Source organism: Canis lupus, chromosome 27 (genome assembly GCF_003254725.2).
Source record: "Canis lupus dingo isolate Sandy chromosome 27, ASM325472v2, whole genome shotgun sequence".
In the NCBI taxonomy this organism is placed as follows: Eukaryota; Metazoa; Chordata; class Mammalia; order Carnivora; family Canidae; genus Canis; species Canis lupus.
In genome coordinates, this window is record NC_064269.1 from 8,683,472 (window position 1) to 9,228,855 (window position 545,384).

At 38.9% G+C, this 545,384-nt stretch overlaps 1 protein-coding gene, 5 long non-coding RNA genes and 1 pseudogene across 15 annotated transcripts; 5 read left to right on the forward strand and 2 right to left on the reverse strand.

Moving 5' to 3' along the window:
- The first annotated feature begins 107,858 nt into the window (after nt 1-107,858).
- LOC125753857 (uncharacterized) lies at nt 107,859-185,276 on the forward strand. The gene is made up of 3 exons (XR_007406535.1): nt 107,859-108,013; nt 179,369-179,470; nt 185,015-185,276. It is a non-coding gene; the product is annotated as an uncharacterized LOC125753857 (long non-coding RNA).
- A 31,678-nt stretch (nt 185,277-216,954) lies between these two features.
- Nucleotides 216,955-402,968, reverse strand: ANO6 (anoctamin 6). Of its 4 annotated transcripts, XM_025477352.3 has the most exons (21): nt 401,053-401,380; nt 357,404-357,457; nt 329,780-329,859; nt 297,946-298,074; nt 283,123-283,188; nt 280,850-281,137; nt 280,539-280,652; nt 277,968-278,083; nt 274,792-274,926; nt 266,452-266,557; nt 262,197-262,257; nt 255,691-255,833; nt 253,378-253,455; nt 247,983-248,208; nt 246,767-246,936; nt 246,459-246,556; nt 237,760-237,890; nt 231,040-231,245; nt 226,785-226,984; nt 225,461-225,566; nt 216,955-220,233 (listed from the first exon to the last, which is right to left on the reverse strand). In XM_025477352.3, the coding sequence occupies exons 1-21, from the start codon at nt 401,120-401,122 to the stop codon at nt 220,024-220,026; spliced, it is 2,787 nt and encodes a 928-aa protein (XP_025333137.1). In that variant the 5' UTR covers nt 401,123-401,380; the 3' UTR covers nt 216,955-220,023. The 4 variants fall into 4 exon arrangements, with proteins under 4 accessions (XP_025333137.1, XP_048958724.1, XP_025333138.1 ...); XM_049102767.1 differs by lacking the exons at nt 357,404-357,457; nt 401,053-401,380 and adding an exon at nt 402,881-402,968; XM_025477353.3 differs by lacking the exon at nt 357,404-357,457 and having other exon boundaries at nt 401,053-401,266.
- Nucleotides 246,814-297,929, forward strand: LOC112678217 (uncharacterized). 2 transcript variants are annotated; one of them, XR_007406560.1, is made up of 4 exons: nt 246,814-246,952; nt 257,735-257,899; nt 297,481-297,571; nt 297,680-297,929. It is a non-coding gene; the product is annotated as an uncharacterized LOC112678217 (long non-coding RNA). The 2 variants fall into 2 exon arrangements; XR_004809772.2 differs by lacking the exons at nt 297,481-297,571; nt 297,680-297,929 and adding an exon at nt 258,615-261,446.
- On the reverse strand, nt 322,276-325,295 carry LOC125753863 (spermidine synthase-like; annotated as a pseudogene).
- On the forward strand, nt 366,612-375,928 carry LOC118352536 (uncharacterized). Its single transcript, XR_004809774.2, has 2 exons — nt 366,612-366,708; nt 375,686-375,928. It is a non-coding gene; the product is annotated as an uncharacterized LOC118352536 (long non-coding RNA).
- Nucleotides 401,504-453,179, forward strand: LOC112678216 (uncharacterized). 6 transcript variants are annotated; one of them, XR_007406558.1, is made up of 6 exons: nt 401,504-401,709; nt 402,174-402,274; nt 404,579-404,737; nt 406,691-406,818; nt 436,640-436,757; nt 451,816-453,179. It is a non-coding gene; the product is annotated as an uncharacterized LOC112678216 (long non-coding RNA). The 6 variants fall into 6 exon arrangements; XR_007406559.1 differs by having other exon boundaries at nt 406,691-406,814; XR_007406554.1 differs by lacking the exon at nt 451,816-453,179 and adding an exon at nt 441,798-444,638.
- Nucleotides 453,180-453,308: 129 nt separating this feature from the next.
- Nucleotides 453,309-466,068, forward strand: LOC118352535 (uncharacterized). Its single transcript, XR_007406561.1, has 3 exons — nt 453,309-453,585; nt 455,882-455,937; nt 465,608-466,068. It is a non-coding gene; the product is annotated as an uncharacterized LOC118352535 (long non-coding RNA).
- Nucleotides 466,069-545,384: the final 79,316 nt, after the last annotated feature.

Genomic DNA, 545,384 nt, shown 5'->3' on the forward strand with positions numbered 1-545,384 from the left:
ACTTCTTAGTACTTAATTTTTCTTATTACAGAGAATTTAAATCAAGTTTTTCTCCTTAGAGGCTAAAAATGAAAAAAGAAAAAGGTAAGGAAATACTATTCTCCAGATATTAAGAAAATAATTTGTAGAAGAAATTAATTTTAGGTATCTTCCCTATGGTGTCTGAGATGGACTGGCTTGTCTTTTTTTTTTCTTTTTTTCTTTGTAGAATTCATTCAGCCAAGAGAATGGAAGACAATCACTTGACCTAATTGTAAAGTTTTTTGCTACTGTTTGGTGTAGGGATTACAGAAAATATGGGCATCTAACGATATAAACCTTCAACTCTGATTTTTTTTTTTTTTGGTCCATCTGACGCTAAAAATACCCGATTATTTTGGGTTTTAGCTAACATACGAAATAAATATGTATCAACCTATCATTGGCAATTTGAATATTAAATCTATACCAACTCTTTGAGCTTAGGGATTGAGTCTTTTATGTGATGGTGTGTTTTAATCAGGATTTTTAAATTATGAAAATGGAAATATCCTCTGCATATAAGTGCAAAAAGAATCCAGGGTAAGGTTGGGGAGCCAGACTTGAGCAGGTTCCAAGCTAGATGAGGCACAGCCAAGATCCCGCCACAGGCTGCCTCTGTTTAGGATACTGCTGCTTGCACAATTGCCACTGGACACTGCCACTGCAGCTGTTGGCAGCACTGCCCTGCATGTGTGCCATCAAGAGACTAAGTTCCAAGCCACCACAGCTGCTGTGATGACTCTCTGACTCTGTGCCTGTGATTGTCATGGTCCAGGCAGGAGCCTCTGCTTGGGTCTGCTCTACCAGCCAGAAGTTAGGGAATATTTACCGTTACTCTTGGTGAGGGGAGGTGGGCCTTGCTCCCATCTTGAGAAAATGCCAAGAATTCCTTACAATATCAATAACTAAGATCTGAATAATGCTTTGCGTTTGTAGAGTGCCTTGGAATATTTTTCATTTGATTCTTAGTATAGCACAAAGTATTTCAGTTTTTGAGATGAGAAAACTAAAGTTCAAAGAGGTTAATTGACAAGTCAACAGTTGCAATGTCAAGGAAGAAATGAAAAATTTTGAGTGGCTGTCATATACTAAATATAGTCCTAGATGCTTGCACGTACAGTATCTCTTAAAAAATGTTTACTTTAAATATTTTATTTGACCATATATATTTACACATTAGCTTTTGAACATGTAATCAATATTAAACTGTCAATAGATAGTTTACTCTTTTTCTCCTATGAAGCTTGAAAAATCAAGTTTATGTTTTCTATTTACAGTACCTCTCAATTAAGATACTAAATATTTGTTGGATATATTTACTCTGTATTTATATTTCATAAAATGTATGGTTGAAAACAAAGATTTGTATATTCAAGTTCAAAACTAACAGTTTCAAAAAAAAAAAAAAACAAAAAACAAAACTAACAGTTTCTTTTTGCATTGGCCCTATATATACACACACATATATATACATATATAAAGCTGCGCATAATTAATTAACATATATATACACATATAGTTGTTGAGTTTGGAGATAAGTATATATCTGGTAAAAAAAAAAAAATTACCACCATCTATGCCTTCAGCCTATCACTTCCAGTGATTTCTCCCTGCCCTCTTATTTTATAATTGTTATTTTATTATTTTTTGAGAAGAATACTTAAAATCTACCCTCTTAGCATAGTTTAAGGTATACAGTACTTTTAACTATAGGCTCTGTGCCATACACTAGATCTCTAGGGCTTATTCATAACTGAGTAACTGAAACTTTATACCCTTTAACCACTACCTCCCTGTTTCCATATCTTCCCAGTCTCTGGCAATCATCATTCCATTCTGTGCTTCTGAGTTTGACTATTTTAGATTAATCATATAAAGTAGTATTATGTAAGTATTTGTTTTTCTGTATCTGTCTTCTTTCACTTATCACAATATCCTCCAGTTTTATTCATGCCAAAAATGGCAGGATTTTTTTTAAAGGCTGAATAATATTCCATTGTACGTATATACCACATTTTCTTTAACCATTCATTCATCCATGGACACTTAGGTTGTTTCCATGTGTTGGCTATTGTGAAAAATGCTGGGCAATTAACATGGGAGTATAGACACCCCTTTAAGATCCTAATTTCAGTTCCATTGGATATGTACCCCAAATAGGATTTGTGGATCATATGATGTTTCTGTTTTTAGTTTTTTGAGAAACTTGTTTTTTTTTTTTTATAGCAGCTGCACTGATTTACGTTCCCACCAACAGTATGCAGAGATTCCCCTTCCTCCACATCCTCACCAATTGTTATTATTTTTGGGTAATAGGTGATATCTCATTGTGGTTTTGGTTTGCATTTCCCTGCTGATTAGTGATTTTGAGCATTTTTTTATAAGCCTATTGGCCATTTATATGTCATCTTTGGAAAAAAGTCTATTCAGTTCCTTTGCCCAATTTCAAGTTTGAGTTTCTTATACATTTCAATATTAATCCTTTATCAGATAATGGTTAGCAAATATTTTCTCCCATTCTGTAAGTTGCCTTTTCATTTTGTTGATCATTTCCTTTGCTGTGCAGAGGCTTTTTAGTTAGATGTAGTCTCACTGTCTATTTTTATTTTGGTTGCCTGTACTTTTTATGTTTTATCCAATAAATCATTGCCAAGACCAATGTCAAGGGAATTTTCCTTATGTTTTCATCTAGGAATTTTATGGTCTATGTGTTTAATACATTTTGAGTTAATCTTTGTCTATGGTGTAAGATAAGGGTCCAATTTTATTCTTTTGCATGAGGATATCCAGTTTTCCCAACGCTACTTATTAAAAAGAATATACTTTCCCATTGTGTATTCCTAGCATCCTTATCAAAATCAGTTAACCATGTATGCATGGCTCCATTCTGAGCTCTATTCTATTCCACTGCTTTTATTATGTATTTCTGTTTATGCTGGTACCTTGCTGTTTTGATTACTGTAGCTTTGTAATATATTTTGAATTCAGAAAGTGTGATGCTTCTTTGTTCTTTCAAGATTTCTTTGGCTGTTTGGGTTATTTTGTGGTTCCTTACAAATTTTAGAATTGTTTGTTATATTTCTCTGAAAAAAATGCCACTGGGATTTTGATAGGAATTGCATTGGATCTGTAGATCACTTTGAGTACTATGGAAATTTTAACAATTATAATTCTTCAATCCATGAACATGGGTTATCTTTTTATTTATTTGTGTCTGCTTTAATTTCTTTCACTAGCATTTTACAGTTTTTTTGTGTATAAATTTTTTAAGTTTATTCCTAAATATTTTAATTTTTTATGATTTTGTAAATGGGATTGTCAATTTCCTTTCTGGATAATTTGCTGTTAGTATATAGAAGTGCAACTGATTTGTGTTGATTTTGAATCAATTTTTGCAGACTCTTTAGGATTTGCTAGATATAAAATCATGTCATCTGCCAACAGAGATAACTTTGCTTTTTCCTATTCTATTTTAAAATGCCTTTTCTTTTTTCTTGTGTAATTCCTCTGGCTAGGACTTTTAGTACTTTGTTGAATAGAAGTGGCAAAAGTGAGTATCCTTGCCTTGCTCCAGATCTTAGAGTAAAAGCTTAGTTTTTCACCATTGTGTATTAGATTTTAGCTGTGAGCTTTTCATATATGGCTTTTATTGTGTTGAGGTTAAGTTCCTTCTATACCTAATTTTTAAGAGTTTTCATTATGGAAGAGTATTAAACTTTGCCACATGCTTTTTCTTCAAGATAATCATGTGATTTTTACCCTTTATTCTGTTAATGTGGTGTATCACATTGATTGATTTTTTTACATGTATTTATATTGAACCATCCTTGCACCCCAGGGATAAATCACATTTGGTCATGCTGTATGATCCTTTTAATGTGCTGTTAAATTTGGTTTGCTAATATTTTGTTGAGGTTTTTTGCATTGGTGTTCATCAAGGATGACGATGACCTATAGTTTTCACTTCTTATGGTGCCTTTAGCTTTGATACTAGGGTAATTGTGGCCCTGTAAAATGAGTTGGGAGTGTTCTTCACTCTTCTATTTTTTGGAAAAGCCTGAGAAGGATAGAAATTAATTCTTTAAATGTTTAGCAGAATTTGCTTCTGAAGTCATCTGATTCTGAGTTTTTCTTTCTTGGAAGGTTATTTTATTACTGATTCAATATCCTTATTTGTTATTGGTCAGTTCAGGCTTCTATTTTTTTCTTGATTTGATCTTAGTGGATTGTATATTTGTAAAAGTTTATCCATTTCTTCTAGGTTGTCCAACTTGTTGGCATATAATTTTTCACAATAATTTTTTTCATAATAATATAATTTTTTCTTATGATATTAGTTGTCTCCTTTTCCATTTTTCATTTTATTTACTTGATTCTTCTTACTCTGTTGATTTTGTGTATCTTTTCAAAGGATCACTATTGGTTCTATTGATTTATTCTTTTTTATTCTTTATTTCATTTTTTTCTGCTCTATTCTTTATTATTTTCTTCCTCCTGCTAACTTTGGCCTTAGTTTGTTCTTTTTATTAGTTTTTTAAGGTGTAATGTAAGGTTGTTTATAGAAAGTCTTTTTTCTTTCTTTTTTTTTAAAGATTTACTTATTTTAGAGAGAGTGAGCATGAGAGTAGGGAGAGGGAAAGAGAGAGAGAAGCAGACTTCCCCTGAGCATAGAGACTGACACAGGTCTCAATCTCATGATTCTGAGATGGTGACCTGAGCCAAAATCAAGAGTCAGATGCTTAACTCTCTGAGGTCCCCAGACATCCTTTCTTCTTTTTTGATGTAGGCATTTATCATTGAAATTTCCCTCAATACTGCTTTTCGATGTATCCCATAAATTTTGATACATTGTGTTTTTATTTTCATTTGTCTTGTGATGATATTTTGTAATTTTTCTTTTTGATTTCTTCTTTAATCCAATGGCTATTTAAGAGTGCTTAATTTCCATGTATTTGTGATTTTTTTCATTTCCTAATGTTACTGAGTTCTAGTTTCATTGCATTGTGGTTAGAAAAATTCCTTGAAATGATTTTGATCTTAAGTTTGTTGTTTTGTGGCCTTACATGTGATGTATCCTGGAGAATGTTCTGTGAGCAATCGAAATATGTATGTTCTGCTGCTGATTGGTGGAATGTACTATGTAAGTCTTTTTGATCCATTTGGTAGTGTAGTTAAGTCTGCAATTCCTTCTTGGTTTTGTCTGTATAATTTGTTTATTATTTTAAGTGGAGTACTGAAGTCTCCTATTATTGTATTGCTATCTATTTCTCCTATTTCAGATCTGTCATTGTTTCCTTTATGAATTTTAGTGCTCTGATGTTGGGTGCATATATCTGGTGCATGAATATTTATAATTATTATATCCTCTTGTTGAATTGATCCTTTAAACATTCTGTAATAACCTTCTTTGTCTCTTTTAATAGTTTTTTACTTAAAAGCGTATTTTGTCTGACATAATTATAGTCACTCCTGCTCTCTTTTGGTTATCACTTGCAAGGAATATCATTGTTCATTCCTTCACTTTCAGCCTACAAGTGTCCTTAAATCTAAAGTGGGTCTCATGTAGATAGTACATAGTTAGATCTTTTTTTTCTTTTCATTCTACTACTCCATTTCTTTTAATTGATGAGTTTAATTTATTTACATTTGAAGTATTATTGATAGGTGAGGAGTTACTATTGTCATTTTGTTGATTGTTTACTGTCTGCTTTGTAGGTTTTTTTTGTTCTTCCTCTCTAATTTGGTGACTTTTTAAAAAAATAGTGATACACTTTGATTTTTTTTTTCTCTTCGCCTTTTTTTTGGATCTGTTGTAGGCTTTTTCTTTGTGGCTACCATGAGGCTTGCATAAAATTTATTGTTGTAAAAGGTCTTTTTTGAACTGTTAGCAGCTGAACTTCACTTGCATAAAAAATTTGACACCTGTCTTTCCCTCCATACATACTTTGCTATTGATGGTCAGAATTTGCCTTTTTTATATTCTATATTCATTAACCAATATTTTGTGTTTATAGTTCTTAATACTTTTAACTTTTATAGTGTGTTTAAAAGTGATTAATGCACATTTGTTCAGTATTTTTTTTGTTCAGTATTGTATTATGCTGTATTTACCTATATATTTGATTTTACCTGTGAACTTATACTTTCATGTGATTTTATGTTGCTATTTAGTATCCTTTTTGTTTCAACTTGAATTCACTTTAGCAGACTTTGTACATCAGGTTTAGAGGTGACAAACTCCCTCAGTTTTTCTTTGTTTCAGAAAATCATTATTTTTCCTTAAATTTTCAAGGACAGTTTTGCCAGGTGTACTATTATTTGTTGGCAATTTTTTCCTTCAGCCCTTTGAATATATCCTCTTACTTTGTCCTAGCTTGTAAGGATGCTAGAAGAGGATTATAAGGACTCACTTGTATATGATAAGTCACGTTTCTTCTGCTGCTTTCAAAATTCCCTTTGTCTTTGACTTTTGACAATTCATTTATAATAAGTCTCAGTGTAGATCTCTTTAGAGTCACTATATTTGGGATCTTTTGGACTTCATGAATTTGGATGTCCATTTCTTTGCCCCGATTTGGGTAGTTTTCTGCCATTATTTCTTTAAACAAGATTTCCACCCTTTCTCTTTCTCTTCTTCTTCTGAGATTTCCATATACAAATATCGGTCTGCCTGATGATTCCCCGTAAGTCCTGTAGGCTTTCTTCACTCCCCCCCCCCTTTTCTTTCTTTTTTTGTTCTTATGCCTGGGTAATTGTAAATGACTTGTTTGAAAGTTGGTTGATTCTTTCTTCCACTGTTGAAGCTCTCTATTGACTTTTTCAGGTTAGTCATTGGTTCTTTAGCTTCAGAATTTGGTTCTTTTTTATGATTTTTATTTCCTTATTGAACTCCATTTTATTCATGTATAGTTTACCTCATTTAGCTGTGTTCCCTTGTTTCTCACTGGACTTTTTAAAGATAATAGTCTTGAATTATTTGTCAGGCAGTTCTTAGATGTTCATTTCCTTAGGGCTAGTTACTGGTGCTTTATTTTGTTCCTTTGGTGGTGTTATGTTTCCCTGATTCTCTGTGGCCCTTGTAGCCTCATAACATTGGTGTCTGCATATTTGAAGAAATAGTCACCTTTTCCATTCTTTAAAGACTAGTTTCTTCAAGGAAAACCCTTCACCATTCAGCCTGGCCAGAGATTCTGGGTAGGTCGTTGGTAGAGTCTGCAGGTAGGGTGTTTCTGATGCCTGAGTCTGTATGCAGGTAGGTCTGGCACTTAGTCTCATAGGGACCAGTTGGGGACCACTAGAGTGAATGTGGAGTGCAGGTCTATGAGGAGCAGGCCTGGAGCCTGGTATACAGTGACAAGCCCCACCCTGGGGTCCACTGGGATGGGTCTGGAGCCTAGGTCTACAGAGGCTGCCCTGGTGCTGGGTTTCACTGGAGTGGACCTAGTACCAGCTTCCATAGCAAAATCAGACATTCTTTTTCACTCTGCTTTCCCCATAAGAGAACGCTCAGGCAGAGGGGATCTCTCTCAGCACTGCGATGCATGGCCTTGGGGGAAAGGTGATGCAAGTAAAATGAAACCATTCTTCTTAGCCTCTTCAATGCATCTTTTCTCATTTCCATACTCCACTCAAGTGCTGTAATCTGTCACCTGGATTCTGGAACTCTTGTGAAGGTACTCTTTATCTTTTGGTGGTTTTCAAATTTGCATTTTTGTGAAGGCATAAGGGCTTGAAACTTCTGTCATCTTGCTGATGTCACTGCTACACACAGTATCTTATTTGATTCTCACAAAATTTTATGATGTAGGATGTAGTATAGTTAACCTGTTTTTCCCCAGCTGGTACTAGCAAGTGGCAGAACTGGGATTTGTTCCCAAATCTTTTGACTCCAAATCCTATTCTCATTCCATGGCCCAATGAGGTTACTTTCATTCTTTCCCTCCCTCTTCTGATATTTTTCATGTCCTTTTAGTACCAGCTAATATCATACTACTCTTGCATCTCAAAAATTTTTATTGAATAAATTCATCTGTAAAACTTTACCCAAAGCATGGGGATGGAGGGATATTCTGTAGTTATTTTTAGACAGTTTTTCTCCAGGACATTGCTCAATATAAAAATGCAAAATAGAAATAGATTTGTGTCTATTTGTGACTTCTGTACTCTGGAGATCTTTCCATGTCAAAGATGTCATAAAAAAGGTAAACATTACCAAATGCCAAAAATGCTAAAAATGAAGTGTTTTTGTGTGGTATATATTATATGTAATCTGTGACTCACTCACTGCTAATCATAGTTTCTACTATCCCTTCTCTACGCATGATCCCCAGAAGCCTTGTTATGTCATGTAATTTGCTTATGTTATGGGGAGGACGGTTGGTCACTCGAGCATTGCAATAGGATAATGGTTAACCTGCAGTCACTGCCTAGTCTCTTTCTACTGTGATAAACATCTGAGAGTCGAAGGATGTCAAATTCCAGCAGTCAAACTCATGATTTGGCATAGAATTTAGCTTTGTTTCCTGTTGTTATTCTTGCTGACTCTCTGCATTTCCAGATTTTAGCGTAGAGTTGAGAGGATTTAATGGCTTACCTGTGTTTCCTTTCATGCCTTAGTTTATTTTTCCAGATTTAGTCCTTGACCCCTACATCTCTAGGATTCTTTGGTTGTATTTCCTCACCTACATTGTCTTTTTGATTTTCTCCTATAAGTACTCTAATTATTTCTAGGATTTTGAGTTAAAGAAGTCTGACCAATTGGATATCTACTCAAAACTAAGGAAAGGATTTACTTGGGCAGGCCTGGTTAGTCACTTTTCCTTCTTTTCTCCAGCACCTAGGTCTTAACTTTATTTGGTATGCCTAACTCCATTGTTCCTTTCTACAGCAATTCAGACAAAGAACAGTTGAAGATATCTCAGAAAGTTTGTTGTCCTCTAGATTATAAGAAGGTAACTTGAAGAAAAGCCATTTGGCCTGACCAGGGGACAGGAATATAGGGCTGGCTTAATGGATAAGTGTAAAGGTATTATAAAGGCACTTGATGCAACTACTGTTTAAAAGTTTCCATCTTAATTTGTTTTTCTGATAGCACAGATATGCTAACTGGCTTTTAGATTTGTGGTTTCATTGGTTTCCTGAGAACAGATTCTCTAATTCAGAGAGGTTTCTTCCCGCTATCCTTTCATTGCTTAGTCCAGTGGATTCTATGCCTCTGAGATAAAGAAGGAGCTCGCAGGGGAAGTAAGAGACCTAAGCCCTGTAGAACTGAGTTTGGTTACAAAACCAAACTCTAGGGGCACAAAAGACAAAGGCTGTCTAAACGCTGGTGGTTAAATTATAGCCCTAAAGGAAGATGGGAAGTACAGTTTTAATCATTCATTTTTTAAGCATTTATTGATTTATTGATGTGTCAGACTTAAGATAAATAAGATCAAGGACCTCTCCCTACAGTCCTATTGACATAGACTCTCAAACTGGTAAGTCATAATGTAATGTGGCAAGAAATATAACAGGTTATGTTAACCAACAGGGAGATGATATTCAAGCAAGATTTTGAAGATAATAGACTCCACTTAGAACTCTGTGATCAAGTTTTCCTTCAGAATTATCCAGGCAATTATGCTGAGGTAACACAATGGAGTTTCAACCACTGTTGACACAATTAAAGCTTGGGGTATGAGTGTGGGTAGGAAGGTAGAGCTTGAAGATTCCAGGAACAAGTATGGATTAAAGTGATGTCTTTATTTCAGGGTCATGAGATGGAGCAGCAGATGGGGCTCTGTGCTCATCACAAGATTCTCTCCCTCTTCCTCTGCCCCTCCCCCCACAGGCACACATGTTCTTTCTCTAAAATAAAATCAAATCTTTTTTTTTAAAGATTTTATTTATTTATTCATGAAAGACAGAGAGAGAGAGAGAGAGAGAGAGGCAGAGACACAGGCAGAAGGAGAAGCAGGCTCCATGCAGGGAGCCCGTGGGACTCGATCCTGGATGTCCAGGATCACACCCCAGGCTGAAGGCGGTGCTAAACCGCTGAGCCACACGGGCTGCCCATAAAATCAAATCTTTAAAAATAAAGTGATGTTTTAGTGGAAGAATGTGTATTTTTATATATAAGAAAATCTTGTAAATAGTTTTATTTTCTAAACATCAATAAAAGGATTTAGAATTTGAAAATATGGAGCAATTATATATGTACAAGAATGTGTTTGTATAGATGTATACACATTCACACCACAAATACAAAAATATATATATAACATTTTTTTTCACAGACTTACTACTTCAACTCTGAAACTTTCTTTTCACAACATTACTAAATATGCAAATACTAATTGGCTTAGATTATTATAAGAAAGGGTGCTAATAAAATAATAGCCTATATTTGAAGCTTGATTTGTACATATTAAGAAAGGTTATAATTTAAAAGATTGTGAAGCTTTGACACATGAATTAGAACATAACCCAAAATAAAGTATGACTAATGTAAGAAGTTTCCTAAAACACAATTTTCTTATATTCCAGAAAATTTTTTTTTACAGCTCAAAAAGAATGTAAAATATTCTACAACATACTCATTACTTTAAGTCTGTAGTTTTAATTGTTTAGTTGGGAAATGAAATACTTTAGTGATATAAGTGCTGAAAAAATGTCTTAACAAAAATTGAGAATCAGAAATACATGCATAAAAAAAAAAGAAATACATGCATACTTTAAAAATCTACTTTCCTTGGTCCTTCCCAGACCCATCAAATCAGATCATCAGGAGCAGGTATGAGTATGTACATGTAGATTTTTCAGACATGACATCCCTGTGTAAAGTACCATTGCTAATAGATGTTAGATGTTACTGATTTTAAGCTCCATGAGTGCAAGAGGTTGGTCTTATTTATTTTGTCCCTAACAACTGACATATAATGGGGTTTGCAGAGTGGATGGATGGGTGGATGGATAAATAGGTTGACTTGCTCTGTTTTAGATTCATTTAATTCTTTTTTCTATTAAATTCAGACCCAGTACCAACAAGTTCTTATTCTGGCACTAGGAAAGGAGTGTTTGATCTAAGTCCTTTGAGCAGATCTAGTCTCTGCTTAAAGGTCTCATTCTGTGGGGGTTTTAGACCTTGGCCTTTGTCCCTGTGAGGCTCTAATTGTAATGTACTAATGAGCTGCACATTAGTACATGCTTCCACATTTCCTCCTTTTCTGGGCTTCTCCCTTTTCTGTGCTCTTCTATCCTTGTGCTATGGTCCTTTTAGAAATGCTTCCACATTTCCTCCTTTTCTGGGCTTCTCCCTTTTCTGTGCTCTTCTATCCTTGTACTATGGTCAAGGATGTTTTCTAGCTGGGGCGGCAGGAACTTACATGTCTCAACTCTATCTCCTCAGACTCCTCCCCCCTACAGAAAGCACTTTCTTCCCCTTCCTATGTGGCAGGAAGCTGCCGTTTTGTCATATCTTGCATCTTCCTACTCTATAGCTTATGAGAAAACCTCTGTTCTAGTCTTCTAGACTTGGTCCACAGAGAGTTAAAGGATCAGCTTTGGAAGATTTCCAAAAATAAGCAAAGGAACTGATCTGAGACCCATCCTCCCTCAAGTGCCTAGCTCTTAAAATTTAAAACCAGAATTTTCATGATTATTTCATTAACTTTGAATCATTTTAAGATTTATTTTGAAAATCAAAGCTAGAAAATGATTTCTCTATTTTAGATTATTGCTACTCAAAGTGTGGTCTACTTTAAGCAGCAGCATTTCGGCCTACCCCAGAACTTGTAAAAATACGGAATCTCAGCCCCTATCCTACCTGCTGAATCAGAATCTGCACTTAAACAGCCTCCCCTGGTAATTTGTATGTACATTAACATTTGAAAAGCAGCCATTCTTGGTGATTTTTGCTCTGTTCCTAAAGTATCATCTCTGCTACAATAAGTTGCTAGTGACAGCTTTGCTAGGCATTGAAGATGCTCCAGAAAATTATGTGTATTGCATCCCCAAAGCCAGAACCATACTTAATGAGAAAATACCTGCCAAAGACAGGAATAAGACAAGAATGGCCAATATCATTATTATTATTTAAAACCATTTGAAATTGTCATCTAGTGCCAATAGAGAGAATCATATGAATTAGAAAGAGGTAAAATCATCTCTGTTTTCAGATTATATATCTGGAAAATTGAAAAAAATCATTGAAAAAAATCTAGCAAAACATTTAAGAGAATTTAGTAAAGTAGCAGTTTATGAAACGAATGTATGGAAACTCAACAATTTTCATATATAAAAATAACTGATTGGAAGTTAAAGACTCCTTTTATAATTGCAACAAAAAGAAAAAAAAAGTATGTAGGCATCATTCTAATAAGGGATGACTGAAAAATATATGAAGAATTTTTAAAATATACCAGACCGACACAAAAATAGCCATAAACAAATAGTAAGCCTTACCATCAGTTTGGATAGGAAGACTCAATATCATAAAATTTTCTTCTGGTGATACACATTTTTTTTCTTGAAGCTAAAGGGCAAATTGATTTTATATTTCATTTGTAAAAGCAATTAAACATAAATGGACTGGAAAACCGTAAGAAAAACAGTGAAGGGGGGCTATATCTTAAACCAGATGTTGAAAAACATATTATAAAGTCTCTATAATTAGAAGAAATTATATTAACAAGTGAGTAAACAGACAAGCTAATGGAACCAAATAGAAAATCCAGAAGTAAACTTAATTGCACATGGAAATTTAGACCACAATAAAGGCAGGATCTGAAATCAGTAGAGAAAGACTTTTCAAAAAGTGATGTTGGTGTTATGCTATATGTTGGAAAATTGAATGTATATAAAAAGTTAAAAAATAAAGGGCACTTGATGGGATGAGCACTGGGTGTTATACTATATGTGGGCAAATGGAATTTAAACAAAAAATTTAAAAAAGAAGCAATGTTGGGACAACTGGATAGGTATATGAAAAAAATGGATTCATCTGCATATTGTATACTGTTGTAAATCTGAATAGGTAAGATATCTGAATGTTAAAGATGAAATTGTATAAACACTAAAAGAAAACACGAGTGAATCTTTCATTACATGTGAGTGAAAATTTCCCAAATTAAGGGAAAATTTCGATAACTTGGCTACATTTTAAAAATCCTGCATGGCAAAAAGCCATCAAAAGCAAAGTAAAAATACAAGTGACACAGGGGGAAATATTTACAACTTCTCTCACAGAAAGTAAATATCTCTAATATTTGAAGAACTTTTACAAATTGAGAAGAAAACAAATAACCTTATAAAACTGGTCAAGAAATACATATGCATAGTTCACAGGAAAAGAAAAGCAAATAATGCTTACAGATACAAAAAAATGCTCAAACTTGCTCATAATAAAAGAGTTGTAAGTTAAAACTATATTAAAATATCATCTTTCATCTATGAGATTGGCAAAAATTAAAGACTGTAACAATTGCATTTTGTTGGCAAGACTGCAGAGAAATAGGTATTCATTCCTCCAATACTTTACTGATGAGAGTACAGCCCTGGTGGAGGGAACTTGTCCATATCTTACAACATTGATAAGCATTTATGCTTGACCCAGGATTCCTACTTCAAGGACTCTTTCCTAAAGATTCACTGGGGAAAGTATGGAATGACATGTATAAGGCAATTCATAGTAGTACTAATTTGTATTAGCAAAATAGAAAACAATTCAAATGTCCAACAATGAGGCTAATTGAAATAAACTATGGTGCATATGGTCCTCCTCACAGAACGGATGACCAGGAAATAGTTAAAATAAATGAAAATTATGTCCTTTTCTGGATATTTTAGGTGAAAAAAATAAAGGGCAGAACAATGTCTATAATATGCTACCTTTTATCTAAGAAGGGGGAGATTATAAATATATATTTCTATTTGCATGTATTAATAAAACATTGGAAGGATAAACTACTATAAATAGTTGTCTGATGAGGGAAGTAACAGGATGATGGGGATAAAAGTGGATATTAGATTTCTTTAAATATAGTTTGATAATTTGATTTTGGAACCATGTAAATGTCTTTACCCTATATTAAAACAAAATTAGATAAAAATGAAAACAACAAAGAAGGCAAATTCGTAAAATTGAAAGAAATGAAGCCAAACAAATGTATTTCAAACTTGTGGATTTGTGTAGTATTATTTCGTGTCACTTTAGAACAAATGTAATTTAAAAATACATTCTTAGTGAAATATGTCCTTAGGACAAAAAGAACTGCAAAGAAATCTTAAATTGTACTTAGTAATTATATTGTTTTAATTAATACCAGTATTAATACTGGTATTGTTTTGAAAACATGTATGTTATAGGATAAATAATGATGTTATGTCATTAAGGAACCAAAATTTTCAGGATAAAAGAGATACATATATAAAATTAGAGAAGTTAAATTAAAACTTGTACTTTGGAAAGATGATATGTACTCATAAGTACAAGTTGAAAAAAAAATCAAGCATATTAACAACTTATATTTGAAACAAAACAAACTAATTGGTAATCTTTGAAAGTTTTTAGGCACCAACACATTACTCTAAAAACAAATAAGGAAAAGTATCAAGCATTTTTCCTGACTTCTTGGACAAATTATCTTAGAGTTACCAAATACTTTTGATGAAAAAGTTGTCTTTATAGAAGAAATCAAACAAGTGAGTTTTGAGAGAATGATAGAATTAGAAAATCACCATTTTGAATCCCATAATGAAATAATGGCTATAGGTCATCAATGATCATCAATGGCTACTAGAAATATTGCGTGAAAGGTTGATGGAAAATCTTATAATGGATGGATTAAGCTGACAACATGTGAATGCACTCAGTCTTAACATTAGAAAAAGAATGGCAATCAGACATCAGTTCTTTTCTGACGTGATGCAATAGGAAGCACACAACATCACCTAGAAAGTATTATTGCCAAAAAAAAACTGAACTTGAATTTAATCAGACCCTTGCATCTAAGTACTAGGCTATATGAGACAGAAGAACATGTTAAATGAAACTACGAATGCAATCAGCCAATCCAGAATGCAGGAAATTCACAAACCAAACAACTTGGTCCCTTCAACAATAAAAGGTAAAAAAAGAGGTAGGTGAGAGGGAATTGCTTTTAGTTAATAGAGACTTTCAAGACCAGTTAATTAAATGCAATATGTGGACTATGGATGCCGATTCAGACAAACAAGCTGTAAAAAGAAATTTATGAAGCAATTGGAAATTTTAAAAATTGGGGTAATATGTTTAAATTTTACCATTTTAATGGTAACAAACTGTTTATTGAATGAATTAATAAAGAAAATTGTGTGTGTGTGTGTGTGTATATAATGGAATATTATTCAACCATAAAAAATAATAGAATCTTGTTATTTGCCGCCACATAGATGGACCTTGTGGGCATTATGCTAAGTGAAGTAAATCAGGCAGAGAGAGACAAATACCGTCTGATTTCACTTACATGTGAAATCAAAACAAACCAAAAACAACAAAAAAAAAAAAATCAGGCTAATAGATACAAAGAACAGATTGGTGATTGCCAGCAGTAGGGAACAGGATGCGGTGGGAGAAATGGATGAAAAAGGTGAAAAGGTAAAAACTTCTAGTTGTGAATAAATAAGTCATGGGGATGTAATGCACAGGATGTGATTATTAGTTAACATTGTATTGTATATTTGGAAGTTGATAACAGAGTGGATCTTAAAAGTTCTCATCACAAGAAAAATTTTTATAACTAAAAATTATGCTATTATGGTGATCATTTTGCAATGTATACAAATATCAAATCATTATTTGTACACCTGAACCTAATATGTGTTACCTCAACTTTTAAAAATACCATTTTTAAGTGTACAGTTCAGTGACAAGAAGTATAGTCACACTGTTGTGCAATCGTCACACCATTCATCTCCAGACCTTTTTCATCTTCCCGAAGTGAAACTTGGTACCCATTAAAAGTGATTCCCCATTGGAGCTCCTGGGTGGCTTGTTCTGTTAAGCGCCTGCCTTTAGCTCAGGTCATGATCTCAGGATCCTGGGAACGAGCCCCACATTGGGTTCTCTGCTCAGCGGGAAATCTGCTTCTCCCTCTTACTCTCCTTCTGTGATCTCTCTCTCTTAAATAAATAAATAAACAAAATCTTAAAAAAAAAAAAAAAAACACTCTCCATCTTCCTCCCTCAAGTCCCTGGCAACTACTATTCTACATTCTGTCTCTATGAATTTGGCTACTCAGACAAGTAGAATCAAATGATATTTGTCTTTTTGTGAATAGCCTATTGTACTTAGCACAATGTCTTCAAGGTTTATCCATATTGTAGTATGTGTCAGAATTTCCCCTGTAAGGCTGAATAAACTACATTTTGCTTATCCATTTATTCATCTATGGATACTTGTACTGTTTTTACCCTTCCAGCGTTGTTTCCATGCTGCTATGAAAATGAGTGTACAAATATCTGAGTTTCTGCTTTCAATTCTTTTGGCTATATACCCACAATTGAAATTATTAAATCATATGGTATTTCTATTTTTAATTTTTGGAGGAACCACTGTACTGTTTTCTGCAATGGCTGTACCATTTTACATTCTCACCCCAAAGCACAAGGGTTCCGACTTCTCCATATACTCACCAACACTTGTTATTTCTGAATTTTTGATAATAGCCATCCTGGTGGCATGATACAGTATCTCCTTGTGGTTTTGATTTGCATTTCCCAATGATTAGTGATGGTGGACATCTTTGTGCTTATTGGTTATTTATGTATCTTCTTTGGAGAAATGTCTTTTTAATTCCTTTGCCCATTTTTTAATTGGATTGTTTTTGTTGTTGAGTGGAAGAAGTTCTTGATATAGTCTAGATAATAACTCTTTATCAGATATATGATTTGCAAATGTTTTCTCCCTTTCTACGAGGTGCTTTTTCACTGTTAATGTCTTTTGATATACAAAAGTTTTCAATTTTGATAAAGTCTGATTGGTTTATTTTTCTTGTCATATCCAAGAGATGATTGCCAAATTCAATGTCAGAAAGATTTTCCTTTATTGTTTTCTTCTAAGACTTATAGTTTTAGCTCTTAATTTTAGTTCTTTGAACTATTTTGAGTTTTTTGGCATATAGTATTAAATCTCATTCTTTTGCATGTGGATATCTAATTTTTTAAGCACCACTTGCTGAGAAGACTATCCTTTCACCATTGGATGGTCTTTGTACCCCTTTTGAAAATCAGTTTTGAAAATCATTGTATATGCAAGAGTTTATTTCTGAGGTCTCTATTCTATTCCAGTAATTGGGAAAATTTGAATAATGACTAGATAGTTGTTGCTATGAAGAAATTAATAGTAATTTTTATTAGATTTGAAAATAGTTTTATGGATATGTTATAAAATAAAAATATATACCAAGGCACTTATCTAAAATACAGATAAATGCTATAATATCTCAAAATTAATGTGAAATCCACCAATAGGGTGGAGTGAGGTCATAGGTGGGGCAACTGAATGTTAGGGAGAGAGATGAAACATGGTTTGCTGAATACTGATAGTTGTTTAAGCTGGATGGTGGCTATATGGGAACCTACTATATTATTCTCTCTTCTTTTGTGTATATTTGAATTTTTTCAAAGTAAAAAGTTAGAAATTATATAAGAAAAGCACCCTTAAAATATCATCATACCATAGATACCTAATAGGCATCTCAAACTTTACATATCTCTGCACTTGCTCTCCAAACCTACTCTTCACTCACCATCTTAGTCAATAGACCTTCATCATATGGTTGTTCAGGCCAAAACCATGGAGGCATCCAGGATTTCCTTCATGCCTCACAGTAAATCCATTATCAAATTCCTTTTGGCTCAACATCCAAACCACTTAACATTTTTGCTGGTGCCTCCCTGGGCCAAACCATCTCTCACTTGGACAACTTCAGTAGTTCTTGCATTCCTCTTTTCTTCCATCTTCCCATGCCACAGGCCCTCCAAGTCTAGCCCTTTAGTTGCTGGAGTAATCTTTTAAGAAATTGAATTGAATCAGATGATATGTCAACTGCTTCAAACTTTTTAATGGATTTCCTTCACATAAATAAATCCCGACTTCTACAAGGCTCTCTCTGAGCTGGGCCCTGCTTACTTCTCTCTTTGTAGACCTTCTTCCTGAAATATGTTGCTCTGAGAGGCAAGTCTCATCTCAGTCAGGTCTCAGCCAAGGGTAGTTTCCTCAGAGAGGTCTGTCTTCACTACTCTCTGGAAAGTTGTCAATTCCACTCCCAATGCATTATCCCCCACATTTATTGTTCTTTCATGGGACTTTTAAAGTCTTATTTACTTATTTGACCACTTGTTTGTTGTCTGTTGTCTAGAATTGTTTATTGTCTGTTGCCACTAAAATGTCAGCTTTAAGACAGTAGGAATATTGTCTTAATTACTCTTGGTTCACATTCGCTTAGAATGGTGTCTCATACTTGGGCAGGTGGTCAATAAATTTGGGTTGGATGAGATTCTGGCACTGTATGAAATGCATTCTGGTTTTCTCTAGAGAGGGAACTAGCCAGAATTTGGAAGACTACTACTATTACAGTAGTCGAGGTAGAAGGTTAGTAGTCTAAGTAGGAAGATGTGCTGAAAAGGAGAAGAGGGAAACACACAAAGGAAAATCAACAGAGCTGAGCAACTGATTGTATGAAGAGGGAAAAGGATGAAAGGTAAAGAGATTTTGATCCAAATGACATGGGAGTAATAGTAGTATCATTAACAGGAATGGAAACAGGAGGATGAGGGAAATTATAGATTCTGTTTTTTATATATTAGGATGGGATGCTATGTTAGCAGGGAATTCGATATGAGGAATGTGACCCAGGAGAGAGGTCACCTCGAGAGATACTACTTTGGGAATCATCTTCTTGAAAGTGCTAATTGAACCCATGGGGCTGATTGGAAGCTGCCACAGGAGAGAGCCCAGAGAAAAAGAGTGAGACAGACCCTAACCTGGCAGAGGAGCAGCTCAGGGAGGAGGGATGGTCAGTGTTGAATGCTGCCCCAAGGCTGCTGAGGATGAAACTGATAGAGGGCCAGTGAATGTTGGTTTTGAGTCAAATCGTTCTCTGCTTTGTAAACCTTATTCTTTTCTACTATAAAAGTTGTTTATATTTTCATTCTAGTCTATCAGCTTACAGAAACACTCCCCAAATCCAAATACAGCAAAAATTCGGCTGTTCTCTATGTCTACAGTCCATGTCACATTCTAATCATTGCCTCTCATTGGGTTTTCACCTTTTCTCAGATTGAATCTTACGTTGCTTCATTCACTGTTTGTTACTGATCTGCCCATAAACAGCATAAAAGTAATAAAATAAGCATATGCCACCCTTATAGAAAAACCCCATATTTTCTTTCATTTTTAATTATACAGTGATAAATTTGTCTTTGTAAAAATTTAAACATTCAGAACCATAAAGAGTAAAAAACTACATTGTCCTCAAAATCAGCCAACTGCTCTCTCCAAAGTTTACTATTGTTTATCCTTTGGTGTGTATGCTTCCAGATGTGTGTGTATGCACACATGTTAGAGAAAGAAAAATTATAAATTTCAGGACACAGACTCAGGTGTGTAGGAAATATAAATTAATTTTTCTATAATTGAATTTCATTTGTATTTTAAGTCCTTTTATGCTAGATGGTAGGGAAAGAAATCTCAAGTGAATTCTAAGTTGTCCTAGTCATATATATGCCCTCCCTCTACTACTCTGTCTTTACCAGGACTGTATCTAAATTCCAAGAGCCTTGGGGTGTCAAGGTTTTGCAGGCAAGGGGAAGGGGCTTAGGTGGTCCTGGGCCATCATTTATCTACCCAGATGGTCCTTGGTTGTCCATTAGGTTGATAAGCCATCCTTCCCTATGTGGTCCATACAGGACACTGTTGTGTCCTCCTTATGTTCAATCTCAAGGCTTCCTGTATCTGATTCTTCAAGTTCCTCTTGGGCATGCAGAAAGCAGGCAACTGTTTCAGGTGGTTTCAGTTTCTCTTAGCCTAGACTTACCACAAACCTGTTTCTGTTATTGTTCTGAACCATGTTGCCTGGCATTACCAAGGCATCTTATCACTTCTTTAGGTTTTATCTCACAGGGAAGGCATAAGTCCCCTTGCTCTTGGATTTCCCAAATCTCTTTTAGGTTTTCATTATTCTTCCTTTGCAGAGACTAGTTCTTCAACACCCACATCAGCATCAAATTATTTTGCTTCTCTTCTGATGCTCCCCCAATTCCAAGTCTGTGAACCATAATGGTTCACCTAAAGTTAATCTGAGAATACGGTAACCAACTGTCATGGTTTTCCTGAAATCAAGAGGGTTCTGGAGATGTGGGATTTTCATTGCTAAAACTGGGAAAGTTTGGGCCAAACAGGCACCTTATCTGGGAGTAGAAGTGGGGATGAGCAGTGAAGGAGAAAACGGTCTTTGATTGATCAAGAATTCTCCAAATCTTTTCTTTTTGTCATAAACTTTATACTCTAAATCTCTCAGGGATTAGATACTTTTTTAAATGCACAGGAAAGAATAAGCTATTTTTATAGTTTCTGTTTCTTTATCGCTTTCTGGATTTTTCTGAGCTTGTGTTTGCTTCTTGGACTGGCAGCTTCTTTAGACACATTGTCCCATTTTGTGTTTTAATTTCTTTCTTGAATGGTACCTTTTGTGTCACTTTTCTGGCCCCTATCCTCTGTAATTCATGGACAAATCCCTCCTTTCTTGGAGCCCAGAAGTTTCCCAGGACTCATACTTCAGCCTGAACTGGGGGCCATCAGTCTCTGCTTCTCTAAGAAAGGTATCATAGTGACACCCAAGATCATCAGGGTGAGCGGGGGCTATGGGCAGACTAGAAGAATATATTTGAACTTGCATTAATATTATACTTTATTCTAATTTAAAATATTTGTTATTAACATCATTTTATGAATTGATGCCAACACTCCCACACTTGATATCAGATAGTCACAGACCATATATAGTATGTGATGTATCCTGAGGGAAGAATGACAGCTCCACAATGTGGAAGGGGATGATGGCAGCACCCTTATCTTTGTTTATTTTCAGTTTTTTGCAAAGTATTGCAATTTATGTGTGCCTGGGTAAGTGGATTGTATTGGTTATATTATCTACATTCAGTAAAGCAAACACTATAAAATATTGAAATGACTTGAAGTATCAAAAGTTCTACCAGGAATGTAAGCACAAGAATAATAAGACCCACCCCCCACCCCTACTCACTCTTCAACATTCTTCAACATCCACACTGGTCTCTTTGATTTTCTTTAAACACTCTGGCCACATCCTGTCCCAGGGCCTTTGTCCTGGCTGGTCCTTTAGCCTGACATGCTCTTTCTTCAGCTATTGGCAGGGCTCACTCCCTGACTTTCATCAAGTCTTTGCTCACATGTCACCTGACTGTCATTTAAAACTGCAATGCTTACCCCTGTAATTCTCATTCCCTTCATCTGCTTTATTATTATTTTCTTATGCTAGCACTTCTCATCTGCTAACATGTCTTATAATTTATTTTTTAAATTGTATCTGTGATCTGCTCCAAAAAAAGCCTCACAAAGACACGAATATGGCCAGTGCTTAGAATAGTGTGCTAGCACATGGCACATCATACAGATATGTTGAATCAAGGTAAGAAAATTGCTGAACCAACACCCTTCCCACTCTTCGTACAAGTTTTTCACTAGCCATTGTATCTGAAAATGTGCAGAAGTGCAATTCCATTTATTTCTAGAAATTTCCAACATGATGCCTCACAAGTGCTCACACTAGTCTATTTTGCCAGCTGTGCTCATACTTCGCATCTGGCCCTAGTACTCACTCACGTGAAACCACTTGGAGAAGAGCAACATTCTGTCTATGCCAGGTACCTCCCAGGTTGTTTTATTCCCTAGACTCTCTTTATAGGGGGAGCTTCATGGTGGCAGTCTGAGTGGAAGAGGCGGCTTAGGAGATGGTCTTGAGCTACATCTGCACAGCAAACACCCCACTTTTTACTGAGATGCTCTTTTTCTTTGGCGTGGTTGGAAGCCTTAGGAGCTACCTTGGGCACCAGTTGTTACTGAGGTCTTAATAGTAGGGCATAAGGGGAAGAATGGCTATAGCTTTCTGCTGTGCTTTGTTGCCTGCGTCTATGGGCCATCTCTGTGTCCAGAATCTCACAGGTTACTCTTGAAGAGATACATCAGATTGTCTTTACCTCCCTCTGTCTAAGGAGGGCACAAAATTTGTTTTAAAAGGATTAGATTCAAATAAATAAATAAATAAATAAATAAATAAATAAATAAATGGATTAGATTCTTTTATATGCTTTTTTCTTCTCCATTTTTTGTTCTTTCCTCACCAAATACTGTCTTTATTCTTTCAAATGTAAAACATATCTTTCATGCTTATGCATAGTGTGCATTTGTATGTGCCTGTGTTGGGGAAGGGGAGGGAGTGGTAACAGAGAAGTTATATTAGCAACAGCCAACAAGAGATGACCCATTATATTAATATTGATCATTTCTGAATGAAATATTATCTCAAACCTTGCAGATGTTACACCTCAAATTTATCACCACTTCCTGAACCTTCCCTTCTCTACAAAATTACTCCTATATCCTGTTTCTCTCATGATCCAACTCAAATATCATCTCCTCTATGAAGCCTTTCCAGCTCTCTTAAGAAGAGAAAAACTAATTATTGACTTGAATGAGTAAAGTTGACTACATGAAAGCTTAACGGAGAAATCACCTTATTATGCTGGCTTCTCAACATGTGTATGAATAATGCATGGAAATAAAGTGCTATAAGAGAATCAAGCTTTGGAACCACTAGAGAAACAACTGCTAACAGCAGAGGGCTAGTTTAAATCCACTGGAAAAGAGGCACTATTGATGAAAGTAGGAAATCATTTGCTTTCTTATTATCATAATGGTAAGTGATTTTACTCCTCTGTCCGGGAAAGGTGACATGTTGTAACTATAGGAAGAACCCCCAAACTCTGGGTCAACTAGCCTCTAAATCTCTGCTGGGACAAGAGACCCTTTGTTTTACTTCTGGGAGCTTTTTTCCCCTTTATTTTATTTTTTAATGTTATGCCCACTCACAGTATCTGCTGCGAATCAAGAGAAAGTCCTTCAAAACATATTTTCTTTATGACTTTTTTTTTTGAGAATTCAACTTACTTCAATCACTGGCCTGTCTAAAAAAAGTTTTGATAATAATGGTGGGTGGCATTTATTGAGTGCTTGTTTGTGCTTAGTACTGTTCTAAGTGATTGACATGTATTAAATAATTTAAAACTGGAGCGACTCCATGAGGTGAGTATTATTATTGTTATTATTATTTACAAATGAGGGACCTGAGATGCAGAGATATTAATTAACTTGCCCAAGGCCACTCAGCTATGAGATATGAACGCAGGTGGTTTGTTTGCTCTTCACCACCATGGCAGTTTACTGCTTCTCTTTAAGAAATTAACCATTAATACTGTTATTCAAGTTTACATTTTACATAGTAACTACAGAATAAGGTATTTACTATGAAAACTACAAAAATGAATCTATCACAAACATAATGTTTTTACAGTTTATAATGATTAGGCTGGTTTTAGAGGGCAAGCTAGCACCAGGAAACACAAACCCATACACTTCTTATTGTAATTAATGGTTCAATACCTCCCCAAGGCTCTTAAGCATTACATAATTTTGTTTTTATGTTACATTTATTGGTTACCTTGATTGCCCTGTAATGTAAGTCTCATGAGGGCAGGGGTCTCCTCTGTTTACTTCTGTCTCCATGAAAGCTGCAACATTGCCTGGAATATAGTGGGTGCCAAAAAAGGCAGACTCCTACTTTATTTATTATTTATTACATATTCATTATAGTGTTATATGCATTATACATTATATGTTTATCTTTATGACACATTATAAAGAGAGAGATTATATATTAAATAAATATATATTTAAATATTATAAATATATACATGTAGATAAAGATATATAATTATTATAAACAATAAATAAATTATAAATAAAAATCCTAACAGCCTACCAATATTTGTTGAAATGAATGTTTATTTTTTGTAATTGTTCTTTACTGCCTTTTATCAGTAAACTATGTTATAGTTCTTTTTTTTACTTAAAGATTTTATTTATTTATTCATGACAGACACAGAGAGAGAGAGAGAGAGAGAGAGAGAGAGAGAGAGAGAGAGGCAGAGACACGGGCAGAGGGAGAAGCAGGCTCCATGCAGGGAGCCCAATGTTGGACTCGATCCAGGGTCTCCAGGATCACACCCTGGGCTGAAGGCGGCGCCAAACCGCTGGGCCACCGGGGCTGCCCTGTTATAGTTCTTATTTTGTGTGTAGCATTGTGTTATTAAAGTTCTTTAGAAAATGAAGACATAGGAGTGCCTGGGTGGCACAGTTGGTTAAGTGTCTGCCGTTGATACCAGGGTCCTGGGATAGAGCCCCACCGAACAGGGAGCCTGCTTCTCCTTCTCCCTCTGCCTGCAGCTCCCCCTGCTTGCGCTCTCTCTGTCAAATAAATAAATAGGCAAAATCTTAAAAAAAAAAAAAAAGAAAATGAAGACATAATCAACAACTTAAGTAACATTTAGTGAACTATGACAATTGTATCTTTCATAATTCATCCAAGGTGGCTTTAATTAACACCCATCTTCACCTTGTGTTCCAGCCTCAGCAAACACTAGCAATCCCAGACCATCCCTGGTCATACCTCCCTTTCCACCTTGCACTTGTTGAATTTTTGCTTTTTTTTTTTCTCCAGGACTTTGCTTGAATGTCAGTCCCCACAAAGGCTTCCCACACGCACCTCCCTATCGGAATACTTTACTTTTTTCCCCTTGGGATCTCAGAGCACTCTGTAATTACTCACTTGTTTATGTGTTTGCCTCTCTGACTAGACTTTTCTCTCCTAGGGGGAAGGATTATGTCTAACGCATTTTTATATGCATTTTTGTATCTGTGGTACCTGACCCATAGTAGCTACTCAGTAAATGCTCCATGAATGAGTCATCTTAATCAAATCAAAGGGGAAGTCAGATGGATAGACTTCCTAAACGGTCAGTGGGATAGATGAAGATAACATTTTAATTTAGCTAGCCTCTGTTTGAAATACTGTGCATAGCATTACATTGTAAGTGGTAGGAAGCTGGACTCACACCATCCTTAAAATATTTTTAAAAGTTTGCAGTCAGATGAGTTAGCCATTAGTTGCAAGGATCTCACATTAAAGTTCTGTTAATTGAAGCAAAAGAAAGGAAAACGCTAAATCTGTTGGGCCAGGAGAAGCCCTTCTTGGTGTTGACAGTACACAAATGAATTTATTCTGGGCGATTAGTAGGACACATCAGTAATGAATTATAAATTTTCCCTTGCAAAGGCAGCTCTTTCTCACTAATTTATATATAGGCAAAAGCCACATCCAGCACGGAAAACAAGATAAAAATAACTGCATGTATTTATAAGCAACTTCAGTTACAAATCAGTACATTCCCCTTTTGAGAAAATAGTGTAAAATCCAAGCGTGGGTGGTAGTTTGATTATGGAGATCTGTCATCTGCTTTCAGATACATTTCAAGAAAAGCACTGGCTAATTAAATTTATTATTCATCTTCTTCCTTCCAAGTCAAGCCTATGCAGATTTTCTGTGGCAGATCACATTCCTAAGGAAAAAAGCACCATCTTCTGAGGTGGCCCCAACTCATGGCTCTTTCTAGTAATAAGAGGTACAGGTGAATTAGGAAGGAAATTGTTTTGGCAGAATTTTCCATGGGAAGATGTATTCTTCAGTCTTCTTTCCCTTAGTAGAGTCAGGAATCTTCAATGCTTTCAAATGGAATAAAAGTCACTTCTTTTTAGCTGCAAAAAGAAACCTCAGTCTTCATTGCTATACCATTGACTACTAACGAGAAAGTCACCAGCTATTTCTCTGTGTATTTTTTTGGAGCTAAACAGTCATGCACATCTGGTTTGGAAATTGAGAATTCTCCCTCTTTTAGGTTAATGGCAAGAGTGAAATAAGAAAGGTAAATCAGCCATCTGCTGAAAAGCTCACCAACCAGGCTACAGGGGGTGGGCAACATTTACTTCTCAAGGAATCTGGATTTCAAAGTATTCACAGTAACCTGTTTGTCTTCCTGATGCCACCTCATCCTCTAGAGCCTGGATAATGATCTACTAAACATATGGCTGGGGCTGCTTTCCTTTCCCATTTTCATTACGATTTAAACTTCTGGAGGGCAGGGTTGTGCACCCTGGTTTTTTTTGTGTTTTGTTTTGTTTGTTTTGTTCTGGCTACAGAACACCTGGAGTATGCTCAATTTGGGGCAATATTTCAGATGATGGCTCCAGATTGGTCTTGAACATTTTCATTGAACAATTTTAATTCCCTCCTGTACCAAACTTATTGTTTGATTGTGTCTTTTTAGAGATAGTACTGAAAATACAAGCAATGGCTTCTTAGGGTTTACTAACACAAGAAATTTAGTATTAAAAATTTCATGGGTAGTTTCCTAAGTTTTATGCATCAGGCGAAAATAAACACAGCATATGTTACTAGGGAAGGTACATGAATTTTTATAATAACATATTTACAGAATTTCTTGGTATTCTGGGAGCATGTGATTAAAATCCTGATACCTTGAATGCTTTCAATACTAATCAGAGAAATGTGGACTACACCTGCACATAATGACCGGTGAAAAGATGGAAATAGCCCAGATATACCTTATGTTACTGTTTTTCAACTTGTATTTACTAGTTGCAATTAAGATTTGAGCTTTGCTAAATAAATTTCATGTATTTGTAAGTATAATGGTCAACGCTATTGCTACTAAGGACTATAATTTTTGCATCTGCTCTTTAGAAAAAATTTATTAAAGGAACCTGTCTCCCAAAAAAGAGAGCCTAGCCCAGCAGAAAGGCATTGAGTTATGGTAATGTTCCTTTCTAACTCCAGCTCCATGACTTTTTTTTTGTCTGAGCTGAGACCTACTTAACCCTTCCAAGCTATAGCTTCCTTATCTACAAATATAATTCCCATTTATGGGATAATTATGAGGGTTAAACTAGAAAATTTATGCAGAGTGCCTGGCACCGAGTAAACACAACAAATTGGAACTATTAATAAAAAAAATAAAATAATAAAACCATTAAAGATCTTTTTAGAGGAAAGCAACAATCAAGGTTTACAACATACATTTGAAAAAGGTAAGTTTTAAATCAATGGGCAAAATTCCTCAACTTTGCCTTTATTCAATTCTCCATATTTTCTTGAAGACAGTTTATATTTATTAACCTCCCTATTCCTAAAATTTGCCATAATTGTAATTCTGGTTTTCACTGTAACTTGCTCCAGATCATCCATTTGTTTCTTACTTTCATCCATTCTTTTAATCCAGCCACGCAAGAACCAATTTTGAGCTTATTCTTTGCACTGGGCACATTGTAACGCAAATGCTTCCCACAGGAGAAGGCAAGTCAGAGTCAGGTGTAGCTCAGAGACCACCAAACCTGGAAGTGAGTTATTTTCTGAATTTGCTATCTTTGGGTCTTATGATACGGACTTAAAGTTTGGTTCTTCATCCATAAAATGAAAATACCTGCCCTCCATCTAACAGGATTGTTATGATGTCCAAATGAGATAATATGTATAAAATAATTTTATACATAATAAATCAGGATAAAATAATTAGTATTGTTAATAATAATATCAGCTGTTTTTAGTTCTCAGCATTATTTTGGGAACTACTTTCCTGAGAGTCCAGCATTTTTGCGTTTGCTGCTTATAAATTTAATCAATTAATGGTGGATCTCTTCTCTCCAGTTGGCCTCTTTCCTCTCAGCTACTTGGCAAATCTCTTTGCCTTGCACTTACAAGAGTTACAGATTAGGCTGTGATTCTGATTCAGTACATGTGGAGTTTAGAATTAATGCTTATATTCATTCTTGATGCCACTTGAAACTACACGCTTGGTAGGTGGCAAAATTGTGGCATGTATGTACATGGTGGTGGAGTAGCTCCATACTTTAAAGACCCTCTTAAATTCTCCTTTGTGTAAGAATTAAGAAACAAAAAAGGTTTCAATAGCCTATGACTTGCCTAAAGTGTGTTTTTAAAAATAATTTCTAGTGGCATATGAATAATCTACAAGTTCTAAATCTGCATATCTCTAAAATATTTCTGAGGGAGTATCTCAGTTGTCCAAAGAACTTTCTAAACAGAGGTTGATAATTTGACCAGTGTTTGACTCAGTGTCCTGGGAATGAAGTATGGAAATTTCTAGCAGAAAATTTGGCATCCATTTTATAGCATCTTTCATGAATGACAGCAGAAGTAAAAAAAACTTTCTCTAAGACAGCACACCTATGTTTATGAGAACCTTGTAGGATATGTGCAGGGTTTGCCATAAGCAAAGCAGGCTGTTTATAGGATGTGATATCAGTAGTGTCCGGTACTGGCTCTCAAATATCACCCCATCTGGGTGTAAGAGATTTTGAAATGCCACCACTTGGAGAGAGACACATGGTTCTTCGGGGGAAGATTTAGAGGCAGCTTTATCTGTAAAAATAGTCCATCAATTAAAAGGTATACTACCTCTATCCTTAGCACACAGAGAAGCACTTAGTGCCTGGAATGAGCTGAAGGAATAGACAGCTAAATAGTTTATGATGAACAATAAACCAGACCGAACCCCTTCCTTCTTATGTAGTCCACATAATTCACAGGATACTGATTCCTTGTCCACCTCCAGGGTTCAGTCCTAAATCAACCATGGGAATTCTAGTCTCCTTGGTCATAAGTGGTCCGAAGCAAAGTTGAAACCAATCATCACATGACATTCTGCTGCCAACTGTCATTACTAGATCTAAGTTGGCTCTGACAGACTGAGAAGATGGATTTTTACACTGGAGGTGGAGATAGTTTTCTTTCTCTTTCTTTCTTGCTAGATATAGCCCGGAAAGCATGCTGCCCACTGTTACTAGCAGTTGCCAGAGGACAATGACAACGCCCTGAAGAGGGTGGAGCCAAATGAATACCACAGAAATGGAGCCAGAGCCCAGTGCCTAGAGTTGGGACATCCTACTCCAGAAATAATAGTTTTCCTTATTGTTTAAAAAGTCAATTGTCTGAATCTCTTAGCCCAAAGCATTCTAACTAATCTAGCCCTCAGGTACATAGTTGTTAAATAATTTGTCAAGTAAAAGAATAAGGGTAAAAGTGAAGGGGAAGACAGCCAGGGAGGCTGGGGTGGGTAGGGGAGTTGGTCAGTGAAGAGCTCTGACACCTGCGCCTGGAATGGATTCCCGGCCTGAGGCCTTGACCTCTGAGCTGCCCTGCACTGGGGTCTGAGAGGAGCCCTGAGAGGAGCAGCGCTGTGAGGGACTGCCTGGCAGCTGGGCTGGTGCAGCGCCTGCCAAGAGTCCTGGGGAGTGCAGCTGAGCACTGTGCCCCAGGCTGGCTCCAGAGAGAGTTGAGAGAGTCGGGCTGCAGGAGTGTGAAGTTCACTTCCATTTGTTTACTTATTTACTAGAATTGCAAATTCTGTGAGGTCAAGTGCTTTGTCTGCTTTGTACACTGCACAATCCCCTCCCGGCCTAGAACAGTAGCTGCCACAGGTAGGAACTCAGTACATGTTTTGTACTTTTTTTTTTTTTTTAGTAACAGCTTTATGGAGATCTGTTTCACATACCATAAAATGTACCCCTTCAATGTGTACAGTCCAGTGGTTTTTAGTATATTCAGAGTTGTGCAAGTCTCACTACTATCTAATTTCAGAACATTTTCATCAACACCAGATAGAACCTCATTAGTAGTCACTCCCCATTGCCCCTACCACCATCCCCTGGAAAGTACCAATCCTTTTTTTTTTTTTTTCTTCTTGAGGAAAGGAGCATCTTTATCTCTGAAGACAAAGGGATGCTAAGAAGAATCTCAACAGTTCTGGCTTAGTTTCTCCCAGTTTCCTACCATCACCTCGTACTGCTTGTCCTGTCCTATCCTCCATGACAGCCTACTCTCAATCAAACCTGGCCTAAAAGCACACAGGTCTAACTGCTTCTTCAGGTCTTCATTTCATTAGGAAAGATGGCCTGTTGTGTAAAATATACACTAAATACATTTATGTGCAGGGGCACCTGGGTGGCTCAGTGGTTGAGCATCTGCCTTGGGCCCAGGGCATGATCCTGGAGTCCCGGGATGGAGTCCCACATCGGGCTTCCCGCAGGGAGTCTGCTTCTCCCTCTACCTGTGTCTCTGCCTCTCTCTTGGTGCCTCTCATGAATGAATGAATAAATAAAATCTTAAAAAAAGATACATTCATGTCCATTTCTTCTATTTATCTGTCTTTGTCAGTTTGATTTTCAGACACAGCCAGGGACCCTAAGAGGGTCAAGGAAAACTTTTCCTCCCCTACAGGACCCAGACTAAATTTTTAAGAATTTGAGATGAAATTCACATACCATACAATTCACCCTTTCGGTGGCTTTTAGTATATTAGCAAAGTTGGGCAACCATCCCATTGTCTCATTCTGGAATATTTTCATCACCTCAGAATGAAAGGCCACAATACCTGAGCAGTCTCTCCCCATTCTCTTCTCCTCTCAGCCCTTGGCACCACTGATTTACCCTCTGCCTCTCTGGATTTGCCTGTCCTTGACCTTCCATAAAAATGGAAACATGATAAGTGGTGTTTTGTGATTGGCTTCTTTTACTTAGCATGATGTTTTCAAGGTTCATTCATGTTGTAGCATGTGGCATGTATGGGTACTTTATTCTTTTTTGTGCCTGAATAATGTTCCGTTGTATGGATATGCTACACTTTGTGAATCCATTCATCGGCTGACATCTGGGTTATTCCCAGTGGAGAGCTATTATGATGATGCTCTTATGAACATTTACCTACAGGTTTTTAAGTGGATGTGTTTTGAACTCTCTTGGGTATATATCTAAGAGTGGAATTGCTGGGTTACATGGTATGTTTACATTGAACTTTTTGAGGAATTGCCAGAACATTCGCCGAAGTAGCTGCACCATTTTACCTTTCCTTCAGCACCGTATGAGGATCTGAATTTCTGTACCTTCTAGCCAGCTCTTGTTATTTGTCTTTTTAATCATAGCTATTCTAGTCGATGTGGAGTGGTATTTAATTGAACCATATTTTAAAAAGAACCAATAAATCTGGATCAAGAACCTCATTTGACATGTGTCATAAGGCTTTTTGCTGTCACCTTCTGCTTACCTTGAGAGGATATCTTCTTGAGAACTTCCAGAACACCTGGAAGATCAAAGGTAATCCCGGAAATTGAGTGAACTGGTGGGCGTGAATTCTGTCCGTGTAAGTAGTAATTCATTTTATGTTATTCAGAAACTCTGATTGACCATTCAGTATCTTCTCTGATTAATAAAAATGGAAAACAAATAAAATAGTGCTTAGGAACTACATACAGTTTAGTAAAAAAAATATAAAATAACATGAGCTGTGGAGAGTCATGGAGTCTAGAATAAATGATAAAAAAAGGTCTTGGCGGAGGCAGTATTTCATGATGCTAAGAGCACAACATCCGGACACAGCCTGAGTTTGAATCCCAGCTTTCCCACAGCCCAGCTGTATAACTTTGGGCAAGGTGTTTAACCTCTCTGCTTCTCATACATCTATATCCGTCTGCAAAATAAGGAAAATTTTTCTGCCTATTGTGTCTTGAGTAATTTAATTTAATGACTAAATTAGTCATTTAGGTAAAATACTTGACATGGAGACTGACACAGTAAGCACCACGTAGGTGCTGCTACGATTATCATTCTTGGCTAAACTGCGATTAAAAGACTTGTTCAGATTACAGTCAAATTCCACTTCAACCCAGAATACACATTTCTTGGCCCTCACACCCCACTCTACTCCACTGCCTCCTTATCTGAATAAGAAGCCAATAAAACAGAAAGAAACACAGACATTTCTGGGCATATCTTCTTTCTCCCATGACTGGTTCTGCATTCAGTTCTATCAGAAGGAGGAAGGACTGTGGCAGAGGAAGATGTATTCTTCATTAGGACGTCAAGTACAATCGTCCTATTCCATTCGGTCTGACCAAATTGAAATTGTCAGTGCTCCAGACATGCCTCAGGGTGTGAGGATGGGTCAGCAGCCTCATTGACTCTAGAGGAAAGGAAGTCGGTCAAAGAATGCAAGATCCCTTTCCATTTGTAGCAAAGTTTTCCCTGTTATCCCTGTGCTCCTGTAATTGAAATCATAACGATGGCTAATAATTAGGATGGATTTCTACTGGGTTTTAATCAATTACTTGGCTAGGTAAACTTATGTTGCAAAGAACGTAAGTTTGGAAGTAAGCCTGCTTTCCAATAATCTTGATGGAAAGAGAACTTGACAGTGCAATTCAAATAATGAGCCAGAGTGAAGTTGGTTCTTTGGGAGAGGCTTGTTTTAAGACATCAACAAGTATATGGATGCCTTTTTCTCTAAGAACACTTGTTCTCAATATAGGCCAGAGGCTAGATCAGATCAGGAACTTTCAAACTTTTGTGCCTGTGACCCACAGCAAGAAATACATTTCTATCCCAGTTCAGCACACACACACACACACACACACACACACGCGCACAGTTAATTGTTATAAAACAATTTTTACCCTTTACTGATTCAAATGCATTCTGATGCATTATGTTTTCTCTTTTATTCTATTTCATTTAAAAAATACTAGTTGTCATCCACTAAATTGATTTTAGGATCCACTTATCAGTTGCGACCTGTAGTTTGCAAACACCATATATGGTGTTTGCAGTTTGCATTTGCAAACATCATACATGCATCTTGGAGTATCCTCTTTAGTTCTGACACTATAATAATCCTTCTTAATAAGAATAGTAAGAATACAACTTTGATAGTCTGTGCCCTCCATGCTTCATCTTAAAATGTTGAAGAACCTTGTGTTTAAGGGCATTTTTATAGGGAAAGCGTTTGCTCTTTACATATTCTTTGCTTCCATCTGGAGATTATTCCATCCCTCAGATTGAAAAGAAGCACTTGGATAGCCTGAAATGAATCTTGATGTGTATACTGTGTTTATTAATGACTCATAGTAATAAACTTTAAGTAATATTACAAGAGAGCTTAGTTCTAGTGTCTACCATATTATAATTTTCACTGCATACAGATTCATTCCATTAAAAAATATATTAAGAATTTTAAGTGAAAAATAAGTTGTACAGCCATGTTTATCTTACATTATTGTTTGCATTTTATAAAACTCTAAGTATGTACTTGTATTTACATACAGTGTTTTTAGAAAAGAAAAATTTTTGTACAATTTTAGGGGGAAATGCCATATATACCTTAAGAGAATGGTAGTGCATGTAGTTGACACTTCCATAAAACAAATTAATTGGAAGAGAATGCTCTCCAAGATTCTTTCATTCTAAAAATCTAGGATTCTAAACTCTTACTGTAGTGCTCAGATAGACATTCTATATCCAAAGCAAGTATAGGGATCCCTGGGTGGCGCAGCGGTTTAGCGCCTGACTTTGGCCCAGGGCGTGATCCTGGAGACCCAGGATCGAGTCCCACGTCGGGCTCCCGGTGCATGGAGCCTGCTTCTCCCTCTGCCTATGTCTCTGCCTCTCTCTCTCTCTCTCTGTGTGACTATCATAAATAAATAAAAATTAAAAAAAAAAAAAAAACAAAGCAAGTATAATATAACCAGTTCCTGCTATTGAGGAATTTATATCCTCAAAAAGTTGGGCATTCGTGTTATATGTCAAGGAGAATAGGAGAAATATATTGCCATTTATAGAAAAGTTTGGCTATCTTTTACAGATCAAATTGTTCCAGACAGTTATTTTAAAAATAACTTTGCTATTTTAAGCAACAAAAATTAAAAAAATCATGTTGGATGGAAGTTCATCTAAAATGTATCATATTCTTCACCTCACCAGGAAATGATATGAATGCAATGGACATATCATTATGAACTGTACTTACCAAGGACAGTGACATGTCCCAGTAGTTCCATCAGAGTCAGTTGAGGTATGTAGGGCTGTTTGTCCTGAATTTAGTGATTTCACTCTGCAGGAATTTTTAGTAGTTGTGTTTTTCTGGATCCCTCTGTATATTACATTGTTGATACCTCTCAGAATGCTAATCTGGAGGAAGAAACTGTTTGTTCCATTTCAAGTTCACTGACCTAATATATTAGATTTAGAAAATAGCTAATAACATTTTTTAGAGCAATATGCCAAGTGTTAATGGGCCCTGAGTTCTGAATGGCATACGTGCATTTTAATGGATAGACTTTGTAATATCTACTTCAGTTATTTAGAACTCTTATTTTTAGTAGTTCCTGGTTCTTATCTGTCTTCCTAATAGGTATTATTGTCTAGTAGCTTGGAGCGGCCTAGAAATATCCAAAAGGATGTATAAGAGAGGCAAGATGTGGAGGGGACTCCATGGCAAATATTGAAAGTGAAAAGTCCAAATATGGTGAAGTTTAAAGAAATAGTCATAGAAAATTTAAATACTAGGGATTTTGTCAAGAAATACTTTAATTGTTATTAAAGTATACGTTGAAGAATCGTTCTAATTTTATTCTTTTTCAAGAAAAGATTAAAGATAAGTAGAACCTGGAAAGAACAGAATTCTTAGCTATATGACATAAATTGCTAAAAGGGAAAAATAAAATCGGGACAAGTAACTACATTTTTCTCTTTAACAATATTAAATACATATGATACATTTACATCAATTATCTTATTTGTTCTTCATAATATAATCAGAGTTATCAACATAATAGCTAAAGACCTAGAGTGCCTTAGGATTGCCTAACCCCAGGGGTACTAATCACAGAACCCTGGAGGTGGGGCACATGACTGTTGAGAGGCCATTCCTAAGCTTTCTTCCTCCAGGAAGTTGGCCAGCTTTGTGACAGTGTGGACATAAAGCCAGTGAGCTTAAGGTCTTAAAACAAACCTCTGGAGTAGAATTGGTAGAAAGAAGAGTTAAGAATAGCTGTGGGGGCGTTGAGGGCGCGGGGGTGGGGCGGAGGCGGAGCCTGAGTGGCTGGGTCATTTAATAGAGCATCCAATATCAGGCTCCCTGCTCAGTGAGGGGTCTACTTCTCTCTCACTCTCTGCCCCTTCCCCCAACTCATGCACTCTCTGTCTCTCCCTCTCCCTCACTCTCTCTCAAATGAATAAATAAAAATCTTAGCTTCAGGGTTAAACCCCACCCCAGCAACTCTGCAGGGAGCTTTCTGATCTGTCACTTGAAGGTGATGCTCACCTCGAGATCATGGACACCATCAGTGCACTCAAAATATATGCCCACTGCTCCACATTTGTGAGCTATTTCTGGTATACCTGTGAGCTCCCCAGATGTGCATTTGACACAACCAAAAAGCATCACACCATGTTATAATATCTGAGGGAGGGATGCTTAAAAACCTAGCCCAAACAAACTCCAAACTAAGTGAAACTGTAAAATAAAATCAACCCATACACCCAAATCCCCCATGAAGCAAGATCAGATTTTACAGAGATCTATTTATGGAGGAGAGATGGGCCAGCGATGGGAGCATTGTAGCACATTTGCATTATATTCAGACTTAAGCGAAACATCGGATTTGCCATGCTGTATGATTTTCTTGGATATGTTAGTTCCAGGCAGCCTTAATAATACCACAGCCATGCCGGCTGGGCGGGCTGAAAGGCCACCTGTGAAAGGTAACAAGAGCAGCATTGTGCAAAGTCCCGAGGGCTTGTCTCTTTGTGGGTCACCATAGTTTGTATTTTTTTTTGTAATCCATAATCCGGAAGAGGGAATCAACAGAATGGTAATGACAGTTGCTGAGGTGACTAAATCAAGAGGTACTACAAGCTTTGATCAATGGCCAGGAGATGAACAGCAGTATGATTTACAAAGACCAAAACAAGTCAGAAATAGGTGGTGAAAAATGAGGTGGCTCTCAGAAAGATGCAAATGGTGGCAAAATCACATCAGAAGCACTTGAGGGAGAAGAGAATCCTGAGAAGTGAGTGGGATTGCTAGAAGCCACCTATGATGGAGAGATTAAACAGGTCTATAGTGAATACAAAAAGAAGGATAGAGCAGGACTCCGAGGTAGTGTGGTAGCATCAGGGAAGGAAGGTTGTAGTCTCCATACAAGAGTGGCTGAAGGTACTTTGAGTTAACTGTATTCAGTTTTGAGCACCTAAATAAACAGGCAATGTTGACAGTCTTGGATGGAACCCAGAGATAAATAATGAACATGATTAATGGAAGGGACACATCGATTTATGAAGAAAGTTATGGAATATATTGTGTGGTGAAGCGGTGGCCAGAAACAACATGGTACAGTCTGGAAAGGATGACAAGACTTAACTTCATATTTAGGCGTTGACATGTAATGGAAAAAAAGAAAATGTAAAGATAAAATAGGATAGGATTAATTAAGAGGGGAACACAAGATTGAGTTTTAAGTGCTGATTCAACTAATGCTGAGACTGTTACCTATTTTGGTGGTGAAACGTTCAATTATGAATCAACTTGCAAAGATGAATGCTGAAGCCACTGTCGGTTATGACGTCTCCAACCAGAAAGGTCACTGAAAGGAACAATACCATCTGGGCGGTAACATGGACAAAACAAATGGGTCTCTTTTATTTCTAATTTCTCTGTTTCTCTTCTTTGACCTATAAGCAAACAAGCTTGCTTTTACCAGAATTCTAAAAGAGCTGCCTTTGTCAGATTAATAAGGGGAAATGGCAAGAAAAAAAAGTCCTTCATTCCCATCTTAAGCAAAAATGTAGTATCATTTTCTACACTTGAGTTTTACTGAAGGACCTGCCCATGCATCCAGAATTCCTATCTTAAGCAAAAATGTGGTATCATTTTCTACACTTGTGTTTTACTGAAGGACCGGCCCCTGCATCCAGAAATTATGTGTAAATGGAAAAGAAAGAAAGAACTCAAAGGCTTTATATACTTTTAAAAGACATCTGCCTTCATTTTAGTGGACAAGATTTTTTTTTTAAACCCTTATTGGGATTTTCTGTGTCATCGATTGAAAAGACAAATGTTTTTATGAACTGTGTGAGTGATCATTCTAACATGATGTTTTAAAACTGAGAATAGCAGATAACTCAATTTTGTTCCCATTTTCTCTTTACCATATTAGAGGCAGGTATTATTTGTTGAAGGAAAATAAGACATTCAGCATAGAATCAAATACATAGAAAAAAAAGGTAGCCTGCCCACAAGTCTCCAGTCTGATATGAAATGCCTAAAAGAAATGACCCCCATTTTGGGTTATTTGTAAGTGGCACTTAGCATGAGTGCAAGGTTGAAGAATTAAGCCAAGATCCTAAGATCTGGTTGTGCTGTTAAATGTATACTAGAATAAATCCTTGAGTCTTGGGGAGAATGAAGCTACTTAGTGAATGGCCAGATATATTTAAATGGCAAAATAAAAAGGGTTCCGCAGTTTAGCTTGAGCTTCACCTTGAACTTCAGCTCTGACTCTTTGTTGTCATATCTGTAAGGAAATCATGACAAATTATAGTGATCCTGTGTTTTCTGGTATCAGGCTACTGCAGTAGCTAATGATTGCCTAGCACATAACTGACACTCAAAAGATATTTGTTGAATGAATGAATGAACGGGGGAAAGGACTGGCCCAGTGATATTCAGTAGTTGACCCTAAAAGGCTCCATGTATCAAATCTACATATAATCAGCTCTCATCAAATATGTCTAAATTCTGTCCTCCCCCACCCCCACATTCCTCTCCCATCCTTTCAAGTCATGTTACTGTTTTCCCTATCAGTCTCACCAGGCATTAATAGAATACCTACTTGGTGCTGAGCACTGGGTGAGGTGCTGGGGTCACAAGAGGAGTAAGATCATTTCTCTTCCCAAGGAGGTTATAGTCTGGGAAGATGGCCAGCTAAATTTTATATATTTTTATATTAATATTAATATTTTACATTATATGTGTAAATAAAAATATATAATAAGCAAATCATTATAGTTTACTGAGATGAGTGTCACAGAAGGGGCTTGTGTCAGGAGCCAGGGAGGCACTGAGAAGAGAGGGTCTAAGTCCTCAATATAACAGAAATGTGATCGAAATGCTGGGACTTCTTTCCCCTTCCAAGGATTCTCTTGACCTTCACTTTAACCCTAATCTGTGTCCATGTGTACTTTAGAAGATAGGATGATTTACTCCAGACATCATACTTTTCTGTCCTCTACATTTGGTAACACACAAGGATGTCCCTTTTTGGGAAGGGAAGGGAAGTTTGGTCTTTCAGGTTCTTAGAATTACTAGCCTGTAAAGACAAAAAGATCTGCTTACAATTCATTTGTGATATCCCTATGCAATGTTAACTTGTTTGTGTCGGTCTATTTCCATTGCATCCTCAAGAAATTATTTAAAATGAAATCAATGTGCAGAAATGCCTGATTTCCTGTGTCAAATATAAAGACCCACTAAAAATTGTTTATTCTCAGCAGGATTGTTGCATGTGAAATTGCTGGTTTGCAAAATTCATTTTACTCTATTATTTTTATAAACGTATTTCGTTGTCAGTAAATACTAAAGGGTACACTGGATAAAAGTACAATACAGGCTGTAGTCTGTAATATCTAAAAAAAATCTACTTAGCAACATATTAGGTGTGCTTTATTCAGTCCACATAACACTAAGGTTTTGAATTTAATTTATGTTTCTGTTGACTGAATGTAAATAAATAAAAAAGAGGAAGTTCTTTGCATACTACTCTTTCAGGGGAAGGCAATATAGAGATAACCTGCACTTTGATCATTTTATTTTACAATCAGTATCTTAGATGGCAGATTTAAGACAGGTTCTGTAGATTGCTGTTCGGCTTTTATTACGAAGGCCTGATGTGAACAGGATATATACCACAATATAATATTACTATCCATCTTGTACTTCAACCACATTTCAGTGCACAACAGTAAATCACCTGTAGCTAGATACTAGATAATATGTTGTGTAAATTCCTCTTCGTTGGTCTGTGTATGAGTTTAAATATAAGCATATTATCTTGTTGAAGTACAGTTAGACTATCATAAGTTCCATTATCTACCTCTATTTTCAAAGTAGGAGTAGTAATATAGGCAATGAAAATATGTATCCTTCTTCTTTTGGAAATCTGTCAATCATATTACACCTAAACAGATAGAGTTGAAGCCAACTGCCTGCCAAACTGCCCTGACACAGAAAGAGATCAGTAAAAGGATATTTCATGCAGCGTATATTCAAAGAAAAGCACCACTAGGCCTAACGTAGAGGAAAGTGCGCTGGATTTTAATGCAGGTGGTACACGTCCTGGGAGAGCTGGACTAATCTTTGGCTGCCGAGCTCTCATCTGAGGTCTGGTCTAGCTGGTTTAGTTATGGTTTTTGAAATATTTTACATATTAGGCACAATATCTTGTAATTCACTTTATTAGTGACATTAGACAGAAGTTAGACATTAGACATCTAATTAGAAAGGACACATTTCTTCAGGTGGGTTAATATATGTAAAGTGAATGAACAGCGTCCAGAACTTAATAATTAATAATTGTTCTGGGTGAGGATGAGGATGATAGAAAAAGCAGAGGCATTTTTGTCAGGGCCACTGAGGCAAGTGGCATGCAGGGATCTGAAGGGCAGGGGGCTTCTCAGATTTTGCACCCTAAGCTCCTTGTTATTTCAGCCTTGTCCGGGCCTTGATGTTTTAATCAGACAAAACCAATCCCATTTTAAAATGATGTCGTAACATCGGGGCACCTGGCTGGCTCAGTCGGAAGAGCATGCAACTCTTGATCTCAGGGTTGTAGGTTGGAGCCCCAGGTTCTGTGAAGATTACTTAAATAAATAAACAAATGTAAAAAATCTCATAACAGGATTATTATAAATTATGCAACTTATACCTATATGCTGTGTTGATCACCACTACGTATTAGCTACGGAAAGCCGTTAGATCTTATATTTGGGACAGTAACAAGAGAAAAAAATTCGTGAATATATTAGTATGTGCATTTAATAGACATTTAACATGTGCGTGTTATATAACACATGTTTATAGACCCAAAATTAGGCACGTACAAAAGACGTGTATACGTCATATTATTTGTGTTCTCTGACATGTAATTTAGGGTATGTGTATATAAACATAATCAACTTGTTACCAATTTATATACACCACGTGTATGTACAAAAACCCACAAAGGTTTTGAACCCACATGCAAGCCCCTTCCGCTTCCTAAGGACTCAGCAAATTCAAAGGTACCTATTTAAAGGGACTGACAGTGTTTTACATCATCCTCTCTGCTTCACCCATGCCTCAAAGTTAATCTGATTTGCCAGGACCACAAAGCAAGCCCAAGGAAAAGCTCCGTTTAGAACTTAGATCTTCAGCATCCCACATATTGGAAGTGAAAACTGTCACCTAGGACTTTTTTTTATTGCTTCCTCCAGGCTGATCCTGTCGAGACGAGACTCCAGGTGATGAAAGAGTGGAAGGTGTGGGCTCAGAGTGAGGGGGGGTGAGTGCAGAGAAGAGCCCGACTCTCCCAGGAGATGCTGTGTTTGCGTGCACACTTCCCTAAATAGGTAAATTTAGAACTTCATGTAGGTGTGCCTATATAAATATACCTCTGCCTTATTTTTCAAGGCACCGAAGAAGACAGTGTACAAGATCGGGATCTTCTGTGTGGTTAAGCTCCCCTCCCCCCAAATTGATACCTGAAATCCTGTTTGAATTCTGAAATCCCAGGGACCCCAGGGGCAATTGGACATGCAGGAAATCTGGCAGGGGCCACTTATCAATAAGTAAGTGATTACTTACTTTACTTTCAAAAGATTATTTAGATATTTATATGAATTCCTTCTCTGCAAACATTGAAGCATAACGAATATGGGTAATATTCCTTTAAACCACTACCCACTTCCCCATCCTGGTTTCCTTCCCAGTTTGGTGTTTGCCAGTCTAGAACTTCCTCTACACACTTACATTATATATATACACACAGACACACACATATATATATCCATACAAAATATGCATTTTGCATGTGTGTGATTTTGTAGGAATTGTATCACTCTGGATAACCTGTTGGGCAATTTCTTTCTCTCACTGAATTCCACATCTTTGGAGATTTTTCTATGATCATACATATAAATATATCTAGCTCTCTTTAGCTGCAGCATCATATTCTACAGTGTGTTTACACAGGAGTTTATTTAATCAAGCCCCCACTGAGCACAAGGAATGAAACTTAGTATGTGCTTAATAGGTATTTGTTGAATACATGAATAAATAAATTAGCTGGGCAACAGAAGGGAATATGTCTTTAGAAATGGATGCGTACTTGTGATGTATATAATCAAGGGATGACCATATCCTGTACTTAGTCATAGAATAATTTCCTCCTATGATACTAGTAATAACAAATATTCGTCACAGACTATGTGTCAGACACCATGTAAGCACTTCACATGCATTTCTTCATCTGTGATGCACATATTCTTATTATCCTCATTTTACTAATGGGGAAATTAAGGCTCAAAGAGGTTCTGTAACTTGCCCAAGGCTCACTGCTAGCAAGAGGTGGAACCTGTTTTCATACCCAAAGACCAAAGCCTCAGAGATTACCCACTCTGGCATTACCCTATTCTTACAATTTGACAGAGAGGGAGAGGGAGAATGAACAAAGGCAGGAGGGAGGGGTTGTTTTGTGTTCTGTGCTTCTGTTTTTATCTCTTGCTGTCGTCTACATTAAAAAAAAAAAAAAAAAAACCCGAAGATGAAGAGCGTTCTAAGATGGGATTAGAAGCAGTAGGAACAGAAAAGACAAGAAATAAAGGTTAAGTGTAGGGAAGGGGAAGTAGTAAAGATAGTTGGTAGGAAAAAGGACATAGAAATCCCCCCAAATTTCAGGCTGGAGCACCCAAGCAATATAAAATAAATCTGATAGTTTTTGAATGAATATGACCAAAATGTTTAGACCATTGGACATTTAAAGGCAAGTTAGTGGGGAGAGCGATAACCTTCAGGGAGGGGAGAGTTCAGAGAGATGTCCTGAGGTCACATGGGCTAGGATGGGAAGGCAGGCGTCATAAAACAGCCTTGGGGATCTGATAGTCCAGAGAGAGATACCCAGAAGGGTACAGCACGGAAGGATGATACATCCCAGTTTCTTCTTTAGGCAAGTGCCCTGTGTGACTAGTTGATGAGTACCCTCGCTTAGGGGCCCTGGGGCACAGCTGAAAGAAGGCAGCTGACTTGTGGCAGGGGGTTATGGAGGCAGATTTGGAGAGCAGAGCCTGATGAAGAAACCAAGCCTGGAAGAACTAAGGGTCGGTGGATGAGGCCCAGCCTTTGCCTGAACGCAGGTGGTTCTTTCTGCATCATCCCCACCAGTCACTCCGCCTCTGAATGAATATCACTGGTGACAGAGAGCTGGTTTTCTTCAGAGTTGTTTATCGAATCCTGGGTATTTTCAGGACTTCTTTATTTTTACTTAGCTAAAATCACCTTTCCCACTGAAGCCAACCTTTGGCCCATTTTCTTCCCTGGGATTCAACACGCTCTAGAGGACGTGATCCACTTGTCCTCCCACCTCTACCTCCACCACCCTCAACCCTGGCTAAATATGTCTTCCTTTATTCATCATGTTCTCTCACCATCCTGAATTATATTCTCTGGATACACTGATTTGTCAACATCCTCCTTAAAATATAACTCCTAGAACTGATTGTAAGAGACCAGACACCACGGGCCCAGGGATGGTTACGGTGGGGCTTTTACTGTCCTTGGCATGGACAGTCCTATTAATGCAACTGAAGATTGCTCCCCTGTGTAGCTCTGAACGTTAATTGCAATTCCTGTCCAGGATTTTCTAGCTGTTGCACTCCCCTATGCCAGCAAGACCTCTTCCTAAGCATTACTTGAATGGCTTTTTCAAAGGTTAATGAACCAGTGTTTTGAGTGGTGGATTTGGAGGTTCTTTCATTACATTATTAAAAATAACTAACTAAAAAAAATTAAAAAAAATAGAACGAACTAAATAAATGAGTTAACTAATTCCATTGGGCCAGGCATGTGTCATGAACATGGATTGTGTTTGATCTGATTCTATGTGCCTGAAAGAAAAACTGAAAGTTAAAAAAGGTCTGCTGTATGTGGGGAAAGGCGGTCAGATGCGTGTTTATGTCATGCATTCCCTACATCTTCCAGAACTCTCGTCTTCTCCTCAGGTGGTGTTGGACCGGAAGTGAACTTGAAGATTTCCTCATATTTAGCCAGTGGCCAGGTAATCCCACGAATTCTTCTGGCTTCTCTTCATCCATCTCTCTCTGGTAGCTGTTGAAGAAGATCCCTCAAAGTAGGAGTTTGGCATTTTCTTAAATAGTGTTTTTTTCCTCTCATTTCTGTCTATACTTGACTGGGAAGTCACCATCACCAGGCCTATATACAATTATGCAGCTCATCACACCCTCCTTTGGCTTCTGTGATACTGACCTCTCCTGGTTTCCCCCTCAATGAACTGTACCCTCTGGTCCCCTTCATCTCTCTTTCCCCTTGTAGGATACACTCCTTGGTCACCTTACTCATTCCCAGGCTGGTGACTTATATGTATGTCTCTTCCTTTGGGATCTCTTTCTCTCTCTCTCTTTCTTTCTTTTTCTTTTCTTTTTTTTTTAATTTTTATTTATTTATTCATGAGAAACACAAAGAGAGAGGCAGAGACATAGGCAGTGGGAGAAGCAGGTTCCCCGCGGGGAGCCTGATGTGAGACTCAATCCCGGGACCCCGGGATCATGGCCTGACCAGAAGGTAGACACGCAACCACTGAGCCACCCAGATGCCCCTCTTCTGGATCTCTTCCTTGAAGCCCAGACTTAACATATCCAACAGCCTACTTGACACTGCAATTTAAATGATAGTGTCACAAACTTAACCTGTTCCCAAACTCTTGCTCTTCAAGTATCCCTGAACTGCTCATTTTGCAGTTTTTGTCATACTGTAAATAGTATTGTCATCTGCCTTGTTCCCAATCCCTGGTCTTAAGAATTACATACTGAGGCAGCCTAGTATCATGACCAAGGGCTAGGCCACCTGGGTCACATGTCAGCTCTACCGCTTATGAGCTTGACTCAGGATCCCTTGCTGAACCTCAGTTTCCCCAATGAGAAGACCAAAATAGCTCATAGAAGTGTTGTGAGAACTAAAGTATATTTCAAGTGTGCAAGCCGGTGTCCGGCAACGGTAAATGCTCTGTAAACATTAGCGGAGGTGGGACCTCTGCTCCCCTCCAGAACCAGAGGCAGACTTACTGTGAAGCAAATAAAGTTCAAGTTTGTCCAGGACCCTTTCAAGATCCTGTACCTAATTTTATGTTTGTATTTTTTGTATTTGCAGTTTTTTTTATTTATTTTTTTATTTATTTTATTTTATTTTTTTTGTATTTGCAGTTTTTAAAACCGGCATTCACAAATTGTATAAACTCCAGGGCCACAAAATTTGAATCTGCTCCTGTCTGCAGTGGTGCATAAAAACATCTTCAAATGCCACAGAAAATATATTCCTTGTTGTTCATCTTGACTAACACAAGCCTAGCTAAGCCACTGTCAGCTCTTGCCTGGACCATTAGAATAACTTCCTAATTGGTCTCTTGGCTTCTGATTTTTCCCTGTGTAAATCATTCTTGAGCCAGAGTGATCTCACTAAAACACAAATTCTTGCTTAAACCCTTTCAATGGAATGCTATATAGAAATTTGGGGGATTATACAAAATGTAGAATTCTTTTTGTGTATGTTATCAAATTTTACTTTAGAAGCACACTTCAGGGTACTTGGGTCGCTCAGTCGGTTATGTGTCTGCCTTTGGCTCAGGTCATGATCCCAGGGTCCTGGGATTGAGTCCTGCCTCCAGCTCCCTTTTCAGTGGGGAGTCTGCTTTGCCCATTGTCCTTCCCCTCTGCTTGTGATCTCTCTAACTCTCTCAAATAAATAAATAAAATCTTTTAAAAAATAAAATAAAAGCACATTTCATTAGTTTTTAATCGTCCTTGAACATAAAATTCACACTCCTTCACATGGACTGTAAGGTAATGAGGGACTGACACTTTTAGTTGCCTGACATAATCTATGCACATACCCTGCTCGGGCCTTTGATCTTGCTGGAAGATTCTTGATTTTGTGCAGTTCAGGATCGATCCTGTTGGCAGGCTAGTATAACCTAGAGATCCCTGTACAGAGTGCCCTTTCTTTAATATATAAATTACAGGGCAGCCTGGGTAGCTCAGCAGTTTAGTGCCGCCTTCAGCCCCGGGCATGATCCTGGAGACCCGGGATTGAGTCCCACATCGGACTCCCTGCATGGAGCCTGCTTCTCCCTCTGCCTGTGTCTCTACCTCTCTGTTTCTCTGTTTCTCATGAATAAATAAATAAAATCTTTAAAATATATATATTAATATATATATTTTATATATATATTAATTACATCGGGTTACAAAAGAAGCAGATCATATTGAAATACAGTTATCAAAAACAAATCTGTACAGTAGTAATACATGTATCCCTTTATTAATGCATCAAATAAACAAGGTTCTACATCTAAAACATAGGCATTAAAGTTTAAGTTTTTAGCAGGTTTGTCAGCGTGAAAGCTGTTGTTGCTCAGCGTGGATAAGAACATTGAACTGTGGGGTTGTCTTTGGCTTACTTCCTTCTACATATTGATCAAACGTGAGTGAAATAGGGAATGCAGGAAAGCAACGTGATCAGAACTGTATTGTGATTTGCAAATATCTGTGGTTACTATTGGTGATAAAGTCACGCTGCTGTTACTACCGTGGGTTTACTTTGCCCAGCTTTATAATTGGAGGAAATAAGATGTCAGTGAGAGATGATTGGAAACTAAAGATGTAATGTTTTCTAATCCTGGTTTACAGATCTTCCTGAAGTCTGTCTTATCCAAGGAATTCATGGGCCCCACGTTAAGATGTAGTCAGGCCCCAGCGGGTGAATTCTGGTAAACCAGTCATGGCAACTGCATTCCTCTTGCCAGTGGTAGTTTTAGCATTGGCTACAGAACAAATCTGGTTAAGGAGACATAGTCACAAAGCTGCTGGAAAGGGAAGGTTGGGAAGGATTGATTTGCTCTTAAAGAATGGACTGCAGCAACCATCTAAGCACCATAAGAGGACCCAGCCTAAGCAGAGGTGACCGCCAAGAATGACAGGAGGTAACACAGAAAGAACCTTCATGCTTGATGAGGTGGCTGAGTAGCTGACCTACCACTCCTGTGATCATATGCCTTTGGACCTCTCGTTATGTTAGACTTGAGCTCTTTTAAATTTGTCTTTCTAGTATTAGCAGCAGAAAGCACCCAAACTTACACAAACTGCATCATATGGACCTTGCGTGTCTTTCAAACTTGATTTCCTGTCGTTCTTCACCTAATATGCTGGCCTTTGGTTTCCAGCTCTTTGCTGTTTGCTGCCCACGCTTCTTGGTCTGACCGTTCCTTCCTGGTCCCTCAGGTCTGACGTTGAATGTCATTTCTTCAGACAGACTTGCCTGACCCTCATTCTAAATTTTGTACCCTCTCTTCTCCTCCCTCACCCCCTGCCGCTTTCTGATTTTCTATTATTCCTGCACAGACCTCATCATAAGCTGCACTTAATAAATGTTTTCTTGGGTTTATTTATTTAATTTCTCTTTTTCTCAAGGAGACTGAAAGCGTCATGAGGGCAGGGGCCATGCCACTGTTGGATTCCCAGCATTAGCACAGGGTCTGGCATAAATGCTCAGGAAGTTATTTGTTGAACAAATGACAGCCTCACGTTGGCTTGTTTTTTTTTTTCCTAGAGCTCAGAAGAAGGGGAGATATATTTCCCTAGGAGACCTTCTCTTAGCACTGTTGAGCTGAAAGTCACCCCAACAATCTACCAGATGATTACTCTTATTAGTACTTTGGCTTGAGGCAATCACCATAAAACACATCAATAATTGGAATAGTGAAGAACTGAGTGACTGCGATAGGATAGTTTAATTGTGTAGGAGAATAAATAACTAGTTATAACATGAGTAGGTAAACAGTATCCCTATTATGTAGGAACTACTGACTTTTAGATATGAAGTGCATTCATGCACTTCAGTAAAATTTGTTAATTCTAGTTTTCCCAGTGCATTCTCATGTCATGTAACATTGTAATCTACAACCTGATAACATTATTCATTTTTCAAATTGTTATGTCTTATTTCTGTTTCATATCTTATTACATTGTCCAGAATTTACAAAGTAATTTTAAATAATGATAGCTTTGGGGATCCTTGGGTGGTGCAGCGGTTTGGCGCCTGCCTTTGGCCCAGGGCGCGATCCTGGAGACCTGGAATCGCGTCCCGCGTCGGGCTCCTGGTGCATGGAGCCTGCTTCTCCCTCTGCCTGTGTCTCTACCTCTCTCTTTCTCTCCCTGTGACTATCATAAATTAAAAAAAAAAAAAAAAGAACAGTAAATAATGATAGCCTTATTAAGCATCTTTGTTTTCTTCCTGCTTTTAATAGGAATATCTCAATTGGCTGTTGATGTTTGCTTTGTGTGTGATATTTTTTAAAAATGAAATTAAGGAAGTATTTTTTTTTTGATTCCTGAGAAATGTTTAAATAAGGAACCAGTTGGAAACATGTGAAAAGGTGTACCTGGTTTTTTTTTTTTTTTTTTTTTTTTACTTCCTATGAGAGTGTGGTTTATTTTCATGTATAAAATTGCATTAGTGGTAGATTTTGCCTCTTTTATCTTGTCTCATTTTTCTAGATAAATCCATTTATGAACATCCTATCTCCCTGCTGAGAGGTAGAGCTGAGGGTGCAGAGATGATAAGATGGACTTGCTAAGTGACCCACACATGTATTGTGCATTACTATTGTCTACTCTCACTTTCATTGACCCATCATCCTAACATGAACTATGTATTTAATATATACTTTAGGATATCCTACCTTTAGTTACTATTTAAAGAGTGCTTACTCTGTGCCAGCCTATGTAAAGCACTTTATGTGGTTGATTTCATTTAATTCTCAGAAAATTCTGTTACTGTTATTCCCATTTCACAGATGACAAGTTAAGGAAGGTCAGTTTCTTTGCCTCCACATAGTTGCTAAGTGGTAAAGTCAGGATTTGAACCTTAGCAGTCCACCTCCATGTCCTGCACTGTTACCACCTATGTTACCAATAAACCACTGTTAATTTTGAAATCTGTTTAAAATTAGTTATCATAGGAGGATCCCTGGGTGGCTCAGCAGTTTAGCGCCTGCCTTGGGCCCAGGGCTTGATCCTGGGGCCCCGGGATTGAGTCCCACATCAGGCTTCTGCATGGAGCCTGCTTCTCCCTCTGCCTGTGTCTCTGCCTCTCTCTCTCTCTCTCTCTGTGTGTGTGTGTCTCTCATGAATAAATAAATAAAATCTTTAAAAAAGATTAGTTACCATAATTTCAAGGATCCGCAGCAAGACAACAGTAGATTGGAACCAATTTTGAAATGAAATGACAGTAAATATGCAAAGGTTTTCATCTAAATTTTTCCTCTATTTGAACATTTATAACAGATACTTGCCCTAAAAATCCCTGTGTTGCTAAGAAGCTAATTATTATCAGAACTTTCTCAGTAATGAGCTTGTATAATGTTTCAAATATACATCTACCCCAAAAAAGATAATCTAGAATTTCTAACATAGTCTTGTTTTCCTGACTTATAGTAATGAATCCACATTTGTTTATTATCATTTATACTCACTACTAGCACATTATCAAAATGGAGTCAGGGTGTTTACATTTACATTAGAATGCTAAGGGTTTTTTGTTGTTTTAAACAATTTTCTAAGACAATGACAACTTACAAACAACTGAAAACCAGAAACACCGTAGTCATTACCCAGATTTAAATTCTAAGGGGACAAAATGATCTCATAAAGAGTGCTACTTAAAACAATGATAAAATTCCAGTCAACATAATAAATGATGAAATCTTTGGAAATGCAATAGTGTCATAAAACATTTCACCCTTCAGAACTAAAAAAATCATGTTTGAATTAATATCTGGGATTATGGCCTTATTAAATTGATTGTAAGGCTTTTTTCCTAGTGCTTACTAAACCTCATGGTCTCATGTGATATTCTTGTGGCGTACACCTCACATTTAACTTAGATCATCTGTGCCTGCTCAGGTCAACTCTTTGCTGTAATAGACACATGGAACCACATCACTGTTTATAATCTCAGTGAGGGTTGTCATCAAGCCTGTGAGGCTTCCAGGACCATCTGAATAGAGGAAGTGCTTGTGTCTTTATTGCAGGCATCACTTACTCTGATCAAATGAATTTTCTGAAAATCAATATTACAAGAGATTAAGTGAAATGTATTTAATATTCTGTAGAAGGAGGATTCTTCCTACATCTTCAATAAATTTCCCTTCAAAACTTGGTTCCCTTAGTACATTTAAAGCATGATTTGATTTACAAAACTTTTTAGAGATAAATCTGTTGCATAAAATGCCTTGTCTATAATGGAAAACAAATAGCAATCAAAGTGTCTCCTATGTGTCAATGATTATGAATTCAATGCTATACAACTTTCTTTAGTTATTGCCTACAATAACCCCATGAGATAGATATGGTTCCTAATTTGTAGGTAAACATGTTACGCTTACATCAACTGAGTAGTTGCCAAAGACTGACTCTCATTTCCCTTTGTGGTCTGCATGTTCATGGAGCACTTGAGGCATGGTGGGAGAAACTGTGGAACCAAGGCAGTAAACACATGACGGAAATGAATTGAAATCCAGGTTTTCTTACTCCAATTCCAGTGTTCTTTCTACCACAGCAACCTGTCTTTAATAATATTTTCTGTGGCATAGTAAATGAGGAGGCTTTATCAAGTAAAGCTAACTGCAATGAAACTTAGGGACTCGTATCTGAAATAAGGTGGGTCAAAGTTAGGCATAAGGTAATCACACTGAAATTCATGAACTTTCATAATGTCGTTCTATCACTGTAGTTGTATCAGCAAAGGAAAAGTCATCAGTTCAAAGATGAGCCTGATTGCTGATGTTTGGCTACAGAAGTGACTAACATGGTCTACCAAGAAACAAAAGTCCTCGGGACTTCTGTTTCCAGTGATGGCAGACTAGGTAATTCCAATCAACTTTCTGCGAAGGACAACTAGAAATGCTGGACAAAATATTTTTTAAAAATCTTTTTGAAAACACCAGACATCTAACAAGATAGTAAAAAATTATAGCCTAGGGTATGGAAGAAATAGAGGGACAAAGACGTAAGCCCAGCATCCAGGGCCATTTTTTCTTTGGGAACATTTGCCAATTCTGGAAGAGATAGTGAGAACCTGAGAGGCTGAGAAGAGGTTAAAAATATTTAGTTTTTTTCCAGTTTTATTGAGATATAATTCACATACAGCATGGTGTAAGTTCAAGGTATACAGTATAAGGCTCTGACACATATTTTGTAAAATAATTACCAAAATAAGGTTACTTAATATCTGTTATCTCATCAATATATTAATATTTTTTAGGGGCATCTGGGTGGCTTAGTTGGTTAAGCTGCTGACTCTTAATTTTGGCTCAGGTCATGTTCTCAGGGTTGTGAGCTCAGGCTCCACCCTGGATGTGGAGCCTGCTTAAGATTCGGTCCCTCCCTCTCCCCCTCCCCATCTTTCTCTCTCTCCTCCTCTATAAAAATTGTTTTCGTTTCTTTGTGATGACAACTTGAACAGAGCTTTTGATGGCTTCAAGGGGCTAGAGTAGAGATTTGAGTCCAGGATTTGCCAAGTTGTTGGGGGTTCTGGTGGAACTGCCTCAATTAGGTTGTATCTTGAAGATTCACACTTAAAATGTAAGGATAAACCAAAAGTAGACACGAACTCTTAAAGAACTCAAGTTACTTGTAAATCATCTCAATCCTTGAAATTGGGTTTAAATTCTCAAATTGTTCATGCTTCCAGCTACCTGATAAAAATATACATAAAACTGGGATCCCTGGGTGGCACAGTGGTTTGGCACCTGCCTTTGGCCCAGGGCGCGATCCTGGAGACCCGGGATCAAATCCCACGTCGGGCTCCCGGTGCATGGAGCCTGCTTCTCCCTCTGCTTATGTCTCTGCCTCTCTCTCTCTCTCTGTATGACTATCATAAAAATAAAAATAAAAATAAAAAAAGTATACATAAAACTTTTTTGAAAAAAAAAGTCATTGTAGGGCAGCCCAGGTGGCTCAGCAGTTTAGCGCCTGCCTTCGGCCCAGGGTGTGATCCTGGAGACCCGGGATCAAGTCCCATGTCCAGTTCCCTGCGTGGAGCCTACTTCTCCCTCTGCCTGTGTCTCTGCCTCTCTCTCTGTCTCTCATGAATAAATAAATAAAATCTTAAAAAAAAAAGTCATTGTTGACTACAGATGAGTTCTACAAACAGTTCTATAAATGCAGTATACAGTACAAAGTAAAGAATAACCCAACATGTGTAGTGATAAATTTTATGAACAAATACAACAGAAACAGAAGTCAAAGGAAAAAGGCCCACAGGGGTTGCCAATACTGTAGTCATCAGACATAGACTCTAAAATAAACGTGCTTATTATGTTCAAGGAGATAAGAGAATATTGCAAACTTAAGAATAAAACTGGAAATTATATGATACGATACAATAACACAGAGAAGACTTTTAAAAAGACTTTTTCTTCTTAATAAAAAGATACAGAGAGAATTAGAAAATTAGAAGGAAGGTCGGAAGAAAGTATCAAGAATGAACATGGAGGAAAATAAGGATGGCTAAAAAATATAGCGGATACAGTGAGAAGAGGTTATATATATATATATAATATACATAGTATATATATAATATATAGTATTATACAGTATAGACTTATATATAATACTCTACATTTTATATAAGAGGTTTTATATATATAAATAAAATACATATAATACATATATATATAAAATGTGAGTCCCAGAAAGATTGAGGAGAGGAGAGACAGAATGGGTCAGAAATAATATTGGAAAAGATAATGGCAGAACTTGCAAAACTAATAAAAGAAATTGAGCAACAGATTTAAGAAAGTCTGAGAACCACAAGCAGTATCATTGTAAAAAAAAAAATTGGAATCTACACACAACAAAGAAAAGCCAATGAAAACCAAAGAGAATACATTTTTTTTTAAAGATTCTATTTATTTATGAGAGACACACAGAGAGAGGCAGAGACATAGGCAGAGGGAGAAGCAGGCTCCGTGTGGTGAGCCTGATATGGGACTTGATTCCCGAACCCCAGGATCATGACCTGAGCTGAAGGCAGATGCTCAACCACTGAGCCACCCAGGTGTCCCAAGCGAACATATTTTTAAGCTTAAATCCTTTATATGCATTTACATCTACGTAAATCTTGGTTACATTTTCAGCCATTGCCATTATTTGTAAAGCTTGTCTTCTTTTGTGATTTTGATCTATCTTTGCACAGTCTTTGATTGTTTATAGGTAAATATCTTTGCTTTTATTAAGGGATGGTAAATTTGTTCCTTCTAGTAGGAATGGCAGAGCAGATTCATGGAGTAACCAAATCAACTGCTTGAGGTTTAAATAGCAATCCTAACTCTGGGAAACGAACAAGGGGTGGTGGAAGGGGAGGAGGGCGGGGTGTGGGGGTGACTGGGTGGCGGGCACTGAGGCGGGCACTTGACGGGATGAGCACTGGGTGTTATTCTGTATGTTGGCAAATTGAACACCAATAAAAAATAAATTTATTATTAAAAAATAAATAAATAGCAATCATAACATCTCTAACTCTGTAGGGAATAAAGTTCTCTCTAAGGTTATGGGAAGGAAGGAGATGACAATAGGGATATTGTTTTACTTAGCTGTATTGGGGTTCCCTGAGGAAAAGAGCCAACCTAATGAGTTCTTTAAGATTTGTTTATGGGCTATTAAAAAAAAAAATCACAACACATATAAAGTAAGACATTTAAAAGTAAAACACAACAAGAAAGAATATAAATAGTAGATAATTTCTGGGGCAGAGCTGAGGGACCATATAATAAATTTGGATCCAAGTATTCTGGCACAAAAACAAAGAGGGATTGGGATGCCTGGGTGGCTCAGCAGTTTAGCATCTGCCTTTGGCTCAGGGCGCGATCTGCAGTCCGGGGATCGAGTCCCACATCGGGCTCCCTGCATGGAGCCTGCTTTTCCCTCTGCCTACGTCTCTGCCTCTTTCTGTGTCTCTCATGAATAAATAAATAAAATCTTAAAAAACAAAGAGGAATAAACCTAAATTAAGTTAGCTTTGACTTTTAATTTTTTCTGAAACACAGAACATATAGATCCAGTTAAAAGGCAATATTTTCCCTGGATATTTAAAAAAGGAAACACCAAAAGTAGTTTAAAAAGCCCTGGATTTGGAGGTAAGACAATTGGGCTAAATTCTAACTTTGCTACTCAATAACTGCTCAATTAATCTCACTGAGTCTCAGTGACTTCAAAAGAGAAAAGAATAAACATAATCAACCCGTCTATTCCTTGGGGTTGCTGTGAAAATATATTCAAGTTGGAAATAATATAATACTATCAAAAATGACGAGCTCCTAGAGAGACAAGACAATGGAAGAATGTATCTGCCTGCTTTAAATGAATTCAGGAAATAAGATAAAGTTGGATTATGTTTCAGTAGATTGACTGGAGATACGAATCCAACCCTAGTGTCAGTAATCTTAGAAAAAGAGCTGTATTAAGAATGAAGATAAGTCGCTGTTGTTTTAATATTTACTAAGTGTGTATGAGTGGAGACAGGGAGGAACATTGAATTTTGGAAACAAAAACCTACATTGTATTGATTTTTGGCAAGATTCTGTAGTGAATTTTGAGATAGATTATTTGTTAGGTTAAGAAAGAAAATTGCAATTACCAGCAATCAATATGTGTCCACTAAGAACAACTCACAATACCTATTCTTTTTGTTCATGGTAGGTTGGAAAAATGTATCACGATTCTAGCAAAGCAGCTGACAAAGTTGCTGGATGTCACTGAGGGCAAGATGAAGACAGGGATGTAGAAGACAAAAATAATTAGGCAGATTCAAAACTAATTGAAGGCCTGTAGGATCTCCTGCTAATGAACTGATTATCAACTAGGTGGAAAATTTTAGCTGGTATGCCACATAGGGCCATTCAACTTGTGAAATTATCAGCTCGGATGAAAACGGAATATATGCTTGCCTCATTTTCAGATGCTGTAAAGAAAGTTAGTGTGTTGAGCGATAAAATGATATTCAAAAAGATCTTGATAGCCTGGAAAAGACCAGTAAATTAAAGAGAATAAATTTAACAAGGACAGATACATGCTAAGTCAACATTTCCTTTTCATTAAAAATCAACTGCATAGGATGGTGGAGAATTGGCTTAAATGTGGTTTATGCAAAAAAAAATGTCTCAGGATTTTAGTTGACAACAAGGACAACATGAGTAAGTCATATGATTTGCCAAAAAAATAAGTAAATAAAAGACCCATCCCACAACCAACCAACCAACCAACCATCCAAATAAAACCCCCCTTAGGCTGGTTTAAGGGAAATAGCCTTTCCAGACAAGGAGATAATAGTCCTCTGTATTTGGAATCGCTTAATTCACATCTGGAAGATTGCGACCAGATAGGGGTGCCACAGTTTAGGGGGAGGCTGTTGATAAAATGGAGCTGACCAGGGGAGGGTAATCAAAATGTTGGAAAGCCTGGAAACAGTCATATGAGAAACAGCTGTAAGATCTTGGTTTGTTTTGCCTGGAAAAAGGGATGGTGTGGGTCTGTGTTTTCAGAGGGAGATAACATCATAACATCTATAAAGAATTTAGCACAAGGCTCTTTACATAGTAAACACCCAATAAATGCCAACTGCAATTATGATTCCAACAGGAGAGGGCTCAAGTATTCTGTGTCACCTCAAAGGGCAGCACTAGGAACGATGCATGGAAATTACGTGAAACATTAGTTCTTTTTCCTCTCAGAACTATACAAAGACTTAACCAGATTGTTTCATAACTTGATCATCACCTGAGATGCTGTAGAAATTTCTGTGTGTGTATAATAGCCGTAATAATCTAAAAAGGCAAAACTCAGTGGAATTAGGAACAGTTTTGTGGCTTAGAAGCAGACTATCTTCTGTGAATTGGCCATTTCTGAATGATAAGTTTGTATACTGAAATAAGACACCTCATTAGTAATGATATGTTTGTTGTCTGAGCGGGAGACATTTTTGCAGAACGTATGACATTATTTTCTTCTCTCTTTTAAGGAAGAAAATATTTTACAGGAGAATGTTGGGATCATTAGCACATACCAGCACCCAGTAAATATTTGTTTAATGAATTAGTTATCAAGACAGAAAATAATTCCAGTTGTAACCACTGGAAATTCCCATATAGAAACTGGTACTTTACTCATGTGTGCACGCACCTGCCTGCATGTGTATGAACTTAACCTACTCAGAGAGTTGTTCCTGCCTGAACATAAGGGAATTATCACTTGCTCTGAGATGAGGAATCCTTTGGCGCACAAGGGACTCCTCAGTAACTTACTGTCACTTGTTCCTTCAAGGTTGATGGTGTATTTAGAAGTAGAAGCAAAGTCGAAATCTCTTTTCCTCTCTTCCTTTCTCCTCTTGATATGTTTTGGTGTGTGGGGGGGGGCAGGGGAGGGTAGGCAGGCACACCTGCCATATTGCTGATTGAGAAACTTGAGAGCAAAGGGGTCCTACTGCTGGTCCTATAGACCTGGCCAGCAGCTTGTTTTCTTCTAGAGACCCATTAATATTCATCATTAATAACAGAGTGAATATCTTTCTACTGGGCTTTCATACCGTGATGGAGGCCACTGGTAAACTCAGCTCCAAGTCCTGCACCTAAGCAGTCACCTTGCTTTCTAGACACCTAATCCATTAAGGTGTCTAACATTTAAGGTGAGATGCAAGATTGTTTTGCTGGCCAGGACATACATACCAGCTCTACTGAAATCTATTCATACTAAAGTGATATCACAAACACATCCTATTTCTCTACCTAAAAGAACTTTAAAGATCATGTAGTTTTACATCATTCCATTAAAATGAAGTTGAAAGAGACAGCCTGATACTCAGTTCGAGGGGCTCGCCGTTAGCATATATGCTTTAGAAGTTTTATAAGAAGTGGGGTGTGGAAATAGTTTTGGTTTTTAAAACTTGCATCCCCTTCTGCAAGAGGTGGTTTAGGCATGAACTTCTGAGGTTCAGTGGGAAGAAAACAGATCTATGTCATGGGGAAATAAGTAGAGTCATGGTGAGATAGACACTAATGAGATTTATTTTTAGTACTTGCAAGTGGAATTGTGGGGGAAATGTTTTAAATTATAGTCAGACTCTTTTTAAGTAAACAGTCATGAACAGCATTAAGGTTCAGACTTTAAAAATTATGTTTTATTTAGAAATTATGACAGTGAGATGACGTTGTCCATATTGCCTGCAATGATGACAACATCCTTTTCTTTTCCTCTCGAATGCATTCCCTTAAATTTTATAAGTTGACCACAAAAAAGGAAGTAATTGTATAGACTTAGAAAACATCAAGTTATAAGAGCAAGAACCTAATTTATGCTTTGTTGAGACTAAGGTTGAAGGTGATCATATATTTGAGTATACCTTCTAGTGCGATTCTCTAACACATGCAGGAATTTATAATATTCTTCTCACATTAATATGGCTTTATCTCCCATGGGGCCATTTATCTTGTTTCTTGTTGGTTTTCATTTGCATTTATTTATTCCTTCCAAAATTAGAGAGTTTTGATTTTTAAAGCTGACCTATGACCTTAACTCCAAACTGTTATCATTCTCGAAGGTGAATTTTTAGGATATTCGGGAACTATTTGGGCACATTCTTCTTTTATACTCGTGTCTCACAAGATGGCTTATGTTTAGGGTGAAAACTCGGCTGAGGTTATTTTAGTCTCTGCTGCAAGCAGAGCAGCTTCACCGTTCGTGTTAACACTGGGATTACGAACCTCTAGGAGAGTGGAGACGTCTCTGATTTGATGCGAACAGTTAAAATCTGGAAACAGGAAGATCGGTCTGAGGGCCCCCATTTTGAGATTAAGTTATGGGAATGTCAGGCTATTTGTGGTTATCTTGTTTCTTTGCACCTAGTTCCATCGCCTTCCAACTTAAACACAGCGACTTCATTATGAAGATACATAATTGGGAAAGAACAGCGACGGTTTATAGTACAGCCAGCAGAGTTGTGAGACCGGGATGCTTTCTAAGTGGTATGAAGTGGATTTGGTTATCTTTGAAGTTTCTCATCTGTGATCTTAACAAACCCCTGTGAGTTATAACTGGAGGGTGTTCTTATGATGCCATGTCCTCTCCCTGGCATATAAAAGAAATCATTCTCTGGGGTGTATGAAATGCAGCGAGACCTTTTGTAACACCAGCATGGGGAGCCTGGATGAAGCCTGGCATTGCCCTGCAAGTGGGAAGCCTGGCCCTTGGGGTTTTCTTACCTCAGGGTGGCTGCAGGGTAGAGGCATGGGACAGCACTGCTTGAGGTCGTGGTGCTTCTTTGTAAAAGCCTACTCGTAGTTAAGAAAGTGTGCTGGGTGTACTGGATGAGGAGGAGGAGGAGGAGGAGGAGGAGGAGGAGGAGGAGGAGAGGAATGCTTTGGAGGCCAAAAAGAGACCAGAGAAAGTACTTCTGAGGACAGAGGAGGGAGAGAGTGTTCTCCAGAGTGGAGAGGACAGAAGAAAAACACGGCAGATCAAACATTTGCTTCCCCAAACACCATCAAAATGTCAGGAAAGGAATTTAAAAATGTGTAAATCTGTAAGGGCTAAGAGAACAGGAGTCAAGAGCAGGTGAGAGATGTCAATAAAATCTGGGGAAATGGAAAGTAAATGGAAACACCGTAATTAATTTAGCAGAAGAGGGACAACTGACAATGACATCTTTATAGAGGGGGATAAGCAAAGGAAACCGCAGAGCTGGGGCAGGTCTTCGAACCAGAGGTGCCCTGGTGCCATGGCAGGGGGGGTGAGGGTGGGGCTGAACCAGGAGGATTAGCCAGTGTTTCCCTGAGAAGTAATTAGATCAAAGTTCCCTTCTACCTGGTACAGCTGGCGGACTACCTTCCCTGCTCTGGCAGGTGACTGAAGGTTTATTTTCTCAAGCGATTGAACTAGAGCAAGCAGTAGGGAAATGCTGGAAGACTGAGTTAGAGCGGGAAGGCAGCAGGCAGGAGGAGCAAAGTGTCTGGATCTGCTGGAAGATTTACCAGCTGACACCTGGACCTGACAACTGAGCTGATTTGCGGAAACGCAGTCAGAAACGCACAGAGGAGCTCAGGACCCATAAAGAAAGCCTGTTCTGGGCAAAACAGGCAGCAGTGGTGGTCCTTGGGTTGGCTGAGTAGCAATCGAGAAAGGATTTCTAAGTTACTGTTGAAATAAGTGAGTATTTTTGCATTTATTAACCTCTATGAGCATTACTGGGTTTGGAAAGAAGGAATGTCCACACGCAGGTGATTCACAAAAGGGGAAATACACGCGCTGGGTACACATATGAGAAAACGCTCAGACTCACGCATCATCGAAGGAGATGCATATACAAAGAGCCGTCAGTTTTAACTAAAAATTAGCAAAGAACAAGGAGAATGAGAATACCTAATGCCGACCAGGATGTGTTGAAATAGGCCCTCGCTTACTCCCGGAGGGAGTACAATGGACAATTATTTGAAGAAAGTGATTTGACAACGTGTATCAACAGCTTTGAATTTATTTGTTCCCTTTGGCCCATAAATTCTGGGACTCTCACCTAAGGAAATAACTGGAAATGCAAATAAACATAAATGATAAAAGGCGTTTAACACTCATTAATTTTGATAATTAAAATTTAAAATAAACTAAACGTTCAGCGATAGCATCCAATTAAATTATGTTGCTGAGCTGCAATGAAATACTATGCAGCCATTAAAATGTATGCTTGCCAAGAGTTTGTAAATTTGAAATATAGATGCAGTCACTTTAAATGGCATAAACATTTGTTTGTATTTATGTTCTCAACTATGTTAAAAAAAAAAAACCACTTGACGGAAACATGCCAAAATATAACAGTTGCAATGAGTGTTTGGATTATAGGATGTTTTCCTTATTTTTAAAAATTCTTTACTGAATTTTTAGGTATTCTAAGTAAGCTTTTTATTAAAAACATAGGAATGAGTGCCTTTGGAGAAGATCTGTAAGAACGGCTATGTTTTTTATTAACTTCAAACTCATCAGGGACCACAGATATAATTAATTTGTAGAGGTGCAGTGGTTTAAAATCTGAATTTATGTTGGGGAATGAGTAAACAAAGTGTAGCAGGCAGAGTAATGCCCCCTGCCCTGGCCCAAGATGCCCACATCCTAATCCCCAGAATCTGTGAATATGTTAGGTTACACGGCAGAAGAGAATTAAAGATGCAGATGGACTCTCAAGTTTTGCCATCAGCTGACCTTCCAATGGGGAGATCTTATCCCGATGATTTTCCTGGTGGGCACAATGGAATCACCAGGGTCCTGGTAAGTGGTAGAGGGAGGCAAAAGAGAGAACAAAAGAAGTGGAAGGGTGAGAAGGACTGGGGCTGAAATGACTGGTTTCAAGTTGGAGAAATAGAGTCACGAGCCAAAGAATATGGGTGACCTGTAGAAACTGAGCAAGCCAAGGAGACAGATTCTTACCTAGAGCCTCCAGAAGGAACTCGCCTGCCAACATCTTGATGTTAGCCCCTTGAGAACCATGTTGGACTTTTGATCTCCAGAATTATAAGGTAAATTTGTATTGTTCTAAACCACTAAGTTTGTAGTAATCTGTTACTATAGCAGCAGGAAACTCACACACCACCCATGATGCTATCAGGATGACAGAAGCCGGAATCCCTGGGTGGCACAGCGGTTTGGCGCCTGCCTTTGGCCCAGGGCGCGATCCTGGAGACCCGGGATCGAATCCCACGTCGGGCTCCCGGTGCATGGAGCCTGCTTCTCCCTCTGCCTGTGTCTCTGCCTCTCTCTCTCTCTGTGACTATCATAAATGAATTAAAAAAAAATTTTAAAAAAAAGGATGACAGAAGCCAAGGTCACGACTAAAATGACCAATATGGAGGCCAATATTTGTATAATTATTTCCCATATACAAAATGCTTTCAGCATGCATTAGTTCATTTGAAACTCATAGCCATCTTGTGAAGGAGAAAATACATCTCCTCCTGATTTTTACAAGTAGGATAACTAAGGCTTGGAGCAGCAGGACAACTGGTGAGAGGTTGCACAGTGGTAGAGTTGGGATTCAGAGCCTGGCCTCTCACACCCAGACCTATGGCTGTGGCCTGCCTCTCACCATATACCCAAACAAGGGTAAGGAAAAAGTAGCAGAACCCTTCGTAAACTGTGGGCCTCTACCCTGGCCAAGTACAGCAGAGAAAAAGAATGCCAGGAGTAGCTGGTGTTAAGTTTGGGATAAGTATAGGATTTTTAAAAACATTTTATTATTTTTTAAAGTAATCTCTATACCCAACATGGGGCTTGAACTCACAATCCCGAGATCAAGAGTCACATGCTCTACCAACTGAGCCAGCCAGGGTTCAGTTGATGGGATTTGTTTTCTGTTTATGGGATTTGTTCTCTATAACATTTTTGAATGGGAAAAAATAAAAACCCTAAAGTAATACATGAAACGTAGTCATCTCAAGCCCGTGGTCTAATTATTTTCTTTTTCTCCTGCAAAGAAGGGACTCTATATTTATACATGGACAGATGGGGAATATTCTCAGTTTCTGGAGAGGATGATCTAACCTGTAGTTTGTCCTTCTCCCTAATATCACTTTTCCCTTCTCTTAATCATAGATGTCCCCATCAGATGATGGCAGAAGAAATAAAAGGTGAAATTCAAGTCCTTTTTGGTGGTTAATTTTATGTGTCAACTTGATTGGGCCAAAGAGTACCCAGACATTTGATCAAACATTATACTGGATGTGTCTGTGAGGGTGTTTCTGGGTGAGATTAATATTTGAATTGACAGATTCAGTAAAATAGATTGCTCTCCCTCATGTGGGCTGTTCTCATCCAATCAACTGAAGATGTGATTAGAACAGAAAGGCTGAATAAGAGGGGCCTTCAGCTGTCCGACTGTTGAGCTGAACCATTAGTCTTCTGCCCTTGGACTAGAACTTACAGCTCTTCTGGCTTTCAGGCCTTTAGAATTAGATTTGAACACCACCAGCAGCTCTTCTAGGTCTTCAGTTTGCTGACTGCAGAGCTTGGGACTTCTCAGCCTCCATAATTATGTGAGCCAGTTCCTTATAATAAGGTTCTCTCTCTTTCTCTCTCCTCTTCTCTGGTGATCCATAACTAATACATTTGGAAGTGACTAAATGTTAGTAGAAAGTCTAACTGAGGAAAATAGGTTCAAACCCTGAATGAGCTAATTTGATCTTCTTGGTTTCCTATTGATTATTCCAGAGGTGGCTGTCCTCCCGACAATCAACAATTCAAGGATATGCACCAGGAATGGAATTGCTGATGCTGTTTTGGAAAACAAGAACAGACTGTCAGTACTTGGTGGCTCCATCTATCAGGATTTAGCCAAAACGTCAACTGGAGATTTAGTCAGATCCCAAGAGTAGGGCCTGAGGCAAAGGCTGGGTAGGGTGTCTGGAGAGGGGGCCGCTTCACTGGGTAATGGAGGAATGAGCCTAGAGTCTCTGTTGACCGATGTTTTGATGCATGTTTTGTACTCTTTGTTCTGATATCTTCTATAAAGATTTTATTTATTTACTCATGAGAGACACAGAGAGATAGGCAGAGACATAGGCAGGGAGAGAGGCAGGCTCCCCATGGGGGACTTGATCCCAGGACCCTGGGAACATGACCTAAGCCAAAGGCAGACTCTCAACCACTGAGCCACCCAGGTGTCCCTGTTCTAGTGTCTTCTAGTGTAGTCTCAACAGCTATCATGGCCATAAATGCCTTTAAATCAAAGAATTGCAGAAAAATCACTTGGAGAAAATGAGCTCTGGAGGAGAGGCTGCTCCCTCTGCTCTGTAGCCCTGCCTCACTCTTGCCATTCCCTTTCTCTTCAGTTGCTAGCTAGCTAGCTAGTAGTCTCTGCCCTCCCCACTCTGCAAGCATAAGAAGATCTGGGGCTTGCCCTTCCTTCCTCTCTCTCATATTCAGAGGCGAATATGAATATTCTCTTTTTGTGCAGAATCCAGATGTGTGGGACCCTCCAGCGATGACCATTGGGTTTGGCCACTGTGCCTTCAGAGGCTCTGAGGAACATACTGCCTGCCTGTGTTTTACTCTATAAACACTAAAGTGCTCTGATGCATCCCGTCGGACTTTGGCCTGACTTCTTCTCCACCCAGCCCAAGGTTTAGAGAACTAGGCTTCTACTTAAGATCCAGTGCCCCCAGGGCCCCAGGGCAGACCCAAGCCATCTCTGGAGCTAGCCTTGAACCCTGATCAGAGGGTGCCCTTGGACATACCTCACACATGGCAGGTGCTTGTTGATCTAGCCTGCTGGATTCCCAGTCTTTACACATCATGCAATAGTGGAGACACCATCATTATGGCTGCTGGGCCAACTATTTGGCTACACCAAGGCCTTCAGACCTCAAGCTTTGTCGGTCTGAACCAACCTCTTGTGTAAACCTGGCTTGTTCCCAGTACCATCTTGCCTTTGGATGTGGTCTATGGGCCATACCTGAGTCCTCCAGCTTGCCTGTTTTGCAGCAACCATGGAGGTGGGTTTGAAATAATTACCTATGGGCTCCTGGAACACTGCACAGTATTAGGGAAAAGTATCTATCTCAGAGGGGATTTGGGTCTCCTTCTGGCATGTTTCTGGAGGACTGAGACTTTGTCATTCCTGGAAGCAGGATTTTAAAGGCTGATGTGAGGGGTAACTGGGTGGCTCAGTCAGTTAAGTGTGGGACTCTTGATTTTGACCTAGGTCATGATCTCAGGGTCATGAGATGGAGCCCAGAGTAGGGCACCATTCTCAGCAGGGAGTCTGCTTGGGATTCTCTCTCCCTCTGCCCCTCCGCCCCCCTTTCCCTCACTCTCTCTAATAAAAACACAAATAAATAAAATCTTTAAAAGGCTTCTGTGAGGAGTAAGATGGTTGTAAGGGGAGGACAAGGAACCAACACACCCTGAGCAGCTGCGCTTGCGAGAGCTTTCTGTCTTTTGATTTTTAGAATTCTCACAGAATCCACACAAGGCAACGGATACTATCACTTTATTTTACAGATGATAAAAAGTGAATCTCGCAGAGGTTGAGTGAGCTAGGGTGCTGTGGTGCTGGGATTCATATCTGCATTATTCTCCATCCTGTATTAGGTGCAGGTCTGTAGTAGATGCTTAAAAAACAAAAATGAAAACAAAACAGAACATGCTGCAGACAGTTGAGGCACTCTGTATCTAATAATTATTTATAGCCTCCTTCCTTTGAATTCTGTGTTCGTGGAAAGGCTCCTACTTTTCTGGCCGCAGGAGGTAATGTATTGAACTTCTTTTCTGGTATTTTTTCCTGATGCTTTGAGCTGGAAAAAAAGCTCTGACCACACTCTGGAAAGGTGTATTTCTAGATGCACTGAAGTTTTTAGTAGAAAAACAAAACAAAACCAAACCCCTAACATTTCAGTTTTACACAGTGGAGGTATTTTTGTCTCCGCGTTATCACAAGGTATGAAAAATAAAATCGTCATACTATCTATACTTTCTTAACAGGGGGAAGGGAGCACCTCGTGTAAACTTTAGATAGTCTTATCTTGTGAAATACTCAGCAAATAATCTTAAATCATAAAGGTGGCTGTGTTGTTTTCTCACTGTGCCCTGCTGCCCCCTATCGGGTTTGGGATGATCTGTGGAGGGTGTTCTCATAGGTGCGGGTGCAGGGGCTCGCTGCCAGGGTTAGCAGGTGTAACTGAGGCCGAGCATCCCTGGGCTGGCTGTATGTCATCTAAGGCTGCTCTGAATTGGTGCACCTTCAGTGAAGGCAGATGTGCGGGTTTTTCAAGGCCTTTCCAAAGAGGTAAAAAAGGGCTTCTATTGATTACGGTAAAGTCCAAATTTGTTTCACCTGGAGACAGTGGTTTCTCTTGTACCCATAACGAACATGATCCGATAGCCCAGTGGGTTTTTAAAACCTTTCTTGGATTCTCTATTACTCCAAAACGCTGATGAGAGTGACAAGAGCTCTTACCCTAGGAAAAAAAAATGTACACATGTACATGCAAACAAAATTTTGTGTGCTTTCAAGGGGTTCATGAAGCCCCAGGGGAGCTTGACCCAAGTGACCCCCTCCCTTGAGTGTATTTATTCTAGTTTTCTCTTATTTATGAGGCCATAGTGCCTTCCTGAGCTTTGTGATCAAACATATAGAACACTGTATTTATTTTGGCATTCATAAAAATGAATCTATCTGGGAAATTCCTTATCAGTTTAGCATAAAAATTCACTAATTAAGAATAACCACTGGTTATCTTCATCAACAGCTGAGGCTTGGTTCTTTAGGTTTCCCCCAAATGCATTTTACTGTTTGCATTAACAGCTCATTTCTACTCTTGGCTCAGTGGATGGGGACTTGGGGGCTGGGTGGGGGAGTGGGGAGAGAAGGGGAAGGAGGAGGAAGTATTAGAGTCACCTGGAGGGATTTTTAAATAGTGGGGTTTCTTGTTCTGCTTCCTGAGGGGGGATTAGAGCTGCAGACCTGTCTTCTCCATGCCTAGTGGGAATGCGAAGGCTTTAAGGTACAGCCTACAGTCTGTGCTGCTTATTACTATTTTGTGTCCAACGAGAGGGTGGGTGGTTTAGGGCAGTCACAGAATCAGAGAACGTTTGAATTGGGAGAAACACTGTAAACATTTTGATGGTGACTGGTAGCAAGAAATACAATGTCTGTCTTCATTCTCCATTTTTTTTCTTTAAAGCTGGTGCCCTTTTTACCCAACAGTCTCATTACAAAAATAACCAGAATGTGTATTGTGCAGACCGTCCTCCCCACCCCCTTCTGCATGAGTGGGGCAGCCTCTTCCACACAGTTACTACCGTGGCTCTACACGGAAGGCCTGGCCAAAGAGTAGGGGTCTGGGCTTGGCTAGTACTGTTCACGTGGAGCCCGCCCCCACCCGTGTTTTAAATAGGACTCCCGACAACAAACATCTTCCCTGCCCTGCTATCGAGGTCCTCAATAGGACAAATGGTCCTAGAATCTTCCAGCCAGCCAGGAAGGTAGGGCATGTATATATATACACACACACATATATATATACCATAGAAATGTGCAAAACAACACAATGGATCGCCTTCTAATTTTTCTGTCCTGTTCTAGTGTTATACTGGTTCCAAAAACCACTAAATTAATGCTCTAGGACCTTAATTTGAAAAACAGCCATGCGGTCTAATAGTCTTCTCAATTCTTGCAATTGTCTGATGAGGTGTCTTGGGGCTGCCTGTGGTATAGGTGAGGAGGGGGAAGAAAGAGGTAATGGGGAGAACTAGTAGACTTAACTCCTGGTACCCTCCCCCTCCCTCAATCAGAGGAGCTCCTTCAGGACTTTTTTTTACAATGTGTTGGGATTCCGTGTAATACTTTATTTTAAAAACATTGGAAAACCACTGGCTTAGCCTATTTTACAGATAAGAAATTTAAATTCAATACTAGGTGATTTATTCAAGTTAGACTAGTAGTTCGTGACCGAGGACCACTCTGATTGTTTTCTTATTCCATCATTCTTTTGTTTTCAATTTTAATTAATGTTTATATGTATTTGGCAAAGTGCCAGATGATTTAGCAGAAATTATGAGGAAAACCAAGAATCTCTCACCCATACTCTATCCCACTCCTCTGCTTCTGATTTTAAGCTTTCATAACCATCTCATAACTCAGAATATCCTGTTTGTCTCCTTAATTTATCACTTAGACAATCCTGTTGACTCCCCACTATGCAGAATAAGGGCTTAGCTCACTTTTACTATCGCCTCCTCTTTCCCTCTTCCCCTGTGTTTTCTAGTTACATTATTTTTAGTTCTATAATTGATTACATGTGTTATTTTAAGTTAAAATGTGGCCCTCTACTTCTGATTATACCCTCATCTTCTCACCCCTGTTCTATTGCTTTTTCTATTGCACCACTTCCAGCACCTCTAAAAACAACACCAATGCTGAGAAATTTTAGTTGACAGTAAGATGAATTAAAGTGTGATACGGCTTCTTCCAGAAGCTAGAGAAACTTTAGACTGTATTATTAGAGATATAAAGTCAATAAGCATAAGGCTTGAAATAGGTGGATCACAAGAGAATTTCCAGAACACAAACACACACAATTACTGTCTGGTCCCTTGGAACAGAAATCAAATATTCTATGTGTATGTCTACCTGCCATTGCACCTAGCTCTGCATATTCTTTTTAGCAACAGAGAGTAGAACTCAAACTGGTGAAGAAATTTTGACATGCCAGATACAGGCTCAAAATAAGAAAGATTTCTTCTAATAAACAGCCCTCCAAATATGGGGGTAGTAAGGTAGTAAGTTCCCCATCACCGTGAGTGTCCAAGCACAGGATAGGTCATCACTTGTTAAGGATTTTGCAGAAGGGTTAAGTGGCTCTAAGCTGTTTTCAATGCTGAGATTTTGTGACTTTGTGGAAACAATGGAATGTCTCACCAGGTGAGTGTTGTTAGGTCGGTCGTTCTCAGTGTGGGCACTATGTCCCCCAAGAGGACAAAAGTTGGTTTTGGGGAATGTGTGGGGAAAAAAAGCTCAGGTATTGCAGTGACCTGTGGCCCTCCAAAAAAGCTGCATTACATAAACAGAAACACAATATATCTATGCCATTAAAAGTTTTTTTATTTTTAATTTTTTAAAATTTAAATTCAATTTGCCACCACCCAGTGGCATCCCATCAGTGCCCTCCTTAATGCTGGTCACCCAGTTACCCTATCCACCCCCCCCACCTCCCCTTCTGCAACCCTTTGTTTCCCAGAGTTAGAAGTCTCTCATGGTTTGTCTCCCTCTTTAATTTTTCCCCACTCAGTTCCCTTCCTTTCCTTTATAATCCCTTTCACTATTTCCTAGATTCCACGTATGAATAAAACCGTATGATGATTGTCCTTCTCTGATGATTTATTTCACTCCGCATAATACCCTCCAGTTCCATCCACGTTGAAGCAAATGGTGGGTGTTAAGATTTTAAGGCAGGCAGGGATTAGGAAGAAAAAGGCTACAAAGGTTTTGGGGATGGGGTGGGGCAGGGCAGACAATGGTCAGAGCTGAAAAATACTGAAAACAGGTTAAGAAACATTGTGCCGGACTCCACGAGACACTGGTAAGTCCCTGTATTGGTTCTATCTCCTCCTTGGAAAGGCTTCTCTGATTCTCTTGCTCTTTTTCCCCTTGTGCAATGAGTAGCTTTCCTGATCCCACAGCGCATTCATTCTCCCTGTTGTTGTAGGAGAGGCAGTTTGAGGAGTGGCTAATAGAATCGGATTTGCACTGGTTTCTGACATTGACTGGCTGTTTGACCACTGATGGCTGATGTAATCTCACCAAGCTGAGTTTCCTCCTTTTTTTTTTTTTAAAGAAGATTTTATTTATTATTATTTTAAAAGATTTTATCTATTCATGAGAGACAAGGGAGAGAAGCAGAGACACAGGCAGAGGGAGAAGCAGGGTCCCTGGGGGGAGCCTGATGCAGGACTTGGTTCCAGGACCCTGGGATCACAATCTGAGTTCAACCACTGAGCCACCCAGGTGCCCCAAAGATTTTATGTATTTTTGTGTGTGTGTGTGTGAGAGACAGAGAGAGAGAGAGAGAGAGAGAGAGCACACACGTGAAAGGGTATATGAGCAAGAAGAGAGGCAGAGGGAGAAGCATGCTCCCCACTGAGCAGGGAGCCCATTGCGGGGCTCCATCCCGGGACCCAGAGATCATGACCCGAGCGAAAGGCAGGTGTTTAACCAACTGAGCCCCCCGTGCAGCCCCAAGTTTCCTCCTCTTAAATGGAGATCATGACAGTTCCTTCTTTCCACATCAGGTTGGTGGGATATTTAAATTCTAAGCACTCAAAGTGTGGTACTAGAACCATTGGCATATGCTCCCCTGGGAGCTTTAGAAACGCAGCATCTCAGGCCCTATCCTAGACTGAATCAGTATCTGTATTTTCACAAAATTCCTAGATGACTCGCAGGCACGTGAACATCTGAGGATTGGAGTAAATGAAATCTGCTTGTAAAAGGACCTGACGTTGGATATTATTACTATTAATCTCTGTGTCCCACACTAGGCTGTCCCTTCCATGTCAGGACTTTGTCCTATTCATTGTTATGTCCCCAGCCCCGAAAGCAGTGCCTGGCAGATGGTAGCCACTCACATTTATATATTGATTAAAAGTCTGCTAGATGAGAAGCGGAGAGAGGAGAGCAGACAATGCTTGCTTTCTGAAGATAGCTAGAGATGGCTTTTCTGCTCATTCCTATTATCTGACTCCCAGCTCCTTCCCCTCCATCTGTAAATGAAGACCTTCTCCACTGGGGACTTTCTTCTGTTTTGTTTTGAGGCCATGCACATTTAATTAAGAAACTTTTATTGAGTGCCTTCTTTGTGTGCATCTTGTGTTGAAGAAAACAAATATGAGTAAGACGCAGCGCCCCCCTCTGCCACTGTGTGTTTGTGTGTGTATTCTATCACAAATCTCTCGCAATACACTCATTTCAACCTTATCTTGGCTTAAAAGATAAGGAGCGAACCGAAACATATGGGGTTTGTTGGCACACTGGGGCTGAGTTATGAATACTGTCATAGACACAGGAACCAAAAGATTCAGACAAGAAAAACAAGCTTTAATAAAAGGTTCCAGAATTTAGACACCCTTCTCTCCTCCCGCCCCCCCACCTGCCCTCAATGAACCCCTCCTCCTCCAAAATAAGCTTTCCTGCTGCAAATAGCCTTCAAGTTTTGGAAAAACCTATCCTCAAAATTATTCTTTTTTTTTTTTTTTTTTTTTTGGGTAAGGATGATCCAACACAGTTGCTTTTTTTTCTATTTGCTTTTGCAGATAATTCTTTCTGAGAATAGGTAAGCCATCTGTTGACAAGCTATCCTTACCCCTCTGTGCAAACTCTTCACCTCCTCAGCCACAATGCCCTCTGGAGTGAGAGAAAACAGGCTTTCTTGCCCTCCCTCGCACTCCCTGTTTGAAGTCTTGCATTACTGGAAATCATCCAATTTTTTTTTTTTTTTGGTACAAAGAAATTTCTCTCTTGACTAAACTATTTGAAGTGATGCTTTTTTTTTCCTCCTGAGGTATATAGTTATAGCAAATTTTTACTCTCTATTAATTACACTTGATTCCCTTCCTGAAGGCATTTAGATCTCACTGGGAGGTTCGGGAGGGGCTGGGTCAACTCTTGGAGAGGAACATAGGACAGAGATCCAGATGCCCCTGCTAAGTGTCATCATAATTTAGGGCACTGGTGATTTGGGGCATCAGGCTTCCCTCTGAGTCAGCAAGATTAACTGTAGTTCTGCAACACTTTCCATCTGGGAAGCTAAGGACTTTCCACATACGAGGTCAATTAATGCTGTGAGGCAAATATTATGAATGTTTACTTTCATCTTTGTAGTTGAAGACAGCACAGAAGATGGTGCTACTACGCAGGTGCACATTGTAGCTTAGAGCTCCAAGGAGGCCCTGTGACCTTGCCTCTTAGTCTGGCTTCTGCATGGTGGGGAGATGTGGATTTTGGAATCTGTTCCAGCTTATGATTGGAATCTACACCTGGATGTTCCATAAGCCCCCAGATTCAACAAGTGGCCCTCGCACTGCTGTTTGTCCTGTGGATTCACTCTCTTGGTTGCTGGCATCACTATACACCTGTCTGCCGAAGTCATCTGGGTCTTTAGCATCTAGCACGGTACCTGGCATATGGAAGATGCTACTAAATGTTATGGAATACACAACTTCTTACCTCCTCCATCTCCCTCAGCCCACACAATCCAGCACACGTGCATCAATTTGCCAACAAATATTCACTGAGCACTTATGGGCGAGGTACTGGACTAAACTCTGGGGGATTTAGCAATTAACAAAAGCAGACAGGGATACCGTGGCTCCGTGATTGAGCGTCTGCCTTTGGCTCAGGTCGTGATCCTGGGGTCCTGGGATTGAGTCCTGCATAGGGGCTCCCCGCAGGGAGCCTGCTTCTTGCTCTGCCTATGTCTCTGCCTCTCTCTCTGTCTCTCATGAAAAAAACAAAATCTTTTTTTTTTTTTTAAAGGCAGACAAAAATCCCTGTCCTTGTGGAGTTTACATTCTAGCAAGAAGGATAATAAACCAAATAAATGATGTATTTTGATAATTATTAGATCTACAGGAAAAAGTTAAGTAGGTAAAGGGATAAGGATGTGTTGGGAGGCAGTGTTCAATTTTAAATAGGGAAGTCAGGAAAGACTTCACTAAGAAAATGATGTTTGACTAAACATTTGACCCAGAGGAGGTCAGGAAGTAAGCCATGCAGATACTGGGTTGGTGCGGGCAGAGGACGATGAACATGCTGGGCAGTGAGAACAGCAAGTGCAGAAGGTGCTGAGGTGGGAGCATGCTTGTCTTGTTCAAGAAATGGAAAGGAGATTAGTGTGGCAGAAGTGGAGTGAGCAAAGGGTGGAGAAGGAGATGAGGTGAGAGAAGGAAGTGGTTGGGCATACTGTGTTCGGACAATAGGCAATTTTGTGTGCGTGGAGATGGAAGATCATTGGAAAATTTTGAATGGAGTGAGCTAATCTGATTTATGTGATTTTAGAGTAAAGTGGAAGAGGGTGTGTGTGTGTGGGGGGGGTGTGGGGGGACATTAGGGTAGGAGCAGAGAGACCAGTAGGGAGGCTTTTGAAAGAAATGGTGGTTGCTCAGGCAGGATAGTAGCAGTTGAGATGGTGAGAAGTGGAAGTATTCTGGACTTATTCTGAAGGCACAGTCAACAAGGGAGGCTGACAGATTGAATGTGGGGTGTGTGAGAGAGAGGAGGAGGAGTCAGGGATAACTCCAAAGTTTTTGATCTGAGCAGGTGGAAAGATGGGGCTGCCATCAAGTCAAATGAGCAAGCCTGTAGGAAGAGTGCTTTATGATGGCAGATCAAGAATTCTGTTTTGAACTTAACTGAGTGAGTGATGCTTTGGACATCCCAGTGAAGAATGTGAACAGGCTGCTGGATGGACACACGTGGACTTCAGACCAGAGAGCTGCACTGGAGATTTAAAATCTGACAAAGCATACTGTGTGTGTGCAAAGCCATAAGACTAAATGAGCTCATCTGAGGAGTCACAAGAAAGTCCAGAGGTCCATAGGCTGAGCCCTGGGGCCCCAGTGTTAAGTGCTGGGGCAATGAGGAGAGACCAGCAGAGGAGACTTAGGAGAGAAGCCAGTGAAGTAGGAGAAAAACCACACGATGGGATCTCCTGGAAGCCAGGTGAAGAAAGCCTTTTAAGGAGGAGAAAGAGTGAGTGTGTCAGATGACGCTGTTAGGCCAAGTAAGGTGAGGATTGATCTTGATCATGGGGCATAGCAACACGGAGGTCACCAGTGACCCTACAAGAGCAGCTTCTGTGGTGTAATAGATGGAGTTCAAGAACAAATGGGAGGGGGCCTGTTGCACCAGTGAGTATAGACCACTCCTCCTCCCTTCCTCTGTCAGAGTCTCCCTCTTACCCAGCCATTTGTAGAGGTTCCCTACCTCAAGTCTTGATAAAATCTTTAGTGTGGCACTCAGGCCCTTTGGTTTGGCTTTGACAAACTTTCATAGCCTCAGATCCTGATAATTCCTATTCTTTACCCTATTCCCAAATCAAATCCTTTTCTCCTGGTGCCAAGAGTTCTCTCAAGCTTCTGGACTATCATACATTGATGTTTCTCTGGCATAAAATCCCAACCTCAGCTGCCTTCAGTACAGTGAACTCCTGGCCATCCTTCAAGATGCAATCAAGTGTCATTTCCTTGGGTGACTGCCCTGTCTCACCTGGTTGACTGAGCAAGTTCTCATCTTCCCCCCCCCCCCCACCACTTTATGAGCAATTATACTTTTGCACATATCACTCACCATCGTGCTGCAACTTGTCCACAACATAGTCCCTAAAATTCTAACAGACTGATCAGGAAAGCTAGCATTTATTGAATGGCTACCATATGCGTTGTGGATAATACCTTGTTTTCTTTAGCTCTGGGAGGAAGTAGTTACAACAATCATCCCTTATCTCATGCCTGAAATACTGAGTCAGAGAGAGGTCAAGCAACTTGGCCGTGGCCACACAAACAAGTTTGAAATTCAAGACTCAAACCTAGGTCTGCTTGATTTCAAAGGCCATGCTAGAAATAACTTTTTAATTCAGAATTTTTTTAACTTTTTTTTTTTCAGGAACTTTATTTGAAAAGATATTAAAGATACTAAAGGAATCAATGTCCTTAAAACTGTCAAAGATTTTCATTTTTTTTAAAGTAAAGTTTGGGGGCCTATTCACAATATCTTCCCTCTTCTTCCATTTATACCTTCATAAAAATGTCTGGATGCTCATCCTTAATAAGATTCTATAAACATAGTAGCTAGATAACCCTACTGCACTGATCAGTGTGCAGTCAAGCCTTACCAACATAACTACCACAAATGAACATAATTTTGACATCTATACAGATATGGAAAAAAATATGAAATGTTACAGTTTCATTTTATAAAGTAAACCCAACCTCTAAATGAAATAGTAAGATGCTCCCCTGAGATAGTTACTAAAATTTCTGTGGCCTTTCTGCACTGTTGCTCAAAACTGAAGTATTTATGAGATAAAGTCAGCACTCAAGACTGGCATTGTCCAATAGAAGTTTCTGGGGTAATGAAGATGTCCTACAAATCCAAACTGTCCAATAGTAGCCACAGACCATAGGTGGCTACTGAGTGCTTGAAATTTGGTTGGTATCACTAAGGAACTAGTTTTTATTTTAATCGATTTAAATGTAAACAACTACACATGGCTAATGGCTATGATAATTGGCAGTGCACCTCCAGAAAACCAAGCAGCTCCAGATAACTTAGGGTGAATACTATCAATGCTGAGAAAGTTAGGAGAGGTTGTTTTGTTTTGTTTTGTTTTTGTTTTTTAGGAGAGGTGTTTTTTGTTTTTTGTTTTTTGTTTTTTGTTTTTTTTTTTTAGGAGAGGTTTTTTATTCTTATTTTACCTATAAGAATAATCATGACCAAAACTTCATAGTTTGTGGAACGTAAGATACCACCAATTTTAAGATGCATTACTACTAACAAAAACAATGCTGACAGTTATAATTGTAAGGTGCTGTTGATTGTTAGACACGTTCCAATTTCAGAGGTTTTAAAACGTAGGGGAAAATTAATCACAGACTCCATGGAAAAATAGTAACTTTAATATTTTGGTAATTTCCAGGAAATTTCTTGGATGATTTCCAAATGTCATTTTTTTTTCTTCCCTATTAACCTCTAGTATGATTTAGGTCACTACTCTAGAGAGTGAAGGCTGGACAATATTATTTCCAGTTTAACTTAATTTTTAAGGTCAAGTATGTGGCAGTAAGAATTTGAAATAACGATCAAAAATATTCACAGGATGTTCCTAAAAGGATCAGGAAGTGACACCTGTGTATTCATGCGCTGGGCCGGGTTTGGTGTGTTAACACCTGTTAACTGTTTCCTTTCTTTCTCCCCAACACTGTGCCGTTTACTTTTGCTGTTGCTTTTGTTCAGACCATCACACTGCTTGTCTAAGTGCTGGAGTTCGTGGTTGGTTTATTCCGAAAGCAGCCAGCTCAGAACTGATTGTGTTCTTTGCCCTGTGATGTTGTGGTATCGTCATCTGTAGGGTTTTCTAAGCCTTCATCTTCTCACTGAAGGTGGTTCCAGCATAGTTCTTTCTTTCTTTCTTTTTTTTTTTTTTCCTTTTGATCTTCTATCAGTGTGGCCCTCTGGTTCCACCTTCAATATTCGAGACCTCTTAAAAACCAAGGCACAAATCTGGCTTCTGTAAGTAGGACCATCTCCAACTTTGAAGTGATTTAAGCCCAAATGGCATGTCTTTTAATATTTAGAGCATTAAGTCCTAATCCATCCTCTTTAATGCTTTCACTATATTCCTTAAGATGCAAAGAAAAGGCCCTATCCTTTATTCAGCTGCAACAAATTAATAAGTAATTTCAATCAAAATCATTTTGGTCCTGAAATTCACTCCACGTTCTCCAGTGCCTCGGACTTTAATAAAATTATTAAAATGTGTGTGAGGTTAAAAATCGGAGCTTTTGAATTCAAGATGACCCATGACCAATCCGGTAGCTTTTTTAAACCTCCCAGTCCACAAGACCATTCTTTCATCTCATAAAAAATTAAATTTTAAAACAACATATTGTGAGGGAACGAGGACTTAAATCTAAGAATAGGGTGCACTGACAGAAAGGTGCCACCAATCCGGCAAAATTAGAAACACCCTGCATATGAGTCATGGAGCTTTGAAAAACATAATTTGAAGAAGGGAAACAAGACAAAACAAAACAACAGAGAGAGCTTGGAATCCTTTATTACAAAGGCGAAGAGCCAGTGTTCAAGCACTCCTGCAGAAGGAGTGGGTGAAATGGAAACAAAGCCCAGAAGTCTGTAATACCTCTCCACACACCCCCACGTTTATTTATAAAAAAGAAAAAAAAGTTAAGTGCTGTTAATAGTATCAGTTGTCATCATTACCCTGCACCTGACTAGGAGTCTTGAAATCCTCAGCGGTACTGGTTCCTGTAAACGATGCTAGCAATCCACGGGCAGCCTCTTTTACTCCCTCAGAGAGTGAGTGGGTACCTGGCATGTGCTAAGTAACCCCCTGTTTTATTCCATAATTAACAGAACCACAGTAAATATCATTTCCGAGTACCTTAGGAAGAAAGACCATTTTGAAACAGCCCCCCCCCCCATACCTTACAGTGTTCTTTCAGGAAAGCAGTGCAGCATTATATCTTGCCTTTTCTTCCTACCATGGTAAGTGCTAATTACACCCCTTGGGTACACCTTGGCTGCTGTGTTAAACACATCTAGAGTTGTTTTCTTATTACCATGAAAAAAATATTTGACATGAAAGACTACCTGTGGAGGCTCTGAGGGACATCAGAATAAACCTCCATAATTTAAGGCTAAGCAATTCAAGGATGCTGAAAGATGAGGTGGTGCTGGGGAAGAGGTGCAGGAAAGTCCCTATTGTGTGAGTTTGTTTAAATGAGGAGGTGAAATCAATATGATGTAAAGAAAAGTGCCCCTGGAAGAGTGTGTGTGTGTGTATGAGGGGACTGGGGCCCCACGCTTCCCCAATCTGCACTTCAGTTCATTTAATGCTTCACGAATATTCTGTTACTAATACTAAGGTGGGTAGGGTAGGCTGAAAGTCTACACAGGTGTATAGAAATAACTAAAGTTTAATCTTGGAAACTCTGCCCCTTTTCTTGAGTGGCCTTTGGGTATTGCTGTGGTGGCCGGTGAGGGTTACTTCGTGTCAACACTGTTGGGCATCCCCTTGGGCATCCAGGCTGACCTCCCTGCTCCCATCCAGCCTCATAGTGGGGTCAAGCAGGTCACAGCGGCAGCTCCCCGGGCCATCTCTGCATCTGCCCTGCTCTGGAGCACCGAAGAACCATGCTAGAGCACTCCTGCTTAGCCACCTGGGCAGACCTATCAGGCTGGCATGGGGGGAAATTCTGGGCTTCACCTGGGGAAGAGGCGCAAGAAATCTCAGAGCCTATCTGGAGTTGGGGTCATTACCCTGTGCCTCCCTACCCCTGCCCCAAATATCTGGGCTCAGACAAGTTGCAGAAGGCAGAGCGTGGCTGGGTCCGAGGTTCAGGACCTCTTAGGAATAGACCTGTTGGCCTCACTATGGTCCCTCTCCCTGTGGGTGCCTCCAGACCCCACTTCACCCCCACACTTACTGTGAGATCCTTATGCATCCCCCCACATCTTTTATCTTATGCTCTGAGTTTACCCAAGGCTCAGGTTTATACAATTCAAAAAAAGCCTCTGAAACCCAAAGCCTTGGCTTTTAGTTGAATCTTCTCATTTCTGAGGAAATAAAAAATGGTTCACCGAATGTGAGAAAAAAATGGGGGAGGGGGCCACCAAGAAACGAAATGAGACGGTAATGAGAGGAACCACATTAGAAATCCCAAAACATTGCCCCATCCTATTTTTCTTTTAAAAAATCCTATCCTTTCTCCCTATGTGGAGTTGAATTCATTGAGGGAAACACCCAGCATGTGTAGCCCTGACACATGTTTATTTGGAGAGAGGAAACGTTCTCTTGGACTTAGTAGATCTGGGCAGGCTAAAGTGCTTGCCTCTCTCCTCACAAATAGTAACTCCCTTTTTCTCAGAAAACAATCCCCATCCCTTTTATCCAAACCTGTGTGCATGGCATTCTCCACAGAATCTTTCTGGACTAGATTCACCTGGTTTCACACCCCTGCCTCCCCTTGCCCGGGAAGCACTGCTTCCCTTGAACTGCTTGCCCCCCCTCCTGGGTAGGTACAAGGTTAGTGGCGAGTGGCCCTCTGTACTCATGGGAGGAACAGCTTCTCTTTGGGGAACGGGGAGTGCATTCCACATTACAGTTTATAGGCTCTTGTGCCTGGACCATGCTCTCACAGAACAAGGGCCCTGTGAAGTGAGTATCACGACTTTAAGTTTGCCGTTGTGGGGGCTTTGAGGGGTTGACTGGGTCCTCGTGCTCGAGTAGTCAGGCCCTGTGCCAATACCTACATGCCAGGCCTTCCAACATACAGTCCTGTGATTTCCCTCTTACTCTGCCTTCCGTCCACCAAGGCTGATATGCCCTTAAATGAGCTCATTCATTCAACAAACATCTACTGAGTGTTTTGTGTTCGGCTTTATGAAACATGGGGTAGTAAATGGTGATCAAAATAATTTCAGACTTTGCCGTCTACTTTCCCATGGAGCTGATGGTCAGAAAGATGGTGAGACATCTAGGAAAAAAAAGAAAACACAGATACATAAAATTTAAAAATGCACACAGGCCTAGAAGAAAAATCATAGGGAGCTCTGGGAGCATCTATGATAAGTAGGTCTGATCTAGTTGGGGGTGAGGTGCATGGGGAGAAGACAACATGGTGGGAATGGTGGGGAGTAGGCGATGACGTGAGGACGTGATGTTTGCAATCAGCAGGCATAGCTAAGTGGAAAGGGGACGGGGCTAGGCCTCCAGCATTCAGAAAGACCCCGGCAGGCGGGAGCTTGCCCATGGAGGACGTGAGTGGGGCAGAGAGGAGACTAGAGGGGATGGTCCGTGCTTAGGCGGGGGCGGGGGGGAGGCTCAGAACCCAGCACGCTGTAGGGTAGTTGGATTTTATTCTGAGTGCCATGTGAAGTCAATGAAAAGGTTTTAAAGCAGGGAGTGTCTTGATTCTGTTAGCGTTTTAAAAAAAGACCTCTGGGTGCTGTGTAGAGAGCGGGCTGAGCAAGGGCACTGGTGGAGGGGAATGATCATTTAGGGGCCACTGCAGGAATCCAGGCATGTTCAGATTCAAAAGGTTAAAAAAAAAAAAAGGATTGGAAACTGCAAAGAGCTACTTTCATCATTATATATATATGCATCTATCTGTCAAGTTCCTGGGCAGGAAAGAGATCACACACCTAAATGGGATGATTTGGACAATGTTTAATAAAGGGAGTAATTCCCAAGGGGCGTCAGGGGCTAGGGAAACAAATAGGGTATGGTACCCCAGAGTGCTGCTTCCTCCACTGGGGCTGAAGGGCACCGCGTGGAAGCAGTCCTTGCAATTTGGAGACACCACTGAGGGGAGTGTGGCCTTCAGTGGAGGGATGTGCCCAACCCACAAGCCCAGCGGGGGTGGGGGGGTGAGAAGAGGAATAAATATCCTAACTGTACTGTCTGCCTACCCTCCAGCATCTGGCAGTGCTCTCCTAGGCCAACCCAACTAGCAGCCAAGGCAGAACAGGCCTGTTGATGGCGCCAGCCCAGAGCAGGCTTCCAGGGGCAGGGGGCCAAGCAGAAACTTGGATCTCAGGGGCACCTGAGTTTGGCAAAACCACACGGATTATGCGTGTTTCCTTGTGACCTCACACTCCCTCACTTGCCACTACCAATGAACGAGAAGTTCTTTGTAGGTGGAGATTTTCTCTTTCTTAACGTATCACTATGTCTGCTGGAGTGCGATAGCGCTTACCATTTGGAACAATAAGAAATCCTTCCATTGATTGTTTTTTTCCTTTGCAAGTATATCAATATTTGGTTTAAGAAAATCCTGTGAAAATATCTTTTTTCACAAAAACCACCGAGCCACTGGCAGGGGTGTAAAGAAGTTCCTGCGAGTTGGGAACTCATTTCCTTCCTGTCTCCTGTTTCTCCTGGAGACTATTGCACTAGAGCAACCCCCCTGGGGCTCTTGCTCATCTCTCCTTGCATAGAATGGGCCAACCACCCGATTGTTGGACAACAGCCTTACGTCTACGCTTCCCCAATGGGTAGAACTAATCTAGTAAAAGGCTGTGAGCTACAGATTTGGTTTCTTCCTCCTGTTTGCCCTGGAGCAGTGCAGGCCTGCAATTCCCCGAATAAGCGCATCTGCCCTTACTCCCAAACCTTCCCTCAAGCTTGGGTCCCGGTTGCGGTTGCGACAAAGAGCTTAAGTGAGCCTGTTTGATTACTCAATCCTGTCCTCTAATGCAGTCCTAGCAGTAGTAAAACTGACATTCCAGTCTTGATGGATTCCTGAGTCTATCGTCTACATCGGTTCCAAACCTGAATTTGGGAAAGGAGGATTGTATTTATTGGAACCTCCAAGACCTCAGTGCTTGGCCCCGCCTGCCAGGAAGAGAAAGCAGCGCTGTGACAGATCCAGGTCTCTTGCAGGGAACACGGAGAGAACCCTGGCCTCTCTGAGACCGAGACCTCAGGCACTTAGCAAGTGGAGGCATTGCTAGGAGATGGGCAACATCGGGCTGTGACATGTCCCCTCCTCCCCTTATGGTTTGGAGAAGTGTTGGCAACTTGGGCTTCTGAGAGTCAGACTAGTCTTTGAGTTTTGGCTCTGACATGTTCTAGCAATGGGTCTTTTGCAAATTACTGAAGCTCTTTGGCACCTTAATTGTATGGTGATACAAGAATATTAGCTCTTAATTTTTAGTATTGTCACAATTGATGTGATTTTCCTAAGACAGTCAAAAGTACCCTTTAAAAAAAGGCCCAGAGGGCCCAGGTGTTTTCTCTCACTCTGCCTAAAGCGCAGAGTAAGAGGAAGTACTCTGCCACAGGGAAAGAATATTCTGGAATACATCCCTAAGACTTCTAGTGCTTTCCCCTGTGGTAATGAGATCTCTGACCACAAGGTCAAATAGTTGAACTACATCTCCTTTGTTAAGAGAAAAGTTACAAAAATTGATAGTCTCTATTGTGCTATTCAACTTTCCATGTTATGCAAATAATAGCATTTATAATTTCCTTATGTAGTTGTCTCACTTGGAACTTTGAGCAGATCTTTTAAGCACTAATTTAGCTACTCCCTCAATTACATGTCTTGGTGTTCCTAGATCTGTGCCTAGATCTGAATAACTGGGCGTTAACTATCCTGCAGAGTTTGATCAGTGTTACCTTTTTGGAAAGTTTTACTTTTACAAAAGTTACTTTTACTAACCTTTAGCAAGAAGCTAACAGACTGTTGTGAGATCATTAGAAAGTAGCTCTCAAGACCCAACAGGATAAAAGAGGGCAAAATCACTTAGTTGTTTGTTTTTTTTTTTTTTTTTTAAAGATTTTATTTATTTATTCATGATAGACACAGAGAGAGAGAGGCAGAGACACAGGCAGAGAGAGAAGCAGGCTCCATGCACCGGGAGCCTGACGTGGGATTCGATCCCGGGTCTCCAGGATCGCGCCCTGGGTCAAAGGCAGGCGCTAAACCACTGCGCCACCCAGGGATCCCCACTTAGTTGTTTAATAAGGTTTTTTTTCATATATATATTTACATTTTTTTAAATTTAAATTCCATTTGCCAACATACAGTATAACACCCAGTGCTCATCCCATCAAGGGCCCTCCTCAGTGCCCATCCCCCAGTTGTTTAATAGGTTATAAACAAGATTTCTTCTATTTAATAGACAATTGATAGCAATTTATAATCAATATGCTGACGGAGACAAGGAATTTTCTTTTTTTTTTTTTTACATTTTTAAGATTTGAGTATAATTGACACACAATGTTACATTACTGTCAGGTGTATAACAGTGATTCAACCAGTCTACACATCATGCCCAGCTCACCACAAGTGCAGCTCCTATCTGTCACCCTACAACGCTATTGTGTTCCATAAAGGGAAGCTTTACCTCCCACTCCCCTTCAGCCATTTTGCCCATCCTCATTCCCATCCCCTCTTGCAACCATCAGTTCTCTGTATTTATTATAGGTCTGATTCTGCCTTTTAGTTCCTTTTTTTAGATTTCATATGAGTGAAATCATATGGTATTTGTCTTTACCTGACTTACTTCACTTAGGGTAACACCCTACCCTCTAGGTCCGTCCATGTTGCTGCAAATGGCAAGATCTCATCTTTTTTTTATAGCTAAAATTTCTGTGTGTGTGTGTGTGTGTGTGTGTGTGTGTGTGTACCATCTATTGATAGACATTTGGGTTGTTTCCTTATCTTGGCTATTGTAAATAATATTGCCACAAACATAGGGGTGCATATATGTTTTTATTAGTGTTTTGATTTTCTTTGGGTAAATACCTAGTAGTGGAATTTATTGGATCATATGCTTTTTCTATTTTTGATTTTTTTGACGAATGTCCATACTGTTTTCCACAGTGGCTGTATCAATTTACATTCCCACCAACAGTGCACAAGAATTCCTTTTTCTCCACATCCTCACCAACACTTAGCTATTTCTTGTCTTTTTGAGTCTAGTCATTCTGAGAGGTGTAAGATGATCTCTCATTGTGGCTTTGATTTGCATTTCCCAGATGACTAGTGATGTTGGCCATCTTTTCATGTGTCTGTTGCCCATCTGTGTGTCTTTGGGAGAATGTCTATTCCAGTCCTCTGCCCATTTTTAATAGCATTATTTGTATTTCGTTGATGTTGAGTTGTATAAGTTCTTTATATATTTTGGATATTAAAGGTTAATGAAGATTTTAATGAAGACAAAATGGCAGATAACAGTAATGAGTACCCGAGGAGCTAATGCTCCCTGGATTGTACTTACTGAGCTTCTGAAATTTTAAAACTGGAGGTTAGATAAAAACTATAAAACATAATTATGTCAAATGAAGTCCATTCACTCTTTGACTCAAGTCCAGTGGATTTTTCTTGATAAGAAAGCCATACAGAGCACAAAGTCAGGAGCAAGATATATAGGAGAATAAATGAACGAGTTGTGTTAGGTGGGAAACATAATTGGCAACTGAACCATCCTTTTTATTGGTCCTTAAAGTTTCCTTCCTCTTATGAAGCTCCACACTTACCAAGACTAGCAAAGTGATTTGCATAGAGTGGCCATCATGTAAATATTTGTTGATTTGATGGATTCAAAGCACAATCTTGGGGAAGCTGATCTTTTACTACTAGTGAAATAGGACTGGTGTTTTAAGGTAGGTCAGACTTGACCTGCGCTTGTGCTTTTAGCAATAGTTTTGCATTTTATATCTTTAGTCAGTTAACACAGTGATTCAGTATATGCTTTTGGATGTCTCACTTGTTCCCACATCTCTTGGAGACACACAGCATTCCAAAGAAGCTTCAGAGCAGCGCTGGAGAATTTGCTACGACGGCTACTTTTAGGGTCAGTCAGTACCTAAAGATAATTAGGAAGTCATTAAACGTGTTGCCTAAAATATACTTGGTTCAATTTTCCTATTTGTGGGAGACTTTTGCTTTTATGAATCTGGTGGACTCCTGGTCAGTCTTCAAGATTGGTGGAAATATCTCCTTTTTGAAAGTTTCCCAAACTCCCCTCCAGCCAAGTTAATGACTCCTCCACCACGTCCCAACAACACTCTGCTGCTCCTGATATGTATGGTGCCGTAATTATCTGCTTAGGTATCATTATATTGTTTTGAAATTATTTGTCCTCTGACTCAAGCTCCTTAACATTCACCTTAATATTAGCAATTAATGGTCCTTGGTTCCTGCCTAGTAACCAATCAGGAACAATTGGGCCCTCACAGGTACTCTGTAGGGATTAGTCAAATAAGTGAATAATATTATAGACTTGAACGCAATGATTTTTCTTAAATATGCAGTGTACTTATAAAATACTCTATGTGTCTGAGAAATATTTTACTGGAGTAAATGGATGCCTTCTGAGTCCAGTTTGGAAAACCTATCTAAGTGACTTTTCTGGTTCTACAGGCTCAGGTATGTTAATAAGCAATGATTTCCTTAAACTGTGGGTGGACCTGGACTGTAAGGGAGTTGGACTAGTTGGAGTGGAGCCCAGTAAACTTCCCATCCATCCCTCCTCTTCAGAATGGGCATTTGAATTTAGATAGCAAAAAACTGGAACCTTACCATTTATATACATCTCAAGCTTGGAACTCCAGCCATCTCTTTTGGGTAGTTTAGGATTCTAATTAGAGAATATATTTGTTCACTTTTTGCTCTGTATACACGTCTCTATATTTTTTTTAATTTTTTATTTATTTATGATAGTCACACAGAGAGAGAGAGAGAGAGAGGCAGAGGCACAGACAGAGGGAGGAGCGGGCCCCATGTACTGGGAGCCCGACGTGGGATTCGATCCCGGGTCTCCAGGATCGCGCCCTGGGCCAAAGGCAGGCGCCAAACCGCTGCGCCACCCAGGGATCCCTACACATCTCTATAAAAGCACTTATGCTATAGTAAGTTATTTGCCCACATGTCTTGAGGCCAGGTGAGACTGTGAAATGCCTGAGGGTGAGCCCCTGTCTTTATATGCATTTCCATTGCCTGATACAATGCTTGGTATGCAGCTTATAATCAGTGAACAGTTTCTGATGGAAACAAATAGGGGCAAATAGATGGAGAATGGCTCTCTTTGTCCACTCACCTGATTCCTGTTTTCTGTCCTCACCCAGATTTTGCAGTTCTGGATCTGAATCTCTCATCCAAAGTCAGGCTTTTAAAGCCAAATATTTGGGCAGCCCAGGTGGCTCAGCGGTTTAGCACCACCTTTAGCCCAGGGCCTGATCCTGGAGACCCGGGATCGAATCCCACATCAGGCTCCCTGCACGGAGTTTGCCTCTCTCTCTCCCTGTGTCTCTCATGAATAAATAAATAAAATCTTAAAAAAAAAAATGAAGCCAAACATTAAAGTCACAGGAAAATCCATCTAGTCTTGATAAATATTTATTGAGTGCTTAGTATGTGCCAGGTGCTTTGAATACAAATAGGAATGAGACATGGCCCTTGACCTCGATGAGCTCACCATATCATGACATAGCAGATAACAGTAGTTATTAGTCAATGGTCATTCAAGCTATCAGAATTCAGCTATCAGTAAACTCTTGGGTCCTCTGAGAAATTACTAGAATGGAACATAGATTTGTATAAACCATGGCTTACAGGGAATACAGACCTTTCCTCATCAAGGAATTGTTTTCCAGGAGAAGTGTCAAGTCTCAAAAGTTTGAATATGGAAAACTTTACCAATACATACGTTTGTGAGCAGAACAAAAGGGGAAGTGTATAGACTTAGTACTACCCGGGCTTAAATTAAATAGAATCATTTTGCAGGGAATGATCCAATAAGGGCTTTTCAATTTTTTTTTTTAAATAACACATATGGGGAAAAGTTTGTATTTAATAATAACTTTTCAAACAGGAGGATGTTGTGGATTAGGGCTGGTTACCAGAAAAGTCTGTGTCTGATTTGGAAGGCAGAAGGGGAGGGGCAGCTCTGCACATGTAAGGGTGACACTAAGACACTTGTTGCTGTAGGAGCTCTTTCATGTCACCTCTTGTACAACCTTACCTTGTTGGCTGTGGGGCTGCAGCTGGCCCTGTGGCTCCTTCAGCTTCTGCAGATCTCCTTCTCTAGCTTCTGTACATCCTGGACCAACTGCATGTGTGGCTCTGTGCTGAAAGTCACCTGCTCCTCTACAGGTCGCAGGCCCCATCAAGTCTGGAGGTGGTAAAAGACAGCTGTGGGTGCCTTTTTATTCTTTGGGTTCTAGTTTGCCCTTGGGGGTTCCAATTTGTCCCAATCCTTCCTCACTTCCCAACCAGCTTTCCTTCTCAATGATAGTCTTGCTGACCCACAGCAACTTCGGGCCCACTACCAAATGCCAAGGCAACAGCTCTTTATAAATTTTCTAACAACATCCAGAGTTGTGGAAGGTCTAATCCTTATATTCCTTAACCCAGGTCATTCCTACTGGTCCTGCTTATTTTCCTGAGCCATAGCTGCAGAGACTAACATACATTTTTTAGTGAATCCACTGACATAATTTCCCTGTGTCCTATCATTCCATTTCTGACCCTCATCTCACTGGGCACCTGATGAAAGAGTTAGCTTGAGCTTGAGAACCATGTTTGTTTTTTTTTTTTAAAGAACCATGTTGTTTAAAAAAATACAGATCTATCTTTAAACCCTCAATTCATGCTCCGTGCAGTAAGAGGCACACATAGTGAAAGAGACTTAAAAGATTCACATCGCCCTTCTCTATCTTACTATGGAAGGCGGTTCATTGAGTGGGGATAGCTTGCAGAATGAGTCCTCTCTGTTTAAGTTATGGCTTCTCTCTCTTTTCCCTTATCTTCCTGGTTTTCTTGATCGCATGTGGTTGGCCTTTAGCAAGTTAAATGCATATATAATGCAATGCCACCATAAACACACTGGCTTCTTCATCAGGCATTTTCTTCATTTCCTTTCTAGTTTTAGTATTGATGACTCTTTGCCCTCAAGTTATTTCACCCCTGGGCACTCTCACTTTGCAGAAACCCTCTCCTGCCCCTCAGCTTCCTCAGCCCCCTTCCGCTTTAATCTTCCTTCCCAAACATCTACAATTTGAGACTCGAATGATTGCTACTTCAAAGTTGTAAACTGAGCAAATTACAGCTGTGGATTTTGTTACTGGAGTAAAATGAGCGTGCCTAGGTCATTTGAAAATGTCATGGGAAACACTCCCAATCCTAAAAGGATTATAGGGGGATCATGATTTATCCTATTGTTCAGTAAGAAGAGCAGTTTTTTGGTAAGCAGATGCTTCGAAGCAGATGCTATTTCAGTATTGTCACTATAGAATTGTGTAAATCTTATACTTGGCTGTGAGTTTTAATTAATGAACTGCTTACATTAAGGTTGGATTTCTTGATTTATTGAGATTTTGTTTCGCCTACATTCCACTTAACTAAATCCACCAGCTTCAAACTTGATTTACACGGTCTCCTTTCAATTGAAAACACATTTCCCTTACAATATTTACAACTTTCTTAATAGGACAGTCATTGAAAAACAAACCTTTGCTCATTGTAATGATTTTAGAATATTGTAAAAATTCAAAATCTTCTTGTTTCATTTCCTCACCTCCCTATCTGAAAACCCACAGAGGCTGTCCATTGCCTAGAAGAGAAGATCTCAATCTTTTTTTTCACTCACCATAGGTCCCAATGATTTCTACTTTGCAGACAAGCATCCCACAAGCATCATAGTCCCAGGAAAGCTGGGATTACATTTGTAACCAATGTTCCTCTGGCCTCACTGGTGCAAATGGTGTCATAGTTTAACCTGGTGTCTCCTGATTCATAGTCTCCACCTGCATGAATGCAGAATGCTCTTCTCAGGTTCCTTCTAATTTCTTTCAGGGAGTCTCCAGGGGTGTTTCACGTGGGCTCCCAGCTCTCTGTATGTACTTGGGTGTTCATCAGTTCTAGCCTGTTGACCCTGTATTGGCCAAGGATTGATGCTGCCTCTGCTATGCCAACTTCAAGATGAGTCACTCCTTTATTATTGGAGTAAGCACAGACACTTACTCTTTTCTTAATTCTGCCTCAACTCTACTGAGACCAGACTTTGTTGATAGCCAAAACTACTGAAAGCTCAGAAAAATAAGGGAATTAGAGCAAAGAAACTTACAACTGGTTATTAAATATGGAGGCTCTTGAAGCTGTGCATTGTGGCCTACCACCATTTGAGGGTGTCTTCCTTACTGACTCCCATTGTGAGCCTCTCTGCCATAGGGCTAGCGAGCTACAGAGGTTCTTGCACTGCCCATTGGGTGCTTCCAACTAGTGTTACATGTCTCTCACTCCAACACACAGGAGTAGGACATTCAATCAATAATGGCCCTACCCTTTTTTGAGATTTGAAACAATACCTTTAGTTGCATACTGAATATCTTGCAGTCACATAATAATAGGTCAAATCTATTGATGCCTACCAAGCCCAAGTATTATATACTAAGATACACCTTTATGTGGATAACTAATTTTAATTTTAATAATCTTATGCAGTATGTACTATTATCATTCCCACTTTACAGATGCAAAAACTGAGATACAGAGAGTGGATAAATAACTTTTTGTGGTCATATCCTGTTAAATGGCAGGGCTGGGGTTTGAATCTTGGCAGTCTGACTTCATAGGCCACGCTCTTAACCACTGCACTCTGTACATCCTAGTCAACTTTCCAAAGGTGAGTTTGTCATCTGCCTACCACCCCTCAATGTTCTCTTGCTCTTTCTGCCTTTTCCCAAGTTGGGTAAATGGTATACCACCAGCTACCTAGTTACAGATATCAGACATCCAGTGGGGTTCCTGGGTGGTTCAGTTGGTCAAGCATCTGCCTTCAGCTCAGGTCATGATCCCGGAGCCGTGGGATCAAGCTCCACCATCAGGCTCCCTGCTCAGTGGGGAGTCTAAATCTTCCTCTGCCCCTTACCCTGCTGGTGCCCACTCCCCTTCTCTCTCAAATAAATAAATAAAATCTTTAAAAAAATAAATATCAGATATCCAGAACTTATCCTTGGTTCCTCTCTCTCTCAGCTCCCACATTCAATCTAAGCCAGCTCTCGAGACTGACTTCTGTCACACTTTCTGTCTCCTCGGTACTACAGTGTCCTCCTCAATGACCTCTGGAATTATGCACCACTATAATCCATTCTCTGCAATGCAGGCAGAATGAACTAGAAACACATACCTAAAGAAATTTATGTTACTTCCTCACTAAAAACCCCTATAATCACTTCCCATTTCCTATGAAACAAGGTCTGAAATGTTATTGTTCCTTTTTCTGCTGGAACAGCCCCAACACACACACACACACACACACACACACACACACTTTAGCTGATGACTGCAAATGTCAGTTTAACTGTCACTTCTTCATGGAGATTTCCAGACTGAGTTAGGTCCCCTTTTCAATTCTTCTAAAACCTATCACTCATTCTTACATTGGCTTGTTCAATATTTGTTGTCATCATTAGAAAATAAGCTTCAGGGGATCCCTGAGTGGCTCAGCGGTTTGGTGCCTGCCTTCGGTCCAAGCATGATCCTGGAGTCCTGGGATCGAGTCCACATCGGGCTCCCTGCATGGAGCCTGCTTCTGTCTCTGCCTCTGTGTGTGTGTCTATCATGAATAAATAAACAAAAGCTTTAAAAAAAGAAGCTTCATGATGAAAGGAAAAGTGTTTATTTTGTTTACTTCTGTATCTGTGGCACTTTAACAGTGCATGGTATGGGGCAAGGCATTCAGGACATATTTACTGAATGGATAAATGCATATTTACTAGCAACACATTACTTACAATCTACTTCACTGTGGGTTATGTCACTACAGTGGAGAATCTCTGGTTGGGAACTGCTGAATTTCTTTAGCTGCTGAAGTAGTGGGAGGAGTCTGAGCTCTGATCTTAGGCCTGAGTTCAAATGTCCTATTGCCATCGACATGGCTGATTAAGGGCCAGTAACCTAAATGCTCTAATGTTAACCTTCTCATCAGGGAACTGAGAAGAAAAATGGCCTCGCAGAATTGGTCTGGAAACGAAGACACACAATCTAGTTCCCTTATAGGCGATTGCCCAGGAGTTTTGTTGCAGCAAACTCACCTCCTGGGCCTTTCCAACTTCATCTTTTGCTAAAGACCTCAAAATAAATAGCCTCCTTATCTGCAAGAAATATCCCCATTTCCTCTTACCAATATATGTCCATTTTCTGAAAATCCAGGTCAAATCTCACCCTCTCAAATAAAATTTCCAATATGCTTCACTCTGTTCCTTTGGTATTTCAATAGAAAGTTCACTCTGTATTGTGCTTGATCATACCTGGCTTTATGGATGTTTTCCAGCTGGTTACCTGGAAAAATGACAACTCTGTGGAAGCGGTTCCTCTGCTTTGTATGCTGCAGAGTACCTTGTACAAAGCAGACACTCTTAATCAATTGTTGTTGAGTTAATTAATTAATTTGCTCATCCTGTCTAGGGAGCAGAAGTTGTTCTAATCATATTTGTTTCATATCACAGTTGTAAGTTTTAGCCAAGACCATTTTACACAGAAAAGGTACTCACATTGACAGATTCTGATTAGCTTCTGTTACTCTCTACTTGGTCTTATTTGACACATAGACTAACCCTGGGGTGGGGTGGGGTGTGTTTGTTTGTTTTAAAGCTTGAATTTCTCAAAGAATTTATTTTAGTGATATAGGATTAAATGTCCTTAGTCTGTTAACAAAAACAAATGAAAAAAAAAAAACCTTAAAAAACTCAAACTAATAGCTAAAATCTTGAAAAGAGAGAAAAATACAGACTAAAGAAAACTCAGTAGAGAAAAAAATAAATGGAATAGTCCTATTTCCATTAAATAGATTGGATCCATAGTTAACCTCTTCCCATCCCCTAAAAGTCCCCTGCTAGGTTCAGATGATACCAGGCGTGAATTTTACTTAACATTTAAATTAAAAATAATACCAGTTTTACTCAAAAGTCTTCCAGAAAATCAAAGAGAAGGGAACACTTCCCAACTCATTTGTGAGACCAGTATTATTTTGAGAGCTCTCCATGATTCCTTATGAACACAGATGCAAAAGACCTTAACAAAGTATTCACAAACTGAATCTAGCAATATATATTTAAAAAGCCAATAAAACATGACCAGATGAGGTTTATCTCAGGAATGCTAGGTTGGTTCAACATTTGAAAATCAATGTAATTCACTATATGGATAGTCTAAAGAAGAAAAGCTATACGATCATCTCAATAGATGAAAAGAGACTGACAAAATTCAGAGTCTATTCATTAAAAAAAAAAAAACTCTTAGCAAATTAGAAATAGAAGGAATGCTTCCAATCTGATAGACTCCATCTAACAAAAAAATCTACTGAACAACTTAATGGTAATTGACTTTTAGATAGTCTTATTAAAATCAGGAACAAGAAAGGCTTTTCATTGCACCAGAGGTCCTAGCAAGTACAATTAGACAAGAAAAACAAATAAAAGGCATACATTTTGGAAAGAAAAAATGAAAAATGTTTGTATTCTCAGATGACATGATGATCTACCAATGCTGCTAGATCTTATAGGTAAGTTTAGCAAAGTTTCAGGATACAAGAGCAATACACAAAAAAACCAACTGTATTTCTATGTATTATGAACGGACAACTGGAAACAGAAATTTTTTAAAGTACCATTTAAATTGCATCTAAAACATGAAATACTTGGAGATAATCCTAATAAAATATGTGTAAAATTTATATGCCAAAGATTAAAAAAGCATTGATGACAGAAATAATAAAAGACCTAAATAAATGGAGGGCATAGTGTCTTAATGGGTCAGAAGACTCAATATTGTCAAGACATCAATTTCCCTTAAGTTATACATAAATTAAGTGTAATTCCAACCAAAATCCCAGGAGGTTTTTTGTACAAATTGATGTGCTGATTCTAAAAATTATATGGAAAAGGCCAAAGTAATTCTGAAAAAGAACAAAGTTAGAGGACTAATCCCAGCTGGATTAGTAATCAAGACAGCATGGTATTGGCAGAAAGATAGACACATAGATCAATTGAACAGAGAAGAAAACACAGAAATAGACCACATAAGCGTTAACTGATTTTCAGCAAAACTTCAAGGCAACACAACAGAGAAGGGATAGCCTTTTCAATGAACGGTACTGGAGTAGTTGGATGTCCATTTGTAAAAAGTGATATCCATCCAGGTAACCCCTCACACTGTATTCAAAAGTGAATTGGAAATGGATCAAAGACCTATATTTAAATTTAAAACTCTAAAATCTCTAGGATAAAACACAGGCAAAGATTTCTTGGAAAGGACATGAAAAGTATGATCCATAAAAGAAAAAAGTTGATAAATCAGATTTCATTAAAACTTCTCCTTAAGTGATGTTGCAAAGAAAATGTAAGGACAGTCCACAGACAAGGATTAAATACTTACAGAACATCCACGTGATAAAGGAATGATAACTAGAATATCAGAATTTTTGACATTCAAGTAATAAGAAAACCAACAAACTATTAAAGTGGCCAAAAGATTTGAATAGATACTTCATCAAAGAAGAGATATATGTGGCCAATATGTATTATGAAAAGATGCTCCGTATCATTAGTCTGTAGAGAAATATAAATTAAAAGCACAATGTGATACCACTACGCACCAGTTATAATGGCTCAAATAACAACAAACTGACAATACAAAATGCAGGTGAGGCTCTTGAGTAACTGGACTTCTCAGACTGGTAGGAATGTACAGCCAACTTTGGGAGAGTTTGACAGTTTCTTATAAGTCCACACAATAACCCATGCATGAATGTTTCCAGTATCTTTATTCATAATTATTCCAAACTAGAGACAACCAAATACTGAATGGATAAATAAATTGTGGGACATCCATATAATCACAATAGAATACTATTCAGCAATAAAAAGGAATGAACTCATATGCAACATTGCTGAATTTAAAAGCATTTGCCAAGTAAAAGAAGTCAGATTCAAAAGGCTGCATATTGTGTGATTCCATTTAAATAGCATTCTGGGAAAGGCAGAAATAGAAATCAGATCTGTGGTTGCCAGGTGCTATGGGCTGGGACTGGGGTAGGGGATTGACTACAAAAGGACACAAGGATATTTTTAAGATGAAAATATTCTCTACCAGGACTTGGGGTGGCGGGGGGGTTTGAGGGTGGTTTACACGACTGTAGAAATTTCTTAAAGTATATAGAACTGTACATTTTATTTTATTGTTTTAGAACTGTACATTTTAAAAGACAAATTATACTGTTTGTCAGTTACAGTTTAATTAAAGAACATTTTACAAGCCTCCTAAAGAAAGTGGATATGAATGAAATTATGAGAGAATGAAAACCAACTCAGTGTCGCTGTTCCAATGTCTCTTCTGCTCCAGCTGCTGCTCCAAACGCTATCCCACCTAGAGCTGGGCTTATGGGCATGAGCAGGTGGGTTCAGGAGGGAAGGAGGAAACTCTACTTTCTGAGCATTAGCTCAATACTCTTTGGCTGAGAATACCTTGTTTCAACCAGGCAAGACAGCACCAAAAACAAGACAAAAAACCCCCCTCCTCTGCTTGAAAAAAAAGTAATTAAAAAAAGAAATTGTCTATCAAATTTATAGGGACCTGTCTGACCTTAATAGTTTTTAATTAACCCAGTTTGCTAACGAGTTAATGCCATATTCAGAAGAAATGTTTGTCTTTCCCAATGTTCACATTTCATTAAACCCATAAATTCCACATTCTCTGTCTCAGATACTTTCTTCCCCACATCTCAATATGTTCATCTCAAAAGAAAATAGTCTTATCCTTAAGGTATGAGGAAAATTTCCAGCACCCTTTGCCAAAAAACAAAAACAAAAATAAACCCTGAACACCATTTATTTTGGTAGGGAGCAATTGCACAACAATGAAACATTGTGAGGTAGCATGCGAGCGATTCCTGCAGTTCTCCAAACCAGTGTTAACGGCTGTGAAGAGCTCCAAGGAAAAAGAGTGTGGGTCAAATATTATCCTGAATATGACATTTGGGAAGATTTGCTTTTTTCCCTGTTATGGTCTCAATAGGAGGTCTCATCAAACATGTTGCATATCCATATTGCCAAACCTTCTGAAAATTCAAAGAACAGCACCAAGGTGTTTTATTTCAAATATTGGGCAACACCATTTCCCATGACTGTTGATTACTTTCCCTTCTGTGCTTGAGGCTTGACCTCTTACAAAGGGATGGGTAGAGACCTGGGTGAGCTTCCCATGCCTGAGGATCTGGCGTAGAGATATATGACAACCATACTTTTAAATTTTTCTTGGACTTCCACAATTAAATTTTTTTTTCCTAGTGGTCAAACCTTGTGTCCCACATTTTGATCATGTTTAGAAAGGTACAGAAGATGGGCTTAATCAGATCTAACCCGCCAATTCTGTGTCCGTTCTCAACAAACTATACCTTACCCACCACAGGCTCATTCTTTTGCGACTTTTGTGAAATCAATATGACAGTATTTAATGGCATGAAAATACTGGGGAGAATGTGATTGTATGAAAAAGAAGCTTTGAAAATGTATAAGTAATGATTACTGAATAGGCTTAACTGCCCAACTAAGGAATAGGATGGCTTCCCAAACCATCAAAAAACTTCTATTATCTTCTGTTTGCCTGTATTTGCCCATTTGCTTAAATTTTCATTTAAATGGACTGAATTGAATTATATTTGGGAGAACTTTATGTAAGATTCAATGTCCCAGAATATGCTGATTCTTACCAAGTGGAACAGATTACAACATGGAACATAAGGAAAGCCCCCGTACTATAGGATTTCCATATTCTAACAAGAGAAGGGCAATGATATTAATGATCTCTTTGTGTCTCTAGGATATTTAAACTCCAGGTTGCCTGGGCAGAGCACTTGGACTTGACTCTCTAATACCAACTTTTCCATCTTTTTAGCTGCTTATGTGTAAAAGTCATTGTCCTTCTCCCAAATTTAACCTATCTGCAAATCTCAAATATATCTTAAATCACTCCACTTTTCTTTTCTTTTTTTTTTTTCTCTCCACTTTTTACATCCCTGGGGAACTGGTCTAAGCCGCCATCTTCTGGCATCTACAGCAGGGGTTGGCAAACTTGCTTTGTAATGGGCCAGATAGTAAATACATGTGCCTCTGTGGGCCATGTAGTCTCTATGGCAACTGCTCAACCCTGCCATTGTAGCACAAGAGCAGCTGTAGACAATACGTAAACAAATGGGTGTAGCTGAGTTCCATTATAATTTTATTTATGAAAGCAGACACTTGGAAGCGGTTTGGTGACCTCTGAATTAGACAACTTCAATAAGTTTCTTACCCCCTGCATCCAGTCTTGCTCCCCTCCCATTCCTTCATACTGCAACCAGAATTCTCTCATTGCACCTGAAATCTGATCACTTCACATCTACCAATGACTTTCTATTGCTCTAAGGTCTAAATTTCTTATCATGGCCAAAAGGTCCTGCATATTCTGATCTGACTACCGTTCCAGCCTCATGAAGTATTATCTCCCTCAGTCTCCGTATTTCACTCACGGGGACCATTCTTCCCTCCTGGAATGCTCTCTCCAACCATCACTTCCCACTTTATACTTATTTATTCAAATCTCTGCACATCACTTAATCTAAAAGGTCTTTTCTGACCACTGCCTTCACCCAGACTAGTTTAGTTACTTCAGTATTTATCCTTCATAGCAGTTGTAATTAGTTAATTTTGTAAATTGTCTGTTGAATGTTCCTCTCACGTTTAGGATTCTCTCTCTAATCTCTTCCTCTGCTCCTCCCCTTCTCCTGGAAAAAAAAATGTATAGGAAAGAGTTGTGTGTTTTTTTTCTTAAAGGAGAGAAACACATTTGGTAGTATCTTTGACTTTTCTGTCCCAAATGCACATGTAATTCCTAGAACTGTGGCAGCCATTTTGCAACCATGAGGATGCAGAGAAGAAAAAAAGATAGACCACTGAGTCTGATGATATTATGGAGATACTGTACCAGCCCTGGACTGCCTATCTTCAGTCTTTTTACTATGTGATAAAAATTGGGTTCTGTTAATGCAATTGGGTTCTGTTATTTGCAGCCTGGTGTATTCCTAACTGACCTAGGTACTATGTATCTGGCACTGTGTTCAACCTAAGAGGGATAGCCGTGAACAAGATGCAGTCATTAGCCTCAGGGAGCTTACTATTTAGTGAGAGGAACATTCAACAAATAATTACAAAATTAACTAAAGTAGTCTTCTAGAGCCTGATTTAGGGCTCACCTCATGACCCTGAGGTAATGACCTCAGCTGAAATCAAGAGTCAGATGCTTAATGGACTGAGCCACCCAGGTACCCCAATGTATACATTTTTTTTTTTTTTTTGTCTAGACCTGGTCACATGGCAAACTCTAGCTGCAAGTGTATCTGAGAAGTTACACAGGGATATCTTGAAAAAGATGGGATTATATTAGTAAGGAGTAGAAGGAAAATGACTGTTTAATAGACAAGGACTGGGTCTATCCTACTAGGCAGGTTCAATAAATATTTTCTGAATGACCAGATAAAAATCTCAAAACTTATTTGAAGTTGAAATAATTCTACTACTCGGGACACGTAGGTGGCTCAGCAGTTGAGCATCTGCCTTTGGCTCAGGGCTTGATCCCAGTCCTGGGATCGAGTCCCACATCAGGCTCCCTGCATGGAGCCTGCTTCTCCCTCTGCCTATGTCTCTGCCTCTCCTCTGTATCCCTCATGAATAAATAAATAAAATCTTTAAAAATAATAATAATTCTACATAAAAAGAATGTGAATAACAATAGCACTTGGATCTATATTAATTTTCTTGTTATTTTTAACCAAGTTCCCTCTTGTGTTTAACTTTATTGGTCTTCATTTGCTGTAACTGTTTTGAAGGGTCAGGAAAAAAGGAATTAAGTGGGGGGAAGCTAAACTCACAGTAAATCGGTGTTTTTGGCTTTTGCTGCTTCAGCGATTTTTCAAACAACACTCTGCTGGAATGGCTTTAATAACATGAGCATTTTAGGCCAACATTGTTTTCTTTGGAAATACCTTATTACAAAATTATAATATATAAATATTTTAGCAGTAATAATATGGGTAATAGTTCTTAATGGCCTAATCTGCCCGTGGGCTTCTAATTCAGTACATGGTATTTTTTTTTTTAAGACAACATTGTAAAAATCCGATTTTATGTTGCCCTGCTGTGAACATCTTCAAGTCAAATGGCAGAAGCAATGCTCTTCTCTTATTTAATTTTTTAATAGCTCCCTAACCTACATTCAGAAGAACCTACATATAAAATGTAACCAGAAGACAGTCTTAATAGCAAAACCATCTAGTCTTCTGCTGGTTTTTTTTTTTTTTTTTCTGTAAACCTTTTTTTTTTTTTTTGCAGTTCTGAAAACTGAAAATTGGATTTTTCTAAAGTATTAAAAAATTGGAGCAAAGATGTGCTTTTAAGATAAAGGTACAATATTAACAATTTTACAGTGCTTAATAGCACTTGAGAACTTGTCAACTGGAAAACTTAAATCTTTTTACAGGTATCAATCCCTTGGCCAATGTCCTGGACCTGTTATGTTGCTCAGCACCTTGGCCTCTTTTTTTGGTAGGCACTCTCTGACTTCCTTTTGGGAAGTCACCTTTCCCATTGTGGGCCAACTTGGTAGGATTGCTAGGATCCAATGCAGTACTTGGACTCTTCTCCTAATTCTTGGTACCACTTCTGTGTTTGGGGTTCATTTGTGAGATCACTGCCACCAAATGAGACTACTCAGAGGCTGCCCCAGGTCTCATCTTTCTATGACCTGAACCTCCAATTTCCCTTTGATTCTGTGAGCTGGTTTACATCATTCCAACAAATTCCTGTTCTCCTGGCTCCAGCTGCCGCCACCGTAGAGCCCTAAAGATATAATCTGCTAGACAAGAATATGAGCTCCACGATGCATGGCCTATGGCAGATACTGCTGGAGAACTAGAGTGCCCCTTCTTCCTCACAGATCCCAGGTTTTATTTGGGGTGGAAATATGTCCAGCTAAGAATGCTTACTCTCACATTCTGATTTGCAGCTAGGGGTAGCCATGTACTACACCTCTGGTCAGTAACATGTGAGCAGAAGTCTGAAATCATACCTGTATTCAAAACAAGCAGAAGGAGTAAGAAGGAAGGAGCAATGCCTGTGTAGGAAAGTAAAGACTTCCCAGAAGTCCTTGACAGGCTTCTGGAATAGATGTCTTGTGATTATGAAATTACCAGTACAAAAACTAGCCCTGTAAGGAGGCTGAGGAGAAAGCTAGAGAGAAACAGGGTCCCTGATGGCATCATGGCACATCCTACCAGCCCTGACCACCTCCCTCATGATTTCTTGTTAAGTGGAAATCATGCTACCCTCTTCAGTAAAGCCACTGGGGTGGGGTGGGAATTTTCTTTATTTTGAGCTATGTTGGTTCCTAACTGATATGGGTGCTTGGTCTATTTTATTACTTTAACCCCATGCCTGGCATGTAGTAGACATTAAATATATTTGTTGAATGAATAGATAGTAATCGCTAGCAAGCGAATCCTCATTTCTGCATATAATTCCTTAATCATCACCATCTCACAGAGGGGGAAAATAATACATATGTTTAATGGTTAGTAGCTTATCACTTGATTTATCCATTCTGATGTATGGTCTTTATCCAGGTAAGTTGCAGAAGAGAAAATGAATCTCTGAAGACAAAGAACATATTTGGAGAAGAGAATGAATCATTATCTAATAATAAATTCTGACGTAGGAAATATGACAAACTGAGATATTTCACAATGTCACCAGAGAGTCACCAAGACCTACGAGATTTTTCAAAACCTAAAGCTGTCATCTCAGTATCCTCTTAGCTGGTGGCAAGGCTTTCAGTGTCTCCTCTTGCCCCATGAAAATCCTGACCATCCCTTCGAGTCCAGCTCTACCTCCATTCCCCTTTAGAGAGCCTTTCCTAACCACGCTAGCTAGTACTCTTCTCTCTTTGGTAAATTCATATGTCATGGGTCAATTCACTTAATCCAATACACCACCCTTCTCCATCCTCAATGGTAAGAGTCCTCAAGGTAGAGAGCAAAGACTAATCATTTGCATTTCCTGTTGAGGTGGCACTTGGTCCTGTGCAAAAAGGCAGCCAAAAGTAGGAGAAAAAGCAAAGAAGAAGAAATTAGAAGATCTGGATTCCTGTAGATCATTCAGTTCACCAGAATTCATAGAGCACCCTCCTGCTGTGACCACTTTTTTTTTTGTGTGACCACTTTCTTGAGTCTCAGTTGGATCATCTGTGAAGTCGAGTAAATAATACCCATCTTACTGAGTCAAGTAAATAATCCCCATCTTACTGGTTATGTTGGGTTTGAATGAGATAGTAGATGTGAACTGTTCTATAACTATTAATTTCTGTGTCATAGTAAGTGCTCTAAATGTACCTGTGGAATTAAATTTTATATGGTCAGTACTCTGAAGGCAATTATATGAAAATGCTTGAGTGTTTTCTCTTCGTCACTTGATCTCTCTAGAGTTTTATGACATTCTAACTTGGTTGTGTCACTTGCAACAATCATTAAGGGCCTTAAGTATTCCAACAAATACTGGCTATTACCCCCACATTGTTGGACATGCAGCCAAATGCCCATGATATGGTTGCTACAAATTATCCATTAGCCTCTGGAACTTTGCCAAGACCTCTTTCAGCCAAAGATCTCAGGCTTGAATTAATCAGACATACAAGTAGTTACACAATAAATGTTCTTAAGGCCTTGCATCAGAAAGAACTGAACAAGGGCCAATGATCACATGGCTCATCCATGCAGAACATGGGAATATTGGTCAACTACTGAAAACATTGGTTTTTCTCTTCTTTTTTGTCTCCTCTAATTCTTTACAATTTTTAAAAATTTTATTTATTTATTCATGACATACAGAGAGAGAGAGAGAGAGAGAGAGAGAGAGAGGCAGAGGGAGAAGCAGGCTCCATGCGGGGAGCCCTGCGTGGAACTTGATCCAGGGTCTCCAGGATCACGCCCTGGGCTGAAGGCAGTGCTAAACCACTGGGCCACCAGGGCTGCCCATACAAATTTATTTTCCACAACTTTTTTATGGTTTCACACAATAAAATATTATGAATCTTATTTTACAAAAGGTCCTTTCTAATAAGGCTTTCTCTTCCATTTAAAATATTTCTACTCCAAAACAAAATAATCTGACATTTCTGTGTGTTGAGGAGCACCTATCTAAAGTATTTCTAGTTTATATTTCTGGAAATCACCTAGACTGAGGAATGCAATGCTTTAATTTGGGTTCTCTTAAAAGCAGAGCCTGAGACAAGGATTTGGGTACAGGTGGTTAACTTGGGAGGTGGTCCCAGGAAGAAAGAGTGAGGGTGTCAGGGGAATAGGAGAGGGGAGGAGTAATCTGCTGGGAACAGTTACTATGGGGAGGGCAGTTCTACTGAGATCACCTGAGTAGCTCACCCCTGGAGTTGTCCTGAATACAGTGGCTCCTGCCCCCCATAAATTGAGAGTTTCTTTACAAGCTTTTCCTTTTCTGTGCTTCCAGGCTTGCCTTGCATATCCAGGTGAGTAAACTCCAAGGTGTGGTGCAGAATGCTTAATGCAATACCCCATTTGCATTAGTATCTCCACTGGTAGTGTGAGGTAGGAGAGCTTGCATTTAACTGTCCATTGTAGCCATAGCTGATATTAGAGATGGGCAGAGAACATGTTATAGGGATACCAGAGGCACCTGCTACATGAAATTCTGCTTTTATGCTATAGATTATCCTGGTTTTGAAATATTTACATGTAATTGTAGTTGATAGTTGTCTTCAACAACAACCATAATATCCTCTAAACTTTATTGAGCATTCTGTATGCCAGGCTCTGTTGTAAGCATTTGAGAAAATATTTTCTCCATGTAACTACCATTACTATGGTTGTTATTATTATTAAAAAATTACAGTTGTGTGCAGTTAATTCCCAATTAGAATAATTTTGGCCATTTTTATTATCACTACTAACAATAAATGCATATTATAAACACAGTCCAAACAGCTTCAGCTTCTGAATTAAGGAGGATCCAGACTCCTGTGCCAGACTTTATTCTAAAATACCCAAATATTATCCCGATTATGGTGGGTGGGTTGTTTTTTTTTTTTTTTTGCCTTTACTTATTTCTCTTCTTTATTGGAATTTTTCCCTATTTCTTTTTTTTAAAATTTAAATTCAATTTGCCAACATATAACACCCAGTGCTCATCTCATCATTAACTAATTATGGTGTTTTATCAGTAGCAGTATGGAGACAGGGTGAAGTTATATCCAGCAAACCACATTCTGTGCAGAAACTCATACCCTGTTGTGACTGTTATAGATGGGACATGTGTTGTGTCAGAGAAAAGTCAAGAATTTTTGCTCCAGGCTAAACGTACTTTTCTCCTTTCTAAGTTTTTTTAACCTTAAGCTTAAAAAAATAAAACCCCAAAATGTCCTTTTTAATGTCATGTATTTTTAATTTGCTACTCAGAAGGTGTTAGATCTAATTGTGTTGAACATTTTCCACTTGGCTGTTAACTGTAAAATTCCCTCAGAAGAATAGCGTTTAAGGGTCTCCTACCCTGGGGACATGCATTGAAGAAAGAGCCAATCAGGCCACTCCTTCAATGTTGGCACCAGGAAAATGGCAGGCTGTAGTGCTGTCCCAGGAAACTGGTGCTGTGGCGGGAGCTCCTCTCCTGACTTCGTCTGTTATCTCCTTTTTAGAGAGCTTCCCGTGTGAACGTTGAAGGCATAGGACAGCCAGAGGACTAATAGCTAGCTGTTTAAGCAGTGCTCAAATGATTGTGGTTACACATCTATATGTAGATTTTATCTCGCTGCCTCCCTGCCTTGATGTGTAAGTCATGACCACAAGGCACATGAACAAGTATAACCATGTTCTTGATTTGTGATGTTTTTGTGGTGGGCACCTTGTGCTAAGAGGCAGGAGATCTGCATTTCCTGGCTCAGCTGGTCACTGACGTCTGATCTTTAGCAAATTACTTCTCTTTTTCTGGCCTCAGCTTCCCCAGTAGTATATGCTAGAGTCAGACTAGTTGAGTTGTAAATTCTCTTCTAACTTTGCATTCTGTGGTTCATTGTATACAGTTCAATAATATATTTCTTTATATTTTCTTGTTTAGGATAGAGTTCATTATGGAAGGCAACCATGACAGAGAAATCTCCAAATTGCAAGTCGTATTTCGTAAATAGAAATATGTTTGATGGCAGACAAACGTACACGCTTTTGTTCCACTTAGATTATTTTTTCAAATATTCAGATTTATTTAAAATTAAAATTATATTTTAACTAAAATATATTCTGTGCTCATAATTTTTTTTCTACTCATCCTTATACTTTCTACTACTCATTTTTTTTTTTTTGTCTTGAGAGTCTAGTAAAATCCAAAATGGAATGTTTATTGATTTATGTCTGTCTCTTTCCAAAAGAGCTTGGAGGCAAGGCTTCTTGGTGTGTAGGTGGTGGTGGTATTAATAGAACTGGCATTGTTACCCTATTGATCCTTCACCTGGCTGTTGGTGCTTCAGGATTTTCTAATCCTTCCATCTGGTGGTTTTGTCTGTGCTCTCTTTATTGTTTATTTTTTAACTTCTGAACTCTTCAATTCTGAACTCTTTCTAGTTGATGCTCTTTAGAAACATAATTTCTAAACCCATCAATTGCAGTTTTTTTTTTATGGTAGCTTCAAATCAGTTCAGGTGTCTCAATACAGCAACCCGGAGAAAAACAAATGGATCTTCTTTTCCTCTTCTTATCTGATTTTTAAGTAGGTAATTTTAGATGCTATTAAAATTGAACAAACATACTCAAAACTAAGTGAGTTCTTTGACAAAGTACAAAACGTCATCTAACAAATGAGAGGCAACATCATAGCATATTGTTTTTCTAGCAAAAAAACAGGACAATATGAATGTCCCCAAACAGGGATTTGATTAAACAAATGACAGTACATTTATACATTGGAATTATTGGTTTATTCCTGTGCTATTAAAAATATGTTGTAGAGAATTATTTCATGATGTGAAAAATTGTTCTAATTGTATTGGTAAATAACCAAACCAGATTATATAACAGAATTTATCGTATAATCTTTTAAAAATAATTAATGGATTGTGTGCAATGCATAGAAGAAAAGACTGAAAGGATATAGAAACATTCACAGGGCTGCGTGTTGGCAGGTGGAAAATTAAGAGTAATTTAGAATTGTTTTCTTATTTATTATCTGAAGTTTCCTAAAATGTCTACAAGGAACCTGTATTATTTTGTGATAAGAAAAGAAACAATAATACAAAATTTTTTTTCAGATGAATAAAACAGTAAATGTAAAAATAAAGTAGTAAAAATCTTAGAAAAAAATTAGGAGACTCTATTTAAAATGTGGGAATAGGGAGATCAAACAAGCAAAGAGAAGTGGCCCAGAAACCATAAAAGAAAAGTATATTTAACTTTATAAAGCCTAAAATGTTTTATCTTAAGATACCATAAAACTAGGCCTCAAATCACTTTTTAATGTATATGAATGTTGAATAACTAGGGTGTATACTGGAAACTAATATAATACTGTATGTAAGCTAGACGTCAGTTAAAAATATGACCAAAAAATATATAGGCTGGAAAATATTTGCAATGCATACAGCAGATAAGGGGTTAATAGCTGCACTATCCACACAGCCTCTGCGAACACATTAACAAGAGAAACCCAAACAACCCAACGGTGAAATGGACAAAGCACAACCATAAGACAAATGACATATGAAAAGATATGTCCCATCTTCCTAGCAGTCCGGCAAATGCAGATGCAATAAAAATGAAATATCTGGTACCTATCAGAAGGGCAGAATTTGAAAACAGAGATCGTACTTAGTGCGAAAGTAGAAGCCGATCGTCTCACCATTGCTGGCAGGCATTTTAACCTTATTTGAAAGCAATCTGGCAATAAAATCGGAAGTCGTTTGTTCCAACAGTCTGACAGGAGGGCACATTATCTCCCTCTTCTAATGCTTTTTCCACATGGAGAGAGTTCTATTTGGGGGGCAATCCTGGCTTCTCCAAACTCTCTTCAACAGTTGAGGAGCAAGGAATCATCTGATTGGGGAATCTGAGGATCAGGACCCTGGCAGGTGTAGCTTAGCCCCTCTCCATCTGGCTCTTGGATCCGCCCACTGCAGAGAACATGTGCTCTGATATTTTCTTGGCCACGTGGGAACCCCAGTGGGCAAGGCTCTGCCCCAGTAGGGGGCCTATGGTTAATTAGCACAGCCTGCACTGGGTGGTGGTAGGGGAGTGACGTGTCTATGCAGATGAGCTCTTTAGATCTCCCCTCAAGATAACTTGCTTCGAGAAGGTTACACCAGCTGCTCTACCTTCAGATCTACCACAGCACTCATGCTGAGGTCACAGGCTCCCTGGGTTGGACAGCTTTTATTGTGGGGCCCTCCAGTGGCCTGGATGAGACTTCTCTAAGTTATACTGCAGCCAGAGGCTTTTTTCTATCCAATCCTCCTTTCTCGTCTTTTCTTGCACAAGTGCCAGACCTGCATTGTAATCTGTAAACTGCATCACAACCATGAGCGTTTCCTCCGGTAAATTATTTGCAATTCTAATTCTGTCTTGGTGGCTGCTTCTCAGAGGACTTAAACACGTCATTGGTGGTACTAGGAAATGTCTGAGAAAGCAGTAAGATGTGGTTGGGCTGGATCATTTGCTGCTGGCAAGGAAGACCTAACCCGGTGTGTAACTGTTTTCTATTGCTGCTCTAACAAATTATCACAAGTTTGGTTGCTTAAAACAACTTATTCTCTTAAGGTTATGGAAGCTAAACGTCCAAAATGGGTTTCACTGGGCTACAATCAAGGTGTGGGCAGAGCTGTGTTCCTTCTGAAGGTGCTAGGGGAGAGTCTGCTTCCTTGCCTTTGCCATTCTCGAGGGGCTGCCCGGACTTCCTGGCTTATAGTCCCTGCCTTCACCTTCAAAGCTGGTAGCATAACATCTTCCAATCCCTCTTTGACTCTGACACTTCTATCTCCCTCTTTTTTTTTTTTTTTTTTTATTTGTACATTTGAGAGAGAGAGCGCGCGTGCTTGTGCAAGTAGGGGGAGGGGCATAAAGAGAGGAAGACAAGCAGACTCCCCACTAAGCAGGGACCTGGACATGGGGTTGAACCCAGGAACCTGAGGTCATGACCTGAGCTGGAACCAAGAGTCTGCCACTCAACTCTCTCTTTCATTTATAAGGACTCTTGTCATTACACTGGACCCACCAATATGCAATTCAGGATAATCTCACCATTCCAAGATCCTTGGCTTAATCACATCTACAAAGTCCCTTTCATAATGTAAGAAAACATATTTACAGGTTCTGATGATTAGGATGTAGACATTTTTTTTCTTTTGATCAGGTTGGGGAGCATCATTCTTTTCTGCCTATCATCATGTAATATGTAGGGCACCAATAGTCCTCGGCCATACGGTAGCAGCCCAACTGCTAAAAATTTCACTCTTGGTGACCCAGGTGGATGGGAATAATCTTAATGATTCAGATATTTGAAATGCAATGGGGCCAGAGGGGAGAGAGGAACAAATGCATATAAAGGCAATGGTTTTGGTTGGTGTTTAGAGGTTGTATTAATGCCCTGCAGAGAGCTAATGAAAAGCTGAGAGCTGTTAATACACCACTAAAGGCTAAATGGGGGAACTGGCAGGACTCTCTGTGGGAGTTTACCCAGAGGCCCTACCCCCTCAGTGGAAGCTTGGATGTAGCTGAGGAGCAAGTGTGGGACTTAGTTTAAAGCTCCAGGAGACCTTTAATTTCTTAAGCCATGTCTGTAGTGCTAAGGTCAGAGCCCTGGTTGGGAAAGCTTGGGACCTGGATATATGAGATGTGGGCATCAAGGTAGACACCCACAAGGACCATGGCTCTGTAAACTCCTCTGAACTCACAGGCTTTCAGCCCACCGCCCTCTATGAAGAGCCAGCACTTCTCTCATGTAGGAAGGCACTGCGGAGGCTCACCTCCATGGGGCAGCAGGCGTCCCTCTAAGGGGTTGCACCTGCTGCTTCTCTTCGATGCCAGTGCCATAACTAGGGTTAACTCCCAGAAGATTCCAGCTGGGGGATGTGCTAGGCTTGATGCAAGGAGAGAGATTCTACCTCAGAGGAACTGCAACAACTAAGTAGCACATACTGACAGGAGCAAGGGCAGTATGCCCGGGAATAAATTTTGGTGGGAGTCTAAGGAGTCAAAACGTAACATTGGATGAGCAAGATGTCACAGACTTCAGGGAACTATCTCCAGATGTGAGATTTAACACCAGCAAAGACCTCAGGGGATGGGGCACATTTACTGCCTGGGGAGGCTCTTAGAACCCTAGGCTATGGCCAGTGGCCCAGCTGGCTGCTCAGGGGCCTGGAGGGGACAGGATGAGCACTATTCCTCAAGGAACCTATCAGTGCCTTGGTGGCAACTCAACTACTTTGGGCCCCTTCCATCCTGGAAGGATCAGTGTCTTGTTCTGATGGCGATAGATACCTGTTTCTCAGTACAGGCTTGCCTTTCCAATCTGTAAGGCTGCAGCCAAAACTCATTCGGGGGCTTACAGAAGGCCTGATCCACAGGTGTGAAATCCTGTACAGGCAGTGTAGCACCTGACCCCACTTCCCAGGAGGCAAGTCCAAAACAGTTGACTTGAATATATTTCTTCAATGTATTGTTAAGTACAAAAAGTATATATAGATAGTGTGATCCCATTTTTGAATCAGAAAATAACAATGCTACTTTATATCTGTATTTATGTTTGTCTATGATTCTAGCAGCATGGAAATATTATGAAATGACACATACCAGGCCATTAATGCCGATTACACGGGGGTTGGAGCAGAGGGATGTCTGGTGGAGAGGGGGAGGACAGAGAGGAGGAGGAATTTTGAAAAAAAAAAAAAAGAAAAAAAAAAGAACTACAGTTTTAGAAACTATTCATGATGGAAAAGAATATTATGCTATTATCCCATTTGTACAAGTTGCATGAAAGATGGCCACTAAAACATGAAGAGTGGTTATCTTAAAGTGATGGAATTCCAGAACATGCCAGCTTCTATCATCATCTGTTGCTTTTTGGCAATCACTCAATCTTATATATGGAAGCCTCTGTCCCTTAACCACTCCAGTTTTCGGTGTTATCATCTGTGAAATAAGAGAGCTAAGCCAAGGCTTCTGTGATGCGCAAAGGCAGTAACAGAGTTTCAATATTTCAGTTTAATTTAAGCGGTTTAATTCAGTACAGGAAAAAAAAAAAAAGGACTGAATGTGTACTATGTGCCAGGTATGTTGCAGAGTGCTGGGGTGTGAAGATGAATAAGACATAGTTTTACAGCATGGAGGGTATTCTTAGTCCACTCATGCTGTTATAATGAAAATGCCGTAAATGGGGTGGCTTCTCAACAACATACCTTGATTTCTCACAGTTACGGAGGCTGTGAGGTCCAAGATCCTGGTGCTGGCAGGTTCAGTGTCTGCTGCAGACCCACTTCCTGTGCATACATAGCTGTCTTTCCTTTAACATCACATGGTAGAAATGGCAAGGGATCTCTCTGGGGTTTCTATCATAAGGGCGCTAATCCCACTTATGAGGGCTCTAGCCTCATGACCTAATCACCTCCCAAAGTCCCCACCTCCAGATACCATCACACTGGGGATTATATTTCAACATAAAAAAACTGGGTAGACACAAACATTCAGTGCCCAGTAGAGAATCACATGTAAAAACAGATTAATTTAGTACCATATGGGAAGTGCTATGATATGAATATTACAAGGTGGTATGGGATCTCCAGGTGCGTAAAGGGGCAGACTTTGGGAAGGATAAATGATACTTGATACCCCCACCTAAAGAAATGTCCATCTTCTTTACTTTAGGAGTATGCAATGTGATCTTGACTATTTTAAAACAGTGCCTAAAATAGATTGAAAAGACGTATGTCAAAGTCTTGACAGTTATTCTACTCCTTTATTCTTTTCCATTTTTCCCTAATTTTTTCAATAAGTGTTTAATAGGAAATATTTATCTTATTTTGGTTGGATTATAGCAGCTCAGAATGGTTGCTCCCACCTTACATGTATGAAATGTTCTTTTTCTTTTTTTTTAAGATTTTATTTATTTATGATAGTCACAGAGAGAGAGAGAGAGAGAGGCAGAGACACAGACAGAGGGAGAAGCAGGCTCCATGCACCGGGAGCCCGACGTGGGATTCGATCCCGAGTCTCCAGGATCGCGCCCTGGGCCAAAGGCAGGTGCCAAACCGCTGCGCCACCCAGGGATCCCTGAAATGCTCTCTAATGAATCTAAATGAAGAATTTATCAGTTTGTACTTATATGATCAACATGGTAGCTCGAGTATTTAAAAGCAGGGAGCTCATGATAGACAACTAGTAAAAGGTATCATTAGTAGCAAAAAGTTTGGAAGCAACCAGACAGGAACCCAAAGATATTTTCTGGCCCTGGGATGCCATGGAGAAGACCCCTGGTGTTTATGTGTACTCCTTTGACATGATCTCTTTTAAGAAAAGGTGTGTGGTTGATCTGACAATTACCCACTAATTTCACTGCCAGGTTTTTGTGCCCTAGTAGATTCTTCACAAATCATGGAAGCCCACACAGTACTTTTAATTCCTTCCCCAGAGCAACTGTAAGGGATTGGCATTTCACGTGTACGGAAATGGAAACCCAGGAGCCAAATGATTTGTCCAGAAAGTTTCAGAATTAGGAATCTTAGTTTTCTTCATCTATAAGCTTTAAAAATGGCTTTAGAGCTGTGGATGAGAATCTCTCTTTGCTGCTGCTAATGTTTCAGGTGCAGCTGGGGTCCAGTTCAGGCCCTCTCACTACCCATCCCTTACCTGGCCCTAACCTCTCTTCCAGGGTGCTGAATGACGCCTGCTTCTTCTGTCAGAGTACTCAGCTCATGTTCATGAGAATCACATAATGTTTATCTTTCCCAATAAACTATAAGATCTTTTTAAAAAAGATTAAAAAAATTTTTTTTATTTGAGAGAGAGAGAGCAAGCACAAACGGGGGGGGGGAGGAATAGAGGGAGAAGGAAATGCAGATTCCCCACTGAGCAGAGATCCTGATGTGTGGCTTGATCCTAGGACCCTGAGATTGTGACTTGAGCCAAAAGCAGACACTTACCCGACTGAGCTACCCAGGCACCAGATCTTTTTCATTAGTTTCCCCCAATGCCTAAGACAGTAACTGACACAGTGACAATTAAGTAATGTATAAATTAATAAGTAGAAATGTGACTTTAGGTCTCATAATGGCTAACACATATTAAGTGCTTACAATGTGTCAAACACTTATTCTAAGTGTTTTATATGTATTAACTCATTTATTTCTCCTAATTAACCAAGCAGGGAGGTACTGTGATTATCCTTGGTATTACAGCAAAGAAAGTGAAGTTAGTTAGCTTGTGAGGTCACAGAGCCAGTGAGTGGTCAAGGTGAGACTTGAACCCAGTCAGTCTGATTCTGCAATCTGTGCTCTTGACCACTGTTTCATGCTACTTTTTAAGTCATTTAACCTCTCTATATCTCAATTTTTCTAATAGAAAAGTGGATTGAAGTATCTACGCCTGGAAGGTTGGAAGAATGAAAAAAAAAAAAACAGAAGTACACGTGAAGCTATATACACATTAGGTATTATTTTTTATTATCATTAATGTTAATATGTAATCACTAATCTTGTTAGCCACTAAATATGGCAAGAAAAATCAAATAGTGTGATTACATATTGCTGTGTAATCGATACTATTAGAGGGTTATAAACTGTGGTTTCTTAATCTTAACTTGTTTTAGATTTCCTGAACGACATTAGGGAAATAATTTCTCATCACCTTGTTGGGTGTCATTTCCCCTTCCCATAAGTGGTCTTTGCTGCCTGCCGGAATCTGCTTATCAATTTCTTGATACTGATCATGAGATGTTCATAGAGTGTTGGGTGGGGACTGAGCAAGGGGATTTACAAATCTTTCTCAGCTGAGAAGGAGAGAGTCTCCCCCTAGTGTTCGTCTTGGCGCAGAAGGCTCTGAACCCCACGTCAGAATCTTCACCCAGGCTTTTGGTTTAGTCTCATTCTCATGATCAGAGTGATTTTTGGAGCTAGAAGTTCAGAGTTCCAATCCTACAGCAGCAGAAATGGGGACTTATGTCTCATAATAAGTGTTTTACATGAAGTATGGATGAATGCAGCCACGCACAGGCAAATAGCTATATACTCACAGACGGGCTGCCCATCTTTCTTTGAATCATTTTAAGATGCTTGACCCCTTACGGGTTCGAGATTAATAGTGATTGCTCCATGGCCCAGTACAGGGTTGACAAGCCCCCTGGGAGTACATAAAGAAACTAGTTTTTATTTGGTACCTAATAAGTGACAAGTTTCTTAACAATCACCATCTTTTCAATTCACACAATTAACTTTTAGGGCAGCCTTCATACCCTTAGATATGAAGGCTGAGGCTCAGAGATCTTTAGGAGCTTGCCCAACGATTACACATTATATACATGATAAATGTAGCCTTTAAACCCAACTCCAAGACCCATGCTCTGTCCTTTACATACTGCTGCTCAGCCTGTGGCCCCTGGCTCCTCAGGAGGCCCATGATGGTGTCTCAACAGTTCTAGCCTCCACTGAGTGGAGGCTGATACTTCCTGTTTCTCTGAATTCTTTCCTTGGCTACCTCACCAATGCTAGTATCCATAGCTTGATAGTTAAACTGATAAATTGTCAATGTAACTATTCATGCATAATATTTTGGTTCATGGATAATAATTTCAGGGAGCGTCTTGACCCAAGAGGGTGTTACCATTAATAGAATCGTAGGAAATTAGACCTGGGTATGGCTTTGTTTAAAAACATCCTTTTTAAGAATAACCTTACTATTGAGAGATCAAACCTTTCAAAACCTGGATTTATGGTGGCAAAATAATAAAGGTGATGCTTTCCTGGTAAAAAAGAAGGTCTCTTGCTATGTCTTAAATCATGGCTTTTTCATTCTACATGGGGGGCATGCCAGGCCAGTAATTGATGATGAACCTATGCATTATCTTATATTCTCCTCACAATTTTGTATTTAACTGGAAGTAGGGGAGTGAGGGGAAGGAGAGGAGGGGAGATGCTGTTTGGCAATTGGCCAGTTCTGTGAGCAAGTTTTGGTTTTTGTGGTTCTGTAGTTATTTCAGTGAATAAAGCAACCCATTCATATAGCCCAGACTAGTTATAAGCTGCTATTGAGTGATGGCCAATTACAAGTTATTCACATTTGGATCGATATCCCAGACATGAGCTCATTAACCCCAAATCCTATTATCTCACACATGTGAAGCAGATTGTTTTTAATGTGATGACATTTTCACTGTCTACAAACCTGGGTTCTGATGTAGTAAAAAAGCCTCAGCAGATAAAAGCAGAAATAAGCAGCTGCGTTGGTATCCACACAACCAGTGAAATGACATGTGTGAATTAGTAAATGCCTGCTTGCGCCGTTCAGGGGTTCAGCCTCAGAGTCGATGACTTTGCTGGATTTCCTATAGTTTTTCTCCTTACTCTCCAACTCCTTGGGATATTCGAGCTCTTCCTGGTATCTAGAAACCTCTCCTCTTTTAATGTCTGTAGCTTATGAGTCCCTGTCTTCAGGCAGTTTCTTGATTTTCCAAGACATTGGTTTTTAGGCCTGTTGTTGCTACGGGTTTTATCTATTTTAATCCTCTCTGAGTCTCTCCATAACAATTTTAATTAATGGGCAGACTTTCTTTGTAGATTGAACGCTCATACCTCTTAAAGATCTATCATTGCCGTGATTAGAATCATTTATTCACATGCCATCCCATTTTCCACCTTTGCAAGAGCAGGCAAATTTTTCTTCAAACTATTATCTCTACAGCTAATGGATTGAACCCAAAATTAACTCTGAATTACACAGCTGAATCTTAGACTTGTCTTTTGTTTAGGGGTCCTCTTTGAGGCTGGCTGCCTGGACATGCCCTTGGTGGTCTTCAAGTGAGGGGGAGAAGTTTTGACTTTTTACTAAAATACGCTAAAACAAAAAACAAAAACACGGACTATTTTCTTCTGGTCTGACTCATGATGTCATCTCAGTGGTTCAAAATTAAAATTTTGATTTCACAACATATGGTATTGTAGGATCATGTTTTCCCCATGTATAAAGTGGAGAATATCTTCCCAGCATACCCACACAACTATTGTAAATATGAAATGCATTTGCAAAGTGTAACATGCTATATAAGAAATATGTACGTATATATTTATCAGTGGTTTTCTTTTGCCCCCAGACAACATTAGCAATGTCTGGAGACATTTTGGGATATCAGACTTGGTGGGAAGAGATGCTACTAGCATCAGATGTGTAGAGGCCAGTGATGCTGCTAAGCATAATGCACAGAACAGCCCCCACAGCAAAGAATTACCTGGCCCCAAATGTCCCTAATGCCAAGGTTGAGGAACCCTGAATAAAACAACTGTGATATAAGAAGCAGAACTTGTGCCCTGTTCAATAATCATCCCCTCTCCTGCTCCTCTCCTATGTCGATTTTCCTAACTAATCTTTCTTTCTCCAGCGTGGGCAAGCTGAATGAGGTAATGAAATGCTAATCAGAAGTGCCACTCCTTTTACAGGTCATTAGACAAGGGAAGCAAACTTGATAGACACTATTTTTAACCTTTCTCATTAATTAAAAAACATCATGTAGATAATTTTTAGTGACTGGAAGGATCAGGACAAGTAGTGATTCCATGCTTTTATTTCTATGCTCTAATTTATCTTTTAGTACAATCCCTACTCATTAAAGAGTAGAATTCTAGAACCTAAGGTGGTTGCCAGAGACATGACCTAGGTCAGTGACTAAGTCATCAAAGACAGATGGTGTCTAGATTCTTCCTGTTAATTGCTGTCCTAATGATAACGATAGGCAGCAACTATTGGGCATTTATGTGGGTTCATATAAATTATATGCATTTACCTTATTTTGTCTTCACAACCATCCTGAGAAATAGTTATGTCATGCTAGTCAAAACATTTTTTAGAACTTTTAAAAAAAGTTTACAAATTGAACTTTCAACGGTTAAAGCTTGCTTCTGCTGCTTGTTCAGTTCTCCTAAAATGGTCAATCAGTCAGTCAATTTACACATTCAGAAATTCCTATTTGCAGAGCTCTTTGGGAATTCAATGACACTTCCTTCAAAAAACATGAGCTTTAGCGTGGACAGTACAGCCCAAATCTTTGTGACTACTATAGTATTCACCCGTAAATGGCCTAAATGTCTGCTAATACAATAATGGTTATATAAATCTTGGAATAGATCTTAGGATATTTACACAGATTATCTCAATACATTGAATTTTACGAGTAGGCTCTTAGTGGAACAGTGTGTATATTATAATAAAATTATGTTAAAAATATATCTACACATTCTTAAAAACACGAATTGTTATGTGGAAGGAATTTTGCCAAATTGTAAATTATGGTTCTCTTTTGGGGTCAGATTATAGAGAAACATTTTTTTTTCTCTACATAATGTAAGTCTTTAAAAATCATGTATCATTCTAAAGAGCAATAAAAATAATTCTATTTAAAATATACATTAGGGCAGCCCGGATGGCTCAGCGGTTTAGCACCACCTTCAGCCCAGGGTGTGATCCTGGAGACCCGGGATCGAATCCCACATCGGGCTCCCTGCCTGGAGCCTGCTTCTCCCTCTGCCTGTGTCTCTGCCTCTCTCTCTCTCTCCCTCTCTCTGTGTATCTCTCATGAATAAATAAATAAAATCTTTAAAATGTAGATATATACATTAATAAAAACTGGTAGCTCAAGATAGCCATACAAAATGGAATTTATAACAAAGTGGCAATAATAAACCAAATAATAGCTAATATTAATTGAATGCTTGACCTGTATCTGGTACAATTCTAAGCATTGCACATACGTGAACTCATTCAATCATCACAACAGCTCCATGAGATTAGTTCAGTTTTTATTCCTATTTTACAAATGAGGAAATGGAGGTGTAGAGAAGGTAAGTAAGTTGCCCAAAGTCACAGAGCTAATACTTGGTTGAGTCAGGACCTGGACTCAGGCAATCTGGTTCCAGAGCCGGTCAGTTGAATCTTTATTTGGAAGTGCCGGATGAATGGCACCAGTGAGGATTCTAGAAAACTTTGCAAGGTAAAAGTCTTGAGGTCACACTGGGTTCTCTCTGTAGGTCATCACCAGGTTCCTCCTACCAGATGATAAGCCCCTGCAGGGCAGACCCAGTGTCTAGGGTACCTTTATTTTGCCCTCAGTACCCAGCATAGGATCTTCCCATTACAGATGACAGATGCTTATTGTATTTAAAGTTTTTAGGTATCCTAAGATTAATCCATTTTCTGGGCATGATTAGAACCCATTTCCGTGCCATTTCATAGACCAACTCTTCATGTGAAATAAAGATTTACTGTTTTGTGCCTGGTAAGAGGTGAGAGGCCATGAGGTTTGAGAAGGTGTACATTTTGTCCATCATTCATGGTGCGTTCTTGAGCACCTGCCACATGCAGGCAGTGTTCCACGGATACAAGACACACAACATCTCGCCTTATGTAGTGTTTACATCCCAGTGGTGAAAGCTGTCAGAAACAAATAAACTGAGAAGACACCAAGAACACAGCATCCAACCCTTAGGGATGTCACAACCCCAGGGTTTTGCAAGTTATACGAAATGTACATTTTGTAATAAATTAAAATGTTACTCTAATAGATAACTGGAAGAGAAAAGTTCTTATATCAGGCAAGTCACTGGTGCTGTATTATTAAAACAAGGAAATTAAACTTAATGGCACCAGAGGGAAAATGATAAAAATGATTTTCTGGTCACGTGTTATTAACCATAATAAAATAAATAGAGGAATGGTAAGTGGGGAAAGGGCTGGGCTGTTCATCCCCTCAAGGCAGGGCACAGTTAGAGAAGAAAGATGCTTCTTCTTTCCAGCTTAACTCTTTCCTGGCCTTTCCATAACACCCAAAAATGTGTCTGCGACTTTGTATTCCTAGGGGCATGGAGTCCACCTTAACTGATTCTCACACAAGCTTCAGAGTTACTTTATGTTGTCCTTGGAGATAGAAAATAAGCTTTTACCTCTCGTCTGGATTCATTTTCAAAAATGATTCTTGGAAATGAGTTTTCCTTAGACACATTTATATATAATGACAGGCTAATATCTTACACACCATTACTGTATGTAATAACAGTGTGACAAAACTGACAAGAACTAGACTATAGATGTAAGGCAATTAGCTGTGGAGGGAGAGTTATCCAGCAGAAAGGATGAGCATCATCACACTGTGTGGTGACTTAATGGTTACTAAGTGATAAATGTGGCCATCTCCTGAGGCAAAACTTCAAATAAATGAAATTTGTCCTTACAGCCCCACTTTTCTTCTTTGGCAGACGCTTTCCTGCTGCCAAGTCCTTCCTACCGTGGAGAAAAGTCCTGGCCCAGAGCCTAACGCCTAGTAGGTGATCAATAGCTCTTATGGAAGAGAGATAGCTGAACTCATTCACCAAAAGGTGTTAGGAGCTTTTCAGATTCCCCCACTTAAGTTTCTGACAGTGCTTGTGACAGAAGTGAAGTGTTAATGATGGGATTTTAGGGATTAGCGAGGAGATGGTTTTAGATGGAAAAGACTTCTTTCTGGGACTCTTCAGCTCCCTGTACAGTCCAAGGTGTGGGGAGGAGTGGGGAATGAGCAGACTCTGGGGCTGGATTGTCTCAGATTGGATCCCAGTCTGCCCCCTCCCTAGCCGTGTCGTCTTGAGTATTTTCCTCACCTGCGCAATGGGGCTAGCTGCCCTATTGACCTCACAGGGTTGTTTAGAGATCATATGAGATAATTCATACAGCTAGAGTGCAACAAACTCTAGCTCTTCTTCGGTGGCATCATGTGTCAGGAGGAGTCATGGATGACTAAGGTTCCCAGGAGAGCGAGCAGCCAGGTGTGGAGAGAGCATTTCCAATCTGTGACCAGGCTCAGGGCTTACCCTGCACCCTATTCCCTGCTCACTCTCCCTTTCTTGTGAGAGCCGTTTCTCCCTGTAAGATAGAAGAATCATCCCCTCTTACTTGTTCTGTTGCTCGCTTTGCTTGAGTCACACCACCTCCTTGCTTTTCCTCACACGCACCAGTGTGTTCCCATGGTCAGGCCTCTGTACTAGCTATTTCCTCTGCCAGGAATGCATGTCCCCATATGTCTCCAGGAATGATTCTTTTACCTCCTTTAAGTTTTTGCACAGATGTCACCTTTTTTTTTTTTTTAAAAAAAAAGGTGGTTTTTTTTTTTTTAGGTTATTTATTTATTCATGAGAGGCAAGAGAGAGAGGCAGAGATATAGGCAGAAGGAGAAGCCGACTCCCTGTGGGGAGGCTGATGTGGGACTCGATCCTAGGACCCTGGGATCACGCCCTGAGCCCAAGGCAGACGCTTAACCACTGAGCCACCCAGGCGCCCCAGATGTCACCTTCTAATTGAGATTCAGTATGGCCATCCTATAGGAGTTGAACTCTACCTTCCCACCCTCAGTATTCCTGCTACCAGTTACCCTGTTTTTTCATTTTTTTAGTAGCTCTCACCACCTATTAATATACTCCAGACTTATTAATTATGATTATCATTTATGTATTTGTCCCTTAACTGGGAGGTAAGATCCTAGAGGGCAGGAATTTTTGTATTTTGGGTTCATTGATATAACTCAAGTGCTACAACAATAGGCAGGCATATAACAGGTACTGAGCAAATGTTTAGTGAGTAGATGGATGGTTAAAACAAATGAATATGTTACGACGCAATTGTAAAGTAGAAATCTAAATCCTTACAATTGCCAAAGCTAGGAAATCTAGAATTCACCTTTGGATCCTTTCTCTCCTTCCCTCTCTCTATCCAACAGGTCATGGCCCTGAGGAGTCTGCCTCTGAAATATCCTATCACTACTCCCTTTTCTCCATTTCTATAACTGCCGAATCATTAATTCTTACTTAATGCCAGTATTTTTTCTTCTCCTCCAGTTCCTTGTTACATTCTGAGTCAGGGATTGTTGATGTAAAGTACAGATCTATTTAGGCCACTCCCGTATAGGAAAGCCTTTAATGCCTATCAACTCAGTATGAAATCTAAATTGACTCTAATCTAAGAGCTCCGCCAATAACAAACACTGTGAGGTAGGCAGAATAATTACCCCCTATCACCCATGCCCACAAGAGATGTCCATGTTATCATCCCAAGAACCTTTGAATATGTCAGGTTACATGGCAAAGGGGAATAGGGTTACAGATAGAATTAAGTTTGATAATTGTCCTTAAAATAAGGAGACTATACCAGGTTATCTGGGTGGGCCTGATATAATCACAAGGGTTCTTAAAAAGTAGAAGAGAGAGTCAGAGTCAGAATCAGAAGTACTTGACCAGCTGGTTTTGAAAATAGAGGAAGGAAACTATAGGCCAATAGTATGGACAACTTCTAGAAGCTGAAAGACAAGGAAATGGATTCATCCCTAGAGCCTTCAGAAGGGAACATTGCCCTCCTGACTTGATTTTATCTGGGCAGATCTGTGTCAGACTCCAGACCTTTAGAATTCTAAGATAATTTGTGTGTTTTAAGCTAATTTGGAGCAATTTGTTAAAGCAGCAACAGAAAACTAATACACTGTGTAACTTTTTTTTGCCTCCTTGGGCTGAACTCTTTGTGGTTATGTTGTATAATGGAGAGAAGGATACTAACCTTCTAAGGCTCCTGTGAGGATCAAAGACAATATTAGCAAAATGCCTAGCCATGCTGCACACATAGTAGGTTCTGAACAAATAATATTTGTTAGCTCTTTTCATCATTTCTTTCTAAGCCACAGATCATTTCCAAGGACAGCCCATCACTCACTATTTGATATGCCCACAGGGAAGAACCCAATGCCTGCCTAGTAGATTTCTTATCTTTTAAGGCCCAGTCTGTAGCCCCTCCTTAGGTAAGCCTTCTCAAATGCCACTCTCAAGCCAGGCAAATGTAATTACCCTCTCCCTGCCTCCTCAACTCCGTGATTCATACAATAACTATGTGAAGTAGGTATTATTATTTCCAGAGGCCAGGATGAGGGCAAGGCAAGCAAGCTGCCTAGAGAAGAGAATTTAAGGAGGTACTCACTCTTAGGTTTATGCAAGTATCTTAACATACCTTATCCTAGTTCTGGTCCCGATTTGTCCCATTTTTTGAAGAGGAAACCCAGGTTCAGGGAGATAAAATGTCTTGTTAGTAGATGGCAGAGGAAACTAATTCTATATTCTTTACTATCCATAAGCTCTTAGAGAAAAGCCTATTACACAATAATTTGTCAAATGAATGAACAAAGTTGGTAGGATGTGTAGCAAGTTGACTATTTGATGTAGTAGGAGTGGTGGTGATGATGATGATGGTGGTGGTGGTAAATATTCAACTTTTGTCAAATGTGTACTGTGTGTTAGACACTGTGTTAAGTGACATCAGAATAATCAAAGGCTGGTTGCCCATCTAAAGGTTAGCTCTGAACTTTCAAGGGTCTAAAGGTGTTTCAAACCCTTTCTGAGGAAGACAGACCTGTCCTATGTCAGCAGGGCTGATGTAGGAATGAGATATTTATGGAGGCATTGAGGCTGAAGGAGACAAACTCAGGCTAGCAGACGTGCCAACCCTGTTCTTGTGAAGTGTGTTTACTCATCTGTTATGAGCTCACTCTAATGCAACTTTACTTTTGGTGTAATAAATTGTATTAACTTTATGCTTGAGTGAGTTATCGTTCAAAATAGAAAAATGTGTATTTCCAGGAGTCTTCTTTCATTTACACATAGAAGTCTATGGGAGTTTAAAAAATGGATTTTAAGAGCCTTGGTGATGGCTAAGAAATTGCTATTTCAGTCTTGAAAATTGCCTTTTCTACCAGAAACACTGAGCTAGGAAATCAGGCTATCTGATCTTGCTGGATTGGAAAAAAATGACTCAGGTGCTGAGATGGCCTCTAACATTTGATCCCTTCTCTCCACTGGTATTATGATAAAAATTAAACCTCAGGTGCCCTCATCAGAATCCCTAATAAACAGAATAATGCAGGAAGCCAAATTATATCATTTCTTTTAATGAAAGGTGTCACTCAAATATTCTAAGATTTTTTTTCACCATTGTGGTGAGATAATTCAATTGAAGAGTCTATTAAAAATGGGGAGCCTAAATAAACTCATGAGTTTAGTGTTAACTTTCTCTATACAACAAGTGTGATCTCCCATCTTTGGATCATGACGGAAGTAAAATAATAAGATGGGAATAAAATAAGAAGACGACTTTGCTTAGGTTTAGTGACAAACAGCTGTGATAATTTGGCTATCTCCCTATAATTTGTGTAGCCCGAGTCCTAGAGCAACATCCAGTCACTCTTTCCTTTAACAGCCACCTAAAATTAGTTGAACTCTCCTTTACACACAACTGTGGAGTCAAAGAATCCGCCCCCCCCCCAACATCTCTCCAGTGTGGGAAGAAGTGCTTGGATACTCCTGGTGATTATCTTTTACCCTTGATTGGAAATGTCTGCTGTAAACACAATTTTTTATCTCTTCTTAGTCATCTGCCAGGTATTATCCTCTCTTTCTTCCTTTTTCCTCCTTTGCAAAGGGCCCTCTAAGAATGTTATAAAATGTAATGGATCTTTACTCAAAGTTAGACACTCAGTGGGAGATTATAGCACAGAACAGGAAGCAATTCAAAAGTAAATTTTAGGAGTTCTGGTTTCCAAGTAGGATGAAGAAAGCCGGGAACAGTCCTAGTCTCACCCACCAATAAGAAACAAATAATTGACAAAGTCATACATTTTCTTGAATCTATCAGAAAATTGAGTCCACAGGGCAAACTATCCTGAAGTCTAAGAAAAATGGAGGGTCTCAAAGAAGGGGCATCTGATAAGAAAAGTTTAGTTAAATATTTTAACAAAATACTAAGGACTAGGGGTGGGCTGTGTGAAAATATAGAACACTTGGGTATCACCCAAGCAGGGAAAATCCATACCTACCTGTAGGCCTTTACCAATGTTCACAGAGAGATTAGGGGCAGAGTAGGAGCCTAGGGAAATCATACCTCAGTGATGTAGGCTTAGAGAAGGGGAGCAGTTTCTTCAGAAAAGCCATGAAACTTTGTTTGAATCCTTTTTCTTTGAAGAATGGAGGCCTTAAGACACGATGGGGAGAGCAGCAAACCTTGAAACCCCTAAGGCAGGTGAAGACCCATGTAGCTGAGGAGTGGGTAAAAGGGGAGAAAAACCCTCCATTTGAAGAAAAGGGGCAAGAAACCATCTGGCAACCAGGACATTAGATGTCTCTTATGCTGCTTATATCTGGTGAAAGGAATGATCATTAAGAAAGTCTTACCTCTGAGATCTTAAGACTGGGGCTTAGGGCTAAGATAACAAACAATCTTCCTCTCCCCTTCCCTACTGCCGCTCCCACAGGCTGGAAAGCACTGAGTAATAAGCAGCCGAAGTCTTCTGGGGGAAGGCAAGTCCTTTCATAGGTCATAAAATGGAGCAGAAAAGTTGAGAAAATCCTCCCATAAAGTCACCCTCTCCATAAGGGCAAGGTAATGCTAGAGGAGTTTGAAACAAGTGGTGTATTGCAGATAGCCAGAGCAAGAACAGAACCCAAACCCAGTTCAACTCCTGACTAGATTGACTACCCTCCTCAGCCCTCCACTTCTCTGCCCACCAGACACATACCCACGCTAGCAGAAGAAAATGTGTGTCCATTTCCACTTTCCAAGCATAAATGCTATTTACCTCAGGCTCTACTGTGTTCCATATGCTATCTGGCATTCAATGAAAAATTACAAACATGTAAAAGAGAAAAAGTCACTCTCAAGAGACAAAATAATAAACACAATCAGACTCTAAGATGACCCAGAATTATTGGACAGGGAATTGAAAGCAATTATGATTAATATGTTAAAAGTTCTTTGGGGGAAAATGCATAATATGCAGGATCAAAAGATGAATATTAGCAAAGACATAGAAACTATAAGAAATAGTCAAATGAATAATCATCATATGGTTTTACTCATATGTGGAATATAAGAAATAGTGAAAGGGACTATAAGGGAAAGGAGGGAAACTGACTGATGAAAAATTAGAGAGAGAGACAAACCATGAGAGACTCCTAACTATGGGAAACAAACAAAGGATTGCAGAAGGGTAGGTGGGTGCAGGGATGGGGTGACTGGGTGATGGGTTTTAAGGAGGGCACTTGATAGGATGAACACTGGGTGTTATACTTTATGTTGGCAAATTGAATTTAAATTTAAAAAATTCTTAAAAAAAAAAAAAAAGAATAGTCAAATGAAAATACTAGGGGAAAAACATGGTTCCTAAGATAAAGAATGCCTTTGGCAGGCTCATCAGTAGATTTAACACATCTGAGGAAAGTTAAAGTGAACTTGAAGATAGGTCAAAAAAAATTACCTAAACTGAAATACAAAGAAACAGGAGGTGGGGGAGAAACAACAAGAACTGAGCATCTAAGAGCTACAGGACAATATCAAACAACCTAACATATATGAGTTTTGGAATCTCAGAAGGAGAAGAGAGTGAGGATGAGACAGAAGAAATATTTGAAGAGATAATGGTTGAGAATTAAAAAGAAATAATAATGAAAGACATCAAACCAAGAAGCACAGAAACTGCCAAGAAGGATGAAACTACATCTGGACCATCATATTCAAACTACTAAAAATTGATGAAGATAAAAATCTCAAAAATAGCCAGATAAATAAAACACACTTACATACATAAAAATAAAACTATGGGGGCACCTGGGTGGCTCAGTTGTTAAGCATCTGCCTTTGGTTCATGTAGTGATCCCAGGGTCCTGGCGTCGAGCCCTGCATTGAGCTCCCCACAGTGAGCCTGCCTCTCCCTCTGCCTATATCTTTGCCTCTCTCTCTCTGTGTCTCATGAATAAATAAATAAAATCTTAAAAATAATAATAATAAAAAATAAAACTATGAATTCAGAGATGTTTTAGTTTACTAGAGCTGCCATATCCAAATACCACAGACTGGGTGGCTCAGAAACCAGAGAAAGAGGCTAGAAGTCCAAGCTGAAGGTGCTGGCAGAGTAGTTGATCTACTTAGCTTGAAGACAGTTGCCTTTTTTGCTGTGTTCTCACATGGTCTTTCCTGTGTGTGTGTGTGTGTGTGTGTGTGCACGCACATGCATGCATCCCTGGTGTCTCTCTGTTTCCACATTTCCTGCTCTTAAAAGACCACCAGTCACATTGAATTAGGGCTTACCCTAATGGCTCATTTTAACTTTATCATCCTTTTAAAGGCTTTGTCTCCAAGCATAGTCACATTCCGAGATACTGGGGATTAGGGTTTTAACATATGAATGTTGGGGAGATGCATTTCAGCTCATAACAGTAGACTTGCCACCAGAAACTGTGTAATCCAGAAGACAATGTAGTCTTTAAAGTGCTAAAAGACAAAAATGTTAACCCAGCATTCAATGAAAAGAGCTATCAAGAAGTGAAGACAAAACAAAGAATGAGAGGATTAATTACCAGCAAACCTACACTACAAGAAATGTTAAAGGAAGTTCGTCAGATTGAAGGAACATGAGACCAGATAAAAGCCTGATTTTGCACAGAGAAATGAAGATCTCTGGAAATGGTTAAAATAAAAGTAAATATGAAACATTTTTTTTAATTGCCCTAAAGGTAAATGACTGTAAAGAAGCAGCAATGTAGTTTGGCTTTAAAAAAAGTGTAAAATAAGATATATGAAAATAGTAGCACAAAAGATGAGAGGAAGAAATTAGGAATATACTATAATAAGATTAGGTTTTTATACTGAACATGTAGCAGTATTATTTGAGTTTGTATATTATAAACCCTAGGGTAAGCACTAACATTATTTAAAAAGATATTGAAAGAGGGCACCTGGCTGGCTCAGCTGGTAAAATGTGTGACTTTTGATTTCAGGATCATGAATTCCCCCCATTGGGTGTGGAGCCTACTTAAAATTTTTTTTTAATTTAAAAAAGAGATTTTTAAGAAGCCTGTGGAATTATAAAGCAAAAAAAAAAAAATCAGGCAAAGAAAGGAACAAAGAATGGATGGAACAAATAAAAAACAGTAAGATTGCTGACTGTTGCCCAATCATACAATTAATTAGATTAAATGTAAATGGTCTGAATATACCAATTAAAAAACAGGTTGGTAGAATGTTTTTTATTTAATTATTTAACAAATTTAAATTGAAGTATAATTAACAGTGTTAATTATTAGTTTCAGGTATACATTATAATAATTCAACAATTATATACATTACTCAGTGCTCATCACCGTAAGTGTACTCTTAATCCCCTTTACCTGTTTCACTCAACCCTCAACCCAACTCCCTTCTGGCAATCATTAGTTCTCTGTATTTTAGAGTCTGAGGGTTCTTTCTTTCTTTCTTTCTTTCTTTCTTTCTTTCTTTCTTCTTCTTTCTTTCTTCTTCTTTCTTTCTTTCTTTCTCTTCTTCTTCTTCTTCTTCTTCTTTCTTCTTCTTCTTCTTCTTCTTCTTCTTCTTCTTCTTCTTCTTCTTCTTCTTCTTCTTCTTCTTCTTCTTCTTTTTGCCTCTTTGTTGCTTTGTCTTCTTTCTTATATTCCACATGTGAGTGAAGTCATATAACATTTGTCTCTCTCTGATGTATTTCACTTAGCATTATATCATCCATGTTGTTGCAAATGGCAAGAACTCATTCTTTTTTGCAGCTGAGTAATATTCCATTATATATATATATCCATTATATATATATCACCTCTTCTTTATCCATTCATCTATTGATGGACTCTTGGACTGATTCCAGATCTTGGCAATTGGAAATAATGCTGCAATAAACATAGGAGTGTGTATATCTTTTTGAATTAGTGTTTTCATTTTCTTTGTATAAATACCCAGTAGAAGAATTATTGGGTCATATGGCAATTCTATTTTTTTAGTATATGTGCTGCTGAAGCGAGCACAGCAATTCTATTTTTGATATTTTGAGAAAGTCCATACTGTTTTCAACTGTGACTGCACCCATTTGCATTCCAACCAATAGTAAATGAATGCTCCTTTTTCTCCACATTATCACCAACACTTGTTATATCATGTTTTTTGATTGTAGTAGCCATTCTGACAAGTATAAGGTGATATTTCATGGTGGTTTCAATTTGCATTTCCCTGATGATTAGTGATGTTCAGCATCTTTACATGTGTCTGTTGGCCATTTATATGTCTTCTTTGGAATGGTGTCTATTCCGGTTCTCTGCCCATTTTTAATAGAATTATTTGTATTTTTTTGATATTGAGTCATAGAAGTTCTTTTTTTCTTTTGGATATTAACTCCTTTTTGGATACATCATTTGCGAATATCTTCTCCCATTCAGTAGGCTATCTTGTTGATCTGATGTGCAAAGCTTTTTAGTTTGGTATAGTCCCAATAGTTTACTTTTGCTTTTGTTTCTGTTGCCTGAGGAGACATGTCTAGAAAAATGTTTCTATGGTCAATGTCAAAGAAACTACTGCAGGGATCCCTGGGTGGCGCAGCGGTTTAGCGCCTGCCTTTGGCCCAGGGCGCGATCCTGGAGACCCGGGATCAAATCCCACATTGGGATCCCGGTGCATGGAGCCTGCTTCTCCCTCTGCCTATGTCTCTGCCTCTCTCTCTCTCTGTGACTATCATAAATAAATAAAAATTAAAAAAAAAAAAGAAACTACTGCATATCTTTTTTTAAGGTGTTTTATGGTTTCAGGTCTCCATTTGACTTTATTATTGTGTTTGTTGTAAAAAAGTGGTTCAGTTTTATTCTTTTGCATGTAGCTGTTGAGTTTGCTTGCCTGGTACCATTTTGTTTCTCCCCATGTATATTTCTGCATCCTTTCTCATACATTAATTGACCACATAAACATGGGTTTATTTCTGGGGTCCCTATTCTCTTCCATTGAACTATACCATACTGTTTTGTGCCAGTATCATACAGTTTTGATTACTACAATTTAGTGGTATGCCCTGTAATCTGGGATTTTCCTATCTCCAGCTTTGTTCTTCTTTTTTAAGATTGCTTTGGGTAATTTGTGGTCTTTTGTGGTTTCATACCAATTTTAGGATTATTTGTTCTAGTTCTGTGAAAAATACTGTTGGTATTTTGATAGGAAGTGCATTGAATCTGTAGATTGCTTTGAGTAGTATGGATATTTTAACAGTATTGGTTTTCCCAAACCATGAGCATGGAACATCTTTCTATTTGTGTCTTCAGTTTCTTTCATTTATGTTTTATAGTTTTTAGAGTATAGGTCTTTCATCTCTTTTGTTAAGTTTAGTCCTAGTTGTTTATTTTTTTTATTTTTTTGGTGTAATTGTAAATGGGATTGTTTTCTTAATTTCTCTCTCTGCTACTTCATTATTAGTGTACAGAAATACAATAGATTTCTGTATATTATTGTATCTTGCAACCTTACTGAATTCACTTATAATTTCTAGTAGTTTTTTGGGGGAGTGGTTAGGTATGTGTGTATATATATATATATATATATATATATATATATAAAATCACGTCATCTGCAAATAGTAACAGCTTTACTTGGATGCCTTTTCTTTCTTTCTTTCTTTCTTTCTTTCTTTCTTTCTTTCTTTCTTTCTTTCTTTCTTTCTTCTTTCTTTCTTTCTTCTTTCTTTTCTTATTGCTGCAGCTAGGATTTCCAGTACTGTGTTGAATAAAAGTGGTGACAGTGGACATCCTTGTGTTATTATTTTTTGAGATTTTATTTTATTTATTTATTCATGAAATACACACAGAGAGAGGCAGAGACACAAGCAGACGGAGAAGCAGACTCCATGCAGGGAGCCCAATGTGGGACTCTATCCTGGGACCAGGATCACACCCTGAGCCAAAGGCAGACATTCAACTGCTGAGCCACCCAGATGTCCCCCTTGTGTTATTTTTGACCTTAGAGCAAGCACCTTTAGTTTTTCACTGTTGATTATGATGTTAATTACAGTTTTTTCATATGTGGCTTCATTATGTTGAGATATATTCCTTCTCAAGCTACCTTGTTCAAAGTTTTTATCATGAATGGTTGTTGTACTTTGTCAAATGCCTGGTTTCATTGATCTATTGAGTTTTTTTTAAGCCTTTATTTAATCTATTTCTGTTCTAATCTTGTTTACTTCCTTCTACTGACTCTGGGCTTTGTTGTTCTTCTCTCTAGCTCTTTTAAGCATAAAGGTTGATTTGTGTATTTGAGATTTTTCTTGTTTCTTGAGACAGGCCTGTGTTGCTGTAAAATTCCCTCTTAGAACAGCCTTTGCTGCATCCCAAAGATTTTGGATTGTTGTGTTTTCATTTTCATTTCTCTGCATGTATTTTTCATTTCCTCTTTGATTTATTGGTTGTGCTTAGCAGCATGTTATATAGCCTCCATGTATTTGTGATTTTTCCAGGTTTTTGTGTGTGATTGATTTCTAGTTTTATACTGCTATAGTCAGAAAGATGCATGATACTTCAATTTTTAAAATTTCATTGAGAATTGTTTTGTGATCTAACATATGATCTATTCTGAAGAATGTTTCATGTGCACTTGAAAAGAATGTGTATTCTGCTATTTTGGTCTGGAATGATCTGTATATATCTATTATATCCATCTAGTCTAACTTGTTATTTAAATCAATCGTTTCCTAATTGATTTTCATCTGGATTATCTATCCATTGATGTAAGTGGGGCGTTAAAGTCCCCTACTATTATTGTAACACTGTCAATTTGTTCCTTTTTATCTGTTAATAGTTAGCTTATGTATTTAGGTGCTTACACATTTGGTGCATATTTAAATTGTTATATCCTCTTGTTGGATTATTCCCCTTATGATTATGCAATGTCCTCTGTCTCTTATTACAGTCTTTGTTTTAAAGTCTATTTTGGCCAGTATAAGTGTTGCTACCCTGGCTTTCTTTTACACTTCCATTTGCCTGGTAAATGTTTTCCCATTCACTTTCAGTCTGCAGGTGTCTTTAGGTCTTTGATGAATCTCTTGTTGGAAGCAGATAGATTGATCTTTTTTTTTCTTTTTTTTTTTTTAACTACTCTGTCATCCTATGTCGTTTGGAGCATTTAGTCCATTTAGAGTTAAAGGAATTATTGATAAGTATATACTTTTTGCCATTTTGTTACTTGTTTTAATTGTTCTATTTTGTTTAGCTCTTTTGCTGTGGTTTTGTCCTTTCTTTCATTTGGGACATATTCCTCTGTCTCCTTATTTTAAGTCTCTGGGTTTGTGTCTATGTATTAGGATGATCAGCTGCATCTCCTGATCTTGCAAGTAGCAGCCTTTTGAAGAAGAGGTTCTGTGGTGCCCTGTAGTACAATGTCCCTTATTCACCAGACCCAGACACTGCAGGGGTATCCCCTATGTGGGCTGCATGTGCCCTACTGTTGTGGCTGAGTCACATTTACCATCTATGTGGGCTGCAGTGGCCCATTTTGCCTGTTGTGGGCACACAGTTTTAAAAATTACCCAACTGTCTATAAGAAATTCATTTCAATAATAATGACATAGGTTGAAAGTGAAGGAATAAAGATATATTATGTAAACACTAATCAAAAGAAAGCTGAAGCAGTAATATTAACATCAGATTTAATAAAATTCAGAACAAGGATTATTATGTGATAAAGAAGGGTATTACATAATGATAAAGTATCAGTTCACCAAGAGAAGATAACAATCCTAAATGTGGATTCACCTAACAACAGAGCATCAAAAACTGATAGAACTGGAAAAAGAATTAGAAAAATCCACATTTATACTTCAAGGCTTTAGCACTCCTCTTTAAATAATTAATAGGACAAGGTGGCAGAAAAATCAATAAGGATATAGAAGACCTGAAGAGCTCTATCAACTAACTTGACCTAATTGACACTTAGAGCACACTGAACTCAACAGGAACAGAACACACATTCTTTATTTCACATGGAATATTCGCCAAGATAGGCCATATTTTGGGCCATAAAACAAACTTCAACAATTTTAAAATAATTGAAACCATACAGAGTAAGTTAGTTCTCTGATCATAACAGAATTAAATGGGAAATCAAAAGTAAAAACAGCTGGAAAATCCCCCAAATATTTAAAAATGAACAAGTATACTTCTAAAGAATCCATGCTTAGGTCAAAGAGGAAGTCATGAAGAAAAGTAGAAAATAATATTAATTGAAAATGAAAATAAAGCATATAAAAATCTGTGGAATGCAACTAAAACAGTATGAAAAGGGAAATATATAGCATGTAATTATCAACAAACATATTTTCCTTATATTTTTTCATTATCATATTGGCTGTGATCTCCAATACTATATTCCATAGTATAAATAATAGTGGTATCTTTATGTTATTCCTAATCTTAAAAGGTATGCTTCTAAGTTCATTTATTAAATATAGTATCAGGGTTTTGTTATATAAATTTTACTAAGAATATTCTTTACTATTTCTAGTTTTTTTCCTATTTTTAAAAATCTTAACAGACTAACCTTCATCAAATATTTTCCTGTGTCTATTCAGATAATTACATGATTTTTCTCCTTTAGTAATGTCACAAATTACAATAATACATATATTTTTAGAAATACTTTTTTATTGAGACATAACTGATGTGTAACATTATACTAGTTTCAGGTACAACATAAGGATTCCATATTTGTATGATCATCATAATAAGCCTAGTTAACATCCATCACTACCCATAGTTACCAATGTTTTTTCTTGATGATAACTTTTTAAGTCTACTCTCTTAGCAACTTTCAAATATACAGTACAGTATTGTTAACTGTAGTTACCATGCTGTAAATTCCATGTTCAATAATATATTTTCTGATATTGATTTTCTGATGATGTTCCCTGCATTACTGATTATGATACATTACTTTAAATTCATTTTATTTATTTTATGTTTATTTGACACACTTCACCAATTAAATATCAATGCATTTTATGTATTAAATCTATCTAATGTTTAGAATTGGTTTACTAATATTTTACTTAGGAGTTTTGAAACTACATGCATAGATAAAGTAGGACTACAGTTTCCTTTTTGTATTCTCCATACTGTCTCACTTTTTGGCTGTCACCATTTTTTGTGCTCACTTTCTCCCAACAAAGATGTTTCCCCATCTCCCTGCTTCCTCAAGTCTAGAAGTCTCCCTTTTTGATATTTTGGTGCAAACAGAAAATTTTTTTTAGTTTTTATGCTGAGCAATTTAGTTTCCTTAGCCTTAACACTCTCATTCCAGGATAAATTCATTGTGTTGTCATTCAGTCCAAATCCCATTAATGTGTTTCCTTGGGTTTCTTTTTTAAGTTCTACAAAGAACCAGAAATGACAGCTTTTCTTTAATACTTCAAAATTCAAGATTACATTTTAGAAAGGGCTCAGGTCAGAGAACCTTTGCTTCTCAACCCAACTTACAGTCTCTCTAAATGGAAGGGGACACCAGAGTTTTTGTCCATTTCCAGAGCAAATCCTTGGAGGTTTGCCCCCACCATTATCACAAAGTAGTTAATCATTCAAGTGGAAAGGGGGTATAGACAAAAGCACTCAAAGGGCTGAGTTGAAGGTTCCATGTTTCCATTTCTTTAAAAGAAAAAACGAAAATACTAGTTTTTCTACTCCATGAAACTGGAAGTGCATTAATTCATTCTTCCATTCAGGAAATATTTTAGGGCCTAGTATGTGTCATGCACTTTTCTAAGAGCTAAGGATAGAAGGCTAAAAAGCAATGAACAAAATGATAAAGAAGCTGGCTTCGTAGAGCTTATCTTGTAGTGAAAGAGACAGACCCAAACACATCAACACATAACTTAATATCAGTAGTGATACGTGCTTGGAAAGAAAATAATTCAGGTAAAGAAACAATAAATGGCATGGAATGCTATTATGAATTACAGTCTAGAAATGACTCTCTGAGGTTTCTTTTTCTGTCCTTATTCTATTCCTTATTCTACATCTTTCCTTCATCTCTGAGGAGTTGACATTTGAGCACAGATCTGAATGTAGTGAGGTAGCCAGCCATATAGATGTCTGATTGAAGAGTCTTCCAGGCAGAAGGAAGGACAAATATCCTGGTGCAAGTGTATGCTTGGCTTGTGTGAGGAACAGCAGTGTGGCAAGCCTGGTGGAAAAATGTGAGAGAGGAGAAAATGCAGTCTGATTGGATCCGAAGCACAGGCTGGGGCCAGATGGTATAGGACCTTGTAGGCTGTGGTAAGAAGTTTTTGGAGTGCTTATTTTCCCTGAAATGCAATAAGGAAATTATTCTTGGATACACACACACATACACACACACACACACACGTCAAATGTAGCTTCCAGTAGAATTTTTGAGTGCACACTGTTGTTTTTGTTGTATTTTTTTATTGTTAAAAGAACTCGCTCGCACTGATATAAGGGGAAATTACATGAGTTGGATGGATGCAGGAATCCATTGCTAGCCTAGCCCTGCAAATACCACAGGAAGGCTGATGAAGCTGGGTCAGTGTAAGGCCTGCTTCAGGGGGTTTAGATGAATATTATATGCCTTCATTCTGGGTGCAATAGCAATAATGGGGTCACTCTGGCTTTTTAAAAAAATACTTGTTTCCATCCAGATTACTACTGGCTTTCCTCTTCTAGCAAAAGAGACATCTGCTTCTATGTATAGAAATAGGCTTCAGGCCCTAAATTATAGTGTGGTAATTCATGCTTAACTGTTTGAATGGCTGCATAGCCCTCAGCCCTGAATCTCCTAATGCACAAGATACTAATTATTAGACTATAATTCACACTGTGTGAGTTCTTATTGCTTATCTTTCTTGTAGGATACAGATAGCTAGGAACATATAGTGCCTGTGAATGACCAGTATGCTCACTCAGATAACATTAGGCAAGCAATTCTGCATAACACTGAAGAAGGTAAGAGTGTAGAGAGAAATAACAAAAAGGCCTTAGAGAGACAGAGATTGTTTTTCACAAAGTGCATTAACTAATTGACAGTGGTAGCAATGGCACACAGCCTGCTCATACAAAAACTTTCTATCAAACCTTTAGTCTCTCTTGTATGACAAAGGTTCTATAAACTAAACAGGCAGCCTTTTAAAGAGATTATTAAAAAAAAAAACACTGACATTTGCCTATGAATTCACCTATAGATCTGATGAAACTTTTGTGATGGATTTGGGAAACTCATTATTTTGTCATAGCTTAAGGAAAAAGCTGTGCTATCTCTTGATGGTTCAAGAACTAGAACTTGTGAAACCATGGGAAAAATATAAATTGGTACAAAACAATAACATTCTCACAGCTGGACCATCTGGTAGGTTATTCAGACATAACCATGTATATCACTGAATGGCTGCCATAAAACACCAGATGAAGATAAGAGCTGGCATCTACTTCTAATTTTCCAAGACTTAAATTGCTTTTAGTTCCTTAAGCTTTGGAAATGAGGACTTCATTTGCAATGGTCTCAGCATCTTCCAAAATGTGATCTTTTAAAACAAGTTATGGTGCTACTAAATGTTAGGACAAGAAGCTTATATTTTCATTGTCAGTTCCTGGCTAGCAAAGTGTGTCCCTGAAATAATTGTCATGGGCTCTACTATACCCTGTCCTGTATAAAGAATACTTTCTGCTTTTATTTAACTTATTTTTAAAAGTTCTCCTTTCTTTAGCATAGCATAATGGGTATAAGAATACCTTTAGGGATGCCTGGGTGGCTCAGCAGTTGAACATTTGCCTTTGGCTCAGGGTGTGATCCTGGAGTCCCGGGATTGAGTCCCACATTGGGTTTCCTGAATGGAGCCTGCTTCTCCCTCTGCATATGTCTTTCCTTCTCTCTCTCTCTCTCTGGGTCTTTCATGAATAAATAAATAAAATCTTAAAAAAAAAAAGAAAGAAAACCTTTAATACCACATTGCCAGCATGGGAATCCTGGTTCCTTATACTGGCTTTGTGACATGTTATGCATTTTTGGCCTCAGCTTTCTCATCTTAAAATTGGGATAATAACAGATAGCACTTAACCCACATGCTTGTTGAGAGGAATAAATGAGTTAAGAGCTTAGAACACTGTCACATAGTAAGCACTATACAAATGTTAGTCATCATTTCAGGAGTAGTAATAATCATTGTTTTCATTGCTAAGCTGAATTGGATATGGTTTGGATATAGAACCTGCTAGTTCTATATCCATATTGGATAACCATATCCATATTGGATATGGTTTGGATATAGAACCTGCTAGTTCTTTCTTAATGACCTACACAATGGTTTACACATAAAGATGTCTCAAGAATAGTTAATTAATAAATTCACATCATAGTATAAAGATATGAACAAGGACAATAATACTTTTTTTTTTAATGACAATAATACTTAACGAAACAACTCATTTATTGTACTACCATTATGTGGCAGGCACTGTTTTAGATGCTTTACATAGTCTACGAGTATTTGTTAAGTGTCTCCAATGACTAAGATATTGGGGATGCAGCAGTGAACCAAAGAGACATGGGTCTGATCCTATTAAGTAGGCATTATGAGAATTATTTTGTAGGTGAAAAAAACGGAAGCTCCATGGATTTAAATAGCTTGCTTACTGCCACACTATTAGTAAGTGGCAACTTCCTGAAGAGCCATTTAGCTTGAAAGCCTGTGTTCTGCTCACTACATTTTGCATTCTCCCTTGGTATAATACCTAGAGTCTTTGAAATTCAATAATACAGTCAAATTTGGGACATTTTGAGTACCATAAAGCATAATATTTATGATGGGTTACAACATGTTGAATTAAAAAAAAAATCCATGAGTCATAAAGGGGAGGTGGGAGAGAAGAAAAAGAAAGCTCTTTATTTTTTTTTTTTAAGATTTTAAAATTTATTCATGAGAGACACAGAGAGAGGCAGAGACATAGGCAGAGGGAGAAGCAGGCTCCCTGCAGGGAGCCTGATGTGGGCCACAATCCCAGTACCCTGGGATCACACCCTGAGCCCAAGGCAGATACTCAACCACTGAGCTACCCCAGGTGTTCCCAGAAAGCTCTTTAAAGAAGTATGCCAAATAATATGTAGATGGAATTAGAAAATCACCATTTTGCAACTCTTAATTTAATAATTAATTAAAGCAAGATCCTCCCTAATATCCATCACCCAGTTATCCCATCCCCCCACACCCCTCCCCTCCAACAACCCTCAGTGTGTTCCTATGATTAAGAGTCTCTTATGGTTTGTCTCCCTCTCTGATTTTGTCTTGTATTAAGGAGCACATGATGTAATGAGCCTTGGGTATTATATAAAACTGATGAATCACTGAACTCTACCTCTGAAGCTAATCATATACTATATGCTAATTAATTGAATTTAAATTTTAAAAGAGAAAAAAATAAAGTAAAATTCTATAGATAAAAAAGATCCTAATAGATCCTAAAATCACTGGGTAAAAGTTTATTGGGGCTTGGATTATTCACACTTTCTCAAAGTATCACCCCATAGACTACTTACTAGTTAAAAAGGGAAAAGATACCTTTACAATGGATCAAATTTAGCATCTCCAGTAATAAACGCACCTTATACAGTACAGTGAAGAATATAGAACATTAACAACAACAACAAAAGAATGTAGAGCATTAATGATAATATTTGTGCAATATTCTGACTCTAATCATGAGGAAACAACCAGAGAAATTCAGAATGAGACCTAACAGCCAAATACAATGCTAAAACTTTGATTATATTCTGGATCAGAAACTTAAAAACAGTTTTAAAAGACATTTTCACATCAAATGGAAAAATTTGAATATGGACTGTATACTGGATGATAATGAACTAAGTTTCTTGGTTGTGATAATTTTACCACGGGGTTACAAAGGAAAATATTCTTAAGATAAACATGCTGAAGAATTTAGGGATAATGTGTCATCATGTGTTGTGATATCTACAATTTAATTTCAAATGTTTCAGCTCAAAATGTATGTGTATACATACATGTATATATGCATATATATAATATATAACATATATTTACATATGTATGGAGAGACAGAAAGAAAGGTTAAGCAAACAAATGTGGCGAAACATTGATAATCTAGAGGAAGGGTATATAGGTGTTTGTTGTATTATTTTTTCAACTTTTTGTGTGTTTAAAATTTTTCACAATAAAAGATGAGAGAAAAAATGCAAACACTGAAGTTCTTTATAGTCTAAAAAAAGCTCTTCCCATAATTCCTCTAGGAGCAAAGCTAAGCAAAGATGAAACCCCTTTCCCTGGTTCTAGGAGGAAAAGGCCTACCCCATAGATTCCAAGTTTATATGCCTTTGCTTCTATTGATAAACAGTTTCATTAGTGTCTCTAAATTTAAATTTCTGAGAGATAGAATCTAGTCTAACTTTGGTTCCAGTTCAGTCTAGTTCTGGATTGTGGGTAACCAAGGTATATGTAACTTTTAAGCTAACACAAATGTGCTGTAGGGCCTGCTCCTCTGGATGGAGGGGCAATTGAAGGTACCTGCTGGTCAGAGTCCTTGGAAGGGACCCTCTGTGACAGAGGATGGGCTACACTGACATAAAGAATGAATAGGAGTTTGCCAGGAAAAGAACATGTGGCACATAGCACACTTCAAGTAGGAATAGACTCTGCTTAGGCATTATTCTCCAAGGTGGTAGCAGTCTGCATTAAAAAACAAACTCCCATATTTATTTATTAATAAATTTCTCGTTTACTCTATTTCACTAATATTTTACATTATACATCAACATCCAAAAGATCAAAATTAACATGTATGAGATAAAATTAAATATAAATAAATGTTTATATGTTTTCTTCTCTCCAATGTTTTGCTCACTCCATTTTGAAATTTAATATGGGGACTTGGGGCACTTGGGTGGCTCAGTCTGTTAAGCATCTGACTGGTTTTGGCTCAGGTCATGATCTCAGAGTCCTGAGATGGAGCCCACATCTGGCTCTGTGCTTAGCTTGGAGCCTGCTTGTCTTTCTTCCTCTGCTCCCCGTCCCCTGTTTCTCTCTTTGGAACAAATCAATAATATCTTTAAAAAGGTAATATTGAGACTCATTTACAGGAATCTGTACATATATTTATTTATCAATACCTCAAGGTACTTTTAATTCAATTTTATAAACCAAAAAGAACAAAGTAATTGAAATCTTAAATTTATGTACTTTAGAATAAATTATATATAGTTCATATATTTTTATATAAATTATTATATAATGTTTATAATTACTATAAGTAATGTTTATCTTCCTCTGTCAACATCTTAATCTTATCAATATCTTTGTCTTTCCTCAAACTAAAATAGACACCCTAGTTTGCATTCCTTCCCATTGGCCTGCACTTTTCTCTTCCACTTCCTTCCGTTTTGGTATACACTATAGTTTTCATTATGTACTTTTATGGATGTGCTATTCAGTCATTGTTTAGACTAGTAATCTACAAATTTTTTTGATCATGTGCCTGTATTAGTTTTAAATAATTGAAGCAAAAAAAAATTAAAAAATTAAAAAAATAAAAAAATAAAGAAATTGAAGCATGAACACATATATACACTTAATTTTAAATTATATCACCTACAATGAATTAATAGATTATGCAAATTATAAAAGTTTCACTACCATAGAATTTTTTAAGAAAATAGATATAAAAATAAATATAAGTAGATGTTTTATTTATTTTCTTATTTTTTAAGATTTTATTTATTTATTCATGAGACACAGAGAGAGAGATAGAGAGAAGCAGAGGGAGAAGCAGGCTCCATTCAAGGAGTCTAATGGAGGACTCGATCACAGGACCCGAGGAACACGCCCTGGGTGGAAGGCAGGAGCCAAATTGCTGAGCCACCCAGGGATCCCCTAAGTAGATGTTTTAATATCTTTGTATAGCACATCACCTATATTAGTCAAGGTTTCATAGAGAAACTGAGATAAAAAGATTTTTAAGGAATTGGTGTACATGATTGTGGAGGCTGGCAAGTCTAAAATCTGCAGGGAGGCGCATAGGCTGGAAACTCAGGGAAGAGTTCACGTTGCAGTGCACGTCCAAAGGCAGTAGTATTCCAGCACAAATTCTTTTTCCTCTGGGGAAGTCAGTCTTAAGGCCTTCAACTGATTGGATGAGGTCCACCCACATTAGGGAGGGTAATCTGCTTTACTCTATCTCCTTATTTAGATTTTAATATCACCTTAAAAAATACCTTCAGAGCAACATTCGGCTACATTTGACTAAATATCTGGGTACTGTGGCCTGTCCAAGATGACACACAACCATCACGCCACCACCTCTTATGTTGGTTTGGCTTTCATTTGTCACACTTTGGAGTCCATTAATTTAACAATAATGTTTACTAAGTTATCAACGCTATTTCTTGCCCTCTCTTAATGCTTGGCTTTGTTTTCTGGATTTATTTGTTTCTCATTGGATTATTTCTCCTGAGAGGGCTCTCAAAGGGGGTCTTCATGTGGTAAGCTTCTTAATTATACTTGAGAATATCATTATTGTGCCCTCCCATTCAAACAAAATTTAGTTAGATATAAAATCCTAGCTTCAATAAATGTTTTCCAACATTATTCCATTATTTTCTAATGTTGAGTGCTGTTTTTGAGAAATCTGATACCAATCTGATTCTGTTTGTAGGCAAGTGATTTGCTCTTCTCACTGGGGGACCTTTCAAATGTTCTCTTTGTCTTTGATTTCTCAAATTTCACCATAATGGATTGAATTGTAAGTTTTTTTCTTGAGTTTTCTCTGAGCCCTATTCTCTGTGAATTCTTTACATTTGAGGTCTTACATCTTTCTTCCATCCTTGGTCAGTATTTCTTCCAGTATTTCCTGCCCTGCCCTCCTATCACAATCTACTTTTATCTCCTTTTTAGAGCTTCTATTATATAGATCTTGACATTTTTACTACCTTCCTCCATATCTTTTCAATTCATTTTTCATGCGTTCTCTCTTCAGTCCTTTCTGATATTTTTCAACCTGGCTTTTCAGCTCACCAATTTGTTCTTTGGGTCTGTTTTTTCTGCCATTTGGTTAATTGATTGAATTGTTTATTTTAGCAATATATATATTTTTTGCATTCAGTGTTTCTGATGGGTTTTCCTTCCAATTCCTTTTTCTGCTTTACGTTTTCTAATGTTCTCCCTTATATCTCTAAGGATTTTTATTTTATATATTTTAAATTCTTGTTCACTCTGGCAAATTAATTCTGCTTTGTCTTATATAGGTTGTTTAATTTGTTGTTTTTCTTTTAGAGTGCCTGTGCTCCTCAGGTGTCTTCTTTTATCCTCCTCGGAGTTCATCTTCACTGTGGCCTACCAGAAGGCTCAGCTGGTACATGGGAGGATGGACTTGCAGAAAACATAAACCTTAGCTTGTGTCCATCTAAGTGAATGAGGGAAGGGTATGAATCAGGATGCAAACCTCTGGTATTGCAATCACTCCCTTTTATCTTCCCCTACACACACACACACACACACACACACACACACACACACAAACACCCCACTTGGGGCCCTACCCCTCAGGGAACCTCCCAGTAAAATCCTGTCTATATTCCCTCCCAAGCTACCTCCCTATGTTGCAATTGGTTTATAGTAGAGTGGGGAGAGAAGCTGCTCGGGGCCAGTTAACCCACCTGCACCTGTTAACAACTACTTCTTATCCCAAACAAGGTTCTAATACTGACCTGACCTTACTCCATCTTCTGTCCAGGTATTGCTGTTTGTTTCTCTCACAGTGGCCATAGGACAGGTCAAAGAGAGTGTGGACCATATAAAAAAAAAAGCACAGATAGAAAATGCTATTTCCAAACTATTCCTATCCCTGCTACCTGGCTCTGGCTCTTTGTGCTAGGCTGTCATTTCCTCACCAAATTGGGATTCTACTATGTCTGTCTCCCCAAATATTCCTCATTGTCTGGAGACCCATTAACCATTTGTATGGTTTAAGGGTCTGTTTTTGAAGATTTATTTCTTTTTTTGAGAGAGAAAGAGAGTGGGGGAAGGGGGAGAGACAATCTCAAGCAGACTCCCTGCTGAGCACAGAGCTCACCTGAGGGCTCTATCCTACGACCTCAAGATCATAACCTGAGCTGAAACCAAGAGTTGGCCACTCAACCTACTGAGCCACCCAGGCACCCTGATTTAAAGGTTTTTATTCTGTCTTCCAGATAAGCTACGAATCTCCTAAAGATATAGGTAAAAATCTGTGACTATTTTGAGAGGATTTGTAGCTTTCATCAGATATTGAAAGGAGTTTGTATTTTATGAAAAGATAAGAGTTAATACTCCAATTATTTCCACTCCTACTTTCTAATTCACAAAAGTATTAGGTAAAGCACCTGGAGGCATGTCTTTTCTCTATAAAATGTAGGGACAGATTAGCTCTGGGAGTAAAGAGAGGAAAGGAAGGCAATGAACAGAGAGGCAGGTAGCCTAGAGATGAAAAGCAAGAACTTGGGCACTAGTTACTCTGGATTTTGAACCCTGACTTGGGTTTACTAACTGTCTAATCTTTGACAAATTACTTAACCTCAGTTTTTGTAAAATGAGAATCATAATGATAATCCTTTCTATATCATAGTGTTATCTTAACAACTAAAAATAATTTTAAAGTAAATTTTACCCCACTCTGTAGTATATATTTGCATACAGAATGGTAGCTGGTATCAATTATATATAATTGCAGTTATTTTTATTATTATTATTACATCTCCAAGGGTTCTAACATAGGACAGTAGGTAATAATAATGATGCTATGAATATTCAGTCTTGAATCCCATATAGGCCTACCCCAATACCCTGCATATCAGAGAAATTTTGTAAAGATTTGTTGAATGTGATACAACTGAACCTTGGTGTTGACGTTCTGAAAGTCTATTCCTATCCTCTAATTCAATTTGCCTATCTTCTTCTGGCTCACTCTCTCTATTTTAGGGCACTTCATTGGATCTGGAAGAAACCAGAAATTTTGGGGACCAAGCTGGTGCATTCTAGGAGAGGAGGGGAATAGCGCCTCTATAGAAATCCATGTCTATGCATTAGGAAACCTGCTTTTTTGAAAAACACCTATGGATGGGAAGGGAGTAGAAGGATTTATCAGCAACAGTTAAATCATAAAGGTCTTAAGTAGTCTAAGAGAAAATGTATTTATGTGTAATATTTACAAAACATAAGTCTAGAAACAAGCATTGTGAATACTTCTTGTATTCAGAAATTGTTATGGGAACAAAGAATTAAAGCAGAGAATCTCAAAGAAATTCAGAATGTGGTTTCTGTCATAAGAGGTAGGGTTTTCAAGAGAAACGGAAACAATAGGATCTGTTTATAATAGGACCAATATAGAGAGATTTATTTTTAGGAATTCACGTATGTGATTATGAAGGCAGGCAAATCCAAAATCTGCAGGGCAGAGAAGCGCCAATGCTGTGGTTCAAGTCAAAAGGTCACCAAGTTGAAGAGCAAAGAAAAAGTCAGTGTTACAGTTCAAGTTCAATTCCCCCTTACTCAGAGGAAGTCAATCTTTTATTCTATTCAGACCTTCAACGGATTGGGCATAGCCCACAATGAAGGCAATTGGCTTTACTCAGAGTTCACTCATTTAAATGTTGATCTTATCCAGAAACACTCTTACAGAAACATTCAGAATGATGTTTGACCACTACCTGAGCATCACTCCAGTAAAGTCACACATAAAATTAACCATTGCACTGTTTTAAAGGATATGAAGAAACAATGTGGGGTCACACACAAAGCAATAAAGAAGTGTGAATAAGGGCAAGTTTTAGATTCAGAAGACTTGAGTTTAAATTCTCCCTCTACCCTTTGGTAACTGAGTGGGGACCTTGGGGAAGATAACACAGATACTCAAATTAGGCAAACTTGGAAATGGTAAGTTTTTACTTTCATAGTCAGAAGGCCTCAAAAATAAGTTTTTGGTCAACCTTACTATGTAAACAGATTCAATTGTAAGATATAATTTGTAATATTTACACACTTAGTTATATGCACATATTTAAAATTCTATAATATATGAAATTACTTATTAGTTTACAAGTATTGATTTTTTTTCCAGTCTCATGCTTTGTGAAATACTTGGATTTCAAACTCCTCCCAAGTTCCTTTGACATCAGTGTCTGCTGGTTTTCAGCTGCTTTCTGAGTTGCTGCACACAATTTTTTTGGGTTATACCTTCACATCCACACAAATTACATGAGACTCCAAAGTTTCTGAATCTGTTTCATGATGTCACTAGAAATTTTACCCCACTCTGTACGTATATATTTGCATAACATTGTGAAAGTGGATTTTTAAATTCATTAGGTAAACAATCATTATGTATGCAATGTACTCTTAGAGTTATCTAAAAAGACTTGAGTCAGGAGCTTTATTAGCTGCCCCCTGGGAGTAACCAGTTCTACCACCTTTCTTTAGTGAGCATTCAAAACTAGCACAAATTATGATCAGGTAAATATGTCTTCACATCAATATGTCTTTCTCATACTACACTGATGTTCAAAATTTAGTAACTAAAACAACATCTTTTAATATGAGAGGAATTTCTATAGAATTAAACAGGAAGCCACTTTTTTCTGACGGATAATTTTGGGAAAAATATATATGAACACATATTGTATTTATTTTTCTTTTAGGAAGATAATGGCAGTAATTACCTCATTGGGTTGTAATGAAGATTAAATGGGATAATCTAAGTAAATCCATTTGATACGATGCTAGTACATTGTAAGGGCTTTAAAACGTTAATAGTAGTCATAGTATTACTTTGTTGTTAGTGTTATTTGAGCAATGTGAAAGTATGTTGTAGATGGGCCCTTCTCAATATGGAGTGAGAAACAAGAGAAAATGGGTTTGGAATTTCTTCTTTTCTCCTTTCTCCAGTTGTAGATTACATGCCTGGCTTCTTTTGACTATTCAGTCTTCCTCAAGGCTGTCAGAAGAGTTCACTGGGGTCCATAATGCATCATGGATGTGACCACCAGTTGCATCTTTCTGCTTGTATCCCATTAAGACACTCTAAAAACTGGTTATGTCCTTCCTTATCTTGCCATATTTGGACAGCTATATTTCCTAAGTAACAGCTGCTGCTTGTAGGCAATTTGGTCTTCTCACATAATCCAACATCAGAATCCTGTGTGTATGATTAGTTGCCAGGAAATAGTTTTGCCTCCTTCTGAAAGGGACTTCTTTCTTTCATTCAATTTAGCTCCAAGAACTTCTTTCTTTCATTCAATTTAGCCCGGTTGGCAAAATTAAGCTAGATAACAACTTCAGAAGTCACTTTTGTTAAAACTCAAAACACAGATAAGGAGAAAAAACCCTCAAACTTCCTTCTTAATAACAATAGTAGCAGAGTCATTATTTTAGTGCCTCTGTGGTTTGCATTTCAAGGGAGGGGGAAATATTTGTGTCACCCTGTTGGTCTCCCTATTTTTATTCTAAGACTATGAAGAGACTGGCCAATTATAAGAATAACACCAAACTTGGAATTTTTCCCTTAACTATTATCTTCTTCATCCCATAAATTTAAAGATCAATTTGAGAACAACTAGTATTGCAGTGTGAATCAAGTAAGTGCAATTATCAGGGTGAATCAGGAGAACCTGACAATGTGATTTCTTGTCACATTAGAAGTACTATCCTTATGGTTCATAGAATGCAGGGTACTTTAAGACAATTTGGCTCAAGTTCAGAGAATATTTCACTATAAGAATGGATTTTAGTTTGACATGGACAGCAGGCAGACAGATGTGTATCAAATAGCATTTGCAGCATATGAAAATTAATTTTTCACAACCAGTAAGATATAAATATACTAATGTTTCTCATCTTAAAGTGTCATTTACATCAACCAGAAATGTGATATATTAGGAAAAAATTCACAGTCTATAAATAGTACTGCCTGAGAGTCCTCATCTGTGGGTAAAAGGACAAGGGTGCTAGGGATTCCTTTCCTTGGATATGAGCTTAAATCCAACTTTCCATGAAACATTTACATTTGGTTGTCTTGAAGGCACATTTTACTCATCATTCTCCCTCTCAAACTTGGTCCTCTTCCTGGATTTTCTTTGTATGTGATGCCATCATCCATTTAATTGAAAAAGCATAAACCCAGAAATCATCCTAGATACCTTTCTCTTCCTCACCCCCTTATCCAATCCATTTTACCTCTTCTATAACTAATTATTTTTCTTTTTCTCCACTAAGACCATCCTAGTCCAAACCACAATCAAAAGTCCTATGTCTTACCACAAAACATGGCCTTGTGTTTTAAATGTACCTAGGATTTATTTTAATCAGGTACGGTAAGACCTGCAGTCACAGAAATGACTATGATGAATGAAGAAGTTTATAGTCACAGATCTCTTGGAATAGGAGGTCTGGCATGCCACTCAAGGGGCCCACATGGAGAAGCCCTAGGATTGATCAGGATCAGAGCTAGGGGACAATGGAGGCAAGAGTTTTTGTTGTGGTTTCCATGGAGGAAATAGGTGAAGCAGTGTAAGCAGATTTAGGATTGGCTAGTTGAAATAATTTCTGTGGGTTCTAGGGCACAGGGGCTGCCTTTATTGTCTGGGACCTGTTTGTGGGGTGATTTGGTCAGATGGATAGTGACCTGGAGTATAGAGCTCAATAAAGGAGGTGGTTGGGGGGCTTGGCCTTTGGATTGGTTGGTTTGCATGTGACAGGAACATGTATAGGTGAGTCCTTTATTATTTCTAAAAATCGGCTACATCTGGGAGGAGCAGTCTCTCCAGGGTCAGCAAGGCTCCAAGTGTCAAAACATCGGAAACACATGGTTAATACACTTGTGACCAGTCTTTTTGCCTCCACTCCTCTCTCCTAACCAAGCGACCAAAGTAAAAAAAAAAACAAAAACAAACAAAAAAAACCCTTGAAAAAAACAAATATGAGGCCTCTTCAGTCCAAATCCATCAATAGCTTCCCCTTGCTCCTCCTAGAAGTGTCTGAGTGATCTGGTCATTACCTACCTATTGGATCTGCCTCATTTTGTACCCTCTTCCATTTATGACTTCAGCCACATTAGCTTGCTTTCAGCTTTTTAAATTGTCATGTTCCCTCCCTATACTTTTATGTAAATGGTTCTCTTGAATGGAACTTTCTTCCCCACTTCTCTCCTGTGTTGATACCTAACTGTGATCAGCATAAGTTAAGCATCACTTCCTCAGGGAAAGCTTCCTCTCTTTCCTTAGACCAATTCATGTTCCGTTGTAGACTCCCGTAGCATTTCATGATTCTCTAGTGTACTTATCAGAATTTGTGATTATATGGTTATTTGTGTGATTAATTTCTGCTGCCTGGGATCCATAAAGGCAAGACTGTGTCTTTTTTACTCACATTGTTTTTAATTCCTATCAGAGTACCTCAATAAATATGGGGGCCTTTAATAACTATGTATTGAATGAGTGAATAAATACCAGTCTTGGTTTAAGATACAGACAATACTTTCAACTGAAAGACTGCATTGGAAAAACAGAAATGGTTTTCCTGAGACTGCCTTTTAAAAAAAAAAATCACTTGGAGCTGATACATAATTGCTCTGAGTGATGTGTTATCAGAAGTGATGGGAGCCATACCGAACTGTCTCTACTGGGCATTGTGTGTCATGGCAATAAGACATCTGACATGATTTGAAACATGAAGGAAATAGATTGTGAAAAGTCATAAATATATGGAAGTTTTTTCCCTTCTCATGAGGATCATCTGAAAATTGCTCTTAGTGGCCAATGGCAGTTTTATGACTGTCTTTTCAGAAAAGATGAGAAAAGATGGTTTTTAGAAAAATCTTTTTAGATTGTATATAGAAAAGGAAACTGACTTGCTTTTCTTTTAATCACTCTTTTAAAAAAATTAATTATAAAAACATGACACAATATTAAACATTCCCCAGACGTTTAATGTGGGAAAAGAATCCTGAAAAACCAGACATCTATTTGTTAAAATTAGTCTTGAGCTCTGGGTACTCTGGAAAGAGTGATCAGATTTCAAATTTTTAAAAAGATAGAGGATGTCAGATGAGTAGCCTAGCATAACTAAAGTGCCAGGGAACAGAACAGACAATTCTCTGTCAAGAAGACTCCACTGTCCTAATGGGAGATGTCAAAGCTCTTTTCTTTATATAATTTCTGAAGGTATAGTGGATTTTAAAAATCTTTTTTATAGTACAACTCTCTACTCATTTCTCCCTCTTGTGGGCTTATCTTCTCTTTGCATAGAGGAAGCAATACAAGAATTTGATTAGTTGAAGCAGAGAACTGATGTAATAAACTAGATCAGATGTTGCAACTGACTGGTCATGGTCATTTATGAGTAGTTTGCATTACTTAAAATTAAAGGACTGTACATTAATAACCTTATCTTTAATTGAAAAATGGGACACCCTGGGAGTTCTGAGCCTATATACCTCCATGGCCCTATTGCTCTTGCTGAGCAGAGCCCTTAAACTCTCCAATGTACCAGCATCCCTACATGGCCCTTGTCACATTTTTATATTACCTGCCTGGTCCCTGTGGACATTTGACTTTGATTCTTAAAATACAAGATACAAGCAATTACATTGATTTCTCCATTTGCTCCAAGTATAAAGAGGGTCTTTTTATAGTCCAGTCTACATAAAGAGCTCCTTTCTGAAATCCAGAAGGCTAGTACCATTTACAGTGAGCAGGTTTTGACAACGCATCTTGTGGATCACCTCTCTGTGAAGTTTTAAATATGTAATTCCTTTAGACCTTATTTTCTCAAAGATTAAAAAAAAACTTCCTACAAAATTGTCAGGTGTTTCTCTTCATTTTTGTGCCACAAGAAAAAAGGCTACTGAGCTATTTAACTCCTAAAACCTAAAAGATGATATGTAATGGCTATTTATAATGTCAATGGGCCATTATCCTTTTTTTAAAGCCCTAAATACCTTAGCTGAATACCCTAAAGTTGTCATGGGAAAAATCACAAATGGGCATGATACTTACCTAGAAGCGGGCTTGTTATTGTTTGCTTTACCTTTCACTTCTAGATACTGTTATAAAATTATAATAATTACACAACCTAAAACAAGGAAGTGGAACCAAAGTATGGATTAGGGAAAAAAAAGTATAAATAAATCAAGAAACACCGTATCTACAGCATGGATTCTGTGGGACAAAACTTTTCTAATGTTATTGTGTTCCTATTGTTCTTATTTAATTATATGGTGATGAAAAGTTGCATTCACAAAATTGGAAATTAGATTTTTTCCCATTGTTTCCTTAGCATGGGAAATAGAAACTAGCACATAATAGGTACTCAGTACCATAGAAAAATAAATTAAAAGCGACTTTTTAGACACACAAATGTAGTGAGTTATAGTCATTTTTTGTGAGGGACAGATCAAGGTTATACATACTTTAACACTGGGGTAACTTAGAATACTTAAAAAAAAAAAAAAAACCTCTGAATAGTGTAAATTGGCTTGGTTTATGTACCAAAATATTAGGCTCCCAAAATGTACACTTCTCTGTCCTCATCCATGGATCCATGATTCTATGGAAAACCAAAATATCTACTTTCTACCCTAGAGCATTGCTCTACATTCAGTAGTATCTTTTATCACAATACTTATTGACTGGTAAACTATTCCCAGCCTATTCCTATAGTACTGTAACCAAAAACAAAAAACTAACAAAACAAAACAAAGCTTGTATTGACAGGGTTACTGACTTGGTTGGGTTCTGCACAATGCTACTTGGCCAAGAGCATTTCAAATCATATCTCAGTGGTTGCAGAGAGCCTCACCATCCAACCCATCCTAATTGACCAACTTCCTCTACTCCTATTAGTATTTTTCTTGCACATCAACTAGCTTGGCTGCGTCAGTCTATTTCTATAACTTGAGCAATTAAGTACAGATTAAAAAATCAACAACTCTTCTAGAATCTATAAAAAAAAGAGAGGACACAAGGAAAACTGCTGCCTGCACATTTGGAGATACAGACAGGTGAATGTAGGGTGACATGGCTTGCTGGAGTAGAGACTCACAAACAGAAGTTGCCAGAGGAGCCAGTGTTGGGGTAGGAAAACTAAACTGTAATTGATAGATATTAATCTAACTATACCAATAATCACTTTGAACATGAGTGATCTAAATGCATCAGTTAAAAGACAGTGTCTGAGTGCATAAAAAACCCCCACAAAAAACCAAGATCTAACTATATGTTATCTATAAAAAACTATCTTTAAATATAAAGATAGAATATAAGATACTATATCTTTAGTATATAAGATAATGTATCTTTAAATATAAAGATTAAAAGTAAATTAATAGAGACAGATATACTATACTAATTAAAAGGAAGCAAGAGTAGCTATATTAATTTCAAGCAAAGCAGACTTTAGAGCAAAGAAAGTTTTCAGGGATAAAGGAGTTAGTTTTCTAAGAAGGCATAATAATCCTTAACATGTATGCACCTAATAGCAGGATATCAAACTACATGAGAAAAAAGAGAACTTCAAGGAGAAATAGATAAATCCACTATCATAGTTGAAGACTTCAACACTTTTCTATTAGAAATGGACAGATACAGCAGACAGAAGTCTTTAAGGATGTAGTTGAACTTAACCATACCGCCCATCAACTGGACATCTATAGACTATTTTATTCAACAGCATATTATTCTACATCATTCTCAACTCACACAGAACATTCATCAAGATAGACCACATTCTGGGAGATAAAATACACCTTAAAAATTTTAAAAGAATAAAGATTATGTAATGTCTTCTCTCAGATTACAATGGAATTAACCTAGAAAGATAATTGGAGAACCCCAAAGAAGTGGAGATTAAATAACACACCTCTAACACAGAGATAAAGAAAGAAATCCCAAGAGAAATTTAAAAATATATTGGGCAAAATGAAAATAAAGTAGCAACTTATAATAAAAATTTATAGGATGTAGTGAAAGCAGTAATTAGAAGAAAATTAATAACAGTGAATGTATATATTAGGAAAGAAAGATCTAAAATCAATTATTTAGGTTTCCACTTTAGGAACCTGAAAATAAATCCAAAATAAGCAGAAGAAAGGAAATAATAAGAATCAGAAGAAATCAATGTAATTGAAAACAGGAAATCAATAGAGAAAATTGATGAAAACAAAATCTTGGGTTTTTTTTTTTTAAAGATCAATAAAATTAATAAGCCTTTAGCCAGGTTAAATAAAGAGATCGAGAGAGGCTATAAATTACTAACATCAAAAATGAAAAAGGGGACATCACTACATATCCCATGGACATTAAGAGAATAATAAACAGGAATTCCTGGGTAGCTCAGCGGTTTAGGGCCTGCCTTCAGCCCAGGGTGTGATCCTGGAGACCATGGATCCAGTCCCACGTTGGGCTCCCTGCATGGAGCCTACTTCTCCCTCTGCCTCTCTCTCTCTCTCTCTCTCTGTGTGTCTCTTGTGAATAAATAACATCTTTTTAAAAAAAGAGAATAATAAAAAGAATAAACAGCTCCATGCACACAAATTTAATGTAGATGAAATAGGCCAATTTGTTGAAAGATACAATCTATCAAAACTCATACAAGAAGAGATAGGCAATCTGAATGGGCCTATATCTATTAAAGAAATGGAATACATAATTAAAAACTTTGCAAAAAAGAAAGCACCAGGCCCAGATGCATTCAGTGGTGAATTCTACCAAACAGGTAAGGAAGAAGTTATTCTAGTTCTCTACAATCTCTTTCAGAAACTAGAAGCAGAGGGATACTTTCTGACTCATTATGAGGCCAGCATTGGCCTAATAACAAAAGCAAAGACATTGTTTATTTTATTTTATTTTTTTTAAGATTTATTTTTATTTATTCATGATAGACATAGAGAGAGAGAGAGAGAGAGAGAGAGAGAGAGAGAGAGAGATGCAGAGACACAGGCAGAGGGAGAAGCAGTCTCCATGCCGGGAGCCTGATGCAGGACTCGATCCCGGGACTCCAGGATCACACCCTGGGCCAAAGGCAGGCGCGAAACCGCTGAACCACTCAGGGATCCCCCAAAGACATTGTAAGGAAAAAAAGCCCTACACATCAATGTCTCTCAAGAATATAGATGCAAAAAGTCTTCAACAAAGTATTAGCAAATTGAGTCCAATAATGTATAAAAATAATTATATACAATGACCGAGTGGGATTTATCCTAGATATGGAAGCTGATTCAACATTTGAAAATCAATAAATATAAGCCATCACATCAACAGACTATGAGAGAAAAACCACATGATGATATAAACAGACTCAAAAAGAGTATTTGACAAAATCCAATACCCATTCATGACAAAAACTCACAGTAAAGCAGGAATAGAGGAAGTTCCCTCAACTTGATAAAGAATATCTATAAAAAACTTACAGTAACATAATATAATGGTGAAAAACTTGAAACCCTCTCACTAAACTCAGGCAGAAGGCTAGGATGTCCTCTCTCACTACACCTTTTCAACATCATACTGGAGGTCCTTGTTAATGCAATAAAACAAGAAAAAGAAATAAAAGTGATACATACTGGGAAAGAGAAAGTAAAATTTTGTTTGCAGATGACATGGTCATCTATGTAAAAAATCTGAAAGAATAAACATAAAAACTATTAGGACTAATAAATGATTATCACAAGGTCTGAAGATATAAGATTACTATATTTCTATATGCCAGCAATGAACAGGGGTGGAATTTGAAATTATAATACAACATAATTTACATTAGCACTAATAAATGAAATACTTAGTTATAAATCTAAGAAAATATGTACAAAATCTATATGAGGCAAACTACAAAATTCTGATGAATGAAATTAGAGAACTAAAGAAATAGACAGATACTCCATGTTCATGGATAGGAAGACTCAATATTGTCAAGATATCAGTTCTTCCCAATTTGATCTATAGATTCAATGTAATCCCAATCAAAATCCCAGAAAGTTATTTTGTGGATATCAATAAACTGATTCTAAAGTTTATATATAGAGAGGCAAAGATCCAGAATAGCCAACATAATTTTGAAGGAGAAAAACGAAGCTCAAAGCATATTACCCAACCTCAAGAATTACTATAAAGCTATAGTCATCATGACAATGTGATATTGGCAAAAGAATAGATAAATAGATCAATGGAACATAATAAAGATTCCAGGAATAGACCTACATACAAATAGTCAACTGATCTTTATCAAAGAAACAAGGCAATGGAATGGGGAAAAGATAGTCTTTACAACAAATGGTGATAGAAAACTGGGCATCCATATACAAAAAAAAAAAAAAAAAAAAGACAACATTTCAGAGTTCCAGGGAAGATGCAGAGTAGGAGGATCCCAGGTTCACCTCATCCCATGGATATACCTAAATAACACCCACATCAGTGTAAGTAACCAGAAAATGACCCAAAGACTGAAAGAACGGATTCTCCACAGCTAAATGTAGAGAAGAGCCCATATTAAAGATGGTAAAAAGGGTGGAGATGCTGTCAGCAGGAAGACTGATCCATGGGACCATCTGTAAGAGGGAGGGACACCATGGACCTTGAGAGAGGAGGGGAGACCCCACACGAGGCCCAGACATGTGGGACCTGCACAAGGAAGATGAATCCCAATAACATTTGCCTTTGAGAACTAGAGGCGCTTAATATCTGGAACTTTAAAAATCAGAGAAATCAGCTCTGGGAGAGCCTGAGGGCAATAGGAAATGGAATCCCTACCCTAAAGAGACAGCATGACAAATAGCCTCACTGAGATACAGCATAGAAGCAACAGTTTGAAAAATGCCTGGGGTATACAGGAGGGAGATTTGTTTACTAATCTCAGAGTGTGTGCTGGAGAGGCAGGGATCTTTGGGGAACTTCTCCAAGAGCAAGAGCTGGCAGGAGCCATTTCCCTCCCCTGCCCCCCCGGGCTAAATATATAGACACCTGTGGGAAACAGCCCAGCAGGAACACTTTCCACCTACCTTGGTAATAGCACACTCTGCTCATACACTCTTCTGTGGACCTGTTTCCACCAACTTAAGCTCAGTAGGAATTTTACAAAGTGGCTCCAGGTCCCTTCTCACAGCAGACAGTACAAACCTTGCTGACACCTTGCACTCTGCTCTTGTATTATCCTACAGATCCACTCCCTCCAACCCAGCCTTAGCAGGAGTCACTCAAAGCCGTGTCATAAATGTGTGAAAGCAGCCCTTACAGGGGTTAGCACTACCCCAAAGTGACTCCTGCCCTGGGATAGAAAAAGAAAACCACATACACCAGTTTGACTGTGGCTCCAGTAGTGGGCTGTGGGCAGATATCTGGTCTAACTGCAGGCTCTGCCCACTAATGAAAGCTCCCAAGGGACAAAACAAGGAGACTTCCTTGCAGTTATGTGTTGCTGCAGCTCTACAATGCCTGGTCTGACCTAACTCAAGCAAAAAGTGGCCCCAGACTGGTTCTCTAACAACGCAGGGACCAAACTCCACTCACAACAGGCAAACAGAGGCCATTGCCGATGATTGGATTGAAGGTAAATGAGGCTCAGCCACAATAGTTGGGCACATACAACACACATAGGAGACACTTTTGAAGTGCCAGGTTCTGGTAAACGGGGACATTGCACTGCAGGGCACTATGACATCTTCAATATAAGGCCAGTACTTTCAGAAGCAGGAGATGTAACTTTCCTAACACATAGAAATAGGCAGAGAGAGTTAGACAAAATGAGGAGACAGAGAAATATGGCCCAAATAGAAAATGAAAATAAAATCATAGCAAGAGAGCTAAACAAAATGGAGATAAGTAATATGCCTGACAGAGAATTTAAAGCAATGATCATAAAGATATTCACTGGACTTGAGAAGAGAGTGGAGGACCTCAGTGAGATCCTCAACAAAGAGATAGTATAAAGGGACACCTGGGTGGCTCAGCAGTTAAGCGCCTGCCTTGGGCTCAGGGCATGATCCTGGAATTCTGGGATTGAGTCCCACATCGGGCTCCCTGCCAGGAGTCTGCTTCTCCCTCTGCCTCTGTATCTCTCTGTCTCTCATAAATAAATATATATATATATTTTAAAAGATATTTAAAAGATATTGGGGATCCCTGGGTGGCTCAGCAGTTTGGCGCCTGCTTTTGGCCCGGGGCATGATCCTGGAGTTCCAGGATGGAGTCCCGCGTCGGGATCCCGGCATGGAGCCTGCTTCTCCCTCTGCCTGTGTCTCTGCCTCTCTCTCTCTCTCTCTCTCTCTCTGTCTATCATGAATAAATAAATAAAAGCTTTAAAAAAAGGATATTATAAAAAAGAACCAATTGGAAATGAAGAATTCAATAACTGAAATTAAAAATATACTAGAGGGAATAAATAGTAGAAGACCATTCAGAAGAATGGATTAGCAAACTGGAGGACAGAATAAAGGAAAGCAGAATAGGAGAGAGAGAAAAATATAATACATAAAATACATTAAGGAAACTCAGTAACATCATTAAGCACAATAACATTCACATTACAGAGATTGGGAAAAAGAGAGAAAAGGGGGCAGAAAATTTCCATGAAGAAATAAGGTGAAAACTTTATGAATCTGGGGGAAGGAAACAGAAATCCAGATCCAGAAAGGAAGCACAGAGATCCCCGAATAAAATCAACACAAGAAGGTCCACATCAAGACACATAGAAATTAAAATAGCAAAAAGTAGTGATAAAGAGATAATTTTTAAAGCAGCAAGACAAAACATTTATGTACAAGGAAAATCTCTTAAGGCGATGAGCAGATTTTTCAGAACTTTGCAGGCCAAAAGGAGATAGCATGGTATATTCAAGTTACTGAAAGTAAAAAACCCTGCAGCCAAGAGTACTACATCCAGCAGGGCTATCATTCAGAAGAGAAGGAGTGATCAAAGTTTCCTAGACAAACAAAAGTTAAAGAAATTCATCATCACTAAACTTATAAGAAATGCTAAAGGAGACTCTTTGAGTGGAATGGAAAGACCATAGGCAGAAGTAAGAAAAGCAGGAAGCACAAAAGCAGTAACATTAAGTATATCTATAAAAACCAGTCAAGGATTCACAAAATAAAAGGATGTAAAGTATGACACCATATACATAAAATTTAGGGGTGGGGGAATAAAAATTTAGTGCTTTTAGAATAGGCTCAAACTTAAGTGACCATTAATATAATATAGACTGCTATATGTATAAGATGTTATATATAATCTAAAAACTAAAAGTGGTAACAGATATGCAAAAAATGAAGAGAAAGGAATCCACATGTATCACTAAAGGAAGCTGGCAAACTAAGAGAGAAGAGAGCAAGAGAAGAAAGGAATAGAGAAGAATTAAAAAAAACAACAACAACCCTTTATAAAACAGGTAACACAATGACAGTAAGTACACATCTATCAATAATCACTTTGAATGTAAATGGACTAAATGCTCCAATCAAAAGACAAGGTGATAGAATGGATAAAACAATTAAGACCCATCTATATGCTACTTATAAGAAACTTATTGCAGACCTAAAGGCACATGCTGATTGAAGGTGAAGGGATGGAAAAGCATTTGTCATGCAAATAGAAGCATAAAGAAAGCTGAGGTAGCAATACTTGTATTGGACAAAATAGACTTTAAAATAAAGACTGTAACAAGAGACAAGGACATTGCATAATGATAAAGGGAACAATTCAACGGGAAGATATAATAATTATAAATATGCATCCAATATGGGCACCCAAATACATAAAGTAGCTCATAACAAACATGAAGGAAGTAATCAATAGTAATATGGTAACAGTAGGGGACTTTAGCATCTCACTTATGTCAATGGGTAGTTCATTCAAACAGAAAATCAAGAAGGAAACTCTGGCTTTGAATGACATATTAAACCAGACTGATCTAATATATTCAGAACATTCTATCCTAAAATAGCGGACTACACATTCTTTTCAAGTGCACATGGAATATTCTCCAGAATAGATCACATGTCAGGAAACAAAAGTCTCAACAAATTAAAAAAGGTCAAAGTCATACCATGCATCTTTTCCAACCATAACACTATAAAACTAGAAATCAAACACAAGAAAAAATCTGAAAAGGACACGGAGGCTATATAACATGCTATTAAAGAATGAATGGGTCAACCAAAGAATCAAAGGAGAAGTAAAAAAAATACATGGAGACAAATGAAAATGATAACACAATAGTCCAAAATCTTTGGGATACAGAAAAGGTGTTCTAAAAAGGAAATTTATAGCAATACAGGCCTACTTAAGAAACAAACAAAACCCTCAAACAACCTAACTTTACACCTAAAGGAGCTAGAAGAAGAAGAACAAGCAGAATCAAAAACTGGAAGAAGGTGAAATTAAGAAATAATCCCATTTATAATTTCACCAAAATTAATAAGGTATCTATGAATAAATTTCACCAAGGAGGTAAAAGACCTGTACTCTGAAAACTATAAAACATTGATAAAAGAAATTGAAGATGAGACAAACAAATGGAAAGATACTCTATGCTCATGGATTGGGAGAACAAAGATTTTACCTTTTAAAAAAAGATTTTTATTTGAGGAGGGGAGGATCAGATGGGGAAAGAGAGGGAGAGAATCTTGAGCAGATTCTGCTGAGCATGGAACCCAATGTTCAGTAGCTTGATCTCAGGACCCTGAGATCATGACCTGAATCAAAATCAAAACCAAGAATTGGACACTTAACAGACTGAGCAACTCAGGTACCCTGGAAAAACAAATATTTTAAAGGCCGAGCTACCTAAAGCAATCTACAGATTCAATGTACTCCCTATCAAAATACCAACAGCATTTTCACAGAAGTAGAACAAATAATGCTAAAATTTGTTTGGAACAACAACAACAAAAAGCCCAAATAGGCAAAGCAATCTTTATAAGGAAAAACAAAACTAGGTATCACAATCACAGATTTTAAGACACACTACAAAGGTGTAATAATTAAAACAGTATGGTGCTGGCATAAAAATAGAGACATAGATCAATAGGACAGAATAGACAACCGAGAAATAAACCCACAATTATATGGTCAATTAATCTTTGACAAAGGAAGCAAGAATATGCAATGGAAAAAGAAAGAGTGTCTTTAAACAAATGGTACTAGGAAAACTGGAAATCTACCTGCAAAAGAATGAAACTGGAACATTTTCTTGCATCATACACAAAAATAAACTCAAAATGGAGTAAAGATCTAAATGTGAGACCTAAAACCATAAAAATTCTAGAAGAGAACACAGGTAGTAATTTATCTGACATAGACCAAAGCAATATTTTTCTAGGTATGTCTCCTAAGGCAAGGGAAACAAAAGAAAAAACAAACTATTGGGACTACATCAAATTAAAAAGCTTCTGAACAGCAAAGGAAAAACCCTCAAAAGATAAAGACCACTCACTGAATTAGAGAAGACATTTGCAAATGATGTATTTGACAAAGGGTTTATAGCTATCCAAAATAAATAAAGAATGTAAGGAGATAAGGTGGTCGCATAGTATGAGGACTCTAGGCTTGCCTCATCCCTCAAACAGCTAGAGAGCTATTAAATCATTATGAATACCCAAGAAGTAAACCTGAGGACTGACAGAATGAATTGAACAGCTAGAGGTAGAGAAGAGGCTACATTGAAGAAGGTAGAAAGTATGGAGATGTGGTTTGGGGGAGAAATGGATGATCTTGGGTGCTGTGGAGGGGAGGGAGCCCTTGTTGAAGAGAAAGGTGAGAGAGAGAGTGGAGTGCACAGGGATATGCACAAGGAAAACAAGTCCCCAAAGCTATTGGCTGGGATAACAAGAAGGGCTGATTTTCATGAGTTTTTGCAACCAGGAGCTGGTTGCAAAATTTAGGCTTGGCTGGGATAGAGACCTTGAAGGTGCTGCCTTACTCTTGGAGATAAGCCCCGGAGCAGATGCTGCAATCTGAGAATTGCCTAAGGCACATGGGGAGACTGCTCTTCTTGGAGCACATCTGTGAGAGGTGATGTTCACAGAGACACCTCTCTAGGGACAAAATTGCCGGGAGGCACCATTTCCCTCTGCCACCCTTCAGTACTCAGACACTGGCTATTATGCCTGCTTTGCTCCAAATGCCATGCCCCTGCACTCTGGCATGACTGCCTTTCTTGTTCAAACTTTCATCCATCCAAGTGCAGTGAGACTTTCCTCCAGAAAACCAGTGCAGGCCCCTGCCATAGCATGTCCCTAAAGTTTGGAGTTTTAAAAGTTGGCAGGCTTGGCTGGGACAGAACACAAAGTGCACTGCCATGCCCCCAGGCAAGCAAGCAACTCGGACAGAAAACATGTAAACAGTGATCTGAAAAATGCCTAGGATGTATGAGGGAAATTATTCATTCTTCTGGGAGTGCTTCTCTGAGAGTAGCAAGTACAAAGACCCCTTTCTGGGGACAGAGGAGGTGGCTTGTGTCATTTCCCTCCCCTGCCTCTCGGCAGAAACAAACTTCAGTGTAGAGCACAGTGCCAATACTGGCTACCTAGCTTGCTTAAACTAAGTCCTGCCCACCCTGTGCTCTGCTGGTATTGCTTTTGTCGGGCGTGTGTGCCAAAGGACCAGTGCAGCAGGCCCCTTCGTGGGAAAGCCAGGAGAAACCTCCACATGTACCACGTCTACCAACCACAGAGATCTGAAAAGGCTTCAGTTCTAGAGATAGTAGCATCGAGTCTCATTTAACAAGCAAACTAGAGTGTATCTAGTTAAAACTTGCCACATTCTCACTAAGGTCCAAACACTACCCACTGCAGGCAAGAAGAGCCTCTGCAGATGACTGACCTGAGGATAACTAGAGCAGCCAAAAAACAGCAGCAGAGTGCATGCAGCATACACTAGAGACACTCCCTGAGTGCCATGCCCTGGACACTATATGACCTCTTCCTTATAAAGCCATTACTCTTAGGAGCAGGAAGCACAATAGGTTTTTCTAACACACAGAAGAGACAGAGACCTAGACAAAATGCCAAAACTGAAGAATTCATCCCAAAAGAAAGAACAAGAAAAGGTCATGGCCAGAGGTCTAAATGAAACAGATATAAGTAATATGCTTGTTCCAGAATTTAAAGTAACAATCATAAGAATACTTGCTGGGCTTGAGAAAAGCATGAAAGACATAAGGGTGATGCTTACCACAGAGATAGAAAAGCTAAAAAAACAATCAGGCAGAAATGAAAAGTTCAATAACTGAGATTAGAAACAGACTGGATGTGATGACCACAAGGATGGAAGAAACAGAGGAATGAAGAAGTGATATAGAAGATAGAATAATGGAAAATAATGAAGCTGAACAAATGAGAGAAAGAAGAACTATGGATTATGAGAATAGACTTAGGGAACTCAGTGACTCCATCGAACATAATATTCATATCATAGGAGTCCCAGAAGAAGAAGAAAGAGAAAAGGAGGCAGAAGTTTTGTTTGTGGAAATAATCACTGAAAACTTCCTTAATTTGTGGAAGGAAACAGACATCCAACTCCATGAGGCACAGAGAACTCCCATCAAAATCTACAAAAACAGGCCAATATGAAGATATATTATAGTTAAATTTACAAATATAGTGAGAAAGAAAAAGTCCTAAAAGCAGCAAGACAAAAGAAGTCCCTAACTTATAAGGGAAGATCCATAAGGCTAGCTGGAGATCTCTCCACAGAAACTTGGCAGGCCAGAAGAGAGTGGCATGATATATTCAATGTGCTAATGGGAAAAATCTACAGCCAAGAATACCCAGCAAAGCTATCATTCAGAATAGGAGAGATAAAGAGTTGTCCAGACAAACAAAAACTAAAGAAGACTGTGACCACTAAACCAGCCCTGCAAGAGATATTAAAGGGAACTCCAAGTGAGAAAGACCAGAAGTGCCAAAGAGTAGAAAGGAACAGAGAAAAATCTCAGAAGTAATTAAAAAAAAAACCACACACACACACACACACACAGAAATGGGCAGCCCCGGTGGCACAGCAGTTTAGCACCGCCTGCAGCCTGGGGTGTGATCCTGAAGACCCAGGATTGAGTCCCACGTCGGGCTCCCTGCATGGAGCCTGCTTCTCCCTCTGCCTGTGTCTCTGCCTCTCTCTCTCTCTCTCTCTCTCTCTCTCTCTCTCTCTCTGAATAAATTTTTAAAAATCTTAAAAAAAAAACAGAAATAAAATGGCACTAACTACATATCTATCAATAACTACTCTGAATGTAAATGGACTGAATGCTCCAATCAAAAGACATAGGGTATCAGAATGTATGGAAAAACAAGACCCATCTATATGCTGCCTACAAGAGACTCATTTTAGACCTAAAGACACCTGCAGATTAAAAGTGAGGGGATGGAGAAACAACATTTATCATGCAAGTGGACATCAAAAGAAAGCTGGAGTAGCAATACTAGTATCAGACAAACTAGATTTTAAACCAAAGACTGTTATAAAAAATAGGACAAGAAGGACACTATACAATAAAAGAGATCATCCACCAATGAGATCTAACAATTGTAAATATTTATGCACCCAACATGGAAGCACTGAAATATATAAAACAATTAATAACAAACATAAAGGAACTCATTGATAATAATATAATAATAGTAGGGGAATTTAATACCCCACTTATATCAATTAACAGATCATCTAAACAGAAAATCGACAAGGAAACAATGGCTTGGAATGACATACTGGACCAGATGGACTTAACAGATATATTCAGAACATTTCATCCTAAAGCAACAGAATACACATTCTTTTCAAGTGCACGTGAGATATTTTCCAGCATAGCCCATATATTAGATCACAAATCAGTCTGCAACAACTAAAAAATGATTGAGATCATACCATGCATATTTTCTTAACCACAATACTATGAAACCTGAAGTCAACCACACACACACACACACACACACACACACACACACACACAAGAAAGAAAAGGAAAGATCACAAATACGTGGAGGTTAACTAAAGAATGAATGGATCAACCAAGAAATCAAGGAAGACATTTAAAAAATACACAGACACAAATGAAAATGAAAACATGACAGTCCAAAACTTTCGAAATGCAGCAAAAAGGGCCCTAAAAGGGAAGTATATAGCTATACAGGCTTACCTCAAGAAGCAAGAAAAGTCTCAAACAGCCTAACCTTACACTTAGAGAAGCTAGAAAAAGAACAACAAATGAAGCCTAGAGGCAGCAGAAGAAGGGAAATAATAAAGATTAGAGCAGAAATAAAAGATCTAGAAACTAAGAAACCCCACCAACACCAGCAACAACAACAAACAGTAGAACAGATCAACAAAACTAGGAGATGGTTCTTTGAAAAAATTAACAAAATTGATCAACCTCTAGCTATACTTATCAAAAAGAAAAGAGAAAGGATCCAAATAAATAAAATTATGAATGAAAGAGGAGAGATTACAACCACTGTAGAATGACAATTATAAGAGAATATTCTGAGCAATTATATGCCAACAAACTGGGCAATCTGGAAGAAATGGATAAATTCCTAGAACCATACAAACTACCAAAAACTGAAACAGGAAGAAATAGAAAATTTGAACAGACACAGAATCAGCAAAAACATTGAATCAGTAATCAAAAATCTTCCAACAGGGGATCCCTGGGTGGCTCAGGGGTTTGGCACCTGCCTTCGGCTCAGGGCATGATCCTGTAGTCCCGGGATCGAGTCCCACATCAGGCTTCTTGCACAGAGCCTGCTTCTTTTCTATCTGTGTCTCTGCCTCTCTCTGCCCCCACCCCCTCTCTGTCTCGAATAAATAAATAAAATCTTTAAAAAATTCTTCCTATAAAAAAAAAAAAACTAAAAAATCTTCCAACAAACAAGAGTCCAGGACGGGAAGGCTTCCTAAGTGAATTTAACTAAACATTTAAAGAAGCGTTAGTACCCACTCTTCTCAAACTGTTCTAAAAAATATGAATGGAAGGAAAACTTCCAAATCCATTCTGTGACGCCAGCATTATCTTGATTCCAAAACTGGACAGAGACCCACTAAAAAGGAGAATTACAGACCAATATCCCTGATGAATATGGGTACAAAAATTCTTGACGAGATACTAGCAAATAAAATCCAACAGTACATTAAAGGAATTATTCACCACAATCAAGTGGGATTTATTCCTGGGCTGTAGAGGTGGCTCAATAGCAAATCAATCCACATGATAAACCGCATTAATAAGAGAAAGGATAAGAACCATATGATCCTCGCAATAGATGCAGAAAAGACATTTGACAAAGTACAGTGTACGTTCTTGATAAAAGCCCTTTTCAACAAAGTAGGAATAGAGAGCATGTCCCTCAACATCATAAAGGCCATATAAAAAAACCCACAGCTAATATCATCCTCAATGGGGAAAAACTGAGAGGTTTCCTCTATGGTCAGGAACAAGGTAGGGATGTTCACTCTAACCACAGTTATTTAACATAGTGCTGGAAGTCCTAGCATCAGCAAAAAAACATCAAAAGAAATAAAAAGCATCCAAATTGGCAAAGAAAAAGTCAAACTTTCATTATTTGCAGATGCCATGATACTCTATGTAGAAAACCCAAAGACTCCACCAAAAAATTGCTAGAACTGATACCTGAATTCAGTAAAGTCACAGGAAACAAACTCAACATACAGAAATCATTTGGATTTCTATACACCGATAATGAAGCAGCAGAAAAAGAAATCAAAGAACCGATCCCATTTAAAATTGTGCCAAAAATCCAATAAGATACTTAGCAATAAACTTAACCAAAGAGGTAAAAGATCTATACTCTAAAAACTATAAAACTCTAATGAAAGAAATTGAAGATGACACAAAGTAATGAAAAAATATTCCATGCTCATGGGTTAGAAGAACAAATATTGTTATAATGTCTATACTACTCAAAGCAACCTACAGATTTAATGCAATTTCTATAAAAATACCACCCAGCATTTTTCACAGAACTAGAACAAACAATCCTAATATTTTTATGGAACCACAAAAGGCCTTGAATAGCTAAACCAATCCTGAAAAAGAAAAGCGTAGCTGGAAGCATCACAATTTTGGATTTCAAATTATATTAGAAAGCTGTAGTGATCAAGACAGTATGGGGATCCCTGGGTGGCGCAGTGGTTTAGTGCCTGCCTTTGGCCCAGGGCGCGATCCTGGAGACCCGGGATCGAATCCCACGTCGGGCTCCTGGTGCATGGAGCCTGCTTCTCCCTCTGCCTGTGTCTCTGCCTCTCTCTCTCTCTCTCTCTGTGACTATCATAAAAAAAAAAAAAAAAAAGACAGTATGGTACTGGCACAAAAAAGAGACACATAGATCAATTGAACAGAATAGAAAACTCAGAAATGAACCCACTGTATGGCCAAATAACCTTTGAAAAAGCAAGAAACAGTATGGAAAAACAGTCTCTTTAACAAGTGGTGTCGGGAAAAATGAATAGCTACATGCAAAAAAATGAAACTGGACCACTTTCTTACTCCATACAAAAAAATAAATTCAAAATGGATGAAAGACCTAAATGTGAGACAGGAAACCATCAAAATACTAGAGGAGAACAGAGGCAGCAACCTCTTTGACATTGGCCCCAGCAGCTTCTTGCTAGACATCTCTAGAGGCAAGGGAAACAAAAGCAAAAATAAACTATTGGGACTTCATCAAAATATAAAGCTTTTGCACTGCAAAGGAAACAATCAACAAAACTAAATCACAGCCTTTGGAATGTGAGAAGATATTTGTAAATGACATATCTAATAAAGGGTTAGTATCCAAAATATATAAAGAACTTATAAAATTGAATACCCAAAACCCATAATCCAATTAAAAAAAAATGGGCAGAAGAGGTGTGCCTGGGTGACTCAGCCAATTAAATGTCTGACTTTGGTTCAGATCATGATCTTAGGGTCCTGGGATCGAGCCTCACATCAGGCTTCCTGATCAGCAGGCAGTCTGCTTGTCCCTTTCCCTCTCCATGGCTCCTCCCCTGGCTCATGCTCTCTCTATCTTTCTCTCAAATAAATAAATAAATAAATAAATTAATTAATTAATTAAATAAAATATTTTTAAAAAATAGGCAGAAGACATGAATAGACATTTTCCCAAAGAAGACATACAGATGGCCAACAGACACATGAAAAGATGTTCAACATCACTCATTAGGGAAATGCAAATCAAAACCCCAATGAGATATCACCTGAAACTTGTCAGAATGGCTAAAAACAGAAGAAATGACAAGTGTTGATGAGGATGAGGAGAAAAAGGAACTCTCATGTACTATTGGTAAGAATGCAAACTGATGTCACCACTGGAAACAGTATGCAGGCTTGTCAAAAAATTAAAAATTGTATCATATGAAATAGCAATTTCATCACTGGATATTTACCCAAAGAATACAAAAACATTTACTCAAAAAGATATGTGCACCCCTACATTTATTTCAGTATTGTCACAATAGCCAAATTATGGAATCAAACCCAAGTGTTTATCAATAGATGAATGGGTAAAGAAGAGGTATATATATATATACCACACACACACACACAAACACACACACACACACACACACACACACACACACCATGGAATATTACTCTAAGAAAGAATGAAATCTTGTCATTTGCTGTTGCAAATGGATGGATCTAGAGGATATAATGCTAAGTGAAATAAATTGGTTGGAGAAGGACAAATACTATATGATTTCACTCACATGTGAAATTTAAGAAACAAAACAAAGAAAAAAGAGACAAAACACCAGACTCTTAACTGTAGAGAACTGATGGTTACCAGAGGGGAAGTAGGTGAGGGATGGGTGAAATAGGGGAAGGGGATTAAGAATACACTAATGATGATGAGCCCAGAATAATGTAGAGGATTGTTGAATCACTAATTTGTACAGTTGAAAGTAATATACCACTGTATACTAACTTTACTGGAATTAAAATAAAAAAAAAAGAAATGTTCAGAAAAAAAAATTTAGACCCTTAACACCCTTCATAAACTGTAACAGAAAATGGATCATAGAAGATAACATAGGAGGAAACCTAGATGGCCCTGAGAATAGCCCTGACTTTTTAAATATAACACAGGGCATAATCAATGAAAGAAAGAATTGATAAGATAAGCTTATTCCTTAAAAATGAAAAATTTCTGCTTTGTGAAAGACCACATCAAGAAAATGAAAGAGGTAGAGTGATAGAAGTTATTTGCAAAAGACACATTTGGTACAGGATTATTATTCAAAAAATATAAAGAACTCTTAAAATTCGGCTATATGAAAACAACCTAAGTAAAAATGGGCCAAACCTTAACCAATACCTCACCAAAGAAGATACACAGATGGCAAATAAACATATGAAAAGATGCTCCACATTAGGGGACTACAGATTAAAATAATCAGATACCACTAAACACCTATTAGAATGACCGAAATTGGAACACTGACAATGCCAAGTGCTGGAGAGGATGTGGAGTGACAAGAACTCTCATTCACTGCTGGTAGGAATGCAAAATCACTTAGCCATTTTGGAAGTCATTTTGACAGTTTCTTATAAAAGTAAACATGCTCTTAGCATATGATCCATCCTCCTTGCCATTTACCCAAAGTATTTGAAACTTATGTCCACACAAAAACCCACAGATGGATGTTTATAGCAGTTTTATTCATATTGTCAAGACTTGGAAGCAACCAAGATGGGCTTCATCAGGTGAATGAATAAATAAACTGTGGTACATCCAGACAACGGAATATTATTTGGTGCTAAAAAGGATAGAGCTTTAAGCTATAAAAAGATATGGAGAAGCCTTAAATGCATATTACTGAAATAAGACAATCTGAAAAGGCTACACACTGTATGATTCCAACTATGAGACATAGTGGAAAATGCAAAGCTATGAAGACGTTAAAAGAACAGTGGTTGCCAGGGGTCAGGATCAGGAAAAGTATGAACAGGCAAAAACAGGATTTTTTGGGCAAGCAAAACACTCTATGTGATATTACAATGGTTAATACATGTCATTATATGCTTATCTATACCCACAGAATGTGTAAAACCAAGAATAAACCCCAAAGTAAACTATGGACTTTGGGTGATTATGATGTATCATTGTAGATTAATCAATTGCAGCAAATATATCACTCTGGTGTGGGACACTGATAACAGGGAGGCAATGCATGTGTGGGGGCAGACGGTACGTGGGGAATCTCTGTACCTTTTTTTTTTTTTAGGATTTTATTTATTTATTTGACAGAGAGAGAGCAGGGAGAACTGCAGACGGAGAGGGAGAAGCAGGCTCCCCATAGAGCAGGGAACCCGATGGACTCTATCCCAGGACCCTGGGATTATGACCTGAGCCAAAGGCAGACCCTTAATGACTGAGCCACACAGACACCCCATCTCTGTACCTTCTTTTCAATTTTCCTGTGAACCTAATACCGCTCTAAAAAATGAAATATTTAAAAACAATAATAAAACAGAACAAAGAGATCTAATCAGTTCAGATTTCTCTGTGAACCCCTCTTTCTTTGGGTCAGGTGTTCATTTTTTACTCAATAAATTGTGATGAGAAGTCATGAGGCCCACTGCCCATTCGGCAGGAGCTCTGTGTAAAATCGGATATAACGATGTCTTTAGTCTGTTTGGGCTGCTATAATAAACTACCATAAATGTGGTAGCTCATAAACAAGAGAACTCTCACAGTTCTGGAGGCTGGATCGGCATGGTTGATGGGTGAGAGCCCTCTTCCTGGTCACAGATTAGTGTTGTATCCTCACATGGCAGAAGGTGGTTGGGAGCTCGGTGGGGTCTCTTTTATAAGAGCATTCTGTGTCATGACTGAATCACTTCCCAAAGGCCTCATAACCTAATACCATCACCTTGGGGATTCTGTTCTCTATGAATCTTGGGAAGACACAAATATTTAGACCATAGCAAATGGTGTAGGTGGAAATTTGAGCAAGGTGACCACTCTGAGTCTCACTGCAGCTAAAGGACAGTGTTCCTCCAGTGGTATAGTTGATGGAGAACTCTGCTAATCTAGCCCTGTATGAGGCTCATGGAACAATGGAAATTCAAATACCTAACTATCAAAGTTGGGATGAGGCTTCCATTCACTAACGCAGCTATAATATTCAACTGGTGTGATGAATAATGGCAGCGTCATGGCAAATTAGACCATTAACACCTGGAAGAGGTAAGACTCGTTATGGATAGAGGAAAGGTTCCTCTTCTGTAGCATAGTAAATGGTGACTGAGGGGTTGGAAATTCAAAGCTCAGCAATTCAGATGCTATTGTGACTTAAAGCAGGTTACTCAAAATGTGATTTGTGAGCTTGATGGAAATGCACATTCTCAGACCTAAAGCTGGACATAATGAATCAGAATCTGTAGTGGCAAGGTCCTAATTTTCCAGATGATTTGGTGCACATTGAAGTTTAAGAAGCACTGCCTTAAGAGTCTTCCCGTTCTGATTGAAGGCTACATAGAGGAGCAGGGAAAGAACCATCATAGGAGGGGTGTAAGTGGGTTAGTTCTGGGGTTGAAGAGATAGAGATCTTTGGGAAATGGCAGTTTCACTGTAGTATCCCAGGATTGGTAAGGGGAAGACCATTTACTCTTGAGAGCATCTTGATATAAATAAGGAGCTGAGCTTCTAGAAAATGAGAAACTTCTGGAAAAAGCACTCCTTGTCTTAGACATCTGGAAAAGTGAATTGACTCATAAGGTCAGAGATAATGATGTCCTCTAGTCAGGCCCATCTATGTGTGGAATCAAGAGCATGACTCAGGGTTCACAGACCCATAGACACAGACTTCATGGAAACCACGTTTATTAGATAATATTCTAGAGGGTCCTCACGCAGAATTTGCCTGATGTAGCAAATGCTTAAGAGTTTCCTTTCCAACACGATTCTTATGAGAGATGTAGAAAGTAAGGCTTCATTTTCTTTTACAGTGGATGATTATCATGAAGACCTCTCTCATTATCTCAGAAAGTCTAGGAATATGTGGATAAAGAATTGTCTCATGACTAGAGTAGATTTTTTTTCATTTTTATCTGCACTGGTTTATCAAGTAGAATGTGATGATGTCTATGGACTAGGGCAGGCATCTTCCTGTGAGTCTAGGCTACTTGACAGAATTTTTAAAAGCTGCTGGTTACTGCTATTCTCTATATTTCCTGGTCTACCTTACTTTTAAAATAAATACAAAGGACACCAGATAATGTCCAGTTACCCTTAATACCGTAGAAATAGACAAGATGACCCAAAAGCTTCCTAGCTTGTATAATTACATGAAGATCAAACTCCATCAGAGCTTTGCCATTTATTTCTACCAGTTACGATTATTATAAATATCTTCATTAGTTCTTCAATAACATTCTATCCTGGCCTGGCTAATAAAACTGATGGACTTTGACATATAGTATTCGTACATGCAAAAATCCCTGTTATTATAGTCATAATTATGATGAATTATTTTTGAAGATGTATTTTAGGGAGGATGCTCTATTGGACTGTATATAAGTCCAGGTCCAGATCTGCCTGCAGCACTGCTTCAGAGAACATTGATTTTAAATTAGATATGACATTTCATTTTTTCTATCAAAACAGAAGGCCATATGAAAACAAAAAGGAAGGTAGAAATTAGACTTTTGAAAAGAAATGCAAAAAGATGTGACAATAGCTCCTAGATAAAATGGGCAATATTTAAAAGGTAACCCATTCATGAATTAGTGAATTTATTTTTTTGAATTAGTGAATTTAGATGGCATATGTTTTAGAACATTAGCTTATAAATCTAATTTTTTAATTTTGTGAACAATCTTAGTCGATGAGACAGGTTAGAGAATATCAAATCACATTTATAATTCATAATTTGTATTTTATTGTTCTTAAATGATGTTGTATATGAAAGGACATAGAGTTCCACTATTTTCTCTCCAACATCAAACTGGGATCTCAGGGTACCCGCAGACATGGCTGACGGCTGAATCCAGTCGGTCACAGTTATCTCCTCAAATCTATTTGATAGAAACCTGAAACAATAAGTTATTTTACATAAATAAAATCTTTCAGAACCATATGAAACTTTTTTTTTAACCATATAAAACTTTTTATACTTTTGGTTAGACCCACCCAACAACTTGCCTTTGGAAATGATGACTACTTTCTCAAGTCTTAACATTGGGCCACAAGTGACCTTCATTAATACTTTGATATTTTAATGAAGTCACCTACAACATATTTGATGTTGCATGACTCTGATGTGTCATGATTTAGGCTGGAATCCTTTGTATCAGACTGAGGGCAGTTGGAGCTGGCCATGAAGGACACCTGAATATGAAACAAGGAACCATGGTGTCAATCTCTAATGAACAATTAATCAGCACTTGCCAAACAAATCTACCTGGTTTATGGCCATGTCAGTTGTACTTACTTAATTAAATTTGACTAAAAAATTTATTGCAAGGCAATAATTAAGTACAAGGTGCTGTAATCAGTGTGATAAAATATATAATGCAATATGTTATGATATATATCATATCATATAGACAAGTTATAGTTATGTCTTCATTGTTTCTGGCACATTCATTATTTCATTGGGCCTTCTCAACAACCTTACCCCTTCCAGTTGAGGAAACTGAGACCAGAGGGATGGAATGATTTGCAGTGCTCATGGGTGACTGGTCTTTGGTGACAAAACACAGAAAACAACTAACTCCCACACTTGTTGGGAGTTCACCCCATCACTCTTATCTCTGCTCAGCTTGCAACACAGCCATTGATTTGTTGCTATCCACTCTTTATTGATGAACACTATGTGGTGGAAAACATCATCGTGCACAGGATTTCCTGGTTGCTGAGGCACTTTTCACCCTGGACGTGAAAGATGCTGCCTGCCAAGTGAACCTGACTGAGAAGGCAAGAGGCTCGCAACTTTAACAGGTACACGTCAAGTTGTCATCAATCTTTGCAACAGGGCTGCTCTCATTCTTTTTAACCTTGCTCTGAAATGTGATGCTTTTGTTAAGACTCAATTTTGGATGGAAGAAAAAGAATATTTCTTTCCTGAAGAGCATGCTTACTTTATCAAATACGTTTTAGGACAAGACAAAACCTACTGTTCCTTGACTTTCTGCGAAATCCTCTACCTAGAGCTGACTGGAAATTCTTACCATGTTCCATCAAGTGTCAACATTTGTCTTCTCATTAACGTTTAGCCTGAAACCTAGGAGAACTCCATGATACTCTCCTTTTCTCCCCCTCCCTTATCTAATCCATCAGTAAATCCTCATGATGCTATTTCCAAAATCTATTCCCTCTCTCCACACTTATCTCTTCCTGTCCCCTGCTAATCCCTGACTCCAAGCTACCAATGCTTCCGCCTGCCCTTCTCCTGTCAGAGCCACAACTCTAACAATTCCATTTCCTTTCACTCTTACCTGTGTTACTATATAGCCTCCACGAAGTAACCAGAGAAGTGCTTTTATTTTTTAATTTTTAAAAGAGATTTTATTTATTTATTTGAGAGAGAGAGAGAGAGAATGGAGAGAGGGGTAGAGGGAGAGGGAGAGTCTCAAGCAGACTTCCCGCTGAGCACAGAGCCCAACCCAAGGCTCAGTCTCACACGGTGAGATCATGACCTGAGCAGAAATCAAGAGTCAGGCACTTAACTGACTGAGCCACCCAGGCACCCCCAGAAATACTTTAAAAAATGTAAGCCTTGCCACACTCTGTTTAAAATCTTTCACTGGCTGCCCATTAACATTAAACTAAAACCTGAATCCCTTAGCTGGGCTCACAGGCCCTGTCTACCTGGAGTAGGATTCTCCAGGAGTGGATTCTCTCCTGGTGCCCTCAGAGGGGGTGTGGCCCTGTGAGTACCTCGTTTTCAGACTTCAGCCTCTAGAACCATGAGGAAATAGATTTCTGTTGTTGTAAACCACCAGGTTTGTGATTTTTTTTTTTTCAGCATCCAGAGGAAATTAATATACCATGGTTCCTATATTTATGGTTCCTTCTGTTTGTAGCTTATTTTTATGAAACCTTCTTATGGCTGCCTCTTTCTTGTTCCTTATGACTCAATAGAAATAGTACCTCTTGGAGGGATTTCCCTGACCATTGGAGCTAAGGTAAGCAGCTCTTCTCAGACATTCTTTATCATATCACCCATTTTGTTTTCTTCATCACTTAAAAATATTATTCATATTTATTTTTTCTTTGAATTGCCTATTTTCTTATTCCAGCACAAAACCAGTATCTGTCATGTAGTCAGTGTTTACTAAATTATGTGCTGAAGAAAGGAAAGAAGGAAAGAATATTATTAGTTGCTTAACGATAAAGAAAAAGTTGTTTAATATACATCTGGGCTTTTATTTTTTTTATTTTTTTATTTTTTATTTTTTTACATCTGGGCTTTTAGAAGTTCCTTGCCGTCTGTGGTGAATATCTTCTGCTATAGAGAGGGTTGCCTATATATAATCCTATAAATAAAATACAGGGCACCCAGTTAAATATGAATTTCAGGTAAACACGAATAGTTTTTAGTAGAAGTATGTCCCACAAAATAAGTGTATGCAGTCAAATATTGCATAGGACATACTTATACAAAGTATACTATTTGTTATTCAAATTCAAATTTAGCTGGGCATCTTGTTTTATTTTGTTTTTAGTAAATCTGGCAACCCTAATTGTAGAACACTACAGCTCTCTGTAATAAACAGATTATTATTATGTCAGGAGATGAGGAAGTACACTAAAAAACCAACAAAAAACCTTTCTCTGAAAAATTTTTCTCATGTGATGATTCTTCAAAATCTCAAAACTATCCACAAATCCCTTCTCTCTGAGGGAAAACTAAAGAAATGCTTGTTACCAGGGAAAGGAAGTCACCTGCTCTGCTAACGGCCAGTGCTGATGATGTCATCTGTGAATCTGCATGGATGATGCCAGAACTGGGCATTTTCTACGTAGTGCAACTGTTTATATGAGTGAAGGCAACAGGAGTTTCTATGATATGTTTGGATTCCCTGTTTAAAGAAGAGTTTGGAGAGTTTGTGATGAGATTTTGGGCATGCATCCTTTCACTCACCTTCCCCTGTCCCTTATTCCCCAGGATACTGGCTGGTAAACAGACAAAAGATGGATTGACAGAGGGAATGAAATATCAGTAAGACGTTCTGGTCAGGGCGAGCCTGGAGATTGGGGCCTCTTATCACCCATCTCAGTGGAAGACAGGAGACCTGCAGAAAGTCCCCACTCTTCATGCCAAGAGAGAATTGAGACCTGGTGACCTTGGCAGGGGCAGGCCCCACTAACTGCGCCCACAGACCAGATGAGCACTTTGGTGCCATTAACAGTGAGGGGACATGCATCACGTGTACATTGGCTTTTAGCAGGTCAGAGTAGAGAGCATGGCTGGACAATTGTCAGGTCTGATCAGACCTCTTCCCATGGGGTGGGGCGGGGGGAGAGTCGGGGGTAAGTGGGGGTGGATGCTGCCTCTCTAGCACTTCCTTTTCATGGGCAAAGTGTCTGTAGATGTTCCCTTCTCTTAAGGTCAACTCAGGAATATGGAAAGAGGAACAATATTACTTCTTCCTAAAATGCAGCTTCAGGGGAAGTAGTATTTGCAGGACAAGGTTGTCAGTACTATCGATAGATGTGACCAACCTTTAAGCCTGTTAACCTCACAGATTCACTGTGAGAACCAAAAGGTTTGCTCCACTGGGCAGCAGAACTGTTTGAACACCCTGTAAATCATGCTCTCATAGTTGTGTTTACCTTGAAGTGCCTTGGAAATCTAAACATACAAAGTATTTATGTTGAAAGGCTACCTAGATGTATGGAAAAGAGAGAGTGTCATGCATCCAAATGCAGAGCCCCAAACCCATGCCTCAGTTTACCCACAGTCATACAATGGGAGGCTCAATTCTGCTCGGTTCTTCTCAATGAGTTTGCCCCATCACAATACAGGAAACACTCCAGAAGAAGAAATTGAAATGATGACTAAAAACTTAAACCCACCTCCAGGCAATAGAGTTTTCTTTTTAATATGCAAACAAAATTCCCCTCAATTGTCTCAGGAGAAAAGGATTTAAAAGAAGGGTCTTACTGAGGACCCACCCCCATCTTTCAAAATTTCCCTGGAATTTTAAGACCAGAGATTGTCACAGAGATAGTCTTTTTTCTATTCAGTATTAATTTAAATTAAGTTTTGTGATTATTTTGTTTTCTAAAATGCATTAATTTCACATTTTAAAGAAGACACTGAGCCCTAGTGGTTACGAATAGAATAAGTGTATTTTTCCAAGACTCAAAATTCAAGAACCGAGCCTGAGGTAGATTTGCCCTTCTAGATCATTGTTTAATAATTTCCAGCAGGTAACTTGCTCTGTATTATTCTGATGCCTTAAAGAAAGAAATACCAATATAATGGATGAGTGCATGCAATTGGGTTATTTTATTTGTTTTAAATGCCATAAGACCTGTACCAAGTTGTATATAAGAAGAGTCTCTAGTTTAGGTTCACAACATTTTTTACATGTTTCCTACACATTTCTAGCAATAATTTAAAAATTTTATGAATTTGAAAAATGTCTGTAATGTAACCAATTAATTAAAAGAATAATTAAAAGTAAAAAAAGCAATCTGATACATTTTAATTTCATTTTTTTTCTAGTTAAAAATATTCATGTTCACTGTAAAAATCTTAAAGTGTATAATATAAAAAACAATAATTTCCCTTCCTTTCACTCCAATTCTCCACTCCACAGGAGAACAGTGTTAACAATTTGATATAGATCATTTAGATTTTATTTTCTTTTTTCTTTTTTTTTTTTTTTTTTTTAGATTTTATTTTCTTATGCGCATAGAAATTTAATTCTTTATAATGGAAAATTTCTAACTTGAAGAAATAGAGTTATATATTGAGTGAATACCTAACCTATCACTCAACTTCAAGTGTTTTTAATTTATAGTCAGTCTTGTTTCATCTATACTCCCACCCACTTTCTTCATTTCCTTCAATTCCTCCTGGATTATTTATAAGCCAATCTAAGATATAATAACATTTCATTAGTAAATACTTAGCATTTATTTCTAAAAGATAAGGTCTTTTAAAAACTATTGCCACACTTAAATTTTTTAAAATAAATAACTCTTAAATAACATCAAATAACTTAGTGTTCAAATTTTCCCTATTACATATATATAATTCTTTTTTTTTTTTTTTTTTTTTTTTACAAAAACAGAACTATACTAGACACAGTGCTAGAAAAATTTAAAGGAAAATATTATCAAAGAATCTTGTTGGGATGCAAAGGGACTCTTGAGCTTATGTTTTATACCACTCCTATTTATAAAATCCTATTCATCTAAGGTCAGGCTTATGGCTCTCTTCCTCCATAAATGGTTAGTAATGTCAAACATCTTTACAGATGCTTATTTTCTATCCATATATCCATGGACAGTGAAATATTTCTTCATATCTTTTGCCCATTTTATAATTGGGGTTTTTTTTCAAATGTAGTTTTGTGAATTCTTTCTACATTAAGATGTAAGTCCTTTGTCACCTATGTGATTTGCAAATATTTTCTCCCACATTCTAGCTTATCTTTTCATCTTCTTAACAAGCTCTTACACATAGCAAAAGTTTTTTATTTTGATAAAGTTCAAATTATTAATATTTTTTTCCTTTATGGGTCATGCTTTTGGTTTCATGTCTAAAGAAATCACTAAACTGTAGGTCCCAAAGGTTTCTCCTATGATATTTTCTAACAGTTTTATAATTTGTATTTTAAATTTAAGTCTATGATTAATTTTGAGTTAATTTTTTTGCGTAAGGTATGAGATAGGTTGAGGCTCATTCTCTTTTGTGCAATTCCACTTGTGCCAGTATTACTGATTAAAAAGACTGTCCTCTGCTGAAATGCTTTTTCACCTTTGTCAAAAATTAGTTGGGTGTCCTTGTGTGGGTTATTTCTGTGTCTCTCTTGTTTCATTGATACATGTATCTATTGATTAATATAAATTTTATGTAATGTTTCAAAATATTTCCTACCTTACAAGGTAGTCACCTGTCCACTATAGTTCATTACTGTGCTCAGCCAGGGCCTCTTACTCATTATGCTCCTGAAATAAGTTTTTTGGTCTGTCAAGGAGATACAGAGAATCTTGAGTATTATTCTCTTCTAATGGTATTGTGTGAATTTCCTTGTGAAAACATCTAGTTCTTTATGAAAATCTTCCGAAGTTCAAGCTTATCTTTATGTTGTTTATTATTTGATGTTTATGTAATCCAAATGTTCCACATTTCATTTCTCTTTAATGTCCAACATTCAGCAACCTAAATCCCCTTTCCATTTTCCTATGGAAATTCCATATCTTTCTTTCAGGTGTCACTGAGATACTCTCTCATGCTTACATGTTCCACCCATGTATCCTGGTTTTCTGTCACTTTAGCTGGCCATCTGGCCTTGACTTCTGCTTAGTTCCTCTACAGGACTCTCTCACTGCCTTGAGATAGGTTTTCTTCTAGGTGCTGCTGCAGTCTTCTCTATGCTACTTTGCTTCAGGCATGGGCACAGATGTGCAGGCAGGCATCCTTAAAGTCCCTGGCATAGTAGCTAGGACCAGGCTGCCTGTTTAACAAGACTTTATCGAAGCCTTGAGTACAAGTCAGAGGATTGCAGCCTAGACCACTTGAAATCACATATGAAAATGCTTTCAGTGACATGACCTGAGGACATGGATTTTTAGATCTTTGCCCATAACTTGCATGGTCAACATGCAGTAAATAGAAGTGGTAGCCACAGAGAGAATAGGGAGTCCCAACCATGAAGATGAACATACAACTAAAACTCCCTTACCACTTAAGGAAAGCAACACCATGAGAGAGGTCCAGCAAGTAAATTCAAAAGTCAACACTTGAGCAAACAGGGTTAATAGGCAAAAAACAAACAAACAAACAAAAACCTCTTAAAATGTTATTTCTTCAGAGGGGTAAGAGAAGATATTGTATCCACAAATGAGATACTATAAAATAGAGCCAATTGGGGATTTTAGAAATATAAACATGATTATAAAAATTGAAATAGACACACAACATAAATTGTTAGAAGAATGAAATAACTAAAGAACCAATTACAAAGTGGAAGTATTGAAAATGATTAAAGAATTCTTCCAGATTATAAAGGAAAAGAGTAAAGGTATAGTGTAACAGAAAAATTACGAGACATGGAAAATAATTCCAGAAACTACAATACCATTATGGTAGATGTTGCAGAACTGCATGAGTTGCAGAAGAGGAGAATACAAAAAGTCGGGGAGAGGAAATAGTCAAAGAATAATGGAAGAAAATTTCCCAGACCTAAATCTTCAGATTGACAGTGCCCACCAGAAGCTAGATAAATGAAAAAAAGACCTACACAGATGTATTATCATAAAATTTTGCATATGAAAGATAAAGAGAAAAATAAAAAATGTTTTCAGTGAAGAGTGAAAACAAAACAAAATAACTGAGGCTATCTACAAAGGAATAAGAACCAGGATTTCATGCTAAGGAAAACTATACCTCGTCCAGAGAACTAATTTTCCCCCCTTTCAGTAAAAGAGTTATGAAAACTATCACATTGGCCTTTTTGCTACAAACAACAGAAAGCTATGATGATTAAGCACTGTAGCATGCTAACATGATAGAATATCTGAATTTTCTTTTCTTTATAGTTCTTGGTTGTCAATGATCTTATTTTTACCAACTTTTTATATAATTTAAAATTTTTTAATTGTAGCAAAATACATATAAATAAAATTTATTATCATAGCCATTTTAAGTATACAGTAATATTCAGTGCATTCACATTGTTCTACAACCAATCTAAATAATTCATTTTGAAAAGCTGTAACTGTACACCTATTAAAAAATAATTCCCCATTTCCTCTTTCTTCAATTACTAGGGGGTCCCTAGTAACTCCCATGCTACTTTCAGTCTCTATGATTTTGACTATTCTGGGTACATATAAATGGATTCATACTTATTTGTACTTTTGTGACTGGCTTATTTTTCCTTTCTTTTTAAAGATTTTATTTTTTTATTCGTGAGAGACAGAGAGAAAGAGAGAGAAAGAGAGAGAGGCAGAGACACAGGCAGTGGAAGAAGCAGGCTCCATGCAAGGAGCCTGATGTGGGACTTGATCCTGGGATGCCCTGGGCCTAAGGCAGGCGCTAAACCGCTGAGCCACCCAGGTGTCCCTTATTTTTTATAATATCTTCAAGTTTCATGCATGTGGTACCAGATGTCAGAATTTCCTCCCTAAGGCTGAATAATATTTTGTTGTGTGCATATGCTACATTTTGTTTATCCATTCACCTATTGACAGAACAGGTTGCTTCAACCTTTCAGCTACTGTGAATAATGCTGCTATGAACATGAGTGTACAAATATCTCTCTCAGACCCTGCTTTTAATTCTTTTGGGTATATATTGAGAAGCTGGATTGTTGGATCATATGGAAATTCTCTTTTTAATTTTTTTGAGGGTTTGCCATGCTGTTTTCCAGAGTGCTAACCCATTTTAGATTCCCACCAATAATGTACAAGGGTTCCAAATATCTCTACATCTTTGCTGTCCTATTTATTTATTTGTTGGTAGGTAACCATCTACTGGATGTGAGGTGGTAATTTGTTTGTGGTTTTGACTTACATTTCTCTAAGAATAAGTGATGTTGATCATGTTTTCTTTTTTTTTTTTTTGGCCATTTGGAAGTCTTTGGGAAAATGTCTTTTGCCTGCTTGGATAAGTTTATTCCTAACTATTTATTCTTTTTAGTGCCATCATAAATGGAATCATTTTCTTGATTTCTTTTTAAATTGTTCACGAGTGCATAGAAATGCAACTGATTTTTGCATGTTGATCTTGTATATTGGGTTTTGTGAAATTACTTTATTAATTCCATCAGGTTGTGTGTGTGTGTGTGCGTATGTGTGTAATTTTTAGGGTTTTCTATATATAAAATTATGTTGTCTGTGAACATATATATAATTTCACTTGTTCCTTTCCAAATTGGATATCTTTCATTTCTTTTTCTTGCCTAATTGCTCTGGCTGGGATTTTCAGTACTATGTTGAATGGAAGGATGAAAATAAGCACCTTGTCTAGTTCCTGATCTTAGAGGACACCTTTTCAAGATATAAACACTTCAACAAACTAGGAGTAGAAGGTGACTGCCTCAACATAATAAAGGCCATGTGAAGAGCCCACAGCTAACACCAGTGGTGTCAAATGTTGTCAAATACATTCTCTACATCAGTTGAGATGATCATGTTTGGGGGCCTTGGCTTTTTGTTTGGTTGGTTGGTTTTTGTCCCTTCATTCTGTTAATGTGTTGCATTACATTGTTCGATATTTGTATGCTGAACCATCCTTGAATTCTAGGAATAAATCTCACTTAATCATGATGTATAATCCTTTTAATGTGTTGTCAAATTCCATCTGCCAATATTTTCTTGAGGATTTTAGCAGCAAGATTAATCAGGGATATTGATCTTCAGTTTTCTAGTCTTGCAGTGTATCTTTTGGGATTTGGTAGCAGTGTAATCCTGGCATCATAAAATGAATTTAGAAGTATTCCCTCCTCTTCAATTTTTTGGAAGAGTTTGAGGACAACTGGTGTTAATTCTTTACATATATGGTAGACTTCACAAGAGAAGTTTTCTGGTCCTGGGCTTTTCTTTATTGGAAGGTTTTTGATGATTCAGTCTCCTAAAGTTTTATGTCTGTTCAGATTTTCTATTTCTTTATGATTTAGTCTTGGTACATTTCATGTTTTTAGGAATTTGTCCAATGCAAGTGAGATTTTGTGGGTGTACAACTGTTCATAGTACTCTATTATAATGCTTTTTATATCTGTAAAATCTATTGCAATATCCCTCTTTCATTTATAACTTGTTATTTGAGTCTTCCCTTTTTTTTTATTGTCAATCTAGCTAAAGGTTTGCCAAATATGTTTACATTTTCAGTGAGCCAACTGTTGGTTTCACTGATATTTTTCTATAGTTTTTCTATTCTCTCTTTTGTTTATCTCTCCTTTAATCTTTATTATTTTCTTCATTCTTCTATCTTTGTTTGGTTTGTTCTTCTTTTTCAGTTCCTTAAGGTGTAAAGTTAAGTTGTTGTTTTGAAATCTTTCTTCTTTTTTAAAATAAGCATTTACAACTACAAATTTCCCATTTAGCACTGCTTTTTCTGAATCCCTAGGTTAGATATATTTTCATTTTCATTTGTCTAAATTTTCTAAATTTTTTTGTGACTTCTACTATGACTCAATTTTTTTTTTAAAGTGTGTTGTTTAGGGGCACATGGGTGGCTCAGTTGGTTAGGTGTCCAACTCTTGATTTCAGCTCAGTTCACGATCTCAGGGTTATGAGATCGAGCCCCATGTTGAGCTCTGTGCTGAACATGGAATTTGCTTAAGATTCTCTCCCTCTCCCTCTGCCCCTCCCTACTCATGCTCTCTCTCTCAAAACAATAGTGTATTGTTTAATTTCAAAGTATTCTTGCATTTTCTAGTTTTCCTCCTGCTATCAATGTATATTTTCATTATATTTCAATTGGAAATATCATTTATATGATCAACTTTTAACATTTATTAAAACATTTTTGTGGCCTAATATATAGCCTAACCTGGAGAATGTTCCATGTGCACTTGAGAAAAATGTCTATCTTGCTGTTGGGTGGATTGTTCTGTATACGCCAGTTAGGTCCAAGTTGGTCTGGAATATCATTCAAGTTTTCTATTTCCTTATTGATCTTCTGTGGGGTTGTCCTATCTATTATTGATAATGTGTTATTGATGTCTCCTATTATTATTGTAGAGCTTTCTATTTCACCCTTCAGTTTTGTCAATGTTTGTTTCATATATTTAGGAGCTCCGATGTTTGTGCATATATTTGTATAACTCATTCCTTCTTGGTAAATAGACCCTTTCATCATTATATAATGTCCATCTTTGTGTCTTATAATAAGTATTGACTTAAAGTCCTTCTCTGATATTAGTACGGCCACCCCTGCCCAACTATTGTTACCATTTATATGGAATATCTTTTTCTATTCTTTTACTTTCAACCTATGCATATCCTAAATCTAAAGTGAGCCTCTTGTAAACAGCATACAGGGAGATCATATTTTGTAATCCTTTTTGCTAATCTACATCTTTTGATTGGGGAGTTAAATCAATGTACATTTAGATTATTATGAATATGTAAGACTATTGGCATTTTGTTACTTGTTTTCTGTAGGTCTTATAGCTTTATGTCCCTCATTTCCCTCATTATTCCTTTCATTTTTAAAAAAGTGATATTTTATTATCATGATTATTTTTCTTTTTTTTTAACAGAAGTATACCTGACATGCAATGTTACATTCATTTCAGGTGTACAGCATAATGATTTGACAAATCTATACATTATGCTATACTTATCACAAGTGTGGTTACCATCTGTCACAATGCTATTAGAAATGGGCTAAGTCCCTATGCTGTGCCTTTTTTCCCTGTGACTTACTCATTCCATACTAGAAGTCTATATCTCTCACTCCCTTTAACCCATTTTGTCTGTCTCCTACACACTTCCTCTCTGGCAACTATCAGTTCTCTGTATTTATGGGTCTGTTTCTGCTTTATGTTTGTTCATTTGTTTTTATTTTTTAGATTCCACATATAAGAGAAATAATATAATTGTCTTTCTCTGACTTATATGATCTTTTATTCTGTTGGTTTTTTTGTAGTGACATATTTTGATTCTCTTCTCTCTTTTTTTTTTTTTTTTTGTGTGTGTGTGTGTATTCTATAGATTTTTTTCTGGTTGCCAAAGGGATTACATAAAACATCCTAAAATTATAATAATTTATTTTAAACTCTTACTGGTTTAAGTTCAATGGAATGTAAAAATTCTATGTACTTGACTTTGTTTTTGATTGATGTCACCAATTACATTTTGGTATATTGTGTGCCCATTAACAGATTTATATTTTATGCTTTTGTATTTAAATCCTATAATAAAATAAAAGTGGGGCTGTGAATCAAAAATACAATATACATGTATTTATGTTTGCCCATGTATTTTTAAATTTTTAAAAAAGATTTTATTTATTTTAGAGGGGGGAGGGGCAGAAAGATAGGAGGGATAGAATCTCAAGCAGATTCTGTGCTGAGCATAGAGCCAGACGTGGGGCTCAGTCCTAGGACACTGAGATCATGACCTGAACCAAAATCAAGAGTCAGATGCTCAATCAACTGAGCCACCCAGGTGCCCAATGTCCATGTATTTATTTTTATCAAAAAACTTTATATTTTTGTATGGCTCTGAATAACTGTCTAGTGTCCAATCATTTCAACCTGAAGGACTCCCTTTAAAATTTTTTGTAGGGCAGGTCTAGTTGTAATGAACTACTTCAGTTTTTGTTTATCTGGCAATGTCTTCATTTCTCCCTCATTTTCAAAGGGCGTTATTCTCAGTCAATAGTTTTTACCTTTCAGCAGTTTAAATATAACATTCTATTGCCTTCTGGCCTGCAGGGTTTCTGCTGAGATACCTACTGATAATGTTGTTGAGGTTCCTTTGTACATGATGAGTCACTTTTCTTTTGATATTTTCATAGTTCTTTGACTTTTGGGGAATTCCCAATTATTATTTTTCAGATAAGTTCTCTGCTTTTTCTCTCATTCTTCTGACCACTGTCTTAGTGCAGGTCCACTTGACAGTGTGATAAGCCCCCTAGTCTTTCTCACTTTTCTCTTTCTTTTTTTCTGCTCAGACTTGACCATTTCAAATAACTTGTCTTCGAAGTTACTGATTCTTTTTTCTGTCCTTTCAAGTCTTCTGTTGAACCCTTTTAGTGAATTTTTCAATTCTGTTATTATGTTTTTCAACTGTAGAATTTCTGTTTGGCTCTTTTCAATAATTTCTATCTCTGTTGATATCTCATTTTGTTCCTTTATCATTTTCCTGATATTGTTTGTCTGTTATGGCTTCCTTTAGCTCATTGAGCATTTTTAAGATATTTATTTTAAAGTTTTTGTGAGATAAGTCTGAGGCCCATGATTTTCAGTTTCTGGAGTATTATTTTTTCTTTTGAGTTGACCATGTTTCTCAGATTTTTTTTTGTATGCCTTGTGATCTTTTGTTGAAAACTGGGCATGTGAAAGAATAGCCCCTAGGTTTTTGTGGATTGGGTCTGTGCAGGGATAAATCTTCATTAATTAGTTCAGTGTGAAGTCTCAAGATCCTCTCAAGCTTTTTCTGATGATGTGTCTTCCCTAGTCTTGTGTGTGTGCTTTCCCCCCAATTTCCTTCTATACATGTTTGCTTTTATTTTTATTATTTTTTTTTAATTGTATTTATTTCTTCATGAAAGAGAGAGAGAGAGAGAGAGAGAGGCAGAGACACAGGCAAAGGGAGAAGCAGGCTCCACGCAGGGAGCCCAACGTGGAACTCAATCCGAGGTCTCCAGGATCATGCCCTGGGCTGAAGGCGGCACTAAACTGCTGAGCCACCCGGGCTGCCCACATGTTTGCTTTAAGATGTCTTAATTTCCTGAGTCTTCCCCCTGCTATTCTTCTCAAGGACTTAGGTTTCTGTTGTATTCCTCTTCCCATAGTCTCTTGACCCAGGTTTCCACAGGTCTGCAGCCTTCCTGCAGCTCTCATGTGTCCCAGTGACCACCACTGCTATCAGAGGCTTCTAACTTGATATCCAAACTATGCCACCACTCCATCTGTGTCCTAGTAAGGTGAGACAGAAACTAGTCCCTCGGGAACTTCCCAGACAGGCCAGAACATCACAAGCAAGTTCTACTTTTTTCTTTCTGTTCCAAGGGAGGAACCAGTAAGTAGGTATTTTCCAACCTCAGTGCACTGGGGAGGAAATGGGGTGAGGATGGACAGAAACACAGGAAATTTCCTACCCTTTCTTTGTTAGTCATTCACTTATTTGTTACAACTTTTTAACTGGTTTCTAGAATTCTCACAAAGCTACTCTTGCCTGTAAGTTGTCATATATTTGGTGTTTCTGTGGGAGAGTGGGGTGGAGATTTTACTAGTCTGCCATCTGGCTGATGTCACTCTTCTGTATAAGTTTTCTGATGTAAGAAACCTTATATCTTTTTGGAAATATGTCATAAAAATTTGAATGAAATAAATCCACATTATTTAAGAGAGAAACAAATTACACAATATTAATATATTTGTGCCTCAAAGAATTGAGTAGAAGAAACTAAGATTTTTTTGAGAGATTAGTGCTCAGAATAAGTGCAAATAAGTGCTAAAGGAGCAGTGAATGGCAGTGATTTAAATAGCTATAGACCTGGGGGACCAGAAGTTTCAAAAGGATCTCCAAATAACCTTTAATTAAACAGAAAGTAATAAGGTAATATTTAGCGACTGAGTTCTAACACATGGAGATTAAAGTACTTAATTGGTGCTTAAGAGTTTTTATTTTTTGCAAAGTAGGTTTTTCGTCAGTTAGGAGAATGTTCATTTGCAAGACAAAGAATATTGTCTATCCACGATTTAATTTATTTAGTTACTTTTTCTCATATAGAAAATCTAGAGAGAAAGATTCAGGCATTGGTTCAGCAGCTCAGTAATGCCAGAATGTGTGTGGGCATTCTTCTGGCCTTACCCTCATGGTTGCAGATTGGTTCCTGCTGCCCCATATTCAAAGCAGAAAGAAGAGAAAAGTCGGTTCCAATTATCAGACTCTATCAGGAAAGCACTGGGAGACTTCAAATTATAGCTCACTGGCCATAATATGGTCACATGGCTTCTTTGCTACCAGAAGCCTGAGAAATTGAGTCTTCTATTTTTCACCCTGTGCTGTAGAAAGTGGCAAGAAAGAAGCTGGATGGGAATGGCTATTGGATAAGCAGAGCGAGCAGTGTTTCCCCAGGTGATTCAGTAAGGAAAATCCTACTTGGTTCTCAGGTAAGTAAGCAAGAAATTCTATGCCTTTGTTTAGTTATGGACTTCCATGGTCTCCAGAGTAGTATTCTGATGGAGTGCTGCATGTACAAAGTGTATTCCTCAGGGTCTATTTTAAAATAAGATTTTGTCTTTTGGAACAAATGATTTTGTATTTCTCACCCTGTTAACAATTTTAATAATATTTGATCTTTTTATTAACTTATTCAGACAACACTTATTAGGCATCATCTATGTGATAGTAATTAGAGTAGATATTGATAATTCAGAGATGAATAAGATCCTTTGCCTCAAGTAGTTCATTGTCTTGAAGTTAAATGCTTTGAGGTAAACAATTATATATATGTACAATTATAATTTATTTACTAAAAAAAGCATTGATATGCATATATGGTGATATGTACATCCAGCTCTGATGAAGTACATGTTCTTAGTCTGCAGACAATCTTTTGAGTTTATAGGTTTTGCCAGGAGATCCAGGCAAATCAGTTTAGAGATGACTAGCAGTTCATTAACCAAATATCGCTTAGAATGATACTACCTTTCTTTAATCTTTGAATTGTCCCTGAAGTCATTGAAGCCTATAGGTCTTTTAGATTTACCCAACCTGATGATAATACAGTGGTTTGAATTTAGGTACCAGTGCTTTGCTTGAAAACTAAGAATGTCAAAAAAAAAAAAAAAAAGGAAAAGAAAGAAAAAAGAAAACTAAGAATGTTATTGGCATTTGATTTTATGTCTAAAAAAGAACTGTTGAGTTACTGTGTCTGGTTCATTTGATGTTCCTGGGCCTTGAGTAAGAATAAGAATATGAATCAGAACTGCACCTGGCAGCCTGAGGCATTCCATTGTAGGGCCACTGAGATCTGCTGTTCCTAACCAGACAACGCAGAACGATTCCCCCTTCACTTCTGCTTCAGGAGCTCACAACTGCCCAGAATCATAAGAAACTTTAATACCTCTTGGCTAGGAATCTTCTCCCCTTTTCCTCATTGGATTACATGAGACCAGGACATGGCATTAAAGCTTGCTTTTCTTTACCTATAGTTTCTGATTCTGACTCCTTGTGCAAAATTCTCTCATTTAGGAAACAGCCAAATACTGTGGCTGTAAAGTCTGTGAGCTAAGAATGGACTTTACATTTTTAATTGGTTGAAAAACACAAAAGGAGGACTTTCTCATGACATGTGAAAATTACATGAAAATCGAAACTTAATATCCGCAAATCCACTTTTATTGAAACACGGGATGTTCATTTGTTAACACGCCCTCTGTAGCTGGTTTTGTACATGCAGTGACTGGGTTGGATAGTTGCAACAGAGACCAGATTATCTACAAAACCTAAAGTACTCATTGCCTTGTCCCTTTATGGAAAAATGTTGCCAACCAACCTCATATTTAGAAGAAAAATGACCACCTCTGGGTGCCTTAATTGGAGCCCTCCGAGCTGTCACTCAAACAATCTCATATGAAGTAACACTAGCAATTATCTATAATCACACTAATCTATAATCACATTAATCTACTGCACTAAACAGACTGAGATTGTCAATCACCTTCCAGTATACTGAGGTGTAGGGGCATTGGCGCCATGGCACAGAAGTGGTGGTCAGGCATTTTTTTGCAGCAGAACTCTTTCTTCAAGTAATTTTATTAGTTGATTTGTTCAATGTGAATATGTATTCATATATGTGTAACATATATATTTTATACACGTAAAAATATGTTATATGTTTACAAAAATAATATGAATACATATATTCTGGATTGGTCTCTAAGTTCCCTAAGGTGGTCTCTAAAGTTCCGTGGCTCCAGCTTTGCCCCTGAAGTTTCAGCATTTATACTCTTGGTTAGAAGGACTCTGTCATTGCTAGGAGGAGCTCCACATGACCCAGGAGTTTCACCGTTCCCCCCCTCCCTTCGTAAATGGTGCTGATAATCTCTACAAACCAAAAATCTACATGTCAACCATGACAATCTTTCCTTTCCTTTATCCCCACCTTCAATTTACCACCAAGCTCAGTTCTAGCTCCTAACTATCTTGCCTGAGTGTCCTTATGTTTCACTTTGCACCACCACCTCCCTACCCAACAGTACTGGCACTTGGGCTCTAGGAAAAGCCATCCAGTGATGTCCTTCTTCACTTTCACTTCATTGAAATTATTCTCTATAAAGCAGCCAGAGCAGGCTTTTAGAAACATAGATTTGGTGAGAGATTCCCCAGTTTCAAACCCTTCACTGTCTTCCCATTGACTGCCTCTCAAGCCCATCTCTTACTTCTGTCTGCCTAGAACCCAACCATACTGGTTTCCTCTTATTTCCTTTATAGAGTAGCAGTCTGTTCAACCTCAGGGTCTCCCCACCTGCTATTCCTTATCCTCTTACCCCCTCTGCCCACTATTCCTTTTTATTCTTTAATTCTTGGTTTTTGTTCATAAAATGAAATGCTGAGTATTTATCATAATTCAGATACTGTGTTAATTGCTCAGAATATAGATAATTAGAAGACATAATCCTGTCCAACAGACCTTATAATCTAAGAAGGGATACTGGCATTAAACATTTCTCAAAAAATTACTGTTGTGATAAGTGATAAAATGGAATGCAGGAAGATTGCAGGTAATAAAACAGGGGTATTGATCTCATCTTGGAAACACAGGGAAAACTTTGTGGATGTAATATTTAAGCTGGCCCTCATAGGATGAATAATAATTCTTTAGGTAAGATAAAAAAATTCCAAGCCAAGGAAAAAGCATGTACAAAGGTCCTGAGGCTAAAAAGAATAAAAAAAGGTCTAGTTCCAGAATGTGAAGAATAAGAGACTCTTTGACTTAGAATAAGCTGAAAATAAATGGATGGGCCAGATCATGTAGTCTTGTAGGCCCTGTTAAGTATTTTGGCCATTAACAAATTTAGGTTTAAGTGTCTTTTTCTCCAGGAAGCTTTCCTTCGTTTCCCATACTGAGTGAGGCAACCAGCCCTCCTACCCCCGGCTCTGACATCACACACACATTTTCCATAGTCTCTGTTCTTTGCTGGCCTTCCTTATTACCTCATCTGTTTTCCCTGCTAGTCTGAGAGCTCCATGAGGGTAAGAACTTTGTCTCCTTCACTGCTGTGCCTCTGTGCCTAGCACAGTGCTTGGAATACAGTAAGAGTTCAATATATGTGTGTTAAATAGGTTAATGCCCCTCCTTTTCTGTCACTGTCTAATCACTGGCTCTCCTAGTGCCAGTGCCACATCCCAGAAGTGTGGATGTCACCACATTTTCTCGCAATGGCCCTATTAATGTATCATTCTCCTTGATCATTGGGATAGCCTCTCCCCTGTTCTCTTGACTTCTGATCTCTTGCTTCTCCATACCACCCTTCTTGCTGTTGCCTGGAATCCTATCCTAAAGTAAAATTTGGATCATGTCTTTTTAAAAAATGTTTTTTAGCCTCACATATCCTCCATCACTTCTCAATGTCCATGGAATAAACTTTAAACTCCTTTGTCGCTGTCCTAGATCATCCATGAATTGCCCCGACCTTTCTTCTAGTTTTATCTATCATCAGTTCATGTATTCCGACCTCCAATCATAGCAGACTTCCCCAGCATGTCAGATGCTCAGATATGCCCCACTTTGGTTGTTGTGCCAAGCAGGAATGCGCTTCTCTTTCTTCCCTGCCTGTCGATGTCTGGCTCATCTTTTGCAGCCCAGAAGAATCCCAGCATTCAGTCCTTTGTACTCTTTCCATATCTCAGCCGTTCCCAAAGTATGGTCCCTGACCAGCAGCAAACTTGTTAGATAGAAAAATTCTCAGGTTTCTTCATAGAAGTACTGAAAACCTGAAATGGTGGTGGGGGTGGGGGTGGGGAACGACAAGCTGTGGTTGAACAAACCTCCTAGGTGATTGTAAAGCACACTAACATTTGCCTTAGCACATTGTTGTATTTTTAGTTTAGGATTTTAGAGTGCATTAAGTTCTGGTTAATTTTTTTTTCTGGTTAATTATTTACCTGTCAGTATCCCTTATTAGAATATAAGTGGCCTGAAGGCAAGAACCAGATTGTATCCCTTTTATCTCCACGACAGTGAAATAAAATGGCAATGAAATACAGGGTAGTTATGGATAGTTGATGCTGCTCCTTTTATTCCTAATACAATTTAAGGTTTCCTCTGCAAATAAATTTCTTTGGAAAGAAAGAGATAAATTATATTATATATTTCATTACATTACACTATACTGTTTTTCATCACATACATGCATATATTTGTATGTATCTATTTATCTCTATCTATATGTATATATCACTATAGTAATTAATTCACCTGCAACATTCTTAATGATGAATCCTGGACTTGAATCTTAGGAACCTGATAAGAAAGTTTTCTAAGGGGAGATTGACTTGTCTTGCCTAGTTAGGATTTAGGATTTTTAGCACTGCTTCTCAGACCTTAACATAAATATGAATCACCTGGGATCTTTTTATTTTTTTAAATTTTATTTATTTATTTATTCATAAGAGACACAGAGAGAGAGGCAGACTCCATGCAAGGAACCCGATACTGGACTCGATCCCAGGACTCCAGGATCATGCTCCGGGCCAAAGGCAGGGGCCAAACCTTTAAGCCACCCAGGGATCCCACCTGGGATCTTTTTAAACTGAAATTTCCTGGGCAGTCCAGGTGGCTCAGCGGTTTAGCGCCGCCTTCAGCCCAGGGCCTGATACTGGGGACCTGGGATCGAGTCCCGTGTCGGGCTCCTTGCATGGAGCCTGCTTGTGTCTCTGCCTCTCTCTCTGTCTCTCATAAATAAAAATGTTAAACTGAAGTTTCCTGATTCAGTTGGTCTATGGATAGGCCCAAGAGTCTGCATTTCTCAAAAGCTCCCAGGTGATGGTGGTCTGAGTTAGCCCAGAGGAAATTTTACAAATGACCTATGTTCTTGCAAATTAGCTGTGTAGCTTTTTCTCACACAAGGAGATTTGACGTGAGTACAACTTCTTTTTGGTATTTTTATTCATGTATGGGTCAAAGGTGATAGCCAATGGTTCTCAACCCTGGCTATGCTTTTGAATCACCTGGAGGTACTTTTAAAAAATACCAGTGCCAGGATCTGAGAGTTGAATTTAATGAACCACAGCCTTAGGCAATGAAGTAAAACAGGCGCATAAATTGCTGTTATGTTCTACACAGCAGATCTATGACAAGTCTGCCCTTGAGAAGTTTTTCGTCTAAATGATAAGATGGAACAATGCATATTAACAAGGACTTAACATTAAAAGTATTGAAAGGAAAAACAAAAAGCAAATCTTGTTCTTGATATAAAATGACAGACTACCTGCTTTGCAGGATGGAAAATGAAGAGTAGGGCTGCTAATATGTGTAACTTTCTCTGGAAATGTTCCTAAGGAAATCATTTGGAAGAATAGAAATCTTGCTTACTTGCTTGGATGATGAGGTTAGACCATCATTATTTGTGTATATGGCACATTTGAAGATATTACAGCTGACATATATCAGATTATGTTCCAATTCTTTATCTCATTCCTTGTTATAGAATTACGAGACATCTGTGCTCTTGCTGTGTTGACTTTGCAATGCCTCCCACAAGAGCAGGAACAGCTCTTGTCTCATTGATTTTGGGCTGGACAACTGGAATGTCGCAATGCAGAGACTTTCAATGTTCTTGAGTGATTTTGCTCCACTTCTTGTACTGCAGCCACTTCACAATATGATCACACCTAGGATAACAGACGTTCTGACTCACCCCCAGAAGGTTGGGGTGCAGCTCATTTTTAAATATTAAACACAGGTAATTCACTGATCTCTCCAGTTAAGGGACTAGAAAGTTAAACAGATAACATAGATGCATTTTCTCCAATACATTTAAGTTCTCTTAATTTCACATCTGAAATACACTTTATTGAATGATTTCTGTCATCATGGTTTAATTGCAGAATAGACACAGTGGCTGCTGTTTTATAAAGTCAAAGTATTCAGTTTGGAAACTTTGAGAATGTGGTATTTTCTCTCTTTTTTTAAAGTTGTTTCTTTTTTTCAGATGACATGATAGTTGGTTAGTTATGGGTTTTTTTTTTTTTTTCCTTACTTAGTTGGAAATTGAAAGAAACCTTTTCTGTGTTCCTAATTTTGGTAGAATCCAGGAGTAGGTGCAGAATTTTCTTGGCATACAAATCCAAAAGCTAGGAAACCACCTTTATAATCCATTAACTTCACCCAGTGTAGATAAATCAGATTTAGAAGAAGATGAATATTAGCTGCGGATCAAATGAACTGTTGTCAAAGGTCTTTCCCAGTGGCTGATAGGATAAGCAAAACATGCCCTAGAAGGACACCCATACTAATTAGGTGTTAAACCATAGCACCGTATTTTGCCATCAGTTTTTGTTTTGCTTGTTTTTTGACCTTATCTTAAATTGGTGAGGCTTCGCTGCAGAAATCAAGGATGGTTAAAATAAATTTTAGCTGAGCAAATATAGTGTTTACACCAAACCACACCTAATCATATAAAAATGTCAAAATCACTCTTCCTAATAATGTTACGAGGTGTTCTAAAATGATAAGCTGTTAATTTCTCTTTCTGGCTTTTCTAGCCCGACTGTCAAAATAATGGTAATATCACCTGATATATTTTCAATATTAAAAAAAGATTGGCAATATCTTTATAAATATGCAGTACCGCAGAATGGAGACAAACTGTACCTGTTGGCTATGAATAGACTCCCCCGATCACTGTTTGGAGGGGCATTCACGCCCTCAAATCCATGAGGCAGCTGTGGCGAGGCACAAACACCCTGCGCAGGAAGAGGCAAGACCCGGCTCCTTGGACAAGGTCATTTAATCTCTCTGAGCCTCAATTTATCTACAGAAGGAAGGATTTCGATGATGTAGCTTTTAAGGACTGTACCGGATATGAAATTCTATAATATTCTTGTATTCATATAATAACATTTCCAAATGAAGAGGAAAAAATGAGGTTAGCCTGGCCAAGTTAGTCAACACTTTCTTAGTAAGGCAGTGTTTTTGCAGATGAGGAAACAGAGCCATCGAAACATTCATTAACTTGTCCCCAAATCACACAAAACTTTATACTTGGTCTTTTGAATCCAATTTACCGTCTATGTAGGTCTATTTTTCCAAAAGAGCAGCTTCAAAAAAATTCCTGTTATCCATATTTTACTTTAGGGTATGTTATATCTATGGTTACTAAGTGGATTGTTAGACCCTGGACATTTTCTGATTTATAATTAAAATAAACTATTTCTAAATACTAAGTGCCCTGACTTTAAAGAGTCTTTACATTTTCCCTTTAAAAGATAAACAAAAACCAATTCAATAAGCTAAAAAAACTACTTGGATTTTTTTCCCTCCAATTATTACATGTGCATGTATGTATGTATCTGTCACGGGGAGGAAGAGGCTATATAATTTTGTTTTCTCCCATCACTTTTTACACCCATTCATTATAATCTAGGAATTACCTGATTATCTATAAAATGTTGCTCAGATGGAACCCAGCTACCCTCAGTTTTCAGATAAGGAGATTGAAGAAGCACAGAGGTGTTAATTGACTTTCTCAAGGTCACACCGAACTTTACAATCAAGGCTGGGATTAGAGTCTAAATTTCCTGACCCAGCTGCTTTTCTCGCATTAGGCTGTTGTTCTTTCACAGAGGGTTTAGATCACTTTCCACCCTTGCAGGCAGGATTTGGGGACTCTCATGAAATGCTTCTTTAACAACCACAGCATCCATGGGCACAGGTGACATTCCCAGGTAACAGATGATGGGTTTTGAACAGGAGATCAGGGAATTTACAGCATAAATTCACAGGAAAATAAACAAGTGTGAGGACAGACTGGACTTTTAACAGTCAAGCCAGGGCTTTCACACTGGGATTCCATTTTTTTTCCCCTCGGCTCATCACTCCACTTCCACCAAGCATTTGGTTTTAATCTGGTGCTGTCCCTGGGACTAATATCCAACAGCCTAAGATCTTGTTTTCTCTGTTTGGAATTTTTTTTTTTTTTTTTTTTTTTTTTGCCTAGTAAAGCAGATTTCAGTGTATTTTATAAGAACTCCATCGATGGTACTGCTTAAATAGTATTCAAACAAGTTTCCTCAACCCTGATTAGAATATTGTTTTATTACACTGCACATTTCCTAAATCTCCCACTAATTAAACATATATTGTACCTCATTATTACCCACGAACAACTATCTGTACTCAAGATTTATGGTTGTGTACTGTGGTGGTTGATGACTGTATCAGCATTTCAATTTCAAACGCATTTCAGAGGTTTAGAGCTTATCTGGAAAATTAATTGCAGCCGAAAACCTGGCACAGCCTGTTCTTAAGCAGACCAGCCTGGGGCCCTGCTGCTCTCGGCTCCTTTTTTCTGGAACAGCTGCCAGGGGAGTGGAGTGAGGAGTGGAAGAGGGGAGTAGGAGGAGAGTGGATGGGGGGGAGCAGAGTGCTGCTCTTCTCAGACCTTTCCACCAATCGCTGGAGTCTGGAGGGGAAATGAAAACTCTTCTCTGCTTAATGATCACAGTAAGTGGACGGAAGCCTGAGTTCCCAGCACTGCATTAGCAAGCCAGCCAGGTGTTGGCCGCTGTCAACGCTGGCAGCTTTTTCCCTTTGTTTATTTTTTAAGCAAAGATTTCAGAGTTTTGTGAGTGGTTTTATGTTTTTTTTGTTGTTGTTGTTGTGTTTTTTTTTTTTTTTTGGTTGGTTTTTAGTTGATCTCAGCTGTAGGGTTTCAAGATTCGGATGTGTTTGTTGGCTTACAAGCAGATAGATGACCCTTGAAGGCAACTGAAGTCCCCCCCCACCCCCAGTTTTGTTCCTCATCTTTTTCAAAGGCAGGGCAGGGAACCATAAAAGACAGCTACTCTGGCTAGTGGCCTTGCAGCCCACGTATTCAGCATTTTGCTTTGTGTCTTTAATTGTACTCTGCTTAGCAGCATAAAAGAGCAGTTTTCCAAGGAAGAAAACAGTTTACCTTTTCCCCCCCTTTCCTTCTTTTTTTACTAACTTATCAGGAAGGTCCTGGTAATAGATTAGGAATTCTTTTAGTTTATCGTGAAGACCGAAAAGCAAAAATTCCCTGTTGAATTCAGGAGCCATTTGGTTGCAAAGAGCAGAAACCAATGAACATCACGTTAAGTAAATGGAATGTAAGAACTGGAAGTGTAGCTGAATATTATGAGGGGTTGAAATTATAAACTGGGAAGTCCTCAGGAACCAAGATTGCCATTCTTTGCCATCTCTCTCTTGCCCGTGCTTAGCTTCTTTTTCTTGCCACAGTGTATTTCATTTCTACCTCTTTCGAGACATCTGCTTTACCCTCTGCTTTTTTTTTTTTTTTTTTTTTACCGTGACCTGGTTCTGTGTGTGTGCTCATGCACACAGTCCCCAAACTCCCAGCCTTAAGGGTGTACATGACTCTCCAGCTCAGATGTCTACCACTAATTACTACAGTTCTGCTATCTTGGTATAAATGAAAGGAGAGGCTCTAATTGACTCCACTTGGGTCAGATGTCCATCCCATGCCTAATCAGTTTGGATGGGTGTGATGGCACATGACCACTAAATACATTACTGACTTTTGCAGAGTCTATGAAAGCAGCCTTGCCAAGAAAGAGGTGTTGACCGGTCACCTAGTCACCCATCCTAATTGTGAGATAGTAGGATCCAATATTATACACACACACTCTGGAAGTGGTTCAATGGCAAGCAAGTGGTATCACATGTGGAAAAACAGCTAATAGAAAATAATTCATTGGTTTCTAAGCATTAGAGGGCATATGTACCCTTGGGATGCCTATTAAAAATGCCAATGCCACAGCTCCCTCCGGAGATTTGATTAAGTGGGGTAGCAAGCAGGAACCCATACTTTCTAATAAGCTCTTTGAGTGAGTACAATGAAAGTGGTTCACATGCCTCATTGTGAGAAGCCCTGGTTTCTTAGCTGATGCTTAACATTCAGGTGTAACAGGTGATTAGAGGTGAAGAATTTTTTTTTTTTAAGAATTTCTTTGATGATACTTAGTTATGGTAATGTACAAAGACACTTGACTTCCCCCATAGTGACTGCACCAGGTTAGGTAGTGAGAATGAATTGTGTCCTCTATGTGAGCTTCGACTGATGCAGTGATAGGTGTGTATCAACAGTTCAGGAGCCTATTTAGAGAAACCCCAAATGCTTTCATTTTACTAAGTGTAGTTGCTGTCTGAAAAATAAAAGGTAAGTTAATTATGAAATAACATGGTCATATTAATAATGCCATAATAGTCAGCTCTACAGTGAAACATGCCAGAGTTGATTACATTAGCTTGCCTGGGAGAATTGATACTAAACTGTCAGGAGTGACATAAAAGAACTTGCAGTGCCATTATTTCGACCTCACAGGATCATCATCAGAGAGGATAATTTAATTTCTTTCCTTCTTGTTTCCAGGGTTTCATACCTTCCTGAAAATGCTGATTTTTAAAGAGCACAGATTTAAAATTTTTCCCATCCAAGTTAAAAATATACTCTACATTTGCAAGTTTGATGTTTTCATGTGTGCTTAAGAATGGTTTCAGGTTAGCTCATTGGGCCAGATATCCACCTTACAACACCCAGGATTCAACATGTTTTACTGGATGGAAAAAACAAAGCAGTTGAGGAAGAACAAAATTAAAAAGAAATTAAGATATGAGCTTTGTACAGCCAAGTACATCATCTTCTTTCCACATGAAGCACAGAGGGTGGTTTTTCCAGGCGCACACAGGAGCGTGGCACCTGTGTTCATTTAAATGATTACGCATTCAACAAAATTTGAATGTGTGATGTGCAATCATTTGAATCACTCATTATACATTAAAATAAACTGACACAAATACAACTCGTTCTCTGCTGCTTTTGAGAAACTAAGTAAGTTAAAGAACGAAATGAAGGTTGTATTCTAGGCTGAAGATTTGACACACAATTGAGTCAGAAAATTCAGAATTCATGGTTTTTGACTGTGATCAGATAACTCTGAGTGCTAGTGCACAATTAGAAAAGCAGCAAGAGGAAGAAGAGTTGTCTGTTGCTTCTCCTGGACCACCACACCTATGGCTCCCAGACCACTTCTCAGTGTGCTTTGGACACTAGCTCAGAGGACCACATAGCACAAAAGGAAAGAGCAGGGGAAAACAGTTAAATTAAAAAAAAAAAAGTGGAAAGAATGTAGTCCTCCTACAAAGTACCAGTGTTTTTCCCAGCTCTCCCATTGTGATTGTTCAGGATCACCATCTCTTCTTTTTTATGGCTAATGATTTTTACACCTGACTTGAATGGGGCTTCTGACACTACCAATCCACTGAAACTGTGTCTTCAAGGTTTATCACTTTGACAAATCCAAATTTCCTTCTTTCTTACCTTTCTTGGCCTGTCAGCATTTGAAATGGATGACCCCCTGCCTCCCACCTGCAACATCTCTTGCCTTCCATAATAGCACACAGTTGTAGATTTCCTCGCTCATGATAGTTCCTTCTGAGCCTTTTCCTCCTCCAGTCAATGTTCAAATGATTGACAAGTGCCGGAGCTTGGTTTAGGATCACCTTATTTCTCTCTCTAGGAGATTACATCCAGTCTTACGTATGCATGCCGATGAATCCAAACTTACATATCTAGGTCTAAAAGCATTGTTGAACTCCACCGTTATATATTCAATGCTTACTTGATATCTTGAAGTCAAGGCTTAGAAGTCCTATTAAAATCTGAAATTTAAACGTGATGAAAACAGAACTCTTAAATTTATATCTACCTCTCCTAAACCATATCATCTCCGTCTACCTAATTGCTCAGGCAAAAAATGAGTTATTCTTAATTCCTGTTTTCCCCTCTCTTCACTGCACATTCAATTCATTAGGAATTCCATTCAAGACTACACTCAAATGTTTCCCAATCCATTGGGCTCCATTATCCTTCACCCTGATGACTATTACAGATAACAGGTTTCTCTCCTAATTGTAGTCAATGTTCTTCCCCTCCAGTTTCCTTTGTCTTTACTGATAGCACCCTTGTCAGTCACCATCATATTTTTCCTGGCTAGTATAATTACCATTTAATTGACCTAACTCTGCAACCAAAGAGGTCCTCTAGAAAATGCAAATAAATATTGACATTTTCAATATAGCTTCCTACTACATTTAGAATAAAATTTGGGTTTATCATGGCATATAAAGCCTTAAGAGATCTATTTCTGAATTCCATGACCATATTTTCTATAATTCTTTTTTTTTAATAATTCTTGATTTCACAGAATGTTCTTTTAAAAACTTAAATCAGACTTTGTCATTTCCCAGATTAAAAACCTTCAAAGTTTAGTAATCCTTACTACATCGTACAATGTTATGTCTGATAAGAATAGTTTGGGCTCCGAGTAACAGAAAAACTAATTAATGATGTGTTAAACAAAAAGGGATTAATTTTTCTCAAAGAATAAATCCTGAGTAGGTAGTTGGTATTGGTGTAGCTGTTTAATGATTCCATGAAGTAATCAGGTTCTTTCTTTTTTTTCTCTCCCATCCTAATTATGTTGAGTATGTTGGTGTTTGACCTTATGCCTCATGGTCCCATAATGGTTTTTAAAGTTTCAGACATCACATCTGTATCACCCATGGTCAAGGTAAGAAAAAGGTAGAAGAGATAGGAGCTGTAATAATAAACTCACTCCTGCTCCAGGGCCTTTGCACTTACCATTTCTCCAGCTACAATGAGTTTTCCCCAGATTTTCATATGGTTTGCTCCTTAATAGTTAAGGTCACAATACAAATATCTGAGATATTTGTGACCTTAACTATTAAGGTCACAATACAAATATCTCAGAAGAGTTGCTAATCCAAAGTAGTTTACTAAACTATTTGTTTTTCTTATTAAAATCTATATTTGTTTTCTAGGGCTGCTGTAACGAAGTATCAAAGACCGAGTCCCTTAATGTCTCCCTTCAAGCTGCTATCACAAAAATACCATAGACTGGGTGGTGTATGTTACCAAAATTTATTTCTCACAATTCTGGTAGCTAGAAAATCCAATATCAAGGTGTCCATAGATTCGATTTCTGGTGAGAGCCCTCTTCCTGGTTTGCAGATAGGGACCTCCTTGTTGTGTGCTCACAAGGAGGGGAGAGAGAAAGGAAGCAAATTCATTTGCTTCTCTTCTTATAAGGGCACTAATCTTACCATGGAGGCTTTACTCTTAGGGCCTAATTATCTCCCAAAGGCCCCATCTCCAAATACCATCACACTGGGGACTAGGGTTTCAACATAGAATTTGGGATACATACTCACTCCACAGCACTCAAACAATAGAAATTTATTGTCTCATTGTTCTAAAAACTGGAAGTCCAAGGTCAGAGTGCCAGTGGGGTTGGTTCCTTCTGAGGGCTGGAGGTGAAAGAGCGACTCCAGGTCTCTCTCTTTGGCTTGTGAATGGCCATTTTCTCCTTGTGTCTTCTCCACATTGTCTTCCCTTTGTAAGTGTCTGTATCAAAATTTCTTCTTCTTATAAGGACACCAGTCAGATTAGATTAGAGTCCACCCTAATGAACTCTTTTTAGTGTGATTACCACTGTAAAAAATTACCTAGCTCCAAATAAGGTCTATGTTCTGAGGGATTGGGGGTTAATAGTTCAACATATGGATATGGGGAGAAGGCACAATTCAGTCCATAACAAACTCAGTAAATACGTGCTGAATGAATGGGTGGACTTGAATCACAGCCACCATTTACTGAATGCTTACAATGGGTCAAGTGCTACATGGAGCGCTTTACCCCATCTCCTTCAGTTCTCACAACAATCTAGTGATGAAGATCCTACATGTATTCTCTTTTAGAAATAGGAAAAACATAGCTAGAGATATAGGGAGTAAAAGGGCAATCTAGTGGAGGCCAGCAAGAAAATAAAGGCTGGGATGTCTTTAGCAAAATAGTGAGGAAATTTTCTTTGAGACATCTTCATTATCTTTGGCCACATTGGATCATGATTAGAAAAGAAGATTGAAATAGTGAGTTTAGGCAAGGGTCAGCAAACTGGTTTCTGTGAAATACATATTTGAGGCTTCCAAGTCACATGGTTTCTGTCACAACTTCTCTGTCGTTGTATGAAGCAACCATAGATAATACATGGACAGATGGCTGTGGTTGTGTTCTAATAAAACTTTATTTTTAAAAGCCAGTGGCTAGCCAGATTTGGCCTATGGCCCATAGTTTCCCAAAGCCTCAGTTAAAGAAATTTTTACTTTGATTTTCTTTCCTTTTATTTTCCTAAAAGTAAATTAATTTTATGAATTCAGAAAAGCTGTACTGACTCGCATCTTTGGGATGCCCAGCATTTACTTCTCTCTTTAGAAAGAGTTGTCCTAAACCCTTCAACACTCGGGAGATACTCAAAGTCTACAGCTGTCCTCTAGAATGCTCTCTCCCCTGGGAAATTTTTTGCCATATCCTGTTAGAGTATGAACTTATTTCCACAGTGATGGTGGTAGAGAGCTGTGGGGACAGAGGAGAAGTCAAAGGGACAGAGATACTAAAGCTAGCCATCCGGACTTTCATTCCTGGCTGAGGAATGGACAAACTGGCTTCAGTGCCTAATATACTTCAATTCTCCACGAGTTGTTTTCTTTCCTGAAGAGATCAGAAAACAAACATTTATCTGAGGATGTAGTCCTTATTAAACCTTGGAGGTGGTCTAGATAAATATACTTGATAAAGAGGGGTGCTAAGGAATTCTTCTCTGTTGTCTGAGTGTTTATGTATTTTTAACTTGTGAGTCCCTGTGCCTCTTGTCAGCCTTTGAGTTTCTTGTATTTTCTCCTGATTATAGACCTTAAGGACGCAGCATGGTGGGGTTTTTTTCTTTTCTCCCATCTACCCTACTTCCCTGTAGTCCACAAAGTTCTTTTTTCAAGTCTACACACTGAGCAAGATGGAGTTTCAATCTGCCCCACAATCCACCCCCCGGTAGCATTTTATACTGTCCTCGTGAGCCCATGTCCATTGCACTTTAAGCAGCTTACTTTTTTTTTTTTTTAAAGCAGCTTACTTCTAAAGCAACCTAGGAAACAAGACCTAACAGAAGTAATTAAGGGAGTTTATATAGATAACATAAAAATCATACAATAGTGGACCCTGATCTAAGACTTCTCTGTTTTCATTTAAGGAAAAAAAAAATCTTATTTTTTTTTTATTACTGCAGTCATATGTGGTAATGTGTTAGACTAAATATTCTGAAAATCCTTCCAATACAAAAATCTTGGGAATGATGGATTAATATATCAAACATCTTTTAAACACATAGCTGAAATGATAAGAATATTAGAAAAATCTCCAGGGGCCAAGAACAAAGAGGGAGCTGGAAATATGTGTGGTTCATCCTGAAGTTCTCTTCCTGCAGCACTGACTTCCCAGGGAGCATCTGTCAGTTCTAATAATCAACAGGCTTTCATTTTAATGGTTGAACAGTAGATGCAGGATGAGGTTTTAGAGCATTCAGGATGGGGAATTGGAACTTAGAGATCCCTCTACAGCCAGGACCTCAGAAATGCATTCTGAAGGAAGGAATGAACTAGAAAAAAAAAAAAAAAAAAAAAAAAATCCACCTGCTGGCAAAGAGAATTGAAAATGATACTTGCTTACCATGGCCTAACCTCTAGCTTGGAAAAAATGTAATCAAGGCCTTCCCACGTGTAGGTTTAGGATTTGAATTTTATATTGCCTGAAAATCTAGGAAATCCCAGTCTGAGGAATTAAAGTGGTTTTTGTTTGACGGGATCCCAGGACACGTGGCAAAAGCAAATGCACGTTCCCCATGGAGGCTTGTCTCCTTACTCAGGCTCTGCAGGATTCTACAGATTAACCCCCATATAAGATTTCGCAATTCAAAATTTCAAAACACATAGGAAATGGACTGTTACGTGTGACAATGTTAGTAGATACAATAAAAGCAAACTTTGATATCCAAGATCTTCTGATATTGAATTAACCTACATACAATATAAATAGATTTTAATGTCTTTTTCCCTGTACCACATTGGTTACTGTATCTTTAAAATCAAGAAGCATAAAACCTCTGACTTTGTTCTTTTTCCCCATCCTCCATTTCTCCCATCCCCTCACCTGCCTCCCCTCTGATAACCACCAGCTTGTTCTTTTATTTAAAAGTCTGATTTTTTTGCTTCCTTCTCCTTGTTTTATTTCTTAAATTCCGCACATGAATGAAATCATATGGTAGTTGTCTTTCTCTGACTTGTTTCACTTAGGGTTATAGCCTCTAGATCCATCCATGTTGTTGTAAATGGCAAGATTTCATTCTTCCTTGTTGCTGAGTAATATTCCAATTGTGTGTGTGTGCGCGTGCATATATGCACGTGTGTGTATCTTTATTTTTTATAAATTTATTTTTTATTGGTGTTCAATTTGCCAACATATAGAATAACACCCAGTGCTCATCCCATCAAGTGCCCCCCCCCGTGCCCGTCACCCGCACCCCCCGCCCACCTCTCTTTTTTTTTTTTTATAAATTTATTTTTGTATGTATCTTTAAACATTCATCTATCACTGGACACTTGGGTTATTTCCATAATTTGGCTATTATAAATGATGCTGCAATAAACAGAGGTGCATATATCTACTCAGATCAATTAGTGTTTTCATTTTCTTTCATTAAATACCCAGCAGTGGAATTATTAGACCATATGGTAATTCTTTTAAAATTTTTTTTGACAAACCTTCATACTGTTTCCACAGTAGCTGCACCAGTTTTCATTCCCACTGACAGTATAAGAAGGTTCCTTCGTCTCTAAATCCTCACCAACACTTGTTATTTCTTGTATTTTTAATTTTAGCTATTTTTACAGGTGTGAAGTAATATCTTATTGGGGTTTTAATTTGCATTTCCCTGATGATGAGTGATGTTGAAAATCTTTTCATGTGTCTGTTGGACATGTGTAGATCTTCTTTAGAGAAATGTCTATTCATGTCTTCTGCCAATTTTTTACTTGGATTATTTGTAGGTTTTTTGAGTTGTAGAAATTCTTCATATATTTTGGTTAGTAAACCCTTATTGGATATGTCATTTGCAAATATCTTCAATTCAGTAGTTATCTTCTTGTTTCGTTGATTATTTTTCTCACTGCGCAGAAGCTTTCTATTTTGATGCAGTCCCATGGTTTATTTTTGCCTCAGGACACATATCTAGAAAAATGTTGCAATAGATGATATCAGAGAAATTACTACCTGTGATTTCTACTAGAATTTTTATGGTTTCAGGTCTCATATTTAGGTTTTTAATCCATTTTGAGTTTAGGTTTGTGTGTGGTGTAAGAAGGTGATCCAGCTTCATTCTTATGCGTGTTGCTGTTCAGTTTTCCCAACACTCCTTGTTGAAAAACCAACTTTTTCCCATTGCATATTTTTGCCTCCTTTGTCAAAGATTAATTAACCATATAATCATGGGTTTATTTCTGGGCTCTGTGTTCTGTTCCATTGATCTTTTTGTCTATTTTTGTGTCAATAATACACTAATTTGGTTACTGTAGCCTTGTAGTATACCTTGAAATGTGGGATTGTGATACCTCCAGTTTTACCTTCTTTATGAAGATTGCTTTTGTTATTTGGGATCTTTTGTGGTTTGATAAAATTTTAGTATTATTTGTTCTGGTTCTGTGAAAAATGCTATTGGTATTTTGATAGAGATTGTATCAAACCTGTAGACTACTTTGCATAATATGGATATGTTAACAATATTTGTCTCAATCCTTCAGCATAGAATAATTCTCCATTTGTTTGTGATGTCTTCATTTCCCTCATCAGTGTTTTGTAGTTTTCAGAATACAGGTCTTTCACCTCATTGGCTAAGTTTATTCCCAGGTATTTTATTATTTTTGGTGCAATTGTAAATGGGATTGTTTTCTTTCTCTTTTTGCCGCTTCATTATTAGTGAATGAAAATGCAACAGATTTCTGTACATTGATTTTTGTGTCCTGCAACTTTACTGAATTCATTGATACTGTTAACTGTTTTTTGGTGGAGTCCTCAGGGTATTCCATGTATAGTATTATGTCATCTGAAAATAGTAAAAGTTTTGCTTCTTCCTTACCAATTTGGATGTCTTTTCTTTTTTGTCTGATTGCTGTGACTAGGACTTGCGGCACTATCTTGAGTAAAGGTGGTGAGAGTAGACATCCTTCTGTTGGTCCTGATCTCAGAGAAAAAGCTATTTTTCATGATTGAGTATGACATTAGCTATGCTTTTTTAAAAATCATATACAGCTTTTATTCGGTTGAGGTACCTTTCTTCTAAACCCACTTTGTGGAGAGTTTCGTCATAAATGGATATTGGATTTTGTCAAATACTTTTCTGCATCTTTTGATACCATCATGTGATTTTTATCTTTCATTTTTTAGTGTAATATATCACAATGATTGATTTGCAGATATTGAACCATCCTTCCATCTCCAGAATAAATTCCACTTGGTTGTAGCAAATAATCTTTTTAATGTATTATTGAATTTGGTTTGTTAATATTTTATTGAAAATTTTTGCATTTGTGTTAAGAACACTGGCTTGTAGTTTTCTTTTTGTAGTGTCTTTGGTTTTGGCATCAGGGTAATGCTGGCTTCATAAAATGTTTGGAAGTTTCCTTCTATTTTTTGTAATATTTTTGAGAAGAAATATTAACTCTTTTAGAAATATTTAGTAGAATTCACCTATGAAGCCATTTGGTCCTAGACTTTTGTTCATTGGGATGTTTTTGTTTACAAACTAAATATTTTTTATTGGTAATCTGTTTATGCACATTTCCTTTCCTGATTCAGTTTGGGAAGATGTAATATTTCTTGGAATTTTTCCTTTTTGTCTAGTTGGTCCAATTTCTTGACATAAAATTTTTTTGTAGTAATCTCTTACACTTCTTTATATTTGTGTGGTTTCGGTTGTTACTTCTCTTCTTTCATTTCTGGTTTCATATAGAGTCCTCTCTTATTTTTTCTTGATGAGTCTGGCAAAAGGTTTATCAATTTTGTTTATGTATTCAAAGAAGCAGCTCTTGGTTTCACTGAATTTTTTTTTTTTTTTTTTTTTTTACTCTCTATTTACACTCTGATCTTTATAATTTTCCTTTTCTGCTAATGTTGGGCTCTGTTTGTTCTTTTTCTGGCTCCACTAAGTGTCAAGCTAAATTGTTATCATTTGAGATTTTTCTTGATTCTTGAGATAGGCCTGTATCCCTATACATTCCCTTTGCTATATTCCAAAGTTTGGATGCTTATATTCTATATTTTTTTGCCCCCGGGTATTTCTTTGATTTCCTTTCTGATTTCTGTCAACCCACTGGTTGTTTGGTAACATATTGTTTAGCCTACAGTTGTTTGTGTTTTTTTCCAGTTTTTAAAATCTTGTAATTGATTACTTGTTTCATATTTTTGTGGTCAGAAAACATGCTTGATATGATTTCCGTCTTCTTAAATTCACTGAAGTTTTTTTGTGGCCCAACATGTGATCTACCTCGGAGAATGTTCTATGCGTACTTAAAAAAGAATGTGCATTCTGCTGTTTTTGGATGGGATGTTTTATGTATATATTTGTTAACTCCCTCTGGTCTAATGCGTCATTCAAAGCCACTATTTCTTTATTAATCTTCTGCCTGGGTGATATATCCATTGATGGAAATGGAGTGTTAAAGTGTCTTGTTATTGTATTACTGTCTATTTCTCCCTTTGGATCTGTCAATAATTGCATTATATATTTAGTTGTCCCTAAGTTGAGTACGTAGATATTTATAATTGTTATATTCCCTGGTTGGATTGATCTCTTTATCATTATTTCATGCCCTTCTTTATCTCTTATTATAGTTTTTGTTTAAAGGCTACTTTGTCTGATATAAGTATTGCCACTCCAGCTTTTTATTTTTTTGTGTTGCCTTCCTTTTAGAATTATGATATAGAACTAAATATATTTGTTGTATACTTTGATTCCTTTCTCTTTATCTTTTGTGAATCTACTGTAGGTTTTTTTTTGTCTCTATGTCTTACATATGACATCTGATAGATTTAATATTTTATACTAACAACTTCAGGTGCATATAAGTCTCCACCCTTTTATTTCTCCTCCTTTTACATTTTGATGTGACAATTTCCCTTTTTATATACTGTGTATCTATTAACAAATTGTCACTATCATTATTTTTAATGCTCTGTCCTTTAACATTTATACTGAAGTGGTTATCACTCCATCATATTACAATATTTGAGTATTCTGAATCTGACTATATACTTACCTTGACCAGTGTGTTATATATTTATTCATATGTTTCTATGCTACTGATTAGGGTTTTTTCATTTCAGCTTGAAGCATTCCTTTCAGCATTTCTTGTAAGGCAGTTCTAATGGTGACGAAGTCCCTCAGCTTTTGTTTGTCTTTAAAAGTCTTTATCCTTCCTTTATTTCAGAAGGATGGTTCTGCTAGGTAAAGTATTCTTTGTTGGCAGGTTTTTTTTTTCTTTTAGTACTCTAAATATATCCTCCTCCTCTCTCCTCATCTGTAAAATTTCTACTGAGAAATTTTCTGATAGGCTAATAGGGGTTCCTTTGTAAGTTTCAAGTTATTTTTTTTTCCCTCTTGCTGCTTTTAAGATTCTCCCTTTGTCTTTGATTTTTTGATACTTTTTTTTAAACATTTTTAAAAATTTTTATTTATTTATGATAGTCACACACACAGAGAGAGAGAGAGAGAGAGAGAGAGGCAGAGACATAGGCAGAGGGAGATGCAGGCTCCATGCACCTGGAGCCCAATGTGGGATTCGATCCCGGGTCTCCAGGATTGCGCCCTGGGCCAAAGGCAGGTGCTAAACCACTGCGCCACCCAGGGATCCCTGATACTTTTATTATAATGAGCCTTGGAAAATATCTTCTTAAGTTGATTTTTTTTGTTGTTTGTTTGTTTACCTATGAGCATCATGGACTTGAATGTCCAAATCTCTCTCCAGATTTAGGAATTTCTCAACCATTATTGCTTTAAATAAGCTCTGGGCCATTCTCCCTCTCTCCTTATTTCTCTTCTAGAGCTCTAATAATTCTCAAATCATTTGTTTGATGGTATCTGATAGATCACATAGGCTTTCTTTACTTTTTTCCCCATTTCTTTTTTTTGTTCATCTGATTTAGATAGTTTCAGTTGATTTGTCTTGGGCCTCACTTACTCTTCTGCTTGGTCAGATCTGTTGTTGAAGCTCTCAATTGAATTCTTAAGTTATTGTATTCTACAGTTCCGATTTCGGTTTGGTTCTTTTTCATGTTTTTGTTGTTGTTTATTATCTCTATTAAACTTCTCATTTTGTTCTTGTATTGTTTTCTTGATATTGTTTATCTGTATTCTCTTATAATTCTGTGAGGATATTTAAGACATTTATCTAGTATTCTTTTTGGGAAAATTCCTGGATCCCCATTTATTTGGGGCCAGCTACTAGAGGTTTACTGTATTCTTTTATTCTAAACTTCTTTTGGTGGTGTCATTTTTTCCCAATTCTTTGTAATTCCCATAGCTTTGCATAGGTGCCTGCATATTTGAACAAGCAATCACCTCCTCCAGACTTCATGGATTGATTTGGGTAAGGGAAAACTATCACTTGCATATGAGGGCACACTGGAGTCTGCTCTGATCCCAGGTTTGGTGGTACAGGATGAGAAATGCAGGGGAGTGTGGTAGCACTGGATCTAGGAATGTCTTTGATGTCTTTTTTTACTCAATCCATTGGGGCCCATAGCTTTGACAACTGTGTGGTTCTTAGCAAGTACAATTGGTGGTCTGCAGTGGCTGCAAGGGCTGTTGGAGTCCTCAATGAGGTACCTTCATGTCATGACCAGGGCAGGCAGCAGCTGTGACGAAAGCAAAGCTAGTGGTATGCATACACTCAGCCATGGGGACCAGATGCAGGTGTCCATAAAGTGTCAGGGGCAGGTTGCAGATATATACATAGTGGTGGGGGCCAAAGCAGGCAGCAAGGGTCAGGGCCAAGTAGAGGCTCACTGGCAGCTGTGCTGTCCTGACTATATGTACTCTCCCATGGTTGCATAATCTCTCCCTGGGTATGTCTGTTGCAGCAGAGGCCAGTGATGTGCATCAGGTCAGCAGCATGCAAGTATAGAGTTGGAGGGGGCTAGGCCCATGTGTGCTCATGGTGCTGGGGGTCATCCAAGGGGGTCTAGGCTGGTGTTTGGCATTCAAGCAGCCACAGAGGCCTGGGATGGCTGTTGGTTTTGTTCTAGGGCATGGAAAAGGAGCAGGGAGGGACTCAGTTGACTGGCATCAGTGAATTCAAATATCTGTGGAGTAAAAACGGTGAAATCTGCAGAAGGTCCACAGCAGAAATGCTGCCCATTGGGTCCTTCTTCTATGTTGAAAACTTCTGATTTTAAGCATGAAGCAAGTCACTGTGAACTGTGTGATCATTCCCTTTGTGTCACTACTACTGCTTTTCTTCCTTGTTACTAGCTGTCCCTATACAGTCCATCTATACTCCATCATTGTTGGGTAAAATTGAAGTGGAACCTTCCTGTGGTGAGTCAAAAGGCTAGGAAAGTTGGTCACTCACCCTAGCCTCCCTTTCTTAGTGAGAGAAACCCTTTCTAGTTGTGAAATTCCCTCTTGGCATTGAGTATAGCTGGCTTGGGGGATGGCATGATATAGACAAAATGACACCGTCTCCTTTCACTTTTTATGCAGTTATTCTCAGGAGTTTTGTTCTACCATGTTGCTGAAGTTGTTTAAGTGGACTCCAAAGCTCTCTCAGTGCTCGTTTTGTTCAGGGATAGCTGTCTAATTATTGATATTTGTAGGGAGAAGAAGGCTGGGGTCTCCTACATCACCATTTTGGTAATGTCACTTCCTCTTTCTTTGTATGCCTTGGGATGTTTGTTGAAAATTGGGCATTAAAACAAAATAGCTACTTATTCCAGTTTTTGCTGACTAGATCCATGAAGGGGAAGATATCCCCTAATCAGGCCAGAGAAATTTATAGTCTTAAATATCATTGTTAAAAAATTAGTGAGCTAAGCAAAACTACTGTCTCCAGTAGGTAAAACGATGCCTGCCATACAACAGACCTAACAATTTGTTGAGTGAATTGCCAAATGAATGTAACCTAAGAAATTAGATGGAGAAAAATAAAGACTAAATCCAAAGAAAATCACAATAAGTATGATACATTGAATATAAAATACAGAATGCATCAGCAAAGTCAAAAGCTGGTTCTTTCAAAAGTCTAATTTTATGGACAAACCTATGTCAAATATGGAAGTAAAATATTATCTTGCATACCCTGGCACTTATTGTTTCCAGTTGGGCTGAATGAGAATAAGAGTCAGCATTTGCCTTTAAGTATTTGTTTAAAAGCCCAAATTCAAATGCTCACATGCCCAGAAAACTCTCCTTTACCATTTTCCTATGGATAGGCAATATCAGGATACTAATATCATGATAGCCTTGCTCAAACTGCCTTCTGATTGGATCTGTCCCCAGTTGGAGGGACCAAATGAGAATCAATCATGAGAACCACACAGCAGGTGAGCTCAGCATTGTTCAAGGCAGCCTTTGTATATGGGGTTGAGAGTTTCCCAGACCCACTTCATTGGCCTTTTACATTGACCTTTGTATGTCCTGTAAAAATATCTTTGGTGTCAACTCCCCTCAGAAGGCAACTGTAGTTCTGTATTGGACTGTGACTCAATTCAGTGGTGGACTGGTGGCTGGTGGCCAGCAGAGAGTTGGCAGGTGGCTGGGGAAGTAGCAACATCTATAGTAAAAATATTTTCTCTCCGTTCACAATCAGGACTTCTACCTACTCAGCCATTGTATGAAGCCAACATCTCTAGCACCACCCATCTTGGTTTAGTATCTTGCACAGTCAACTGTCATTTCCCCTTTAACCTTATTTCACTTTCCTGGGTATGCTTTCTAAATCTCTTGGCTGGAAGACTCTGGTATCAGGGAAGGTTAATGCATTCACTCATTTATTATTCACTCAGTCAACTGTTTATTGAACATCTGCTCTCTGCCAGGACTGCTACAGATACAGTAATGAATATATACACTGTCCTCTTTATTTGAAGGAAATATCTTTAATGAGGTTGCTTCCTGCATATGGCGTGCAGGTCCAATGTACACCATGTTTTTACAGTGGGCTCTAAACAGTACCAGGATTTATAGTTCTGCCCACTTTTTGCATGCTAGTTCCCTGATATTAATGGTCATATAACCTCCCTTGAGACTCCAGAATTTCTAAGTAAGCCTAGAATCCAACCTATACATTCACATATATGCTCAATGTGGCAGGATACACAAGGGAGACTGCAGTAGTCCTCATCCAGCTGTGCAGCCAAGACAGACAGCTGGGAAATTAAGAGAAGAACCCAGGAGGCATCAGTCAGGGCTGAAGGCTTTGTCTGAGCTGAAGCATTGATACAGCCCTTGGATTGGAGGCCAACCTTCAGTGAAGGTCAATGACATTGACCTGAAGGTGGATTTCACATGTGCCAAGAGTGGGAAGTTTGCACTGGTCTTTCTGCCCCCCTCCCACTTGGGTCATACTGTCCAAGTTAAACGTGAATGACGTGGTTGGCTCTGGTTCAAATTTTACCGTTACAAAGCAGTGTACTTTTTGGACGCCAAACCCATTTATACTCTTAAAAAAGGATTGAGAACCCTAAGAAACTTTAGTTTGTTGAGTCATATCTATTAATATTTAGTGTATTAGAAACTAAAACTGAGAAATTAAATAATGTTCTTAATTTTAAAATAACAATAAATAACAATACAGCCACTGCATGTTTTAATGAAAAATAACTGTCTTTTTCAAAATTATGTGAGAAGAGTACATTGTTTTACATTTTGAAATGTCTGACTTAATAGAAAGCAGCTGGATGCTCCTAACTGCTTCTGTGTTCAATCTGTGGCCATATCGCATGTTGTGTAGCCTTTGGAAACTCCACTGCTCACTGAGAGAATGAGAATGAGAAGGCAAATAATGTCTTCATATTATTATGAAAGTAGTATTTCCTTTGTAGAGCTCTTGAAAGGGTCTCAAACCCTCCCAAGGGAACCTAGACCACACTTTGAGAACTGCTGTTCTAGAATCTCCAGGCTGACAAAGTGCTTTTAACATATGTCAATATTTCTCAGACTTTTCCACTCAAGTTCCAGTGAAGAGAGAAAAGGAAAGGCATAGCCCAGGGTCTAGCTGAAGTAGCTCAACATAAGTAGGCAATTCCTCTGAATTTTCTTATTTTACATAAAAAATTCATTTACATTTTACATTCAGTTCCATAACATATCTGTCCTTATTTTAATATGGCTTCCTCCCCCCATTCATTGAAACACCTCAAAGAAGATGCGTTGTATTCAACCTGTGGTTTCTTATATTGCCTGGCACGTTGAATTCGTGTGAGATGTTAGGAACTTCAAAGTGACACTGTTTGGTAGGAGCAAATAGCCCCATTTAATGGATCAGGAAGCTGGAGCCTACAGAGGTTAAATAACTTAGTGAAAATAAAGATCAACCAAATGAAAGCAAGCAAAATCTATTTATTTCTTCAGAGCTTGCTGCAGTAAAGGAGTCAGCCACTGTCAATTGCATTTTGGCTGAGACTCGAAGGCAGAAATAGGAATGAGAAAGCTTTATAGTGGAAAAATGGGAAGATGCCAGGTGAGCCCTAATTGGAAGCTGTGGTATGGGAAACTGGAGGTGGGCTAACTAGAATTGGGGCATCCTAGGTGGTTGGTTAGGGTACACGTTTGGCTTTCCTGGTTGGTCCTAAGTTGGACAGAGGGATAAAAATTAGAGAAGCTGTCATTTATTAATCAAGTCCCTGGCATTTGGGGCTGACTGTTTTGGAGATGATTTTTTGGCTTCCTGGACTGTCACTAGAGATAAAACAGTCTGGTTTCCTACATGCCTGGCTGGCTTCCTGGTCTGATTATTGCAGATAAGGGGCTGGTTTCCTGGGCTGGTTGCTACAGGTGGTGGGTCAGAGTTCTATTTCTATATATGGTCTGGCCATTTTCTACTCTATAGTCAGTCCCAGTAAAAAAGGGTAACAAGAGAGAACATGACCTAAATGTCTTTGTGAAACGTATCCTCTAAAGAGAAGAGCAGGAAAGAGAAAAGTGTGCAACTCCCCCTCTTTTGGCCTCTTGGCCACAGTTGGTCAGAAAATTGGAGTACTCAAAAAGCAAGTGGAATAAGCTAAATTTATAATTGCTCTTTCAGATATTTTAAGCATTTCATTAAATTTGCAGGTGGAAACATTCAAATTTCCCTTAAAAAGGGATAAAATTTGCTAAGTTCATGAAAAGAATAGGATTTGGGTTGAAGTTAAAAGTGTAAGAAAAGAAGTAGCTTTTCTGATCTATAACTCCAATACATTGAATAATTATTAAAACCAAAGCAAATCTCTAAAGTCTCTTTTGGATGCAAAGACTACCCTGATGGCCTCAACTCCTACTTCCTGACACCGTTGGGGTGGGCTGGGCTGGGTGAAAGCAGGATGGTTTTCCCACACAGCCTCTGTGTGTAGCTTGTGATTTTTCAATATGTTGCATTTCTTTAATAGTCATATACTTCCTTTAGAATCATTTTTCAAAAGCTACTTAAAATTTACTTGCAATAAAATCATGTTGGCAGTGAGATAATACGCAAAGAAACCCCTGGCACAGTGCCTGGTATTTATCTGACTCCCGCCAATTATAGTTGACCCTTGAACAGTACAGGAGTTAGGGGTGCCCAGCCCCTGAGCAGTTGAAAATCCATACAGGACTTACAACTCACTAAAAAATTAACTACTACTATCCTGTTATTGATCAGACACCTTACCAAAGGCAGAAAAACTGTTAACACATTTTTAAAAAATGTAGTAGACTTATGATGTTCTATTAGTTTCAGGTGCACTACATAGTGATTTGAGAAGTCTATATGTTGTGCTATGCTCACCACAAGTGTGACTACTACCTGCCACCATACAACACTATCACAATAACATTGACTATATTCCCTATGTTATGCCTTTTTTTTTTTCCTGTGGCTTATTCATTCTGTAACTGGAAGCTTGTATCTCTTGCCTCCCTTACCCATTTTACCCATCACCCACCCCTCTTTCTCTGGCAATCACCTGCTCTGTATTTATGGGTCTGTTTCTGCTTTTTTTGGCTTGCTTTGTTTCTTATGTTCCATGTATACAGATATGAAAATATATGATATTTATCCTTCTCTGTATGACTTATTTCACTTGGTATAATAATCTTGGTCCATCCATGTTTCTGAAAATGACAAGATTTCATTCCTTTTTATGGCTAAAATACATATACATCTATAGATATAGATATAGATATATCTCCTTTATCCATTCATCAATTGATGGACGCTAAAGTTGCTTCCAAATCTTGGCTATTATGAATAATGCTGCAATAATAAATGTAGGAGTATGTATATCTTTTTGAATTAGTATTTTTATTTTCTTTGGGTAAATATCTAGCAGAATTATTGGATCATCAGTATTTCTAGTTTTCATTTTTTTTTTTTTGAGGAACCCCCATACTGTTTTCTACAGTGGTTGCACCAATTTACATTCCTACCAACAGCGTTCCTTTTGTCTACATCCTCACCAACACTTATTTCCTGTCTTAAAAAGAAAAGAAAAATGATTTATTTGTTTATTTTAGAGCACATGTGCACACATCAGGGAGGGGCAGCGGGAAAGAATCTTCAGGCAGACTTCCTGTTGAGCTTGGAGCACCTCTTGGGGCTTGATTCCAGGATCTGTGAGATCATTACCTGAGCTGAAACCAAGAGTTGGATGCTCAACCAACGAGCCCCCCCAGGTGCCCCTATTTCTTGTTTTTTTGATTCTAGCCACACTGACAGGTATAGGGTGCTATCGTATTGTGGTGTTTATTTGCATTTCCCTGATGATGAGCATCTTTCCATGTGTCTGTTGGCCATCTGTGTTTTCTTTGGAAAAATATTCAGATCCTCTGCCCACTTCTTAGTGGGATTATTTGTTTTCTGGTGTTCAGTTGTATACTTTTTAAATATACTTTGGCTACTAGCATCTTATCAGATCCATTATTTGCAAATATCTTCTCAATTAGTAGTTTGCCCTGTCAATTTGTTAATGGTTTCTTTAGCTATGCAAGGGCTTTTTATTTTGGTGACGTCCCAATTTTTTATTTTCACTTTTTTTCCCTTGCCTTAGGAGACCTATCTAGAGAAATGTTGCTAAGGCTTATGTCCAAGATTAATGTGTATGTTTTTGTTTTAGGAGTTTTATGGCTCCAGGTCTGTCTCACATTTACTCTTTTAGTCCATTTTGAATTTATTTTTGTGTATGGAGTAAGGAAGTGGTCTAGTTTCATTCTTTTGCATGTAGCTGTGGAGTTTTCCCAGCATCCTTTGTTGAAGAGACTTTTTTCCCCATTGTATATTCTTGCCTCCTTTGTTGAAGATTAATTAACCATATAATCATGGGTTTATTTCTGAGCTCTCTATTGTGTACCATTAATCTATGGTCTATTTTTGTGCCAATACATAATGTTTTTATTGCTATAACTTTGTAGTATGTCTTGAAATCTGGGATTGTAATACCTTCAGGATTCATTCTTCTTTTTCAAGACTGCAGTAGCTATTCAGAGTCTTTGTGGTTCCATACAAATTTTAGTATTATTTGTTGTAGGTCTGTGAAAATGATATTGGCGGTTTTATAGGAATTATATTAAATCTGTGGATTAGATATTTTAGATATTTTAATGATATTAATTCTTCCAGTCTATGAGCATGGAATTTCTTTCCATTTGTTTGTGGTATCTTAAATTTCCTTCATCAATATTTTGTAATTTTTTAAAATTTTACTTCAGTATAGTTGACATACAGTATTATATTAGTTTCAGGTGTACAATATAGTGCTTTAAGAATTCTATACACTATTCAGTGCTCATCATAAGTGTACTCTTAATCCCCCTCATCTTTTTTCACCATCCCTCCAGTCACCTCTCTCCTCTGATAGCTATCAGTTTGTTCTCTGTAGGTAAGAGTCTCTTGGTTTTTCTCTTTTTCCTTTTGCTCATTGTTTTGTTTTGTTAAATTCCACAGATGAGTCAAATCTTATGGTATTTGTCTTTCTCTGACTTATTTCTCTTAGCATTATACTCTAGCTCCATTTATTTTGTTGCAAATAACAAGATTTCATTCCTTTTTATGGCTCAATAGTATTCCACTGTGTGTGTGTATATCCATTTAAAATATATGTGTGTGTATATATATCCATTCAAAAAAAAATATATATATTATCCATTCATCTATTGATGAACACATGGACTGCTTTTCATAGTTTGGCTATTGTATATAATGTTGCAATAAACATAGGGGGCCACGTATTGCTTTGATTTACTGTTTTTGTATTTTTAGGGCAAGTACCCAGTAGTGTGATTCCTGGATCATAGGGTAGTTCTATTTTTAACTTTTTGAGGAAGCTCCATACTGTTGTCCACTATGGCTGTACCAATTTGTATTCCCATCAACAGTAAATGAAGTCTCACATTTCATCTTTTTTTCCTCCACCTTTTTGCCAACACATGTTGTTTCTTATGTTGTTGATTTTAGCCATTTTGGCCGGTGTGAGATAATATCTCCTTATAGTTTTGATTTGTATTTCCCTAATGATAAGTGATGGTGAGAATCTTTTATGTGTCTGTTGGTCCTCTGTATATCATCTTCAGAAAAATGTCTATTTATGTATTCTGCCCAGTTTTTAATTGGGTTATTTGTTTTTTGGGTGTTGAGTTTTAGAAGTTCTTTATATGTTTTGGATACTCTTAATCAGATGTATCATTTGCAAATATCTTCCCCTGTTCCATAAGTTGCCTTTCAGTTTTACTTATTGTTTCCTTCACTGTGCAGAAGTGTTTTATTTTGATGTAATCCCGATAGTTTAGTTTTGCTTTTATTTCCTTTGCCTCAGGAGACCTATCTAGAATAAATTTGCTATGGATAATGCCAGAGAAATTACTGACTGCTTTCTTCAAGGACTTTTATAATTTAGGTCTCACATTTAGGTCTTTAATCTATTTTGAGATTTTTATGTGTGGCAAAAGAAAGTGGTCTAGTTTCATTCTTCTGCATGGGGCTCTCCAGTTTTCCCAACACCATTTGTTGAGGAGACTATCTCTTCCCACTGTATATTTGGTCTTCCTTTGTCAAAGATTAGTTGACCATATAATTGTGGGTTTATTTCTGGATTTTCTATTCTGTTCCATTGACCTATGTGTCTATTTTTGTGCAGTACCACTTGCTTTGATTGTTGCAGCTTTGTAATATAACTTAAAGTCTGGAATTGTGATACATCCTGTTTTGTTTTCTTTTTCAAGATTGCTTTGGCTATTTAAGCTCTTCTGTGGTTCCACACAAATTTTAGGATTATTTGTCTTTTATCAATGTTTTATAGTTTCTGGAGTACAGGCCTTTCACTTCCTGGTTTAAATTTATTCTGCAGTATTTTATTCTTTTTTGGTACAACCATAAATGGGATTGTTTTCTTAATTTCTCTTTCTGCTACTTTGTTATTAGAGTATAGAAGTGCAACAGATTTCTGTATATTAATTTTGTTTCCTGAAACTTTACTGAATTTATTGGTTTAGTGATAATTTTTCTTTGGTGGATTCTTGAGGGTTTTCTAGATATAGTATGCTATCTGCAAATTGTGATGGTTCTACTTCTCCCTTACCAACTTGAATGCCTTCTATTTACTTGTCTGATTGCGGCAGCGAGGACTTTCCAGTATGATTTGTGAATAAAAGTGGTAACAGTGAACATCCTTGTTTTGTTCCTAATCTGAGAGCAAAACAGAGCAAAACTGTTTTTCACCCTTGAGTATGACGTTAGCTGTGGATTTTTCATAGACAGCCTCAATTATGTTGAGGTATATTTCTCCTAAACCCACTTTGTTGAGAGTTTTTTTTTTTTTTATCATGAATGGATGTTAAACTTTTTCTGTATCTATTGAGACGATCGTATGATTTTTATCCTTCATTTTGTGGATGTGGTGTATCATGTTGATTAATTTGTGACTATTGAACCATTCTTGCATCTCCAGAATAAATGTCACTTAATGTATGCCTGAGTTCAGTTTGCTAATATTTGTTGAGGACATTTGCATTTATGTTTATCAGGGATATTGGCCTGTGGTTTTCTTTTTCTGCAGTGTCATTGGTATCAGAGTAATACTGGCCTTGTAGAATGTATTTAGAAATTTTCCTCTGTTTCTATTTTTTTTGAATAGTTTGAGAAGAATAGATATTAGCTCTTCTTGAGAAGTGGTAGAATGCAATTGTGAATTCATCCGGTCCTAGACTTTTGGTTTTTTTTTTTTTTTTTTTTTAGACTTTTGGTTTTTAAAAATTTGATTACTGATTCAGTTTTGTTACTAGTAAGCTGTTGTTTAGATTTTCTATTTCTTCTTGATTCACTTTTGGGATCTTGTATGTTTCCGGGAATTTATCCATTTCTTCTAGATTATCCGATTTGCTGACATATAATTTCTTATAGTAGCTTCTTATAATCCTTTGTATTTCTATGGTGTCAGTAAGTTGTTACTTGTCTTTCATTTATGATTTTATTTATTTGGGTCCTCTGCCTTTTTTTTTGCTACTGAGTCTGGGTTAAAGGCTCATTATTTTATTTATCTGTTCAAAGAACCTGTTCTAGGTTTCATTGATCTTTTCATTTTTCTTTTTTTTTAGTCTTAGTTTATTTGTTTCTACTCTGATCTTCATTATTTACTTTCTTTTACTAACTTTGAGCTTTATTTTACTTTATTTTTTTCTAGTTCCTTTAGTTGTAAATTTAGGCTGATTATTTGAAAATTTTCTTTTTTTGGTAGTGGTTTTTTTGTTTTGTTTGAGATAGGCCTGTATCACTATAACCTTTCCTTTTGAAACTGGTTTTGCTGTGTCCCAAAGATTTTGAATCATTGTATTTCATTTTCCTTTGTCTCCATGTATTTTTAAAATTTACTCTTTGATTTCTGCATTGACCAATTGGTTGTTTAGTAGCATGTTGTTTAACCTCAATGTGTTTTTTTTTTTTTTTTCATTTTTTCTGTAATTGATTTTTAGTTTCATACTGTTGTAGTAGGAAAAGATGCTTGATATGATTTCAGTCTTCTTAAATTTATTGAAGCTTATTTTGTGGCCAAATATGTGATCTATCCTGTAGAATGTTCTATGTGTACCTGCAAAGAATGTTTATTCTGTTGTTTGGGGTGGAATGTTCTGTATATAAGGGCTAAGTACATCTAGTCTAATGTGTCATTCAAAGACCCTGTTTCTTTATTGATATTTTTTTTTGCCTGGGTTGTCTACTCATTGATGTACAAGGAGTATTAAAGTCTTCTACTGTTACTGTATTACTGTCAATTTTTCTTTTTGTACTGCCAATAATTGCTTTATGTATTTAGGTGCTCCTATGTTGGGTGAATAGATATTTACAGTTGCTATATGTTTTGTTTAGATTGATCCTTTTATCATTATGTAATACCCTTCTTTGTCTCTTGTTACAGTCTTTAAGAAAGATTTTTAAAAAGATCTTATTTATTTATTTGACAGAGAGCACAAGCAGGGGACGTGGCAGGCAGAGGGAGAGGAAGAAGCAGGCTCTCCACTGAGTAAGGAGTCTGATGTAGGGTTCAATTCCAGGACCTTGGGATCATGACCTGAACTGAAGGCAGCACGTAACTGACCAAGCCACCCAGGCACCCTGGCTGTTTTTGTTTTAAAGTCTACTTTGTCTGATATAGGGTCTTAATACTACTCTGGCTTTTTTTCCCCCTACAGTTTGCATGGAATATCATTTTCTATCATTCACCTTCAGTCTATATGTGTCTTTAGGTCTGAAATTAGTCTCTTGTAGGCAGCATAAAGATGAGTCTTTTTTTGTTTGTTTTTTAATCCATTCTGTCACCCTATGTCTTTTGATGGAGCATTTAGATCATTTACCTTTAAAGTAATTATTTATAGACATGTACTTATTACAATTTTGTTGTTTTCTAGTTTTTGTATTTCTCTCTTCCTTTCTTCTCTTTCCTTGTGATTGATGACTTAATTTAGTGTTATGATTGTCTTTTTTCTCTTTATTTTTTTGAATCTGTTACAGGTTTTTGGTTTGTAGTTACTGTGAGGTTCATATGTAACATCCTAACATATATAGCAGTCTCTATTAAGTTGATGGTATTACTGAAGTACAAACGCATTCTTAAAGAATTTCATTTTTACTTCTTCCTCCATTTTCATATAAATGTAGTCATATTTTATATCTTTTTAAAGAAGATTTTATTTATTTATTCATGAGAGACACAGAGAAAGAGAGAGAGGCAGAGAACACAGGCAGAGGGAGAAGCAAGCTCCATGCAGGAAGCCTGACGTGGACTCAATCCTGGGTCTCCAGGATCACACCCTGGGCTGAAGGGAGCACTAAACCGCTGAGCCCCCCAGGCTGCCTATTATTTTATATCTTTTTATCTTGTTTGTCCACCTACCTAATTTTTTTAGATACATGATTGTACCTACTTTTGTCTTTAACCTTTATACTAGCTTTGTGTTTGCTTTACTACTTTTACTGTATGTTTGCTTTATTCATGACATTTTTTTCTTTCCATATTTTTTTTTTACTTGTAATTATGGCTTTTCGTTTTCTACTTAACGAAGTCCCTTAAACATTTCTCATAGCTGGTTTAGTGGTAATGAATTCCTTTAATTGTTCTTGGGTTTTAAAAAATTTTTGTTTTTCTCTGGGAAACACTTCATTTCTCCTCCAATTCTTTCTTAACGAAAACCTTGCCAGATAGAATATTTTTGGTAGTAAATTTTTTCCTTTCAGCACTTTGAATATATCACTCCCTCTGGCCTGTAAAGTTTCTGCTGAAAAGTTAACTGATAGCTTTATGGGGTTTCCCCTGTACCTAGCTAGTTGTTGCTTCTCTCTTGCTGTTTTAAAAATTCTGTCTTTATATTTAATCTTTGACATTTTAATTTTTATAGATCATGGTGTGGATTTCCTTGGGTTCAACTTGTTTGCAATTTACTGTATTTCAAAACAAAATTTACTGTATTTCATGAATCTAGATGTCTGTTTTCTTCCCCAGATTAGGGATGTTTTCAGCAATTACTTCTTTAAATAATTTTTTTGCCCTTTTCTCTCTCTTCTTTGTCTGGGGCCCTACCATGCAAATGTTTGTTCACTTGATGTTGTCCAAGAGATAGCCAAAGCTATTTTTAAATTTTTTCTTAAAAAGCCCTTTTTTTCTTCATGCTATTCAGCTTGGACACTTTTCATTATCCTATTTTCCAGATTGCTAATCTGTTCTTCTGCGTCCACTAATCTGTAGATTCCCTCTGTGTATTTTTAATTTCACTTACTATATTCTTCAATATTTATATTTTCTCTCTTGAAGTTGTGAGTTCATTTGACATTCTCTCTAGTCCAGTGAGCATCTTTATGACCATTATTTCAAACTCTTTATCAGGCACATTACTTATCTCCATTTCATTTAGGCTTTTTCTGACATTTTGTCTTATTCTTTCATATGGAGCATATTCCTCTATCTCCTTATTTTGCTTGACTTTCTGTAGCAGAATAGCTACTTCTCCTAAACTAGAAGGAATGACCTTGTACATGGACATCCTTTGTAGACTGTGTGCCTGGTGACTTTGGCTGGTTGACTGGCTGGAGCTGTGGCTATTGTGGGTTGGGGGTGGGGTCACCCTGATGGGATGGCCAGAGGTGAAGTAGACATAAGCCAGGGCAGTCCTGGGGCTCTTGGTAGAGTACAACCTTGCCAGATAGCTGAAGATGAATTAGGTGCAAGCTAAAATGTTCTCCGGCTCTCTGTACAGAGGGCACCCCAGCAGAACAGTTGATGCTGGAGTTGGTGGAAGGCAGGGTGTCATGGGTTGATGCATGTAGAGGGTGGCATGACAGGGCAGATAGAGCCAGGCTGGGTGTGGGTTGGGGTGTCCTGGGGCCCAGGGACACTCCAGCACAACCATGGTTGTGGAGGGAGGTCCTGGGGCTCTCCACATAAAGAAAACCCTGGTAAATAGTCTGGAGCCAAAGTAAGAGTTGGACGTACCCTGGCAAGTCATCTAGAGACAAAGTGGTATGGACTGAGTGTTCTGGGGTACTTTGCACCTGTATCACCTTGGTAATATGGCTGGAGCTATACTGAGTTCTGACTGGGGGGTCCTGGTGTGCTTCATGCAGGAGGCCACCTTGGTGGGACAGCTGGGGCTGGTATGGGCTTGGGGATCACTGAGGTGTAGGCTTGCTAGCATGTCCAGGCCTTGCTCCTGTCCACATTGTCAGGTGGAGAAGGAATTTAACCCGTGGTGCTCTCCAGCCCCTCCAACCGAGAGAGAGTTTCAGCAGCTCCTCCGCCATTTGACAGAATTTGAGGGCTGGCTCCTTTATATTCCAGTTGCCCCCTTAAGCCATGACTTTCTTCTGTTCCCCATAGCATATTAGGCTGCTGTGGGCTAGGGGTTCAGGCCTTGCTGAGGCTGGCTATAACACCTTGACCCTGCTCTTGTCTGTCCTGTCAAGGTGGAGCATGAATGCAAACTATGGGGTTCACCAGCTCCTCTGACGCAGAGTGAGCTCCAGCAGCTCCCCTGTCATTTGACAGGGTTCTAGGTTGGCTGTGTATTTTGGTTGTTTTTGTAAACAGTGGCCTTTTTTTCTGTGTCCAAGAGCAGATGAATCTGATCATGGTCCCTCTGAACTATTCCTCTTCATTGCTTTTTGCAATGGGGGTGGGGTTCCCTTTGTTACCATGTCTCTGTTGCTATTCTCTTTGTGGTCTAGCATTTGTTGTGTAGAAGCTGTTTGGTCAGTGTCAGTTCTTCAGGAGGAACAGCGCTATAAATAGGTGTTGGCTTGGTTCTATGGAAGAGGGGAGTTCAGGGTCTTTCTACATTGCCATCTTGGACCAGCAGCCAAAGCCCAATTAGTACATTATTTTGTATATTATATATTCTTACAATAAAGTGAGCTAGAGAAAAGAAAAAAAATAAGGAAGTGAAAATATATTTATAGTACTGTATGTATTTATTAGAATTTTATTATTAAAAAAAAGTAGGGGCACCTGAGTGGCTCAGTTGGTTTAGTGACTCTTGATTTTGGCTTGGGTCATGATCCCAGGATCCTGAGATCGAGCCCCACATTGGGCTCTGCACTCAGCATGGAGTCCGCTTGTCCTTCTCCCTTTGCGCCTCCCCCTGCTAGCATGTTATTTCTCTAGTTAATAAAATCTTAAAAAAAAAAATCTGTGTATAAGTGGACCTCTGACATTCAAACAGGTGTAGTTGAAGGATAACTGTATGATCGACTCATGCCCTGCAAATGAGAAGGGGGTACTTAGTTAGCTTAACCGAAATTCTGGTCAGCCCTTTGCTGTGCCTAAAGGCTTGAAGGTTAAGAATAACGTTAATACTGGTCCCAAGGGGTCATATAAGGATCAGAAAAGGTTTCTTCCTGTTGGTCCAGTTATGGATTATACTCAATTTAGAGTTTTCTTGGAAGCCTAATGAAATCTGGCCAAAAACAAAACAAAAAACAAATAAAAAAACCCAAAGCCCCCAACAAAACAGATTTAAAATCTGGAAATGGGGGGAATCCCTGGGTGGCGCAGCGGTTTGGCGCCTGCCTTTGGCCCAGGGCGCGATCCTGGAGATCTGGGATCGAGTCCCACATCGGGCTTCCGGTGCATGGAGCCTGCTTCTCCCTCTGCCTGTGTCTCTGCCTCTCTCTCTCTCTCTCTCTGTGACTATCATAAATAAATAAAATTAAAAAAATAAATAAATAAAATCTGGAAATGTCCCAGTCAAAAGGTTGATTTTTTTTTTTTTTTTTTTAAATGAGATTTTCCATAATTTTCCCTCTCTGTACCCAGTGCCTCTGCAGGTTCAAACAGAGCCTTTCTGGGATTATTAGAGACTTGTCCTCTCTGGGGTGGCACTGTGCCCTGCAATCCTGGTTTAGCATCAGCAGGCAACTTTCTCTGGTTGTGGAAGAGGGCCTCTTCCTCCTTGCTGATGCTGCCTGACGCCAGTGCACTGGGTGTGGTGAGCAGACGTCGGCTGTCTCTGGCGCCCACCTGCTCTCCAGGCACAGCACCCTGGGCAGGGCTCACTCCCAACAACTGGGTTTGAGCAGCCCCAGCTAAAGACTCACACCCAATTTTGTCCAGAAAAATTGTTTCAAGGTAAGCATAGGCTGTGAAGGATTTAGCTTAGCCTCTACGCAAAAGCACACGTGTGTTATCTGGCTGATGCATACTTGATAAATAGCAGATATAGATATGCTCGCCTTCTTGAAAACATGAAGACCAAAACAGAGCAGACCACGGTGTTGTTCTTAAAAATGAATTTATTAAAATGCTCATAATTATAAAAGAATATTAAAATGCACATTCACAAAACATTACAAATTTTACATCTTATGCCACAGTGTACGAAAGCATCATGACTATTTCGGTTCTGCTTTAGTTAAGTGGCTCATACATCTTAACTTTTCAAACATCTTAAAATATAATGTGTACAATCAGAAAATGGCATAGGAAGTGTTTCAATAACGGAGCATATCCTGCCCCCCATCGTGAATTGATGTTTTCTGCAATTCAGGCTACACGCACGGGTAATTAAAAGGGAAGGCATTTGGTGACGGTTTATAAGATGGCCTCGTTTAGTTTCCAAACAAAAATGATAGCAGTCCCTTTCTACTGCCATGTCTGGAGTAGCTGAGGGATACTAAAGAAAAATCTCCTGAGTATTTTGGTCTAATGCTCCAATCTGTTAAGACTCGTAGGCATTACAAAAGGAGAGAAAACGTAAAGTTCTCTAGTGGTTAACACTGGGCAGGTCGAGGGCCAGAGTTTCCTCTTGTGGGTGCACTGTCCTACTCACCCTTCTTCCTGGGAGGCTGCTTCTAGAAGCAGCAGATCCAGGTCGTGCCTGCCTGCAGACACAGCCCCACATTTTTCTTCACCACCGACAAGTCAGCACTCGAGTTACATTAACACTGTAGGTGTCACAGGTGACCCTGGCTCCCCGCTACTCTGCTGTTTGGGGAATACTGGCAGTGTCATACATCAGATTTCCTGCCTTTAAAAATGTAGAGGTTTTTTTTTTTTTTTTTTTTTTCCCCTCCTGTCCACAAAAGCACATTTTAAACTATGAAGATGATTTATGAAAGATGATTCATGAAAACATAAATGCACGATTCTCTTAAAGTTTTATATACAAGAAGATAAGGCAAGAACATTTCCCTTTCTATGCTCTCATAAGCAGTGAGTGGTCGCCCAATCCGACACAGGGAGAGAGTCATACGCTTCAGCAAAGAGCAGAGGTAACAGGAGAGGAAGGGACACCACTTGCAGGAGCAGTGTCACAGGTGAGCGGGGACAGGACCAGATGCACCCAGGCTGCGCTGTGCAGAATGAGGAGCTGGGAGGAAAATCCTTTCTGACTCCCTGTGCAGTCAGGGCTCATGTGGCTTGTTGTGAGCATGCTCTTCACATTGTGAACGTGACCAAGAGAGTTAGCGAAATGTTGTCCCTGATCCAGGGGGACAATTCAGAAGTCCAGAATACTGCTTAGAAGAATCCTACAGAGATAGTGTTTTTAAAAAAAACAAAAACACCAAAACATTCATGGCATGTGTTTAGAACAGTGACCTTGAGGTAAGCTGTTCTATTATGACAAGCCTCTAAGTCTGCTCACCGACACAGCCTTCCCTTTCCTTTGCTGCTGGGATTCGGAGTGGCTGGGCTCCTCCTGGCACCTGGGCATTTAGCAGCACCGCAGTGGGTGGTGACCCACCCAGCAAGAACCCAGTGCAGGGCCCCCTCTCCTGCAGCCAGCACCGCCCTGTTACAGTCCAGAGTGAGCGGTGCAGGCCCCCAGTTGTCTCCAGAGCCCACCTGAGGGCCCTGCACCTGAAAGGCAGTAGAGGACAGGTAAAGATGCTGAGCTGAACAGAGTGAAGGCCAGATATACGTGGAGCAGACGGGCGTTCAGCAGGGAGGTAGGTCCAGCAGACGGAAAGGGTTGTGGCCGGACTGTGGCTTGAGGGAGGCTGGGATCAGAACCAGAGTCTCTCTTCTGGATCAAGAGTGATCTGGGTGTCCTCCTGTCTCCTTCCTCTCCCTGCCACTCCTCCCCTGGGGTGTGCAGGTCACCAACAAGTTACTGGGCTGGGAACAAGGGAATGGAGGATGTAGGGAACCACCTTCACCGGGGCAGATGCTTTGGTATGGCGATCCCTTGGAAATGCAGGATCCCTGCCCGAAAGGATAGACGCTCCCTGCCGATTAGGGCACTTGCTGTTCTGCTAAGCGCACAGCACCGTGGTGGTCATGGCACAGGGGCTGTTCGGTGAGCCAGTCCCAGGCGGGCTTGTGATCTGTAATGCCGGAGCTCCTGGATCTAAGGAAGAGAGGGCACCTGGGGAAACTCATGGGCTTACCTTTCCAGACCATTATGTTGATAAAAATGTAATTTTAATCGCTTGATTTTAATTTTTTTTTAAAAAGAAATTACGTATCTTTAGAAGAGGTAAATTAATTATCCTGATCGATAAGAATTACAATTCTATTTGAATCTGTAACTTTCCCCTCTTTTGTCATCTTACTCTCCTGAGATGTGCAAAGCAGTCAACACTGATTAGGCACAGAACATTCTAGAGTGCTCCCGGAAGATAAAAGATGTCACTGTGGATTAGTACAAAAACACTTCAGAACCTTGCTATCTTTATTCCAATCCATTAAGAGTGTTTCTTTGAGATGGAAAGACAGGCCAAAATGAAGGCTGAGACTATTTCCTCTTATTAAGTGAGGTTTCATTTTCTGTAGGGATGTGCTAATACACCTAAATATTGTGAATTCTTTGGTCTATTTGCCACTTACTATAGCACTCAAACTGAATTCTGAGTTAGCTATTTTTAATCACACAAAAGCTAGCATGTCTAGTCTTTAACGAAAGTGCCATGAGGGAGAGATGACTCTAGGACAGATCTGGCGAAGTGAAGCAATGAAACACTGCCTAGAAGGGGGATCATGTGCTTGAGAACAGAAAGGAATAAAAATAATCAAACGGAGGGACAAAATCCATTCTGCTTTGGAAGGGGTGGTTTTTAAGCACACTACAAGATCTCTCTTGTGCTACAGAAATCCCAGTTTATCAAAAAAGGGTAACATTTCTGGTTTTCCAGGTGATTAGTTTTATGCACTTCGTGATCTAAGTTTTACATTTTCCAGTCCCTGCGTGGCTGGCTGAAACCGAAAAAATAATCGATATGAAAATGGCAATAGCGAAGATTCCTATTTGCCAAAGTGTTTTAACTTAAACATTCTCATTAGTGATTCATAATATATTTTGACAGAGTAAAATTCTGTAAAGTGCTTCTCAGAACATAAAGCTCTTATTCTGATTTTGGTCGTAAATTGTTATCTGTTACCACTGGCCCCATCCTCTCGGCTATGACCCCCATAGTTTTCGTCATATCTTTGAGGTGATTCTCATGAAGAAGCTTTTGGGTTAGGTATTTTTCTCTCTTGATCTTGCTCTTCGTTCTTTTCGATACATCTGGAATTGCATAGGAGATAAAAAATTTCACAGAGTAGATGACATGCTGTGGGAGAGAAGAAGAAAAAATGTCAATCACAAAAAAATGGAGGGGAACACAGAGTTCCTTTAATTTTTTTCTTTTTTTCTGCTAGTCATCATGGCAATATATCTGGTCAAGGTGGTGGGCATTGTACACATACAACCTGTCCCTCCCACTAGAAGTGGGTCTACCAAGGAGCTACATTTTGTTAACTTTAAAAATTTCAAGAATACTATTCGATATGTAGAAAAGAATGTATCTAATATCTAGAACACTGGCAATGCTGTAGTATTTTTCCTGTGTTTTTCTTTTCTATCTCACTCCCAGGTCTCTTCCCAAAAGGTTAACACTCTCCCATCTGTCTGAGTATATCTGTATGATTTTATTTTTGAAAACCAGTTTAACCAAAGATGTATCTATCCCCAGTCTCGAGTCTCACTCGAGTTGAGCTTTCTAAAAAAGTACGATATTATATAGTCTTTTGAAAATTACTTTCTAAAAAAGAAAACTTATTTGAGAGAGCGAGTGCACACGAGCAGGAGCTACAAAGGGAGAGGGAGAGAGATTCTCAAGCAGACTCTGCTGAGCATGGAGCCCAGCACAGGGCTTGAGCCCATGACCTCAAGATCATGACCTGAGCTGAAACCAAGAGTCGGATGCTCAACCGACTGTGCCATCCAGGAGCCCCTAAAAATTACTTTTTTTCATTCAAAACTAGTTTCTAATCCATCAGTGTTATCGCACATAGCTGTAGTCCATTCATTATCAATTCTGTATAATAGTCTCCTGTTTGCATATACTATAATTTATCCATTCCCCCATCAAAACATATTTGGGTTGTTTTCAGTGTTTGTATTAGAAACAACGATGATGGGAATGTTTTTGTACTTGGATTCTGGAGGATATTTGTGAGTTTCTCAAGGGGATGACCTAGGAGTAGAACTGCCAAGGCTCTGTTCCATGAATGTTCAAATTTCCATGATGGTGCCAGGTATTTTCCAAAGTAGTTAAACCAGCTTCCGCGCCCACCAGCAGCGTATGATGGTTTCAGTTGTTCTACATTCTTGCCAGCGCCTGTTGTCATCAATTCTTTTTTTTTCACCCACATAGTGACGATAAAATGGTCTCTCACTCTGGTCTTACATTTCTCTGATGACTAATGACATTGAACACATTTTTATTTGTTCATTATTAAAAAATCTCTGACCTACCAAGGTGACAGATAATACACAATAAACCCAGTTAAAAATAAATTGCACATGGTGTGAAGGTGATAAGAGCCTGGTGAAAGCAGTAAAGCAGAGTAAGAGTTTCTGTGTTATGTGGGAGGCAGATTTCATATAGATTTTATACAGATTAGTCTGGATATGCCTCACTGAGCAAAGACTTTAAAGGGGTGAGAGAACTAGCCATGCAGAAACCAGGAGGAAAGACATTCAAGGCAGAGGGAAGTGCAGAGCCTAAGTGGGGGAAGCCTACAGCTGTATTTTAGGAATGGCAGGGCAGGAGTGAAGCGAGTGAGGACAGAAGGGACTTGAGAGAGGTAACAGGGCAAGGCCAGATTGTGTCAGGCCTTGCACGACACCGTAAGGACTTTGCCTTTTACTCTGAGTGAGATATGAAGACAAGAGGGAGCCCAGTTAGGAGTCTGTGGCCCTAATTCAGGCAAGAAATGATGGTGGCTCCAACCTGGTAGTAGCAGCAGAGCTGGCAAGATGTGGTCAGTTATGCAATGTACTATCAAAGGAAAAGCCAACAGCACTATATGTGGGCCAAGTGGGGGGACTCCAAGAATTTTGTTCTGAACAACCAGTGAGATGTAACTCCCGTGACTGAGAGGGGACCGACTCCCTGTGGATGGAACACTTAGGGCAGGATTGGGAGGAGACTATTCCAAGTGGATTTAAGAAAATAGAGGCATTTGGGGCAGTAGATTTATCTGGTAGCTTTCCAAGCAGAAAGGTCGAGTAGGCAGTTGGATTCATGGGTTGAGTTCAGGAGAGGTGTTCTGGAGAACAGTGAGTCACTGGCATTTAGATGGCACTTAAAGCCAATGGACTGTGTAAGGTCACCAAGGCTGAGGGGAGAGAGAAAAGAAGACAACCAAGGAATGAGCTCCAGGATCACTAAGGAGAAGAGAAGGAAGGGACTAGCAAAGAAATTAAGAAGGAACTGCCTAGTGAGGTAAGAGGAAAGGGGGGGAAAAGTGTTTTCATGAGAGCCATGTGAGGAGAGACCGTGATCAGCTGGGTCAAATACTTCTGGTAAGTTAGGTAATGTGAGGGTGGAGAATATTTGAGATGACAGAGATCTGAATGCTGGAAATTATATAGAAAAGAGGCAAAAATTGGAAAAAGAGGGTTTTTCTCCCATCTATTTTTGATGGTAGGTAATACTTACAGACATGTGGATTTGCTGTGTTATGCCACCCTTGCCTTTCTGGGATAAACCAATGTGGTCTGATGTCATCTTTAAAAAACATATTGCTAGCTTCAATTGGTATATTTTAGAAAGATCTTTGCATCTATGTAATGAAGGAGACTGGATTATAATTTTCTTCTTTCTATTCCTGTCTGATTTTAGGATCTAAAAGGAGTTGGAGAGTATTTCTTTTTTCTAATCTCTGGAGGTAACTAAAATGATCTGTTCTAGAAAGTACGGCATTACTCTCTTACAAAACCATATGGCCTGGTGTTTTCTTTATGGAAAGATTTTTCAATTATTCAAAGTTTTGCTATAACTCTAGGTTTATAGCTGCCTTCTTTAGCATTCTGAAGATATTTGACTTCTCTCTTCTGGCTTCTATGTTAAAGTCTACTCTCATTCCAATTTTAATTTTCCTTATTACTCATCTGTCCTTTTTCTCTGGTTACTTTTAAGATCTTATCTTTGATGAGCTGCACTTTGTCACAATCTGTGTGAGCATGGATTTCTTTATTCTGCTTGGTGTTTGCTGTGCTTTCTGCTCTGTGAACAGATGCTTGTCATTACTTTGGGAAGAATTTTAGCCCTTAACTCTTCACATATTGCCTCTTCTCTAGTATCTTTTTTTTTTCCTTCTGTGAATTTTTTGAAAATCACTTAATCTCTTTTCTGTATTTTCCATTTTCTTCTCTTCCTGTGTAATGGGCTGGGAGTAATATTTTTCAGACCTATCTCCCAACTTACTCTCTCTTCAAACTTCTGTTTAATCCATATGGTGTTTTCATTTCAACAACTATATATTTTTCAAAATTATCTTGTAATTTTTAGTTTCTTATTGTTTGCTCATTTGTGGATCTCTTATTTGTTCAAACATATTCAAACACCTTTGATTTATATTCCTAATCTGATGATACATACTCTTAAAGTTATTGAGGGTCCAAATTAGTTTGTTTTTTTTTTTTTTTTTTCCTGAATCTACTTGTGGTTTTTTTGTTTGTTTTTTTGTTTTTGTTTTTGTTTTGTTTTTTTTAATTGTTGATCTCCGGAAGCTTGTATTTGATTATTTCAATCTGAGAAAAAACTATGGTCTAAATTGAGGACATCTTTTCTCCAGAGAATATACAAATTTCCTTCTGCTCTGAGACAAATTTAGCCCTTTTGGGGGCCCCTGGCTGAATCCAAGAGTCTCAAGCTCAGCTTGTCCATCTCACTTCTGACCCACTGCTAGTATCCTTGAGCCTTTAGAGGGAGGCACTAATGACAGTGCTCATTCTTAGAGCACTCCAGTGCTTCAGGGGTGCTCACTGCTCTATTTTAGCCATCATCTTTGTTCCCCTTTGCAGATTCTTCTCCCTTCCAGTGAGCTCAAAGATACAAAGGAAATTATACTTTAAGCTGATTGTGAATTTTTTTTTTTAAGATTTTATTTATTCATGAGAGACACACAGAGAGAGGTAGAGACATAAGCAGAGAAAGAAGCAGGCTTCCTGTGGGGAGCCCAATGCGGCACTTGATCCCAGGACCCCAGGATCATGACTTGAGCCAAAGGCAGATGCTCAACCACTGAGCCACTCAGATGTCCCTGATGGTGAATGTTTTGTACGAAATGGCCCCTCACAGTATCTAGTCAACCACGATATCAGAAGTCTAAATACTTTGGCAACTACATATTTGAATATAAACTAGTGATTTCTTGCTGACATATCAGATACTCCAGGAGTCCACTTAGGATGGTGAGCTAATGATGAATTGTTTCTTCTTCTGTTACTGTTTTAGTAGCTATTACAATGGTAGAAAAATGATCAAAGCCAGGCAGCCTATCTCACTTTTCTTGCTAACAGATCCTCACTATGTTTAGAGCAAACCAAATGCCTCCGGTCTCAGCCCACTTTGCTGTGAGGAGGAATCATGTGCTCTGGTTCTAGCCAATGTGATACAGGTGGAAGTCTGCCCTGGAGGCTTCTGGCAAAGCATTTTCTTTCCTGACAAAAAGGAACATATATGGCTAGCATCACCTTTCTTTCTCCATTGTCTAGAATGTGTTGCATTTGGAGTTGTAGTGCTCACACTACAGCCATACATGACATGCTGAGAGAGCGAGCCTAGGGAATCAGAGATGCAGTCCTCATATCAGCACACTGGTATTGATTCGGGAGCAACCACCTACTTCTAGTGAACTGTGTCATGTGAGAAAAAATCAACCTTTGTTTAAGCCACTGTAGATGGGTTTTGGGTTTTCTGCAGTTAAATGTAATCCTAACTGACCACACCCTTCTGGGGCTTCACAGTTTGGTAGTAGTTATTCCCTCAGTGAAAGTAGAATTGGTTAGACCAATTTCAAATTTATAGCTGCCTTAGCCATTTTTAAGAGCTAGTTAATTTTAGGACTATAAGAAACTGTGATATGAGGTATATTATGAAAATGTAATAAAATACTTAATGATAATACAAATAAAACTATTACAGCAATAAAAGTTTCTCAGGGGCAGAGATCACCTCTTGGTTGTCTTGAATAAGCCCCTCCATAGGCCTTCATGCAGCCCAGTGCCCCAGATTTTTAAACAAGGCACTCAATACTGAATTGAGAGGCACTCAATCCCCCTAGCACACAACATGTTTTTACCTTTCCAGGCAGATAATCACTTTCATTTCATTAATGAGAGCATTATGGGTATGCTCCTGTTAAATCTGATTAACAGATGTCCTAAAATAATTACTAGCAAGAGAAAAGAACGTATTTTTAAGTCAGAATTGGCGAGTCTTAAGGCTAAGAAGAGGTCTGCAAATATACTGCCTTATAAGCTATTTCAAAGTACACTTCTCCTACCTCCATGACAATGATAAAAGCCAGCTTGGCTGTGATCACGTGCCAGTAGTAGATGTTGTGTTTATACTCTTGTGGGTGTCCAGGTGGGTTCCGGAAATCACGATACCTGGAAACAAAACGTTGGGATATCAGGAGATTCTTTTGGACTAAGTACTGGAAGCAGGGGCCCCTTTCAAAAGAGGTCATATTTAATGCAAAGCTTTTTAAAATCGGACATCATATAAATTTTCTCCAAGAGTTTAATTTGGCTACAAAATCCTGAAATAATGACTCCAGTAATACTTAACATAAAATTGGAAGATGATGGTAATGACATATTCCATATGTGTAAAAACAAAAGTATTAAAAACCTTTTTTTGTCAGAGTTTTATTCCTGCTTTCTCAAAAGAGCATAACCAAAACAATGTAGCATATTTTCAGAAACAGGTTTATAAACTTATTTTTAGAATGGTATCCTCAGGCTTCACTCAGCTATGGGCTGCCCATCTGCTTGTTATAATTTTCAACCTAATTTCCTTATTAGATGTCATGTGCTACTGCTGTTAGTCTGGCTCCCTCAGGAAGCACATCTCACATTTTTTGCCTGTACCCTATTAGACCCGGAAGAGTTTGATTAATCTTTAGAATTATGTCAAGTAAGATAAGATTCAATGTGGGATTCTGAAGAGGCTCTAGAAACATTTATTTGGGCTTAATTCTGGTTTCTTGGTTGTGTTGCTGAGAATCTGAACCAGAAAAGGCTTGAGGAACTGAACTCAATGAGATTTAAAGCCTCCTGTAAGGTTAGGACTCTGATTGGGGGAAAAAAAACAACAACTGTATTATCTGTAGTCAAAAAACTTTATCAATTAGTGATTTACTTGATGTTCATTGTCCATAGTTGACCTTACCAGACATTATAATCAATGCAGAGAGAAAGGAATGCCTCTAAGAATACTGCCAAATGAGCATGAGGTCTTTACATTTCTCATCTTTGCATTTCTTGGAGAGTGCTACTTTGCTGTCATTCAGTACATAAAGTTGTGCTTGAATAACAGATTAGGCATAACAACTGAATTATTTTGTTTTTTGGGGTTCCTTGAGTTTCTTCACTTCTAAGATGCAAACAAGACTTGTTCTACGGGATCAGTCTCCCTGTAATCATTTGAAACTCTCACCTTTAAATCATGCGTTTTATGGTTTGATTTGTAAATTCTGACCCTAGTCTAAGTGTGGCTGAAAAGAAAACTAGGGGGATAAACTATTTCCAGTAATTTAGAATTACATTGCAGTAAAAGTCCTTTAAAGGGTGAAGTACATTTTTAAACATATCAGCAAAACTTGCCTGCATGTACGGATATCAAAATCAGAGGCTGAACTTCCCCTGCTTCTGCTTTTGAAGTCTGAGACGTTGAAGTAGGAGAGAGTACTGTTGATGTATCCTTCCATGGTGTACTGGGTGTGGTTCCCATAGGGAGGGACGGAGAAGGACCAGTAATACACCAGGCGGGGGATCATGTCTGACGTGAAAGCAATGATCATGGCCTATGTGGGGAGGGAAATAACAAGGGGGCATTAATTTAGGGCCTTTACAGTGATGGTTAACAAACACTCCAACATTATGTTTTTATCAGGTTTTTTTTTTTTTTTAATGAAAGATTCAGAAACTTTAATCTTTTCCCGTCCAATGGATATGGATAGCGAATGTCCTAAAGTCTTTGAGCAGCTGCTTTAAAGAACAGTTGCTTCCTCTTGGACTTCAGTTCCCATAAGGGCTGTCATGAAGTCCATCTGCAGATGAAAAGTAAAGGCCTGCAAGCTGCCTATTATGTTTAAGTACAGTAAGAACAATCGTAGACCAGAGTATCCTGGATTAACTCAGGTTGCTTGCATATATTGTATATAAGTTAGATTGTCAAGAATGAGAATATTATACGACTCAATCAACCTTGGAACTCCACTTGATATAATTTTAATCTTTCTTTTATGATTTTGAAGGCCCTTTTGTATAAGTAATATTAGTGTCAAAATTATGAAAATAATTTGACCTTATATAATTTCTTTGTAGAGTTTTTACAATTGATATAAAATTGATTTTTAAATCACTTGCCTCTTAAAAGTAGAATATATTACAGAAAATAGATTTTCCTTGTTCTAATAATGGCCTTCAAAATCATTCTTTTTTTCCCCCATACAGTATCTTGACTTATTTATACAAGCCAACCCATAGTCTGATTTTAAACTCTCAGTATATGCTTATGTGTGTTGCTTCATTAAAGAACAAGAATTTATTAATTTTAAAATGTAGGTAGCAAGAAACTATACTGGGGTTGTTCCCTTCATACAAATATATGCCTACTTTATTAGATCTAGTGTCTAAGCCTCTAAACTTCAAAAAGACTAACTGAACACAGTTGTGAACATTATACATGATCAAATAACAAAGTTTAGTGTGTTTCCAGATGACAGGAATGAATTTAGATCAATTTTAAACCTAGGTCTATGTCAGGCAGACCTTATTAGGCTGTAAAACAATTACAAATTACCTGAATTTTCTCTAAAATGCTTTAATTTGGGCTTTAAACTCTCTACTGTGTTAAATTGGTTTCAAAGAAGGAGAAAGTCAGGAATATAATTTAACCCAAATTCTATGTGCATAAACAAAGCTCAATGATTCAGTCATTTATTGAAGCAGAAAGACATGTTTTTGGCACACCATGATTTTTAATAGTATTCATCTGAACATATGGTTTAGATGCAGTGAGACCACAAGCCAACAAACAAGATATCAGAGCAAGAAAAACAACCAAGGGGCTTTTCTATTGCAAAATTACTCCCACTAGTAGAACCAGTTTTGTCATTTCCTCTCAAGTGAAGTGTGTGTGTGTGTGTGTGTGTGTGTGTGTGTGTGTGTGTTTGCCTGTCGGTTGGGGGGCAAGGGGATAAGGCAAGACTATTTTACTTTTTTTTCAGATTTCAGTAGTTTAAAATTTCCTGTTATCACGTAACTATAGCTCTTTACGGAATCACCTGCAGATGTGCTCCAGAAAGCTACAAACATTCCAACAAGGAAGATAATTCTCTTGTCTTCTGACAAGACACTTTTTCCTCCTGCATTGAGGTGCTTTGAGACACACTGCAAGAGGACAAATAAATGTAGTGTGCCTCACTTCCCATGCTGTTCTGAACATGATTTTCCATTGATATCAAAATAAATTGATTGCTTTTCAATGGCAGATACTGTGGCCTGATACAACCATATCAATTCAGCTTATTTATTAGACCAGCAGCTTTAAAATGAATGATTTTATACCAAACTCCTGCTTGATGTCCATTTTCATGCCTGCTAGCTATTCTCTTTTTCCTATAGTTAAAAGTTCTCCTATGATGGAAAGTTAGCCCTTTTTGGGCTCAGTAGATTGTAGAGGTATGCATTAAGTTTGTGAGGGAATAATGTACATGTTTAATTCTTATGCGTATAAAACATACACAGGACCTGCATCTTGGAAGCAGTATGGAATCCTAATAATATGGAAAAGAGGATCGTCCATAGTTCCATCAATGATCTAAAAGGCAGGTTTCCTAGGCTGTAATAAAATGATGCCTAAGTTGTAAGAAAAAACAACTACTTGGATAAGAATGAGTAGCACCAATTAGCAGGCATGCATGTGCCTGTGTGTGTATATATGCACACCCACACCCACAGAGTAGCCTTAGTAACACAGCCAGTACCCCAAATGTGCTAATGGAGTGGAGCCATGCTGGGGATACTAGGAAAAGGTGCCTAACACAATCAAACCAGAGTGCTGAGGGATGAATGGAGAGTATGAGTCATTTGGATTTTCTGGTTAGCTGAAGGTCAAACAAAAACCCTTTTAGCTTCAAAAAATGTTGCTCAAATTTTCCTAAAGCACACAATTCCTATGTTCCTGCCTTGCTTAGTGTTGTATAGCATATTGGATGTGACAGATTAATTCTTTTATGATCGTAGACTGTGAAAGGCCTCACTGTCCTATTTCTGAATATCAGTCTTCATTTCGTAGCACAGTGGATGTTGAAGGTGTGGGGTACCTGAGTGAATGGAAAATGATACCACCTAGCAGTTGTTTGTTTTTTTTTTTTGTGTGTGTGTGTGTGTGTGTGTGTGCCATTTGCAACTTTCTCCAAAAAGTAGGGAGAGCATAGGAGTCAGATAAATTAATGGTTCTTGGGGTTGGTGGTGGTGGTGACAGCTGGGTTCCAGATAATATGCTTTATTGTGTAAAGCTGTAACCATGGCTCAGTGACACATTGTAAAATTCTTGTGCCTTTAGTTTAGACATCTGTCAAAGTCTACACAGAGTCACTGTTACAATGGGTGATGAAGATGACACAGCAGCAGCTAAGATTGCAGGAGGACCAGGCTCTGTGCATTCTATGCATTAGCTCACTGAAGTCCTTGGTCACCCTTTATGGTATATAATATTCTTAAAATAGGAGCTGGGAATTATTCAACTTACAAATGGTAAAATGAAGCTCTGATGTGTTAAATCCTGGCCAGATGTCATGCGGCCGAGAAGCTGCAGTGCAGGGAGCTGGACCTTGGGTCTGACCTGTGTCTACAGTGCTGAGCCTGACACGAAGCCTGACCCACAGGCACTGCTGAATTCTGTTGTTTCTACAAGTGCTTGTGGAAAAAGGCTGCAGACTCAGGGCAAGTGTGGCTTAACTAAGAAATTAAAATTGGGATATCATCTTGTTGAGAACTGTGACCTAGAAATAAAGTGGGTAGTGAAAAAAGGGAGGTAATAGCCCTAATTGTAAGGCTATTTCTAGGGAAGGTAGTCATTCCCTTGCTGGGCTGGGATGGAAATTGTTCTCCCTGAGAGCTCCTTATTGGCTTGTGTTTAAAAAAAAAAAAATGGGGGTTGGGGGGGGGGGGAGAGACACAGACAGGCAGACAGACACTGACTGTTCAGATTGGTCCAAGATCTATACATGTTGTAAAAGACAACCTGTTCCTCACAGCTGGGACACATGCAGGGTATGAGGCTGCTTAGCTAATGACCAGAGAGTGGCTAGCAAAGGCCAAGGGTGGGGTAGAGAGGAGAAATGAGGCCCACTCTAGAGCCCTCCTTCTTGAAGAACCTCTGCCTAGGAATCAAAGAAGGTGACACATGAATGGAACTCACAAAGTACTTTATCATCAGAGTTAATATTTTAAGTCGATAGTTTGGAATACATAATAAAATATGGTAGAATGATACTTCTTTTACAGTCTTGTGAGGATTAAGAGAATTAGTACTTACTGTTATTACTATTACCGTGTTTCTATTGAATAAAGACTTAAACAAATGAACAATAGTATAATGGCCACCCTTAGCAACTGCCCCTGTAAGAGGTTTTGACTTTTTAAGTCATGAATAATAATTATAAACAATTAAAATCATTAAACAATAATAATAATCACAGTTATAACAACTGTTTTTATATGGATGATGGTACTGGCATCTCCCTCCCGTTTTAAAAAAAACAGCGAACACTTAATTCTTTAGGTAGCAACACTAACACATTTTTGGACTTTTCAAGGTCTTTATCCTGTGAAGCCTAGGTTTACTCACATTGGTCACCACAGCCAGAATTGCTATTCCTTGCATGATGGGCTGCCATGCTCCGATGTCTTGGGCTTTCTCTGGAACCATGCGTCTATACTGGGTAGTCATTTTCCACGCGTCCACTCTTATTTCCAATATATTGTTCACCAGAGCCAACAGAGGGGCCAGTGGAAAAGAGGCCACAAATAAGGTGACGAACCCAAACTGAATAACTGTCAATGGAATGGACACGCATCATGGAGTGGTGGGTGGATGGAAGGACAACATATTTTCCTTTACTCTTATAAAGCAAGAGAAAGGCAAGCAATAAACTAAATACGAGAGAAAAGACATCCATGGTAATAACAATGTTCAACACTGAAAGAACCCAAACAAAAGACAAATGTGAAGTCTCTGGAAAGACGAGTAGTTATAGCCGGTTTCATTCACGTGTATACGCATAATAGGAATAATATACTGAAAATCTTTAACCAACTAAAGTTATTTGCTGGTAATAAAGTTGGGACACTCTAAGTATATTCATTCTCTGTTGAAATAATTGGATGTTGGAAGATGATTTGTGTTTTAGGGTTAAAAAAAAGAAAAGGACTATTGTGGAAGTATCTAACAAGTTAAAAAGAAATGTACTTTGGGGAAGGCTATGTTTAGAGAATGTTAGAAGAAACATGCTGGAAACAGGCAAATGAGCAAGCTCCCCCAAGTCTGTAGATGCAATGCGGTGCATTCAGAGAATTTGTAATATTATTACAAATCAGGGAAATGTAGTGATGAAAGTGTCCTAATAAGGCAAAATACATTTCTTCAGGAATTTTTATCTTGAAGTTGTTGCAGTCTATGTGGTCACAGTAAGTAAAAATTCAAGTGATGGCTGAGATGTTATTTTCTTCCTTATCTGTAATTTATGTGACTTCGCTATAGATGGGGCAATAGAGATTTGGGGCAAGCTGTACCACAGGGGGGTAAAGGTTAGAAATGAGAAGGCTGGAGATCTAAGAGAAATTTTCAAGTAAACTAGTACAGATATGGAACTAAGGCTGTTAATAAAAGATTACAGCCCCTTTATAGCTACTGCTCGAAAAGGGGCAGGGATCAATCTGGCCAGGAAGGGCAAGATGTGGAGGGGATGTAGGTAGGAGTGGGCATGTGCTTCTGCTCTGAGAGGCCAGGGTGTGTTGCAGAAGAACAAAGAAGGATGGAAAGATTTGGTAGGTCCACAGGCCAGGCAGGAGCCATCAGCTTCAGGGATGATAGATAGGCAAGGACCAGAGTTGGTGAGGTCATAGATGTTGACACTAATCCTTGGTGCTATGCTGCTGACTGTGTCTTTGCACCACCTACCTCTATGTGAATTCATCGGCCTGCAGGGGCCAAGCAAGTAATAGAAATGAGTGGAGTGGGTGCAGTCAACTGTGGTAAACTGGCAAGTACGTAGCCTAATAAAAGTGACTACTACTCACAGTCGCCATGTTGGAATGAGGATCCAATGTTGCCAGATCTCCCCATGATTCAAGAGAAGCCAGAAATTAGGACTATACTAGCAATTAACCCAGTTAAAAAATCCCAAATAGAAAAGATGCCATTTATAATAACAGCAAAAGTCCAGATTATTTAGGAATAAATTGGTGAGAAATGTTAACAGTGATATGATAATGGACGTAAAAAATAAAAACAAATAATGATAAATGATATGGATGGTAGGATGTACCATACTCTTAACTGGGCAGATTCAAATTGGGGGACTTAATTTTTTTCTCCAAAACATAATTTAGAATTCTAATGCAAATGTAGCTAATAATCCTAAATAGATTTTTTTTTTTTAAAGATGAAAGGTGATGCTAACGTTAAGAAATCTACATGAGTAAGATAATGAAGAGTGAAGCTTGAACTGACAGGAGAGACTTTCTGAAAAAGGATAAGATGGAACCAGCTCTAAGGGATGTGAATGTATTATAGGTATTATTACCTATTAATAAAAGGTATTATTACCCTATGGCAACTGAAACAGTTTAGAACTAATTCTGAATTAATCAGAATAGATGCAGAAAGAGTGATAATTCAATTCGGTGGATTCAAGTACTGGGGCAATTAGCTACATCACTGGAAAAACTGGTCCAGAGTCCTCATTTCTGATGCCAAAATAAATTACAGATAGATTAATTAAAAAATAATGAAAAACCAACATGGCATAATCTGTTTTGATGTTTAAGTGAGAACTTTCTAAACTTTCGAAATGAAGAGCAACAACAAAAAAGACCTATGGATGCTGCAAGGCAAAAGCCACACACTAAAAACAAAAATAATCCTTGCCTAAAATTTTTCCATGACCCAAGATTGCTCTCTAGCACTTTCTATGCTTTCTTCTTCACTTTATGGTCAGGTTTCTTGAAGTACCTAACTTGACTATTTCTCCATCACTCACTCCTTCCTCATCCTGTCACAGCCCTCACCACTGTAATGCCACTGCCCTTGCAGGGCTCACTTTTCGGTGACTGCCTATTCCTAAATCAGTGTACATCTCAGTACTTATTTGTTGGATCGCTAGGCTGCTTTTGATATGGCCAAACATTTCCCTCTTGGTGGAATGCTCTTCCCCCTTGATTTCTGTTTTATTTAAATCATTTTTAAAAGCCAAGGTAGGGTTGTGTATGTGTGTGTGCGTGCATGCACATGCACACTTTTTTTTTAAATGCTACAGAATGCTTCTTCCACCTTTCCCCACTGTCCAGGAGTTAAGTGTGGGCTTTGGCTCTTGCTTCCCAACCCTGTCTGCGTATTTTGCATTAAGCTTTTAGTCAGTGTTCAAATCTCTCTTAAGCAACATTACCACCTTCTAAGCTTCTCTTCCAACTCTTCTGCCAGTCTTCCTCCTCTTTGTGGATCTTTTCCCCCATTTACCCTTTAAATGGCTCCTTTCCCCAGGACCTCATCCTCAATTCTGTGCCTGGTGTGCCTGAATCACCCCTATGGCCTCATCTGCAGCTCCTTTGAGCTCCTAGGGAATCCAACTTTCTAATGGTCGCTGCTATGGATGTGGCCCATGGGCACCTTGCACTCAAAATACCCAGTGGTGAACCATTTTCTTGAAACTAGTTCTTCTCCTCATAATCCACCTGCATATTCAATCTCCTGGAAATTATCTTGATTCTATTCTTCACCTGTCATATTAGTAATTTCTTTAACACTTATTGAATCTGTCTCCTTGATCCTGTGGCTATGCCCACTGCCTCTATTTAGGTGTGGGGAATATCCAATTGTGTGGGTTACCTGGTGTAGCCTCCCAAAATATCCTTTTCCTTCCAAAGAGCTTCCATTCTGCAGCAGAATGACCTCATCTTTTTCAACATAAACATTATATAATTCTCTTGCTTACAAGTATTCCAGTGGGTAAGGATAAGCTCATTAAGGTTAAGTTCAAGTCTCCTGGCTAAGCATGCAAGACCCATTATGACCTAGCTTTTGCTTACCTGATATTCCCACCTCTGGATCCTTTGTTTTCACCATACCTTGTTTACTTGCCCCTCTTTGAATCTGGCCAAGCTGTTTCATGCCCTTGTACTTTTAAATGTATCACCCTCTCTGCATGAAATGTCTATTCCCTTTAGCATACTTTGGACAGATAACTTCCATCCATCCTTCAAAATCCAGTTCAAAAATAAAACAAAAAACAAACAAACCCAAAATCCAGTTCAAATATCACCTGCTCTAGGAAGGCTGATCTTCATTTACCTTCTTAACAATCTACTAGGTGTTGACCATCCTTCACTTGGCTCCGTGAGGGTGGGCACCAAGTCTTACATACCTTGGTATCACCACCAACTGATACAGTGTTTGGCATAGCAGGTTCTCCATAAATGTTTATTGGATGAATGAGTATAGAGTTAGGAGGCATGCAAAGATGAGGAAACACTAATGCAGGTAGTGGGGAGAAGACCGGCCTGAGTCCTGGAGAGTGTAAGGAGCACTTAGGTGGGGTTAGCATTGGAGAGAGAAAAGGGGTGGGCACAAGATAATGCTGAAGAAGTATTGATATTAATTATAGTAAATTAAATGGAGAAAATAATATATGAAGGTCATTGTTTTAATCTTTAAAAATTAACTTAGAGATGGAGGATGCTGAAGTCAAGTTAACAAGGGTAGAAGAGGCAGGGCCAGAGACAAACGGCCCCCTCCATCACTTTAGTGCATTTAATTTATGGCACCTGCCCCCTGAGAAGCCATCACTAAGTTCTCAAGAGTCTGGTGTCTATGCTGTGTAGTGCTCTAAGTACAAAATGGTATTTTATGGCTTCCAGATTTTAGACTGACAATTTCTCTATATCCTGTGTCTGAATTCTCAGAAGTCAGGCATATACACCTGGGGAGGCAATTTTGGTTAACATAATAGGATTACTTTAATAATCTCCAAGGATTGTGGAGATAAATAACGTAGAAATTTCACTCAAAAATAAAACCCCAAAAACAAGCTATAAAGAACTTCAGTGGGATGGTGGGGGCAATGTTAACGTAAACTCAATTAACAGTTGTAAGTGTGTGTTGAAACTCTAAGCTCAGGTCCCTTAATTAAATATTTATGAGTCCTGGGGTCCAGACGGTGGTGTGCTCCAGCTGAGGCTGAAAGAGGCAAAGGTCTGTGTAGCCACCTTGAGCAGGATCAGTCCAGTCTGGGGGGAGGTGTGCACATAATCAGATGCCATCAAGACAGGAATCAAGTGCTGTTAATTCCTACAGACAAGAGCAGCAAATCTGTGTGAAAAGTTAAGGGTTACTGCTGAGGTTTGGCAGCAGTTCCTCACATAGAGAAGAGAAGGGTGTTTCAGACAGAGGGGAATTCTAGTCTCCTGAATTAGGCAGAGGGGAACAGAGCTGGTGGTTGGGTTTAAGGGTCGTCCGCTAGAAGATGGTTCCCTTCAGCAGCTAGGAGGCAAAATTAGAAAGGCAGATGAAGAAGGGGAAAACCAGAGGAAAGGAACTGTGGTGATGAGACCATCACCAAAGGTGCTCTGTATTTATTTTAGAGGAACAAAAATAATTCAAAAAGCACTTGGCCATTCTGTCTCTTACAAGGTCAAATAACAAAAAAGTAGTGGTGTTGAATACAGATTAGACTGCCTATTCTCAAAAACGGATTAATTTTTCTAATTCATTAGGTATTAGTTTGATAATAGGAAAACAATTTAATAAATGTCTATCTTGAACAGTTGTTATTCCAGCCTTTCTCGTAGGGTAGGGTGAGGCCGAATTATTTTGTTGGCAATTATTTTAAGGAGACTATGAAGCTCTAAAAGTCATGGCAACTTCCCCCCAAAGCACAACTTTTTCCTATAACTTCTCACAACACTATTTATTTGAGTGTCTGTAGTCAACTACAGAAAAATAACTTTTTTCCTCCCAAGGTATGTATTTGGTGCTAAAATAACAAATGATATCCTGCCCTAGAATGTTGTTGTTGATGCTGATAATAGCTCCGATAAGAAATATTTACAATTATGACTCATTGTGGAATCAGAGGTAATTGTCTTGCAGTCCGTTTGGAAAGAAAAAGAATAAATAAATAAATCTAGCTTCTACATTACGTACTGAAGCTATATCCTTAATCAAAGCTGGTCACGAAACAGAACAAAAGCAAGAATGAAATTCAAATCAAACTCCAGACTGCAAAGTATTGTTGACTGAAGAAGCTACAAGACGAACCTTTCACTCACTGAAGGAAGCAGACGTGTCTCCATGTATAATGTATATTTTTAAAAGCAATTATTTCACATATAGAATGTGATTTAATAAAACCATCGTCTATCTGCAGACTTGTGAACAGGAACCACAAAGGGGTACCTTCGCAAACATACAAACCCCTCTGCATAAAAGCAAGGCCTGTCAACCAAAATGTTGTGCCTCCTAAAGCTTAGAAAAATTGTAATTCGGTGCAATGGTTAGCTGATAGGGCGCAGATACAAAACCTGTAAATTGTAAGCCTTCTGTTAGATAGAAGCGTGTCATGCATAGTAGAAAAGATAGAGTTTCCTCTGGAAATCTGTTTGGAGAGGTGTTCATTTAAAGGCACCCAAGAACTCAGGATCAAGGCCAACGGAAGAGAAATAGAGCCCAAGCTAATACTGCGCAAATGGACAAAGGCAGTCACGAAGGAAGGGACCCGTGCTAAATCTTAATTCCAAACCAGCAAAATGGTTCTACATTCAAGCCAGGGATTAGCCATGAGGTCACTCAAGGAACCATGCAGAAGTGATGGGCCTGGAGAAACAGACACGCAGTCAAAAGCAGGTGGGAGGTATGAAAGGGGAACCCTGTGATCTTTCCTGCCTCGTAACAGCATGCTCCTACATACAGGCTTTCCGTCCAGGCTTGATTAAATGCTTCATTCAGAAGTGTACTGGCCAACAGCTGTGCCTGTGTGGACTCCAGCCCAAGCTGAATCACCTCTAATAATAGTTCTGAGTTCACTCTCAGACAGCATGGGTAGAGTATACTGAGAATGGTGAGGCTGCACCTCAATGAATATTGCATTTCACTGCTTAGTAATAAACCTCTAGCTCTGTATGACAAATACTGACAAAGATACACACAGTCACCTTATTTGAAGGCCTGATTGTGTAATTTTCCCTAGTGGAGAAAAATGTGTTTTTCTTCATTTCAGTATGCCAGGGAATTATTTGGGATCCAAGACATATTCCAATATAATTTATATCACCTAAAACTTCAGTAAGGACTTACTCATTTCAAGATATTCATAAAACAATCCCAGTTTGCCCATGAGCTGCAGGTGGTAGTCTTGTTCCCATCGTGGGGATTTCTTTTCTGTTCTGGAAGCTGTGTGATATCGTCCAATTAGGTTCTTGATCCAGCTGCCAAAAAGATCAAACTGTGAATGAGAATCTTATCAAATTATTTTGCAGATATCTTGAGCTAAACACATCATTCTCCCCAAGAAATGAATTTTGTTTTCATACTCAATTTCTTTTTACTTCTGCCTCCTTAACCCCAAATATTTTGAAAAACAGTACTATGTACCAGGTTTTATTAAAATTGTAACTGCTACTGTTTTCGCTCAGCTCCTTTTCATATGGACAGTTAGGTTTTTAAAAATACTTTCTCTCATTTGATTAGCTTTAGATTTCTTATTTTTTCCCCCCCCATTTCTCTGCTATTATCCAAAATAGTCTTTCCAGTATGAAATCACCAGAGAAGATAAAATAAAGCCAGACATGGTATGTGAGCTGGTGATCATGCTGTGGAGAAGAATGAGGCAGGGCAAGGAATGGAGATTGTTTGTATTTGTGGTGGGGGGGTGGTGCAGTGGCAGGGAAGGGCTCAGGAGTGACATTTGAATAAAATTATGAAGGAGGCAGAGGAAACTGTGACTACAGAGCCCCAGAAGCAGGAGCAGACCTTTTATGTTGGGCAGACAGCATGGAGACTGGTGTGATCCTGGACTAGTAGGAAACTACTTTGGTAGTTTTGAGGGGTGGGGAGCCTAAGAGACCATTGTGAAGATTTGGGCATTTTTTGGGTGAAGTGAGGAGCCATTGAAGGGCTCTCAAAGAAAAGTGATGTATTTTCATTTTAGATGAAACAGGTCCAAGACCCTATTTTTTTAATTTAGATTTACATTCAATTAACATGTATTATTGATTTCAGAGGTAGAGATAAGAGAATCACCAGTCTTACATAATACCCAGTCCTCATTATGTCACGTGCCCTTCTTCATGTTCATCACACAGTTACCCCAACCCCCAACCCTCTCCCCTCCAGTGACCCTCAGTTTCCTATGATTAAGAATCTCTTACGGTATGTCTCCTCTCTGATTTTGTCTTGCTTTATTTTTTCCTCTATGATCCTCTGTCTTGTTTCTTAAATTCCACATATAAGGGAGATTATATTATAATTATCTTTCTCTGAATCACTTAATTAACTTGGCAAAAAATCCTGTAGTTTCATCCGTGTCATTGCAAATGGCAAGATTTCATTTTTTTTGATGGCTTAGTATTCCATTGTGTACAAATACACACACACACACACACACATATATATGTATATATACATACATACATATATACCACATCATTATCCATTTATCTGTTGATTGATATCTGGGCTTTTCCCAAAGTTTGGCTATTGTGGACATTGCTGCTATAAACATTGGGGTGCAGGGGCCCCTTTGGATCACTACATTTATATCTTTGTGCTAAATACCCAGTAGTTCAATTGCTGGGTCATAAGGAAGCTATATGTTCAACTTTTTTTTTTTTTAAAGATTTTATTTATTTATTCTTGAGAGAGAGAGAGAGAGAGAGAGAGGCAGAGACTCAGGCAGAGGGAGAAGCAGGTTCCATGCAGGAGCCCGATGTGGGACTCGACCCCAGGACTCCAGGATCACACCCTGGGCTGAAGGCAGGCGCCAAACTGCTGAGCCACCCAGGGATTCCCCCTATGTTCAACTTCTTGTGGAACCTCCATACTATTTTCCAGAGTGGCTGCACCAGCTTGCATTCCCACCAACAGTGTACGAGGGTTCCCCTTTCTCTGCATGCTTGCCAACATCTGTTGTTTCCTGACTTGTTAATTTTACTCAGTCTGACTGGTGTGAGGTAGTATCCCTTTGTGGTTTTGATTTGTAATTCCTTGATGCTGAGTGACGTGGAGCATTTTCTGTTGGCCATTTGTATGTCTTCTTTGGAGAAGTTCATGTCTTCTGTCCATTTCTTGACTGGATTATTTGTTCTTTAGGTGTTGAGTTAGGTAAGTTTTTTATAGATCTTGGAGACTAGCCCTTTATCTGATCTATCATTTGCAAATATCTTCTCCAATTCCGTCAGTTGTCTTTTGGTTTTGTCAACTGCTGTGCAAAAGCTTTTTTATCTGGATGAAGTCCCAATAGTTCATTTTTGCCTTTGTTTCCCTTGCCTTTGGAGACATGCCAGCAAGAAACTGCTGCAGCTGAGGTCAAAGAGGTTGCTGCCTGTGTTCTCCTTTAGGATTTTGATGGATTCCCGTCTCATATTTGAGTCTATTTTTGTGTATGGCATAAGGAAATGGTCCAGTTTCATTCTTTTGCGCGTGGCTGTACAATTTTCCCAACACCATTTGTTGGAGACTCTTTTTTTTTCATTGGATAGTCTTTCCTGCTTTGTCAAAGATTAGTTGCCCATAGAGTTGAGGGTCCATTTCTGGGTTTCCTATTCTGTTCCCATTGGTCTGTTTTCGTGCCGGTACCATACTGTCTTGATGACTACAGCTTTGTAGTAGAGCTGGAAGTCTGGGATTGTGATGTCACCAGCTTTGTTTTTTTTGTTTTTTTGTTTTTTTTTTTTTTTTTTTTCAACAATCCTTTGGCTATTTGGGGCCTTTTCTGGCTCCATACAAATTTTAGGATTATTTGTTCCAGCTCTGTGAAGTAAGTTGATGTTATTTTGATAGGGATTGCACTGAATGTATAGATTACTCTAGGTAGCATAGACATTTTAACAAAATTTGTTAAAATATTTGTTCTTCTGATCCATGAGCATGCAACGTTTTTCCATTTCTTTGTGTCTACCTCGATTTCTTTCATGAGCGTTCTATAGTTTTCTGAGTGCAGATCCTCTGCCTCTTTGGTTAGGTTTATTCCTATGTCTCTTCTGGCTTTGGGTGTAGTTGTAAATGGGACGGACTCTTGTTTTAAGCTGAATAAATCAAGGGCCTGAGAAGTGAAAATGCTTCCTCAACGTTATAGTGCAGAGCTGGTTGGAAACAGCGCAGTGCTCTGCTCTATTGGACACTGGCCCCTCAGGGGTGTCTATTGTTTCATGTTATTTTCTTTATCAATGCCTCCAGATAAATGTGTCCCCCCCCCCCCTACTTTTTATGGCAATTTTTCCTGAAGAAAAACTGAAGTTTGCAGTGAGATGAGGTGTGCACCTGCAGTCTAAGCAACTGTTGTTCCCTCAAGCAACAGGTGACTTGTGGTTTCCTTGTGGAGTTCACCAGAAGATGCAAGACAGCAGCAAACAACTTCAAATACAAACATGTGGGCTAAGCTTTGGATCATTAAACAACATGTTTGTACAAATTTCAAATTCAGAAAATGAAAAGGCTTCGCACTATAAAGACAATGGAGGATGCTGCACATGCACGTGTGCAGGTGTACTTCCCTGCACCACTGCCCCCCACCCCCCTCCGGCCTCTGCATGGAGGGATGAGTTACAAATAGCTTGTCATGCTAGGTGACCCACTGCTCCTGGTCTCTGTGTAAACTTTACTGGCCACTCCTCAAGGTTCATGAAGGGGAAGTGCTCTACCACAGAACATGCCCCTGGCTTCCCAATCTTTCCCCACTTCTTTCTCTTCTGTGACATTAGGGGCACAGTAGGAGGCTGTAGAAAGTGGAGGGGATATGGTCTCAGACACCCCTGAATCTGAATCTACTCTTCATTGCTTACTCTTTGACTTTGGTCAAATTCAAATTAAATGAGGTAACAAAACTTACACTGCCCAGGATTTCTGTCAGGATTAAATAATTCAGAACAGGTAAAGTATTTAGCACATTTCCTAATATATCAAGACCACCTTCACAAACAAGATTTTCTTTGGACCAATACAGGCTAACTGCTGAGGCTGACAGGTAACACAGCCTATGTTACTTAGAATCTTGGCTTGGGGACACAATGTTGTCTGGATTGGCGGATCTCACTTCAGCACTTAGAATGACCTAGAATGCTTGATGCTAGTGCTACATCCTGTAACCCAACCCAAAGCTCTGTAATCAGTCAAGTCTAAGGCAAGGCTGGGAACCCACAGTTTCACACATGACAGGGGCCTTGTGACACAGGTGGTGTCACTCATCACCCTTCATGCCACCCAAACTCGAGATTCCTGATTTCTGTTGTTTTGGTTTTTTGCTCTGCCTCACACTTCCAGTCCTAGCCTCTTGATTGAATCCTCTCAATGCTCCAGAGAAGCAGTTCTTTTACTATCGGGGGTCCAAATCCATTACAATTTGGACTGAGGGTGAAACTTCTGTCTTGGCAACCACTTGTATGATCAGCTCATCTAGTACTTCCCTCTCATACTGTACTGCCTTTCATCACCCGTAATACATCATATTAGACGTCTTTCTGAGTAGCTTTCTTTTCTGAACTACAGACTCTTGTTCACTCTTCCTGAATTGAACTACTTATCTGTAGTAGGGAATCTTGGGCTGTCATCCATCCATCACTGTCCTTGGTCTTTAGGGTTTTCTAGTGAGTTACGAATCTAGTGCAGAGATATCAATCTTGACTGAACATGAGAATCATCTAGGGAACTTTTTAAAAATACAGATTCCAGATACTTCTTCCCCCGGCCATGAGTGGAAGCTTCCTCTCTCTAGCAGGGGTTATAAAATAATTTTCTTAGGGATTTATCATGCATACTAGCAATAACAGCATTGGAAAAGCACCCTTCCCTAAGTCCTTATTACGTGTAAAGCACTTTACACCTCATTTTCTCTTTGTAGCTTCATTATCATATTTAATCCAGATGCTATAGATAATCATCATTTCTATTAAGGATATTCCACAGTATTCCCACTTGCTAATTTTGAATACAAGCATCCTTCACTATCTGAATCTATTTTACTGTTCCTGAAAATAAAGGGTCAGTATAGATAGTGAGGGATAGCTGTATTTCGGGTTCTCTTTATTGTATGTCTGGTTCATCTTCCAGCCAAATCAGATCTGTTCTCTTATAATAGTTCACTTTCCTCATTTAAGTAGTGCATTCCCGTTGTGAAAAACACAGAAAACCAACAATGGATGAAAATTACAGCCATCTGTTATCTAAATACCAAAGAACAATGCTATTGGTATTTTGGATTTTTAGCTGTAATTATTTTCCTTAATGTTTAATCATAAAATTTTCTCCAGAGTGGCTTAATGCAGGGATTGTATGAACCCTTTGTCAAACACAGAATAAAATTCCCAGGAATGCCTCAAATATCAAAATACAAAGTGAGACTGGAAAGGGCAAAGGACTTTGGGCTTGTTCCCTGGGTCCAACAAACAATTCTGTTATTTTGCTGATGTTACGTATTCGAAGCACATGGGTCACTCATTCACTAGACTGGTGCTGGGGTGTGCCTACTAAATTCCAGGTACTGATTTAGGTGCCAGCGGGACCCCAAAGGGAACCTGGGTCACAGTGCCAGAAGTGCTTTGTTCCTGGAATCCTCACTGAGGACCTCCAGTGGTGTCAGGGTGGAAGAAGACCAGTTTACGGTGATATTCATTTCATTATGTTCCTTTGGACATATTTAAATGGTGGGAAAATAGCTACTGACTGACCAGGCTTTTCTTGCCTATCTTATGTATTTTGGGGTTGGGGATCGGTTTGGGTAGGAAGAGTAACTGATCTTTCACTTTGTGTGGAAAACGTATGCAGGAAAGTGGTACCTACACACAAAGACTGATGGGAAGAGCCCAAGTCACTCTCTAAAGTGGCTAGAATGTAGCATTCCCAGTTTTCAGACAAGGGAGAGATAATTCAAAACATACCGCCCTGAGGTGTTTTAGGCCAGGAATAGAAATGTCTAACAGGGGCGCCTCAGTGGTTTAGTGCCTGCCTTTGGCCCAGGGCGTGATCCTGGGGTCCTGGGATCGAGTTTCGCATCAGGCTCCCCGCCTGGAGCCTGCTTCTCCCTCTGCTTCTCTCTCTGTGTCTCTCAGGAATAAATGAATACAATTAAAAAAAAAAAAAAAAAAGAAATGTCTAACAAAAAGTTGAGCTCACTATAATGTGCATCAATGGCCTATCTTGAAGTACAGGTATAAATATACCATGGATACTATGTACATCCTTTATTTTTAAATATTTCATGTGAACAAGTTTCATTTCATATGAATTTCTTAGTACCAGTTTAGGAAATATATGTCCCCACCCCCATCCCCTGCCCTGCCAACAGTCGCTATTTTTTTGGTTCAGAAAATGGCTCACTGACAATCAACCAGTCATCAAAATTTAGTTTAAATAACTAGCCTACTTCCTTCAGAAAAATGCTGTTTACTAATCTGAGTTAAGCCCTTCCTCTATTTGATATATTTGTTTTCATATAGAAACCCACTATTTGTGCATGACCTACTTTTACTCATATGGAAAAATCTGAATATGAACTCAGTGAAGTTAAGGGTTATTTACTCCCTAGTAAGGACCCCACATATTAATTTTACAGTTAAGACCAGATCCTTTTTGTATAAGGGAGGAGGGAGGAGAGGAGAACATTGCGGGGGTGGGGGGACAAGGTGGAGGAGTAATGTTTGTTTTGAGATAGACCCTGATAGTTCACCTTGAAGGTGGAGGATGAAGCCTAATGAAGAAATGTAAAAGGACCCAAACGTTTCTGCTCTATGAAAACAGGGAAAAAAAAATGGTGAACTGCTCTGCAAAGAGAATAAACAGGAACTTGGTAATGGGGAAGAGAGAGGAGAAGTTAGGGGAGGGAGGAGAAAGAAATGGAGGGAAGTTCTGTGGGGTGGGGGGAAGATAGGTTGAAGAGTCTGGAGCCTACAAAGAAGGGTCATAAAAAAAAATCCAGCTATGCAGTGGGAGAAAAGACTTTTAAAAGACAGTGTTTTTTTTTTTTTTTTTTTTTTTTTTTTTTAAGATTTATTTTCTCAGAGAGAGAGGCAGAGACACAGGCAGAGGGAGAAGCAGGCTCCATGCAGGAAGCCTGACATGGGACTTGATCCCGGGTCTCCAGGATCACACCCCGGGCTGCAGGCGGTGCCACACCGCTGCGCCACCAGGGCTGCCCAAGATGGTGGTTTTTAATTTCAGAATTATTCTGGGTTGCTGGCTCCATGTCCCAAACATCAGTAAAGGCTGCTTGTGTGCATAGTTTTGGAGGACACTGAGAGGGGCCACAGTTGGCTTTCGGGTTGCCATAAGCAGAAAGTATAGACATAGGAGGCAAGACAGAAGAGAGATCAAAAGTTCTGTGAGGACAGAAACTCAGAGCCAGAAATTACCTTGAAAAGGTATGTGTCATAGTCAGAAAAATGGTCCACCAAAAGATGGCCATGTCCCACCCCCCAGAACATATGAATATGTTAAGTGACATGGCAAAGGGGAATAAGGTTGCAAATCAGCTGACCTTAAGATAGTTTCCTGGATCATCCAGGTGGGCCCAATGTAATTATCAGGGCAATCAAAGTGGAGGAGAGAGGGAGGGAGGGAGAGAAGAAGGGAGGGAGAGAAGAAGGGAGGGAGAGAAGAAGGGAGGGAGAGAAGAAGGGAGGAGGCGAGCTAGGGGGATGTGACTATAGAAGAGTCAGACACATAGCAACACTGCTGGTTTTAAGATGACAAAAGCAGCCACAAGCCAAGGAATGTAGACAATTCCTAGAAGCTAGAAAAGAGAAATAAATGAATTCATCCTATGGGCTCCTGAAAGGAATAGGTTGGCTGCCAACACTTTGAGTTTAGCCCACTGAAAGCTGCGTCAGACTTGTGCCTTCTAGAACCGTAAGATATTAAATCTGTGTTGTTTTGTGTTTTTCTCATTGTCCTCCCCTTATCATTAAGTTGGTAGGAATCTGTTCAGCAGCAATCACAGAAAATGAATATAATAAGCCCCTGAAAATGTGCAGAAATTGAAACAGCACTGGACTATTCACTTTGAGATAGGATAGAGCGAGCTTAAGTGCAGATTTAAAAGGACAGTGTGACCTTGGCTAACTAACATCTGTTGTTCTCATTTCTTAGGGAAAGAACAGTAAAGTCAAGACATTTGTGTTTATTATTTTAGATCATTATCTCTTGTGATCCTAAGGCACAGGATTACATGTTTGAAGAGAACTTCTCTGGTTGAAAGCATGTGGATTTGGAGTCCCATGATCTTGGACATGAATCCCAGAGTAGCCTCTTACGGATAATGTGAATGTGGGTAAATCACTTAACCACTTTAAGTCACAGAATCTTCATTTGCATAAGGGAGATAAAAATCAGGATTGTCTGACAGATTGAGAGATCTATAAAGCACTTAATACAGTGACTGGTACATAATAGCAACTCAACAAATTATTACCGTTGATTTTTAAAACCATAGTGTAAGAGAGGAGACGGTTGTAAGAAATTGAGGAAATAGTTCACAGCCCCAACAACCGCCATCTCCAAGGACTAGAATCAGACTGCTACCAACAATAGGCTAATAGGCATAAACTGTAGCAAATGGGGATTTAGGTTAAATAGAAAGCTTTTTTTTTTTTTCTTTTAAACATAATTATTAAACACTGGATACATATACACCATTGGTTGGACCATCCGGTCTGGAGGCCTTTGATGGAGTTTACCGCATTTTAGAGGTGGGCATGCAGCTGTGTGACCATAGAGGCAAATGGGTGGGATGGGTGGGTTGTTCTATCCCCTATCACATCCCCAAGATCACAAAACTTCATACTCACGGAAGTAACACCTCTTGTATGTTATTCCAGATTGCTTTTCCTCCCATGATTATCGTCAGCTGTGTCGTCAGTTCAAGGAGACAGCCACCGGGCTCACACTGGAATATTAAAAAGAAAAATCTCGCTTAAATTTTACAGGGGTCTAACATGAGACTGAGTTCATTAATTTTCTTTTTCGCTGATATTTATTCTGTTAAGGCAAAGAGAATCTAAAGAATTCACAGTGAAGAAACTCTTTGTTGGGTGCCCGGTGGCGAAAAACATGAAGCAGCTTAAATTGGCAGGAGAATCCAATTCTAAGTTCGTACCTCTTCATTTCTGTATTTTCCCAGCCAATAGGTTGGGTCTCCGGGATAACCTACAAATTTGCCCTTAAAGAATGCGATGTAGAAGCATGAAGAATAGTAGTTGACAAACTGGAATAAGAACATCTTCATGGTCAGGCTGTTCTCATAATCAGTCTGGGTCCTTGGGAGTTCTGCAGTTAAATAAAGGTAAGACTTAAAAATTGTGAACAGCTTTGAGACCCTAATCAAAGACACCGATACATGAGTTAACATGTTTAAAAAAAAAATACAATTCACACAGTTTCCCTTTAAGCTGTTTTTGAATTCCTTAATATAGCTTCTGTGCCAATTCCCAGCTTACACGTTGGTATAACAGGCCCCCCTCCCCCTTCTGCCAAGAATACAACATCCCACAGGGCCAAAATATTCAAGGATTCCTTAAAATTTACAAGCTTAATGTTATCAAATGGACAAGGCTTGTCCTCTCTCAGGTCTAAGCAGACAACAGGTTATTTCTGAACAGCCTGCTAAATGATATTTCTCTCGTCTTCCTGAATTGTGGGTAAGGAAGGTAGGGCTGTTGAAACAAACAAAATGATGGGGAACCTGTTACAGGCATTTGGAGAAGATAGAACAGGTCATCCTTCTAGTTGAGAATTTAAAGCAGTCGGATCATTTTTAGAAGATGACCGCTGAGCAGACCATTCGGAGAATGGCCCAGGCATATGCAGCATGTGGGGAGAGCTTAACTCCGACCACTAAGCAGCTGCCTGGGATACAAGCCAGAGAGAGAGAAACATTTATTATAAAAGCTGGAGCTGAGAAGAACACAGGGACATTAATATGAACAGCATGGGGGAAAGCCACGCAACAGGGTGATTACTTGTCCTCTCAGCAAAAGAGGAGCATATTTGCCACTGGAACCATGACCCCATTCCACTTATTTGCAATAAAAAGACTATTTACTTTCAACAATAGGGTACGTGATCTCACGTAATTGAAAATATTATTCAGCGCTGATCTGTTTACACAGAGCTTGGGCATTATAATGATTGTCTTTGCTTTGTCCCTTTTGCTAATGCAAAGCTGTAGATAATTCATTTCCCACACAGGTTAGATAAAATATGTTTACACTCGAAATTTTCTAAAATTCGTAACATACTGAAATTGAAATGCCTGAAAGAGACAGTCTCTATTTCTCACCAGGTTTTAAAAGTGTCTTACGGAATGACCTTACCAAAATTAGTAATCATGATTGCTACTTTTTCATATATGGTGTTCAGAATCATGATGATGATAAAGCTGATGACGGAAGCTGTGATAGACGTGGCTGTCTGTGGGGTCAGGTACTTCTGGATTGGGTCTGTCCCGTTGAAGGTCTGAGATAATTTTGTAGAAAATACAACCAACACTGAGAGCCTGTAGACTATGATCCCAATAACTGAGGCAATGATCAACAGGATCTGGAAGCACAATAAACACAGCAACATGAGATTCACAAATAGTATTTTTACACTTGAAAATCAACTCCATGTGTAAATGGACAAGGTGCACGTGCAAAGTGATGTGACTCTCATATAGTTGCCACAAGACGGGTGGAAATCGGGCACGTTAAATTTCAAAAAAAGGGAGAGGAATGATGGAAGTCAAAACAAAGTGTGTCCACTGAAGGAAAATGTGGGTGGCTCAGCGGTTTAGTGTCTGCCTTCGGCCCAGGGCGTGATCCTGGAGTCCTGGGATCGAGTCCCACATCGGGGTCCCTGTAGGGAGCCTGCTTCTCCCTCTGCCTGTGTCTCTGCCTCTTTCTCCCTCTGTCTCTCTCATGAATAAATAAAATCTTTAAAAAAATGTTAACAATAGGAGAAACTGCACAGGGCGTGAGTACACAGGAATCCTGTACTCACTCACTGTGCAGTTTGTCTGCAAACCCCAAACTGCTTGAATAAAGGTCTATTAAAAAAAAAAAAAAAGAACGAATCTTCAGAAGAGGAAAACGTGGAACCAGTGAAAACATCCCTCTACAATCAGGACATTCTTTAGGGTGTGCATTAAAGTTTTTGCTCAGTTTTCATCCTAATATTAAGGGGGTACGTTCGCTTCCAACAGAGGACCTATCCCTGGTTCAAGGGTCAGCAGGTGCTTTTGTCTTAGCTGCCTGCAGGAGGTGAGATAGAGGTGCCTGGAGGGAATTCAGAGATGGCAGCAGCTACCTGCTGATGAAAGCTTCACACCCTTTTCACCCTCAGATCCTAAGATCTTAAACCTGCAGTTACTCATACCTGCATCTGCACAAGATTCATTTCACTAACCTGTTGTATTTTTGACTACACAGACCCCAAGTCAGTGTGGGGGTGGGGAGGGGAAGTAGGGGCATCTGAAGCACAGCTTGTGTGTGGCTGGTAGGGTGTCCCTTCATTAGGCAGGTTTTCTCCGGCCCCTGAACCATGCACATTTAAAGGTCTCCATTTTATTTATATTTTATTTTATTTTATTTATTTTATTATTTTATTAGAGATTTTATTTATTTATTCATGAGACACACAGAGAGACAGGCAGAGGGAGAAGCAGGCTTCATGCAGAGAGCCCGATGAGGGACTCGATCCTGGGTCTCCAGGATCACACCCTGGACTGAAGGCAGCGCTAAATCGCTGAGCCACCCGGGCTGCCCTCCCTTTTATTTTATTTTATTTATTTATTTTTTAAGGTCTCCCTTAGAAACTGTTTTCCCTACATCTACTTTCTGGACTTACTGCAAAGTATGTATTTCAATGTGTCTGCCTCCAGAGAGAAAAGCTACAAAGAATGTGCATTTCAGGGCCAAATCATGTGCTGTTGTTTACAGCAACAGAGGGAGGCTGGTTTTCACCTGTGGAGAGCAGTGACTGGGAGAGATTACAGGTGAGGTCCTGGAGGTTCCTGCATCTGAATCCCAGCTCTGCCTCTAGCTGAGGGACCGAGTGCAAACTACTTAACCTTTGGGGCTTCCATTTCTTTGCCCATATAAGGTGGGATCCTAATGGGAACTTACTTATAGGAGTGTTGTGAGGATTTAATGTGTTACTCCAGGTAAAAGCACTTAGAACATTAAGCCCAGGCACATGAAAAGTGCTTATAAATGCTGACTGTGAGTATGGTGACTGGAGAGTTAACAAGATGTTTTTCTTACTTTTAAAGCCATCAGTGTGTAAAGAAGGCATTTTATTTCCTCTTCTAATCTCTCGCATTATCTCCTTCCCTTCACAGTTAGGGCTTAATACTTATGAAAAGAATAACATGTTTGTGTGTGTGAGTACATGTGAAAATTAGCCAAGGCTGAGAAAAATGTAGTAGATAAGGTATATCCAGTCTTCCTCTCTGAGCCCAACAAATATAGACCCTTAATTAATTTTAAAAAATATTTTATTTATTTATTCATGAGAGACAGGGACACAGGCAGAGGGAGAAGCAGGCTCCATGCAGAAGCCCAAACTGGGACTTGATCCCGGGACTACAGGATCACGCCCTGGGCCAAAGGCAGGTGCTAAACCACTGAGCCACCCAGGGATCCCCAATATAGACCCCCTTAAATTGTGTGTGTGTGTGTGTGTGTATATTTAAATCTCCATTAATAGTCTTTAAAAATATTAAGTGATTATAATAGATGAGATTCTTTAAGTGCTTACTATTCACCTCAGACACGTATATTTTTAAAATCCTCAACACCTGCCCTGTGAGGTTGGTAGTGTTCTATCTTTTACGGCAGAAAAAAGAGCCACAGAGATTAAGACTTTGACCCAAATTAAGCAACTAGTAACTGAAAGGACTGAAATACCCCAGGACTCTGGAGTCACACTAACCTCTGCATGGCACAGACTCCTACATGGTTTATGAAATGAATTCTAAGTCACTTCAGAGCTTTTACACACTTGGTATGTTTCCATACTTCTTCAGGGGACTTGATAGGTTCAATATTTCTCCACAGGAGGAAGATCTGCATTCTCAAGTTCCTTACGAATCTTTTCTGATTATAATTCCAATACATGCTTATTATAGAACATTTGAAATTACTCCATAGTGGATACTGGTTGCTTCTGCTGCCTTGGATCTGTTCCTAGTCTTAGAAGCAGACCTAGATTTTGCTTTCCAAAGGGGAATAACCTCTCCTCCATTTTCAGTCCTATGGTTTGGGCTGGATTGTCCCCTTCCCCCACCTTACAGGCATATATCCTGATTGGTTTGAGTCAAATAGTTATCTCATCTTGTGGGCCTCAGCAACTGATTCAAGGACTGATAAATAATTTAATAAGAGCCAGTGGGATGTGAGAGGTCTGCCAATGTCTATGGGAAAGAGAAGCTAGCTCTGTCAATAGAGGCAGCTGCTAACAGAAACCTCTCTTGGCTTGAATGTGATGTGAGGTCTGGAATCCTGCAGCCATTCTGAGACCGTAAGGTAGTGCCTACAACCACCAAGCCAGGGGACCAGTGGACACAGAATGAAGGTAAAACACACAGCCCTTGGGATCCCTGGGTGGCGCAGCGGTTTGGCGCCTGCCTTTGGCCCAGGGCGCGATCCTGGAGACCCGGGATCGAATCCCACTTTGGGCTCCCGGTGCATGGAGCCTGCTTCTCCCTCTGCCTGTGTCTCTGCCTCTCTCTCTCTCTCTGTGTGACTATCATAAATAAATAAAAATTAAAAAAAAATAAAACACACAGCCCAAGATGTTATCTGGGCTGCAGTTATCTATCCTTGATGGAAGCTATACCTCAGACCTGGGATTTTGTTATAGGAACCAAAAAACACCAACCACCCTCATTTTGTTGTTGTTGTTTAAACCAACTGAACACGGACTGTCCGTCATCTACAAATGAATGACTCCTAACTATAAAAATAAAGAATAAAAAATAAGGAAAAATAGAAAAATGTACGTACTATCTATATGTAGGCATAATTCCTTCAGAATCACGTATCATTTGCATATTAAAATTATTTCACATATTTTATCCTTTCCTAAATGTTATCATAACCATAACATTTCTCAAGGCATAAAATATTGTCATGGACATACTTTCTCACAGCTATCCTGTATCCTACTGTATGAAGGACTAGAAGTAGGATATCTTGGCTGAGATATTTTTATATATAATAAGTAAATAAGTAATATAAATAATTATATATTTTTGTAATATATATGTGACTAAATCTTTACCGACTTCTCTTACCATTTGAAATACTTCCTTATTAATGGTTTTTATAAGGTGAATTAGTAGATTAAAGCACATGAATATTTTTGACTCGTGATACTGCCAAACTGCTTTCTAAGAGGCCAGGACGGCTTAAAATTCTTACAGCCTAGGTATGAGAGGAGCTGATCACTGTCCTTCATCCTCACAAAAGCTGAACCTTCTCACTTGAGAGGTGAAATACTGTATCTCATTTAAATGTGCACTGATTTAATTAATATTGAGATCTGACATTTGCCAGGGTATTTTTTTTTTTTTTCTTTTGTGAAAGAGTACTCTTGTTCTTTGCCTCCTTAGCTCTTGAGAGCTTTGGTGTTACCTTAGGAGTGATCTGGACTTTTTATGTGTTGAAGGTATTGACCCTTTGCCCTAGTAGGTAACAGAAATTTCTTCTGTTTTTGTTTTGGGACGCTTGGATGACTCAGTGGTTGAGTGTCTGTCTTTGGCTCAGAGTGTGATCCCAGGGTCCTGGGATCGAGTCCCACATCAGGCTCCCCATAGGGAGCCTGCTTCTCCCTCTGCTTGTGTCTCTGCCTCTCTCTGTGCCTCTTATGAATAAATAAATAAAATCTTAAAAAAAAAAAACTTAGAATGCTTTTGATGTGTGGAAATCTTTAAAGATTTTCTTTTGAAATGTCTTCCATTGCTGTAATGGTTAGAAAGTCTTCTTATATCTAGAGATTGCATATTCATTAATATTTATTTCTAGTTTGTGGTGTTACCTTTCAAATATTTCTGGAATTACAATATGTGTTCATAGTATGGTTTGAATCTTTTTTTTCCAAAGAGCTAACAAGTATTCCATTACCATTTATTAAATAATCTTTACTTATCCCACTGAGTTTAATGCCTCCCTTCTCATATATTAAATTATTATTGATATGAGGGCCCATATCTGGGCTTTATGCCCTATTTTCTAATTTGGCTATTCTTGAGCCAATAAAGCTCTCAATATATTATTAATTATATTAATATGATTGTATTAATAAACCCAAAATTAATTTTATAAGTCCTGATATTTTAAAATATTATCTTTTTATCTACAATCATTTGTTCCAGTCTTCTTTTATATCTTTCAGTAGTTTTTACGTCTTCTTTGATAGTTCCTATTATCTTTTTAAGGCTATTCCTAGACATTTTATTTTAGTTGTTACTGTTGGAAAATTTTAGTATTCTTAATGCCTCCCATTTCATCTCTTTACCAGAAACTGGAAAATTCGGACCCTCTGATCTGATTTCAACAGATGAAGTGAAAGGAACTGGAAGAGCCACCATGAGTGGATAGATACTAAGGTTGCTCCCTGTGGGGCTGAGTGGTTCTGGAAACAATTCTATGAGGCTACATAGTTTCCAGCTTGCCTTTAGTTTTCTGGATATTTACAATTAGATATTAAAATCTGTGGCCAACTTACCCAGAATAAGACAGCACTTGCACAGAGGGTTACACGTATACATTTTCCCCAGGTAGTAAAGGGAACATGCTCTTCTTCCTTTAAAAAAAAAAAAAAAAAAAAAAGTTTAGTACTCTGGTGAAATGATTTTTTTTTTCCCTCCCGATTGGTCTCTAAATCCTAGGCTGAATTTTTTTAAAAATTAGTTTTCAAACATAGCCCCTTTACTTATAACTGCCTTTTTGGGGGGTTAATTTCAGACATACACAAGGCATATGCAGTGTTCATTTTAATGTTGTTTTGGAAATGCAAGCATGAATAATAAGCAGTTTAGCTGCCATGACCTCAGCTCAGGATCCCGGGTATCTGACAATGCTAAGCTGTAGAACTACATTCCTGAGCTTGTCTTAGATTTTAGACACGGCAGCAATGAGAGCTCAGAGCCCGTTGCAGCACAGTAAGTTCCACAAGTGTCTGCAAATACTGGGTATCCACTATGTGTTTCTTGGTTGAGCTTTATATATTAATTTGATATAGCTAAGAATTTTTAAGTTTCTGTGGCCCATAAGCATATATTTAATTTTAAGAGAAGAGCTCAATACTTCTTAAGATTTACCTGGATTATACCAGGAGCTGTAGTATAATAATAATAGCTACAAAATACTTAACACGACATTTACTCTACGCCAGGTACTATTCTAAGAAGGTTTTACACATTAACCCAATTAACCCTTAGGACAACTGTATGAGGAAGCAACTCTATTATTCCCATTTTATATAGTTGAGGAAACTATGGCACAGAGAAGTCATTTGTCGAAGATCATTCAGCTTATAAATTGCTGGGTTGAATCTGTAGGCAGCCTTATTCTCAAGAGTTCATTACCACACTCTGGGCTCTCTAAACCAATGGAGGATACATTAGCAACAAAAGCACAATGAAAAAAAACCGATAAGGAAAAATGAACCTTATCCTCAATTTTTTAACAAGCAAAGTTTCAATGGAAATTAAACTTATTGGTGATTTTAAATTACCAAATTGTCTTTTCTTCAGTACTTCTTCTATGTTGCCAATATTACAAGCTGGTTTTTTTTTTTTTTTCAGTATTTAAAAGGTTTTCAACACTTAATTTTAAGTTTCTGCTTTCATTTCTGAATGTATGTATAGTCTTTCAACAGCACATGTGTGACCCCATCATCTTCCATAGTAAACAGTGAGAAGGATTCATAATGGGAATTGTTACATTGTAAAAGACAAATGTCACCTTCTGTTGATAATTGAACCTCACTTTTTCCCATTTATAAAATGAGGAGGTTGAAATGCTCCCTCCAGTCCCTTTTAGTGTTGGCATTCTATAAATCTGCGATTCAATTTATAAAATCTATACTTGGGGATATTTTCCGATGCTCTTGGTAAAGCATTTTCTTTCCAAGAATTATTCGTGTTCAGAATTGACTGTCCTTATGCTGATGACGGAAAGTACCATCAGCTCTAAATTTTCTATGTTGATGGAAAGGAGCAATAATGCAGATGATTCAAAAATTATCTTTCACTGGCTCTGGAATATTTATACAGAGAGATATAGTTTTATTTTATTTTTTTATTTTTTGCAGCAGCAGGAGCAGAAGCAAATTTACCTTTCCAATTACAGAAAATGCCAAGCACAGGCCTAAACTTAGTTGGACTTGAACAAATGTTTCCCTTCTTCCTCTACCCTTTCTCTGACTTTAGGAGGAGAGCCACACAATCTTATGTGCATCCCAGCCAGAAGGTGGAGCAGTCCCAGAGGCTTAGTGCAAAACAAAGGCCAGCTAGTCTAGGATGAAAAAGGGGCCCTAACAATGAGGGGCATGTGAAAAATTGAGAGTCAACTACAAAATCCAAGGTGTCCTTCCTAACACAACTATGTCATAGAGCCTAAGCTTTCTTTTATCCATTATTTTTTATTGATATGAAAGAAAGGACACAAACCAAATACATCTTTTCTTAATTTTATGTCTGACTCTAATTTTTTTTTCCAATTTTACTTTTATGATGAAAAAAGGTGTCACATTTATCTCCTATGTCCATCGTTACCATTCTAAGCCATACATCTTCACTTTGGTTGCACATCAGAATCACCAGGGAAGCTTTTAAAAATCCCTTTGTCCAGAATATACCCCAGGCCACTACGTACTACCACAGTATATAGTGATGGGGTCTGGGCATCAAGCAAGACTTTTCAAGGTCTTAATGATGATTTCAAGGTCTTCAAGACTTTCAAGGTCTTGAAGGTGATTACATTGTACCACCACGGTTGAGAACCACCGTATAAATGGATAGAACATTCTCTTTACCTGAGTAATCTCATTGATCACCACGTGAGTACACTGTGCCTCATATTCTGGCCGGGGTTGCTCTTCCTGCTGTAACTCAACAGTGTCCCATTCATACTCAAGTTCTGCCTGGCGCCGTTTCCAAAACTCCAAAAACAAGGTAACTAAGAGAGAGAGAGAGAGAAGAGGAGCAGGTGAATCATCAATGATGACTAATGCTTCAGAAATCTGTGCTGAATTATTAATTATTATAATTACCCATAACACTTTTACATACAGTCAGTAGAGTCTAACTTATAGGTAATACGAATATTTAAAAGAAAAAAGTTATTTTTTTAAAAAATGATATTGATAATTTGTTCAACTTGTGAAAACAGACTACAGCCACGGGAAAGGTAATAACATGATGGTCAGAAGGCATGTGAGCGTGTCTAATGCTAAGGCGTCTGCTACTAGCACTTTATTGCCAACTACAAAACACCAGTAACTACCATAACTCAGAAACCGTTTATGGTCCCTCCGTCCTTCGGCCTGTTTGTCCATACATCCCTCACTCTCTCTCTTCTTTCCTAAGGGCCTAAGGGGGGCACTTTACTAGTCCCCAAATCTCTACTTACCATTACCCAGGCCACCCTAAATTAAAATAATAATATTCTTAAATATAGAAAACTGATATTTTCTCAACCTTGTATGAAGTATGAGTAAAACAGTTTTTAGAAATCTTTACTATTGGGCAGCCCGGGTGGCTCAGCGGTTTAGCACCGCCTTCAGCCCAGGGCCTGATCCTGGAGACCCAGGATCGAGTCCCACATCAGGCTCTCTGCATGGAGCCTGCTTCTCCCTCTGCCTCTCTCTCTCTGTGTCTCTCATGAATAAATAAATAAAATCTTAAAAAAACCTTTTTTACTATCTTTCAAAGCTTGTAATTTAAAATACTAAATAAAGACAACATTAAATGTTGACTGAAAATGTAGTTTCAGGGTAAATCCCCTAGACCTTTCTTTCAATCAGACTGGTACCCCTAAGCCCTTCCTATATAGAAATTCTGGATTTACCACTGTTCCACACACAAGTATTTTTATGTGCCAAAAATAAAGAGAAAAAAGCCACAGGCCCTGCTTCAAGGAGCTACAGGGTATGTAGGAATTATGGTGGTGTGCCCGTTACAATAGACTAGTGAGGGTGATGACAGGTGGCTCTGGGAGCACAGACGCAGAACATGTGCTCAACCTGGAGCCGAGGCTCTCCCTGAGGCGGGGACCCCTGCAGCTGCCCGGAGATGACTGATTTGGAGTTGGAGGTGAAGGTGGGACATGAGCCTCCATCCCCCACTAGGGGAGCTGCCCATGCAAAGGCAAGGAAGCCAGAGAGTCAGATACTCTCCAGAAACTACAAATATCTGGAAGTGAGTGCACAGTGTCATGAGGAGGGTGGGGCAGACAGTGGAGATCGCTGGGGCAATCGCAAAGGACTCTAGGCCTGAAGATACCTGTTTGTTACCTAAAGGTAAAGGGGACATTGCAAGTGTTCTAGAGGGACTAGAGGCAGGGAGACCTGCTGTACATGATGAGTCGGCTTGGGTGAGGAGGAGAGAGAAGACAGAATGTTTGGCAGGTAGGATGGTTACATGCAAACGTGTAAAGGGGAGGAAGAGGTCTAGGATGCCAACAGGGTTTCTGGCTTGGGTGATGCCCTAAATTCTAATGCCATTACCCAGGGGGAAGGGCAGTAAGAGGAGTGAGCCTAGGAAGACAAGTTTAGTTCTAATTAAATGCCTCTGGGCCATAGGAGAGACATCCAGTAGGTAGGTAAAAGTCTGAAATTCGGGAGAAAGATCTATGCTGAGCTGGAAACTTTGCAAAGTAGTAACTGAGGCCATGTGTGGATGGGATCACTAAATGAGAGGTAGAGGGGTAGCTTTCCCCCTGGCTGCACATGAAAAGCACCTGGGAGCTAAAAAAACAAAACAAAACAAAAAACACTGAGCCCAGAAACCATCCCTGAGTTTCTGACTTTACTGGACTAGAATGAGGCACTGGCATTGTGTTTTGCTTTCGTTTTAAAGGTCTACTGTCAGAGTTGAGACCTGCTGGAGTAGACAGCAGAGAGAGGCCGGCCTCTTGTCCTGCAGACCACATGTGGGCAGCCAGAGGTGCGGGAGGAAATCCTGGGCTGTGGCTGTGAGCAGCGTGAACGCGGCACTCCCCAGTGGTGAAGACAGCTGAAATGGGTAAAGTACTCCCTTCCCAGCAGTGTTTGTCTTGCCTTTCTAATTTTCCAGTCACAATGAGTGAGAATAGAAATAAGCTGGATGTTGGAATCGAGGTCAAATCCTGGTTTGGACAATTAGATGTGTGACTACTGGTCAACCTGTTCCAACTTTCTGAGCCCCCATTTCCCTTTCTGTAAAATGGGGGCAACAGGACCAACCTCACAGGGCTGTTGTGAGCTTACTGACATAACTATGGAAAAGCCCTCATACCCCTCAGTGATAATTGCTATTACTCTCATTTTAGACACACAGAGAGAGGCACAGAAAGGTTAAAATACCTACCCAAGGTGGGTTTTTTTTTGTTTGTTTTTTTAGATAAAATAAGATACAGCTTTTATTTAAAAGTTAGCGACACAGAACTATCCCAACAATAAAAAAATTAAAAAAAAAAAGTCTGAGTTGAAAAAAGCAGGAATGGACCACCTTCGCTGCAACCCTTCCATGTTTTATTGAAAAGAAGAATAAGGAATATGCCTGATTGAAATCCCCTCCCACAAACAGTGTGTTGGCTGGAAGTGGTCATTAGGTCTCATATGCCCACACAGGCATTCTTGGCTCTAGAGCTCAAGCTGTGTGTACGCACTACGTGGTCCTGCCTCAAGCTTCTTGCTCCTTTGCCATAATAGGATATCGGAAGGTCAATTCTACAAAACCTTTGGGTATTATTTTGCAGGGTCCAGGGAAGACACTGATCATGTACTATAACCACCCAAGGTTTTAGCCTGCGCCTGGACCACATCACTGCTGACTCACGCTGCTGTGTGTCACAGCCTGGGAGCCCCAGGACCTCGGGGGACTCTGCACGAGCCCAGACAGGAATTTCCTGTTCTGGGTCTTTTGATCTTTCTCCCTCTGGTGGGGAGCCCTGCATTTATGTTCTCCGGCAAACCACACACACCACGAGGCTCTTGTTGATTAGAGAGACACAGTTAGGACTCTTACATCAACATGTAATGAGAGAAGAGGGAAAGCTGCCTAGGATCTTGGGAATCAAGAACAGCTTGTCCTCTTAATCATGGTATCATTTCCTGTAAAGGACGTATGCATCACATGAAGACAGCCACATTCAGTGTTGGCGCTTATATCCAGCAATGTCCAAGGACAAGGGGCACATTCTAGCACATGGTAGTGTTCCAGTTGCTGTAAGTCTGCTGCTGGAGAGCTGGGGCATTTTACTGGGCCTTGATTATTCAACCCTCTTTACTCACAAAGCTAAGTAAGGATGGCAGGTGAGCTTGCTCAGCCTTTATTCCAACTTCCCAACTAAAAGACTAGGTTAAGGGACCCCTGGGTGGCTCAGCAGTTGAACATCTGCCTTTGGCTCAGGGTGTGATCCTGGGGTCCCAGATCAAGTACCACATTGGGCTCTCTGTGGGGAGCCTGCTTCTCCCTCTGCCTATGTCTCTGTGTCTCTCATGAATAAATAAAATCTTTTTTTCTTTTTTTAAAGACTAGGCTAAAAAAAGATAATTTTTTTTCAGCCTCTCTTGAAGCTAGGGCCCCCTAATGTGATTTTATAAATGTCCAACAGATGCATTTGTGTGTCACTTAAATCAGAACCTGAGGTGAGTGGTGGCAGAGGTGGTTGCAGGAGTTGCATTATTTTGCTGGTGTGGATGGTGGTGGGAGCAGTATAGTTCTGGAACTGGCAATAGCTGTTTCCTGATTTCCAAGTGTAGCTGGTTAGGGCACCGCCCTTCCTGATTCCCCAGCTCTCCATAAGCCAAGGGCTTGGTGTTTTCCTGGAAATAACTAGGCCCAGCCCAGAACTCAAAGGTGAAAATTTAAAATGCAGCCATGCAGCCAAGAGCCTGGAGCCAGGGAGGATCCAGAAGTAGGTAAGAAGTAACAAGGAATAAGGAGAAGTGGATATGTTAAGGACTGGCACTTTAGCCTTGGGTTGATGTTTAGGATTTGAGTGTATGAATGGGTGGCCTGGCTTGGCCTAAAAGGGTGGACATTATTCAGGCAAGTACATGATTTTTACTACATTCATTAAAAAAGGTTTTCAACCCTAAACTTTTAGAGTTCCTAGGGAGTAGAAAAATACTAGGAATACTCTAAATACTCTAACAGATCTGGGCACACAAGAGATGCTACAAGAATATGAATGGTCGTGATATAAAAGACTTCACATGATCCTCCTGCCTCTTCAGCCTGTGATTTCTGATTTTCTGTAACAAGGTTCACAGCAGTGGTTCTCATAAGGCAGACATAACAGGAAAGGCAATGAATATAAGACACTTCAAATACAGACTTCATCATACATACATATCCTTAAAGATACACATATGGTGCTTCAAGCAGTGTTGAAATGTTTTCTGCATTCTAAAATCTGATGACATCAAATCAGCTGAAAATGCTTAAGTCAGTTCCATAAACACGATGTAGTTAATGATCATAGAAAGCAAGGTTAGCTAGGAAATGGAAGGTTTGTCTTTCCAATACCAAAATTAATTTATATTTTTGCCTTATTTAAAATGTATTTCGGGGTGCCTGGATGGCCTCTGACACCTGATTTTGATTTAGGTTGTGATCTCAGGTTTGTGGGATTGAGCCCTGGGTCTGACTCCCCACTCAGCATAGAGTCTCTGCTTGTCCCTCTCCCTCTGCTTCTCCCCACCTGCTTGTGCTCTCTCTCTCTAAAGTGAATAAATACAATCCTAAAACAAATGTATTTCTAAATTAGGACGTGTTAGAATTTTATACATTATAAATCAGTGCTGAGACAAAGGTTAGGAGAATAGATAGAAGTGACCACCACCCATGTGTTTGGTACTTGGGCCCTTACTGGGGGGGAGAAATGAAATGACATATTTTACGATAGAGGAGTACAGAGGATTTTAATCCAAGAATTTGATCTTTATTCTTCTGTGTGTCAAATATTAGCTAGTGTTTGGTATCTAGCAAGAACATAGCTAAATGTCTGAAGGACAATAACTTTGTAGATAAGTGTGACCATCTTATAGTTCGCTTTATCCAGGAATGGCAACTAAACTCTAAAAAGTGTCCAGAACAGCTGGATCATCTGTTCTGTGATCTATCTGGTAACCTCAAATAAGCACAACCACTGCAAAAGAGAAACAATCTCAAGGACACCTAAAAAGAACCGTGAGCTGCATGTGTTCATGTGCTGTCTTCTCAAGAATAAGAGACTTGAGTCACTTTCTTCCCCCACCTATCTATGGCCTCAGCTTTATTTCCTGCTTGACCTACACAATAAAATTGGAAAAGATTTGTCTTTGAAAATGGAATTATTTTCTTCTATGGTTGAACATTTACATCAATTAAACATTTAAATATCTGTGTTTAAAGAAAATAATTACCTCCTTACATCAATGATGCCATTCAAAGTAAATAACTATAGTGTTAAAACATCTATGTAAGAATTCTATTCTTTTGGACTACATCTGTTCTATTTATTAAATAGAATTTATTACTTACTATTATAAGAGTAATACACACTTACTAAATACTCATATAAAAGAGTATAAAGAAGAAAGCATACCTGTGATTCCTGTGTTGCTTCCCCTGAACCCCAACACCATATAAGTCAGGGTGGATCAGGGCTGAGGGCACCATTACAATAATGGCTCCCAATGAACCATGCCTCCCTGTCCAAGCCCTTGGGTAGTCCTTCCAACCTCCTCACATTGTTGGCTTGGCAATGACCTGCTTTGGTTGATGGGACATTCACAAACTTGATGCAAACATACATTCAAAAAATGTCTGAGAAGTGGGGCTTGTCTTCTCTTGCTTCTCTTTGGAACCTTAAAACCACCAGGTGAAGAATCCTGGTCTAGTTCATTGGAGAATGAGACATCACAGAGAGCAAGATGCAACAGCCCAGCTGAGTCCCATAGACCAAACCAACCTGGCAACTGCCAGACCATCTACCCCAGGAGAGCTGCTAGCTCATTGTGCACATCGATTGAGTCAGCACATGACTGGAGAACCTCCCAGCAGATGCAGAGAATCATGAGAAATAATAAGTGTGTGTTTTAAGCAACCACATCTTGAAGTAGTTTTTTAAGGTAATAACTCATACAATGGCCTTAAGAGTTGTAAACGGAGTCATAGGGGAGCTGAAGCTTAGGCAATCCAAGGTCCTAAAAGTGGGCTACTTTGATAGCTTATGTAAAACTGTGAAATGTTACTAAATTAGCTGCTTGTATGATCTTAGAGTTTGTTTGTTTTTTTTTTAATGTTAAGATGCAAAAGTAAACTGGAAAAATAAAAAAGGACAATAACTTACCCCATACCCCCATAAACACTGCAAACACTAGAGTTCCAAAGCTGTCAAAGATGCACAATTTCTGGAAAATACAACAATGATATACAAATGAACCATGTTTTCTACTCACTAGGATTCAGCCTATAGGCAATGCTTTGTGTATTCTAAGTCTGAATTTCTTTAAAAGCTGATACCTAATTTAACAATCACCATATCTATTACATACTTGCAGATGGGATTTCTTATTTTGAAAGCAAACAGCCTTTGCTGCATTTACCACAGTGCATTTTCCAATGGAATCTTTCCATATCATGATGAAGAAATTGGCATAGCTGCTAAGAGTTCATTTGGTTTAAGGTCTCTATCAGACTTTTGAATAATGGCCTCTTCTTATAAGCTGTCAGAGTCAACTCGCAGTAGTATAGCTCTAAAAATTAACTCGAAGCAACTTTTAGATTTACAATTTGCATCTTATTATCATCTCATCCTGGTCACAGGGTAAGTTACTGGGTTCTTACTTTTCTTGCTAAGAAAAGCACAAGGCTGGGGTTTATTCTGAGATGGTTCTGGCCAACCAGAGTTCTGTTTTTCCACACCCAATTATGGCTTTTTTTACCATCAGTGACAGAGGTTTCCATGAGATTAAGGATGCACAGGGACCATTGCTGACATTACAATGGGTACAACCATGAACAAATAGATGACACACCTGTACAAAGAAGACTTTATTCACTAGTTCTGCTAAATTTCTTTCTTTTTTTTTGGGGGGGGGTGCGGGTAGTATAGAAATAGCCTATCTCCCTTTAGGGATTCCTGGAAAATCTTTCAAGCAGTTACTAATTTTTCCCTAGTGCTGGAAAAAGTGGAAAACATGTAGAATATCAACTTTATGCTAGATTATACAGATCATATGAAGAGTGAAGAAGACAGTGTAGAGAAAGAAGCTATGGGATTAAAAAAAACTCAACTTTTCAATTGCTAATGAAAATTCAAAGTTGCTTGTAAGGAAAACTCTTTAAGTAACTTTTTTGGTTACCCTTTATATACTGATGTAAAGTTGGTAAACTTTCATCTATGTGAAAATATGTTATTTTCATAAAAGAATATCCGCTTAACCATCATCTTATCCATGTGTTTTCCAAGGCACACAGATGCCCCTCAATCCTCTATATCTGGACCCTGATCAGAAAGCACAATTCCAGACTGTTAACCCAATTATTCCTCTCAAAAAATCAGCTCAAGGAAGACAATTAATAAGTGAGTGCCCCCTCTGGAGAACACTGCTCTCCACCTATTCCTCTAGTCCTGGCATCCCATAGACCAATATTTTAAATCTGTCAGCTTTGACCCTTAAGGAACCATAGCTCTCATTTAATGTTATGTCTATCCCTCAATGAAAACTATTGTTAAGAAAAGTCCTATGCTGGGGATCCCTGGGTGCTCAGCGGTGTGGCGTCTGCCTTTGGCCCAGGGTGTGATCCTGGAGACCTGGGAGCAAGTCCCTCGTTGGGCTCCCTGCGTGGGGCCTGCTTCTCCCTCTGCCTGTGTCTCTGCCTCTCTCTCTCTCTTTGTCTTTCATGAATAAATAGATAAAATCTTAAAAAAAAAAAAGTCCTATGCAGAACTGTTCCATGTGTTATAATGCTATTACTGAAGATTCTGTCCAATGCTACTCCCTGGGATCAATGCAGGCCTCTCTATCTGATACCTCCCTACTGCCCTGACACTTCTGAGTATCTTAATCCACAAGGAATAAAACCCTACCTAGGAATCCTTTGCCCTACCATGTTGAGAAAAAGCCAGTGGAAGTTTATCTGTCAGTGTGAGAGAGGAAAAAAAAAATAGAAGCAGCAAGAAAAAATAGGTTTATCACTAATGCCAAGATCACCTGGTTGCCTGGCTCAAGCTAAGGGATGTGTCTTGCACTCCTATGAGATGGAGTTAGGTGGCATGGATGAAGTTACCATTTTTGCCATATTTGTGAGGATTGAGGACTCAGCAGAAAGAACAAGATGGCTGGCCTGTGGACCCCATAAGCAGGAATCAGGGGAGAAGGTAAGGAAGGGGCTTTCATGGTAAAAAAGCTTAGCTTAACTTGCTTGGCAAGAGGGCACAGATGGGGAAACACAGCAGTGTTAAGATCAGCCCCAGTCAGTGTCCTGTTTTAATCCCATGGAACAGGAAAGAAAAGAGATGGTTACTTATGCAGGGCATGATGTTTTAAAGCAGAGGAACCAATGAAAATCTAAAAAGTGACCATTTGCTGTGTTTCTTCCTGCAAAGGAACAAAATAAAAACTTTATAACAATGTATTTCTGAGAACAAAATATTTCAAGTTACGACATTTCCCTTTTATCTTGCCAGCCAAAAAGCTAAGAACCTTTTTTAATGCTCAATCACAAAAACAATATTAATCCTGATTATTTCCATAACTGTTCCCTCATTTCCTTGATCCTAATTTTCTATTTCTAATTTATTAACCCTTTTAGCATTCCCATCCATTAGCAAATATTTCATCTCTTTCCAAAAGAAAGAGGCAGGAATGAATATATAAATGTATGAGTGAAGAAATGATTGAGTTAACCAACAGAAAAACATGGAAAGCTTTTTCTCCTCTTTAAAATTTTAAAAATTTAATTCTTTTACTCTTGCAACAGGAAGGAGGTATATGAAAGAATAAATCGCTCTAACAAGAGTCAAAGGATTCTTTAGGGCATTAGAATAAAAGATTCATTTTTTCCAAAACAATGGAAAAAAATGTACACAGGGACATATTTGAAAGTCACATGTTTAAGGATGAGTTGGTAGAAGAGAAGATCTGAAAAAAGACATGGGGGTGTGGTGTTTGAAAGAGAATTTCTTAAGGAAAATGAAATTTCCAATTGTTCTTGGTGGAGTAGTTTGCCTCTGGTATTGTCATTGGCATTTACCTTAAATCCAGTGTCCAGGGATATGCACTAACTAGTCACTTTTATGAGTCAACATCACTGGAAGGCATCTATCTTCTCTCCTGCTAGTTTCAGGTCTTTTACTTTATGTGATTTATGATAGATTTTTATAGTCTAGAATTTGTGTTGGTTTCTGGGGGAGAGGCAATGAAACCTATTTTAATTCATAAATTAAGAGTAAAAATCCATGTGCTGACAATACCCTGCAATCATCTTAATTAAATTGCAGAACATTTTTCAAACACAGTGCTCAATTTGTGAGTGAAGTGGCTGCCACTACTGTCAGCTGGTGAGGAACACAGAAATGGCAAAAAATGCAGATTGCTGTTGATTTCTGGCTTTGTCAGTTACTAGGTGGGTGACCTTGAGCAAATTATTTAATCTCTCTGACCCTCAGTGTTTTAATCTATAAAATGGAGGCAGTCTGCCTGTTGTGTCATAAGTGGTAAGTTCAAGAATCTTGCAAAATATAAATTTTTAGTGATATCATTATAAGAGCAAAGTATTTGGTTTAAATAAGATTTGGATGGAGTAGGTTAGAATATTCTGAAGTCATTCAAAGATTCCTAAGGTTTCATGGCGGAACAAACGGATAGAAAAAAGATCACAACGCGGGAGAAGAGTAGGTCAAAGTTGTCAGGAAAAATCTCTGAAGCAAGAGGACTATCTTTCTTCCCAACTAGAGTTTCTGGGATACCTTTCAGTAAGCTACCTCTAGTGCCAATACTTGCCCTAAAACTCTTGGATTTTAAGAAACCATATAGTTCAAGATCATCAGCATGTTTACGGGAACCAGATGTGTTTTGTGGGAATGTTTTGGGACAAAGTGACTGTCATTTATATACAAAGCCCTTCTTATGCATATTCATAGATATAGCCTAAATCTCATAATTAGGGTTAAAAAAAAAAAACAAGCATAGTTTCAGCACACCTTGAAAGTGGAAAAACATAAGTGCAAATTTCAGGTTTCTACTCATTTGAATTGAGGAAAATACTTATAATAAGTAAACCTATTATATTATACAGTATTCATGAGATAAGCTGGCTTTGAGATTTTTGCTTTGATTACTTCAAATACTCCAAAATTTCAATTCTGCAGTTCCTCACTGTCCCACCTGAAGATTTTAGATAAGGCTTTTCATCTCAATTTACTACTTGTGAAAGAGAAATAAACACATTCCACGTCTACCTTTCAGAGTGTTTGGAGGTTTATTTGAAAATTACCTTTCTGAATTTCACAGAAAAAAGTATAATTCCAGGCTTTGCTAAAATTATTAGAAGAAAAAAAACTTTCATTATTTGCAAATGTTCAGAATAACAAAAATTACCTTTGAGGACTCGCAAGTACTATTGAGTTTCCAGAATGGACAAATCTTATCACACTGAGGACACATGATGATCTTGCCACCAATATCAGGATGACAAACTTCTTTGCTAAAGAGAAAAGCAAAACTTAAGAAATTTTAATGACTAGGACTTCCTTTCTAGCAGCATGATAAAAAGAAACATTCATTTGTGATCAAAAAAATAAATCTAAATTCCTATAAAACTAGGAAAGAAATTGAACTTCATTAACCTAACAAAGCCTTGCCACATAAAACCTATAAAAAACATTATACTTAATGGTAAAATGCTAAAAGCATTTCCTCCATATCCGAATGAAGTGTCCTATCATCACTACTTCCAGCTGGACCCTGCCAACACAATAAGTCAGGAAAAACAAACATAGGATGATGGATACAGAATCAGTATACAAAATATGCATAGGGTCAGAAAAAAGAATTACATCCCTATAGATCTGCAACAATTAGAAATTAATTTTTTTAAATACCATTTTTTCCATAGCTTAAAAAATATAAAGAGCCCAGAAATAAATCAAATTCAAGATGTATAAGATTTATAGGGAGAAAGTGATAAAACTTCCGAAAGAGTGAAGATCTATAAAATGGATACATTATCATGTTAGTAATTTGGAAGAATCAATATCTAAAAATGTTATTTCTCCTCCAGTTGAGCCATAAATTCAATAGAAGAGCAAAAGTCTCAGACCATTCAAGACATTCTTAAAGAACAAGGTGCTATTGGCATAGTTTAAGAAGAATTGAGCAGGAAAAAATATAGCGTTTATAAAGAGACCTCTGCATATATACAGAAACTGACTCAAGACAAGGCTGGTTCAGCAAATTAGAAAAGTAAGAAGTGACATTTGCTGTAATCGAATATCCATATAGAAAAATGTGAAATTGAACTCCTAAATCCTATTACATACAAAACAACTCCAGGTAGAAATTGGGAATGCAGCGGTAGGAACTTGTTAGGAAAAAAAAAAAAAAAAAGAAGGCTGATATCTAGATAACATTGGGGTAAGGAGAACTCCACTAATGAGAAAATAAAAAGTATAAATCATAAAGGAAAATAATGATATATTCAAAATGTTATAAAGTGAGAATTTCATTAAAAGACCATAAAGGGAGGAGAAGAAAAAATAGCCGCAAACTGGTAGAAGTTTTGTAACACGTAAAAATGACAAAGGACTATTCACTTGAGTATTTAAAGAACTCTTACAAATTTATAAGGAAAGAACAACAAATTTATAACAGGGTACAAACTGCTCCCTCTGGGGGAAGCCTCTCAGATGGACTCCTACTGTAAATGGCACTAGAGTTGAAGAATTTGTCAGCCTTGCAAATAACTCAGGTAAAAACAAACTGGCAGGGACAGCACTTCTAGAAGAGCTGAGTAAAGATCTTGGAAAACCTGCTCCTCCATAAAAACAATGAAAACACTGGCAAAATTTGTGAAAAGCAACCTCTGTAGGACTCTGGAAAGTAAACAAGGACTTCCAGCAAGCTGAGGATTAAAAACAGCTAAATCTCCATAAAGATAATGGGCTTTGTGACATTTTAACTTGACTTATACCCATCCCTATATCCTTAGCCTAATGGTGGTGTTAAAAGACAACAGCCCCACAACCATGGTAGGCCAACAGCCGCTGAAGGAGGCAGAAGTGATCTGAAGCTACCAAAAAACCCATCCCCAGAGAACTGTCCAGAGGTTCCCTGGAAAAGCTCCATTCTCATGATCTGTCATTTTTCACTTGTCTCAGAGCTCATACATACTGTGCAAACTATCCTATCCCCAGAGTGTCTGCTGAAATCATTAGTAGGAATTATTCACATTACAATTGCTGGAGGCGGCAAGACCAGGAGGGGCTAACAGGATGCTGATCAAAACTTAAAAGGAAGCACTGCAGAATGAGATATCAATAGGGGGCTTTAGAAATTTAGGTCTAATAAATTCCTAGGATTGTAGAAGGCCACGTGCATGCATAGGTCAGTGCAGGTGACCAGGAAGGATCTGAGAAAACCTTCATCCCTCATCTCTGGCTGCCTCTGAGGTTCTATAGAAGTGGGAAGTAAAGGCTCAGGAAGAGCTGTAAACTGCTGGCTAAAGTGCTCAGGATATTCCCCACAGACACTAACACACACACACACACACACACACAGGAAATTGGCAAAGGCTGAAATAATGAATGGTTCCCAGAATTTAAAGAAATCACTGTCTAATTGTTAGCTGACAACTAAGCTTATCGAACATAGACTTCATGATCACATGCAACAAAACATAAAGACTTTACGGAACTTGTTCAGGAAAGTAAGCAAGTGAGCACCAGCAGTGATGACAACAGAAGTCACAACTGTGAAGAGGGGGAAATAGGATTTCTGGAGCTGCCATATTATAATATATAAAATGCCCAGTTTTTCAATAGAAAATTACAAGATACACAAAGAAACAGAACATTTTGGTCATAACAAAAAGCACTCAATAAAAACTGTCCTTGAGAAAATCTAGATATTAAACTTACTTGACAAACACTAAAATATGCAATTAAACATGTTCAAAGAACTGACAGGAACTCTGCCTAAAGAATTAAACTACGTGAAAATCTCACCATGAAGAGAATATCAATATATAAAATTGTTAAAAAGAACCAAGTAAAAATTCTAGAGATACAATAGTATAATAATTAAAATGAAAAGTCTACCAGAGAGGTTCTTCTGCAGATGACTAGCAGAAAAAAAAAAAAAATCCACTAATTTAAAACGAAGTCTACTGATACTATTCAGTCTGAGGAACAGAAAGAAAAAGGAATGAAGAAAAATAAACAGAGCCTCAGAGATATGTGGAACACTATCAACAATACCAATATACAAAAAATAGGAGTCCTAGGAGGAGAGGAAAGAAAGAAGAGGGAAGAAAGAATAACTGAAGAAATAACTGCAAAGTTCCCAAATTGGATGAAAACATTAATTTGCACATCTAGGAAGCTCGATGAACTCCAAATAGAATAAACTCAAAGATATCCAAACATACGCACATCAGACTTCAAATGTCCAAAGACAAGAACAAAGAAAATTTTGACAGCAGAAAGAGAAAAGTGATTCAGCAAGTGCAAAAACCCCTCAGTAAGATAAACTGTTGACTTCTTATTAGAAACCAGAGACCAGAAGGCAGTGGGATGATATCAAAGTGCTCAAAGAAAAAGATTGTCAATCAAGTATTCTATATCCAGCAAAACTATTCTACAAAAAAAATGGAGAAATTAAGATATTCCCAGATTAAAAACAAACAAACTGAAATAACATGTTGCTAGTTGACCTGTTCCACAAGAACTACTAAAGGAAAGTCCTCCAGGCTTAAATGAAAGGACACGAGACAGTAACTCAAACTCACCTGAAGAAACAAAGAACACTAATACAGGTAACTACATGGGTAAATAACACATTATAAATATATTTTTACACGGAATTATTTTCTTCTATCTGATGTAAAAGACAACTACATAAAACAATAATTGTAAAATTGTGTTGATGGGCTCATAATGCATAAGGATGTAATTTATATGAGAATAATAGCTCCAAAGGGAAAAGACCTGTACCAAAGCAAAGTTTCTGTATACTACTGAAATTAAGTTGGCATTAAAACTGAATGAAATTGCTTTACAACAAGATATTAATTACAATTTCCAGGGTGACCACTTAAGAAAATAACAACAGCAAAAGAGGAAAAAAACAACAAACTGGAATTAAAATGGTATACTAGAAAATATTTTCACAAACAAGGTAGTAATAGAATAGGGAAAAGAAGATATAAAATAGGAAAATAGCAGATGTGAATCCAATCTTATAAAAAATTAAATGTAAACGAATTAAACCTTCAAATGAAAAGGCAAAAATAAATGAAATAGAGAAGAGAAAAACAGAAAAATCAACAAAAACAAAAGTTGGTTCTTTGAAAAGATCAACTGACAAATCTTCTGTTAGACTAATCGAGAAAAAGAAAAGTTTCAAATCATTAAACTCAGAAATGATACAAAGGACATTGCCATTGACCTTAAAAAAATAAAAAAGTTTATAAGGGAATACTATGAATAATTATATGCTAACAAATTATGTAATCTAGATAATAGATAAGTTCCTAGAAAGAAGTAAATAATTGAAGCTTACTCAAGAAGAAATAGAAAATCTGAATGGATCAATAGCAAGAAATGGAATTAGTAATTTAAAACATTTTTTTTTTTTTTTAATTCCCACGAAGAAATGCCTAGGACCAGATGGCTTCACTAGTGAATTCTGTCAACCATTTAAAGAACTGACACCAATGTGTCAAAAACCCTTCTAAAAATAGAAAGATGGGAACACTTCTTAATTCATTCTATGAGACCAATGTTACACTGATACCAAAACCTGACCAAGACATCACAGGAAAACTACAGACCATTATCTCTTGTCAATACAAATGGAAAAATCCTCAACAAAATACTAGCAAATCAAATCCAGTAACATGTAGGAAGGATGATGACCAACTGGGATGTATCCAGAAATCCAAGGATAGTTCAACATACAAAAATCAATTCATGTAATATTCCATTTTAACAGAATAACAAATAAAAACTCAGAATAAGAGAGAACTTCTCAACTTGGTAGAGAACATTTACGAAAAACCCACAGCAAATGTTATCCTTACTGGTGAAAGACTGAATGTTTCCCTCTTATGTTTAACACTGTACTGGGAAGTCTAATCACGGCAACTACTCAAGGAAAGTAAATTAGAAAGCTTCCAGACTGGAAAGGAGTAAGTAAAACTATTTTTATTCAAGATGACAAGATAGTGTATATTAGATTCTAAGAAATGTACTAAAGAACTATTAGAATTAATAAGCCAGTCCATCAAGGTTATAAGACACAAAATCAATACACAAAAAGCAATTATATTTCTATACACTAGCAATGAATAATCCAAAAATGAAATGAAGGAAGCAACTTCATTTATAATAGCATCAAAAAGAATAAAATACTTAGAATAAATTTGAGAAAATTTATGAAACCTCTGAAACTTATATACAAAAAAACCTCAAAATAGTTTATTAATAGAAATTAAAGACCATCTACATAAATGGAAAGATATTCTGTGTTCATAGGTCAAAAATCTTAATATTGACCTACAGGTTTAATGCAATTCTGGCTTTTTTGTAGAAATGGATAAGCTGATCTTAAAATTAACATGGAATGTAAGGGACCCAAAATGGCCAAAAAAATCTTGAAAAAGAAAAATGAAATTTTGAAGTTTTCAATTTCAACACTTACTAAGCTACAGTAATCGATATAGTGTGTATTTGCAAAAAGGGCAGACATCAATGGAAGACAGTGGAGAGTCTATAAACAAACTCTTACACTTATAGCCAATTGATTTTTGACAATGGTGCCAAGACAATCCAATGGGGAAGGAATAGTTTTTTCAAAAATTGTGCTGGGATACCTGAATATACACCTGGAAAAAAATGAACCGTAGACCTAAATCTATAAAACTTTTAGATGATAAACACTGACAAATCCTTATGATTTTGGGTCAAAACGCTTTCTAAGATATGATGCCAAAAGAACAATAAAAGAAAAAAATTACATAAACTAGACTTCATTAGAATTAAAAACTGTTATGCTTCAAAGGACACCCTCAGATAAGTGAAAAGGCAATTCACAAAATGGGAGAAAATACCTGCAATATATTTGATGAGGGATTTTATGCAGGATAAAGAACAGTTAAAAAAAAAAAGACAATAAAAAGGCAACACAATTAAGGATTTGAGGCATAAGAGTTGAATAGATGTTTCTCCAAAGAAGATATACAAATGGCGAATAAGCACATGAAAAGATGCGGTATCAGTAGGAATTAGAGAAATACAAACAAATCACAGTGACCTACCACCACTTCATACCCACCAGGTTGACTAATACAGATGTATTTTTAAAACCTAGCAATAACAAGTGTTGATGAGGATGTGGAGAAATTGAAATCCTCATAAATTTTTACTGTGGAAGTACAATGGTGTAGCCACTTTGAAAAATACTTTGGCAGCTCCTCAAAATGTTAAATATGGAGTTACCATGTATTTCAGCAATTCCATTTTTTAAAAAATATATTCTGAAGTGAACTGAAAACATGTTCACACAAAAACTTGTACATGAATGTCCATAACAGAAGAAGTAATAATAGCCAAAAAGTGGAAACAACGTAAATTGACATGGATGACTGGATACACAATGTTGTATATATCCGTACATTGGCATTTTATTTGACCACAAAGGGGAATGATGTACAGATACATACTGCAACATGAATAAAGCTTGAGAAGGTTATGCTCAGTAAAAGAAGAGTCACAAAAGGCCACCAACTGTGTGGTTCCACTTATATGAAATGTCCAGAATAAGCAAATCCAGAAACAGAGAGTAGACTAGTGGTTGCCAAGGGCTAAGAGAAGGGGGGTTAGGCAGTGACTGCCAATGGGTACTGGTTTCTTTTTGGGGTGGTGAAAATGTTTTAAAATTAGACAGTGGTGATGACTGCACAACTCTGTGAATTTACTTAAAACCACTGAACTGTATGTACACTTTGGAAGGGTGCACTTTATGGTATGTGAATTATATCTCAATAGAGCTGCTATGTTTAAAGGGGGACATAAGCTTTAAATAGACCTTTTACCCAAGAGGAAACACCTATCGTATCCTCTACTTACACATGCATATTTTCAAAAGCACACAAAATGAAATATATTTTGTAGGGAGAATATACAGTATATGTAAAGGAATGATAAAATCAAAATTTAGTGTAGTTCTTACGTCCAAAGTAGAAAGTGAGGGAATGCAACTGAGGGAAGCACTTCCCAGGGAACAGTAATGTTCTTTTTCTTAAACTGCCTAGGGATCATTATTCCTTTTATCTCTTAAATACATTTTCCTGCAAATCTACTCAGCATGTAATAAACTTAAAATATTTAAATGCATATGTATTTTAATTATTTTGAAAATATTTAATATAAGTAATTAAAGCCCCAATAGTTCTAAGCATAGGGAATAGATCACCAAGACCCTACCCCAGATTTCTGTAAATCAATCTGTGTGAAATAGTAGGAAACATGTGGTGTGACTGTCAGGGTGATTGTATAAAATGACTTATAATGAGAGCAGTCAGTGCCAGAACCTTATAAAAATGCTACTTTTGCACTTTGAAAATGTATTGTTGAGATGCCTTTTTTTTTGGTTGTAACAGTATACAAAACAATGGAGAAGCTGAAGACAAATTTAGGCAAAAGGTATCAACATTCAGCCTTTGGCCCTGAACTCTTATTTTCAGTGAAGAGAGCCGAGTCCTTCAAAGACCAGCTGCAGCTTTCTAGCTAAGAAGCCATAATGGGTACAAAACGCTCAGAATTCTCTGTTAAATAGAATGGATAATTATGCCTATACATCAGAGTTGCCATGTAAGCTTCCTGCCTCGGGAGCCAGGCTGATATGCTTGGGGCTAGAAAAATTTGGTCATCAGCTAGCTCATTACTGGTGCCCAGAAATTTTGATCTGGCTGTCACAGCTGGAGAGAGGCCAGGTGAACACAAGAAAATGCCTGCTTCACTGTTGCATCCCTCTAAAGGTTGAGACTACCAAAAGCAGAGGAATACTAAGACAATTCAGAATAGTGATGGTGAAATTCAGTGTTCTGGCATCCATGCATTTCCCTTTAGACAGTGCAGCTGGTATTTTAATTCTAATGTCAAGCACAAACTAATTGTTTATCACTTATTTTTTCCCCCATAACACTGTAAGGGCTTTTTTTTTTTTTTTTACAAGTAAAACAAAAACAAAAGTCTCATTTAGTTGAATTTTTAAACATCTATTTCCTAAGATATATTAAAAAGTCATTTCTAAAAGCATAAAAACACCAGTTTTATCAAGTTTTGCCTTTGAAACCTTGAAGAAATCAGAGCTGCTCTTGGCTCACATCTGTAGGGCTCAGTGAAGCATTCCTCTGGGGACCAGAAGTTCAAGGACGATCCTCCCTCCAGACTGCTTTTCTTTTTCAAATAAAGAATTGTCTTAAAAAATTGGAGTGTTTCCTAAGGGTAATATTCCTGTCAGAAACTGGGCTGCATTATCTATAAAAAAAAAATTTTCCACTTCACTTAGTTATTATGCTCAGGACAAAAGGGATATATCATCCAAAGCAGTAAGTGTTCTGTGATGAGTCTTCTTTTACTAAAACAGTCTAAGATCCTGAAGATAATTTTATGTCTAATCAACTTTTCATCACAGTAACAAGGAATAAACAGAACTTACCTCCATGTACAGTTATTTTGATTAACATATCCATAGAGAAAGCAAGCCACTCCTACTATCGCTGCCAGGAAGAGCATTTGAGTGTAGTAGCCCAGCCAAGCAAAGTAGATTCCAATCTTTTCTCCATAGTATTTCCTGAAGACAGACAGAAATGGTTTTTAGAAGACACATTGAACCACTTTGCAGCTTCATCCTAACGTTAATCTCTGATTTTAAATACCGGAGGCCTTAGGCTTAAATGTCTTACTCAATTCATACTCAAAATTGTTCATTTTCTTAAAGATCCCAAATTCCACTATGAAACAAATATTTTACATATCAAAGAAGTACTGATCACTGGTGAGCCTCGTGAAGCAAAGTCAATTAGAAGAAGGCAAAGGAAAGAAAAACACTACCCAGTGAGCCAAGAGAAAACATCACCATCATTCTTTGCAAACACTAACACATCTGATATATTCTCCAAAAGATGTTTTTAATATGCATGAGACCAACATGAACGATCTGCTCCCAGTGACCCACTTTTGCTTATCTAAGGAACTTCCTTGGACCAAATGTACTGTAAATCACAAATAAAATAAATGCAATGTAAATCGCCAATACAAGAAAATGACTGATGATAAGTCACTGATAATGACTGAGGAATCCACTACCCTATCTTCCTTATATCTGGCACTTCCATTTTTTCCTAAGTTTTGAAAACTGATCAATGGAAGAAGCCAGGAGGCATGCTAGAAGCAAAAGGAGGCAAGGTTGGGGCGCCTGGGTAGCTCAGGGGTTGAGCACCCGCCTTCAGCTCAGGCTGTGACGCTGGGGTCCGGGGATCGAGTCCCACATCGGGCTCCCTGTAAGAAGCCTGCTTCTCCCTCTGCCTCTCTCTGTGTGTCTCTCATGAATAAATAAATAAAATCTTTAAAAAAAAAAAAAAAAGAGGTAGGGAATGAAGCAGTGCCAGACTATTCCTGAAAGGGAGACAAGGACAGTTAGGCACCAAGAGTTTAGAGGGGGTGAGAACACAGGCACAGTGAGATGATCACTAGGTGACTATGGTTGTTGTTGATACTTTCCTAGACCGATTCACTCCTGGCTCAGTACTGGTCCACAGAAACTGTAGATTTACTTAGCATTTACATCTCATCTAGAGGCCTAGATGAGACCTCTGGCTCATAGGGAGCTGGGCTGAGGTCCTTGGGCTTAGCCTGGTGGGCCTAAGCTCTGAGGACAACCTGAAGTCCTCAGAGACTTCAGACAGGAACATCTGTGGACTGAACCAGTGGTCACAGGGCAGCTGGGAAACTAGCCTCCAAGGTCCTAGACCTGGGTGTAGGCCACACCCCTGGGGATAAGGAAGGGCCGACACAGACATGGAGTCAGGAGTCAGAAGGAACAAAGAAGACCACTGAGAAATTCATTAATTGCACCATTTGGACCTTGTCTGGATCTCTGATCTGAACTAAAAAACTGTTTTAAAAAAAAAAAGTGACAATCAGGAAAAACTGAACATTGCTTTTTGGTGACTTTAAGTATTAAGGTTGCATTTAAAGGAGACCTTGTCATTTACAAATAGATACTAATGAAATAGACTGATATTTGGGGTTTTCCTCAAAATGCTCCAATGGAAAGGGATGAGAAGGAGGTAGAGATAAAAATGAAACAGACTAGCTCGGAGTCTGTACTTTTTTGGAGCTGGAGACAGATACACGGCGTTTTGCCTTACTGTTCTCTCCACTTTTGTTTGTGTTTGAAATCTCCCATAATAAAATAGAAAACAAAGCAAAACAAAAACTATTTGGTGCTTTAAATACTTTTCAAAGTATTTAAAAAATACTTTTAAATACTCACTTTTCAGGTCAAGTGGTTTTCTTAAGTCAGTGGGGGTACAGTAGAAAGAACCAGCACTTGGCTCCAGGCCCACCTGGGGGGAAACCTGACCCTCCTCTCCTCGCCCCCCACATCTGACCCATAACTGAGTCCTGCTGACTCCCTCTGACTACACACATTCCAACTGTGCTGCCCCGAGTTCTCCTCTGGCCAGTCCCACAGCTTCCCACCTGCCCTCACTGCTTCCTGTAGCCTTTGGTGGCCATTCCCCACATTATCTTTGCAAAATGGGCACGAGATAAAATTGAGTACCTAAAGTATCACAGCTGCTTCTCATTGCACTTAAAGTCCAAACTCTTTTCCGTGCTCCTGCTACCCCCTTCTAACCTGTGTCCTCATCATTCTCTTTCCTCATTAGCACGGGGCTTCGCTATTTCCTGAATCTTGCCAATGTCCCTGTGTCTCGGGCCATTGCGCAAACTGCCCCTCCTCCTGGGATGACTTTTGCCAAATCCACAAAATCTTGGCTCCTTTTCACTATCCAGTTCTTGGTTCATATGTTGCCTACTTAGACATAACTTTCTTCACTTCCTTCCCCTTTCCCCATCTCATCACTGTGTTTCTTCATTTCAATCAGAGATTTTACTTTTTTTTTTTTTTTTTTTAATTTGTTTGTTGGTTATTTTTGGTCTCTTTCTCTCTCCAGCAGCCTTGGCCAAACAACACAAGTTGCTGGCGAGCAGCTGACAATGGTGCTTTGAGAAAACAAATGCTGAGCTAGTCATCACGTCTTGTTAGATATAGTGAAACAGTATCTAACAGTAGATTCAGGAAAGCAGTGAAAGCCTGTATCTCTTACCATACAATTTAAGCTAAATCTAACATTTATTCCTGTGTAATGAAGAATATGGTGGGTCTTTATTACCAATTCCTGGGAGGTAACCTCTAAACCCTTGGGATTTCCCAAGATAAGAGTGTTTTTGTTACTCATGAAGAACCCCTGGGACCCACCTAACAGTTTATGCCAATAACGTGGCTCATGGAGGGCTCATAGTCTGTGCTAATGGGATGACTCAGGAGGGAGGCTGGTCATGCCAGGAAGACCAACCATGTGATTAGAGGGTTGGAGCTTTGAGCCATAGGATATTGGGAGAGAAAGGGGCTGGAGACTGAGCCACTTAGGCAATGAGTCAATGAGTCACGCCTATATAATGAAGCCTCAAGAAAAAGCTCTAGGCAATGAAGCTCAGTGGTCTGGGTGAATGTCCCTCGTTGTAATACTCTTTGTATACTATCACTTCAATGCCATGAGAGCAACCCTGAATCCTCCCACCGGCATGCTCTCTACAACACCTCACCTGATAAGGTCCAAGGGCTGCTTTTTATATATACTTCGTGGATGAGCCCACTCTCTGTACAGAAGGTACCGTTCACTCGGGCAGCTGGGATCCTCTGACCTTTGGCTGAAGTTGCACTGAGAAGCAGAAGCAAACAAAAGTGAGCATATAATCACTAGGTGTTCATAAATCTGTTTATTTAATATGGTACTCATACTTCACAGGCACTTGTGTATTTGAATAAGGGGCCCTCATTTGCTGGAAGGGACGGATGGATCATCTAGTTTTTAGTGATTCTCAAACAGTGGTATTATTAATTGCTTGGGGCCACTTGAAAATGTGGGTGGGGAGGAATGCTTGATTGATATAATCCTGAAGAACACCTCAGGTACCTGGTGGGAGCCCTAGAGGGGCTTTATGTCCTACAAGTGTGCCAGTCCCAAACATTTAAAAACTGGGCTGCTCCGGTTTGGCGCCTGCCTTTGGCCCAGGGCGCGATCCTGGAGACCCGGGATCGAGTCCCACGTCGGGCTCCCGGTACATGGAGCCTGCTTTTCCCTCTGCCTGTGTCTCTGCCTCTCTCTCTCTCTCTCTTTCTGTGTGACTATCATAAATAAAAAAAAAAACAAAACAAAAAACAACTGGGCTGCTCAAGTGCCAAAGCTGCCACAATACAGGCACATCTGATAGTCCAGCGCCCTTTTTGGACGCCCGGGGGAACCAGGGCCTTAACTGGTTAGTACCAAGGTCAATTCTAAAACCCAGGGATAGGGGCACCTGGGTGGCTCAGTCGGTTAAGTGTCTGCCTTCAGCTCAGGTCATGATCCCAGCGTCCTGGGATTGAGCCCTATATGGGGCTCTCTGCTCAGCTGGGGGTCTGCTTCTTCCTCTCCCTCTGCCCCCCCCCACACACACTCATGCACATTCTCTCTCTCTCAAATATATAAAATCTTTTAAATCAATTAATCATCAATCAATCCCAGGCATCTTTGTCTCCCAATTCAGCAAGTTAGTCTGTGACAACGTGTAGAAGAGAAACAACAAAGAAGTTTGACATATTATACACTTTGCTTAATCAAAAAGCAAAGCTTCCTGCCTCTACTTAAATTCAGTCACTCTTCCCAATGGACTCATTTTCCTTCCTCCTATTGTAGAACCAGATTACCACCAGCTAAGCCTTAACATGGGTCCCTACCTCCATTCACTTCCCTTCCAATACAACAGGAAATCATTCCTTAGCCTGGGTATGGGATCACTGCAATTAAAAGAGGCTCTTAGTGGGAAAGAACTGGGCATGGACAGATGCCAAGTAAATACTATTGAACTTTGCCATCCCAGATTAATATTCATGACAGCTATTTGCAAGTGTCCCCAAGGTTCATGTCATGCTATAATTACTAGTTTTGCTGGGCACAAGTATAAAATCCATGGACCATCAGGCTGGGCTGTCGTAAGGTCCCTTCATCAGGAAGTTCAGAACCTGCTTCTCCACCCAGCTCTCTGCTCTCTATTTACACATGTGCATCAAGTAGCTCTTTTGTGTCCTAGTTTATTATTACATACAGTACGTTTCAGTAATGTCTTCATCCACAAGTACATGGACTACCCAGTAGCAATGATCAGTCTCAGTCTTGGCTTTCTTGGTTTTAGAGATTCAGATAAATTGATAGTGAATGTAACAAAGCAATAGCACACTATAATATAGTATTTAATTTATTTCAATGACAGAATTTATTTAAAGAGCTTGGATATAATATCCTTGCATTTATGGAATCATTATGGGTTTGAAGCAGTCACATTGTAAAATTTTCATTTCATGAGAGATGTTATCGGCTTGAGAAGTGCTCTTGAATTGGAGGAGCTGCTGTCATCTCAGAACGGAGTCCTTAAAATAATGTCAACACTCTGCAGTATTGCCATCATGACGAGAACTCTGACAGATGCCTTTTTAAAAGCCTTGTGATATTCCAGGACACGAGAAAGTAAGAAAATGGTATTTCAGGGGGGAAAAAGTCTGTGTTACAGAAAATGATAAGGGAGCTCTAACACATAGTTTGCTTAAAATGGGCCGATACTTTCCTGGTTGATAATAACATCTGTCAGTAATTATGAAGATCGCTAAAACTTGCATTGTACTTCCTGTGTGCCAGGGATGGTTGTAACATTTGACACGGATTAATTTAATTAACCCTCATAACTCTAGGACATAACTCTATGAGGTAAATATGATTATTATTCCCATTTTGTTGATGAGGAAGTTGAGGAACAGAGAGGCCAAATCACTTTTACGAGGTCATCTAGCTAGAAAGTGGGTCTTACCTGCTAATCTGCACTGCTTTACATATGAACTAAGGGGCAGCTACTGTTTTAATCATTCATTCATTCACTCATTCAAACTGATGGCGTTCTGTATGCCTGAGATCCAGCAGTGAACAAAACAACCTGGTTCCTGCTGTAGATGAGCTTGTAATCCTGCAATATCCTATCATCATTTTACGGAAGAAGAAACTCCAGGTTAAGAAGATTAGCCCTCCTCTATTCGCACTGGAGTACACCTTGAGAATTTTATTTCATTTTTGCCACTTGACTTACATCATGGAGAGGGAAAGCTGCTTTGTAGATCCCAGAGCTGACAAGTTTGTTGATGCCAAACTTTTTAACATTGTCTCTTACTTGATACTGGATTCGAGAGAGGATGAAATAAACCTAAAAAAAAAAAAAAAAATTCCAAAATAACCCACCATTGTTTACTACTGTAACAAGAAGCTGTTTTCTTTGGTTGGGCGGGGGGGGAGGGACAGCTTGTAAAAACTAAACTAAGCCAATCAAACCAGACCACTAATTATTCAAACAGCAGGTTCCAAATTACTCTAAGACAGCAACTAAATTTGGTTTAGACTTACAATGCGGCTTCTGGTGGCTGGATTGAAGAAAGTATCTCTATCATGAATATAAAAATCATTCATCCGATTCTTCTCAAATGGGGCAGTGAAAAACTCTTGCTCCGGCTTGATGATACTTTCATCCACTTGGAGGACTTTGGTAAACCAGCTGAAATTACCGAAGGCTGAGGACCGGGTTTTCAGATCATTGGGTTTCAGAGGCAATTTGATGTGCATTATCTCAGCATACGTACATAACACCTCCCATGGAGCATGTACTTTTACAAATATAAGCTTATCATCCAAAACCTAAAATGGAAGAATAAAAAACACAAACCAGGAAACCAAACCAATTGTTTCCATAATTTTAAAACATGTAGATTTTTCTTATGTTGCTGGTAGTTAAAACACAGGATGCTGGTAAAAATGAAGATAAACTAAAAACAGACTTGCAGGCCATCAGACATTTTTGCCTTACAGATAATTTCTTGGTTCAGATTACTGAGCAAAAGTTAAACTTCTGGGGATCCCTGGGTGGCTCAGTGGTTTAGCACCTGCCTTTGGCCCAGGGCGCGATCCTGGAGTCCTGGGATCGAATCCCACGTCAGGCTCCCGGCATGGAGCCTGCTTCTCCCTCTGCTTGTGTCTCTGCCTCTCTCTCTCTATTTCTATCACGAATAAATAGGTAAATAAATAAATCTTTTTTTTAAAAAAAAAAGTTAAACTTCTTATACTTCTTTCATAAAATTACTATTTTAAATGAAGAAAAGCAAACTTGTTCATTTGCCCATCAAATTTTCGTCACAAATTGGTGACTAAAAATAAAAACACTAGAATATTCATTGCACTGTTATTTTAATGATAATTTTAAGATTTCTAACTCAGAATAGGACTCTTTAAAATGTTATATATCTGTTAAATGTCATGTCATGTGCCCATTAGAAAAAGATGTCGGTATAGAAATACATCTACTACATATTAATAGAAAAGCAAATTATAAAACTGAAATAATAATTTGCCTTTTTGAAAGGGAAAATGCATATACTTTGAGGAATAGAAAAGTTTATGGGGTGCCTGGGTGGCTCAGCTGGTCGAGCATCTGCCTTCAGCTCAGGTCATGATCCTGGGATCGAGTCCTGTATCGGGCTCCCTGCTCAATGGAGAGCCTGCTTCTCCCTCTCCTTTTGTGTGCTCACTCACACACACACTCTTTTTCTCTCAAATAATCAATACATCTTTAAAAAAAAAAAGTTCAGAAGAACCACAGGTTATTTATGCATACCAAGAATATAGAGGATTTTTATTTTGTTATTCTTATATTCTCTAATTTTTTGTAAACTGGTTATAAAATAAGAAATCTTTTTTTTTTGTTTTTTTTTTTTTGTTTTTTTTTTTTTACATCCCAGAAAGAGCACCTTTACTAAACAGAAAGACAAAACGTGTCAGGAACCCAACCAAATACACAAAGCAGCAGGTGAGATTCCTGATCAAAAAGACTCCCACTGGAACATAAATAGATTCCCCCTCGAAGTACACATATTTCACAGGAGCGTGTACATATATATGTAATATATTAGAAGAAATTTGGTTTCTACCACAAGAAGTTATTCAGAAATAATAAATCAACATCTGAGATCGGGAAAGGTCCACATTACGAACCAGGCGTGCACCGCTTCCTGCACACCTCCCCTCTGTACACTATGTACACTTGCTGGGAGAGGGCTGGGGCAGGCGCCTCTCTCTGCCCTGGCCCCTAGACCCAGCACATCCAGTGTTTGTAGAAAAGTGTGCCAGGGAGGGCAGGTGTCCATGTGGCCGAAGCCCGAGGCCACTGGCCACCTGCCTGGAAGGCGTCCTTGGCCTTGGGGTGAAAGGGAATTGCTTGGGACCCCAGGAACGGCATGGCAACGCTCCTGGTTTACAGCAGCAACCCTAATTCTGGGGTCGACCTGAGGTCCTTGAGCTCTTTGTAGTTTGGCCAGTCTGGACTTCTCTTAGGATCAAATGGCTTTTAGGAAAAGTAAAATAAGAAATCTTTTCAAGAAACTCTTAAAAGAAGAAAACAATCATTTATACATGCATTCAGTATTATATTCTTTGGCTATTAAAAAAGGTATGTGGACTTCAATCAGAAACAAATGGACATTCTACAGTGCAGATTTTGCTGGACTCCCCTTCCAGCCTACACTAGAGCGTGGCTAGGCTTGCAAGTTTCAATTGCCACTCTAGCGTCCCAAGTGACATGCAGCTTCCCAAGAGCAACAGCCCAGGACTGGAAAGGGTCCAACACTTACTGATCTTGTTGCTTCTAACTGGAGGCCACCACAGATGAGGTTAGATTCATATGCTTGTCTTTTTCTCTGTCAAAAGAAATTGGAAAATATGTTAGATCCTTTAGTTTTACCAAGGACAGAAAAAGTCTTTTTTTAAGAAAAACCAAACCAAAAAAAAAAAAAGAAAAACCAAACCAAACCAGTTCGAATCTGATAGATCTACTCAAAATGGCACACAAGCAATGAGAGTGCTCTGGCTGTTGGTAATTTGTGGGTGTGTTGGATTCCTGAGATGAAATGCAAGGGAGTATACTTGGATTCACTTAGCACTCTGGAAGGGCTTGATTAGTCCCATGGATTTCTGGCCGTTTGGGATGCATAAAAATCTCTGGCTTTGACACAATTCTAAAACCTTTCTTTTCTTTTCTTTTCTTTTTTTTTTTTTTAACTTATGAGTGGTTTGGCACACAAATGGAGTTTTTTGAGTCCCATTCACTGATGTCATTTACCAGAATTAAAGCCCAGATCTGACATTCTAGACATAGCAGACATTCAAATGGTTCAATTTTGGATGTGTATATTTCATATCTACATGCCTTGAACAAATTCAATAAACAACATAAACAATTCTGGCAAAATTCAAAAGAGTGTTTTTCTCTCTGCAAGATTAATATATCCATGAAGATATATACCTCTAAATCTACAAAAATAGGGAACTACTTAATTGATAATAGATCTGTGTCATACAGCCATTTGAAAAGATGCAGAATGTACTATATTTATTGATATTAAATTCTATCTGGCTAGGCTTTTGTCAAGCTGTGTCCTAAGTTGTAAGGAAAGCATGTAAAGGTAGAGATTTATTTAACCTTTTAAAAGAATGCTTTTGGTGATGAAACAGCTATACTGCTTCATGAAAGCAGGAAAATGAGTGTAGACAGGCGTGAAGCATACAAACTCTAAAACCAGACTGCCTGTGTTCAAATTCTGGTGCCATCATTTATCAGCTCTTTGACCCTTGGCAGGAAACAAACTTTCTGTGCCCCACTTTTCTCCTCTATAGAATGGAGAAAGCCTCACTATTTCCTTTTGAGGTTCTCATGAGAATTGTATGATTTAAACTACATTAAGCATATAGACTAGAATTTCTATTTCTAGTCATCACAGAAGATTAATTGGACCAATTCTCCTACTGAAGACAACTGAAAAAGCTGGATCAAAAAATTTTTCTTTTAACTTTAACAGTTAACAAGATAAAAGAATTAGTGGATGATGGCCTAAGTCATCCAGGGGATCCATCAATCAGACCACTTTGCCCAGCGAGTATCATTCATGATTTGCCAATTGTCAAGGGGCAGAGAATTGGCTGAGCTGCAGTGCTATCAAAGTGCCTAGAACACGTAAAGCAGCTAGCAAATAGAAAACAGATGGTGCTGTAGGAAAAAGGCCAAAGGCCAAAAGGTGAAAAAATACACCTAGTATTTGGCTAAGTTTGGGTCCAACTGGAATCCCTATCATATTCTGTGGAAGTATCAGAACAGAATATTTCTTTAATTTTTATTTATTTAATAAGTGATGTTATAAAGTACTTACAACATGCTAGAGTCTAGCCTATGAGCTTTACAAATGTAATAAATGTAACTGCTAATTACTATTAGAGCATGCAAGAGTCACTTAGAGAAAACCCAGCAAGTGCTACAACTCCCCTAAACATGAATAAACAAGCTGACTTGCCATATCCCCAACCTCAACTTGGGAAGCTGCCTCAGACTCATCCTGCTTCTATGTAGGTAGTATTTCTCCACTCTAGAGCCTAACTGGCATTTTGATTCTTGCATGGTAGTCCAATTCTTGTGCCTGATTGCTTTTTTCTTTAGTATTGCTTAAAGCATTTTTGAGGAGCGCCAGGGTGGCTCAGTAGGTTATGGCTCAGGTCATGATCTCACGGCTATGAGATTGAGCCCTGAGTTGGGGTCCATACTGGGCATGGAGCCTGCTTAAGATTCTCTCTTCTTCTCCCTCTGCCCCTACCTCCAAAATAAATTAAAAACAAAACATAAAATAAAAACATTTTTGATCCTGTAAATAATGTTCACCATGGTGCTTGGCACAGAGTATATGCCCAATACATACTGAAAGAATATACTCAATAAATACTTATTCATTCCCTCTACAAATATTCCTGAGAGCGTCCTTCAAAATATTGAAAATTCAAAGAATTTAAAATAGTTTGCTATGGGGGGGGGGGGGGACAACAGAGAAACTCGGCATCCCATGACCTCAGACCTTCTTCTGATAGAGAAGAACTGAAACATTTACCCATGTGTTTCATGATGGTGTCACAGGCATTTGTTGTTCTTTATGGCCACCCAACATTTCGACTCTCCCCAGAGCCCATGCCCATTGTAGGAGATAAAAACACTCCTTCATTCTCCTTCCTGGTTTTCTGTGAAGTTCAGCTGTTGGCACGTGAGCTAGGCCTCGTCCATCAGACCAACCACTCCAGACTCTCACTCAGAAGCTAGTGACACAAGCTGAGCCAAGGAGAACTCATTGTAGGATGGTTGGGAGAGGGAATGCCAGTTCCAGAGATAGCAGAAGTGGAAGTTATAGCAGGAGATTTTTGGGCATCACTGCTAGGCAGTGGTGCCAGCAGTGGCTCTGGGCAGCAACCATGTGTTCTCTCCCAAAATGGCTCTGTAGTGGGATTTGGGGAACTGCTCCTGACTGCCTGGTTTCCAGGCTTATTTGTCCAACTCCCTTCAGAAGAACCTGAGAGCTCCCCAACACTCTTCTGATAAACTCTTTGTCTGCTGAAGTTAGAGCTCATCTCTGTTACTTGCCAGACAGAATCATGTCTGACACAGTAACTGTGAACTAGGGAAAAGTTGTCAGCTTAAACCCCACATCACTGTACAGTGGAGGGAGTGGGTGCTCTGAGTACACCAGACACTGACTTCCTCTCTTTCAGGGAAGATGACTCATCCTGAGTCTGTACAAGGGGCAACCCAGACTGTCTCATTAGCAGGATCCATGACTGTGTCTTCCGTATCCTTTTGAAGTCACGAATAATTTCAGTTAGAATGTGAAGGCTCAGGCCCAACGATATTCACTCTTGTAGACAAATCTTTCTAGTTAGAAGAGCAGGAGAATCAGTCACAAGAGGAACTTCTCTAGTGGCTAAATGCCTATTTTAATAATTAAGTGCTGGCAGAAAGAAATCACACAACTGTGCTAACTGGCCTTGTTATAAATTCATGGACCTACCACAGTTAGTAGTAACTGTAACATACAGTTACATTATGACACCCAGCCATCTCCTTCCTGGCCCTTAGTCATCCACCAGGGAGCTGCTTCCAAACTTTCAAAGAGCTCCTCACACTCCACACCTAACTCCAGACCAGCACACTCTGCAAGTGACCTTGCTTCCTTCCTTGCAGGGAAAATGGCAGCCACTCATGTGAACTCCTGCAGGTGTCTTTGTACCTATCAATAGCTAGATGCCATCTCTCTTCTTGGGGTCAGGAGACTGTATCCTCTTGGTATCTCTTCTTGAGCTTGCTTAAGCAATACATTCTCTTTTTCCCTTTACTCTTTCCTCTTCATCACTCTTCTTTTTTTTTTTTTAAGATTTTATTTATGTATTGATGAGAGACAGAGAGAAAGACAGAGACAAAGGCAGAGGGAGAAGCAGGCTCCATGCAGGGAGCCCAATGTGGGACTCAATCCTGGGTCTCCGGGATCACGACCTGAGCCCAAGGCAGATGCTCAACTGCTGAGCCACCCAGGTGTCCCTCCTCTTCATCACTCTTATTCCCAGCCAACAAACACTTAAAATGTTTCCCATCCTTAACAATATTAAATCCTTCCATGCCCCTATATTCTCTTCAATTACCATCCTTGCCTCTAGACATGTCTTTCTTTTAATCTTGATACCCTCAGCACTTAGAACAGACCTATAATAGAATAAACATGCAATAAATGTCTGATGAATGAGTGAATAAATTGAGTGGATGGTGGACTGGTGGCTGTCTATTATGTAGGGGTAGACTGAAGAGTACAAATTACTGAGTATAGCAACTAAGTCCCCCAAAATGTTCTGTGAACTTTTAGTTACGAGTATTACAGGGTATGACAGAGAAGAAGAGATATAGTTTAATTCTGGAGTGTACTAGTACCAGATAGCGCAGGGACATCCAGAGCATGAAGTGATTTCCAGACACCTTGGAGTCTGAATTACTAGATGACAAAAGGGGATGGTTTAGACAGCTGGAAATGAACCAGCCCCCCCCCCAGGAAGGCAGTTCTGTCATCCAACATACAAAACACAAACTACTCCTTGTCTTGTTTGTATCAGCTGCATCACCATGACTGCAACATACTAAACAGTGTAAGTAAGACATGGCTCCTCCTCTATGGAATTCCTAAATTGAGGCTACAACTCTTTACTGCCTTCACGGGACTCTCTCTTTTCAGAGTTTAGTCTACCAAATAGCTCCTTTAGCTCTTCCAGTTTTGGTTTCCTTTTGGAAAATACTGGCATAATAGATTCAGAATCAAAATTCAAATCCAGGTTTTGTGACATTGGGCAAATAACTTAAATCATACAAGCATCAGTGACTTCATTTCAAAAACAGGGTAAGAAATATCTTCATCCTGGCTTTTTTTTTTAGGGATCAAATGTCATCATGGGTATAAAAATCCTCAGTATCATGCTTTATACAAAAAAAAAAAAAAAAAAAGCCTTACAGATATGTTAGCCATTACCATATCCTCTTTTTCTGCCTTCAAACATGCTCAACTTCCCTTATTCCATAAATCAATCAATCAATCAATCAACCAACCAACCAACCTCTCTTCCATGTAGGCCTTAGAGGTTCACCTCTTTTTCAATCAATATCTGAAACAAAAATAGGCAACCCTAATCCACATGGACTCCATACTGTGCACCCCATGACCCCTAATCCTCCAGTGAGACAACAATGACATTGTTTTACTAGAACTCCAAGAAATGGATCTTAATGCTGAGTTACACAGCCCTCTCTCTTCTTGACTCTTCTATACTACTTGGTCATTCTGGTCTTCGGACTCCTTCTTTGATATCTGATAAATGTGTATATCTGTGTGAGATAGCGTGTGTGTATGTGTGTGTGTGTCTATCCTTTTTACATTTTGAAGGTTGTAAAAACACAGCTCTATATCTCACTTTTCCCTCCTTCCTGTGTACAGTAAGGGAGGTCACTGACAAGAGTGAATTGTACATGGGAGTATCAAAGGTGCAGAAAATCTTAGAAATATTTTTCTTCCATCTCATTTTAATGACTCAGTAATATTCTCTCAGAGATGTACTATAATTTATTTAACAAATCCCAAATTGTTGGACATTTAGGTTGCTCCTAATTTTCCCTATTATAAAAATCCTTGTAGAACAGTCTTTGTGCATCCATTATTATTTCCTCGGATAAAGTCCCAGAAGCAAAATTGTTAAATCAAAGAGCGTATGTAATTTTAAGTTCTTTAATATGTACTGCCATACTGCCCTCCAGAAAGGTTGTACTAATTTATCCTATTTTAGTTCTTATCTAGTTCTTTACAAAGAACTCCTAAGATATTTACCTGATTTCTCTCAAGATAATTGGTAGACCTTGGAGTTGGTTTATAATGCCCTCTATTTTACCACTCACTATAAATACTTAAACAGTTGAATCAAGGATAGGGCATTTTTATTTGCTTAAACATGTTAATCTATCACCTTGGAGTTACTTTAATAAGACAGTTCTTGTTATTTTCCTTTCGCAAGGCAATTCACAAAGAACTAGTGGAATATTTTAAAAATTGATCAAACCAGTTTTCTTGGTTTGTCAGGTAGCTAAAGTAAATTAGCATATGTGGTGTTTTTGTCAAACAAGCACATACCAGGAAAAGACTGATTACTTAAGAAAAGATTGCTTCAATCTGTTTAATATGAAATCATCATCTTCACTTCTCTGTAGAATTTATACTTAGATAAGTAACTGTTCTTGACATTTAAAAAAATGAGGGTAAAGTTGTCTTCCATGTTAAAAATGAAAGAAAATTAACATTGCACATTGACTGACATAGCCATTATTCAATAAATACTTGTTGAAAAAATGAAAATGAAGTCACACAATTTTTAATTAAAAATTATCTATGGACCTTATTGGAAAACTTTACATATATGAACCTAAACTATGTTCTATAGTCTATAGTCTGGATTTAGCAGCAGAAAATAACCAAAGTAGGCTCTTTGGCTCTGAAAAATGTCCAGTCACACTTTAGATTGTACTACAGATTCTTCTGTCTCTAGGAGAACAAATTCATTGGCATTGCAACCTGGATCTTTTTTTTTTTTAATCTAGTTCTAGTAAATCCAAAATGACTGTAATCACTGAGGACCTGAGTATCTCACAAAAAAGATGGATGTGATTCTACTACTGTTGGTGGAGAATGGTGCTGGGGGTTCAAAGGAGAAAGGATAAGAGTACCTATCCTACCCCAGAAACTGGAATTTTATTCATGTCTCTTTTGAGAGGTTAATACAGCTGTCAGAGAAATAAAGAATAAAAGCAATCAAAATCACAAAGGACAGACTGGCATAATTAAGGAAGCTTTCTGTCCCTAAGCACCTTAGATTACACATCTCATTTGGCTTAATAAAGTCATTGTGAGGAGGACTGGCTTGTGAATTATACAGCAATAATACTGATTGTAAACACCAATCTGCCATTTTCTTTATGTCACCCAGCTTTTGCAGAATTAAAAAAAAAGGGGGGTTGTAATGCCTACAAAGTAAAATTACTGAACACACTGTAATGATAATAAAGCACAAATCAGTTGGGATTAATGAAATATATGCATAGATTACTTTCAAGTATTCTTACAGCTTTGTTAGGCAAAGTACTGATGGTACTGTCAGTATTTTTCAACTTGCCAATCTTTGTTAAGCCTACAAAGGTACGAAGAGTAAGTTAAAGGTACTTAATTTGTACCAAAAATTACTAAGTACTATTTATTAGTCATATATCACGTACTCAAAAAGGTTCAGTAAGCAGAATAAATAATTTAATTGGGACTTAATTTAAATTCACATGTTGGTGATAAAACATTTAATGTCAGTGGACCGATCTGATGAGGAATTTACTCAAGTAGGTAATATGTGTTCTCTAGGGGACAGAAAAACGATGAGCATTCTAAATAATAAGCATGGAATGGAAGTGAATACTTAGCTGAAATTCACTTCCATATCTTCTTTTTAAATTAACATTTTAGGTGTAATTCCAAAAGAAATAAATGCTCTCTGTGGGTAACTCAGAAAACAGAAAATTTCTGAGAAGGGGAGAAAAGTCACCTTATAACAACTCACTGCTGAGATAACTACTATAAATATTTTAGTGCAATGTTTTCCAAACTTACTTATTTATACAAACAAGTTGGAGCATTTGCTTAAAATGTGCAGATTCTTGGGCCCTACTCCTGGAGATTCTGACTCAGTCGGTATAGGATGCTGCCTGAATAATCTACTTTCAATGAGTAAAACAGGTGCCTCTTACCAAAGTTAAGAAATACTGTCGTTAAGACATACCTTCTCTATGCACAGAGCAGCTACTCTTATTATTACTTATCCCTTTCAGCCTATTCCTCATAAAAATTCAGCATAGTTGATTTTTCCTAATCTTATACCTTTTAAAAAGTGAGATACAGGGAACTGTTTGAAACCACAGGGGCAAATGACAGCTTATTCATTCAAACCTAAGGTCAGATCTCAGAAGGACCGATCAGGGAAATGCAAGGATTTTCTGTTCTCCACATCTTTGTGAGATGAAATAGAATAATCAGGTTTTACTTTTTAGGATTTCACTGACCTTTTTATTTGACTGTTTTAAGCACTGGACCTAATGACACTTCCCATTTTGGGAGTTAGAAGCAAGATTTGGATTCATTGCTCTTGTGCTGAGTACTCAAAAATAAAACCAAACATGCTTATACCAGCAACACATTTTGTAGCTGTAATTTGAAACTGCTGATTCTAATTTACTTTATTCCTTTAACCTACAATCTGAGTATAAGTAAGTAGGGTGTAAAGAAAGGAGATAAAAATATAAAGAAGAGCTCCCTGCCTTAGTCTAAAATGCTAGCAAATTGAAGTTAGACCGGATTTTTTTGCCTAAAAAAGAAGAGAGGACACCTACCAAAATTCATCTGAGAAGGTAAAACCAGCTAACACCACTTGCCATCATTTCTTCTTAACCTATCCTAATCTAATGCTCAAGTTTCCATTCACAGAATATCTGTGGCAAACGTCATTTCTAGGAAATTTTATGCTGTTCTGATTCTTTATAATCCCTCTCTGCCATTCTTTTATTTCTTCAACTTGGAGAAGATATGCCAATGTTAGATCTATTCAATCATGTCTTCTCCTATATGAGGTTCCATGGAATGAATTTCTTTCTGGGAGATCCTCAGAACATTATATTTCTTTTAAACAGTTTTGTTTTTATTGTGTTAAAACTTTAGACCATATTAATAACATCTCCTATTTTCTTTGGCCACTAGGAAACTCAGAAGCAAATTTACAGCTGAACTCTAACTTCTGAACAGGACCTGTGGTTAATAAAAAATCATTTTGTTTATTACTCTCACAGACAGCTTCATTTTATTTTCCTGGGCTTTACATTTGTAACTCTGTGTTTCTCATTTAATTGTTTTTATTCTTGATATTATTTCCGTAAGTGACCTCAAATACTTTTTAATGAATTATAAATAAACTATGTTAATGTAGTATTAGCATAAGTAGGGAGCTAATGACTAGGAAAATTATACTTGCAAGCTGAAGTCAATAATAAATGATTTTGAGTTATCTATACTATTAATTATTGCCCATTAGGCACAAATACCATACATTTAATACACATAAGGCTTAATGAGAAGTCAAGCCATGTGATCCCTCAACAGATTTTTTAAAAAAAGCACTTAATAAAATGTAAAACACAACTATCATAAAAACTCTTAGCAATCTAGGACTAGAAGGGGACTCCTTTTGCTTTTTGAAAGAAAACTATCAAAATTTTATAGCAGGTGAGATATTTAATGGGGAAATTTTAGAAACATTCCCCAAAAAATCAGGAACATGAAAATGGTGACTACTATGTGTTACTGGCTTTATTCAAGAGGGCTTAGCTGCTGTACTTTAACAAGAAAAGGGAAAAAGTGTAAAGGTGGCAAAGGTAGAGCAAAGCTCTCATCATTTATAGATAATAGGTCTTTTTCTGAGAAAACTTAATAGATGAATTGGAAAGTATAACTAAAAAGAGTTTATCAAGGTTTCTAGGTAGAATTTATGAAAATCCATGAACTTTTTAAATACACAATAAATCACAAGCCACAATTTAAAATGCTTCTGACAATATCAACAAAATTTTAAAATGAGACTAGTTAATAAGAATGTATAAGATCAGAGAAAGACAAATGCCACAGGATTTCACACTTCTGTAGTTTAAGAAACAAAGCAATGATCATAGGGGGAAAATAAAGAGAGAGAGACAAACCAAGAAACAGACTTTCAACCATAAAGAACAAACTTGATGGTTATCAGAGGGCAGGTGGGTGGAGGGAACGGGTTCAATAGGTGAGGGGGATTAAAGAGTACACTTGTGATGAGCACTGAGTGTTGTATTAAGTCTTGAATCACTAAATTGTATACCTGAAACTGAAAAAACGAACGAGCAACCGAAAAACAGTACAAGATCTTCATGGACACTGTTATAAAAGTTTACTGAAAAATATAAGACCTCAGTAAATGGAGTGATATAATATATTCACTGTACTAGAACTTCTTGATGAACTTTGAAACATGTCCAAAGAGATCTCATACAGCTTCTAGGCAAATATTTCTTTCTTTTTTTTTTTTTTAATTTATTTAAATAACTCCGGGATCACGCCCTGGGCCAAAGGCAGATGCTCAACCACTGAACCACCGAGGCATCCCTAGGCAAACATTTCCAACCTCATGATAACTCATCTAACATAACGGATAACAGTTTTAAAGGCTGACGGGTTCTGTAACCAATTAGTTAGCTGTCTCACATTATTTGAAAGGTTGGATATAATTTAGTTTGATTGCTCATTTCTTAAAAACCTCGCATGCTAGGATCTCCACTGGCCCGATCCTTCTGCCACATACTAAAGAATTCTTAAAGTCAGGTATTAGACACAAATTTCCACATCCATATATGAAATTTTCATCAACTTCAAGGAAATAAATTTTCCATTAACTTTTAGGAATGGATTGTGCAGATAGAAAGTTAAATAAATAAAACACTTACTCAGGATTGCTTAGACTGTCTTTGTGCTACCTTGACCCCCCTACCCTCTCTACCATCATCTGAATCATACTTTTACTTGGTCATAAGCTCATCTGTTTGAAGGGATGCCCAGCGTCATACAAAACAAAATCGAAAATAGATGGACTCTGCCACTAGTTTGTAGTGCTAGCAAAAGGAAGTGGAGGAAATGTTACAAACAAAACTGAGCAGAAAGAGTTGGAGAAAAATACAGAAAATTGTTTTCATTAGAACATCTTTGCTCTTCCTAATGTACATCGAACACATTTATATATAATTATATATAATTAATCATGTGCCATGCCGCTGGCTACCTACTGAACAGTCAGTGGTTTCCCCCTTCTTCACTGCTAAGAAAAGCCTGATGGTTTTTCAGGTATTGGGTGATCCAGCAATTTACGAGACAAAAGACTCATCTTCATTTGTCTATGCTAATGATGCTAAGTAATTCCATTCATCTTGCCAACAGTCATTTTTGGAACAGACCTATGATAGACAAAGAACTGTGAAGGGAGATCTGCTTAGGGCTTTTATAGGGTAGGGAGCTTTCTTCCCCCCCTAAAAAAGGGCATTCCCTATTCCCACCTCCAGGTGCTTCAAAGTACCACCACCATCTTGTACAAGGTGAAGTCAGTTTAAGAACAGCAACATATTGAGGATGGACGGCAGGGCGGAAGGATGTGATGAATTCAATTCCTGACAACCTCTTTAAGCCAATAAATTATCTAACACAGAAATGATGTTGTTTCTAGGCTACTTCTTAAGTGAGGAAATGATTTCCTTTAGGATTTAAGCCACTTTAAGTATGGTTTTCCTGTTCTCCATTCCTATGGAGAAATGGCTGTCCAGTCAGATACTAATTTTCCACTTTCCTGTTTCTTGTAGTAAAAGAATATTCAAAGTGATTCAGTGTCAAGGACAAGTGGCATTTAGGGCACATATTATTGAAACAACTTACAGTCATTCCCTATGCCTATCGAAATGTAAACAATTTATGCTTTTAAAGGAAGGTGTGAAGTTCCTGAAGTATTTTCACTAATATAAGAGGACAAAGTGACATGTTATTTGGAGATCTGGCTAGGAAAAATATTTTCTCTTTTGCTCATGGGAAGATGCAGCCTTTTACTCCTCTATGTTTTGTAGCCCTACCAGATAACTTCTCTCTTTCTCCATCCCTAGAAAGTATTTAACAACACTCTTTAGATCAGCTACAGGCAAAGTCTACCTTGGTGTTACTTTAGGAAATCAATATGATTTAGACATAATTTTTTTTTTCCTTCAAAGAAAACAGGATTTAAAAATTGCCTTTCCTTGGTGGAGTCCTAAATCCTGAATAAGGCCTGGCAGATGGTATGATGGAATTCACAAATATTTTTCTGATTAATAAAAATGTGATTCCAAAGCTGAACTTTAAATTCTGGTGGAGTCTAAGTAATATGTACAAATACAACTCAAAGCACTTCAAAGCACGGCTTATAAAGACCAACATCATGGTACATCTATCTGTGAGTTCAGAGATTGCCAAATTAATGATTTTTTTTTTCCTCCTGATTTATGAGAGTTACTTTGGGACCTATGTTTCTGTGTAAAACAAATGCAGCATTTATTAATAATGTAAGCAGCTCTAGGGCCCCTTTACCATGGCAGTGAAACTCTTGTTTAAATCCAGAACTGTTTCCTTTACACTTTAATGGATTAGATTTGTTTAACTTACTTTACATAGTGCTCAATGCAGTTCCATTGGCATATGATGGATGTTTAATGAATATTTGATGATGGTGACTATGACAGTACATTAATATATGTTAGTGTCCACAGAAAAATGATAAAACATTCTAAGCTATATTACTCTAGCAAACATATATATAATGTATATATTATGTGTATATATATAGAAATTATATAATAACAGAAGAGGAGTCATGCCTTTTCATATTCATACATTAGTTCTAAGAAAACTGGAAATAAAAGTAAAGGTTTAGGAATTAATATTTATTATCTAATACATACTAACAATTTATATAATATTTCTACATAGTATTTTACTCAATCCTAACTACAACCCTATGGAATGAGTATTGGAGTTCCCACTTCCTGAACCTAAGATGCCATCAGTGTGTGATGAACCAATATTTTACATATCAATAGGAAAAACTCCACCAATGAAATTATGATATATCATTTGTAAGACATACCCTGATTGTGAAGAAGGCAAAATGGAAAAATAACATGCATCTCAAAAATTACAATAAAATATGATACTGATCATAAAATTCCCTCAAGTCATAGAGCCAATTAATAGCTGTGGCCAAGACAAGCCGGCTGTCCACCAAAGATTCAGTTTCCCTCCCATAGTACAGCATTCCTATGGAGAAATGGCTGTCCAGTCAGATACTACATTTTCCACTCTCCTGAGTTCTGACCAAAAGAATGTGGCATAATTGATGTCGTCACCTCCAGGCCAAAGTGGTGAAGAAGCACAATTACTTTCTCCATCCTTTCTCTTAAACTATTATTTACTTTAAAGCTGAGGATGATCTCCCTATAGAAGATGGCAATATGGCAAAGCTTCTGTATCAGCCTGAGTCCCTGAATGCAAAGGACAGAGCTCTACCCTTTTCGCTAAACCCATCGTGCCAAACAGGAATGTCACATCTGACTTGACATGAGCAATAAGTAAACTTTTATTGTGTCAAGCCACTGCAATCAGGGCTAGTTTGTTATATCAATTGGAATTACTCCAAATAATTGGAGTGGTAGAAATAGAATTTGAATGTCAAGTTCCAATGCATGTGATACCATGCAAATACAAACCTCTAAACTTACCCCTTCCCAAACAAAACAGGTATGATGGCTTCATTAAATTTTAAGATTTCATCAGTTGGTTTGAAGCATAGGCAGAAATGATGCATTTCGGAAAGTCCAGAGAGGGACAATTAAATTTGTGTATATGTAATAGCGTAGACATGAGAACAAAAGAACAGGGAAAAAACAAAAACAAAAACAAAAACAAAGAATGAGGGAGTTGTTTCCAAAGTGGGAAACAACGACACGTGTATGCTATCTCCTTTTTGTCCTGTTTCAGTTTAATATAGTTTGGGTTCAGGTAAAGAAGATCTAGGCATTTTTTTTTTTTTTATAACCCTAGCCTACTAAATGGTTTACTATATCCAGATAAAAATACTTAGAAGAGCTTGAAGAAAAGGAAAAGGATGAAGCAGCAGCTTGACTGGCAATGAATGAAAAGGCAGGAAGGGAAGTGACAAAATGGGAGAGGTGACTAGCACGGGTTCTCGATTTAAGACAAGACTGTGAACCATGGCTTCATGACTTCTCATGCTAGAGTCAGTGACCTTGGGCAATCATGTGACCTTAAGGGTCACCCCTGTTGTCTATAATGGTACGATAACAGAATGCACCTCCCAGGTTACTATGAAAATGAAATAAGATAAAGCATGCACGAGGCACATACCACCCATGAAGAGCACAGTGAAGGCTAGTTACCACACTTACTACATTTGCTGTCATTATTAATCATTAGTTTCCTTTCCCACTTTGTAGCAAATAGGCATGTATGCTTTTTTTTAAAAAAAGATTTTATATATTTGTTCATGAGAGACACAGAGAGAGAGAGAGAGGCAGAGACATAGGCAGAGGGAGAAGCAGGCTCCCCGCGAGGAGCCTGATGTGGGACTCGATTTCAGAACCCCAGCATCACAACCTGAGCCTAAGGCTCAGGGCTCCGGCTCCACCACTGCACCACCCAGGTGCCTCGCCAAGTATACTTTTAATGTAAATATCACATTTTGGTGAGATAGATTAATATAGTATATTAATAGATATACTAGATTTAGGAAATCAATATGATTTAGGTATAATTTTTTTTTCTTTCAAAGAAAACAGGATTTTGAAATTGCCTTTCCTTGGTGGAGTCTCAAATCCTTAATAAGGCCTGACAGACGGTATGATGGAATTCACAAATTCACAAATATTTTTCTATTTCTCACAAATATATTAGCACCTGGGTGGCTCAGTGGTGGAGCATCTGCCTTTGGCTCAAGTCACGATCCTGGAGCCCTGGGATGGAGTCCCACATCAGGCTCCTCACGGTGAGCCTGCTTCTCCCTCTGCCTACGTCTGTCTCTGCCTCTCTCTCTGTGTCTTTCATGAATAAATAAAATCTTAAAAAAAAATAATAACGTAAATCTCTTCTACAGATAGAAAGTGCAATTCCTTGGAAGAAAGTCTGTCTTCAGCTGTGAAACCAACTGAGGTTAAGAGCCCAAGGAAGTTTCTGCTTCAAATTACAAAAGAAAAAATTGTTAACATGGCTTGAGGGAATGATGAGCAGAGAAAATATGAACGTATGCTTGGTACATGATATTTCAAACACCAGTTTCACTTTATTGCTTACATTAAAAAAAACATTTTTTTTCACTTCACAATATCGTAAGAAATAAAAACGAGAATAGCAAAAACTTACCCTTTGTTTTTCATTTGAACCCTTTTTATTGGTTTCTTTTCTACTTTCATCTTCATATACTAGAACAAAGTCGATTCTTCGCTGACCGTCATTAAAAAAGAGGGAGTCATGTTTTCCATTAAATTCTTCCTGTGTGGAAAAACAAATTTTAATCCAATTGTTAAAGTGTCAATTTATAAGTGTTTATTTTCTAGTTTTAATAGGTACATCAGTGTGTTTAGAGAGAAAGAAAAATCCATTCCTAGTCACTTAACCAAGAGGTCACGGTCACCATGATCTTTGCAAGCAGAGCATGTTCTTGGTAAAAGGAGTCCTTGAATTGAGTTTAGGATTATGCTACAAACACATGGGAAAATATCAGTATTTTCTACATAAACACAATCATCTCAGAATTATTCCCTCCTCCAACAGCAAAGGAGTATCACTTTGTAAATAAACACGGTAACCAGAGGTGCCTATCTGAAGGAGTGAAGTTTAGTTTCTTCATTTACGAAGAAGAAAAATATAAGACAAAGCACCGTTTATGAAAATCTCACCCTTCCTAAGTCATAATTTCTAACCTTTTTACCATTTTTCATGATTTCTCTCCGGACCTTCCCAGTTTACAGAAGGTACCACTTTATAACATTAAACCAAATCAGATGATGCTTTGATGAACACAAAAGCTACAATGGCTGTTGATATTTGTTCCCAAATTCATGAAAGATATCCCTTCACTCCTAGCAAATAAAACAAATAAACAAATGACCCCAGCAACAATAATAAATAAGTGAGCTTTTAGTTTAGAGCTTAAAAAAATGAAGAAACAATGGCTGAACACAGACCTAATAGAGTTTAAAACAGTCTTTATTACCATGTGGATTTGAAAAGAATTATTTTAATTCACTGTAAGCAAAGACTTGGGTTTCTGTTGCTCACACAGCTTGTCCAGATGCTTACGTGAATTTTGTTGCTGTTTAAGGATTAGACTATTTTTTAAGTGATAAGCAATATTTTTAAATCTTGAACTTCTGTTTTCACTGAAAGCTCATGCGGAGATTGCATTTTGTAGTCATTTGGCAGAACCACTTAATCACTAAATGCAATTAATTCTTCTTTGCATTTAGCATCAATTTAATACAAAAATCACCTAATTTTATCACTACCCCATCTTCCTTTTCTTCACACTTTTGAGAAGATACATCTTTTACTGAACCTGATACTCGTCATTCCTTTCTTTTCCACCATGGAGCAGGTGAAGGTCTCTGGCCAGCAGTCCAAACACCCCCATTTAGCAGGTTACTTCGCCTGTGGAGCTCATGCTGCTGGTGTAACCTAACTCAACACACCTCTATCCCAGTCACACTTAACCAGGGATTCCTGTGGGCACAAACATTGTGCCCTTGCCTTGAGTTTCCCGAGCCAGAGCACAGAGGGGCCAGGACAACAGACACATCCGTGTCTTGGGCTGGTGCTTCTACTCAGTTCTTTTACTTACAATTTCAGCTATTTAATATCCATAAACTTTTAAAAGTGTTTAAAGCTGTACAAAAATGCTAAAGCCCCATCTTTTCCATTTCAGTCACAAAGTCCTTTAGGTCCTTCAATTTCTCTTCCTTTCAATGAAGATCTTACACAATTGGTGACAACCAGGGCAGCTGCGAGAGGAAAATTTTGTGTAAAGGGGGAAAAGAATGAATAATTTCTTCAGAATGGCAAAGGGGAGGTGCAGTGGAGTGGAATAATAGTCACAAAAACCTGGTCACCATTACAGATGTCTGAAAAGTGTACAAAAGCCACTTTTTTTTCTGTAGCCTTTGGTGGCATCCAGCAGGACTCACTGAAGTGAAGGTCTAAAGAATGAAGCCTGGAATGAGAACCCACCTGCACGTCTAAAGAATGAAGCCTGGAATGAGAACCCACCTGCACGTCTGAACCCTCCAGACACTCTCCCTCCCACTGCCCTTGCTCAGCCACATAGGCTGGCAGTCAGCCTCCGGATAATCTGGTCTGCGTGCACCTCTCTCATGTGTGACTGAAGACCATGGCCCTTTGTTTGGAGGAGAGCCTCATGGACTTGGCATCAGCTGTCTGTGTGAAATAACTGGGTCAAACTCTAAGATGGTATTACTGGAATGCAATGCTGGGAAAAGGATGCCAGTTTTCTACTGCTATGAAATCTAGGTTTCCCATCTCTTGGCAGAAGGCCTCCTACTAGGTAATTGGGAAGAAGGGAGAAACTCAAGGTGGGGCTGGAAAAAATAGGTAACAGACAAGAAATTTGGCCCAAATTTAAAAAGACTGATTTATGAACAAAACTGTTTTTTTTTTTTTAAAGCTAGATTTTTCACTTGATAAATCTACTACAGGCCTAACTCACCCAATAGGACATTTCAACTCACCTAATAGAGAACCGGGATGCGTGGGTGGCTCAGTGGTTGAGGATTTGCCTTTGGCTCAGGTCGTGATCCCTGGGTCTTAGGATTGAGTCCCACATCGGGCTCCCCACAGAGAGCCTGCTTCTCCCTCTGCTATGTCTCTGATTCTCTGTGTTTCTTATAAATAACTAAATAAAATCTTTTAAAAAAAAAAAGAAAGAAATAATAGAGAACTAAAAAGTAATTCCTCCCCTAAAGTTTTGCTTTATATAGTAAAATTTTAATAATCTCTCAGGATAAATACTGACAAACTTCTTTAAATGACTGGTGATGAATTATTCAAGTCCTGACCTCTCTGCATTTCTTGGTACCTACTCAAAACCTGAACTTTACTCTTTTTAAAAAAATATTTTATTTATTTATTCATGAGAGATACAGAGAGAGAGGGAGACAGAGACAGAGAGAGGCAGAGACACAGGCAGAGGAGAAGCAGGCTTCATGCAGGGAGCCCGATGTGGGACTCGATCCCAGGACCCCAGGATCACGCCCTGAGCCAAAGGCACACACTCAATCGCTGAGCCATCCAGGCATCCCTGATCTTCACTCTTTTTGACCAAGTCAAATGGCACCAAGATGAGACACAAAAACCTGAAACTGGGCATTTTTCCAAAGAGGACATCCAGATGGCCAAGAGACACATGAAATGATGCTCAACAGCATTCATCATCAGGGAAATACAAAACAAAACTACAATGAGATATCACCTCATACCAGACGGAGTGGCTAAAATCAACAACACAGGAAACAGTAGGTGTTGGTGAGGTTGAGGAGAAAGGGGAGCCCTCTTACACTGTTGGTGGGAATGCAAACTGGTGCAGCCATTGTGGAAAACAGTATGGAGCTTCCTCAAAAAGTTAAAAATAGAGCTACCCTAGAATCCAGCAATTGCACTACTAGGTATTACTCAAAGGATACAAAAATACCCAATGACCTCACCAGTCCCGATGATACTAGATTCCACCAATCGAGCATTCATTTACTCATTGGTGGCCAACTGACCTGATGTGTACTTTAAGTTAAGGGCTGCAGTGGTTAAAAAAACACTCATGTTCATTTGTCATTATTTCAAAACTATGCTGCCAACCACCGTGGAATAGTGGCCTGACCACTTCTGTCTTTGGCTGCTGCCTCTGACATTTCACACTTGAGATGCAAAGGAGACATGCTGGTCTGAGCAGTAAGAGCTTGGCTGAGGAGAAAAGGAGAGAGAGTAAGAAGGGAGGTCAGGTGTGATTCATGCAAGTGATGTTTTCCAGGCCTCCCTCCTCTAAGCTGGCTTCTTTCCTTCTTTTATTTGTGGGGTGGCTCCTTCAATAAAAGAGCCCTAGAGGGCAGGAATCTCTTTAACCAAATCAGGATAAAAAATGCAAGCAGCAAAATACTGTGCCCAGTACTTGTAAGCTGGAGTTGTGAATTTAAGAACTTGAAAAATTTTTGCTACTGGCTAAGAAGTATGCGTGGGTACCAGTCCTGTCCCTGGATCCGGTTGAGATCTCTGTACTATAGGACAAGGGACTGAGAAAGAATGTTCTAGTAGACAAAAAACAAATTCAAAGATGAGGATTTTTCAGTAATTACTTTGTAGGAAATTTTCACATAAGCAATCTTTGGCTGCAATAAGGCATTCAACTTCTTGACTAGGATGCTTCAGGTATATGAATGGGTAACATGATGGTGAGGTCTGTCTTCTAGGTGGAGGAGGAAAGGCTGGGGTAAGAGAGGACCTGGGAAACCACTGTCTGAGTGTCACTGATCTGTGGCATTTAGGTTGGATCTAGGTGAGCAGCCCATCTTACTAAGCACCCTCCTGGAATTCCTGGTATCAGCACTTGGCAAGCTCATGAAATAACTTGCTGCTTAGCATTTGTCCAATCTCAGACTTCTCAAGTGTCCACAAATCAGGTCCTCAAATAACCTTGCAAAAACAAGACTGGAAGTCTCATTCTACAATAGGGGCATCTATTCCTAGAGCTTAAAATGCTGAATTTAAGTTATTTGTCCAAGATCTGCATAAAAAGCAGTCCAACTGGGATTTTTGCTCAAACTCTTATTTATGTGTAAGAGTGTTTGAAACTTGCCTTGGACAGCAAGTGATAACTGATTTTATCTCCAGAACTTTCAAATAGTCACCATTGACTATGATACTGGAGAGTAGTCCAAGCTTATTTGGGTAATAGTCTTGACCTTATATGAAGCAGGATGCAAGAAAGGTTTAATGTCTAACAATAATAGTTGAAGAATTACATTATGAAAAAGAAATGATATCAAGACACTCACAATTAGAGTAACTGACATGTGAATGTAGAAAACACACGAGACTCTCCTCAGTATTTAAGACCAGTAAAACAAAGCAAATTAACTCCAAGGAGGACACAACAGAAGAAAAGCAAACTTTATCATAGCAGAAAACTAAAGTGAAAATGTTGGATCTTCTAGTTTTCAGTAAATCCACGCACATAGCAAGTTCTAGGGAAACCAAAGTTTAGAAAGGAAAGCCTTTATGTAAATATTTAGATCTCACAAGATATGGGACACAATGAAACTTTATTTACATACCCTACAGTTATGAGATATACTCTGAAGTGTTTTCCCCAACTCAGGGAGATTCAAAGCATAAGGAATAGTGGAACTTTTTTTTTTTTGCTTTACACAACTACAGAGAGAAGAGATGAGACCGGAACAAATTCTTTCCTTTTATCAGGTCTCCTCCCCAGCCTGTAAAAACAAGGGATAGTGAGAAAATGCAAAGTAGAAAAATGCCAAGCACTGCTGGTATAGGGTTTGATGCTGAAGGGGGAAAGACTGGTATTGTGGAAAGCAGGATGAAGAGGAAGAAACCTGTTAGTTAACAGGAATAAGGAGAAATATGTGGACACACACGGGGGCCCAACAAGCAGTCAGCTCACTAGTGTATTGTAGGGGATAAGTGAGTATGGATTTTTGAACATTGATGGGAGGGAAGTCAGTAGAAAGGGGAAGAAGGAAGGTATATCCAGAAGCGAGGACTCTGGTTTGTTTGTCTTAGAGTCAAGCATGTCTAGATACTCCATGAAGAACCCTTGATGGTGACACTATAATAATCAAGGTGTACTCAAGAGTGACGCAGAATGGTATTTGTACAAATCACAGTCTCCTTTCCCACTCTGTTAACCACACTATTAACTTCTGAAGGCCAGTGGCCAGGTCTCACTCACCCTGAGTTCTCCACTGAGCCTTACATGTAGCATGAGCTCAGTCTACTTTTTTCTTAGAATAATCTTTTTTCCCTGATGATAAAAGTAATATGTACTCAATACAAAAAAAAAAATACTGAAGATACAGAAAAGTAAAAAAGAATAAATAAAAGTCATATGTAATCCCACCTCCCAGAGCTGAGCTGAGCTTAATATTTCGGGAATGTATCCTTTCAGGTTCTCTCTCTCTCTCTCTCTCTCACACACACACACACACCCCAAAATGGTACCATACCCTACATACTATTTTATAAACATCTATCATAGGCATTTTTCTAGCTTGATATAAAGCTCTGCATGATGTTTAATCACTATAATATAAATATTCCCTCCACTGATGCACACACAAATTGTTTCCAATTTGCTGCTTTTATAAACACTGATGCAATGAGCATCCTTGTACATTATCTATGCACATGTCCAATTACTATTTCCTTAGGCTAAATTCTAGAAGCAGATTTTAAGTGGCATGGCCTTTTCAGGAGCTTTTGATATGCAGGTTGCTAAATTGTCAACCATAATATTTATAATAAATGAACACTTGCACCAGCAGAGTATGAAAATGCCTTTTCCCACCCTCACTAGATTTCAGTTATTTTCACTTTCCCCGGGATAGTAAAAATATTTTTTCATTTGCACTTTTTAATTAGAGTGCCAACATTTTTATGGGTACTGCCCAAATGAATTACTGCTCTTGTGAAATGCCAATTACTATTCTTGACCGAACTGAACTATATTATTATTTAATCCCTATTCAATGGATCCTCTTGGGTTTTACTGATGAGATCCTAAAGACCATGCAGGCAAATGGGACAAGAGGATGAATGGCAATATAGAAGGGGCCCATAAAATTACCAAGTCAGTCCCAAAAGCAAAAGGGAGAAATATTTTAGAGTACTGTCCATCAGTCCTGGGTTCAACAATGTTGATATGTTTTCTGAAATTCAGACATTCAACTGGAATGTGCAATACTAGTTTTAGAGATCTCTGCCCCAGGTTGACATACTTTCTATTATAGTTTATATGCCACCTGTGCAACTACCAATTATCAGTTATATATTTTGACTCAAAAATTTCTGAAAAAAAATTTAGAATCTGTAATTCTTTTTTTTAGAATTTGTAATTCTTAATAAAAATTAACTTAGTACTTATTTAGTTCATAAATAATTTTTATTGCGAGTTAAATGCTTATGTACAAATTCCTAAGAAATGATCTTGCTATTTTATATTGGCAAATGGCTATAACTAGTTCCAAAACAACTCATTTTATGGGTTTCAGACATTTCTTAACAGGGATGGATATAGTTCGCTTACAGATATCATTAGATTGTGTCATGAAAATACTGCTGCTGCTTCTGTTTTTTTTTTTTTTTTTTTGATTATACACACAAGGGAACATTCTCATGCCAACAGCTTTCTGATTTGGTATATGCATTTTGCCTTTGTTTCCTTTTGCTCATGTTAAAATAAACTCTGGAGTTCTATTATTAGAACATCACATTTCAGATGCTGGGTGAGTATAAAGGCATAATGCATTAGGCATAATTACTGTTAAATATTTCCCTCCAGCCCATGCCAAGGAAACAGTGGTTTTATCAAATGAAGTTCTCATATGACTTTATATATTCTTAAAATTCCTGAAGCAAGCTTGAGGAAATATGAAAATAGAACTTTTAATGACATTTTTAAAGTAAAACTTCCTTAAAAGAAGTGTAACTAGGGTAGATAACAGGTTTTAGGAAGTTTGCAGAGAGATGCTCAGTTAGAAGGTTCTTCCTAGGGGAGGGACTCTGTTTGAACCTTTTCCTTAACCCCACAGTGAGAGCTGTGATTAGGATTTTCATTAGCATGACTACAATTTTTTTTGCTCCCCAGTTTTTCCATAGGTTTTCCAGCCATTTTAAACCACTTTTTAGTGTTCCTTAAAGATGTGATCTGTAGAAAAGAAGACGAACAAGAAAAGTCACAAAAGGAAAAGAAAAAAAAGTGTGAAAATGCCCATAGCAGTTCTCATACTTTTCTAGAAGAAGCCATCATTGGTTTGCACAGTTCGCATCTGATAATGATAACACTGGTGAAATGTGGGTGAGATTAAGCTGTAAATATTCCTAATAAAGTCTTAGGAAGGATAAAGTGATAGATGTGATAAAAACAAGTCAAGTGGTATAAGAGGATACTTCTAAGAGGGTATGATTATTCTCCCGGAGGCTAACCTCTTAAGGTTTCAATATCCCAAAAGTGTCCTGCTTTTACTTTAAGATCACATTATGGATTTAACATTCTTAAACATCTTTTGAATCTGTTAGCATTTTCAGTTTGTACTACCTCTTGAGGAAAAATGTTCGATAGGTTTCCCACCTAGGCAAGATGGTTGTCATAATTACACTTTTTGGACCTTTAGGAAATAACTCCCAATCTTATATTCTGGAGTCCATTAGAACCAAAATAATATCTCTATGACCAGATCCTTTATGATTTAATGGACTTTCACAACATACTACCCACAACTTTAAGATCACCAGTCTTAAGGAACAAGAGCTTTCACAGGACTTCATAACCACAGGGTTGCCCTTCACCTACTTTCCTATTCCTCTCAGTCAACCATATTTCTTTTTAAGATTTTATTTATTTATTTGACAAAGAGAAAGAGCACACATGCACGCGCACAAGTAGGCAGAGTGGCAGGCAGAGGGGGAAGCAGGCTCTCTACTAAGCAGGGAGCTGGACATGGGACTCAATCCCAGGACCCTGGGATCATGACCTGAACAGAAGGCTCCTAACCACCTAACCAACTGAGCCACCCAAGCACCCCTCAGTCAACCATATTTCACATATCTAATTTCAGTTCTTAGAAAACTAACTGGTGACAACTCAAAAATATTTACTGGTAGTTCTCATTTACTACATCCAACACTGTGAACTATTCCCCTTTCTCAGTCACCTGAGTCACATGTGACCCGGATAAACAGTACCTGAAATTTTATGAGTTTAAAAGAAAATCCTACCTCATAGAAGGGGATTATAATCTGAGAAAGAACAGAAAACAGAGTTGCAAACTGGCTATTCAGACTGTCAAGCTGAACACGCTATGGAAGGTAGCACTGGGGATGTAACCAAGGCAACAAGTCAAGCTCTTTACTAGGTTTTTCCTGTCCAGTTCTTCTCTGGCAGGTTCCCCTCAAGTTACTATCCATCACTCCCAGAGACTCTTCATCATTCACAGGATGTTTCCATTTCTAGTCTAAGATGCTCCAGGTTATTTTTAGCTTTTCAGCTGCTCAGAGTTTGTAGCACAAGAGTCCTGTCATCAGCACTCACTCCCTCATGGATTGTTATGTCCCATGTATCCACTGGCCATAATCCTCTCAGACTACTTCTCTGAGATCTGATGTTTCCAAGTTCATTCAAAGCAGGAGGAAGAAAAAGAAGCCAGAGCATCAAGTGACCAGCAAAGCAAAAATTATGACAACACCTGGTTAATGTTTTATATAAGTATTACTTTCTCTCTTTAACTCACAAGCAGTTTACAAGAATGGCTGTTCTTTGTTCTATGAAAATGAGGATGCACAGATGTTTCCAAAACAACCAACCAACCAAAAAACACCATAGGATTAATTTAAAACAATGGCACAAAAATGCTTGAAACTGACTATAAATAATACTTTACAAAATCCTCTTCCGGTCAATTGTTGGGAATTTTCAAGAAGTGAAGTGCTCTGAGGAAATGTATTTTTAGATAGTATTTTTTAATATCTTTTAAGAGGATATTGAACTTAGCTGTTATTATTATTATTGTTATTATTATTATTATTATTATTATTAAGGTAAAAATGGAGTCCCAAATAACAATAAAGAACATGGGCTTTATTATCCAGCTGAGCCAATTTCAAAACACAACTCTGCCATATACAAAAGCAGTGTACCTTTATGTATATATTTTATTTCTTTAAAACTATTCATCTGTGAAAAGGGAAATCATAGAAAGAAATGCATGGTTATTGTGACGATTGAGTACAATGATATATCAACAGCAACAGCACAGAGCCTGGAACATGGTAATGTAAGAAATGTGAGCTATTGGTTTTCTCTAACATCTCACAGCTCTTTATTAATTATGAGCTGTGCTGGGTTCATTCACATAATCTACAAGTACTAGGAATTTGCACCTGTATCTTGCTTTTTCTCTCTGCCAATACTCAGATTATTGAGTCATTTCTTTTGGTATCACTTTACCTATTTTTAATAGGTATTTCACTATCCTTTGTTACTTCTCATCTGCTTTGAATTGGACAACCAGATGAACTGAATTTATCAAATTTCTTTGAAATTTAACTGTGGTGCTTTGGTTTTGGATGTCAAGAGTCTTTTGAGCTTTTTTAAGGTTCTGAGTAAAACGTGAATGATGTAGAGTGCTCTATGCTATGAATGAATAAAATATGTGAAGGGTTAATATATTATCATTACGTTGTACTCTCCTTGTGATATAATGATTTATAAGAAATATATATTTGGTTATTCAGATGACCAAAATATATTTCTCAGATGCATCTGGTCTTCATCCACATGTCCTGAAAATGCTTCAGAGACATAAAAGTGATATGGATGTCTTATTAATAAAAATGACTTTTGGATCTTACCAACCATGTGATTAGAGGCTTGGAATTTTCAGTGCCCTCCATCACCTCCAGGGAGGGGAAAGGAGCTGGAGTTACAACCAGCAAATAACTTGGCCAATCAAGGCTATGCAATGAAGCCATAAAAACCTAAAGGGCTGGGTTGGTGAACACGTGGACATGCAGGGAGAGGTGCACACCTGGAGAAGACAAGGAAGCTCCAAGCTCCTTCCCCATACCTTTTCCTATATATCTCTTTATCTTGCTATTGATTCAAATTCTTTAACAAACTCGCAAATATAAGCAAATGTTACCCTGAGTTCTGTGAGGTGCTCCAGCAAATTGATTGAACCTAAAAAGGAGGTTGTTGGATCCTCCAATCTGTAGCTAGTTGATCAGAAGCACGGGTATCAGCCTGGGGCTTGCCACTGCAGTTAGAGTGGGGAGTAGAAGGCAACTTCGTAGGGCTAAGTCCTTAACCTTTGGAATCTGATGCTATCTCCTGGTAGATAATGTCAGAATTGACTTGAATTCTCTGACACCCAGCTGGTGTCTGAGAACTGCTTAGTGGGGGGAGGGGAGGAATTATACCCTTCACATTGGAATTGGTACCAGAAACCCTAAAAGAGTCTCCCACCACCAATCTCTTTCAAAAGAGGTCTTGGGACATCTGGTATCAAATAGAATGAAAATAGTAAGATTAATGAATTGTAAACAGAGATAGAGGATCAAGGCCAGAGACAGTAGAAGGAAGAAAGTGTACTAACCACTGGGACAACTGTAACCGTTGTGATTTTAACATGAAATTTGGCACAAAGCCTCTTGGCAGAAGGGCAAAAAGGAAATGTGTTCAATGATCCAGCTCTTGTTATCAGAAAAAAAGGAAGCATTCTAATTTTGAATGAAGCAGAAAGTCTCAAGTGAGACCTTATATAGAAACACCCAGTTTTGGTCTATTTCCCTAACAATGTCCCTGGCAAGGAACTGGGGTTATAAAATATAATATGTTGGTAACCTTTGACTTTTTCTTCTTTAGTTCTCATATTGCTTCTACCTTTGAAGGAATTAGTCTACATTTCACTCTGTTCCATCGACTGCCATCTCTCTAGCCTGTATTCTTGACCCTTATAAACTAGATTACAATTAATATTCCAATCAGTCTCCTTGCATTCAGTTGTCTTGTTTGTCAAATTCACTTCTACCATAAGGATGGTCCTCAACCAACATGTTCAAGTCGTAGGATTCAAAACCTTCAGTTATTCCCAGTGACCTCTGGAAAAAGTATAAACGTTTCTGATGGGTATTCAAGATTCCCTCACAATCTCATTATAATATCCCGTATTTTATTATCACTCCCCATTCCTAACCCTCCAACTCAACCACCCTTCTCATCAGTGTTTTGGCTACGTCAATGCTGCTTCCTGCCTCTACTGCTTTACTCACATGACTTCCCCTCCTAAAATCCCTTTCTGTTTTCCTTCCTACCTATCCAAATCTTAGTACTGCTTCAAGGTCTAGCTCAGTTCTCCTCTCATGGAGCCTTCCTAATAAGAAGTCTCTTTTTCTTTCTCCCTCACTATACTGCTGTCTATGCCAATGGATGTGTGCATTACAAGGACCCCTAGGAACCTGTAAGACCCTTTCAGGGGGCTTGTGGGGTCACAACCACCTTTATAACACTAAGAAGTTATCTATCTTCTTTACTATGTCAACATCTGCAATGATGGTGCAAAAGCAATGGTGGGCAAAACTGTCAGTGTCTTACATTACTCAGCAGCGGCACCAAACTGTACTAATTGTTATTATATTTTTCACCACTACATAAAGAGTCACTTCTCTTAAATATGTTCTTGATGAAGCTGTAACAATAACTAACTTTATTAAATCCTGATCCTTGAGTACACACATTTTTTTTATTCTGTGTGAAGAAATGAAGTGCCCATAAAGCACTTCTGATGCACACTGAAGCTATGGTGGTTGTCTTGAGGAAAAGTGCTTGTGTAATTTTTAAGTAGCCATTTTTTTCCATAGATACCACATTTAGTTGACAGATGACTAACACAAAATTCAGTTATATGGACTTCGGGATTTGGCAGATATTTTTCTGAAAATGAACAAAGTGAAACTGTCATTTCAGGAAAAACAACTGACAATATTTATTGCTAATGATAAAATTCGACCTTCCAAGCAAGTATTAGAATTTAGGACAACTTGTATTCACCACTGTGAACTTGACAGCTTCCCAATATTCATTAGCTTTTCTGATGAGATTGGGTGTGTGTTAGCAAATGTCATTTTTTTCATATTGTATAATGAAATGGGTCAACATTTGTAAGAGCTACTAAACTCTGTGAACCAATATTTTCAACTGCCCTATACATAGTGATAAAAATTTTGCTTGGGTAAAGATTCCTTTGAAATGCAAGACAGGTTTTCAATATACAAAAAGTTTGTTAAAAAAAAAAAAAAGTTTGTTGATATGGTTTCACACTCCGTATTGCAACCAACCTTTAAGATGCTTACTACCTGTCCCGTTTTAATGTCACATCAAAGAAGAATATTCACAATTACCTGAAAAGACTTTTAAAAAGACCTCTCTTCTGTCTATGTATCTGTGCAAGGCTGGATCTACTTCATACTTCAACCAAAACAACATATTGCAACTTTTAACTGCAGAAGCAGATATAAAAATCCAGCTGCCTTCTCTTTTTTTTTTTCTTTTAAAGATTTTATTTATTTATTCATGATAGTCACACAGAGAGAGAGAGAGGCAGAGACACAGGCAGAGGGAGAAGCAGGCTCCATGCAGGGAGCCTGATGTGGGATTCGATCCCGGGTCTCCAGGATTGCGCCCTGGGCCAAAGGCAGACACCAAACCACTGCGCCACCCAGGGATCCCGGCAGCTGCCTTCTCTTAAAGAGATCTATAAAGTATATAAAATAATGCCATCCTTCTTTTTTTTTATTTTTTTTATTTATGATAGTCACACAGAGAGAGAGAGAGAGAGAGAGGCAGAGACACAGGCAGAGGGAGAAGCAGGCTCCATGCACCGGGAGCCCGACGTGGGATTTGATCCCGGGTCTCCAGGATCGCGCCCTGGGCCAAAGGCAGGCGCCAAACCGCTGCGCCACCCAGGGATCCTAATGCCATCCTTCTTACTAATGTTTTTAAGATAGTGATTTTTCATTAAAATATCATATATTAAGGTATATTGAGTTTATCATTGGTTACGTTTAAGTAAATTTTAGTACATTCAATTTTTTTTTTTAATTTGAAGTTCTCCTACAGTAAGTATCAATATACCCACATAAAAAAGCTCCTGGGGGGAACCCCGGGTGGCTCAGCAGTTTAGCACCGCCTTCAGCCCAGGGCATGATCCTGGAGACCCGGGATTGAGTCCCACGTCAGGCTCCCTGCATGGAGCCTGCTTCTCTCTCTGCCTCTCTCTCTCTGTGTCTGTCATGAATAAATAAACAAAATCTTAAAACAAAAAGAAAGCTCAGGGTTCATACTTTATTAAGAGAGTAAAGTGTAGAAATATAAAACCTTTATTTTTATTTTATTTTTTTAATTTTTATTTATTTATGATAGTCACAGAGAGAGAAAGAGGCAGAGACACAGGCAGAGGGAGAAGCAGGCTCCATGCTCTGGGAGCCCAGCGTGGGACTCGATCCCGGGTCTCCAGGATCGCGCCCTGGGCCAAAGGCAGGTGCTAAACCACTGCACCACCCAGGGATCCCCATATAAAACCTTTAGAACCACTGTTTTATACCTTTCATTCTGGCTCTTAATTCTATATTATATAAATTATAATAATAGTATGATAAAATACTATTATATGTCATCGAACTATTTTTATGTATACATTTTATTAGATTATAACAATGAAGGAAATAAACCTGTTTTTTGCTTTTAACCCAGAACCCCTAGGAAAAGAAGCCAATAGATACTTGCTGAATTGACTTGAGATCACATTCAACTCCAAAGTGTTTATTTAGCAGAACCATCTTATTCATGTTTTATTAAAGATTCAGTCTTCTTGGTTTCCAAAAGCTGCTCCAGATGGCTTAGAAAATTGAAGACCACATTCTGTCCTAACACGGTGTCAGGTTCTGTATTCCATTAATGTTTTTAACGGTTACGTCGTATTCCATTGGAGTAAAGTATTGCTTTCCTCTCTTGGCATGTGTGGCCCCCACTCCCCAGAATTCTTCTCTGGCAAACTCCTCTTTATGGAGCCCTTCCCTGTCCTTCTCCACCAGCTTAGGTCTCTTTCTTTTATACTCTCAGAGCTCCTTATATTCCTCCTTAAATGTCACCTCTCATGATTTTAATTGTGTAGTTATTCGTGTAATTATTCGACTAATGTCTGTTTCTCTCACTAGAATATATGCCCCAAGGGATACTTCAGTGATATTTCCCAATAGACCGTGCTTAATAGGATTAGAGAAATATTAAATGGATAAATATTATTAAATAAATCAACTGAAGTTAATTAACCCTTTATCTTGTGATATTTTGTAATATTACAGATAAAGCAATGGTGGCGGGGGTGGGGATTCCATTACACATCACAGAAGAAATGAAATGATCTATTTTCTGCTTTTCAAGGAAGTGCTTAGAGGACAGGTAGTGGGTGGCAAAAGGGGTCACGGGGGACTGTGAGTCCAGCGAAGAGAGGTAGTGAGTGACTTAGTCTGAGGGGGGAGCAACAGAAATAAATGAAGACGAAGGGACAGACAAGCTGTACCTTATGCTTGCACACAGCAGGTCATAAACAATGTCAAGGATTCTGAGGTTTCTGGCCTGAGCAGCTGAGGCCACCGTGGTTACATTTACCAAAATGCCCAGAACTGGAGGAGCAGCACAGTTAGGAGGGGAGGACGAGTAAGAATCTGGGAGGTTCCAAGTGGAAATACCAAGGTCTGAGGTTGAGAGGAAAATGCTAGCACTGCAGGTAAAACCTGGCACCTGCTAACACAGAGGCCGGTGGTAACGGACGCTGAGGCCTAGGGCCTGAGGGAAGCCGGCGACAGCCTGAGCTGGGGCCACCTCACCGACACGAGGGGCTCGGGTGCACCAGGAGGGGAAAGCGAGACGTAAGGAGTGGCCCAGTCCACCATAAGACTATCTATGGTTCCTTTTCTCCTTCCCTGCCCTCCTGTGGGACTGACCTCCCCAGAGCCGCCCCGTCCAACACAGTAGCTACCGGCCTGCAGAGCTACTTCGCTGACGTGAATTCATATTAAAAACAATGAAAAATCCAGTTCCTCTGTGTCACCAGTCACATGCGGGGGGAGGTCATCGGGAGGACGTGACCGCTGGCTGACCCTGGAGCTGGACCCCAGCAACGGGAGGCTCCTCACCCCCTCCTCCGGCCTTGGAATGTACATTCCACTTGCCTTCCCTGCTCTGAGAAGCTGCCCCAAGGACACGGCCCTGAGATACTGATGTGGAATTCAGACCACATGGTTGATGTATATGACTGAACACATTTAAGGCCTTTATAGAAATTCTGAAGATTCTGGAAGGAGGGGGTAGAGGTGGGAGTGGCGGGGATCTAACTGCCTTGAGGCTGCCCAAGACAAGCCTCATAGGTTCGCTGGCTTTTTAAACCTACCACCTCTGGGTCTGGAGTGGCCTCTCTTCAGTCTCTCCTTCCCTCCACGTATGGGGTCAGCTTCAGGTTCTACCCAGGAAGGTCCCGAGGAGGTTTTGAACCAACACCATGTGTCTCTACAGCCAGACATGGCTAAAGGACTGTGGTGTGGGCAACACAGAGACAGAACATTTCCATCATCACAGAAAATTCCGTTCGGCAGGGCTGCTCTAGCACTGCTTTGTCTTTTCAGCTCGAGTCCAAACCCTTAGTCCTACATTTGGCCTTAAACCATCTAACTTCATCTCCTCCCACTACCCCAGATCAACTCCACACTCGAAATAAACTGGACACACTTTACTCGTTTCCACTTCCATTTTTTGTTCATGCAACTGAGATACCCTCCCGTACGATATCCACTGCGATGACTAGGTTTGGGTGTCAGTGTGGCTGAGCTACAGGACTCAGGCCGGCAACTGAACACTAGTCAAGGTGTTGCTGTGAAGGTATTTTGTAGATGTGGTTAACATCTATGGTCAGTTGACTTTAAAGGAAATGTTATTATGCTCAATGATCTGGGTGAGACTCACCTAATCAGTTGATTGGTCTTAAAAAAAACTCCTTAAAAAAAAGAAAAGCTTCTCTGAGAAAAAGAAGTTCTACCTTAAACGGTCTACAGCAGCCACCCCTCCCCAGAGTCTCCAGCCTGCCCTTCCTGCCGGCATGCTCTATGGATTAGGCCCCACACTGCATAAACCAATTCCTTCAGCTGAATCTGTTTAATAAATCTGCGTGTGTGTGTGTGTGTGTATGTATCTGCATCGATATATCTGTATATACATATACACACACACATATGCACACACACAACTGAATGTGTGAATGTGCATATACTTGTGAGTATGTACGTATATATTCTACTGTTCCGCTTCTTGGACTGGAATATATTTCAGTACAGATTTCGGCACCTAGTGAAATCAGGGTGAGTCACAGACCACCACCTCCTCCAAAATTATAAATCTGAACTTTCAGAGATAATGGTTCTTTTTTTTTTTTTTTAAGATTTTTATCTATTTATTCATGAGAGACACAGAGAGAGAGAGGGGCAGAGACACAGGCAGAGGGAGAAGCAGGCACCCTGCGGGGAGCCCGATGAGGGACTTGATCCTAGGACTCCAGGATCATGACCTAAGCTGAAGGCAGATGCTCAACCGCTGAGCCACCCAGGTGCCCCGAGATAATGGTTCTTAAACAGGGCCACACATCAGAGTCACCTTCATAAACTTCATATAAACATATTCAGAACCAAGAGCAAGATTAGCACATGAAGGTCAGTGTGCACCTTCACTTTTTAAAAAAGCTCTCTAGGGATCCCTGGGTGGCACAGCGGTTTAGCGCCTGCCTTTGGCCCAGGGTACGATCCTGGAGACCCGTGATCGAATCCCACGTCGGGCTCCCGGTGCATGGAGCCTACTTCTCCCTCTGCCTATGTCTCTGCCTCTCTCTCTCTCTCGTGTGTGTGTGTGTGTGTGTGTGTGTGTGTGACTATCATAAATAAATAAAAATTAAAAAAAAATAAAAAATAAATAAAAAAGCTCTCTAGGGAATTCTGAGGCCCAACTAGAGGTGAGAACTAGGACCCAACCTGAACTCCAGCACTTTTATTTAAGTGCAGGTGGAACTCATCAAACACAGCACACTGCCTGGAAGTCTTTCATTCAAACAACTAATCAGCATCAGTTGCAGGACTAACATTTGTCAATTAATAAGACAATGTGCAGGAGACAGAGGCAACAGTACACCCACTCCCGGCCTTGAGGGGAAACACTGAGATATACTGCTTGGTATTCCTTGAAGCACATTGATTAATAAATATTAAATGAATGAATAAATGAAAAAGTTTAAAGCAAAATTTAGTGAAGCTGATGGTGGTTTATTCAAAATAGTGCATAATTTAAATAGCTCTTATTTCTACTTCAATTGAAAATCCTATTAGCAAGTGTTAGTAAGTGCCTGACATTTATTTATTGATCGACTGCACTGCTGGTATTTTATAATATTGCTGAGTAGGATTAATTTGCAACCCACCGATAATTTGGTAGACACCTAATGCCTGTGACTACTTTCCCCAGAAGTGTAAGTCAAAAATGCCCCTCCATGCTCTTCTAAGGAGAACGGAACCAATTTCTGATGCCAGCACAGTCTGGTTTCGTTTGAAGGGGAGTGGGCAGGGGTATGGCTGGGCTGAGCAATGGAGGGCTGTGGTCACTTTGAGGCTGGCTGTCCCCGTGCCTGCAATCTGTGTTGCCAACTCCGCACATCCATAAATGTTGGAGAAGACTTCTTACTGCATTATTATTTTATGAATATGCTTTTAAGATAGCTAAAATGCTATTCAATCAGTGTGCAGTCACTGAACAACACCCCAGTGAGGAAATCTGATTTTTCTGCCTTTTTACATGAGACTGAGGTCCTAAAAGAAAAAGCACCTGCCCACAAGGGACTGAGAGCTGAACTGCACAGTGGCAGAGGGCTTCCACTTCCCTGGAACTCCACCTTATGTTCAGCGTCTCGGAGGGCCTTTTAGAATGACTTCCTTTTACAAAAAAGAAAAAAAAATTGTTTTAAGTTAAAACATTTTTCAAAGTCTCAGAAGTACCTCCTCTTATTCACCTTGCTCTTCTTCAACCTTCTTCTTATTTCACAAAGCAGTATATTTACTTTTTAAAAACGCTTAACAGCTACCGAAAAACCATGAAATGCTGATGATGACAGTATCGCTAAATGATCTGTCAAAATTTTCCTTCTGTGTCTTTGTTTTAAGGGATTTGGACGTAGCAGTCAAATTTTACTCCAGCTACAATTATGGTCTTGACTTGATATGTTCTAATTCATACTAACATTGTAAAGATCTATATTATTGGTTTGCTCATTATAATTAATGAAAATGCTCTTTGGTGGTTATTATAATCTGTCAGGTCATATTAATCTACATTTCAAAAAGTGACTTGGGAGAAGAAACTGTAAATGCATGTTCCTTTTGAAGGAGCCATTAGAGTTTTCTGGGTAAAAGCACATCTTATAGCTGTTTTTTTGTTATTTGTTTTCTTAAAAAACCAGAGACAGACTTAAAGGAATACATTTGGAGCTTATAGTAAAGATGCACTTTTCATTATTATTTGTCAAAATAAGGAAAGTTAAGGTTAACTAGTAGGACTTCAGAAATAAAGGGATTTTTAAATCATCTTTCCAAAGCCCTTAAGCCTTCCAAATTAATTACAAATTCAAAATATGGGGGGGGGGGCGGCGACTATAGTTAAAATCCCACAGGTCCTCCTTTTCAATTTTCCAGGAATCTTGTGAATTCCTTCTGTGTATACGTTTCTGCCAAGTTCTGTTTCCCTTTAAATTTTTATTACAACTTCTTCCATTAGTGCTGTTTTTTAGGTCATGGCACAGTCAGGTTATTTACCAGCAGACTCTCAACTTTAACTCAATTCTTTTGCTTCTGTGAGTCTTTCTGGCCATTATTGTGGCATGCTTCTAGATGACTTATAATCAAATGAGTTCCATGGTAAATACTGATATCACATCTTTGTTCAGAATGCCCAGGGCTCCCTGCTTTCCTCATGCCTGTTTTTGTCAAATTAATTGTGACATTTCCCCAGATAATGGATAGCTCACTGAATTTCAAATGGGATACTTTGTGGGGCAAGAATTCACAAGGCATTTCAGTCAAGGCTTTCTGAAAACAGGGGAATAAAAGCAGTGGAATGAACATCGCTATTAGGAGGACATTTGGCTGATGATGACAATAAGTTAAAAGGGGGGAAAAAATAAAACAAAAGCAACTCAGATTCATCAGTGAGCCACAGACAACTTACCAGGGTGGTATATTCCCAGAAACATCCTGTCTTTCTCTCATTTCCTGCTTATCTTGGGCTACCAAGTTCTGCTACACATAAAACATGTATGCCCTTCCTTCTCATCCCCACTGACACATCCTAGTTCAAGCATATATCATCTACCGAGATTGTTATCCAGTCTGTCTAGATTTGAACCCCTCCAAGGAATTAAGGTACTTTAATTATGAGAAGGCTTTCTACTGAAATGAAATGTCTGCCTATATATATATATATACACACACACACACACACACACACCTTCTATTAATGGGTCTTAATATTGTATTTTGCAACTCCATCCACCAATTACTATCATCAAATATTTTAATTTGATGTCATACTCTTGCCTAAGTGTCAGGATCCACTACTATGTTGATATTCTCTAATCAACATGCCCCCTCCCCCCCTTTAAATGGAGCACCCAGCACAGTAGGTGGCTTTACTGATACTGAACGGGAGAAGCCTAGTACTTTCTTTGTTCTGGACACACAGGCATGAATGCAACCTAGACTTGCATTAAGTTTTTGACATTATTGTTACATGCTTGATTCATACTAAATTTAATTAGGCAAATACCTAGCATTTCCACATGATCAGTCATTAGCCTCAGCTCTTACAATCTGTACTTAGGCAGCGGATATTTGTGAATTAGGGAGCAGGCGCTTACTTTAATTCACATTGATTTTTGTCTCCTCTAGAAATTGATTTCTAGCCATTGTTCCACAGTCTTGGTAAGATCAATTGCCCAGATAAGTATCCTCACTAGGTCCACATTTCCTCATTCTGTATTTAAATGCAATTTTTTCACATCATTTGCTAAAATCAAAACATATAAAAATGTGTCAACTATACTTCAATTAAAAAAAAACACAAAAATGTGGCTTTTCCTTGTTCTACCATTATAATCACCCCATTTAAAAAAAAAAAAAAAAAAAGGTAATGTGCTCAGTTAGTTTGACATGACTTATTTTTACTGAATTCACATTGGCTCCTGATGACCTTTCCTTTTTTCTAACATTCACAAACCATCTGCTTAAAAATCTCATTCTGTAATATTCCTGGAGATTAATACTCCAGTGTCAATATCTCCATTTATCAGAATGTAGTCTATGTCCAACTTCTACCCTAACCCATCCCTTCTGGAAAACTGTCACATTTGTCCTTCTATTCTGGTACTTGTCTCGGCCCCCATATCACCTCCACATTACCATGAGCAAATCCACATGTTCTTTTAATACCCTGGTTGATACATAATCCTTCTAGCTAAGAAATTTAAACTCATTTGGGATAATGATATTTCTTTCTACAATAGTTTCATGCAGCATAGGCTTCTACAGCTCCTTTCCAGGGTTTGAAACTTTTCAATCAAAATTTTAAAAAAAATTTTTTTTAAATAAAGTTCACCTTCATTAACAGAAAAGTCAAAAGAAATATAGAAGCTGATAAGCTCTTTATCCTGTTTTTCTCAAACCATTAAATTGTCTTTCTCAAGTTTTAGATCACTGCTTCAAAATCTAACATAAATCAAAATCAAATCCTCCTCTTGCTCATCAGACTAAGAATTTTTTCCATAAGCTTCCACTCGCACACTCACTCTGGACTTTACTTTCATTCTAAAATTTTAGTAATAATGGAAAAAATAAGATTGGAGTGTTCCGGAGGATTATTAGTATGGAATGTGATAATTTTCTTAACTCTCTGAGTTAAACTGGCCTTAGCTGGGCTGGCCTGGCTGGGCCCAGAAGTCCCATTACCATTTATGACTGTTTCTCTGGGAAAATACATTCTGCATTCCAAAGAAGTGACTCAGAAAGTAATCTCTGACTGAGACTTCGCGTGCTGGACTGCCTATTTTTGCTCCTACCCCTCCAATCCTAACAAATCCACAAATGTAGCTCCTGAATCAGTCACGTAAAGCAAATGTGTAGGTCCCTTTCCCTCCATATTCAGGCAAAGTACACACTCCCTCACCTTTTGCTCCTGAATGCACGAAATGCTTTCAAAGTTGAAATGCCATGCAAATTCCTACCACAGCAAATGGGTCAACTCAGCAGTTCTTACTAGCCCATCTTTGGTCTCATTTTTCCTTTTGAGAGTTCTTTTGCCAAATCCACGTTCCTTTGTTTGGTTTCCTTTTTTGGGTGAGTTTCTTTTCTCTTTTAGTTTGGTGAGCTTAGTGCCAAAAGCCACAAAGCAAAGCCATCCTATTTTTTTGTAGGAGACTCAAAAGTACAAATCCAAGTAAAGAAAAGCTTGAGCAAAAGGATCCTGCCTTATTCCCAGTCTTCCAGGTCCTGAAGATCCTTGGTCCCTTAGTAACTGGACACCAGCGATGTTCTCCCTTTTATGCACTAACTTCCATGGTCCCACCCTGGACCTTGTCATCACTTGAAAAGTTCTCTTTCCAAAATCACTTATCAGAAATCTCCCTTTCTGAGCACAACTACCATCTCCTTCTCATTTCACAATGACCTCAGTGCCCCAGGACTTTTTCTCCCAATCTGCAGATTCGAGCTTTTATAAGGTTACATTTCCCAAGCTCATTATTTAGGGAGCACTCTTGCCAATATTTTGCACTTTCCATCATGACCAGCTGGCAAAGCCCCAATTCGGGGGGAAGCCTATGATCTGCTTTCTTGGTGTCTGAGGGATACTGGAGAAACTACAGCAGGGAAGGTTGGTGTTGTTGTAAATTCAGACTCATCAGCCCCATTCAGGCCCTCACCACTGCCCAGACATCCTAGTACTTTTCCTCCGTTTTCCAAGCCAGCTTGGTCTCTAGCTCTCCACAACAGCTTCGAAGTGCCAACAACAACAACAACAACAACAACTCCTCCTCCTCCTCCTCCTCCTCCCGCTGAGGCCTCAGCACTCTGTTCTCTTCACTCTCAGTAGCTGAAAATGGAAGCTGCTGGATGCGAACTCCCTCTGCTTCTCTCCAGCAAATCCATAAGCCAGTAGCATCCACCTGCTGCTCCTCCCATCTAACGTTGACTCCTTCACATCTACACACCACTCCACGCCCATTTCAAAGCCACTCTTCTCTCTCTGTGTTCCCCTCACACAGATTCTTCTCATCGATATTTAAGTGTGTTCAGAGCTCCACCCGACAGAAGGATGTCATTTCTGGTTCTCAGTCTCTTCCACTCACTGCTCTCTCATCCTCCAGCCCTTGACAGTCAAACCCATGGAAAGAGAGGTCAAGATCTCCTATTTTTTTCTCCTGCTTATTCCACAATCCACTCCAGACTGGGTTACAGTGGCATCCCCAGCACTCCCTAGAAGCAGCTCTATATAAGGACATCAGTGACCCGACCCTAAGGCTTTCTCGGTATTCATTTAACTCCCTGGTTCTTAAATGAGGAGACATTTAACAATGTCTGGGCATATTTGGTTATCACAGCTGGAGAGAGGGACCTCTGCACCTCCCAGGTAGAGGCCAGGGATGCTGCTGAACAGCCTACAATGCACAGGGCATCTCCCACAACACAGAAATCCAGCCCACAATGTCAGTGCTGCTGAGCCCCTACGCAGCACCCAAAACTACTCACCACGTCATCTGCTTCTTAGCTTCTATCCTGCCATCCTTCAGATTTCTCTTCTACCTCTCTGGTCATGTCTTTGACAGCCATCTACTGAACCCTGAGTCACTCCCCCTGCTTCATTAGAGATTTAATTCCTGTCTCACTGTTAAGGTCTCAAAGACTTTCTCCTGACATAACTACCTCCCCACCTTCCAACACCCTGTGCTCGCAACTCTACCCTGCCCCAGCCTCTCCTTCCAATGCTCATATCCTAGACCTTGTCTGTACTGGTTACTGTATTTCCTCCCTTAGTTAAAAAGATCCTGATTCTCCAACTACCTATTTTTCCAGTTTACTCTTGCCAGTACCCCAACTGCAAGAATTATGAAGCCCCACTCAGGTCTAACTCTCCTGATCCTATCGTCCCATCCTGCTCATATCCCTGGTCCTCTACTCTCTTACAAATATCCTGAACCTCTCTCAGCCTTGTCTTACTTCACTGCAGTAACTTACAGAAATCCCCAAATTGGTTAAATCAAACGTGTTGCCTACTGTACACCTGCTTCCCCAAACTGGACTTGAATGGGAAAAGCACACACCCGTCATGACCACAAACCTCAAGTGGGCTCTTAGCATTGCCAGGACATTTCCCAGAGTACTGGCTCCCAGATGACTGTCTCATACCTTCTCCTCTCTCTTTAGGTCTCTTCATCTCTTCTTCCTTCCTCAATCTTAACTAATTAACTAATCTTGCTTCTCACTTAACTGGTAAACAAGAAGCAATCAAGAAAAAACTGCAACAAGCTCCTACGAGCAAAACTACTGAACTTGGGTCCCAATACACTGGTTTCCCTACTTCCAAGAATGAACTGTCTCTACAGCTGTGGGGGGTATCCAACCTCTCCACTTATGGACCAGATTCCATCCCTTTCTTGCCTTCTCAAGGATGTCATTCCAGAAATCCTTCCTTCTCACTCCTGCATCATCAGAATTTTTCTCCCTACTGGATTAATTTCCACCACCTTATAAACAGAAACTTCTGCCTTTTTTTTTTTTTTTTTGGCCCCCTGTACACAGCTGGTATAGGCTTGGAGACTGAACACCACATTGAGACAGACAGTTTGCCTAGCAGGGCATGCCAGGCAGTATTCTAGGGCCTATAACACTTGCTTGACAGGCATGCCACTGGGGCAGGGGGTCTTGTCCTAGGCTTGTCACACCCAAGTGTCCTAGAGGCTCCCTGGTTGGAGGTCCTGGGCAGCATGGGCTACAGTATGTGGACTCAGCTCACATCATTCAGGCCTGGGTGGCATGCCCAGGCAGGTCAAAGGCCTTCTGGTGCACATCAGAGTTGTATTTCAGCTGCATCCGTTCCAGCTGCTGCACGGGCTTCTGGAAGTTGGTGCTCAGATTTTTGCTGCACAACATGAAGCCTATCTGGTCACTGGGGTAGGTGGGGATGGTACAGTAAGCAGTAGCCACCACAGGGATAGTGACTTGTAAAATTGCCCCATCTCCTTGATGGGGTCCCCCCAGGCACAGCCACTGACACTCGCCCTGGCAAATGACACTCACCATCACCCTTGAGAGCCACCTTCATGACCTGATAATAGGGCTCTTCAAAGAGACTCTTGGCAGGACCTCTGGGGTCTGAGGAGTCAGTGATGGTAACAGTGAAGGCATGCTGGCTCTGTTCCATGAACTCAAAACCATCACCCACGCGTAGGGTCAGCTTGGAGCTGCAGCCGTCCACAGCCATGCCTGGCAGGAACTTTACTTAGAGACCTGGATGACGTCCTTGTCAGTCTCACACTGGATCACAGGCAGATTTCATGCAGGAATGCTTCACCACCTCCTGCAGAACACCCCCCTCCCCAGCCCTGATGATCAGTATCTTGCATGGGCTGGGTTGGCTGCAGAGGGGCAGGTTGGCTATCATCTCCTGGTAGAACTCAACCCTCTCTGGATGACACCATCCAACACTAGCATGTTGCCATAACTCTTACTGCAGAAGACAAGGATAATCCCGGCCAGGCTCCAGGAAGGCAGGTGGTGTAGAGCCTGGACGGAAGGCCGCATAGAAGCAGCATCACAGGACGAGCTCCGCCCACCGCCCATGCTACAACCTCACCTGGCCAGGGTAGGGGCAATTCCTGCCATCTTCCCACTAACTAAATAGAAAACCTCCTTTCATCCTAATATATAATAACCTCTCGTTCTGCATTCATGTTCAGAAAAAAAAAATTAAAAGTGTTATCTAAATGCTGCATATCCAATTCCTTTTCTCTCGTATTGTGTTCAATCCGCTTTATTTTGTATTTCACCATTCAGCTGAGACTTCTCTTGCCAAGGTCTCTTCCACACTGCTAAATCCAATTTCCCATCCTCATGAGCAGATTCGGTCATTCCCTCCAACTTTATACCTTCCTTCATTTGGCTTCCAGGATTCTCCTCATTTTCCTGCAATCTCACTGCTCCTCCCTCTCAGCCTCCTCTGTGGATTCTTGCTCAGGTCCCTGACTTGTGAGCACTGGAGTCCCCATGGCTCAGTCCAGGGTGTCTTTATCTCCCCCCTTGCTGTTTGCAGTCAGTGCCCGAGATTTAAACGCCACCTGTGTGCTGACAACCCCCACATCTCTGGCTTGACCCCTCTCTTTAACTCCAGACCCATATATTTTACTGTATGTTGACATCTCTGCTTGGATGTCTCAAACTTCACATGTTGTAAACAGAATGTTTATGTGCCTTCACGTATCCTCCCCTCAAACTGCTCCTTCCACAGTCCCCCAGGTCAAAAACCTTGGATTCATCTTTGACTGCTCTTTCTCGCACACCTCATGTCTGATCTGTCAACAAATCATATTGGCTCTACCTTCAAAACATACTGAGAATTTGAGTATGTCTCACCAACACCATAATTAACACTCAGGACCAAGCCACCACCACCTTTCACCTGGGTTCCTGAAAAGTCCAATAGTGCTTCCTGCTTCTGCTTTTATTCCTCTGTACTGAACACAGACAAAGTGATTTTGTTAAAACACAGGGTGGGGCAGGTCAAGTCATTCCTCTGCTCAAAACCCCCAGTTTATCCTCCAAAGGCTTACTCTTCGATGATGTCCCAACTCATTCAGGGTAAAACCAAAGTGTTTACAATGGCCTATGAAGTCCCCACTATCTACTATATTCACCTCATTTCATTCTGCTTGTCATGTTGGCCTCCTTCCACTTCCTCAAATATATCTCAAACTCCTACCTCAAGACCTTTGTCTCTGCTATTCCTTCTGCCTGGAATGCCCTTCATCTAGATTTCCAAATAGTCTGCTGTAGCACCCCTGCTTTCAGATCTTTTCACTTGTCATGTTCTGAACACCCTCTTTCTGCGATATGCCCTGACCACTCTATTGAAACCCTAACCATCCCCCACACCCCCAACACACATATATAATCCTTACTTTACTCTTCTCTAAAGGACTTACCATATTGTGCCATGTTATGTATCTTATTTTGGCCTTAATGTGTCCCCCACCAAAATATAAGCTCTATAAGTACAGGGATATTTTTTCTATTGCTCACTATTAATGCCTCAAATAGTAGATCATGAGGAATCACATATACTTTCATCATGTTAAAGACAGCCAAATAAGAATTTCAGGAAACCAACAGTATTTTGTGTGCAGTATTACTTCCCCCTCAGAAAGGGAGCCAGTTACACAAAATCCCAAACAGGATAATAACTCTTCAGGCCTCCTCCTTTCTGCGTAACCACAAGCGTGGAATAAAGGGGACACATTTTTGCTCCATTTTTATCCTCATCTTCCTGAGTCTATGTTTTAGCTTAGTCTTTCTAAATCCTGAGATTTCTCATCATCTTCCTTGGTTTATCCTATTATAATCCTAATACTCTTTTGTGAGCCTAAACTCTTATTATTTACTGCAAATTTGGCAGAAGCTAAACCAAGGAAAACAGCATCCATTGGCATGAAACAAGAGGCGGTAAGAATCTTCCTGCCTCTAAAAGCCAGGAGAGTTAGACTTAAAACTCAAGTTCTGGAAGGGATAGAAAGGGGAATATTACTAGCGAGACTTAGATCACAAAATGTAAATCTTTAGCTTTTCCTTTCCTCTCATGTCTTTTTGTGTTGACAGCAGCCTGGTTCCCATCCAGCTAGCTACAAGCAGATTCACCATTGATCCATCAGCATTCCTCTCCTTGTGTACTCAAGGCATTCAGGCCCATTCAGGCCCAGGCTCCTGGGTCAGTACCAAAAGACTCAGGGTTTCTAGAAAAAGCCTTGATCATTAATCAACTTTTCCCTTACTTTTTTCCACTCCTTAGGGCTTGGAATGAACCTGGGGTCCTCTGGGCCAGCAATGACTAATAAGCCCTGAACTAACCCCATCGGATCACCTTTGCTCTTAAGCAGACCTGAAAGTGAGAGCACCAAGGAAGCCTGGGTTGCCCTACCTCTGCATGCTACCATGTTGCAGAAAAACCCTGATCTGCTCCATTACCATGCTGGTGGCTCCCCACCCTTGGTTCTCATCGATTGCCTCATTCTGCAGCCTCTGCTTTAAAGTCTGAACTCTACAAGGTTATCCGGCTCTCTGATATTCAGTACCCAATCTCCCTTTGGCCAAATCCCTTCTCCAGAGTCTGATACTGATCATTATGAACCTAGTCTATTTTCAGAGCCCCTGTCCCTAAATGACGGCCACCAATCACAGGGCTCCAGAGCATCTGGCTGTGTCACTATTTCCTTGACTAGATCCCCCTTGAATTAATTGCTTTGAAAATTACAATGTGATTAATTATAGCTCACCAACACAAGGGAACAGAAGTTAGGGAAGATAACAATAATGTTAAAGAAAAAAATAGCATGGAGCTGTACACCTTAATCCTACACAGTGCTGCATGTCAATTATATCTCAATACAGCTGGAAAAACAATAGTGTAGGACAAGGTGCAGGATAAAATATTAAGTTAATAAAGAAGATTATAAATAGATTTTCACTGTGCTTAGACAAAAAAAAAAAAAAAGCGAACTAGGATTGAGGTGCTTTCCTACCACAATGAGATCCCCCAGTTATTCTCTGTAAAATCAGCACTTGACCAGGCCCCTTTCACCATAAGCCCCACCCACACATCCACCCTGCCTCCAAGTGGGGCTATGCCCAGTTTCCACATGTCCTCAGCTCCTCACAAGCAAGAACACAGGCACCTCATGTCCACGGTCTATTCTCCCCTTAATATTTTGGAGAGTCTGGCAAAGCTCACTCTGGGTCTGTGAAGCGGAGTAGGAGGTGGGGAGGAGCAGCACGGGTGTGCAGGGGACAGGTCATCGGTGGGCAACTCCGCAGGGAGCAGGAGAAGGAGATGTGGCGTGGGCCCAAGAACAAGGCACACAGGAGCTTCGGAACAGTGTTTATTTACCTGGGATTTCTGCAGACCCTACAGCAGTACCGGCTCTGCCTGCCGAGTCACATTACACACACCTGAGCTGTGAAGGAACCTTCCACATGCTTACCATGCTGGTAACCGAGGCTACTCAGCCAGCACTGCTCGCTCAGGCCTTGTTTCAAATGAAAGAAAAACAAAAATCCTGAAGGAAACAAACTAATAACGATAAGCATTTTGTTCTCCCCGTTGGCCAAACTATATCAATACACTCTGTTGTATAAAAAGACTAGCTCTTGATCCTCCTAAAGTCTGAACTATTTGAGAAGAAGGCCTGAATAAACACGGTCTACACCTTGCTTTATTTCAGTTCACCTTGGCAAACGGCAGCGGCACCTGGCCAATGCCAGGTGGAGAAAAACAGAACACCGATGCTTCCGCTCCTCTTACTCTTCTCCATCTTCTTTCTGTTTTCAGTGTTGCTTTGTGCCAGGCTCCCTCTGCTCCTAGGTGTTGCACACCCTGTTTCTGATTTAAATTTTCGGTTTGGATCAACTTACCTGGCTTTGTCCTGGCATCAGCTCGATCCACCTGCCTACACACTGGAGCCACCCGTTTTCACTGCCACTGCCACTGCCACTTTCTGCCTACAAAACAGGCTTCCCTTCCACAGTGTGCCTGGTTCCCTTGAGTATGCTGTTCTCAAGGCACCTTATGCACCTGTTTGTTTACCAGGGAGACTGCAGTTTGGGAAACAGATGTGTGCTGGGAACTGAAGTGCAGGGGCCATGGTGATGTGGGGAGAAAACACAAATGGTTATGTACGTGGTACCCGACGATGTGGCATGCAATGAGCATCAGATGTGTGAAAATCTAAAATCTGAAAAGCACAAGAAAATCACATACTCCTTTCTAAACATGGTATGAACACGCAATTGGGGAAAGATAATTGTTGGCTATAGAAATCTTGTATCAACCACACATATAAGGAAACCAGGCTTAACAACTTTAGCTCCACTAATATAAGGTGATCTTAAGAAAAGATTTCAGATATTCTTTTTAAGCATTTTCTTACACAGCCATATAGTGGAATTTATTGAATTTTAATGTGTATGTGGCACGACTACACAGCATAAACTAATGTTTTGGTTTTTTGTTTTTTTCCAAAGATTTTACTTATTTATTTGAGAGACAGAGAGTGACAGTGAGAGAGAACACAAGCAGGGAGGACAGGGAGAAGCAGACTCCCCGCTGAGCAGGGAGCACAACACAGAGTTCGATCCCAGGACCCTAAGATCACGACCTGAGCCGAAGGCAGATGTTTAACCAACTGAGCCACCCAGGCACCTTGACTCTAGAGATTCTTGAGGCATGACAGTGAGAAAGAAAAATATGGAGATTTAGCCTAAAAAAAAATCTCCTTTCAGTTTGAGCGTTCTCAGACCCATTGTTAAGAGAAATCTCTCAAAACATAAGTATATTCTGTGATCCTCAAGTTCTCCTTGTCATTTCAACTTAGACTCACCAGTCTTCACCCCTTGAAAAAAGGATAATGAGGTGGTCAGGAGGTTAACACCGAAGGTAGAATGACATTCCCAGTGTAGACTATCTGTTGCAAAAACCTAAGGCATGCCAACCTCAAACATCCTAATACACGAAAATCTGTTCTTGAGGAAAATACTTTTATTTTCACATAACGAATCAACGTAAACTATACAGGTGTTCAGCAAGCACATCAACACTTGATTGCACACAGCTCTCTTTATTAGATATAGTGCTTAAGGAGTATCGACGAGGAGCATTTAGAAAATAAAACAAAAAAAGGGCCAGCTCCACCAGCCTGTATCAATTTCATATTCAAATGTGAAATATCTCTGTCAAGTCTGCTTTGGGGCTCTAACTATAGAAGTTAGAAAAACCATAAAACTGCTCTGCTACTTTAAGGTACAGGATACATTGGTGAGCATTCACAATTTTCCTTCACTGAAAATCTCATTGAATATAACAGGGAAGTCATTGAATACTATGTCTTTCTATTATATCCAAGTGATTTTCACAGTAGGCAATCTGCTAGTACACCACAGGAGGCCACATTGTGAAATAAAATGGCACTGTGGATATAGTTTTATGTGCGATCCCTTTTCAGTCCAGAGCACTGCCTAGTTTCCTTACTCTTGGCTGAATTGAGTAAGTAATCCATAAAGAAGAGGAAAAGCACATAATGAGTTCCTTTTTTTAATTTTTTTTTTGGTCTTAATCAATAATACAATTGTGCTCTGCCAATTACTGGTGTGGCAGCTGTATATCACACTTCAAAAATAAACAAAAAAAAAAAAAAGACTTTTGCCTTGCTTAAGTGGTAGACAAGCTATTTGCAGCAAGGGGCAAATGTAAGTAAGTCTAGGTAGATCCTGGCGTGCTTTTCCTACACATCTGGTGCAATACTATGGTACATGAGTCAGAGAACACTTCTTCCCACCCCCCTCTTCAAATGAGCCTAAGAGAAAACCTATTTAGTAAGGACATTCTGCGCATGGCATCCTATGTGCTTAATTTTCTTTAAACAAGGCATTAATAAAATCACAGTAGCATCTAATAAGATTTTTAATTCCTTGAGGGTGAGAACCATGGCTAATCTTTAATGAGTCTAATTTAGTGAGAGCCTTTAGTTCCCCTCTTGGTAGGTACAGCCAACAAAATATGCCTAGCCCTACAAGATCCATCTATCTAGGTTGTATGACTGAAGGCTCCAGAATGAAATGGGAATCAGACTGATCAACGTACCCATATGTGCTCAGTAAAGACTGGTTTCCAGAGTCACTCATAGCAGAAACTGTTAGCAAGGCTATCACTGAATAAAGGAGGAGTTTTGGAAATAACAATGCTACTTTACTGCAGAAAGAGTTCCCATCTGCTAGTACACAGCAGTATGAAGAATAAGACTACAGATCATGACACCAAGACACTGTAGTTCAGTAACCTGTTCCCCAGAGAACCAGAGCTTTAAATACTCAGCCCTGCCACTGAGAACTGGGCTAGATTTAGAAGCACTGAAGGCAAGATTTCATTAAAAAATCTTTTTCTCCATTTTGTGAGAACTCTCTAGGCTAACCAAGACAAATTTAAGATAAGAGTGGCAGTACTTACAAACTCTGGGGTTCGGAAATCAGGCTGACTTTCCAGTGGTCCAAAATTGGAGACAGTTGTCTGTTCGAGGTTGTCCAACACTAAAAATAAACAAAAAAAAACCATGACTTTTATTGGCTTATATACTTTTTTGCCTTTAAACACTGTTTTAACAACTGTATTTAGCATTTGTGGCATACCTCCAGGTTTACATTATTTAACACTTTCAGCTATCAGGGACATTCAAAATCTTTGGCAGCTATTTCATCTATTGGACAATGCCATGCTTTTACGATACTCAGTCTTAAAATGCTCTAGGCTAGATCTATTATGGAAAATCATTTAGCTTCTACATGGAAGGACACAGCAACTAAACGTTATAAAATTCTAGCTAAGTAACATTTTAGCCTACTAATGTTCTTTCTTCAACTATATCTCAGAGAACTGATACGGAGTCATCTTGGGGTAGCAATTTTCTGTTTTAAAATCTGTTGAATAGCACTATCTGATAGAAATATACTGGAAGCCAAATACAATTTTCTACTAGGTACATTTTGAAAATAAAAAAATAGGTAAAATTAATCTGAGTAATATGATTCATTTAACTTGATATACCCAGATTATCATTTGAACATGTATTCATATAAAAAATTATTAAATAGTTTACTTTTTTTAATACTAAGTCTTAGAAAGCCAATGTGATGTTATACTCACAACACATCTCAATTTCGACTAGCCACATTTCTGCAGCTCAATAGCCACATGTGCCTAGTGGTCACTGTACTTAATAACACAGTGTGAGAGGGATAAAGGAACCAAATCCAGAAGCTGGGTTTTTCTGCAAGACACCAGTGTCACCATATCAACAAGTTCCTGATATGAATAAAAGCAAGTGTTCCAGATCAAAAGATAAAGGGAAAACAACCATCTGCAGTGTATGCTTCTAGACTGGATCCTGGCTTAAACCAGATGTCGAAGACTTAAAAACAAATGGGGGAAAATGGAATATTGATTAAGTGTTGGATTATAGTAAGAAATTATTAATACTGGTAAGTGTAACAATGTAATTTGGACTGCGTAGGAAAATGTTCTTAATTAAATGAACTTAAATATGCTTAAATATTTAAATGTTTAAGTAAACATTTAAATAAATTTAAATAAATGTTCTAATTTATCAACAGGTCTAGCCTCTTCAATACATCAATGACACAAAAAAGGCAGACAGAGATTTAAAGAGCATAAGGAACCTATCTCCAATGTGTTTTTTTTTCCCATACCACCAAACAATTAACTGAATTCTGACACTATCTACCTGAAGATAGCATCAGACCACAGGTTAAGGGCTTAGTCCCACAAGACAACCCCTAGCAAGTCCAGGTTGTCACCTGCGCTTCGGACTGACTGGCTTTATATCAAAGATTCTCACCACCCTCTCCTTGGGTTCAATTAATTTGCTAGAGTGGCTCACAGAACTCAGAGAAACATTTACTCACATTTACTGGTTTATTAGAAAGGGTCTGATAAAGGATACAGATGAACAGCCAGAAGAAGAGATGCAAGGGCAAAGTATATGAGAAGAGGCATAGGGCTTCGATGCCCTCTCTTCATGAAGAGACACACTGTAAACCAACCTGAAGCTCTCCAAACCCTGTCCTCTGGGGTTTTAGTTAGGTTTCATTACTTAGGCATGATTGATTGAATCAACTGTCAACCCACTGCCTTGGAGGTCAGAGGGTAGGACTGAGGTTCAACCCCCTAAACTCCTGATGGGTTCCCCTTTCAACCAGCCCCCATCCTGTGGTCACCTAGGGGCTTTCCAAAAGTCACCTCAACAACATAACAAACAGCACTTTTTATCTATCTCAACACTTAGGAAGTTACTAGAATTGTAGGAGCTCTGAAGTGCCAGGAACTGAGGAAAACCAAACATATATTTCTTATTATAAATCACAATATCACAACAACCATTAGCAGCATATGGTACTCATCTGCATTCTAACTTGGACCAACCAGCTGTAAAGGACATATTTATCAAAAATAGGAAGACTGAATATGGAATGAGCATTAAATTGTGTTAAGACATTACTTTTAATTTTATGAAGTGTGATGCTATCTTGGCTTTGTAGTGCCTTTTTAAAATGCATTCTAGTTTTTAAAAATAATCCATTAGAGGCTTTTGTGAAGAAAAAGGCTGAGTCCCTATCAATCCAGAAAAAATTCCCTTTAGTGGCCCAAAATAAAGCTTACTGGGAGAGATTGATTAAAAGATCTCTAAAGTGACTGTTTAAACAAAACCAAAATGTCAGCCAACAATTCAACTCCCAAATTCTTAGGTTTGGTACATCACTAAGAAATATCCCAAAATCCAGATTAGATTTTATATTTACTCAGAATCCCGTTCATGAAATTCAGATCACTGTACACCTATAAACTGAAAGGAAATGCCAGTAGCAACGACAACACAAACAAGTGATTCTAACTTGAGTTCATCACAGGACCCCTAAAATGTGAACCAAAGCAGAAACAAGGTAAGCCAAAGCCTGAAGAACTGCAACCAAAGCCAAAATTACTGGGCTTGCCTCTGAGAACACTAGGAGGACGGACCGTGGTAGTTACTGTGCAGCCTGTTACACTTAGGGAATTGTAACGTAATAAACTGGTTTATTCCAACATCAGAACAACGGTTGTTAAACTGGTTTATTCCAACATCAGAACAACGGTTGTCCAAGATAATTATTACATTCCTGAAGGCCGCTTCTAGAACTTCCTAATATGTGTTTATACTAGTAGCTATGACATTGTGTTTTAAATTGGTGTTCTGCAGCTTGGTTTACATTAGGAAGAAAAGACCTAAACTTTTTTATAATAGTTAGATATTTAAAAAATTATGTATGTGGTATTTATGATATGCTGGGTTGTTTTTTTTGTTGTTGTTTTTCTTTTTTTGGCAGAACCAGCAAGTCATTGAAATGGAATACTGCAGATATTTTTAAAAACGAGTCTTATAAATCTGATGCAGTGATCTAATTTTTGCATCTTTTACAATTAGATGCCCAATTTAACTATTAGGAATCTGGGGTCAAAAGACAGGATAGAGCACAGTGTGGGGAGAGATAAAGGAACACACTGTGGGAGGGATATCGGTTTTTTTTTTTTTTTTCTTTTTCAGGATAGGCTTAAGAAAGTATGCATTTGCCAAAAGACAGAGCAGAAACAAGATGTATTACCCAGATGTTTTATCAAATTAAAGGCATCTATGCAGCTTGAGAGGATTTGTGAGAGAAAATATAGAACTATTTATAGTTTTAGTTATTCCGCTGGTAATGGAAACTAATAGATTCACTGCTTAATGTCAACACAAAGGAGAAACTGTAAATTTGAGTGAATAAAAACAGAAGTGGCTTTACTGAAACACCATCTAGGTAGAACAAAGCTGCAGCTGTTGCTCTCATGACCTACCGTAGTACTGAGAAGCAAATGATTTATGATGCTAATATGATAATTATACTTCCACTACTGAACAGCTCCCATTACTGTTTGATATTCTCATTTCTGGTAATGTAACACAGCTGAAAAAGTTCATTTCTCAGCAAAAAGAGTCAAAATCAAGGTGACACTTTGAGGGCTTTTTATGAAAAACAGGGCAGAGTCAGGGAAAAGACATTCTAATAAGGCAAAAATGTTAATTTTTTCCCTTATATAAATCATTTTTCATGCACCATTTTGAAATGTATTTTAGTATTGTCAACACGCCTCGCTTTACATGACAGAGGTACCACCTTGAATGGCTTCATGATTAGTTCATTTAATTTCAGCATTTGGAATATAAAAGTATTTTTTGGGACCTCTGTGTCATCTATTCATCAAAAAGCTGACTAAAAAACTGAAAACTAGTTATTCTAATATGATGAAAAAACTTTGGCTTTGACCTATCAGTGGAATTTTGTACAGATGTACAATGAAAGCAGAATTGAAAGTCAGGCTCCACAAACATTCAGTGCCTAGTTTATATTTTACACAGTCATTGTGCTGTTAGGCTCCAGGGATAACAAGAAGAACCAGGCAGGCAAGTCTTCCTCTTCTTGAGAAAAAGAAATTGAGACATGATGAAGGTTAATTTTAAGCTAATTAGTAAGTGCCAGGCTACACAGACTTATGGAGTACTGAAGGAATATTGTGGAAAACACCATGCCCACATCTAACAATTGGTTTATGTAGGTAAAAGTTAAATAATTGAGGGTTTAGGTAAAAAAAAAAAAAAAAACACTAAATTACTTTTCTAAAATTTAATAATCACATAACAATTAGTTAAAAGTGAAAGAACAGTATATTTTAAAAACTATCAACATAGGTAAGTATAGTAAGATTAAAGCAATACAGTCATTGGTGGTACTGGTTCTGACTTATTTGGCAGAACAAAACAAAGGACCCAATATCTAGAGGTGTAGTCATTTTAATGGGTTCATAACACCACACTACTAGAAACCTCACCAGAGAGTTGCAATTCATATGATTATTCATCTGTCAATTAGAAGAAATGGAGTAATTCTTATTATCAGATTGCAAAATAGATCATTTCTATAGTAAAGCAAATCTAAGACTTAGAGTGGGTGATAAAAGGAGCTATTATCTATAATTTTGTAAGTTAGATAATCTATTATCCATCAGAAAACACAAGAAAGACCTTTCAGGAAATTCATGAGTAAAAAAACAAAGTGCCTGATATGTAGTACCCGGGCAATAATCAGAATTAGGCACTCACATTTTATCTAAAGGCACCAGCATGGAAGTGGGTGGGTCCAACTGACATTTATTATAGTGATTGGTTACCACTGAAATAATCAGACACATAGTGAATATCTGAGAGACAGTAGATAAAAATAGATGAACCCGGTGCAAAGGGCACTGGGCATGGATTAAAGGGACTGACTTCAAGTCCTGATTCTGCAATGTAGCTGCATGATCATAGGCAATAACTTAGTCTCAGTTTATTTATCTGAAGCTGTTAATAAAACTACTTTCCCTTGTTATCTCACAGGGCTGTGCAAAGGACACAAATGACAATTCAAAAGCATGTTGTAAAAAAATATAGCATTGTATAAATATAAATTAAGTTCATGTACACAGACCCAGAGATATGCAAAAAATGTAAACAGAAATTTCCTGAGTGTGTTATTTTATGCTTGGCTCTTCTAAACATCTGATCTTATTCAATCCTATTTTTATCTTTGTTTTCACAGATGATGAAAATTTGAAGTTATTAGTTGCCTGGAGTCAACCACCAAAAGTGACACAATGAGAATCTGAACCTGTCCAATTCCAGAATTGGACTTATTTTTAAATATACTGATTTATCTCCTCACCTGAAGTAATTCCAAGCCCCCCATTGCTAAACATAAGTTGATAAGGAATCAAGATCACATTGTACATATTAAGTCAAATAGATAGTAGCAAATAACATCTTGAAAAACAAATGATAGAATGGTATAGTGAAATGTATTATACAGCTAGCACAATTAGAAGGACTAATGGAAAACCTCCACAAAATAAGTAAACGGATAACAATATTCTGGCAAATGGCTAAAGACATGCAGGTGTCAAGGAGTACAAACATCAAGATGAAAAAGTAGAGAAACTGTCTTCAGGAATGCCATGATCTAGTGATTGTACAAGAAACATCAAAGGAATGGCCTATTCACCTTGGGAATGAGGATGTATTCACATATTCAGACTGGGCAGGATGTTTAATGATTTGCCAGGCAGTCCTGTACCTGAAACTCTGCTGCCATTTGACTAGACTAGATGTCTCTGAAAATCGGTCTCAGCATCTATGTGATATTTGACCTGAATGCTAGCAGCCACCCATCACTATTCCCAAAGTAACTACACACCTGAGCCATCATTCTCTATCACTTCACACTTTCCAGCTATTACGTGGGTCCACCTAGTCTCATTACCCACATCACTTCCAACTGAGCCTACCCAACAGGTCCTGCATCATCCCGTGGGAGGCATATTTGATCCTCAGGTTCTAGTATCTCTTTCTCTGGTCTCAGTTTAACAGGATCTATTGTATTTCGGTGACAATTAAGTAGGGGAAAATCTATTTCCCATATTATCCATGGGCTGTAAGCCTGCAGATTACAGACCCTGTCATAGTAAATGAGATTCTAAAATGAGGCCAAAGAGTCACCATATATGAAAAGAAAGTTAATAATGAGACATAAAACACAAAGACAGGAGAGTTTCTTTCAAGGCTAAGATGGCTGTGTTTTACCACGCGGGGCAGTGCACCTGAATTGTAAGACCTCTACATAGTATGACTGTGGCTTCAGGCATACCGTTTAACCCTAAATCTGTTTCCTCACCAATAAAGTGTAGATAATAATACCTACATCAGCAGGTCACTGTGGAGAACAAATTAACTGACACATATATAAAAGTGACTTGAAAAGTATTAAGTACTATATAAATACTGGCTATTATTTTATTTTTACTTCAATCTTTAACAAATTATGGCATTCTTAACCTTGCTAAGGCACCAAGTTTTCCTCTTGACTTTTTACCTTGACACTTCTTTTTAATAAAATAAATTCAAATGTGAAAAAAATAACATTAATTCAGCAAATATTTTTAAATGACCTTAATGTCCTACACACTGTTGGCTACTACTCGCGATGAAAAGAGATGTGACTCAAGAAATGTTTCCTCATTTTTCTAAATCTGGATAGATGATTTTTTTTTTTTTACCCTAGCCTGTTACTGGCACTTCAACTCAATTACGATAATATTAAAATGAAAAAAAAATGTGACATTATCTTCTAATAATTTCTGGAATGCAATTTCAAATTGCATTTGATGGTTATTATAAGAGTCCTGTTTTTCCTATCCTAAGGCAAAAGTGTCCTCTCTCACTCTCTGTCTCTGGTATGTGCTCTTTCTTTCTCTCAGATAATTCTGGAAGTAGAAGAAATAGCTGAAGGGGAAGGAACAAAGGACGAAGGGAAAGACATCATTCATGAAGACATCAAATTTGTTAGGGTAAGGAAATTTTTGACACACGTCTGAAACTCAATACTATCCATCAGGCAGTTGAAAAAATTAATTAATGTTCTCCCTACATTATGGTAAAAACTGCCTTGTTCCAAAGTTCCCCCCTCTTGTGCTTGCCAATTTTGATTAATGTACTGTATTAGCATTGATTCAACTACCTAAGCCAGAGTTGGGGTCATTCTTCACTTTTCTCTTTCCCACACTTGACGTTTGGTCAGTCACCAAGTTTTATGCTTTTTATTTTTTTTTTAAAGATGTCATTTACTTATTTGAGGAAGACAGAGAGAAAGAAAGTGAGAGTGGGCGGGGGGGATGCAGAGAGATGGGAGAAGCAGGCTCCTCACTGAGCAGGAACCCCAATGTGATCCTTGATCCCAGGACCTGGGGATCATGACCTGCGTCGAAGGCAGACACTTAAACAACTGAGCCACCCAGGTACCCCATCCTTTTTATTTCTAAACTCATCTTAAGTACACTTCATCTGGAATGCACATCCCTTCATTGCCTCCTCATTGCCTTTACCCTTTCTTTAAATATGTATTCCAACGCCAGTTATGTACCAAGTTACTTGCCTCAACTTCATGCTCGTATAGCACTTTGCATTGTCTAGTAAAACCTGTCAGGTCACCACTATAGGTGTCCAAAAACTGAACTGGCATTATCAGTTATTATAACAGTATTTTTCAGTTGCTCTTCTAGAGTGTGGAAGACAAATAAAGATGAGTGATTATCTTACACAAAATTTCAGCCTATACTGAACAGAAGCCCAAATAATCACATGGTAGTTGTGTTCTCACAATTAGCCACCACCACAGAAGATAAAATCTTGGGAAGATATAGGTGTCTGTCCCCCTTATCGTATTGTATGGCCCTGATTCATTTTTCTTTTCCACTGGTCTATGAGCTCTTGGGGGATAAGCCATTGTCTTACTCTTCTTTGTTTCTTGAGGATTTGAAATAATATTTAATATATTACAGAGTCTCCATAAGTGAGCAGAACCAAAGACGGGATGAATTATAAACTCTGTGTCATTCTAAAAAGTCACTAGCACTCTTCAATTCCTCAGAATGTAGTCTCATTACTTACATAATGATAACAGAGTTTTTATATTTCCAGCAACATACTGCATTGGGCCACAGTGAGGTATGTTCATACCAAGGCAGGCTAATAATATAGTGCTCCTTCAAGATAATATTATTCAAATATTTTGACAATATTTATGAAAAGGAAGATCTCTGCGTTTCTTTCACACTGCCCACTGCTCCAGCAATGCATCAAACAGAAACATGCTCCTCCTTCATAGAAAAACAAAAGAGTGACAGTTCAGTGAGTCCCTTGGGCATCTCGCCCTTCCAGCCCTACCCTAGTGACAATTCCAAGGATTTCTTCCATCCACAAACAATATTATCCCTGAGAAGAGCTCTGATAAATACAATTTTCTTCATCTTGTATTTCCGTGAGGTTTAGAGTTGTTTTAGCTCCTCTTATGCACTGCCTCTCCCTATTCCCACAACCCTCCCCTCAAAAATTCAGCTCCAAAAATACACCTGGAAGTTAAACATGTCTCCTCTTGAAGAGCTGGGAACAATTATCACATTATTCATTCTCACATCCCAACCAAGTTAGCTAATGCTTTTACAGAAAAGCCCAATGTATATCACAAACTTCTCAGATTCTGAATGAATCCATTAGTTCCTTTAACATCTTAAACATTTTTATTGTACTAACATACGTAAAACACAAAAAATTCCATTTTAGCCATTTTTAAGTGTACGATTTGGTGGCATTAATTCTGTTCACAATGTTGTGCAACCATCACAACTATTTCCAAAACTATTTGTTAATCATATCAGAGACTCTGTTACCGCTAAGAAGTAACTTCCCATTTCCCCTCCCCACAGGCCACAGTCACGTCTAATCTACTATCCATCTCTATGAATTTGCCTATTATAGATATTTCATACGAGTGGAATCCTGCAGTATTTGACCTTTTGTCTCTGGCTTATTTCACTTAGCATAATGATATCAAGGTTCACCTATGTGGCAGCATGTGGCAGAACTTCACCCCTCCCTATGACTGAACGTTCTACCAAATGTGTGTGGCTGTGTCTGCAGTAAACCACTTTTTATCAATCATTCATTCATCCATTGATGGACACTTGGGCTGTTTCCACCTTTGGGCTGGTGTAATACCACAATGAACAATGGTAGACTAGTATCTGTTTGACTCTCTGTTTTCAGTTCCTCTGTGTATATACCTGGTAGTGGAATTGCTGAGACATCTGGTAATTTTCTGTTGAGCTTTTTTTGGGAACGACCAAATTGTTTTCCACAGTGGCTGTACCATTTCACAGTCCCATCAGCAATGTATCTACTTTATTATGGTTGTTGTCCATGCTTTTATTGTCATATCTAAGAATCCACCGCCAAGTCCAAGGTCATAAAGATTTACTCCTGTCTTCTTCTAAGAGTTTCATGGCTTTAGCTCTTATATTTAAATTGTTGATCCATTTGGAGTTAATCTTTTGTATATGGTATAAGGTTCAGTCCAACTTCATTCTTTCAGCATTTGGAAATACAGTTGTCACAACATCGTTTGTTAAAAAGATTCTTCTCTCTTCACTGAGTGTACTTGGCACCCTTCTCAAAACTTCATTGGCTAAAGATTTATTTCTGGCCTCTAGATTCTATCCTATTGGTCTATATGTTTATCCATATGTTAGTAGCATACTGTTTTGGTTACTACAGTAGCTTTGTAGTAAGTTTTGAAATCAGGAAATGTAAGTTCTCCGACTTTGTTCTTCTTTTTCAAAGTTGTTTTGGCTATTCAGGGCTCCTTACAATTCCACATGAATTTGAGTCAACTTTTCCATTTCTGCCATCTTTGCCACTTTAATAAACACATTTTAAAAAATTTAGATTTAACAGCATTAATAATAATCAGTCATATAAGTGGAGCATGATTTTATTTAATTTTACCAATTTGGTTTGTTTTTAAAAGCTTGGCTAAGACAGTTTATGTTCTATAAAGGACAAGTGGTATTAATTATAGAAATATGTTGCAACAATATCTTGGAAGGCTATTGCTATCACTTCACAGTTCAACTGGTCCAGGCCTTCCAGGACCCTCAGGGTCCTGAGTTTGCATTTGGCTACAGCTCAGCTGAAACCTGGTTCTAGTCATTGACCTGTTAGTCCCCAGATTATAGTGATTATACATGTCCTGGGGATGAAAGAAGACACCACACTTAAATTTCTATTGTCTTTAAACTCAAAGCACATTGAGTTGTAACTCCATGTTCACCCTACCTGATTTCAAAATGAGTTTTTGAAGCCTAGGAGGGATGAGAACATAGAAATGCAAGAAAAATAATTATGGGTCCATGTCCCCTTATCCGATATCTTTGATGCCAAACCTTTGTGTTTCAGAATTTAAAAAGAAAATAACTCTTTATATGTAAATAGTATATATTACTATGCACCCTCACTGGGGTCTGGGACAGCACCCCTTACTCAAACAAACTCATGTTTTGCAGCCAACAATATGAACAGTCACTCTAAGTGGGATAAATAAAATATATAAATAGTCTCAGGCAGGCTGAGGTCAGGTTTCTCCACCAAATAAGTTCAGATCTGTCAGGGGTTTTTTTGGTTTGTTTTTGTCTTTGAGGATAGTTGACATACAGTCTTACAATCTGTCAAGTTTTATAACCAAATGGATTACCAAAAAAATTCTTTTCAGCACTTTTTAGATTTTTGAATTCTAAGTAAAGAAGTGTTAAAGTTTAACTACTAAGAATGTATTTAGCACACAAAACAGAAGATCTCAAAACCCGATTACACAGCTTGTCATATATACACAGAGTAAAATACTTGCAATTGCCTTAGAATTAAAGACTAGGAAGGACCCCAGACTGTCATCATCACTCATCATCTCACGTGTTGAGTGTTTACCAAATCAGTATTTTCCCCAGTAATCTGCAACAACTAAACCCAGAGAGTGAACCGTAAATTTGCAAAAAAGAAAACCAGAATATACCATTTTTAATTATCAAATTGACAGAAAAAAATTACTAATACCTAATATTAGCAAAGAAGCAGAGAACATATACATATTTTGCTAGTGTTGGGTTGTAGGAGTTTCTGGTTGGCAATTTGGCAAATGTAGCAAAAGTTTTAATATTAGTCATTCTTCTGTCTTATAATTCTATTTCCAGGAAACAATTCTTGCTTGCTTAAGTCACTGATGACACAGTTATTGATAATATATAATACAATTATTTAAAATGACTTTGTAGAAGAATGCTCATCACACAAAATTTTAACAACGGACTTCAATGCAGAAAAGTAGATCATAAAACTGCATATAGTATATGGCCCAAAAGAATTGAAAGCAGGAACTCAAACAAATATTTGTATACCCCTTTTAATAGCAGCATTTTTCACAACAGCCAACAGGTGGGAGCAAACCAAGTACCTGACTATAGACGAATGGATGAACAAAATATACAATGCAATATTATTTAGCCCTAAAAAGCAAATTCTGACACATGCTCCAACATGAGTGAAATCCTAAGGACCTTACGCTAAATGAAATAAAGCTAGTCATAAAAGGACAACTACTATATGATTCCACTTATCTCATATCCCTAGAGTAGGTAAATCCAGAGACAGAAAGTAAACCAGTGGTTGTCAGAGGCTGAGAGGACAGAAGAAAGGGGAATTACTGCTTAATGGGTGTAGAGTTTCAGTTTTGTAAGATGAAAAACTTCCAGAGATGTTTTTCTGTGGTGACAGTTGCACAACACTGTAAATCTACTTAATGCCACTGAACCGTACATTTAAAAATGGTTACAATGTAAGTTTTGGGTAATGTGCATTCATTCTATCACAAAGTGTAGTTCTGCTAACAACTGTGGGTGAAGCTGCACCAGGTAGCAGGCCTTGGGGGACCATAGACAGGTGAGCGTAAACAAGATCTATGATATGCATTACCCTCCGTAGCTGGAGATGTCTTTGTAGGCTTCAGTCCATAACTGCTGTCTGTGGTGGTCAGTGTAGAGGACTTTTACAGTCCTAGGGCTCTCATCACCTTGCCTATATTTTAACTCTCCCCTCTGTCATGGGCCATTTTCCAATAAACTGAAAAGTATATACAACTAACAAGAAAAACCTGACATATATTTTACGATCTAAATTTGTGTGGGATAAAAATAAATTTAAACAAAAGATAACGGGTGTTGGAATGTCAGGTGTTTTTCTTATCTGTTTACGTTTTCCAATTTTCTACAGTGAACATATACAAAAGATGACCACGTTAAGAAGTGTCTCAATCTTAACGACAAGCCAAGTTCTTGATTTCCACCCTCTACTTTGCCTTCTCTCCAGCAAAAAGGCTTGCTATGCACCCCCACCCCCAGTCTTCCCCATCTTAATAAATGGACCCCAAATCCAGAAAATTAATCAGATCAAAATTACTGGAGTCATCCCTGGCTCCTTTCCTTCATACGCTTACATTTAACTCCTCAATGAGTCCTCTCCGCTGAATTTTCAAAGTCCATCCAGATTTTGATTTAAGCTACCAGTTAAATAACAGATCCATAAAGCAGCTACTTCCCACAATTCCCATAGTGCCTAAAAAATACCAGCTAACACTTAGAGAGTCCTTATATTCCAATGTCTGTTTTATAGCTAAGATTTTTATACATGAGCCCATTTCATCCTCATGACAGCCCTATAAGCTAAAAAATAAATATTGCAATTACCTTTATGTCACTGATGAAGATGCACAGGCAAGTCAAGCATTTTGTCCACAGACACACAGCTAATGAGCAAGCGAATCAGAATTTAAACCCAGGAGCCTATAGGCTAGGCTTGAAGCCATATTACACACTGTCCCTTGGCCTTCGGTAGCTTGCTCTCTCTCATCATTCAAGTCGATGTTCAATATGCCTGCCTCAGAGAGGCTGTCCCTGAAATCCTAACATTAACAGCCCAATGATACAGCTACTGTTCTGCACCACCTTGCCCTACTGTGCTTTCCTTTAGTAATTAATAATAACTTCATTATTACATATTAAGTGAATCCCATGAGGGAGTTTGCGGGTAGCTGAATCCCAAGCACCTAGAACAGTATCTGGGATGCGTTAGGAACTCCATAATTATCTGAATGACTTACCAAATGGATGCATAACTTCTATCAGGCTGGCTGCTGGAATTAGATAGACCTGATTTCAAATCCCAGACCCACCACTTCCTCACTATGTGACTTTGGCCAGTTTAGTCAATCTTTCTATGCTTCAAAGTCTACACCTGAAAACTAGGAATGATAGTACTTCCCCTCGGGGTTGTTTTGAAGATGTGGTGTGTGAAATGTTTAGCACGGTGCCTGCACATAGTAAACACTAGATGAGTATCAGCTACAAGTATTATATATAGAGAGAGGGAGAAAATGATATGTTTGAAACTTTCATTTTTTTTAAGACACACAGCCTTCAGAGTATCTCAAGAAATAAGAGCGCCGACAGCACTTTATTAAATGTTCTGTTATATCAAAAATTAGGAAGCTGTCTGTAAATTCAGTCTAATACTTAAGAGACTGTGAAGAGAACTCAAGAAACATGTAAATCCCATTTTTACGCATTCTCTATCATATTCTTTCTTTTTTTTTTTCTTAAGATTTTATTTATTCATTCATGAGAGACACACAGAGAGAGAGGCAGAGACACAGGCAGAGAAAGAAGCGGGCTCCATGCAGGGAGCCTGACATGGGACTCGATCCTGGGACTCCAAGATCAGGCCCTGGGCTGAAGGCGGTGCTAAACCACTGAGCCACCAGGCTGCCCTATTTAAGTATTTCCAAATCATACTCATTACTTAATTTTTGAATGTATGGGAATTTTTTTTTTAAGATTTTATCCATTTATTTGACAGAAAGAGAGACAGCGCGTACAAGCAAGGAAGCAGCAGGCAGAGGCAGAGGGAGAAGCAGACTCCCTGCTGAGCAGGGAGCCCAACACAGAGTGGATCCCAGGACCCTGGAATCATGACCTGAGCCAAAGGCAGGCAGACCTGTAATCAACTGAGTTACCCAGAAGCATCCCTCACATCAGACAAGCACCTCTCCAGGTGGTCCCAGGCATTAAACCCAGGCCCTCTGCACCACAGAAAAATAACCAAGTCCGGGTGTCTCTTTCATTACACTCTGATTCTGTAATTTGAAACACTAGTTCAGTTGCCAGCTAGTAAGGACCTCCCATTACTCTCCCCAGTGTAGATGAGGCTGGGAATGGTGATGGGGGTGGAAAGACAAGTGGAACCACACAGGAACATTCCAGTCCTAATTTGGGAGCTCTTTACTTAATGCGTTGGAAGGCCATTTCTTTTAGAATCCCATCAGGGACTTCATCATGTGATTATCCTCCAGCTGGCCAGATGCAGTTTAAGAGACTCAAGCTTTTCCATTCTAGAAAATACCACAAAGTAGTTATTTGAAATTTTAAAAATAAATAGATCGTTGGAACATAGTTAAATCACCTTAGAGATGCAAGGTATTTAAATTTTCTCAAAATATGCACTTAACATGCTAATTACAGAAATAACTAATACAAATGACACTTAAAGCAGAATGCCTTTCCCTAGGGAGTAATAATCCTGAGGCTTGTTCCAGGATCAAATGTCTTAAATTACCCATCCCTTAGGAGTTCATCTCATGTCTGCTTTTGTCCTTGTCCCCACTTTCTGTGTACCAAATTTATATAAGCATCGAGCTTTCACACAAAATAATACCAATCATTTATGTAGCATGCAACACCAGCTAAGCACTACAGGTCTCGTAAAATTGTCCATTAAGATATTTATATATGAAAAAAAAAGATATTTATATATGAAGGTTTTAGGTAAAAACAGCAACAACATACAATTGGCCATCCAGGGGGACAGCTGCTACACAGGGCAGGGACGCTGAAGGCACTCCAGAGCCGTCCTGGCTGGGGGTTGCAGGAGGTGGTCTCTAAATCGAGTTCTGAGTGATATACAAGAGGAGATCGGAGATCATTTAAGAGGCTGCTCTCATAAGAAAATCCAGGCTCGGGGATCCCTGGGTGGCTCAGTGGTTTCGTGCCTGCCTTTGGCCCAGGGTGCGATCCTGGAGTCCCGGGATCGAGTCCCGCTTTGGGCTCCTGGCATGGAGCCTTCTTCTCCCTCCGCCTGTGTCTCTGCCTCTCTGCCTTTCTCTCTCTCTATCATAAATAAATAAAAATAAATCTTTCAAAAAAAAAAAGAAAAAAAGAAAAGAAAAGAAAAGAAAAGAAAAGAAAAGAAAGAAAGAAAAGAAAAGAAAAGAAAAGAAAAGAAAAGAAAAGAAAAGAAAAGAAAAGAAAAGAAAAGAAAAGAAAAGAAAAGAAAAGAAAATCCAGGCTGGAACTAACAGGATGGTGGTAGTGGGGATGAACAGAATTAGATGGGGTCTTAGGGCCTCAGAATCAACAGGCCTTTCCCAACTGGAGGGAAATTTAGAGACGCCCTGTCTCGGAGTCCTACTTGACTTGGGCAACTGGGTTCGCTAAGCAAGACGGGCCTTCAAATCTCCAACTTCTCCTTTGCCAGTTTCAGTAAGATCTCTTCACCTTCTGTTTTATAGAGGAAGTGGAAAACTAGATGCTTTTAGAGAGAAATATCATGCAGTTCCACTGCCGCCGAACTACATTCATTTATTCATTCAAACAACAAGTATTTCTTGGCTGCCTGCCATGTGCCAGCACTGGTCGAGGCTCTGGGGCTGCAGCAGTGACGGAGGACCCTGCTCCCCACCTGCTCATCCTCCTTGGCCTAAAGCCCCTCCCCATGCCTTGGTACCCATCTTACTATAGGACATCCAGCACTTTATTCCTGTGACTTTGATCTACTCTTCATTTGCCCCTCGTCGATATTTTTCATGCTCCAATTTCTTCCATCTTTTTTTTTTTTTTCAATTTCTTCCATCTTAAGAAAGAAAAAAGAAAGAAAGAAAAAGCCCCTTGCCTTGGCCACTGTCACACTATCAAAACGTTAAATGCACATGCTCCACATGCTCCATTTGACTCCACAGCTCCATTTTTGGAACCTGTTCCACAGAAATCCCTGTACACACATATATGTAAGGAATGCACAAATAAATATCTACATGTATGTTCAGTGTAGCATCGTGTTTCAGAAGGCAAAGATGTCTAAATAAAACCCAAATATCCAGAGAATCTATCACAACATGATAGAAAACTGTATATATTCATGTGATTAGGTGTTTGACCAAACACACACAGGTGAAAATACAGGCTTCTGCAGACTATATGGCAATAAATCCAATTTTAGACAAGTAAATATGCACCGATGTGGTATGTGATAGCATATGCATAGAAGAATCTGAAAGGCTATGCCTCAAACTAGTAATGGTAGTCAGGAGGGAATGCAGTTATAGAGATTATTCTCAGTCATATTTTTTAATGCTTAAAACTTTTACAATGAGTACATACTACTCTGATAATCAAAACAAAACAATAAAGATAAGAGGCAATCATAAGATAAAAAGCTATCGTAAGAAGGAAAAGAACAACTTCATCAGCCTTTTCCACTGAATCTGCCGTATTACAACATAGTCCAAAATCCTTAATCTTACTGCCACAGCTCTGCGTGAGCAAGCACCCCTCCTGTAGGGACCAGCCTCTGGCCACCTGCCACCTGACTGGCTCAGGTCATCCCGAGACCCAACATCTATTTTACATTTTGGCCTTATCTGACATCTCAGCAACCTTTGACACAGCTGACCATGACTTCTTTCAAAGACTCTCTTCTCTTACAAGTTCATCCACCCCTGTGTTGGCGCCTCCTCCCTGATTGGAGCTTTACTTCTGAAAATATTCAGGGTTCCACCTACGGCCTACTCCTCTGTAATTTATCCCTGGCATCTGTTAACAGCTTTAGATAAAAGGTTCCAAATGCATTATTCTAGTTCAGGTGGTCTCTTGATTCCAGATTCATACATCCAACTTCTTCTGTGACACCTCCACTTGGAAACTTCCTAGACATCTCACACTCACAGAATGTTCACACGGGATTTATGTTTACACACACACACACTTCTTCCTCCATGATTTCTTGTCTCTGTAAAGGGCACTACCATCTATGCAGCTGGTCAAGCCAGAAACCTGGGTATCATCCTGGACTCCCCTCTCCTCTTCATCCTCACAGCCAAACATTCACCATCCTATGCTTCTGAATATAACTTCAGTCTGTGTTCCTCTTTCCATCTTACAATGTCAAGCAACCTGACCTGGGCTAGAACAGAAATTTCCTGACCAATCACCTGCCAACAGTTCTCCCCGCCCCCCCCCCCAATCCATTCTCCTTTCAGCAGCCTAAGTGAACTTTGAAAATGAAATTCTGACCCCATACTCTTCTGCATTAAACCTTTTAGTAGCTTCCCATTAGGAAGCTACTTCAAAATTTATGAACACAAGCATGTGTTATTTCTGTAACGGCCAAAGTAAGAACAATAATTTAAAAAAAAAATTATTTATTCATGGGAGGCCAGAGAGAGAGGCAGAGACATAGGCTGTCTGTGGGGAGCCCGATGTGGGACTTGATCCCAGGACCCTGGGATCACGCCCTGAGCCAAAGGCAGATGCTCAATCACTGAGCCACTCAGGCCTCCTAAGAACAATAATTTTTAAAGGAGTCTGGTTACAAAGAGACTATAAGCATCATGAGAGCAGGGGTTATGTCTGTGTAGTCTGATGCTGAAGCTCAGTGCCTAGCCAGTCTGTGCACATTCCTGACTCTAATAAATACAGACTGGCGGGCTGAATGAGCTTCTGAATGAGACACAGAAGAACCTAGGCTGGCCACAGTTGAGGCAGGTAGAGTTTTGTTTGCTGTGCCTTGTTCTGGAAGATGAAGCATGTACTCATATTACATATATTACATATTCACATGCACACACAAATGTTGATGGAAAAGAGTGAAGGAAAAATACACAGGAGGGGTCACTGATGGAGAGAGGCATAGGTAGAGGGGTTAACCTTAATCAGAGAAGCAAAGTTAAGTGTGAACAGAAGTGTATATGTTTATTACATACATGCACATTTTTTTTTGAGGGAAGAAAGGGAGTGGAGGCATTGTCCCCCGAAAGTTTCCACTCCCTCTGTGACTTAAGAAGATGATCTACTAAGAATGAGGGGAAAGGGTATGAAATAAGGACATGAGGAAAGCAGTGAGAGTATGAAATCCTTTCCAGGACTGATACGCATGTCCGCTGGCCAGGTGTGCAAGGTTCAGTTTCTGTTCTGGGATTTTCATCCCGAGCTCTGCAAATGCTCAAGAGTCCAATTTTCTTTTTGGCCTCCCATCCGTAAGACAACAGGTCCCCAGAGTCAGTATAAGAAGCAAGTGTATCCCTACTAACCTGGGAAACTCTGACAAAAGGATTCCTATGCCCCACCCCACAGAGATTCCACGTCAGTAACTGGGCACTCTGGTGGCTCTGGTGTGCAGCTCAGTCTGGAAAGTGCTGCCCTAAGGAACCTCACCTTGGCCTCCGGCCCACAGGGTCACTGGCCTCACAGATCACATATTCTCCTCAGTCACTGTACTGACCACTGCTGAGCACAATGGCTTGTGATCAAACCAGCCAGTCAAAACCACAGTGACATACAACGTCCACTCAGTCTTTCCATCTAACAAGAAACCACAATGTGGAAGAGAGAGAAAATACAGATGTGGCTTTTATCTACTCACACATGGCCCGGATGGGAAGGACACGCTTCCTGGTGGGGTTGCTACCGAGAATGGCCATCCCTGCTAAAGGGTGGAAAGGAAAGAAACCAGACCTCTTTCTCTATTATCTTCTCCATTTTTCTGGCTCAACACTAACACTTTCTCTCCCTATCAAGGACATGGATCCAAGTAGGCTTTGCAGCTGAACTACCATCAGCTGAAAAGACCCTAGAGGAAAAAAAAATCAGAATTTTTAACAGTTTCTTGTTCATGAAACGTGGGTTGCAATTTCATTGAGACTTTAAAGATACCAGAGTCAGAGACTGAACGACAAACCAAGGAGAAGTTTCGCTTCTGCATTTCTCTGGCAGGCTGCTGCGACTCTATTTCCAAATCAGGTGTTCAGTTACACATGATCATCCCAACTTCTTAGACATAAAATCAGTCTTTGAGTAAAAAAGAGATCCTAAAATCATCTGACTTCAATCTCTTGGACTGACCGATGAGAAAATTGTGGAGGCCGAGAAAAATTAAGGCCATCCCACCTAAAATTTAGCATTAGCTCAAGTACAGCCATCTTAGGCCCCTGTGAATAAGAGCTGAACTTTATGGGAAAAACTGCAGAATGTCCTCAATGTCCTCGGCAGGTAATCCCATATCAGAAAGACAACAGAGCCCACGCCCATAGTAGAAAGTCTCATATTAGAGTAAGAACAGAGCTCAATGCCCTTGAAAGCCCCACATCAGAATGTAAACAGAACTTGGAGAAATTCTTCCACCCCTTCTGAAAATCCCCTAGACCAGCCTATAAAAAACCCAGCTGTAACTCACTTCGAGGTCCAAGTCCCTGCTCCGCTGTGTCGGGTATACTTGGACCCAAGCTCGAGCTTGCTAATAAACCCTCGTGCGCTTGCATCGGTGTTGGCTCCTTGGTGGTTTCTCAGATTCTCAGTCTTGGGCACAACAAAAATCATGGTGAGAGAGGATGCCCAGAATTAAGTATTAAATCTGGGAAGAGGACCCAAGCTTCTTAACTCCTGGTTCAGGGAACTTGCCACTGTACTCAACCCTAACAGTAGCTAAAGGGAAGAACTAAAGCCAGTGAAAATGGATTCACAATTTACAAAGAACTCCCATTTCACAGTGTGATCAAATGCCTCATAAATGACAAAGAAAAACGTGTCACGTGAGGCCTTCATTTAAAGGTGGAAGTACTAGGAGCTCCTGGGTGGCTCAGTCAGTTAAGTGTCCTCCTTCAGCTCAGGTTATGGTTATGATCCCAGGATCCTGGGATCCAGCCCCTCATCGGGGAGCCTGCTTCTCCCTCTCCTTCAGCCCCTCCCACCCGCTCTGTTCTTGCTCTCTTAAATAAATACATAAATAAAATCTTATAAATAAATAAATAAAGGTGGAGTACTAAACACCTGCATTGAGTCCTGCTCCCTCCTCAAACACCACTGGGACATAAACTGATAAAAAGGGCAAAGTAGAAGAGATGGTAACACAATTTTGGAAGATGGAGAGCAAGTAGTTAAGTGGAGACTAGCTAAGCAGACTGGAGAAAGCTCAATCCAAAACTAGGACTACCTAGAAGCAATGTCATTTAAATGATAAACCCTCAAGAGGCTGAGGGACTGGCAGCACCAGGATCCTCTGGAAGTGGAGGTGAAGGTGGGCAGAGAATTGGCTGCAAATCTGTTTAAGAAGTAGAAAGACCCCAGGTTCTCTCCCTCACTCCGTGGAGAAAGTAACTGCCTTTGAACTCCCAGACCCCATCTAGGAAAAGACCGAGAATGTATTCCCTGAAAAGAGTCAACAAGGGATCTTTGGACCAGAGGATTCTAGGCATAGTTGAGGACTGGGATTTCACACTGAAGAGAGATTACACAAAACACTACTGCTGAATGTTGAAATACCCCAGCCTTGTACTTGGCTTTCTTACTAGTCCTCTTTTCTCTGGAGGATCTGGTCAGCTCAACAAACAAACAAACAACCTAAAAACACATCAGGATTTCCTAAACAAACCAAAAACAAGCAGCCCCGCCTCGAATGAAGCTAAACCCAATCTGCCAGCAAAGAACCTCTAGTCATCTTTTTTAGATAGCTGATCTAAAACAGGAGGGAATAACAAAGACTTAGTGGATATTAGGGAAAGCATCTAACAGAGAAAAAGCAAAGCAACTTAGAAAATCACAGGATGAAGAAATTTAAAAAAATAAAAATCAAAGCAAAAAACAAAAATCTCAGCGTCTTCAGTTATCTGAGAAAAGTACACTCATGAAATAAGGACAAGACATTATCAAAGTGAGAGAGAGTGGGAGAAATAAAAATATTAACTCTTAGAAATTAGGGACGCCTGCGTGGCTCAGCGTTTGAGCATCTGCCTTTTCAGCTCAGGGTATGATCCCGGACTCCCAGGATCTAGTCCCACATCAGGCTCCCTCAGGGAGTCTGCTTCTCCCTCTGTGTCTCTGCCTCTCTGTGTCTCTCATGAATAAATAAATAAAAATCTTTAAAAAAAAAAAAAAAAACACTTAGAAATTAAAGTGATGGCAGATTGAAAATTCAATAGAAGGCTTGAAAGATATGATTCAGGAAATGTCCACAAAAGTTGAATGGAAAGACAGAAAGGGAAAATAGGAAAGATGGAAAGTTTGGGGGCCAATTCAAGAGAGCCAATATCCAGATAATAGAGTGTTCATCATCAAAGAAAATGGAGGGGCAGTGATTATAAATGGAAGAAATATCCCAAAATTGAAAGGCATTTTTTTTTTTTTCTAGAATTGAGGGACATCTTTCTCCCAAAAATGAAGGATACTGCTTTTCCTTTAAAGATAAGTAGGAGGGGGACAGGATTTGCATAGCAAATAGGATGCGCTTCCGGCATATTAAATGCAAACAGACCTACACCAACTACTTTATTATGGAATTTCCAGAAATAGTTTTCATACAAAGGGTTTTAAGTCCAAAAGGCGAGAACTTCTCAAGAGCAACACTGGAAGGCAGAGGTTTCAAAATTCAGGGAAGAGATGATTTCTATCCAAGAACTATAGTCAAGCCATCAGCTAAAAGCCAGGGAGAACAAAGGCACTGTCAGACCTGCACATCTCACAAAATTCTCTCTTCTTACGCTCTTTCTCCATAAGGAACTGGAGATTGTGCAACCAAAATGAAGTAGTAAACCAAGAAAGAATAAATCATTCATTTCAAGAGATCAGTGGCGCCAATACAAGAAGGCAAAAGGAGTCCTCAGGAGGGTGGTGAAGGAGAAGCCCTAGCTGTTTTGGGGCCAAGGAAGCAACCTAGGCAGAGACAAGATCAGAAAGTCTGAGAGAAATTTCCCCAGAAAGATGAATCTGGTACATTCTCGATGTGGTTGACCAACTGAGAGAGTTACAACTACGGTGGAGTCTAAGGTTGAATATATTCCTAAAGTACACCCAAAATGAAGAGATAAGAAAAAAATATCTCCTATGCAGTCTTGAGAGGAAAAGTAATTAAACTATATTACGGGGCTCATCTTTGGAAAGTATTAAAGTAAGCACTGCATATTGATCTTAGCAAAATTACAACAGAATTACAACCGGAAGGATGGTGGTTGAGAAATTTGTGTAAGAGGGGAACGGGGTGGATGAACCCCAGCCAAATACTCACTTTTTCATCAATAGATAATCCCTAAAACTAAAAAACAGATGAGTAACAATACAATTACATTAATTAAAGACATAGAAGTAATTACCAAAATATCAGCTGAAGTTGAAAACACTTGCATCTGGGGAGCATAAAATGGAAGGGGAGAAGCTGCTCTTCTTCATAACAAATCTTGTATTACTTAATTCTCTACTTATGTAAATGTTATAATTATATGACACCATGACAAAAGCAATAATAATAATAATAATAATAATAATAATATTTTTTCCCTTAAAAAGAAATGGAAGTGTAGACTCATGTCAAACATCTCATGACATGACACATATAAACATAAGCCCAGTTCTGGCACCTACTATGTACAGAAGATAGAACAGACAACACCACAGAAAAAGTCCCTTTTCAGGGAACTTACACTCTATAATAAAACTAAACACAGGATCTAGTAAGACAGGATAGGAATGTATCTATTAGAAGCGGCAACACACAGAGCTTGAGTGACCCTGAGAAATTTCAGAAGAGGGATGGGAAAAGACAGCAGATCAGAGCAAAGAGAAAAATGAGTAGTGAAGAACTGTAATAGATCTAGGAAATATTTTAGAAATTCTGCCTTAATGAAGGACCCAAGAAATGGGGTGAGAGATGGAGAGGAGCACTCGGGTTTAGGAAGGTGTTTGGTTCTTTAATTTTTAATATAGGGATACCTGAGCATTAATTCATTTATTCTTTCAATCGTTCAAAAAACACTTACTGAGCACCAAAACAGTGTTCTTATGCAGCTTAGGATCTACTAGGGGACAGAGGCAATAAACAAATACAGACGTAACTTCAGGGAGAGAGAAATGCTTGGAAGTCAAGTGAAGCAGATGAAGGAATGGACAGTACCCATGATATTTTAGATAGGGGAGTCAGGTAGGCCAGCCAGCCCTGAAGGGTAACGTCCGAGGGAGAACTGAGTGAAGTGCAAGAGCAAGAATCCCAGACAGGAAGGGCTTGGGAGGTGAGAGCAGGTGGAGAGGAGGAGGAGAACAGCATTCCAGGCTGGAGGGTGGCATGTCAAGGGTCTGTGAGAGGCTGGTGTGGCTGGAGCACCTTGAGAAATGGGCAGAGAGAGAAGAGATGGGGACAGGGAGGTGGCGGGGGCCGTACAGTATATGGACTTTATATTGTTTGTAGAGGAGCCACTACAGATAGTGTAAAAGTAGGAAACAGAGAATTCTCATGGCTGCTGTGTGAACTCCGACCACAAGGTAAGGAGTAGAGGCAGGAAAGGGGCTGGGGAAGTGATTCCAAAGTCCTAGCAAGAAGTGGTGGTGGTGGTGGCCTGGGATTGGGTATAGGTGTGGGATGGGAGATGAGGAGTGCTTGGATTTGGGATAGATGCTAATGGGTCTAATATGAGGTGTGAAAAAAAGTCCAGGAAGACTTCGGGTTTGGGGGCCTGAGCAACTGGATGGAGTCACTGCCAAGATGAGGAACAACGGAAGACCTGTAGGTTTAGAAAACAAATGAGAAGTTGGTTTTGCCTGTGCCATGTTTGGGATGTCCAGTAGACAACCAAGTGACTCGTCTAAGCCAGCAGATGAAGAACCAGGGAGAGACAGGGCCTGGGGATATGTATGATATGGGAGTCTTCACCATACACATGGTATTTAAAGCTCTGGAAATGAGTATCACCTAAGTAGTGAGCCGAGACGGGAAGCAGTCAGAGAACAAAGCCACTGGCACTCAAAAGTTAGAGGCCAGGACTAGGGAGAGGAGGATCCAGTAGGGGAGACAGAAAAAACAAGGGAGTTGCAAGGAGAATGAAAACAGAACAGCATCACAGAAGCCAAATAAAGAATTTCAGGAAGGAGGGAGTGGTCAGCTGTGCCCAGTGCTGCTAAGATAAGCAAGAGCTCCAAGATAAGGGGCCAGGGCCACCATGACTCATGATGAATGAACAATGCTCTGAGATAACATTCCTTACCCACAAATGCACTCAGGCTATTTAGTAATCTGGAATAGTAAGTCAGTTCATCCAGAACACCAACGCTCTGTCTCCATGAAGGCCTCATCACATGGCCAGCCCTCCCTCCTTCAGGATTCTCCCAGAAAGCAACCCAGGAGATCCCCATGCAAAGAGAAATAAGGGCAGCTCTCATGGGGAGGCTTAGAAGAAATGGATTGTTCGACCAATGCTCATGGGGGAGAATCAGATATGCTTGGGCAGAAGTGTTCCACAGGTTTCTATGTTTTTCCAACTCACAGCCTAGGAAAAGAAAATTAACGAAATCATTCCACCAGCTTACATAGCCACTGAAACTGCAGAGGATCTGTAGTTTCTGCAACCTCTGATTACTGTTTCTAACCCCTTTTTCTCTCCCTATTTGCCATTTTGCGCCACCGGAAATTTTTTTTTTTTTTTTTAAATCTGAGGTTTAACTTGTATATATGGTAAAAGTTTACACCAACTCCGGTGCATGTTGACTAACAGAGAGTCACGTAGCTTCCTCTTGCCCCTCCATAGTCAGTTTCCTCCACTCACTTCTGGTCCCTGGCAAGCAAGGAGCTGATTTCTCTCTATAGTTTTGCCTTTTCAAAGTGTCATATACCTGGAATCCAATCATATGCAGCCTTTTGTATCTGGCTTCTTTAACTCAGAGTTAACACTTTCGAGGTTTATCCATGTCGTTGCCTCTATTGGTAATCTGCTTCCTTTTGCTACTCAACCGCTATTCCATGGTGGGCGTGTACCAGTTTATCCATTTGCCAGTTGATGGATGGACATTTGAGTTGCTTCTCTTATGAATAAACTTCTATAAGCTTTTGCTAGAAAGTCTTTTGTGGACGCAGGTTTTCATTTCTCAAGTCAACACCTAGGAGTGGAATTGCTGGGTCACGCAGCATCTTGTTTTTGCCCACTAAGAATAGCTCAACATCTGCCGAGCACTTTGTATCACACAATATTCCAAGCTCCTTACGTGCCTTGTGTTAATTTTTAAAACAGCAAGTTGTTTAAACAAGTTATTAATGCCCCTGCCTTATTGATAAGGAAACTAAGGCACAAAGGGATTAGTTGACTTGCCCAAGATCACACAGCTAAGCAGGCAACAGAGCCAGGATTTGCAAACCTAGGAATCACATCACCAAGTGCAAGTTATCAACCATTTTGCTTTGCTGCCTCCTTCAAGTCAAATGCATGATGGCTTAGAGTGTTTGGGCTCTAAGTGTTTGGGCCCAAAATGGCCATTGCTGACTATTCCTTTTCCCCTCTTTAAATCATGACAATGAATACACTGGAACTCTGAGTGTCACTGCAATGACAACATGCCATTTTTTAAGTCAGAACTTTAGAGGACATTATGAAGAAATGCTTTTAACTGTGTCACGGAAGCTTATAACCTATTAATGCTAACAACTGTAAGGACAGCTAAAGTCAGTCCGCTTCTACCAGTATGGTAAAACTCTCTTCTGGAGATTTCTCCACTCTCATGATGTAAGAGGCCGTGCTGGTTAGAAAATGATAAGGACCCTGGAATCAGACAGACCTGGATTTAAATTTTGGCTCTGCTTCCTAGTGGGTTGGTAGATAGATAGACAGACAGACAGACATATACTCACATGTGAACACGTGTAAGTGCTAATTTGCAAGGCAGTCGTAAAGATTTGATGGCACAACATGAGACACTGAACACTGTGTCTTACATAGTTAATAAACCCTCCTCTCCCCCATCCCCCTTCTCTTCTACAATGTACCGCCGGGCCTCTGAAATTAGTATGATTAGAGTTACTTAGCAAATTAGAGTTACTTAGGAAAAAGTTTTTTTTTCCACCGGTCTGTTCCTTTTTCACCCAAAAAGCAGCAAAGGAGAGACTGGACCCAGGTGCTTCTTTAAAATTTCATATTTCATCTTAAAAAAGTCATGCGAACTTCACGCTTTATATGCCACAGAATAAACAAAAGTATTTTAATATTAAAATATTTTACCTTGACCTCCAGCTACGTGACTTCATTTTCTCCTGAAATGTCTAAGAATACTTAAGGAAGATCCCCCCCGAACACACAGTGGCCTCACTTGCACGCTGCCACCTTCCTGATTGTAAAGCAGGAAACAATGATGTCTTAACACTTCAGAGTGAGTCCGCACACTCTGGTCATTCTTCTCTCCTGGCTGCAGCATCTCACCATCACCTTCATGTTTACCCTACAGCTCAGTCCAGTTTAAGCTCCAAGAACTTCGCATCTTCCAAACAGGAAAACAGCTATGTCCTGTTACCCCTGTGCGCGGCCTCCGGGCCACCTCTGCTAAAGGGATGCTGGTACAGCCTGGCTCCTTCCTGAGACAAATCTCTGGTACAGCCGTTAAGAGTAAACACAAATACTGCAAACTTGGAAAGAGTTTTCAGATAAAAATAAGATACTGATCAAGAATGATCTTTAAGTCAATAGGGACAACAAAAGACTAATAGTAAAAAAACAAACAAAAAACAAAAAAAAGACTGATAGTTTTTTTTAATCAATTGAACCCAAATTGAATTAATCAATATGAATTGAAAAGACACATGACTCCGGAGAAGCCAAAGGATTTCATTCATCTATGCTAACAGAATGTGGTTCAGAGTTGTGTATGCAGTATGATAAAGGAGATAATTTAGTCCTTAAAACTATTTCCATGAACTAGCATTATTTTCTTCATACCACTTTTTGTCTTCAGGTAAATACCACATACCCCCTTCCATTTCTACCATACACCCTTGTAAGTATGTTATTCAAAAGTCCCTGGATGTTATAAGCACCTTCAGCAACTTGTGAGTTCACAGAAAGTTCGTTTTCATTCGCATCAAAAGCCCCCTGAAAATTACCCCCTTCCTAAAATCGCTGTTCTGAGGATAGGGGTGGGAAGTCCTTGTGTATAAGATCTTGACCCACAGGACATTGAGCCCTACAAAGAGAAATTACTTTTGCTATCAGAAGCTATTTTCGGAAGCTAACACAGAAATGGGTTATTTTTAGCAAACCATGTAGACTAACAGAGGAATAAAAAAAAAAAAAAAATCAGGGAGCTTCAACTCAACAAACGATCTAGGATCCTACAACATGCCAGCAAGTCATAGAAACGACGAGAAGGGTAAGGGTCTTGTGCTCCTGGAGCTAACAGTGCAGAGGGGAGCTGGGGGTGCTGTTCAAATATACAGGAAGGGCATCTTACCCAGACTGGATGGGTGAGGAGTCAGAAAAGGCCTTTTGGAGGCAGGAACATCACCTGAAGGATGAGGAAGCATCAATAAATACAACAGACAAAATAAAAGAGGGTGGCGTCAGGCAGCAGAGTAACTGGTAGGAGGGTCAGACCTGAGTCCCAGACCTGCTCCTGAAACAACTGGGATCCTTGAGTACGCCATCTGGCCTTTCAAGTTCTCATTTCTTCTCATCTGTGATACTGGGTGGTTAGATTATGTTAGTTTACCCTGACCCTTGCTATGCATCAGAATCCTCTGGGAACTTTCTAAAAATACTGGCTCCCTCCTCCAGAAATGCGGTTTCAATTGGGGGGGCATCTGTGTTTCTTCCAACAGCTTTCCAGGTGATGCCAGTCTGCAGTGGGGAACCACGGGATGCGAGGTCTCCCAAGGCTGTGCTTCTCAACCCCAAGTAGTCAATAACACCCTCTGGGGAGCTTTTGAAAATGCCAAGGCCAGAACCTCTGGGGGTGGAACCCAGACATCAGTATTTTTTTAAAGTTCCCAGGCTGCTTCCAAAGAGCAGCCAAGGTTGAGAACCACTGTTCAAGGCCCTCTTAATCCTTCCATTTCCTATCACAGCCATTGAAGGATGGGAAAGCGAAGAGAAGCTAAGTTTCTGCCTCTCTTCTGTATCAAAAGGGGAACTGAATGTCAAAGCCAGGGATGGATTTTATTTATTTTTTTTAATATTTTATTTATTTATTCATGAGAGACACACAGGCAGAGGGAGTATCAGGCTCCCTGCGGGTCTCCAGGATCACCCCCCGGGCGGAAGGCAGATGCTCAACTGCTGAGCCACCCAGGCGCCCCCAGGGATGGATTTTAAATGGGGTTGTAGCACACAGTGGGGTTGATCCTGGACACATGAATAATTCACGCTGACACCTGACAGGTAGAAAAATGCCTATTCCAAAAGGCTCTCAGTTCTAAATTTAAAATTCAATGGAATATGTATAAAATGACTCCATGGTGTGTTCTCTGCAATACTTAGTTAGGATTTGATTTGCATGGCTGACTATAATATGAACATTACATTCCCTACCCCCAAGGTTACTTAAATCCACTTATTAAGGCAATGGTGAGCTAAACAAACAGTAATTAGAAACACTCCAGACTACCTTTTAAATCTGCTGCTAAATTATATTTTTCCTGCACCAAAGCCCATACACACAGCATGTCCACAAGCATCACAAAACCAAAACCTCAGAAATATTTACATTAATAAGAGCATAAGTTCCTCTGGGTCTTCACATTGGATTCGGCAGGGAAGTTGGGCCTGCTTTAGAAAGGGGCTGTTCATTACTGTTCTCTCTCACATCTGGGTAAATAAAGCACTGCCCACATGTGGTTAGAAATCCCAGGAGAAAATGAATTCTCCGTGGGTCTGAAAATGAAGAACACCTCTGATAGACAGCCTCATTTCCTGAAATGAGTCAGAAATGAAAGTAATTCTTCAGCAGAGAACATCTGTACTGTGGCACAGCTTCTACAATGATGCCAGATGATACCTGTGGCTAAGAGGCCGGGCCTGAGGAAGGAAGGAGGCCTGGAGAACAGGACTGGGGCCTCTGCACCGCACTTAATCTCAGAAGAGCTGCTGCTGCTAGCTTGGAGAGTCGGCTAAATCCAATGAGCGGCCGGGTTATCCTGGTTTCAGCTGTAAATCTTGATTAGCAGTAAGACTGCTTACATTCCATTAGGAAGCTGGCCCCTCTCCAAAGGGTGGAAGCAGCCAGAAAGGATTCATATGCCATCGTGGGCAGAGAAACAGCGACTCTTACAAGAAAAACTGTTTTACTTAAGAAAAAAAAAAAAAAAGGAAAAAAAAAGAAAAACTGTTTTACTTAACTAAAAATAGTCTCTGCCTGTTAATGATTCAGATAGACCTTCCTTCCTGAAGAGAAAGGACAGCTGCGTGATACGACCTGACGCTGCTGAGGGAAGCCTCTCCTTCCACATTATGCAGGAAGGAGGCCCAGGCCTAGGAGGCCCAAGGCCTACAATGCCTACGGTCAGGTGCTGGAGGGTAAGAAAGACTGAAATACCTTTCACAGCAACTGGTAAGGGCCAATAAGCAGGAAAGTGAAAAAGGCTGTCTTCACAACATCAAATGCCAGTTGTTTTTATGAGGTGGCTCATTACTGTTCTTTCCATAATGCGTTCTTAAAGAGAGTCCAACTCCACTGTTTGTAATGGAGGTGGAGGGGGTTCCTGGAAACAACCTAAATGCCCATGAATAATAGGTCACAAGTTACATCTAAAACATATACAATTGGCCTCATTTAAGAGGCTAATCTGGAGGGTGTGCAGATACAGAGAGATCTGTATTGTGTGTGATGCATTAAGACCTGAGAAAGCTGCACCTGGACTCTGCACAGTAAACATCTGTGTCAAGGTATTTAAAGAGGCTGCCTCCCTGTGGAAGGAAGGGGCTAGGAGAGGGTTAATTTTCCTTTTATACTCCTGAAGACAGTTTGAATTCTCTTTTCATGTACTTAGCCCTCTCTCTTTAACAATAGGCATTAACTAACTAGGTGGGAGGCTATTTTCGGTTTCTTCTTTATACTAGTCTATTTAAAACAAATGAAGGTTATTTTAAATAGATGTTGTGTGCGCAACTGCAGTCTCCTCAAAATTCACTTGTTGAAGCCTTAACTCATGTGATCCTATGAGCCTTAATGGGGTGGAGGAGGTCAGAATGCAGCAGTTAGGGTGTCTGGGCGGCTCAGTGGGTTCTCAGTCTGCTTCTCCCTCTGCCCCTCCCCTACTCATGCTCTCTCTTGTACGTATGCATGCTCTCTCAAAATCTTTAAAATAAAGAAAAGAAAAGAAAAGAAAAGAAAAGAGAAAGAGAAAGAAAGAAAGAAAGAAAGAAAGAAAGAAAGAAAGAAAGAAAGAAAGAAAGAAAGAAGGAAAATGCAGCAGTTAGAATGGGCCCTAATCCAATCTGACTGGTGTCCTCCTGAGAGGAACTATGGACAGAGACACCCTCCCCCCCACCACCCCCCAAGAGGTGTGCAAACACAGAGGAAGGACCACGTGAGGACACAGAAGGTGGCAGCTGCAAGCCCAGGAGAGAAGCCTCAGAAGAAACCAAATGTGCCAACACCTCAACCTTGGACTTCCAGCCTCCAGAGCTGTGGGCACATAAATTTCTGTTGTTTGGCCACCTGGCCTATTTATCTATTTATAAACAGATGGATGAAGTTCTACTATCAGAACCGGGAGAAAGGCACCCGTGAAAGGATCTGAGGTGTCCATAACCCACCACGTCTGCTATGATGCGTCACTTGGAAGGCAAAGAAATCCGGGCTCACTGTGCTTCTGACTACATCAGAGTCCCCCCCAGTGACTTGAGCCAGAAGTAGAACAGGTTTCCTACCTCCTGAGTCAGGACTCAGTCTGCTCACACCACTTACTTTCCATGGCATTTTTTAAATTAATTAATTAATTAATTGATTGATTGATTTATTTATTTATTTTCCATGGCATTTTTAACAAGTCCCATAACTTGAAGTACTAGCAACCAAGATCTTTTATTAGTGTCTTTTAAAGGCCTGGCTTATGCTCAAAAGGCTTCCTTCCTGTGCTAATAACTAATGAAGGGGAAGGTGTCACAGTAATATTATTAATTCAATTTTTAAAAAAAGAGAAAAGCTTGGTGCCAGGGTTTTAAAAAATCCAGAAAAACAAATGACATGCCATATTTGTGTGCCAACCTAATTTTTTATATTTTAAAACATGTGGTCTCAGACCACATTGCAATATATTAAAAAATATGGTAGTCCAATGCTACTTTTTAAAGATTTATTTGAAAGAGAGAGAGAGAGGGAGGGAGGGAGAGCGTGCAGGCACGAATGAGGGGCAGGGATAGCAGGAGAGAGAATCCTTGGCAGAATCCAATCCCCGCTGAACAAGGAGCCCCTGAAGCCCCAAGATCATGACCAGAGCTGAAACCAAGAGTCAGATGCTCGAGGGATGGAGCCACCCAGGTGCCCCAGCCAATGCTAAAATTTCTTTATGGCATGTTACATATTTTTACAAATTAATCCTTCCTTTTAAAATAGAGTTTAGAAATCAAAGATATGGGCAGCCTGGGTGGCTCAGTGGTTTAGAGCCGCCTTCAGCCCAGAGCATGATCCTGGAGACCCGGGATCGAGTCCCACATCAGGCTCCCTGCATGGAGCCTGCTTCTCCCTCTGCCTGTGTCTCTGCCTCTCTCTGTGTCTCTCGTGGATAAATAAATAAAATCTTAAAAAAAAAAAAAAAAGAAAGATACATTAAAGTCAGACTTTGCCTATGGAATCTGTAACCTAGAAGTGGGTTAAGACCCAGGCACATGAAAATATGATCAAAACTTGAAGATAAATATACGGTATTTATCAGTCAGTTCAGCTGCAGTCAGAGGAATGTGGAATCAACTTTTACCTTGAATGGTTAGGAAAACTTTCACCAAGTGCAAAAGCTCTAAACCAATCTGGGATTAGATAGGTAAAAGTGAAATGATTTATGTTTAAGTAAGGGACAGGCAGGTCTAGGTAGGGGGCCAAGGAATAAGGCTCACAAAAATCCCAAAAATGTGGAGATGGAAGGAAACCACACATAAACAAACGAGGGCATCCTGTCCTAGGTGTCAGAGATGGTGTCATGTTACAACAGCTACTTGTGACCAACAAAGAATTACGGGACCCAAAAAGGAAGTAAGCCTTCGAAGGTGTTATCTCTAGTCCTTACTCAGATGATGATATCAATAGATATGTTAAAAGTTCACATTCCCACCAACAGTGCAAGAGGGTTCCCCCTTTGTCCACATCCTCTCCAACATTTGTTGTTTCCTGCCTTGTTAATTTTCACCACTCTCACTGGTGTGAGGTGGTATCTCATTGTGGTTTTGATTTGTATTTCCCTGATGGCAAGTGATGCGGAACATTTTCTCATCTGCTTGTTGGCCATGTCTATGTCTTCCTCTTTGAAATTTCTGTTCATGTCTTTTGCCCATTTCATGATTGGATTGTTTGTTTCTCTGCTGTTGAGTTTAATAAGTTCTTTCTAGATCTTGGATACTAGCCCTTTATCTGATATGTCATTGGCAAATATCTTCTCCCATAGGTTGTCTTTTAGTTTTGTTGACTGTTTCTTTTGCTGTGCAGAAGCTTTTGATCCGATTAAGTCCCAATAGTTCATTTTTGCTTGTTTCCCTTGCCTTCATAGAAGTATTTTGCAAGAAGTTGCTGTGCCCAAGTTCGAAAAGGATGTTGCCTGTGTTCTCCTCTAGAATTTTGATGGATTCTAGTCTCACATTTAGATCTTTAATCCATTTTGAGTTTATCTTTGTGTATGGTGCAAGAGAGTGGTCTAGTTTCATTCTTCTGCATGTGAACTGGTGCAGCCACTCTGGAAAACTGTGTGGAGGTTCCTCAAAGAGTTAAAAATAGATCTGCCCTATGACCCAGCAATTGCACTGCTGGGGATTTACCCCAAAGATGCAGATGCAGTGAAACGCCGGGACACCTGCACCCCAATGTTTATAGCAGCAATGTCCACAATAGCCAAACTGTGGAAGGAGCCTCGGTGTCCATCGAAAGATGAATGTGGTCTATGTATACAATAGAATATTACTCAGAAATGAAAAATACCCACCATTTGCTTCTACATGGATGGAACTAGAGGGTATTATGCTGAGTGAAGTAAGTCAATCCGAGAAGGAAGGACAATCATCATATGGTTTCATTCATTTGGGGAATATAAAAAATAGTGAAAAGGAATAAAGGGGAAAGGAGAGAAAATGAGTGAAAATATCAGTGATGATGACAGAAAATGAGAGACTCCTAACTCTGGGAAACGAACAAGGGGTGGTGGAAAGGGAGGTGGGCAGGGGGATGGGGTGACCGGGGGATGGGCACTGAGGGGGCACTTGATGGGATGAGCATTGGGTGATATGCTATATGTTGGCAAATTGAACTCCAATGAAAAAAATAAAATAAAATGAGGATGTTAAAAAAAAAGGATTTAGATACCCTGGTTGGCTTTCAGTAAAAGACCAACCCTACAAGCCCCCAGTGGCAACCCAGTCGGGACCCCTCTCACTTCTGAGAGCTTTCTCTGTATCCTGACTTAATGAACTTCTATTGCTTTACTCTCCTTTGTCCAAGAGATTCATTCTTTGACTCCGTGAGACAAGACCCTCGCTCTCCTGCTTCAATGTCCACATCTATCTTGCTACTAGTTCAAGTTTTAAAGACAAGAGCTGTAGCGAAGATCCTAACAGAGTACCTGGCAAATAACAGGCATTTGCCAGTGCTGAGGCAGGAGAAACAGGTGGCAAAGTACACAGTATGCTCGCTCACCCTCTGTAGGTTTATAGTGCAGGTTCGTGTAAAGAGGTGTGACATTAGAGAAGTGCAGGGTGTGACATTAGAGAAGTTGGGATCAACCAACCCATTGATATATGTTGAAGTTTGGGCTTTACTTCTATGCAGTCAGGACTCTTAGAAGGTGTTTCTGAAGGAGGATGTTAATAGAGAACACAGAAAGGACCAGGAATAATGTGCAGAATGGAAAGAGGTGGTAGGGAAATGAAAAGAATCAATTAAGTGGTATCAAGGGGTTAAGCAGGTGATCTGTTGGGGAGTTTCAGCTTCCCAGTGTGTAAAATGGGTGTCATAAGACTGTTATGAATGCTAAATGGGATGTAACACATGGCCTGACAATAAGCACTTAAGAAAATATAATTGCCATTATCATCATTATTTTTCCACCCTGGAGAATATAGAAGAAAATGAGAGAACAAAGGCGGAGTACAGAGCCAGGGTATGTCTCCTTAGGCTCTCAAGTGCCTTAAACAGAGTGATAATGGCTATCGTCTTTTTTGGAAGTGGAGTGTGCTATATTTATTCCCTAGTTCTTCAGAACTTAATACATCGATCCAGTAGACCCAAGAGGAACACATGTGTGAAATGGTCTTTAAAATCGAGACACTTCAAAATCGATTTTTAAGTTGTTTTTGTATAAAAGTAACTAAGAGGCTAATGCCAATCAGTTTTAAAACACTAAATTAATGGACTCAGCTATAAATCCAGGAAAACCATTTTCATAATGAAAATGCCAATGCCTTTTTAATTAAGGATGGAATTGCCAACATAAAAGACTTAAGATAAATGAGGAATTGTTCCTTTCTCTCATAAATGAAAGAACCTGATAACTCTGTGAATTATTCTGAGGTACTGATTACCAGAAATTGTTTAGAATCTAAGCGACAGGATTTTCCAACTGCATAATAATCACTTCATACTGGGGCTGACAGCCTTAGACCAAATTTGATGCCCTGGCTTTTCAAGTTCCTTTTCCTAATTATTATCAGGGGGCTGATGGCCCTTTATTTAGAGTCATTATGTAGATATGAAGCTCTGCTCAAGATAATGGCACTTTGTCTAACACAAAGCAATGCTAACTTTTTTATAAATTTGACCTTAGAAGGTTGGCTATACATAAAAAATATATGCACATTTACATAAATATATAGATGTGTGTCCATGGTAAAGCTTTAGCAACTAATCATTAGCTATCAGTCATTATAAAATATATACATCAGAGATCTGTGCTAATATTCCTATTCTAAACATTTAAGATCTTATTAACAATCAACATTAACGATTCTCAACATTAATGATTTTTTTAAAAAATATTTTATTTATTTATTCATGGGAGACACAGAGAGAGGCAGAGACAGGAAGAGGGAGGAGAAGCAGGCTCATGCAGGGAGCCCAACGTGGGACCCGATCCCGGGACTCCAGGAGCATGCCCTGAGCCAAAGGCAGATGCTCAACGGCTGAGCCACCCAGGCGTCCCAACATTAATGATTTAAAAACTGTTTGCTCTTTGGCCCCAGACCGGATTTCCACACTTCCTACATCACTGGAGGGTGTATGACTTGTTAACATTAATAAAAAACCAAAACCCAACAAAATTACCTAAAAGGACTAAGACAAAGGGAGTGAAATAAAACCTAACTTGTTACTGTTCGCCAGAGTCAACACTTTTCGATAAAAAAGGAGGCCAAGATGAAGACAGCAGTCAGCAGTCAAACAAATTAGTAGGCCAAGACCGACATAGAGTAAGGAAGGCAAACACAGCAGCATAACGTGATGACTGTGGATAGACATTAGCCAGCACGTACACGCATTCAACACTGAAAATGAATAGCATCTTAGAAGGACACACCAGAACACAAAACCGGGAATTCACGAGATAGAAGAAAAGAATCCCCACAAGGATAAGAACAAAGGTTAAGACAACATGGGACAGGTTTTGGAGGAACAAGATAAATTGAGAGAAAGGAATTTAAATCCCTCTTCTTTATCCACCCTACTGGTTTCCTTCAGAATGTTTCTTAAAGTTCTAACCCTCAGAATCTTCATCTGCAGTCTGAACAGGGAAGATTCTATGATATCCAAAGACTCTTCCAGCTCTGATAATAGACCAGAAGTTTCCGTTTAGCTGATAAACTGATATTTTGTTTTCCATAGGCTTCTTTTATTTCCCAATGAGCCTCAAGTTCACGAGTCTGGAATTTTCACAGAAGGGAGCCAAACTCTTGACAGCAAGCATGCACACAGAGCACAGCTCTAAAGCAGGAGTCCAACCAAGGCCTCTGATACCAGTACAACCAGCTGGACAGTTCAAATGTCACCTGTGACATAATGTCAGCCTCGGCCACGGTCCCTTTGCCCCTGCCCTCCCTAGTTCTTCCCAGTCCGATACACTCATTCCTCAGCCCCAACTCTGCACACTATCCTACAAATTAGAGAGAGGTTTGTTTTAAGAAATTAGTAGAGCTCACAAGATGTAACAGTCAATGGAAATGTTGGGTGGCAGTTCCTAACCTGGAGAATGGCACAGTGGGTTAACAATAACCAGTGCTCTAAAAGAACACCTCGCGCTGCCCTGTTGCAATGAGCACAATAATTCCACTTTTCAAAATCTTCGTAAAATAATCTGAATGCAAAAAAATATTTATACCTATAAATATCTCACAACACTATTTTCAATAGCAAAAAAAAAAAAAATCTACAAGCTAGATCTACAATAATCAGGGAAAGAGTATGTAAATTATACATCAAGTTAGGCTGTCTTCCTATGTGCACCCCTAAAGCCCCTGTGCTTACCCCTCTGCAGGACCCCAACTGCCTGCCCCCTCACGGCCACTTCCTTCGCCAGACGTAAAGTCCAAGAGGGCAATTAGCCATAAAATCTACCTCGTAGTGAGCACAAAGTAAGTATTTGTTGAGTGTTTCCTAGTAAATTCTTTCAAGTAAATTCTATATGGTTGGATATTATGCAGCTATTAAGTACAGTTTTTGAAGCATTTTTAAGTATAGAGAATGCCAAGGATGAAAAAGTTCTGGAGATGCACAGCAGTGATGGTTACATAACACTCTGACTGTACACGATGCCCCTGAACTATACATTTGAAAATGGATAAAATGGCTAGTTTTAGATTATGTATATTTTACCACAATGAAGAAAAAAATAAATATTAGGGAATGCTTATGAGGCAAGTTACATAAAAAGACAGGGTAGCAGATGTCTAAGTCATGTGAAATTACTTCGGTATTTCTGAAAGGCTAGAAAGCGGCATACTAGGGTATTCGTGTTTGGTTTCTCTGAGGGTGGTAGAGCTATGGGTGTTTTTTGTTTTACTTACAGTTTTATTTTTCCAAAATTGCCCATGTATAATGCACACAATGAGAAAAAGACATGGCACAGCAGGTGTCAGGGATAGGAAGGTTTGGTTACCAGCAGGTTTAATTTAGATGGGAATCATTCACCTTGCTAAGATCCTTGATGTACTTACGTACCACATGCCTCCTGTGTTTGCCTTCACTGCGGACATGACCCAAAGGCATGCCACCGGAGTTAAAATTTTATATTTATTATATTGAAATGTATTCTTTTACTTATTGCTGTGCCAGAAAGCATGCATTACAGACTGGCTCCTCCCTGAGTATGCTTTGCCCAGGCTGACAGGTAGCAATAGATGGTGTTTTGGATATATAAATGCCAGACTGGAGCAAACGTACAGTTGTTCTGCGGTGAAGGTTTTCAGGACCTGGGGCAGGCCAGTCTGGAACTCTTCATAGAGGATGAGGCATCCAGGCAGCTTCAGTAAACACTAGATCCACTGCATTTCACAGATGAATTTGAAAAAGGCCTTTGGAGTCACAGAGACTCAGGACTAAAGTAACATATAACATAGTCCTCGGACTGCCACCTACAATTGTCATCTTGAGTGCCCCTGGCCTCAGTCTCCCCGCAAACACATGGAGATGATGATACCTATCCTCTCAGGTGTTAGTACGATGGTTGTAAATCAGAGACGTAGGAAAACCCAGGGCCTGCTGTCAGGAGATGCTCAGTCAGTACCGCTACCTGGTTTCTTTTCCTCTCCTTCTTGAGAGTGAGTGTCTAATCTGGGGGAGCAACGGTGTAAATGACTTAAATGCTTAAAATGACCATCTATCTATAACTAATAAGGTTAACATGATAGGGATATAAGGAGATATTTTCAATAATCTTCTAATTCACTCCATCAGTTCAGAAGCCCTCAGGATATGGTTCAAAACAATTTTCCTGTTCTTTGTTCCCCAGTAATTGGAAAATATTAATCACTGCTCTCTGCGGGCCTGAGACCATGGAACCACCCTTCTGTTTCTTCTTTAACATTCTAATTTTTAAATCTTCCATTCCTTTAAACGCATCTGTGACTCTCCTGAGCCCTCTTCCTGAGCTCTTCAAGCTCCCTGCCCCCATTCTGTTAGCTGGGGATCCTCTGAAGCTTCTGCACAGGGCTGAGCATCATGCAAGGTGGGAGCTCGCTTCATGAATCCCAGTGCTGAGCTTTGAAAAATACAACTGCATAATCATTATGCTTCTGAAGGTTACTTGACTTTGGGAAACAGATGAGGGCGTGTGGGTACTCCTGAGACAGATCCAAGTGTGACCAATGGTGCCCTCAATGTCTGCTCCAGTTACCTTTGCCCTTTGCTTTGCCTGTGGTTACCAAAACTGTTTAGCAAGCTGATAGCATCTGATATTGCATCAGATTCCACACTGCACCAAATCCCTCCCTTCCAAAGAGCAGCCAGTCTTAGCAAAAGACCTGCCCCCTTCCTTGATTAGCTCTTGAGTACCTCCTTAGGCAAAGGGTAATGGAAATCTTCAGCTGTATGGGGTTTTTTTTGTGTGTGTGTGTGTAGACTAAACCGTGAACTCCACCACCTTCAGGCTAGAAAGCTCAAGTTCATTCTTCCAATAAACATGTACCGAGCCCAGCACTACATGCCAGGCATTCAAAACTAAGCTAGTCAGGGACGCCTGGGTGGCTCAGCGGTTGAGTGCCTGCCTTCAGCCCAGGGCCTGATCCTGGAATCCCGGATCGAGTCCCACATCGGGCTCCCTGCATGGAGCCTGCTTCTCTCTCTCTGCCTATGTCTCTGCCTCTCTCTCTCTCTCTGTCTCATGAATAAATAAATAAAATCTTAAAAAAAAAAAAAAAAAAACTAAGCTAGTCATGCCTCATGAAAGAAAAGAATACCAACAATTACACCGTGTTGCAATATGTTCTAGAACAAAGGTATAGAGAGGGTATTATTATAGCTGCACAGAGGGCAGGGGAGGAGAAGGATGCCGGCTCTGCCCAGGCAGGATTCTCGGAGTTGGATAACTCATACATCTCTTTACCGGCCGGCGCTGAGGAATGAATGAGCTGACCTACAGTGTCTCTGGGGGGTTAATGCCATTGCAGTCTTTTAATGCAGTCGATTTAATACCATTGCCACCAAATGGCTCTGGTTACTGTATTTGCTTTCTTGTTCTCACATATTCACCTCCTTACTCTATTTTCAGAATAAAACATATGGTGCTTCCATTCTCTCCCCAGTCTTTCAACCCCATAATGTTTCCTGCCCTGGAGAGTTGCTCTGAGTCTCAGGGAAAGAACACTGTCATGACTTAGTGGGAACAAACAAAGAGACAGGAGTGAGCCTGCTTGGTGAAAGGAGCTAGAAAAGGGTACGTGGACCCAGTACCAGAAGTGCCGCTGTGCCCAGGCCGTCACAGTAGCTCTGGCAGGTGACAGCCCTGGAGATGCCAGGGGCATGGCCATCAGCTGCTGCTGGGAACAGCGTATCTGCAAACCATTTTCCATCTGCCACCCCTTACCTCATCCACTTCCAGTGGTATGGTATTGGCCAAGAGTGCTTTTAAACCTCTCATAGACCATGCAGCTCTGGGAAAATCCAGTGAAATTCAAGGATTGCTCTCCTCAGAAAAATCCTCAGAAGCACATAAACATAAAACATTCTGTTTTTTACACAATACAACTTCTAGGGATGCAGAAACTCCTGACTCACAGGGATACCAGGAGGGGGCCTACTGTTCAGTTTGAATGTTTTTGAGCTTCTACCCTGTGTCAGGCACCATGAAGACCCACCTCAAACTCAACTTGTCATCACTGTCCCACACACCCAGCCTAGAACACTCGTCTCCATGTTACCTGCCCAGAAAATGCCTCTTCAGCCACTTAAGCATCAGCCTCTTGAATGAAAACATTCACGAACCCTTCACTCTAATTTACCACTGCCCCTTCCCCCAAGAGGGACTAACTGCACCCTTCTTTCTGCCCTGCTGAATTCTGCAGGTCCTTGTATCAGAGATCCTACAATATTTACCACCTTCATGTGTTTTCATGCTTTCCTCCTCCTGCTAATTATAAGCAACCTGAGGGCATGGGCTATAACTTGATCATCTTTTATTTCTAGCTTCTAGCAAAGTCCTCATTCAGGAGAAGAACATTCCATTGAGGAAAATAGACACGGGTGCAAATACTTTAAACACAGTGTTCCTAAAGCTCAAACTGATGAGTCATTTTAAGCTAAATCTTAAAAGAGAAGTGACTGTGAATAAGACAAAGTTAGGACTGGGCATTATAGACAGAGGAGAGAGCAAGGCATGCAGGCGGGAAACCATGCATAAAAGGAATAAGGTAATTCAGGATTCTTGGTGACCACAAAGGTAGACAGGAAGAAGTCATAATCGATGAGAAGAGTGAAGTAGAGCAGAAATGAGGTTACAGAGGGCAGTGAATGAAGTGTGAGGGAACCTGGATTCATTGTCTAAAGGAGGGAAGTCACTGAAAGAGTTCTATTTAAAAAGTAATAAATGATAGCTATGGAAAAAGGAGAAAAGGCACAAACAAGAAAAATCTGTAACCCCCACCATATTGAGACAACCACTATTATTATTCTTTCATCTCCATTTACATGTATGTAGCTATGGTTTTCATGTTCTTTTGATTCTAATATTTATTAAGCATTTGCTAGGTACCAGACACTGTGCCAATAAATACACTACAGGCATCCTGAGACCATATTGCCCTTGGATTTCTCTGGAGGAATGACTTTTTTTTCTATCACTACGTTGTTGAAACCTCCTCACAAAAATTCTTAGAGGTAGTTTCTGTTGTAATGCCATTTTAAAGAAGAAGACACAGTGAAGGGCAGGGGAAAGCTGTAGAAGACCGCACAGCTCATACCAGAGCTGAGATTCAATGCCAAGTTTTCTTACTGCAAGGGCGACGATCTTACACTACAATTTTTCTTATTTATTCTCACACGTTTATTTTATAAGACAAGTGAATCACTTTGTCCAGTTGTCTCAGAAAACTCCCTTGGGTTCTTGAGGAGCACTGTAGTAAACTGAAAAAAACAAACCTACGAAGCATAAACACTTAATGAGCATTGCCTCATATGGGAGCACAGAAAACCCTTGGCCTTTATCTGTCTTTCTGGAGTCTTGGTAAAGTTTGCAGTTTTCTTCAGATTAATCTGGCAACAGCATGAAGAAGGATGGATTTGAGAGGACAAGATTGGAAGCCCGGAATACAAATGGAGAGATACAGCCACAGTCCAGGTGAGAGACAGGAACGCCAAGGACCAGGGTAGTGCAGGGACAGACTGGATTCAGAAACACAGGAGATAGAAGGTAAAGGACTGGATGTGCAGAAAAGGCAGCACCAGAGGGTGTGAGAAGAAAGAGGAGGGAGGGGAAATTGGATGCTGGATGCCATTCACTGAGAAAGAGAACGCAGGAAGAGAGAGGTGTTTGTCACTGTGTGTGTGTTAGACACAGAAAGACCATGAGTTCAACTGTGAACATTAAATCACTGAGCATATTCTGAGCGCCTACTTGATGCCAGTGCCTTGCTGAGTTCTGGGGAGTCATCAGTCAACCCACTGAGGAGGTCACAGGACAAGTGGAGTGGGAGTAACAGTGGAGAAAGAAGAAAGCACAGAATAGAGGCATCTCAGGGGAAACATCCTACAGGGTGGTCTAGAATCCAAGAACAGGCCAGAACCCCTAAACCACAAGCGTGAATGAGCAAGCCCTGAGAAAACATGGGCAAAAACAGAAGTGGACCGAGGTTGGTACTCTAAGTAACACCAGTGTTTGAAGCAGAGCAGAGAGGAAACAGGAAACCAAGAAGGAACAGTCAGATGGAGGAAGCCCAAGGGAGTCCAGACCACAGAAGCCAAGAGGCGAGTGGAAGGAGTAATAACCCATCTTGAGACCATATTGCCCTTGGACTTCTCTGGAGGAATGACTTTTTTTTTTTTTAATTTCAAAGGTCACTCAGTCTATTTTAAATATTAAGCAAAATCACATAAAAAGCTTATGATGAGGGTAAGAATTTACATCTCCTGCTTGTGCCTCTCAGAGTTTTATCCACTGGCCATATGGAGCTGATGATTAATATTCAGTAGGAAGCGAATTTATAATCATGTGCCTGCCATTCAAATGTGAAAAGAAATGTTTTCTGCTCAGTACACCCAATAATACATTAATATGTCTCCAGTTTAAAATACATGTATGAATAATTTTATACATTTTATAAATTTCCTGGCAAGAATGATAATAGAACAATCTATTTTCACTGCTACATGAAACAAAAAAGAGGAATGAAAGGTTCAGTTAATCAAGAAATTTAATATGCTTTATAATAAATATCAAACAGTCATTACTTGGGCTATACAAAGGGTGGCTGAGGTCAAAAGATGATTATAATAGCAAGAGTTTGTGCCCATATTTATTCTCTGTCAGCTGCTTATATTTGCATAAGAAGTTTCCTCTATTCATGAATTTTTTTAAGCACATTAAAATGCTAGAAATCAAATTTGTTTTCCTGATTTATATATGGGCAGTAATAATAAGATTTTGTAATGATTAACAGTAGTCACAAATAAATGGAAAACACTAGCCCTTCCAAAGTACCATGCGACAACAGATATGAAAATAAATGACCTTCACTGTCTTAGGTAAACATGGTTTAGAAAGCCAAGAAAGCACCAGAATCTGAAATGATTACCATAGCAGAGTTTGGTGAAGCCAGAAGAGGCAAAATGCTGTGAATTTTTCCTTTTTTGTCATCTTTGTCCACACTACATATGCGTGTGTATGCGTACAAATTGATGGCATCCTAATCAGAAGATGAGATGCAATCACTTCAAGGTTACAGTGGAGACACTTGGGGCCAGAAGGAGATGTGAGATCTATCCATCTCGGAGGAAGTGATGAAGTCATAATTTTGCTTCTTAACAATCACCCAACCCAGAACTGGGAGTCACCACTAGTAGAGTATATAATTTAATAAAATGAAAATGACTTGTGGGTGATTATTTCCAAATTGAGGAGAATCCTATGGTTTCATGATGGTTTCTTTGGGAATAATGCCCAACAAGTAACGTCCATTACAATCTTCTCCAGCAACATTTCTGCTTTTATTGGAGGAGAGAATTTCGAGTGAGAGAGAGAGAGAACATAATAATAATGGCTAATCTCTATGTTTTCAAAGACGGCCAAGGTGAAGGCCTTCTAATACATCAAACACTCAAATACCAGAATAATAAAATAAGGAAAGAAGGAGAGAGGAAAGGGATAAATGAATAAATGATAGAAAATAGATACTATAAAATTAAGAACACTGTAGTAAACTGGAATAAGTTTTATTGAGTTTAGTAATCTAGACATGCAAAAACTATGGTAAATTTTTAGTGTTTACAATGTAAGAGATGCTACATATGACACGGTTAAGTAAAAAACTAGCTTATTCTCAATTATTAAATATATAAGGCTTAAAATTTGATGTTTTATTTTTTTTAAAGATTTATTTATTTATTCAGAGAGAGCGAAAGAGAGGCAGAGACACAGGCAGAGAGAGAAGAAGGCTCCATGCAGGGAGCCCGACGTGGGACTCGATCCCGGGTCTCCAGGATCACACCCCAGGCTGCAGGCGGCGCTAAACCGCTGTGCCACCAGGGCTGCCCAAAATTTGATGTTTTAAATCTTAATAAGGGTTATTTTAAAATGTGATTATTTTATGGCAGGGCATTCAGATAAAAAATATATAATTAAAAAACAGAACCAGGAAACTTGGTTTCATGAATTTGCATATTTTGGGTTTATAAGTTTACAGAAGAACTTGGCCATAATGCATATTTCTACTTCACTTTCAACTGTTAACTAGTTCTTATCTTTCATTTTTATGATTTTGGAAAATTTGAACGTGTAGTGTATGCCGAGGGCTCTCTTAAGTGCTTCACATTAATATGCTCCTCACAACATTCTGGATTGATAGGTACTACTATGGTCCCATTTTTATAGATGAAGAGACTGAAGCACAGAAAGACTAAGTGACTTGCCAAAGTCATATGGTTAGCAAGAGGCTGAGCTGGGAACTGAACTAAGGCCATCTGTCTCCAGAATCCATGTGTATGACTTCTATACATATACTACATGTTCAATAAGGACTGGCTTATTATTATCATCTGTGCATTATAATTATCATCATCATCATCATCATCATACCTCTCATCTATTTTGTGGATGTTCCATTAAACAAAACTCAATTCAGGCCTGAGTGCTCAGGTCTAACTAATAATCATACGATACCTTATTACTCATATAATATCTTATTTCAGCATACCATAATCAATATTTAAGATCTGTGCATGCTTTTGGTGAACTATAAAATACCATCACCAAAAAAAATAATAATAATAATAAATAAATAAAAATAAAAATAAAAATAAAAATAAAAATAAAAATAAAAATAAATAAATAATACAATCACCAGCCCAATTACCAGTGAGGGGTAGACCTAGGACTAGACCAGGAAATGCTCATGTAGGAGTCTTCTGACTCATGTTGATGCTCCTTCTCACAGTGGCCCCTAATTTAGTAGGCTTTCAGTAAACTATAGCAACAGGTACAAAAATAAGCCAATAAATAAATAATCCACCACGGCAAATATTTCCCCATAGGTCACAGTCAAAATAAAGAACATCTATTCAAAACATGCAATTATGCAGTGCTGTGGCCTAGATTCTTTGGCCACATATGACAGGGGTGTGAAAATATGGCAGGAAAAGTAATCCTCACCGGGCCAAAGCCATGATCTAGAAGGCAGTGTCTTCCTAGGCAATAATCACCAACAACATCCACATCCTCCTCTCACCCTTTACTGACCCACCTTCAGGAGATGCGGACTAGTTGCCAATTTGGGTTTCCAGAAACCTGGAAGGAAAGACTCGTCAGTCTTTCCCTACTGCCTTCTTTCTGTACCATCCAACATCTACCAAACTCCTCATTCACAAGATGGTGAAATTTCTGGAATTATTACATGGAGAGTTGTGAAGAGGTTTTGCAAATCTAAAGCATAAGCCAAACATTACTGGCTTCACTGTAAAGGTTATTAATATACAATTATGGAATGAGCACGCTAGGAGGACTCTTGGATATAGCTAGTCCAAACCTTTCATTCTACAGATAAGAGATTTATGATATTGATGATCACCTATAACTAAAATAACCACAGACTCAAAGTAATCTAATGCATTCATATGGCTTCAAAAGAATACCTTAATTATATATTTTCATGTTCTGATATAGCAAAAGGTTAACCATCAAGGTTGTTAATGATATTGTATATCTTCTAATTTATAATCATGGGCAGATTTAGGGATAATATTCAAGCTGTTTAAATCATGTGCTTCTTTCATGGACCTTGATTTCACATTTCATTGTCATTAATGGCATCAACATGCCTTTCATAAATTAGCTCAAATGATGAATAATTTTATATAGTTAGAGATTTCTGAATTCAATTTTTTCCTTCTCTTTTCTTTCTTCTTCAGTGGCAGGGGGCTTGGAGGGAAATGAGAAGCAAGCTCTGGACTCCCACTGACTTCAAATGGGAAAGCCCAGTAGGAACAAGAGGGAAGAAGATAATCTGCAAGACTAAACTTCTTTGCCTAAAATGTGCTCTGCTTTTAAAAGGATGTACATGTCACCTTACATTTACTAACTGGAAATCTTCATTATATGTTTAAAAAGATAAGTCAAAAGGCAATTCACAAATAAATAATCTTATTTTTCAATTCTGTGGACTCAACTTCTATTTCTCATATATAGATTTAGTTGGTAGAATCAGCCTACAAACACTTTATGGGGATAGGGGAGACATGGTAATAAAGCCAATTGTTTAAGATGTATATGTAGCATGTCTATAAATGGTAAAACACCCAGAGGGATACAACCCAAGACCAATTTTAACCAGACAGTATGTTATGTAAGGCCAGAGTTCATTCTTTTTTTTTTTTTTTTTTTTTTGCCAGAGTTCATTCTGATTAGTTGGTGCCTGTATCTTATTGGTTGTTAAATATTTATTTCACTCTCGATATAAACCAAAACATTATAGACATTATCTGGTGCTTTTTTCCTATGGATATTCTCATTTTCTTCCAGTGACAATGTAATACTTATACAATTAAATAAATGTGATATTAAACAGGCCGAATTATAGAATGCTCATTACTCCCTGTAAGGATCTTGACTTGGGTTAAGCTGGTCTACAAAATACCTAGCTATATCAATAAAGCAAAGAAAAAAATTTTTTTAGCAGAACAAGGAAAAGTTGCCATTTGAAAAAGTAGACACAATAAGCCTTTAATAAGACAATATTAATTATGTCAGCACCTGCAGAGTATCCAAGAACAACGTAACTTTTTTCCCTAGAGGAAGCCTCAAAAGACAGACATCGATAACTGAATGAGTAAAGAATCATAGTTCCCTGTCATGTGAAGGTTTTCACAAGTCTCCAAATTTAGAAAAAGAGATTATAAAGATCATATCCTTACTGTAAATTACCCCTCAGAGCTGAAATTTATATTTACATTTAAGTGTGTCGATGACTAACCATTATATTTACAACATAATGAAATGAAAGGACATAACATTTTTTAAAATAAAAAAAAAAAAAAACACTGATTCCCCCCTACCACCTCCTTAGAGTTAACGTTGAGCCACAGATAAATGTGAAAATTGTTTTGACTTAATAGAAGGGTAAATTACCTACTGTGAAGGCTGTTCCAACCTAGGTCCAAGTACACCACTTTTATGTAATTACGTTCCAGCAACTCTAAGCTTGATGGGCCTAAGAAACAAAACTCCTTCACAGCAGTGAAATGAGCATTTAATGAGAACACCAATTGTCAGCCAAATTTCAGCATGTGCCCCTAAGAAACAATGGAGAGATGTCATTCCTTATAAACTACAGCTATTAAAAACAGTAGTTAAAAAAATTCCCTAGACTTCTAATAAATGATTGAGCATCTTTGGAAATACAGATCTGTTTATGTTTAGAATCTTCTGACCACTTTCCTATAATATTTGCTTAATAATTTCTTTAAATCCTTTACAACACCACCTGTTATATTCACGATAAAAACAGGTCTCCAGGAGAAATTAGTTCAAAGTATTTCACTTAACTTCAAAATTATGGAAAGAGGATGCATCACATCAGGCGGCTTGGTTGTCTAATCATAAATTACTGTTTCCAACTACTGAGATTATTAGTGTGTGTGTGTATGTGTGTGTGTGATTGTGTACTCTCCAGGTGAAGCCAGCATTATTATCAGCTTCCTTATTTCAAGCAACCACTTATTGGAAATGAAAAGGTTAGGAAACATCCTGGTTACTTCACCCCAAGTCAGACACATGGAAAATGCTCTCGACCAACTGGAGCAACCAGTACTTCCTACTATAGAAGACAGTAGGGAGGTTCCTAAAAAAGTTAAAAATAATTGCACTACTGAGTGTTTACCCAAAGAATATGAAAACAATAATTCGAAAGGATAGATAGCATCCCTATGTTTACTGCAGCATCATCGACAATAGTCAAACTATGGAAGCAGCCTCAGAGTCCCTCGACAGATGAATAAAGATGTGGTATATACATATAATAGAATATTATTCAGTCATAAAAACGGATGAAATCTTGCTATTTGCAACAACATGGATGGAGCTAGAGGGTATTGTGCTAAGTAAAATAAGTCAGTCAGAGACAGACAGATACCATATGATTTCACCCATACGTAGAAGTCAAGAAACAAAACAAACAAAGGGAAGGGGAACACAAACCAAACAGGTTCTTAACTATAGAGAACAGATGATTACCAGTGGGGAGGTGACTGGGGGATGGAGGAAATAGGGGATGGGAATTGGGAGTACACTTATCTTGATGAGCGCTGAGTAATATATAGAATTGTTTAATATAATAATAATAATTGTTTAATATATAGAATTGTATTATATACCTGAAACTAATATAACAGTGTATGTTAACTACATTTGAATTAAAATTAAATTAAAAAAGGAAAATGCTGTCAAACTCTATTTTTCAAGATGTCAGTATTCTTCAAACTAAATAGCACTTAAAAAAAAAAAAACCTTAAGTGGTGGTTGAGAGACCCTGAGGAGTAGGCTGAACAAATTTAAAATATTAATAAACAAGGAGAATGGGCAAGAAAGAAGGAATGGAGAAAGGGTATTTTGGTCATCAGCATTCTCTCCTAGGGCATAAGGATGACTTTTGCATCTTGTTAAGAGTTTGAGAGGGCTAAATTTAAAACAGCAAGCTTTACCACAGTTGAACAAACTTTACCATACATGGTGAATGGGACTACAACAACTTTTAACTATGGTCATTAATTCTTGGCAACGCCTCTCATTAGGTGGAAGAGGTTCATATCCCTTCCCTGCCCCTTGAGTCTGGGCAGGCCAATGACTGCTTCCTTCTCTCTCCACAGAGAGTAGGATGGAAGTGGGGCTTGTGACATCAAAGGCTAAGCCATTCAGAGGCCACACAGCTTTTGTCCTGTCCACTGGATCCCTACTCTGTGCCCTGAGTCGCCATGAAATGATTCCCAACCCTGAGACTGCCATGGTGAAGAGGCTGTGTGTGGGTACTCCAATGAACAGCCCCAGCCAAGCTCAACCTTCCAGACACCCCTGCCAAGGCCAGAGAAACAGGACTGAAGCATTTTTGGACCAGACCAGACACAGCCAAGCCCTGGCTGAAACTCTGTGCAAAGTCATGAGCACAATAAAACGGTTGTTGCTTTAAGTCACTAAGTTTTCAGATAGTTTTCCACACAGCACAGAGAATCACCGAATTTGAAAGGGACTTTAAAGATCTGCTGGTGAAACTTGGCTTGGTTTGAGGAAATGGAGATCCAAACTGGTTTAACATCCAAAGGCACAAGTTAGCAATCACGATAAAACTAGAAATCAGGTCTCCAGGCTCTCAGCTCTGTTCTTTCAAAGACAGATTTCATCACAAACCACCTCCACCCATTTGTTCTGTTACGTGGGAACTCAAAAGTACCAGGGCCAATGTTCTTAGAAATGGTTTCTTCTTGTACCTATTTTTAAAGATTTTCTTGTACCTATTTTAAAAAATTAAGGAAAATTCTGACATATTTTCTTTCTTACGCCTTTATCTTAAACACTTTCCTTGGGTGAAACTGGGGAAGAATTACTGTTCAGAGAGTATGGAATAAAAGTCTTGACCAACACTTGCTGTAGCAATGTGGACAACAGTGTTAACTTCAAACACCATGCGTAAGATTTCACCTCTTCATCCCCATTTCACGTGAACTACCTCCAGGTAAACCTTGGTGTCACTTTCTCCAGTCCTTCTGTAATCAAAGTTTTATTCCAGCTTCTTAAGACAACTTATGACCTTTTATTAGATCTAGTTACACAGTTCTTGAGTTTCATTTCCTTAGTTAGCTGAAATACATACTAAAAGGAGCAGTGAGCTTCCTAAGATTATCCTTTTGTGTGAACTGTTTATAGGAAATGTTTCAGGTTCCATATGAACCTGAAATTGCAGATTAATGATCTGCTCAGTAAGAAGCTCCTTCAGAAAGTACCTTAGTCTTTTGGATCCCATATTCATTAAACTGTTAATTAATTAAAAAACAATTCCAAAGACCAAGAAACAAGTTCTAGCAACTACTTAAAAAGAAAAGTGAGTAAGATATGGGCATTCAGGCAATTGGCACATTGGAAGTATCTAAAGGTCAGATGACCACAAATGGCTGAATGATTTGGAGAATCGTCAGTGTCTAACATTGTCTTCCAGTAGCAGCTTTACTCTAACTTTACATGAATTATCATCAAGGTCTTTGAAAACCAAGTTTATTACCTGATAGATATCCTCTTCTTCCCTAACTAACCCACATCCCATCCTGTACACAAGAAAACAGGTCCCTGAAATGCCTTACAATTGGAATGCCTTATCCTGCCAAAGAATCTGCCCTCAGGAAAAAAAAAAATTTTTTTTCAAATGCATGACTGCACCCCCCAGAATGAGAAGAGTCCTATTATTTTAAAAAGGATTTTTCTGAATTTGTAAACCTTTACACATTTGCAGGATATTTAATGAACCAAATTCAAAATGGCAGATTGTACTCCAAAGGAATAAACAGCTTGGAAGTATTACTCAAGGTGAAACGCCAATCACAACTTAAAAATTAGTATTTGTGAACATCTCATGAGCAGGATACAAATTAGGCAAATTTCCTGTATAATGTACTCTTTCTTATTATCAGATAATAGTTTTTTAATCACACATTTTTGTGTTTCTGCATCTCTGATATGGAAATTACAGCTTCAGAAATGAAGAAGCTATTATATTTACAAGGCATTCCAGAACCAGGACATTACAGCAGGTGAGACGATGCTCTCTATCAGCCTGCAATTCAGAATCTTTGAGAGCAGTTTAACATCTATTCTATCATTTCATTCTCACAAAAAGTCCTATCTGGTACCACTGATAGATATTATTATGATTTTAAGACAACTTTTAGACCAGAAAGGTTAAGCTACATCACTGGATGACAATCCTGACTCAGGATTCCATTTCCACAGTAGACTTACCCTCACAAAAAGAGGTATTATACATTGCAGGTCTTATTTTTGGCTAAGGCCAGTTAAATGGGCCCAGACCAGATATCCCTGAATTGGAATAGTCTTCTAAGACTCAGTGGGGCCCCACATGCACTAGTTAGTGGCAAAACCCTTTGTTTAAATGACTTTTGCTTGGGTCTTCCTCCATGTTCCTTCAGGTCAACGTACTCTCAAAGTCCTGGTTTTATTTTTTCTAAAAAGTTTTATGATAGGGGATCCCTGGATGGCTCAGCAGTTTAGAGCCTGCCTTCATCTCAGGGTGTGATCCTGGAGTCCCAGGATCGAGTCCCACATCAGGCTCCCCACCTGGAGCCTGCTTCTCCCTCTGCCTTTGTCTCTGCCTTTCTCTCTCTGTGTGTGTCTCTTGTGAATCAATAAATAAAATCTTTAAAAAATAAATAAATAAAAATTAAAAAAATAAAAAGTTTTATGATAATAAAATACATTTTCTTTACTATCTCATATAAAGTAATGTAAACCTTGGTGGAAGGTTTCTTTTTCTTTTCTTTTGTTTTTAAGATTTATTTGAGGGGGTGGGGAGGGGAGGACAAGAATCTTCAAGCAGACTCCCTGCTGAGCACAGAGCCCAACTAGGGGCTCCATCTAAAGACCCATGAGATCATGACTTGAGCCAAAGCCAAGAGTCAGACACTTAACCGACTGAGTCACCCAGGCACCCCTGGTGGAAAATTTCTAAACTGAATAACAGTGTAATAGCAAAAGTTCAGGGTGACTTAGCACTTCAGCTTTGTCATCCATAAAATAGATGTTCTGCCAACTTTACATAATTGTTGTAAGAATCAAATAAAACACAAGTGTTCTGTTAACTGCAAAATGCCACATCTATATGAAATGATGTTATTACCATTATATATACATGCCAGAAAAAAAATAACTTTATGGCAGTATTTCTCCAAGTTTTTCCTTCCATTAACTCTAAGAACTACTGTCATATCTAGATCAGTTTTCCATCTAGGAAGAAATTAGCAGGATTTTCAAGTGGATAAAACAAAATTAATGGCAATGAGAGTCTATATTATGAAATAAGATTCATAATCCCCTAGTACATTAATCAAATATTTATGCTGTTCTTATTTTTCATGTATATATCCATAACTAGACTGCCTAGGAATCAGCTTAATGACTGAGCCAAAGTTTCAATCCTGCCTTCACCGTATACTTGCTGTGTGACTACAGCAAACTACTTAACTTTCCTGACCCTCAATCTTATCATCCATAAAATGGTTATTATAATAATAGTACCTACTTAATTGCACTATTATAACTATTAAATATGTTAATACATATAAAATATTTACAATTATACCTGCCACTCTTTTTAAGGTACTTTCTTAGTTTTTAACATTGATAGACATACAGCAGATGCTTAAATCTGGGTTAACGGATTTCATTAGAAAGTAGGATACAGGGGTGCCCGGGTGGCTCAGTTGGTTAAGTGTCTGCCTTCAGCTCGGGTCATCATCTCAGGGGTCCTGGGATCGAGCCCTACATCAGGCTCCCTGCTCTGTGGGGAATCTGCTTCTCTCTCTCCCTCTGCCCCCTGCTCATGCTCTCCCTCTCCCTCTCTTTCTCTCTTTAAAAAAAAAAAAAAAAAGGAAAGGAAGTAGAACTGACCCATGTGAAGTCATCTGGTCTATCCCCATTTGAAGCAGCACTATAGCTATCAAAGTCATACCAATCATTATCTTGTCTATTTTTAAACATTCTTAGGAAAAAGTCTATATTTGGACCTCATTAAGTGTTTAATAATCTACACCATTAGGTTAATTATAAGAATGAATTCCCTAAATCCACTCAGATTCTCGCTCTACCCATTTCCACAGCTGGCCTTTCTACATTATTATAGCCTACTTGTCAGCTTCCTTTTTAAAGCCCAGCAACCTCTGTCCCGTTACTTTTTCCTAATAGCAATGTTTATTTTGACTTGAATTCCCAAGTGTATAAATATTTCAGACACTATATTGACCCAGGTTAAAAAAATCCTAAGGAACCCAGAAAGGATTACACTGGAAAGTGCAAGAAAACCAAAAACCACAAAGTAAACTTCCAATAAGTTTGTGTCTTGGCTCCAAAGAATGTAGTTGATTTAACAATTCTGATCAGAACCATTTATTATAAAAGGTAAATGACTATATTCATTTTTATTCATTCATATTACAAAATTATGAAAATTGAGCCCCAGTAAAAACTGAATACAGTCACCTGAGGAATAAAATCAATTAAAGACGTACTGTGTACTTACACTCAGACAGACTTGAAAATTCAGTGCTTTAAGCTAATTTCCCTCTTGATATTTTCAGACCTAATTCAGCAACACAAGCAATGCTTATTAGTAATATTAATGTACCATATGCTATCTCTGTCAACTTAATAATATTCTTGATTTTTTTGACTAAAATGTCAATCTAACTTCTGAAATCCTACCCAAGAGAATCTATGCAAAATTACAATAAATGGATTCATTCTATAGGCGTAATAATTAGCCATGGGCCCATTCATGAATGCCTGTAATTAACTTCTTGTACATATTATAATAATTTTATTTGAAATCATGAGATTTGCATAATTTGGCTAATATAAACAGCTATGAGTCCCAGGCACAGTACTAAATCCTTTAAGAACATTATCTCATTTTATCTTCATAATAAAAAACGGCTGAGAGATTCACCAACTTACTGAAGGTTGAACAGCTAGTAAGTAGCAGAATAAAGATTTTAATTTAGTCATGCTCACATCAGAAACTCTTCCCAACGTCTTTTCTATTGGTTTATACTGGAGAAATATTTGAAAAAAACATTTGTGTATTTCACACACACACAGGAAAGCAGTGAAAGCACGGATTTAGCCATAATTTTTCTAGAAAGAGCCACTAACACCACCAACCTAATGAGAAGAGGATTCTAATGAAAAATCAGGTGTTTTTATTAAGACAGAGCAATAGAACATATCTCCAATTTTTATATTAAGAAAAGCAAACATAAAACCATTAGATTATTATGAATATGAAACGTTACATTTTAATACACTAAGTTGACAGATAAATGTCACTGCCACAGTGGTTTTTGAAGATAATAATATATGGGCAGCCCGGGTGGCTCAGCGGTTTAGCGCTGCCTTCAGCCCAGGGCGTGATCCTGGAGACCCGGGATCGAGTCCCACGTCGGGCTCCCTGCATGGGGCCTGCTTCTCCCTCTGCCTGTGTCTCTGCCTCTCTCTCTCTCTCTGTGTCTCTCATGAATAAATAAATAAAATCTTTTAAAAAAAAAAAGAAGATAATATAAAAGTTCAAAAGAAGTGTGTATAGTCCCCACTGTCATTTTTGCAGCCAAAGTAACTTCTACAATCCCTGCAAATTATGCCCAAAATGGTAGCTTCAGGGATTGGTTCATAATTCCATGAGAGCTGTTTGGTGAGATTTCAAGGGAGAAGTTACCAGAGCACTTTCTTCCTGTAGATGACATGGTGAAAGCAGATTAACAGGTGGGAAACCACCACCACCACTTGGCTACAAGGAGAGCATGGAGCTACCAGGAGTCCCTTCCATGAAACCTGAGGGTTTGGCTGTCTCCTATGACCAGAGATTCTCAATTAAAACAGGAAGTCACACATCAAGAAATATAAAAAAACAATGACATCCTCTATCCCTTTTCTGGTCTTTCCCCCAGTACCCCTACCTAAGGAAATCCATTGTAGTGCACACACCGCAAAGCAGGTGGACCGTGGGAATTATCAGTGTGGTTGCTGATGAGCATAGCACAGGAAAACAAAGGTTTTTAATTTCAAAGGCAGCAATGTTGGTTAACAATTTACACCACTGTGCAGTTGACAAAGCTTAACACTGTATCGTAACTGTCCCAGTTTTTATTGAACTGGCAATTCAGTCCTTTTGGATCAAGGAGCCCCTAAAGAATTTTTTTTTTTTAAGATTTTATTTATTTATCCATGAGACACACAGAGAGAAAAGCAGAGACAGAGGCAGAGGGAGAGGGAGAAGCAGCCTCCCTGCAGGGAGCCCGATGCAGGACTTGATCCCAGGACTCAGGATCACAACCTGAGCCAAAGGCAGATGCTCAACCACTGAGCCACCCAGGACCTCACCCCTTAAGAATCTGATGAAAGTTAAGGATTCCCTTCAGCAGAGACTTGTAAATATGCAATAAAACACAGTTTCCATACAGCCTGGGGATCCAAAAACTCTCCTGCCCCCAAGACCACGCATGAAGACCTACAGACCCCAAGTGAAGAACCCCTATAGTCCTAGGGCTTGCACACTATGGAAAACAGATGTGGAGTGATCAGCATTATTTCTGATCAGTTTCTCCAAAAGGACATCCTCTATGCCTGAGGCTCCCGCAAGTCTCCTCAAAGATGCCTCACAAATACTCTCCTCTAAAAAGCCTTTCATCAAAAAAAAAAATAAATAAATAAATAAATAAAAAGCCTTTCATCTATCCACCTTCTAATAGTTATAATAAAAATAAGGCAGGAATCGTGAAGAACATGAATAGAAACTTACTAGTCTGTCATCAACGATCAAATGTGATTTTATATTACTACTATATTTCCCTGTCCCATCAATTTTTAAGGTCCCAGGAAAGTTTTGTATAGCATTTATATTATACTATATAAAGTATTTGCAACTATTTCTATAAAACAAAGGACAAAGGGCCCTTAGTATAATCTCCCTTTATACATAATTTCTATGAGAAAATGAGCTCTATTTTCTCGACACTGCGCATTTTCAGGAGGCAACTCGCTACAAATGAGAAGGCAATTACACTAGGTCTGACTCTCTCTACACTAAAGACTTATCTACAAACATCTCTAATAAGACCAAGAAATCAGGTAAATGCCATTATCGCTTTACATATCAGGAGAGATATATGTAAAATATTAAATGTTTTATTCTAGGTACTTATGCTGGATGACACTGAGAAAGTGGTGGTTTTACGAGTTCAGAATGCATGGCCAAGGTGACTCCTCCATACAGCAAATGCACTTAGGCTTTAAAAAGTCACAAAGCAATTGGTCGCAATTATTTTATTCTTTAAATTATTTCTCACTCCTGGTGGACAAATAAACATGATGTACAGAAGTCACAGGTGATGGATCTTCTACATATATTTGTAAAATATTGATTCCTCTATACTTTTCTAGACCAGCTGCAGATTGAAAGTCAGAAGTCACAATCAACCTTTTTGAAAGGCATGTGAAACACCATAACCTGGCTCATTTTATAAAGTAAAAAATTCAGAAGGGAACCTTTCCAATCCACTTTGAGAGTTCATGAAGCTTAATAAAACAAATGGTGGTGGCACACGCTAGCTCTAGTTGGACAATAAGCCCTACAGTTTACCTGTTCTATAACAGTTACCACTTTTTTTTTTTTTTTCCTTAAAATTCAGACCGATGTCTAGGTTCTGTGACAACAAGATGAGGACTGTTTTGGCTGTGCATTCACCTAGAACTAATTTCCCTCTCTGAAGGCTAACAAGATCCCTCTTCCCTTCATAGATAGCCTTTCATTTCCAAAAACAGGCTGACCTGGTATGATCCAGAATAGGGCCTTTAGTAAAGATCTGCAGTTCAGAGCCTGCCTGCCTGGGAGGAATGAAGTCAGCCTCAAGGGCAGACCAAGTGCTAGGGAATAAACCCAGGGCAGGAGCCAGGAGGAAAGCCACCTGCGAGAGGATGTGGTAACCAAGAAATGTGCAGACAGACAGGCAGGCCAGTTCAGGAAGACCAGCAGTCAGAGAAGGAAAAAGGCAAGAGTGGTGGTTCTCAACTTGTGAGACTCCCAGAACATTTTCAAATACTGGAAAATTTTGACTAGAGCACTTTTTTTTTTTTTTTTTTTTAAGTATATGCACAAGATTGAGAAAATCTCCATTTCCACACTGAAGAACAAGGCTCACAGCTCCAGCCATCAGCACTTCCTGCGGAGTGCTAGCTTTGCTTCAGGTACCCTGCTGCTCAAAACTAGGTCACTCCCCAACATCAGGGAGCTGCTTTTGAGTAGAATTGTTTAATGTGAGGTGCTGATTTCTACTGCTCAGGTGGTGGTTTTCCCACATTCCAGTAAACACCTGATCTTTCTTAGGTGTCGGGTTAAAGTGCAGTCTCCTATCTGTTACCGCAGGAAACTGTATCCCACTCTTACTCACGGCCCCACTTACAGCAGCCAGTGCACCATGACTAAGTTAGTGGCCCGAAAAGAGATACGGCCCTTGGATCACAATTTGGGGTCTGAGATTTAAGACGCCACTGGTGGAACAGCTAAAGGAGAAAACAGAAGTAGAGTTAGTAAATCTGGGGACACGAGGCAGGCCATTATCAGGGTGTGCCACAAGCAGGGGCAGGGAGCACCACCGGGGGTGCAGGGAGGACTTCACATCCAGGGGAGGAGGGCAAATAGAAGACATCTCTGAGTAAGATGGAATGTGAAGAATAAAGAGTCTGGAGAATAAATAATAAAGAACGAAGAATAATAAACGTCCTAAGCATGTTTCTGAGAAAGGGGTTTGGGCAACTTGGCGGGGGGCCGGCTGGGGTGGGGGGTAGGACAGGCCAAATCATCAAAACTGGAAACACAAAGACAAGGTTAATGCTGGACTGCTACTAAATGCTGAAGTTTAAAATCCTTCCTGGCTGGAGTCAGAATGGGTTGCAGAGACTGTTGTGTGGCTGAGCCAAGAGGTGGGAATCAAGGGGGGTGGGGGGTGGGAGAGGAGTGGGGTCTGTGGAGGCTGGAATCCAGGCAGAGTAAAAGCCTGCTTTAACCCAAGCAGTGCAGATGACTAACAGTGGAAAGCAGACTCAAAAAATCATGAGTCATCCTGAAGGGAAATAACGTCAGCGTCAATAACTTCTCTGGGAACTTGGAACACATGTGCTTGAACAAATATTTTGGAATCTAATATCCTGCACCAGGATTGAATCGCTCCTTCATTTCGGATAGGTCACCCTTACTTTTCTGTTCTCAGAGCTCTTCAGTTACCAAATGAGGCTGATAATATCTGTTTAGAATATTTTTAATCAGTGAAAAACATCAATAAGAGCTGACCTTCTGGAAAAATCACGGATTACGCTTGAACTCCCTGCATGGAAGGAACGCATCCACAAAAAAAATCCACTTTGGGCTGGTATCAGACTCATCAGTAAGATCGCCAGTGGGCTAACGCTCACAATGAACACGCAGGCATGTTGCACAATCACAGCACGGCAATTAAAACCTGAATTTCTATAAAATGAGAGAGGAGTTACTTCTTACACATTCCCTTCCATCTTAAGAAAACACTGGCTTTCCTCCTATTAGGGGCAAGGCATTGCATAAAATGAAATGCTAAAGGGATTATTAAAATAACTAAAAAATACCTGACTTTAAAGGAAAAATAAAATTAAAAGGTTAAGTATTATTAGTTTGCTATCTATGAGAGATGTACTAGTTCATGATTTAATTCAAAATATTAGGGAAAAACAAACAAACAAGACATTGGGGCAGCCTGGGTGGCTCAGTGGTTTAAGCGCCTGCCATGGGCCCAGGGCGTGATCCTGGAGTCCTGGGATCGAGTCCCATGTTGGGCTCCCTGTATGGAGCCTGCTTCTCCCTCTGCCTGTGTCTCTGTCTCTCTCTTTCTCTCTCTCTCTCTGTATGTCTATCGTGAATAAATAAAATTTTTTAAAAAATCAAAATATTTTTCCAGATATTCTTATATATAAAATATAATGGACTATGACTGATATCCAGAAAACACGGCTGAATCTCCAAAAATATTATGGTAAGAAGCCAGGCGCACAAGAGACTACATTCTGTAGTATTCTATTTACATGCAGCTCAAGAACAGGGAAACCAATTTATTGTAGGAGTCATTCAGTGTTCCCCTAGACTAGGGGAGGAAGACAACCCTTGAGAGAGCAATGGAAGTGTCCTCTGGTTGTGGGTGATGATTATAAAATTTGTCAAAAGTTAACAAACTGAACGGCTATCTTTGCATTTTACTGTATGTAAAATATGCCCTTTAAATGTAAAAAAAAAAAAAGAAAAAAAGAAAAAAAAACACAAAAAACAAAAACCAAAACACCACAGGATTCCATAAACGTGCTAAAAATAGAGGGTTCAGGTAAAAGCATGGCCAAGGGTTGCTGGTACCATCTTTTATACTTGATCTCAGTGGCATTTATAAAGAAAATATTCCTGATTTGGAAGGAATAAGATGCAATGGCTAAAACAATAAGTTTAGTAACACAATTACATTGGTTGCTGGACTTCATTTATGTATGAAAGACTTTAACACAGAAAAGAAACAGGATTTTTTAAGAGTAAATGAAAACAGAATTTGCATCCATTTCTTTCTGCCCTAGCAACTGAAAACAAACCAAGTTTTAATTTGCATCTTCATTCGTATTCTAGTACCAGGGTACTTTGGCTTTTTACACAGAAGGACTTCTAGAGTGTAAGTGTATAGTATTAGGACCTCTCAGGAGGAAGGTCTCCAACAGAGCCCCACAGGGTTCCTGTGGGGCTTTCCCACCGTCACACAAATTCTGACTCATGCCTCCAGGGCTTGGTTATGAGACCCAGCCAAAATCAGGCCCTTCAAATGAGTCACATCCCTTAGCAAAGCAGGGCAGGGTGAATGGAGAATCAGTTCCTGGCTGAAAACCCAAGAAAGGCCCTCTTTGCTAGCTGCCTGCCCCATTCAAGTGAGGAGAGAAAAACGTGGAACATGAGGACAAGATGGACCTGCTCCTTCACTCTTTCCTCCTCCGCTGTCAACACAGGCAAAGTGCACAGCATTGCCCGCAGCCCAATCTCTCAGGCCCGTCTTTAACTTAAGGAAGGGAGAGTATTGTGCTAAATTGAGCTACAAAGGAAGAGTTAAAGGGAACTGGGAGCGACCTACAGAATTTTGTGGCTTTCCAACTTGGTGCGAATAGTTTGGCCAATCTACCAAGGAGCAGAGGGGCACAGCACCAAACAGCAACAGAGCTACTTCCTCACTTTAGCAAGTGCACTAACAGCTGTAAAAATCAATATAAACAAAGCTTCTGCCTGGAGGGCTGCCCCAGCACAGCCCAAGTGGAGTTGTGAGCCTGAAAACACTTGTGCTTGACACATGAATCTAATGTTCATTTTGAGCCTTCTCATAGGCCTTTTTAAAGATGACACTCTAAGGCCATGTTATTTTTAGAATTATGAAAATAACAGCTGTACTTGTCAGCCATCCTCCAGGGAGGGCCCTTCTCCTTGAACTGGCTTTGGAAACACCCAAGGCCTGGTCTCAACTGTGCTTATCCTGCTTCGGTCTCTTTTTTCACAATCTTTAAATACAATTTGGTGGTAATCTTTTTTTTTTTTTTTTTTTTTGTGGTAATCTGTCAGCATGTCTGTCTTCCCTGCCAGTCAGTCTCCTCGTTGGGGGCAAGAGGCCATTTCTGTCTTGCATACTGTTGAGTTCCTAGCACAGAGCACAATGCCTGGCACATAGAAGGTGCTGAACAGACACCGGGTGAATGAATGGATTTCTGCATTGCTGGTTTTTATTTTATCATTTATCAGAAAACAAGTTTCATAAAGCTGAAATATGCTCTCCTCTCTCTCTGTTCTACATCCTCAGACCTCAAATACTACATGACCCACAAGAGGTCTTCAGTAAAGATTGTGAGAAGACATCAATTTGGTGCTCTATGCTCAGCGAAATCTCTAGGCACATCCTTTTTATTTTGTTTTGAGAGAGAGAGAGAGCACACTCGCACATGCTCAAGCAAATGGAACAGGCAAGGACAGGAGGGGGGCAGAGGGAGAGGCAGACAGAGAATCCTCAAGCAGGCTCCACACTCAGCACAGAGCCTGACACAGGGCTCGATCTCATCACCCTGAGATGACCTGAGCCGAAATCTAGAGTCAGACGCTCAGCAGACTGAGCCACACAGGCATCCCTACACACGTCTTTTTAAAAGAGCAACAACGGTCCTGATGTCTGAAGCCCACTAGTAGCAAATTCCACAATCAGCCTTCAAAGGGATTTTTGTGCGTGTGCCAAATAACTTAGTCAAGATTGTGACTGAACTCTTCAAAATAAGTATCTTGGAGTATGAAACAAGCCACTAGCCACAGTTTAGGCAACTGTAATTCTCAGGAAAACCATGATTACCCCATTGCTCAAAAGCCATTTACTGTGTTGCTGACCCTTAGAGTAGATGACAAGGCCTGTTAGAAATGTTCACATCTCCTCTATGATTTGTAAGCTGCAATGTGCTGGTTATAGAAGCATGCACCCCACAGCTACTAAATGCTATTTAAATGGAATAAGGAAATATGAGACAGTCTGACAATCTGGAATATAGGATGAAATCCATGGACAACAAGAACTACAATTCTAAGTGCAGTAACCAAAGATGACATTTTCACTTTTATTGGAGAGTCACTTCTAATGAACACCTAACTACAGAGCAAATAATTTTAACCCTGGAGATAAAAACAGCTTTCCTCCTTTCATTTTTGCTTTAATCTGCCCAAACGGAATAGGACATCTAACTTTTCTTAGGGTTGATGCTGCTGGGGGGCCGGGGGGGGGGGTTGTTTAAGATCTAGCAGCTGGGTATAGGCATATCACTCCCAAACTTCAAACACACAAAAGGAAATATATCATTTCATATACCTATTTTGTAAATTAGGTAGAGATTGTTTTATTTTTTATATCACTAAATTCAAAACAATTCAAACCATAAAGGTAATGATTTGTGTGCTCATCTTCAGTTTCATCATCTTGCTCTGTATCATATTCATGTCTTTTTTTAAAGTCTTTTTTAATATTTTTTAAAGATTTTGTTTATTTATTCATGAGAGACACAGAGAGAGGCAGAGACATAGGCAGAGGGAGAGGCAGGCTCCATGCGGGGAGCCCAACGCAGGACTCGATCCCAGGACTCCAGGATCACAGCCTGAGCCAAAGGCAGACACTCAACCACTGAGCCACCCAGGTGTCCCCATATTCATGTCTTTTAACAGGTTTTATTAGACTTCAAACTTCTCAATAATACTTAGTAAAGAGAAATTTTAGCCCTGTGGGCAAATGAGACATTTCAGAATTTTTCTATTTAAAATAACTGACTATTCAAATCATAAGTAAATACTATATATTTATTTTAAAACTGCATATTTTAGGAGCGCCTGGGTGGCTCAGTTGGTTAAGCATCAGACTCTTGATTTCAGATCAGGTCATGATCTCAGTGTTATGGGATTGAGCCCCTTGTCTGCTTCTCTCTGCTTCTCTCTCCCTCCACCCCGTCCCTCCTCCCACTAGTGCACACGCACTCCCACTCTCTCTAAAATAAATACAAATGCATGTTTCCTTAAATGTTTACCTTATTAAAATTTCACAGGATCAATATTAAGAACACTACTCTTTAGATTCTTTTTTTTTATAATTCTTTTTTTTAAGATTTACTTATTTATTCATGATAGAGAGAGAGAGAGGCAGAGACACAGGCAGAGGGAGAAGCAGGCTCCATGCAGGGAGCCCGATGTGGGACTCGATCCCGGGACTCCAGGATCGCTCCCTGGGCCGAAGGCAGGCGACAAACCGCTGAGCCACCCAGGGATAGGGATCCCTACTCTTTAGATTCTAATTCGAGATACTTTTAAAATCTTAAAGTCGCTAGATTAAGAAATGCTCTTATTTCTTCTGCATTTCTTTAGTGTAAAAGCTATCAAAGTATCATTTAAATTTCATTATGAATCTTTATAGTATATTCTCTTACCTTTGTTACTAAAATTATATATATTCAAAGGGATGATACTGTTGTGAAATGTATCTACTGGAAAATCTAACTTAAGTTACACTAGTCACTGTGTATTTCTCCACTTTTGGTTGCTTTACAAATGACTCCATTATTTGTTGGTCTATTATGTGCCAGGAACTGTCCCTTGTCCTTTTATATATTATTAAGCCTTATAACAATTCTATAAAGTATCATTACCCTTTCTATATTACCTCTATGACATTTTTCTGATACGGAAGCCAAGGCTCCAAAGTTATAAAAACCTGCCCAAGGGTTGGTCTTTATGCAAAGGCCTATCTTTTCAATCTACCATAATCCTTTGATAATCAAAGTCTTTCATCCATTTACTCATTCAATAAGAATTTATTGATCCTCTATCATGTGCCAAGCACTATGCTGCTCAGTGAGGTGACAGTTCTCAAGATGCTCATAGTTTAATGAAAAAGGCAAAGACAAACAATGAGCTATATAAATGGAAGGTACAGCCTTGGGGGAAAAATAAAACCTCCAGTGAAAAACAGAAGAGGTAAATCTGGGTTGAGATATAGGTAAAAATTGCTACCCATAGTATTAACAACATTAGCTTCTAATTATGGAGGGCTTTTGGCTCATCAGTTACCACAACTCTGCCAAGTAAGATTTTTTTTTTTAATTACATCATTTTGATGGAGTCACCCTTGAAGTAGGTTCTAATATCAACTCCATTTTAGAGAGGAGGGGAGAGCTGTTAATGACTCAAGGTCACACGGCTAGTGAATGTCTGGGCTAGAATTTGAATCACATCTGTCTAAAACTGAAGTGTAAGCAGTGGTCGTCTCTATCTCTGGGCAGGGCCAGGCAATTTGTCTGAGGAGAGCAGTGGGACAGAGGTCAGATAAAGAACTCTGAGGAGCAGAAAAAGGAGCCAATGGGGGATAAATAGAAAGGACCCACAGGCCAACGGAGAGACCCATCTCTTCCTCACCATGGACAGCCACAGTACAAGATGCCAGTCCATATCTCTGGCCAAGGTAAGGTGAGGTTATCTACAACAGATGGCGGAAATCAGCTTTCAACAAGGGGAAAAGTCATCCTTTTCTTTTCATCTCCAGTATAAGTACTTCTAATCAAATTCAGGTTTTCGCCTACAGATCCAAAACTCAAGAAAAGAGCACTTTCACCTGGTCCCTAATACCCACACTCATGGAGGGCTCCCTCAGACAGGGGAGCTGAGGCCAGGCCTCTTCTCTTTCCCATCAGACCCACAGGGATGTAGAGTCACAAGGCATCCCCAGAGCCCTCTGAGAACGGAGTTTGGGTGTGCCAGCATAACAAGGTGGCCAAGAAGGTCCTCTCTCAGAGACACCGGGTCATTTCCGATTCTGAGGACATTTAGAGAATGAAGAGCCAAAACTGTCTGCACACAGCATGGTCAAGAACTGGAAAGGGGGCGATGGGATGGATGTAAAGTCAAATGGGTTTTTAACATCAGGTCAACAATCATGCCCACCATGTACCACCTGACTGCCCTCCCTTCTGCTGAAAGGCAAATATCTGAATGATTCTCCACGTTTCCAACTTCAGTAGTAATAGTCGAATCATGGAGAACCCTGACCACTGAGAATCTCATCACTGATCTTCCCCTCCTCTGTTCTCCTATGATATTCAATTGGTAATAAAACCTATTTACTTCTTCTTTTTTTTTTAAGATTTTATTTATTCATGAGAGACAGAGAGAGAGAGAGAGGCAGAGACATAGGCAGAGGGAGAAGCAGGCTCCATGCAGGGAGCCCGATGTGGGACTAGATCCTGGGACTCCAGGATCATGCTTTGGGCCAAGGGCAGGTGTTCAACCACTGAGCCACCCAGGTGTCCCCAAAACCTATGTACTTCTTAAATGTCTCCTTCCTCACTTCTTGTACATACAATTATCTGATGACACACAGGAGCACAAATACTTTGGCTAGAAACTGCCTGACAGCAATTGAAACAATGGGATAAGCTACAGGTATGACTGATGGAAAAATAATCTCTACATGTATGAGCAATTTACGGGGAGCCTGCTAGGTGTCAGCCCTTAGGATCTTTTGCTAAGATTCCCTGAAAGAGATTCCTCCTAAAATAGGTTTCCTGGAATTTGGAAAACATTGTCAGTCAGTCTGAAGATCTGAGAGAGAGAAAGAGAAAGAGAGAGAGAGAAGAAGAAGAAGAAGAAAAAAAAGCTCACAATAATTATCTCTTTGCAGAAACCACATGCTATTCTTTGACTCCTTTATCTTTAAACACGTGTCTGCAGCAGAGCCCCCGTCATGGTCATCCTTAACCTGACACTTAGTGGGCAGCTCCTGCACACATGATGTGACAAGGGCCACACAAAACAGCAATGTTTAAGGGGACAGAATTTAGGGATCTCTGAGGCTGAGTAGCCATTTCTTACACTGGAATTAAAATAAAATGAGGTGAGATCTTTTAAAGAAACGAAGAAAGTAGCACTGAAATACATGAATTCATTATGATGGTGACCTTGTAACTGCCAGTTGTGGAGGGTGAGTGAAAGGCCCCACACCCAGCGCTGGACATACACCTGGCATCCTCCTAGCATCCCCACCAGGCTGAAGAAACAGGCTTAGAGAAGCCTAGAAACTTGCCTCAGGTAATAGATTCTAAGTGGCAAAGCCAACCCAAACTCAGGTCTTCTGACTGCCAGTCATTCCTCTCCCTCAGCCCTGCTCTGCATCAATGTGGCCTTCACTTAGTCCGCCCTCCCCATCCCCCTCTCCAGGGATTCACTTAGCACCCTCTCTCTTTAACCCTAGTTTTCCTAGGTAGTATCTATGATCCATGAATTTATACTCTTCCTTTAGTGTATCATTGTTTCTAAGGGTTTTGTTTGTTTTTCTTTTCTTTTTTTTTTTTTTTTAGAAAGGGGATCTTGTCTTTTACACAAATAAGAGGCACCCAGGGCTTGTTTATTTAATAAGTAACAGCAGAAAGAAATAAAATGCTACAAAAGAAGTGAATGCAGTTGTTTCAGATCATTATATAAACAAACTTTTAAAATATAATGTTAAAGGTCTGAGGTTACATGTGAGAAGAGTATAATGTTTGTTTAGACTTTAGCAGGGAATAATTTCTATTAAAAACAGCACAAATCAAGAAAAAAAAAATGCTTAAAGCTGTGTCTAAGTGACGCCCCAAGAAAAATTTAGCCATCATTTTCTCTGTACCAAGCCAAAGATTATTTTTCAAATACTCTAGATAGACTGTCTGGAGAAATTATAAAAAATTCAATTATGTAAACACAATCTTAGGTTCTTAGTTTATATATACCAAGCTTTATAAACAAGCCTATAATCTGCATAATTGTGCTTTGTGAAAGAACATCTACTTGCATGACTGACCTATGGCTAAAGGTCTGCCAAAGTTAAAATTAAGGTTTTAAAAAGGATAATTTTAAAGATCAATATCCTTTTTCCCCTCAATTTCAAGTATTTGTATTTTTAAATAATGTGGGAAATAGTAGAGTTTCAATGTCCTAGATTAAAAGCATTAACGATAAAAGCCACATCTGGACTTCACAAAAGAATATATTTTCTTTCATTCGTATTTTTAGCTACTGAATAACTTACTGCAGCAAGTTCTTTCAGTTAGCATTCAGACATGTAGCCAGGGCAGTAATAAATACCACGGCAGAGAAAGTTGCCTATTAACCCTTTAACTTGTCTTCCATGCACACATTCCATCTGATGTTTTGGCTGAGGAGTATCTGAATTGCTCTTCAGTACATATCCAGACACTATCCCATGGTTGACATTTTCATCTAGTATCCTCTAAACTGGGATTCTAATTAATTTTAGTTGCAGTATTATAAAGCAAGGCAAAAACTAAAGGAAAAGCAGTAATAACAATGATGATCATGACTTAAGACAATCAGCTGATTGTATTAAATTCTCACCATCTCTATCTTTACATAGGAGTTACCAATCAGGCAAGAAGTACATTTCCTTGGTTGAAGGTAATTGGAAAGGATGTTTTTCTGGTCTAAAACTGGTAATTTTTGCACAGACCAAGCCCTGACTACATTGTATCACAGAAGCAATCAAGCTTTAATCTTAGGCATACAAAGCTTCCATTAAAATCTAAAAAACAGTCCCTTAGCAAGTGTTTGTTGAATATCTACTGTGAAAAGCATTGTGATAGGCAGGCTGCGGTGTACAAAGGTGAGTAAGATAGCACTCCTCTCTCTGCGACTGTATAACCTCTTCCTTAAGATATATTGAATCAGCTACAATACCAAACACAAACTGATAAATATGATAACAGATGAAAACCTAAAGTATTAGCTAGAGTGGAAACTTTTATTAAAACGTAATCATTTTAATCTAACCTACTACGGGTACCACCTTGAAAGTTGAAGACCACCTTTCAACTTAAGGCTAGACTATGGGATTTTTAAATAATGTAGTATAATCTCCCTTCCAGAATGTTGGAATTTAAAATAGTATCTCTGGGGGATCCCTGGGTGGCGCAGCAGTTTGGCGCCTGCCTTTGGCCCAGGGCGCGATCCGGGAGACCCGGGATCGAATCCCACGTCGGGCTCCCGGTGCATGGAGCCTGCTTCTCCCTCTGCCTGTGTCTCTGCCTCTCACTCTCTCTCTCTCTGTGACTATCATAAATAAATAAGAAATAAAATTAAAAAATAAAATAAAATAAAATAAAATAGTATCTCTGACAGAAACCTTCCCAGGAGCTTTTGGTCTAAAGTTACTGGTTTCTGAAAGAAAAAAAAAAAGGTAGAGCAATCAACATGTGTGACTACTGCAACCTCTTGAGAAAAAAAAAGAATGGGGTGTGTGTGTGGAACTTTTTTGGAGCTGTTTGGGCCAGATTTAAAGAACAATGGGAATTATAAGAGGAGATGGCAAACATTTTAGAAAGCAATTTTTTGACTTGAAAGTTAAAACATAGAAGATAGTGACTGGAGATTTGAACTGAAAAGAACAGGTTTATTTTAAAAAGGGCAAAACTATACTCAAAGAGAAAAGCTTTAAGGATAGTTTTTTGTTGTTGTTTTTTAACTGTCATTCTCCTGGTACAGACTATCTCCTTCGTGCCACCGCAAATAAGGACAGCATAAAGGTTTTTTTTTTTTTTTTTTTTTGAGAAGTCACATTTAGGAATGCTCAAGACACATCGTTGTCCTAGCCCTCCGCCTGGTCTATGTCTCATTCTTCCCAGGGCTGCTTCAGGCACTGCGTCTGAAGAATCCCCTCAGCAAGATGCCTTGCTTTCTCCTTGGTACCACCACTGATCCTGGTGCACATCTTGATTACAGCATTAATCACAGACTACTACAATTATCTATTTGTGTATCTGCCTCCTTCCTAGATAGTGAGGTAAGAGAGGTCAAGGACCCCGCAACCTAGCAGAGTACCTGATAAACTATGTACAATCAACAGATAACAGGTCATCTCAAAGTGCCATAGAAGAGAATTCTACTAGGACCATAAAACCACTGAGCATAAAGTTAATCAAACTAAAAGGAGCAATTCACTTACCATGAGTCTTTCAACAATGATTTGCTTGGCTTCTACTGAATAACAAGCACCATTCTAGGCATGAGGGGCATAGAACACAAAGCATGCAAGACACCTGCCTTCAGGGAACTTACATGTTAGAGGAAGGGTGAGGAAGAAAACTTAAAAAAAAAAAATTATAACAGTGAATGTCTACAAAGTTTGGGATATTTTGTATGATCTCTCGAAGACCCAAGTGATCTAGTCCCAGTGCCCAAGAAATTTACACTCTAGTTGTGGGTATAAAGATAATCAACAACAAAGACAAAATACAAAGTGAATGCTAATTGTGTAGAACAGAAAAATAAGGGGTGTGACAAATTTATTGGTGGGCACTTTGGGCCATAAAGATCAGTAATAGCTTTCTAGGTTCGTGGCAGGCTTGGAAGGAGAGTGAGCCACTGAGAAACAGAGGAGCCAAGTCTGGTATTACTAAGGAAGGGAAATGGTCTGAACCAAAGCAGAGGAGAAAAGTGTAAGATTTTTTGGAATGATAGAAAAGTCTCCCTCCTGCACACCTGCCATCACTTTCCACCTAATTATTCAGCTCAAGTCCAAGAGTCACCTTGTTTGCTGGAAGCGGTGGGTCTTTGAGGCCTCCATGATGTCACCTCTTTCCTAAATTTTCAGACCACTCTTCTCTATTCCCATGACCACTGTAGGCATTTCCAAACCTGACTACTAGAAAAGTCTACCTCTACCTCCTTCCCACTCCAATCCATTTTCCAACATGCTGCCAGGAAGATCTATCCTAACGCATATTTGATCCTATCATTCTTTCCTTTAAAAAAAACTGTCTAAGTATAGAGGAATGGATAAGGAAGATGTAGTGTGTGTGTGTGTGTGTGTGTGTGTGCACATATATATAAAATCATCACCAGCATCATCACCATCACTACCACCACCACCACCATCACCACCACCACCCTCCTCCTTCCTTGCATGTGGGCAATGGGATATTAGTCAGCCATGAGAATGAGGGAAATCCCGCTGTTTGGGACAACATGGGTGGAACCTGAAGGACATCATGCTAAGTGAAATAAGCCTGACAAAGACAATTACTGTGTGTCACTTCCAGGTGAAATCTACAAAAAGCTGAACTCCTAGAAACAGCAGGATGAGGAGGGGAGGAGGGGATGTTGGTCAAAAGGCACAAACTTCCAGCTGTAAGGCCAAGTTCTGGGGGTCTGAAGTACAGCATAGTGATTATTATCATTAATACTGCATCCTGTACTGGAAAGTTGCTAAGATGCTGGGCCTTAAAATGTTCTCACCACAAAAAAGGAAACGGTAATCATGAGGTTACAGAGGCGCTGGTTAAAGCTACGGCGGGGGACCCCTGGGTGGCTCAGTGTTTTAGCACCTGCCTTTGGCCCGGGGCACGATCCTGGAGTCCCGGGATCGAGTCCCGCGTCAGGCTCCTAGCATGGAGCCTGCTTCTCCCTCTGCCTGTGTCTCTGCCTCTCTCTCTCTCTATGTCTATCATAAATAATAAATAAAAAAATATTTTAAAAAAATATAAAGCTACGGCGGTAATCATTTTGCAACATAGAAGGGTATGCACTCAATGGGTAGTACAAATGTTACATGTAAACTGTATCTCAATCCGGCTGGGGGAAAAAATGATAAAGGAAAACCACATCTAGAATGAATGAATGAATGAATGAATGAATAAGAAAAGAAAGAAAAGAAAAACCACATCTATGAATGAATGAATGAATGAATGAATGAATAAAAGAAAAGAAAAACCACATCTAGCTCCTAAAATTAAGGGACTTCTAAAGTTATTCAAGAAAAAGAAGGGGGGGCTTTAGGACATGAGCAAGAACTGTTATGTTTTAAACTGAGCCTGGGAGCAAGAGGCAGGCTCCAGAGCTGCTGAACAGACCAGCTCGCAAATGTAGTTGCCAGGTTCTGGAGGCCCCGCGTGTGCTCATTCGCTGGCCCCAATTGTCCCCCCCCCCATCCCCATTAAACAGTTCTCCCTTCGCTCCGTCTACAACCCCTGCACATTTTAAACTGTAACTAGAAATGATAACCCCCAGGCCTGCCCCCCAGGCCTGCCCCCCAGGCCTGCACCCCACCCCACCCCAGCTCCGGCCCTCGCCCTCGGAGGAAATGTCCCGAGATCCGCCCCAACCAGGGCTTCCTCCTCCAATCACTTCCCCCGCGGGCTCTGCGGCTGAAGAAAGCCTCCCGGGCCGCCCCCCGCGGCCGCAAATCCGTTCCCGGGGGCCCCACCCGGCCCCCACCCCGCCTCCCGCGCCGCTCCCAGCTTTCGCTTTAAGGCGGGCACAGGTGGGCCGCGCAGCCCCGCGCCCCGGCCCCCGCCCCGCGCCTCTCTCCGCTCTCCGCAAGCCCCAGCGCAGGTGCGGGGGGCAGGGAGTGACCCCGAAGTTGCTGCCCCGGCGCCAAGGTCCCACCCGTACTCTCACCGCCGCTCAGGGGCCGCGCCCCCCACCCCCATCCCATCCTCACCCCATCCCCGGCCTTCCCGGGGGCGCCCCCCCACCCCTCCCGCAGCTGAGCTGCGCCGGGGCCCCAGGACGGCGGCGCGGGCTCCCTCCGCTGCTCCTCCCGCTGCTCCTCCACTTCTCCCCACGCTGCTCCTCCGCCGCTCCTCCACTTCTCCCCACGCTGCTTACCCCCGCTGCTCCCCACGCTGCTCCTCTACTGCTCCCCCCGCTGCTCCTCCAGTGCTCCCCCCGCTGCTCCCCACGCTACTCCTCCGCTGCTCCCTCCGCTGCTCCCCCACTGCTCCTCCGCTGCTCCCCCCGCTGCTCCCCCCGCCGGTCCTCCCGCGCCTCTGCGAGCCCCCGGGCGCCGCGCCCCCGCGCAGTCCCCAACTTGTCCGGCCGCCGGCCCCCGCCGGGGAAGCCCCCGCTCACCGATATCCCCGTCGTCGTCGTCCTCCTCCTCCTCCATTCCTAGCAGAACGTCCCTGGTCATCATTTGCATGGCTCCCCCAAAAGGCGGCTCCGAACTTGGCGCGAAGTTGGGGGCTCCCGGGTTCCGGACCCAGGGCGCTGCCACGGGGCCCTGCGTCCGCGCGGGGAGGGCCGGGCGCGCGGGGCGGGCGGCGGGGGCGGCGGGGGCGGCCCGCACTGCTGGGAGCCGAGCCCTGCGAGCCCTGCGCGCGAGCCCAACCTCTCGCCAGCCGCGCGGGGCCGGCCACTGAGCATGCCCAGTGAGCGAGCCGGGCTCGCTGCGGAATGATTAAACTTCCCCCGGGTTCATTAGGCTCCCAGAAGGAAGTCGGGACGCGAGCCGGAGTCGTTGACGTCGGCGCTCTGCAAGCCCGTGACCTCGGGGAGGAGGAGGCGAGGGCCCGCGGGGTGGGGGTGGGGGCGGGGGCGGGGGCGGTGGACGGGGCTCCCCGAACCTGCCTCCGAGCGGGGCAGCTCTCTGAGGTCAGCCTTGGACGCCTTTGACCCGTGTCACTGCGGAGGGGACAGCCGCCACCGCGGCTCAGCCCGGGAACCCTGCGGGCCAGGCTACGTGGAGCCAGTGCAGGATCTTCAAGCATCAATTACTCGGACTCCAAAGTAAGGGACGTGTCCTCTCGGGGGGGGGGGGGGCGGGGGGAGCACAGAGAAAAGAGGCAAAACTCGTAGATAATAAGCCACAGAAGAAAAAAGAGGGAGATGTAGAGCAACGTGTTCACAAAAGGCAGGAGGATTTCCGCATCAAGAGAGGTTAGGAGGCGAGAGAAGCGCCCTCTACCCCCGCCTGCACCAGCACAGACAGGGTGTGGTCGCAGGAGGACCTGGAGCGCGCAGTCCCTTTGGACCACGGAGGCTTAGTCCTCCGCATCAAAAATGCAAAAGAAGCCAAAGAACCACGCTAGGGTTAGAGGGAAACTCTGCTGTAATGCAGCGCGAAAGACTATTACTAACCCGAGGCTGCAGAGAAAGGACTAAAATAAAACTGAGGCAGAGTATAAAAGAATGCATTCCTGGAGACTTAAAAAGAGCCATAGGACGCATGCAAAGGGATTTCTACTTTGCAGGCACGTGAACCGCAGGTTTCCGGGATGGTGTGTCTGCAGAGCTGTGTTCAGAGAAGCTGGTGATGGATGGGTCCATTTGGACTCCCGGAAAGGGCCAGACGGTATGTTTGAAATCCTTGTTATAGTCATTGTCCTACACTTGCCATCGAAACTTTTTTATGTTTTTTCCACTAACGTAGCAGAATTATTATGATGACACTAAATTGCCTGTGCATTTTACTCTCCTGTATGTTAGAGGTTAATTGGACACCCAGGTAGTCAGGCCCAGGGTCCCCAGCAAGAAAGCAAAAAAGCCCAGATAGCCAAGACCAAATCGCACTAGCATCCTGTTTTACAGCTTAGACAAGACCACAATAGCATCCTGTCTAGCCGCCTCTGCAAAAGTGACTTTTACAAAACATCCTAAAACAGAACAATTAACTGTAAAACAGTTGTCAGTATCACAAGTTGAGGCGGGTCGTCTCCGGATGTGAGCGCAAGAGACCAGCAACATAGGAACAATAACCCAACAGGTAGACAGGTGCATGATCAAAGCCCCGATTGTCACACGTTAGCCACCAGTCCACAGAGACCCACACTGAGGATGCTCAAAATAGTTCCTGGAAAGAGCTTATAAAAACCCGTAAATGTGAACACCAAAAGGGCAACCCTCTCGGGTCCCCAACCTCCCTGGGTCCTTTGTACTATTATTGTTCAATAAACTTTACCTTGCTGCCCACTGCTCTTCGTTTGGTCTACTTCTTCATTCTTCGAAGCGGCATGACTAAGAACTGTTGGCATTAAGGGAATAAAAATCCTGAAGCACATATTCTTGTTTATTGAGTTTCCGTATGAAAAAAAGAAAACATTGAGACCAATCATAAGTGAGAAAACAACCATGAATATGCATCATTAGACATGTGGAAGTTACTTTTAAGAAAATATCCAGTATCCTAAAGAATAGAGAGAATTTTCTTTCTTTTAAATAGGCTCCACACTTAGTGCTTGAACTCACAACCCTGAGATCAAGGCCGGAACTGAGATCAAGAGTGGGATGCTTAGCTGACTGAGCCACCCAGGTGTCCAGAGAGAATTGTGTTTAATATAAAGAGAAAACAATATAGGATGGGCAGAGGGAGATAGGAGAATAAAGAAGAAGAAAAAAAATGAGGGAAAAAAAATATCGTTTTCTCTCAGTGAACTCTCCCCCAAAGCTCATAGGACTTAACTAAATTAGAAATTCCAGAGGCGTTTTAGTGACATGATCAGTTACCACAATTTTCATTTAATAAATGTGTACATAGTGATTTTTATGTGCTAGGCACAGTTCTAAATGCTTTACATTCAGTCATGTAATCCTCATTACCACTCTAGCAACTATTACCACTCTTTTACTCAGACACAGGATGATTAAATAATTAATCCAAAATCACACGTAGGATGTAAGTGGCAGAGCTGGGGTTCAAACCCAAGCATTTAAAATCTGGGCTCTTGGCCGTTTTATAAACCACCTCCAGAGACATTTCTGAATCTGTTAAAAAAAAAAAAAAAAATCACCCCCCCCCCCCAATTCTAAGCTCTCAAAGTCTCATCAACTTTCTGCCAGTTTTCTCACCAAATGGCCTAGTTTTTATGGCCTGACTTTGCTCAAAGTTAATTAGTAGTTAGAAAACTCTTGTGGTTGATTTTGTAACAGGTTTCCATGAGTCATTTGAAATTCTTTGTACATTTTAGAGTTTACACTTTTGTTGCTTGATAAATGTTGCAGAGACATTGCTGGCCTTATATGGAAAATAACTATTGCTGGAAGGAAAATGAATTATTTACTTAGGTTACCCGTGAGTCTATCATCAGTAAATTCTATTCTTTCATTCAATCTATTTTATTTCCTGTAGCTTCTCTCATGCAATTTTTTTTTTCCATCCGAGTATTATACACTTCAAACGTAATCAAGGTCATAGGCCTATGTAAGATCCACATCCTTGACCCTAAAAAGTTGTCATCTATCATGAATAGTTACTGAAATAAAATGTGCCTAATAATATGTGGCTAGGTTATTGAATTTGCAAAGCTTTTCCAAGTTGGCAGTGGTAGACCAAGTATTTTCTCCTTTATTGGCCTTCTGATTCATAACAACCTTCACCTAGGCATAGGATGCCCTTTCTCTGCCCATCCCTTAAATATTGTGCGTCTCTGGCTTTGATCCTGTCCCTTTTCTTCTCATCTTTCCTTTTAGAACTTATTCAGTTTTATAACTTTACTGTCTATTCCAACCAGGGCCAGTTTCATGAGCATTTGAACAGTTGATTTACAGAGGGCCCTGCACTGAGAAGGACTTAATGCCTGGGAGTCTTAATGTTCTGTAGTTGCAGTCTTGAAATTCTTTTTTTTGTTTGTTTGTTTAAGATTTTATTTATTAATTTTAGATGGAGAGAATGATTTGAGGGGAGAGGCAGAAGGAGAGGGAGAAGCAGACTCCCTTATAAGCAGGGAACCTGACCCAGGGCTCTAACCAAGGACCCGGGATCATGACCTGAGTTGAAGACATATGGTTAACCAACTGAGCCACCCAGGTGCCTTTACAGGTTTGAAATTCATTCTCTTTCTTTCTTTCTTTCTTTCTTTCTTTCTTTCTTTCTTTCTTTCTTTCTCTCTCTCTCTCTCTCTTCCTTTTTAAATATTTATTTATTTATTTATTTATTTATTTATTTATTTATTTATTTATGAGAGACACACACACACAGAGAGAGAGAGAGAGAGGCAGAGACACAGACAGAGGGAGAAGCAGGCTCCATGCAGGGAGCCTGATGTGGGACTCGATACTGGGACTCCAGGATCATGCCCTGGGCCGAAGGCAGGCACTAAACCTCTGAGCCACCCAGGGATCCCCCAGGCTTAAAATTCTTAATAATATTATCTTTGATTTTTTCTTTTTTTCTTTTTTTCTTTTTTTTTTTTTATACATGGAGTTCAATGAGACAATGAAGTGTGCTTGGTTTTCATACAGTCCTGCCTCCCACTGCCTCTGCCTCCCTGGGATAGTTTCTCAGCCTTGCCCACGTTCCTTTTTCCCCTACCCAGAACTACTAGGACCAAGAAATCCTAGGCATAGAGAAGGTCAGGTCATGTTCATGCATCTGTGGTGTTGTGGGGTATGGCATGATGGCACCTGACTTGCCCTAGATTAGCAATGCCACAGTGCTGTCACCCAGTAGGTGACTCAGGGAGAATGAGCCTCTTGCCCATACCCTTTTATAAGGGCATCCAGACATGGAAGTTGCAATCTCTTGGAGGCAGTCCCCTTAAAGGAGTTTGGAGCCTAGAGTCCATGGGGAAGGGGAGATACCTGGCTCCACTTCCCAAGCCTCAGCCAAGGCATGATCCATCAATCCTACAAATTGGTGCAAGGGAGACCTGGCAGCTGGTGGGCCTCATGGGCTCTTTGAACAAGGAACTCTGCAAATTTTCATTTGCACTGGGCACTGCAAATTGTAAGGTTGGTCCTGACACCAAGGGCTTTATTGCCAGCCCAGATCGCTCTTCTATGTTACAAATGGTATATATGTTTGCATGCTGGCTATCTCCACTTGGCTATTTCTTAGACATTTCAAATTTAGCAGGTCCAACACTAAATTTATAATTTCTGCCCCAAACCTGTTTTCCTTAAATTTGGCAATAGTACAAACTAGTTACACAAGCCAATAATTTGAGAATCATTTTGATTCCCTCCTCTCTGTCTCATATCCTCCATGTATAATCAGTTGCTAAATATTGTTCTATCTCCTGGATATCTCAAACACATCCTGAATCCATTGCTGCATTACTGCATAATTGCATAGCATGACATTTTAGCAGAAGCCTGATGTAAGAGATAAAGACACAAAACTATCTGAAGGAATGGAGTTTTAGGCAGAAGGGAAAGCAAATGCAAAATCTGCAAGGAAAACCAGCAAAGAAGTCATTACCAACCATTTGGTAATACATTACCCAAATTCAGCAGCTTACCCACCAGTAAACGGATATCCTCTCACACAGTTCCTGTGGATCAGGAATTTGGGAGCAGGATAGTCAAGAGCTTCTGGCCTAGGTCCTCCTTTGTAGTCACAATGTTGGTCAAAGCTGGTTGGTCACAGCTGCAGTCACTTAACAGCTTAACTGGGTTCGAGATCTGCTCTTCTAAGATAGTTCACCCTCACGTGGTGCTGCTTGTCAGTAGGTACGTCATTTCTTTCCTACACAAGCCTGTCCGTAGACCACTTGAACATCCTCATGACACAATGCTGTCTTCCCTGACAATGACTAATCCAAGAGAGTGGGTGAGGTAGAAGCCATAACATCTTTTATGACCTAACCTTGGAAGTCATGCTTTGTCATTTCTGCCACTGGTTATACAGGTCAGGCAGCTCTACTCCTAATGGGAGGAACTTGTGCAAGAGCATGAACACCGGAGTCAGGAGTCACTGGGAGCCATCTTGGAGGCTGGCTGCCACATATCTCCGCTGTTGTGCTACATTATTTCTGTCGTTCTTCCTTCTTAGTTACTGCGAGCTAACTATATGCTGGCCACTTCCCTAGATGTTGAAGATTCAATAGTAAAGACAAAAAACGAAGACAGATAATGTCTCTGCCATCATGACTTTCCACCGTAGTGGATAGAGGCAAGTAAGTAAGTACCTGTCAGGAAATGAAGGGCATTGTGAGAAAAATGCAGCGGGGCAAGAGTCAGAGAGAACGATGGTTGGGAGAAGGACCTTATAATGAATGGTTGGGGGCAAACTCTGTGATAAGGTGACATTTTAGCAGAGGTCTGAAGGAAGTGAGGGAACAGAATATGTAAATCCCTGAGGAAACAGAGTTTTAAGAAGGAAATGCAGGTGCAAAAGCCTTGAGGACAAGAATGCTTAATGTCTTCAAGAAAAGCAGAGGCCATGGTGGTGACCGTAGCATAGTGACAGAGGAGGAGATGAGGGAGGGAGGAAGGGGAGTGCTGCAAGCCACTTTTAGTCATTAGAGGGACTTGGGTTTTGACCTTGAATAATGTGGAAAGTCTTTGGAAAGTTTTAACTAAACAGGTGGCATACTTATATTTTAAAAGGATCTTCCTGACTGCATTATGGAAAATAGACTAGTGTGTAGAAGAGCAAGCGTCACATCAGGGAGGCCAGCTAAGAGACTAGTTCTTTAATTCAGGCAAGGGATAATGGTCTTGAACCAGAATGGTACTGGTAGTTGTGGATTAAGGTATGTTTTGAAATCAATCTGAAGGGTGTCTGAGGTACTGGATATGAGTCTGAGGGGAAAAAAAGGAGTCCAGGAGAACTCCAAGACTTTGAGAAACTGGGGAAATGGGGTTGTTATTTTTGAGATGCGTAAGACTACAGGAGAATAAGGGGATAGGGGAGTTTGGTTTTGGTCCCATAAGATTTGAGATGAGATATTCATGTGGAGATGTCCAGCAGCCATGTGTCTGGTGCTTGGAGGAGAGATCTGTACTGGAGATAGACTTCAGATGGGCTAGGATTGGTTAGGAGGTTAATCTATGTAGAGAGATAGAGTCTGAAGAGCACCTGGGTGGCTCTGCCAGTTAAGTGTTGGACTCTTGATTTAGGCTCAGATCATGATTTCAGGTCATGAGATCAAGCCCCACGTCTGGCCGTGTGCCGGGGATGAAGCCTGTTTAAGATTCTCTCTCTCCTTTCCCCCCACCCCCGCAAAAGAGATAGGGTCTGAAAGCTGCGCTTTAGGACTCTGCCCTCCAATACCTGTGTTGAGAAAATGTAGGAAAACCAGTAAAGCAGATGGAAATGGAAGGAGTGTCCAGTGAGAAATGAGGAACAGGAAAGTGTAAAGTAAAAAGTTTTTCAAAAAAAGGAGGAAATGATATCCTGTGTCAAATTAATCTGATAATGTGACCTTGTAAATACTTCAAATTTTCCTGTAACTAAAATAGCTTTCTTTGAATATGAAGAAAATTTGCCATGGGATTTAGCAGTGGGAGGTCACAGGTGACATCAGCAGTTTCAGGGGAGTGATAGGGGACAAAATTCTGGAATGGGTTTCCTAGTGTGTTTTTTCCAACACCTCAAAGCAATGCTCCAATTCTCAGTGGACGTTGACTGGGTGTCCTACAATCAACAATTCTGACACTATCTACCAGAGATAACTTCAGATTCCACAGGTTAAGAGTTCAGTCTCACAAAACAGCCATGCCATCCCCCCATTTCAGACCCCAATCACAAATCCTGGTTGTCACCTGTGCTTCCAACCAACTAGCTATAGCTTGAAGGTTCCCACAACCCCCAACTCAGGTTTGATTAATTTGCTAGAGCAGCTCACAGATATCAGGGAAACATTTTCGTACATTTACCAGCTTATTATTAAGGAGTTTATAAAGGGTACAGATGAACAGCTGGATGAAGAGAGCAAGATCCAGAAAGTTTCTGAGCACAGGAGCTTCTGTCCCCTCGGCACTGGGGTGTACCATCCTCCCAGAATGTGCCTGTGTTCACCTGTAAGTTCACTGAGTCTTGTTTAAGAGTATTTATAGAGCTTAATCTTCAGCACCCTCCTACCCTCAGCTTAGGGACCAGTGGGTGGGGCTGAAAGTTTCAATGTTCCAGTTACTTGGTCTTTCTGATGGCCGGCTCCAGCCTGAGGTTATCTAGGGTAGGGGCACACCCTAAGTCGCTTCATTAGCATAAACCCCAAAGGGCCTCCTATCACTCAGAAAATTCCACGGGCTTAAGGAGGTTTGTACCAGGAACTAAGGACAAAGACCAGATATATTTCTTGTTATACCATAGGTTTACAGGAGAATGAAGGATGAAGAAATGGTAGAAATGACTATCAACAACTCCTTTGAGGAGCCTTGAAATTCTTTGAAACCTATGAACTCTAGAATTCTATATTCATTTCTATTTGGATTCTAATAGGCAGCTAAAATTTAACATCCAAAATCAATCTCCTGATCTTCCTCCCAAACAAACCCTGGTCTATCAATAATCTTCTCCATCTCAGATAAAGCAAAACTCCATCCTTCTGATTGCTCAGTCCTCAAAGCCTGGAGTCACGTTTGACTCCTCTCTTTCTTGTACAGTCTATATTTACTCCTTTTATGTCTGTTGAAATATATTTAGAATTAGGACCACTCCACACCACCTTCCCCCCTAACATCTCATCTGTGACATCATCCTCTCTTACTTGGATTAGTTTTCTAATTTCCTTACTTCCCACCTTTGACCCCCTATAGTCCATTCTCACTCAATACAGTAGCTAAAGTGATGTTTTTAAACTGTAAGTCAGATCATATTATTCTTTGTTCAAACTACCAGGAGCTCCCCATTTGCACTGTAGGAAAATCTAAGGTGTTTTGAAAGCTACCCTATTTAAATTGCAAAATCTTCAGAGGCACCACATATGATTGTACAAGATGTTTACACAGGTGCCTGGGTAAGGGGAGTTAAATGAAGCCTGATATCTACCTCAGGCGCTACTGCCAAGCCTCATGCTTTGGTTCAAGGTTCTGTCTGTACAAGCTTTCACATGGGTTGTCAGCAACCCTGAACACCTCTACGCATGTACTCCACTTCCTTCTTACTTTATTTTCTCCTTCTTCCCTAACTCCCTTTTACATACTACATCATTTATTTACTTACTCTCCGTATTATCTATCTTCATTAACCAAAGGATAAGCTCCATGAAAGCACTGCTTTTGTCTTTTGTTCATCACAACATTCCCAGCACAAAACAGGTTTTCAATAAATATTTATTGAAATGAATTGAAGATAGTGTAAAGGGTAGTAGATAAATGCACAAGTAGATAGAAAGGTATGTGGAGCCAATAGAGGTCATGTGGGAGAGAGAAGAGGAAACTGCTGTTGAGATGTCCTTGAGTAGATAAAAGTGATGGGCTCTTATAAACTGGAGATAATGTCTATGAAAAGCAGGATAAAATATTCTATATGCAAACCGTAGTGAAAATACAGTATTTGGATACAGATGCAGGTATATAGGTAAATGTATTGGTAGGAGCTATGGAGGCTGTGAACCCCCCCTCCATGTTTATTTTGAAATATTTTAAACATATAGAAAAGTTAAAAAAAAAATATAACAGACACCTATACACCCATCCAAACTTCAACAATTGGGAACATTTTGCTATATTTGATTTATCTGTTTGTCTTTCTGATTATATTTCATTGAACCATGTTAATGTTGCAGAACTCATAACATATCATCCCTACATAAATAACACATGCACATAGAAGAGATTTAACAATATTTCCCCCATACCAACCTATTCCATATTCAAGTCTCAGAGTCTTTAATGGTTGGGTTATTCTTTTTCTTTTTTCAAAATATTTTATTTATTTTTTCATGAGAGACACAGAGAAAGAGGCAAAGACATAGGGAGAGGGAGAAGCAGGCTCCCTGCAGGGAATCTGATGTGGGACTCAATCCCAGGACTCCAGGATCACAAGCTGAGCCAAAGGCAGACACTCAACCCTTGAGCCACCCAGGTGTCCCTATGATTGGGTTTTTCATGTAAGCACCCAATCACATTTCACAGACTGTGATTGGTTATATTCCCTGACTATTTTTCCCTATGACTTTGACTTCGACTTTTTCAAGAGAACAGCAGAGCTGTGGATGATTATTTTCCCCTAATACTGGTTTTCAAAGTCTAGTATTTCCTGTTAACTGGACATAAGTCAGAGGCTTAATTAGGTTAGAGATAAACATTTTTGCCAAGAATCTGTCATAGAAGATGCTGTGTTCTTCATGTGGCATTACAGTAAGAGGTATCCACTGACAGACTGTCCTACCATTTGATTACTAAGCTATATGATGAACGTCAAATTCTTCCATTGGGTCAGGGTTCAAACCTGGGCATTCTGACTCTAGGGTCTGTTCCTCTAAACACTTTGCTATTGTTGAGATAAATTTCTAATATGAAGCCACCCTGCCTGGGCTGCCATGTCAGCAAACCAAATTTCTGTGTTCCTGTAAATGCTCTGCTTGACCAGAAACACAGTACAGTTGACCCTTGAATAACAAAAGGGTTAGGGGTGCTGATCCCTGCCCCCTGCACTATTGAAAATCTGTGTATAACTTTTGGCTTCTCAATAACTATTAATCCAGTAACATAAACAATTGACATGATTGTATAAACATAAACATAAACATGATTGTATGTTGTATGAATTACATACTATGGTCTTATAACAAAGTAAGCTAGATGAAATATTAAGAAAATCATAAGAAAGAGAAAATACAGTTTATAGTACAGTACTATATTTATCTTAAAAAATCCACATGTGAGTAGACATTGTTTATACCTGTATTGTTCAGCCAGTCCCCAATGCCAGGCAAACTTTGGGCTCTATATTTATTTTCTCGTTCCTCCATCTTTCCAAGTAAGGTCAGATATGCAACCTAAGCCATTCATAATCTGTTTCTCCATTGCCACTTCTAATGTTCTGTAAAACTTGCTCTTGCCCAAAATCCTTTGGGAAGAGTGTTTGTAAGGCACTGTACTCCCCCCAAGCCATGAATCATTTTCCCTTGAATAAAGGCCATCAGACTCTACTAAGTTGGTTGTGTCATTTGATGCTATCTATATTCCTCTTTATGTAGGAGCACAGGCCTCATAAACGAAGAGCATATGTACAAACAAGATGAGGATTTAAATATAGGACCTTAAAAGCTGATTGCCCTCCCACTCCATGAAAATGCCTTATCAATTTGGAATCTTTAAAAAGTGCCCTTGGTATTACATAATGATAAAAGGGTCAATCCAATAAAAGGATATAATAATTATAAATAACTATGTACTCAACATGGGAGCAGTTAAATACATAAAACAAATATTAAACAGACATAAAATGAAACATTGACAGTTATAAAATAATAGTAGAGGACTTTGACACCAATCAATAGGTCATCCAGGTAGAAATTCAGTAAGAAAACAGGGGCTTTGAACAACACATTAGACCAGATAACTTAACAGATATATATAGAACATACCATTTAAAAACAGCAGAATGCACATTCTTTTCAAGGGCACATTGAATGTCCTCCGGGATAGACACATGTTAGGTCACAAAACAAATCCCAATAAATTTAAAGAGATTGAAATCATATCACACATCTTTTCTGACCACAATGGTATGAAACTAGAAATCAATCAAAAGAAAATAAAATTGGAAAAGAACACATAGAGGCAAAACAATATGCTACTTAAAGAGCCAATGGGTCAATGAGGAAATTAAAAAGTACATGAAGATAAATGAAAATGAAACACAATGGTTCCAAATCTTTCAGATGTAGCAAAAGCAGTTTCAAGAGGGACATTTATAGTGATATAGGCTTGCCTCAAGAAACAAGAAAAATCTCAAGTACTTAACTAACCTGACACCTAACAGAACCAGATAAAAAAAAGAACAAACAAAGCCCAAGATTAGTTGAAGGAAGGAAATAACAAAGGCCCGAGCAGAGATAAACAAATTAAAAAAAGAAAAACAACAACAACAAGAAAAGATCAATGGAACTGAGAGCTGGTCTTTGGAAAAATCAACAGAATTGATAAACCTTCAGCCAAACTCCTCAGAAAAGAAAGAGAAGGGACATAAATAAATAAAATCAGAAAGGAAAGAGAAGTAAAAACCAACACCACAGAAATACAAAGAATTATAAGAGAATAGTATAGAAAATTATATGCCAACAAATTGGACAACCTAGAAGAAATGGATACATTCCTAGCAAGATAAAACATTCTGAAAGTTAATCAGGAAGAAATAGAAAATCTGAAGAGAGCAATTACTAACTAGTAACAAGATTGAATTGGCAATCCAAAACCTCTTAAAACACAAAAGTCCAGAATGGATTCACAATTGCCAAACATTTTTTTTAAGCTTTATTTATTTATTTATTTTAGACAGGTTGGAGGGTCAGAGGGAGAGAACCTCAAGCAGACTCCCCACTTAGCATGGAACCTGATGCAGGGCTTGACCTCACCACCCTGAAATCAGACCTCAGCTAAAATCAAGAGTTGGACATTTAACTGACTGAATCACCCAGGTGCCCCTCTGCCAAAGATTTAATATACATTCTCTTAAATATATTCCAAAAAATGAAAGAGGAAGGAAACCTTCCAAATTCATTCTATGAGTCCAGTATGACTCTCTTAACAAGAACAGACAAAAACATTAGAAAAGAGAAGAAAGAAAGAAAAAAGAAAGAAAGAAAGAAAGAGAAAAGAAAGAAAAGAAAACTATAGGCCAACATCCCTAATGAACATAGAACAAAATCCTCAACAAAATATTAGCAAACCAAATTCAACAATACCTGAAAAGGATCATTCACCATTATCAAATGGGTTTTATTCTTGAAATGTAAGGATGATTCAATAATTGCAAATCACTTGACAGGACACACCACATCAACAAAATGAAAGATAAAAATCACATTATCTCAATAGATGCAGAAAAAGCATTTGACAAAATTCAATTTCATTCATGATAAAAACTCTCAACAGAGTTGGTGTAGTAGAGGGAACATACCTGAATATAATAAAGACCATACATGAGAAACCTATCACTAACATCATACTCAGTGGTGAAAAACTGGAAGCTTTTCCTCTAAGATCAGGAACAACACAAGGATGTCCACTCTTGCCATTTTTATTCAAGATAGTACTGGAAGTCCTAGCCATAGCAGTCAGATGAGAAAAAGAAATAAAAGGTCCAAATTGGTAAGGGAGAGGCAAAACTGTCACTATTTGCAGATGACATGATACTATATATAGAAAGCCCTAAAGACTCCACAAAAAAAAAAAAAAAAAAAAAAAAAAACTATTAGAAGTAATTAATGAATTCAGTAAAGTTGGAGGATACAATATTAATATACAGAAGTCTGTTGCACTAATAATGAAGGGAAATTAAAAAAAAAGTTCCACTTACAATTGTGCCAAAAATAACAAAATACCTAGAAGTAAATAAACTTAACCAGGTAGGCGAAAGACCTGTACTCTGAAAAGTGTAAAACATTGATGCAAGAAATTGAAGATAACCTAAACAAATAGAAAGATATTCTATGCTCATGGATTGGAAGAATTAATATTGTTAAAATGTCTATACTACTCAAAGCAATTAAATCCCTACAGATTGAATACAATTCCTATCAAAATACCAACAGCATATTTCAAAGAACTACAACAAATAATGCTAAACTCTCTCTCAAATAAATAAATAAAATCTTTCCCTCAAAATGGGCAAAGGACATGAATAGATATTTTCCAAAAGACATATGGATGACAAAGAGACACACAAAAAGATTTTCAATATCACTAGTCATCAGGGAAATGCAAATTAAAACTTTACACCTGTAAGAATGGCTTCAAAAAGACAAAAAATAACAAATTTTGGAGATGATGTAGAGAAACAAGAACCCTAGTGTAAGGCCATTGTGGAAAACAATGCAAAAGTTCCTCAAAAATTAAAAATAGAAATACCATGTGATCCAGAAATTTCACTATTGGGTATTTACCCCCTCCCCCCCAAAACAAACAAACAAACAAACAAAACAAAAACACTAGTTCAAAAAGATATATACATCCCTGTATTTATTGAAGCATTATTTACAATAGCCAATATATGGAAGCAACCCAAGTATCCATCAATAGAATATAAAGAAGATGTGTGCATATATATCAATATTTCTATTTAAAATACTGTTTATTTGTGATTTAACATTAATTAGCATTACATCTAAGAGCACTATCGGATAACATTTATACATTTTCCACAGGACACACAGGTTCATTGGCTCATTCTTTATGCCAAAGCAAATAAATAGAGGCATTGGCAAAATATGCAAATGGTTCACCATTGCATTTAAAACATATTTATGCACATTGCATTCATTTAAGATATATATATATCTAAAAAGTAATAGAAAAGCATAGTTCACAAGTTATTGTTTCTACATATGTTTAATACAACATAAATGATATAGAGCATAAAAGATCCTCAAATACAGAATTAAGCAACCCAAAGTTTCCACTAAGAGATTAAAACGGAGTCCAGTAGCTAGTGAGATCTAGAAGGAAGTTTCCAGGCTCTGTTCCGACTTTGTGTCATCATCCACAGACAGTCAAACAGAACCAGCCCCAAACAGAATCAGCCCATTATATGTTTAATGGAATGTTACTCAGCCATAAACAGGATGGGATCTTGCCATTTCTGACAGCATGGATGGAACTAGGGGGCCTTATACTAAGTGAAATACATCAGACTGAGAAAGACAAACACCATATGATTTTACTTTTACGTGGAATCTAAAAAACAAAACAAACAAACATAAAAGTCAGAAACAGACCCATAAATACAGAGAACAAACTAACTGATGGTCTCCAGAGGGGAGGGGTAGAGGGAAAAGCAAAATGGGTGAAGGGGAGAGGGAGATACAGGCTTCCAGTCGTGGAATGGGTTAAGTCATGGAAATAAAAGGCACAGCACAGGGAATGTAGTCAGTGGTATCGTAGTAGTGTTGTGTGGTGGCAGATGGTCGCTACACCTGTGGTGGGCATAGCATAGCACAGAGTTGTTATACGCTGTGTTGTACACCTGAAACTACTGTAACATTAGGTGTCAACTATAGCTTAATAAAAATTTAAACACACACACACAAAAAAAATAAGAAAAAAAAGGAATAGGAAAGTGAGAAAAAAAAGAGACTTTCCTACTTTGTTTTCGGTTGGTTTATGAAACTCTTTTTTTAAAGATTTTATTTATTTATTCATGAGAGACACAGAGAGAGAGGCAGAGACGCAGGCAGAGGGAGAAGCAGGCTCCATGCAGGGAGCCCGACGTGGGACTCGATCCCGGGACTCCAGGATCACGCCCTGGGCCCGAAGGCAGGCGCTGAACCGCCGAGCCACCCAGGGATCCCTGGTTTATGAAATTAAGCGGAGGCCCCAGTTTTATCAATAGCTGGACTTTAATTGCTATACATGATGGAAAATGGCAAATACTCCAGAATGTCCACACGGCCAGTTCAATAGTATGGAGTCTAAGTCCTTGCTGTGGGAGGTGGGAGTGAGGGGCAGGAGCAGCATGGATTTCTATAACACAATCTCAAAGTTAGTTGGAGTTAATTTTTTTAAAGAATTTTATTTATTTATTAATGAGAGATACAGAGAGAGAGAGAGAGAGGCAGAGACACAGGCAGAGGGAGAAGCAGGCTCTCTGCAGGGAGCCTGATGTGGGACTCGATCTCGGGACCGCAGGATCACACCCTGAGCCAAAGGCAGACACTCAACTGCTGAGCCACCCAGGTGTCCCTATTTAGGGTTTAACTGCATTTTAAAAATATGTAATACTTCACAAGATGAATTATGAGGAGAAAATAACACAAGGATCCCCCTTAACAAAGAGATTAGAAATTCCTTTCTGTAACAATTAGAGAGTGATTTAGGGAATAGGACAAATCACATCAAGACATAATTGTCAATGGCACTTGATTTGCTATATAGTCTTTCATTTTCTTTTCTTTTTTTTTTTTTTTAAGATTTTATTTATTTATTCATGAGAGACACAAAGAGGCAGAGACACAGGCAGAGGGAGAAGCAGGCTCCGTGCAGGGAGCCCGACACGGGACTCGATCCAGGGTCTCCAGGATCACACCCTGGGCTGAAGGCAGCGCTAAACTGCTGCACCACCGGGGCTGCCCTAGTCTTTCATTTTCACTAGCATTTAATTTACAAATAATTTGTGAGAGAAAGTGAAATGAAATCTCCTTTTCTAGAACATTGCTAGATATTTTTATAATCAATAGGAACATATTTTTTTAATGACTATGGTCAGGTCACAGAATTATCTCAGCCCTTTGACACCATCTGTTTCATTTGCTGAGATTGTATGGCCTGTCCACAAATCTGAAAATGTTTACTATTCAGCACTTTACAGAAAAAGTTTACCAACAACTGGCTTACACTGTCCCTTCTTTAGACCTAACTTTTGAAAGGTGTATTATGCTTCTGAGGTGGAGCTGTTTCAGCAGGTTAACATTCTGCACAAATGGGTATTTATAAAGAACCACTTTTTAATTTATTTTTTTAAGATTTTATTCATTTATTCATGAGAGACAGAGAGAGGCAGAGACACAGGCAGAGGGAGAAGCAGGCTCCACGGAGGGAGCCTGATATGAGACTCGATCCCGGGTCTCCAGGATCAGGCTCTGGGCTGAAGGCGGCGCTAAACCACTGAGCCACTCGGGCTGCCCAAGATCCACTTTTTTAGATGTTAATTTTTATTTATTATTTTCAGCAATTACAGCTTTCCCCCCCTATAGATGATCTGGGAGGAAATCACATATGACATCATAGAATTAGCAGGCTACTCCGTAGTGATGTTTTCGACAAGTGTCAATTGTCTTTTCGGTTGAGTCCAGACGGGGAACTAAGTGGTGCCCAACAATGGAGTCATGAGTCCAGCTCAACACTAAATTTTTCTCCCAAATGGGCCCCTCGGCCCCTCAGTATACCTGGGAACCAACGAGCCAAATACGTGGGTCTCTGCTCTTTCTTCCAGGCTTTTGTGGTGTTGGGTCCTGCCTAGTTGGTTTCCATCCAGCCTGGGCAACATGCCTGTCACCTTTCCTCTCCCCACTTAGTTTCCTGGCATAGATTCTGGGTAGTGATGCCAATCTTCATTATTCCATATCCCAAACCCAGCCAGTTCTCCTTTGGGTGCATTTCATTCTGTATCTTCCACCAACTGGTTCAGGAATCCCATCAACTTCTTCCCAGTGATGGTCTCACTTGGCAACTTCTGTTGCAGCTCTGGGCGGCAGTCCTTAAGAGCTCTGAGGCTCTCTACGCTACATATGTTTACCTTTCTGCCTTGGGGTTTTATTAGGGAAGTAACTCTGTGCAGATATCCCTGGTTTGTTTCCATTGGCACCTCTGACTTGGTGTGGGACCATCTGGCCAGGTGAGGAGACGGTGACAGGGTCAGGGACAAGAGACCTGGGGTGGGCACAGTGCTTCCAGGTGAGAGTGGACCTGGTTGTAGACTGAAAGTTCTATTCTTGTTGTTTTAATTATAATAAAAAAAATTGCAGAACAGAAAATTTACTATCTTAACCATTGCTAGGTGTCCAGTAGTATACTTAAGCTTGCATTGTTGTGCAGCAGATGGCTGAAATTTTTCATCTTGCAAAACTGACACCCCATATTCATTGAACAACTTCCATCCCCTCCGCCCCCAGCCCCTGGCAACCATCATTCTATCTCCTTTCTGTTTCTATGAGTTTGACTACTGTAGATATCTCATATACATGGAATCACATAGTGTTGTCTTTTTGTGAGTGGCTTATTTCACTTAATGTAATGTCCTCAAGGTCTGCAAACTATCTTTTGATCGTTTCAATTTTCTCAGTAAAATAGAAAACAAAGGTCATTGGCAGGCCGTGGGAATGCAGAAGAAGGTTTAAGCAGAGAGGTTTGGAATAGTTATCAAAGACAGCTGGAAATGGACTAGGGGAAGAGCACAGGATCACACCAAAGACCCACATGAGGTCATGGATTTCGAGTAAATCCTATTAACATGCTCGTATGTTTTTTTCCAGGCACATTCCACTACTCGGGGAGGTGTGCCAAATAGGTGGACAGTTGGATAGAACTTGGGTTGAGTTTTGCAAGGTTAGTTCAACCAAGGGAAAGAGGAGGGAGCTGACCTGATGGTGTATGCAAGGGAATGCTTTTAACAACTACGGAATCCAAGAGGTAAAACAGTGGGGCCATAACTGAACAAGAGTGGTAACAGCAGAAATCTGAATACTTTGGTGGTATTAGAAGTATCAGAATTGCGAGAGCTATTTCTCCCTGGAGTACTGCTGAAGCCTCCTTATTAGTTTTCTTATTCTTTCGGATTCATTCTCCCTCTTATTGTCAGAAATGATCCTCCTGTAGTGAAAACTGATAGAATCGTTCCTTTCAAATTCCCCACAGACTTCTCATTGGACAGTGGGTGTTTCCAGATTCTTCTGTCCACCAGTCTATTCTACATTCCTGCTTGGGGGAAAACAGACGTATAAATACTACCAAAATACCATTATCCAAGTTGTCACCATTTATTGAAGAGCACTTATGGCAGATTGTATTTTATAAAGATAGCTGTACCAAAATACTTATCCCACTTCCCATCCTCTTCTTACAATACAACTGGCACTGCTCCATTGAAAGGTGGTTTCTGTGATCTCTCTCCTTGGATCTGGGCAGGGTTTGTGACTTCCCTGATCAGTGGAGTACAGAGGAAGTGATGCTGTGTGACTTCTGAGACTGGGTCATGGAAAGGGTAGAGCTTCTTCTGCTTGGCTCTTTATCTCTCTCGAGATGCTCACTTTTTGAAGCCAAATACCATGCTGTGAGAAAGCTCAGACCACATAGAGAGGTCATGTGTACGTACACCAGCTGATAGACAGGTAAGGCCTAAGCTGACAGCCATCATTAACCATTAGCCATGCAAGTTGAACAGACCTTTAGATAGTTTCAACCTCCAGCCTTGAGGCTTCCAGCTGAGGCTCCATACAGAAATAAGCCATCTCTGCTGGGACCTGCCTGAATTCCTAACTCACAGGAACCACAAGAGACAATAAATAATTATATTTAAGAGTAATTTGTTACACAGCACTAAATAATTAATGCAATATAACAGCTAGTCAGTTAGTTGCTCAGGCCAAAAATTTAGGAATCATTCTTCATTCCTCTTTTTTTTTCTCATATCCATATGCAAGCTATTCAATAAGTCTGAGTCACTCTATCTCTACAATACATCAAGCATCTGACTCCTTCTTATCTTCCAAGATATACCCTGATCCAAGTAACCATTACCTCTGGCTAAAGCAATCAGAAAACTGCTGATTGATTTTCTCTATAGTCTATTGTCCTTTCAGTAGCTAAAGAGATCCTATGAAAATCTCTATCTGAATATGTTCCTTCCCTGCTTACAACTCTCCACAACTGAGAAAATTAGAACACTCTCAAGATGTTTGATGCTATTAAGAAACAATTGTGAATTTTTAAAGTGTGATAGTAGTATTGTAATTTTTTTGATGTGCATATAGAGATCTTTATAGAGAAAATGGTATGATCTTTGTGATCATTTCAAAATAATACTGAGAGAGGGTAAATAGGTTGGGATATTGACCAAACAAGGCTGGGCAGGAGCTGAGAATTGTCTATGCTAGGGATAAATGTTAGAGAGGGGTCAGTATACTATTCTATTTTTTTTTTTTGCATGTTTTAAAAGTTATTTTTCTTCAAAAGGGGAAAAAGCCTTTCACTGCCTTTCTTACCATTCCTCTTTTATTCCCTTCTTTTCTCTTACTTTTTCTTTAAGAAAAGTCATCAGGTTTCTTGTTTTTTTTTTTTTTTTTTTCTCCTTTGAGGTAGCTACAGGTGGCAGGGCCCGAAGAACAGGGATCAAGGAAACAGAGCTGAGGAAGTGGCTGTTGGGCAGTAGAGGAGATAGCATTCCAAGATTGGGAAAGTAGTGGTTGGGTTAAAAGATTGGTTACATAAAGAGGAATGATTAGAATTGGAGACATTAGAGAAATCATAGTATCTATCTATCTATATAACTTTTATTTTATATATTAATATATAAATTTAGCTAGCCAGAGAAATAGATGCAGATATGTGTTATATGTCTGTTTCCCACCTCAGTCCAATGAGAGGGTCAAGAAGCGATAATATCCTAGGAGCTATGACCACACTTAGCATCCAAATCTTGGTTTCTTAAACCATTCCCCACTAAAATAAGCCAAGGGTCCTGGGAGAAATGGCTGGTTCCAAGACTGGGGCAGGGGAAGCACGAGAGGTGCCTAGAACATTCTCTTGGGCAAGTAAGTAAGGAAGAGCTTAAAAAATGAGGAAGACATGTCAGAAGAGCAGAAGACAGCCTGAAGGGACTCTCAATGGCTAAATCTGGACAATTTGAGCATCCAAAGAAATAATGAAGTAGAAAATTATAATCCATTGACTCTAATAGAAACCTATGACTATACACAGATGAGTGGATGAATGAATGAATGGATGGATGGGGGAAAGGGAAAACCCTTTCTTACATTATAATGCAACTAATAAATGTTGAAGGACTGAACAAATTGGGAAATTACCACTTGGCAATCATCATGACAATGGTTCTGACATGAAGCATCAATAAATGCTACAGCCAGGGGGTGAAAGTTTATTGAGAAGTGGGATATTTACATAGTCTCAAAGCTTCTTCCCCCACAAAATAATTTATTTTAAAGTTTAAAAAGTAATAACCTTATAGTGGAGAAAGCTGATAGATACCATCTTAATCAAATTAACACCACTCGAAATCAGACAAATTAACATTATTATGCCTTCTGATATGTGAGACTGAGAAGAATACAGAATAATTTCTGAAAAATTCCTACCCAAAGAGCATAACCTGAATAATCATGAGGAAAAATCAGAGAAACCCAAACTGAGGGTCATTCTCTAAAATAATTGGCCTGCCACTTTGAAAAATATTTAGGTCTTAAAATACAAGAAAGACTGAGGCACTATTCCAGATTGAAGTAGGTTAAAGAGATAGTATAATTAAATGCAGCCTATAATTCTAGCCTGGGTCCTGTACCAAAAGAAAAATAAGCTTGCTATAAAGGATATTATTAGGAAAACCATAGAAACTAAGTGGGATCTCTTTGGTGATAGGTTTATACATTATTAATTTCCTAATTTAGATGATTATACTATGAATTTGTAGGGGAACCTAGGTGGAAAAAATATGGGAGTTCTTTGTGTACTCTTGCATCTTCTTTATAATTTGAAAGTCTTCTCAAAAACAAGCAAAGTGAAAACAAACCCCAAACAAAGCTTCTGGGAGCTCCTTTGCCTGGCTCTTCTGGCCCTGCCTTCATCTCCCTCACTCTCTCTCCCTTTGCTGGAAATGCTCCAGGCACCCCAGGCTTCTTTCTTTCCCTTCTTTGAACACCAGCCAAATGGGTTCCATGTCAAGGCCTTGGCATTTGCTGTTTCTCCTTCCCAGGAAGACTCTTCCGGTCTCCACGAGGCTCCATCCTCCTCATTCAGCTCTCCACTCAACATGGGTTGCCTTAGGCTCTTTTATTACTCCACTGCATTTGTGAGACTTTCTTCTTTGTTTACTGGTTTGTTGTCTGTCTTTCTCCAGTAAATGTGAGCTCACTGAGGGTAAGGATTTTGTCTCTCTCTCTCTCTTTTTTTTTTAAAGATTTTATTTACTCATCAATTGAGAGACAAAGAGAGAAAGAGCATGAGCAAGGGAGAAGGGGAGAGGGAAAAGCAGGCTCCCCGCTGAGCAGGGAGCCTGACGTGGGACTCAATCCCAAGACCCTGAGATCATGATCTGAGCCAAAGGCAGATGCTTAACCATTGAGCCACACAGGTGCCCTGGATTTTGTCTCTTTCACTTCCATGGACCCAACAGAGTTCTTGGTGCATAGTAGGTGATTATTAAGTATTGCTTTCTGATTGGTTTCATAAACATTAATTGAATTAATGACATATTGAGCTTCAAGGAAGTCTCTTAGTTTAGTATTCTAGTCCTTTGACACGACCTAGTTTAAAGAAAAAAAAATTGAAAAGAAGAAGGAGGCGAAGGAGAGGAAGAGGAAGAAGGAGGAGGAGGAGGAAATAGAGTTTGATGACCAAATACATTAAGGAAATGCTCCACATCCTCTTTGAGTTTCACAAAGCCTCTCAGAAGCCCTCCTGAAACCAATCCTGCTTATCTTTAATGAAGCCTGTCTTAAGTGAATTTGAGCATGGGATCCTCTTTTACTTATTTATTTTTTGATGTGACAACGTAGAACCCTGTGCTAGGATCTCTCTATAGTCCATGCTCCAGTAATAGAAGCAAAACCAAATCAAACCAAACCACTACGGTATATATATGTGGGGGAAAAAATCTCTACTCATATCAGAAAGTATCTCGTTTGACCTGAGAGCGAGTCCATGAACGCCACAGTTTACTGCAAAATGGGGCCACCTCATTCTTGATAATCAGATGTCCCATGTCCCTCCTTCCTCTAGTAGTTCTCCCCAGTGAAGCTGTCACTGGCTGCTGTGCCAGAGGAACATGAGAGCAGCTTGTGGATTGCAAATCTGTTGCCACCAGAGCAAGAATTGTGTAGGCAATAAGGGATTATTGCATCTTTCTTGGATTCCAGAAATGAGAGATCTGCTAAGCAACATAATTATAATGTTTTTTTTTAAACCAGTAGTAAGTTTTCTTGTCTAGTAATTTCTATAAGGGATAGTGCTCCTGAACAATCATAATTTTATTATCTTATACTTTTTTAATGACTTTCCAGGCTATTCATTGCCTTCCTGTGTGTGGATTAGTAAGTATGGATCAGGGAGGAAATTTATTTTACATCTGCTCAGTACCATGTTTAGTGTGGTTCAGTTTTAGAAGCCCCTTGGTTCTACACGATTTCCTCTACCCTCCATTTTAAAAACTGGGCATGCCAGGAAGAAGTCACGTTTCTTCTTTACAAGGAATTTCCGGGACCCAAATCTGCTTCCCTTCACTCTTCTCTCCTGGCTGCACCCAGCCTACCCTATCTACCCTTCCCTGCTGCTGCTCCCACTCCTGTTGCCCACACACAGTGGCAAGAAAACAGAAAAGACACTTTTTTTTTTTTTTTTTTTTTTTTACCAAAGGCCCCAAAGGCCTCTAAGTTCCAAAATGTCACTGGCTTCATAATATTTTTTTCTTCACAATTTAAGGTCAGCAATTTAAACCCCAGTTCAGCCCCAGGTTCTCCCCATCCCCAGATGCATTTCTGTTCCTTTATCTTTCCTTATATGATCTAATTTGAGAACAATTTTTTTTTATCACTGTCTAATCTGAACCTCAGAAGATACAAAAGGTCTTCTTAGTCTATGTATGTTGCCACCAAGGGGGTAGATGTTGGGGTGGCCTTGACTTTTTTTTTTTAAAGACATTTTTTTTTAGATTTTATTTATTCTTTTATGAGAGAGACAGAGGGAGAGAGAGAGAGAGAGGCAGAGACACAGGAAGAGGGAGAAACAGGCTCCATTTAGGGAGCCTGACGTGGGACTTGATCCCTGGTCTCCAGGATCACACCCTGAGCCAGAGGCAAATGCTCAACAACTGAGCCACCCAGGCGTCCCAGCCACTGAGCCATCCAGGTGTCCCTGGCCTTGATTTTTTAAAATATTTATTTATTTATTTATTTAAAAAGGAGAGAGAGAACATAAATAGGAGGGACAGAGGGAGAGGGAGAGAGAGAATCTCAAGCAGGCTTCCCCAACTCAGGGATCCATCTCACGACCCTGAGATCATGACCTGGGCCAAAACCCAGAGTCATACTCTTAACCAACCGCCCACCCCCACCCCCACCGTGGCCTTGGTTTCTGTATGAGTACAAAGCATCCATGTGTAGCTGCAGTTATGGCTCTGGGAGCCAATCTGGATTGGAGGCATTTTCTTCTACTGTCCTCTGTGGCTACAGCTTCTCACCAAAAGTGTCCACAAAGTTTAGACCCTGGGAGACAAAACCTTAAAAGCATCTTTTGGGGTGCCTGGGTGGCTCAGTCAGTTAAGTACCTACCTTCAGCTCAAGTCATGGTCTCTGGGTCCTGGTATCGAGATCCCCCCTCTGCCTCGGGCTCCCTGCTCAGTAAGGAGTCTGCTTTTCCGTCTCTCTGCCCCTCCCCTCACTCATGCACACACACACACACACACACACTCTCTCTCTCTCTCTCTCTCTCTCTCTCAAATAAACCAATCAAATCTTAAAAAAAGAAAGAGCGTCTTTCTTCCTCACATCTCAGGGAAGAATTGGAAAGGGACTGACATGGTCTTAAAATGCTCACTCTGAACAATATCTGCCTTTGTGATTTAGGTTAGAGAAAAAAAAGGAGTGGTAAGAGAAGGAAGGGATTAAAATGAAGGAATGGAGAGAGAGAGAGAGAAAAGTATTAATTAAAAGTATTAAGTCATATCACCATAGATATCTGAGAACAAATACAGTCTTTGCAGATAATGCTTGTCGAAACTTTCTAAACCTGGGATCCCTGGGTGGCTCAGCGGTTTAATGCCTGCCTTTGGCCCAGGGCACGATCCTGGAGACCTGGGATCGAGTCCCACATCGGGCTCCCTGCATGGAGCCTGCTTCTCCCTCTGCCTGTGTCTCTGCCTCTCTCTCTCTATGTCTATGATGAGTAAATAAAATCTTTTAAAAAAAAAAAAAGAAACTTTCTAAACCTGGGAACACACACATGCATGCACACACATGCACACACACAATAGTTAACACAAATAAATGTCAATTTATTTTACTATTAATAAATAGTAGTAATTGTACTACTGTGAGTGAGTGGGCCCTGAGAAGAAATGTGGAAGGATGATCCGTTATAAGTTTCTGTTCTGCAAGTCAGCCAGTAGTCCTGGGATGCCACGGAGGAAGCATCTCTGAATCTAAACAGAGAACAAAGTCTTTTCACAGGGCCCTTTTTTTCTCCTGGAGTTTTTCTTCCTCATCTGCTTCTTTTTTTTTTTTTTTTTAACATAGTGACACCTCTGCAAAAGCATCCAACTAAAGCCTAGTTGGCCAATACCTTTCTTATCAGATAGCTGCCGAAAACAATCTGCCACTAGTTTGTAATTCACGGTCATAGTCCACCAATGGCTCTGCACAGGGGAACTAGTTCTGCTTGTCCCCTCGCTGAAGAGCAGTGACTCAGTCTCACTGAGGATCAGGGCCTCATGTGTTGCCATAATAGTTAGAATGGGGCAGCCCAGGTGGTTCAGCTGTTTAGCACCGCCTTCAGCCCAGGGTGTGATCCTGGAGACCCAGGATCGAGTCCTGCATCAGGTTCCCTGCATGGAGCCTGCTTCTCCCTCTGCTTGTATCTCTGCTTCTCTCTCTCTCTCTGTGTCTCTCATGAATAAATAAATAAAATCTTAAAAAAAAAATAGAATGAAACTGCGAAGGGCACTGCAGAAACAGCTAGATTTGGAATACACTAGCCCCGTGGGTGGCTTCTCTCATCTCTCCTCTCCAGTGTAAATACCACCTGGGGCTGAAGGCTGCTGATCTGTCACTCTAGCCATTGAACAGAGGGTCTTTAAAGAAATGTATCTAAACTTTTCTTTCCCATTGGGATCCAGCGGGCCTAGCTACTCCATACGTTGGTGGAATAAAATGGGCAGGGTGTGTAAGATCAGTGTAGACCCTCTATGAAGCAAGAGAGGGGGGCAATTACTGCTGCTATAGGGTCGTGCAGAACCTAGGCAAATTTTAAAATATAAAAAAATTCCAACTTCCCGTTGGCTTCAGATTGTTTATCTTCACCCACAGGTGCCCAAATATCTTACTTGTTTCCAAGTCTGCTCTCAAGAAGGAGTATCTATCTAGGGGTCAGGGTGAAAAGACCCCAAAACAAGGATCCAGGGAGACCTGGATTTGGTTTGAGAATCTCGAGTCTGCTACTTACAAGCTGTGTCAACTCGGACACGTTGCTTCTTTCTGTATGTCCGCTCCCTCTTTCCTTGGGTGGGGTGCCGGGGAGGGAAGGAAGTGATGGAGATAAAAACAGCTAACTCACGTTTTATATCCATGTTCTCCTCACTCAGCAAATATTTGGTCTTACTATGTGTGTGCACTTGGGGAACAGTGGGAAGCAAGTCTCAGAACCTGCTCTCAAGAAGCTTATATATATGATGAACACTTGTGAGCGCCTTGTATATACACTGCCCCGACTTACGGTGGCTTGACTTATGATTGTTTGACTTTATGGAGCTGCAAAAGTGATTCATATTCAGCAGAGACCATACTTGATTTTGAATTTTGATCTTTTCCCAGGCTAGCAGGATGCAGCACGATGCTCTCTCGTGATGCTTGCTGGGCAGTGGCAGCCAGCTGCAGCTCCCCCTCAGCCCCGGGATCCGGGGACTAAACAGCCCCTGTCCTTACAAGCACACTGCACCCATAGGACCAGTCTGTCTTTCACTTGCAGTATAATATTCAGTAAGTTACATGGGATATGGAACACCTTATTATAAAATAGTTTTTGTGTTAGATGGTTTTGCTAATATAAGTGTTCTGAGTACACTGAAGGTAGGCTAGGCTAAGCTATGGTGTCTGGTGGGTCAGGTGTGCTGCATGCATTTTTGGCTTATGACATCTTCAACGTGTGATGGGTTTATTGGTGTCTCCTATACAGTGCAAATCATATTATTCAACTACTTGACTCAGTCTCCTTATTTTCCTGTATTCATTGAAAAGATATATGAAGCCCATGTTCCTACACGATTGAAGGGAATACCACAAATATTTATCACATACCAGTCATCTGCCGGGCTCTGAGCACCCCCCACCCCACCCCATGCATTTTCCCATGTAATCTTTACAACAGATGTGAGGTAGGCATTAACCCCCGTTTGTAGAAGAAACTGAGACCCGGAGGGGTTAAACACCAAGGACTCTTAACAAATGAATTTTTGAGGTTATAGTCTGAGCTTCTGTAATAAAGAGACCAGATAGTATAGTGGCTTAATTAATTAAGTTAATGTTTATTTCTTAACAGCCCCAATGTGAGCATTCCAGATTGTTGGAGCAGCAATAATCCACGAGATCGTTTTGAGACCCAGGTTCTCACTATACAACTACTGCCATCTCCTGCATGGCAAAAGCTCAGTCACCCCCTTAGATGTGTGTTTCAGCAGATGGGAAGGAAAAATAATACTTAGGGCTACCAGCTTTGTCTTGAGGGAGATGACCCAGAACTTGGAAAAATCCTTCCTGCTCACACTGCACTGACCAGAACTTAGATGCATGGGCCATACCTAACTGCAGGGGAAGCTAAGAAATGTAGCCTGTGGCTGGGCAGCCATGTGTCCTGCTAAAATTTAGGGTATTCTCTTCCTAAATAGAAGTTGACAATGAACACTTAGAGCAGTTAGTAGCCTCTGGCACAGTCGGTAAGTGATGAAGTAGAAACTCAAACTCAGCTTTGCTTGAATCCAATTATTTCCTCTTAATACAAGAGCTAGAGAACTCTGGCTCCTCTTCCATTTGTCTCCAGTGCAAAATAATAATAATGATGATGATGACATTTTGTTGTTAGAGTTTAGGATTAAGCAATTGAAATTATGTCAACTTCTCAGAAACATGGTGTGTGTGTGTGTGTGTGTGTGTGTAAGTTTTTCTTCCTATAGATCTATAGATGCTAGTATTCCCCCCCTCCCCCATTTTCTTGGAAATATCTCAAGCTTCTAGTAGCCTGGTCTTGTGATTCATGTTAACTAGTTGTTAAATGAGTTAGAAAAGAGAGGGAAAAAATTCTTTAAAAAAGAAGACCTGTCATCTCCTTGCCAAATCCGTAAGAGGAGATATTTTTAAGGTAGTAAAGTACAGCCAGCTACAGGTTTCATTAGAGTTGGCTGATGTAGGAAGGGTCAAGCAGGAAGACCAAGTGAAATGCCTTTTATCCCCCTCTCTCTGAGAGTTCTTTTCCCTCATCACCCCTATAAACAGAGGCCCTTAAAAACTGTATTTTAGGATGAGAAAGGAAGAAACCAAGTTTGCATATTCTTGCTAAAGAAAGTGATTCATTTCTTTTTATAAAGGGGGAACACTTTTTAGTTCAGAGCAGAACAAATGCCATGTTCACTTTAAACTACTGTTTCTCAAAAAAAATAAACTACTGTTTCTCTAGGGGCATTTGGGTGGCTCAGTGGCTGAGGGTCTGCCTTGGGCTCTGGGTATGATCCTGGGGTCCTGAGATCGAGTCCCACATCGGGCTCCCCGTGGGAGGCCTACTTCTCCTGCCTGTGTCTCTGCCTCTCTCTGTCTCTCATGAAGAAATAAAATCTTAAAAAAAATAAATAAACTACTGTTTCTCTAACATGGTAAGCTTTGTTTTTATTGTTTTCATTTTTATAAGTAAATGCAATTCTTACTTCTAGTGATACGAAGGGCTAGCTGGTAACTCAACACCCCAGGTCTCTTTAAAGCCTCTCGCTATAAGACCTGCACTCTTTCTCTCTCCTTCCCGCAACCAAAGCAGAATCAGTAACTAGAAAGTAGTTGTCTGGACCAGTTGCCACAAACCCCTCTCCCTTTTTTGCCTCCTCTTAGTCCCTGAAATCCTATCTCTCTAATCTTTGATCCAGTCGCTTCAAAATGCTTTTTGAAAACTTGCTAATGATCTCACAATTACCAAAGCCCATGTTTATACCATCCTACAGCTCTTTGTAGCCTTTGTACTACCGACCACTCCTTTTCTGTTTGAAACTCTCAGTTTTTCAGATCTGTATTTTGAAACAATTTTGTCCTTGACCCCTCTGTTCTTTTGCTCCAGCAGCCCAGTCCCAGGAGGGCTTTTCTCTCCCACTGTGTCACCTGGCACCTCTACGTGTATTCAGATGGCTCTACTCCTCCCCAGGGCCAGCCTTACCTTTCCCGAGTGTTTCATGCAGAGCATTTGTCTCTGGATGGCCCTACTGAAAGCAACAGGTGTGACAGTGAACACTTGACTTATTACTCCCCCAAAGCCAGCTCCTTCTCTGAAACTTCCTCTTCTGTCAGTGGTACCAGCCACCTATATTGCCCTGGCTTGGAAACTGGATAAATTCATCTTGATTAATGCACCCGTCACTGATTCTTTTTCTAGTCCCCATATCAAAGCAGTCACTGAGGACTATCAGCTCTCCCCTCACAATGTTTCTCTCCTCTATTGCTACTCATCCTTTCAACTCTACCTGCTATCACTACAGTTTAGGGTTTACCATCTAAGCCTTGGACCACGGGAAGAACGAACTCACTAGTTTGTCTCCTATCTCAGGTTTCTTCCCTCTCCTGCACTCTACTGCCCCATAAATAATTTTTTAAAAGATTTTATTTATTTATTTGAGAGAAAGAGAGAGAAAGAAAGCATAAGTGGGGGAGGAACACAGGGAGACGGAGAAGCAGACTCCCCCCAAAGCAGGGAGCCTTCCAATGTGGGGCTTGACCCCAGGACCCAGGGATCATGACCTGAGCCAAAGCCAGGCACATAACCAACTGAGCCACCCAGGCAACCCTCCATGAATCATCTATAAACACGGCTTTCCTTCTACTAATTCCTCACTCAAGAAATCCTCAATTGCTCCCTGATGACTAACATCCAAACACCTTACTCTTCTTTTTATTTTAGCATATGGCAGATAGACATGCTTCTAACTACTGGGCGAACATACCCTCTTCCACCCTATCCCCAAATCCATGTACTTCAGTCCATATCCGCAGTGACTCCATGGTTCAGGCAACCACAATCTCTTCCCAGGACATTGCCTCCTACCTGGCCTCTCTGCTTCCATTCTTGTCTTACTACAGTGCGTTCTCCACAGCCAGAATGGTCTTTTATTTATTTTTTAAAGATTGATTTATTTATTTGGGAGACAGAGAGAGCAGGCATGTGAACAGGGGGAGGGCAGAGAGGGGGAAAAAGAAGCAGACTCCCTGCCGAACACAGAGTCCCATGAGGTGCTCTATCCCAGGAAGCTGAGATCATGACCAGAAAAGAAACCAACAGTCCGATGCTCAAATGACTGAGCCACTCAAGTGCCCTCAGAGTGGTTATTTATTTATTTATTTATTTGAGAGAGAGGGAGCAAGAAAACAGGAGTTGCAGGGGGAAGCGGCAGAAGGAGAAGCAAGACTCCCTTTTGAGCAGGGAGTGCAACTTGGGGCTTGATTCTAGTTCTCCAGGATCATGACCTGAGCTGAAGGCAGATGCCCAACAGACTGAGCCACCCAGGCGGGCTTTCCCCCCACCCGCAGAGTGGTCTTTAAAAAGGTAAATGGTTTATGTGATAGCTGGCCTCCAGTGAAACATCTCTCAGTATTCACATCCTCTTTGAATGTGAGTGCCCTGTCACTCCTTCAACCAACAGAATGCAGCACAAGTGACAATGTACCACATCTGGGCTGAAGCTTTAAGAAGTCTTGGAAGCTTCTGCTTTAGTACTTCTAGAAGTCCTGAGCTGCCATAGAGGTGAGCTACTTATCTCGCAGTGAGATCTCAGGGGAGAGACCCTGAACCTACACAGAGAGGGAGAGGCTCACCCATGCCAGTGTCTGGCTGAGTCCAGCAGTGTAGTCATCTCTGTCAAGGCACTGGACAACTGAGTGAGTTATCTTGACTGTCCCAGCCCTGTCTAGCTCTATAGCCCCAGCTGACATCATGTAAAGTAGAAGAACCGCCCAGCTGAGTCCAGTCAACTCATAGAATTGTGAGATAACCAAGTGGTTATTCAAAACATTAAGTTTTGAACTAACTGAAACACAACTGAAACACTCCTCAGAGGCACAACCGGGCTCCTGCCTACCTCTTAGACATCACATTCTATCCCACTCACTATGTTCCGCCATCCTGGTTTGCATCTGTTCCTCGGTCATGCTACCTTAGTGTGTCCCCAGACAGACCCCTTGCCTGGAATGCTGTCCACCTTCCCAGACAGCCCATCGGAAGCTGCTGTATCCTTATTCTCCCTTCTCGACCCCCTACTCTTTTTTTTTTTAATTTTTTTAAATTTATTATTTATGATAGTCACACACAGAGAGAGAGAGAGGCAGAGACACAGGCAGAGGGAGAAGCAGGCTCCATGCACCGGGAGCCCAACGTGGGATTCAATCCCGGGTCTCCAGGATCGCGCCCTGGGCCAAAGGCAGGCGCCAAACCGCTGCGCCACCCAGGGATCCCTCAACCCCCTACTCTTTATCAAGACATTTTATTTGCTTCAAGACAAATATCACTCTCTGAAAAAAATCTCATTTGTTTACTTGATTATTGTCCATCTTTCCTCCCTGCTTCCTCTAGAACATAAGTCTCGAGGGAGAGCATACCTGGTCTATCTCATCAGCCAGATGGAGATTTACCATGAAGCTCATGAGGCTTATGCTCAGGGATCGTCATTTTGTATTTTTAATTTGGTATTCTTTTTCTTAAAGAAGGCTCCTCAAATTATTTGAATTTCATTCCCCACAAAACCCTGGACCCACCTTTGTTCGTTACTGTATTCCTGGGACCTGGAATGGTGCCTAGCACATAATAAACAACAAATGTTCGCTAATGAATGAATGATGCCTGGCATTTGGAATTCCTAGTGAGTTTTCCCATTCCAGGGAGGGAATTTCCATTCCTCTCACATCTGTTCCGCACTTTGCTCCCACATTAATCTTCTTAAGATATCATCTTCCTCCTGTCGCTTCCCTATTCTAGAAATCTTCAACTCCAACATGAGTAGAAAATAAAGTTCAAATCTCTAAGCCCAGCATTCACTCAAGGACTCTCACAAGCTCCTTCTTCAATCTTATCTCCTATTTCTTGCCTTCATAGACACCACATCAGAGATGACAGAGCTGTTTACTGCTCCATGAGCATCCTTACCCCTTCCATCCTCCTAGCCTTCACATTGGATATTCACATCATTTGGAGATCAACTTTCCTTCAGTCTAGGCCACATGGGAGCCCTTAAAGACCCCAGCAGACCTAATGTTCTCTCCTTCTGAACTCTGGCCATGCATGTTATTCTATTACTTAGAACTGCCTTCTATTCCTAGATACCTTCTCTTGCCTCTGGTCTTCCCATCCAGATTATACAAGTACTTTGCCCAGGGACCATATCCTCATCAGAACAATTCCCAGTTTAGAGGCCCCAGTGGAGATTGAAGAGGTCCTAGGGAGGCCCATTGAGTTCTATACTTGAAGCCAAATGGGAAGAAATAACGGAATTTCACAGCCCTCCTGGAACCAAATAAAATCACCAGAAATGTGAACAGAAAAGAAATAAAGCCATGAAAGAATGGCAATGTGATACTTTAATATAAGTTCTTAAATCATAAATTCTTCAAGGGCAGCTCTGTAATAGTACCTGAAAAATACCTGGCTTGGAGGAATTTACTGCAACATTGCATCTCTAAAGATATTACAGTATAGCAGTTGGTAACGTGGTCATCGTGGTGATGGTGATAATGATGGCAATGTAAAGAAAGCTCTCGTCTGTTAAAGTGAGTGAGACATTGGTATTGCCTGATGGGGTCCTGTATGAGCAGAATTTACTCTGTTACTGCTTTCTGTGTTAGTAATGCCAAAGGACGCAAAGTTCTTCCAAAGGAAAGTATAATTTATATTTCATTTTTTCAAAATGGCTACATTTCCCCCAAGGCATAATGGAAGAGTCTTCTTCTTCAAACAATACAGTTGTACAAAAGAAAGTACTTTTATGAAATAGGGGAGAGCTTTTGTTTCCTGCTAGCATCAGGCTTCTTTGTCTTCTTTTGTGTGTGTTTCAGTGATAGGCGAAACGACAGTCCTTTAGTAGAAGTTAAAATTATAGCCCTAAAAAAATCTACTCAAATACAGTATTTTATTTCAGTTTAGACTCATTTCCAATTGTGCTTAATCTTTTCCAGGCTTGTTATTGCTTTCTCTTACAGTTTCCACTGTGAAATGACATCTTTAGTCTCTTTTGCCCTCTATTGAATTGCCCTGGTAATAACAGTAACTAGCAAAATGCTAGTCCTCTAGCATGTAGGGGAGGACATAAATATTTGATCTCAGATCAGTGGTGTGTGTAATTGTTGCTATAGAGAAAATCTTTGATTGCTGCCCAAATCTGGAGGCCTATTAAAATTTAATTTCTGGGTCTTCTCCATATATATAAAACTCAGAACATTTCATGGCATGTAAGTTAACCCTTCCCTGTTCCTGTGACAAACTGTTCTCCATCTCCATGGGGATGGGGCAGGAGGAAAAGCAACTCATTCACAGGAATAGGTTTTAGATGTAAAAACTCTGGAAATAAATATCGAGGGAAATTGTGGTTGCCTTCTCTAGGTGCCACTGAACAGAGGATAGACTCTCATTTGCCTGCATACCTGTCTGTTATTAATATTCCTAATTTCTGAAAAATCATAAAAAAGCAAGATAATAGGCTGAAATAAATATCAAAGCAATTGATGCATTAGCTTGCCTTTATAAACATGTTAAGGGCTGGGTCAATACTAAGAAATTGAAAGGCTATGGTGTCAGAGCATGTAAATGCTATTCATAAGTTACATTTACAGAATTTCCAACTATAAAAAAGAAAACATAAAGCAAATGTTCTTAGGGCAACAATGGCAGAAGTATAATATATGAAGCTTTTCTTCTAATACTTACATCACAATTGTAAGTGGGATTTGGCTACTGGCTGACTCATCTCATTATATCCAGATGAATGAAGTATAAAGAAGTAGATAATCCTGAAGCTTAATTTTATACATTAGTTTCAAAGTCTCTCAGCTGTACCCAAAGCTGTTATGGTAACACAATTAATTCTATCTTCTATCTCTTTGTTTCCCTCCTTCCCTTCTGATAGGGTGGGATGTAAATCCGAAAGTGATAAAAAGTTTAGTAGAGCATAAAGGTAGGTGAACCTAGGAGGTTAGCTAGCCATATTGGCCCCCGAATAAGTCAGAATTGACCAAAAGGTAAATGTAAAAAACAGTCTAATGAGATTTTTAGAAATCTGAGATTCTCTTGCTGGCTTGTGTCATGCAAATGATTTATTTCCCTACTGGGATTTCCTATAGGAGAGGTCAAAAGTACTAGTTAAGAAATGAAGGGTCGAGGGCAACCCCGGGTGGCTCAGTGGTTTAGCGCGCCTTGGCCCAGGGTGTAATCCTGGAGACCCAGGATCCCATCCCACGTTGGGCTCCCTGCATGGAGCCTGCTTCTCCCTCTGCCTCTGTCTCTGCTTCTCTCTCTCTGTGTGTCTCTCATGAATAAATAAATAAAGTCTTTAAAAAAAAAAAGAAAGAAAGAAAGAAAGAGAAAGAAAGAAAGAAGAAAGAAAGAAAGAAAGAAAGAAAGAAAGAAAGAAAGAAAGGAGAAAGAAAGAAAGAAAGAAAGAAAGAAAGAAAGAAAGAAAGAAAGAAAGAAAGAAATGAGCGGTTGAACAATCCAGAAGTCCAGTAATGGTAATGTCACTTAATTGCTGTGTGATTGCTTAATCTTAAGCAAGTTTTGTTTTTTTTTCTTTTAATCTTCTAGGCCTCAAGTTCCTCATCTGTATAATGAAAAAGATGATAAAACTTCATAGAGTTGTTCTGAAGATGAAATGAGACAATATCTATGAAATACTAGGAAGAGATTGGGCCAGAAGAGACTTTTGATTAATATTAGTCATTATTAGCATCATCACAATGACTTTCAGTCTCAACATTATCTTTATTATTTTTAGTGTGAATAATGAAGATAATAATAATAGCCCTAACAGGGAAAATTTCCCTAGACATTTGTTGGGAAAGATGGCTAAGAGAGGAAGTCTGAATTCTGTGCCTGTTCCCTGCCAGCTCTATGATGTGTTTGAGGCTGTGACTCAGGACAGGAATAGGCTCAGAGGGCTCCTTGGTGTCACCCACCAGCCACTATCAGGTCCTGTGCTTCGTGTATACTTTCGAAGCAGGATTCAGAGCTTTGCAGGTAATTCATCAGCCATGGACTCCTTCAGTTGGCAGTTCAGCGGTTCTTTGTTTGAACCATGCAAAGGTCTGATTTGGGCCAAGAGTTAGAATGAGGGAATTATTATTTGATTTTTTAACATAGAAAACTGTTGCACAATCCTGGGTGCCAAAATGTCACCCAGGAGACATTGAAGATGTCTTCATCTTCAAGAGAAGATGAAATTTGTACTGTCAATGCCCATGCATAATTGTGAGGTCACAAGTGGCAATAAGTTTCAAACACAGGAATTTACAAATTGGATACAAGATTTTCTTTTTTCTTTGTTTTGCTGGCTGGGGGGACTGGGTACTGACATGGAATTGCCATTACCTTTCGGGAACGGGGTGGGGAGATGTGTTGAAATATATTTTTGACTCAAAGAAGCACTCATTGTAGATGGAACATACAGGTGAAGAAGGGGATCCTGAATCTGGAAGGAGACCATCTCAAAGAATAAAGAGACTGTCTACTAAAACGTGTCCAGGGAGGTTTGGGAAGTTTGAGTAAGTTGACAATTTTTGAGTCCGAGAGGTAGGGCTGGAAAAGTTTATTTGGAAAAGTTGACATTTTTACCAGTTATAAGGTAATCTCTCTGCAGAAAGGCTGAATTATAAAGAGAATGAAAAAGACTGAAAGAAAGGAGAGTGAAAGAATTCATTTCTTTTTTCTCAAGAGAAAAAAAGGAATGTGAAGAACTAGTATGAAGTAGCATTAACTAATAGATCACAACTGTGTTGCCTGGGGAGTGGGATGGAACAGTAAACTTTGACGATTTGGTTGACATTCTATTGGAACTATATCCTTTCCTCCTCAGTCTTACTCCCTTTCTCTCTCTCTCCCTCTCTCTCTGTATGTGTGTGTGTGTGTGTGTGTGTGTGTCCCTCTCTTTTTGTCTCTCCTTTAAATTTAGTTAATACCTACTGGGTGGCTGCTATGTGCAAAATACCATGTTCGGCCCATTGGTCACAATGAGGAGCAGAATGGCACACCACCCCTGGCCAGCTCAGAAATTGTGGTAACAGGAAAGAGTACGTATTTTTCACTGCAACTTAACTAACTGGGATTCTGATGTATGCATCATTTTCAGATGATTCGGTTAATGTGAGTCTCCAAGAGATTGATTATCCAGATAGATGGACCGAATTGAGTTTTGACTCAGCTGAGAGCCAAGCCACCGGCCCTGGAGACCCATGGAAGACACTCTCACCCTAGGCATTGCCTCTGGGTGCTCAGGGGGCCTCTCTGAGAACTCTAGCCCATTCTTATTACTTTCAGCAGGAGAGTGCAATTCTTACACCAAGTCATAATACCACCCTCATTGAAAAGTATGAAAAAATAAATGTTGACTTTTGCCTTTGCTTTTAATGGCAGTGTCTGTTGACCTGCCCCTCCCTGGTAGTCCTCATGATATACATGGGCAACTCTGCAAAGGTAAAACAGCAGGGAAAGGGGGCTGGAAACGGAGATGATTAAAACGGATTTTTTAAACCACAAAAGTTGGCATTAAAAGGCAGTGGATATAATCTAACAGCTAAAGAAAGTATAATTAAAACAATGATTTCATAACATCAATCATGCTCTTTTTATCTCAAATTTCAAGAACTCGTCCTATAATATTTTTATTATTTTATATTCTGAAATTACCCAAAGCTCTGATGTAAATCTAACCGTGTGATTATAAATTTCCTGAAAAGTCATGAAGTACTTCACAAATTATTCATTTACTCAAGATTAAGTGTTAGACTGGCTATTATATTCCCTAATAAATCCTATTATCGATTATTTGTGCAAATGATTTACACATTTAACTACAGTTTTAGCTTGCTGCTTATTAAGTCTTAAACCCTCAAAAGATGAGATTAAAAAATTGCCTGGGATAATATATTTTACATGAATTAAATGATTCAAAACCGACAGCAAAAGAAGCAAATCCAATTGCATCTACTTAGAATTGCTAAATAACTTTCATTAATGTGTTTTAAAATTGTCCTCTATTTTTATTTTGCAACTTTTACCCAGCACTTTGGGACTGTTTGTTTTCTTCATTTACTCTGACCTTCTAGCAGGAATGAGACGAAGATAGCACAACATATCCTGACACACTAACGTAGAAAGCTCACATCGGACTTTGCTAACGCATGCAAAACATGTCCCCAAGGTTCTGATTCTCTCTTCCTTTTTTTTTTTTTTTCCCTATGGCTCAACTCAGGAAGTGATCAATAGATTGTCTCCTTTTGAAGGCCACCACTCTATAGTTGAAAAAAGACTTCAACCAGGAATAGATATTTATTTTCTTGTGCCTAAGGAATACATGCTCATTAATAGAAAAAAAAGGTTTAATTTTAGCATTGTGATTCATTACGATGATAATAGTGATGATACTACTGCTAAAAAGTTAACTATGTCAATTAACTAATCAGCATGAATATATAAAATAGTTCTGCTGAAAAACAAGCCATGTGAACTAACTAATCAGGGTGTGTATATGCATATATTAAATTCTTGGCCTTGTTATAATACCACCCTGTTAGGGAGCACGGAAAGTCATTGCCTATAGTAGACTCATTAAGGTCACAAAAAAATATTTGCAAAGGAAATAGGCAAGTGCATTTTCAAAAGAGCTAAAATGTAAGTGCTCGCTACATGTCAGGCACTCTGTCAAGTGCTTTGTGTGCTAACTCATTTAATCTTCATGATCGTCTTGGAAAACAGATATTATGACTTCCCCCATTTTAGAGATGAAGAAGGTGGGAGTCGCAGAGAGATGGGATGCTTTGCCTAGCTGGCATGGCAGGCCACAGCGTTGCAGTGTGAACCCAGGCTGGCCGGCTCCACTGCCGGAACTCTTTATCATTGGGCCATGTTATCGCTTGATGAGTCCACAGAAGCACAACACTAACTCAGAGGAGAAATCAGGGACTTATTCAAGTTATTTTTAAGATGCATAACCATTTTTTCCCAGGCATGTGGATAAAACCAATGGACCGCGTGTACGCTGCACTAAGAAGGGAAGGCAGCTTTAGCTACCAGATTTCCAGTGTCTGGTCTCACCAAGACCATGTCTGTGGGAGACAGATGCCTCATGCCTGGAACCTATTCAACAGTCGTCACCCAGCACCTTTCTGATCATTGTTTGGTTTTTCATGTCAGTCTGCCCAAAGGGAGAATGCTCTGATCACAGAGATAGGAATGTTCTGATCCCTGAGGCAGGAATATCTTCCTACAAATTAATGGAATGATACTTATCGGCATAGGCCCTGCCCTAAGAACCGACCACTTCCCATCTCACATTAGGTGTAGGAGGAAGCTAGGGAGCTGGGTAAGCAACATACCCTTGGCTGTACTCAAAGTCCCTTCCAATCCCAACACTCTCCCTGCACTTGGACCAAACCACTGCACCTTGGAATGGAGAGTCCCCGGGAGGCTCCAGCTTCTCTCACACAAATAGACCTTTGGTGGCCTACCCTTGTGTTCCCAACCCATGTCCACCCCGCCCCGTATATCAGGTCTTCCAAGTGGGTCACAGTCTCCACCAAATTGTAAAAACAACACAGGCTACATCAAAATTGTGGCATGTGGCTGTGCTTTGGAAACTGACACTCTAGAGAGTTTACAGGACAATTGTGGAGACAGCTGGCGCTGAGCAGAACCAAACCCAAGGCTCCTGATTCCCGGTTCCATGCTGCCTCCTAGTGGTCTACTGTTAACAGCCCTGCTTCCCTTAAAGGCACGAGGTTGAAAATGCTCTTTCCTTCTCTCAGAAGAAATAGAACAGATAAACTAACAGATTCACAGAAAAACTCAGGAATTAAATCAGAAAAAAATCCTCTTTTTAGACCAGTTCTCAAACTAGCTCTTCCAAATTTTTTGAAGAACGGTGACCTTATCAAAAATTCTTCTAATTTAATTAAAATGTCATGATTGTATTACGAATACATTTTCAAGGGCCATTTGAGGATTATTTGGTACTTTAAGAGGCGAGAAAAATAAGTAGAGCAGTTTTTGAAACACACTGACACATGGTAGTATGTGCCACCAACAAATTATTTTCAGGGGTCACCTTAGAATCTTAGAATGCTGCCTTTCTGGACTTACATTGTTTGTAAATTTTATTGAACTTCAAATACATGAGAAGGACTCAAATATTAGCAGTATAATACTGCCATATAAGATATTGTTTCTCTTTAAAGTATTTCTAAAGACTGGGTTGTGTTTGGTTTAAGTTCCTTACATTCTCTGACATGTTCCTAATAATATATGTGCGTGCACATATCATGTGACAATATGTCAAGTGGAAGTGTTACTTTCAATCTGAAGCTTCAGAAGTAAAAATCTAAAATTTCATATATATTATGTATTCATATATGTGTACATATACATATCCAACATATATACACGTGTGTATATACACTTATAGATCAATCACCATATCCTACAAAATATTACAAAGGTATGTGAAGAGAAAGATATTCTGCTCAAAAGCACCCCTATATAAAACTTAGTAAGTAAGATTAAGTAAAAACTTAATCTTAGAAACCATCTTTTCAAATTCACAAGCCAAGAACAAAGGGTCGGTGCCCTAATTCTCCAGTTTACTCTAAGAGATGGAAGGTTCTGGTCGTTTTGCAAAGTCTAAGTTTAGGTTTCACAAAGTGCTTGCTGTTGCAGTGAATTTGAACCCAAGAGGAAGCAGCAGTTCTGTAAGTGCCCAGTCTTAGTTGCAATCCACACTATGGGCACTGGACCAACTGTTCTGCACAGCAGGTGGAACAGATGGTGTTGCCGTCCAGTGTTCTGCTCTTGTACCACTGGGCTCAAAAGCCACCACGTACTCTGGTGAGTGGCATTCATTTTCTTGGAAGGCAAAAGGGCTTTAGTTTGGGCTTCCCTTCCAATGGCCCGGTTTCCACAGTGGAGAGATCAGAAAGTTCGGGTTATGCCGAGGTCTTCAGGCTATGAGAAAAAAAGAACAGATCAAGCCCTTGTAGGGTCAGTTTGGGGTTTGCTGAGATGTTGCTGGATTTTGTGGTTTTCTTTTCATAAATTTATCAAAAGATTATTTTCTCTCCTTGGAAATAATGGCATCTTCTGGGAGAAGAGACATTCCATCTATTAAGTCATGGTGATGTCTACAGATGGCTCTGAACAGTATCTGTGAAAGGACTTCAGTTTGGCATGACAAGAAAATCCAGTCACTTGTTTATATAGTCCAAATCACCTAAGAAAAGAAAAAAAAAATGAATGGGAGCTAAGAAACAGGATCCATGGGGGGGACGGGAAATAAAGCGAGACTTCAGAATCACTAATATTAAGTGGTGACTTAAATGATTTCAAATACATGAATTGTTTTGATAATGTCAGAGATGTAGGTAATCTCCATTACTTGTAAATTAGAGCAAGAAGGCTCCAAGTTGTAAACTACACAAAGAAAATCCTTCTTATACCGTAAGCAGGACTATACTTTAGTGGTTTACTAATGGAACAGGCAGTGCAGGGACACAGCATAAAATTTCAACATAGTTAAAACCCCCAGTGAACTCAGAGGAATAATCCTTTATACACCTTGCCTCCTGGCTGTCAAATAGCTTCTCCCTAAGTGCTTTCGGCTGTAGGAAAATCACCACCTCAAAGGGCAAGTCATTCTGTTTCCAAATAACTTAAATCATTAGACCGTTCTTTCTCATTTTAAGATGAAATCTATCCCCTGTAACTTTCATCCCTTGGTCCACCCTCTAGAGCCATAAAAATAAGATTTGTTCCCCTTCCATGTAATAGCCCACCAGGTATTCAAGGTTCACTATTCTCCTCTGCCTCAGCCTCTCCCCTTTCCTGGAAAAATGTCCCATCCCCTCCGAGCTCTCCTAACATAATCCATTGTCTCTCCTTCCTCGTTCATCCTGCCCTGATGTGCTCAGGCTTGATTTTTTTGAAATCTCATCCCGTATCTTGAGATCCTCTATTCCTCTTTTAGTTCAGAGCGATTCCCCTCTTAGACAAGCAAGCAAGAAACACACACTGGCCCTCCATTACCTTCCAGTTCTTACTTTATTCCTCTTTCCTCCCTCAAGGCCTAGGTTTTTGAAGAAGCATTCTGCATCCACTTTTCCACTTCCCCCCTTCCAAAGCTGCTGCAGTCTGGCTTCTGACTTCACACTCGCTGGAACTGTTTATAGCGATGGCCCTGCTGACCCTGGAAGCAGAGTTGGCCAAGCGTCCTGAGCACTGAACGTGGTTTCTTGGATCGACCACCTGCTAGTGGTGTGCCCTTGGCAAAGCACCCATCCTCGTCTGTCTTATTCTCCTCATTGGTAACATAGATTGTTGTGAGGACCTAAGAAGACGATGTAAGAAAGGTGTTAATAGGGCTGGCCCACAGGTGGCGTTCAATGTCTGTGGGAGTCGTTATTATTATTGTTATTATTGCTCTCACCAGTGGTTGCCAGCCTTCAGTGGGCATCAGAATCACCTGACATGCTGGTTGGAACAGATTGCCGCCCACCGCCCCACCTCTGCCCTCTCTATCCCCATCCCCCGCCCCCCTTCCCCTCCCCTCCCTCTGATTCAGTAGGTCTGGGGTGTGGCCAAGAATGTGCATCTCTGTCAGGTTCCTGGTGATGCTGATGGTACAAGAACCGTACTTTGAGAACCACTCTGGTCTCAACCTTTGCCCCTTCAGGTGTACCAGTAGCATTGACATCGACATCACCTGAACGTCCACACCCAGACTTCTTGAATCCTATTGTGCGTGTTAATGAGACTCCAAATGATTCCTATGCACATCAAGTTGGAGAAACATGAGACATTTCTTGGTCCTTGTATCAGTTCAGTAAGATCTAAAGTCAGACCTTTATTTCTCCCTTTTAGATATTTTTTTAGCTTTCCAGGTATAATTTCCTCCTGGTTTTCCTCGTATCCCTTGATTATTCCTTCTCAATCTGATTTTCCTTCCTCCAAGGCTAACATCCTCCGTGGGGATGTGTTTTCCTCCCATTTTCACGCTGCATGCTTGTATCCATTAAGATTAGATCCCACTGCAAGTAATAGTTAACCTCCCTCCCCAAACAATGGTTTAGACCAGATAAAAGACCATTTCTTTCTCATGTCCAAGTCCAGATGTGGGAACTCAGTGTTGGTGTGATGATGACTCTGTTCCACAAAGCTTTTAATTATCCAGGTTTCCTTTTATCCTCTACAGCTTTCACTACCAATGTCACTCATGGTTTAAATACCACCATCACATCTGCATTTCAGCCCCCAGGAAGGAAGAAGGGATACAGAAAAAGGAAAAAGACAGCTGCCAGCTATTTTTAAGGAAGGCTGCTGGAAGCCCCCACAAGATACATCTGATTACAGCTCATTGGCCAGAGCTTAAAGATCTGGCCACAGTCCACTGCCCTGGAGGGTGGGAAATGTAGTTGGCTCAGCTAAAAAGTGGGGCTATCCCTCCTATGCAAATAGTAGTCTACCCCATGTGCCACAATTCATCCATATATTAACTACCCTACTACACATGGAATCTACTCAACTCCTCCCCAGAGAGGTGTAGTTGGTTAGCTAGGGTTGTGGTAACAAAGTGCCATAAGCTGGGAGGCTCAGACAACAGACAGTTATTTGTCTCACAGTTTGGGAGGCTGGAAGGACAATAGCAGGGTGTTGGTAGGGTTAGGGAAGAGGCTGTTCCAGGCCTGGAACAGCCTGGATGGTTTGGAGATGACCATCATCATATTCACATGGTGTCCTCCTTGTGCGCATATCTATGTCCAAATCCCTCCCTTTTGTGAGGACGCACCAGTCATATTGGATTAGGGGCCTGTTCTATGCCAGTAGGGGCCTCATATTCACTAATTACATCTTTAGTGGCCCTCTTTTCACATTCTGAGGTATTAGGGATTAGGACTCCAACCTGTGAAATTTGGAGGGGGACACAATTCAATCCATAACAGGAAATGATCCCTATTTTCTATCAAATTAGTGAAACCAATTCCAAGTCTAGGAACCACGGGTCAAGTGCCCAAACCTAGTGGCTGACATGCTGGAAGAAGAGAGGAGAACATGTTAATACATCTGCCAGAGGGCCAGTGATTATGTTCAAGGTGGTTTCCCTCGGAACGGGCTGTGGTTGGGTCCATCTACACCATTGATGTGATTGCTATATCTACTGACCAGGCCCAGCAGCCCCTTACTTTAGCACAAATATATTTACAACACTTGCTGTTCCGCCTCACACATCCCTAGATGTTCAACTGGCTCACTCAGATTCTGTTCAAACATCACCTTCACAGAGAAGCCTTTCTGGGCTACCCTAAGATAGCCCTTTCCCCTTTTCCACCACCTTCTAGACTCTTGCCATAATTTGTTTTTCTTTCATAATCTATCACTACCTGAAGTTGTATTAAACATGTCTGTGTTCATTCACTAGAATGTAAACTCCATGAGGAGAGGGACTTTGTGTGTTTTATTCACCCCTGCAGCTCCAACAGCTAAAGCACAGTGCCCAACAGATTGTTGAAGGAAAGAAGAAATCCTTCAAGATTTTGTTTACGCAGATCTTGTGATATGTAGATAAAAACTATAGTGAGAGTGGGAGAGGCTTCCAGGTTTTGCTTCTGGACTAATATTTCTAGGAATTCATAATTCCATGATCTATAAGTTAAGTAAGCTATAGATATTCTGGCCATTTCTGAGACTTCACCTGCTTTGAGGATTTCACTTAACTTTCTCACTTTCTCTGATAAACATGCACCAACCCATAGGTTCTCATTAGAGCCATATTTTCAAACTATGGGTCATGATTCATCAGGAGTCATGAAATTCCTCTAATGAGTCACAGTCATTATTATCAAAAAGAAAAAAATGAACTAGGTGTCAGAACTTGTCCATCTTTTAAAAATAAATAACGTTTTGTGAAATCTCTGTTTTGATTTTATGTATCTATGTACATGTGTACTGTGTTACAAGGTAAAATGTCTTTGCTACTTTGGGTCATGGTCAAAAACAGTCATTGCTTTTGTCCTCGGGAAATAGAAATACAAGGAACTTATCTTAATGCAATGTTTTAGCTGTTGAATTTTAACTCATTTCTTCAATTCATTTCTTTGAGGAGAGGACAATCAATTTGGTTAACACATTATTTTTCAAAACAATCTTTGCCCCTGAAAAGCTCATATTGAAGCAGAAAAAGTAGAAATACAATATAGGATGGGGAATCAACAAGAAACAAATCTTATAGGAGGTCAGGACAGGGAACAATTAATTTTTCCAGTACAGTTTCCTAAGAAATGCGCCCACAGTTAGATTTGAGAGATGCACATATCTAGTGCTCATGAGAAAAACTGAAAACATGTTTTGCCTCCTTCAGACTTTTGATTAGTTCCAGCCTGGGTGGAGGAACAATCTTGGACTTTTAGCTGCTAGAGCCATTTTGCTTAGGGCTTGAGAGTGTTTCGATTAATTTTAATATCATATAAATATATATATACACACACACATATATATTCTCTCTTCATAGTTCTTGATATGAAATTCTCCAAAGGGACAATAGGATAGCATATATTTGTTCTGGCACCCTTAGGATTATAATAACAATATTAATATTAGATTTTAGGCACTCTAGTTAAATTCATTTTTTTCAACTCAGAATTGTTTTCCCTTATGGAGAAGTAGGCCATTTCTGTGTCTTCCCATATGATGTCTATTGCTGTCAGCACCCCAGATTATGGCACCCATACTTACTGGATATTTCATGGTATTTCCAATATCACACAATTTTAATACTTTTTAAAAATATGATATGTGACCTATTTGACAAAGTATCCGTGGGCATTCACACATTTGTAAGACTTTGATATAGAAAAATCACAAATGTGAGAAATCCTTTTTCAGACCAAGAATCTTGATTTGGGGTCTTTGAAAAATGGTTAGTAGAGTCACCAGTCCTATTCGTTGTTTACTGAATTGTTACTAGAGGTCAGTGTATATTAGTCAGAACTTTGGGTAGCAAGTGAAAGAAAGCAGGACTCTGGGTGGTTTTAGAGGTGACTGGAACACAGACTTGATGGACACTGGGTTGGTCTATCTTTCTTCTCTCTGCTTTTATTCTATCACACTGGCTTTTGCTACACAGCAGGAAACAAATGCTAGCAATTACTCCCCTCATTCTTCCACACTGAGGGACCCAAATTCTTTCTCTCATCCCAAGTTAATAAACAACAAAGAAACAAAGAACACTGTAGCCCAAGGAAAAGTTTAAACTACCTCAACAGAAGTCAGGTACAGATGTCCCTCACTCTCTAAAGGAGAATGTTCCTATGAAACCTGAAATGGTGTGAAGAAGCAATTAACATCACTTTATGTGGAAAGAATTTTTGAGTGTTCCAAGACCCCCCCCCCCCCAAATTACCACTCTTAGGCTTTTCTGATACCTTAGCACGTGTCTTGCTAATGGATGCACAAAATAATGGCAATAAAATACAGATGCTAAAAAAAATAAAAATAGGGATCCCTGGGTGGCGCAGCGGTTTGGCGCCTGCCTTTGGCCCAGGGCGCGATCCTGGAGACCCGGGATCGAATCCCACGTCGGGCTCCCGGTGCATGGAGCCTGCTTCTCCCTCTGCCTGTGTCTCTGCCTCTCTCTCTCTCTCTCTGTTACTATCATAAGTAAATCAAAATTAAAAAAATAAAAAAATAAAAAAAAATAAAAAAAATAAAAAAAAAATAAAATACAGATGCTCTCAGACACAGTTCAGAGCTCTGGTGGCTTGGTGTGGAGATGCTGAGCGTAGTTCTCAGGGAAGGAGCTTGGGGGCGCCACTCAGTGCTCTATGACAGCATGCCTCAAACAAAGGTTAAATGCTATTTTTACTCTTTTTTCTTCAAAGTGAAAATCTTCAAGTTTCTTTCAACTAGGGAAATCAGGTATCGATATAGGTCTTTCCGAAAAGCAACGTGGCATAAGGAGAACTTAGGAAAAGCAAAGGATACCTTTACCCTATCCTTGCCCAATAAACTGTGTCCAGGATGTGGGATACTCTTATTAATCCAGTTTCTGTTGGGTAAGTATCCCTGGGCCAATCAATAGTGGTGACTAACTGGGATCTGTAAGAAAATGGCAATTTTTCTTTTAATCCTATGGCTAAGTAGAGGCAGTAACCCGTCACAGGAACGGGTGTTATTTGGGGTGGACGAGACCATCAACATTCACTACATGGGTGTAATGTTAAGTACCTTACACACATCACTTAAAAGAATCCAGCCATAAATGCAAATAACCCGTAAGATTCAGCTCAGTTTATCATCAAGTTGTTTTGTCCTCAGGTATAGAAGCGCAGGTGCTTTGAGGCCCATCTATGTGGGTCATTCTTTTTTTTTTTTTTTAATTTTTATTTATTCATGATAGTCACACAGAGAGAGAGAGATTGAGAGAGAGAGAGAGGCAGAGACATAGGCAGAGGGAGAAGCAGGCTCCATGCACTGGGACCCCGACGTGGGATTCGATCCCGGGTCTCCATGATCGCGCCCTGGGCCAAAGGCAGGCGCCAAACCTCTGCGCCACCCAGGGATCCCCTACGTGGGTCATTCTTGAAGAGAAGCCCGATAAAAATCTGGCCTTCCTGGTCTTGCTTGCTAATGGTTCATAGTGATGGAAGACCAGATTTTAGATACTATAGAAGGTCCTATCAGAAAACTCTGTGAGAAGGTTTGCCTTGAGTTTTTCTGTGTAAAAATGCTGATTTGACCTATTTTTCCCATATGGCCTGACCCTCATTCTCTGCTGCTCCTAACAGCTGCTCTGAAGGTTACAGAGTCTGTTGCTTACACAGCTGCTTTAGCAGAGAGTGGTCTAGGCGGAGTTCCAGCCTTCAGACTGTTAACCCCTTAACAGCTATTTTTGAAACCTGATGAAGGATATTATTTTATAGACAGGAGCTTATGCTCCAATTCAGTTTCAAGCACTGGGGCTGCTGATACAGAAAATCTTTTTCCATTCCTTTTCTACTCTTCCTCCTTCCCTCTCTCCCTCCCTCTCTTCCCTCCTTTCTCCTTTCCCTCCTCATCCCTCCCTCTCTCTCTTTTTCTTTTCCTGCCAATTACAACGCTTTGCACATATGGGAAAACAGGTGTTTCCCACCCCCGCACCCCCGTTACCTGGTACGCCCCTTCCTTCTCTATTACAATTCTGGACTCAAGATATTTTCACTTCACCCTTCCCCTTCGACAACATTTTTTTTTTTTTTAAGATTTTATTTATTTGACAGAGAGAGAGAGCACATGCAGGGGTAGAGACAGGAAGAGGCAGAGGGAGAAATGTGCTCCCCATTGAGCAGGAAGCCTGATGTGGGGCTTGATCCTGAGACTCCGGGATCATGACCTCAGCTGAAGGCAGACACTTAACCAGCTGAGCCATCCAGGCACCCCACCCCCCTTGGCAACATTTTAATTAAAAAATTTCTTTAACCTTAAAAAATAGTTCTGTTATAATTTCTTTTACAATTTTTGTTTACAAATGGGGTATCATAATTCAATTTGTCAGATGATACTGCTAGAAATAAAGGAAAAGATAGATTGTTGGCTATCATTTCAGACTGGTGACATACCTGGATGTATTGTAGTGACAAGAATATGAGAAATAGACTGGATTCTAGAAAGACAAGAAAATTGTCTGCTCAATTGAAACAACCCACACTTTGAAGGGCTCTAACAGATGATGGTTTTATTCGCATCATTTGATATAAGATAAACAGTGTGTAAATACTATTTTAGTCTGCTCCAATCAAGGAAATATGAGTGATCAAGTTGTTTATTCAAGTTAGTCATAATGGTACAGAGGTATCAGGTACAGGTATAGACCGACGTCATCCTTGATATGATAAGAGTTCACTATTTCATGTTTAAGAGACATTAACCATTTTCCCAAGACAATAAATCACAATTCTTTTGAGTGCAAATGCTCCACATCACTAGCCATGAAGGAAATACAAATCAAAACCACAATGAGATACCACCTCACACCAGTGAGAATGGGGAAAATTAACAAGACAGGAAACAGCAAATGTTGGAGAGGATGTGGAGAAAGGGGAACCCTCCTGCACTGTTGGTGGGAATGTGAACTGGTGCAGCCACTCTGGAAAACTGTGTGGAGGTTCCTCAAGAAGTTAAAAATAGAGCTACCCTCGACCCAGCAATTGCACTGCTGGGGATTTACCCAAAAGATACAGATTCAGTGAAACATGGGAACACCTGCACCCCAATGTTTATAGCAGCAATGTCCACAATAGCCAAACTGTGGAAGGAGCCACGATGTCCTTCGACAGATGAATGGATAAAGAAGATATGGCATATATATATATGGCATATATATTGGAATATTATATTATATATAATTATATGTATATTGGAATATTAGTAATCAGAAAGGACAAATACCCTTATCATTTGCTTCAATGTGATGGAACTAGAGGGTACCATGCTGAGTGAAATAAGACAATCAGAGAAAGACAACCATCATATGGTTTCACTCATATGTAGAAAATAAGAAATAGTGAAAGGGCCTATAAGGATGGGAAATTGAGTGGGGAAAATTAGAGAGGAAGACAAACCATGAAGGACTCCTGAACCTGGGAAACAAACAGAGGGTTGAAGAAGGGGAGGAGGGTGGGTGGATAAGGTAACTGGGTGATGGGCACTAAGGAGGGCACTTGATGGGATGAGCACTGGGTGTCATACTGTATGTTGGCAAATTGAATTTAAATAAAATATAAAAAAACACAACTGAGTGCAATGAAAGAAATGTACAGAGGAGGAAATATGCAATATGGGGATTAGTTCCAGTCTGCTATTTGGTGAGGGGGAGTTTTAAAGCTGTTTTTCCATGGTAGGGACATGTACTGATAGATTGAATGTGAATCAAAGTTGGTTAGACTGAGGGGACAGAGAAATAGCATCCGGGTCAAAAGAACAATGTATGTAGAGATTCTATGCTGGGAAAAGGCTTTGGCATGGTTGAAGAACTGAGAGGGTAGTCAGAGTATAGTGTGGGGAGGAAGAAGAGGAAGCACGGTACAAGTGAGGCTGAAGAAACCCATAAAGGGCCTTTCAGGTCATATTAAGTATTTTTCAGTGGATTTTACATGAAGCCATATCAGTTAGTGATTGCTGGAGGATAAGCAACCACTGCATCAGAGAGGCAGAAGACAGTAAGCATTTATTTTTTGCTTATGCAAGTCGACTGTGTTGGTTTGGCTTTAGGCTGCAGATGTGAGGGTCACAGAAAAAGGCTCTGCTCCACACGCATCACTCTGTGGTGTAGGCCCAAGGGCCAGTAGCTGTCTAAGGATGCTCTTTTCACGGTCATGGCAAAAGCACAAAAGAACAAGACTGACAGCAAACAATGGGCACAGCTTCTGCTTGGGTCACATGGACTAACATCCCACTGGCCTAAGTCACATGGCCATGCCCCACATCTCTAGGGCACAAAAGGAGGCAAGTGGGTGAGAGAGTATTTTCTCTATAACAATTTAATCTACCACAGAAGACATGGAGGGATTAGAACCTAGAAACAAGGAAGATAGAGTTGGTCTTAAAATGGGCATATTTGGAGGATATGGAGAAGGAGAATGGATTAGAAGATTCAAGAATAATTGTAGGGAAACAAGGCAGTTATTGGGCTATTATTAAGAGAGAGATGATGGTGGCTAGAACTAAGCAGTGCTACTCAGGATGCACTGAATAGATTCAAATATATATATATATTTTTTTTTTTTGTAGATGCAAATAACAAGACATATTGAGGTTAAAGAAATTGCCATTTTGTTCTTTGCCATGAGCTCCTGGATGGATGGACAAACTACTCATTGTGGTAGGGAGAAAAAGAGAAATTTTATGGCAGGAGATGATGTTTTAGTTTTGTATCTGTTCAATTTTGCTAGAGCTGATCGATATCTAAGTGGAACATCACCTGCGTCATCATTGTGAATCATATCTTACACACCCAGTGCTTATTTTCATAATTTCTTCATAATAATACATGTTGTTGTACTTACGTTGGCTAGTAACTAGAAGAGGTTGTAAGTAGATGTTTCAATGAGAACAAAAAAAACTTTAATACATAACAAGTAACTTTATGGAGTTTGGAGATCATTCAGTCTAATCTCCTCACTTGACAAAAAAAATCAAAAAGACCCAGAATAGTATTTAATTCCTTCTAGTGTAGATGAGTATTTTAAAAAGGATAGCCTACATGGATCAATCTTGGAACAAAAACACTTGACTGAACATTTATGATATATTTTATACTTTATTAATTGATTTGTGGTATGAATAATAATAATAATAACAATAGTAATAATAATAATAAATACTATAAAATATTTAAGTGCCAGGTACCGGACATTTCCAAAATGTTTTTTAATGCATTATAACACTTATTTCTTGTGAAAGACTGAGTTTATTAACAAACAGAATTCTAACAATTAGTAAACTAGCCAGTATCAATGTTCTTAATGATTATGCTATAATTTAGATTTAGAGCAACCGAGAATATGATGAGAGGGGGCAGGTACTGCATACATGCTCAGGAAACTGTACAAGAAGACATTTTAAATACTAGTTTGGGGGGAACAGGGTAGAAACTGCCATAAAGTTTTATAGATTGGGGAGTTCAAATCAGAGGGACAATATTGTAGACTTTATGTGAGGTTCGTTCATCTTCAGGTCAAGATGATAATTTTTTTGTTGTTGTTCGATATCTAATTGGTGTTGAATGGAATAGAATTTGTCCTTTTTCTGTAACTTGCTTGTACTTTTTGGGACCCAGAGCTGGCGAACTTTCTCAGAGGCTCTTGACAACTTCCTCCTTGTTCTTGCTCAGCTCTCCACCTACACTGGGATCCCCTCCACTTTTGGACCTAGATGAAACCTCTCACTCTAGAGTGGAGAGTCTATTGTCTGGAGCAGTTGGCCAGAGGATGGAGTGTGGGGGGAATTAGATGCTCTTGAAATGAACCTGGAAAATAGGAGGCAGATCAAGTCTCTCTCTTCTCTGTCCCATGGACTACTCTAAGGCATGGTTTCTCCATGTTTCTCTTCCAGAGAGTTTGCATCTACTGAGTGAATCCATCCAAGAAGCCTCCCTTAGGATTATCATCTTGATCCTGAGATAAACGAACTGCTCTGAAAACAATGCTTTGCACTTTGCCTGACTTCCCTCTTCCCATCACCCTGATTGCTCACGGCTTGTGCTTCTCTTGTAAAATACTGGCAATCTTAATCCTTGCTTTAGCCTCTTTTCTAGGAGACGAGGGTGAAGAAAACATTTTAAGTGTAAACTCTTTGAAAATGACATCAATATTTCATTATCTGCAATAATTTCTTCTGATGCAAGAAGTTGAGTTACATTCTCATCAAAGTTGGTGGGTAGGATCAAGTCATTTACCTAGTGAGTGAACCCCGATTAAGTGCCAAAATGTTGTATTATGGTGGAGTTGATTAATGTATATTCATTCCTTATCACACTTTCTTGGCATAAATCACATACTTTAGTGTTCAAAAAGTATCAGATTATCAGTGAAGCCTATGATAATGCAAATGTGTATAGAACTCGGGGACCACCCCAGAACTCCCACCGCTGTAGGCTTGCTGACGTGGTTTCAATAATCTTGGAATAATGCAAATCTTGGAACAGAAATTTGTGGCTCCCACCTACAGCACTATGGCTGGGTTTAAGTGTATTTCATTCTATTGTTATGTATTGAAATAAATGGACATATTATACAGTGGATGCAAAAATGTATGTGAATTTTAGAAGATTAAATACAAGACTCCAAAGAAAGAATATGCTTGCCATAGGCTGCTTTGAGATAAAATGCTCAGCTCCTCCTGGAATTCTCACTTGTTAGGAGTAATTAGTTTGGAAAATTTGAGAAACACTGTGTGGGTGTATGTATAATTTTTCCCCCATTAAACATACTTGTACATCTATAAAGCGAATAAAAAATGTTCCTTAAAATACTGCTCCATGTCTGTGTTCTAGGGAGATGTTGCAGAATTGTCTTTCAAAGGAGGATTGCTTTTTAGTGTGGAAGAAAATATTTTAACAGGTCTTTTGGTTTTCCAAGTTAAGTAAATCCCAGCAGCTAGTCTGGAAGGGAAAAGTTGAAACACGGAGGATTATAAATAGCTATCATCATTCTGCATGGGTTGGTGACACTTGTGATTATTACAGGGCCTCCTGGCTTAGCCCCCCATCCCCCTGGTTGGGGTTAAGGGAAAAGGAATGTTTGGGCTCTACACACTGGATAGGAGGTTGAGCAAGAACCAGACTCTCGGGCAGCCCTGGTGGCCCAGTGGTTTAGCCCCGCCTTTGGCTCAGGGCGAGATCCTGGAGACCCAGAATCGAGTCCCATGTCAGGCTCCCTGCATGGAGCCTGCTTCTCCCTCTGCCTGTGTCTTTGCCTCTCTCTCTTTCTGTGTCTCTCATGAATAAATAAATAAAATCTTAAAAAAAAAAAAAAAAAAGAACCGGACTCTCATTTGAACTGATACTGGTTCCAACAATATGGCAGCTGGCTGAGGGCCATGGAGGAAATTACCAACCAGCCTGGGACCTCCACATAAAGGATGTGGTAACAGTGAGCGTTGATACTTTTGGTTCTGTTTTTTTCTTCTCTGAAATTGTCCTCTGTTCTTGAGTCATCATTGTGGTTGGGAGGCTGAAGGGAGCTCTGTGTTTGGGGGCACTATACACCTGCAGACTGTTGAGGCGACGTAAGGAAGCAATGACAAGACCACCAGAAATGATTAGGGAGCAGCAGATTGGAACAAGAGAGCAAACCACACGAGAGGAATGCGAACTTCATCCAGGTATTTCTCGGAATTGTGCAGGGAGTTTGCATTTCCTGAGGCAGAGGAGTTTAAATTTGCTTGTTTGGATAATAAGTGCATTGAATCATCACAGAGGAGAGAAGAATCTTGGGAATGAATTACGTGTCTATGGTACTGCAAACCAAGATATGGTATGTTTATGATTGGAAGGGTACGCGGAATAAAAACACATGGAACTAAGTCTCTGATCAGAGACAATGACGATGCCCTCTCTGAGGGGAAAAGCTGGGCTCACAGGAGGGATGTGGGATTTTGACAAAGAGGTCTTACAAATTGAGTGCTACAGAGCAAGCAAAAAGGGGACTAAAGAGTGTAGAGCTGATAGGAAGACTATGAGAATGAAGACATCAGTCTTTAACATCAGCCACAAGGACTTCTATCCCTAGAAGAATCTATTAAAAATACAAATCTGATCATATCACCCATCTACTTGAAACACCTCAATGGTTTCCCATTGCTTGTAAGATAAAGTACAAAATCCTTAACCTGCTTGGTAAGATTGAGCAGGCCTTATATCAAACTTTTCAATCCCAGTTCTTGTCACTCTGCTCTATGGTCTTGCCACATCAACCATTCTGGGTATGTATTTATTTATTTATTAAAAAAAAACCCTGCAGTTCCTTTAGCCCTGGGCCTCTGGACAAAGGTTTTCTTGCCTGTGTGTCCCTCTTGCTTCTTCTCTTCAAACTCTCCATCTAAGTATCAGATAAAAGGCCATTTTTTAAAGCTGATTACCTTCAGCTTCCCAGACCAGCTTGTAGCCTCTGTGCCTCCTCCTTCATACTATTCATCCAGCAAATACTTGTTGAGCCTGGCATCATTACGTGCTTGAGAGATACAGCAGTGGAGGCAACAGACACAAATCCTTGTCCTCCTCACGTTGGAGTTACTGGTTTACTCCTTGTGTTCTCTGTTAGACACAGCTCGACGAGGGCAGAGAACATATCTGTCTTGTTTATCGTTTTCTTTCCCAGCACATAGCACTGAGCCTGGAAAACTCTAGTGCTTAATGAATAATTGTCCCAGGCATGAACGTTATAGAAGTTGGAGATTCTCTGGGGCTAGCCATTTCAGGAATCTGCAGGTCTTGAAATATTTTGGTGGATAGTTTTAGGATAGTCGATGACACATAATGATTGATTAAGCTTGGAAAAATCACAAAACTTGCTAGGAATTATAATTGATATAAAAAGATAGCTTGACCTATTAGGTGCACACATTTCAGGAATTCAAAGGCAGATCTTGATTTTAAATGTTTTAAGGGGATTTGATGCGGAAGGGAGCAGGGTGGATGGAGGGCAAAAGCGCCCTGGCCCCCAGCAGCCTGTCAGAAGCTGTGGCTGGCCTCCTTAAGTGCTGATTTTGGGAAGCATTTTAAAAACAATCTCATGTTTGTTGGGGGGCAAGCTACCACTGGAGAATGTTTAGAATTTGTATTTCTTTCATCTCTGTTGGCATGAGAGAACAGAACTAAGTGCGAAAGCTAACTTTGCTTCAAAAATGTATTCTTTTGCAAATTAGTTTTTAACTGCAAATAAATACTGGTTCAGAATAAGAAGTTTGAAAGAATAAATAAACTTCTAGACAATAAATTCCGTGAGGATAGGGCCTGCACCACATTCATCTTTGAGCCCTCACTACTGAGCACCAATCTTGACAATAATAAATTACCTAGAAGTATTGCTTTTCCTTTCATGAATGAAGAAACATGATCCTTGAGTGGGAGAGAAAAATCATATTGCTTATTTTCATTAGTATAGAGACCAGAAATTTTAATTGGCTAACGTTTTCATATTCATAGTTCATGGATTATTTTGATGTAGATACAGTCAGGAAAAACAGTCAACCAAATTAAAATAAAATGTTTTAACTGGATTGCATTATAATATTTATTTATAGCCTATCTAGTCCTATAAGGAAATCACAAATATGACAAAATAAGACATACAAAACAAAAACCAGAAAAGAAAATTACATTAAGAAAACTTCTTGGAGAGAAGTCATAGCAATTCAGCATGACACTTAGCTCTAAGTCTCCTGTTACCCAATGCTGGGAGGAAAACACGAGAGGGTACCTCCCTCCTCGTTGTCTGGTAGAAGGAAGCATCTAAGTTCATCCAGAGAGAGAACACTTGTCCCATCCCGAGGTTCGAGGTAATTTATCCTATGCCTTTGTGAAGAAGACACTAAGAAAAATAGGGGCAAGAAACTTCATGTCAATTTTATAAATAGAGATGAAAAGACAAATACACATGAAGCCTTTTTTTTTTTCCAGTTGTGGGTGAGAGATGAGGACAGAATGTTGTGTTTCCATGAGAGCTATCCCTGAGGGTAAGATGAGGAGTTTCATGTTTCTCTGGAGTGAGTAAAATTTGGGGAGGATTAAGAAGAGAATATTTTGTATCACCCTTGGTGCTGAGTGCCTCAGAGTCCAGGGCCCACCTAGTGCCACAGAAGCCAAGGCTGAGGTGGGTGAAGGCTGCCGCCCTGAGGGCAGCAGGGAGGGCCAACCTGCATGTGGGTGTTCTGAGCCTTCACCCCTTCTCTTGCCTCTGCTGCTACAGCCATATTCCTCAATTCCAGGTTTGAAATTTTGGAGCTTCTTTCCCACTTTTCCTTCCCTTTGAAAGGAAAGTTCTGCTGGGAGGTAGGCAAGTTTATAGCATGGCTTACTTCTACTGAAGAAGCCTTTTCTGACCAAGCCCTTTGGAAAGCATCCACCTGCCCTGAGTCACACTTCATTCTACTTCCCTGGCTTTGTGTTTCTCAACAGCACTTCTATTCCACTACCTGGGCTTTGGTTTCTCAACCGCACAATAAGTTACTATATAACTTATTTCTTTATTTTGTGTATTGGGCAGGATTGTAACAAGACACAGTATCCTTGAACCAGGTGATTGGAGCACAGTATAATAAAAGAAATATTGACAGAGATGTGGGCAAGGTTTAGGGACACCAGCAAAGACTCATGTAGTGTGCAGGGCTGGCAAGAGTGGTGGGAAGGATGGGGAGCCACTGACACCCCCGGGCCTGGAGGGGAAAAATGAAAGAGCAATTTACTAGAATTGAGAGAAAAGTCCAGAAAGGATAGCAGCTTGAGGAAGACCACTTTTGGGAGAAGGATATAGCTGTCCCATGATGAACAGGAAGTCCACAACTTTTTTCTCCTCTTGAACTGCAAGTCCCTCCCATTGGCCAAATCCAACTGGAGATGAGAGGGCAGGTGAGCTTGTTGATGTGGTCTGTGGAGATGCATAGCTCAGGGTGGAGAAGGCTGGAGGGTAGGTCAATCAGAGCATACAGAAGATTGCCACTGTATTTCATTTCCTTTATTTTTAAAGACTTTATTTAATTATTCATGAGAGACACAGAGAAAGAGACACAGACAGAGAGAGAAGCAGGCTTTCCGCAAGGAGCTCAAAGTGGGACTTGATCCCCGGACCCTGGGACCATGCCCAGAGCCAAAGGCAGACGCTCAACTGCTGAGCTACCCAGGTGTCCCTCATTTACTATCTCCATCTCCAGCTGGATTGGGATTTTTGCTTGGTTTATTCTTTGCTGTGTCCTCTGTACCTGAAGCAGTGCCTGACTCATAGTTGGTGCTCAATGAATATTTCTTGAATGAAGAAATATCAGTTGTTTTAAAGTGAATTTAAAAACTCAATTACAATAGTATAGCAGTAACAGGCTATTTATGATATGTTACCGTGGGAGATACTTTTTTATATTGGTTCTCTTTATCTCCCTGATTTATATGAGTAATAAATGCTTGATACTTAATTAATCATATTAATTATATATACTTAAGTTCCTGGACTCAATTTCCATGTGTATGCGTATATGTACGCTGGGAAGGGCTTCCTACCTAAAACCAAGCAGTTCTCAAACACTAGTAGGGTGTCCTACAGTTCAACTCCGTTCTGACACTACCTACCTGGAGATAGCAACAGACTCCATAGGTTAGGGACTCAGTCCTACGAGACTGCACCCTGCCCACCCCATGCCAGTTATAAGTCCAGCTTGTCATCTGTGCTTCTGGCCAACTAGCTACAAATCAGTGGTTCCCAGGACCTCCTCAGGTTCAATTACTTTGCTAGAGCAGCTCACAGAACTCAAACATTTTACTTATTAGATCACTGGTTTATTAGAAAAGGATACATTTCAGGAACAGCCAGATGGAAGAGGTATATGGGCAAGGTATATGGGAAAGGCTCAAGGCTTCCAACGCTCTCCCAGAGCGTGTCATTCCCCCCAAATCTCCATGTATTCACCAACCTGGAACTTCTTCAAACCCTATCTGTTTGGATTGTTGTGGAAGCTTCATTACATAGGTATGACTGATTCAATCATTGGCCATTGTTGACCGTTCAACCTCCAGCCCCTCTTCTGTGGAGATCTGGGGTAGGACTGAAAGTTTCAATCTTCTAAACATGTAGTTGGCTCCATTGGCAACCAGCCCCCAACCTTTTTTTTTTTAATTGAAGTTCAATTTGCCAACATATAGTATAACACCCAGTGCTCATCCCATCAAGTACCCTCTTCAATGCCCGTCACCCGTCACCCAGTTACCATGCCCACCTCACCTTCCGCAACTCTTTGTTCATTTCCCAGAGTTAGGAGTCTCTCATGGTTTGTTTCCCTCTCAAGTTTTTCCCACTCAGTTCCCCTCCTTTCCCTTAAAAACCCTTTCACTATTTCTTATATTTCACGTATGAGTGAAACCATATGATAATTGTCCTTCTCCAATTGACTTACTTCACTCAGCATAATACCCTCCAGTTCCACATCAAAGCAAATTGTGGGTATTGGTCTTTTCTGATGACCTTGTGTGCATTCCAAAATCCATGTTGTTAGCATAACAGAAGCCACTTTTATCACTTTCAACACAGGAAATTCCAAGATTTTGGTGGTCTGTGGGCCAGAAATGGGGATGAAGACCATATATATTTCTTATAATAAGTCACAATATCATAGATATAAACTGTGTGTATGTAGTCCCAACATGGTGTATTTAAAATTATTATATTATTAACACTTTTGAAATGATTTTCAACTGGATTTTGAATGACTATATTTAGAAGAAGAACTTCCTGCACTGGCATTTTCTGTATATTAATAAAATTCAAATCATTAAATCATCTTTATTTCATATGTGCCTCATGTTGCTGAGGACAGCATTATCTTATTAAGTCTATGCATTTCAACAAAGAAATGCTCAACATAAAACATCAAGCACAACAACATTTATACTACTAAACTGGTAAAGATTTATCACAGAGACAACTGTTTTGACCACACTTCTGCTGGGGCAAAAAAAAGGAAGGTCAGTGATTTATGTGAATGGACAGATGGGTCATAATATATTCCTTCAAAGTGATCTAATTTGGTCTCTGACAGCCTGTAAAAAGAAGTGACTCAGAGTAGAGTGTCCTTCACTGACACAAATGCGGCCTATGATGGAGGAGCTTCTCTACTTTCCTTGCCCCAGGGCCTGGGCAAGGGTTGAGGTCTTCCTCTCAAGGAATTGGGATCACAGAGCCTAGGAATTACAAAGATCAGGAGCAACCCCTTGTCTCACCTCAGGGAATCTCTAGGATACCAATGCCATCTGCCAGTGTCCAAAGAGCTCAACTCAATATGGCAGACACGGTTGAGAAAATGAGCAGGTCTCTGCTGCCCTGGCTGAATCTTGTGAAATCTTGAGACTTGTAGTCCACGGATTGTGCTCCTTCTAAGACAATTTGGCGGTGTTGTGACAGGTCTCCAAAGTGAGAGTGGTAGATTGTACTAATCCCCAAATGGCTGTTGCCCTTCCATGGGGCACTGCTCTCTGAAGGGGGATTTCACATTCCCTCCATGTTGGTATTAGGAGTGGCCGTATGACTCGCTTTGTTGAGGAAGAGGGGAAAGGAAATTTAAGAATGAGCTTGAGTTTTGTCATGCTTCATTTGCCTCTGTCACTGTCTTAATGTTCCCCAGAGACACTTGCTCCTTGGCCTCATCCTGCAGTGCAGCTGACATAGTGCAGAGTTGAGGCCAACCTACAATGGACATATAATGAATGAGAGATAAGATCCTGGTTGCTGTATGCCGCTGAGACTTTGAGGTCATTTGTTACCACAGCATAACCTAGCACACCTGACTGATTCAAGGAAATCACCTCTCTCCCTGTTCACGTTCACCCAGCCCATGGGAGGAACAACTGTTATTGTGGCCAAATAGCAGGCTTGTGGGGCTCACCAACCATGTAAGGCTGTAACACAATGAAGGCTGATGGAGGTAAAGGTGGGAATGTCCTATTAATGATTAATGGGGAATTATCAACATGCAATGTTTGCTTGCTGAGAAACCATTTCAACTTGAAACTGGCCAGAGCAAGGATATGCTCGTTGTTTCAGAGGCTGTGACTGGTTCAGCCTGGTCGTTTTGGGCTTCCTGGATGATGCATCGGAAGGGGGCCAATGAGGGCACTGTTACTGCAGGACTATGCCCAAGACATGGAAACCACTGGCATGTTTGGGCTGTAAGTACTGTCACAATGTAACAGTGACATCTGGAATTGGCACTCTAGAAGAGCAAGCAGTGGAAGCAGCAGGAGATGGAAGCATTAATAACTGTCAAGAGCAGGGCAGACAGGCTAACTTAATGGGTGAGCTCAGTCCACTCGGAGCCTGATAAGTCCTGTCACTCTCCCTTTCTACAGTCACTTCTCCTGGGAGACAAATAAATCCTATCCAATGACCTAATAAAATAATAAGGTTCGTCTGAGTTTTGACAACAGAAAATAACAGAGGACCTCAAATTCAGAGGGAGAGAAATAGGAGGCATTTTAAAATTGCTTTCTCGCCAGAATACAGGAAGGCTAGAGCTGAACACAAAGTTATTCTCCATCCACAAGTTGTCAGTTTTCAGAGAATACCCACAAATCTATGACACTTTATAGAGCTGTACAAAAGAGTTGGGTTAAGTGGTATTGTTTTTCTGTGGGGCGTTCTCTCTGTTAGGTACTTAAACAATATCTCTCTAGCATGAAATTAATTTACTGAAGGTTGATCTTTAAAATTAATTAATACGTGGCGTGGGCTTTCAAGCGAGGCCGATCCACATTTGAATCTCAGCCCTGCTCTCTAGACCTATGGCCCCGGGAAAGTACTTAATTTCTCTGAGTCACTTTCTTTCACTGCGTTGTTGTGGGAAATTAAATGAAACTACAGTGTATTTGGGTATTTGGCACAGATCCTGAAACTTAAGAGTGCAATCCTTGTTAGCTGGGAAAGGATTTATGCTGCCGGTGCACGTTAGTTCTGGTATGACTAACAAGGTACATTTGCTAATCATTATAATTAAAAGAATAGGTGACTATTGAGTTTACCATTTTCTCTATCGGGTCAACCACATGGTCAACCCAACCCCCAGTGTTTTGCTCTAAATATCTATATTAAATTTCCACATGGCTGACTGCTGGGTAGCATGTTTCAGTGACACCTTTCCTTATTTATTAAGAGCTGATAGTTAGTGTCACTGGTTAGTATCTGTTGGATTCAGCAAGCGTTCGGGTTGCTATTACACACAAGGCTTGTGATAATTTATCTAAGGCTATCCTCACTCCCTGCTTTCCTATCTTCTCTCCGTTTAACATCTCCAGTGTTGCTATTTCTGATCTGTGTTCTCAGGTTTATCTTTTCCAGACCCTCAGGAAACTTGTTCTGTCAACTACTTCTTCCTTGTTTATTGTCAATCTCTTCCTTTCTGCTGTTTCCTTCTCTGCTGGGACAGAAGAGAGAAAAATAAAAAGCATAGGAACAGCTGATACAAGTCAGGATCCTTCCCTAGGAAGCTCAGATGCTCCAGCTCAGGGTCAACTGATACAAAGAGCATGAAGGGGGAGGGTGTGTGGGGTAATGATCGGGATAATTAATTATATCTGATGGATCTGGACACTTTTTCCCTCTCCCTGTACTTAGCAGCTGACAGCAACCTCGCTGATTAAACTTGTGACAATCTTTCTTAAATACAGTGTATGAAATTCTTGGTGCTAGTCTAGCATCAGCTGTGGGTCTAGAGAAAGAATTGGGAGTCATCTAGAACTCTAGAACAAGTAGGAGGAGGAAAGAGAAGAGGGAAGAAAGAGACTTCAGCATGTTCTCCTATCGTAAATCCTAATAGTTTGGTTGGTGTTCCGCTACAGGTAGCCCACAGTCAGATGCTAGAACCAAAGAGGCCCAGGGAACTCTCACTTCCAGTGGACCAGCCACAGTATACTCTGCCATACTGGAAGTTGAACCCCTCTTCCAACCAGAGGATGCAGAGAGTTCCAACATTTGGATATGTTTTAAAATTTATTTTACTTTATTATTTTTTAAAGGTTTTATTTTTAAGTAATCTCTACACCCACACTGGGGCTCAAACTTTTAAGAGTCACATCTTCTGACTGAAGCCAGCCAGGTGCCCCTGGATATGTTTGTTTGTTTGTTTGTTTGTTTGTTTCTTTTTTTTAAACAGGCCCAGTATTGTCAATCTCTTTTTGAACAAGGGAAGAAAATGATCAAGTAATGAGAAAAGGTCAAATGCTCTACCGTAGTACTATTTGCTTTGTCTTATTAAAAATTCTGATATCTTATATTTTGTATATTTCAGTCCTAAACTGACAGATTCAGGCTACTCAAGGTAATATGTACACCACATAAGCCATTCAAAAATCATAAAAAAACAGTTTTTAAATTTCATGAAATAAATCCCATCCTTCATTAAGATAGTCTTGACTCTTCTAGATGCTTTGATTTCCATATACATCTTCAAAGCAGATTGTCAATGACTCTGCTTACTCTTTAACAGAATACTTTTGACCCACTCATCCATTTTGTTGAGGCTATAACATAAAAGGCAAAATGCAAAATATACCAAATGTAAACAACATTCAAATAATGCAAATATGTGAATCATGTGAAAAAATGCTAATTTTCCACAAGTAGAACACAGCGAGAAGTCACAACTTAAGTCTGAAGGCAAATGGGCTTGTTACTAGCTACTCACTACAGGGGAGAGAAAAGAGATCTATCTTGTCCAGAACCTTTGGATATAGTCCTTTAATTGATGGAAATGTGCAAATATGCAAATAATGTGAAAATAAGTTAGCAGAGAAGAACTTCATGCTATTAACTCAATATTACTGAGATGACATGCCCTTTCAGTTCACAGACAATTTTTTTTCACGGATAATTTTTAAAAACACAGTGGTTACTGGATTGTGGTGGGATTTCTATGAAAATCATTACTAATCTAGTATTTCGAGTTGGGGAAACATATGTGAACAATATGATTTCATCACCTTTTTCTTTAAAATTATCAAACTACCAACAGACCATTTGTTGGTCCCCCGGAGACCACCAGTTATCAATACAGCACCCTGGAAGAAACCTCGAAAGCCAAGGTGGCAGTGGAATTCCAGATAAGGTGGAATTTAAGGTTGAGAAATGCTGTATGCAAGAACAAAGATGCATAATTTTCGACTCACTAGAGGGAACAAAATAGAATAAAGAAAACACTATTATTTCATAAGCATTTTCTCATGTCGTAAAAATTTCTTCAGAACCTCCCCTTTAATTGGCTGTTTAATATTCTATTGTTCGGTTGGACCAGCAAACTGAATTCAACAGTATAGTTAAGGAGTTCTCCACTATGACAATGCAGCGGTGATTTACTACTAGGGTTTTTATTAAGACCATAAATCAAATCAATAGGCTGAGAAAAAAAATAACACCAATGGATAGTGAAAAGTCACTTGATAAACTTCATCACCAATTTCATGTTTTGCTATGCTCGTTAATAGTTTCTACAGCAGAGAGGTTTGTATTTCCCTGACAGTTTGAAAGACAGAAAAAATCCTTCTGAAAGTCTTTTGTTTTTTACATAATGATTTAAGAACCTCTGTTTCTAGGTGACTGATGATTACTGATCTATTCTGATTTTGACCTTCTTAAGTCAATTTTATTAAGGTTTATATTTTCATAGAAAAACGTCTATTTTCCAAGACTAAATATTATAACCAGGGCATTATAAATAGCTCTATACCATTGTTATTATTCTCCTTTCTATCTGCTATAATAGCTTTTTTGTCCCTATTTTTTTAGGGATTTTCTACTTGTCTTGATTCGATTTACCAAAGGTTTGTCCATTATATTTTTTACATTAAGAAGTTTTCCACTTAATATAAAATCTACTTTTCAAAATTCATTTCTGCTTATCTTTACCTACTTTTCTTCCTGCTTTACTTAGGTATTTTATTTATTAGATGATTGACTGCTGTTCATGTCTTTCAACTTGAGTTGGGTTATTTATTTTCATGTGTAATTTTAATGATAAAAATTAGATTATGCATTTTGCCTTCAGTGGAATTATTAATTCACTTCATAATTTTATTGAATGTCTACTGTGACAATATTTCAAGAACTGGAGATGACACTATGAACAAAAGAAAAAAAAATCCCTGACTTCATGGGGCTTACATTGGTAGAGGAAGGTGGAAAAGATACAGTAAATTATGTAGAATACGAGGAAGTGATAAATTTTAGGGAAAAAATAAAGAAGAAAGAGTAGATAATTCTAAGGGGACACGTAGAATTTGTAATTAAATTATTATATCTCAAGAATTCTTAATTTAATACCTTATTTTTGTCCAAATAGTATATCTTTGCATTCTTATTTCCTTGTCAGTACTTTTGAGAAGAATACTTTAAATTTTTTAACTGACTTTAGAATTCTTATTATTCTTTGCAGTTTTGTTGAATTGTGGTTAGAGGATGTGGCCTGTACAGACTCAGTGTTGGTATATATATTGATGTGTTTCGTGACCATGTGAGTTAGTATTGTGCCTACCAGGAAGTACCAGAAAACCCGATAAAGGGGCTTGCATGAGTAAGGGGTCGGTTCGTGTCCTGGAACAGTCCACAGTAGGAAGTCCAGGACTACCATGAAGGAACAGCGTTGTTTCTTTTTTCATGATCTGCTGATAGATAGAGATGGTGCTGCATCTTGGGCATTAGTCTATGTTCTAGGCAGGAAAAAGGAGGAAAGCCAAGAGGCAGTATCAGTGGGTTTGTGCTGATGTGTCTTTTGGTCAGAACTAAGCCACATGGGCACCCCCAGCCACAAGAGAGCCTACAGATAGAGACTGGAAAACTGAAAAGGTACCGATTTTGTAGAAAATAAAGTTTAGAGTGATGTTGGGTAGGCCAACATAGTGAATCTTATGCAGTGTCATTTTTTATAAATATACCCAAGACACAAGGAACTATATATTTTTACAGCGTTCTTTGTTCACCTAAATTTCAAATTCCTTATATAATTATTATTTTTTTGTATACTTGATCTGTCAAAAGCTAAAAATGGTCAATTAAGTCTTTATAATATATGTGTTTTTGTTTCTGCTTTTATTTTTAACAATCATACTTTCTATATTTTATTTTTTTATTTTTTTTATTTTTTACAATCATACTTTCTATATTTTAAAGCTATATTTAAAAATTATATTTAGTGCTTAAAGCTCCTTGATATGTTTGAATTGTGGACTAATGCCTCTGATACTGTTCCTTTCTGACTTGGATTCTATTTTATACTGCTTCTTTATTCTAATTTATCCTGCTTCCTCGACTTTACTTTAATTTACACTTGACTGGAAAACCTTAACCCATTCTTTTTTTTTTTAACCTTTGCCATTTTGTCTTAGTTCATCTCTTCTGGTTATCATATACTTCCTTGTTTACCCACTCTTTCATCACAAATATTTACTGAGTTCCTGTGGTGTGCCAGGCGTCCTTGATGCTGGAGATATGACAGGAAGCAAAACAAAGGGTATGACTGTGAGACCATTACATAATATCGAACAAGTATATCCCATGGAATGTGATCATTGGACAACTTTAATTTAATTTACTGGTACCACTTCAGATTTAGTCATGGAGATAGTTCTTTCGGTTGCTGATTGGTTTTTCCCTTTCTCTAGGTTCTGACATAATCGAGTCCAAAAATTACCTTAGAAGATGGGTAGAAGCGGTAACAGTGCCAGGAAACAGAGAAGCCAACAAATAATACTTTTCTCACAGAGAGTTCATTTGTAAAAAGCCTGATTGGGGAAAGGGGATAATCTTTGAATAGAGTTTAAATTTTGATTGTTATTTGACATGCCAATTACTACCTGAAGGTGATGAGTGGTCAGGGAACTGGCCTTAAACTTCATTTCCAGGGAAGGAAGAACCAGTCCTATATAGGTCTTTCTCATTTCCACATCCAGGTAGCTAGTCCCCAATGTCTCACTAAAATCTGTGGTCCAGGTTATGTTTATAAAATTGTAATTTTTTCAGATCTTCTCTTTCAGATTGATTTTACTACACACATTTAATTTTGTAACTGTATTTCCAATGATTGTTTATAATAAGTTCTTAATTTTCATATTCTCAACCAATTTTTTTCTATCACATGTTTCCAATTTGAAGTTTTTATTACTTTATATCCAGGGTAGAATACATTTTAAATTCTTATCTGTAGCTTAAGATTATGGTCAACAATTCATCAAGTTACTACATTCTTGAATCTCACAATTTCCCTTTTATAATTTGTGATCTTTGTTTCATGATCTTCTAGCATTAGTGTTGAACAAGAAAAGTTTGAGATGAGCCAATTTTCCTTCTTTGTAGAAACAAAATTTTTTGCCTGAAAGGTCATAGAAATTTTTCATTATCCTTAAAGTTCAGGAAATTTGCCAGAATAGTTCATGGTTTAAATTCATTAATTCTGTCTGGATTGTGGTGTACCTTTTTAATCTGTATGCTCAGGACTTTCTATAAAATTTTCCTTAATTTTAATACCTCAGATCCCTAGTTTTGTTCTTATGGACTGGCAAGCAAATTACAAAAGAGTCTCTATCAAAGCTAAATTCAAACATATGTTGTATAATTCTTTCCACAGTTCATTATCTTAATACAGAAATATTTGAGTAATAAGAGTGATTTGATAATTTAGTGAAGTCTACCTTTTACCTATAATACCAGATTTTTTAAATGTACCTAACAACTTTTAAGGAAGCCTAAAAGTCTAGATGGTAATATCATTACACTCCAGGATAAAGGTAGGGTAGGAGCGGAGAGCAAAGGAAGGAGAAGATGTTAAAGTACTTGCCTTATTCAGGGAAAAATAGAACATTCATAAGCTTAAGAAATTTGTAGAAAAATAAATATAAGGATGAATACACACAAGAAGAAAAACATAAAGTATAATTTTACATCATACAAAATTTTATTTATCAAGTGGAAGATAGAAAATCAGAATAAAATGCAGTAAATGGAAAATATAAAATAAGACCACATAAGTGTGCTCTAGTAAGCACAAGTCAAAATAAATATAAATGGGTTGAACTGATAAAAATTCAGATCCCTTCAGATTACATTAAAACCAACAATAACAATGACAACAAATAAGATCTGACATTTGTTCCACATGTTATTGGAAATTTATGCAAGACTAATTATGTAAAAGGAAATGGGGACAGTGGTGGATCCCCCAGACTGTAAAGGTAGCCTCAACATGGGCTGTGACACTTGCCAGAGCTTCATGATTTATATAAAGTAGTCTATATGGAATGGTAAGGGAAGATGAAACAGTTGAGCAATTAAAATGTGAGCCAACCTGCTGTCATGGGGACTCAGTTTGTGATGTCCCTCAAATCATATCAGGACAGAAGGAGAATGTGATGTAGTGGACCTTGTGAAACACTACCTAGATTCCCCTGCAGAGAAGGACTTGTTTGCCCCAATTTCTTGGAGTTTTGCTGGCAGACACAACATATAATTTTATTCCCAGCTAAACTATTATTTAAAATTGAGTAGTTTAAAATGTAGACATTATTCAGATACACAAAAATAGGTTTCTGTCCATAGGCCCTTGATTAAAGAGCTTTTTACAAAGATTTACTCTAACAACAGAAAAATCTGTAGAGAGGAAGTATGATTCCTAATTGGTGAACACATTTGTAAATTAGTTACATAATGCCTATAAATCAGAAAGAAAAGCTCGGTGTGTAGTTAAAGAATTATAATTTTGAGGGAAGAGATATTGAAATCTTTACACTTTTATTAAAATAACTTTATCAAATCAACTAAAGAAAGAAACTGTGTGGGGAAAAGGCAAAGAAAGCGCATGGTAAACATAGAACACGCAGTATGACCTTAATAATTCTAAATGTTTCAATAATCAAGATAAGTAGAAATGGATTAAACTTAACTATTAGAATACCAATAAAAGATTTCATAAAAATCAAGCTATTTACAGCTTATAGACAAACCCATAAAATAAAACCACAAAGTAAAAATACACTAGGATTATAATCAAAACAAAACCTTCTGTGACAAATTTTAAAGACAAACAGAAGAAAATCCAAGTCGAATGCATGAATAGGATTGAAAAGACCTACACGATAGTAAAAGAACAATCCACAAAGAGAGAATAATCACGAGCATGTATAAACTTGACAACATAGCCCTAAACTACAAAATGCAAACCCATGCAAACTACAAAGAGAAATGGAAAAACCTACCTTCATGGTTGAGTAACTTTAAAAACCTTGATCAAGAATAGAGAGATAAAATAGACAAAATAAGATTAGTAAGGTTAAATAATATTTGGTCTACTAGCTTAAGAGTTTATTATACATGAACATGCACACACAAAAGCTTTTGCCCAATCTATAAAGCATATGCATTCTTTTCAAGCAGATAGAACATTTATAAAAATTGAACATGTATTAGGTAACAGAGAATGTTCCAACAGATTCTGAAGAAGTGCTGTCAAACAAATCATGTTCTTTGATGTAATTAAGTTAGAAAGTAATAATATAAATGACAGTTTTAAAGAACCTTGAAACTCCCAAACAATTCATGGGCCAAAGAGGAAACCACACAGAAAATGATAAAATATTTAAGGCTGAACAACAACAAAAAAACCAACCACATTTCAAAATTTATATTATGTAGCTATAATATTTAGGAGGAATTTTCTACTTTAGTGTATTTACTTATAAACAATAAAAATTATTTTCAATAAATGATTTTACAATTTAATTCAAGACACTATAAACATAAAATGGTAAACTTACAAAACAATATAAGAAAATCACAATGAGAGCAGAAATGGATAAGAAAGCAAACAAAAAAAAAAATCACCAATAGTAAAAATTAACAAACTCAAAACTTATTTTGTGAAAAGGCTGATAAAAAATATATATCCTTAAGGAAACTCATCAAAAAATGGAAAAATAAAAAGCAGAAACTAATAATGAACTGCTATAGGAACATAGGGACATAACCACAAATACTGTAAGTATATACTTATATAAACTCATAGACGTGAACCATTGAAAAATATAAATAAAATGGACAATTTTCTAGAAAAAAACATGAATATTAAACTCAGGAAAAATAGAAAAACCAAATAAATGAAAAATTGCTAAATTGTACAGTTTTCATAAATCTACTCTTGCAAAGAATATATTTTAGGTAATATGAGATGAGTTGCATGAAATTTCAAGAAACAGATAAACATTTCAGACAAGAGGAAAAAAGGGCAAAATTATCAACTTGTACATATCTGCCTTGGATAAACTGTATGCTAAAACTAAGCAATAAGCTTAATGACAAATGTCATTTATGAACACAGATGCAAAATTATGAAATAAATCATTTGCAAATTCAACCCAGGTAGCAATATTTTAAAACTGTAATTATGACCAACATTGACTTTCTCCCACAAATCAAGCATAGTTTAATAACTATTAATACATTAATAGTTAAATCCATCCAAGTAATTTAATACATTAATTAGAAAAGTAAAATTATATAAACATCTTTCAGATAATCATAATAAAAATATTTGGTAAAGTTTAAGATTCATTTATTATTAAAAAATCCCGTCAAATTGTAAATACAAGGAATCTTCTTAAATCTGATAAAGGGCACTTACCCAAAACCTACTAGTAACAGCAAAACATTTGAAACAATCCAATGTTCATTAGTAGGGGAATTCATAAATAGTAGGGTTTATTCATCCAGCGGGACACTAGGAAGCAATTAAGTTGAATTATTGGCAAAGATATATTTGAAAAGATGAGTGGACAAAAAGCATCATGTTATTTTATTTGTGTTTACAGTGTTGAGGCAGAGAGGGAATTAGATTAGAGACGGGAGGATAGAGGGTTCACAGTTTATTTCTTTTAAAAAGGACTTACAAATATGGCAAAATGTTAATGTTTGTTATGTTTGGATGGCAAGGGCAGTTATTTTTATAATATTTTTAAAACCTTTCTTTTAATTTCTTAAAAAAACTTTTAAGAAAATCATGAACATCATTAAGAGTAGACATTCTCTCAGGAAACAGCAAAATTCCCAATTTTTAGTAGCTTTTCGTGGCCTAAATAACACGGCCTAACCTCTTTAGTACAAGGTGTAAGATTCTCACGGTCATACTTGCCTGCTTTTCCAGCCTTAGCTCCCATGTGTGGCTTTTTTATTCTCTCTGATAGAGGTTTCCATGTTTTTTTATTTTTAATCTTATAACTCTTTCATCAAAATAACTTAGGGCTTGCATCTCTTTTGTACTCTTTGATACTCATATTTATTAATATAAAATTTATCTATATGCACTACTGTAGTAACATTTTGTATAAGTATACAATACACAAAAAGTAGAAACGGATAAAATAAAAATAAATATTAAAGGAAGTTTCACTATCCCCCTGAAGCACACAGGGAGAGACAGGCACCGTCTAGGCTAGAGGTACCAAGAAAGAACTCCAGCATTCTCCTTATCTTGAATGTGCTGTTCCCTTGCCCCCTGAGTGAACTTCAGGAGTTCACTTGAACCCCAGACGCTGTAAATTTCCCTTTATAATTTAGACAAAGCCTGACTCAATAATCATTCATTGCACTAATCAATCAACAAATATTTATTAAGCTAGACACTGTGCTAGGTACTAGACATTCAAAAGACAAGATAATTATATATATGTGTGTGTAGGTATATGTTCATATGTGTGTACACATGCACACACAGTGGGATATTATTTAACAATGAGAAAGAAGGAAACCCTGTCATTTGAAGACATTAGGCTAAGGGAGATGGGAAAAAACAAAAAATGTATACTATCACTTCTGTGTAGAATCTAAAAAAGTCAAATTTATAGAAACAGAGTAGAATGATGGAAACAGGGTTGGGAGATTGAGACAGAAATGGGGAGATGTTGGTCAAAGGGGACAGACTTCCAGCTATAAGATGAAAACATTCTGGGAACTAATGTGGAGGATGGTGACTTTATTTTATTTATTTATTTATTTATTTATTTATTTATTTAGGATGGTGACTTTATTATTTTTTTTAAATTTATTTTTTATTGGTGTTCAATTTACTAACATACAGAATAACACCCAGTGCCCGTCACCCATTCACTCCCACCCCCCGCCCTCCTCCCCTTCTACCACCCCTAGTTCGTTTCCCAGAGTTAGCAGTCTTTACGTTCTGTCTCCCTTTCTGATATTTCCCACACATTTCTTCTCCCTTCCCTTATATTCCCTTTCACTATTATTTATATTCCCCAAATGAATGAGAACATATAATGTTTGTCCTTCTCTGACTGACTTACTTCACTCAGCATAATACCCTCCAGTTCCATCCACGTTGAAGCAAATGGTGGGTATTTGTCATTTCTAATAGCTGAGTAATATTCCATTGTATACACAAACCACATCTTCTTTATCCATTCATCTTTCGTTGGACACCGAGGCTCCTTCCACAGTTTGGCTATCGTGGCCATTGCTGCTATAAACATCGGGGTGCAGGTGTCCCGGCGTTTCATTGCATTTGTATCTTTGGGGTAAATCCCCAACAGTGCAATTGCTGGGTCGTAGGGCAGGTCTATTTTTAAGGTCTGTTTGAGGAACCTCCACACAGTTTTCCAGAGTGGCTGCACCAGTTCACATTCCCACCAACAGTGTATGAGGGTTCCCTTTTCTCCGCATCCTCTCCAACATTTGTTGTTTCCTGCCTTGTTAATTTTCCCCATTCTCACTGGTGTGAGGTGGTATCTCATTGTGGTTTTGATTTGTATTTCCCTGATGGCAAGTGATGCAGAGCATTTTCTCATATGCATGTTGGCCATGTCTATGTCTTCCTCTGTGAGATTTCTGTTCATGTCTTTTGCCCATTTCATGATTGGATTGTTTGTTTCTTTGGTGTTGAGTTTAATAAGTTCTTTATAGATCTTGGAAACTAGCCCTTTATCTGATATGTCATTTGCAAATATCTTCTCCCATTCTGTAGGTTGTCTTTGAGTTTTGTTGACTGTATCCTTTGCTGTGCAAAAGCTTCTTATCTTGATGAAGTCCCAATAGTTCATTTTTGCTTTTGTTTCTTTTGCCTTCGTGGATGTATCTTGCAAGAAGTTACTATGGCCGAGTTCAAAAAGGGTGTTGCCTGTGTTCTTCTCTAGGATTTTGATGGAATCTTGTCTCACATTTAGATCTTTCATCCATTTTGAGTTTATCTTTGTGTATGGTGAAAGAGAGTGGTCTAGTTTCATTCTTCTGCATGTGGATGTCCAATTTTCCCAGCACCATTTATTGAAGAGACTGTCTTTCTTCCAATGGATAGTCTTTCCTCCTTTATCGAATATTAGTTGCCCATAAAGTTCAGGGTCCACTTCTGGATTCTCTATTCTGTTCCACTGATCTATGTGTCTGTTTTTGTGCCAGTACCACACTGTCTTGATGACCACAGCTTTGTAGTACAACCTGAAATCTGGCATTGTGATGCCCCCAGATATGGTTTTTCCAAAACCAGACAAAGACCCCACCAAAAAGGAGAATTACAGACCAATATCCCTGATGAACATGGATGCAAAAATTCTCAACAAGATACTGGCCAATAGGATCCAACAGTACATTAAGAAAATTATTCACCATGACCAAGTAGGATTTATCCCTGGGACACAAGGCTGGTTCAACACCCGTAAAACAATCAATGTGATTCATCATATCAGCAAGAGAAAAACCAAGAACCATATGATCCTCTCATTGGATGCAGAGAAAGCATTTGACAAAATACAGCAACCATTCCTGATCAAAACTTTTCAGAGTGTAGGGATAGAGGGAACATTCCTCGACATCTTAAAAGCCATCTATGAAAAGCCCACAGCAAATATCATTCTCCATGGGGAAGCACTGGGAGCCTTTCCCCTAAGATCAGGAACAAGACAGGGATGTCCACTCTCACCACTGCTGTTCAACTTGGTACTGGAAGTCCTAGCCTCAGCAATCAGACAACAAAAAGACATTAAAGGCATTCAAATTGGCAAAGAAGAAGTCAAACTCTCCCTCTTCGCCGATGACATGATACTCTACATAGAAAACCCAAAAGTCTCCACCCCAAGATTGCTAGAACTCATACAGCAATTCGGTAGCGTGGCAGGATACAAAATCAATGCCCAGAAGTCAGTGGCATTTCTATACACTAACAATGAGACTGAAGAAAGAGAAATTAAGGAGTCAATCCCATTTACAACTGCACCCAAAAGCATAAGATACCTAGGAATAAACCTAACCAAAGAGGTAAAGGATCTATACCCTAAAAACTATAGAACACTTCTGAAAGAAATTGAGGAAGACACAAAGAGATGGAAAAATATTCCATGCTCATGGATTGGCAGAATTAATATTGTGAAAATGTCAATGTTACCCAGGGCAATATACACGTTTAATGCAATCCCTATCAAAATACCATGGACTTTCTTCAGAGAGTTAGAACAAATTATTTTAAGATTTGTGTGGAATCAGAAAAGACCCCGAATAGCCAGGGGAATTTTAAAAGAGGATGGTGACTTTAATTAACAAAACTGTACTCTACACTTGAAAGTTGCCAGGAGACGGGCGCCTGGGTGGCTCAGTTGGTTAAATCTGTCTTTGGCTTGGGTCACGATCTCAGGGTCCTGGGATAGAGCCCCCATCGGGCTCCCCACTCAGTGGGGAGTCTGCTTCTCCCTCTGCCTCTGCCTCTGCTCTTGCACTCTCTCTCAAATAAATAAAAACCTTAAGAAAAAAAAGAAATTTGCTAGGAGAATAGATCCGAAATGTTCTTACCACAAAAAAGAAATGATAATTATATCAGGTGGTGGAAATGTTTATTAACCTTAGCTTGATAATCATTCCACAACACATAAAAGTGTATCAAAAACACGGTATGGGGCAGCCCGGATGGCTCAGCGGTGATCAGGGCGTGATCCTGGAGACTCGGGATCGAGTCCCACGTCGGGCTTCCTGCATGGAGCCTGCTTCTCCCTCTGCCTGTGTCTCTGCTTCTCTCTCTCTCTCTCTCTCTCTCTCTCTGTGTGTCTCTCATGAATAAATAAATAAAATCTTAAAAAAAAAACCCAAAACAAAAACACTGTATGCTTTAAACTTACACAATGTAATATGTCAATTATAACTCAATAAAGCAGGAAGAAAACAAATAGTCAAATAGGTACATATCTAACTAAACTAATTATTAATTATTAGGGATGCTGGGGGAAAAAGCAGATCCTGCACTCAGAAATTACTTAGGTGTCTGGGTAAAGGCTCTCTGAACAGGTGATCTTTTAAGTTGAGGCTTAAAGCATAAGGAGGTGGTCATGTGAAGGTCTAGGCCATAAGTTCTAGGGAAATAGAAGAGCAGTGGAAATGTCTTCACTTTTTAGGAGCTGTTATAGGGCCAGAATGGGGAGAGTACTGCTTAGTCAGAGTAAGTGAGCCCTAGATGGGGCAGGTCCCATAGGGCCTAGGAGACCACAGCAAAAAGTTTGGATTTTATTCCAGGTGAAGTGGGAAGCCATGGAGGTCTTAAGAAGAGGAATGACAACTGATTTATGTTTTTGTTTTTTTAAAGATCACTCTATCTTAATTCGTTCAGATTGCTATGACAAAGTACCATAGACTGGGTAGCTTAATCAACACAAATTTATTTCTCACAGTTCTGGAGGCTGGAAAGTCCAAGATCAAAGTGCCAGCAGATCTGGTGTCTGGTGAGGGCCCACTCTCTGGTGTTCAGATGGTCAGCTTCTCATCGAGTCCTCACATGGCAGAGAGCAGAGCAAGGAGGCTCCAGGGTCCCTTTTATAAGGGCATTAATCCCATTCTTGAGGGCTCCACCCTCATGGATACTTCTCAACGGCCCCAACTCATAATATCACACTGGGGGTTAGAATTTCAATATATGAATTTGGTGGGGGAGGCGGGTTGAGGGAGGAGACACAAACATCCAATATGTAATCTCTTCTGAATACATTTCATGGTGGAGTGGGTGGGCCCTCCCATAACCTTAACTAAGCAAACGAGGATTCTCCTTATGTAGGGTAGGCTGTCCATTTTCTAGCATCTATGGAACATACGGGTCATTCCATTTAATGCTGGATTTCAGTATGAGAAAGCCCACTATGCCATGTACCATGCTATGGTTACAGCAGTGCTATCGGTGATAAAGCAGATGAGAATCCAGGCTCCTGGCAGGCAGGCAGATGCCACGAAAGAAAGGATGAGCAAAGAGCTAGCTTCTGTTTGTCCTGCCTCTTATTCCAAACCCAACAATCTGTTACACTCCCCCACCTCTGTGGGGAGTGAAGTGAGAAGGCAAAAAAAGGCCAGGAGCCTTCACTTTAGAAAAACTCCCTCCGTGGGGAAAGAAATGCTGGAAGTGTGAAGTGCTTTTCCTTGTCTCATTCTCCTTTTGAAGGCTTCCTCCCACACGTCCCTCTCCAACCTTCTGGCTTGCTCTTATGTCTTGTCTTCCGCCTGGGGGAGATGAGCCAGGTTCTTCTGCTTTTCCTCATATTCCCAGATGGCTTTCATCTCAGATCCGGGTGGGTCTCTACTGAACCTGTAATTTGTAATCTTGGGTATCTATCCATATCTGGACTCGAGTGGACTTGAGGACTTGTGGGTCCTCATGGACCCACCCCCCTCATGGGAAGTTAGAGGAAGAGTATTTGCAAATTATGGCCACAAGTAAACTCTTCAAAAATCGCTTTTTGTCCTATCAATGCCATATGATTTGTCATATGACAAATAATCATATCATTATATTTTCTGTTCCTTACAAGCTGACTTGTGAAGTTACCAGCACCTCTATTTTATAGAGGCATAAATGGAATTTTCGAAAAATTAAGTGACTTGTCCTTAGTCCCATAATTTCAAAGTGGGAGAACTAGAATTCTAAGCTAAGTTTTCTTACCGTTTGGTCCTGTGTTCCATCCACAATAACACAATGGCTCATTTAAAAATTTTTTCTTTTCCAGTGTTTCTTGACTGGCTGGCCTCTTTCTCTTTAGCCTGCAGATGAGAGAAGAGAATGCAAGAGAAACGCTAGAGAATAGACATGAGAATGGCTTTTTATATGTTTGAATCTGTATAAAAGGACTTTAATAGTTAAGTGCGAACACATTCCTTGCTTAACAGGTGCTATCATCTTGCTTATACGGAGTCCCTGATAATCCACATTCAACTGATTATCTCGTTAACTCCCCCCACCTGTCACGTTTGGACAAGTGGGCTGAAGCAAGAAGCAGCATTCCATTTCCTAAACATTCTTTCTTAAATGGGAAATCTCCCTGGAAAGACAGATACCACTCCCATCATGCTCTGGGTAGAATAAATTGCTGACCAGTCCTTTTCCCAGCTGGATGGAGGTCTCCGTGCTAACTTCTGTTCCATGTTCTCATTCTCTACACCCTCACCTGGATCAACTTCCTTTAACTTCAGGCTCAGTCTTGCCCACTCCCAGAATTAGCTTTCAATATGTCAACTAATTTTTAAGAAAATGGTATTAGAGAAAACATTTCAAACAGACACGAAAATAGAAAAGCACAATAAATCCCAACGTACCTATCATCCAGGATCAACAATTATCCAAATCACACAGCACTGCAATATGTATTGTTTTTTTCTTTGCTGAAATACGTCAAGGTATACCCTCAGCTTCATATCACTGAACCCCTACACACTTCAGTATGGATTGAGGGCAAGCTGTTAAATGTCATCAACGCTCTTCTAAGAAGATCGGACTTTACTCCCTAGGTTTGTTGCTTACCAAATCATTTCACAGACACCCCCCACATTTGGAGTTTGAATTTCTAGCTCAAATATGTAAAATATAAATTAAGTAAATCAGTAGATTGTGTTTACCTAAACATCTGAAAGAAAAAAGTCTACATAATTTCAAAAATGGATCAGTCAATGGAGCCATTTTAGTAATGGATCAATTGGATGGAGAGGCAGGGAAATCCAGCTGGGATGGCTCTTCTCTAACTGTTGCAAAGCAGGAGGCTCCGACCTCTCTCTTCCTCAGCCAGCCCCTGGAGAGACTGCCCATGGGAGCCCTGCTCCATCCTGCACTGTTTACACCCAGCTGTGTAGCAACAGGCTGTGTGCCACAATGAAGCCATTCTTTCAGACCAGCTAGAGTCCCACCTGCTCGGTAAAGGCTTTCATAATTATGGCTTCCAGTTGGCTCTCACTTCAGCACACAATTCAGCAATCACAGAATTCAAGATTTCATGCGTATCTTGTCCTCTCCGGTAGACTGCAAGGACATCAAGGCTAAGAAGGGTGTTTAGTCTTCTACTGTGTAACTTATGGTGCCAGATAACGATGGCACAGCAGGTGCTCAATAAATATTTATAATGGAGCTTTCATTTGGGCTGACATTGTTAGTGTCATTCTTTCTGCTCACAATCAAGTCATAAGAGGGAAAGAAAAAAACCCAGCAGAGGCATTTCTGACTAAGAATGCAGATAGAAGACAGGTTGGGCTGGCTTTCATCCATCCACTAGTTCAACCTGCCCTACAAGTCCTCTTAAATCCAGCCCATTCTGTTTTGCTTGAACAACCTACAATGCTTTTTTCTTTTTTCTTCCCCTGTGCAAATGACTAGGGCAATTGTCTGTTGTTGGCACGTATTTGGTATGACCACATGTTTAAGGATCATGAAACCCTACATTAAGAAGTCGGTCCCTAACTGAACCTTTACTTAAAGCAACAGGCTTTATTTGTGCAGCAGCACTATGGTGCCACCAAGTGGACAGTTTTTGAAGAATTCAACTCATAAACTAGCAAATCCTTTTGGAACATTTGTGGCCAGTTCATTTATGGAGTTTTTCAGACTTTACACTCTGCGTTTTTATACCTAGGATGTTTGATGAATTCTAACCATTGCTTCCCTTATGCTTCTTGAAATACTATTCTCTTTAACTCCTACTGTGATTTTAAGAAGATTTCTAATGAAAGCATTTATGAAATATAGTAGCATGGGTGCTTACTTTTCATCTACCTACATTTTGAGAAAAAACAAGTTTCTCATCTCTGGGTGAATTTTTAAAATATTAAAATTTAAAATTTTAATTTTAATTAAAAAATTTAAATATTAAAATTTCTATTTCCTATTAATTCTAATTCCCATTTCCTAGTCTACTTAAAGAAGAAGAAAGTTTGCCGATCCAATATGTTCTACATGCCACCTAGGTTTAATTTTGATGTGCAGTTTCTCCAGAGTAAATCTCACATCTTACTATCCAGAACATCAAATGGTGCTGGAACAATCGGACATCCAGATACCAAAAAAATGAACCTTAACTCTTATCTGGCAGCATATACAAGCATTAACTGGAAATGGATGCAATTATCATAAATCCCCTAAATCTCAGCTGAATGAATGCCCAGTTTAAGGACCTCCTTGAAGAAACAAGACAACTCTAGGACACCTTATTCTCTCCTACTCCTGAGGCTAAAGGCACCTCACCTGCATTTTCTTCAGTAGAGGCTGCATGAGATGAATTGTCTTTCTTAAAAAAAAAAAAAAAGTATGGGCTCAATTTAATATTTAATTTTTCTAAAAGTTTGTCTTGGCTTTATATAATTTAAGTCAGTGCATACTTGTGTTCTATATGAAAGGATTGGAAATTTTTTGAATTTATATGTCATTAAAAAACCATAAGTTGTGGACAAGTGCACTGGACTAATAGCCAGGAGATGCAAGCTCTAATCCCAAGTCTGTTACAACCAACCAGTGCGGCTGCATACAAGACACGATTCCAACTCTCTTAGTCTCTGCATTTGTCAGGTGGTTAGTGTCTTTCCCTTCTCAAACAGTATGTAAATCTAAATTATTTTTAATCAGCCTGTTTATACTATTAATAAGGACTTTGGGTAGGATCTCTTCGATTCCTTCCCTGTATCTTGTTTGACATTTTTGTGATTGTGTGTTGTTGCAAATTAGTTTCCTTGCAATATGAGCTCTTCATTTAAAAGTTATTTCTCTTAAGATCTCAGATTAATTTTGATGAATACTTTTGGAAAATTTCTCAGGGCTATATGTTTCTTTCAAATATGCTAAATGTATATTACAACAAGTGTATTTCTAATTGTCTCCAAATTTTAGGTTTCTTTAAGAGTGTAAGCACCATATGCCTTAATTATGCCATCTAAGAACACGTGTACCATTTTCCATGAGAGGAAAGGAAGATTCACCTCAGTGTACTGTGCCTAGGGCCACCCATGCCAAGGGATTGCACAGGATCTGTACAATAAAATTACTGTAAGGAAGCATCAAAATACAGTGGGGAAGCCTTGGATTTCAGCTTGACTCTATCACGCTCTAAGCACCTGATTGTGGGGAAAATCACTTAATGTGTCTGAGCCTTTGTTTCCTTATCTGCAAAATGGTGATCACCTATTCGTCTGACTGCATTTCATTGAAGGTTCAAATGAAATAAGATTCAAAGTAACATGCTGAAAACTTGGAAGGGAATGCTGGTGGGAATCTGTCATTTAGTAGGAAGAACCTAAAGAGCTCAGAAAGGTAGGGCATATAGTAGAAGAATCAAGGATGATTTTGAATCAGAAGCAAAACCTGATGATGCCTTAACCATTTGCTCTTCCTGGTTTGCCTCTCTCCCTTGTGGGAATGATGAGAACAGATATGATTTTTGTCCACGGTCCTTTTAGCACAGATAACAGGGAGAGTAAGTTGGATGTCATAGTCCAAGGATCAATAGAAAAATGAGGGGTAGGGACACCTGGGTGGCTCAGTGGTTGAGCATCTGCCTTCAGCTCAGGTAGTGATCCTGGGGTCCTACAGGATGCAGTACCGTATCAGGCTCCTCACAGGGAGCTTGCTTCTCTCTCTGCCTATGTCTCTGCCTCTCTCTCTCTGTCTCTCATGAATAAACAAATAAAAATATTTTTTTAAAAAAAGAAAAACAAAGGGGAAGAAATAGGCAGGAGAGGAGGCACATAGAACAAACACTACATTATTATTACTTGTGGTAAGCCAGACACCATGTGCATATGATCTTTTTACATGCAGGGATGGCTTCTGGGTTCCCAGTGGTAAGAACAGAATCTTCAATGGATGAAGTATAAAATAATCATTTAAAAAGTGAAACAACTGAAGAATGAGAAATGTTCTATTTTTCTTGAAGAGAAGAACTACATTTTAAAATTGTCAACATCATAGAAGACAAAGGTTATGGAAATGATCCAGATTAAAGGGGGCTAAAGAGACATGATGAATACATGCAATGCCTGATATATGCTGAATCCCCTACTAGAGGAGACAAAACAATGCTATAAAACATTATTGATCAATAGACAAAATTGGAATATGGATGGCAAATGAGGTAAAAGTACTATGTCAATGCTAAATTTACTACAGTTGAAAACTATACTGTGGTTATGTAAGCAAACACCCCTATTCTTAAGAAACACTGAAATATTTAGGAGTGGTAGGACGAGATGCATGTAACTTATCTCTTAATGGTTCAGGAAAGAATATATTGAGAGAGAGGGAGAGTGAATGAGAGTGGGGTAAAATGTTATATGTAGATAATCTGGGTGAAAAGGATATAGGTATTTTCTGTGCTATTTTTTAAAAAGATTTTATTTATTTATTCATGAGAGACACAGAAAGAGAGAGAGAGAGAGACAGAGAGAGGAAGAGACACAGGCAGAGGGAGAAGCAGGCTCCATGCAGGGAGCCTGACGTGGGACTCGATCCCGGGTCTCCAGGATCGGGCCCTGGGCTGAAGGCAGCACTAAACTGCTGGGCCACCAGGGCTGCCCTTCTGTGCTATTTTTTAAAATTTATTTTTAAGTAATCTCTATACCCAACATGGGACTTGAACTCGCAACCCTGAGATCAAGAGTTGCACGCTCCTCTGACTAAGCCAGACGGGTATCTCTGTGCTATTCTTTTTTTTTTTTTTTTTTTTTTTAAATATTTTTTTAAAGTTTTATTTATTTATGATAGTCACAGAGAGAGAGAGAGAGAGAGAGAGAGAGAGAGGCAGAGACATAGGCAGAGGGAGAAGCAGGCTCCATGCACCAGGAGCCCGACATGGGATTCGGTGGGGTCTCCAGGATCGCGCCCTGGGCCAAAGGCAGGCGCCAAACCGCTGCGCCACCCAGGGATCCCTCTCTGTGCTATTCTTATTAGTGCAACTTTTCCATAAGTTTGAATTTATCTCCAAATAACATTTTTAAGAAGTGAAACAAATATTTCAGTGAGGTCCTCTATTCATTAAACATTCTCATCATTATTTTTAGTTACTAAATACATGACCCTTAATACTTGCAAGGCTCCTGAACCACTTACCAAATACTTCAACATATTTTATTTCATTTAATCCTCCTTAAGAAGCCCCATTTTCTAGATAAGAACACTGAGACTCAGAAACTTCTCATAAGACTTTGGCCAAATTTTCTTTGTATTTTCACTGCTTCACCCAGTGAGTGAAGGAAGGAAGGGAGGCAGAGATGATGAATTGACCTGCCCCCAAACCACAAACCGAGAGGTGCACAGATCAGACTGAGATTCAGAGCTCAGTAACTTTTACTTCTCTGCAGCTATCAAATACCATAAAACACACTTAAATCTTAGACCAGGATTAACCATTATTTAATTACTCTTTGATGATCACAAGTCACATAATCTTACAATGCTTTAGGCTAACTTTTATGTATGCCATTTATCATCCTGCAGCTAAGGGAAAGAGCAGTCGAAAAATGTTAATCAAATGCTGGCAGAGTGAGACTACCCCGTAGTAAACTCCAATATATTGCTTTTACCAGTGACACTATGTAACCTAATAAGATAAAATTACTTTATGTAGGCATTTTTCTTAAACATAAGAATGAAAAAAGTTGTTATCAAGATATCTATACTGCTTATTTTAGTGGTAAACATTACTCTTGATATGAAATTTTGTGTATTGTTATTCTGAATGCTTCAATTCCTTTTTTATTTCCAGCATTTCCTCCCAGCTTCATTTTCAGCATTTAAGGTAAAAATCCTAGATAGCTAGAGGAATTTGTTCTCCCCTGTGAAGAGGAGACATGTTACCAGCAGCAGAAATGGTTTTAGCAAACTGGCTGGTAATCTTCAGTGCCAAGTAATTTTTGACATTCGCTGAACTTGGCTTCTATCTATCTTTCCCATTTATTTATTTATTTATTTATTTATTTATTTATTTATTTATTCTTCTATCTTTCTATCTGTCTAAAAAATATTCATTTAACAGAGAGGGCACGCACAAGCAGGGGGAGCTGCAGACTGCCTGCTAAGCAGGGAGCCTGACCCAGGGCTCAATCCCAGGACCCCAAGATCACTACCTGAGCTGAAGGCAGATGCCCAACCGACTGAGCCACCCAGGCGCCCTGCTTGGCTTCCTTTTAAAGTTCAAGAACTTATTCTAATGAAAAGCAATAGCAGCATATGAATGAAAACAACAGCGACAACAACCCAGAAGTGCTAAGAACAAGAATGGAATCCTAGACTGCAGTGCTGGGAAGGATTACTTGGTCTAAGTGCGCCTATCTGGGTGATGAAAAAAATCTGGTATCAGGAGCAGCCATGAGAATATGTTTTGACCAGGCTGACTTTCATGAATGGGTCTTCCTTCAGTCAGCCTGTATTGATCTTGTATTCTGTGAGTAATGAATCTAATTCTGGATACTCATGTGTTATAGTTGGGAGATGACAAAGGTGTCATCTGGGGAGGACCTCTGACCACTTGACAAAGTGTGAAGGTGATTAGACTGATTGTTGCTTGTTAATCAACCTTCAATGAGCAGTCCTTTGGGACAAATAGATACAGCTTATGACTCCTCAATCTGTATTGAGCTCTCCATCCATTTTCTCGTGTGATGTATTGCCTTGTTCATCAGTAACTTAAAAATCAGATGCACGTTGATTCTTAATGCTAGCTAAACGAAAATATTTTGAACAGTTAATCTGATATAGATTCTCATTTGTATAATTTATAGCAAGGGAATCTTCTGTGGGTTATCCACCCTCCATGAGTTCTCGGTTCGGTAGATTAGAGCCTCATGCGAATGTGAGCGGAAAAATCTCATAGGTTTCATTTTAGAGAGAGCAAATTTAGTTCTTCAGTATAGTTTTATCAAACACCTTCTATATGTCATAGGTTGAATATTCAAAGATGGATAAGGCTGACTGTTTTTATAATTGGGGAAATAGACAATTGACCAGATGATCACAAAACAAAATGCTAGGCACTAAGATAGAATGGGGTGAGCACAAGGTTCTATGGGACAATTTTTGATAGGCACCTAACCCACTCTATGACAGTCCCTTGACCTCTTCGCTCATCAGGGAAGGTCCTGGGGAAGAAAATAGGTAAGGTGAGCATGGAAGGACACATAAAGCTCAGCCAGAGTAAGGGAACAGAGGGAAAATGGGAATTCTGGGGGATAAAATATACAAAGGTCAGAGGGCAAAGGAAAGCAGAGTATATTTTGGGGACTGCAATTAAGTTGATAGAGCTGCACCCAAGGAGGAATCAGATCATGAAGTTTCTCAAATGCTATTCCAAGAAGCTTGGATTTTATATTCATGGTTTCAGGACAACATTGAAGGATTTTAAACAGACATAATATGATGGAGTAAACAGAGAATGGATTGGCATGGGGTGAGTCTGGAGGCAAACTGAAATCACCAAATCTTACAGCTGTGTGCTGTGGCTAGAAAGGTTGCTAGGAAAGAAGAAGTGGGGGTGGAAGAATTTGGAACCCATCTGTGCTCTCTGCCCTTGTAAGGAGTGTTAAATACGTCATCTTTATTTTTAAAGAATTACACACTCCACTCATAGTAGTGTAGTCTAAATAATGTCATTTGAAAGAAGGCAAAACCACATTACTCACACTAAAATACTGATACTGACACGGAGTACCTAAGAAGTGGAAGAAACAAGGTAGGGAAATTATCAGTTGTCAAATTTCACCTATAGTTGCTATCCTATCCTTTCACTTTATTTTGTGAATTCTACATGGAGTATCTGCAAATAAATATATTCATAGGTTAGACCTAAAAGAATGATTAATTCTTAGTTTTAGAATCAAGAAGACTGTATTCTGTTCATTTTGGCACACGTGCTACCTGAGACAGGGACTGCCATACAGAAAGTGCTTAATAGGTAGTTGAAAGTCAAGAATTAAACACACGGATGAAAATAGATTTTCCAAGAACCTCTGATGATTTTCATGAAAATTCCAAGAAATTTCCTTAACACCAAACACATATTAATTGAAAGTCAAATAAACAAATACCATATTCATTTGGGATAAGTGTAGCTTCACATGTGTTTAATACAATTTGCAAAAAAGGCAATGGGAATTGTGTGGGTGAAACTGAATGAGGAATTTGGTATTTTGTAATTCTGAGCTATTTAAAATGAGAAGGGTTGAATAGTTTAAAAATGGATGGGAGGAGCTGGGGCTTAATGGCAACCCACAATTTTCTTCTCATGGTTGTGACTACAGAAAGAACATTTTCTAATTTCCCATAATGCTCACAAAGATGTTTCTAGATCAAGGACTGTGAGACCCTTTGAATGCAAGAGTTGGAAAAGCCTTTTATGGATATACACACCCAGCTTTCAATTGTGTCCCAATTTTAGTATACAAGTTTATCATCTAAATCAAAATAAATAATCATAAGTTAATAATTATAACCTATAATAAAAGTATTATAATACATTAATTAATATAAATAAGTTAATAATTATAATTTACATGGATCTTTGTTTTTTTTTTGGGTGGTTTTTTTTTTTTTTTTCAAAGGTTTTACTTATATATTCATGAGAGACACAGAGAGAGAGAGGCAGAGAGAGAAGCAGGCTCCATGCAGGGAGCCCAATGCAGGACTCGATCCCGGGATCCCAGGATCACACCCTGAGCTGAAGGCAGCAGCTCAACCACTGAGCCACCCAGGTGTCCCCATGCCTCAGCTCCTTTAACAAGAGTTCTGAGTAGAGAACATGGAGCATTGCGATTTAAGTGGAGATGCCTGGACTCCTGGTGGTGGCAGCACTGCCTCTGCTTTCTGTGGCCAGGACTGGAACTGACAGTGTTCACTACCAAACTGAGTACCTAGGGGGACCTTTTGAGTACAGAATGATTTGAATCAATTAGATGAACAAACATGAAACTGTCATATATGTCCAGTAAAGCAACCTCATTTTAAGAAAACCAAATATATTAGATCGACAAAAACGAATTGATTTAGGGATGGTATATTTACATTACAAAGAACTGTAAAACCCTTCCAATGGTGAGCTTTCCTATGGAATATAAATTTTGAAATCAGCATTTACACTTTTTACTTAGGCACACCAGAGTAAAGCACCCTGATTTGCACCCGATAATAGAGTGCTTTGCATCTGGTAGGTCTTTTGTAGTTCATAGAGCCCATTACTGTGTCTTGTCTCATTTGCATCTTCCACCAGCTGTGTGCAATGTCCCCAGCAGGGCAAGCACAGCCTGGTAGAGAACTCGTGACCTCTGATCCAACACCACTTCCACCAGCTCCATTCCTACAAAGGCATTTTGTTTTTGTTCTGTTTTGTTTTGTTTTAGTGGAGGCGGATGTCTATTGCACATAACATATACTTGTTTTGGACACCGCCTGTATTAAAATACTGCTGGCGTTTAGTGGACAGTATGGAGATCCACCTCTTAAACTCTTAAATACATTCTGTATTACATTTTACAGTAGCCTCCCTTCTCTTTGAGAATGTTTTCAGCAAACATATTATACCCACACGTGGCAATTGAAGATAGGTGCTGGGATGCCTGGGTGGCTCAGTGGTTGAGCATCTGTCTCTGGCTCGGGTCATGATCCCAGAGTCCTAAGATCAAGTCCCACATGGGGCTCTCCTGAGGGAGCCTGCTTCTCCCTCTGCCTATGTCTCTGCCTCTCTCTGTGTCTCTCAAGAATAAATAAATTAAAAAAAAATTTAAAAGAAGATAGGTGCCAATCTTCTTAATAAGTTAATGAATATTTTTTAAAGTTCTTATTTAATTTCAGTTAGTTAACATACAGTGTACTAATATTACATACAGTGTAATATTAGTACAATATAGAGATTCAACGCTTCCATACACGACCTGGTGCTCATCACAAATGGATTCAAATCCCCATCACCACTCTCACCCATTCCCATACCCCCATGTCCTCTCTGGTAACCAGCAGTTTGTTCTCTATAGTTGAGAGTCTGTTTCTTGGTTTCTCTCTTTTTTTTTTCCAAGTTAATGAATATTTGACTGATACTTCATCCTACATACTGGAGCAATAATTTGATACTATTTCCCTCTGTACTGAAAATGATTTGCTCATCAATTTAGGCCATACACATTGATTTCTTCTGAGGAAATATTATAAACATGACTTCGACCCAATAACTTAAAGAAATACGCATCACGCACAAGCAGAACGAATAGAAGATTTATACTCGACATCATCACTTTGATTTCATATGAGGGGCCGACTCTAATTTTATTAGGCCAAGAACAAAAAGGAGGTGGAGACATGCAAAATACTGAGCACTCGGAGGGTATGTAGCCCACATCAGTATGTTACACTGAGGAATTTTTTAAAACTCGATTTAACTAGCACTTTGCACATAGCTGGTGCTCAATAGTACTGCTTGGTCAGTTAGCTGATAAATTCTTGATTTCCCTGGTCTAGTCCTTGCCAGTTTTCCTATTTGCTGCCTGATGGGTCCATCCATTACCAAGTAGTTTCCAGCCTCTGGCCAGACTCTTTCCTTGATACTGACCTTGTCACTGTTGTCTTGTTTTCTGACATGTTTTGAAGAGGGCTTTATTTTTGAGCAGTAGAGATGGCAAACTGTGGCCAGACTTCCTGTTAAGACATGTGGTCGCTCTGGGAACAGGTGAGCTATCAGACCTGTCAGTGCAGGAGGGGAGAGCAGATGGAGGCCAGCCGGCCGTTTCTTAGAGATGATTTGCTTCATTTGTCACCTGGGGGCTGGGCACAGCTGATTGGCTCAAAGGAAGATGTGAAGTAACTGCGGTGGCCCCTTGCCTCTTACTTGGCCCTACCTCCTGGCTCTTGGGCCCCTAAGCACTGTCTGCTGGCCACTGTGTCCACCTACCCAGGCTTCTTCTGGCCTGGCTGCTCTGAGGTGGTGTCTCATTTTCCAAATCCATTTCCCTCTCCAGGCCCCACCACCCCAGAGCAAACCTGTATCAATAGAAATTGTGCTCGCTGGTTGCTAAAAGAGTAGCAATTCAACCAATTCATACCAATACATGCAGTGATCTGCATAAGAATATTTACATTTTAGAAGAGTACATGTTTGAACCAAAAAGCGAAGCAATGATTTTGTATCGGTAAAGAGGTGTTTGAACCAGGAATCTTCCAGGTACTTACTGAATGGAGGTGTATTCTCATTCTTATTCTATCTAGGTCTTTTGAAGAATGAGAAATAATTTATTGGGATAAAAGCTAACGCTTTGCTTATAAACTGGTGCCATGCTTGGTCAAGTTCTGCTTGCCTCCAACAGCTTTGTAAATAGTTAGTTGCTATGTGGTTTAGTTAGGAGAAATCTCAGTAATTTAATTTATCACTTTCCTTCTCTGATATGAATGAAGGAGATGATTCATGTTGTGGAATTTGTGCCAAAGAGAAAGGAAAGGCAGTTTTTGTCTCTTTCCAGCTGCGTGCCCATGGGCAAGGTATACAACCTTTCTAAACCACAGCTCTCCTGTTAAGCTCATGTACTTGATGTATGTGATTCCTGTATAGGGAAAATCATTAATATTCCCAAATATATACATATAAAGCAATCTGGGTCAGAGTCCCACTGTTGTTGTTTTAACTGGTCAAAATAATTCTGAAGTTAACATAGAAGAAAAAGTGTGCCGGTACTGTCAAGAAAGTTTCGAAAGAAAACAAACAATGAAGGGGAACTTGACATACCAGATATTAAACTTTCCTACGTGGCTGCTACAATCAAAACAATATAAGTGTTAGCTCAGGGATGAACAAATTGATCAATGAAACAGAACAGAGAGCTCAGAAACTGAGAAAAGGAACAATTACCTTTTATGTGACATTAAAGTAATGAAATAGTCACCTGAAAGAAAGAGATTTGTAACTTGAATAAATACGAAGAGAATATTTGGATATAATGAAGATTATGAATCTTGGGTGTAGGGTAGGGGCATTCATAGGCAAGAGAGAAAAATCCACAAATTGGGAGTGCCTGGGTGGCTCATTTGGTTTAGAGTCTGCCTTCAGTTCGGGTCATGATCCCCCGGTCCTGAGATGGAGCCCCAAGTCGGGCTTTCTGCTTGTGGGGAGTCTGTTTGTCCCTCCCCGCTGCTCACGCTGTCTCTCTCAAATAAATAAAATAAAATCTTTAAGAGAGAAAAATCTACAAATCATTACAAAAAATGGATAGACTTGACTATATAAAAACTTTAAACTTCTAAATGTCAAAAGCACCATTAAAAAGTTGAGAGACAAATGATAGGCTGGGAAGGAATATTTGCAACAAATATGACAAGGCATTAATTTCCTTTATAGACAATGACTCTTGTGAATGAACAAAAGACAAGAAATAACACAGGAACGTGGGTACACGAGATGGTCTGGCAATTACTGAATGAGGGATACAAATAGCCAGTAATCACTTAAAAAGATGCTGTACTGCAGTGAAAGACAGGTATATGTAAACTAAAGAAATAAAGAGATAGTTTTCATGTATCAGAGAGACAGGAAGTTAAAAATGTGGATCAAGTCTACTTTAGCAAAAGTGTGGAGAAAAACATACCTCTTAGGCACTATTGGTGAACGTGTGAATTGCTGAAACATTTTTGAAAGTCACCTGGTAATGTGAAATCTAAATGTGCATATCTTTGACCTAGAAATGCCACTTCTAGGAATCTAACTTACATAAATAAAAGTACTAGCTTTGAGGAAAAAGCTGAGTGAAGCTGTATATTGCTGCATTTAAGAAATGAACACGCCCAAACTCTGGAAGTACCCTGAACATCCACCAATAACACAGATTATTATTTATGTAGGCCATAGAATATTATTTAAATATTTACATAGGTCTACACTCACTGATTTAGAAAAATATCCATGATATATTATGAAGTGAAAAAACCAAGGGCTAAATAATAGTTGTAATACATTTGATTTTTTATAAAAAGGCTATATATGTGGGTATGTGTCTAAATACAGGACTGTGTAATATCTGGGGTGTGCATGGGGGTCATAGAAAGACTTATGGAAGGGTACATTCCAACATGTTGGAAGCAGAAGAATGGGACTGGGTTGGGGGAGGAGAGCATTAATTTTTTTGTGACTCTTTATTGCTTGAATTTTGCACAAAGCCTTCATTGCTCTTACGAGTTGAATTATGTCCCCCTCAAATTCATATCTTGAAGTCCTAACTCCGCAGAATGTGACCTTATTTGAAATTAGTTGCAGATGTAATTAGCTAAGCTAAAATGAGATCATACTGGAGTAGGTGTCCTTATGACTGGTGTCCTTATAAAAAGGGGAACTTGAGACACAGACTCAAACAGGCATAGAGGGAAGAGGATGTGAAGACACAGGGAGAAGATGGCCATCGACAGCCGAGGAGAGGAGCCGGGAGCAGCCCCTGCCCTCAGAGCCCTCGGAAGGAGCCAGCCTTGCTGTCAACACCTTGCTCTTAGACTTCCAGCCTCCAGAACTGTGAGACAACAAATTTCTGTTATTTAAGCCTCCTGATTTGCAGTCCTTTGTGATGGCAGCCCTAGCAAAGGAATACAATCACTGTTGAAATTAAAAACCAATATTTTTGGAAAAGGTGAAAAATAAAAAGGGCTGCATTTTGTAAGTTCATTCATTCAAGAAACATTTACTAATTATGTATAATGTGCCAGGTATTTTATTTTAATTATTTTACCCATTTTCCAGAAATGCCAAAGGATAAGAATTAGTGTCCTTGTTTTACAGAAGGACATAACTTGTACGTAACTTTTCCATCGTCACATGGTGAATAAATTTTGGGGTACACACAGTGTCACACAATGAATAAATTTTGGGTACATCCCTGTGCTGTAGCTGCTTTTCTGTGCCGAATCCCACTGCTGAGTTCTTGATCTCCTCATTGTCCATTTCCAATCTTAAGTGAGCGTTCGGGAAAAAGCTCCCCATCTCCATTTCTATAATGTTAACGTGAGGCACAAAATAATGATGACAGAATGACACTGCCCATAAAGTATGATGCCAAAGTGAAATGATTTCGTAGAATCTCCTTTTATTGTGTTGTATTGAAGGGAGAGACAGTGAACAATGGTTATAGCCTTTTCTGGGTTGTTCTCAACATTTCATGTTCATTTTTATCTTGCCAGGTGTCTAAGCTAGAGAGCTAAAAAATAGGAAGATGGAAGGAAGAAATATTTCAGGAGTCATATGACTTAATCATAGATAGGTGGTTTTGGCTCAATGACATATTTCAGAGTTTCGTCGGGGAGAAGTCAAATTGAAAATACCCATGACCTTGTGATACAGATGTTATATTTTCCAAATCTTTTAGTGTAGGGCAGAAGGTTTCTTTGTTGCTCTACTTGCAAAGGGACTTTGATGACCTCTTCTACTAATTCTAGTGATGGCAATTTATGCATGTTGGATGCTTATTATTTTATGCTACCATTTATGGATAAATGTTTATTCATTCCAGTTCAATGAGCACTTTATATCATCTTATCTCAGGTCAATTTGTTGCGCCTTCCTCTTTGCACCAGTAACACATTTTTACATACAGAATGTATAATGTATTCTTAAGGACATGTATTCTCTCGTGTTATTTATATGTGAGAATCTTGCAAAATCGTGAGTTCCTCAGGGTTTGACACCACTCAATCTCTATGTTCATTGAGATCTCAAAATCAGGGACATAGGGCAGCCCCGGTGGTGCAGCGGTTTAGCACAGCCTGCAGCCCAGGGAGTGATCTTGGAGACCCGGGATCGAGTCCCACGTCGGGCTCCTTGCATGGAGCCTGCTTCTCCCTCTGCCTGTGTCTTTGCCTCTCTCTCTAGCTATGTCTCTATGAATAAATAAATAAAATCTTTAAAAAAGAAAAAAATATCAGGGACATAAGTGACTGAGAGAGAGCAGAGAGGATGAGAAACACAGGGTGGGTAAGCAGTGGGGGGGCCGAAAAGCACCTTCCTTATCTAGACCCAAGACTATCTCATCATTCATCTTTCCCACAGGTACTAGACCTCCAGTTGGCATGATCACAGCTCTGTGGTTCACACACTGTTTCCTTTTCCAAATGCTTGCAGTACCAATACCATTAGTAGTACTCATAATAGCTAACCTTTATTTAGCATTTATTGTGTCAGGCACTGTTCTAAGGCTTTGCAGACACTAAATCTCTTAGATAGGTACTATTATTAGCTCCATTAGATGATAAAATTAAAGTGCGAGGAGATTAATTCACTCAAAGTCAGATAGCTCATAAGTAGTAAAGCCATAATTCAACCCAGGCAACCTGGTTCCAGAGCCTATGCTCTAAACCACTATGTCTTCTTAACCAGAGACGTCACACCTATAATTGATAGTGTGGTAGAAGAGGGGAATTGATAAAAAAAGATTATATACCTATATTTATGTATCTATGTTTATTTAACTGTTGAAAATTAAAATACAAATGTCTCATTTAGTGGTCAAACTTCAGTGTAGGGTCTGCTTTTTCTTTGAGAATGGGTCTGCTGATTGAAGTTTCTTTAGGTTGATCTTGCTTTTTTTTTTTTTTTTTTGGTCCTTTTTGCATTGTTCTATAATTTTTAGTTTTGATTTCATTAAAGAAGGAGAGAAGTTTAAGTGCACTTGCAAAGTAATGAGTGCAAAATCCATCTAGGTGTCTACAGTTGTCTTCCAATTATTTTCAGGTGTCTTACTTAGATAATGCAACAACTTCAATTTTTTTTATAGTGATTAATTTATGGAGCCTTTCCAAAGCATTTGTTTTTATAGGCCAACAGTTCTCCTTCTTCTCATGCTGAAACAGAATCGGTTTACATAATATTTAATTTGAGTAATTAAAATAATTAATACTACCGGCATAAACCCCGGGGAATCAACACTTTTGACTGATAAGCACACAAGTAATCAGTAAAAGGACAAGTCTGGGGTACTCCAGAGGGCAGGTACTCCACCCAGTCAGGAACCAGGACCCATGGTTTCCAGGCAGTAGGTTTATGGAGGGGACAGGAGTGTTGGTTAATCTTGTGTTGAGCGGAGGTGAGTAAGCAAGTGCTGATATCCCATGTGTGCTCACAGGCCTCAGCTATCCCCTCCACTGCAAGCCTTCTCTGGTCATGTCTCCACCTGACACAGAGGAAATTGCTTTCTCTTAAGTGACTCTACAGTATGTTATGCTTCTATTACATACTCAAAATTTTTAAATGTAGTTGTTTTCTCTTGATTTTTTATTGTGATAAAATGCACATAGAATAAATTTATCATTTTAACCATTTTTATCTGTACAGTTCAATGGCATTAATTACGTTCTCATTGTTATGCAACCATCACCGCCATCCATCTCCAGAATTCTTCTCATTTTGCAAAGCTGAAACTCTGTACCCATTAAACAATAACTCTCCATTTCCCCTTTCCCCAGTCCCTGACAATCACTGTTTTACTTCTGTCCCTATGGTTTTAAATATAATAGGTGCCTCATGTAAGAGGAATCACACAGTGTTAGTTTGTGTGTATATGTGTGATTAGCTTATTTCACTTAGCATAATGTCCTCAAGGGTCACCATGTTATACCATGTATCCATGGTATAACATATAACATTCTTTCCTTTTTGAGGTTCAGTAATATTCCATTGTATGTGTATATCACATTTTGTTTATCTATCCATCTGTCCAGGGACATTTGAGTTTCTTCCAAGTTTTAGCTACTGTGCTTAATGCTACAATGAACACAGATGTACAACTATCTCTTCAAGACCCTGTTTTCGATCCTTTTGTTTTGTTTTCAATTCTTTTGGGTATTAAATGGTGTGTGTGTGTGTGTGTGTGTGTGTGTGTGTGTTAATAGGTAGTTCTTCCTCACTGGAATGTGAATTAAATTTTACATTTTTAGTGGATTGCACACTTCCTGGCATATAGTAATTTAATAAAGGCTTGTTAATAAAATATACCCTTCTACAGATAACTGGAGGCTTCATCTAAGGAAAATCTAGAGCCATGATTATTAACCATATGCAATTTATACCTGTAGAACTACTGGCACCTGAAGTAAAGTTAATTTGAGAACATTATATAATTCTCATCCTGAAACACTGTGAATCTGTAACTAAGATCTCCTTTTCTCCTTTCTCCCTTCTCTTCCTGGTAATTGTGTATAGAATTGTCCAACATGTCTTCTCCCTAAAGCTATGAGGTCTATCTCATTTTTCTAACCATAGACTCCTACATATAAATTCTAGATGGCAGAGTTTTCCAAGGAAAGAGCAAATCACTATTAATTTTTGATGTCTATTTTTAAAAGAGTCTAAGTCTTTAGAATGAAACATGAAATCTCCTATTTTTACTTAGCTTTTGATGCAGACGTTTTGGAGAGTTCTTGAATGTTTACATCAGCTAACTGATCATCATTACTGCCATGAAAAGATTCAATTTCCAACAGCTTAGAAGACTGTACAAAACTTCTGTAGGGAGAACATACATTTTAAAGTTTAAAATAAAAAAAAAAAAAGAAAAGAAAAGAGGAATGCTTTGAAGCCATTGACACAGGCACACCAGAAACAATTTCACGAAGAAACGTTTCAAAAGAAAAAAGGAACCAAACTCTGATGAGGTTGCTTGCTGTCAGGGACTGTTTGAGCTAAACTGCTGACCTAGTGAAGTCACTATGTTATTAGTGAAGTGTTATTAATAACCCTCTTAATGGGATGAGTTCTACATTTTTTCCTTCACTGCTATTATAAAGAAACTATATATTTTTGGCTTCAGTCATGATATATTAACTTTATTTTTACAATGATTTCCTTTATGTGCTTTTTACTGGTATAATCAAAGTGCTGGTTTGAGAGAAAGAGACTAAGAAAATGGAAAAAAAGAAAGAAAGAAAGAAAGAAAGAAAGAAAGAAAGAAAGAAAGAAAGAAAGAAAGAAGAAAGAAAGAAAGAGAGCTCAGGAAATACAGTAGCCTTCTGTTTATAAGAATATTTATTTTCTGGGGTGCCTGGGTAGCTCAGTAGGTTAAACATCTGCCCTTCAGCTCAGGTCATTCAAAAACCCCACGTCTGGCTCTCTGCTCAGTGGGGAGCCTGTTTTACCTTCTGTCCCTCCCTTCACTCTTGCTCTCTCACTCAAGTTCTTTCTCTTTCAAATAAATAAATAAATAAAATCTTTAAAGAATACTTATTTTTGTTTGCATTTAGATTGCTATTGCTTGCTAATTGCTCTTCCATTGAGTTTTATTAGGCTAGGACAATATCCTTATTATTTTACATTTTATTACTTAGTAAATGATAGTATCATGCAGACATTTGTAAGGGGGAGGGTCTGATTTTGGTAATGTGCTTCTAAGCTCATTCAAGGACACAAGCTAAGGAGGCCACAGAGGGAGAAAAAGGACTTCAGAGGATGCCCTCAAATTCTCACTGCAGAAAATTGAAAGGGAATGAATGCCTGCAAGTAGCCTTAATTTCTCCACTCCCAAACTAAAATGCTATCAACAGATTCCCTTGGTTTTAATAGTAAACACACAAATCTGAAAAACAGTATGTCACACCTGGGTGGCTCAGCGGTTGAGCATCTGCCTTTGGCTCAGGTCATGATCCTGGGGTCCTGCGATTGAGTCCCACATTGGGCTCCCCTCAGGGAGCCTACTTCTCCCTCTGCCTATGTCTCTGCTTCTCTCTCTGTTTCTCATGAATAAATAAAATCCTTTAAAAAAATGAAAACCAGTAGTATTTTATGGTATTAGTCAGAAGTATCCCTGGGTAATAGCAAATTGGGCATTCCTGGTGACCTTTCTAGCTGATGCTCCTGTGCCCACTCCCCTGAGCACACACACACACTGCCCAGCAGTGACCTAGAGAGGAAAGAAGGGAGTATTTATTTACAGAGCTTACATTCTAGTTGGAGACATATACAATAAAAAATTAATACACAACAGATGTCAGGTGTAATAAGTACTCTGAAGAGGGACTAGAGAATTATAAGGGCACATGAGTATATATGTAGGCATTTATGTGTGCATGCATATGTATGTGTGTTGGGAGTATCTAAAAGGTGGTGTTTGAATCAAAGCCTGAAAGAATCAAAGGCATGAGCTTTGTAATACCACCCTTAGACTCAGGCAAGAGAGCAGCTTCCCCAGGCTCTGCTCGTTAGAGGGACCCACATATCACAAACACACAAAAACAAATTTATCAAAGAACACATGAGTGCTTCTGTTACTCAGGGTCTGGCACTCAGTGCTGGCACAGCACATCTAGTGACCCTAAATGTCTCTTCTCGTGAATAAAACTGCTCAGGCCCCAGGGAAACTCTTGTCAAAAATCTCTTGTGCCGTGACCTCAAAACAAAAGGCCAGTGTCCTAACACTGTTAAGGGTGGCTGAGTTGTGCTGCTGTTCATGTTGGAGAGGATAGGAGTAACAGCGGTGCTAAGGTAAAAGACATGTTAATTGAACTGTCAGATTCTTCTCAGGAAAGAACAGATTCTTGCATAATGAAAAATTATTTCCCATTAGTGCCAAATGTCCCACTTTCTTCCTTTTCCTCATTGTCTGATTTGTAGTTTTGGAGATAGAAATTAATTCAACTTTTTACATTGAAATTAGAAGGACACTGAACACTCGAATTGTGGATCATTTTATATGCATAAAAATATTTACTGCAATCTATGTACCTTTTCCAAAAAGAAATATAATTTCATTTTTTCATTTTTCTTAATTTAATTAAAATTTTGATAGTCATTATAAAATTATTACATTTAGTAATCTTTGATATTTTGTCTACTATATCATAGAGTAACCACGGCTTTACATTAAAGAAAAACTGTCACCATGAGAGTCTATTTGTCAAGGCTAGAGAATATACTTTATTTGGCAATTTGTTGTCTTATTTTAAACACAAGAAGAATCTCTATTTTCACTTTTGCTCTGGGCCCTTGAAAGGTGAGGGGCAAGTCTAGAACCCTGCCAAAATCTGAGGAAAGTTCTGGGCTGAGGGAAGAGCAAATGCAAAGGCTTTAAGATGAAAATGAGAATGGCACCTGTGAGGATTATCACACAGGCCAGTTGTAGTAAGAGGGAGGTAAACCAAAGGTAGAGCAGTAGGAAACAAATGAGAAGTAAGCAGGGGTCAAATAATCTAGATTTGCTGTTGTATGAAATTTGGATTTTAATCTGAGTGTTGTAGGAAGCCTTATGAAAAACAGAGAGCAGGAAACTGACACCACAGTATAAAATATAAATATATATTTTATATATATATATATATATATATATATATATATATATATATCACTCAGGCTGCTGTGGAGGAACAATGCTAGAATTAGGAGAAAAGCCAGTAATCTACCACAATAGTTCAGACAAGAGATGATGGGGGTAAGCTAGGGAGATAGCAGGAGCAGGTCCCTGAAATTGAGATTTATTTTGAAATTAGTCAACAGAACTTGCTGATAAATTGACTGTAGAATGAGAGAAAAAGAAGTAAGTCAAGGGTGACTCCAAGGTTTTCAGGCTACACAACAGGGTTGCTAAGGTGGGAAGCCTGTGGAGAAATTGAGTTTGGAGAAAAAAATCAAGATTATTGTCTTATATTAAATTTGAAATACTCCTTAGACATCCAGATGTAGATGTCTAGTAGGCAGTTAGATATCTGGGTTTAGAGTTCAAGAGAGAAGTCAGGAATGCTGGAATCAGGCAGGTGAATATCTGAGCCTAAGTTCAAGAGAAAAGTCAGGAATGCTGGTATTAGTGCTGGGCCCCAGGAACTGAAGCTGTTATTTAGTCTTAAAATGGATGTAATCATCAGGAGATCAGATGTAGATAGAGAAGAAGATGGAATCCTTCAATATTTAAAAATTGAGAAGAGAAGGAGTCATCTCAGCTTAAATGTCACCCTCTGTAGGAAGCCTTCCTTGACCCTTCAAGCTAAGTTTTGCCCCTAGTCGATCCCAGAGTACCCTGTAGCTTTTACATCTATCAGTAACCCTTATGACACAATAATGAAATCTCCTATTTTTCATTCCTCACCGAACTGTGAGCTTCTAGAGGAGAGATACCTTGTCTTGTTATGCTTTTGTATTCTCAGCATCTTGTGTAGTGTTTGGCTTCTATTAGAATTCAATAACTATTTCTTGACTAAATGAATTGTTTAGCATTTGTAAAAAAATTTGGGGATATTTAATTTTTATAATTAAAGTCATAAAAAGTATTGTTTTAAAAAAATCACTGACTTTATTATTGTTTTTAAATAATGTACCAGTAATTTTCCCAATTAAAGCATCTCTATATATTTACTATGCAAAATATTTTTAAAAATCCATCACCTTAGGTATCCATGTTTAAGGATAGGAAAACTCAATATTGTCAAGATGTTAGTTCTTCCCAACTTGATGTATAGATTCAGTATAATAGCAATCAAAATCACAGCAAGTTATTTTGAGAATATTGACGGATTTCAACTTTATACAGAGAAGCAAGAGACCTAGAATAGTGACACAATATTGAAGGAGAACAAAGTTGGAGGACTGATGCTACCTGACTTCAAGATTTACTATAAACCACAATGATCAAGAGAGTGTGGTATTGACAAAATAATGGACAAATAGATCAATGGAAGAGAATAAATAACTCAGAAATAGATTCATATACATATAGTCAACTGATATTTAACAAAAACAATACAATGAAGAAAAAGTCTTTTCAAGAAATGATGTTAAAATAATTGACACACACAAGACACAGACCTTATATACCTCACAAAATGAAATCAAAATTGATCATAGAATGAAGTGCAAAGCACAAAACAATGAAACTCCTAGAAGATAACACAGAAAATCTGGATAACTTTGGGTAAATTAATGGCTTTTTAGATATAACACCAAAGGCATGATCCCATGAAAGAAACACTTGATAAGCTGGACTTCATTATAATTAAAATCTTCTGCTCTGTATAAAATACTATCAAGAGAATGAGAAGTCAAGCCAGAAACTGGGAGAAAAGGTTTGCAAAAGACATATCAGATAAAAGATTGTTATCCAAAATATACAAAGAACTCTTAAATTCAACAATAGGAAAACAAACAGCCCAATTAAAAAATGGGCAAAAGATCTGAACAGGCACTTCAAAGAAGATAAAAACATGGCAAATAAGCATATGAAAAGATATTCAACATTATACCTCATTAGGGAAATGCAAATTAAAACAACAATGAGGAAATACCACATATCTATTAGAATGGCTAAAATCTTAAACACGGACAACAATAAATGCTGGAGAGGATGTGGAGCAATAGGAGCTCTCATTTATTGCTGGCCGGAATGCAAAATAATACAGCCACTTTGGAAGACAGTTTGGCAGCTTCTTACGAAACTAAAAATACTTGTACCATCTGATCCAGAAATTGCACTCCTTGTTATTTACCCAAAGGAGCTGAAAGCTTATGTCCACACAAAAATGTGCACATGGATGTTTATAGCAGCTTTATACATAATTGCCAAAACTTGGAAGCAACCAAGATGTCCTTTAGTAGGTGAATGGATAAATATAGTACATCCAGACAATAGAATATCATTAAATAGGAAACAGGAATGCACAACAAGCTACTAAAAGACATGAAGGAATCTCAAATGGTTATTACTAAGTGAAAGAAGCCAATCTGAAAAGGCTACACATTGTATGATTCTAACGATATGACATTCTGGAAAATGCAAACTATAGAGACACTAAAAAGATTAGTGGTTTCCAGGGATTAACAGGGAGGGAGGGATGAAAAGGAGGACATAGGGCAGCCCGGGTGGGTCAGCGGTTTAGCGCCGCCTTTGGCCCAGGGCTGATCCTGGAGTTCTGGGATCGAGTCCCACGTCGGGCTCCCTGCATGGAGCCTGCTTCTCCTTCTGCCTCTCTCTGTCTCTGTGTCTCTCATGAATAAATAAATAAGATCTTTAAAAAGAAAAAAAGAAAAGGCAGGACATAGATTTTAAGGGTAGTGAAACGATTTTGTATACTAGAATAGTGGATACATGTCATTATACACGTGTTAAAACCTATAGAATGGACACCAAGAGTGAATCCTGATGTAAACTATGGACTTTGGGTGATGAGGATGTATCAATGTAGCTTCATCAATTATAATGAGTGTACAACTCTGGTGTGGGATGTTGACACTCAGAGAGGCTGTGTCAGGATAGAAGAGAATATATGGGAGCTCTCTGTACTTTCTGCTCAGTTTTGCTGTGAATCTCAAATTGCTCTTAAAGAGTATTTGTAAAGAAAAATCATCATCTGGGTATCACTGTCCTTCACTTCCTAATGTTCATGGTCTTGAAAAACATTGTATGTTTTTTTAAAGATTTTATTCATTTATTCATGAGAGACACACATACAGAGAGAGAGAGAGAGAGAGGCAGAGACACAGGCAGAGGGAGAAGCAGGCTCCATGCAGGGAGCCTGATGTGGGACTCGATCCCAGGTCTCCAGGATCACACCCTGGGCCAAAGGCAGAAACTCAACCGCTGAGCCACCCAAGCGTCTCAAAAATAATTGTTTTCAATTTACAGATGTGTATATGTGGTGGAAGGGTAAATCTTGTCTGCTTGATTCCATCTTTGCTGAAAGTGGGAGTACCTCTTTTTGAACATTTGTCTTGGACTCACTGTCAAAATTATAGTAGAATAAATGAATTCTACACCAACTTTTAGTGTAAAAACTATACCTCTGCATGTTTAAATTCCTTTAGGAACAGCTAATTTTAGGGAAACCTTTATTTTATTTATGTATGTATGTATGTATTTATTTATTTATTTATTTATTTAAAGATTTTTAAGATTTTATTTATTTGTTCATGAGAGGCACAGAAAGAGAGAGAGGCAGAGACATGGGCAGAGGGAGAAGCAGGCTCCATGCAGGGACCCTGATGTGGGACTCGACCCCAGGTCCCCAGGATCAGGCCCTGGGCTGAAGGCAGCACTAAACAGCTGAGCCACCCGGGCTGCCCTAGGGAAACCTTTAGAAACAATTCACTAATTGGCATAATGAGGCATCATGCCCACTTTCGAAGAAGGAAGTCCTCAGCATCACCCTACTCTCTCAAGTGGGGCCTTCTTAATATCCATGCCTAGTGCCTTGGGATCTCCTGAGTCTCCAGAATTCCCCTCACCTCCCATTTTACTCAAATCTTTCCTCTTTTGTGGTTCAGACAATCTGCTCTGGACTAGAGCCCGCCCTTACCTAATACAAACCACAGATAGAATGGAGATTATTGGGTCAGTGCACTTGTCTGCATTTTGATGGACCATCTGTAACTGATGCTCTCATGCACAGTAAAGACTCCAATAACAGAAACCCTAGGTGCTCTGGCGGGTTGGTGGAAGTGATATTTTTAGGTAGGTCAGAATTCTGATGTTCCTGTATCACACACATTTGGCTGGCTCCTACTGGCCCTTTTAAAGGGTCAACCTCATCAACAGATAAGTGCCTCCGGCTTTTCCTTTAATAATAAAAAGTAATTGGTTTCCACCTTTGAATTTCTGCGTATTTCCTTTAAAAACGGCAACACATAAAATAGTCATGTCATTCTTTCCATCCCTATTAGTCATCAGAGGTCAATCAAAGAGAAATGACAACAGTAACCATGGAACTTAGAGAATCTAGAAGCATTTTTGTTTGTTTGTAAATGTCCTTACTTTATGTACTTAAGCACTGAAACTAGTTTTCTGAAACCATGAGGTTTTTCATCTCTTTGAACCTGGTCTAATTTTACAAATATGAAAGCGGTAGTAACTTCTGACAAGTGGCGGTTGGTGCAGACTCTTGGAAATCAAGTTCATGCAAAATGAATGGAGAGTTAGCAGAGAGTAAGTTAGCTGTTACAGGTTCATAATAGCGTGTGTTAGCTAACTAATTTGAAAGTACACTGCCTGAATTTCCTGAATAAATGCAATTTTCCACTTTTGTGATAATCAAGTCATGGAAACAAAGAGGAGATGGTACCAAATAACTTTTCTTATATAAATGCATGAGGTGTGGAGTGTGTAGACAATACTGTGGCTTTGTCTTTGGTGTTGGGAATAGAAGCATAAAACAGCAGAAGTAGAAATAGAGCCCTTGTCCTCATATAATTTACAACCGACTTGAGTTGATTCCAGAGAAAAGTATTTAACCCAGCAGGAAATAAAAACACAAAGGTGAACGAGCACACAAATATTTTTATTGGCTCATGCCCTGAGATCTTCCCATTCTTACCCATGTGAGAGAGTGATGATGTATTCAAAGTTAACTTACGAACAAAACCACAGACAGCAGTGCTCTCAGATCCCAAGTCTGTGGCTTACATTCCATCACTTGAACTGAAGTTTACTGTAATAACGAACCAGGCTTATTGTGATGAGCTAACAAATATACGGACAAAGGAGTCTGGTGAAAGAGTCCTGTGTTTATACAAGTGGTTCTGCGTCATGACATCATACTCAGTGTGGTTATGTTTTACCCGTTTCAAAGCAAGGGACTGCTGTCCTATCCTAAAGAAATCAGACCACTAGAGGAAAAAAAAATTATTTCACTTAGAAAAAAAGTACACTTAAGTATATGAACTGTATAATCAACATGGAGTGCAGTACATTTCTGTCATACGAATATTAGGTACTGGTAATATCTATTATTGGATTATTCCTAAAGACGAGGGATTTTTAATATCTAAAAATACCTATAGGTAGTTACTGTAATTGCATAGCTTTCTAGCCTATTATTATTGCAAAGCAAATTCATCTATTGTAACCTAAAGATGTGTGTTACGGGGTTATTTCATACGTGGCAGATTTTCAAAGGCCTGCAATGATGACATTGATATAGTGCCACTACTCTGCTATAACCTTTGTATATTATTTAAGTGTAACAAATACTTCATTCATTGCTTGCCCTAAACTTTGCATTTGGTGACATTCTTGCTGCTGTGTTAATATCAGGTCTATTAAGCTGGACCTCATGGTCCATTACCCTTTCTTTAGATTTGACCCCATGAAGTTTAGGGGTCTTGAGCACAGTGTGAAAAAGCAAAGGGTTTCACTCTCACCCAAGGAGCTCATTAGGACTTTATAGAAACACAATAAATACTCACACAGTACTAACATTTGCACTGAGGGATGCTCACCAGACACACAGCCTGGTGTCAGAAGGTGTCCATTATTCCCTTTATCCAAGCCTGCACACTGCGTTAGCTCGCAAACTAAAGAGGGTGCTCATTTGTAATCCAGCATCTTTTTCTTTGTAGTAAAGATTCACTTACTGGTATTCTGGTTTACTGGGATTTTTTTCCCCTCCCTTTCTATCTCTTGATCCATTTTTTAGTGCTTCCGCATAAACTTTGAGTTGTGCCGTTTAAATCAACTGCCATAGTTCATGAAACAATCCCAATAGGAAGTGCTGACAGCAGAATCTGGACAGCAGGCTCTTATTCTCTCATAAACTACACTATTCATCACTAATCCTATTCGCCTTGTTAAATACAGTTTTATAATACAGGTAAATATTATCAGATTGGCTTAGGGGCACCTGCCACCAACACTGCTGCTTTAGCTTTATTTTACAATCTAGGGTGCATTAAATCTCTGATACACCTTCTCATATTTAAAGTTTTATGGTAAAGAGTTATGTCATTACATGGACTAAAATTTGATTGTATAACTATGTGCTACCACCACCATAAGCAGGTTTCTCTTTTTAAAGCAGGTTTTAGCCTGAGAGTATCATGAAACATTTTCTTCCAGGGGCTTGTTTGTAGGCAGCATGAAATGGGATAATGGGATTTCTATCCAGAAGTAGAAGTAGTTTGTAACTATGAAGTCCTTTTCCCTCCGGATGGCTTTTACGAGGTATGGTTGGAGATTCCAACGCTACTATTCAAATTAATCAGATTTTCTTGGGCAGAATGCCTCTGGAACCCCCTACAAAGGCTCTTTTCCTCTTCATACTCTGCAAATTACTTAATGAAAACAATGGATTACACAAAACAAAAGGGTTTTTCCACTTATGTCAATCAAGCATTGATGGTTTTATTTTTGTTTCTAAAACAAGAAAATGAAGGGATAATTTTGTTTTACAAAGTCTGGATGAATCACCTCACTGCATAATTTTCCAAAAAAAAATTTACTGGAGGCTTGGGGAAAATATTGGCAACTCAATAATTTCTAATTTGAGACCATGTGATAAGACTCACATATAAGCCAAATTTACCAGCTTTTTTTTTTTTTTCCCTTACTAACCAGCTACTCTTTAAAGAGAAAAGTGATTTAGAATATGGGGCATGCTTTGCTTTGGTATATGCCAAGAACATTCACTCATCTTTTACTATATTAGGAACTCTGCTATTCATAATATAGATACAAAATTGGATAAGACTATGTTAGGCGTAAACAGCTTGGGGGAGCAGATTCAACTAACCACCATAAAACATAGCAACATGTACCATTAATGGAATCTGGGATAGAGGGGGGCAGTAAGGGGACAGAAGAAGAGGGGAAAAATAGACTTTGAAGGAGAATTTTTCTAGGCAGTTAGTGGGGGGAAGGCATTTTATGCAGATTGCACAGCATGAGCAAAGACACACAGGTGTGAAAATTCCTGGTGTATTTAGGGAATAGCTCTACCGGCACACCTGAGGCAGGAAGCCTGGAGTTGGGGAAGTGATGAGAAATGTGTTTGGAAAGGTCACATAGTGTTAGCATGTGCGGGGCTCTGGCTGTCCTGCTAAGAAGGAATTCGATATTTCTCTTGGTGACACTGAAGGAATTCAAGGATCCATTGAAGGAAATGAAAGAAACCACTAATATAGTCAGATCATTGATCTAGGAAAATAATTGATGGCAAGGTGGAGGATAATCGGGAGAGGGAGTAATTTGTTCACAGAGAATGATAGAGGCTATTACAAGAATCCATGAAGGCAATCTGTAAAGGGCTAAACTAGGGAAGTGCAAAAGGATAGGAAATAATATATTTAGGAGACATTTATGAAGTAAAATGAATATAACTTAATGACCAACTGCATATGCAGATAAGCAGCGAGAGATAAGAGAAAGAGATAAGCTTAAAGTCTCTAGACTGAGTGACTGCAAATAGTAATTCCTAAGAGTAAGTTCATGGAGAACATGATTTGGTTTTGGACAAGCTGAGTTTGAAACACTAACTGGGGAAGAACTTTAGGTTTTTGGAAATATGAATCTAGAACTCAGGGAACATGTCACGTAGAGTTTGGGAGTCATCTTACCAGAAGTGAAAAGGGAAGCCACAGAAGTCAATGGGATCAATCAAGGAGAGAGGTTCAGGGGAAGCAGAAAGATGTCCTGTTGCATTATCACCTCCAAATGACAGCAAGCTTTCTGAAATGCCGTGTTAAGAAAGCATTTAAGGCCCTTCTCAGGCATAGTGGGGAAGAGCACTATGAATGGTGATTAGAATCCACCACTGGCTCCAGAGAGGGAAGCGATTGTATCCGTGTCAGATATTAGCCATTCCCAGTAATAGAAGGAAGGGACTCAAGAACAAACCCCTGGAGAACAGTGGTTCTTAAGGGATGGTGGAAAAGTTTGTTCTGGTAAAAGAGAACAAGAACAGAATTAGGATGAAAACAAGTCAGTGTCTAGTATTGTAGTACTTAGTTCAGTATCGCAGACATCATAGCCACAGCTATTTGTTGAAGGGATGGATAAGTTGATAAAGTCAAGTGTTGACAACTATATTGCAATTGGGGCAATATGATAACAACAATATCCCCAGGTGCTTTGCATTAAGGAAATTAATGCTTTGGTTATTTTCTCCATCTGAGAGTGCTATTTTGCCACTTTTCACATAAATGCAGAAATTAGTCTAGTGTATGATCATTTGTAATATTTGGGTTACTACTACAGAAAAAAAAATCTTAAAATAGTAACCAGACAAAAGTTTATATGATTTGGTGTAGAAAGTTAAATTGAGAAATGAAGGATAGAAAAATAATAAAGGAAAAAAAATGAAGATGAAGGAAGAGTACTTTCTGGGAAGTACCCAGCGAGAGGAGAGCTAAATTTTCCTTTTTACACCCTAAAAGACAAATTCTTTTAAGAACAAAAGGAGAGAAGAGATGCTTCATCTATCAAGATAATGTAGAGAATTGAATACTTCCAGCCTGCAGTGAGATGTAAACATCACTATCTTGTTATTCAGGTGTTTTGTATTTGAAGAGACCTCTTTGCCTCTGAAATTGGAATCTTCAAAAAGTAACTCTTCATCCATTAAATACTTTCTTCTGAACATCAAACCTGTGTATGACAGGGGTCAACCAGTCAAGATTGTGTGGCAGGATAAATGAAAAAGATGAGGAGGATTTAGAAACGAGTGGAATGTAGTTGCTATCATGAGGAGACAATGTTTTGGGACTGTATTATGTCTGTTCAACGGCAATAGGGCAAAGAGGACAAATGCCAACACAAAAATAAATAAGTAGACTATTCAGCAATTATAACACACATGAGGAGATGAAGTTTAAAGAAGGAAGAAATTAGATCTTCCTTCTTTGGAAGGAAGGGATTAGAATCAGCAAAACCTCTTTGGAAGGCTTTCCAAAACCTTCCAAAGAAGAACAAGAAGATTGGCAAAGCCTCTTTGAAGAAGGTAGGGTTTGCAGGGAACCTTAAGGGAGAAACACGTAAAATGCTTGTCGGTGGGCAGCAGGAGGAGGTAAGATAAGGCAGGTAACTGGAGCAAAGGCAAAGGAAGAAGAGTCTGGCAAATTCTGGAAGAAGGAATGAACTAAATGAAACACAGATGAGATCTGATGACTCTGGAGTCTCTGACTCTGCTCTTCAGCACCCCATCTTACTTCCCATCACCCCTCTTGTGTCTTCTTCGGCTCTGAGTCACGCACCGGTTGCTTGGGCTACTGCCGAAGGAAAAGGAAGTGTGAAGGTGCCCCCATGTCGCTTCTATCTCTTATGCTTCATAATGCTCTGAGATGATGCCAACACAAGGTTTTGCCAGCCAGCTTTCCCAGCTGTTGGAATAAGAATTTACTGATGTAAGTCTGAAAACCTCAGAGGATATAAAACAAAAGAGCATTCTCTAAATATGGGAAGGCAGGAATCAGTCATCCTACATAGGCTGCGAGGAAGTGCTGGAAGAGGAACTCCATATTTCTGAAATTTTCTATGTTTAAGTGTTGGAAAATATGATTTATCTTTGGATAAAAGATAAATTTGGATTTATCTTTGCTTTTTTTCTGGGAAGCATATTTTTTTGGTAAGCTTTTTAATCATGCAGATGTGATGTGCCCTACCTATTGTTCTAGGGGCAGCCCTGAATTGGTCATCTAAAGTCAGCTGTCTCTAACAGAAGCAGAGTAGCCTTGCTGTGATTACATGCTGGACTTTTGACTTTCATTTCCTAGAATTTGGTATAAGCTTCTTGATTGCAAGATCGGTATTTTATACTTCTTTGTATCTGCCACATTTTATTTTATTCTGTTTAAAACATTATTTTTGTCTTGATTAAATATTGCTTGGTCCTCTCTATCACTCAGTTATTTAACTATATTATACTGAGAGAGAGGAGGCTCTGAGAAAGATTTTCATCATCCCTTGGGGCTTTTAATAGTTTAACTCACACTTACTCTTTTAAATATAAAATTAATACATACCTCACAATAGCCAAATAGTGGGAACAACCCAAATGCCTATCAAGAGATAAATGGATAAACAAAATGTGGTATATACACACAATAGAGTATTATTTAGCCACAAAACCGAATGGCATTCTGATACATGCTACAACATGGATGACCTTAGAAACATCAGCTGAATGATGCCAGACACAAAAGGCCACATCTTGTACGATTCTATTTACATGAAATATCCAGAAAAGGCAAATCTATGGAGACAAAAAACAGATTAGTGATTGACAGGCACTGGGGAGAGTGGAAAATGAGGAGTGAATGCCTAATAAGTAGAGTTCTCCCTTTGAGGTGATAAAGAAGTTCTAGAACTAGATGGTAGTGATGGTTGCACAGCCTTGTGAATGAACTTAATACCACTGCCTGGTACACTTTCATATGGTCAAAAGGATACATTATATGTTAGGTGTATTTTGCCAAAATAAAAAATAAAATAAAAAAATTAAATCATGCTCACTATAGAATGTTTATCCCCCACTAAGTTAAATTCCTTGAGAGAGTTGCCAAGTAAAATACTATACATATATGGAAAAATTCTTCATTGTTTATCTGAAATTCTAATTTAGCTAGATGCCTATATTTTTATGCTAAATCTGGCAGCACTATTGAGAGTAGATATTTTGTTTTTGTCATTGCTTTATCCTAAGCACTTAGGATAGTATCTGGAACATGGTAGATATGTCCTCAATAAATATGTTACATGAATACAAATTTGAAAGGATATATAAAAATAGAAATGAAACTATAGAAAGAAGAAACTAAAATCATTCATAGATCCAGCAACCAAGAAAAATAACGCAGAATTTTTGGCTACTTGTACCTAGTGCCTTCTATGTATTTCGTTTCTTGGTTGTTATTACTGTAGGCCAACTGCATATCCTGCTTTTTTTCAATGATGATTTTAACATAAGCATCCATCATGCTACCAAGCTTTCCTAATAAACAAATTGTAGAAGCTGAACAATGATGTATTGTGTAGTTAGATCATTGTTTACTTACCTATTTTTCTATCATAAAATAACCTGTTCTTTAAAAATTTTTTAATTCTTCATAAAGTATGTCAGTAAACAAATTGGTCTCTAAATCTTTGTTTTTTATTTTCTTAAGATAAATTAATAGAAGAAGAGTTACTAAACAGAGGGAAATATACATCTTACAGCTGTTGATCTGTATGGAAATATTGATTTCCAAAAGATCAGGTTAATATATCCTTTTACCTGTGATGAATTCAACTGCTCATTTCAAGCTCTGGCCGTACCTTTGTGACAATATAAATCTTTCCTAATTTGAGAGAGGAAAGATAATATCTTGTTTTAATTTAGGACTTTTTTTTAAAAAAAAAGAAAATTGAACATTGTCCCACACATTTCTTAATCATTTCTTTTGTGACTAGCCTTTGCTGATTTACTTAGTGGACAATATTATTGTTCTCATTAATTTGTATATACTTATTATACATCAGAGATATAAATCCTTTGCCTGTGGGGCATCTGGGTGGCTCAGTGGTTGAGCATCTGCCTGTGGCTCAGGTTGGGATCCTGGGATCCTGGGATCGAGTCCTGCACTGAGCTCCTGCAGGGAGCCTGCTTCTCCCTCTGCCTGTGTCTCTGCCTCTCTCTATGTGTCTCTCATGAATAAATAAATCAAATCTTAAAAAAAATATATCCTTTGCTGGTCATTCTTCTAATAAATATTAGTTTTAGTTTGTTGTTAAATTTTGGTCTTTCCTTTTGTGATAAGGGTTTTATTAAAATATAGGATTATTGAATTTAAATTTTAAAAATGTTGGCAAATTGAATTTTAATAAAAAATAAATAAGAGATGGGATTGCTGGTTTATTTGTTACTATCTCTCTGGATTTCCTTTTGATCTGAAATGCTGGCAGGGTCAGCATCACCTCACAGTCTCAGAGTCTGAGAGCGGACGAAAGGAAAGAATGTAAAGAAAAAGCAAGATAAGTTGGTCATTGAAAAGTATCATTATCTAACTGGCTTCCCTTTCTCTTTTGTAGGGTCCTGTTTATTTCAGTCAGTCAAAGCCTGAATCCTTGCTCTACATACTTCAGTGTATGTAGCCTTACTGCCCAAAGCCTAGCCATACCACCATGTCTAACTTTTTCCAATTTTTTTTTTCAGAAAATTTACTTTGCTGGTATGATGATGATCACTTTTACACCCATTCAGTGGTTTTCAGTACTGTCTACAAATATTTATGGCACTTACACATGAAAGGTTTAGCCTTGGAAAATTCATTTTAAGCCAAGAATACCCTGTACCTAAAGTTCACAACCATCCAGTAGGATGTGAAAAATAAAGCATCAACAACAGCTCAACTCAGATGGACTGACTGTCCTGTAACAATAGATCAGAACACAAGATGATTGTTGGGGCATAAAAAGAAAATATTAGAACTTCTGCTTATATTTATTGTAGAACATATTGTAAAGTTTTTATTATTTATTCACTTTTTGATGTATACTTTACTTATTTTAGTAAATAAGTAAACATAAGTTGGAGAAATGTACTGATTTTTTTTTATTAGAGGGGAGCACAAAAATGCCTTGGAAATGACTGTAACAGATAACCAGAAAGTATAACCGTTAGGGAGAGGGGCACCAAAGAGTAAAAATGGAAGAGAAACACTGAGGAAGGCTTCATTCACATGTATTCGCTCCCCATCACAGAGCTGAATGGCATCCAAAGTTACTTTTTATATGATGGGTTTTCACTTCTTTTGAGAGTATTTGAATGAAATCTGATTGCACTAAGGAAATTTACTCAGGCGGAAGGTCCAAACTCTGCCAATGGTAAGCTAGCAGTAATTGTAGGATAAAAGAAAAAAAAAAACCTTTATGAGCCCAAACAGAATGATGTTATTTTAAATCAGTTAAACGAAGTTTTCTTTCTAAGAGATATCCTGCTTAACAATTACAAAAGACAGATAAAGGCACTGTTAGGGTTCGTGGGATAGAACTTTCTGATATATGCTATAGTGCATTCTATTTTTTAGTTATAATTATTTTTAGCATGCTTTACTACCATTTTAAAATTTGCTTTGTCATAAGTTTAACATCAGCATATAATCAGATATCTAGCATCTCCACTATTTCCTCTTCCAAGTTTGCCTTAATCAGGCAAAAACTAGGGAAATGGTAGGTGTGACTGCAGCCAACAGCTTCTGTAGTGTTTGTCCAGCTTGCAACCACCCCCTTCCCTCCCATCCTACTGAGGCTAGGCCCCTGGAGTCATTTTGAGACACAGAATTCCACCCTTCCAACTTTTATTGCGATACTAACCACAGTGTGGTGGATCAAATCTCCATGAAGATTTGGAAGTAGAGGAAATTGATGAGAGAAGAGAAAAAGGAATGAAAAACAGAGAGAAGGAAGACAGAGACGAGATTGTGAATTTTCTGGAGATTCCTATTTTCAGTACTCATTAGTGTCTTCTTTCCTTGAGGTCAGAGAATCCTCTTGAATTGCTCTGCACTCCCTTGAATCATTATGTCCTTGTAATACATTTATCTTTTTGTTTTTAAAAGCTATCTGCAGTTGGTTTCAGATACCAGCAACCAGAGTCCCAAAGCACACATTACATGTTGGCCTTCACAACTTTAGTGTGTGGAGCCAAATGCTGGCAGATAAAAGGCTGTTCACTCTCCTATTGGAAGGCATTCTGAATACCCAAGCACAGCCTCTGTTCTGCTTAATTCAGCAGACACAGTTTCCCTACTGGTTCCTTCACATACGTTAATAGTTTGTGTGATTGACCAACTACGGTTGCTGAAGTGGCCAAGGTCATTGGCTTTATCTTCCTGACAGTTACTTTTTCAATATGTTACATGACCAGAGATGTATTCTCTGCAATTAATCAGTTGTGTTACTTTAATGTGTCTGTGGTTCTGTGGGAGTATTTTTCCAGCGAAGCCATGGACTCCTGGGAGCTTTTGTCTGCAGAGGTAGAATATGATTCAATGGAGGCCAGGCTTGAAGACTCTAAGGGTTGTTTTCTCTAATGGCCTCAGCCTCGAGAAGGCAATAGGTGCACCCTTCTGAGGAGCTACAAAGCTCCTTATGGGCGATTAGTAGTTCAACTTAGGTGTCCTTTGAAAAAATAGAAAATTACTTTATAGTCAGAATAGTGAAGTCTCAATGTACTAGTTATATTTCCTTAAAATAAGAGATTCTGCTTAACTCATCAGCAAACAGCTGCTCACATAATTTGATTTGAAGGATATTGCAAGGTTCCTCTCTCCAAAAAATAATTACTTCACAGAGGACATCACCCACTCCTACAGGAAATTCCAACCTTCTTTGATCAGACGACTTAGGGAGAGCCAGGAATTGTCCCCAGAAGGTTAAACTGGAGATTTTATCTAGGAGCAAAGGAGAATCCTGGGGGTTCTATTAATCCCCTCTCATTGTACAATGGCAAATTGGTTTATTATTAGACCAATACACAGGTCCCTAGGAAAACAGAAAAGTGGTACGGGTGAGAGGTAAGTGCAGGTAAGGGGTAAAGTTAGTGGATCTTATCAAATAATCCAGGGCAGACATGGATCCTCAGAGCTGAACATGGAAGGTTGGCACAACAAGAGCCAGTACAATGACCCTATTGTGGTTGGGATACTAGAGAGATTATAAAAGAGAGACCAAGGGCAGTGTGAAGAAATGTCCTGGATGATGATACAAAAAACAAAATGCCTCAGGGCCTGCAAAGGTTTACCTTGCTATCTTGTTGATCAGAACAACTAGCTATTTGAAGAATTTATATTAATACCTGGAACTATTCTCCCAAGTTCCTCAAATATCCACTATATTTGTGGCCACTTTTGTTCTTCTTCCCCTTTTTAAAAAAAGTATTACCTTTCCCTTACATGAAGAGGATTCATGGTGGCTATGTATATATCACTACAGCAGAATTGGATGGGAACAGATTTACACCCTCACTAATTCACTGTTGCCCTGAAGTTAACCCTGACAGTGGTGAAACTGGCATGTCTTCGGACTAAGGTTGCCAGATTTAGCAAATAAAAATATGGGGCATCCAGCTGAATTTGAATTTCAAAGTCAAATTCAAATTTAATTATGCGTTCTGTATTTTATCTGGCAATTCTACTTTGAAACTAATGGGGAGTGTCTTTTTCTCATAGACATACTTGTCATATTTATATAGAAAGCAACTAAAACTGGTAATTGAATATTCAGTTTGACTCATGAAATAATTACTGGGCAGGCACTTCCTTTTTGTGAACTATTGTGCTAGGTTGTGGGGAAATCAAACATGATTAAAAAATCGTCACTTTTTCTTCCATGCTTAAAATCTAAAGGGAAAAGCATTTGTGTAAATAAACATTAATAATACAAGGCAGAAGGAAATATACCAAATAGATGGTGTCCAAAGGAAGAAGTGATTAAACTTGATGGAAATAACCTGGGTAGGACTTTGAAGAATATGCAGCATCTCTGTCAACAGAGAAGGGAGAAAGAGCATTTCAGCCTCGGAGAACAACGCAAAAGCTTGGAGGGACAAATACTCATGGCCCATGTTTGAGAAGTGGTGAGTAGACTTATACCAGCAGCACAGAATGTGCAGCGAAATGAGGTGAAGTTGATGATGAAAAAGCTAGGTTAGGGCTTGATGGCTTTTTTGTTTGTTTTGTTTTGTTTGAGCCTTAAGTGTCCAAGGTGAGAAGAGCATAAGTCCATCCTGTATTTAGGATGACACATCTGTAGCAATGTAATGACTGATGGGTGAGGCAAGAGCTCAGGGGCAAGGAGTTTCAGCTTAGCAGGATGATTGCAATTATGGCTAAATGTGGAATTATACTCATGATTTTACGAAAAATTAACCGCTTTCTCTCTAACATACTAAAAAGCCTACTTTCTGGTTTTGAAGTGGAGTAAGAACCCCTTCAATGCACCTTCTGTTGTTGATCTTGGCCTTTGACGTCCTACTTGGCCCAGACTTGTGTTTCCCTCCCCATAGCTGGCAGTTCTGTATCCCCCTGCATACCCAAGTGGTACATAGGACAGTTCTTGGGGTAACAAATATCCCTAAATCTCTATTGGACTCACCACTCTGTCCCTGATGTAAAGGGAAGTGCTTATGGTGATTACAGGGATTGGGAGAAGTGTAAATAAATTACTTAGCAAGAATTTCTTCCTTCCACAGATTTTTACTTTCATGTTCTTTATGGAAAGGATAATTTTATTTTTACTATTAAGCACGTATTCATTTACATGCTTAATGCTATCTTAACTTGAAGTTGAGTTTCTTCACTGACTACTTTTATTTATATCTGTAATAAGAGATAAAGCAAATTAATACCCATAATAGTAACTAAAGTCATGAACTATCATTAAATACTTCAGATTTTTAAGTCACTGTATTAAGTACTTTATGTGAATTTTTCTCTCATTTAATCTTCCCACTACCCTATGAAAGGCTCAAAGATGTCATTAAGAGATAATTCACATAAGAAGAACAACAAACAGATCAAGAGAATTATTAAAATTCTAAAAGGTGCTCAAAGACATGCAAATTATTTTTAAAAGATGCCATTTTTACTTATTAACCTGGTACATATTAAGAAGAAATAACTCCAAGTGCTGGTTTCAATATAGTTCCATTTACTACTAGTAAGAGAAAAATTGGTAAGACTTTTCCGGAAGGCTATTTTTCAGTAAATGAAATTTTCATACCCCAATGATATAGAAATCATATGTGAGGAAATTTGTGCCAGATAAAGATAAATAATTAGAAAGGTATAAAATATTATGATATAAGGATGTTCATTACAATATTATCATTGGAAAATGAAAAAGACCTAAATACTTAAGAATAAGAGATTTGTGAATTGTGTTTTAATTGCTGCTACAAAGATATCTGGTTAGGAGGATGGAAGATGACTTTTTTTTCATTCTTTAAATTTCTTTGAGAAAGATATGAGAGCAGTTTAAAAGTGCTTTCCAGGTACTAAGACACTATAGATTAGAGTACAAATAATATTTTAAAGAATATCCATACAATGAAGAATAAACATGGCTAAAAACTTACAGTTAATTTTTGTGTCTTTTTAATTAACAATCAATATTCTTCAAATCATAAATTTTAGGAATTATCATACAATAATGTATACATATATAATTCAGTCCAGTAGATCAGTCTTGTCATATTTGAGTCTTTTCCCATAGACTGGATTCAGGCTATGGTGAGCGAGTGTTGTTTTGTTATTTACTTTAAAATTTGTTTTATTCATGAGTGAGAAAAAAGAAGTGATGTGAGCCCCTAGCCAACCCATCAAACTCCTTTTTTTCCCTGTTTAAACGAAATTCTAAAAGAGAAAAAAATTATCTTGAGCTCTATAGCTGCTTTAATTTGCTGCTGCTAGTTCTTTAGATGTAATTTCTCCCTCAACTTACAAACTTGGTTTCATTTTGTCTTTTTGAGTCTAGTGGGCTGTCTAAATTTTTCTATCTACCTGACAGTCAAAAGAACTCCTGGTTTCTGTAAGGATTAAGTCAGGAAGCAGTTTTTAACTACAACAAATTGAAACGTTTGCACAAGGAAGTGTTGCTTTTATAAGTTATGGGAAACTTCAAATTTGATTACAAGCAACCTTTGGCTTCCTATCTGTTCAACAATAGGCCATGTTGTTAAGGGCAATTTCCATGCACAGCATGTGGGTCCCATTTTTTCATCCTTAGACATGGTTGTTTACTGTTCAGCACTGTTTATGCATTTTAATCAGGCTTTTTCAGTCTCCCTTAATAAATCACTACAAAGCAAATGTACCAAAACAAGAACTATTATGCAGTATTGGTTGCCCTTACACAATATTTGCTGCCCTCGAGTTTCACTCAGTACCCAAATTTAAAAAATAATGACAACAAGAACAAAATCCATAGCCAAGAGTATTATATTTAGAATTGCAACATTTCTGGTTAAATACCCTCTTTGAGCTCCATTCTTTAACAGTAGGAGCCTGACTTTAAAATTCAGTTCAAGCAAGAATGACTTAACAATTGGAACCTGCCATCAGTCCTTGGGACTGAAAGTCTTTTTGATGGGATGAAGCTGACAGCCTAGTTCCTGCCTGGCAGGCATTCACATGGAATGAGCCTGTATTAGTATAGATAAATGTTTAGACATTCAGGTATCTTGCTGTCTGAGAAGAGTATTACTAGTTAAGGCAATGGTAAGCAGAAGAAAAAGGAGTTCTCAGGCATTCATGCCTGAGTGAGGAAAGACAATGGCTTGTTAGCATCATCTGGCAAGCGGGCAAAAGACAGTCTGACCTATCTCTCTTCCCTCCTTAAAGCTAAACTTTCATTTGCTTTTAAATAAACCAAGGAGAAAGTACATTCTTTTTCCTCCAAGAATTTGTTGTTTGTTGTTGAATTAAATGGATTTTCTTAACTTTGGTTTCTAGCATCAAAGACAGATTATTATAAGCTGTAATATTTTTAAACGTAGACCAGAGGTAAGAGTGCCCTGAAAGAAAAAGAAGGCAAAGGACATTGTATAATGCAGATTTGCATTTTAAAACATGACAGTACATAGAATTTAGATCCATCTATCAACACTGACATATTTTACAATAGTCGCTGAAAAATTAACAGCATAAATATGTATGACAATTTGATGCTCAGGAGGAGAGGTCACTAAATACAAGAATCATTGGAAAATATTTTAAGTCAGTATAGAGAGTCTCCAAACCAAGTAATTATTGAGAAATGTTTATGTTAACCTACTTTGCAAAACATCTTGCGCTGCCCTTTGACATCACTTTATAAAATCCTCTGGAGTCCCCTGGAATTCACCAGAGGCAAGTGCTATGCATAATTCCTCACAAACCTCAGTCAGCCAAAGTGCTATTTTGGACGTGGCCTGGAGAAAATACTCCGTGAGTGAGAAATCAAATTGTCATGTGTTTAATTAAGATGTAGATACAGGCATTTGAGGATCTTTTGTGAAAGTATTCATCATGAAAACGAAAGCAAAACTTTTTTTTTTAAAAGATTTTATCTATTTATTCATGAGAGACACAGAGAGAGAGGCAGAGATATAGGCAGAGGGAGAAGCAGGCTCCCTATGGTGAGCATTGAGTCCCTATGGTGGGACTCAATCCCAGGACCCCGGGATCACGACCTGAGCCAAAGGCAGGTGCTCAACCACTGAGCCGCCCAGATGCCCCAAGTCAGGCAAAACTTCAAAGGTGTTCTGGTTTTGATTCCTGCACATCCAATAGTATAGACCAAAAATATTTCTTCTGAAAAATATGAACTTGGCATTTAGCTTATAACTTTTCTAAACTGTATGAAGCTGCCTAGAAAGTCACTCTTTTTTTTAATAATAAATTTATTTTTTATTGGTGTTCAATTTGCCAACATACAGAATAACACCCAGTGCTCATCCCGTCAAGTGCCCCCTTCAGTGCCCGTCACCCATTCACCCCCACCCCCCGCCCTCCTCCCCTTCCACCACCCATAGTTCGTTTCCCAGAGTTAGGAGTGTTTATGTTCTGTCTCCCTTTCTGATATTTCCTACCCATTTCTTCTGCATTTCCTTCTATTCCCTTTCACTATTATTTAAGAAAGTCACTCTTTACCTATTTTTGCATATAGATTTTTAGCCCCTTTATCTTCAAGTATTTGTTTTTCTCCAGCTCAGGTTCTCAAGCCTTGATTATTTTCCTTATGATGACTTGATGACTTCCTTGCTACTGGTAGCTTTAGGGATAAATAATCTGGAAAATATTACATTTTCATAACTTATTCTTTCATAAATTCACTACGTTTCTTTTTCTTAATCCACAGTCCTTTGAGGCATAGATTATCTGTGAACTCTAATATTGATTCACATGTTTCTCTTTCATGAATGAACACACATTTTGCATAAGTAATGGACTACATTTCTCAGCCTTCCTGTGGCTAGGTGTGATGATGTGACTGAGTTTTGGTCAATAAAATGTAAACAAAAGTATTGTGTGGATGCTTCAGGAAGTCTGCCTGGAATATAGATGTGATGTTGGAACTCCAGCAGCGATATGGACTTTGAGGATTGGAATCGCATCCCATAGATAGCAGAGCTATGAACTGGAAGATCCTGAGTCTTCAGTAACTTTATGGAGCTGACATTCTAGTCCTGAGCCATGTTAGATTTCTCTGTTACACACAACTGAAATAATTGTAATGGGTACACCCTAACTCAATTAGGGGGAAAAGTTAAGGGGGGGAAAAAGGAGAGTTTGACATGATGAGCAGAAATTTTATTTATTTATTTATTTATTTTTATTTTTTATTTTTATTTATTTATTTATTTAGAAATTTAAACTATTTTTAAAAATCACAAGGATAAAAGAGATTAACTTAGCTGGAATTTTTATACTCATCAATTATCTTTTTAGATATGTGTTTCTGATAGCTAAGTATCTATTTTAATCTATAAATGTTTATGGTTTGGATAAATTCTTCCTATGGCCTATGATAAAGTCACTGACTGGAAAAAAATATGGTATTATTAGCATGAAAATTATAAACCAAAGGCTGCCAGGGGTTAGGGAAACATGTTGGGGATTGGTGTTTATATCTAGTTTGATTAGTACAAAGCATTTCTTTAAAGTTCTGTCTGCCTTAATAGTTTGTCTATTAACTGTTCACAGCTAAGAAGAAAAATATTTCTCAAATATCATAATAATCAGAATGATTTTATTATTATCATTTATTATTATTGCCAACAGTTACTGAGGATTTATGACATGTAAGCACTTTGCTAAAAACTTTATTTATTTTAGTTTTATTTAATTCTTTCACCTATAAGGTAGAAATATAGATACTATCCTCACTTTCCAGTTGAGAAGATCAAGGTCTAGAGAGGATACCAGTGGCTTTAGATAATGGAAGATAAGGCAATTTAGACTTAACACAGGCAACTAGAAAAGTCAGAAGGGAACCTCAAAAAAGTTTGCTTGAAGGCATTGGACTGCTTGATGAGGTAGTGAATAACTATAGCCTTCAAAACAGAAGAATACAAAAATACAGAAATGTGAGCTTAGTATTTGAAAAGAAGGTACACAGGAAGAGGGAAACGTCTTCTCTGTTGGAACCTGAAAGTTTGCGAAAGATGGCTGAGAGGAGCACTTTAGGTTTACAGAGTGAGGGCAATAAAAGTTGGAGCCCAAGACCTTTCAGAGTTGGGGGTTCAGGTAGACAGTTTGGCTTGGACCCTGAATGGCTAAACTTTACTAATAAAGGTGAACTACATATAATTTAGCCCATCTATCAATGTGCCCTAGAAAATCTCAATTCTTGAAATTGAATAAAGGTATTCTGGATTGCTCATATCCCCAGGTACCTGACAAAAGCAAATGAAAAATCCTCTCTAGAGAAAAACAACATTATCCTAGGTCTCCAATGATTTCACAAATTTCTATATACAATAAATAATAATAACATGGCATATAAGGAGACTAGCTAGCATAAAGACAATCAGTTGAAACAATAGACAGTAAATACAGAACCCTAGGACCTAGGACTATTAGATATTAAATTAATAAAATGCTGGCTTTAAAATAACTTGTTTGCCAAGGTCAAAGAGATAAAAAAATTTAAAAATTCAGTAGCGAGATGGAAGCTACAAAAAAATGACATAGCATATTTTACAATCTTCACCAAAATTAAGAAATTACTGGTTGGATTAATAGTAAATTAGACACAAATGAAGAAAGAATTAGTGAACTGAGAGAGCTTGGAAGAAAATATCTAAACTTCAGATGAAGACATGTCCAAGCATATATGCTATATATTCAGTAAAGCTAAAAGTAAAAGGATGGAAATGTCTCATTTTTGCAGGTAGATAGAGCAATTATAAAAGTGTATAAACTTAATGTTAATTTAAAAAGAGGGATCCCTGGGTGGCGCAGTGGTTTAGCGCCTGCCTTTGGCCCAGGGCGCGATCCTGGAGACCCAGGATCGAATCCCACGTCAGTCTCCCGGTGCATGGAGCCTGCTTCTCCCTCTGCCTATGTCTCTGCCTCTCTCTCTCTCTGTGTGACTATCATAAATAAAATAAAAAAATTAAAAAAAAAATTTAAAAAGAAAGAAATTGACAAAACTACAAGGAAAAAATACAAAGCCATAATTGTACTGAATAACTAGTATGAAAAAGCAAACCAAATATAAAATAAAACAATAATATAGAAGATTTAAACAACACAATTAATGAATTAACAATTTAGCATAATGGAAATATATGTGACTCTCTATCAGGACTGCAAAACATGCAGTATTTTCAAACATGTACAAAATATTTACAGAGATTGACTATGTACTCAGTCATGAAGCAAGTCTCAATAAATTTCAAAAGATGTTTTTGGACCAAAATCCAGTAAGCTAAAAGAAATGACTAAAAGATGCCTTGAAAATCCCCACACATTACGTAAATTAAAAATATATTTGCAAAAATCCATGGATCAAAAAGAAATTAAACTAGAAATCAGAAAATATTCTGAACTAATTGATAATAAAAATAATACAAGTTAAAAATTACAGTAAAGAGGCACTTAGAAAATATGTGGCCTTAAATGCAAATACTTGGGGAAAAAATCTGAAATTTAATATCTATTTAAGTATCTCAACAAGTTAAGAAAAGCGTAGCAAAATGAACCTTAAGAATGTAAGTAGTGGAAAATTGTGAATATAAAAGCAGAAATTAATGAAATAAAAAGAGACTGATTAAGAGAAAAATATGTAAGATATAAATATTAAGAATCAAAGAGATCATAATTTTACCAACGATGGAGATATTAAAAGGATAGTAAAACAGTGTTATAGATAATTGTATAGCAATATATTAAAAATTAAGTGAACGACATTCTTGGAAAAATATATTTGGTCCAACAAAGAAAGCTCCAGGCTCACATGGTTTAACTGTCAAGTTCTAAAATATATTTAAAGAAGAAATATTTCTACTCCTACTAACCTCTTCCAGAAAATTGAAAAAGATGTTTATGAAATCATTTTACCAATCCAGCGTATCTTCAATCCAAAATCTGACAAGAGCATTTTGAGAAAAGAAAATTAAAGGTCAATCTTATTTAAAACATGAGGGAACATAATAAACCAATTCAACAATATCCAAAATGGTAACCGGTTAATTACATCATAAACAAGTTGGGATTCCAGGAATTCTAGGTTAGATACAATATGAAAATTAATTATGTCACATTAACCACATAAAGGAGAAAAAAATCATATGATCGTTTTTATAAAATGCAGACAAACTCAACCTCCATTGATAATTTAAACAATGCTTGTAGGGCAGCCCAGGTGGCTCATTGGTTTAGCGCAGCCTTTGGCCGAGGGCATGATCATGGAGACCCAGGTTCGAGTCCCACATCAGGCTCCCTGCATGGAGACTGCTTCTCCCTCTGCCTGTGTCTCTGCCTCTCTCTCTTTCACTCTGTGTCTCTCATGAATAAATAAATACAATCTTAAAAAAAAAAAAAACAAAGCTTGTAGTAAATTTGAAATGGTTTGCTGATAAAGGTTTTCAGAAAAACATTAGAGACATCATCATACATAGTGGTGCAGTGTTGAAAACTTTCTCTTGAAATAAAAAACAAGACCAAGTTATCTGCTCTCCTTGTATCTAACCCATATTGAATTGGAGAGTATATTAAGATACTTTGTTGAGCAAGTAACAGAATATCCAATTAGATAAGGATTAAGTAAGGAAATTTTCCTATCTAACATAACAGGAACTCTGATAAAAAGTTCCTGGAGTTGCCCAGTGGCTTAGGGATGTCATCAAGGACCTGAGCTCTTTCTGCTTTGTTCCCCTCAGGTTGGCCCTTTAGCTTGTCCTTTAATAGTCCACAAGTTGGCTGCCACAGCTTCAGACATCAGAGAAACCGAACAATATTGGCCAAAAGAAAATTGCATTGCCTCCATTATCTATTTAAAAGGAAGGAAAACCTGTCCTGAAATATCTCTGGCAGATTTTCTTCCTCATCTCATTGGACAGGATTGGATCACAGGCCAACACCTAACTTCAAGGGAAGCCAGGAGAATGGTTGGTATTCTAGGCCTTTGTAGGGTTGTGAAGGCTCCGTCAACAAGAAAAAGGCAGAGGAGAATAGGTAGAGAATGTTTTTGTATGAGGAACAATAGTGTCTGCCATAGACAGCTTAAGTAACTCACTCAAGGTCACATTTCTTGTAAGTGGTGAAGCTGGGATTTGAACCCACCCTAGGCAGCCTGACTTCCGAGACCACCCTCTGAATGCCTATCCATTCTCCACTTTGCATATGACTGTAAAAGCAATGAATTTTAACTATAACTTCATTCTCCTCCCCCAGAACCCATAAAATAATCTGGAAAAATTGACTCTTAGTGCCACCCTCAAAGCCTTTGTTGTACTCTGTAATAGTATTCACAGTAATTAATTGACAAGCATTGAGAACCTTAAAAATAAGCTAAAATTCATCTGTTTTCCACAGAAAAGTTTTAATTTCACATAGAAGTCTCTTAGGAATAATTATTTATAACATTTGGGAATTTAAAAATCAATCTATTATGTGTGTTTGAAAGAATGTGAGAACAGCTCATCAACTTTGAAAAGCAGTAATATGCATACAAATCACATAAAAGGTTTATAATAAGAAGATTAAGTATCACTAAGCAGAAAAAGAAACACGAAATACAAGGGCACATTTAAAAATAAAATGGGTACATCTTAAAATAAATCTTTTCAGCAAAGTTATAACAGTAAAATATGCTGATGTAGGGAAAAAGTTGTAAAACTGTGAAATCATCATATTTTCACTTCACAGTACATTTAATATTATATGCATACTATTACATTATAACAGAATAATTATACCTATTTATCACCTATTGTAATAAAAGCAGATTTAATTGATTTAAAATGTCCTTAAGTAGTTTTAATTATCTAAAAAAAATTTAGTTTTTATAAGCATGTATATATGTGTGTGTATGTGTGTGTGCGCATTTAGAATTGGTAAACAAAGTGACTTTGTGAAATTAACTTATCCTTGGCTCTAATCATTACTAAAAGACCAGAGTCTTTTAAATTCCATGCTCCACAGTTGTATTTTTATATTAAAAAAAGAGTAATGTGAGTTTTTTCCAGTTTCCAGCCCAACTTGGGCAGCATTTTATTTGCACTTCTTGTGGGGGTACATTCATGGTTCACAAATCAAAAATGACTATTCACAGCTCTGTGCTGTCTACCCCCAAAAGACACTGGCCAGGCTTTTCTGGGATGAGGGAAAATGAAGTCAAGGCAGCAGGACCACCTGTATTTGGATCTTTTGTTGGTAATCTATCACCATCATGGGTACAGTCTGGAGGCCTCAGAGTGAGTAAAGGGGAGAATTCAATCGATTACATTTCTGTTGCCCTTTGCCGACAGTTCCAGGTGCTCTGGAAAATATGAGCCACCCATATTTGCAGTTCAGGAGCTCATAATCTATTGGGGAGAAATAATTATACATAAATGAATAGGTAACTGGCAGATGATGTTAGGCAAATATAGAAGTATATGGAGAGATGACCCCTGACTGGGTAAGAATATGGGGAAGTTTCTCAGGGAAAGCAGGAGCCATATCATGCAGAAAGATCAGTTTGGGGCAACTGGTATGTTTGTGAGTGGGAGATTTTGTGACTGGGTAGAAGATTTCAGGGAAGTATGGCTGAGATGAGATTGGAAAGGTAGGGATGAAATTCCCAAAACCCCCTAATGCTCTACTCTCCGACTGAAGTTCTTACAGGAAATCTAAGCCTCTGAGATCTTCCTGCATTGCCTGGACCCTCACTGTTTCTGTACATCCAAAAATCTAACTATGCCCTCTCATTGACCCCCAAATCCTTCCATATGTCCAGTAGAACTTGTAACTGATAATAGCAAGTTCCCTCTCTCTTCAAATTCCTTCTCCAGATGCTCCCCCCACCTACTCGCTATAACCAAAATCTCACCTCTTTGAAGAACAGGGCATCACCCAGAACCTTCTCAGGTGATGGCTGCTCCCACTCCCATCTTGAAAAGCACTGGGCCTGGAAGTGGGATAGTTGCTTTTTTACTCCCTTTTGCTGTTTCCCAACAGCTCCTTGCTTTAAAAAATTTCCTTGTCTTGGGATGCCTGAGTGGTTTGGGTTGAGCATCTGCCTTCAGCTCAGGTCATTATCCCGGGGTCCTGGGATCGAGTCCTACATCAGGCTCCTCACAGGGATCCTGCTTCTCTTTCTGCCTATATCTTTGCCTCTCTCTGTATCTCTAATGAATAAATAAATAAAATCTTTAAAAAATGTCCTTGTCTCTTGAAGAATTATATTGGGTTATCATCCTTCACTCCACCATACTGTAAGTATCCACAATCTTCTAATCACTTGTCCATAGTCACTGAAAGCTTTATCACATCCCTTACTCAATAACTTGTCATCATTGCTGGCCTTTGCTGTGTCCACGAGGCTATTTCAACCTACACCTGAAAACTCAATTCCCACCTGACCTTGTTCTTAACTACACCCAGCAACCTACATCCATAGAACTTGTCATTACCAAAAAGATGAAAGAAAAACACAGCCCTCAACTCCCCAAAGAACCCAGTGACCTACCCCATCTTAGTCAGTTTGGGCTTCTGTAACATAGACTGGGTGGCTTAGACAGCAAACTTTTGTTTCTCACAGATAGAAAGCTGGGAGATCCAAGAGCAAGGCACTGGTAGATCAAGTGTTTGGTGAGGGCCCTATTCTTGGTGTGCAGCCATTTTCTCATTGTACATAACTGAAAGAAAAACCATCTCTCAAATCTCTTCTTCTCAGTACATTTATGCCTTTCATGACGGCTCCACTCTTATGACTTAATTACCTCCCAAAGGCCCCATCTCCTGATACCACCCCACATGAATTTGGAGGGTACAGGCCATAGCATCCCCCATGGCAAACATATGCAACTCTCTATAGAGTACCACCTCCTATGTTTTAACTCAGTTCCTCAAACACTCTGAATTTAACAATTCTTTGATCCCATAGGGGTTTTTAATTCATTGATCCATAACTGGAGGCCTGTATCTCCCTTTCCCCTTTCCCCATTTTGCCCAACCTCCCATGCCCCCGCTTCTGGCAACCATCAGCTTGTTCTCCATACTTATAATTCTGATTCTACTTTTTGTTTATTCATTCTTTTAGATTCTATATGTGATTGGAATCATATGGTATTCGTCTTTCTCAGTCTGATCTGCATAGCATAATACACTCTAGGTCCATCCATACTGTCTCTAATGGCATTTTCCTTATCTATTTATCTACTGATGGACACTTAGTTTGCTTCCACATTTTGGCTATTGTAAATAATGCTCCAAAAAACATAGGGGTGCATATATCTTTTCAAATTAGTGTTTTCATTTTTTTTTCAAAGATTTCATTTCTTTATTCTTTAAAGACACAGAGAGAGATAGAGGCAGAGACACAGGCAGAGGGAGAAGCAGGCTCCCTGCAAGGAGCCTGACGTGGGATTCGATGCCGTATCCTGGGATCACACCCTGAGCTGGAGGCAGACACTCAACTGCTGAGCCACCCAGGCGTCCCACTGTTTTCATTTTCTTTTGGTAAAGACCCAATACTGGAATTATTAGATCACATGGATATTTCTATTTTTAATTTTTCTGAAGAACCTCCATACTGTTTTCCATAGTGGCCGTTCTAATTCACATTCCCACCAACAGATCACATGGGTTCCTTTTTCTCCGCATCCTTGCCAACACTGGTTTCTCATCAATTTGATTGTAGCAAGTCTCTAACAGGTGTATAGTGATATCTCATTATAGTTTTGATTTGCATTTCCCTGATGACTAGCAAGGTTGAACATCTTTACATGTGTCTGTGGCCATCTGTACGTCTCATTTGAAAAAATGTCTGCTCATTTTAAATGAGATTTTGGGGGTTTTTTTGGTATTGAATTATATAAGTTCTTTACATATTTTGGACATTAATCATTTATTGAATATGCAATTATCTTCTCCATTCAGTAGGGTTTTTTTTTTTTTGTTGATGGTTTCTTTTGCTGTGTGAACTTTTTTTATTCTTTTATTTATTGATTTATCTTAATTCCAGTATAATTAATATACAGTGTTATATTAATTTCATGTATACAATATAGTGATTGGATATTCTATACATTACTCAGTGCTCATTACAATAAGTGTGCTTTTAATTCCCCTTCACCTATTTCAGACATCCCCCCACTTACCTCCCCTTCGGCAATCACTAGTTTGTTCTCTATAAAAAGTCTATTTTTGGTTTGTCTCTTTTTTCCTTTGTTCATTTGTTTTGTTTCTTAAATTCACCTAAGGGTAAAAATTTAAAAAATTAAAAATTCACCTAAGAGTGAAATCATACTGTATTTGTCTTTCTCTAGCTGCCTTATTTCACTTAGCATTATACCCTTTAGATCCATCCATGTTGTTGCAAATGGCAGGATTTCATCCTTTACTCATCTTATGGATAAGTAATATTTCATTGTATATGTCTACAGCACATCATTATCTATTCAACTGTTAATGGACCCAAGTCGCTTCCATTATCTTGGCTATTGTAAATGATATTGCAATAAACATATGGGTGCACCTATCTTTTCAAATTAGTGTTTTCATTTTCTTAAATACCCAGCAGTGAAATTATTGGATCTTATGGTAATTCTATTTTTAATATTTTGAGTTATCTCCATAGTATTTGCCACAGTGGCTGCACAATTTGCATCGCCACCAACTCCGCATATATGTTCCTTTTTCTCCACATCCTCACCAACACTTGTTGTTTCATGTATTTTTTATTTTAGCCATACTGAGAGGTGTGAGGTGATATCCCATTGTAGTTTTGATTTGCATTTCCCTGATGATAAATAATGTTGAGCACCTTTTCATGTGTCTCTTGGCCATTTGTATGTCTTCTTTGGAGAAGTGTCTGTTCATCATGTCTTCTGCTCATTTTAAAATTGGATTATTAAGGTTTTTTGTGTTGAATTGTCTAAGTTCTTCATAGATTTCCCTTACTGGTTATGGCATTTGTGAACATCTTCTCCCATTTGGTTGGGTGTCTTTTTGTAAAAGCTTTTCATTTTGGTGTAGTCGCGATAGTTCATTTATGCTTTTGTTTGCCCTGCTTTAGAAAACACATCTAGAAAAATGTTGCTATGGCCAATGTTTTTATCGTGACAATGTCAAATGTTGTCAAATGCTTTTTCTGCATCTATTGTGATGATCATATGATTTTGTTTGTTTTGTTAATGTGGTATATGACATTGATTTGTGAATATGAAACCATCCTTGTATCCCTAGAATAAATCCCACCTGATTGTGGTGAATGACCTTTTAATGTACTGTTGTATGTGGTTTGGTAATATTTTAGGATTTTTGCATCTGTGTTCATGAGAGATATTGGCCTGTAGTTCTCTTTTTTTGTTGTCTTTGCAGAAGGTGCCACTTTAGATAACTATCTTTTGACCCTACCACGATATCCCTCACTCCATAAAAGCTGTGGATTAAGGTCCAGACTGCAGAAAATAGCTGCATAGTGGCATGGATTGTCATCTGCCTAATCCCCCATCATTGAGTTACCCTGAATAAAACTGTATAAATGGCATGGAATGGCTTTCTTCATTTTTTGTTTTTTTGGTCTTAAAGTGCCTTTTCAGTCTTGAGGATACTTTACTGTTCCTCATCCACCTAACATTTTCCTGACAAATCTACTAACCAATTTAGATCTGTATTCATAGTTTCTGCCATTCTACCTGTTAAAAAAGATGAATTTTTTTAAAAAAGATGAATTGTTCATTTCTCTATATAAAGACAACTAACCTGGTTGTACATAAACCCAAGTAACCCAACTGTGCAGATGAAGATTTTCTCACCTACTCTGGGACTTAGCTCCTATAATTATCTCCTGATATATCACTTCTTTCCTTTATGTTGGGTTATTTTTCAGTCTATGAGCATGCTTTCATAGTTTCCTTAGAAAACTAAAAACCCTCAGACATTCCTGTTCAGATACTATCACTCTGTTCCTCTTTATAGCAAAACTTAAGAAATTTCCTTAAATGCACTGCTGCTCTTCATCTTCTATATTATTTTGAACCCATTCCAATAAGGCTTTCATTTTCATGACTAGACTAAAATAATAATTAAGATCCCCTAAAATCTCAATTTTGCCTAATTTAATAATCCATTTTATTTAAAAATGTACTTCCTATATAAAATTAAAGAAAAAATAGGCAGAGAAGAGTTTGGCCTAGAAGAGCCTTGATACTCAATGTGATCCATGAACCAGCAGCATCTGCATTACCTGGAGCCATATTTAAGATGTAGACTCTCAGACCCATCCCTGACCTTGGGAAATCTCTCTGAGTCTCAGTTCACTCATCTCTAAAACAGGCAATAGTCAATTATTAATCCTCATCTTATTCAACTTTACTGCAGCAGCTATTTGATTGTCCTTCCTTCTTGAATTACTTTCTTTTCTTGGCTCTGGAATGCCACCTGCTACTGGTTTTTCCACTTGCAAGTTTTTCTCAATCTCTTACTAAATCCTCTCCTACTTGGTGACCTCTAAATATTGGAGTGATGATGACATGCTTCTTGATTATTGTTCTAACCAGTGTGAACACACAGGTTATAAATGTTTCCAAGATGTGATTCCTGGAGGTTCCTGGTCATCACCTCTAGCCTCAGGCGGCTTTGTCTGTTTCCCTCTTCAAGTGTACAGATATTGTAATATTTTATGTGGGCAATGGCATGAAAAAAGGTTAGAAAACACTATCTTGAAACATATAATTTACTTTCATGCTCTTAAATACCACTTATATATTGATGATTTCCAAATTTATATGTGGAGCTTTAACTGACCCTTGAACTCTAAACTCCTGTATTGAATGCCCTAGGCAATATCCTTACCTGAATGTCTAAGAGGCCTGAAACGAAAAATACCCTAAAGTGATCTTATAGCATCTCATGGCATTTAGATAAAATTGAAAGGATTAATCCTTGGCTCTGAGTCTATCAGCAAATGTAGAAATTAAATTCAAATTTATAGTATAAATTAAATTCAAATAAATAGTCACCAAATATGACCACTTCTTATTGCCACCATTATCTCCAACCTAGTCCATGCCACTGTCATCCTTCATTTAAAGCACTTCAGTTCTCTTCCAATGCTCTTATTTAGGGGCTGGAATGACTATTCTATAATATAAACCAAATGATGTAATTTCCCTGTTTTGACTTTCCAATGGTTGCACATCACACTTAGAATAAAACTGAAAGTCCTTTTGATGACCTATTAAACTATAAATGACCAGGTTCTAGGCTATCTCCCCAACATCATTTCCAATATCTCCCAGCTCTTCATGCTCCATCCACACTGGCCCCCTTACTATTCTTAAAAAACAAGTCTGCATTCACCTCTGGCTTTGTACTTGCTGTTCCTCAACTTCTAATCTTCTTGTATAGGTATTTTCATTCCTCATGCTCTCACTTCATTTAAAATTTTGCCCAAATATCACTACCTTCTTAGAAAGGTCTTTTTTGAAAATCCTTTTCAAAATAAAATTACTTTACAGTCTGGTCTCTCACTCTGCTTTATTATCTGTATAACAGTTAATCTAATTGCCAACACAATTTATATTTATTGTTTGTTTTCTGTTTACCCTGGGGAAAGTAAGTTCTACGAGAACAGGGGAGCACTTGTTTTATTTACTCCTGAGTCCTTAAAACCTAGAACAATACCAGGTATACAGATACTCAGTAAATACTCAATTAATTTCAAATGAAGGAATGCTGGAAAGGTATATGATATATTGACATGGTGCTGTGGTTGAAGAACACAGAGATAAGAAGTAACAAACGTGGCTGGAATGCTCTCACAATAATTCAAGTCACAATGATTGGTCACACAAATCAGTGCTAAAAAAATGCCTTCGTATAAATACTTTTTTATAAGAAACCAATATAAATACATATTGGCTAAAAAATCCAAGAAAAGTCATTTTGATGCCCTCTCGTGAGTATAAAGTATACCTTTTAAAAGCATAAAGTTCAATGAATCATTATTTTTTTTCTTTTTTTTTTTTCAGCGAATCATTATTAAATGACATTCAGGTTGTTAACTGATAATTTTACCCAGCATATATTTATTGCCACCTATAATGTGGCACATGTGGAGACAGAGTAATATAAGTCTGTCTATGAGAAAGAAAAAATACAAAAGCAGAAATATGCATTTTCCTTTAAGAACTTAAGTCAACTTTAATTAATGTAAGACAATGAAAAAAAAAAGTAAGGCAATGAAAAGAATTACTTGCATCAAACAGTACTTGTTTAATTCAGAAACCTTCCTATAAAACGTCTGTGAATTAAGGAGGCTAAATTTGGTTAACTAACTAAATTTAACTGATCTGTGCTTTCTTGTTAGTGACATATTTATTCAAGTTTTCTGCCACTGAAAATAAAGAAAGGGGGACTTATTAGATAGTTTTATCGTTACAACAGCTTATCTTTAATGAAATGTTTCTTATTTCTTTATGGATATCAAGATATGAGAAATATGAAAGTAATAAAAATAATAACAATAACTAACATAATAGTAATTGTTATGTTTATTATTACTTCAGAAAATATGACATTTAACATAAATTACTTTAAAATTTTAAACAATTATTTTCCTGCCTACAATTAAGCTCTTTATTTTCCAACACTCTAAAAATTTTGCAATTCATTACATTTGGAACATCAATTTGCTTTCCTGATACAGCTCTTTGTAGAAAGTTTGTATTAAATAAAAAAATGTGGGTATCTGTTTCAAAACATAAAACACAATGCTAAGTTTTATTTATTTTCTTCTGCAACACAGGCAATGTACTAACAGCTTGGAATGAACAGAACTGATTGACCCAATCTCATGCACATAAAGCTTATTCAGGTGGAGAGGACAGCCATTAAATTAAAAAGAAATGATTTAATTATACTTAAAAGAAAATCCTCAGGGTACTCTGAAAGTAAATAACATGGGACTATAACCGTGACTGGGCTATGAGATTGGGGAGTACAGAGAAGGTTTTCTGAGGAAGAGACATTCAAGCTGAGACCAAAAAGGCAAGTGAGCACTTTCCAGATGAGGCTGAGACAGAGAAGCTTCCTGGCAGAAGGAATGCATATGCAAAGGCTCAGAGTTGGGAAGGAACATTAATACTTCTGAGGAACTAACAAAGAGCAGTAACCTTGGGGAAACTGATTAACACTGGGAAGATTGTCATGGGTCAGATCATTTGGGGCTTTGAAGAACATGTTAATGATATCAGATCCTATTCTATTCTTAGAAAAGAAAAAAAAAAAACACCGAAGAGTTTTAAGCAGTAGAGTTCTAGGACTAAATTTATATTTCATGAAAAGATGAATTTGACTCTTAGTAGAAAATAAAGTATTTCCATTTTTAGTAATATTGGAAAACTAAATACAGACAGGCCTTATTTTGTTGTGCTTCACTTTACTGTACTTAATAGGTATCCCTCCCACTTTTTTTTTTTTTTTTTTTTACGAATTTAAGGTTCAAGACTTCAGTAGAGGAAGTAACTGCAGAGGTGGTGGAAACAGCAAGGGCACTGGAATTAGAAGTAGAGCCTGAAGATGTCACTGAAATTTCTGCAATCATGATAAAACTATAGAGTATAAGCAACTCCTTCTTCTTCTTTTTTTTTAAGCAACTCCTTCTTATGGATGAGCAAAAAAGGTGGTTTCCTGAGATGAAATCTACGTGAATCTAATTGTGATGATTATTGAGATTACAACAAAAAAATTTAAATATTACATAAACTTAGTTGGTAAAGCAGCAGCAGGGTTTGAGAGAATTGACTCCAAATCTGAAAGAACTTGCTCTGTGGATAAAATGTTATTAAATAGCATCACATGCTACAGAGATATTGTTTATGAAAGGAAGTCAATCAATGCAGCAAACTTCAATGTTGTCTTATTTTAAGAAACTGCCATTTCTTATTTTACTTCACTGTTATCTTATTTTAAGAAACTGTCACCCCAACCTTCAGCAACCACCACCTTGACTAGTCAGCAGCCATTAACACTGAGGTAAGACCCTTCACCAGCAAAGAGATGACTCACTGAAAGCTCAGATGATGGTTAGCATTTTTAGCAATAAATGTTTTTAAATTAAGGATGTACATCTTTAGACATGATGCTATCACACACATAATAGAAACAGTATAAGGTAAACATAGCTTTCATACACGTTGGGAAACCAAAAAATTCCTTTGATTCACTTTATTGTGACATTCACTTTTTTCTGTGATCTGGAACTGAAGCCACAATAGCTCTGAGATATGCCTGGAAAATAAAAACAAAACCTACTCATATAAAACAATTACAAATTACAACATAAAATATGGCATTATTCTTTTGAAATATATAGCTTGAATTTCAGTTTCAATTCTTCAATATGCATCTTCCTAAGACCTCATCTTGGCAGGGCTGGGAAACTGGCAGATGTAGCCAGAAAATATCTCTAGAGTGATACATATGAAAGTCAGATAACAGTGGATTTCTATAAGATACAACTTCATTAAAAATAACTTCATGGGGCATCTGAATGGCTTAGTCAGTTAAGCATCCTATTTTTTATTTCAGCTCAGGCCATCTCAGGGTCATGAGATCAGGCCCCACAGTCTCTCTCTCGCTCCTCATTTCCCTCCCCGCCCTCCCGTCCCACAGCCTGTCGTGCTCTAAGAAGAAAATGATTTCACAATCCAAAATTGCAATACATAAGAAAACAATATAACAGAAGCAAATTTCTGTTTTAAACTTATTTTATTTGAATTCAATTAGTTAACACAGTATGTCATTGGTTTCAGATACGAAATTCAGTAATTCCTCACTTGCATATAGTACCCAGTGCTCATTAACCACGTGCTCTCCTTAATGCCCATCACTCAGTTACCCCATCCCCATTTACTCTCCCTCAAGTGATCCTCAGTTTGTTTCCTATAGTTTAGATTCTCTTATCATTTGTCTCCTCTCTAATTTGATCTTATTTTATTTTTCCCTCCCTTCCCCTATGACATTCTCTTTTGTTTGTTAAATTCCACATGAGTGAAACCATATGATACTTGTCTTTCTCTGACTTATTTCACTCAGCATAATACCCTCCAGTTCTATCCATGTCAACATAAATAGTAAGATCTTTTTTTTTTTTAAATAGTAAGATCTTATCCTTTTTTGATGACTGAGTAATATTCCACTGTCTGTGTATACATTCCACATCTTCTTTATCCATTCATCTGTGGATGGACATTTGGGCTTGTTATAGTTTGGCTACTGTGGACACTGCTACTATAAACATTGGGATGGAAATGCCCCTTTGGATCACAACGTTTATAACCTTGGGGTAAATACCTTGTAGTACAATTGCTGGGTTGTAGAGTAGCTCTATTTTAAACTTTTTGAGGAATCTTCATATTATTTTCCAGAGTGGCTATATCAGCTTGCATTTCGACTAACAGTGTAAGAGGGCTCCTCTTTCTCCACATCCTCACCAACATTTGTTATTTCCTGACTTGTTAATTTTAGTCATTCTGACCTGTGTGAGGTAGTATCTCATTGTGGTTTTGATTTGTATTTCCCTGAACCAAGTATGATGTTGAGGAATTTTTCATGTGTTTGTTGGCCATTTGTGTATCTTTGGAGAAATGTCTATTCATGTCTTCCGCTCATTTCTTGACTGGGCTATTTTTATTTTTCTCTTGGGTGTTGAGTTTTATTTTTCTCTTGGGTGTCAAGTTCTTTATAGATCTTGGATACTAGCCCTTTATCTGATAAGATATTTGCAAATGACTTCTCTCATTCTGTAGGTTGTCTTTTGGTTTTGCTGTTTCTTTTGCTGCATGAAAGCTTTTTGCTTGATGAAGTCCCAAGAATTCATTTTTGTTTTTGTTTCCCTTGCCTTTGGACAAAAACAAATTTCATATGATAACAACAAAAAAAATAGGTACAGGCATTTAGGGTCTTCACAAAACAAATTATTAATAGAACCAACAAAATAACTGTGCTTAAACTGTTTAAAAACATTTACAAATTCAGTAATTAAAATATAATAAAAATTTATATTATTAAAAATTGCCAGGAAAATTTGAAAAAAGAATTAGTAGGACATCTAAAATTAAAATTGAAAGTGTAATAGTTTAAATTAAAAATCCAGTAGTTAAAATTAAATGGCTAACTAAACAGCTGAAGGGAGAAATAGTGTCTAGAACATAGAGAAATTCTTCACCTACAGGACAGAAGTGATGAAAAGATAAAAAATTACATATGACAAACGGAAAATAGGGACAAAGTTGGTAGAATTGGCCTATGAGACTTTAGGAGAGCCTAGAGAATCATTGAAAGAGGAGTAATATTTAAAAGGGTACTAATTGGGACACCTGGGTGGCTCAGCGGTTGAGCATCTGCCTTTGGCTCAAGGTGTGATCCTGGAGTCTGGGGATTGAGTCCCACTCAGGCTTCCTGCATGGAGCCTGCTTCTCCCTCTGCCTGTGTCTCTCTCTCTCTTTCTCTGTGTCTTTCATGAATGAATAAATAAAATCTTATAAAAGGGTACTAGTTGACAATTTTCTAGAATGGATCAAGTATCAGAATCACCGTATTCAGGAAGCAGTATAAGCTCAGAGGAGGATTTTTTAAAAAGGAAAAAGACTAATCACTGAATTTATCAAAGTGAAACTGAGAGACTTGAGAAGCAGCCAAGAAAGAAAGGACTTATTACCTACATAGGAATGGCAGACTGACAGCAGACTTCCAACCAGCAACAACAGAATCCAAATAACAATGAAATATCTCCAAAAGTCTACAGAAAAGCATTGTAAATAAAAAATTCATATACAGCCAAACTATAATTGAAGAATTACTGGAAACTGAAGACATTTTCAGTAAGAATTCCCACTCACTGAAAAACTGAGGTACTTCATAATAATGGACTATACACATAGAACAAATATCAATGAGGCTCAAGAGGGTATAATAAGAAATTTATAATTGGGTGAGTATATATAAATAATCAACTACTGGATTAAGAGTAGAAAACAAAATGAAACTAAATTACCTCACCAAAAACCATGTAAATTAGTAGAGTGGTATTTAGATTTAAGTTGTTCAGGACAAAAAAAGAGATATTCATTAAATTTAGATTAATGTTAAAAAGTTGAGATTCACCATTAATACAATAGAAAGAGTCCATTTGGTCTTTTGGCTCAGTAGACAAGGAATAAGGAATAAAGAAAACATTATCAATCCAATAACAAGAAAGTAAGAAAGAGAAAGCATAGTAAGGAAAAAGTAAGTAGACAGCACAAAATGATAGAAACTGGAACTATCAGCAATCACACTGAATATAAATGAGTTAAATTCATTAATTAAAAGATAGAGGTTTCCAGAGTAGACTTTCAAAACCCAGCCATACCGAAAACATATCAGAAATTTAAGAACATAAAACATTTAAAACTAAAAGAATGTAAAAATACAGCAAGAAAGTAATAATACAAACAATGCTGGCATAGCCAAATTAATATTAGACAAAACAGACTTTAAAGATGAAACATTATTAGAAGGAAGATAGAAATTACACATGAATATATGAAATAGAAAGAGATATAAATTACCAGATATGGGAGATTTCAATAAATTTCAGTAATTGAAAATCCAAACAGATAAACAATTTTCTGACTATGAGATTTATATAACAGCTTAATGTATATAGAACCTTGCAAATAAAAATAGATCTCTCTCTCTCTCTCTCTTCTGGCCAGCTAGAGAGGAATATATCCATGGATAAGACTTTATACTGCATTGGGTTAACCTTTTTGGTAAGGTAAAACAATCTATACCTTAGCTAAAATAAAAGGCAGCCTGGTGGATTGCTGGGAAGATGGTGGAATAGGAGGACGTTAAGCTTACCTTGTCCCAAGGATACATCCAGATAACATTCAGGTCAGTGTAAGTAACACAAAAAAATTACCTGAAGACTGGAAGAATAAACTTCAAAACTAAACACAGAGAGAAGGCCACATCAAAGAGGGTAGGAATGGCAGAAATGTGGTTAATGGACCATGAGACTATCAGTGGGAGGGAGGGACCCTGAGGTGTGGAGAAGGGAGAGATATAGACTATCACACTGGGGAGTTCACACAGGGGAGACAAGTCCCCCAAAACATTTGGCTTTGAAAGCCAGGGAGGCCAAAGTTCATGAGTTCTTCCAATTAGTGGGACTTAAAGCCTATAATTTTAAAAACAATATGATTGGCTCTGGAAGAGCCAGGAAGACAAGAGGAAACTGAATCCCCACCATTAAAAATGCAGCACAAATAACAGCCTCTGGAGATACAGCACAGAAGCATCAGTTTGAAAAAGACTGGGGGGTATAGGGAGGGAGAGTTATTTGCTAATCTCAGAGTATATTGTGGAGAAACAGAGATCTCTGGGAGACTCCTCCTGAAACAAAGGAACTAGTAGGTGCCATTTCCCTCCCCCACCCCCCAGTAAAACCAAATGGCACCTGCAGGAATCAACATAGTGCATACATTCACTATTTAGCTTGTTTACACCCTGTTCTATCTGGCTTTGGCAAATCTGCCCCCTCTAGCCAGGCCTGCCTCAGGCTTGGTTCTGTGGGTCCCCTCCCTGAAAAGACCAGTGCAAACCATGCCAACGCTGTCTCCTGACCAGTGTACTTTGTGGAACCTTGTGGCAGGTCCCCTCTTATGGAGGAGCAGCATGCAAACCTTGCTAAAACTGTGCACCCTACCCTTGCATGCTTTGTGGATCTGCACCCTCCAATACAATCTTGGCCAGAGCCCATTCAAATCCGGGCCACAAGCCTGGCAGTATGCAAGCATCCCTGACAGTCACTCCAAAGTGACCCTGCCCTAGAGAGAGGGAAAGACAATCACACACACCAGTCAGACTGTGGTTCCAGCAGTGGGCTGGGGGCAGACAGTTGGTAGGATTATAGGCCCTTCCCACCAACAAAAGCTTTTTAGGCAAACACAAGCAAAATATCTTACAGTCTGGTGTGAATGCATCTCTGGCAAATGCCTGGTCTGACTCAACTTAAGTCCAAGGCAGTCCCAGGCTGGTTCACTAACATTGCAGAGACCAAACAATGCCCAGAAAAGGCAAAGAAAGCCATTGCAGATGACTTAACTGAAGGAAAAAGTGGATCAGCTATAACAGAAGAGTGCAAACAACACACATAAGAGATACCTCTGAAGTGTTAGCTTCTGGTAAATAAAGGACACTCCATTGTAGGGCCACTATAGGACCTCTTCTTCACAAGGCCAGTACTTTCAACAGCAGAAATGGCTGACTTTCATAACACACACCAAGAGACATGGAAAGTTAGACAAAATGAGGAGACAGAGGAATATGTCCCAAATGAAAGACTAGGAAAAAAACCACAGCAAGAGATCTAAGTGAAACAAAGATAAGTAATGTGCCTGATAGAGAATTTAAAGTAATGATCATAAATACACTCACTGGGCTTGAGAAAAGAGTGGAGGACATAAGTAAGACCCTTAACAAACAGATAAAAAAGAATCTATCAGAGATGAAGAACATAATAAATGAAATAAAAAACATACCAGATGGAAAAAACAGCAGGCTAGAGGCAGCAGAAGAATGGATCAGCAACCTGGAGGACAAAGTAATGGAAAGCAATCAAGCTGATCAGGTGAGAGGAAAAAAATAGGCAAAATGAGAATAGACTTAGGGAGCCCAGCAACTCCATCAAGTATAATAACATTTGCATTACAGGGATCCTAGATGGAGAAAACAGGGAAAAGGAGGCAGAAAATCTATTGGTAAAAATAATAGCTGAAAACTCCCCAAAGCTGGGTAAGGAAACAGAAATTCAGATCCAGGAGGCACAGAGAGTCCCCAACAAAATCAACCCAAAGAGGTCTACACCAAGACACATAGTAATTAGCTGGCAAAAAGTACTGATAAAGATTGAATTTTAAAAGCAGCAAGAGAAAAGAAAACAGTTACATAAGGCTACCAGTAGATTTTTTAGCAGAAATTTTTCAAGCCAGAGGGATATTTTCAAATATATTTTCAATATGTTTCAAATATTATATATTCAAATTGCTGAAAGGGAAAATCTACAGCCAAAAATACTCTGTCCAGCGAGGCTATCATTAAGAATAGAAGAGATAAAGTTTTTCAGATAAACAAAAATTAATGGAATTCACAAACACTAACCAGCCCTGTAAGAAATATTAAAGGGGACTCTTTGCATTGAAAGGAAAGACCATAAGTGAGAGCAAGAAAAGTAGGAAGCAAAAAGTAAAATCAGTCAAGGGACTCATAAAATAAAAGGATATAAGCTATGACATATATCTGAAAAGTGGGGGAAGAGAAATAAAGGCTGTGTTCAAACTTAAGTGATCATCAACTTAATACAGACTTCTATATATAGAATATATTATATACAGACCTAATGGCAACCACAAATCAAAAACCAGTAATAGATAATGCAAGAAACAAAGAGAAAGGAATCCAAGTATAGTGCTAAAAAAAGGGCCAACTTATGGTAAGACAGGAGAACAAAGAAATAAAGGAACCGAGAACTACAAAAGTAACCATAAAACAAGCAACAAAATGGCACTAAATATATATCTATCAATAATTACCTTGAATGGAAGTGGACTAAATGCTCCAATCAAGACGGAGGGTGACAAAATTGATTTAAAAACAAGATTCATCTACGTATACTGCATACAAGAGACTCATCTCAGAATTAATAAAATTGATAACCCCCTAGCCAGACTTTTCAAAAAGAAAAGAAAAAGGACCCAAATAAACAAAATCACGAATAAAAGAGAAATCACAACCAACACCACAGAAATATAAACAATTATAAGATTATGAAAAATCATATGCCAACAAATTTGTCATCTGGAAGAAATGGATAAATTCCTAGAAATATACAAATACCAAAACTGAAACGAGAAGAAATGGGAAATTTGAACAGACCTGTAACCAGCAAAGAAATTGAATCAGTAATCAAAAATCTTACAACAAACAAAAGTCCAGGCCCAGATGGCTTCCTAAGGGAATTCTACTAGACATTTAAAGAGGAGTTAACCTAGTCTCAAACTGTTCCAAAAATTAGAAATGGAAGGAAAACTTCCAAATTAATTCTATGAGGCAGCATTACCTTGTTTCCAAAACCAAAGACCTCACTAAAAAAGAGAATAACAGGCCAATACCCTTGATGAACACAGATGCAAAAATTCTCAACAAGATACTAGCAAATAAAACTAACAGTACATTAAAAGAATTATTCACAATGATTAAGTGGGATTTATTCCAGGGCTACAGGGCTGGTTCAATATTCACAAATCAATTAATGTGTAACACATTAACAAAAGAAAGGATAAGAACCACATGATCCTCTTAATGTAGAAAAAACATTTGACAAAATAAAGCATCCATTCTTGATAATAACTCTTAACAGGGCAGCCTGGGTGGCTCAGTGGTTTAGCAGCTGCTTTTGGCCCAGGGCTTGATCCTGGAGACCCAGGATCGAGTCCCAAGTTGGGCTCCCTGCGTGGAGCTTGCTTCTCCCTCTGCTTGTGTCTCTGCCCCTCTCTGTCTCTCTCTCTCTGTGTCTCTCATAAATAAATAAATACAATCTTAAAAAAATAGCTAAGGTTGTTTTTAAAAAACAAACAAAAAACAAAAAATCCTTAACAAAGCAGGGACAGAGGAATATACATCAACATCATAATGGCCATATATAAAAAAACCCACAGCTAATATCATCCTCAAATAGGGAAAAACTGCGAGCTTTTCCTTTATGGTCAGGAGCAAGACAGGGATATCCACTCTCACCACTGTTATTTAACATAGGACTGGAAGCCCTAGCCTCAACAGTGAGACAACAAAAAAATAAAAGGCATTCAAATTGGCAAGGAAGAACTCAAACTTTCACCATTCACAGATATGATACTCCATGTAGAAAACCCAAAAGACCACCAAAAAATAGCTAGAACTGAGACATGAATTCAGCAAAGTTGCAGGATATAAAATCAACATACAGAAGTGTGTTGCATAATGAAGCAGCAGAAAGAAAAATCAAGGAATTGATCCCATTTACAAATACATCAAAAACAATAAGATACCTAGGAATAAACCTAAGCAAAAGGCAAAAGATCTACACTCTGAGAACTATAGAACACTTATTAAAGAAACTGAAGAGGACACACAGAAATGAAAAGACATTCCATCCTCATGGATTGAAAGAACAAATATTGTTAAAATGTCTATACTATCCAAAGCAACCTACACATTTAATGCAATCTCTATCAAAATACCAACATCATTTTTCACAGAGCTAGAACAATCCTAAAATTTGTATGGAACCACAAAAGACACGGAATAGCCAAAAAAAATCTTGAAAAAGAGAAGCAAAGCTGGAGACATCATAAATTATACTACAAAACTGTAGTAATCAAATAGTAGTATGGTACTGGCACAAAACCAGATGCACAGATCAATGGAACAGAACAGAAAACCTAGAAATAAACCCACACTATATGATACAGTAGGAAAGAATATCGAATGGGAAAAGGACGGTCCCTTTAACAAATGGTGCTGGAAAAACGGGACAGCAATATGAAAAAGAAACTGGACTACTTTCTTACCTTATACACAAAAATAAATATAAAATGTATTAAAGATCTAAATGAGACCTGAATCCATAAAAACCCTAAAAGAGATCACAGGAAGTAACTTCTTTAACATCAGCCATAGCAACTTTTTTCTAGATACGTCTCCTGAGGCAAGGGAAACAAAAGCACAAATAAAGTATGGGGACCACATCAAAATAAAAAGATTCTGCACAGCAAAGGAAATAGTCAACAACCCTAAAGAATAACCTACCGAATGGGAGAAGATATTTGCAAATGTTCTATGCAATAAAGAGGGTTAGTATCTAAAACAAAGGAAGAACTCTGGAAAATAGTATGGAGGTTCCTCAGGAAGTCAGAAATAGAGCTATCCTATGGCCCAGCAATTGCACTACTGGGTATTTACCAGGAGTGAAATGAAGAGGCACCTGCACCCCAATGTTCATAGCAGTAATATCCACAACAACCCAACTGTGGAAGGAGCCACGATGTCCTTCAACAGATGAATGGATAAAGAAGATGTGGTCTATATACACAATGGAGTACTACTTGGCCATCAGAAAGGACGAATACCTACCATTTACATCAATGCAGATGGAACTGGAGGGTATTATGGGAGAAAGACAATTATACGGTTTCACTCATCAGCAAAATATAATAAATAGTGCAAGGGACCGTAGGGGAAGGAGGGGAAGCTGAATGGGGGGAAAAAAAGCAGACAGGAAGACAAACCATGAGAGATTCTTAACTTTGGGAAAGAAACTGAAGGGGAGGTAGGTGAGGGGGATGGGGTAACTGGGTGATGGGCATTAAGGAGGGCACGTGCTGACATAATGAGCACTGGATGTTATACGCAAATGATGAATTATTGAAAACTACATCTGAAGTAATGACGTTGGCAAAGTGAATTTAAATAAATAAATAAAATAAATAAGAGGAAGAATTTAATACCAAAAAGAATCCAATTTAAGAATGGGCAGAAGACGTGATTAGACATTTTTCCAAAGAAGACCTACAGATGGCCAAGAGACACATGAAAAGATGCTCACCATCCCCCATCATGGGGGAAATACAAAATCAGAACTACAACAAGATATCACTTCACACCTGTCAGAATGGTTTAAATCAACACCACCAGAAACAACAGGTTTGGGCGAGGATGTGGAGAAAAAGGAACACTTGTACAGTGTTAGTTGGAATGTAAACTGGTGTTAATTACTCTGGAAAACAGGTTCTTTAAAAAGTTAAAAATAGGACCACCTTATGATCACACTACTAGGTATTTACCCAAAGAATACAAAAATATTTATTCAAAGAGATACATGCATCCCTTTGTTTATCACAGCATATTCACAACAAATTAGGAAGCAGCTCAAGTGTCCATCAACAGATGAGTGGATAAAGAAGGTGTGACTCTCGCTCTCTCTCTCTCTCTCACGCACACACACACACACTAGGATATTACTTAGCCATTAAAATGAATGAAATGCTGCCATTTGCAATAATGGATGGATCTAGAGAATATAATGCTAAGTGAGGTAAGTCAGAGAAAGACAAATACCATATGATTTCACTCACATGTGGAATTTAAGAAACAAAACAAATAAACAAAGGGAAAAAAGAAGACAATCCAAAAAATAGGCTTTTAACTATAGAGAACAAACTGATGGTTACCAGAGGGGAGGTAGGTGGGGGTGATGGGAGAAATAGGTGAAGGGGATTAAGAGGACATTTATCATGATGAGCACTGAGTAATGTACAGAGTTGTTGAACCACTATATTGTATACCTGAAATTAATACAACACTGTATGGCAACTATATTGAAATTAAGCATTTTAAAAAGGCAGCCTGGCTATTCAAAATGGTCACAGGAAATTGTTTGGAATTATTTATTTAATCAGGCCTAGTTCTAGAGAATCTTCTGATAACCTCTTAAATACTTCTGGTTTTTTTTTTTTTTTGTGTGTGTGTGTGTGAAGATTTTATTCATTTACTCATGAGAGACAAAGAGAGAGAGAGGCAGAGATACAGGCAGAGGGAGAAGCAGGCCCCATGCAGGGAGCCCTACTCGGGACTCGATCCTGGGACTCCAGGATCATGCCCTGGGCTGAAGGCAGGCGCTAAACCGCTGAGCCACCCAGGGATCCCCCCTTAAATACTTCTGCTTATATTTATGTGTCTCACAGATATCTGATGTCTGTTGTCCAGGGTCTTAAATACTTCTGCATAATCACTGTCTTGACAGATGACCTAATGATTCCAAATAAACACAGGATAATACCACATCAACTAATGCTCCATCTAAAAACCAGAGCTTCACAAGCCATATCTGTAAAGAGAATCAACATCTGTGATAAGATCTGGAAAATCCTTGATTATATCTTCTAGAGCCCTGGATAAATGAGAAACAAAAGGGATAACTGAGACTCTAAGAAAGTTTTCACAAGCTTTTTCTACAGTGATTGTTCCGTAACTATGGTAACAAGTAGCCACCTGAATCAGTTTTAATCCTGTTCAATAGATAAACAATAACTCCCTTAGTGAACGCACTTCCTCAAGTCAACCAAATATTATCAGCAACCTGCATCTGAAAGTCAGCCGTCAGGGACAGATTCGCTCCAAAATATATTACATACCTGAAGTGTCAAGAAATCAACTACTATCTTAGCTCACTAATGATGTTACCAAAAGTACAGACGATGTGAACTCACTTATGACTTTGAAAGTGCACCAATCCATGAATTCCTGTTTCCCATCAATACAATCATTTGGCCACTATCTTTGTTTCCTCTATTGGCCTGGAGGATATTATAGCACATATTGAAGTTCTTGGCAAATTCATCCAGCAAATCTTAAATAATAGCCAACCAAGCCTACCCTTAACTGAACACTGAAGTGTCTTTAATGAGAAAAGCTGTCTTCCAAAATAGAATGGCCTTGGACATTATTAATGCCTTGCAATTAGGCACCTGTGCCATTATCCAAACAAAGTGTTGTGTGTTCATACCAGATGAGTCTGCTAATGTGTCATCTTTATTAAATTATAGGAGGACAAAAGTGAAGTCCCTGAGTGGTCCAACCCATAGCCTAGGGGATTTAGCAATCAATGGCTTGGATCATGGGACTCTTGGTGGAAAAAAATTGTTACTTAATTTTGGAATTTTTATTATGATCTATGTTTTCTCTTGTATCTGTCTCCAGTGCACCCAAATAGCCCCCAAACTAGTCACCACCATGTTAGTGAAACCTGCTGACTGCTCAGGACACATCATGGAAGAGGAGGATGTGTAAGACTGTAAGAGCCAGTCATGAGTTGATGGGGTTTTGGAGGAGGTAATTGAGAGATCATGACTGTCAGTTGAACCAAGAACTAGACACTAGACGTGGGCATTCAGAGGCCCCTCCCTCCCCCTGTGCTTGGAACGTACACTCTCCCCACTGTTCCCACAGTAGAAGATGTTTTCAAGGATACACAGCCTTCAGAGAGCAATGTGTTATTGAGACCATCTGGATGGTATAACATGATTGAACACAGTTAAGGCCTCTATATAAACTTTCAAGTTTTGGTGAGTGGGTGTGGAGATCTACTGGTCTTGTGGTCACCCAACAGAAGTCTCCTACCTAAATTCCCTTGCTTAGCCAACCTCCCACTATCCAATCTGGAGTGGCCTGCCTCTTTCTTTGGTTTCTCCTGGAGGAGGGCAGTTTCAAATTTCACTCAGGAAGTCCTGGGGTTGTGAACCAAGTGGTGTTTAGACTAAAAAAAGGAAGGATAGTTGGACCAGAGGTGTTGGATTGGGGTTGGGGGAGATGTGTAGATGGAATGATGGGGAGGGGGATATATATGCATGATCCTGAAAAAAAAAAGAGAATATGTTTGAGTGATAAAAAGAGGGTCACTTGAGAATTACACCACACAATTTATTTTTTATTTTATTTTATTTTTTTACACCACACAATTTATTTTTTATTTTATTTTATTTTTTTACACCACACAATTTAAATGGTCGGCTGTCAAGCAATGTTTACTTCAGAAGCTTTGTAATATTACTCTAGTTTCCAAATAAATCAAAGCTGTGAAACTCAATAGAGAACCAGGGGACTAGGAAAGAAACAAAAATTCTAGGGCTTAATTTTTGCTTATTTGCCTAAAAGCCTCATTACATTTTACACGAGACAAATTCTCGCCAGAGAAATGACACTTTAAAGCACGGAGATTGACACATCTAAATTTGGTTCAGAGAGCCTGAGTTCATAGCCTTTAGAGCAGTTTCACAAGGGATTAACTTCTCTGTGTGTACTTCATACTTTTGGCAGTAAATGCAAAATACTTAATGTTCATCTGAAGGGATGATTCTGGTTATAAACATTGGGGAACAGGACAAAACTTACAACGAGATGTGCATCCTCCCTTTAGTCCAAAGCAGTAATTCAGGGCAAACCCGAAAACTCGGTAGGATTTCAATATGAATGAGAGGCACCTGTGGCTATGAGGACACTGAGACAATGAGAAGCAGCTGAAAAGACCTGCTGCTCAGCAGCATCCAGAGTAATTTCCTCAAAATCATTCAGTAGTCTCACAGTCCACTTTGGGCCAAGCAGGACAAGTGGAAAAGTGGTTAGAAATGATCAATGAGCCAGGAATGCCAAAGCAACTGAATAGCCTGGAAAGAAACTGGGAAGTCTCCCAGTTACAGAAGAAAGTCCGTAAAATAGAGCTTGAAGGTAGAATGCAGGGCACGGAGATGAACAATGCCCGAGGCATGGCAAAATAATACACAAAAAGCGAGCAGAGCTGGCCAGAAAAGACATGTGCAGGAAAAGGAGGACAATAAGAGCATGAGTCCTGCCAGATGAAAACTGAAAACATATTTATAAATGTCTTTCAGAGGTGAGCCAGATTTTTAGAATTTATTTTGAAGACCCAAGAGTATTTGGGAATGGAGTGGGGCGGAGGGAACTGGGGAATATTTAAGAAAATATAGAAGTTAACTGAGTAAGTATTGTTGAAGTGGTTGCATATACCTCTTAACACATTCCTGTACTTCTTTAAAAGTATTTTTTTCCCTCTCATTTAATGATTAGGATGTAATGTGCCTAAGGTTCCGAGTTGTGAGTGGGTGTTGGGCCGTGGAGAGAATCTACAGTTAGTAGTTCTGGGAAATACTTATTTCTCCAAGTTACCCTGCACCAGCCAAATTTCCAGTGGTTACTAAAAAGGCTACAATGAAACCCTTGAATCTTCTCCTTTCAATTGAGAACAGAACTAATTCCCCACAATCACATCTTCTTTTCAAAGATGTCTGATTGTTGGAGTGGGTGCTCAGAGGCTACTAGTGAGGTCAACAATCTAGAGTGCGTATTACCTGGGCTCTGAGAAACTGCTCTCTCCACCAAGTACAGAAACTCTCCTGCCCAAAGGGAGATTTCGGCTGATTATGGAATCAAGAATTAGGGAATTAGGGAAGCTTCTTTAGATTCCATTACAGAATTCTAATTCTTAGTGGGACTACGACAAGCATGTGTGTTTCAAATAATAATAATAATAAAAAAAGAGATTTACTTGTTTGTTGTATTTGTTTATTTCTTATATGGTTGGAGAAGGTGCACGAAATGGATACACATACAACAGAGCCATCGAATAAACAATAAAAGATCTAAAGTGAACGGAGGATGG

Coding starts and splice junctions, on each gene's coding strand:
- ANO6 (XM_025477352.3), bottom strand. CDS start 401,122: ATGCAAATGATGACCAGGGACGTTCTGCTAGGAATGGAGGAGGAGGAG. Junction 266,558..274,791: donor CAAAATAACTGTACATGGAG/GTAAGTTCTGTT, acceptor TTTTCTCTTTAG/CAAAGAAGTTTGTCATCCTG. Junction 262,258..266,451: donor GTACTTGCGAGTCCTCAAAG/GTAATTTTTGTT, acceptor TGTATTTTCCAG/AAATTGTGCATCTTTGACAG.